At 38.3% G+C, this 576,716-nt stretch overlaps 14 protein-coding genes, 1 long non-coding RNA gene and 1 pseudogene across 20 annotated transcripts in view; 11 read left to right on the top strand and 5 right to left on the bottom strand.

Moving 5' to 3' along the window:
* Positions 1–665, bottom strand: part of LOC127630088 (tripartite motif-containing protein 16-like) — a 5,962-nt gene extending 5,297 nt beyond the window's left edge. The window contains exon 1 of the mRNA XM_052107515.1: positions 340–665. The gene's annotated coding sequence lies outside the window, so the exon portion shown is untranslated. The remainder of the gene's footprint in view (positions 1–339) is intronic.
* Positions 666–1,663: 998 nt separating this feature from the next.
* Positions 1,664–12,524, bottom strand: LOC127630289 (solute carrier family 25 member 36-A-like). Its single transcript, XM_052107794.1, has 7 exons — positions 12,163–12,524; positions 7,576–7,740; positions 6,727–6,804; positions 5,206–5,306; positions 4,049–4,115; positions 3,281–3,570; positions 1,664–3,062 (listed from the first exon to the last, which is right to left on the bottom strand). The coding sequence occupies exons 1-7, from the start codon at positions 12,201–12,203 to the stop codon at positions 2,869–2,871; spliced, it is 936 nt and encodes a 311-aa protein (XP_051963754.1). The 5' UTR covers positions 12,204–12,524; the 3' UTR covers positions 1,664–2,868.
* Positions 12,525–17,200: 4,676 nt separating this feature from the next.
* LOC127630177 (2-phosphoxylose phosphatase 1-like) lies at positions 17,201–34,178 on the top strand. The gene is made up of 6 exons (XM_052107649.1): positions 17,201–17,625; positions 21,838–21,978; positions 27,242–27,406; positions 27,485–27,611; positions 32,302–32,441; positions 33,042–34,178. The coding sequence occupies exons 2-6, from the start codon at positions 21,900–21,902 to the stop codon at positions 34,070–34,072; spliced, it is 1,542 nt and encodes a 513-aa protein (XP_051963609.1). The 5' UTR covers positions 17,201–17,625; positions 21,838–21,899; the 3' UTR covers positions 34,073–34,178.
* A 28,533-nt stretch (positions 34,179–62,711) lies between these two features.
* LOC127629485 (uncharacterized) lies at positions 62,712–64,132 on the top strand. The gene is made up of 3 exons (XR_007968770.1): positions 62,712–63,561; positions 63,660–63,785; positions 64,038–64,132. It is a non-coding gene; the product is annotated as an uncharacterized LOC127629485 (long non-coding RNA).
* Positions 64,133–66,193: 2,061 nt separating this feature from the next.
* On the top strand, positions 66,194–83,336 carry LOC127630261 (NACHT, LRR and PYD domains-containing protein 12-like). The gene is made up of 14 exons (XM_052107752.1): positions 66,194–66,249; positions 66,503–66,575; positions 66,700–66,779; positions 68,708–68,821; positions 69,041–69,154; positions 69,756–69,860; positions 71,862–73,616; positions 73,905–74,075; positions 74,179–74,319; positions 79,701–79,874; positions 79,968–80,138; positions 80,319–80,492; positions 80,568–80,741; positions 80,936–83,336. Exons 3-14 carry the CDS (start codon positions 66,715–66,717, stop codon positions 81,111–81,113), a joined length of 3,336 nt encoding a protein of 1,111 aa, XP_051963712.1. The 5' UTR covers positions 66,194–66,249; positions 66,503–66,575; positions 66,700–66,714; the 3' UTR covers positions 81,114–83,336.
* A 4,630-nt stretch (positions 83,337–87,966) lies between these two features.
* LOC127629752 (ephrin type-A receptor 4-like) lies at positions 87,967–180,406 on the bottom strand. The gene is given in 24 exon segments (XM_052106974.1): positions 87,967–89,380; positions 89,478–89,639; positions 91,361–91,554; positions 91,761–91,910; positions 92,121–92,330; positions 93,538–93,599; positions 97,087–97,272; positions 97,363–97,476; positions 97,560–97,612; positions 97,886–98,000; positions 99,621–99,780; positions 102,187–102,311; positions 109,927–110,262; positions 112,803–112,958; positions 137,760–138,423; positions 156,909–157,154; positions 162,143–162,333; positions 162,428–162,575; positions 162,577–162,594; positions 162,735–162,934; positions 177,203–177,340; positions 177,605–177,731; positions 179,527–179,762; positions 180,325–180,406. Coding segments are annotated over 24 exon segments (4,185 nt in total). The 3' UTR covers positions 87,967–89,268.
* An 8,848-nt stretch (positions 180,407–189,254) lies between these two features.
* LOC127630274 (RING finger protein 223-like) lies at positions 189,255–190,369 on the bottom strand. The gene has a single exon (XM_052107771.1). It carries the CDS (start codon positions 190,277–190,279, stop codon positions 189,515–189,517), a length of 765 nt encoding a protein of 254 aa, XP_051963731.1. The 5' UTR covers positions 190,280–190,369; the 3' UTR covers positions 189,255–189,514.
* Positions 190,370–193,224: 2,855 nt separating this feature from the next.
* LOC127630179 (sphingosine-1-phosphate phosphatase 2-like) lies at positions 193,225–208,734 on the top strand. Its single transcript, XM_052107652.1, has 5 exons — positions 193,225–193,547; positions 194,524–194,685; positions 199,406–199,585; positions 202,484–202,573; positions 205,185–208,734. The coding sequence occupies exons 1-5, from the start codon at positions 193,233–193,235 to the stop codon at positions 205,752–205,754; spliced, it is 1,317 nt and encodes a 438-aa protein (XP_051963612.1). The 5' UTR covers positions 193,225–193,232; the 3' UTR covers positions 205,755–208,734.
* A 75-nt stretch (positions 208,735–208,809) lies between these two features.
* LOC127630178 (phenylalanine--tRNA ligase beta subunit-like) lies at positions 208,810–222,160 on the bottom strand. The gene is made up of 17 exons (XM_052107650.1): positions 222,064–222,160; positions 221,511–221,566; positions 220,706–220,860; positions 220,462–220,537; positions 219,525–219,640; positions 219,289–219,439; positions 219,007–219,115; positions 217,864–217,934; positions 217,662–217,723; positions 217,483–217,534; positions 216,367–216,428; positions 214,194–214,401; positions 214,017–214,097; positions 212,031–212,123; positions 211,743–211,860; positions 211,326–211,478; positions 208,810–209,848 (listed from the first exon to the last, which is right to left on the bottom strand). The coding sequence occupies exons 1-17, from the start codon at positions 222,119–222,121 to the stop codon at positions 209,697–209,699; spliced, it is 1,773 nt and encodes a 590-aa protein (XP_051963610.1). The 5' UTR covers positions 222,122–222,160; the 3' UTR covers positions 208,810–209,696.
* A 2,971-nt stretch (positions 222,161–225,131) lies between these two features.
* LOC127630188 (SR-related and CTD-associated factor 4-like) lies at positions 225,132–279,454 on the top strand. The gene is made up of 19 exons (XM_052107661.1): positions 225,132–225,296; positions 227,112–227,195; positions 232,057–232,101; positions 232,191–232,352; positions 232,454–232,583; positions 232,895–233,052; positions 236,276–236,371; positions 236,603–236,688; positions 236,797–236,860; positions 236,992–237,135; positions 238,651–238,721; positions 238,818–239,050; positions 242,023–242,123; positions 242,475–242,588; positions 250,498–250,654; positions 250,781–250,875; positions 274,016–274,157; positions 277,173–277,238; positions 278,155–279,454. The coding sequence occupies exons 1-19, from the start codon at positions 225,261–225,263 to the stop codon at positions 278,712–278,714; spliced, it is 2,544 nt and encodes an 847-aa protein (XP_051963621.1). The 5' UTR covers positions 225,132–225,260; the 3' UTR covers positions 278,715–279,454.
* A 1,879-nt stretch (positions 279,455–281,333) lies between these two features.
* On the top strand, positions 281,334–381,381 carry LOC127630125 (rho guanine nucleotide exchange factor TIAM1-like). 6 transcript variants are annotated; one of them, XM_052107570.1, is made up of 30 exons: positions 281,339–281,383; positions 305,124–305,339; positions 324,331–324,433; positions 326,589–327,509; positions 334,392–334,598; positions 335,299–335,572; positions 336,817–336,989; positions 339,052–339,276; positions 340,668–340,853; positions 343,641–343,787; positions 343,915–343,989; positions 345,460–345,630; positions 347,229–347,333; positions 348,591–348,672; positions 348,991–349,077; positions 350,621–350,833; positions 352,498–352,590; positions 357,427–357,479; positions 363,979–364,176; positions 368,867–368,935; positions 369,508–369,633; positions 370,643–370,751; positions 371,525–371,704; positions 372,525–372,643; positions 373,177–373,285; positions 375,793–375,851; positions 376,095–376,200; positions 376,871–376,958; positions 378,381–378,553; positions 379,864–381,381. In XM_052107570.1, the coding sequence occupies exons 4-30, from the start codon at positions 326,634–326,636 to the stop codon at positions 380,412–380,414; spliced, it is 4,854 nt and encodes a 1,617-aa protein (XP_051963530.1). In that variant the 5' UTR covers positions 281,339–281,383; positions 305,124–305,339; positions 324,331–324,433; positions 326,589–326,633; the 3' UTR covers positions 380,415–381,381. The 6 variants fall into 6 exon arrangements, with proteins under 6 accessions (XP_051963525.1, XP_051963530.1, XP_051963524.1 ...); XM_052107564.1 differs by lacking the exon at positions 357,427–357,479 and having other exon boundaries at positions 281,340–281,383; positions 352,498–352,598; XM_052107565.1 differs by lacking the exons at positions 305,124–305,339; positions 357,427–357,479 and having other exon boundaries at positions 281,334–281,383; positions 352,498–352,598.
* A 6,447-nt stretch (positions 381,382–387,828) lies between these two features.
* On the top strand, positions 387,829–389,465 carry LOC127630144 (claudin-8-like). Its single transcript, XM_052107600.1, has one exon. It carries the CDS (start codon positions 387,853–387,855, stop codon positions 388,525–388,527), a length of 675 nt encoding a protein of 224 aa, XP_051963560.1. The 5' UTR covers positions 387,829–387,852; the 3' UTR covers positions 388,528–389,465.
* Positions 389,466–392,225: 2,760 nt separating this feature from the next.
* Positions 392,226–393,996, top strand: LOC127630126 (claudin-8-like). The gene has a single exon (XM_052107571.1). It carries the CDS (start codon positions 392,473–392,475, stop codon positions 393,355–393,357), a length of 885 nt encoding a protein of 294 aa, XP_051963531.1. The 5' UTR covers positions 392,226–392,472; the 3' UTR covers positions 393,358–393,996.
* A 3,987-nt stretch (positions 393,997–397,983) lies between these two features.
* LOC127630089 (claudin-4-like) lies at positions 397,984–400,014 on the top strand. Its single transcript, XM_052107516.1, has one exon. The coding sequence runs from the start codon at positions 398,136–398,138 to the stop codon at positions 398,949–398,951; it is 816 nt and encodes a 271-aa protein (XP_051963476.1). The 5' UTR covers positions 397,984–398,135; the 3' UTR covers positions 398,952–400,014.
* Positions 400,015–405,461: 5,447 nt separating this feature from the next.
* LOC127629769 (glutamate receptor ionotropic, kainate 1-like) lies at positions 405,462–451,085 on the top strand (annotated as a pseudogene).
* Positions 451,086–466,927: 15,842 nt separating this feature from the next.
* LOC127629964 (sodium/calcium exchanger 2-like) lies at positions 466,928–576,249 on the top strand. Its single transcript, XM_052107302.1, has 12 exons — positions 466,928–467,065; positions 548,301–548,770; positions 556,021–556,158; positions 559,114–559,341; positions 560,033–560,377; positions 560,964–561,419; positions 565,152–565,528; positions 566,891–566,994; positions 570,149–570,273; positions 573,603–573,702; positions 573,926–574,204; positions 575,245–576,249. The coding sequence occupies exons 2-12, from the start codon at positions 548,393–548,395 to the stop codon at positions 575,619–575,621; spliced, it is 2,907 nt and encodes a 968-aa protein (XP_051963262.1). The 5' UTR covers positions 466,928–467,065; positions 548,301–548,392; the 3' UTR covers positions 575,622–576,249.
* Positions 576,250–576,716: the final 467 nt, after the last annotated feature.

The raw sequence follows: 576,716 nt of genomic DNA, 5'->3' as shown, positions 1-576,716 counted from the left end.
CAGCCATATGCAATGCGACAAACATAAGATTAATGTCTCAAAATCAAGTTCTATTGTTTTCAACAAGATTTACAGTACATATTAAAATTATATCATGAAGTGACATTCAGTAAAATGTATTAGTCAGCATTAAACTAATGAAAATCTAAATAAACGGTGGGCTAAAATAACTAGTTACATGTGCAAAGTGTCAAAGATAAAAATGATGGGGAGAATGGAGCATGGGACTCTCTCACAAATGCCACTATCGTCACAGAAACACACACATACCAGAAGCATATTTCTGCTCTTTACATCTTTATAAACTTTATTGATAAATGCATGAAAATGATAGCCTACCGCAAGTTAATCTGCGATTCATCACGAAATTCGATATATCCTGCAGCACAACTGCCTCTAGCATTCTTAAATTGGGATGGCAATCATTTCTTCGTCCAGTAAAACTTACGTTTTAAATCCTGCACGTTTATTCCACCTCAGTATCCGACAGCAAGTTGCTCAATTTCAAATGTGTCTTCCTCAAGCAGAATCCTCCATTGGGCCATATTATTATTATTTTATTATTTTTACTTAGACAGGAAACACAATTATGCTCGTTTAAATGTATTAATTTCAAGGATTGGACATAAAGATACAAAAAGAAATCCTGTATGATTGCCACAAAAATGATAAAAAATAAATAAATTAAAATCATCATGCAGTAATCACTAACGACCGCGATTGGTGCATTCTGAACAGCGCTGAGAAAAGTAACAGATTCCATGAAATACCGTTTATGCGCCGTTTCGACCAATGTCTGCTGTGGTTTTTGCTTGGTGACTTGCTATTGGCTGTTGTGTTTGCATAAGTAATGAGGTTTACCCTGCACAGACCGACCTTATTGCTTATGCCAATTTGGGGACTATTTGGGTTAGTTATTCATTAACGTTTAAAAGTAATAATTAAAACTATAGTTATTTTTCAAGTTCTGTTTAATATTAATCATGTCGTTTTGTTATGACAAGGGTTGCTTTTTTTAATTTACCGAGGGTGACAATGGTGTCCCTTGTTGAAGGCTATTTAAATCTATTTAAAAGTTAGTGTAAACAATATTGCCAGTGGTGGGAACATAAAGTGACATTATCAGGCCATTTCAATCTGGCTCTTGTTAACATAATAGTATTCTGCATGCAGGACACTTGTCTAAATATTGGTCGTGACATTTCTGATTTTCTGAAAGTTGGTCGGGACATGTCCCTGCCATCCCTACCTAAATCAACGCCTATGCCGGTAGAATGGGTCCACATATTTTTAATTTTTTTAACTGAAAAAAATTAGCTTCAGCATATTTCAAGCACTTACCAAAACCTATAATCTACCTTCAGAATAACTGGAGTATGATGGGACCGTCAAGCCCAAAAGGCACAGCTGCGTTCTGAAAATAAGGCCAATAAAACAACGACTGCCCATATTTATAAGTGGCTTTATGGACAAAGAAGCACAGTCACTTTTAAGCCATGACCCTAAAGTAACTGAGCCTATTTTTAGCCCCACCCTCTTTACTTTGCTCAGTCATGTCTCTAGTTCAGCACTGGTTTCTGTAGTTCAATATGGTCTAATAACAGATAGCCTCACCCCTTATAAAATACATCTGATTGATTTTACATTTAATTCTTGATGTGTAGGCTACAATCCAAAACACATGCATATTTCTTTTTTATACATGTTTATTTTGCCATATGATCAGCTGTTAAATATTTGTTCAAAATGCAACAAAATACCTGTAAGTTCATTTAACATTAACACCAAACTGACTGCAAACAAAACAAACACTGAAGAAAACACTATGCATGAAGAATCATAAACTTTGAGTTACAAAACTGCATCATAAAAAGAAAACATGAATTCTGACAACTTAAAAATGTCTCATATTTTAATTAAAGCATCTTTCTTTAATGCTTCTCTATGGCAAATACCAGCTGTAAAGCCGCCACAAATTCACAGTGAATGTGCAATCTTCTGATAACTTGTAAACATGTCACCAGTAATCTTTACGTGTTTGATATAAGAATAAACTATTTTTTGTGTGTGTGTGTGTGTGTGTTCAATGTGTGTGTGCTTGCGTTAGGTGGAAAATACATCATTCGAAAACGTATAATGGCCATCTTGCATAATACACTGTAATGGTTTTAATTATTACTCCCCTTTCTCATTAGTATTTTTGTTGCAGAGTAGATTCATTTATTTTTTGTGCTAACAACCTATATGGGTTACAATAATTGTTACATTCATGTGTTAAGGCTAAATATGGTCAGCAAACACACACACACACACATACAATATGTAGAGGAAATGAATGTAACTCCCAAATATGATATTCTGGTAGGAACACTAACTCGTACTGACCTTTTCGGTGATATTTTATCTTTTTTTGTCTCTTTTGCATAAACAGTCCAAGTACATGTGTGCGCAGTGTTCATGTATATGTTATGCATTTAACACCTGTCGAACCAGAAATATCTAGGATTCGGGGCCTCTGATTTTGCATTGCTTGGTATAACTGGGATCTGATTGGCATCTTTAGTCAATATCTTTTAAAAGCAGCATATTATTAAAGAATATATGATATGGGGGGGGCACAAGAATAAGAGGAAATATCTGAAAAGCATGAAATATAAAAGAGACAGCTTTTAACTTTGTCATGATCAATAAGTCGCCAGTGTTTTCTCAAGAGACCCTCACAGCACTTTTTTTTGTCATTACCCTTCTCCACTGTTTTGTTTTTTCTTTTAAATATCTCTTCGCATGCATATCTCTACAGTCCTGTCGTTAGTTTTTTTTGGTCCATGAGCACAGATTCATCCCAGGTCATAGGTGAGGGGTCAAAGGTCATCCATCAAGCAGGTAGACGACGAATTCGTAGGTGCACATCATGATGGCTGTATTGGGTATCTGTCTGACCAGATGTGTGGCGAGTCCTCTGTAAAGCGCTTGATAGCCTTCTTCTCTAAACACTAGGATGAGGCTCTGGAAGAACGAGCGATACTTGGTACCTTCTTCCCTCAGACGAGTGCGAATTACTTCTGCAGAAGCACAAAAAAACAGACACGCAAAACTGCTCAGTCTCAGTTTAACACATCGTTTAAAGTCAACATGAATTCAAAATGTACTATTTACTTCAATTGTATGAAAAAGGCTGTCATACTAACATTATTACTAACATTGTCCCTAACATCTCCTTTAATGTTAGGGAAAGGTATTCCGATAGGATGGGCATGATATGAATTGTATGCAGTCTCACCGTGTGGATAGGCTAAAGAGGTGGCACAGGTCTTGGAGGTGGCGGCTGCCAGCATCATGCCCACAAAGTCAGAGGCATCCTTCGATGCGTCTTCCTCCTCATCCATGCGTGTTGCCGCTTTGGCCTCCATCAGGCGCCGTTTGATGCTTTCATAGATCACAAAGTGGATCACAGTCTCTGAAATACCTGCGTAGGATGCAGACATGCCGCGGTAAAACCCGCGCAGTCCGTCCGCCTTATACACTCGCCGTACGCATTCAAATGCATTCATACGACGCTCTCCACGGTTCCTGCATGTAACAAAACATACTTTAGTGATTTAAATCCAATCCAATAAAGATCAAACATGGGCCCAAGATTAGCTTTAATGTGATTGTTCACCCAAAATTGGAAATTCTGTCATCATTTACTCTCAAATTTGGGTGTTCGAAACCAAATATTCATTTTTTGTTTTCTGCGGAACCCAAAAGAGCAGAATATTAGGCATCAGTCACTATTCACATTCATTGAATGGAAAAAAAGATGCAGAGAAAGTGAACGGTGATGGCCTTACATCTCTTTTTGTGATTCACAGTTTTGATCAAAATAAGGAGAACTCTATGACAGAATTTTCTTTTTTGGGTGAACTATCCCTTTAATATGTCCTGTGCTATTCATTCACGATCCCACAAGAAATCAGTCTTTAAGGATATTAATCACTGGTCCAAATCACATTAATAATACAACTGAGAAATCCATATGGTGCATTACATGTGTGTTAGCCTTTACCTGGCATCCAGTTGTAGGCGTGTCTTAATCAACCAAATTGGATTGGTTGCTGTGATGGCTGTGAACCCTGAAAGGTGGAGAAGAGGAAAGATTAGTTCTGACAGGCTAATGTGACATTCAGGGAATGTTTCACAGACTAAAGTGAAGAAAAATTATTTTATTATTAACTGCTAGATCAAGCTACCATACAACATTGCTACTATTCACACGAGTTAATCAAGTTAACATTTTCAGACTAAATCTCCAGCTAATTTCAGAGTTAACATTTTATGTATCCTAAATATACACGATAAAATATTTTACGTTTTTTTGTTGTTGCAGAATTTAGCAAAATTACAGCTTGATTGAAAATTACACCCAATAAAAATATTCTGATTTACCTTGAGTTTTATGTCATGTACATTTTTTCCAAAGATCACTCGTCTCATATTTCATTCTTGATACAAATACTTTTTATTGATTTAGTTAACAGGAACACCAACTTTGAAAAAAACTTTTTAGGGTGAAAATTGTTTGGTGGGACAGTCTTAATTTATAATAAAAATAAAAATAAAATAAAAAAAGGGAATAATGTCACTCTTTATATAGATTATTATAGTTTTATAAATGTAGTAAAAAATGCATTTTCATAGTTTAATACTAAATGTCTAGGTCTGGGACAAGGTTAAAAAAAGTAAAATCTACAAATAACAGGCATTTGAAAAGTATTAATAAATGATAAATGCCAGGTAAAAAGTTTCCAGAGTAATTTTAAGGGCCATCTACTTATATATATATATATATATATATATATATATATTGATTGACCATGAAGTTGAGGAAACACCCATACCCTTTTTCTGGCATTAGCCCAAGTGACAGGTAAGAAAAGATCAACACCCAGCCTTTGACACACACACACACACACACGCAGCACACAAGCACGCACACACACACACACACACACACACACACACACACACACACACACACACACACACACACACACACACACACACACACACACACACAAGCAAACTGCTAGGCCAGCTTAAGATGTGTTTTGTTCAGCAGCAATGTTAGCCAGCCTCTATCGGATCGTATTAGAAAAGAGCAAACAGGATGCAGTTGGATCAGGTGACCAGTGGGTCTCTATGGTCGAATATAAAGGAAGTTACCTGCAATCCCAGCAGAGGTCATGTGCACCTGTGTGGAGTCAGGCTCAAACACACAGTTCAGTCTTTCCTTTGTGGTGGAATATGCAGCAAAGTAGATGGCCCTAAAACGCAGTGTGACAAACATGAGAACCCATCAGTTGTGCTCCAAACCCAACCCTGCTGATCAAAAACATCCTAAGGTGGTTTTCTGGTCTTAGCTGGCCACCAAGCTGGTTAGGCGGCTTTTTCTTAGTATACTGCTAAGCTATGTCTCAACAATACATAAGCACACACTGGGTGAAAAGTCATGGCTATATTTAAAATTGAAGTATGTGAACGATAAATTTGATCATAATGTTGCTACTTACTGTTTGGAACAGCCTTTAGTTTGATAAACAATGATGTCTAGGTAGACAGCTCACTAGGATTTTTAACAGACCCAATCTGTCCTTTGCTTTTACGTAATGGCAAATGTACACATGCTTGGTGGAAACACTCTAAACTCGCTCAGCAGCTAATGTCAAGTTGTCACTTCTTGTCCGTTTAACACACTCACAATCACACTTTCTGTACATAATCTGCCCAACATCAGTTAGCCCCTCCAATTTCTTCCACCATCCCCTTTTGCAGTCACTTAAAAATCACTCTACAACAACAGGTGTTCCTTTAAATGAGATCATACTCTGATCAGAGTGTTGGTGCTAGACAGGCTGGTTTGAGTATTTCTGTAACCGTTGATCTCCTGGGATTTTTACACATAACAGTTTCTAGAATTTACCAAGAATGGTGCCAAAAACATCCAGTGAGTGGCAGTTCTGTGGACAGAAATGACTTGTTGATGAGAGAGATCAACAGAGAATGGCCAGACTGGTTTGAACTGACAGAGTCTATGGTAACTCAGATAACAGCTCTGTATAATTGTGGTGAGAAGAAAATATGCGGTGCGGGTTGGCGCTGTTTTGGCGGTACGAGGGGGACCTACAAAATATTAGGCAGGTGTTGTTGTGGCTGATCGGTGTAAATGTACAATTGTAAATATAAACATAGGAATAATGATAATTGAAAAAACAAACCATGACCTAAAGATAGTCTAACGCAAATCTCATAAATATTTGTACCGCCATTACAGTGATCGTCATGGACATAATTTGAGGTTCAATTTAATTTTTTAGAGTTTGGACATGGACTTTATTACCACCTGCTGGTGGTATCTCCAAACTGCAAATGCAGGAACTGAGTTTAGACTTTGAGCTGAGATAAGATGTGCTTTTGAAACATCTTAGCGCAATTACCTATTCCTCAGGAAAATAGCAAATTGCACTTTGTGCCACTTATTAAACATACAATACACCCACAGTTTGCGCGCATAAACACACAGAAAGCACAAACACTACCACGCATGCCCACTTGCACTGGCATGAAAATTGCACTTCGAATTTGCGCTTTCACAAAAATTGGATAAGATATTGCGCATGGCCGAAGCGCGTAGTGCTGCGCTTTACGCTCGCACAAAAATGGGTGGAAGGAAGGAGGAACACTCACCGTGAAGGAGCCACTCCGATTAGATTAGGCCCCAGGCCCCTGAATAAAGAGCGGGGCCCTTCCTTCTCAAGAATTAACCTGAGACAGATTCAGAGAAAGAAACACATCAAAAGAGATGCAATTATGATGTAATACGGTACATGTTATAATATGGTAATATTATAATAATATGAAATTAATGCTTTGTGTTTGGGGGTTGATTTCCTAAATAAGTGAATCTACCAAAAACCATCAAGAACATGTCCTGGTCATATTTTACTCCAAAGTCAAAAGACTGGTTCTACTGTAGACTATGGGTGGGTTGCACCAATATGGATTAAATTAAGCATTAGCTTTTAGAGCTAACTCAGGGTTTGTTGATCCGAGCTTAATTTTAAACTCTTTTTGCATTGTGACATTCATTTCATAATAATGAAGCACAAATTCTCAGGATCCTACTGTGAAAAATAATGTTGCTGTTATTTATATGTTATATGATATTTCAATTGTGTCCAGACAGACAGTCATTAATATGTTAAAGTAATGAAAATGTTATTTTATATAGCAAAAAGAAAACGTTTGCGTAACGCAAAAAATCTTGATAATTTATTTTAAACACCTTGTGTAAAGCACTGCAATTATTCATCAATAATGCCCCAAATGTTCTGTGTTTAATCATTTGAAACCTTAGCAAGACACACCTCTGAAAGACTTGTTCTAACAAAGACATTCAAATTCCAATATGATATGACATTTTGCATATGAGCACACTCTCTTTTCTTTAACAGGACATGCTAGATCAATGTTAATACACAAAATGCTTGTTACATAAGGTGCTGTAAAGGATTTAACTTTTATAAATGTACGCACCTGAGGCAGTCAAGGGGCCCCGGGATGGCCATGCGTGCCACACTGGCTCCATTCACTGTGCTCAGATGCACCTCAGAGATGTAGAACGATACTGAAGAAGACTGAAGCCTCGTCTTCACCACCTCTAATGGACAAGTCAAGATCGCACCAACTGTTCCTCCACATCTTTGTGAGAGAGCACAAAATAAATGATTGAACACTGAAAGTCAACTGATATAGTTTAATTTAAACTCCAGGGCCTGTTCCTTTCCATTTTTCTCTTTATCTTTCTGTCTTGCAGTAATGGAACAAAAAACATCTTCTGCAGTCATGAGGGCACGTTCAATTTTCTAGACCGGCTGAAACTTGCATAGCTTTCACATATTTACTTTTACTCAAATGAGTAAGATATACTAAGAAAGCCTCTCTGGAAAAAGTGACATATTTAAAATAATTTTCACCCCAAAATGAAAATTCTTGAAAATTCCCTCATTCTTTAATACATTAAAGGTGCGACATGTAACAATTTTCATGTAATATTCGCCTTATTTTTGCAGAAGTTTCAACGGCTTGTAACGCAACTTAAAAAATGAGCCATTCCCGGACATCCTAGGTTGCCTATTAAATCCTGTATGCTGATTTTAATGTGAAGGGAGCGGGTCGCTTTTGCCGGGAAAATTCAAAGGACTTGACGTTTATGCGCGCTCCCGAGAGCCTTGCCTCAGTGCTTGCACTGTTCAACAGTGACAACAAATTACAACACTAGATAATGTCATCTTAGAGATGGAATCCAGCAAACGTCCAGCTCCCAGCAAAACGCCGACTCCTACAAAAACTCTGAGTAAGCCAAAAAAACATTTATCTAATGAATCCAATCTAGCTTAGCGGGAACGTGATCGTGGTCGAGCGAAAACTAGAGTGAACATAACTAGTAACAAAACTAGTATATACAGAAAATATATACAATCTATTAATATAAAACAATAGCGCATGGATTTATCAAAATGACAATTGTGATGGAATCACATCAATAGTGAAATGTGTCAACATATTTATAATGTACAGTTTATTTTACAAACAGCTACTGTCATCAACCACCAAATTTATCTAACAGCTATTGATAAAGCTTGCTAGCTAGCTAATGCTGACATATGCTATCGTATAAATGCAGTTAATGTATCATGCAAAGAAAAGAGATTACTTAAAACTAGTCTCGTATAGTCAGAACTATATCCACACTTTGTTTTAGCCCTGTTCCAGCACTGGAGAGTCAAATATAATATACAAAGTATAATATTCAAAGTTTGTAGTAAAACAATCATAACTGTGTTATTTTAATTATGCTACCTCATCTGTCAGCATGATGCCGGTGTATCACGTTCAGTCTCTTTGTACGTTAAGACATTGTTTTGGTCGATGCTCACTCTCTCGCATCCCTATGGAGTGTGAGCACGGGCAACAGGTAGATGGCTGCAGTTCACTTAATGGCCACAGGTGTCACTAATAACAAGAGTTTCTGAATCTTACAAACTGAACCTTTAACTCTTTCCCCGCCAAACACGGAATTTTCCGTGTTTTATGAAAAAACCCTTCCCCGCCAAACACGGAATTTTCCGGGTTTCCGTGTTTTAGGTGTTATACGGTAAGGAAGACCCCTGCGCATGTTTTGAAAGAGTACGCAACTCTTTGATCAAAGAAACAGACTGCGATCATCTTAAACATGAAGAAGTGGAGTATTGAGAATCTCAAAATATCAGACATAAACGTGCCTTTTTATCAGCTTTTTGTCTGAAATGTTGTTTTTTGACAAAACTGACCTCTGTTCAAGTCGCAATAAAAAAAGAACAAATGAAGATAAAATAAAATTGTTTTTTTTGCCTAAAAGCAGAGGCTCAGATCTTTATTGTGATATATAGCATCTTCATATATTCATGGAAGAAAATATTCTGTGGGCCATTAAAGTTTAGCGAAAATCGTCAAAAACCCTGGCGGTGGCTGGCAACTTTTTTTTAAAAACGCTGGCGGGGAAAGAGTTAAACATCAATGTTAGCCTCTTATGTTGACAAACTTAAAATTTTTAGGTGAACTATCCCTTTAAATGGAATTCTGCTTGAATGTTGAGGTTTCAATTCAAAAGTTTGGTCTTACAAAGTGTGTCAGTCGTACTATGACCACTTATCTGAACAACACATGACTTTTGTTGAGCACCAAAACAGAGGCTGATTAAATTTCGACTCACTCGTGATGGCCAAGTTGCAATTTACTTCCTTGACAAAGTGTATCATACATTTGTACTCATCCCTGCGGATTTGGGCCAAACTCAGCAACCCAATCCACCCCTCATGTGCAGAGAACAACCCGATATCTGCATGAGGTGTGATGCATGTGACACAAATGGAATAACAAACAAATAAAATTACAGAATACAATATTACTCTAAAGTAAGAATAAAATGAGAATAAAATATACAACTATAATCATATAAATGCTCTTAAGTGTGTCTAAGGCACACAGTTATTAAAATAAAATTTAAATAGGTGCAATTTATATAAAAATGTATAAACTATTCCTTATGGAAAAGTACAGAATACATTTATCATGGTATTTAAATGGTACTTCAAAGAATGGTATTACCATTAGAGGGATACCGATATATTGGTTTTGCCAATAGTTGCTTTTTGGAACTATCATTATTGGCATAGTGTAAGACGGCATAACCAATAGTTCCAAAAAGCAACTATCAGCACCGATTAATCGGCAAAACCAATATATCGGTCTGCCTCATATATATATATATATATATATATATATATGATATTACGTTATTAAATGTATGAGGAAAATAAACCTTATATAATTGATAATAATACATTGTGTTGACATTTTCTTAATCTTTATTCTTATTTAAAAAATTTAAAAAAAACTAAGAAAGTTTATTTTTTTCCTCATTTTTTTGTTCCTCATCAATAAACCTCATCTGGTGAAACATACATATAAACTCTTAACCTGGTGAATACATAGGCTGTAAAAACACTTACATATAAAGCATTGAAAGTTAGCCTAGTAAGTCTATTTCATTTTAAAGTAAGAGTTCCCCATGTATTTCAGACTTGTTTTAAGTTGAAAGTCCACCAAATCTTAATTTATATATTATGTTACAATTGAGATTTTGGTGTCACAATACACTGCTTTTGGGATTTTATTCATTCTGGACTCTTGTAGACTCAATGAGCCCATTTACATGCACACCAATACGCCGATTACTCTCTAAAATCAGCTTACTTAAAACATCTGACAAGACATCGACGTTTACATGACATTTGAAATAATCGTGTTATTTTCTACATTTGACATCAAATTGAGGCATGCACTCAAAACATACGCACATTGGATAAGCCGGTAAGAACACCGGGTACGGTGTTTACATGGCACACAAAATCGGCGTAATGGGCAAAAATCGACCCGTGTCAATTGAGTTATTCATTAGCCGTTTATGGCATTAAAGCTGATAAAGAAAAGTGGTTTATTGTATTTACATGACCACACGTGTTGTCTGCTTATTAAGCATAATCGGTGTAATTCAAACTCATTGTCTGTGCTTTTCATAGTAAGTATTCATCACTCTATAAATTGATTTTAAAAGACTATCGGCTGATTAATCGATTATCAGCCTTTCCACGCTATCTGCAAAATCTACTATCGGTCGACCACTAATTAGCATGATTTATTTTTACATCAATACTGTGGCATTCTTTTGTAAGGCTTACTAACAACTTTTACTAACAACAGTGGGTAGATGGAACAAATTCTATATTTATGCAATTAAGTTTTTGATTAAAAAGGCAATTTGCTGATTGTAACATTTAGGCTGAAAGTTTAGTTTAGCAAATATTCAGAACGAATGAGAGTGGCAGCTCTTGTTCCTGTTTTAAACAATTTGCCAGTCTGATTGAGGGCAGATATTTAGAGCACAGGTTACAATCACTGTAGGAGGCACAATGGGCGCAGTGTACCAGTGCCAGGTGGAAAAGATCCAGTGAAAGATCAGTTACCAAAAACCACAGCCAAGATCCAAAAGAAGACCTGTGTGGTTAAAAGTTAACTACAATTCTTTTTTTAACACTGGATGTGCTCTGATTTAACTTTAGAATAAATATTTGTTGTTATTGTAATGTGTCCTTGTTTGTTTTTGTTTTTTCTGGAAACGGTTTCAGGAGTAAAAAAGCAATAACTAGAGAATTCTGTATATAGGCCAACAGACTTTGATATAAATATTAGGATGTTGATACTACATTATTTTATGATACCCTATATTAAATACCACTCTGCGTCATTACAATTTAAGTATGTGTGCATCAGTTGCATTTCTGTCTCAAAATCAATCTGCATGTGTCTGGTCTTGTATAACAGATTTTAAATTGAAGGTTGAGTTGAAAGTCACATCATATAACACACACACACACACACACACACACACACACACACACACACACACACACACACACACACACACACACACACACACACACACAGAGAGAGAGTGCATATATAGTCTATATGTATCACATATGCATACATAAACAATCTAAATTAGCAATGGTGACTTACCCTCCAGCAAACAGATGCACCAGTGTGTCTCTCTGGCTCATCTCGACTCATGCTCTCTGGGATCCAACAGGCTGTGCAGCAGTGTCCGTGTGGAGCTCATGCGGGCAGGTGTGAGATCAGCGGGCGCAGTCAGCCAGTCTATCCGACCTTAGTGCGTCTCAGCGCGGCTTCACCTCCGACAAACCCCCGAAGCTCGGTGCTCTGTAACCGCTTCCTCGACAGTTGGGCTAAAAGTGAGTTTTTTTGTGGTCAAAAACTGCCTACACATGTGGGTCAATATTCAACTGAAAGCTTATCGAGCGGAGGTAAAAAAAAAAAAAAAAAAAATGTGCACGTTTGCCCCGTGTGCAGATAACCTTCATGTACACATCTGCGACGTGAACGCGGTCACAGTTCACTCTATTGCTGGACCAATCGGAGGGCGCAAAACAGACACGTCGATTGGTCGATATCAGTGTACGTCACTACAGCCCGCCTCCATCACGCCCCTTTCACATATTGTAGATGATATAAAGCGGAACCAAAATTTTGGAGTTTTAAAATGTCTAATTTGTACATATTTGTATAGGGTATTTGTCAAATATACTTTAAACAATTATAAAATATAAATGATATCTTAAATCTAATTCTGACATCTAAATATAAATGTGTTGATGTAGCATATACCTTAAAGCGATAGTTCACCCCAAAATGTAAAATCTCTAATCATTTACTCACCCTCATGCCATCCCAGATGTGTATGGCTTTGTTTCTTCTAAACACAAATTAAGATTTTAGAAGGATATTTCAGCTCTGTATGTCCATGCAATGCAAGTGAATGGTGACCAGACCTTTCAAGCTCCAAAAATCACAAAGGCAGCATAAAAGAAATCCATTTGACTCCTGTGGTTAAATCCCTGTAATCAGAAGCGATATTATAGATCTGGGTGACAAACCGATCAATATTTCAATCCTTTGTTTAACTATAAATCTACACTTCCATTTTAATTTTCACATTCTGAAAGTGAAATTGGAGATTTATAGTAAAACAAAATGACTAAATATTGACCGGTTTCTCACCCAAAGTGATTGCATTGTTTCAGAAGACATACAGTATATTGAACCACTGGATTACTTTTATGCTGCCTTTATGTGATTTGTGGAGCTTTAAAGGTCTGGCTACCATTCACTTGCATTGAAAGAACATACAGAACTGAGATATTCTTCTAAAAATATTTGTTTTTGTTCAGCAGAAGAAAGGAAGTCTAATTAATCCATACTCATAATGGTACTATAATGGCACTTTTCCACAGCATGCTACGGTTTGACTCGACTCGACTCTACTCGCTTTACTTTTCGGGGCTAGCTTTTCCACTGCTGTTTAGTGCCACCTCAACGAGGGTGGGATTATAGGCTGATCGTCATAGTTGTGCCACCTCTACTGCCGTGACATCATCTTAAACGTGACACAAAACAATACACAATAACATGACAGCCAGCTGTTAAGTACTAGCTCATTGTGCTGCATTAAGCAGTTGTTGCATTTTCCTTGTTGGTTCTTTAGTCACTTTTACGTTTTTTTGTACTTTTCCCTACACTGTTGGTCGGTCCGGTGGAAGCCGTGTGCGGCCAACAGCTGAGACACTTCCTGAAATGTTTTAGTTTTGCGTCATTTCGTTCGTCGCTAACGAGCGGAACGTCTGCACCTCGTTTATTGACCACGGCGTGGTTTTGCTCGCAGCCATTTCTTTTTACAATTCGAAAGTCACGTGAACAAATGATACTGCTATCGCTGTAGCTAAATTTAAAGCTAACGGGTTGATGTCCCATTTCGCAAATTCAGTGATGCTGGTAGTGACGATTCTCCCTGACCAATCAGTGATCTGCAGGGTTTTGACGTCACATTTAGTATCGCCTCGGCTCGCTTGGAACCTCGACCGAGGTGGTACTAAAAAAGTACCAGGTACCAGGTACTATCCAAAGTGGAAAACCCCCAAAAAGCGAGCAGAGTCGAGTCAAGTCGTACAGTGCAGTTGAAAAGCCCCATAAAATATGAACCACGAATTTCAGAATGTCAAAGAACAATGTTTATGGACATGGTACCATGGTGAAACCACGTTTTTTGGACAAATACCATGGTAAAACCAAAATCAAAACAAGGTGTTATCATGGTACCATGTCCAAAAACATGATATTACTATGGAACATTACCATGGTGGAACCATGTCCAAATAACATTGTTTTACCTTTTAATTTTTAATACCATTTTGTTTGTGATAAATAAGTACTTAATTGGCTTATTGAAAAACAGTGTTGGGTGTAATCTGATTACAAAGTAATTAGTTACTACTGACTAGTGCAACACATTTTAAAACCTTGTAATCTGATTACAGTTACATATTTCAATAAAGTTAATTACTTTTAAGCACATTACTTGGGTTACACATATTTATAAAATAATATTATGTAAGTAGAATCTCATAAATTAATACTAATAATGTTAATGCTTTTGGGTGTTTGCACCATATTGAGGGATTTGTGCTGTTTTTAGCAATACATTTAGAGACCTATTTATAGATGACTTATGACAGGAAATGCTTCAACCCTTCCTAAAAAGTATTGTGGTGCAATGGTACAATAATGGTAAAATTATGTTTTTCTATATGTAGGCTATAGCTGAATGATTACAAGTTAATTTAAAGTGTACCAGAGCACTACCATGGTACAATACTTTTACCATGGCATCATGTTTAAATAATTCTGGTAATAAAATGGTATTTTTTGGTACTTTTTTGTTAGTGGTGTTCTGCGATTTGTTTTTTCTTCCTGTCAGACATTGTGATTTAAAAATTTTTTTTTTTTTACTTTGTTTCTTTTGGCATCTGCGAACGAGAGGAGGAAAATTATGTCAAATTCAAAACAGAAGTTTATGCTCTACTTGGGACCAAACAATAGCTCTGGCCACAAAACACACTCTTTTATTGACATTGCACTTCTTCCAAAACAAAGGACAATCATCAGTCTGTGATAAAGCGTTTTTTAAGGACAGCAGCACTTTCAAATGTTTGCCATCTGTGTATGTGTATTTTAACAAGTGGATCTGTATTTAAGCAGCTTCTCGATGCAATCTTCCGTTCATTCATTTTGCATGTGTGTCCTGGCCTTGTGTACTTTGATCTTATGACTATCAATGATCTACTTGATCTTATGACTATCAATGATCTACCTGATCTTATGACTATCAATGATCTACCTGAACGTATATGTCAGGGATACACTGCACTAATAATATCTGTGTCGGGGTCAGGTGCAGCTGATTTAATAACTTTCAAACTAAAATAAAATGTAGCAGACAATTGTTCAGAACAGCAATAAAATCAGAAGGAAATGAAAGACATAAAATCTTTACCTCAGTGAAAGGTGTCAGAACGGGAAATGATATCATGAGATGGCACATAATGTGGGTTCTCATTGATTTTTCCTCCAGCTTAAAATGTTTAACGCTTTTGGGTTGTAAGAACTTACAGTAACTTGATTTCCTGTCATGAAATATGTCAGTTCTTTAGCACTGGATTTAGATGTATATTATGTAAGTAGATAGATGGATAGATAGATGTTTTTTGATGAGCCAAAATATTATGACTACCCACAGGTGAAGCGAATAACGTCGATCATCTCCTAACAAGGCCACATGTCAATATCTGGGTAGATTAGATGGTAAGTGAACAATCAATTGTCGTAGTCAACCTGTTGAATGCAGGAGAAATGTGCGGGAGTAAAACCCAGAGCGAGTTTGACAAGGGCCAAATTGTTATGGCCGGACGACTGGGTCAGAGCATCTCTGAAACAGCAAGGCTTGTGGGGTGCTCCCGGTCAGTGGTGAGTACCTACCGACAGTGGTCCGAGGAGGGACAAACCACAAACCGGTGTGGGGGCAATGAAGTCTATCTCGTCTGGTCCGAACCGACAGAAGTTCTACTGTGGCACAAGTCACAGAAAATTTGAATGATGGTTACGGGAGGAATGTGTCACAACACACAGTGTATCGCACCCTGCTGCATATGGGGCTGTGTAGCCGCAGACCAGTCAGAGTGCCCATGATGACCCCTACCCACCATCAACAGCTCCTACAATGGGCAAGCGAGCATCGGAACTAGACCTTGGAGCAGTGGAAGAAGGTCGCCTGGTCCAATGAGTCCCATTTTCTTTTACATCACATGTTACATGACAAAGTAATGGCACCAGGATGCAGTGTGGGAAGACAACAAGCTGGTGGAGGGAGTTTGATACTCTGTGCAATGTTCAGCTGGGAAACTCTGGGTCCAGCAAATCATGTCCCACCTACCTAAACATTGTTGCAGACCAGGTACACCCCTTCATGGCATTGGTATTCCCTGATGGCAGTGGCCTCTTTCAGCAGGATTATACACCTTGCACACATTGTTAGGGAATGGTTTGAGGAACATGATGAAGAGTTCAAGGTGTTGCCCTGGCCTCCAAATCTCCCAGATTTCAATCCGATTGAGCAGTGGGATGTGCTGGACCAACAAGCCCAATCCATGGAGGATCCACCTCGCAATTTACAGGACTTGAAGGACCTGCTGCTAATGCTTTTGTTGCCAGATACCACAGGAAAATTTCAGGGGTCTTGTAGAGTCCATACCTCGGCGGGTCAGTGTAGTTTTTCAGCACGAGGAGGACCAACAGCATATTAGGCAGGTAGTCATAATGTTTTGGCTCATCTAGGATAATACCATGGTATATGAATACATTAATTAGTCAGTACCATGCTAAATATCAAAGTACCATAGTAGTATTACAATCTGACACATTCAATATACTATGGTACCACCACAGTAACTTTATGTAAGGGTAATACTGTTGCTGGAACTCCTTGTAACTTTACACTGTGACCAACAGAGGGCGCATTCAAACTCAAAAAGGCATGTCTTACACACACACACACACACACACACACACACACTTGTTGTGTTTCCATGTTTTATGGGGACTTTCCATAGACATAATGGTTTTTATACTGTACAAACTATATATTCTATCCCATGACCCTAACCCTATCCCTAAACCTAACCATCACAGAAAACTTTCTGCATTTTTAGATTTTCATAAAAAATAATTTAGTATGATTTATAAGCTGTTTTCCTCATGGGGACTGACAAAATGTCCCCACAAGGTCAAAAATTTCGGGTTTTACTATCCTTATGGGGACATTTGGTCCCCACAAAGTGATAAATACACGCTCACACACACACACACACACACACACACACACACACACACACACACACACACACACACACACACACACACACATTCTGATTAGCAGTGGGGTGGAGGAGGGCAGAGAGGCTTAGATTAGGACTGTATCTGATAGTCCTGCATTCTTTCGAGATGTATTAGCACTACCCACGGCAGGAAACTGGACAGGACGGACAACTCTGAACGGAAAAGCACTGCGGTCAGGTAAGGCGGCATCTCGCGGGGTTCCCTCTTATCGTCTCGTGACGTGTCTTTACTTTGATCGAGAGATCTGCTACATTGTTGCGCTCAGATCTCACTGAACGCACGAATAAATTCAGTTTTATTCCATATGCATCGTTCCTATTTGACTTATGCATTATTCGCATTTTACACATGCAACATTTCCCTTGCTCTTTAAAGATCATAAACTGATTATCTTCACTCTCAAAGAGGGAGGAGGAGGAGGAGGAGGAGGAGGAGGTTTTTTGCTGTGCATGAAAACGGTTTCAGTTTTTTCGTAGTTTAAATGTAGGCTATGGCTTGACTCAAGACATGTATTTTGTAAATTGCATTATTTAAGAACATATCAAAATCAGACGTGACATTTTGCTGACATGTGACATAGCTACTTTGGTAGTTGACAAAATATATATAAAAAAAATTTAAACAAAGATTTTATGTTATATGAATATGAAAGTATGAAGGGAAAGTGTTTACTTTAGAGTATTTCTTTTACACCAGTTTTAACCCTATGCTTTCACAATTTCATTTGAAAGGCCCTATAGTGTGGACAATTAATTGTACTGTACAAATATTTTATGTCTCTCAATTAATAGCAGGTTGTAAAATTGCATGTAAAATAATTATTACAAAATTAGAAAAATTGTGATTTTAGATGGAGTATAGCATGACTCACTGCAGGATACTGCGGTCAGCATTTGACATTAGAGCTACACTCTGTGGTTTAAATTAGAAAATAAAAATAGAGATAAGCCCACATTGTAGTGGAAAGAGAACTGATCTTTACAGTTTGCAAATGTGTCAATGCATGTCTGTTTTTACTCTTCCTGTGTTAAGAGTTTAGTTTGCAGTGGAAACGATGCATGAAGTCAAGATTGTGTTTTAATGCTTGCTTTAAACATCTGCTCAGTTCATCAGCTGTGTGTGGGTGTTTGTTTGTGTGTGTGTGTGTGCGCTCTAAATTTGGTCAAAAATCTCAGTGCAAGAATGAATTCAAAGGCACACTGTTATCTGTATTTAGAGTTAATAACAGTGTCTTCTGTTGTGTCATTGGAGTAAATTAAATGTTGCATGGTTGTATGTGTGTGTGTGTGCAGTGTTGTCAGTTTGTGTTTCTTTGTGTGAATTTGATCTCCAGACAGATACTTTGGCTGTGCCCAGAGGTATGATTTTACTGCAATACATTTATAGAGGAAACCAGAACTGTGGGGGATTTTATTACTCTGTGCATCTGTGTGTGTTTACCTAGTTTTGGCCCTGTAACATATGAGACATGAGGAAAACATTGTGTTTGTCAATTATTCAGTCATGTTGTAGCTACTGAGTAAAATATGTATTTTTTCTTTGTTGTACTACGTACTTCTATTCTATCCCAGCTTAATATGCAGAGACATCTGTACGTAATTAATTTATGTTTTGATTTCCCTGAAAAGTGTAAAAGCTGTGTATCTGTGACTCTGCTCATCCAATCGCATTAATTTGGGGTAGGGCTACCTGTTTTTCAGGGAGATCGACCTGTATTAGATTGTACCTAAACCGATAATGAATGTGTTGGAAGATAGCCGGTAACCAATAGTTTTTAAATCAATATTTTACATGTGATAAAATGGATTCTTAGTCTTTCCTTACAGTGACAGGGTGGCCATAGAGGCAACAAGAGTCCAAATTAAATGCAATTCACCAATATATGAAGTTGGAGACGTTTCCATGCACTCTCATTTTTCTTCATGTGCCCTCACAGATGAGCCAAAGCATTATGACCACTCATAGGTGAAGTGAATAACGATGTTGGATCGATTATCTTGGCCTGCAATCCGATACTTCAAAGTCTGTCGCGATTCGATTCAAGGACGATCAGTATTCGGATATTATGTGCCTATTTAACACAATCAATTACATTTTTTTTTCCCTCAAATGCATCCAAAATATGATTATTTTATTCAGCTTTCTGTATTCACATTGGGACATCCACAACAAAATAAGTTATACAGATAAATTATAAAATTATACAGCTAAATAATATAAAAAGTAGTCACTGTAAGTGATCATCACTCGTTTGATGACGGCTAATATTTCAGTTTAGTCCAATTCAAAATACTTACATACCTATGACTTTTTTCCAGCTATCTGTGGTTTTCTTGGATACAACAAAAATTCAAATAGGTCACATGCGCAACTATATCGATGGAAGGCCGAATTAATCAAGCATGTGAGCCGCTCTGCGTTTGTCACGAGAGCTCATATTTTAAGGAGCGCCGGTTGACGTGTGTGCAGGCCGCACAGATAGCAGAGAAAAACTTGGCTTCAAAGACCCCATGCACATCCGTTTCATGAAAAGCATATTTACCACTCATAAAGTCAAATGAATGTAATAAGGTTGCTTCAACGCCTGACGGAATTGCGTACGGACGTGGCTGAAATGAGAGTATTAAAATAAAGGTACATCTTAAAAAAATGTCTATTGATATTTATGCATTTTATCAACGACATTGGATCGTTGGTCATTGGATCGATGCGTCGATCCAAATTGATGGATCATTACACCTCTACTTGTGGGGTGCTCCCGGTCAGAAGTGTTGAGTACCTACCAACAGCGGTCTGAGGGCGGACAAACCGGCAACAGGGTGTTGGGTGTCAAGGTTCATCGATGTGCGAGGGCAACGAAGGCTAATACGTATGGTCCGAACCGACAGAAGGTCTACTGTGGCACAAGTCACAGAAAAGTTTAATGATGATTATGGGAGGAATGTCTCAAAAATCTAACATTGCATCGCACCCTGCTGTGTATGTGGCTGTGTAGCTGCAGACCGGTCAGAGTGCCCATGTGGACCCCTGTCCGTAGATGAAAGTGTCTACAATGGGCACGTGAGCATCAGAACTGGACCTTAGAGCAGTGGGAAAATGTCACCTGCTTCAGTGAGTCCTGTTTTCTTTTACATCATGTGGATGGCCGTGTACACCATTTACCTGGGGATGTAATGGCACAAGGCGGTGGAGGGAGTATGATGCTCTGGGCAATGTTTAGCTGGGAAACCCTTAGTCCGGCCATTCATGTGGATGTCAATTTGACACGTGCCACCTACCAAAACATCGTTGCAGACCAGGTGCACCCCTTCATGGCAATGGTATTCCCTGAAGGCAGTGGCCTCATTCAACAGGATTATGCGCCCTCTCACACTGCGCACATTGTTCGGGAATGGTTTGAGGAACATGATGAAGAGTTCAAGGTGTTGTCCTGGCTGCCAAATCTCCCAGATCTCATTCCGATTGAGCATCTGTGGGATGTGCTGGACCAACAAGTCCGATCCACAGTGGTTCCACCGCAACATCCAGGACTTGAATGATCTACTGCTAATGTCTTGGAGCCAGATTCCACAGGACACCTTCAGGGGTCTTGTGGAGTCCATGCCTCTGTGGGTCGGTGTTTTGGAGGCACACAGAGGACCAACAGCATATTAGGCAGGTGTTCATAATGTTTTGGCTCAAAACATACATTTAAAGTGAGGATAAATATAGATGCAAATGTTTAATTATCCTAGAACCCTCTAATGATTTTGGAGGTGGAGGGTCCATCATGGTCTGGGGCGGTGTGTCACAGCATCATCGGACTGAGCTTGCTGTCATTGCAGGCAATCTTAAGTCTGTGTGTTACAGGGAATACATCCTCCTCCTCCCTCATGTGGTACCCTTCCTGCAGGCTCATCCTGACATGACCCTCCAGAATGAAAGTGCCACCATCCATACTGCTCGTTCTGCTATTTGATAATTTCGAAACATGCATCATTTGAAAAACTTTAAATTTGAACGCTTTTATTACAGACCCAAAATTTGCTTTTCATGTCGAATTTGCTATTAAAACACAATCGGTTCTGTTTAGATGTTGGTTTAGTTCACCTCTCATTTATCTTTTAGGACACTATTGGTTAGGTTTAGGCTAAAGTTTTAGTTTAGAGAGGTACTCATTAAAACATCCATCTAATTTTCACCTTAACCATAACAACATAATTTCACTTGCTTTTTGCGCCCCCTGCTGGACATTTCACTGAAATTTCCTAAGATCAGGCTATGGGAAAGTCACTATTTTTGCAATTCTCTGTGGTGCCATTGGTGGAACAAAAATTACATACTTTACGTTTAATGTGTGCAATATTATGTTGTAATATTACATGCATTCCTCTGCTCTTGACTGCTTAGGTGACCGTAAGGGGCGGTGCATGTATGGCTGATGGACAAGTGTCTGTACCAATTAGAGGACAATGCTGGCACAGAACCGTTTCATCCTGGTGCTGGTGGTGGGGGCGCTGCTGGCCGTGCTGAGTTTCAGTCTGCAGTATTGTAAGTGTGTGTGTGTGTGTGTGTGTGTGTGTGTGTGTGAACCACAATGTCTGATTTCAGTTGTTGTGTCCCGAAGCATCCTGCTTTTATCCTCTGTATGAAGTTATGGCTATTCTTAAATATTTAGGGGTTTCTCCAGGGATTTCTGTGTGTGTGGGGTGGTGCATATGTTTATTGTGTCAGGTGGGAACTGGGAATACAAACTCTGTTGGATTGTATTTACATTCTTGTCTGTGTTTTGTAGTTCCACTAGGAATAATGTCTCAATTAGAGAGCATTCAGCACTTTTAACAAAAGCATTTCCTTTGGAAACCTGCTATATATAGACTGTGCCTTGTCTCAGTATAACACCGTTTTTAATAGATTTGGACCAAAATGAATAAAATAGCCATGTGTTGGTGGTGTTTGTTACTTTGGTACACACCAGTATTTCTCAAATGTTGAATACCCTTATAAAAACCTTATAAAATTAACCTCCAAAGAAAAAATAGAATTGCCATAAAAGTATGCCATTTTTTTCCATTTCTTTAGCAATTCATAATTTTGTTATTTTCTACATTTTGGTGGTGAGGTGTCCTTTTTAAAATGATTAAGCTTGATGGTTTAATGGTTATGGTGAGGGTGCAATCCTCAAAATAGTCTGCAAACCGCTAATCTAAAAAATGGTTTGTAGAAATGTTTTCCACTGTATATAAGAATTAGCTTCAGAGCTAACACATGAAAAGCCATTCTGACAGATTGGTATTTTGGATTGATGCACTACTCTTAAATATTTCACAATAAAAATAAGAAAAGTACAGACTCCCTAAATGCAAGCATTTACACTGGGTTGTGTATGCCGCAGAAGGGTGTTCGAGGCTGCTAGCACCACCATCGGTCAGATTAGACCGTCCAAATGCAGAGCTCTGAAAGCAGCAAATGAAAAGAAATCTCATATAAATATGTTTTTTAAATTAACTTTTACATTGTATGTTTAAAGTATATGAATCAGATCAGTTAAAAAATCTTCAAAGTCCTAAATATATAAAGCTATGAGCATATGATTTGCAATAGAGTTTTTATTTATTTATTTTTTAAAGAAGTGGGTCATTTGAGTGGCTTCCGAGACAGATTAGACCCCAATCCAGACCCATGTCCTTGACTGAAAATCCTCTTTCATTGAGATCCGCAGCGGGATCTGAATTTGAGAAACTAGCCCTATGGAGATCAGCAGATTACACCATATGCAATTTCATAGTGGCAGCTACAACAAAATCATGGTGATTTAGTTAGTTAAAGGGGCATTCAGTAGTTCTCTAGCTAGCGTTAGCATTGCTCTTCTTCGTGCACTTTAAGTACCAATATAACAGTGGTATTAGATGCTGTACTGCCATCTATTGACGTGGATCAGCAGGATTGTCTCTGCTGCCCCCGACAGCTCTGGAATATCATTTGCATCTGGAACATGTCAGAGTTTTTAGGTAATTTCTAAAGTTATTTATTACTACTATAATATAATTGCTTTGCTTAAAAACAAACATCAGAAATCAAGCGAACAGGCTTATTATTGGCTGAAAACTGTCCAATGTTGACTACACACGTAATTTTAAAATGCCCGAGGGAAAGTCTTCTGTAAATTCCACTGGTACTATCCAGGGGGTACCACACTATGGCATTTTTTAATTGTCTTGGGTCCATTTTTATTTGGAAATTAAAGTTTTTCAGTGTAAATAATCATGTGTAAATGATTGTTTAGAGGTCCGGACAGATACTGAAGTCGCGCACAAAAAAAGCCAGTGTTCTGAACAACTCATGATTCCTAACCTGTCCAACAAGAAGCAATATTGGCATCACTACTCATGTTTTTCTCCATCATCAAATCTTTCCACCTTGTGTATGCCATACCGATGCTTACTCTAGTTTTTTGCCTTTGCCGGTCTTTCTATCTTCCTGCTTCGTTGCTTTTTCGCTTCTTTGGCAGTACAGATACTGGATATCCCGTTGTCCCTGCTGGAATCTTTCTGCTCTTCGCATCACTAAACAACAAAAATGTGTTCTAAAGAAGCATAGACAAGCATATCTACATAGGCGGCAGCCAATGAGCGTGAAGATGCTCTTCTTTCGAATCATGTGATTTCAACATGGCGAAACACATTGAAGGCGGTGACCCGCACCATGTATAATAAAAACACTTTTTTTTATATAAAACTATTATGAGTACAGTCTTCATCTCATGTGAGTGTACACCATTCAGATCACTCTTCAAAAAACACAATTCATTTGTTAATGTGTAAAAAATTAATTAAATTAGCCCCAAATTACTGAGTGCACAGATGGTAAGTATTTTGCAAGGGCATCTCAAATGAAACCAAACACGTTCTTACTTTTTTGAAGAATAGCAGTGATTGGCCAGTGCTCATCTAAAGCCAGCCCACTGAATCACACAGCCAATCACAGTTCAGTTTGAGGATCAGGATATACCTGACCAACACACAAGACGCAAATTAAACCAAATGGAAGCTCAGATATTGTTCTTTATTACTGATGAACAATTTGTTGGTGACAGGAATGGGCGTCACTTAACAATGACTACATGACATGATAAATTAAACCTTTCTCTCTCTCTTGTGCCAAGAATGAATATCATGCATTTGATCTGATATTTGGAATCTACATTGGCCTTAAAACGTATTTGTTTGACACACAAGTCAAACATAAAAATGTCACAGCGTTCCATAACAAAATATCAAACCAATTGGCATTTATTGTAACTCGAGTACACTTTTCAAGTGAAACTATTAGGATAGTAGCTCTATAATTTAGGGTCACCTGTGTGAACTTGAGGGGAACTGACTTTCACTAAACCTTCACCTTTTGGACCAGTTGGTAAAATAAATTGCAAAAGGTTAGTTCAAGTAAGGGTTTGTTTGCAGAAACCACTTTGTTTCATAGTTTGGAATCTAATGCAATGACGTTGATACATTTTTAAGTGTGGCTCAAGTGACTTTATCACTTGTTGATAATGTGTATATCTGTTTAAAGAGTATTTGGGCTGCCCTAATGGTCATTTTTCAGATAGATTTATTTCTGTTTGTCAACCTTTACTATCGTTCTTCTAATCTGTCTGTCTGTCCTTCCCTTGCTTTGCTTTGCTTATCTTTTACCCTGTGTGCGGTCATTACTAATTAATTACCTGCTTTGTGGTTTTCCCAATGAATGTAGGACAGGGCTGTGCCTTAAATTAGCTGATCTCTCTCTCTCTCTCTCTCTCTCTGTCTCTCTGTCTCTCTCTCTCTCTCTGTCTCTGTCTCTGTCTCTGTCTCTCTGTCTCTGTCTCCACACCCCTCTCCCTTCCCTTAAGTTCACTCAAGCATGACTGGTTTGTTTTAACTAAAGAGGCTCCAGGCCTGTTGAGACTAACAAACAGACAGAGAGAAAGAGGCCATACATCAGCTTAGAGAAAGAGTGAAAGTGAGAGGGTGAATTGTGCTTCTCTGTCACCATTTCTTTATCACTAAAATAATTAGTTTACCTAACAATGACAATTCTGTCATTGTTTACTCACCGTCATGTTGTTCCAAACCTGAATTACTTTCTTTCTTGTGTGGAACACCAAAGGAAAAATGTTTAAATAATTGGTGAATATAGGTTTTAATGAGTAAAATACACCTCCCTAACCTAAAACTAACCAATAGTGTCATAAAAAGCAAATGAGAGGTAAATAAAACAGACATCCCTACCCTTAACCAATGCCTAAAACAAAATGAGAAATGAAAAGCAAATTTTCTAAAGCAACCACGTCATTTTGCGTCACCTTTTTTGACAATTTCGTCTCACGTTTTAGCTTGCGTGCTTTACTGGTCTTGAACCACGGTCTTCCGAATTAAAAGTCTGACACTATCAGTTGAGTTACCATGAAAGCTAATTACTTTGGAATAAGTGTGTAGGTGGGTCTGTAATACAAGTGTTCAAATATGTCATTTTTTGTGTTTCAATTTCATAACTTATTCATAACTTATATTCATGGCTGTAACAGGATAAGGACAGGCATGGAGAACGCGGGTAGCAGCTGAAGAGTAAACGTAAAGTTTAATATCAAACTCGACATTGAAAAAAACATAAACACACACCCATTCAGCTCGGCCAAGTGCGTCTCTTTCTTTCTCGAACTGCCGTCTCTGGTTCCCCTTTATCTCGCTCTCCCACTGATCAGCTGATTCAGCACCGGCCTCCTCCTCCTTATGCTCCCCCACCCGATTCAGGCCGGGCGCCACTGGACTGACCTGTCAGCCGGTAACCCACCATGCCTGCTGGGAACATGGGGGAGAGACGAGGGGAGGTGTGGGGAGAGGGAAAGGGAAAGGGCGAGCGAGAGACACAGAGTGAGAGAAACTTGCCCGCCGGTTCCTGGACATGCTGTTGTCCAGTCCTCAACAACTCCTCTGCCCTCTGACTGACGACAGCTCGTTCCTCCCCTGGTGGATGGAACCATTCTTCTCCTTCTCGGCGGCCGGCAGCAACCCTTCCATCCCCAAGCAGACGGTTGCAACTGCTCCTCTGGCAGATGGCAGCGGTGAGGACACCCTCCTGGGTTTCGGCACCACTATAAGGACGGGCAGTAAATGTCAAGTTCAACATAAAACAAACATAAACACACATGCATGCAGACTGGCGTCTCCGGCCCCCCTTTATCTCGCTCTCCCGCTGATCAGCTGATTCAGTGCCGGCCTTGCACCTTCATCAGGAAAGATGTTCAACTTGGAAATGTGTTTCTCAAGATCCTCATGTTCAGTTCCAGTCTGATTGAACAGCCGAATACCACTGCTATCTGGGAATATTGCTACCCTACATACAACTGTACTGAATAAAAACAATGTGGTGTTTCGCTGTTATTATGAAGCTTGAGTCTGGGGTATCAGTCAAGTGGAACACTATGGGGACTGCCTATTGAAGCATTCCCCCCCCTCCCCATGTAACTTTTGAGGAGGTTGAGGAGAGTCCCCTGTTCACTATGTAAAGCGCTTTGAGTATAATGTTAGAAAAGCGCTATATAAATGTAACGTTCAACATTCATTTTGACTTATCATTTGAGAGTATGGACTGACTAAAACTTTTTATTTATTTATTTTATTCACATTAGTTGCATAATGAAATGCTCTTTTTGTAACAGCCTCAGCCTCTATGAGCTCAGACCTGGGAAAGTTGGAAAAAGTGTTTTTTGTTTGTTTTTTGCTGCTGGCTCTCAAAGACATTTTTTTAATTTTCTCTCTTGCTCTCTGTACAGTGCACCTGATTCCGACCAATACGACCATGGCAGCGAAAAGGTCACAAGGTAAAAACAGGAAGCGTGTGAATCCAGTTCTCCATACGGATCCACCTGCCCCGGACCCCATCCGTGACACCCACCAGTACTGCAATTACCCCAACCTCACCGAACACGGCTGGGAGGGTAAGAGACACAAACACAACTTCATGCACAACTGAAGACTCTAAAAGATGTGTTGTGATGCATTTGTGTATGTTATAGGTCACAGTCTGCCTGACTACAAGCTGCTGTCGGTCCAGGTGATGATTCGCCATGGAGACCGTTACCCACTGTACTCCATCCCCAAAACCAAGAAGCCTACCATTGACTGCACCCTATCAGACAAAAGGTACACACACACACACACACACACACACACACACACACACACACACACACACACACTGAGAAAATGCTTTCATATTTTTAAACAAATGTGTAACTTTTCATGCTCATGAATGAATCCTGATCAGAACATTGCAGTGAAGAGCTCATTGTCACTGTTTGTGCATGTCACATCTTTAAGGATTGATCATTTTGCTCATGTTAATGTTCTGGTGTCAGTACAAGTAAAGCTCTGCTCTCAGACTGAAATGCAGTCTGTCTGTCTGTCTGTTTATCTATCTTTGTCTGTCTATCTGTCAGTCTCTTCTGTTCTTCTGTCTGTCTATCTGAATGTCTGTCTGTCTGTCTATCTATCTTGTCTGTCTGTCTCTTTCTGTCTATATGTCTGACACTTTCTTTCTATGTCTGTCTGTCTGTCTGTCTGTCTGTCTCTCTCCTTCTGTCTATCTATTTTTCTATCTGTCTGTATGTCTGTCAGTCTCTCTCTTTCTGTCTATCTGTCACATTCTGTCTTTATCTATCTGTCTGTCTCTCTCTCCTTCTGTCTGTCTGACTGTCTATCTGAATGTCTGTCTCTTTCTCCTGCCTGCCTCGCTTTCTGTCTGTCTGTCCATCTCCCTCTGTCTGTCTATCTTTCTGTCCATCTCTCGCTCTCTTTCTTCTGTCTGTCTCTTTCCGTCTATCTGTCTATATGTCTGTCTGTCTGTTTATCTATCTGTCCGTCCGTCCATCCATCGAAACACACAATATACATCTATATACATAATGCCTGTCTTTTCATGTGTCTGTCTAAACGCACCCAAATCTGATTTGACTTTGTCCATCACTTTAGAGGATTGTTTTTGAGCTTAAATCCGACAACCACCAGTGGTTGTTTTGTCAACGCTGGTTTCTGTCTGTATGCGTTATCAGGTTGGTTGTCTTTAAAAGGACATGCAGTTTATGAATCGTTATCAGATTAATATTTCATTCCTGGCATCGTCTTTTATCCCTCTCTAAGCTGTGTTGCTGTGGATATGCCAGTATTGAACAGCCACTGTAATGTTACTGAAAATAACATTGATGTGTTTCCATGGTTTCATCGTAGTATTCTAACCAATGACGTGACAAAAGCCGTTGTCAGAATGTCCAGAGAATTATTAATCACGGTCACCAACCCATAATATATCCATGCTGTCTCTGATTTTATGTATTACATAGTAATCCTTATCCATAAGCCCCTCTCACTCTTGTGCAACATTGTATTTTCCTTTTTCTCTATCTCTCACTAGTATTAAACACAGACAAAAATATCAACCTATCTATCTAAATGGCATCATACAATACTCACATAGACGCATTGTTTTTAAATAATGCTGATTATTACAGACTAATCTAAGCCTTAATCCTAACAAGTAATATAGGAAAAATAATTAGCATTTTTAAAATCAACAAAAATAATAATCCGTATTTCTACGGTCAACATTCAACCAATCAGAGAACCAACCAATCAACTTCCACGAGAAAAAATCTGTAAAATGGTATCGTCTCTGATTACATCTAAATATTATTTTCAAAAATACATATTTAATGGGAGTACGTGCTCATCCAGTTAAATAATAATTTACAGATGAAATCAAATCAGACTTCACAATCGACATTAGGATTATATTCACCCATAGCATTATTATACATAATATTCATTGTTATACTGTATATAGTAGATATATTAAAATGGCACTATTATTAAACCACTGTAAACTCTCTCACGCAGTCAGAGCAGATCAGTCTCGCGCTTCAAACGGACATTCAATCCCTCTCTGTGGGATCGAGGTGTCTCTCCGCTTTCTTTAACTTTCAGTATTTGCAGTTTAAGCCAAACTCATCATACAACTCCTGTGGCTGCTAGTGTGCAATCGTATTTTAGAGCTCCTTGTGTGCAATGAAGCGATTGAAATTTTTTATGCACGTGTTCTGTAGGCTTAGGACGATGCGCGTATTGGATAGAACAGACATTGGATGGAATTGGGGAGACATGAAGAGGCTAATTTGCCCCCCCAATCATGCATCTGTCCTTGTTTATATTGGTATCGGCAAACTAGACGAAGTAATCATGTGTTACCTGATCATTTTCTCAGCGCTGGCCAGGATGCATGAACTCAGTCATTTATTCTTACTGGATGATGATTTCTAAAAATGCATTTATAGATAATGCTGAGGCAGATATTCATTTACAGGTATGAATCCTTGTCTGTTTTTATAAAAAATAATTATCCAATGTAAACTATCTCCAAATGGATATAATAAAACGTTCTTTGATTTAAATGCGGATGAATGGAGGATTCGGTGTTCAGAGCGTCAAGCGCCCCCTGCAGGAATAAAACACCCAAGACAGTCAGTGGCGTCCAACGTGCAATTTCTTCTGCAGGACTGTAACCCACACAAAACTTTTGTATTAATTCAGAAAACATGAAATATATGACATGAGTCTAATGTGGAGTCAGTGAACATGATAAAGGTGTCCATAGATATGATCAGTTGTTTTTCATGGTGAGGAAAGCAGACAGGTATTTCAGAGGAGCGGGTAAGAATTGTAATTTTCTGAAAGTAAATTTTTTTTCTGAAACATTAACCATAATGCTTTTTCTGAATGTTTGATATGATACAGTTTATAAATATCTGAGTATGCACTGAATTAGGGATGACACGGTTTTACAATTAACAGCAATTTAAAAAACATCACGGTTAATTAAACCGCAAGATTTCAGAATCAACGATTAAAAACCTTGAAATGATTCATTTACACGTGGCAAAAATATTAGATGTATAAATATACAATAAACAAGTTTTTTCTTAAGATTTTGTAAGTTTAAATCGGAAATCTCTTGTGCCTGTGAGGATACTGGAGCTGTTGCTATGTTACGGACGGTGGCCACGTGGTGCTTTTTTCAAACTAAATGTGAACTTTCAATTCATGTGAAACTGAAGCTTAAACACACAAATTCCAAAATATAACAGAGGAAGTCGATCTACCAGACTCATATCCGTCCAAAAAGCGACTTCAATCGGCTGTTGGGAGCATTTAAATGATTGACTGAAGACGAATGATGTAAAACAAGCAGACAGAAGTCAAAGAAAGAAACACCTTCTACAAACGGGACGGTATGCTCCACTAGTCGTCCAACAACAAACTAATAAGTTTAATATTTTTAGCTGTGTTGACTTTAAAGTGATGAATAAAAGATACCACTTTTTGTATTGTTTAAGCGTGCTGACAGCATGTGGTGCATTGTGTGTAGTTACTATAAGCGAGTAAACTTGAAAAGTTGTGTCTTAAATTGTCCTCATTATTCAAAGCATTGCCTTCAGTCCAAATTCACCACATTCAACATTAAATGTTAATTTTAGTCATGATCAGACTTTAAATCGCCAGCTGTAAGCAATGTTCCCATTATTATTCATAGTCCAAATGTTTATTTGTGATGTGTTGTGGACTATTTGAATAGAGACTGATGCCGATTCTTTATCTTGGGGTGTCTGACAGACAATGGATTGCTTTAATAAACTGATGCAGAAGATAAAACTGTTTATTGGCATGAACTAGATGTTGTGCACCCACAATAATCTTACATTTACACACTTATAAAACACTGTTTATACTGAAGCACATTACTGAACTCGGAATGTGCATAAGCTGTGTGTGTGTGTGTGTGTGTGTGTGTGTGTGTGTGTGTGTGTGTGTGTGTGTGTGTGTGTGTGTGTGTGTGTGTGTGTGCGTGTGTGTGTGTGTTCTTATTATAGGGCTTCCCTTAGTGTCCACATATCCCCCCACAAAATGTAAATGGTCTGCACTTATATAGCGCCTTTTATTAACCTTAGAGGTTACCAAAGTGCTTTACACTGTGTCTCAATCAAACACCAATGGCGGCAGAGCTGCCATGTAAGGTGCTAGCCTGCCATTGGGAGCAACTTGAGGTTCAGTGTCTTGCCCAAGGACACTTCGGCGTGTGGGCCTGGAATCGAACCACCGACATGCTACCCGTGTCCACTTAGAATGTGTCCACTTAGACGTTTAGACAATTATTATATGATATTAATTTTTGCATCAGTGATGTTGCATAATAAGAAAATATGCAAATAATTGTAAAACCTGTTAACAGCGTTTTATTATTATTATTTATTTATTTTTTTTCTGAGACTGTAATGTAACGTCAAAAACTCACACCACGGCATCCCTACATTGAATATACTGTATTTATGTATTTATGTATTAATTTGAACTTATTATGCATTGTGTAATGTGTTGTAATGAAATATTACAATCCCCCTCCCAAGCCAACCCACCCACATTTGGTCCCCCTCAATGTTCAAACCAAATCTATGCCACTGATACTCGGACACTAATTTGGGCAAAGAGCATTAATGACTTGGAACTTGATTTGGACTTGCCTGTCTTGACTTGGGACTCGACTCGTGACTTGCAAAACATTGACTTGGTCCCACCTCTGACCATTATAAAATATAATATAGAGAATAATATTATTCTAATAATGTTTGGTTTAAACTCCAGTGGCAAAAATAGCATTAATATAGGTTTAACATACGATTGATTATTGTCAAAAGGCTGAAAAATATAAAACGTTTTCAGTAATACTACCCTGCTTTAAAAGCAACCGTTTGCTCATTTACTTTTGTTTTTGTTTTGTTTTTTGCAGAAAGCCCTCTCATTCCCTCTTAAACCCCTTCATCAGTCACATGGCTCTGGGTGGGCGTGGCCACTGGGATGCATCACTCGGATCTCTGCCCCGATTACCCAATCACAGCAGTTGTGAGATGGGCGAGCTTACCCAGACAGGTAGCCAATCAACGTAGCAATTCCCATGCTACAAAACGTATATACTTATGCTGCGTTCACGTGGCATAGGAATTAATATCATTATGAAATAGCAATGTGGAGATTCTACTCATAGTTCCTCATGTCCCGGGACCTTAGAAGTGATTTGTTTCTATGGCAACACTCAGAGCACCAAAACGGCTGTATTTCAAAACAAAGAAAGTGTAACTACATGTAACAATGGCATAATACAATTAAACAACTAACAACTAACTGTTGAGGTACAGGTAGGTTTAGGATTAGGGTTAAGGCTTAGATTAGGGTAAGCTTTTGGGGTAGGGTTAGGTGTAAGGTTATCAGTATCCATTTAAATGATTGTACAATGCAACAACACATATGTACATAAAAATGATATTGTATAAAATGTTTAAGTACATAGTATTAAAGATATAAAGTGGGTCCACAACTTTTAATGATGAGTTCTATGCAGGTGTGAACGCTTTTTACAGTCTGAATCTCGTAATTGCAGTAGTTCATACATGGTGTGAATGGACCATTAATACAATGTGCAATGTACCTCTGTGTGAAATGTAATTTCTTATTTGTAATATAATTTTCCAGGTATAATACAGCACTTGAAAAACGGCGATCACCTTCGACAGGCCTACATAAAACGTCACAATCTGCTGACTGCTAATTGGTTGCCACGGCAGTTGTGGGTGGAGACTACTGGTAAAAGCCGCACCCTCCAGAGTGGATTGGCTTTGCTCTTTGGTTTCTTGCCTCATTTTGATTGGACACGGCTGACGGTAAGGCAGCAGTGGAGTACGCTGTTCTGCGGTTCTTCCTGCGACTGTTCTGCGCGGAACTGGTATCTGGACCAGGAGCAGCACAGGCAGTATCGCCAGAGGATTGCAGACACGGAACTCGAACGCACATATGTTGCGATGGCGAAAACTTTGGGTGTGGCCACAAAGAATTTGAGGGCGGCCAATCCAGTCGATGCACTCTTATGTCACTTTTGCCACAGTCTTCCCTTTCCCTGCTCAAGCTCACGGACTATAGCAAACGCTCAGGATGAGGAGGCGTGTCTTACAATACAGCACTTTGCAGTGATTCGCCGGCAACAGAAAGATGATGAACTGGAGAGACGGGAGGCGGGGCTCTACCGCCGTTACGCAGTGCTTGCAGCACATCCATACCTCAACCATACTGCGGCGCGCTTGGAGAGGATTGCTAGAGGTAGACAGTTTCGCAAAGGCAAGGAAGAGGCGGTCTTTGCTTTGGCTTCTGCCCATGACGTAACCATGGCGCCATTGCTAAGCGCACTGGGTCTGGAAGGGGCGGGATTTCCGAGGTTTGCCGCACGGCTGGTGTTCGAGCTGTGGAGTAGCCCGGAAGTAAAAGACAAGGGGAAAAATGAGAAAATTCGTGGAAGAAAAAGAGGAAAGGAGTTGGACGGTATGTTTATTCGTGTTCTCTATAACGGAAAAGACTTGACCTTTGACACGGCCTTCTGCCATGATAACAATCGGCATTCTGATCAGCCGCTGTGCCCTCTAGGTAATTTCCTGTCTTTTGTAAGAAAGGATATGTTTAACATTGTTAATGCTACGAGTTACGAGCAGGCCTGCCACCAAACTGTACAGTAACATGAAAACGAGTGAGTGAGGAAAAGCATTAAGGGAGAAATGAGTGAAGGTTGAAGAGACAAACGGGTGAATTTCATAAAAACATACCTGTTGTATTACATCAATGGGATTTATATATATATATATATATATATATATATATATATATATATATATATATATATATATATATATATATATATATATATATATATATATATCAAATTTTTTTGTTTTTGTTTTGTTTTATGCATTATGGTAATTAAAATGGTGGGTGGGATGTTTCAGTGTCAAGAAAATAATTTTCACAATGCAAAAAAGGTCCTTAAAGCAAAATAAGTTAAGCTCAATAGACCGTATTTGTGCCATAATGTTGATTACTCAAAAAATTACTTTTGACTCTTGCCACAAGACATCATCAATATACATGTCAACATGATTTTAGTGTGATTAAAATCTCTTACAAACCTTTTCTGTGTAAAGTTATAGCCAATTTTACTACTGTGTTGCTGTGTGGCACTGGAAACTCTGTAATCCTGGTAACTTCTTAAAAAATGCCCATTTAAACAACGTTACAGCTCAAATAATAAACCTGTTGTAACAAAAGAATTAATGTAAGTGCTTTTATAAAATTATTAGCATCATATTTCTGCCTTTTTAAGCCCTCCAAAAATTGGCCCCATTCACTTCCATTGTAAGTGCCTCACTGTTAACTTAAATTTTATTTATATGTTTTTTTATTTTGTGGTAAATGAACATTATGCCACAAATGCTGTCGATTGAGCTTAACTTGTATTGAACCCGGAATATTAATTTAATGGTCCTTTTTAAACTATAAAATATTTTCATATTTCCTTTATCTTTGTGGTGAACTAACTTTCTTGTTACTGATTTTGTAAATTGTGTCACTCAAACAGAAGGCGAAAGTGAAAACGTTAAGAGCGAGTGCAAATTATGAGTTTTTGTTTTAGTGTTAAGTCTGTAGACCAACAAATTGTTCCTGCACAAAAAAATGTTTTTGATGCATTTTGCTAATCACTTAGAATCACCTGACAAAGTCAGAGTCTGAACTTGTTTACAATAATCATGGAGTATAAATGAGATGTTTAGATGGAGGCTTTGTTTGAATGCACATTTGGTATGATATGGAAACAAGAACCTCTCAAAACCACCTAAATCCAACACCAAGACAAACACAAACAGTCTCTTCTTACACCTTTTGCCTTCATTATGAGTCAATGTAGTCCAGAAATACTGCACAGTCATAAAGACAGTCCTAGTGGTTTCACTAGATAGAAAGTTAATGATCCATCTGTGTTGTGTTTGGAATTTAGGGCACTTAGCCACTTTATAGTAGAATTCTTGCAGTGATCAGGAATCTGATGTATTTCCGTTGTGTTAAAGGGAGAGTTTGGACAAAAATGTCAATTCTGTCATCTTCTGTACTCATCAGCATGTTGTTTTTAAAAATGGTTTGCCTCTGTGGAACACAAAAGAGGTTACAGTAGGCAGAACGACAGCCTCCGTCACCATTCACTTCTATTGAAACGTTAACATCTCCTGTATTCCATGGAAGTAAATGATACAGTAGTGGTTTGAAACAATATGAATGATGACAGAATTGTAATTTTGGGGTCAGCTATCCCTTGGCCTATTTGGCTTAATTTCAGCACACTTTCATGTTTTGTTTCTCCCACATTTCTGTCCTCTTTTAGTTATTTTGTTTATACTTTCAGTAAGAGGAATAGCAATCTTTGTATACCACAGAAATTAAGTCTAATGAAATTATTTTGTATAATGAATGATGTTTAAATGATCAATGTGTTCTGCAACATTCCAAACTTCAAAGCACATTTTTCCAATAAAAACGTGAACTATTTCGTCTAAAAATGTAATTTGTGTTTTGTCTGAAAATAGAGAAGCTAGTCTTTTTTTCAATCGGCAGAACGTCTGGTCAACATTGTAGGTAATTTTAGCCAATTTATGTGAAAAGTGCAAATCAATCCCAGAACAACAGCAAAGGACCTTGTGAAGACTCTGGAGGAAACAGGTAGACAAGTATCTATATCCACAGTAAAATGAGTCCTATATTGACATAACCTGAAAGGCTGCTCAGCAAGGAAGAAGCGACTGCTCCAAAACCACCATAAAAAAGCCAGACTACTGTTTGCAAGTGCACATGGGGACAAATAATTTCCTCTGGTCCAATACAGTTTTTAAAAACGTTTTGGCTATAATGACATCGTAATATTTGGATGAAAAAAGGTGAGGCTTGCAAGCCGAAAAACACCATCCTAGCATGGGGGTGGCAGCATCATGTTGTGGGGTTGCTTTGCTGAAGGGTGGATATATTGAAGCAATATCTCAAGACATCAGCCATGAAGTTAAAGCTTGGTTGCAATTGGGTCTTCCAAATGGACAATGAACCCAACCATACCTCCAAAGTTGTGGCAAAATGGCTTCAGGACAACAAAGTGAAGGTACTGGAGTGGTCATTACAAAGCCTTGACCTCAATCCGATGATGTGCCATCTTAGGCTAATACTATGTACATTTGTGTGTTTTACTTGATGGCCACTAGATGGGAGAAGAGTTGCATCTGTAGAACCTGTAAAAGCACTAAGAGTCAGAATTCAGAGAAGTGATTTCAGGTTGAGTCAGCACTAAGAACAAGCATTAGTCCATTAGTCATCATTCTAAACATGATAAACTGCAGAATGCCTGTGGCTTTGAGTGGTTATTGGGAAATATATGATTGCAAATCATGTGGAATAGTTTTCTAGTCTGACCTGTGAAATTACGCAATATCGGACAAAAATGCATTGTGGAGTAATCACCAAAAATGAACACGGGTGTTTAGTGGGAACTAAGTATAAGACTCTGAGATGCTGTGATCTCCACGAGATGATTTTAATTACCTGCAGCCTTTCTCTCCAAAGAAAAGATCATTTAATTAAGGAGTTGGACAGAGAAAACGATCTTAATTGAAGTGTGTGTGTGTGTGTGTGTATATATTTATCACTTTGTGGGGACCAAATGTCCCCATAAGGATAGTAAAACCCGAAATTTTGTTGGTCCCCATGAGGAAAACAGCTTATAAATCATACTAAATTATGTTTTTTGAAAATGTAAAAATGCAGAAAGTTTTCTGTGAGGGTTAGGTTTAGGGGTAGGGTTAGGTTTAGGGGATAGAATATAAAGTTTGTACAGTATAAAAACCATTATGTCTATGGAAAGTCCCCATAAAACATGGAAACACTACGTGTGTGTGTGTGTGTGTCTGATAAAGAGAAGACATTTGTGTGGATGTGAGTGCTGCGTGTTTAGAGAGAAAGAGTGGAAAAAACATATTAAGAAATAATTTAAGAAAACATTGATTACTTTTAAAAATGATTCAAATTTAAATATATAATTCTGATCTTTATATAATTTAAATGTCAATTGTTTTTAATTTATTTTGAATTACAACCTACAGTATATGTCATAAGAGGGCTGTGTGTGTGTGTGTGTGTGTGTGTGTGTGTGTGTGTGTGTGTGTGGACATTAATCTAAGTGACATTTTTTTTATCCAAATTTTTATATAATACTTATACAACAGTTAGTTCCGGTCCTCGAATCTGATTGGACGAGAGATGTTCCATGTGTGCTGATGTCTCAGAACAGCAGCACTGGAAAACTTCACTGTTTCTATGGACCCTTTTGAAACGCACACGTGCTGCGAAGCAGAAGTCATCATAGTTGGTTAAACTTGAATGGTGGTGAATGGGGGACCACAGCAAATAAACGTTTTGCTTTTGCTCCATATGGCAAAAGAAAAAAAAACTATTATGCTTTCACAGCTTTGCAAAGCAGTAAAACAGCAGTCAGAATAGGAAAAAAGGCAAATTTTTTTGTCACTCCCTCATAAGCGTAAAGCAGTGTTAGAAGTGTAAAACGGATCCCAGGGTAATATGATTACACTAAATATTACATTTACGTTGTTAAAGATGGATGAGCAGTGCAGATGTGCAAAAGATTCTGATCCGTGGTGTAAACAAATAATTTCTTGCACAAATGCGTTTTTTTGTGACCGTCCATTTTCTTCATTATTTAATTTACTTGTTCTTTTTCACACTCCTAATGGCCCTAAACCAGCCCGGCTGTGATTACCTGCGGCACTTTGCCAATGCACCAAATCACAGCCATACTGCTGTAGGGCCATACAGCACACTTGCTTGTGTGCTATAGCAATTATGTAATGTTTTACTTATTTCAATTTATGTCAAAGATGCTATCATTTCTAATTAAACCTTTTCTGCTACTTAAAAAAAAAACAACTACAGGAAAAATGTCAGTGACATGCATATCGTCAGTGCTCTGAGAGACTTTCACAATGAATACAAAAATTATTGTAATTATTACAGTTTTGCAAAACATTTTTTTACTGAGTCTTGTTTCCAGTAAAATATCTAAACCTTTGAAACAAGATACATTTAATTGAGAAGCAAAATGACAAGATCTTTTGTTTTCAGAGAAATCTGACACAATTAAGTATGTTCAGAGAAATCAAGTAATTTGTTTTACCCTATTGCCCAAATCTTCTTGTTTTATGCATAAACCCCTCCAAATTTTGTTAGATATCTCTGAAAATGAGATATAATATCTAATACCTAATAGTTCATGGCTGTTTAGATATGTTTAGATCATCATTATTATTATTTTAATGCAGTGTAGAAATTGGGACTTTTTGCCATTTCAAAGTGAGCGACAGCATCTAGCCCCACAATTTAAAAATGACCAAGTATGCAAGTATGAATCCTTTTGGTATTTGCAAAATAAATGATGTCTCTAAGGAGAAATGTCTTAAAAGTCTGTATAACTGCTGTACAATTGAAGCAAACTTAAATCTCAGATTCACTGATCTCTTATCAGAGCGATTATGTCAAAATTAGTAAAAGAGTCCAGAAAGTAAGGGCATTATATTTTAAAGTGCAGTTTTGCATTTGTGTGTTATGTTGCGGTTTTTCATCTCTATTTCAGTGATGTCAGAGACTGAATTTTCTCTGCTTGGCCTTCAGCAGCTGTTTCACAATTTCCTTCTTTTTTATTCAACATGCACAATTGCATCAGGTTGACAAACATCTCTAAACACAACTGTTTCTTCATAAAGTAGTTTCATAAATTGTGTGTGTGTGTGTGTGTGTGTGTGTGGTCACATCTGTAATGTTTCACTCACTGCTCTGTCATAACATTTTCTTCACCCTGATGTTTCCTCCCACAAAAACAGATCCTACAACATTAAAGCATCTGCACACACACACGCACGCGTTTAAAGGGTGCAGAAAGCTATGGAACATTAACACACTCTGAGTTTTTCCATGTCGTTGTCTGTGTGTGTTTGTGTGTCGAAGTGAGTGATCGAGAGAAGGAAAGAAGGAGGAGTGATGCATATAGTGAATGTTGTTGCTGAGTGATCATGAAATGTTTCAGAAATCTTGACCTCCACATGCCAGAGGCAGTTTATCAGCTCGACATGTGTGTGTTCAATGCTCTTTCTTTCTCTCCAGTCAAAACTCAACACTCGGACAGAGTGATAAAACATTTTAGACCAAGTAAATGAGTACACAAGCATGTGTGTTTCTGACTGTAAACATGTTCTCACAGTGTACACATTTCAGTTTAGTTGTGTTTGTTCAGGCAATCGTCACTATTACTGTTGCCCATTTTGAAGTTGAATGATTTGAACAAAATGACACTTTGCTGTGTAACTCGTCTTGCAAAATGTATGCTACGGATGATAAAACCTGTGAAAAATGTCCATAGACTTCCCTAGAAAAAGGGATGCGAGAGAACAGAATGTCATACATTTGACTTTGTTTGGGTGACAGAGTGTGATGCAGACTGAATTCATGATGTTCTCACAGCACATTGAACATGACATGTGCATATGGTTGAGTCCAAACACCCCTATCCCAGTCTTTGGTGGCTTCCATCCACACCTGTTCCTTAATAACACACTGAGCTCCAGGTCGTACCAGCACACCTCCTGCAGGGGAACAAGTTCAACATAAATATAAAGATGATGACAAAGAGAGGTACTTTGCGTTTTCCTTTTCTATAATGGATTGAATCACCTTACTGTAAATATTAAACTTTGTATGAAGTATTTATGTTCATGAGCGATGGACAGGAATCATGCCATAAATCACACAGCTTGTAATGAAGAGGTGAGCTTTTACTTTTCTGAGAAATCAAACATGAACTTATATTGACCCGACGAACACTTATGAACACCTAAGCAACCTCTTAGTAATGCACTGGCAACCACCTTTAACTGAGAAAGAGAGAGAGAGAGAGAGAGGAAAAAGAAAGTATATTATACAGCACATTGGATGTCATAGAAAGATATTATGTTTGTCTTATAATTGTTTAACTTCTAATAATTTGTACTTGTTCATACATTGCGTTTGAGTGAAAGTGTGAAATATTTCTGGCTAGGTCTGATCCTCTCAGTAATGTGCTCCAGAACCAGATGGGTGGAACAGATCTGAGCCAAAACGACACAGAACCCCCTGGGCAGAACAAATCTACACACATATCACAATACAATAACACAATCACTAACCGAACCGCTCAGGGACACACAAACACTCAAACAACAGTGTGAGTGAGTAAATCAATCAGTTTGCACATTTGTATCATAGTCATTAATATACCAGCATTGGCTTAGAAGAACACTGTGAATATGATTGTGTGTGTGTGTGTGTGTGTGTGTGTGTGTGTGTGTGTGTTTTATACAAATCCAGCCTCAGCATAGTTGGTTAAAACTATGTGGGTTGTAAGGGTTCAGTTATTAATTACGTATCAATGCAGACAGGAGGAACACAAAGCCGATGACTTGAACGTCTCACAAGGACAACTATCTATTTTTCTCTGTGTATGTGCTCTAAAGTGAAAGGTGCAGGATCTACGGTTTCCCAAACTTTGCTAAATCTGTCTGATGGGATCCAGGGCTAGTTATTACATTTTATAACCTCTCTCTAGAGTCCTCCTTTTCACCTCATAAGAGTTGCCTGTTGCATATTCCTCAATCTTTGTCATAACCATTTTTCTCTTTTTTTTTCTTTTCTTGAAGTAAATTTAGCTTAGCCTGTTGTGATGTCATATATATAGATATATAGATATATATAGATAGATATATATGTTATTTATATGTATAGAATGGGTTTTGTGTCATGCGTGTATGTTGTAGAGGACGTGGTTCCTCTATGGTTCCTTATGCAAATTGTCTTTTATCGTTCGCATCATAGTTGGTAGTGGTAGATTGTTTTACAGCAGTGTTGTGATTGCGTGCTATTTCACAGTCAATCTATATAATAGGCTCATGTGAGCGTTGTGGGTCTGACACTCAATCACATTTGGTTTTAATGCTTCAGTAGTCATCTGTGTGTCAGCCATATCCCTCCCAGTGATATTTGTGTGTGCCTTTTTCCTCTGGTGTGCTGTCATGGATTTGCATTGATTCTGTCCTTGTCAATCTCATTGTGTGTGTATTGATATACATACTGTCATGACAGTTGAGTTTAACAACATGACAGAATTCACAGCCAATAGACCAAAGCATGTTTAACAACTTTAACTAAACAAACACTTTACCGACTAAATTGTGCTAAACAAATACTACTTAGTTTCAGTCACATGCTGAAACTCACTGTTGACAGCCTGTTCACACTTAACAACTCACAGTCTTTTGTTTCTGGTTCATTCCCAAACTCACACAATATGAAATAGAAAAGGATACAAAAATATTGATGCGATAAAAATACGATATACACTACATGGCTCCCAGTGATGCTGCGATGGTTGCCGACTAGTTGCCAACTCTAAATATCAACAGGGGTAAGCTTGAGTCATGTTTTGTGGCCTAAGCTTTAAAGGAATATTCTGGGTTCAATACAAGATAAGGTCAATAGACCGCATTTTTGGCATAATGTTGATTACCACAAAACTGTATTTCAACTCGTCCCTACATTTCTTAAAAAATAAAAAAATCGAGGTTACAGTGAGGCACTTACAATGGAAGTGAATGGGGCCAATGTTTGGAGAGTTTAAATGCATTTATTATTTGAGCTGTTTAAATCGTCATAGTATTTTACAGTGTTAAGTAGTCATGGCAACACATTATGATTTTGCACAAATCAGTTCAAAGGTTCTGAACAGCTTTTTTTATTTGTTGTCCAGTAGTTCGTGCTGTTGTTAAACTCTTTAACACTCTTAGGGCATGGTCCAATGGTCATGTACTAACTTTCATTTGAATAAGCAAAAGCGTTGCCAAGACACAGCTACTGGTTTGGTGTCTTCATGGTAAAATGTGTTAATATGCTACAGGAAGACGGTTTGGAAAATCTTAAGATCATCAGAACCAAATTTGGAGTAGAGTGGATTCAAGGCTTTAGACCAAACTCTTCAAACGTGACTTGAACAAAACATTATCTCACCGAAATAATATTTACAAACTTTGAAAATATTTTAATATGCATCTCACACACTGAGAATAATACATCCCACATGATTCTTTCACACACTTCTTAAGCACTTTGAACACACACACACACACACACACACATGTTGTGTTTCCATGTTTTATGGGGACTTTCCATAGACATAATGGTTTTTATACTGTACAAACTTTATATTCTATCCCCTAAACCTAACCCTACCCCTAAACATAACCCTCACAGAAAACTTTCTGCATTTTTACATTTTCAAAAAACATAATTTAGTATGATTTATAAGCTGTTTTCCTCATGGGGACCGACAAAATGTCCCCACAAGGTCAAAAATTTCGGGTTTTACTATCCTTATGGGGACATTTGGTCCCCACAAAGTGATAAATACACGCTCACACACACACACACACACACACACACACACACACACACACACACACACACACACACACACACACAAAGTGCATATATAAAATACACGTGCACTTGGAATCCCAAGGCACAAACACACATAACATACATTCTTCCTCAAACAATGTAGCCATTGTAACACATATACAATTAAGAATTTTGACACAGACAAACCACACACAAGGCTAAATTAATATCTAAATGACCAAGAACCTGTCAAATATGAAGGTTGAAAGTTCAGTCTCAGTTATGAGATAAAATGTCTTAATTGTCTTCAAAGACAAATGGAGAATGAATTAGTAAGTTAGCTCATTTAAAAGTTTAAGGTTTAATTGCATGTTTGCGTTCCCGTGAGATTGTGTTCTACCAGAACTAATTCACCATTTACTTCCACACACAACGTCCTTGGAGTAATTATTAAGATGAATTTGTTGAGGGAATTGTGGTATCAAGAGTGTTAAAGGAATAGCTCAGCAAAGAAAAAAAATCTGTCATCATTTACTCCAAACCAAATCTGTTTGACTTCACTTCCATGAGACACAAAGGGAGATTGTTGTGAACCTCAGTCTCCTTTCACTTTCATTGCTCTGAAACAACAATGGCAACATCATACGGTACAATCCTCCTTGGGTTACACAGAAGAAAGTCAAATGGATCTAAAACAATAAAATGGCAGTAAAGGATGACAGAGTTTACATTTTTATGTGAAATATTCCTCAAGGCTCTTTGTTGATTCTTCAAAGGTTGTAGGTTCAGTCTTTGGGAAGAGTGACCTACACACTGATCTATACCCAATATTTAAGTCAGTCATTATCGTGAGCCAACAAAAACAAAAGAAAGGCACTGAAATGCCAGCCATCTGTTAGATAAACGGTCATTTTGTCATCTTGGTACGTCCTGACTTCAAATACCTCACCCAGAGTTAGCCATGCAATGAGACATAGAACTTCTTGTACTGTCAGTGTTTCAAAAAAGCGGTTATGGCCTCTGTAAAGCCTTGTCAAGAAGTGTGTATATGTGACTTTTTCTGAATTTTGTGAATTTGAAGGTCATTTAAAGGCCTCTGTATATCTCATTTGTAGTGCTCTATAAGTCAGGAGAATGTGACAGAAAACACATCTACAATCTTAAAAGCCCCTCGGAGGAGTGTTTGTCACTGTTATTTATCTTCCGATGTGCTCTATTGAGCCGATTAATGTGTTTTGCTTGAAATATTATTGTTGAGATCACGGGGATATAATACATATAGGAACACAGCAACAAATCAGAATATTTTCAGCGTCGACCACAACAATTCACCTACAAATATTTAACACTTCACTGACTTTACCGACAAACTGGAACATTTAGCAAATCGCATCCAACTCCATTTTTTTAATTTCTAAAGAAAATGTGAGTGGGGCATGCTCCTGAAAAACTTGTCGCCTCCAATCCCAGAGTGTTGCTAGGGTGTTGCTAGGGTGTTGCTAGGGTGTTCTGGGTGTTTGTTTGTTTTTCACTTGGCAAATTAAAAGAGCCGCCCTATATTCCCTTTGATGTAACCAAAAATAAAGAACTCAAAGTCACAGTGATGTTTCCAAAAACTAAAATGTATATATAATATAAAATAAAATATTTAGAATAAACTAAAATACCACTGAAACAAAATTTGTGAGAAATCTGCAGTAATGAGCTGCTGATGGTTTGGGGCTCCACGTGCCGCAGCACACAAACCCTTAACTTTTGTTTCTACTTCAGTGGAATCCACAGGATAGAGTTTCAACAGAATTTACTTCCTTGTAAAACAAGAGTGTATTGTATTGTGTTTATTTGCTATGAATGAGTTGTATGAGGGGTGTATGAGAAAAGTGACAGGAAGACATTCCAACAGGATCTCAGACTCTTAAGCTACGTCCACAGTAATCCGTCGCTTTTGAAGGAATGCAGTGTGAAGATTGCACAAAGTAAAATTTATCTTTAACAACGCTATTAAAGTGCAGGCACAAAAACGTTGCTTCATGGGTTGCCATCTTGATTGTTTTGGGTTGAATGGATCACATATCTGCATCACATGACAACAAATACGTCATCGTTTTCAGATATGTCCTTTTCCCCTGCCCTGTCCAGACTACAACCAGTGGAGGATTTAGTTGCCCAGGGGGGCATCCCAGGAGGGTGGGATGGGGTGGGGGTTTGTGGTGGCAAACCCCGGTCAATAACTTTTGGGCCATTCTCATTTTGAATCATTTTGAATATAAATTTGAATGATTTCATCACGTGCGAATGCCTGGGTGTCTAATGCGGAAGTAAGTGCAAGTTTCACGCACAAGGCGTTAAGGACATGATTAATAATATTTATGCCCTTACACAAACCCTTATCTAAACTTAACCAATCAGTAGAGTGTGTAAACATGATAGGAAGCTGTTGTGTGTGACAGAAGCAAGTAATTATCATGTATTAGATGGAAACGATGTCCAGTGACGTCATTGGCTGTAGAGAAAGTTGTACAATATCATACGAGTTAGCTAAATTTAGAAAAGTCGTATGAAACTTTACGATTTCGCTGTGAGAGTGTGTAGGGTTTGGGTAAGACTTTATTGTTTGGTTTAGATTTGGGTTTGGAGTTAAACTTAAGAAAAATCATAATAACAAAGTTTGTTTATTTTTCTCTATGGGAGTAAAAGTTGCACGTTTTTGAACGAGCCATCTCGTACTAATTATTATGACTTTAAAATATCATTAAAAACAAAAACTGGAATATTTCCAGATGAGCCCATGTTTAGGAAAACATTAGCCTGACAATAAGCTGAACGAGACAGCAACCAATACTTCACAGTTTCCGGAAATAAAACAAAGACCCAACAGTCCCCACTCTGTGACTAAATTTGCTGCAGATGATTTAAAATCAGCTCTGTGAAATTGGCTAGTAGGTTTTTTCTTTCTTTTAAAACACTTGGCAAGGTTTCTTGTGGTGGCACGGATGTTCATTAAGAAATTCCAGATTTTAAAAACTTCTGACACCAATTCCCAGTGGGCATCTACTCTGCTAAAGAAAGCTGTTTTTAGCATCAGGAAACTCCTCAATTCGCTCTACTGCTTGCTGGAAAAACATTGCCTGTTATTAAACTGTTTTCACATATAAAGCGTTGAATTGTGGTAAAGCAAGGGCGTAGATTTGGCTTAAACATGTTTCCATTGATCATAGTATAAATATTGGGGGGATTGTACTTGCCTGTTTTGATTATTGGGGGGCGGGGGTTTGGGGGGTGTCTACGCACCTGTGGTGAAGCTTTAAGAGTTTCCATAGTGTTTGCAGCTAAAGTCTTTGGGTTGTCAGAGTGTCGTAAAGATGATTGAGGTCATGTGGTTTTGGTGTATGTGATCTAGAACAAGGATGGCTGCTGTGACACAAAAACAGCTCAGCACACTAAGTAAACACTGAAAACCACATCGAACTGCACCAGAACTTTTAGAGATCTGCATTATGTGCTGTTCATTAGAAAATCTGAAGCAAATCCAACTGGTAAAGGAAACGTGTTTGAGCTTAAAATGAACTCTAGATTTGAGGTTGAGAGTTGGGTAAATGAATAGTCATTGTCAATGTACAGTGGGGTCAAATGTCTTAGACTACATAGAAAATCTAGGATCCCCCCAACTATGATTATCAGGTTTTACACAAACGTGTAGAGTTCATGGTTCCATTAAAGAGCACCTATTATGGTTTTTAAACGTGCCTATTTTTGTTTTAAAGGTCTCATATAATAGATTTACATGCATCCAAGGTCAAAAAACACTTTAATTTGCTCATAATTTAAATTGCAGCATCACCTTTTTCCCTGTGTCAAAAACGACTCGTTCAATGATCCGTTCTAAAGGATTCATTCTAAACTCCTTTCAGAGAGCCTACTCTGCTCTGATTGGTCAGATGTCCCAGTCTGTTGTGATTGGTCTACCACTTACAGCGCATGTCAGAAAGGAAACGCCCACTACCATATCAGAGTTTTACCTTGCCAACTTGAGCCCGAGTCTGATAGTGATTCATCGGAAGATCAACCCGAACCACCATCGCAAGCACGACGAGAACAGGACGTTTCTCAGTGGTAAGTTTATGTGTAGTTTGACAGTAATGTGAGATAGCCGGTTAGCAGAGGCTAACAGCTAACAAGCTATCAGCGTGCACTGGCTGTACATGTATACAGACCAGAGGCAGGTTTTTTGTTACCAAATTACGTTGGTCAGTACAGAAAGTAAGTCTGGAATTACTAGCGACTCGTTTCAGGTGTTCAGAATCGGTTCTTTCTTTTGGGAGTCAATAACTCCATTTGTCGTGCCCTTTGATTTTTGAAACTTTGCAGACTTCTTTTACATTCACAAACAGCTTTTTAACACACTACATGAAAGGTCATATTTGAAAAACCATAATAGGTGCTCTTTAATGCAAAAGGGGGATTTCATGTAATTCATGCACAATTTACAAAAATCTTATCAAAGAAATTTTCCTTAAAATATTACATTTATAAAATTATTTATAATGAAAAATATTGTATTTAAGGTGATGTGTGTCTTTCTTTGGACCCTTCTGTCCACAAGACAGAGAGACATAAGAAAAGAGTGAAAGAGAGAGCGACAGATCATAAACAGATTCCTCAAACACAAAATATAATTGTCCTCTAACCCCTTCTTCTTTTTACAACCCATCATGTCTCTTCGTTCCCACAAACACAAGGGGGAGGAATCTGTCATACTTTGATTCTTTCCTCAGTTTCTCTTTCTCTCTTTGATCTCACTCTTCTGACTCACTCCCACTGTTTTCATTCTTTACATTATCTGCGTGTCCAATGTGATCCAGGCCATAGTGTGTGTGCATGTAACTGAACTTGATTACTGGAGTCATATGAGAATTCCCAAATAGACCCGTCTTCACCTCCCCCATCTCTTCATATCCACACTGAATGTCTCCACCCATCTAAAAACTGTTAAATTTTTATTTAACTGTTAACTGTTTATTTTTATTATATGATATTATTTTGGTTATGAGTCCATACATGCCATAGTTGTAAATGTTAGAGTGGACAAATCCTAGAGTGGACACCCAAGGCTTTTGAGTGATACCAAATATTTTGGTGTTTGGCCACAACAACTTTCTCTCCTTGATCTTTAAAAATTTCTGACATAATTCATAATTCATATTTAATAATCAAATATGATTGTAAATAAACATCTCAAGAAAGGTTTTTAAAGCAAGACATAGTTGATGACTATTGGGTGAATAGGGAAAACATTGCCTATTAAATATGAGATTTCTTAAGAAAAGAGATGGTTGACAAGCACTCATTAGACTTAGGAATAGTAATAGTTCTCCCAAACATTAAAAATGTCTCATCATTTACTCACCCTCATGCCATTCCAGATGTGTATAACATTCTCTCTTCTAACGAAGATCTTTAGAAGAATATCTCAGCTCCGTTGGTCCTCACAGTGCAATTGAATGGTTACCAAACTGAAGCTTCAAAAAGTATATAAAGGCAGCGTAAAAGTAATCCATATGACTCCAGTGGCTAAATCCATATCTTCAGAAGTGACACGATAGGTGTAGGTTAAAAACAGTTAAATATTGAAGTCCTTTTTCACCATAAATTCTCCTCCCCACCAGTAGGTGGCGATATGAATAGCGCATGCGAATTGGCAAAAACAAAGGAAAAAGAATGTGAAGTGAATTTGGACACTTATAGTAAAAAAAGGAAGCACACTTATCATAACGCTTGTGAAGATATGGATTTAACCACTGTAGTCTTATGGATAACTTTTACAATGTCTTTATATGCTTTTTCGACCCTCAAAATGTTTTCATTAAAGCTGTGTTGCGGATTTTGTTAAAGTAGAAAAATGTGCTCAAAACCTAAAATTTTATTTTCATTGTAATTGATTCCTGACATCAAATATGAAAATAAGTTATTGTCATAAATGTTAACAGTAAACAATATTAAAGGTGCATTCAGTCATTTTTTCCTCATTAAAAAAGTTTAACACCTTAAGACATGAATTGTAATTTTGCAATATATGTAGGAAATCATGAGCACCCGCATTAAAATAACTTTTTAAAGCTGTTTTATTCTACATGGAGAGGGTCCACACATGAGGGCTGCCATTTTAAAATCACACGACTAGCCGAATACTCATTAACCACTTAATCTCATTAGCCATCCTATTATTGGACACTTTCACTCATTGATTAAAGTAATCATGGCTGACTGTGAATTCTACACTTCTGCAATGGCATTTGAAACTGATTGATTTTAAATGATGCTGCATCCAAGCCACTAGGTGTCAGTGTAAATCCAAGATGACACAAAGACAAAAGTTACTGACTGCACCTTTAAATATATATATATTATTTGCTGGCTCTCTTGAGAATTTATAATCAATCCACAAGAACGTTAATACAGTAGGACACCAACAAATCGCACAATTTGAGGTAACATTCATAACCATATCACAAAGTGTGGGACAAGTTATGCACCAACGTTTAATAATTAGGGGTATGTTCACATCTAATCCTGAAATCCATGATTTCAGTTCATAAATGCGACGATTTTGGAAATTATTTGATTTGGATACACCAAATCTTTGGTCTATGGTACTCAAAAATGCTCATGTATGTCTGCCTTGAATGTTCACAATCTAATCTCCTTTGTCTTTCCCTCTCTCTTTAGCCCTCCTGTAAAAAACAGAAGGTCTGTTTAGAGTATAATCAGGAACATTGGACAGAATGAAAAAGTAGAACCAGTTTGTCAGAGTGTAAGGTGACACGGATACACACACATACAGATGGCATTTGACCTCCAGCTGTGATCCACTATCAACAGGAAATGGCAAAGGTCTTGGCTCCTAAATTAGGTCTTTCATCAGACTGTAGTGCTTGTGTGTCTGGTTCAGGGGTACGGAGCTGAGTTATAACCTCAGTCAGACATGCTGAACTTTTGCTTTGTGTTGAGGGAGATAATAATGTGCTGGTGACATGTGGATTTCTCACAAGCTTGTATCTCCCATTCTGTCTTGCTCTCACTTCATCCTTCAAGTTCCATGTGTCTGCAATGAAGAAAATGTCAGTTATCCTTGTTACTTATCTGTTTATTGTAAGACAGTAGATTACATCCAGAAAATTATAAAGTTACTATTTCATTTTGCGTAAAGGTTTGTGAGTGTGTGAGAGAGAAAGAGGGGTATGTCTCATTTGAGACTGGTCCAAAAGGTTTTTGTTAATTGGCAGTGCAATATCGCACAGCTGGGACTGATTAAAACTCTATACCGCGAAGAAAGAGAAATTAGGAGATGAAAGAAAGAAAGAAAGAAAGAGAGATGAGGAGAAGAAAGAAGGAGAGAGGGCTCCAACATGTGCAATACGCACACACACATAAAAGGAATGACTGAATTTGGTTTACTCTGCCTGAATAGTTACTGTTGGAGTCTTCGTCTTGTTGTCTTGGTCTTAAGATCTCTCAAGACTACATAAACATGGCTTTGTTCTGGGTCTCTTTACTTGCTCTCTTGGTCTGGGTCACAAAAACTTGCTGTCTTGGTCTAGATCTGGGTCTCATCTTATTGCTTTAAGCAAGACCGCAGTCAATTTCCAACATACTAAAGGTTAGAATTACCTTTACCACAGGTTGGTACAGTATCTTTACAATGACATAAAATAATTCTAATAACTTCTAATAATGAAGTTCTCTGTTTCAGGTTGTTAAAATTCACAGCCTGGTTCTTGGACGACAGGTCAGATCTTTAAATAATAGGTGTTTCTCAATGCTAAGAATGCATTCTCATTCTTGCGATATTGTGAAAATCGGTCTTGCCTAACAACCTTGAAATACACGAGGATGCAAAACACATCTATATGTAGATTGAACAGCCTCTTAACTATTTAAAAAAAAAATTTTTTTTTTTGGAGGTGGGCGATGTTGTCAAACAAGTCCACAAGAACGTATAAATGCAAAAAGACATTGAGAACAGCCAATATCTTGGCCTGGATCTTAGGATCTTAGACTGGTATCATTCTGGTCTTGGAATATTTCGGGTTCAGTACAAGTTCAGCTCAATCGACAATATTTGTGGCGTAATGTTGATTACCACAAAACGGTAATTTAAACAAATTTATTGAAAAAGGCAAAAATTGCGGTTCCAGTAAGGCACTTACCATAGAAGTGAATGGGGCCAGTCCATAAACATTAAAATACACTGTTTCATAAGTACAGCCACAAGATTTACAAGTTCAAATTGTTTTAGTGTGATAAAATCAGTAGACATGTTTCCACTATCGGGCCAAATGAGGGTGTGCTTGTGCAAGCAAGGGCTGTCACTTCCACTGTCACTTCCAGGGCTTCATGGTGCCTCCTTTGGGCTTTCTCGGGACCAACCGCCAATTACCCTTGGGTCAAACAAGGCCAGCTGAGGATTGAGGTGTGGTCAATATCAAACGAGGAGTTTTGCCAAACTTGCCAGGTTGTGTATCCAGCGTACAATGGTTCAGATTTGGGAAAATTACAAAATTGCGGGCACAGTACAAATCCATTAAAATGCTAAATGGACAAAGTGTTGCCAAAGACTTTACATTCAAGATCATTGATGGTGTGCTGGGACATCATCCTGCTGTTAGTGGAGACACCACTCGGGACACCATGGCAGTTACAGTTGGTGAGTTGTCAACGCTAATTTATGGTTACCCGATGGGGGGAACAAAGATCGGTTTTGGTCTTGTGGCTGGCCTGTGGATAGCCCTGGCTCGCATTGGCCCAATAGTGGAAAGCGGCTAATGATTTACTGGTGTTACATCATCATGACAACAAAGTTGTAATTTTGGATAAAAGTTAGTGACTTAAACACCCTAGTTTTACTTTTGAAAGAGTGTTTTAATGTTTATGGACTAGCCTTGTTCACTTCCATTGTTAGTCTGATTTTTTAAATAAATGGAAGAATCAAAATCATTTTTTTTGGTGAACTACATTATGCCACAAACGCTGTTTATAGAGCTTACAGAGGAACTTTCGAGCAGCTTTACTGGTCATCAGCACTTTCACTTTCAGTAATCTGACTGCTTTTGCACCAAATATCGAATCTCTATGGCACCAGAACTCTGCTGATTGCAGCTCTTTCCTCTGAATAGCCACTTTAGCATAAGACTACCAAGGGAAATTCCCTGGATCTATTCCCTGTCTGCTTCTGGAATGTGACAAGCTGAACGGCCCTCCTTCCTAAATCCTTCCCTCTCATGTCATTTACATACTACTCCTTAATCTTCCCAAATCCCTGTCACACAGAAATAAGTCGGGAAATTTTGGCCAGAAGTGGGGGAAAGGAGGAGGACAAGCTGTCTCAACTGATATTTTATTACTCTGAGGGAATTATGAAGGGATTAGAGAGGAAATTGATGAGGAACACCACTCTACACCACACCACTCAAGACTTTCTTTCTCTTGCTCTCATGCTCTCTGGAAGCACACCAGTTGTATATGTTCAGGAATATTGATTATGTTGCAATGCAGACATGTTATTGAAAAGTTCTTAAAATTTTTACAGAGTGTGTTTTTGTACAACTTACCTTACCTGTGTCTTATTTGGCCAGAATTGGCTATTATTAAAAAGTCACAATGCAGCTTTTTCTGGCTAAGGATCACTCAAAAATACAGGAAGAGACCATCTGACTGTCATGATCGTCCAAAAACACAACATGATTTTCTTTTTTAAGGGCAGGCAAATCTGAAAACAGAAATAACTCTTAGAACAAAGAGGAATAAACAGATGATATGAAGATCATTTACTAGCTACTAAGTGCCTCAAACAAAGCTGAAAAATCCAATGTCACAAATGCTTGGCAAATCCAGCAATGGGTTCTTCGTTGAATCGCTCATTTGTAACATCCTATTATCTGTTGTGAACACGACTTTGTGTAACAATTGACCGAAAATTTGTGCACTTTGATTCATAGAAATTACATAAAGCCAATACTTCATATTGGAGCTTGCTGTTTTGACATTGTTTTATGTTCAATATGCATCAGACAGTCCACTCAGACAGTACTCACCTGGCTGGAGTTCCAGTATTATGTGACACAATTAATTTGTATTTATATAGCACTTTTCACAACACACATCATTTCAAAGAGGCTTTACAGAAAATCATGCATTAACAAAAAAATGAAACTGTAATATCTATAAAGTCTAGAGTCATCATTGTGTAGTTTGATTAAACATGATTGTAAATTGTGTATAAAATTTAAAGGTGACTTTAACCAAAGGTGACTGTGGCAAAGAACACAAAACTCCATAAGATGTTGATTAATGGAGAAAATTAACCTTGGGAGAAACCAGACCCACTGTGGGGGCCAGTTCCCCTCTGGCTAAACAACATGAAAATAATGCCAGTATTAGTTATTTATGTGCAGTGCAAGTCATGGTTTAAAATTATTAAACTAAGTAAGTGTTAAGGGTCGAAGGTCAGTATGTTCATCCAGTCAGGAATTCCACATTTGTCAACAGATTTAGATATGGGAGGAGAGAGAGATTATTAGAGTCATACTTAAACCATTCTGAGCAAGAAATTAAATAAATAAATTCTCCACTGCAGAAGCTTGAAGGTTGGAATTAGCAACATAAATATACACTGACGCATGTTATTTAATATTTATTGAGAGGATTATTCAGTATTTAGTGAGCTGAGGGAAAATCTTGGGAAAATACATTTTTGACCACAAACAGACAGTGGAGGGTAGTATTTGTGTATATGTATATGTGTGTGTGTGTGTCACAGTGGTATATCTGACATTTTTCTCTCCTCACTAATCAACACATTTTGCATGTGACCACTGAAAGGCAGCAGGTCGTCCTGGCAAAAACAGTTGTCTTTGTTTGTATGCGTGTTGGTGTGTGTGTGCCAGGGGTGGGCATATTTCCAGTTAAATCAATATACCAGTAAAATATGTCAAACTGATGGAATTTCTGAGTATATTTTCTATAACGGTTATGTAAAATGTTGCTGCATGGTAGGAAATGTGCGCTCAAATAAGAGTTTGTGTATTATATAAATTTTATTCCTCATTAATTATTTTTTGGTCAATAAAAGGTGCCTTTTTTCCACAGGTCATGTTTGAAAATGCATACTACCATACAACTTGTATTTCTGCCATATAAAGATTGTAACGTTTACCACCTTTTCCTTATTTTTTATTTTTTAGAGTTGGGGTGCCAGACAGGGACCAACTGTCGAATGTTTGACTTTTTGTTTGGGAAGGTCAAGTTAGTGGTTAATCCATAAAGAAAAAGTTAAAACTTACAAGGGATAAATGTAGAAAACCCCAATAAAATATTTTCACACAAACCCCAAAACTTGGAAGAGATGATCACATTTCACAATAAACACAAAACTTCCAAACACAAAATATTTGCAGTCTTCTCATATGTTTTCATAACTCAAATTCAGAAATGTTCAGTAAGCATCACACAAGTCCAAAATATGAAACAATCAGCACACAAAGGGGGGTCTGGGTAGCTCAGTGAGTATTGACGCTGACTACCACCCCTGGAGTCGCGAGTTCGAAACCAGGGTGTGCTGAGTGACTCCAGCCAGGTCTCCTAAGCAACCAAATTGGTCCGGTTGCTAGGGAGGTTAGAGTCACATGGGGTAACCTCCTCATGGCACATGTGGTAAGTTGTGCATGGATACATGAGCCTTCACATGCTGTGAGTCTCCGTGGTGTCATGCACAGCGAGCCATGTGATAAGATGCACAAAAGACCGCGCCACCACAAGGACCTAGTAAGTAGTGGGAATTGGACATTCCAAATAAGGAGAATAGGCGATAAAAACATAATAATAATAAAAAAAATCATCAGCACACAAAGCAAAACTTTCAATAAGCATCACACAAGTCCAAAATAGTCCATACTTATGACATAAGGCCAAAGCAGGTCAAATCATGATTCAACAAATAGTTGATGCAATGTTCAATAACACAGTTCATTAACGTAGGAAAGAAAATCTAAACCGTTGTTGAGCTATTCCTTACTCATTGTACAGGCTGTGTTTTCTTCAAGACTGGACTCCTTACAGTAGCAGATCCTGGCATAGGCAATATAGGCAGATGCCTAGGGAGGCAACGCTCTCTGGGGCAGCACGACAGGGTACTTGATCAGCTACCGCCCCCATGGAGCTCACAAGATCACAATGGGGAAAGGTGCCCTGAACTGTGCTGCCCTGCCCCTTGCTCCTGATGGGAGAAAGGTGCCCCAAATCGAGCCACCCCGCCCCCGGAATATTGGCATGTGAGAAAGGTGCAACAAATCGAGCCACCCCACCCCCCGCAGAGAGCTTGCAAGATCGCGATGGGGAACAGGTGCCTTATCCGGCTACTTAGCCTTAAAGGGAAACGATTATGAATGTTCATAATGTATTCTTTTTTTTATTCACATTTTTCTCCCAACAACAGTATTAACAGAACTGTAATGAGAAAAAAAAATACAAAAAAGCAGCTAGAAAAAATACTTTTTACTTTTTACTCTTTTACTCATCTAACAAATCGAGGTCTTTTACAATTTTGCCAAATTTGCAGGCTTGTTTACTTCTCATGCACATTAAAAAGGTAAAGAAAATTTCCTTAAATAATGGAAACTAAGCCACGGTTCTCAGCAGGAAACTGATGGAGTGTGTACTCCAGGTAGGGAAGGAGGTATTGCCCCAAGTGAAGGAGTTCAAGTACCTCGGGGTCTTGTTCACGAGTGAGGGGACAATGGAGCGGGAGGTTGGCCAGAGAATCGGGGCAGCAGGGGCGGTATTGCACTCGCTCTATCGCACCGTTGTCACGAAAAGAGAGCTGAGCCAGAAGGCAAAGCTCTCGATCTACCGGTCAATTTTTGTTCCTACCCTCACCTATGGTCATGAAGGCTGGGTCATGACCGAAAGAACTAGGTCGCGAGTACAAGCGGCCGAAATGGGCTTTCTCAGAAGGGTGGCAGGCTTCTCCCTTAGAGATAGTCATTGTGAGGAGCTCAGTCATCCGTGAGGAGCTCTGAGTAGAGCCGCTGCTCCTTTTCGTCGAAATGAGTCAGTTGAGGTGGTTTGGGCATCTGGTAAGGATGCCCCCTGGCTGCCTCCCTAGGGAGGTGTTTCAGGCACGTCCAGCTGGGAGGAGGCCTCGGGGAAGACCCAGGATTAGGTGGAGAGATTACATCTCCACACTGGCCTGGGAACGCCTCGGGATCCCCCAGTCAGAGCTGGTTAATGTGGCTCGGGATAGGGAAGTTTGGGGCCCCCTGCTAGGAGCGGCTTCCCCCGCGACCCGACTTCGGATAAGCGGTTGAATATGGATGGATGAATGGAAACTAAGGTTTTGTCTTCATACATTTGCACTTGTGGATACAAAATGTACAGAAGACAAACATTACATTAACAAAAAATTCTACCTTCTTGTCTTCCAGCAATGTAGGTAGCAACTTTATCTTTGTTTCCAGCCAATTGAACATATTTTCCCAGAAAATATTTGAGTGCGTACAGAAAAAGAACCTTTTGTATCTATATCAACTTGACAAACAAATGTTGTGGTCAAAATTATATTGAATTCTTAAAAATTAACTTGATGGATATACATTATTAAGTAATTTAGTAAAGTTATAATAAAGCAAGTTTCATTTGCTTTAGGAGCCACTGGAAAACTAATATAACTAATATATTGGGGTACCCAATTTTTTTAAAGAGTTGGTTTGTCATACATTTGTAGAACACCATTGTGGTATGGAAGTGTAGGATACAGTATAGAATTAAAACATGAACGAATACATTTGTTGGGAAGCATTGTCATAATGTCATTACCATTAAATAGAAGGGATGGGATGGGAGATCGCATGAACCATCAAGGGAGTTAACAAAGTAGTTTTATACTAAATGAAGACAACTCTTGGAATGGTGTTTAAAACACACTCAAATTGTTTACGTTCCCAATATATATCGCATTTGATACAGAAATCCCAGAGAGTTAACAGATTCCCATCCTCATCCATTAAGTGGCCAAAGACACAATACCTTTTGCAAGCCAATGAAGAACGCACCAAGACTTGTATCTAGACAGAATGAAACGATTATACCAAATGGGGGTTCTGTGTGAGTTCAATTTGTGATTATACAGTAGCGTCCAATACAGCCAAAATCTGTTGATGAAAAGAACATAATTTGATTGGCAATTTTGAAAGAAAATCTATTCCACTCAATCTTTTAAAAATGTCACTAGGAATACAAAACCAAAAAATATTTTCATTGGTTATAAGGATTTTTAGCCATTTAATCTTCAACATACCATCTACAGAATTCACTGAAAATCAATGGTTTGTAATCCACCATTCTCATAATCTTGTGTGGGATCTGCTCTCTTAATATAGTGTACATGCTTTCTCCAGATAAAATTAAAGTTTTTTGGTTAATGGTCTTAATAGCTGTATTAGAAATAGAGAGACGAGTTGCCAGGTAGATACACCTAGCAAGACTTTCCATATTAGTTATGTAAATTGTCCCAAAAATAGATATAGTAGATCCTTTTGCATCCACGAGTCAAGTCTACTTTTACTTTCATTCCATCTATTCAATACATTTAGCTTTTCCTTAATGATGTCATCCTTAGAAATGTGTATACATAAATATTTAACAACAGACTTGATTGGGATATTAAATGGAGCTTCAAGAGGGCAATCGTGCATGGTCATAATTTCACATTTGGGAATATTACGTTTTAGACCTGAAAATTTTGGGAAATAATAAACTATGTATATTACTTTACAACATTATTACAAAAATAATGTCCTGTCGTCTGCCAATTGACTCAACACAATTTGTTGTCCAAACACATTTAGCTTTTCAATATTTTAATTTTTACTAAGGAAGGCCAACACCTCCGTAGCCATAATAAATGAGGGCGAAATAGGGCAGTCTTATTTAGCCCCTCTCTAAATGTCAAATCTAGGTGAAGTACCAGTTGGTTAGGCAACTGAGCTATTAGTATCTGTATAGAACATCTGAACAACCTTACAAAAGTTCTTCTGCAACCTTATGAAGATTCAATGGATGAATGAGTGGACGTATTAAAGGTTTTAGAGGATTGGAAGTGACATTGTCATGGAATTATGTTTTATTGGAAGAGATGAGCTGACTTGCTAAGATGTAGATAAAATATTATTTTTAATAATTAGATATTTATTGATACGTTTGTTTCATTGCAATGGGCATGGCAGGACTATCATTACTTTGGACATAATTTTGAATAAAAAAGGGATTTAATATTCTGTACAAAAATGAAATAAATAAATAGTTCACAATAATAATTCACTTGAGCCCCTGCACAGCCTTAAAGAGACTTTGCATTCTTTTTGTAAGTGAAATATTTAGTTAATTGCAGCTGTTTATCACAATAATTATCACTTATATACAATAGGGTGTTGTCTAGTTAAATTAGTTTATATTTAGTAATAACTTCGATGTAGTTAGCTACATCTTATAATACTTTTTAAAGGTGAAGCATAAAGGAATAGTTCACCCAAAAATGCAAATTATCTCATTATTTACTCACCGTCATGCCATCCCTGATGTGTATGTCTTTCTTTCTTCTGTTGAACACAAACGAAGATTTTTAGAAGAATATCTCAGCTCTGTAGGTCCATACAATGCAAAGGACTCCAGTGGTTTAATCCATGTCTTCAGATATGATATGATATGTGTGGGTGAGAAACAGATCAATATTTAAGTCCTTTTTTTTTTTTTTACTATTAATCTCCACTTTCAAACAGCCCTCATAAGCGCTCATCTCTACAAAGAGTTCTTCTTCTTTTGTTTTTGGCAATTGCCACCTACTGGGCAGGGAGGAGAATTTATATTAAAAAAGGACTTAAATATTGATCTGATTCTCACTCACACATATCATATCATATCTGAAGACATGGATTAAACCACTGGAGTCATTTGGGTAACGTTTATGATGCCTTTATGTGCTTCAAAGTTTTGGACTCTTTTGACTTGCATTGAAAGGGCCTACAGAGCTGGGATATTCTACTGAACCCCAACAATCCAGTTCCTGTTCTGGTTAATTTGAGTATTGATTGTTTGGTGTGCCATAGCTTGGATTGATAGCCTGGCAGTGCAGTCAGTCACATGATGCCGCAGTGAATATGGACAAAACACAGCCACATCTGCTATCAGCTGCTAACACACTAACTGTGGATGGCAGTAGGTCAACTCACACATAAACACACAGTCACTCAGTTTGGCTACCCTTTATATGTGATAAATGCACCTGCTGACCAACTAGGGCTTTACATTTATGGATTATGCAAATGTATTTCAATCAAAATGAATGTTTAAAAATACAGCAAAATGAAACAAACAAGCACCTGATCTCTTGCCATGGCACATTCCCATACGCCTGACTGCTCATCAGTTCTAACAGGATTACGTTTCTGCAGGGGGGAACCACAGGACGTTGCAGTGACCTGTGAAGATGTAATGTAAGCGTGTGATGCGTTTCAGGAGGACGTCTCAAAGTGTGCCTTTATTTTTTGGGATTATGTATTTTAACTGAAATCATGCAGAAGGGATGAGATATGGACCAATGGACATCAAAAAGATAGGACATATAATTTTGGCTGATATGTCAACAATTTGCTTTACATTTAAGCTAATAAGCAATAAGCTAACAAAATACATTACATTACGAAACGTGTATAAACGTTGTGCTCAACAGCATCTTACGTGACTGACAATTAAAAAAAACTCTCTCCCGCATGTTGTTCCAACCCCATGTTAATCTCAGTCACCATACACTTTTATTGCATGTTTTTTCCACTGAGCGTGTTTATATGCACATCAATACACTGATTACTCCATAAAATCAGCTTATTTAAAATATCTGACATAGCAAGAAAATGGTGTTTACGTGACATTTGACATAATAACTGCGTTATTCTCTGCTTTTGATGTCAAACCGTAAAGAGCCATTCGCCCAACACGTTGGATAAGACGGTAAGAACGGCGGTTAAGGTGTTTACATGCAATGCGAAATTGTCAGAATGGGCAAAACTGTACCTGTGTCGAGCGATTTATTCTTACGTCGTTTACGATATTACATAGATAAAGGAACGCCCCCATGCCCTTGAATATGGGCTTGGAACAGCATGAGAGTGAGTACATTATGACATAATTTTTATTTTTGGGTTTTAGATACCTTTTCAACTGGCCCATTAAATAAGAAAACCACTAAATATCAGACACAGATTTACACAGCCAAAAATGCAATCTTTGCCCATTCAATAACAGTGATTTACTGACCATCTTTCCACTCCCAACAAATAATAAATAATCATCACCTTCCTGGAAATGCATCTGCATATTCATGACGTACCTTTACTAGAAGCTTATTTGCATAAACATGCTGGGAAAATCTGAGAGAATTATTATATCGAGATGATCTCATACCTCAGTCGACAGACGGATGACATCTGTATAAAACAGCAAAATAAATGGAATATACAGTACAGTATAAAGGCCTAGGTGTGTGATGCATGAGACAGGAATACAACAAAAATTACAAGTCCAATTTCTTTGTCAATATCACATTCAAACAAGGGGAAAATGGAAAAAGCTAAATAAACTATAAACTATATATTAAATTACATTTAAAAGTCTCTGAATGTATACGTCACCACATTCCCCATATAAGTCACAAAACACTTCTTTATCAGTCACATTATGCTATCACAGCGCAGCACTGACATGCAATGCTAGTCATTAGCTGATTGTCAACACTTGCAAACATTCAATAAATAAAGTATGAAAAAAATAGCCTTCATATAAAAACATTAAGGCAAAAAACTATTAAAATCCTCATAATATGTCTTTTATTATAGTGGAAACACAGGATTCATAAATAGATCTGTTCAGCAGATTAAAAAAAGACACTATGTCTCTAATGAATGCTGAAGAAGACGCTGATCATCGCAACATTTGCAATGAAGAGAAAATGTGAGATAAATATTTTCTGTAATTTATACATTCAAAAATCAATTTGCAAATCCTTAGTGTTGTACAATAAATATTAACATAATAACATTTGTTTATGCTATTTAAAGTCAATTTCAGCAGATTAATTCCAGCTGTATGTCTGTCAAGAGTGACCGATCGATAAACATGCCAGTTCAGTTTAAAGTTGGAGATTCTGTGTTTGACCAAAGGTAAACAACTATTTTTATGTTTTTATTATTATTATTATTTTTTATTACAATGATTAGTATAGGTTTGATTGTTTTGGCAGGCAAACACCGAATTTAGCTTGTAAATGGTATTTTATGTAATAAAATTACCAAGTTTTATTTACTAGAACATCATTTTGAACAATCATGCAGTTCTGAAGACAGAAAAGTGACAAATCAATGAACATGCCAATTCACTTAAAAGGTGGAAATTCCTTGTTTGACCAAAGGTAAATCTAACTACTTTCATGTTTGCATGTGGCTTGGCATACCACTGAAGTTTTTGATCCTATAGTGTGAAATATAATTTTGTTTGTAAATGACACTTCTTTTGTTTGTTTTTTAAATCCTTCTATGATTCAAAATGTCAAATCATTACTTCAGTTCTCAAAATAAAGACAAAACTTTCAACAATATTCAACTGTTTTCACGTGTTACATTTTGCTGAATATATTCTTCAGAACTTTGCACAGAAATGCTATTAAGCACAGGTTGCAGTTATTTACTATAACACAATATTTTTGTTGTCTCTTACAGTTCTGATGAGAGATCATATAGTGTTCAGAAGATATTATATTCACCTGTTCCTAGTGTTTTGTCTACGACCACACCAGAGGTATTGTGTCATAGCAAATCAGAGGTGTCATAGCAAATATGTAAATTACAATATAAAATAATAAGTTCTTCAAATTAACTCATTCCTTTTTGTTCAGTGCTTTGGTGGTCATTCCAGAAATGGGGGAAAAAGAGATACATAACTACAAGATCTGTATGTGATCTAGACTGAGTCACGACAATAGCACTTGTCGAAATAGAGTCTATGCAAGGCCTGCCAGAATGTAAGGACTGATCTTTAATGCGCCATGTAGTGAGCTGTGAATCTCAGAATTGCAGAATGAGTGCAAAAAGTTATTTTCTTCCAGTACATAAGTCACACTGCATATAGTTACTACATTAGTAGAAAAACCCATAATTAATATTCTCCATGAAATCTCTTGGAGACCCAAGATCACAAAACAGAAAGTGCATGTAAATACTACATTGTTTTCAATATTAAGATTATTCTCTGTAAATCACTGGCTCTTGCTTGAACATTATGAAAGTTAATGAAAATTATGTACCGAGCACCTGAACTTTATGGTTTTGTTATTTGTGTTATGAGTGTAGGTGAGCAAGAAGGCAGACGAGGGGTGAGGATCTAAACGCAGCGAGACTTTATTTAAATAAAAGGGCAACAGGAAAAAACACGAACAAAGGAAACATCCACAATGGGAGAAAGTAAAACAAAAACACGGAAGGTATACGAAGAGTTAACAGGCGGGGTAAACATCGACGGGAAACACGGAAAACAGGCATCCACATACATCAAAGACCGACAGGGGAATGGAGAAACAAACAGGGTTAAATACACAGACACAATGAAGACTAAACGAGACACAGGTGAGAACAATGATGAGTGCAGGCAGTGAGGGAGGTCGGGAATAGTAGGAAATGTAGTTTATACAAGGACAGTGAAACACGGGGCGGACAACAAGGAAAACGTGACATGGAACGTGATCAGTGGAGAGTGAAACAGAAAACACGGGGCAGACAACACGGGATCGTAACAATTTGCTTCTGAAAATATTATATTTTTACAGACATGATCCACAAACACATCAGCAAAAGAATGAAATCATACATCAAAACGCGTCATCAGTATGTATTTGAAGGATTGGTAAAGCAGAGAAAACGACACTCCTGAATAAGATCTACACAGAGCTCTACATCACAGAGAGTGAAAGTGGAGAGATCAGTTATGAACATGAGTTGAGACAGATAGAGAAACAATCCAGGAGAACAACAACAGAGGATTCACAAATCAAATGCAATGAGATCTTTAAACCTTTACCGGGACAAGACAAACCCATCCCTGTGCTGACAAAGGGAGTCGCTGGCATTGGAAAAACAGACTCTGTGCAGAAGTTCATCTTCGCTTCCTCATGTGACTTTCATTGGAGTCAAATCATACCATCCTAGAAGGGCTTTTAGTGAAATGGACATACAGCTCCCTGGAAAGAACAAAAACCACTAAGTATTTCAAGGAAAAAATACAAAACAGTTATTGTCCAAACGATTGTCTCCTTCTGTTCCACTGTCTAAATGAACTTTGAGCATTCTGTTACAAATGAAATCCAAAGCTACTTGAACTCTGTAAAACTAAATAAGAAAGGCATGTCTAGAACACACTGGTCAGCTCTGGTGTACATTTTAACATCCTGAAATGAAAAGTTTGATGAGTTTGAACTTCATAAGTATGGCAGATCAGATGAAACCGTTCGCTGGATGCACCCTGTGATTAAGTTGTCTACAAAGGCTCAGTAAGGAATTTTATTATGTGTACACCAAATAGTTTTTACTGAACAAGGAATCAGAAATATATATTTATATAATTTATACAGTCTACTTATTCTACCAGGTTACGTGACTGTAATATCACTTTATCTAATGTGAGAGAGCTGGACTTGAGCCACAATACCCTGGAAGACTCAGGAGTTGAGATGCTCTGTACCAGAGAAAAGAGATCACATCACAAAGAATGGGTGTAGGCATCTATTGATTAAAACTAAATATTGGAATATTAATATAATAATCCTAACTGTAAACTAGAGAAACTTGGGTAAATATCTTACCTCACTATTCTTTAGTGCATCAGATATAATACAATGTTAGGCATAGTCACTGACCACAAAAACACTAAACAGTGCTAACAAATTTAGATCAAACATTATTTATGAACTATTCCACTGTGCAATGCTTGAAAATGCAATGTAAAAATACACTGTCCTCTCTTTAGTTTGTCCAACTGTGATGTCACAAAGGAAGGTGTATCAGACCTGGCTGAAGCTCTGAAATCAAACCCCTCTCACCTGACAGAGCTCAATCTGCTGGAGAATCATCTGGAAGAGTCAGACATTAAACTGCTCTCTGTGATAGGCTAAAGGAAGAGCCATTGTAAAATCAGAGGCAATGGCAGAAAGTTATGTGAATTTTTGAACTGGTGGTGGCACTGTGGAGTTTGCCTTAGAGGTCCCTAATTTGCTATGGGGATTATTCATCACCAACCCTATAAGTGTACCGCAAATTTCAGCATTTGCCTACAAATAATTCTTTGGGCTGCCATTGTTTGAGCTAATACTGCCACACAAACAGACAGATTGTATTTAAGTTGGGTGGTCCAGACCATGCACTCACATACTGTATATATATATATATATATATATATATATATATATATATATATATATATATATATATATATATATAAATACTTATAATAATTTGTTGCACTCTAGTCTACTATTATTCTGATGCAATTGAAAGTTTTAATGCAGCACTTTTCATACTACTGTCTCCTTAAGATGAATCACTTATGATGTATTATTCCTCTTTTGTAAGTCACTTTGGATAAGCATCTGCCAAATTAATGAATGTAAATGTTAATTGTGATACCTTATATTAATGCATTATCTTTACAATGTACAGTGGCATACATAAAAAAAATTATTAATTGATTCCTTATGAATTATATACCGTAGATCATAAGTAACAGTCAAAAGCAAAATGTGTCAAATAAAAAAGCTCTTCAACCTCATATAAGTCTCCAATTTTGCTGTACTATGTGTATGATCATACCAGAGTGAATATCAAACATGCTGAGATAATTAAATGCATTTATAATAAATCTGCTTCAAAGCTAACTCTGGTGTCAATATTTCTTTTATGACACAGGCTGAGGTTGCAACAGGTATAAACAATAGAAAATAGCTCAATGAAAATCCAGTAGAATGAATATAGAGTTCTCCACAGCTGTACAGTACAGCCAATCAGCCTGATGGGGCGTGCGAGGGATAAAGGCGGCTGGTGACGACGGTTCGAGAGAGAGAGAGAATTACGTGTGTGTGTTTATGTTTGTGCTTTTGGTTTGAGTTGAATTAAATTATGATTTATATATATATATATATATATATATTATAGATTTTATGTTTTTGTCATTTTGGCTCACTTCACTTTATTACTTCATGTTATTCTTATGATTATTTCAGTGTTTATTCCATTCCAGTTCGTCCATAACCAACCAACACCAACAGCAAATCTTTTTGCATTAAGTTTTATTTAGTTTGATTTTCATTAAAATGTTAAAAGCCTTATTCCTAGATGGCTGGTTCCTAAAATGTAGGCAAAACCTGACTCATCCACAGACAGACACAAATATTCAGTCTCATCTCATTACTGGTTAAATTGGTTCCCTGGTTTATGTCTTGAGATATCTGTGTCTTCAATTCTATCACAAGAGGTGTGAATCTTTGGGTTGAAAGCAAATCGATTTAATTCACGATTCCGAGGTTTTTGATTAAATTCAAAATAATTTTTAAAGCATTTATTAATCTAGGTTAAGATTAGGTTTCTACATATAATTTTTTTTATATCAAAAGTTTTATTTGTTAACATTAGTTAATGCACTATGAACTAACACTAACTAGCAATGAAATATTTTTATTAACTAACATGAACAAAACAATACAATTATCAATAAGGGTATAGAAAATTTGAAAAATGTCTACCCCCTACCCCACATAAAAGAAACATTTGGTGCATTTTATTAATACTGTTTAGTTTGTTTATTAATCTGTTTTCCTCATGGGGATCACATGAGAGCAAAGTAATGTTAAATAATGGCCTTGCAGAACACAGACATATACACAGAATACTTATTAAGCTATATTTAAACATGTACTGGAGTTTCACACAGCAATGTAGAACTGAGATTTAGTATATGCAAACATCAAACTTAACAAAAGTCAAACTTCCTGAATGCAGCAGTCCCCATTGCAAATGTTGATTACAGTGTGTGAAACACAGAACCAAGTATAAAAAGCAATTCACACATGATCATTGAGGAATTGTCTCCGCCCTCATACAGCAACAGGCAACTCAAGGAAGACAGTAAACACCATTCTTTTGACGTGTTTCATGTGGAGGCAGCAGTGAAATTCAGAGGACATATGGTAAGTGCTATGGCACAGACAAACAGTAGAATTTAAGGGATCACATTTGGCAAAAAATATAAAGAAATCATCAGAGTTAGAGATTAAATACACCTCACATTATCAAACATGGTTTGAAGAATAGTGTTCCATGATTATTTGCAAAAGGTTTTTGAAAGTAGCAGTTTTTCAAAAAGCACTCAATGTCTTTTTTCTTCTTCTAGGATTTAGTATAAATGTTGTGATTGCTAAATATATTTGTAATTATGTTTAGTCTAACAGTGTCAGCTGGATCACACTTCTCTCTGAAGCAGTTGCTGTTGAACTACTGTAATTGAACCAGAGAGGTACTTTCCACGAATCACTGCTGCATAACAGACTTCGTCAAACCGGTCAAACTGGCTTGTTTGCAAAAAAAATAAACATGTTTTTCTTCCTCATTCCCTTTAATTCATGTTCATCTTCATGTAGGATAAGACAAATACAATGTCTCTAATGAATGAAAAAGACGAAAATGATTACCACCACTCCTCCAGCGACAGAGAGAAAAAGTGAGATAAATATTTTTATGATATGATGTTTTAAACGTCTAGTAATATTTTGCAGAAATTAAAAAATGTTAGCTGTATTCGTTAACATTATTTAATGCATAAGTATCATGAACAGACAATGATTATTTTTACTGCATTCATGTATCAAGTTATATGATCAATGTTTTTCATGTTAGTTCATATTGCGTTAACTAATGTTAATGTGAGATTTCATATGCTGTCAAATTATTGTTAGTTACATTTTTCAACATTTCCCCGCATTTTTGGGTTGATTATTTTTGTTAGAGGATTTGAGAGAAATCTGAAATCTTCACAGAAATAAGTCCTCTATGGTAGCATTCTGCTGTAAAAAAAATTTGTTTGAGATTCCACTGGTTACAGAGCAAGGGATAGTCTACTATATTCATGCGTTTGGAGAAATGAATATAATATAAGTATTTTACAGTATTTTTAAGTATTTATGTTAATGATTGACCTACCACAAATTCAAGCTACATGTTTGATTAGAAGCTGTGAGTTTTCCTCGCTGATGTCCTCACCCAAGCCTAACCACACGTTCATCATAGAAACAAGTGAAACTTCACATCATTATTCAGCTGCGCCTGAAGCTGATGCTATGGGAGCACCTTTTATTTTACGTTTGTGAATGGCAGTGTTGTCTTCTATTTTCTTCATTACTGCTGTTTAGAATGTAAAGGTTGTGTAGCCATTTCAGTTGTTTGACTTCCACTATAGTGTTTTAAGTACAGCATTCTCTCTAGAATTCAAATGGATCCCATAAGTTTTGTGTTCTGTTCCAGAGTACTCGTGCAAATATTCATTGCCCTGCAGGCTGTCGTTGTGCTTTGTAATTGTGGTGAAAAATAAATGTAGCGATGTTGAATATTTTTTAATCAACTTAAGTAAAAGTAAAGGTACAATAATTTATTTATATACCATGATATTTACAGAGAACTCCAAGGTTCTTTTAAGAATACCATCGCATTAGTATGGCACCATCTCCAAAGGGGGGAAAAAAGGCTAATACTATAGTTATTTGTGTTAGTGCCAATTGTACAGCCCACCTAAGAAAACTATGGCCCACCTTAGAACTAGAGCCTGGGAAGAGTGCCTGACACTGAGTAAGAATAAGTATAATTTGTATGAAAGTACTGTTGTGATGTTTTGAACAATGCATTTTTTTAATCTGACAGGTTTCAGCTGGAGAGATCAGATTCACCTGCCCCCAGTGTTTTGTCCATGAAAAGTAATCGATCAATGAACATGCCAATTCAGTTAAATAATGGAAATTCTTCATCTCATAGAGGGTTAATCTGACTAATTTGTGTGTGTGTATGTGTCTGTGTGTGTACTCACATGAACATGCACAGCTGCAGTTACAGTTTAAAACAGAAAATATTACAATTTAATTAGAATGATATTGACACCAATCCAGAGACTACTTAGCAGAGATGGGCCACTTCTATTTAAATGAATGGGAGAAATTCTACCACTCAACCAAGCAGCTCTGAGCACCCAGAAGACCAGCCTTACAGTTAATAGAGCCAATCACCTTTTAGATACAGACATCGCCTGTCAATCAACTCGCTAACGCATGTGTGCATGAGCTAGACACGATGGAAAAATTGTGTGTTTTAGCAAAATATGGGGCAAAGAAGCACACTTTTTGATTCCAATATTATAAAATTGTATTGCTGATTTGTAATATGTTCTTTGATCGTAATACAGACCAATCACTTTTGAGATTTTGGTTTTCCCCCAGTCAAGTAGATAGGAGCGGCACTGGCATGACTGGAAATAGCCTCCCAAGAGCATTCCACATATTCCAGTGGACTGACTTGCTAGAAAGACTTTGCACTAATCTAAGTATAATTTGAATGAAAACTGTTACATTGTTTTTAATAATGACAATGTGTTGTATCTTGCAGTTTAAAGCATGATAGATCAGATTCACCTGCCCCCAGTGTTTTGTCCATGAAAAGTGAAGGATCAATGAAAATGCCTATTCAATTTAAAGGTGGAGATTCTTCCTCTGATCAACGGTAAATCAGACTTGATTTGTGTGTGCATATGAACTACTGTAGCAGAGCTGTGATTACAGTTTTTTTTTCTGTGTTAACATGAAATAGCTCAGCTGTGGTTAGAGTTCAAAACAGAAAATATTACAATTTAATTAGAATGATATTGACACTAGTCAAAGTATAATTTGAATTAAAATTGTTACATTGTTTTGATTAGTGACGATTTGTTGTATCTTGCAGTTTAAAGCATGACAGATCAGATTCACCTGCCCCCAGTGTTTTGTCCATGAAAAGCGACCGATCAATGAACATGCCAATTCAATTTAAAGGTGGAGATTCTTCCTCTGATCAAAGGTAAATCAGACTTGTTTTGTGTGTTTATATGAACTACTGTAGCAGAGCTGTGATTACAGTTTAACATGTCCACAATTATATTTTCATTACAAATGACATGGATCAAATCTAAATGTATTGCTTTTTTATTTACTGTTGCATTGTTATGCACTTTTAAAAATCAGATCAGATTCACTTATTTCCAGTGTTTTATCCATGAAAATATACAGATCATTTAACATGCCAATTCAGTTAAAAGATTGAAAATCTTCATCTGATTAGGGGTAAATTCTTTATGTGTGCATATGAACTATTGTAGCTGCTAAAAAGATTTAAATATAAAAAACAACATGCTTAATACATCTTTTTGCATTGTTTTAAATATAAAGATGAATGGTGCATATTTGTCACGTTTGTCTGAAAAATGTTCACCAATGCATCATACAAACTTGCTAAGTACAGACATTTACAAACATTTAGATTGTATTCTTGTTAAAGGATACAGGTATGAACAGTTTTGTGTATTTGCATTTCATACAATCAAATAGAATATTTAATGAGCATAAGCAGTTACAGAAGATTAATTGATTTTGCTTCACTTATATTTCATTTTCTCTGCCAGTGTTCAGCAAGAGATATCATACTCATCAGCCTCTTCATCATTAGCTCACAGATCAATAAAAAATGCAATTCCTCTGAAAAATGGAATACCTCGACTGGAAAAAAGGTACATACAGATCTAGTATACAGTCTTGCCAGAATTTCTTGAATCAATTCTAGAATTTTAAAGAAGTGCATTCTCAAGCTGCAACAAAATACAGATTGGAAGCTGGCTCATTTCAGATCTGGGGGTTAAGATATGGATGTAATATTGGATGAGAAAGTGAAATGGCATTTATCAAAAATATCAGGTTTGAATAATCAATCGATGTTGTGTCACAATAATGTGTTAGGTGTGTTGTAGACTAGGGCTGCACCGGTGTTAAATAAATATCCAAACTGTAGATTCTTATGTTTCTTATCTTACGTTTAGTAACCTGTGGTGATTTCGATTTCATTTAGGATCTCATAGACTTGTCTGATCTTAACTTAAAGCTGCACTATGGAAGATTACTTAAAAATTAACAAAGGTCCATTACTGAGCGAGTACATAAAAAATATCCATGTTAGAAAGTCTACAATAATGATTAACATTTTGAGCTGTCAGGATGGATTCGACTTATATCATTCGTCCTAAGGCTCTACATTGTAATTTAATCATATTAAATAATAAATAATTATCAATATATAGATAAATAATCATATTGAAATAAAGTAAATCAGAGGTTATTTATCTTCCACAAAGCAAGTAATATCTCTGTTAAAATAATATTTAATCGAATAACAAAATATAAAAAAAAAAAGCATGTCAGGACTCTGCAGATGACTATGCTGTATCTCAGAGATCATATGATGATCACAGGCAACCTCAATACACGAGATTCATCCGCCAGCACAGCAGTTTCGAAAAAACACAACAGACAAATGTTTCTCCTCAAGTTACTTGCAATTGTATGTTTCAACAACAAATGTTGCTAGAGAGCCCAAAGTTACATAGTGCAGTATAAGTCTGGATTACACTAAATACATTTTAAGGTCTAAACTGATTTTAAAATTCTAGGCATCACAATTTACCAAATTACCAACATTACTGACACAAACTGGGGATTGAACATACTAAACGACTGGGGATCACACACTGTCCGACTCTGTCATGTAGATCTGATTAAATCTGATCACAAATTAATATGGAAACAGTGTTGCCAGAATAGTTTGATGTCTTCCAGCCCAATGTTCAAAACTGTCAAAATGTATAAAAAACTGCCCAAATAGTGTTTATGAAATTCAAGCGCATTTCAACAAAGATATCAAAGCGTAGCCTTTACAAACTTAATGGCACAATTAAACAATGAAACGATAAAATTTCCAAAAACTTTAACATTTACCCCCATTTACATACATACTGAAAAAGAACAATATGATGCCCTTGTATATTAAGAAGATAAAATGCAGCTGATACCCATCCATTTTCATGTACAGGCCTGTGCACAAATCCATGAGACTTAGAGAGCAGTAAATTCAAGTCACTTTTAAGAGTGTATCTAATAAATATCCTCTCTCCACATGATTATTACATGTGGTAACAGTGAGCAATATAATCACCATGAATGCTTAAATCTGCAGTGGTCTCATCCAGCATCATTAAAGTTCGACCAAAAATGCCTCAATGGCCTGGTCACAGTAGATATTCTCAGGTGCAATATTTCCATTTGTTTGAAGGGGCATCAAATGGGCAAGAGAAAAACACCAAAGACAAGTCCTGAAACTACAAATTATTTGGCCGTTGCCCATCATGTTCCAAGCAAATAGTTTTTAAAAAATATGACAATTTATACTAGGACAGACTAGCGTCAATTACAGTAGCATCGACTCAGCCCTACTAAAAATCCTGACTAAAATCGGTGTTAAAGTTGTGATCAATGCAATCAAGCCTTTAAAGATAAGAATTTACTGTAATACACCCAGTGAGTCCTGAAGTAGCATTTTTCCTAACACAAAAACCTCTGGAAGATTTATGAAATATCTACTGTCAAATATATCAAGTGTCAAAAGAAATGTAGGTAACTCATTTGAAGACTGACATTTACAGTATCTGTAGATATTAATAATGATTGAAAACTTTTTTTAGACACGATTTACAAGCAACTGATGAGTACCACCACAAATTGAAATCATACATAAAAGTGAAACATCAATACATTGTTGAAGGATTAGCAAAGCAAGGAAACCCTACATTACTCAATGAGATCTACACAGAGCTCTACATCACAGAAGGTGGAAATGGAGAGATCAGTAAAGAGCATGAGGTTAAACGGATAGAAAAAACACTAACAGCAGCAAGACTGGAAACTCCAATCAAATGCAATGAGATCTTTAAACCTTTACCTGGACAAGACAATCCCATCAGAACTGTGCTGACAAAGGGAGTCGCTGGCATTGGAAAAACAATCTCTGTGCAGAAGTTCATTCTTGACTGGGCTGAAGGGAAAGCAAATCAGGACATTCACCTCATATTTCCACTTCCTTTCAGAGAGCTCAATCTTATGTTTGACAAAAAGTGCAGTTTAGCTGATCTTCTACAAATCTTCTTTATGGATGAAACAAGTTTAGCCCTGATCGAAAACTCCTCTGTTGTTTTTATCTTTGATGGTCTGGACGAGTGCCGTCTTCCCTTAAATTTTCACAGCAATGAGACTATATGTGATGCAACCAAAGAGACCTCAGTGGATGCACTGCTGACAAACCTCATGAAGGGGAATCTGCTTCCCTCTGCTCTCATCTGGATCACCTCCAGACCAGCAGCAGCTGATCTCATCCCCTCTGAATGTGTTGATCGAGTGACAGAGGTACGAGGCTTCAATGAGCCACAGAAGGAGGAATACTTCAGGAAGAGAATCAGTGATCAGAGTCTGGCTAATAGAATCATCACACACCTGAAGTCATCCAGGAGCCTCTATATCATGTGTCACATCCCAGTGTTCTGCTGGATTTCAGCCACTGTTCTAGCGAGAATGTTGAGTGAAGCAGAGAGTAGAGAGATCCCCAGGACTCTCACTCAAATGTACACACACTTCCTGATCATTCAGACAAACATCAAACATGAGAAGGACTATGAGAAGAAAGTGAAAGATGAAGACATGATCTTCAAACTGGGTAAACTGGCTTTTGAGCAGCTTGAGAAAGGTAATCTGATCTTCTACGAGGAAGACCTGAGAGAGTGTGGCATTGATGTGACAGAAGCATCAGTGTACTCAGGATTGTGCACTCAGATCTTCAGAGAGGAATTTGGCTTGTATCACGGGAAAGTGTACTGCTTTGTTCATCTTAGCATTCAGGAACATCTCGCAGCTCTATATGTGCACCTTTCCTTCCACAACAGCAACAAAAATGTGCTTGACCAGGGTGAAGACAATTCTGTGACAATTCTGAGTTTACACAAGTGTGCAGTTGATAAAACTTTAGAAAGTAAGAATGGACATCTGGATCTCTTCCTTCGATTTCTCATGGGACTTTCAGTGGAGTCAAATCAGACCCTTCTAGAAGGGCTTTTGGTGAAAAAAGCAAGTAGCCCCCTGGAGAGAGAGGGGACTATTGAGTATCTCAAGGAAAAAATAAAAAAACATATTTGTTCAGAAATGTCTCTGGTTCTTTTCCACTGTCTAAATGAACTCAATGATCATTCTCTCACTGGTGAAATCCAAAGATACCTGACCACAGAAACATTAAGAAAACCAATCTTGCCCCCAGAGCTCTGGCAAGCTCTGGGGTATATTTTAATGACATCAGACGAGAAGTTCGATGAGTGTGATCTTCATAAATATGGCAGATCAGATGTAGCCCTGTTCTGGCTGATTCCTATGTTGAAGTTATCTACAATAATCAGGTGAGAAGCATTCAGTATGGTATAATGAAGTGTATTCAGTTTTAATGTGTGCATTTACTACAGAAAATAAAATTAAATGTAACAAACATTTTGACACATCTTGATTTAATTTATGAATAAATAAATTATTTACTAGATTGCAAGGTAGTCATTTCTAATAAGATAAATGTGTTCAATGAAATACATTTAATTATGTTAAAAATTCAATCTAACAATTTTAAATGGCTAAACTAAAGTTAACTCTTTAAAAAAAATAATAATAATAATTCTGGATTTATGTTTTACCAGGATGCATGAGTGTAGTATCACAATGGCAGGCTGTGCGATGATTTGTCCTGGTTTTTCATCAATATCCAATTTGAGAGAGCTGGACTTGAGCCACAGCAATCTGCAAGACCCTGGAGTGGAGATGCTCTGTGTTGGAATCAAAAATTCAGGCTACAGCGTAAAACTTGTAATGTACGATTTTCTTTGGAGAACAGCGGAATATTGAAACATTGTCTGACAGTGGGACCTGTTTACACATGCAAGCATTTTAATCAAAGTTTTGATCTCTCTTTAGTGAAAGTATATTGACTAACAACAGTCAAAACCAAGAATCATTGCACTGTACACCAGATCTGCGTCGGCAGGATGAAGAGATTTATTCTAAATTTCCCATGGCTGGACTACAGGACACAGAGTGTAGACTGGAATCTCTAAAGTAGGTTATGTTCCCTCTGTAATATTAGGGGTGCAACAAAGGGATGTATGTAATATCAACGTTGGCACCCACATCTGCCTTGAATCTTTTTGCTTATGCTCCATCAGATATGCCTAGAAATAGGTATATGAATATATACTCACCTATAGGATTATTAGGAACACCACACTAATGCTGTGTTTGACCCCCTTTCGCCTTCAGAACTGCCTTAATTCTACGTGGCATTGATTCAACAAGGTGCTGAAAGCATTCTTTAGAAATGTTGGCCCATATTGATAGGATAGCATCTTGCAGTTGATGGAGATTTGTGGGATGCACATCCAGGACACGAAGCTCCCGTTCCACCACATCCCAAAGATGCTCTATTGGGTTGAGATCTGGTGACTGTGGGGGCCATTTTAGTACAGTGAACTCATTGTCATGTTCAAGAAACCAATTTGAAATGATTCGAGCTTTGTGACATGGTGCATTATCCTGCTGGAAGTAGCCATCAGAGGATGGGTACATGGTGGCCATAAAGGGATGGACATGGTCAGAAACAATGCTCAGGTAGGCCGTGGCATTTAAACGATGCCCAATTGGCACTAAGGGGCCTAAAGTGTGCCAAGAAAATATCCCCCACACCATTACACCACCACCACCAGCCTGCACAGTGGTAACAAGGCATGATGGATCCATGTTCTCATTCTGTTTACGCTAAATTCTGACTCTACCATCTGAATGTCTCAACAGAAATCGAGACTCATCAGACCAGGCAACATTTTTCCAGTCTTCAACTGTCCAATTTTGGTGAGCTCTTGCAAATTGTAGCCTCTTTTTCCTATTTGTAGTGGAGATGAGTGGTACCCGGTGGGGTCTTCTGCTGTTGTAGCCCATCCGCCTCAAGGTTGTGCGTGTTGTGGCTTCACAAATGCTTTGCTGCATACCTCGGTTGTAACGAGTGGTTATTTCAGGCAAAGTTGCTCTTCTATCAGCTTGAATCAGTCGGCCCATTCTCCTCTGACCTCTAGCATCAACAAGGCATTTTCGCCCACAGGACTGCCGCATACTTGATGTTTTTCCCTTTTCACACCATTCTTTGTAAACCCTAGAAATGGTTGTGCGTGAAAATCCCAGTAACTGAGCAGATTGTGAAATACTCAGACCGGCCCGTCTGGCACCAACAACCATGCCACGCTCAAAATTGCTTAAATCACCTTTCTTTCCCATTCTGACATTCAGTTTGGAGTTCAGGAGATTGTCTTGACCAGGACCACACCCCTAAATGCATTGAAGCAACTGCCATGTGATTGGTTGATTAGATAATTGCATTAATGAGAAATTGAACAGGTGTTCCTAATAATCCTTTAGGAGAGTGTATTTGGTCCATTCCAAAACATAGTGAGCTTCCTCGTTGTCTCTTGCCTACATACAGTAGGCATCTGTCTTCTATGTCAGCATTATAACTAAAATGGAGCCTCATTAGTGACCGATTTGGAACACAATTCATAGATGGCAACTCTGCATCATTCAAATAATGTTCCTCAAGTGCAGCGCACAGGAGACTCTCGCGACTGATTTAAAAACAAGTGAAACAAGAAGACTTATGCGATAATCTAATTAGAATAAAAACAATATCCCACGAGCAAGAGTACTGTAATGGCTGCTGACAAAATAGCACAATTGCGATTGTGATATTGCTGTTATACAAGCTGACATATAAATAAGTACGAAAAAACCCCTCTTGTGTGTGGAATAGTGTTGTCAAATGTACCTGTACTTCGGTACCAAGACCTGCATGCTGTCTGAATGACACAAGACTTTCAAATGCTCACATGTCTATTAGCACAAGTAAAATCAGTGAGGATTTCTTTAAGACTGCAAGGGAAGCTCAGCTTCCCCTATAATGTCAAAAAAATAATGGTCAAATATGTACTATTGTGTAAACAATTTATTGACTAAAAATGCATTAGAACACGTTCATCTCGAAGACGAGTTCGTTCAGAATCAGTTACATTACATATAGCAGGTCGGCTGACTCGATTTACTTCTCATACATTCCCGTAGCATCAGTGCATTTCCCTGTTGAAGCCGAGCGTCCATTGACTTCAATGGGGCTGCTCTGAACAGTTTTTTCAGTGCTCCGAAAATAGACGGTCATTGGATAAATGCTGCGATTATGTCCCGCCCACGGACGCTCAGCGTCTCTGGGGGTGAATGAGGAGTGGGCTGGCCCGGACTCCGGGCTTCCGCGTGACGATTCGAGGATCTGTCGAAAGACTGCATCTCCTTTTGATTGACAGCGAATCTGTACTATAAGAAGTCACTGAAGCTATTTCGCGCTCAGTCCCATCGCGGATTTCTCAAGTGTAGTCGAAAGACAAACTGCTGCAACCTATTTCTTTATATTTGTTTGGCGAAATTGCTAGTCAATTTGCATAATACATTTCACACAATTATACACCACATTCCTTGTTTCAGTTTTACCAAGTTTAATATATTTTGTTTTAGAGCGTTCGTTCGTTCGTTCGTTCGTTCATTCGTTCGTTCGTTCGTTCGTTCGTTCGTTCATTCATTCATTCATACAGTAGGCTAGGCTAGCATCGTACGGGTGAAACTGCGCACGATGGCAGACGGTGCTAATATTGTCGACCTGATTTTGGCGAAGCCATTTGAAAGTCTTCCTTACGAGGAAAAAATTAGAATTAAACAGCAGGGCAGATCAACACCTAAGATTGATTTAGTGCAAAAAATAGGGTAAATAAGTTTATAATGTAGGCCGAAAATGAGCTTCCCCTCTTTGAAAGACCAGCCGCCACTGAGTAAAATATATAATTTATAATTAAATCACACCATTTACACTTTATCATTTACTGGACCATGCAGCAAACTATTTAAAGTTTTCATCAAACCACACGTTAAAATAAAAGCTCATGTGAAAATAAAAGCATTATTCTAGATGTTAGATGCCTGAAATTGAAGAAATCGCAACCGAATTATATTTTACAAATGTCTAATAATTTTAATATTCACTGTAGTAATATTATTAATAATAATATATAATGATTAATAATAATAATCATCATCATCAGGCAATATAGGCTATCACAAGCAAGAGTGCAGTAGTACAGAATAAAAGCTTGCATTATTAACTGGTTTAAAGATTTAAGAATTAATTTGATTAAACACCATTTTGATGTCGAAATTAAATTAAACTTTAAAACATGGAATTATGAAAAAAGAAATTCAAAAGCAAAAAAAGGATTTGGGAAGAATGAAAGGATTTGGGAAATAGGGCCCTACTTAAAAACACTTAAGCAATGCATACTTAATTGAGAAACACTGGAAGGAAACATGCATTTCTTTTAATGTAATATTTACATGGAAATGTAACTTTAAATAGGCTACAGATGTGTGTCCAATAGTACATATTAGCATACTGTATTTTTGCTGTGGTATCGAAATTGCTATCAAGCACAGTGGAATTTCACTGGTATCAGTACCGACTACTGAACTTTTGGTATTGTGACAGCACTATGTGAAACTACATTCTCACACCATGGAGCAGGATCTGCGCACACAAGCCTCAGTTCCTTATTAGAAAGTGTCACTTTAGAACTAGTAACTACAAATTGTACTGTTTCTAACAATTTATTGGCGTAACAAAGACATGCATGTGTATAAGTGTGTGTGTGTGATAGAGCAACTGAGCATTTGTGATTACCTGTGCCACTGTTGCAGTGATAAACAGTAATGCTAAATCTGTTAGTTGAACTCTATTTCTCAGCTGTTGGGTGGTAGTAATCCATTCAGAGTGATTGTGGATTGATGCTGCCATCAGAATTATCTTACTTTCCTCTTCTGAAGTCGCAAATACAATTGTTATGTTGTCAGAGAAAAAACATAAATGATAACTGGTTCATTCTTACATATTTCTTGGGAAGCTCTTACTTTGACACCGACACAGAAACCGTACTCTCCTCCGACATGTTGACAGGTTATGTCTCCTCACATTATCCTCATGTTTCCCAGTTGTAATTATCACTTGAGAGGGTGTTCATGTGTATCTTCTAGGTAAACGTGTATCATAATTCCGATGAAGGCAGTATGAGAGACAATGCCGATGTTCTAACTGAGTAAATCTGCTTACTGACAATGCAGACTCACCGGAAGCTCACTCATAACACAAAAGATGGTAATTTGTCATGCTTATGTACATGTCTATTTTCACAGGGATGAATCAAAATCTACCACATTACTCATTAGACTACCACATTAGAATGTCACAAACTGAAGCGGAGTGATACAGACACTAAAAAGTCCTTGTCCTCTGATGACTCGTTCATTAGCACTCTTGGAACACCACTCATCCAATCATATTCGAGTACCGGAACTAACTGTTGTATAAAAATGCATAACACACACACACACACACACACACACATAAAAGTTCTCTGTTCGTCCACCATCTTAAATGTATTTTGCCAGGAAGCTCGTCACAGTACATTATGAGATTGCCTCCCTGGGGAAGGATACATATGATGATACTTCCAAACTGGGTCAAAATGAGATATCTTAGGAGGCAGCATAATTAAGATACTTAACTTTTGGAGCAGCCTTCGTGATGGGAGTGCCTATGATGGCTTACAGTGCAGCCTCCGAATGTAGCTCACTAGGTTTTGAAACAGACCCAATATGTGTCTGTGTGTGTTTGTGTACTTTTCAAACTTAGCCTGTGCCACCAAAACGTCCTCCTTGGTCATTTGCCTGGATCACCAAAAGGTTGGCCAGATCCAAATTTAAGGCTTTAAACAACAATCAGCTTCCCCATCGGCCGTAACAGTCAGATCCCGAATCGCATTCATTTTAACATTCAAATGTGCCACTTCAACAGGCAAAACAACAGCTGTGATGTTATCGATGACAAATGTCATTGGCTCTCGTGTGTCATGTGATCAACTGCAACATTCTGCTTGGATGTATATTTTTAAATGACATGCGACAGTCTTGATGGAGAGAAAGCTTTATAGTGATTAAAACATTCAGTTTTACTCTGTTCTTCACACTGAGCTATCATATGTTTTCAGAAAACTTTAAATGCAGCATGAGTCATTTGGAATACTTTTATTTAATTTTTATTTTCAATTAATAAATTATTTTGACTGTAATTGTATCTGTATTTCAAGTCTTATATTGTTGGTTGGTTATTTTGTTATATTTGTGGTTATTTAAGCAAAGGGGTAGGGTTTATTATAGTCTAATTTACTGTAAATAACTGTGCCTTTATGTCTTTTACATGTTTTATATTCATTATAGGTGTTTAGGTTTAGGGGATCTAAAAATAGTGCCATGGACTCCCACCCTTAGCTTTAGACTGAACTTGTATAAATATCTTTATTTAGGCTAAAGAACGTTGGTGTAACAGAGGCAAGCTGTGTTTTCCTCAGCAAAGCTCTGAGTCTAAACCCTTCACATCTTAGAGAGCTGGACCTGAGCTGGAATAACATAGGAGACTCTGGAGTGACAAAGCTTTGTGTTGCTCTAAAAAAATGTCAGTGTGCCCTGGAAACACTGAGGTAAGTTAAAGGAAATGTATTTATAAAACAACTTACAAAACAGTATTTGAAATTCATAATCACTAAAATGCCATTTAATTGTTATATTATCAGGTTGAATAACTGTAACCTAACACAGGAAAGTTGTAAAGAACTGGCTGAAGTACTACAAACAGATTCAAATCTGAAAGAACTTTCTCTAAGCAAGAATGAGCTTCAGGATTTAGGAGTGAATCATCTCTCTGCTGCAGTGAAACATATAAAATGTAAACTTGAGATACTGAGGTGAGATGCTTGTGAATCCTTATGGTAGAAACAAATTACCTATGAAAATATATTGTTCTGCAAAAACAAGACTTCTTAGAATAAATTACTTAGAACATTTTCTTGTTTTGCATCTTAGGACATTTGACATTTTTGCCACTAAATCAGATTACACAGAACATTTGGGCTTTCTTTCAACAGGATGTCATGTTGCAAAATCAAAACAGAGGGCTTTGCATCTCTGACTTCAGCTTTGAGGTCAAACATTTCTCACCTTAAAGAGCTGGATCTGGGCAACAACAGACCTGGAGATCCAGGAGTGAAGCTGCTCTCTGCTGCTCTTCTTGATTCAAACTGCACACTGAAAACACTGAGGTTAATATATAGAAATCAGTGAATGCTTTTTATTTTTGAAAACACAGTGTATATTATAATGACTTTCTCTCTCAGGATTGACAAATGTGGAATGACAGAGGAAAGTTGTGCTTCCATTGCCTCAGCTCTCAGCTCAAAGGCCTCCAGTCTGACCGAACTTGATCTGAGCATTAATGATCTGCAAGATTCAGGAGTGAAGCTGCTCTGTCCTGGACTGAAGAATCCTCACTGTAAACTAGAGAAGCTCAGGTAAACATCTTACCTCAGTATTACTCAGTGCATCACATCTGAAACCATTTAAATCAGATTAAGACATAATCACTGACCACTAAAACACTCAAAATTGCTAATATATATAAGATATACTGAATCATTATTTGTTAAATATTCCACAGTCCAATGCTTGTAAATTCAATGTGAAAAATACACTGTCCTCTCTTCAGGTTGTCCAACTGTGGTGTCACAAAGGAAGGTTTAGCAGCACTGGCTGAAGCTTTTAAATCAAACCCCTCTCACCTAACAGAGCTCAATCTGCTGGAGAATCATCTGGAAGAATCAGACATTAAACTGCTCTCTGTGATACAGAACGAGTCATCAAACAAACAGAAGAAACAGGAGTAATAGAAATGTGTTTAATAACTCTAAAGAGAGACTTATGCTTTAATCATTGCATGTAGTACAGAAAAAAACAATGTTGAAAAACCCTCAATTACACATTATTTGTACACAATCCTTCTCCAAACTAGTATAATTTGTTGAGCCAATATTGCTCTCAGGCCACTCAAACAAACAGATTATTATTTTGTTGGGTTGTGCAGAAATTACACACTCCAGATTTAATTGTGATAACTTAAATCAATGGATTATCTTCACAATATACAGTGCCAAACATACAAAAAGGGTTATTAATTGTTTCCTTAATAATTACGCTCCAAAACACTGCTCCCAATTAAGTGCATATTAATGCACCCCTATTGTAAAGTGTTACCAAAAAGTCTTATATCATTCCACTAGATGGCAGAAACTAGGAACATGAAAATGTTCTCTATCACCTTCCATCACAAAAGAAAGATCTGAAATGTAGGTGGAGCTATAATGCATTTTAGCCACCACAGACGTACTCTTCCATAGACATTCCATAGACTAATATCAGCTTTATGCACCAAACTAGATGTTTCATTAAATATCTTAGCGTCTGAGTGGACTAGAAGCTCAATCTAAGTGTAATTATAAAGCTGAGCTCCTTCCCTTTGCGATGATATATAACATACTGTATATGATTTGTTTAGCATGCTTTTCCTTTTGGATGGCATATTTTGTTCTGGATATCTAAGATTTAACATTACATTTTTTTAACCCAAGCTCACAGACTAGTAAGAAACTGTGAATTATTTAGAAAACTGCCTACAGTAAGAGCAGATAGCAGCAGTTTTGGGCTTCTTGGGGCTTACAGGAGCAATGACAGACATTTGTATTTGATGACTCTCATAAATCACATTTTAATTATTTTAGAAATCTTTAAAACTGTGGTATAAGGGCAACAAAATAAACTGTATAGTCACATTCCTGAGAATGTGAGCTTTCATTTGATACATGACTTGTCTATTTAGGTGCTATGTGGAAGACTTTTATTTTTCTAAAAATATTTTGACCACATTACCCTTAGGGGGGTGCTAATGTACAATGCGCATGTTTTGTGGCCTTATTTTGTTATTTTATATCAGATAAATGCAGAAGTGATGGTTATCTCTAAAAAGTTCAGATTCTAAGCTTTCAAATGATACCTCATATGCCTGACTTATGTATACGTAAACATTAACGCTTTAAGCATAAACCTTTTTTGCAATATAGTGCACCCCATAGAGTTTAGTGGAGATTCCATCTTTGAACAAAGGTACATATAACTACTTGAATATTACTTGATACAGCTGTGATTATTTTAATTATTTCTTTTGAAAATGATATTTTTCAATCTTGATGATGTTTACAAAAATATTAAAACATGAATTCTGAGAAATCAAATTAATCTGGTTAATGAAAAGTGACTGATCAATGCAAATACCAATTCCCTTGAGCAATGTAACAATTAAAACCAGGGGTATTTTTACAGTTTTGTACACGGGGTAATTCAGAGCTTAAGTTGAGCCTCATTCTCGAGCCCCTTCTTTGTTGACAGCAAGCCACATATGTTTACCCTTTACCAAACAAAAATTATTTGGGCAGACAAACTTGTTAAATAAAGTTGCAAATGTGGGTTTGATAGGAGCTTGTTCATCTAGGACTGTCAATCTTGTTGCAAGGATATAAAACCAACTGCTTCTCTCACTCTGGTGACGATTCTTCCAGCATTCCTCCGCTTCCCCATCTCCAGCTTTATATTTAATAATGCCTATACCAATAATTATTTCAATATTGTCTTTATATTCCTTGCTCTAGTCCAGATGTTCTCAATTTTTGGTCTCACCCCCTTTGAAACTAGAAAAACGTTATTTTTAAAATACAATGAAAACTGAATGTATTCCTCCAGGTTTCACTGATTTTCTGAATAATATCCATCATGGACAGCACAACAAATCTGTTTACCCTAATGTATTCCAGGACTTTATGAACCAGTGAACTTTTGAACCCTGTGTGAAGCAACGTTTCACACATGCAATAAGGGGGCTAGCAATGCTTTTATTAACACTGCTAGCCATAATTGCAGTGCCAAAGTGTGCAATGTGAAATGATTGAAGTGTGATGCCAATCAGAAACTCAACAGTAATATGCAAATAAAAACTTTAACTCAGGGTTTACATATGTACAGTGTCTCAAAATGTGAATACCAAGGATAAATAAAGTACAGTATTAAAGTGTCAAACAAGATTACATAAACCCAGGTGTTAGAATATTATGTGTAAAAAGCCTATTATTTAAAAAAATATGTGTTTAATTGATCAGTTATAGTATATAAAATAAGTAAAATCCTCTGTTACATCAGAAAATGCGTCTTATTTTTCTTTTCAGCGAGAGAGATCGGACTCATCTGCCCCCACTGTTTTATCCATGAAGAGTGACCATTCAATGCAAATGCAAATTCATCTGAGAGATGAAAATCTGGAAAATCAAAGTTATTTGATCATCATTTCTGCTCAATCAATAATTATACTGTAGTTTAGTGAAATTACTAAATAGTTTAAACAAATTGTATTTCACAATAAATGAGCAAATGGGTTTTATTGTAAGTTTTCAGCAGGAGATATCAGACTCATCTGGCCCCTGTGTTTCGTCCATGAAGAGCGACGATCAATGCAGATGCCAGGTCATCTAAAAAATGGATTTCCTCCACTTGGAAAAAGGTAACAGCCTACGATGTGACATCTGCAATAAATGAATTTATTATAGCAGACATTTTAGGCCAAAGTATCTAATATACATTTTGAGTAACAAGCAAAGCAAAGCAACCAACTTCAGATATCGAGCGAAGATCCTATAAGAAAGTCCATTACAAGTTTGTTACTTTTGATGTTCATAGATTCAAAAGTTAGGAAGAACACAAAATACAGTACTGCATGTAAGTGATCTAATTTAGTGAACCTGCACACAAAGCCTCACGAGAAACACATTCAGGAAAGCCTGAGAGTAAATGATTATAGTTATAGTTCACCCCAAATGGAAATTCTAACACCATCTACTCACCACATTCCGAATCACATGATTTATTTTTTTCCATGGAACAAAAAGACAAATCTTCTTTCCATACAATGAAAGTGACAACACTGGCTGTCAAATAAAAAAAAATAAGACATAAAAGTACTCTAAAATGAGTCCATACACACTTACATTCCAAGTCTTCCAAAGCCATACTTTTGTTTGCCTTGTTTCATTAACAGGACAAAATTCAAGTTGTTACACACTTCAAATCTTATCTTTCATGGAGTTATAAACTGACGTAGTGAGTGATGCTTGCAGTCATGAAATAAGAGACCCCTCAAAATCTGAACATAAGTGCTCACGGGAGACACATGCCAATACTGCCTTCATGTGCTATCAAAATTATAATAAATATTAGTTTCCTACTTGGAAATTGCACATGACCCCCCCCCCCCCAAGACATACAGTATTTACAACTAGAAAACTTAGAGAAGTTTCCAAGTTGGGAGGAGATACAAACATTAACATTTAGATTTATTGTTCATACATTTATGTAAGTACACTCAAACACATATATTTCAGCCTATTGTTTTGCTGTTGTTGTTGTTTTGTTTAGACATTTCAATTATACATTAATTTCAATGAAACTGAATTATGAAATTTAATTTAATTATTTTTTTTTACTAAATTAAACTCATAAAACTAAAGTTTAATTAATTTAAAGTTTCAATATTTGCTTAACAATTCATTACATTTTTCATGCTCAAAACAAACTATTAATTTGGTATTGAGAAGTTGTTTGTCTACAAGGGATTCACAGAGAAAACCATACCAAGATGCTAAGACTGGCAGTTTTCCAGTCACCAGTGGAGTATTTATTGATTATCAGTGAGATAAACACTTTTCGAGATCTGACATTTTAAGAAATTGTGAATATTACTTGTTCTCATAAAAAACTTTTTAACAGATATGAATCAGAAACACCTGATGCCGACCTTTACCAGAGATTAAAATCATACTTAAAAGTGATGTATGTGATGTGTTTTTGATGGATTGGCAAAGGAGGGAAACCCAACTTCCTCAATGAGATCTAAACAGAAATCTACTGTAAATCATGTAGGGTGGAAATGGAGAGATCAATAATGAACGTGAGGTGAAACAGGTAGAGCAGCAAGACTGGAAACTCCAAATCAAATGCAATGAAATCTTTAAACCTTTACATGGACAAGACAATCCCATCAGAACTGTGCTGACAAAGGGAGTCGCTGGCATTGGAAAAACAGTATCTGTGCAGAAGTTCATTCTGGACTGGGCTGAAAGGAAAGCAAATCAGGACATCCACCTCATATGTCCACTTCCTTACAGAGAGCTCAATCTTATGTTTGACAAAAAGTGCAGTTTAGCTGATCTTGTACAAATCTTCTTTATGGATGAAACAAGTTTCGCCCTGATTGAAAGATCCTCTGCTGTTTTCATCTTTGACGGTTTTGACGAGTGCCGTCTTCCCTTAAATGTTCACAGCAATTAGACTATACATGACGCAACCAAAGAGACCTCAGTGGACATGCTGCTGACAAACTTCATGAAGGAAAATCTGCTTCCCTCTGCTCTCATCTGGATCACCTCCAGACCAGCAGCAGCTGATCTCATCCCCTTTGAATGTGTCTTTAATGAGCCACAGAAGGAGAAATACTTAAGGAATATAATCAGTGATCAGAGTCTGAACAAGTTTGCACATGTTTTCAGACTTGTAACCTTTTAATTTATCAGTGCCTAAATTATTTGGATGGGTTACTTGATCCAAGGTTGATCAGTGCAGAAATGGCTTATAAATCCCAACAAAGATAGTGCACATGGCTACCAAAACCAAGGGCTGCGCGAGATCACAAACATGATTTCAGTATACCGTAAACAAACAATGCTAAACATAGTAACGAATGATTATCTAAAATAGGTGAAACACTGTTAAAAACACACTTAAGCGATGCAAGTTCAACACACAGTACGCAACACAGTAAACAAACAGCTCTGGCCTAGCAATGCATACTACTCTAAAACAAAGTGAAAACACTGTAATAAACACACACTTACACACTACTGCAGACTCCTATTGATAGATCGCTTCTCCAGAAGTGACTAAGAATCCTGCAGTTAAATATCCTACCTGATTGTACAAGCCTTACTCTTTAGAACAACAAAGCTAGTACTTATATAGGCAATAATCTAGTGGGAAACAACATTTTCTCACAAAATTGACCACTGTAATTTCCCCCACAACAGAGTTTAACTAATAAGATTGACAAGACTGATATAAATGTAAGCATCATGAAATACTGATAAAAACTGTAAAAGAAACTTACCTCTGTTTGAACCATTTAAAAATAATGGTCTCTCCCTGAATCCATTGTAACCGTTTAAATCAGATTTATTCATAGTCATAATCATCTAACACAAAAACACTAAACAGCTATAACAGAACTAACATATATGGTTATTTGTTAAACTTGCAATGCTTGCAAATGCTCTGCAAATAATATACTCTCGTCTCTTCAGGTTGTCCAACTGTAATGTCACAAAGGAAGGTTTAGCAGCACTGTTTGTAGCTCTGAAATCAAACCCCTCTCACCTGGCAGAGCTCAATCTGCTGGAGAATCATCTGGAAGTATCAGACATAGACACTCTTTGTGATACAGGATGAGTCATCAAAGAGAGGAAACAATGCTAAAAAATTTTTTTAAGACAGAGAGTTAAACGTTCTCAGCCCAGGTACCAAATAAGTAATTCTGTGTTTACTTGGGACCCATACATACCAAACAAGCCAATATGCTGTATTTGCTACACCAGTTAGCCTAATTGATATGCTTTTTATGACCAAAACAATTGTTTTATAAACAGATTATTTTAGAAATCATTACTATTCTTTCAAAGTTTGAAATTAAACATTTGAACAAGTGTTTTGGAAGAAACAATGGTTACAATGGCAAAATGTCTCAATACACACTTTTGTGGATATCTGTTTCAACAGAATGTATGAGATCCATCAGTGTAAAGCTGACCATTAATCTTCATGCTGTTGTATACTATTTATAGTTTGTGGACAATGAAAAATTAACTGCATCACACACACAACATACAGAGTTACTATTTGTAAGCAACTCACTTTTTCCACCTTGATTGACAGCACTCACTTTTTTCTGTTTATATTCACCATCAAATTAATTCTTAACCATCTTACTAACTTAAGTTTCAACTGTTAAATATCTTCTTTTCTTCTTTTGGCAGAATTTCCGTGGCTTTTCTCAATCTGCGTGTGCTGTGCAAGAAGATGTGATCTTATTTAGTTGTTAATAGCTTAGCCACTCATTATTTTGAATTTGGGCATATAATGTATTCTGGGTAATCCTCTATCTTTCTACTATTTTATATACAATGAATGACAAACAGTGACAGTTTGGTGCATGACTAGGAACTTTTTTCTGCTGAGCGTGCATAATGACTGGCGGATTGATATGACTATGCAAACTGCGTGGAAGAACAGACTGAAAAGAGCGCATTTGCAATTTCATTCAATTGCATAATTACACATTAAAACAGCACGACCCAGCATTTATGGACCCATAGTTTAAGATACACTAGCTTAAGATAACTCTAAAATAAAACACTGACAGATATTTTAATTAATGGTTAGGACAATAAATAGTACTGTTATTTTAATGCTAGATTATGAATATGCATTTTCATTCTGGATAAATCTGTGTTTTCTTAACTAATGTACAGAATGACAAATACAAACGATTTCTTTCACATTTTATTGTATGAACTAGATACAAAAGGTCATAAATAAAGGTCATAAGTTAAGTGCACCTAAAAGAGAAAAAGCAGAAAGTATGAAATTAAATGATTCCTCAACCTGTTATAGGACTGTTCTGAAATGTGCTGCTGTTTTACAATGTGTTATTGTCAAAATTAGTATTATGTTCAATTAAATACATTCAAATGTAAAGGAAGAAAATATCAAGGACTCAAAAGCTGTACAAAGCAAAGGCTGCTGGTATTGTGTACATCATAAAGAAAAAACATTGAAATCATTGTATGTACACACAGAATTCTAGATTATGTACAGGGTACTGAAATAAATGTCAAAAAATAGATTTGTAACTATAAAAATTCTTGCTATGATTCACTTAATTCAGTCTTATGTTTTTTGAAATGACTGACACATAGTAAACATATAAACATACAGTCTGGTTCAATTTTTGTGTAATCTCTGGTTGCTGAGTCAATTAAAAAATAGTATGAGAGACCTCAAAATTGACATCCATTTATCCTGAAAGAAGACAAAATGGAAGTCAATGAAATGGAAAGAAGGGAAACAAACAGGATAGGGACAAGGAAGAAAGAAAGAAAGAAAGAAAGAAAGAAAGAAAGAAAGAAAGAAAGAAAGAAAGAAAGAAAGAAAGAAAGAAATTCATTTATTTTGCTATTTTAAAAATCCAAAAATTGGATACACTGAACATGAGTAATTTAAGACTTAAATCTAATCTTTCATCTTGTCTTTCCTCAGATTTCTACAAATAAAGCAATACATTTTTCCATCGTGCAATGCCTCTGCTCCATCTGGGCTTCATAAAATAAACACACAATCCAAAGGGTCTATTAGTTTAGTTTGAAAAGGCTCAAACTCTCCTGAGGCAAAAGATTCGTTTGAATATAACATTCAGATCTGATCCACAGAGAACAATTTCTTCCTGTCGATGATGAGTGCCCATCCTGAAAAGAACCTGAGGAGAAAAATGCCGTAGTCTGTTTGCATTTAAAATTTAAACTGTTCTTTCCGCATACTCAAGGAGGACAACTCTTTCTCCTGGCAAAAATATACCTTTACAGCCTCAAACTTGAAACTAAAGACTCAGAAACATATTCAGAAATCTCATCCAAAGAGCCCAAAGAGATCAAAGTCATTTTAATTAACAAAAGATCAGTTAAAATAATCCCAATCACAAAGAGGTCGAGAAAAAGTGCAGTTTAACTCATTCATTCTCTGATCTTCATACCATTCTCCATTAAAGTGCAAGAGTGATGTGAAATATTCCGTCCCTCTTGAAATTCATGTTAAACATCATGACACATTGTTTTTCCTGGATCAGACAGGAACCTTTTTGTCTTGTCTTTGCATTCCAGACAATAAATCATGGATATTGGTCAGGATCTTTCTCTGATGTGCACTGCATGAAATTCCCATTTTGGCCAGATCCCTGAAAAAAAGAAGCATTTAAGCTAAGGATCAGATACAGTCATCTTCAGGCTCATTGTGATGTTTTATTGAGTGTAAATGTGTGTAAATGTACTTACTCTTGGCTCATGTGTATAACACTATCTAAATTACAGTGTCCTGCTGTGATGAAGTTGTCTGTGTATTGCTCTAATCCAATGATTTTCAGCCATTCATCCACAGAACCCAACAATGTGGCAGAGCCTTCAGAGGGGGCGTGGTGAAGTGTGGAGGGGTTTGGCCTGTGGGCGAAAACATCAAATTAATAGATTTTACACCATCTCAGAGAAAATGAAATTGCATCAGAATTGCATCAGTGTTTTTATGTAGGGATTTTTACACAATGTGGCCAAACGTTTGTGGACACCATATGTGCTTGATGAACCCCCAATTTCAAAACCATAGGCATCAATTTCCACCTTTGGTGCAATAACTTCCACTCTTCTGGGAAGGCTTTCCACTATACTGTATGTGGTGACATGGCTGCAGGGATTTGCTCCCATTCAGACACAAGTGCACCACTGAGGTCCGGCACTTATGTTGGGCAATGGGGCTTGGCTTACAATTGCCGTTCCAATTCACCCCAAAGGTGTTCAGTAGGGTTCAGGTCTGGGCTTTGTGCAGACCAGTCAATTTCTTTCCACATCAGACACAGTAAACCATTTCTTTATGGACTTTGCTTCATGCACAGGGGCATTTTCATGCTGGAATAGAAATTCCCCAAACTGTTGCCATAAAGTCACAACAAAGGAAAGGAAGCACCGAATACCCTAAAATGCCATTGTCTGGAGTACAGTTATGATTTATATTCACTGGTATTAATGGAGTAACCAAACTCTTTATTTAGAAGGGGGTGTCCACATATTTTAGCCATATAGTGTGTGTGTGCTCGTGCAGTGGGCCCAAAAAGTATTTTTGCATTTAAGTCATGCTTAAGAATTATGTACTGTATGTCATTGCATTAGATAGCATAATATCAGACCAAGCGGCATCTGCAAACAAATGATGATAGAGCTTTTTTTTTTTAGAACTTTTCTAAGTCATTTTTGCTCAATTACTTTTAATCAAATGGTTTCACAGTAGGATGATTTTTAATGGATGTACCCCTCAAGTTTACACAGGTAAGCAGAGTAACCACAGGTAGAGTTCATCACATTAAAGTTTTTACGCACCCTCATATTGTTCCAAACCCGTTTAACTTTCTTTGTTATGTGGAGATGTTTTAATAAATACTGTGGCCCTTCTTTTTATAAAAGTATAACCTTAAAGCATAGAAAAGAAACCAAAGGTATCATAAATGTGACTTGTACATCATATTCCAAGTCTACTAAAGCCATGCTACAGGATTTGGTGAGAAACAAAATGGAATTTAAGTAATTATTTTGCAAACATCTTGACAAAACCTTGTGGGTTCATGAGTGCTATTAGAGAAGCTTGTTCACAGAAGCAGGCGAGAACTTGAATTGTTTTTAGTGCTAAACTCTACTAGTTCCGCCAACATTGGTCAACCAGAATGAGTCCAAACATGTATTCAATTTAAACAGAATTATCTACTGTTTTATCCTTTAAAAACTACTTTAGCAATCCTCTTTTTGTCAAATGTTTTGCTTGAAAAGTGTTCTTGTGCTATCTTTATTGCCAATTGGTTTGATACCGTATTTATTATCTAACGCAATGACATTCATACACTTTTAAGTGCGACTTGAGTGTCTACATGTGCAGATTTTGTTATAAATGTTGGGACCATATTTCTGAAAATGTCCCCAAAAGAATAGAAAAGTTTGATTAAAGCTAATAAAGATTTTTAAAGGAACTAAATAATGCCTGTGTATCTACAAACCAAATATTTTAGGGTAAGTCTACAGCAATTACTGTATAAGTAGCATAATGTAAATAGCAACTCCCTACAAGGATATACAAGGCTGTGTATGTGTCTCTGTAGTGTGCACTATAAGTGTGCAACCTGCAGGTGTCTCCCGCTGTCCTCTTGAGTGATGCAGGATTGCGTATGAGTTTGTCCAGCATGTTGACTATCTGGCTGAATTTGGGTCTCTCTGCACGCTCCCTCATCCAGCACTCCAGCATGAGCTGATGTAAAGCCAGCGGGCACTCCATGGGCGGCGGCAACCGGTACCCTTCCTCTATTGCCTTTATCACCTAGGAAACAGAGGAGAGGAAATAAGTGGCTAATCTTGCTAAACTGTTGCATTCAAGTACTTTAAGTTGGCATGGTACACAATAATACGCTAAAATTAAGTATTATTATTTTGGTTGAATTGTTGAAAACCATTCTATGTGAATAACAGCTGAAGCATATCTAATACATATCAAATTTTAGGAATCAGATTTGTTGTGCCACCTACATCCTGGTTACTCATGTCCCAATATGGACGTTCACCATACGACATCACTTCCCACATGACGATGCCGTAACTCCACACATCACTTGCCGAGGTGAACTTTCTGTATGCGATGGCTTCTGGAGCCGTCCAGCGAATGGGAATCTTCCCTCCCTATGATTGACAAGTTCATATTATTGCCAACACTCAACTACAAGAAATTAATAATCAATAAGTTCCACTTTGTATCAGCTTCTGGTTAACTTGTCATGATTTTTTATTTCATTTTAAATAAATAAAACTTAAGTAGGCATTAAGGCACAAGGCTGCATGAATGAATAATAATAAATGTAAATTAATAACTGTAAAATTACACACTCTTACCCTGGTAGTGTATGCTCCTTCTGGTTCATCTTCAAGCACTCTGGACATCCCAAAGTCTGATACTTTGCACACCAGGTTGCTGTTTACTAGAATGTTCCTAGCTGCAAGGTCCCGATGAACATAACTCATGTCGGAAAGATATTTCATACCAGATGCGATACCTCTTAGGATGCCCACCAGCTGAATTACAGTAAAGCGTCCATCATTCTTCTGAAAGAGGAAGGAAAACGACAAACCTGAATAGTGACATCTTGCCAAAAACAAAATGGCAAGTTATGTAATAAGTCGTGATTGTTCTTATAAGTCATTTAAAAAGCAGTTTCAGTGTCACTCAATGTGTTGTATCAGGCACCATGCAAAAGTTGTCAGCATTTTAGTAATTTATAACATTTATTGTAAAAAAAATTCAAAGTGAAAGTAAAACGACACTCTCAAATCACAGCCAATTTGGTGTCTAATAGAACGCAAAAGCCCAGCCCACTTTCACAGCCAACTTGTTTCTGGAAGTCTCTTTCCCATTAATTTTTCCCCACAGAGAATTCATAAAATCCTTCATAAAAGAGTTCTAAAGAAACCAAACCACACAAGCTCTGAGGTGAATCACAACATTACAAACTCCTTAACATCTTTCATGAAGAAATGAACTACAATCCTGTGAAGCACTGCAAATAACATAATGGAATTAAAAATGGAAAAATATAAAAACTATTGCTTTAAAGGGGTCATAAAATGGAGAATAAAAATGTCCTTGATATTTAGACATATAAGAGGTAACTGTACTATAAAAACATACTGTAAAACTCAGAACTCAAAACGTCCTCCCCAGTCTAAAAAGAGAATTTATATTTGGCACCCTGCTGAAACGTCTAGTTTTGAAATCTGTTCTTGACTTCACGAAATATTGCTCATTCACACATCCCACAACATGCGTTACCCTTGGCCCCGCCCACTGGTGCGTAGGCCAATAGAGCTGGCCTTGTGTGGCTAACTATTCCAAACATCAAAAGGGGACACATCTGGACTATTTAGAATTATTTTTGTATATATTCATGAACTAGACAGCGATAAAATTGCTTGTTTGAGCGATTTGTATGAGGAAGAAGCTTGACGCTTTATCACGCCACGCCTAGTCAAGTTTCAAAAGTATTGCACAGAGAATAATACACTGATTTAAACAGGTAAACGCACACACGCACACATACACGGAGTGGTGGTGGCGTAGTGGGCTAAAGCACATAACTGTTAATCAGAAGGTCGCTGGTTTGATCCCCACGCCACCACCACTGTGTCCTTGAGCAAGGCACTTAACTCCAGGTTGCTCTGGGGGGGATTGTCCCTGTAATAAGTGCACTGTAAGTCGCTTTGGATAAAAGCGTCTGCCAAATGAATAAATGGAAATGTAAATACACAGACTTACTCTAAGAAACATGTCCAGTGAACCATTCTCCATGTACTCTGTGATAATCATAACTGGTTTACCTGCAGAGAGAGCAATAATGAAAGAAACAATTAAACATCATAACTTATGATAAGTTCCACTGCTTTAAAAGAAAAATACAAAAATGCATTAACAAGCACTAAAACGTTCCCACTTGATTGTATTTGAGTGCCAAAGATGTGCTGAGCGTATCAAACTCTGTCGCTCAATGTTAAACAACCAGGTGTAAACACCAGACACATGAAAATCTGTTATTCAAAGTGAATCAACACACTCGCACACCCGGGCCGACTGATTGACAGTTAGCCAATAGTCCTGTCATATAGAGGAAGTGTGGTAAATAGAGCTCTACGAGACACATTGTCGGCCATCTTTGTTGGTCTGGCCTTTCAGATGACCTTGAGGCGAATTTGACTGACAGCTCCTCCAGAGGGCCTGAAGAGCAGGTGACCTCTGACCCCTCCCCCTCACTGTCAGTGCTTCCCAGTCCCGCCCCTTTACGCCCACCCTATTAGAATGCTAATGATGTGTTCACTGACTGCGTCTGGTTTTGCATATATGTGCACATGCACATAGTCATGTATGCATACATTTGACAATGAACTCTGCACAACAGGGAATATAATCTGTAATCTTAACCAAAATTTACCAAAAACACAGCCTTCACAATTTGAAAATTATTAAAAAATACACCAATGAAAAAGAATCAGGAAAATGTGTGTAAAATGCATAAACTGAGTATAGCTAGTTGTGAAATATTGTAAAAGTAATGCTGTTGAATTGTTGATGAGAAACACTGAGAGGCCCAGCTATCCCACACTGCCTTATTTACATATTTAGATTCAGTTCATACTCATTTACATTATGTAAATGAAGCATTCAACTCCATTAGCTCTACTGTAACACAAAGCAGGAGAATTAAGACGGCTTTATAGTTTCATGGGGACATTTATGAGCTAAAATGAAATTAAACAATGACAGTGCTGGCTGACAGCCACCTGTTAGAAACATCCAGTTCTCTCACCATTTCATTTTATTTTAATTTATTGAGGAATTATAATCCACAATGTTTATGATGTCACTGAGTGTGATAAATTAACTCTATTTTAAACTATAAAAAAATACAAAAAGTTCACAAACCATTTTTCATCCTGTAATGCGACACATTTCTGAGTGAAACAGAATCTTCAGTGGGACAAATCGTAGGACGGGACTTGATTTTATCCATCGGGCATTGATTGGATCAATAATCTAATAATCTGTGCGGCCTAAGTGACATCAATGTAAAAGAAAGTAATTATTATTTTTTATTATAAAATAATAAGTTATTATATTTTGATTAAAAAAACAATCCCCTTTGGAATAATTCAGCCATGAATAAATCAAAATAAGGAATGTGCAATTAGAAAGTAAATACAGTTAATATTAATCTCATGTTGACTTCAAATAAAAAAGAAAAAAACGTTCTGACATAATAAAACGTTATAAATGCTTTTATCACATTCAAAAAGAACATCAGAGAATTCACTCGCTGTATTTCTGAATTTTCCATTCTAACACTGTAGAATGTTTTAGTTATTTTATTATGAATCCTTTTATCACATTTAAAAGATTTTCAGAGGTATTAGTGAATTTAAATATCGTAAAGGGGTTTATTAATTCATGAATGCATTCATTTAGGGATAAACTAGCATCAGTTTACTGCTAAAAAATGTAAATTTAAACACACACACACACACACACACACACACACACACACACACACAGAGATCAGTGGTGTTGTGTGGCTGTAGGTTAGAGATATAATGTGACACTCTAACCCCCAAACACATTTTGGAATGACGTTGTGATTAATGACTCTGGGTCTGCTGTGCTTTTTAGCTTACATTAGCCCACCACAGTGACCCACTCCATCTGGAGACCACAAGAGAGTGTGTGTGTTTTTGTGTGTGTGTGTGTGTGTGTGTGTGTGTGTGTGTGTGTGTGTGTGTGTGTGTGTGTGTGTGTGTGTGTGTGTCAGTGAGCAACTTTGGGGTCTTTGTCAAGGCACATTTAGCTAGCAAACATACATTTAAACTGAACATGCATATATAAACACGAACTCACATTAGCATATCAAAAAGAAAAATAAATGTTGTATCAGCAGCCTGTTTCTTTACACTTCGTTCCATTTAAAGTCAGATGCAGGATATTCCTACTTGTCCAACTGTGCTGTGTTCTGTTGCCCGATGCAAGAAGATAACATATAGAGAAACAATTGGCAGTGCTATAGAGAGGATCATTTATGTTATTTTACTAGGAGGTCTGTAAATCTATCCGTTTGAATTCCCATTAATCTCAATGGCACTCCATTCGGGCCTGACTCTTTGAGCCAATCACAAAAAACACAAGTGCAATGTGACCAAAACAATTGTATAAAAAAAATGACAAAAGTGACATCCTGACAATGCTGATTGGCTGATTTATTTAAACTTTTAAGAGCCATCCAAAAATAAATAAAATCAGGCACTACCAAGGGCAACGTTTGCTAAAAAGCCTTCTATTTTCACTTAATGCAGGAACTTTGACTTGTTTATAGATTTTATTGACTTAAAAGTGTCATTATTTATTATTAACACTGCATAGTATCTCGTGTGATGTAATACGCCACGTATCTGGGTGTGCATGACGTTCAAATTCAACGTTTTATCAGAATCTTCTGAATAGTACGTTTCCGAGTTGAATGGATTGAAGCTAATGCTGGGCATCGGCAACAACCCTAACAATACATTACATATCGTGATACGTGTCACAATTCAATATATCTTGAAACAGCAGTATACACATGAGAGAGACCACCGTGTCCGCAAGAGATAGAGTGAATCATGCAGGTTTGGTTTCAATTTCTCTTAACCCTCTGGGGTCTGAGTGTATTTTGGGCCCTGGAGAAGTTTTGACATGCCTTGACATTTGTGCTTTTTTCAGTTGCTTAAAATCATATTAAGCAGCTTTAAACACGCTTATTTAGACGACCTGTTTCTTAATTTCTGAAATATTGCACATGATATGAATACACAAAAATGTGAATACAAATATTGATACAGGGTATCTAAAGTATTGATACAAATTTATGAGGAAAAAGTATTATGATATATTAAATATATGATTGTATCCACACAGCCCTACCCTTAACAAAAATCGAAACTCGTCGCAAACACACAGCAACTTTGCACAAATTCACCGCTCGTTATTTTCAAATTCAAATGAGCTCGTGATTCACCGCAATTGTTTGCCAGAAGTTTGGAGCTCTTTGCCAGTAGTGGTGAACCTTTTGCAACATTGGACTAAGCTCATTTGCATGTGATCATTTTCAGTGGCGAATTTGCAGCAAATTTGCCATGAACTCTCCATGAATTTTCGTAAGTGTAAACACAGCGTTTGTAACATCTTAACATTTGATTTTGAAGGTACATCATACAGTACATCCAGAATGAAATATATTGCAGAAGAGAGAGAAAAAAATAGCCCTCGCCATCAACTTTGACTTACATTTGGTTACAACACCTTCTAGATGAATGATATTGGGATGGTCAAACTGGCCAATAACGCTGGCCTCGCTCAGGAAGTCCAGCCTGTGCTGTTCGGTAAACCCCGCCTTCAACGTCTTGATGGCCACACAGATCTCTCGCTTTCCAGGAAGCTTCAGACGACCACTGCAAACCTCTCCAAACTCACCTAAAGACACAGATAGCGACTATTACACGTATATTTTTACACTAAACGACAAGTAAGGTGTAATCGCAGTTACAAGGGTTGTTTACGCACCAATGCCGATCACTTTTTCGATCTTGATAAAGGAGGTGCTGATCTCTTTAGCGAACTCCCTGATGGCCTGGTTTGGGTCTTCGTAGGTGAAGGGGTCCACATATATCCTCACACCTAACAGCACATTAACAGAAGGTTTCACTTGAGAAATCTTTCGCCTGTTTGTACAAGCAGAGCAGCAGTGAAGTCATGCTTACCTGGCTGCAGGTGTTTCTCCTCGGCCTGTTTAGTTTTGCTGTATTTGCCCCTCCTGAGATGAAAATATTTCATGATTTTTCAGTATTATTCTTATATTTGTCTATAATACAAAACTGCAGTGAAAAAAAGAATTTTCATCATCAACAATTTTGTTTATTTCTAGTAAAAATATCTATACATACAAAAAAACTGTTTAATATATTATGACTTGTTTTCGGAGAATATTTCTGGAATTAATGTATTTTTCTTACACCACTGGCATATTGATTTTTCTTGTTATAAACATACAGTACTGCTACTGTATATAAAATTTTGTCTTCCTCACTTTTTGGTGATGATGAAGGCACTGATGAGGATGAGGAGGAGAACAACCACACAACCGGCCACCAACAGCAACAACACAGCAGAACTCATCACTCCTCCAATAATCGAAGCTGTGACTGAGAGTTTAAAACAACGCATGACTATATGCCAGCTCAAACCTTTATTTTAACATTATTACTGATTTGTTTGCAAGAGAAAATATCCAAAATCATGTCCCGCTCTATATTTGTTCTCACTGAATATCTTTTTTTCCCTCCCTTTTTCTTCCCAAATTGGAATGCCCAATTCCCAATGCGCTCTCTGTCCACGTGGGGGTGTAGTGACTCGCCTCAATCCGGGTGGCGGAGGACGAATCTCAGTTGCCTCCGTTTCTGAGCCCATCAATCCGCGCATCTTATCACGCGGCTCATTGAGCGCATTACCGCGGAGACATAGCCCGTGTGGAGGCTTCACGTTATTCTCCGTGGCATCCATGCGCAACTCACCACGCGCTCCACCGACAGCGAACCACATTATAGTGACCACGAGGAGTTTTCCCATGTGACTCTTCCGTCCCTAGCAACCGGGCCAATTGGTTGCTTAGGAAGCCTGACTGGATCTAAATACTATCTTAAATCTTAATATAAACTAACAAATACTGTATATCTGATAAATTATTGTTCTTGTTTGATCCCAATTTAAGGAAATATTCCAGGTCTAAAAAAGTTAAGCTCATAAAACAGTATTTGTGGCATAAAGTTTATTACCATAGAAAATATTTTTGACTTGTCTCTTATTTATTTAAAAATTGCAGTTTTAATGAGGCACAAGTGAATTGGGCTAGTCCATAAATGCTAAAATACATACTTTCAGAAGTATTGCCACTTAACATGAATTTAGTGAGATAAAATCTCTGTTCTACATGATTTTAGTGTGATGAATTAGCTTAAACTGTTAACAGCATTGCGTCGTTATGGCAACGAAGTTGTAATAATGGATATAACTTTATACTGATGAGGTTAGGAAGAGATTTTATTTCCCAAAAATCATGTTCACACATAATATTTAGATATTGCAGCTATACCTTTGAAAATTTGAGTATTTTAGTGTTTACGGACTGGCCCTATTCATTTCCATTCTAAGCGCCGTAGACTGTGATTTTTGCTTTTTTAAAATAAGCATGGGACAAGTAAATACTTTTTGTGGTTATCAATATTATGCCACAAATGCTGTCGATTGAGCTAAACTTGTATCAGAGATTATTTCACAGAGATGGGCCACTTCTATTAAAATGAATGGGAGAAATTGGAACGCTCAACCAAGAAGCTCTAGCGCTCAATGGCCAACAAATGTAGAAAGGAAGTCCTTACAGTTAAAAGAGCCAATCACCTTTTAGATACAGACATCACCTGTCAATCAACTCGAGAATGTACGTGCGCATTAGCAATACAAAATGGGAAAATTTCGTTTTTTTGCGTAATGTGAGGTAAAGAATCACAATGTATGATTTCAGTATTGTCAAATGTTATTGCTGATTTGAAATATGTTCTTTGATCGTAATCTTGACCAAACATTTTTGAGATTTTGGTCTTTCTCCATTCAAGTAGATAGGAGCTGCACTGGCATGACTGGAAATAGCCTCCCGAGAGCATTCCAAAGATGGCCGACAGTGGACTGACTTGCTAGAATGTCTTTGATTGTATTGAACCCAGAACATTCCTTTAGCACATATACTTGAAGATGAACTACACACATACCTGTGTTGGTGCTGAACTCAAACGGAGCGCTGAACTCTCCATAGCCCGCAGCGGTGCGAGCACGCACGTGAAACACGTATGAGGTCAGCGGGATCAGATCTTTAATATCAGCATTACGAGAAGTTGTCTTTATGATGCGATAACTCCTCTCATTCTGATCCTGAGATTTATAAATAAAGACAAAGAGAGAGTCAGAACGGAAGACCACAGGGGATTACTGTACCGCATACACTCATATGCACATGTGGTGAAGAGTTGACATATTTACGAGGAATTTTCTCGCCTTCATATGTTCCAAATGGGTATTATTTTCGCTACTCTGTGGAACACAAAAAGTGCCTTCTTTAACCCTCCCGTTGCGGTGAGAATCTGCATACACCTTTTGCTTTCGTGGGTCAAATTTTGACCCGGTGGAATTCAAGCTTATAAATCATTCATATCCCGACGGTTTTCATCTAAAAATATATTGTAAGTGATTAATGGGTTCTTAACTGTTCATAAATTGTTTGGTTATGTTAACTGACAAATATAAAAGTTATTAAATAATATGCCTTTTTTTTTTAAATAATAAAATGTAGAAATGCTTTGACATTTCAAAATATACATTAACTACAGCTAAACCAGTGTGATACACATGAAGAATTTTTTTTTTATCAGCATTTCTGTGGAATTGTATCTAAATATAACATAATACACTATTTATATTAACATCTAATGTGAGAATTACTAGTAATTTGAATGTATTTCCTATTACTCATAACTGCTCAATACAACTTGGTGGTCAAAAGTTATGAAACCAACTAATTATTTTTCAACTAAACATCATAAAAAAAACTGTACAACTCAACTATACAACATTAATACATCTTTACTATGTTTTTCAGCTAAATCTATTTACTATGGAGCCAGAAATATGACCAAACAATTTGAATTAGAATTGTGGAAATTTGTATTATAGACTTTTGAATTTGAATTAAATGTGTGATTTTGCCAAATGTAATATTACGTTGTATTTTAAATAGGTTTGAATTTGAATTTTTTAAACTCCATTTCATATTTAACCAAATTGAATTTTTTTTTTTTTAATGGCACAATTTTATAAATATGTATTTTCAAACAAAAGCAAATTTTTGGTTCTGAATTCTTCACTGTAAATTTCCCATTTTAAAAAAATACAGCTTCAAGTTTTCAAAATTAAGAAGAGATTCAGATCTACAGAAAGTGGGTCAGAGAGCAAGCTTCCGTGTTCCACAGGGAAGAGTAGAGGGTCTCGGGAAAGTTGCACGGATGGAGCATTTTGGCCAATTACTGGTCGATGGCACGAGCGTGATTCACAAGGTCACAATTCTGACCATGAAGTGGTTCTTAAACATTTATGATTTATATTTTTATGGTTAGCACGTTAGCACATTCTCAGCACATGAGACATTTGTCTAAGCGGTTTCTGGTATTTGTTTTAGTATAAAGTATATTTAGTATATGTGATTAGTTATATGTGATGATTTCTCTTATGCAAACTAATCACTTTCATACTAAATATACTTTATACTAAAGTGTGTGTCTGTGTGTGACTATATGTGATTGTGTGTGTGCAGTCCCAGTGAGAGACAAAAAACTGTGTGAGAATGGGAAAGAGGCTAAATGTAAGTGAAGTGTTTATAAGTAAAAGTCTAATTCATAGATGTACAAAAAAATTAATAAATCTACATATTATCATGTGTAAAGCCACAAGTGAATTGGTCAAAACTGACCCATGAATGCAAGATAAAACAATCTGAAAATAAAAAATGTACTAAAAATTTATAAATTATGTGTATTTTTATAGTCTTGACAAAGTCTCAAAGTTTGGTATGTGGTATTTAAAAATTATTATCTTACTCTCCCGGGTCAAAAATGACCCGAACACAATAGGAAGGTTAAAGAAAATCCTTGCTGCTCTTCACCATATAATAAAAGCAAATAGAGACTTGGACTGTCAAGCTCCAAAAAAAAGCTACCTATTTTTCGGGTTTTCTGAAGTAGTTTTGTTTGAGGAACAGAGCACAGTTTGAGTCGTTATGATAATCTTTCCCTCCTTTAAACTCTAAGTACTGCAAAAGTCATATGGATTAAAAAAATGCCGTGTTTTACACCAATAACACAAAATGCAATTGGCTCTTGTGTCTCGTAACCAAACATATCATATTTGATTTAAGAGCTACAGCGGAGGGGAAGTTTATCAAAGAATAACTACTTAGATTTTATTCTGTTCCTTTTGCAAAGCTATACTACGTTTTTAAAAGAGTATAAATATAGCGCACAAGTCATATGGACTATACTTTTGATGCTTTTTTTTTGTCATTTTGGAGCTTGACAGGCCCAGTCCCCATTCACCTTCATTATATGGATATGAATGTCCAGAATATTCTTTAAAAAAAAACAACACCTTTTGTGTTTCACAGAAGGATGCAAGTCAAACAGTTTTGGAACAACATGAGGGTGGGTAAATGGTGACAGAGTTTTCATCATCGGTTGAACTGTTCCCTTAAGTTTTAAACAAGAAAACACAATGTTTTACATCCTTCACCTTCTCGTAATATTTGACCTCATATTCCAGTATGACACCGTTGGGTTTCTCTGGTTCCTGCCAGAACAGAAAGAGAGTGTGACGGGTGATGTCCTTACTCTCAACTAACATGACCGTGGAGGGAGCTGAAGAGAAAGAGAAAGCGCGAGTCAGTTAATATTCATAAAAGGTTTATGTTTACTAAATGTCACTTTTGTCAGGTTCGTCAACTGTCTGTCTCCCCCATTGTTGCGCTTTTATCACATCACAGACAAGCACAGAGCAAAGACAAAACCAAAGGACACAGAGGACAAGAAGATCTCTTTATCCCAGAACGTTCCTGGTTTCTTTTAAACTGTGGATTCAAAGTTAAGTCTGCTTTTTGTTTTTTCCCTTAAAGCTGTTTTTCTTGAGTGTGAGAAAGTCAAACAGAGAGATTCAGACAAAACAGGGATGTGCAAATTCCTCTTGGCTTTTCTAAAGACACATCACACTGCTCGAAGAGCCGAAAACTAAACACAACACAACGAAACAAGGAAAGAAAAGGAAAAAGCAGCAAAAGAAATGGAAAACGGAGGTAATGCAAAGACAAATCTGAGGGAGGCAAAGGAAAAATAAAATGAAAAGATGGCTCAGAGATCTATTTGAATTCATTTTCTCTACCAAATACAGAAGAACAACTTTGGATATCGAAATGCATTTATGAGTGTTTCTTAAACTTCGGGCACTTTTAGCAATATGGACTCATTAACATTTTTATTTTGTTTATTTTTTTAAATCTCACTAGTTCATTTCATATGTAATTCTTATAATTTCTTTCTGAAAATCATGAAAATTCCCATCACAGTTTCATTTCAAGCGAATCTCAAGTTCTGTATTGAGATTAACAGAATTCTGAGTTGGAAAGGATGGTGATGGAAATTGTATTTTTTATGTTTTTGAAATAAAATGCAGTTTTAATTATTTTACTTATTCAATCAGTAAAAACATTAAACTCATCAAATAGCCAAGTGTCATATATGGCTGGAAATCTCTTAAAGAATATAATACAAACAACATATTTGTTTTACTCACAGACAATAATATAGCGAGTATAGCTAAGTATGTATCTTTGACAATTATGTTGGTGTTAATGATATGCTGTGTTTTCACTTATACCTTCATGATAAATAATAACATATCACATACCATTGCTTAGAGGAGGTGTTTATCTTTCAAACAAGCCCAAACACAAGGTAATCAGATGCACAGATCATTAGATAATACACAGGAAGCGCAATGTTACATATGGCCACCAGGAGATGGCGCTAGTACACGACAATGATGACTCAAATGGCACTGAATGAAACTCATAAATCATGTCTGTATGCTATGAAAACCTTTTGTCATTGTTGTGTTTGCATGTGTAATTAGTTCTTATGTACAATTATTATCGTTTGTTTGTTTAGAGAGGTTTTTTCACACATTGAGATGTTTTTGGACAATTGGATAAATTATATTTGTAATGCTATAACTTTTGATTGCTTAGTCACATCACCACAATACATTTTATCAGATACGGTTGACATGATTGGGAACAAAACAAAAGTAGTTTTTTCTGAGCCATATTATTTACACCCAGAGATATACACTCACCAAAAGGATTATTAGGAACACCTGTTCAATTTCTCATTAATGCAATTATCTAATCAACCAATCACATGGCAGTTGCTTCCAATGCATTTAGGGGTGTGGTCCTGGTCAAGACAATCTCCTGAACTCCAAACTGAATGTCAGAATGGGAAAGAAAGGTGATTTAAGCAATTTTGAGCGTGGCATGGTTGTTGGTGCCAGACGGGCCGGTCTGAGTATTTCACAATCTGCTCAGTTACTGGGATTTTCACGCACAACCATTTCTAGGGTTTACAAAGAATGGTGTGAAAAGGGAAAAACATCCAGTATGCTGCAGTCCTGTGGGCGAAAATGCCTTGTTGATGCTAGAGGTCAGAGGAGAATGGGCCGACTGATTCAAGCTGATAGAAGAGCAACTTTGCCTGAAATAACCACTCGTTACAGCCGAGGTATGCAGCAAAGCATTTGTGAAGCTACAACACGCACAACCTTGAGGCGGATGGGCTACAACAGCAGAAGACCCCACCAGGTACCCATCCTCTGATGGCTACTTCCAGCAGGATAATGCACCATGTCACAAAGCTCGAATCATTTCAAATTGGTTTCTTGAACATGACAATGAGTTCACTGTACTAAAATGGCCCCCACAGTCACCAGATCTCAACCCAATAGAGCATCTTTGGGATGTGGTGGAACGGGAGCTTCGTGCCCTGGATGTGCATCCCACAAATCTCCATCAACTGCAAGATGCTATCCTATCAATATGGGCCAACATTTCTAAAGAATGCTTTCAGCACCTTGTTGAATCAATGCCACGTAGAATTAAGGCAGTTCTGAAGGCAAAAGGGGGTCAAACACAGTATTAGTATGGTGTTCCTAATAATCCTTTAGGTGAGTGTATATGGGGGGGGGGGGGTACTTTTTTGTAGTCTCTCAGGCTGAGGGTCTCAGAATGTATAATAATATATATAATTAAAACATTTGAAAAGTTTTCTTTAAAATTAACAGTTTACCCTCATTTTTTGTATTTTTTATTATAAGACTTTCATTTTGGGTATGCCACTGAAACAGTAAATCTGCAGAGCTTAATGGGTTAACTGACTTTTGGCTAACAAGTACACTAACTTTTGAAAAAAAACATTTTTTAGGGGCAACTTTTTTGGTATGGTGGAAAAACACCAGAACTTTGGGACAGGCGTGATTAATTAATAATTATAATTTTATTAAAAACATAATTTTATAGAAATGTGACAAGGCTAAAACTGTAAAATTTGTACTTAAAAGACATTTGAAAAGTACCAAACATAAATGTTAAAGGTCTTGTAAAATGTTTCCAATTTAGTTTAAATGAGATGTTATAACAAAAAGAAAAGAATCTGAAATATATTTTAATAAAAATCAACCCCTGGGTCATTAAAGTGTCCAAAGTTGAAGAAACATTCTTAAAAAGGAACCAGAGTTATAGTACCAAAGCCTTAGCTTACTAATCTAAGATTCCTTCATTTGATCTAAACCATTAGTTTAAGTTCTAAGGATTTATGTGTGTGTGTGTGTGTGTGTGTGTGTGTGTGTGTGTGTGTGTGTGTGTGTGAGCGTGTATTTATCACTTTGTGGGGACCAAATGTCCCCATAAGGATAGTAAAACCCGAAATGTTTGACCTTGTGGGGACATTTTGTCGGTCCCCATGAGGAAAACAGCTTGTAAATCATACTAAATTATGTTTTTTGAAAATGTAAAAATGCAGAAAGTGTTCTGTGAGGGTTAGGTTTAGGGGTAGGGTTAGGTTTAGGGGATAGAATATAAAGTTTGTACAGTATAAAAACCATTATGTCTATGGAAAGTCCCCATAAAACATGGAAACACAACATGTGTGTGTGTGTGTGTGTGTGTGTGTGTGTGTGTGTGAGCAAGCTTGTCTTAAGTATTATGTCTCAGTTAAATAATTCGATCCCATGCCAGCTGTAGCAGCAGCTCGCCAGCAGTCATCTCTCCTCTCACGGATCCGTCTTCCTCTACCAGACCAGACAGACTAAACGTGATTTAGGGGGCGTCCCTGAGGGGGCTTCTGAGACGACCCCCTCCAGCCGAACTCGCAGGGGTCACCGCCCCCCTTCACACACCAAACACACTCATCTCTAACACACATCCATCACTCTGTCTGCTCTGACAGATATGGGCCGTAATGGATCTGTGGGTGTGTGTCTGGGTGAGATAACGTGAAAGAAAAGATGAGAATCTTCGCTCGTTCATCGTAAACACTCAAGTGGCGAAAGATGCAGAGTAAAACCGATTTAGAGGCACCACTCGGCGTGGTTCATTTATCAAAGTATTTAGTGCGTGCATTTTGTGGTTTTGTGCATGTGTGTGCGTGAATGCATGCATGTGTGTGATGTTTGTATACGTCTCTATTTTGTGCCATCCTTTGGATCGAGACCAATTTACTTTACAATATTTCAAATGTAGCAGTCTCTACACAATATGCAGCACAGTATATTCAATAGGACTATTCTAGAGACATTTTTAACAGTTTAGCTGTTTTAAAGCATTTATACATTTATTCATTTGGCAGACGCTTTTATCCAAAAGCGACATACAAAAGAGGAATAATACATCATACGCAATTCATCTTAAGGAGACAGTGGTATGAAAAGTGCTGCATTACAAAGTTTGACTAGCATCAGAATAGTAGTATCCCAGACAGATTAGAATGCAACAACAATATATATATGTGCATGGTTAAGTGCTCTTGGAAAAGATGTGTTTTTAGCTGTTTTTTAAAGACAGAGAGTAAGTCTGCTTCACAGATGGAGTAGGGAAGGTCATTCCACCAAAAAGGCGCAGTGAAACCGAAAGTCCGGGAAAGTGTTTACCGCCTTGCACGCACACTCACACATCAACCCAGAACATGTCAAAGTAGGACACATGCATTCAGAACCTCTTTTCTATAGCCAAAGGCATGTCAACGCATTACGAAACCCCACTCAACAACCTCCACTCTAAACTCCACACTGTGATCCCTCAGGGTGATTTACAAGCATCGGTTGTCATTGAAAGTTCTAGAACTCCAGCAAACGCTCCATTCTGACTGAAACCCAACACACCATCAAGAGCACAGAGAACATATCACACATCCAAAATTATACACACTCCATCATAAATCAAAACTAGTGTGTATTTGGAGCTCTATGTGTGTTGTGTGTGTTTTAATGGAGCAGAAAGGTCATACCAAAGTTCACAATAGTTGATTATGCGAGTGATATAGAAACTTGTGAAAACTTTTCAATGAGGATTAGAAGAGAAATATAGTCCATCGCACACAAACCTATGCAAAAATACATGCACAAATATTTTCCTATCAGTTAGAACTAGATTTTGTAATTTTCTGAAGAAAATATGAGTGGTAAACTTATGTTAGGGTGTTTGCCAGAGCATTGCTATGCTGTTGCTTAGGTGTTGCTGAGTGTTTTTTAGTGCATTGCCACTGACTGCAACGGTTGTTTCTAGGGTGTTACAAGGCGGATCCTAAGTCAAAAGCGCCCATTCCCATGTCTCTTTTATATTCTTGTGCTTTTAATATAGCTTGGGTGCCTGCTTCAATGTAAGTCTATGGGAGCTTTTTGCTGGTTTTATCATCCATAAGGAGAACAAATGTAAGTCTGATCGCTTGGAAAAGTAATAACACAACTCTTCTAAACAAGCCGCACAATTTGAGATACCTTATGTGCATTGTACTAGTAAAACAAGTTATGCTGAAAAGTTTCATAGTTGTTTTTAAGGATTTGTTTAAATCCCCAACCCAAAATATGAGCAATAGGGTGAAACAGTGCTGTCTTTTTCAGCCATCTTGGCTTTTTAAGTGTTTTACATAGGTATTTCATCTTGATTTAAGTTTACCCAAAGTGACTTACACTGCATTCAGTGTATATATTTTATCAGATTGAGTGTTCCCTGGGAATCAAACCCACAATTCTGGCAGTACTAGCACCTTGCTCTACCATTTGAGCTACAGGAACCCTTAAGCTGTTGATTATACACTGATGAGCCACAATATTATGACCACTCACGGGTGAAGGGAATAATGATCATCGTCTCCTAACAAGGTCACATGTTAAGGTCTTGGTAGATTAGATGGTAAGCTAACAATCAGTTTGCGTAGTCATTGTGTTGAATGCAGAAGAAATGGGCAGTAGTAAAGACCTGAGCGAGGTGCTCCCAGTCAGTAGTGGTGAGTACCTACTGACAGTGGTCTGAGGAGGAACTAACCACAAACCGGCGACAGGATGTTAGGCGCCCAAGGCTCATTGATGCGCAAAGGTCTACTGTGGCACAAGTCACAGAAAATTTTAATGATGCTTACGGATGGAATGTGTCACAACACACAGTGTATCACACCCTACTGCGTATGGGGCTGCAATGACCCCTGTCCACTGTCGAAAGCTCCTATAATGGGCAAGCGAGTGTCTTGTTTGGACTGATGAGTCCTGTTTTCTTTTACATCACTTGAATGGCCATGTATATGTGCGCCGTTTACCTGGGGAAGTGATGGAACCAGGATGCACTGTGGGAAGATGGCAAGCCGATAGAATGAGTGTGATGCTCTGGGCAATGTTCAGCTGGGAAACCCTCGGTCCAGCCTTTCATGTTGATGTCAGTTAGACTCTTGCCACCTACCTAAACATTGTTGCAGACCAGGTACACCCCTTCATGGCATTGGTATTCCCCAATGGCAGTGGCCTCTTTCAGCTGGATAATGCACCCTACCACACTGCACATATTGTTTGGGAATGGTTTGAGGAACATGATCATGATGAGTTCATGGTGTTGCCCTGGCCTCCAAATTTCCTAGATCTCAATCCGTCCGTGCATCTGTGGAATGTGCTAGACCAACAAGTCCAATCATGGCGGCTCCACCTCGCAACTTCCAGGACTTGAAGAATCTGCTGCTAATGTTTTGTTGCCAGATACCACAGGACAATTTCAGGGGTCTTGTAGAGTCCATTCCTCGGCGGGTCGGTGCTGTTTAAGCGGCATGCGTAGGACCAACAGCATATTAGCCAGGTGGTCGTAATGTTTTGGTTCATCGGTTTAAGTATAAAAACAATAGAATTAAATTATATAGCAAAATAATAATATATATTTGATTATTTAATATATATGACGTGTAGGGAGGTCGACACAACTGCATAATTCGCATGGCATCAAAGAAGTGGGCACACTCTTTTAGCGCACTTTGTTTGCTGCTACGATCTGATTGGTGGATTTTCTCCCTCAGAATCATTGGTAGTGTTGTTCTTCACCAGGAAATCCTCTATTAAACAAGTTGATTTTTTTCTAAATTCAAAAAGTTGAAATAACACAGACTAATGGCTTAAAAAGAAACATTTTATCGATTAACAGTCTCTGAGCTCAAGGTAGGTCTATTTTTCCCTAAGGAAAACATTTATGGGATTTTGACTGTAATGCTCTATAGTAAAAGTAATGCTTACCTTAGCAAGCACCACTAATTATATATTGAATTTGAGTGTACAGTATGTGCAGACACACTCACACACACACACACACACACACACACACACACACACACACACACACACACACACACACACACACGTTGTGTTTCCATGTTTTATGGGGACTTTCCATAGACATAATGGTTTTTATACTGTACAAACTTTATATTCTATCCCCTAAACCTAACCCTACCCCTAAACCTAACCCTCACAGAAAACATTCTGCATTTTTACATTTTCAAAAAACATAATTTAGTATGATTTATAAGCTGTTTTCCTCATGGGGACCGACAAAATGTCCCCACAAGGTCAAAAATTTCGGGTTTTACTATCCTTATGGGGACATTTGGTCCCCACAAAGTGATAAATACACGCTCACACATACACACACACACACACACACACACACACACACACACACACACATTTACGTAGATATCTACATGCTGCCTGAACATTCCATAGACTTATATTGTTTTTAAAGAAACCTAATTACAATTACATTATTTATTAATCATTTTTACTTTTGAGGATGTCCTTGGATGTCCCCAAAGAGATGTTTTGTCAGATTTAGCTCACTTCTAGGGACATTTTTGCACATAAAGTACAGCTACATTAGTAAACCACACACAAACTCACCGGCCTGGTTGGTGGTGAGTGTAACAGACACCGACTGCTCCGGGCTGGGATTGTGCTTGGACACACCGTTGACAGCCCAGATCTGGAAAGTGTAGTTGGTATGTGCCTGCAAATGGTGTACAGACACACGAGTGGAGCGCAAACTGAGCCTCTGCGGAGAGTACTGCACATCGTCCCCACATGGTGTGCATTTTTGCATGTCCCGTACACACTGCTTACACACCACGTTGTAGGTGAGATCCTGACGGCCTCCGGAGGAGAGAGGCGGACTCCACTCTAACAGCACTGATGTCTCGTTCACATTGGATATCAGATTGTGAGGCGCTGATGGAGGACCTGAGAGAAACAAAAACATAAAATGAGTCTGAGTGGGATATCGCAAAATAGTTCTGGCAGTGCAACGACTTAACCAAGCAGTCACTATTGCCAATGGACCCAATGGACTGTGATTTTTATATTTAACTTTCTTATTTTTTTATTTCATGGAAATTCATAACATTATTATTTGTGTTATATTACTGTGGAAGTGACAGTAAATTTGGCATCTTTCTTCTGACTGCCGTAATTCATCTCTCTCTCTCTTTATTTTTTCCCTCTTTTGGAAAGTAATAGTGAATTGTTTTGTTTTGCTACAAGCAAAATTATATTTAATGTTTTTCCATTATTTATAGCTATATATAAATGTTATATTTGTGTGTGTGTGTGTGTGTGTGTGTGTGTGTGTGTCTGTGTTTGTGTGTGTGTGTGTCTGTGTGTGTGTGTCTGTATGTGTGTGAGTGAGTGTATGTCTACTGTTTAGTGTGTTTAAACCCTTTCCATTCACATTGAATTTGAGAATAAAACAGAGACAGAGAGAAAGAACAACAACAGAAGGGGAAGACAAACAGCGTCTGTTCTACAGAGACACAGAGTTGGTCATTAATATGGAGGAGAGAGACAGAGAGAGACAGAGAGAGACAGAGAAAGAGAGAAAGAGAGAGAGAGAGGACAGACAGCTGGCAGAGTGAGACTGATACAGTCTCATTTAAATTCATTTATCTGATGTGAGGAACATCTGCTGTGTATAAACAGATGTAAACAAAAATAATCACATGCCCATGCATGACACAGTGTTAGATTTTTGCTTTTGATTGATTTTTTATTTCTCTATATTTTAATATCAGTTTAGCAGAAAATATTTGTTAGTTAGCTTCAATTAGTTTTTAACTTAAAGGCATTCTGCATTTAAGTTTTCAAATGATTTTTATTTCAGTTCAGTTTATGGAAAAGATGTTATCAAGTTATTTCACTATGTCCAATTCAAAGAGGGTAATGCATTTGTTGTAAAGAGAGCCTGTCGAAAATGATTTTATTACAAAACCGTTTATAAGACAGACTCCATTAACACACACATACACACACCTGTCTCTCTTTGCATTCCACAGCCTGGTTATGGCGTGGGAGAGCACAAATTCTCAGCTGATATATGAAACCACAGAGAAGCCAACCAAACTGTCATACATCACTGGTTAATATCAAGAGACACTTGCAGTTTACTTCATAAAAAGGCATTCCTTTTTAATTCAGTAGTTCTTGAAAAAAGCAGCCATGCAAAACAGGAAAAAAATCTAATAGCACATTAAAGAATTTGGCAACTGTAACTATTAAACATAAAATGATCTCATGTCTCAAACTCTTATTCTCTCATTCTGTCCCTTTTATCTTACAGGGGTGAATTCTTGATGACCATCATTTATCACAAATGATTAATACTCAGACATGCACTCTTTCATTTCATCATTAGATTGTCTACGCCTCTGAGCACATAGTCATAGGATAGGAAGGAAGGACAGGACAGCACATGATGGAATAGAATAGAATAGAATAGAATAGAATAGAATAGAATAGAATAGAATAGAATAGGAAATGACAGGATAGAAATAGAATAGGACAAAACAGGATATGACAGGACAGAATAAAATAGAATATTGCAGGATATGATAGGATATGATGGGATAGGAAAGAATATTATATGATAGGATAGAGCAGGGTAGAATAGAGCAGATCAGGACAGACTAAATTAGACTAGACTAGTCTAGACTAGAATAGAATAGAACAGGGCACGATGGAACAGGACTGAATAGAATAGAATAAAATTGATTATGATAGGATAGAACAGTACAGAATAGAATAGAATAGAATAGATTAGAATAGGATAGAATATGACAGGATACAATAGAATAGGAAAGGATACAATAGAATAGAATAAAATAGAATAGGATAGGATAAAATAGAATAAAATAAAATAGAATGGGATAGGAAAGGAAAGGATATGATATGATAAAATTGAATAGAATTAAATAGAATAGGATAGGACTGGACAGGACATAATATAACAGAACAGAATAGGACAGGATAGAATATGATAGGATAGAACAGGAAATAATAGAATAGCAAAGAATAAAATAGATTAGGAAAGTATAACATAGAATAGAATAAAATAGAATAGGATAGGACAAGACAGGACAGGACAGGACAGAATAGAATAGGAAAGGGCAGGACAGGATAGGATAGGATAGGATAGGATAGAATAGAATAGGAAAGGACAGAGCAAGATAGAATAGAATAGAGTAGAATAGAATAGGATAGAATAGGAAAGGGCAGGGCAGGACAGGACAGGACAGGACAGGACAGGACAGGACAGGACAGGATAGGACAGGGCAGAATAGTATAGGGCAGGATATAATAGAACAGAACATAATAGAATAGAATAGAATAGAATAGAATAGAATAGAATATTATGAAGGAAGGATAGTAGATACTGATGGAAACTGTTTCTTGGGCACCTCTGTTCTTCAGCTGATGCACACTGGTGTGTATGTATGTGTTTAACTCACGTGTGCAAGGCATGGCCGCAGGGTCGGTCTCTGATCTGTAATATCCTTTGTCACAATCACAAGAAGTGGCTCTTTCATTTATGGAAAAACTGTGCAGAGGACATTTACGACAGCTGCCGTCTGAAGACAGAGATCTGTAGTAGCCAGCTTTACAAACTACAAGAGAAAAGACAGAAAGGAGGATGTTAATTCTTTGTAAAACTAGCATCATCAAACCGAATCAAACTATGGATTCTAGAAAACTCCTCCTTTCTTTTAGTGTAACAAGCAGATAGTCTTGCTCCAAATTCACAACATTGGTTGAACTATTGTTGGTGTGTCGGGCTGGTCGGAATGCTCAAAAAAACACAGGAATGTTTTGATAGCTCCAAAGTGTTACACTTTTAGTTGAAATCAACGCACAAATGGCTTACTTATAGATAACTGTGGATATTAAGCTGAGATACAAGACTTTTAACATGGAAAAAATTGCACACATCAGCTTTAAATCAGTTATACTTATATCCAAGTAGCTCTGAACCACAGGAGTATGAATTAAACTATTAGATTATTATACAATGAAATTATGAAATGATTATAAACTATATGACTAGACAAAGATAGAACATGAAAATCTGCCAGTTTTCCACGTACAACAAAACAAATTATATGAATTTATGATGGACAGAGAAGGGATGAGGAGAGAAATGTGGGGAGGTGAGAGCGACCGGAGGAGAGGGGATGATGATGAATGAGGAATTCTGGGTATTTTCTCAGCATGAAGCGGTTAAGACACAGAGCACCAGTCGGTCCTTTAATTCTTATGTCCATACATCTTGAGAATCGGTCTCACACATCTGAGTTAAATTTGTTTTGACAGCATAAATCAAAGAATACGTGATGTTTAAATAATCTAGCGTGTCGTGTCCTCCTACTCCTTCAGCCTAAAAAATATCAATCTGGTTTTCATCTTCATTTACCTTCAAACACATGGTGTGCATACAAACCCCATCTCTTTCTACGCACTAGAAGTATTTCACTGGTGGTAAAAAAGCACATCATTTTGAGTATACTGTATGTTTAGTTTTTCTCTCCTTTTTCTCCTTAATTTGGAATGCCCAATTCCAAATGCACTCTAAATCCTTGTGGCGGCGTAGTGACTCTGCGCATCTTATCACGAGGCTTGTTGAGCGCGTTACCGCAGACACAGTGCGTGTGGAGGCTTCAAGCTATTCTCCGCGGCATCCACGCACAACTCACCACGCGCCCCACCGAGAGCGAACAACATTATAGCGACCACGAGGAGGTTACCCCATGTGACTCTACCCTCCCTAGCAAGCGGGCCAATTTGGTTGCTTAGGAGACCTGGCTGGAGTAACATGCATTTATGTTACATATAATAACAAAATAAGGCCTCAAAACTTTTGTATTGCAAATACCCCCCGGGTTGAAATATTTGCTTGCTTGTGAGAATAATCCAATTGTATATCTTATATGTTCAGAAATAAATATGCCATCCAGCAGGAAAATCGTGCTAAACAAAAACTGTAACATAAAAATTATGTTCTCGACAATTGATGATAAAATTGCATATATCATCGCAAAGGGGACCCCAGCTTTATAATGACACTTACAGTAGATTGAGCTTCTAGTCCACTCAGAGGCCGAGATATTCATTGAAACAATGAGGGTCATGCATGAACTGACAATTAGACTGAATGTCTATGGACAAGCACATCTGTGATGGCTAAAATGCGTTAGTATGCCACCTACATTTCAGATCTGTATATTGTGATGGAATGTGATAGAGAAAAAAATATAATTTCTAGTGCTTGCTGCCATCTAGTGGAATGAAAGAAGACTTACATGTCCAGGGCCCATTTTCTTGAGTGCTATGAGTGAAGTTTGTTCACAGTGACACACGTGTTGTTTTTAGTACCTAACGGCGCAAGTTCTCACATGAACACACAAGTCATTGTAAACTAGCAACAGTGCAACAGACGTCAAGATTTTAACTGAAAAATGTATGTTACTTTCTTCCGTAGGCCACAAAAGGAAGGAAAATTTAAAGAACGACCGCATCCCCTGATCTAAGTGCATCTGTAAATGGTGAACAAGGCTAAAAACAGGAAAATGTGTACATAAGAGGCATTTCAAAACTACCAATTATAGATTATTAAAAGTTTCCAATTCAGTCTTAATGTGACCTTCATAAAAAAAAAAAAAAAAAAAAAGTACAAAAAAAAAGAAGAAAGTTTAAATTTGTTAGTTTTAATAAAAAATCAACCCCTGGGACTTGAAAGTGACTGAAGTTGAAGAAACACCCTCTATATTCTATAATGTCTAATGGATATAAGGCTCTGTAAATCTGTCATGTTTCTGACCCCTAAAAGACAGACCTCAAATTAACGTCTTTTCATTAGTGAGACGCTGAGAGACGGACTACATCAGTGGGTGGCCTGGTCAAAATTTTCTCTTCAGAATCCACTCACACACACACAAAAGACCATCTTGTATTTTCATAACAGTAAAGAAGATAATTTACGATTATTTCACTCATACATTAAAATCCAGTTGTCGCTCAAAAAACACTGCAGTGTGGACATGGCCTATGTCTCCTCTTTTTCATTCTATCTATCTCATCACCAAAAAATACTTTTAATCCCATGAAATTTGTTCATTCTCTAAGCATGCATGTCCCCTGAATTTAGCTAGATGCTAAATCCTAAAAAACTCCTTTTGGAGACATTTTCAAAACATTAAATGGTTTAAAATAGCACTAAATAATACTTCTATTTAACTCTAAAGTTATATTTTGTGGTTAAAATGTTTTTCAAGGTTCATCAATTTTAAAAAAAGAAAATCAAAACTCATGGTTCAAGTAAAGCACTTACAATGGAAGTAAATGGGCTAGTCTGTAAATGTTAAAATACACACTGTTTCAAAAGTATAACCACAAGACATAAACATTATACATGTTAATGTGATTTTAGTGTGATAAAATCACACGTATTATGTCATCATGGTACCAAAGTTGTAAAATTGGCTGTAACTTTACACAGAAAAGTTAAGTAAGTGATTTTATCACACTAAAATCATGTTAACGTGCATATTGTTTACATCTCGTGGCTACACTTTTGAAACAGTGAGTATTTTAACGTTTACGGATTGGCCCCCATTCACTTCCACTGTAAGTGCCTCACTGTATCCACTGTTTTTGTTATGCATGTTTGGAACAACATAAGGGTGAGTAAATGATGACAGAATTGTCATTTTTGGTTGACACTCCCTTGGAGAAAACTAAATCAGTGGGAACCTAGATACCTAAACAAACCTGCATGAATATGTGTGTGTGTGTGTGTGTGTGTGTGTGTGTGTGTGTGTTAAGTTTGCAGAGTGCCAGGATTTTTTTTTTTTTTAACAAAACATCCAGATCAGTTTCCTCTCCTTAGGGCAAGGAAGATCTCTCTAGCACACCCACACCCGCACACACACTTAAAAGAAAACATCAATTGGCTTCTTGTCTCATGGTCTGGCATCTGTGGTTCTACAAGGCTCAGTCACTAATTAACAATTACCTCTGACCCCCTCATACACACACACACATACACACACTTGAACAGAGAGCCCATCATAGTGATTAATGACAAACATTCAGAGGGAGGGCAGATCATGTTGATTGATGACTCACTCGCCCCACATGTTGACCTTGATCCCACCCTGAGGGCTACAAAACTCATTGATTCATAGAAGCCTGACTTCACCTTAACAAACTCTATTCTGATTCCCACAGGAAGCCGTCCATCTCCTAATGTCTTGTCGAGAAGATCTAAAGAGCTCCAGTAATAATATTAATCTGAACAAAAAACACAATCACCAAATCACGGGGAACTCTTAAGTATGTGTAGATTCCTTCTGCTTTAGATGCTTTGGTTTGCATGCTGGTGTCCCTATCAGGCTTCTTGAAGGAATAATTCACACAAAAATGAAAATTCTCTCATCATCTACTCACCCTCATGCCATCGTGTATAACTTTCTTTCATCTGCTGAACACAAACAAAGATATTTAGAAGAATATCACAGATCTGTTGGTGCACAGAATGCAAGTCAACAGGATCCAAATCTTTAAAACTCTACAAAGCACATAAAAGCAGCATAAAAGTAATCCATAAGACTCCAGTGGTTAAATCCATGACTGCATCCAAAACCACATACTTTCACAGTATGTACTGTATTTGATGAAGTCCGACAAAACAGTATGTTCTTTCAGGTATGCTTTCAGGTATTCAGGAGTGGTGGTTGTGTAGTGGTCTAACGCACATAACTGGTAATCAGAAGGTCATTGGTTTGATCCCCACAGCCACCACCATTGTGTCCTTGAGCAAGGCACTTAACTCCAGGTTGCTCCGGGGGGATTGTCCCTGTAATAAGTGCACTGTAAGTCGCTTTGGATAAAAGCGTCTGCCAAATGCATAAATGTAAATGTAGGTATGCACGTGAGTAGTATAAATAGATTTCAACGTACTTCATGGGCATTGTCTCTTGACCTGAATAAATGATGTAAGAACAACAACCACGAAAACTATCTGCTCTGGTTTTGTTAAGCAACCACCATCTAAGCACAAGCAACAATTATCTTGGTATATATAGCACTTACAGTTGAGAAGAGCCGTCCGCCTAGCAATTCATCGCCGTTCCTTTAAATCCAGTGTTTTGAATGTGACTTATGGGATTGTTGAATGTCGACTCAATCTGCACTTCAGAATGTCGCCGGAAATACAGTTCAAGTCAGAAGTTTACATACACCATAGCCAAATACATTTAAACTCAGTTTTTTACAATTCCTGGCATTTATTCTTAGTAAACATTCCCTGTCTTAGGTCAGTTAGGATCACTACTTTATTTTAATTATGTGAAATGTTAGAATAATAGTAGAGAGAATTATCTTTTCAGCTTTTATTTATGTCATCACGTTCCCAGTGGGTCAGAAGTTTACATACACTTTGTATGTATTTGATAGCATTGCCTTTAAATTGTTAACTTGGGTCAAAACATTTTGGGTAGCCTTCCACAAGCTTTTCACAATAAGTTGCTGGAAATTTGGCCCATTCGTCAGGACAGAACTGGTGTAACTGAGTCAGGTTTGTAGACCTCCTGGCTCGCACACTCTTTTTTAGTTTTGCCCATAAACTTTCTATCGCATTGAGGTCAAGGCTTTGTGATGGCCACTCCAATAACTTGACTTTATTGTCCTTAAGCCATTTTGCCACCACTTTAGAGGAAAGCTTGGGTTCATTGTCCATCTGGAAGACCCATTTGTGACCAAGCTTTAACTTCCTGGCTGATGACTTGAGATGTTGCTTCAATATATCCACATAAATATCCTTCCTCATGATGCCATGTATTTTGTGAAGTGCACCAGTCTCTCCTGCAGCAAAGCACCCCCACAACATGATGCTGCCACCCCCATGCTTCACGGTTGGGATGGTTTTCTTCAGCTTGCAAGCCTCACCCTTTTTTCTTCAAACATAATGATGGTCATTGTGGCCATTTTGTTTCATCAAACCTGAGGACATTTCTCTAAAAAGTAAGATCTTTGTCCCCATGTGCACTTGCAAACTGTAGTCTGCCTTTTTATGGCGGTTTTGGAGCAGTGGCATCTTCCTTGCCTTTCAGTTTATGTCGATATAGGACTCATTTTACTGTGGATATAGATACTTGTCTACCTGTTTCCTCCAGCATCTTCACAAGGTCCTTTGCTGTTGTTCTGGGATTGATTTGCACTTTTTGCACCAAACTACGTTCATCTCTAGGAGACAGAATGTGTCTACTTCCTGAGCGGTATGATGGCTGCGTGGTCCCATGGTGTTTATACTTGTGTACTATTGTTTGTAAAGATAAACGTGGTACCTTCAGGCATTTGGAAATTTCTTCCAAGGATGAACCAGACTTGTGGAGGTCCACAATGTTTTTTCTGAGGTCTTGGCAGATTTCTTTAGATTTTTCCATGATGTCAACCAAAGAGGCACTCAGTTTGTAGATAGGCCTTAAAATACATTCACAGGTTCACCTTCAATTCAGTACACGTCCTATCAGAAGCTTGACATAATTTTCTAGAATTTTCCAAGCTGCTTAAAGGTACAGTTAACGCTGTGTATGTAAACTTCTGATCAACTGGAATTGTGATATAGTAAATTAAAGGGAAACAATCTGTCTGTAAACAACTGTTGGAAAAATTACTTGTGCCATGCACAATGTAGATGTCCTAAATGACTTGCCAAAACTAGAGTGTTTAAAATTTTTTAAAAGTGTATGTAAACTTCTGACTTCAAATGTAGTAGGTCATCTGGGTATTTCTCGATTACTACTTCATGAATACTGTTTTTGGCATACTATATAGTAGGGAAGTATGGATATTCGGACACAGTGCATATCTTCAGAAGCGATATGATGGTGTGGGTGATATGCGCAAAGGATGCAAAGAAGAACACTTTGGAGAGAAGAACACTAAGGAGGGCTGTTTGAAAGTGAAGATTTTTAGTACTTCCTGTATGAAAACAAAATCTCAGTTGTGATCTCCTTATCACTTTTCAGACAGTACTTATCTTATAACAATGTACAATTGCTCCAGTACTGCAAATACAACTCTCCCAAAGCAAGGAGATTGTTCATCTGCTCCATCATGACAAGGTGGGCTCCGAACTATATTTTCTATAGTGCCATTTTTAGAAATGCACTTAAATATATGAAACATTTGGATGGAAGCCCAACTATTGTGACCAACTGCATCTGTACGTTTGTTAAGGAGTGAACCAAAAGGCCCATAAAATCAGAAGAACACAGTGACAGTTTGATCAAAGGAGAACCATTTGCAGGGTTCTCCTCAGCAGGTGAGATCCTAACAGTACTGCATGTCTTGTTTGTGCCACATTTGTCTATAGCTGTAAAGGTCTGTCACGGGCCATTTTCTTTTTAGGATCTACAAGGGAGTCATGCAAAAAGGTTAGATTGGCTCAGCACAAGCACTTTGGTCCAGCCTATTTTTCTTTATGTATTATAAGAAATCACATACATTGGTGAGCCATGCACTCAACAATTTTTCAGCCAAGTACTAAAAGATCAAACATGCTGGACTCCACTGAATCTGTTATGAAAGAGCAAGCTCTGAGCAATACACATTTCCTCTGATTAGCTTAACCAGCAAAACTTAACAACACATTTTTTACAATTTCAGTATGGCAAAAAGTATGGAATAATCACTAAACTAGCACCAACCAGCACAGAACAACTTGGAACTGCATGTGAAGGAACAACACAAGACTAGGCCCCTTTAACATGCATTTCATATCCAGATGGTATCTGGATATTCTTTCGCTGGATTGTATTTTCACGTTGCAGTCAAATGCATCTCCACTGTGATCGTACAGAGATCCAATCAAAGTTACCCATGCAAAATGGAAAACACTACTTACATATTACATTAGAGCTTACATGTAGAGTTGTTACATTAGAGTTGTGCTTGTGTGGTAACTGAAAATTAAACTAAGTCTATTTTTAAACGAATTGCAATGATGGATGATTCAAATGATTTCTATTACTTTAACATTCAGGGTTTTTCCTTCATTTAAGATTTTCTGACAGCTGATAAAGATACATTTAGGGTCGCCGAAGCAAATTCAATGATATTCATCTCGCATTTGGCGCTTTTGTCTATGTTTCATCTGAAACGCATGAATGAAACTCACCTCCGAATGTAGTTTCAGTGATCCGATCACGATCTGTTCACAATTCGTCTTGGGTGAATTTACACCTGACATTTAATGTGGTCAAGTGCTATCCAATAGCAATACGTTCACCAAAAATGCATGTTAATGCAAGTAAATGAGGCTTACATAAACTTTCACTGAATAAAGGTTTAATTTCTCAAATATTGACTTTCATACCAGACCCAAATTTTAAAGAAATAGTTCAAATGTAATTATCTTGAGTGAAAACCTTGTCCTCCGCTCTAGCTTTCAAATCTCATTCGCGCTTGCGCATTTTCAAACATGGCATGTGAAGTCATATAGCTCAAGGATTGATGTCAATGATGGCGAACGTCATCGTAGCATTTCTTGTAACTGATCACGGAGCGTCAAGTTTTAATATGTGGAAGTGTGAATTCGAATTTCAGACCAACGGTGGAGGGCAAGATTTTGAGTGAATAAGTCGACTTAAGTCTCGGTCTGTTTCTCACATAAAGCAACAGTATTATAGGACGTCAGAAGATGTATACAGTATACAGTGAATGAGTCGTATACACTATTGTTATGGCATTTTTGTTTTTTATGGAGCTTTACAGGCCCTAAATTCTCTTTAAGCATCTCCATTTGGAACGACATGAGGGTGAGTACATTATTTTAAATTATATACGTTTTAATATTCTGTGAACTATCACTTGAAACCACGTGAACTTGACCTCTCTTCAATAAAATGAATTCACGTGAATACATCATTCGCTTCATTGAAGCTAATGTGTGGGTGAAATATTTATTGATAAGCATAATGAATTCAAAATGTCATTGTTGGTGTTGTGTCAAAGACAGTTTTTTTTTTAAATATATATGTATATATGTATAACAGATTTGGTGGGTTCATAAAATGAATTGAACTCCATGCTCACTGAACCATGTGCAACAACTTCCCCAATTCAAAGAGAGGAATTTCCCAAAATTGAGCATCAGTTTATCTGTAGCTGTATCTTTTACACCCTGTAGGCCTTAAATCCGTAAGCAATTAATAAAGCCTCTGGATTTTGATAGGAACTATCATGAAAATAAAAGAATGGAGAGATTAGAGAGAGAGAGAGAGAGAGATTAGAGAGAGAGAGGGGGTATGTCGGGCAAGGTTTGCAGTTATTGTTAAACGTGAAGTGTTGCAGCCCAATTTTCTAATACAGGAAGTACTGGCTGAGGAGGATATGCAAATGAGTTCCATACACAGTTTTTTTCAGGATAGATCTGTTGAGTTTGTAGTGAGACACACACACACACACACACACACACACACACACACACACACACACACTCGCCACATGGTTTAGGTCAAACTGGGTTAATCTATAAATACTAAGAGAAGCACAACTCTTCATAAATAACCACTTCAAACATAAACACAGATATTACATAGCATGTGTCACAATATGCACATGCAGGTATATGCATAAACTAATTTATAACAGGGTGCATGTTTAAATTTTGCTTAAATTGTAATCTCTCTGACACACACACACACACACACACAGGTTTACATACTGTAGCTCTAAGGACATTCTGTCCTATACTCTTAATTTGTGTCAATATAATGCAGAATGTAATGACTACAGACTAAAGGGAGGTTCACACTGAACACATGTAAAACAACTACATACAGTAATACATACAGTAATACAGTACCAACTGAAAAACACAAAAAACATGTTCGCTATGAATGGCCCCTAATCCCCACCCCTTAAAGAAAACTTTTTGTATTCTAAATTCTAAAATAAAATTAAAATTCATATAAAATATAATATCTGCATATAATGATGATGAAATATATTTTTATTATATTTATAATATAATAAGATTAATAATGATCATATTTCAATCAAAAATATAAACATTTATTTTTTTTAGGAACACTTCAATGATTGAATTTGTGGGTTTACTAATGTAGCTGTACTTTGTGGGCAAAAATGTCCCTAGAAGTGAGCTAAATCTGACAAAACATCTCTTTGGGGACATCCAAGGACATCCTCAAAAGTAAAAATGATTAATAAATAATGTAATTGTAATTAGGTTTATTTAAAAACAATATAAGTCTATGGATTGTTTAGGCAGCATTTAGATATCTACGTAAATGTGTGTGTGTGTGTGTGTGCGTGTGTGTGTGTGTGTGTGTGTGTGTGTGGGCAGGTTTAAGTGGATTACGAGGACTTTTTTTAGGTTGCAAACTGTTATTTACAAAGGTATTATGCTATAAATGTGGTTAATGAGGACATTTCTAGTGTCCTCATACTTCAAATCTCTTAAAAATACACTAAACTATGTTTTATTGAAAATGTAAAAATGCAGAATGTTTTCTGTGAGGGTTAGGTTTAGGGGTTGTGTTAGGCTTAGGGGATATAATCTATAGTCTGTACAGTATAAAAACCATTATGTCTATGGAGAGTCCTCATAATGATAGCTACACTAATGTGTGTGTGTGTGTGTGTGTGTGTGTGTGTGTGTGTGTGTGTGTGTGTGTGTGTGTGTGTGTGTGTGTGTGTGTGTGACCTATAGAGTCAATCTGAAAAAAAAAAGCATGTATTTTTAGGTTGTTTATCTAAACTGCTGGAAATGCTCTGACGACATTCTGTCTGGAGCTGCAACACCTACCATTGTGCATGTGTGTGTGTATATGTGTGTGTGTGTGTGTGTGTTTATGGGAACAAAGTGAACAGGAGAGCCATTAACATCAGGTTTCAATTGGCTTGCTCGGAAAACAAGTACCCACACCTTCAAACACGTATACATCACGTTGCTGTTGCAGTGCTGCTGTGTGTGTTTGCATGGTTTTAATGTGCTATACTTTAGGGATGTCCTTACACAAAAAAGTACTGAGGCCATAAGGGTACGGGGTGGAAATAGATCTTTACAGAAGCACCATCTTTGATTTTTAACAGGAATGAAAACGAGGCCGTGAGTGATAGATTTTCCACGACTCGTCTTTTCTGTATTTTTTGTCTACTAAACTTTTTTGAACATATTTTTTTTAGGTTAGTACTAGTTTTACTATAGTAACAACATGGTTAATTTGTGGTACATTTACAATATAATAACCATGTTTTATTTTATTTTTTGGATGGGTTTTACTGTATTATCGCTATGGTTTTATTATAAATACTAAGTTCAATTGTGGTTACTGAAGTAAAATCAAAATAATAATAAAAAAAATACAAAATTAAACTTATTACAGGGACAATTCCCCCAGAGCAACCTGGAGTTAAGTGTCTTGCTCAAGAACACAATGTTGGTGGCTGTGGGGCTCGAACCAGCAACCTTCTTATTAACAGTTATGTGCTTTAGCCCACTACACCACCACCACTACTCCCACAAGTATAAATAGAAATATACATATGTGCAAATACAATCTATTATATATAGTGCAAGGGAATGTAATGCAGAAGAGGTAGGATATGTTATATAAATATAATTGACTAAGCTGTATATTGCACATATTTATTGCTCAATGGGACAGTTTTACCTGTTCATGAGATGGATAGCCTGAGGGAAAAAACTGTTCTTGTGCCTGACGGTTCTGGTGCTCAGTGCTCTGTAGCGCCATCCAGAAGGCAACAGTTCAGAAAGGTAGTGGGCTGGGTGAGTGGGGTCCAGAGTGATTTTTTCAGCCCTTTTCCTCAATCTGGAAGTGTACAGTTCTTGAAGAGAGGGCTGGGGGCAACCAATAATCCGCTCATCAGACGGAACTGTCCTTTGTAGTCTTCTGATGTCTGATAGCTGATCCAAACCAGACAGTTATTGAAGTGCAGAGGACAGACTCAATGGCTGCAGAGTAGAACTGGATTAGCATTGCCTGTGGCCTCAACTGGCGAACAAAGTACACCCTCCGTGTGGCCTTTTTCACAATGGAGTCAATGTGGGTCTCCCACTTCAGTTACTCTGAGATGGTAGTGCCCAGGAACCTGAATGACTCAACTTCTGCCACATTGCTGTTTAGAATGGGGTGTTCCTCCTAAAGTCCACATTCATCTACACTCTTTTAAGCATGTTGAGCTCCAGGTTGTTTTGACTGCACCAGTAATACGTCCATTCAACCTCCCTTCTGTATGCAGACTCATCGTCATCCTGGATGAGGCCGATGACATTAGTGTCGTCTGCAATCTTCAAGAGCTTGACAGAGGGGTCCTTGGTGGTGCAGTCCTTGGAAAACAGGGAGAAGAGTAGTGGGGAGAGCACACATCACTGGGAGGCGCCAGTGCTGATCATGCATGTGATGGAATTGAATATCCCCAGTCTCACTAGCTGCTGCCTGTCTGTCAGAAAGCTGTTGTTCCGCTGACAGAGAGCTGGGTTAATTTTGAGGTGTTGGTGTTTGTGTGAATTGAAGCTCAGAATGGGTGTGGGGTGTGAGACTGGGCTTTTCAAATCTACAGTAAAACACATTCAGGTCGTCAGCCAGCTGTTGATTTCCTACAGTGTTGGAGGATGGTGTCTTGAAGTTAGTAATGTCTTTCAGGCCTCTCCACACTGATGCAGGGTCGTTAGCTGAAAACTTGTTATTCAGCTTTTCAAAGTAGCTTCTTTTAGCCACTTTAATTTCCTTAGTCAGTGTGTTTTTGGCCTGATTATACAAGATTGTATCCCCGTTTCTGTAAGAATCCTCTTTGGCATGACGAAGTTGTCTGAGTTTTGCTGCAAACCATAGTTTGTCATTGTTCAATGTTAAATAAGTCGTAATAAGAATGGACATATCCTCACAGAAACTGATATATGATGTCACACTATCTGTGAGCAGGTCCAGATCTGTGTCCACAGCTTCAAAAACATGTAGTTCCAGCTCTGCTCCATTGGTCCAACTAATTACAGTCTTAACTACAGGTTTAGCTGATTTTAGTTTCTGCCTGTAGTTTGGAAGAAGATGAACCAGACAGTAATCAGAGAGTCCCAAAGCTGATCTAGGGACAGAGCGATATGCATCCTTTAATGTTGTGTAGCAGTGATCCAGTATATTTTTTTCTCTGGTGGGGCATGTAATGTGCTGTCAGTATTTTGGCAGTTCATAGGTGAGATTGGCTTTGTTAAAATCACAGAGAATAAAAATAAGTAAGTTGCTCCATGTCTGTGATCTAATCAGCCAGCTGTTGCAGCGCTGCGCTCACACATGCTTGTGGAGGAATATAAACACTCACCAGAATAAAAGAGGAAAACTCCCGCAGTGGGAAGAAAGGCTTACAGTTGATAAAGAGTGCTTTCAAATTAGGACAGCGCATCTTCTTTAATGTTGTTACATCTGTACACCAACTTTCACTGATGTAAAAGCATGTTCCACTGCTTCTCATTTTCCCTGATAACTCAGAGATGCGATCCACTCTGAACAGTAATACAATGTCTGGAATGGCTTCACTCGGCCAGGTTTCTTTGAAGCAGAAGACAGCAGAGTTTGAAAAGTCCTTGTTTGTATGGGTGAGGAGATGTAGTTTGTCCGTTTTGTTATGGAGAGAGCTGAGATTCGCTAGATGAATACTTGGCAGTACTGTTCAAAGGCTGCACTGTCTGAGCTTGACCAGCACGCCGGATAGCATAACTCGCTTGCATCTCATAGATCACTTTAACACAACTGCACCTCTAGGCTAAAATGTTCAGCAAAATGTCAGAATAGTCAAAAACCAGGAAGAGGTTGTCTGGTATGTGCTGCCGAATGTTCATCAGTTCATCCCAGTTAAACCTAATTGGAAAAAAATGACTAAACACAGAACAACAACAAAAGAATTGGAGAGCTCCACACCAAGGCGGCCATCCACTGCAACATCTTGATCATCAAACGTTTTTGTGAGAGAACGCAAACTATTACAAGGGAATGATAACTATTGTGAGAAAATGCAAAAACTGTTAGCAATGCAAAATATTGAGGGAAAACAAAAAAGTTTGTGAGAGAATGCAAACTCGAGGTCAGCATTCCCAAGGAACTCCCAAAGGAGACCCATCAATTCGATTTCCGAGTTGAAGGCGGTAGTGGACAGTACTTCCATGAAATGCGGACGGGAGTGAGCAGTAAGCGAATAGCCTAAAAATCATAAAAAAAACTTTAAAAAGCCTTTTTTAAATGATTAATTAATGAATGCAAGGTTTGCATTCTATTGTGAGGGAACAAAAACTATTTTCTATTAAAGGGTTCCGGATAAAACCGACTCAAAAATACAAAGTACATAATAAAAATAATGCTATTGTTTTAATTGTAAAAATGCCCCAAAAAATTTTAAGGGCTTCAATTTTGGGTTAAGGTTAGTCTGTAGTATTTATAATTAGCCACATCTAAACACAATACAAGTCTACCACTTGTACGCAACTAACTAGACATGTATGAGCAAATGCAGTCATGTGCTCAGTTTATGCTGATATTCTACTGTAAATCATTGGCTAAGGAGAATGGGCACATACACAAACACATATACAGGATGATATTGAATTTCTTTGTGCCTGAAGCATCTTTGGGTCAGTTGCTATAATTTGCACCACACTGATGCCTGTTTGTGTTACCAAATACTGGCTCCGTTTCAAAACCTAGTAAGTTGCCTACCTAGACAATATTTTAATGCATCATAGACATAGAAACAACCATGTGCTTCATTATATTCCAGTGTGTATCTGTCTGTGTAAGAGCACATTGTTTTTAACACCTCTTTACGTCCATCATGCTGTAACATAACCGAGAGGAGTAAAACTGAGAAAAGACCACCTACACGCCTCCTACAGTTTGATGAATTTAACATTGCAAGTGAAAACCTCGCAATCACAGTCTATTGTTACAAGAGAGCGACAGATAGAGAAAGAGAGAGGCAGTGTCTGTCATCACATCAAAGGGAGTTTTAAAGGAACGTAAAGTGAATGAGAAGTAAAAGAAATCAAAGACAAGCTAAAACGTTCTCTTCCTCCAGACATCACCCCCTGTTCATTATAAGAAAAGGGTGATGACCTTCCCTGTGTGGAGATATATCTGTTTTTCTCTCCAATCTCCTCTTTAATTCTCAATGTCTCACTCTTTGTTGTTCACTCTCCCTCTTACTGCATGTCGCTCTCTCTCTCTCTCTCTCTCTCTCTCTCTCTAGCTCTCTTTCCCCCCTCTCTACTGAAAATAAATGACAGATTCAACAGCAGAGGAAAAATGAGAGCTAGCGAAAACAATTCAATACAGAATTTCCAGTAAGAAATCAAAACCGGCCATTGATGACTAAAACACTAAAACTAATTCTAATGCCAACCCATATATTGTCGGAAATGACTACAGCAGTGAAATAGTTTAATCTTTATACCACTAAAGCATTACTGAACAGAGCTGAATTTTATGGGATAGTAGTGATAGTTTACATTCACTTAAAAATACCTTTACAGTATTTATTAATCTTGGTAATTTCTCAATATTATAATACACTTTAAATACATTTTAAAGTGATATATACTTCAACATTATATTTAATGAATGCATTAGATTATTAAACTTCATTAGTTCTCATATGGCCCAGACAGAAGGGGGGTTTCTCACTTTCCTGAGCTAATTTTGAGTCAAATCTGAAGAATTCTGACCTAAAGGATGATTCTGAGTTCAATAAAAGTCAGGCTCAGTTAACAGCAATTTAAATATGAACAGGGCCGGGTGTAGGCAAGGGCAGGGTGGGCTCAGCCCACCCAATCAAACATTTGTCAAGCAATATTTTTTTACAACCAAATTTTTTGTGTGTGTGTGTGTATCTGTGCATTGGATAAAAGCAATTTGATTCGGGCTGTGTGTTGCAAATATTGTGGATTGGCTTTAGGCTGTCCCAACCAATCACAAAATAGCACCAGAAATCTGTAGTATTTTTGTCTTTTGACACACTCAAGAGGCAGCTGCTGCAAAACCAGAGAGTCAGAGATGTCATGCGAATGAAAGCGTAATAAGAAATATTTTTGTGCAATGCATATTGTTTTAGTGCACATAAAAAGCCTAGCTGTGTCTCAGTGATGTGACTTCTTTACAGCATGCTTAGCTGATGGTACTGTTCGTGATCGTGGCTAGATACAGTGTTTTGGGGGATGCGTGCTTCTGTTTCCCCTGTTAAAAGTTGGGTGTTGCTGACGAGAGAGAAACTGTCTGTCTTCGCCTCACGTCTTTCATTTCTTTTATATACATCTTTTAACAGTGCTGTGATAGTTTGTTGTTTATTTTTTGTCATTGGGCTTTAAACTGCTCTATTTTTGCCATGAAAATAACCTTTGATGCTTTCATGGCATTACTTTCTATCCATCCATCATCTAAATTCATGTATATTTCCCTAAATTACTTTACATATGTTTAGTTTCACTGGTAAAAATAACAGTACCCTTTACTATCCAACAAAGTCCAAACTCAGTAACTAACTCTGAAACGGAGAAAAATGGCTTGAATTATTTTGATGTGGATTTTGCTGTTACTGCATTTTCACTCTGTTTTCAATGAAAATCAGCATATGCAAGAGACTCCTCAATCACAGAACAGATCATAGACCTTATTTCAGTCATATCTCAGTTTAGCATTTTACTTTTGTAGGTCAGTATAATTGCTAATTACATTTCTATGTAACCAATTAATCTGAATTGTCAAAGAGAAAGAATCGTCTTCATTTAATATTATATCATTACCTCTTTAAGCAATTTGTCTTTGTAATTTGCTTTAAGGCTTCAGTTCTAATTTCTCTGAAAGAGTATTTTTAGCATTTTTTTCTTAGTAATGGAGGTGATCTTAACAATTGCACCATTGTTATGCAAATTAAAGACATTAAAGAGCCCCCCCCATGCTAAAAAATCAAAAATGCCCACCTATGATATCCCCCAGCCCACCACAGAATAGCTGGCAGAAGCAGGGCCTGAATGTGAAGCTCATTATGTAAAAGCACTTAAATTCATTCTTATGTTAAAACTCATGTATTATTTGAAATGTAATGTTTTTCAAATTGCATTTTTTTTTTCAGTTGTTTTAAGATTTTAGGGTTTACGGCATGACGTCATCATGGCAACGAAGTTGTAAAATTTGTTATAACTTTCTTTGCAAGTGCTTCACTGAAACCCAGATTTGTGCTTTTTTTAAAGAAAAGGATGGAAGAGTCCAAATACATTTTTGTGGTTATAAACTATGTCAAAAATGCTGTCGATTGAGCATAATTTGTTACTCCCAGAACATTCCTTTAAATATGTTAATTATGATTTATAAAAGCAGATTTAAATATGCTACAATGTGATCAGCTGAGTTAAGGATATAGATTTGGCAAATGATTCATCAAATAAGCCAAAATATTTACAGTATTAACAAACACACAACTCTGTGAATGACAAGCATTTAAGTTCTGTTAAAATCTGCAATTTCATTGTTTAAAAAAGTGCTCTAAAAAAATATAATTTTTCGTTCCTGGGGAATAGTCTTTGGAGTGATATGAGGGTGTGTATGATAACAGGATTTTCATTTTGGGGTGAACTGTCGCTTTAAGAGAGCTGAAAGTTCCTGAAATGAAAGAGTGAAATCTGGGTTAGCCGAGGCCACACGTCTCCTGTCGTTGTCTTGTTCGACTTCCAGAGAGTCCATTAAGTCTGGTTAATATTAGGGTCTGTCAGTGAGCTGCAACATTATATCAACGTTACAGTGCCGCTGTCCCTCGCATTTCTGTCACGCTCCTTTTAAAGCGAGGAGCGCCAGCGTTGAGAGAGACAAAGAACTCTGGGAACAGAAAACCACCCATAAACCGCTCTCAACGCCTCGGTAATGATGTTCCACTCATACACATACACATACAAGACTCTCTATCTCTGTTTCCTCTGGGTTCAATGGCATGTTCTAAATGGGGTGTTTGTAGCTCTTCAGGCAGAGGTAAACTCTAACCTGTTCGTTTTACCCTGGCGTGGGAGTGTGTGTCTAAACCATTCAGGCGTGTCGGAGAAAAGAGGCCAAAAAAAGCTGGTACTTGGTGCATTGTTATACACCAGTGCAGAAAAAATGGCACAAGAAAAAAAAAGATTGTGATGAAGAAAGGTGAGAGAGATTGATTCCTTCCTCTCCTGTCCTTTCCTTTATTAACATGAAACTGTATAGCTCAGTAAATGCTCTTTTTATAGCTCTTAGACTTAAAGGGATAGTTCAGCCAAAAAGGAAAGTTCTGTAGGCTAATCATTTACTCACCCTCATGTCGTTCCAAACCCATTTGAGGAGCACTGGAACTTTCAAATTCTAATATGTACCATAAAGCAATTATAAAAGAAGTCTATACAACTCGAGACATGGAATAGTTTTGGGTGAGAAATAGATAGATTTTTCATTAAATAATGACTTAAATGTCAGCCCATTGCTCACCCAAAGCTATCGTATGGCTTCAGTAAGCTTTAATTGAGTCACTATCAACTGCCATTGTATTAAAAAAGAACCACTATATTCATTTAAACATGTCCCCTTTTTGTTGCACATAAGAAATGAAGCCATGCATGTTTGGAAAGACATGAGGGTGAACTATTACTATAAAAGTATACATTTTGTGAGTTTTCTGAAACTCTAGATGATACACAAGTTACCATATGAGTCAAGAAACTCCTTTTGCTCTCAATGTGATCTCAGTGCTATCTATGAGAAACATTTTAGATTTGTTAAAGATCACATTTGTGATGATCCTCGTGCAACAGGCTGCACAAATGACACCAGAGAAGACTTCTCACAGCAGAGAACCCATCAGGCATTATTTCTGCCTTCCCCCAATAGGCCATATAGACAATGGAGAGCAGGCAAGATCACAGCTCTTCGTTTCCATGGCATCCTGTGGAACCCCAGCTGTCAAGAGTTTTGATGTCTTAATAAATTTCTCCTTTCCAGCTGTCAACTGTGCGTCAGAGATGGATGAAAGAGTCAGCGTCCTCTGACCTGCCCTAGACCCCTCCCACAATTCCCACCGGAGAACCCACAAAAGTCTCACAGAACCCTGAGGCTCTTTGCGACTGAAGACTCCTTTCAAGAAGCCTAACAATAGTGTCTACAAAATCTAAGCAAAAACCAGTTCGATTTTTAAAAGATTCTGGAACCCTATGATTGTCATGACTTTCTGTTCCGTTAAAAATTCTTGAATGTGTATTTGTCCTAAAATTGTGTTTTCAGTGGCAGCTCTGCTTCTCTACTAAAGATACAACACAACACACACAGTGCAACAAGTGTAATCCGATTCCTAAACAAATGACTCCAATGAGCCGGTTCTTTTGAATCTACAGCGAGTAGCGCACAGTGTGACCAGTATGGTCCGATTCCTGAACAAATGACTCCAATGAGCCAGTTCTTTTGAATCTACAGCAAGTATTGCACAGTGCGATCAGTGTCCGATTCCTGAACAAATGACTCCAATGAGCCGGTTCTTTTGAATCTACAGCAAGTATTGCACAGTGCGATCAGTGTCCGATTCCTGAACAAATGACTCCAATGAGCCGGTTCTTTTGAATCTACAGCGAGTAGCGCACAGTGTGACAAGTATGGTCCGATTACTGAACAAATGACTCCAATGAGCCGGTTCTTTTGAATCTACAGCGAGTATTGGACAGCGTGATCAGTGTCCAATTCCTCAACAAATGACTCCAATGAGTCGGTTTTTTGAATCTACAGCGAGTAGCGCACAGTGTGACCAGTATGGTCCGATTACTGAACAAATGACTCCAATGAGTCGGTTCTTTCAAATCTACAGCAGTGTGACGTGATTCGCAATCTACAGCGGTAGCGCACAGTGTGACCAGTATGGTCCGATTACTGAACAAATGACTCCAATGAGCCGGTTCTTTCAAATCTACAGCGAGTAGCGCACAATGTGACCAGTATGGTCCGATTACTGAACAAATGACTTCAATGAGTCGGTTCTTTTGAATCTACAGCGAGTAGCGCACAGTGTGACCAGTATGGTCCGATTACTGAACAAATGACTTCAATGAGTCGGTTCTTTTGAATCTACAGCGAGTAGCGCACAGTGTGACCAGTATGGTCCGATTACTGAACAAATGACTTCAATGAGTCGGTTCTTTTGAATCTACAGCGAGTAGCACACAGTGTGACCAGTATGGTCCGATTACTGAACAAATGACTCCAATGAGCCGGTTCTACAGCGCGAACGCAGCGTGCGACCAGTGTATTTCGGTGTGGTGGTGGCGTAGTGGGCTAAAGCAAATAACTGTTAATCAGAAGGTCGCTGGTTCAATCCCCACAGCCACCACCATTGCGTCCTTGAGCAAGGCACTTAACTCCAGGTTGCTCCGGGGGATTGATAAGTGCACTGTAAGTCGTTTTGGATAAAAGCGTCTGCCAAATGCATAAATGTAAATATAATTCAGAGTGAATTAATCTTACAAGCTGATTTCGATTTCTGTTATGTTCAGCTCGAAATGAACCCAGAACTTTTACAGTTTTATTTAATGTTGTTTCACCTTTTCTTAAATTGTGTTAAAATTCTCTTTGATTTGTTATTTCTGCTCTGTTGAAATTCTTCCTTCACAAGTAGGAATCGTTGATTGAAACGAATCGAAACTGGCATCGTAAAATTCCTTACGATTCCCATTCCTAATTATTGCTTTTAAAAGTAAAATTTTCCAACCCTGGCTTTAACAAACAAAGACTTTCAGCTTTTTTCAATAGTCTTTATGCAAACTCAAAGGGTGAAAAGGTATAACAACGCTTCTCTATTCATAATTAAACTCATCACGCACTTGACACACACACCAGGAAATGTTAAACGGCTGGTGACTGCACTTGAGGACTGAGCGAGAACATAACCTCTGATCTGTGACCTCTTAGAGCAGAGGTCAAGAGTGGTCCTGTTTTCCCTGATCATCACTATAGAAACCAGGCAAAGTGTTTGCAGTGTTCTTTGTGGCAAATATTTTCAAATAGCACCACATGCCTAGAATCTTCTCTGTCAACATCTCTGTGAAATGTGTGTATTTATTATTGTCATGGTCTCTATCTAGGTTGATCTATGGCAGAATGAAATGTCACTTTTAGGGATAATTACGTTTTTTTCTCCTCCACAGATCTATTCATCACACTCAAGGCCCTCTTCCATTTTTAGCTCCATTTTTAGATTCTGGATAACATGTCTCAACTCATTCCATCTTTCTCAGACTCTCTCTCTCTCTCAAACACACACACACACACACACACACACGCACGCACGCACACTCTCCTAAACTCTGAAATATATTAGAGGTGGAGGAACAAATCAATATGTTAAAGTATCGTAATATTTTTCCTCATGATATTGTATTGATATTTGCACGCCAAATATCGATATTTTTATTTCCATTTTTCCACATTAATGTTGTGGTGGTGGGAAATAGTTTTCTCTTTCCCAAATCTATCTTGTAATTCAACAACAGTCCCTTAGAAGGTGTTGTTATCATGCTTTACACATAATCACCCCTCCTTACTAAAATGCATTATGATTTTGCAATAGTAACCTTAACTGAGGTATTATGACAAAAATCTGAAATCAAAAATCTAAAGTTACTAACCGCACACTGAATTGCAAAACAGACTAAAAAGGGTCTAGCAAAAAATATATCCTAAAAAAATGCTAAATATCTATATTATATTGTATCGCCAGTTACCTTGTGATCCCCATCCCTATAATACATCCTATTAAGTGGCATAAAGTTGCCAAAAATCGGTTAACTAAAAAGTCCAGAGCCTAACTAGATTTTAATGAACTTAGTTTAGTTAGAACACTTAGGACCACACTCAAGGATTTGCCTCCTCTCCTGTCATCTCTCCTCTGTATACAGCTATAACAGCAGGGCTGCTAATTACCACCTGATAACAGACACTTGCTTGAGACGAAATAAACAAAGATTAGAACAGATGGATAGATGGATGGACAACCACAGGATGCACGCTTGTATGTACAGACGGTATGTTTGAATAGATCAAAAGATGGATGGATGTATTTGGGTCGCAGACAAATAAGGTTGTCCGAGATGATAAAATTGTGAAATCTACACTCTTAGAAGAAAAGGTTCCATATGGAACCCAAAAGGGTTCTATCGTTCACTTCATATTTGGAACTCCCTAAAAGGTTCTATATAGAATGCCAAAGAACCTTTTTTTTCTAAGAGTGTAGTTTAAAACACATGCACAAGATCAAGTTCATACAAATGCATTGTTTGTGACCATGTTGGTTTCATATATTTTTGAAAAAGCTTTATAGCATTTTCTAGGAAAAACAAAGTACAAATGTCAAGGAGTGTAACTAGTGGCGATGTCTCAGGGCCAGCAAAGCCTTCTCTGCTGGCGTAACATGCCTGATAAATAAATATTTTTTCATCCTTTTATTCTTATTGACCTTTTTGCATATGTATTTTCAATCGCTTTCCACTCATAATTCATCTACAAACAAAAAAGCAAAGCAATAAAGCTACATAAAGCTACAAGCAAAGCATAACAACTGGCATGCTCCTTAGCCGAAGCAGCGTGCGAGTTTGAGCTCCACCCCGTCAGGCCTTCAGAATTTACACAGAATCCCTCAACTGTGTATTAATCAGCCAATCAGATTGATTGATTTGTTCTTGTGGGTGCGGTCTTTAGGATATGTCTCAGTCAGTGCTGGTATTGTCAATGAGAAAGAGATCCTTATGGATTTACAAACCTGAGATGTTCCGCTTCTGATTGATTAATTAAACTGGAAAGGAGGACTGATTCTCACTTCAAGTAAATTAGTAAGTGCTTTTTGCATTGTTATAGCAACATCAGGAGTTGTCTAAGTGTAAATTAGACTGCTTGAGCATTCAGTGTCGGATCAAGTTTTGAAAAGTAACCGTGTACCCTAACGAAACAAAATTTATTGCAAGCTAAATTTTTTCTTGGTATTAGACCTTGGTTCTGGCTTTCGTGCTTGGAAGTGTTTTTAAAATGCCAATAGGTATTATTAGTTCACTACCACGTAATGTATGATGGGCATAGAGTGTCTTATTCATTGTGAATCTGTGTTTTCTTAATGGCACGAGGGCCTAGACTTAAAATGCACGGGCCGTGGCTGGTTGTAACCATCAAGTAAATAGACCTAAAATACTTTCCTTGCTCCTTGCTCATTCATTTCCAAGAAGTTTTCAAAAATATGAAAAAATACATTTTACAAATGCCATGAATTTTTTTGTCATGAATATCAAGACGATTTCCAAGGTTACTCCATTTGACCTGAATTTAATGTGCTTTTTCATAAAAATGTCTAAATATCTGACTTTTTTAAACTTCACACACAGTTATGAGGGTCTAAAGGGCTCCTAAAAATGTGATGTTTTTGGCTACCCATATTTTGGTTACACCACCAGACTTTGCTTTGGACCCACTTATATTAGGTGGCCTTAACTATTATGTACTTAACCATTTGATCCAATGTACTTATTATGTACATACATGTTGTTGCATTGTAACTACATTTAAAGTACTTGCATTTCATTACATTTGTAGTTACACTGTTAACTTTACCCCTAACCCTAACCCAATCCTTACCCCAAAACCTAACTCCAACCCCTACTACTAACCCTAAACCTACCCGTACCTCAACCTCACCTTACCCCTAACCCTAACCCAATCCTTACCCCAAAACCTAACTCCAACCCCTAATACTAACCCTAAACCTACCCGTACCTCAACCTCACCTTACCCCTAACCCTAACCCAATCCTTACCCCAAAACCTAACTCCAACCCCTAATACTAACCCTAAACCTACCCGTACCTCAACCTCACCTTACCCCTAACCCTAACCCAGTCCTTACCCCAAAACCTAACTCCAACCCCTAACCCTAAACCTACCCGTACCTCAACCTCACCTTACCCCTAACCCAATCCTTACCCCAAAACCTAACTCCAACCCCTAATACTAACCCTAAACCTACCCGTACCTCAACCTCACCTCACCTTACCCCTAACCCAATCCTTACCCCAAAACCTAACTCCAACCCCTAATACTAACCCTAAACCTACCCGTACCTCAACCTCACCTCACCTTACCCCTAACCCAATCCTTACCCCAAAACCTATCTCCAACCCCTAATACTAACCCTAAACCTACCCGTACCTCATCTTCACCTTACCCCTAACCCTAACCCAATCCTTACCCCAAAACCTAACTCCAACCCCTAATACTAACCCTAAACCTACCCGTACCTCAACCTCACCTTACCCCAACCCTAACCCAATCCTTACCCCAAAACCTAACTCCAACCCCTAATACTAACCCTAAACCTACCCGTACCTCAACCTCACCTCACCTTACCCCTAACCCAATCCTTACCCCAAAACCTAACTCCAACCCCTAATACTAACCCTAAACCTACCCGTACCTCAACCTCACCTCACCTTACCCCTAACCCAATCCTTACCCCAAAACCTATCTCCAACCCCTAATACTAACCCTAAACCTACCCGTACCTCATCTTCACCTTACCCCTAACCCTAACCCAATCCTTACCCCAAAACCTAACTCCAACCCCTAATACTAACCCTAAACCTACCCGTACCTCATCTTCACCTTACCCCTAACCCTAACCCAATCCTTACCCCAAAACCTAACTCCAACCCCTAATACTAACCCTAAACCTACCTGTACCTCAACCTCACCTCACCTTACCCCTAACCCAATCCTTTCCCCAAAACCTAACTCCAACCCCTAATACTAACCCTAAACCTACCCGTACCTCAACTTCAGTAGCAGCAAATGTGGATAGTTTGCAGAACAACACGTAGTTACAGAGTAAATACATAGTCCTGTATGTAATGTTAGTACATAGTAGTTAAGGCCACCTAATATAAAGTGTGAGCAAAGATTATTCCAAATCACTTTGTCCAAGAATTTCAATCAGACTTTTTATGAGACTTTTACTTTATTTTCATTGAGACTGTTATTTATTTAATTATTATTTACTGTCTCCGGAGGGTTAAACCCCTTAGACATTTATTACAAATATATCAAAATTGTACTGAACACACGTTCGTCATAGTAGAGGTGTATTTAAGTGATTGCTTTGTGTGAATTGTATTTTTTTAATAACATGATAGATCCGGGCAATACAATTCACATCACTGACCTATGTATGAATGAATAGTTGGATGGATAGAGAGATGGATGATAATCAGTACCTGTGGATTAAAATTGTAGCAGATGTAGGCAGCATTTGATTATTTAAGTCTTTGTTTAAATCTTAATGGCAAAAGGGTCTTACCCTGGCATTGCTCATTCCATTCCTCGTATCCAGGATTACACAGGCAACTACCAATGGGCACCAGCCACTCTCCGTCTGCACCGCAATACATCTTTGGAACCTCCTGCTCTTCTGAATGGTTCACACAAGAGCCGCGCACCTCCACGAGAGACGACGTGTCCGCCCCTGTTACCGTATCAGGAAACTGTGCAAGGTTCCTCACAGCTAACGGACACTTCTTATAAAACACGTGAACGGAAACTAAAGCGATGCAGGCTCCTACATCCTGAAAGGCCAAATAGAAACCTTTCCGGCTGACCACCCCAACATCCCGAACTTCAGTGTTTAGCTTCATGATCCGATCGCCGATATCCACCTGCGTGAAGCTCTCATCCGCAGCCACCGTGTCGATCTTCGCAAAACGGCTTTCGTGAGCATAACGCTCATTATCGGTGTCGGATTCTAGGTAGTAAAGGTTGAACGTCTCCTTGCAGGTGCCGATGACACCAGGCAGGCTGTTACAGTCACGCAAGGTGAATTTAATCTCAATGTAGATACGCTGGGCCGGGCCACGTCGTATCCAGTCAGTCCGAAGCCAGTTGTTCTGACTGGCCTCCATTACGTTACACACCTGGTATGTTCTGATGGGGATATTCTTCTCGTCCATGATGCTCACCTCCTCCCACTGCGTGTGAAGACAATACAAGACCAACATTAGTAATAGGAATACATTAAAAGCAAACAAACTTTAAAATACGTGAACAAACTTTAAAGGAATAGTTAAAAATGCAAATTCTTGGGGGCCTGGTTAACTCGAGTAAAGATGCTGACTACCACCCCTGGAGTTGCAAGTTTGAATCTCAAATCACAATGGTGGTGGCTGTGGGGATCACACCAGCAACCTTCTGATTAACAGTTATGTGCTTTAGCCCACTACGCCACCACCACTACACCAATACGTCTCAGACATGGAGACAACTGAGATTCGTCCTCTGCCACCCGGATTGAGGCAAGTCACTACGCCACTACAAGGACTTAGAGCACATTGGGAACTGGGCATTCCAAATTGGGGAGAAGAACATTTTTATTCTGTCATCTTATAAATAAACTGGTCGCTCCTTTATATGCAATAACAATGAATTGGGAGTGGAGCTTCCAAGCTTCCAAGGGATGCAAAAGCACCATAAAAGTAACATATGAATGGTTCATATGACTGGTGCACTATGATCAATATCTTCTTAAGTCATACAATAGGTATGTTTGAGGAACAGACTGAAATTGAAGGCGTTATGCTCTGAAAAGCTTCCACTTTAGTGAGTTTTAATTCCAGAATCACAGCAATAAGTCCATTAAATCGTTGAGATGAAATCAATCACTCTTATCTATGAAAGACTTAAACACACCGGTTTTATGGACCATGTCAACCGATTGAAAAGATCAGGCACAAAAGAACGATTTGTTCACAAATTGGACATCACCACTTCTCTTGGGAGGATGTCAAAATTTTCAGTGAATAATAACTTTAATTTCAGTTTGTTCCTCAAGCTTCGTCCACACTAATACGTTTTAGTTTGAAGATGCATCTTTTTCTATACGTTTTGGCCTTCCATCCACACTTTCACGTTGTGGTGTGGACAGGGAAGATGGAGATATCTAAAAACGATGACGTATTTGTCGTCATGTGACGCATTCATGTGATCCATTAAACTGAAAACAATCAAGATGGCGGCCAACATTATAATGGTGTTTTTGTGCCTGTTATTCATTTTGAGAGCATTGTTAAAGACAAACAATACTTTGTACAAACTTCACAATCCATTCCTTTAAAGGCGACACAAAGTTTACTCAGAATTGCTGTCCAGCGACTTAACCAGAGGACAATTGCATTCATACATCATAAGGGTGAGTAAATAATGACAGAATTTTCACTTTTGACAAACTATTTTAAAATACGTGAACTGAACAAATTTTAAAGGATTAGTTATGGGCCAGGGTAACTCGAGAAAAGATGCTGACTACCACCCCTGGAGTCGCGAGTTCGAATCCAGGGCTTGCTGACTGACTCCAGCCAGGTCTCCTAAGCAACCAAATTGGTCCGGTTGCTAGGGCGGGTAGAGTCACATGGGGTAACCTCCTCGTGGTCGCTATAATGTGTGGTTCTCGCTCTCGGTGGAGCGCGTGGTGAGTTATTCTATTCTATTACTAACTATTCCTGAAAATAAAGTTGACAGGTTGACAGCGTTAAGCATGAGGTTCGTCAGACTCCTTAGGAATAGAAATGTACTGATGATCTCATGAAACATGAGGCCAGTCAGCACTGGGTAGAATCGGGACTGAACCTTGGAAACACCAGTGAGTAAATGTAGACCAAAAACACAACATCTGTTTCTCTCTTACAGGCTTGAGTAAGTTTGCCTGAGTTAACCTCATAAAAAGCACTTTTACTTTTCTTCTGCTGGCCTCAGATACAATAACAACTCTAGACAGTCATAAATGCTTTGCAGCCTGCTTTACTAACACACTTCTCAGGTTCTGCTTAATCGGTATTACAGCCAGTGATTCCCTGAAAGTCACTGCACTTTTATCATGTAATCACCAGTATTTATATTTATTTCACAAGATAAATACCATGTTAACACTTGCAAATTTCTTTAGTACATCTGACACGAAATGTTGTTATCATATAAAAATATAAATACATTAAATACATGATTCCAAGGTTATATGGTTTGTCAATATTCTATGTGTTCTGGGTATTTTTACAAGAATAAAGGATGCTTATATGAGAAATACTAACTGATGTAGCCTGTAGCATCACATAGAAAGCTATTAATAATAGATTTTCTGCCTCATTCTATGAACAGAATCTAGAAATGATCGGAAGATGTTGTTGTGTACACTTGGAGCAGAAAAAATAGTTCTTTGTGTAAAATGCCATGTAAACATATAGCATTATGTCAAGTTAAAATGGTATTTCTAGCCATTATATGCACCTGTTACCAGTAACAATTTTATTTTATAATGAATTCTATCAAGAACATCCACGTTAAATCTTTTTTTTATGTTAGTGCAAAGAGGTACTGTCAATATAGCTGCAAGCAGCCATTGCAGGGTCAAGATTCCCTTTTTTGGCCTCTATGACCTATAGGATCTTCAGACTGGCTATGGTTTATTTTACAAATGCACACTGTTTCACAAGTCATCCCAAGAATGCTTCGAACCTGTACTGTTGCATATTACAGCTCTGTGCACAATCCACTGATCCATGCTGCCTCGTGGTTGACAGCCACTAGAGTGTTATAACATGCTGACAGTAAGCACAGCCAAACGCAGCGGTTACCATGATTAACTTCATTTTGATGTAACCTTTCAACAAAGATGAAAATCAAAATTCAATTAGACCTGCAACCATATAGTAAGCAGAGTCCAAACTGGATGACCTGCCTAGGTGGGTATTCAAACCCACTGCTTTTAGAACTATACTCCAGTGTTTAACACACAATGCCACTCAGATGGCATTCTCAATGAGTGGCAAAGAGACAAGCTGAGTTTAGAGTCAGGACACAAGTGCGGGTTATCTTTTTAACTATAGGTGTGCTGTTTTCCAACTGCTCATGTACCCTCAGGACTTGATGTCGAAGACGATTGCCAATATTAATTAAAATCTGACAAAGCAATAAAAAGATCAAATCTGCATAATAACAGTCAAAATGGGTCGATACAGCTGTTATAAAGCACAACTGACAGAAAGAACAGTTCGGATATGATGTTCATTGCAACTTATAAAATGATTTCAACTTGCCCAGAGCTGGGCATGAACCAGCAACTTTTCAATCTCCACAGCACACAGGTATATTGAACAGACCAATGTGCTAATGAGCCACAAGTTGTGTAAGTGCTAAAGAGACATACCAAGCTGAGAGTCAGAAGGGTTTAAATTTAAAAAAAAAATTTAAATCAATAGGTAAATATATTTTGAAATTTCTCTGCATTTTCTGAAGACTTAATAAGGACGCAATGATACACCAACATTTTAGCTAAAATTAAATAAGCATTTTGACCACTTCGTGGCGCTGTCTCCAAACTGCTCAGATATCCTCAGGACATGATGTTAATGAAGCAGACCAATTTTATTTAAAATCCAACAATGCATTGAACAGATATGTTATTAAGAAAAAATAGGCAGTATAGCTGATATGGGAAAAATGGTATTGCTGGAATCCTCATGACCCACAGAATCCATAGACACCAAACTCATGATTTGGAAATATGGTTCAAAAGTTATGGGCACAAAAAGCCATTTTACACATCTTTTGACCCATAAGTTGCACTGTCTCCAAACTCTGGAAGCACCCTCAGATCATGGTCCTGATGAAGCATACCAAGTTTCATTTAGATAGATCAAAGTGTTGTCGAGATTTAGCCTTATATCCTATTTCATGTCAACCTTGTTAACTTCACAATGCTATAACTTTTCAACAATTTCAAATTGTTGTCGTATCTGGTGGCTCGGTCTGGAGATTATTTTGAGCCATTGCTTGGGAAAATCAGACCAAATTTAAATGATGTGAAAGGTTTAAAGGTGGCGGCCAGTGAAATGGGCGGAGTTTTAGAGCAAGGGGTCTATTGGAATCATCCGGAGGAGAGTAATCAAACAACAAAGTATTATGTCTCTTGGACAAACAATTCAAAAGATATGCCCAAAAGAAAAGTGAATATTTGACATGGTGGTGGTGCTATAGAGTATGTCCTAGAGACCCCAAATTTGGTATAAGGGCTATTCATGACCACCCCTATCAGTGTGCCAAATTTCATCATTTTCCTACGTATGGTTCTATGGGCTGCCATAGACTCCCAGCCAGAAGAAGATGAAGAATGCGGAAAACTAACGGATGCAATAGGGGCTTCGTTTAGATAGGTCAAAGTGTTGCCGAGATTTAGCATTAAATCCTATTTCATGTCAACCTTACAGCTTGACAGAACAAGGAATATGACAAGTTTGTTAAAGCTGAACCATAGGCTTCTTTTTTTGCTGGACTCCAGTGATATAAGCAGCATCAGTTGCAGCCACACCAGCCTGACAGCCAGTAATAATCTCCAGTGTAATAATCTCCAGGAATGATTCCCATACGCTATAACTAATTGAGCATTTGTGAGAATAATAAGAGGGACAGCAATCTGGCATCCATCAGGGACTGATTTTCACCGTTGGGCTTGTCCCTTCATCTGTGTAACTACGAAGGCCCTGAGAAGCAGTGCAGAGATAAGGGCCCAGAGCCGTAGATAGCTGGACCAGAGGAGAAAGGAGCTAATTGGCCGTATTAAAGTCTGAATACTCGCCCACCGTCTGTGCCAAAGGCCTGTCCATCATGCTTGAAGATCACAGAGGGAGAGGAACTAAAGATCTGAAAGAGAGTTGGATCGATGCGAAAGGATGCAGAGCTGCAGTGCTTCTGTAATGAAAGGAAATTCTGTGTGTTATTGAATCAGTGATGTGGTAATTTAGATGCACCTGATCCGAAGATGTTTAACGGCTAATTGGTGATGAGGGGCTCGAAAAAGTGGAGAGACCCCAAGAAGCATACATTAACAGACAGAACTCGCTGACCCCTCGATTTAAAATCTCCCACACAGACACACACACATACTCAAACAGACCTTTTTCTCTGTCACCGTGTTGCCAAGTCTCCCCCTTACCTCTTTTGAGAAAAAAGGGGATAAAGTTTCCTAACAAAAGGGCATTTCTGTCTCTCTCCGCTATTTAGGAAATTTGACGCCCGTCGCAGAAACCTAGCTTTACAAATTTACATCAGAGAGAAGGAGAGTGAGCAGGGTGATCTCATTTGTATTCTGAGGTGTTCATACGTGAAGTGTATGCTTGGATAGGTAGCTACTTAAATGTGTAATGTAAACTTATTGACAGCATCTAAAATGTAAACTTCTAAAGATGCACTAAACTTTTCGAACCCTTTGAGGGCTGTCCGGATCCTTTGCAAGGGTACTGATGCAGGTGACCAAATTCAGTACTCCCATACACGATCCCATAGTGGGACCTCCAGTTATTAGAAACATTATTGGGAATTATTAACTGGAGGGGACTCATATGACAAACAACATGTGTTCTCCTTGTATGACTGTATTTAATCATCAGTGTCAAAGCTCAACAAGTATGCAATATACTGTAAGTGTGCATACTTTTAAAGGGCATATTAATCATTGGGTAACCGAATAGTCTGAGTTAAATCAATGAGACGTTGTTATTTATTTCACTTATTGTTTAAGAAATACAATCAAATCAACCGATGATGAAATCCATTAATTCAATTTTACATAAACCTTAAAGGATTCGTAAACATTGTATCCCACTAAAGTTGATCATTCGTAAAGGGTTAATTTACACTATGTTATTACGTTGATATTTTATGTTTTACTAACTATCCAAATGTACACAAATGTATGCATGCTAGAACCGCACTTTATGAACCGATACCTTGGAATACCAATGAGATCACATTGGAAAGAGAGATTGAGAAGGAGAGAGAGAGAGAGAGAGAGAGAGAGAGAGAGAGAGAGAGATGGTCTTGACTCACCCCTCCTTCTGTAGGGCTGGCGACCCATGCCAGTTCTCCCTGAACTGATCTGGAATCCAGCAGCGTGACTGAAGAAGGAAAAGATAGAGGACTTGAGAATAGCTTGTGGTTCATACCCGGAGTGGATAAAAATGATGTATGATCTGAAGTTTGAAGGCCTCAGATATAATGTACATTAATTAAGTCGCTAAGGTGCAGTTTGCACAGTAAACACTGAATTAAGTGGAAAATGATGGTTGATTACTAATTAAACTACATTAGGTTAAATGTATAAAATATAGGCTACAATCCAACCACAACATTTTTTATATTTTTACGGTATTTACAAGCAACATTTCTAATTCAAATAAGGAGACATAAAAATTGTAGAAAGAATTTGGAAAATAAAGTAATCAGTGCAATAACTCTTTGGATGGGCAAATTAAAAGGGTCCAGACTAAACAATAAACCCTGTTTTTAAGGCTCATTTTAAAGTTAAAACTTTGGCTTTTCTTGGAATGAATGGCATTACATGTATTATAGATATGTAGCATTATGAACACAAATTATATTTAATGATAAAGGGAAATGTGATCTATTAATTGTCTAAAATGCCTAAAAACATCAACCTTAATTCTACATCTTGGGCATAACTCTATGCATGAATTTTATTTAGCTTTTAGGATGTTAGAGTGAAAGGATTGTGGTTTCTTTGGTGTGGTGTGTAAGACAAAATCGTTTTTTAAAACCAAAGAGAGGGAAAGACTTTTAGAAACAAGGTTTCTTCGATTATTGTTTATAGGTTTAGCATAGAACCCTCTTCTGATCCAATAACATATTTTGATGTTGAAGATAATTGACTTATGAACTATATGGTTCTTTGTAGAAAAACGTATTAAAAAATACGAATGTTTCATTATAGGTTGTTCAGATCAGTGTACTGGTTTCTGAGCTCTTTAAAACACCAGTGCAAAGATGGTTTTCAAAAGAGCATGCATACAATGTTTTTAAAAAGCTCTGGATCTAACAGAAACATTTTCATTTTAAGAGTAAATGTGTTATTTGTATGAACGACAAAATGCTAAATTATCTGACATTCTGTGATAGGCTTATGGTTATTTATTTATAATTATATACTATTAATTAATATTTGCATATGTATCTATTATTCATAGCCTATTTTCCATTCCAAGTGCGCCTAAGTTGTTTTCACGCGCCTTAAACCTTATCCTGAAACCTCTTATACCTTCATTTGCCGGATAATTCCTTGGAGCGGATATTCCTGCACAAATACCCAGGAAAAATGACGTGAGCGCGTAAATAATCCCGGCCATGAGTGCCATTTGTCCTGTAACTTTCTCTCCGTTATTCCAGCTTTATTCCTCGTGCTGCTCCGCGCGACTGACCGAGAGGTGCACGAGACCCGCACTCAGCGATCGCTGCTGGAGGGGGTGTGTCTTACTACAGCGAAGTAACTGTCAATCAAACAAGAAAGAGGTGGTCACTATGAATAATAACTATACTAATAATAATTTGTCATGCCTAAATTATTAAGCAAGTATTATTATTTAAAATAATACGATTTTATTTAAATATCAAATGTATGTTGAAATATTATATTATATTGTTAATATTTGTAATATAATGAGTGCTATAGCATTGTAATAATATTTTTTAAATATGTTTTTACTCACAATAGACTCTGTAGACAGTACATTATTATTATTATTATTATTATTATTATTATTATTATTATTGTTGTTGTTGTTGTTGTTGTTGTTTAATCGAATATATATATATATATATATATATATATATATATATATATATATATATATATATATATATATATACATTATTATTTTGTTGCGGTATCGAGTAGCGATGCAAAATCTCTGTGCAAATGATCTGAGCTTATTTCGCCATCTAGTGAACATTTCTCGTCACAACTGAGAGGTCCATTTTTCACCTCCAAATGAGGGTGTGGAAACCTAACCTCCATTGAGAGGGGTTAGATCGTGTACTGGCCTGTGGTTGTGGGTGGCACATCTGTACCTTCTATGTCAGACTGAATATGTGTGTTCAGGTTTGATTGACAGGCACATCCTGAATGATATGTGTGAGAAAGTTCCACCTTAGCAGATCCAGGGGCCAAATTATAGGCATGCATTTGCTGAAATTAAAGGAGTTGTCTCTTCAGTTATGTTTTAAATTAATTAATTAAGTTTACAGTGCATTTGTTTACAATAATAGAGCATCCTTGAATTCATATCTACTGCATTAACAGTCATAATGACACAAAGACCGTTTTTTTAGTTTGACTCTGGGTTTATGTGTGAATGATTAGGCAATTGTGTTACAGTTGTTACAGTAGTATTCGGTCACACTTCTGGAGCGTTTATGTTGAAGGGTAAGATAATGTAAGGAATGAGATATAAAATAGAATCAGATAAAAATAACTTAAAGGGATAGTTCACCCAAAAATTAAAATTCTCTCATAATTTCCTCACCCTCATGCCATCCCAGATATGTATGACTTTCTTTCTTCTGTTGAACACAAAGGAAACTCAGCTCTGTAGGTTCATAAAATGCAAGTGAATGGGTGCCACAATTTTGAAGCTCCAAACTGTACATAAAAGCAGCATAAAAGTAATCCACAAGACTCTGGTGGTTAACTCTATATCTTCAGAAGCAATATGATAGGTTTGGGTGAGAAACAGATCAGTATTTAAGTCTGTTTTTACCATAAATATTCCTCGCTGCCCAGTAGGTGATATGCACAAAGAATGCAAATTACCGGTGGCCTGGGTAGCTCAGCGAGTATCTCTGTTGACTACCACCCCTGGAATCACGAGTTCAAATCCAGGGCATGCTGAGTGACTCCAGGCAGGTCTCCTAAGCAACCAAATTGGCCCAGTTGCTAGGAAGGGTAGAGTCACATGGGGTAACCTCCTCTAGGTCGCTATAATGTGGTTTGCGCTCTCAATGGGGTGCATGGTTAGTTGTGGGTGAATTAATTTTTCTTAAAAAATCTATAGACAAGATTTTAAGTGTTAATAACTTAAATGATTGAACACAAATTGAGGATATGGGGTACACCCAGGGCTCGAGTTTAGGGGGGATGTGAGGGGATGCCACCCCCCCTTGTTGCAAGAAATACCCTTGTAAATCCACCATCCCCCTTACAATCCCCAATTTCACTACATTTGATAAATAACATACTTTAAATAAGAGCAGACAGAATTAGATTTCAATGTGTGGGGTTGCCAGATTTCTATAGGTTAAATCCCTCAATTAGATGTTGACACTTATACAGCTGCTAAGGTGATGCTTTAGTCATGCAATCTGCATTTCGTGCAATTTAAAAAAAAGGCCAAGGGTAGGGTAGGAGCACCAGACGTTTTCCCGTTGGGCCACTGAGATATAACAGGTGATATAAGCACCCGCCCTGGGCTCCAACATGCCCGGGTGGACCTCATTACAGGGCAAATATTCAAAAACTCTGTCAGCTGAAGCAATACAACTGTTTATATTTAAAATTATTTTAGAGTCTTTTCTTTGGCAATTACTTACACAATAAAGCACACAACCATGTGCTCAATATATTTGTACCTTGTGTGGACCATGTTATTTGACATACAAATCACAATAATGGTGACAACCAAAAACAACATATTAAGTATAAGATGAGCTCTGAATCATCACAAAATGACAAATAACTGCAAGTTACAACAAATACAATAACAGCAGCATAAATAAAATTGGCAAACAGTAAAACTATGAGGCGTACATAGTTATTTGCATAATTTATTCATTCCACAAATTATTAGTGGGAGCTGAAGTGCGGCTTGCTGAATAATGCTCACATCTGACAAAATGCAGAAAATAAGTCATGAAAATGACTACTTTGTAGCTATTTGAGTCTTTGAGGCTTACTTTATAGCAGAAACAGTGCTTGTCAAAGCATGGGACTTTTCACTTTTTCACAAGAATTATCTGGGGAAGGAATTAAAACACTGCAGATATAAAGACTGAAAGAGCCCAGTCTATGGAAAATAGTCAAAACTGTATATGCAAAGCAAGGAATATGTTCTTTTTTTTTTTTTTAAATAGACAGGCGAGGGTCTTTCCACCAATAGTTAAAAAGGAGAAAATCTAAAAGATAATGGTGGCAAGTGGAAGGACATGGGCAGTGGGCCCATTGGTCAGAGATAGTGGACATGAGAGATTAATGGGCCCAAAAGAGATAACAAAAAGGTATATGAATGTAAACTTGGAAATGTGTATTCAGAACGGACAGCTGGCCTTTCTCAAGTTTGTTGGTGATTCAATAAACTTCTACTTTGGCATCTGGAACTCTGGACTCTGAGAGTTTTCTTGCATCTTAGAGAGGTTCTCCAAAGATTTTCCACAACACGGCCTCTAATGTCAGTCACTAGTGTGCCCCTTGAGGCCAGGGGAGTGAGGTTTACACACTGCACAGCTCGTCCCAGCTGGCTACTATTACACACATGCCCATAAACCTCACTCCCATCTGGGTCACGGCACCACTGTAGCCCATCCTGCTTGATCTGCTCAGAGAGAGATTTGAATCAGGGACTCTGGCATTTGAGGCGGGCCCATTAACGAGGAGGCTAAAGGCTACAGTACCTAATGTCAGTCACTAGTGTGGCTCTTGAGGCCAGGGGAGTGAGGCTTATACACACTGCACAGCACGTACCAGCCGGCTAAGGTTACAAGGCACATTTTGTTCAAGTCATGTGGTAAAACCCTGATAAAACGCCTTGGTATTCATGACTTAATAATGCATAATATTTCAAATATATATAGGCCTATATATATATATAATTTTTCCTTGAAAAATGTGTTTGAAAACTTTTGGGAAATTATTGATTAAGTTGTTTATACTCTCATGTATACAAGGTTCATACATGATTTAATTGATGGTTACACCACATGACAGTTTAAAGTTTAAAAAACAAAATGATTAAACCAAATTGAACACAAAGATTACATTTCTAAGAACAAGACACACATGTTTTAAACTAGATTTGTAAAGGATTTCTAACTTGGACAACCTTATTTGTCAATGAATCATAGGTATTAATAAAAAATAAATAAAATAAATAAAGCATTATTTAACAACACCATCTCCCTTGAACACTGGAACTCCCATAATCCCTTGCACTTTAATTATTTAATTATGTTTTCTTGGTCAAAGGGAACTTATGGGGGTATTTAAATAACACTTATTAAGAATTCATAGAGGTTTTGGCTCTTTTGTAGTATTGTTTATATTGTCTTGTTGCAAATAGTTGTTTCGTGTGATGTCACAGGGTGATCTGAGTCCCCACATTTGGTCAATGTGGCCCTGTTAACTCTAATTCAGTTCACTTTGAGCAAACGCAACTGAAGTATACGTACAGGTATCCAAAAAAAGTAACCACAAATTATGCTTCTAAAATGTATTTTATTTTAAGTAGCATGCAAGCAGGTTGTCATCTCAACAAACATAATGTCACAATTTACAATAGGCCTTTTTCAGATTCAATTGTAACATTTGTAATCTTTTACTTCTTCAAAAGGACCAGATATAGAAATTAAATTTGCATCCATAACAAAGCAAAGAAAGTTGCATCATGGTACTGTTTGCTCAACAGAACATCACATTTTGCTTTGTTTGTCACGCACTGATACAATGGCAAACCATGTGCTATTTCCTTAAGACTTTCAATCACTTTCTCCTTGTTATCATGTTTCCAGATCATTTTGATGACAAAGGCTTTAATTCTGTCATGTTTTTCTAACAATTCCAGACTCTCTTTTATGCTCTATTGGCCATATATGGCAAGGCATGTACTCATACAGGGTGAATTTACAGTGAAGAAAACCACACATTCATCAGTTCTGTTTAAGATGTTTTTCAGGTCATTCTTCTGGCAAAACACTGAATGTTCCGGTGAAAGAGTCACAGCAGCGATGAGGTTATTGCTCATATAAACCGCATTGTTTTGAGTTTTATTTTTCACTTCTTTAGTTATTAAGTCCTGACCTTTATAGTTGGACTCTGCAAGACAATTATTCATCTGAACTCTGAAGGGCACGGTGTATTGCCCTATTCCACTCAACCTGAAAAACATAAATATTTAGTAACTCACAGAACACTTAGTAAAGATGCTTTTATCCAAAATAAGGAGCATAGGAGCATCCAACAATTTTGTACTGGCAAGCTACATGAGGCAGCGGGAATTATATTTTACTTGTTGAATTTGTTGAAAATAACAAATACTATTAAACGATGAATCATTTTAGTTTATTTAACAATCAACATTTTTTTTAAATTGTTAAAAGAATGTTCTGGGTTCATACAAGTTAAGCTCAATTGACAGCATTTGGGTTTAATGTTGATAATGAGGACACAAAGTCTTGTTCCCTCCATTAGGGAATGGAAGTTACAATAGTAACCTAGACGTTCCCTGTCTGTCTCTCACTTCGACGTTGTGTCGAAGAAGCGACACTAGGGGTCCAATTTTAATCACGCCATGAGCTGAACCGTGTACGTGCGCTGCTGACGCAGGTGCGGGCAGGCAGTGACCATCCAGCCAATCACAGGTGAGTTTCATGAGCCAAAACATCCCTTACGTAATAGACCGTCAGTCAGACTAATCAACGCAGCTCCTCAAGAATTTTTTTAATTGGTATCTAAATGAATAATCTAGAGATGATGAACATACAAATGAATGTTAATTATTGGTATATCGTTCTTGATTGGCAGCATTACGTGAAATTACGTGAAATGCACTGCAGGATTTTGTCATTATTGTAATTTATTAAATAATTTATTCAGGACCAGCTTGTGCTCAGTCTTTTATTGTCATGTGTGAAACAGAAGCAAGTGCTCCACAAGATGCCCTCTATTTTTGCAGCTATTTTTACTAAACAATACATTCGATTTCAGTTTGTTTCGCACCAAACCTTATCGTATGCTTTCATAGCAATCACGAGTCTCATGGAATAATTTATTAGACTTCTGAATTATACTTTTGTGTCATTTTGAAGCTTGAAGTGGTGGTCACCATAAACTGCCATTGTATGACATCACTAAGAACAAAACAAAAATCCCAATTTCTCCCTTTGTGTTAAGAAAAAGAAAAAAAGTCATATAGGGTTATAACAACACAGGGGTGAGTAAACAATGACTACATTTTCATTTTTGGGTGAACTATCCTTTTAAGCTTTCTGTCTTCTCCCTTCACCGATCAAAGTGAATTCTTGTAAATCCCTCTCTATATCGCAATGTCTCACAAATAAATATGTAAATAAATAAATATATTTTGTCTGGTATCTGTCTGCTCTGATATTCCTGAACTGCTTAGCTGAGTCTCTTCTCTCCTTGTGTGACGTCAGACAGCAGGTGCCGCTTTACTGTAGCACCATGAACAGACAGAAGGGGGCGACAGAGACAACATCTCAGTAACTAAACAGTTATTGTGCCTCATGTACTGTATGATTTTGTGTGCATGGATTTAGCATTTTTGTCCTCTGATCTTGAAAAGAAAAATCGTTTTATTTGTTCATGCACCAAGCAAGCATTTTTCATTGTTAAATTAAAACCTTTGTCTAGCACAATACGATTATAATTAGACAATGTGTGCGAAAAAAAGGTCATTTTGCTTACATATGAAATAAATGATCTCCCAGCTAATGCTGTTAGTTGTACAGGGGACCTTCTAACTAGGTACATTAGGAAAAATAGAAATTTAATCATTATATTTGATTACTTTTCCATCATTTTGTTCTCATTTTGGCTTTTTTAAAATGAACAAATCCATGTATTCAATCAATAAACAAGCTATTATAATTCATATATCATTTTTTTGTTACATGTTTACTTTTATTTATTTATTTTATGTTGATTACCACAAAAAATGATTTCGACTTGCCTCTCGTTTTCTGTAAAAAATCAAAAATCGAGGTTACAGTGAGGCTCTTACAATAGAAGTGAATGGGATCAATTTTTGAAGGGTTTAAAGGCAGACATGAGAAGCTTATAAGTTTATATAAGCACTTGCATTAATTCATATGTGAAATCTCATGTATTATTTGAGCTGTACAGTTTGAATCATAATTTTTAAGGTCATTTTAGGATTTTGGGGTTTGTTGACATTAAATCGTCATGGCAACGAAGTTGTAAAATTGGCTCTATCTTTACACAGAAAAGGTCAGTAAGTGATTTTATCCCACTAAAATCATGTTAACACACATATTGTTTACGTGTTGTTGCTTTTCTTGTGAAACAGTGAGTATTTTAACATTTATGAATCATTGGCACCCATTCACGTCCATTGAAAGTGCCTCACTGTAACAGATTTTTGCATTTATTTACTTTTTTAAGAAAAAGAGGGACAAGTCCAAATTAAGTTTTGTTGTAATTAATATTATGCTATAATAAATGCTGTTGATTGAGCTGAATTTGTATTGAACCCTGAGTATTATTTTCGAGTATTATTGGCAGCATTGAGATGAGAATTGAGAATTCTCGTTGTGCAATGTTGAACAATGAGTTCAGAATGGCACATAATCATTTTATTGTTTAATTTGTATAGACAGGCTGTACCTGTTTTGCATATTAAATATGTACAGGAATATTCATATTATGAATATTCATGTATTTAAATTAGACCAAAACAATGTAACACTGTGTGAAATGATTTTTCAATGTACCAAACAGATGCATCGCAAAAAAAAAAAAAAAAAAAAACACTTAAAACAAAAAAAAAAACAACAACAAGAAAACATCTTTTTTTCTTTTAATCATACAAGAGTCAAGAACAATTTGATGAGTTTCACTGATATGTGAACGTAATCAAGTCGACACATGTTTGAGGATCAGATGAGAAACAGATCAGACTGTAGTTTTATTTTCATCTGTCTGAACTGTCTCCTTCTCTTCCTCTCTTTCTCTATCTGTCAGGAACATGTGCCGGAATTGTGAACTTTAAACTTTGACCCCTCGGATGATTGAGGACTGCATGGAGCGGGGTGAAGGAGAGGACGCTGTTTGAAGGGCAACATTTACAGGATAAATCTGATGGTTAAAAAAACTTCTAAGAGAAAGAAAGAAAGAGAGGATCAGGGAGGACAAAGGGCGAGTGAGAGAGAAAGAAAGAAAAGAAGAGAGAGAAACCCTCACTCTACAAACAGACACAAATCAAGTTTTCTTCCATACAATGAATGATTTAATTAGGAAAAATATCTGTAGGATACAAATACACACTTACATACAAAATAAATTAATAAAACAATATTGTGTTGGACAAATTGTCCTTATGGTTATATTGTGTAGAAAGACAATTTTAAGGTATTTTGGGGGGATCAAATGGCCACAGTTATCTTATATTGCAATCTTTAGCACATCAGATAAGAAAAGTATAAAAATATATATTCAATAAAAGAACTTCAAATGAGCCCCATAAATACCATTCACACAGCACCACTACAGCAATTATTAATACGGATTTCAAAAGGCTTTCAAACTCACTTAAAGAGCAAATGTGTTCCCATATATTCCGAATTTTCCGATGACACTCAGTTAAGATAAAAACCTTTCATTCGAATGCCAGGGAATGTTCTGAGACAAACAGACATAATGCACTGAAGTTCATTGTCATTTTTGAAACATATATATTTAATTTACAACATACAGTCAGAGAGCAATATTTATCCAGCCCAGTGCTTTCGTCTGGCATCGTAAGTGTGCCCGCTCTCAGACCTCAATGGCTACAAAAGTTCTGTTTGCATGTAGCCACATATTAGTTGTTCTCAGATATTGCACATAAAAATATCTCTCAGTGAAAACTCTAAACATGCCTCTGTTCAGTCAATATCTCATTGTTTTAATTCAGCTTGTCTTGTGTTCTCTGGAATTGCGGCTGATTCTTTTGGAAGTGATATTGAAGAAGAGTTCATGGGAACGTTGTAGATGGAAAAAGGCTCTGTGATCTTCAAGCTGTGTGTGTGTGTGTGTGTGTGTGTGTGTGTGTGTGTGTGTGTGTGTGTGTGTGTGTGTATGTGTATTTATCACTTTGTGGGGACCAAATGTCCCCATAAGGATAGTAAAACCCGACATTTTTGACGTTGTAGGGACATTTTGTCGGTCCCCGTGAGGATAACAGCTTATAAATCATACTAAATTATGTTTTTTGACAATTTAAAAATGCAGAAAGTTTTCTGTGAGGGTTATGTTTAGGGGTAGGGTTAGGTTTAGGGGATAGAATATAAAGTTTGTACAGTATAAAAACCATTATGTCTATGGAAAGTCCCCATAAAACATGGAAACACAACGTGTGTGTGTGTGTGTGAGTGTGTGTGTGTGGACGTGTGTATGTGTGTAAGTGTGTGTGTACGTGTGTGTGTGTGTGTGTGTGTGTGTGTGTGGACGTGTGTATGTGTGTAAGTGTGTGTGTACGTGTGTGTGTGTGCGTGCGTGTGTGTACGTATGTGTGTGTGTGTGTGTGTGTGTGTGTGTGTGGACGTGTGTATGTGTGTAAGTGTGTGTGTACGTGTGTGTGTGTGTGCGTGCGTGTACGTATGTGTGTGTGTGTGTGTGTACGTACATGTGTGTGTGTACATACGTGTTTGTGTGTGTGTGTGTGTGTGTACGTGCGTGTGCGTATGTGTGTGTGTGTGTACGTACGTGTGTGCGTGTGTGTACGTATGTGTGTGTGTGTGTACGTACGTGTGTGCGTGTGTGTACGTATGTGTGTGTGTGTGCGTATGTGTGTGTGTACGTGTGTGTGTGTGTGTGTGTGCGTATGTGTGTGTGTGTACGTGTGTGTGTACGTACGTGTGTGTGTCCGTACGTGTGTGTGTGTGTTTTTCCGTACGTGTGTGTGTGTGTGTGTGTGTGCGTACGTGTGTGTGTGTGTACGCGGGCGTGTGTGTACATACGTTTGTGTGAGTACGTGTGTGTGTGTGCATACGTGTGAGTGAGTGTGTGTGCATATATGTGAGTAAGTGTGTGTGTGGGGGGGGGGGGTGGTTTGGGTGGTTTACTTGGACATTTTTGTAGGTTACACTGGGTAAACATAAAAGGGTAGTATGCTATAAATGTGGTTAATGAGGACATTTCCAGTGTCCCCATAATTATAAAAAATATACTAAATGAGGTTTTATTGAAAATGTCAAAATGCAGAAAGTTTTTTGTGAGGTTTAGGGTTAGGGGATAGAATCTATAGTTCATACAGATTAAAAGTCATTATGTGTATGGAGAGCCCTCATAATGATAGCTACACCAATATGTGTGTGTGTGTGTGTGTGTGTGTGTGTGTGTGTGTGTGTGTGTGTGTGTGTGTGTGTGTGTGTGTGTGTGTGTGTGTGTGTGTGTGTGTGTGTGTGTGCGTGCACTCTCCAGCTGACATAAGGTTTCTTTTTTAAATTACAATATCAAAGGGGATCTTATTTGTCTCCTGTGTCTTGAGTTTTGTTCCAAATTAGACCTTCAATCCATTGGACATCTGAGCTGTACAACACCTTCAGGCAATTTCACACCTTAGATAATGAAAGGTACCTGAAAGAAAAGTAAAGAGAGAATTTGATAAAAAAAAAATTTAAAAAAATCATAGACGTCAAGAGAAATATTTATAATATTATATATATTTATAAATATAATATTTATTATATTATATATATTTATAGACTTTACTGACTGACTTTCCCTATGGAAAAACTGGAATGAGACTGTTACGCTATAAATAGTTCATAAGCGTAACTGTTGGATGTTTGTGCTTGCTAGGCAGTGTACTGACTTAATATAGGCCACATTAATATAGAATGTGTGATCACAGGTGTGCATTTATAGTCATTTTAAAATGCTTTGAACGCATCTCACCCAATCAAAATTTAGAATCAGAACTATTCGTTATATGAAGTCTTGCTAAAAATGTCTGATTTACAGCAGTAACATGAAGCTTTATTTATAATATTTTGTCTTAATGTTTGTATGAGTAGTTTCAACTGCTGAACTCTATACTCTAGAAAAGAGCATGTGCCATCCATTTGATACACAATTAGGTTCACAAACGTTGACCTTTATTGACTCATGACCTCACCTGGTGAGTCATGAGTCAATAAAAAGCTGCAGTATCTGTGCCGCAGTCGTTTCATCAGAATGTAACTGTAACAGTCGACTGTTAGCTTGAATAGTGAGTTAGACAAGCCCAGCTGTCTCTAATCACAATACTGCCACTGGAGATTAGCATCCAACCATGACATTCACACACACACATACATGCACGCATGCACGCACGCAAACCCAGAGCAAGTATAGTGGTATCAGACCTCTGCAAATCAAATACAGGAATATACAAATCTCTGATGTGTGTGGAAAGCTTTTTACCCTTTTGTTTTTGCTTATTTGTTCAGGTCAAGTTTTGGGAGTGACAACTACATACAGAGTAAACAGTAATGGCACTAGCAACTCCATGTGGTCCAGGGAACGCATATACTGATGTATAACCTAAATGCACCGTTAGTCACTTTGGATAGGAGTGTTTGCCAAATGCATCAAATTACATGCAAACTGGGTAACGGTAATAATTACCTTACTTTGTCCATACTGGCTGTACTGGTAGGGGCTGCTGTGTTCCATACTGTAGAATGAAGGTGGGCCGTAGGACTGTGAACTGGCCAGGTTGGAGAGGGCAGGTAGACTAGACAGAGTCTCCATACGGTGGGAGCAGGTGGCGCTCGGGGAACAACCCGACTCTAGAGCACCACTGAGAGAGGACAGAGAATACTCAGCCGGTGTCTGGTGTGGAACTCCTGCTGGGGCTATTATTCCCATAACCTACAGACAGAGAGAGAGAGATCTTAATTATCACTCAAAATTCCCTGTAATCCTTCGAACATGATGATTTAAACAACTATACATCTCAAACAATACACACGTTTTAACAGAACTTTTTTTAATTATAAGCTTCGCATTTCTGCCTTTAATCCCTCCAAAAATTGTCCCCATTCACTTCCATTGCAAGTGCCTCTCTGTAACCTCAATATTTTTTTCATCATTATGCCACATCATTATGCCACAAATGCTGTCCACTGAGCTTAACTCATATTGAACCTGGAATATTCCTTTAAAGGGCACTTATTATGCAAAATTCACTTTTACATGGTGTTTGAACATTAATGTGTGTTGGCAGTGTGTGTACACAATCACCCTACAATGATAAAAATCCACCCAATCCTTTTTTTTAAATCGCCATTAATCATAAACACTGTTTCAGAAAATGCTGTTTGCAGATTCTATACAATGTGATGTCACAATGTACAGGCCCTGCCCACGACTGTTGACGTACCCGCCCTGAACGAGTTGTACACAGAGGCCGCCATTGTATTGATGCCAGAGCAGATGTGTTTTGTTGATGGATGTAAGAATGAACATAGCAGTCTTCATTTACTCCCGATGTCTGAGCCACTGAAGACGCAGTGGATTAGTTTTGTTTTTGAAGGGAGTGCGCCCTCCAATCTACCTAAATGCGTTTATGTTTGCACGAATCATTTTACACCAGACTGCGTTGTAACAGTATTTGTGTGTGTGTTGCTCATTCATCGTTGCAAAACTGCTGAAACTCTACAACAAATGAATAAATTGATCAAATAACCATTCGGAAACGTCCTTATGATGTCTAGCTGTCTGAAGCAGAGGTCAAAACTCCGCCCTATTCTGAATATGTACCAGCTCATTTGCATTTAAAGACACACACACACACACACACACACACACACACACACACACAAAAACAGCTTATTTTATTCCCACCCAAAAATGTGCATTTTCAACATAGTATAATAAATGATCTGTAGGGTATTTTGAGCTGAAACTTTGCAGACACATTCTGGGGACACCAAATATTTAAATTACATTTTGTGAAAGGGGCATAATAGTTGCCCTTTAAGGATCTGTTTTAACTCTTAAAAATCACTTTTGTTGGTATTTAGGCACTATTTATACAATGGAGATGCATGCAAGTTGCAAGTTGTGTTTTGGGTGACCTTATTACAAGCGGACAGACGAGACACATCACCCGTTACACCTGGTCATAATACATATTTTTGTCCTCTTGTGTTTGGATTTCAGAGGGAAGGTCTCTCATTTCATGATGGCACACATCAATCACTACGTCACTGGATTACTGTATGATAATAAGTGCAAAAAAGTTAAAGATGAAGATGAAAATGCACACTTTCTCCAAACTTGCATTTAATCGAAGCACAAACGTGATGTTAAGAGCTGAATTCTCCATTATTTTAGTGGAGTACCTGTATTAACTGAGCTTCAGATGTGTGTGCTTCTCATCTGTATCTCTGCATGTTGATATCAGGCCCTTCATTATTTCCTTTCAAAACCCAACATTGCCTAAACCAATGGTGTGAGTTTGGGATGTGACTACCTTTTATGTCTGACCAATGGAAGACAAGGGTTTTTCAGCAGACCTGTTTGAAAACAGGTTCATATTTTAGCAATTCCATTAAGTGAAGATAGTGGTGCCGAAACAATATAGTTTACCTTTAAAAAACACGCACACTCACATCCAGATGTGTGTACTTGGGTACATCTCTGTGACCTGCAATTGATCAGGCAAGAGATAATTGAATTTGGGGATTGTTTAATCTGATGTGTGTGTGTGTGTGTGTGTGTGTGTGTTTATGTTTTTTGTTTGCCTGTGTGTCGATGTGCTCTAAGGTGTGTTCTCATTGCTTTTTAACCGAGAAAACACTGTGTTGCAATACAAGAATGTTGCATGTGCACTCAGGGGAATAAAAATTCCTGAACCATAATTGAATCTACCAACAGAATTATGGACAAAATAAACATATGGTCCAGTTGCACCAAATAAGCACCTTAATATAGAGACAGAAAGGAAAAAAGCATGTCTCTAAGCAACAGGATCTTATTACATCAGTAAATACAGTCAAAGCAACTCAACACACACACAGACACATTGTCACGCACATGGTCTCGCTTAAACCATTTCCCACATAGAGCAGGGAGTGACGTGTTGAATCCAGGATGGAATTCTGTTTCTGCAACTCTGGAAGCTTTTCTGGAAGCTTTGAGGACAGAGCACTTACCAGAGACGACCAAGCTTTATATTTGACTTTACAGGCCTTCTGCAGGGCTCAACAGTTAGGATTATTTCTGCTGGCCCAGTTGGGCCAGAAATTGAGATTTTTACTTTTCCTGCCAACACAGTCACTGGGCCCGCACCAGAACAAAATAATAAGTATAAATGATCATGTTGTCATTTTTATATTTAAAAATTTTTATTTTATATTTAAGTATTATTTCTATTATATTACATATTATTGTTTTATTATTATTATTATTTATATTTTACATTTAATAAATTTTTTGTGACGAATTAAAAAAAATTTTTGAGCAAAAGTGATGGTTCACCGCCACCAGTACAAACTATTTAATTAATATTTTATTATTATTATCATTTATATTATGTATTATATTATGATGTTTTTTTTAATTATTTATATTTGATATTTTATTATATTTTATTACAATGGATTATTTTATCAGCAATATATTTTATGTGCCAAATCAAAAAGTTTGTTCATTGCACCATGCATGAGCAATAATTATAGTTGCCTCAACACTGTCCCCAATATAAATTATTATAATTATATTTTTTATTATTATTTAATTTATTATTATTATAATTGCATCATTTATATTTTGTGATATATTATGATTTATTATTTATGTTTTTATTTAAATGTGTATTATAATATTTTTTATTCAAATAAGTATTTTTATTTTTAGCAATATGAATGGCGAAATCTGAATAAATTCTAAATAAAATCTAAATAAATTCATGTAAAAATATCAATGAATATTTTAAATTTTTTTTCAAAGTTCGCATTCACGTCTCCAAGAATGAACAATAGTGAGTTGCCCCAGCAAGCACCATTAAAAATGCAAATACACTCAAAAAGACACTAAATTGAAACTATACTGGCTATACTATATTGAAATCATAAACTATACTCTATACATCTCAATAGGTGTGATAGGATGCTTTGAATCTTAACTTAAGTTATTTAAGTATTAACACATTGGATGATGACAGCAAGAATGAGGAACCATACCTCAACACACATACTGTACATTTAGATCCGTCAAAGCTTGTCAGAGTACTTGACAAATGTGTCCCTTTGAGGCATTGGTGTGCTCTTTTAACAAATGAGAAACACATGGGGGTCAGCCTTCCTATCTATTACACAGAGGGGGGTGCTCGTGTTGGTGTGTGTTCTCTGTTCCAGTTAAAAGCGAAAGATAACCGAGTGAAAAATGGCCTGTGGATGACCTGAGATGGTGGAATTTATCTACGTAATGCATTGTTTTGAAGTGTGTAATAGTTTCAACAGAAGCCAGAAGACCCCATTAAACTGACACTCAACGGTGGGCAAACAGGTGGTATCAACTACTAAACCTTCAACGAAATTCCTTTGAACTGGATATTTGAACCATTTAGGGACTTAACCAGAAAATGCAATGTTATTTGTCACTATTTTTCAAATTAAAAGTTGCTTTATTGGTATGATATCCTTCAGTACATTTTATTATTAATATTAAGCAATCTCAAAGGAAAAGTACTTCAAATACAACTGAAGTACTATGGATGACATCATCTGTGGACTGCTGTTAATTTCGAATTGTCTAACAGTTTGTACACAAAAAACATGTTTAATGGGAAACACTTAAAATGGAAACCAAACGCCGGACAAATACTTTACGCAAGTATGGAAATGCATTTACAATACGCAGTTTGGTTGAACATGCTTAACGTAGTAATACTTAGCATTTTTGCCTCACAGTGGTGCAACAAACATCAGTACTCAAGGGGGCAATAGAGTTACTTTCAAAAGTCTTTGCCTTAAACTGCATGTTATTATTTAGATATTTAAATTACTTGCTTAGCAATATTCTCTTCAAACTGTTGCTCCACCATGAAAGTAGCTGACTTGAATGAGAAAACTCACCGTAAAAACGTGCAGTGCACACTAATGTCTGCTATAGTGCCCCTTGTGGCAACGCTGAGAATGCAACGCGTAGTTGCGATGTGTCTGACACATTTCAGAACGCAACAACACATGACATCAAACTTTGTGTACATGCTTTGTTCACGTACTTGAGTAGAGTATGTTTCGTACACAAATGTTTAAAAGCACAAATGTGAAGCACATATTTTTATTAATGCATTTACATTAATAACTAATAAATACATTTTTATTTAAGGTGTAAAGTTGTCTTAATTGTCATTTTGAGTGGGGGCTACTTCTCTAGGTGAATGAATTTCTGACAATGCATTTCCAGCGTAATATCTTTTGATGGCATTTGAGTGCTTTATATATATAGTTACTAAGGTCTCTTTCGTGCCCCTTCCTGGTATCCTTGCGCAGATAGAAAGCGAAAGTAACCTGATATAATGTACATTTTTTTGTTTCCTTTTTTGTACTAAACTAAAGTTTGCGTAATAAACTGCTTTCATGCTAAGCTTCTTTTGCAAGAACTATTTTTATGTTTTGTTAACTGAAGGATGAGTCGAAATCACGGATAACTGATTCTTTTAATAAAGCTTAAAGGAACAGTTCATCTTGAGATGAAAATATCTTGGGCAATCCTCTCAATACAGTAGCAGTTAATAGTGACTCACTTTAAAGCTTGAAAAAGGACCAAATATTATCATAAACATCCGTTGACAGAATTGTATTTTTTGGGTGAACTATTACTTTATGTTGTATGTGCCCCTTTATTACCTGAGAAGATAATCCATTATTGATGGTAGTGTTAGAGTGGCTGTTGTGAGGTCCAAAAGTCTCAGAATATCCCACGTAACCATTCCGACTGGAGAGACAGTAGGAAGCCCCGCCTTCTTGCCCTGCCCCTCCAGAACTCTGAATGCTTGAGGGCAGGGGGAGGGGCTGAGGTCTGTGCACAGTACTTGAATCTGAAAACAATGATTACAGAATACATCACCCATTCAATATGTTGATATACATATTAACTGCAACGCTTCATTTAATTGCCAATTCTCTGTTTACCAGGAGAGATGCCAGTGGGTGGGTATTGGCATTCTGACAGCTGATACGGGGAGATATTGGATATCGCTGGGTGTGAAAATCCACCAGGGATCAGGTGATTGAATGCCATGAGCTGATTTGCTCCTGCTTGCTTCCTCCATCGAGCTCTGTCTATTACTGAACCACACCTGAGAAAAGAGAAAACTACACCATTATGCTGGCAAAAAGCATCTTTCTCTATGAACTGCCATTCAAAAGTATCCATATATTTTGTAACATTTTTATTTACATTACATGTTTGCATATGTGTGTGTGTGTGTGTGTGTACCTGTACTCGTGCTTCTGTGAGTTTTGCTCTCTGTGCGAGCTCTTCTCTGGTGTATATATCAGGGTAATGCGTGCGTTCAAAAGCTCTCTCCAGCTCCTCCAGCTGATCGGTGGTGAAGGTGGTTCGACTGCGGCGCTGTTTTCTTTTCACTGGCAGATCGGGTTCTGACTCCAAATCCGAACCTTCATCGGATGGACCCACTGAAACACAAATGCAAAGAATAATGTCATAAAAGAGCTCTGCTTATTTTTCTGCGTGAGTGTTTAACCAAGGTATCTATATACTTTAAGGACAAATTTGCTAATAGATGTCCCTATAGACTAGCTAAATCTGATCAAACCTTCTTTTGGCGACATCCCTAAAGGTAAAAGTGTGCCAGAAATAAACATATTATTTATTTTACTTTAACACTCCTAAGGTCTTCGTTCATTTTTGACCCGGAATCACTTTTGCTGATTTAATAAAAATGGTTTCCATAATCTGAGCGGTATAAGACTTAGTGACTTTTTCTTTATTTGCCATCTGAAATTACACACATAATTTGGGCATGATTTGATATGTCTAAGTGGTCGTAACAATACAAAAAAAGCAGCCTCTTTTTCCTTTGCTGTCAAAATTGATCAACCATTGAAAATGAATGGGAAAGACCATAACACAGAACAATTTTTTTATTTGATCTGTCAAAAACAGTCAATAAATCAATCACACTGCAGAAAACACACACAGAAATTAAATGATGAGTACAGTAATAAAACATCTACACATGTAAAACATAAACACACCCTAACTCACACACACACACACACACACACACACACACACACACACACACACATACACATCAGCTACAATGCTCAACATACACACTCAGAAATGAGAGGGTGAGACAATAACACACCCACAATGCAGAAAACGTGCACACAGTCACACAGTCACACACAGACAGAAATAAATGGGTGAGACTAAAACAACCAGAAGTCAGAACACACATCATAACCCACACACACAGAAATAAATGCGTGACACTAACACAGCCAGAAGGGAGAATACACACACTCATGCATACACACGCACACACACACACACACAGAAAAAAGATCAAAGAACAAATTTTGACTGACCCCAATGTACAAGTACACCTTTTCCACTGTGGAAAAGTTTACACTTTAGATGCAGGTGCCTCACCTTCCAGACAAAACATTGCATCTTTCTGTTATGGAAACAAAGATGTTTTTCTTAGGGTGCTTTCACACTTGGTTCGATCGCTTGGACCGAACCCGAGTTTGTTTCCTCCCCCTCCCACTGCCCCCGATGTTCTCCTGTCACATCATATTATTTGGGTCCGAACTGCAGTTCGATTACGTCATCAACGTGCATACAAGCACCAGCTGTTTACCACTGTATCTAGACTCAAGAAGACGTCACTGTGTTAAAGGAAGTATTAAAGTTTGTCTCTTTGGATATAACACAAAAGCTTGCCATGCACAGAACAACACATGTATTTGTCTGCCGCAAATGCATTGAATGCAGGTATGAGAAATCCATTATACCACAACAATTGCGATAGCAAGCCTGCAAAGATGCAAATTATACGCCATCACAAGCGGTTCAATTCTGCGATTTGGTACGATTGCTTTCATATCAGCAATGGACCGTACTAGTTCACATGACCCGTACCCCAGACCACCTTTTCAAGCAGACCCAGATGCGGTTCGTGGGTGCACACCCGGTGTTTGGAAAACAGCGTTCACATTATCCAAACAAACCAAACTTTCTCGTCATTTGACCCCGGGTGCGCACCAAAAGTGCTAGTGTGGAAGCAACCTCGGTTAAAAATGTGGCCTCGTCGGGCCTTGCTCACAGTTCATTCTGTAGCAGCACTATGGCATCTTACTGCTCAGGTGACCCTGCAGCCATCTACTGGCTATTTTTGTCACAACATAAATTTCAAGTCATGCTATTTATATTTTTTTCACCAAATGGCAGCAATCTGCCTCCAATACATGCCACATTGGTAATGTGCCACATAATGCCACATAATGATAACATTGAGAAATGTACATGTAAATAAGCATATCAAAATAGCATAAAATCCCAAAAGAGGTGCATATTTTTATTGTTATTACTTCAGGGAAGAAAAAAGGGTATCATTATCATCATCATCATCAGGGCTGGACTGGCCATCTGGAGAACCGAGCGGGCCGGTGGGTCTGCAGCAAAACATGCAGAATGGGGCGCGATAAGCTAAAAAGTGTCACCGTGTTATGCAGAATGGACCACAAAACGGCGCTGAGATATGCAGAAAAGGACGGCTAACACCCCCCCAACTAGTTTTGGGCCAGTTGCCATGTAAAATCCCAAGCTGATTTCAATTCCCCATCATTTATGAATCCCATAGGAGGATTCAAAATATAAAAAACATTTACTTTGTGGCAGGGTTTTGAAATAGGTGAAAATCTTGGTCTCATAGAATTGCATTACTTTACCTATGTTAAGCTACGTACTGCAGCAGTTTCCTGCAGTAATAACAACAACAATGACTTTTATTCCCTTTCACACAAATCATGAGTAAAACGGCATATTATCAGATCAATAAAGCTTACTTTTTGCCGTTTCTCATACAATGCTATCTTATGACATCAAAACACTCTTACTAAAGCACATGACTTGTAACAGTTTACAAAAGCTTATTCACATCTTTTATAAAAGGCCCGAGAATGTCATGCAGTTGTTCCTCGCTGTTTATGCTGTATTTATTTCATCTCAGTAACTGAAAAATACAATAGTGCAACAGTTTAGACCCTGTCAAAAGATACAGTGGATCCAAAGAATAAAATGCACACACATGCGTGCACGCAAACAGCTGTTTGCCCCCTGAGCCTGACTGCAGGAGGTAATATAAAACTCATAAGAGAAAATTGGTAAAAGGAAAACAGGATGAAAGAGAAATTATGTGGAATACAAGTTCCAAGAATACAAGTTAAGCTCAATTGACAACACTTGTGACATAAAAGTAAAATCATTTCGACTCATCCCTCATTTATTTAAAAACAAGTAAAAGTTGAAGTTCAAGTGAGGCATTTACAGTGGAAGCGAATTGGGGCTAGACGACGAGGTCAAAAGTAACCCCGATTTTTTGCTTCTTTTTTTTTTTAAATAAGCGAAGGACGAGTCAAATTATTTGTGGTTATTAACATTATGACAAAAATGCTGTTGATTTTGTATTGAACCCACAACATTAATTTAACTTTAGTTCTAAGTCACATTTTAAGCATTTTCTGAATTTTCTCCCAAATATTAACTCGGTTATAAAATAAATAAATAAACGTAATCAGACAAAATATTAAATTAAATTATAGGCTGTTACTTTGCAGAACAAGCTGTCAAATGCAGTTTGTGTCTTTCTTAAAACAGAAATAAGCCCATGTACCCATGAAGACTCGGTGAGAACTATGGGAAATTCCTACAATTTCACAGGGATTTGGTTGAGGGGGACACAGATCCATGTGGAAAACATCAGCAGCAAGTTGGAATAACTTGACAATTATACTGTATATTCCTAAATGAAATGCTGGTTACTTTATTCCTTCCATTGGAAATATATATAAAAAAAGGCACATTTGTATTTATTTATTTTTCATTCTATCTACAGACAATGAGCTATTTGTATCACTGTTTCTCTCTCTCTCTCTCTCTCTCTCTCTCCCTCGCTCTTTGTTGGACTGATTTGCACGGTCCATCTGTGAAATCCGTCATGACATCCAAGGCCCTCAGTGGAGGCCGTCACCTGCCCTGGAGGGGTTGTAAGGGGCATAAAGAAGGGCAAAGGTGGGTGGGTGGCGGGGTAGAAGGGGAAAGGGGTGGGCTGTGGTTTAAGTGCTCAAGTGCGCAATCTATTCAAACCCCACTGAGAAAAGCTCAAGAGTACCTGAAACTTCAGATCTGGATATTGATACTGGCAATTAAAAGATTCAAGATCCATTGAAATGCTATTCTGATAGATTCAAGAAATGTGAGTAGAATAACAAGTGATCTATGCGGCCTGATCTCATGAAAATTATGTGACTGCAGCGATATTTTTGCCAAATGAGATCAATGGAAGCACAGCGTAGTTCTAGCGGGAAGACTAGCAGCTGTACATCATCACATCATTAGCTGGGTAACTTGCCAATAACATGCAAGCCATTGCTTTATAAGTCTGCTCACAATCTATCACATTGCTGTTTCAGTGTGCTAACACCGGCGACCTCCACCACCCCACCACCACCAGTTGAGCCCAGTCCCACACGGGGGTAGGCTCCTCGCCCCTGCCTCCTATCTCCGGCAGGACATGATGGTTCCGGGTACAACTCCCTCGGACCGCCGGACGGGGCCTACGCCAAAGAGAGAGACATTACTCCCTGTTTTACATTTATCAAATAAATGGCATCTTAAACTTCACTCAAGCCTATGTGTCTTCCCAATAGAAATGCTATTCTGATAGATTCAAGAAATGTGAGCAGAATAACAAGTGATCTATGCGACCTGATCGCATGAAAATTATGTGACCGTAGCGATATTTTTGCCAAAATGATATCATGTAGTTTCTTACAAATATCATGAAATGTCCACTGTGTGGCGCCAAAAGCGAGTAACCTTTTCTCCCAAACAGATGAGGGTTTTTAAGGTTAATGCTCTAGTTTTAAATCAACAAAACTGACGACCTGCCCTAAACCTTAAACCAAAACGATGGTTTCAAGCAAATGTGAAATGAAAAATGCAGTTGTGCTACCGCACAATTTAGATTGTAAATGTGGTTAGTTATGTAATGCAAACATTAAAATGTATTGCCACAAGTCAGGCACTATAGCAAAACTTTTAAGATGTCATAAGAGAGCATTGTGAGGAACAGGGTGGAAAATAAGTGTTATTAACTTATAATCTGCCATTTTACTCGTGATTTGTGTGAAAGTGAGTAAAAGTCATTGTTGTTGTAGCGCCTCTAGTGTTCATTTCACCAGGAAACTGCCACATTGCATTCAACGAATGACACAAGGTTGCTATAGAGATGGGTTCCAGTTTGCATCGTTTGAGTTTGCAACGCCGGGGTCATGGGTTTGATTCCCAGTTAACACCTAAACTGATCAAATGTATACTTTGAATGCACTGTAAGTTGCTTTAGATAAAAGCATCTTCCAAATGGGTACATTATAATGTAAATATGAGAACTACTTTAACGGTAGCAAATAAGTAAATCCTTGCATTTTTATAATTTTGCTGACTGAATAAGAAGCAATGCAGCTGAAATAAAGAGAGATAATTGGAGTAAACCATAAACACAGGATTTATTTGGGCATATAGGCCAGAAATATAGACCACAGACTTCTAGACACACATCATAGAAATGAAACAGCTCAAGTATCTAGTCAGAGCTCACGAGTATAACAGAGTTCTTTTGCCAGATATTTCAGCGGGTATATGTGCGTGAGTATGTCTTTTAAGGTCTTGCTTAGATATCTTAACTCTCTGCTATGTAAACGGTGTGGTCACTAAAAGCATCTACATCCACCGTTTCTTTCCATCTCCTCTTAAATTCAATATTCCAACCCAAAATATCACCTCGAGCACATTTACCTCATGCGTTCATGTACACAAAACTCCACCTAAAAAGTTTCATTAATACTCTGGAATAGCGAGCGCGTAACCAGCAGGCACTTAGTTTTGGTTGAGGGCAAATGGCAGAGGTCCAAGGTAAAGCCATATGTGTGTGTGAATGTGTAGTGCTCTAAGTTTGCGTGTTTTGTTTGTGTGAGTGTTCCAGTTCTCTTGGGGGCAGGTAATGAAAAGGGCTAATTGAGCCAATGACATGCCCCCTCGCCATCAAAAACAGCAAAAGAGAAAGACAAAGAATAGGACAAAAGAAAGCTTGGGAACAAATGCAGCGTTTCTGCAAGGGTAGAGCAAGACGGGTCCTTTTCTTGGCCCGGGTTGGCTGAGTGACTGCCCGACTACATTAAGCAGTACATAGAGAACTAACAGATGCCAGAGACAGAAAGGATGAGTGACAGCTCATGGGCCCATCTGCCCCCAGGCGTTTAGGAAAAGAGAGAAACAGAGGGAGGACTTGACTTGTTAAAAAGCAACTGTGACCCTCGCAGCTGCTTTAAGAAACCACACGTTTCTGCTCAGTGCCACATGTGCTGTTTTGTCTGTTTGTTTGTTTTTTTACCGCTTCTTTTTAAAGCAAGCATCATACTTTTGCTTATACTTACGGTTAAATATTTTTAAACCGTTGGTTCTACAGACGTGATTGGTACATTTCTAAGCAATCAGACTTAAGATTTTTGACTGGCGGTTGAATAAATGGGTGAAAAAATATCCCATAGACTCGCACTGAAAGTGTCACTTCTAAACAGATACCATGCGCAAAACAAAACTTGAAATGGCCATTATTACAATATATATACACTGCAATTAAATTATAATTCAAATGATAATTAGCCATTTTATTTTTGTGATTTTTAATGTGGCTTATCTACATGGGAGAAAGACTAATATAGCATGTAAGCCATTTACAGTTGTATGGTGGAATTAAATAATCATCGAAGCCCAAGAATGTGATATTACTTGAAAGCAAAGCACACCATAAAATTAAGGGCAGCAACAAAAAAACACCATTGTTCCATATACACAGTACATGGAAGGGAAGAATTGTTATTAAAACTATTTCAGATTTGCATTGGCTTGCTTGCATTTGTGTGAGAAACTGTGTTTTCTGTGCAAGTGACTCACAAGATTTACATTTGATGCTAACAAGGTTGAGGTACTGTATGGGTAAGTTTAGGAGTAGGGATAGAGTTAGGGTTAGGGGTAAGGTTAACAGTGTACCTACAGATGTAATTAAATGCCAGGTACTTTAAATTTGAGTATAACGCAACAACAGTCATGTACACAGTAATTACATTGTATCAAATGCTTAAAGGAAAATCCCAGGTTCAGTGCAAAAGTTAAGCTCAATCGACAGCATCTGTGTCATAATGTTGATTACCACAAAAAATTATTTGGACTTGTCCCAGTGAGGCACTTATAATGGAAGTGAATGGAGCCAAGTTTTGGAGAGTTTAAAAGCAGAAATGTGACGCTTATAATTTTATAAAAGCACTAACATAAATTCTTCTTTTAAAATGTATTATTTGAGCTGTAAATTTGTTTAAATCAAAATTTTTACAGTTGTTTTTCAGGGCTGGACTGGTAATCTGACATACCGGGCATTTTCCCAGTGGGCCAACGCACTTTGGGGCAGACTGGCCATCGGGAGACACGGTGGGTCGGCCGCGATAAGCTAAAATGACTCGCCGCTTTTTGCAGAACGGACCTCAAAATGACGGTCTCTCAACTTTCCCCCCCCCAACTTTTGGGCCAGTTGCTATGTAAAATACCGGGCCGATTTCTCTTCCCAGTCCAGCCCTGGATTTAGTGTTTGTTGACATTACATCAGCAATGCAACAAAGTAATAAAATTGCATATAAATTTACAAGGTTAGTAAGTGATGTTATCACACTAAAATCATGTTAACACGCATATTGTTTACATCTTGTGGCTATAATTTTGAAACAGTGAGTATTTTTACGTTTACATTAATTGGCCCCCATTCACTTCTATTGTAAGTGCCTCACTGTAACCTCCATTTTTGCTTTTTTTAAAGAAAAGGAGGGGTAATTTTTCCGGTAATCAATATTATGTCACATGCTGACAATTGAGCGTAACTTGTATTGAATCCGGAATATTCCTTTAAGTACATTGAAGACACCTTCTATAAGTGTGTCCGCTGGATTTGTTAAACGGATAATACACCCAAAAATGAAAATTCTCACATCATTTACTCACCCTTAATCCCATCCCAGATGTGACTTTCTTTCTTCAGCAGAACACAAATTTAGATTTTTTTTATAAGAAGAAGCTCTGTAGGTCCTCACAGTGCAAGTGAATGGGTGCCAACATTTTGATGCATCAAAAAGCACATAAAAGCAGCATAAAAGTTATCCATATGACTCCAGTGGTTAAATCCATGACTTCAGAAGAAATATGATAGGTGTGGGTGAGAAACCTATCAATATTTAAGTAAAGTTTTGCCATAAATTCTCCTCCCTGCCCAGTAGGGTGCATATGCATTAAGAATGTAAATCACCAAAAACACGAGAATAAGAATGTGACTGTAAAAGTGAAAGTTAAAGTAGAGATTGACTGAGCATGGAGGAGAATTTATAGTAAAAATGGACTTAAATATTGATCTGTTACCATTTAACCACTGGAGTCATATATGGATTACTTTTACACTGACTTCTGTGATTTTTGGAGCTTCAACATTTTGGTACATATTCACTTGCATTGAGCGTACCAAAAGAGCTGAGATATTCTTCTAGAAATTTGAAGAATTTTTGTTCTGCTGAAGAAAGAGACCATTTTAATTTAGAGGTGAACTACCGCTTCAACTAGAAACGATGATTAAATTATTTAAACCACAATAGGCGTATGTATGGGGTACATCAAGCTCACACATGACTAATAAACACTCAGAACACCTGTTTTTATCCTGAAGGGAAAACAAGATAAAATGGGAAGTGGTCACCTGCCACTCAAAACATACGCCAATGTGACCTTTGCTCACTGGAGGTTAAACGACATTGACCTCACACTGCCCACACTGTTTGTTTGACAAGTGAATACACACACACACACACACACGCGCGCACACAAACATGCATCTTCAAACAAGTGTTTGTCGGCTATCGCTAATTTACCACCTTAAATAAGATTATCCTAACAGAGTAATATTTTAATCACTAAAAGTATGAATTTAACTGGAAACTGCTCTTAATTGTAATTGGGTAAGCTATATAATAAGTGTTCTTAATCAACCATCCAATAAATTACTGCATTAGCCCTTCTGAACTCTGTCTGTCTCTCTCTCTGTCTCACTCGCTGTGTGCTAACAGACACACACATTATATTTTTGCCTTCAGGGCCTGACGCAAGCAGACACAGATTCCTAAGTCTGCTGACCCTGACAATGGACACAGTGGAGACGGTTTTGTTTTGGGGTTTCCCCGTATTGTCCATCCTCACAATCTCTCACACCCTGTTTCTTTCTTTCAAAGTCAAGTCATTTTATTAGTATAGCACTTTTCAAAACACACATCGTCTCAATGAAGCTTTACAGAAAGTTATGCTGTACCAGAAAATGGAAAATGAAGGTGTGACATTTGAAAGTCCTCATTGTGCGGTTCAAATCAATAACATGATTGAATATTGCCTTTAGGCCCCCAGTGAGCAAGCCAAAGGCGGCAAAGGAAATGATGCATACTTTAAACGTTCATACAAGAGCATAACTCCACGTGTTGCTCCACATTCGCCGTTCTCGACTTCTTCTTCCTGGCTGTGCATTTGCATGTTTGCATGCAAGTGTTTTTGTATTTGTGTGTTTGTATTGACTTTGAGCAAATTAAGTCCTGCTGACTGCATAATCCATGGTGACACGCAAACAATCCCACACCGGGCCAGTTGGCACTTCCCTTGACTATTAATGTATGCATTTGTTTTTGTGTGCTTCTGTTCATGTTTTTGCATATGTTGGTGACATATGCATATGTGTGCATTATAGGAGCGTCAATGACTTTAACACATTTTATCGAAATTTACATCCTGATAAAATGTGCAACTTGTTTTTTCGCTGTTCGATATGCCTAGTCATGCACAAAACACTCTCTTATATGTTTTGAGGCATGAATTTTGGAGCATAGCAAACAGTGAGATTTCATAAGCTACAGAATCCTCTCAAACAGGCCAACATCTTTAAGTCTATAAGATGATATATGGAGACAGTATGAAGGAAAGGGTTCAGGAATCAAACTGTTGCCAAATTCAAAAGAAGTGAACCCAACTTGGCTGTCTGTGGCTCCAAAAGAGGGGGAATGTGTGTTGCGTTTGGGGGGGTTGGTGGGAATGGAAGAGACAGACAACGGGCCACAGATATTAACCGAAAATGTGCCGCAGGCTAGGCGAAAAAGAGGTAGAGCAGGGCATGAGGGAGCGAAGGAGAAAGAGAGGCGTGTTTGACTCATTGACCAGATGAAAGTGAAGTTCAAAAAAGAGCTTGATTTAATCGGCTTGGGGACTCGTCTTTCTTGGATGGCAAGACGGGCAGAACGTGACGGACGGCCATTGTGGCAGCACGCATGACAAGAGGCTCGCCCCCATTGTGACTACCGCTCCAGGCCATGAAGGAACAGCCGAGGAGAACACTGGACCCTATTGAGGGAAATAGCCTTTAATAAACTCCCGTCGTCATTAAGTGTGACATGGAACCATGATCGGTATTATTTAGGGAGCTGAAGTGGTGTTAGCAGGGCATCGTGGCACTTAAATAACGTTCACCTTCATTAGTCACGGACGGATGAGCTGTTAGAACATCAAAACAGAGAGTCATTCAGTTGATGGCCAGTAGGCAGCGATTAGGCAAAAATAGACTCATTTTTATCATCTCTCAGACCTCTTGACAAAGAAATGTTAAGGAAAAGGCAGTTATGTGTTGGGTAGTAGCGTCGCTAATAATTTTACGACTTTTTCATACCCTGACAGTAGCTCAGCTATTTTAACAGTAGTGTTGTTTTCCCAGTAACGGGATACATTTTCCAACGAGTAAAATGATGAGATATTCTTCTCATCACAACTGTACAGAGTGGTTATCTGAGTTACCGTAGACATTGTCAGTTTGAACCAGTCTGGCCATTCTCTGTTGACCTCTCTCAACAACAAGGCGTTTTCGTCCGCAGATCTGCCGCTCACTGGATGTTTTTTGTTTTTGGCACCATTCTGAGTAAATTCTAGAGACTGTTGTGTGTGAAAATCCCAGGAGATCAACAGTTACAGAAATACTCAAACCAGCCAATCGTCTGGCAGCAGTGCAGTGATTTTCACACAAAACAGTTATGGTTAAATGTATTGTATATTTCGTAAGTGTATAGTGTATTGTGTGTCATTTGGGACACAGCTTATTTTTGTTATATCTTTGACCCACACTGAACACGTGACACGTGGATTGTCCAAATATGGAATTTGACACCCTCTAGAGATCCATTGAGAAAGCTCTGACACATCTATGACACAATGGGTCATGTTTCAGTGAGAAAACCGCTCCCAGAGAATACCGTTGCTATAGCGATCCCTATTAGCTCTAGCGCCAGTAGCGTCAGGACACTCTGAGGAATATCTCTGGATTTACAAATCGTATGATGTCGAGTGAGGGCTTGTTTGATATGTCATTTTCTTTACCATGTGTATTTTTCATGAAGTAATAAACCAAAATGTGATGGAAATGCTGTTTATCTTTTTTTTTAAAGATATAGTTGAAGTCAGAAGTTTACATACACCAAATACATTTAAACTCAGTTTTTCACAATTACTGACATTTAATTGTAGAAAACGTTCCCTGTCTTAGGTCAATTGTTTTAAGAATGTGAAATTTCGGGGCTTGAGTAGCTCAGCGAGTACTGACGCTGACTACCACACCTGGAGTCCTGAGTTCGAATCCAAGATGTGCTGAGAGACTCCAGCCAGGTCTCCTAAGCAACCAAATTGGCCCGGTTGCTAGGGAGGGTAGAGTCGCATGTAACCGCAAGTAACCTCCTCGTGGTTGTGATTAGGGGTTCTCGCTATCAATGGGGTGTGTGGTAAGTTGTGCGTGAATCATGGTGAGTAGCATGAGCCACCCGTGCTGTGAGTCTCCACAGTGTCTTGCACAGCGAGCCACGTAATAAGATGCATGGATTGACTGTTTCAGAAGCGGAGGCAACTGAGGTGAGTAACCGGTCCACCACGAGGACCTACTAAGTAGTGGGAACAGGGCATTCCAAATTGGGATAAAAGGGATAAAAAATAAAAAAAGAATATGAAAAGTCAGAATAATAGTAGAGAGAATGATTTATTTCAGCTTTTATTTCTTTCATCACATTCCCAGTGGTTCAGAAGTTTACATACACTTTGTAAGTATTTGATAGCATTGCCTTTAAATTGTTTAACTTGGGTCAAATATTTTGGGTAGCCTTCCACAAGCTTTTCACAATTGAAAAGTTGCTGGAAATGTGGCCCATTACTCCAGACAGAACTGGTGTAACTGAGTCAGGTTTGTAGACCTCCTGGCTCGCACACGCTTTTTTAGTTTTGCCCATAAACTTTCTATCGGTTTGAGGTCAAGGCTTTGTGATGACCACTCTAAAAACTTGACTTTATTGTCCTTAAGCCATTTTGCCACAACTTTAGAGGGAAGCTTGTGTTCATTGTCCATTTGGAAGACCCATTTGTGACCAAGCTTTAACTTCCTGGCTGATGTCTTGAGATGTTGCTTCAATATATCCACATAAATATCCTTCCTCATGATGCCATGTATTTTGTGAAGTGCACCAGTCTCTCCTGCAGCAAAGCACCCCCACAACATGAGGCTGCCACCCCCATGCTTCACGGTTGGAATGGTGTTCTAACAGTAAAAAAGACCAGAGGACATTTCTCCAAAAAGTAAGATCTTTGTCCCCATGTGCACTTGCAAACTGTAGTCTGGATATTTTTTATAGCAGTTTTGGAGCAGTGGCATCTTCCTTGTCGAGAAGCCTTTCAGGTCATATTGATATAGGACTTGTTTTACTGTGGATATAGATACTTGTCTACCTGTTTCCTCCAGCATCTTCACAAGGTCCTTTGCTGTTGTTCTGGGATCGATTTGCACTTTTTGCACCAAACTACATTCATCTCTAGGAGACAGAATGCGTCTCCTTCCTGAGCGGTATGATGGCTGCTTGGTCCCATGGTGTTTATACTTGCGTACAATTGTTTGTGCAGATGAATGGGGTACCTTCAGGTGTTTTGCTCCCAAGGTTGAACCAGACATGTGGAGATCCACAATAATTTTTTTCTGAGGTCTTGGATGATTTCTTTTAATTTCCATGATGTCAAGACTGAGTTTGAAGGTAGGACTTATAATACATTCACAGGTGCACCTCCAATTCAGTTGTCTAAAAGCTTGACATCATTTTCTGGAATTTTTCAAGCTGCTTAAAGGCACAGTTAACTTAGTGTATGTAAACTTCTGACCCACTGGAATTGTGATATAGTCAATTTAAAGTGAAACAATCTGTCTGGAAAGCAATTGTTGCAAAAAATTACGCGTGTCATGCACAAGGTAGATATCCTAAAAGGCTTTCCAAAACTATAGTTTGCTAATATAAAATCTGTGGAGAGGTTAAAAATGTGTATTTAATGACTTCAATCAAAGTGCATGTAAACTTCTGACTTTAACTGTACATGAGGATGTCAAACCATAATACTCACTGCAGTTTGGTCTCTAAATGAAACAAATTTGCTCATTATATTCTATTAATCAAGACCTTTCCAAAGATATTTTTTTTTTTTAAGGTTTTTTTTTTTTAATGGAACAGTTCTAAGTTATCAGCAATATTAAACGTAGTATTTTAGAATTGGTCAGATCAGCTATATTCATTGTAAAGATAAGAGTCTAAGCTTTACAACAACACCTACTGTGTGCAGATCAAGCAAGAGGTTGTTGAATAATACCATAACAAAATAAAATAGCGCTTAGCACCAACATTAATATTGCATACCCCTCAACAAATATGTAGTTGCACCCCTGTCTCAGGTGACAACTGTACTGAAATAGTACTTAGACCACCATATTTCTCTTCTGTCATAATTTACTTGCTTTATGAACAAGTACAATGTTGTTGTGGACCCTACAGGAACTTTCAAAGATGCAATTGCTTTGACAAACAGTATTCGTTGATAATGATAATTCATCATTGCTACCATGTTAGACCCTCTATTTGCAGTTTTTTGCAAGTTTTCGTTTTTTGCCTCCAGTTTCCTTTTTTCTTGATAAAAAATAGCATTTTGCCTTTTGTCAGTGCTAGGCTGTGAGGGGAACGTGCGCTTTTGTCCTCATGCTGCTGCCAGAAGTGTGAGCTTCAATAGACTTGCGCGCTTTTGTCACTCAATTTCATCCTCAAGTGGCAGATTGTGTGTGCGATTCAATGTTTGATTAACTCATTTGCCTGCTTTTGTCTCTCACTCCCCTCCTGCCATGTGCTGCCATAATAATTATCTAAACTCGTGGATTGTCAACTGGACAAAAATAACTCAACCTAAAAAACTATAATGAGTTTATACATTTGTTAGAAAAGTTATATTTCGATCATAATTTTCAGCAGACTCTTCGTATTGGTTTAAATTACTTATTTATTGTTAACTCGCTAATCAATACCTATAGTAGGGGAGACCAGCTGTTCAAGTAATTTATAAAACTGTTATAAAATATATAGCATTTTAATTCAATCCTTTAGAGAAACAACACCAGATTAAAGCCATCATGTAATATCTGTATGATATTAATACAAAGACTTAAAAAGGTTGTTGGATCCACTCACATCTGTCTGCTAAAATCCCTTTGATGTGGTGTCCGCTCTTGTGTGCCAGTTCTTGCCTTTCAAGGTCTTCTTCATCCTCCTCCTCTTCGTCACATTTTGAGTCATATCTGCCTCTCATAATGCGGCTTATTGAACTCACTGTACAGAGTAGAACCGAAGTGTAAGCGCTCAATAAATGTGAAAACATTGAATATGATTTTATGCAGCAAGCTGAGAAATTACATTATTATAATTGCAAGTTTAAGACTAATGACTGCATTGAAAAAGATGTTAGTAAGCCTAAAAAACTAATATCCACTTTTTTTTCTCTTATTTAAAACATTTCTATGCATATGGACCCAATGTTTTTTATTACTGAGCTTTGTAATCTCAGGATATTTTACCTTTGTTTTTACACCATACCTGAGGGTACGTTGTTCCGGTCACAAAACCCCTCTTTGAGCAATTTATCCCGAATTTCCCAACTGAATATTCCTGGATTATCCCGTTTATATTCCTCAATGCGCTTTTCCATTTCTGGAGATGTAGTCTGTATATAATATATAAAAACAAAAATTAAATTAAAATAATCAACAACATGCCTGATTGCATTTCAAAGAATCTTATTTCAAATTCAGGCTCATAACATCATCTGACATCGACATGTTGCTTTGATTTAACGTTTGTTTGCTCACAAAATTCCTTGGAAATAGGCCTATCCAGAATCCCAGCAGTAAAAGAGGGCCAGTTTTATTATAGTTAACGAAAACTGAAACTTAATGGAAAAAAAACTCAAAACTAAACTAAAATACTTTGTCATAACTCCAAAACTAACTAAAATAAAAATGTAAATGCATGGTCTTCATTTGATATTCTAGGGTGAATATGGGCAAAGTGGGACACTTTTGGAAATTTTCCATTTCTTGACACTTTTAATTACGATCCAAACACACATAAACTACCATTATACGTTTGAAGAAAGCTTAGGGTGTCTTCGACTTTAGTCAGAAACAAAAATGAAGAAATGCTTAATACTGAGAAGTGGAATCCTCTTTTTACCAAATCACAGATTTTTTATTTTCTTATACACTTTTACATCATAAATCAGTAACATTAACAAGCATTACACCTCAACGTTTAGTGTCATTTTCTTTACCATTGCTTTTCCCACTGGTGGTCATGAAATGAGCTCTGCCACACATCCCAAAGTAAAAACATCAATAGTGAAAGAGATAGTTTACCCCAAAAAATGCAAATTCTCTAATCATTTACTGACCCTCATGACATTCCAAATATGTATGACCTCTTTCTTCTGCTGAACATAACAAAGATATTAGACGAATATCTCAGCTCTGTAGGTTCATACAACACAAGTCAACAGGGTGCAAAGCATTGAAGCTCCAAAAAGCACATAAAAGCAGCATAAAATAGTCCATAAGTGGTTTAAAAAGTAATCTAATTGGTCTTGGCTGAGAACAGGCAATAATGTAACTCCTTTTTCACTATACTTGTAATTGCAGTCTACAGGAATGATCATGATTTCAAGCTTGATTACACTTCCTAGTAGAGTTCACATAGTGCAAGCCTGAATACATGATTGCCAAGGTGACTGCTGATGTCAAGATTTACAGTAAAAAAGGACTTAAATATTGATCTGTTTCTCACCCACACTTATCGTATGACTTCTGAAGACATTGATTAAACCACTGGCGTTATATGAATTACTTTAATGCCGCCTTTAATGTGCTTTTGGGGCTTTACATTTCTGGCCACCATTCACTTGCATTGTATGGACCTACAGATCTGAAACATACTTCTAAAAATCTTCATTTGTGTTCTGCAGAAGAGAGAAAGTTTTACACATCTGGGATGGCATGAGGGCGAGTAAATTATGAGAGAATTTTCATTTTTGGCTAAACTATCCCTTTAATTACTTCCCAAAGAATAGTTTACGAATGATTAATAATGATTTAAGGAAATTCTGGAAACAATGGGTATGAAGTTTAAATGTCCTTTGTCACTTTACCCATATTCTCCCTGTATTATAACATTTGCATTATTTACACTCCAAATTAAACATGATAATACAACTAGAGGAAACACAAGACTGTCCTGAGTAATGTAATGATGGTACACTTTTTAAATGGTACCAGTAAACTTCAGCTTTGCAGCCATACAAATGACTAAAATAACAACTAACTAAACTGAAACTGAGAAATCTGAAAACAGACTGTGGAAAACTAACAAAAACTAAAACTAATTTGAAATGACAAATTGAATATAAAATAGAAATAAAATCGATATTAAAAAAACGAAAACTGTCATAACACTGCTGAGGGCCTCACCTTGGATTTACTCCCGCCGATGACTCCGGGCCGTATGGATCCAGTCTCCTGGTACCGACACAGGATTTTGGACACGCAGCCGTGAGAGACTCTGAGCTGGCGGGATATAATGCAGGGCCGGATCCCGTGATGGGCCATCTCTACTATCTTGTGTCTTATGTGATTCGGTAGAGGCCGACCGTTGATGAAAACTCCTCCGAGCTGGTTGACTCGACCCTGGCCCATCGGAGTGGAAACTGGAAACCCCATGTGAAGACAGTGGAGAGATAGTAATAAAGTTAGAGCCAAAAACCTGTAACATAAACATCCCGAAGGCTCTAAAACAAACAAATGAAGAAAAGAACGAAAGAAATATAAAGATCTATCCCAAACAACTGGCTTCTATTGAAGGGGACAGCCTGCGACATGTGCATTTAATTCTCTTACATTTCTCATGCGTTTATTTAACATTTAAACAACTTACATTTTAGTTCAAGTCTGTTTTATAGGCAAAAATCAACTCTAATTTAAAATTTAAATAGACACATTTTACACTTTTAAAAATGGTTCCAATTACAACCAAAATGTTCCAACGTTCCAAAAATAAAATTCTTCAGAGAACCATATTAAGCAACATTTAACCATTAAAATGTCACTCTTTTCCCCATCCAAAAATATTAGTATTTTAGATCTATTCATTGTGGATGTATTAAAAACATGCGGAGCTTCTCAAACTGTTTTTAGCTAAGCGTCATATATAAGCCAAAGCTGGCTTTAAATAACAGTTTTATTTGAATGAGTATTTAATTTTTTTTTTACCTTCCATCGGGAATCCACTGCGAAAGTTTTGAGACAGAGATGGACGCATCATCCTGGGAACGGTCCCTGCCAAGGCGGTCATTGCCGCTAATTAAACTTACGTCGGGCAAGTGAACAAGGGGTCACCTCTGAAAGACCAACAGAGCTTTAAAAATACCTGAAAATATTCCACGTTCAAAAATCACAAAATATGAGCTCCGACGAGAGTTTTGATCCCTCAAGGAAAAAGAGCAAAATACTCGTGGATGAAATAAAAAGCCTTTAGTCCGATTTAATTTCTTCTTTTGTACTCCTTGTTCTAATTATGCGCGTTATTGTTTTTAACAGGCGTTAAGGATGAGCGTGAATTCTCAAACTATATGGAGACATTTATGAGTTTTGCCAAAAGCTCTTTGTCTATTACTTGAACATTGCCTTCTGACTGGTTCTCAAAATCCCGTAACAGAGAGCTGATTGGTTGAAGCAGTAAACTTTTGCTTTCTGGGCATGCCAAAGTGCATTTCAAAGATCTTTAAAATACTTATTTTATTTGACGTAAAACCTGAATAACTTTCACTCACTTTGTCTTTGTCACTCACACGCTGCTATTATAGGCTATAATCATATATAATCATATATAATCGGCTATCACATGCGAAACGATTTAGAATCATGCAGCAAAAGATATAGTTTAGTAGCATATAGGATGTCATTTATCACGTAGGGAAAGCGAAAACATCTATGTTTAGTGTACAGAGATATTCACTATCACTAAATAGTATTTACTTCGCACTGTAAATACTCAAAGTGTGATAATAAATAATTGACTCAATTTAAGCTTAGCCATTTTTACAATTCTTACTATTCTTATTAGTTTTAATTAAGTTAAGATTACTCTCTAAATCCTAAAGTTGTCATTAATAAAAACATTTAAGTGCTCCTAATTAAACAGTAGGCCTACTTGAAATGTCACATTTTGGAATCATAACTAAAGAAATTTCGTTCTTTAAAGTTTAACTTCATGTACTACAAACTCAAAATTATCAAGAACAAAATTGCATCTGTGTTGAATACCCATAAGCCTTTGCGCTTGAATAAATTATGTATGTTTGGTCAAAACGCGGGAACTTATTTGTTATTATTATTATTATTGTTTAAACATGTATATAGATTCAACTCTTATGACTATTGTTGTTTTGTTGTTGCTATAGTTGATATCTGAGATTTTTGTGAAGTCACAATGAGGGTGATAAATGTCTAGTCAATTTTGAGCCTGTTAATTACAGTAAAAGCCATTTTTCTTTAATCTAGTGTACTTTAAAAAAAAAGTGCAGAATTATGTGCACTAAAATGTTTTGAGAATAATCGAATGTGCCATTTGGCAAATATAAAGACCGTTATAACTCAGTTTAAAAAAAACAAAGTATATATAAAAACAACTAAACTTGAATCACAGATGAGTAGAATTACTTGTAACTGGTTAATGTTGCTTAAAAAAATAAGTTCAGTTTACTTAAGCCAAATAAATACATTTACTTAGAAAAGGCATGCAAACCGATTGCCTTGATAACTTTTAGTTACAGTGCGTTATTAAAATCCATCATTTCTGACTCTGATCCACACACACACACACACACACACACACACACACACACAGTAACTTTAATAACATGTGGCTCTTTTGTTGAACTAAAAAGAAACTTCAAATGTTTTCTTTCTGCCTGCGCGCGCGGGGACAATGGGGCGCACGCGGGAGGGAAACACGCGGGGGAAACGGGGGTCCATTCACGTGCAAAACACTTGATTATCCTCTCTTATTTAAAAAGTTAAATCAAAGCCTTAAAGAAGCCGGACCATTGAGACACTGATCCAACAGTTTAAAATGGGCATGAGAAGTCAACATTGCACGTGTGTGTGTGCGTGTGTATTTGTTGCATATCTATTGTTAATTGCATTATTTTGATGCATTATTTCATGATTTCCATTGGATTTCCCTTGTTAGTTTATTAAAACATTTATAAGCGCAGGCATATTGTAGCAGACTTTCTATTTGCTCTGTACAAATATTCTAAATCATTCTTTGACAAGGATTTAACCATAACCCCCTATTAAGGAGTCGAAGAGCATCTAAAAAAACTCTAAAGATTGGTTTCCAATTAGAACCAAAAATGTTTTTACAGTCTGATGCTAGAGATATCCTTTTTAAATTCCATTAAATCATTTCATTCTTTCTTGATAAGTAAAGTTATTTGATGAACCTGCAATTGCTGGAATGAAGAGTTTGTGGTATCAATGATCCTGCATTAGTCATATCATAAAATGAGAGAAAATACATGTTTAAAACCCACATCAAAGCATTACTCATTTGATTTACTGTGGTTGTTTAGTCTAATGTGTTAATATTGGATCAAATGTGGTATCGTTCATATCTACAATATAATGCATTAATAATAATGTATGTATTCTTTCTAATAGTCTGTTTGCTTCGTTAGAGGGTTATTTCAAACGTGGTAAAAAGGGAGGAAGAGGGGTAGCCTATGATGCGTGTTTGGGAAACACACCGGATCTGCGTGTCGAATCCATTATTGGGGAACAGATTTCGGGCCAGAGGTGCTCTCTGATGAGGGCTTAATTACTTCTATTATTAAGGATCAAATATAAATATATTCTAAGCAAAAAGTATCGAAATAATTTGACTCGGTTGTACCAAATTGAATGTGTAAGCTATTATAGAGTTAGCATATAAACACTTGCATATAAGATACATCTGGGTGATGAATCTGCCCACGACATGACCTGATGATGAGTTTATGCTGGTCAGAGGTGCCATTAAAGTTAGTGTCAGTTAGTCTTTAAAGCAGCAAATAAAAATGTGTTTTTTACAATTAAATTATGTTAATAAAATCACTACATTCACCAATACACAAGCATACCTATTGACCATTTGATGATCTTCTAATAGTGTCATTTGTCTTGTGATCTGTATTGTCCAGCCTGAAAGTGGTCACCACCCTTTTAACCTCAATTAGATTGGGTTCACTTAGAGCAAACGTAAATCCTCCCCAAAGACAACTTTAGAATACAATCACAAACTCAAACTTTAGACATTGCATGCAATGGTCTCATGGATCAGGAATATTCTGCAGTTTATAGTGACAAAAATATTTTAGGAAAGTACTGTGGTAGTTTTTGTTGCTATTTTTGCCCCTCATTGTCTACACTGAAACCCATTTTATAATAGTTATGCAACATAAAAATCACAATGTAGATTAGGATCATTAGGCTAAAATCATTGTAGTCTAATTGTTACATTTGCCATGTATTAAATGTGCAAATTTGGCCCTCAAGAGTAATAATTAAACGTGTTGTGTCAAATCACATATACATTGTGTAAATGTTGTAGAAACAGACTGTTTGGGTGCTTATCTGCCACATGAGGGCACCACATAGAAAGCTGGTATTTGCATTTAGCAGTTAATCAGCACACTGTGACAGTCCTACACATTTCTGTTTTGTTCTTTGGTCATGCGTGCATGTGATAAAATATTCAAGCTACATAATTATTCATATTTTGGGTAGATCTTGACTTGATCTTGCTTTAAAAAAGAACCTGGAATAGATGTTCATTTTTCTCATTTATTAGCCAACTGAAAGGTGTTATTTTATGTAAACAGAACAATTGCAATGTGCAAATACAATTCAAACAGGTTTCACAACTATTCATTTACACATAATAGTAAAAACACACATTTCCTAATCTCTAGTAAACATATTACAGCAGACAATATAAGGGATGTGTACAAAGCCAATGACCCTATGTAGTGTTACTAAGAGGGCGGAGTGCATTTAAGGAAGTATAGATATCCCAGGCAGTAACACTGGGTTCAAAGAGCCGTGCAGTCACTGGGACAGTGTGTGAGTGGGGAAAATAGACACATAATGTGTTTGCATCAGGCTAGATGGTCCAGACAGTAACAGCGATAGCTGTACCACGAGTATGAACACATTAGAAAATCTTGATTGTGTGTCATCTGAATGATTGTTGATCATCTTTAAGGCATGGTCCATATTTTTAATTGTCAGCATCACCAATGTCACCAATCCTCAATTCTCTTTCCTTTTTCAGGCTCGGATCTATGAAGCATCCGGACCAGGGCAGAGGACAATAGAAAGATGCCATTTTATCACTTCTCGGTATCCAGTTAATCAAAAAGGGCCATAAAAGAAGAAAATAGCATGCATATTGTTCAATAGAATGGCAGGAGGTGCTGTGAGGCTAGTAACGTCATAACGCTACTGCACTATTTTATGTACAAGTACAGCTTTGTGCTGTACACTGTATCTGCAGTGGCAAAGAAAGTATGTGAACCCTTTGGAATAACTTCCATTTATGTATAAATGTGTCTTAAAATCTGGTTTGATCTTCATCTAAGTTACAATAATGAACAAACACAATCTGTTTTAACTAAAAAAGCACAAAGTATGGTATTGTTCTTGTACACATTGAATACATCACTCAAACATTCGCAGTGTAGGTTGGAAAAAGTATGTGAACCCCTAGGCTAATGACATCAACAAATCTAATTAGAGTCAGGAGTTGGCAAACCTGGCATCCAATTAATGAAACGAGATTGGAGGTGTGGTTTAGAGCTACTTTGACGTATAAAAAGCAACGATTTTGAGAAGCATAAAAGACATCTCAGAAGACCTATGATCAAGAATTATTGCTTTGCATAAAGCTGGAAGGGGTTAAAAAGTTATCTCGAAGAACTAATATATTCATCTGTCCACAGTTAGACACATTCTCTATAAATAAACACACCTGGGCACACCCCAGAATGCTCAATGAGGTAGAAAAGGACCCTAGAGTGACAGCTAAAAACATGAAGGAATCATTGGAACTGGTTAACATCTCTGTTCATGAGTCTACTATATAGAGAACATTATACAGGTGTGGTGTCCATGGCAGGACACTCCGAAGGAAGCCGCTGCTTTCCAACAAAAGCACTGCTGCTAGCCTGAAGTTTGCCAAAGACCACTTAGACACCACAACCCTACTGGGAAAATGTTTTGTGGTGGGGGGCAGAGGAGGATCGACCAGTTATTAAACCCAAGGGTTCATTTACTTTTTCCACATCACTGTTAATATTTAATGGGATGTGTTCAATAAAGACATTAAATATATATAATTGTTTGTGTGTTGTTAGCTTAAGCCCACTGGGTTTGGCTATACTTTTGACTGTGATAAAGAGGAGATCACATTTTATGACCAGTCAATATAGAAAACCAGCTAGTTCCGAAGGGTTCACATACTTATTCTTGTCACTGTAACAGAATCTAAACAGCTGTTTACACTTCCTTAACACCCAGGGTTATAACCCTTTCACCCTTTCACTAATTCAAATACCCCACTACCCTGACATTCATTTTGTAAAGCTTCCTTACCAAAATGTAAGCATTAACCCCACAAAACAACATAAAATGACTGCATCACTACTTGAGTTGATAAATCACATTGGCCTAACAACAGCACCATCAAAGAGTAAGCTAGCTTATATAAAATGTAATTGATCATTTCTATTCAAATGTTCTGTTCCTTCCATAAATAAATGAATACAAAAGAAAGGCACATACGAGCTAATCTAAAGGAACAGTTTAAATTAAAATCTGTCATTATTTACTCACACTCATATTGTTCTAAACCAATATGCAATTTTTTTGGTAGGGTTTTTTGGTCCTTTTTGGATATTGTTTGTCATTGTATGGAGAGCTGCATAACGGTTCTTCCAAATTTCCACTGAAGAAAAAATAACAACGACGGGGATTTGAAAAATATGAGTGTGAGTAAATAATAATAACTATTCCTTTAAGAAAAAAAGGATCAAGTTTGATTACCAATCTAAAGAGAATGGACTTAAGTCTAATTTAAGGAAATGCACAATAGTACAGTATGTAGGCCATCAAGTGTCATTAATCAGCTTAACAAAACCAACTAGACAATATATATATATACTGTCAAATTAGTATTATAGACACAGCTGGCAAGAATGTGTCTTTGCACTCTCCAAAACTCAAGTTAACAAGCCACATTTAGGTATATGAAATTATCCGTTTTTGACATCCAAGACAAATGACCTGTGGGAGAAATCTGACATTTCATAAGTGGGTCAGTAAGCACTGGAAAAAATTTTGGGCTGCGTTCCCAGTGTGCGAGTCTTTACCATTGATTTCTCTATCGTTGCATTCTGTCACAGCAAGGACACACAAAAACTATAGCTCTTTGTCTGCTATCACATTCCTCTTTGCTTCATGTCTGTGCAATTCTTCCCTACAGGTCTACAGAACTCTCCACCAACACGGTTTACGTTTTACGTTTAATTAGCATGTCAGATTCCTTCAATAGATTACCATTTAGCCATTGCTTAATGAAGAAACAGAAAACCAGCAGTACTGATCTGATTAGCTATTCAAGGAGTCTCTACAAAGTGGGTCAAACATAGTTCAGTCTCTCATTTTTGCAGGTTGTTTTCTCTAAACTACAACATCGGGTACTGCGCATCACAGGTTTGTGTGGTACAAAAATCTGATCAATGTCACGATAAAGTGAGTACTGACTAAGGTAAATGTGTTGTGTTATCCTGCACATTAAAAGCACACAAAAAAGATAGCAAAAACAGATTGTCAGTTGTCAAATGTCACGGGCTCACCGTGATCGATGCATAGGTGCCGTGGAGAACAAAGGAGGTAGCATAAAATTCAAAATCTGGGTTACGATGAGGCACTTTCAATGGAAGTGAATGGGGGCCAATCCACTCACAGCGAAATCTTAAGGATTCGGATGACTTTTCTCAATTTGGTTAATTCGTATGATATCGTAGGACTGCACTCGTTCACTCTGTAGTGAATTTGAAAGTCTTTACTACAGCCAATGACGTCAATGGACATCGTTTCCATCTAAAACGCCACAATTGCTTGCTTCTGTCACACACAACAGCTTCCTTTCATGTTTATACATTATACTGATCAGTTAGGTTTAGATAAGGGCTTTGGGTGAGGGTTTAATATTAATAAGCATGTCCTTGGCACCTCGTGCTTCCGCATTACATATCCGGGCATTTGCACATGATGAAATCGCACGTATTCATACGAACGTAAACGTACGAAATAGCCAACTTGAAACATATGTACGAATTTTCATGAGATCGGGTTGGCCAATCTGTAAACGTTAAAATGCTCACTGATTTAGAAGTATAGCTACAAGATGTAAACTATATGTGTGTTAACATGGGTTTAGGGTGATAAAATCGCTTTCATACGTTCTGTGTAAAGTTCAATCTAATTTTACAACTTCGTTGGCCATGACGACGGAACGCCATAAAATCCTGCTTAAAACGCAGATTTAAACTACTTTACACCACACGAGTTTTAACAGAAAAAATGTATGTCAGCTCTTTAAAGGGGTCATGACATGAGAAACCAAATTTGCCTTGATCTTTTGGTATATAAGAGGTCTTTGTATCATTAAAACGTCCTGCAAGTTTAATATTTTAAGACGTCCTCCCCATTCTAAACGAATCATTTATTTAATCAAGCTCAAAATACAGCTCGTTCTGGATTCATGGTTAGAAGTGACGTGTCGGTTAGAAGTGACGTAACAGCGTTTGCATATGACCGCCTCCAGCACAAGATAACTACGCTTTAAGCGCAAGACAACTACGCTCATTTCGTATCGCCGTGCGCCTCACAAGTGTTCAGTCGATGGACAGCGAGCTCTGACAGAGACTACTTGTGCACAGGAAAATTACGATGCCACACAGATGTGCTGTTCCTGGCTGTGGTCAAACAAAACCTCTGAATAAGCTGCCGAAAGATCCAGACGTCAGGGAAAAATGGATGCAGTTTATTTTTTGCGGACGTCCCAGTCACAGCAAGGTTAACTTAAGCGTTTGTTCTGTACATTTTAAGGATGACTGTTTTGAGAACAAATCTCAATATGATGCTGACTTTGCCAGAAAACTGTTGCTCAAAGATAAGTCTGTGCCGACTATTCTGTGAACAACGACAACGCAAACTGTAAGTAATCTATTTTAAACTTTAAACTACTTTTTAAAGCGCAATTTCATTCATTATGAATAATCACAGTGTTTTTACTTAGTTTACTTGCATATTGTTCTGGCTGGGGGCGTCAATAATTGATACATAGGCACTGACGTTAGCCAATCATAACAGTGGGCGTTAACGCTGAAGTCTTAAATGGAAAACGCCCCCAAAACAGACTGTTTGAATCAGAGGATGAGAAACAGGGTGGGAAAAGGTCATAAATCACTAGATTTTAAAAGTTTTTCTTAAAAAAAAATATATTAATACTATAATTGCACCTAAGGGAACATAATAATACAATAAAAAAAAACCATGTCATGACCCCTTTAATGAATTTATAAGCACCACATTTCTGCCTTTAAACCCTCCCAAAAAAATGGCCCCCATTCACAGGAGTGTAGAAGGGAGATGGAGGGGAGGTAAATAATCCCCAAATAATCAAAACAAGGAAGTACAACCCACAATATTTATGCCATGATCAATGGAAACATGCAAATGGAGGGACGAGCCAAAATAATCTTTTGTGGAAATTAACATTCTGCTACAAAATGCCAGTGATTAAGCTTAATACAGTGGGGTCCGGGGTCCAAAAGTCTGAGATCATATTGAAAATGTGCATCCTGTGAAACCTGGAAATAAACAGAAAGTTTTGTGATTTTAAACATGTAATAACAAGACAACAAAGACAAGTTATGATGTTAAATTGAGAGGAAATTGTATAATATTCTGCCCTATATTTCTAGGTCACTAATCAAATTTATGACTTTATCCATGTTCACTAACCTACTTTACACAAATCAGATTTCTTTGTTTCCATTGAAGGAGCACACAAGATGCTATAGTCCGCCTGTTTAAGTGCATGATGTCTTTAAAGGGGGAAATCTCTATTAAGAACTTCTGAAGCTTTAAACTATTATGCTGATATTATTTTTGGTATGAAAACGTTTGTGTTTAATTATAAAAGAATGCTAAATACAATAATTTTTTCCGACTTTATCTCTCTAGGACCCCATTTTATAACGCCTAATTGCATTAAAATTGACACCCTGCTATCTGCATATTGGTTTTGGACATATTATAATAGCCTAATAATAATAATAATAATAATCTGTCACGCGTTTCTCCTGCTCGCATTATTAGTGGCCGAGGAGCGGCCCGTCTCGTGCTCCGAGCTGTATTTGAGCCAGCAGAGAAGCCACGTAACCGCCACGGAGACCATGGCGAGGATGCTCGCCAATGACAGGCAGAGGGGTCCCGCGGGCGAGGGCGGCCCGCCGTGGCTGTGCACGAATATGAGTCCCACGAAGAGCAGCACGAGCATGGACAGGAACGAGAAGATGACAAACACGCATCCGGCGGTCAGCGCGAGCCGCCTGCAGTCGTGGCAGCTATCGTAGCGCGAGACCGATTCCTGGGACAGCGTGGTCGCGGTGGACAGCGTCGTGGTGGACGGTGTCGCGTGACCCGCGGCGGACGCACTGGACGCGTCCGTCTCGCGCCTGAGCGCCACGAGCGCGGGGTGCAGCGGCGGCGTATGGGGCGGCAGCGCATCTTGAGGCAAAGGATCCGAGTCTATATAAAGAGGAAAGTCCTCCGTGGCCTTGGTGTTGTTGGGCAGGTTCTGTATCCGAAAGTCCGGCACGGGCGTCCGGTGGCGGCACACGGGGCAGCTGATGCGCAACGGTCGCTCTTCTCGCAAGTGCAGCGCGTGCAGGCACTCCTCGCAGAAGGTATGCAGGCACTCCAAGATTTTGGGCGCCCGACGGTCGAGGTCGAAATAGTTGTAGCAGATTTTACACTCGAACTCGTCGTACGGAAACGCCGGCGGAAGACCGGGCGGCTCCGGCCCGTTACCTGCTATTTCCGCCGATGCCATGCCATCCTCAACGCCAACACAATGAGCGCGCGTCAGTCACGCGGCGGGATGACGAGCCGCCTTTTCTTCTCGTTATCCTCTCAGTGAAAGGCTTGCGATTTCAACCGACTGAGGAGCGAGTTTGCCCTCATTCAGAACCGAAAGGCTTACCAGCCGTTTTGTTGCCAGGAAAGAATCGCGGGAAACACACCGCGGGCAGCGTCATCATCTGCGCGGCTAAAACAAAGCGTCAGACACGTGTACGGGTCAAACCACACGCGCCGGTTTACGTCAGCAGATTTAACTCTTTTTGTGCTGCTCGAACCTGTCAAATACATTTATATTTGCTAACATAAAAATATATCCGTTGATGTCATATAGATATCCCAGAAACGCAAGGTGTGAATCCGTTCAAGTTCGTTCACAGAATGATCAAGCCCCTAAGTAAATATGTCTGCTAAATGATAAACTATCTTTTTATTATTATTATTATTATTTCCGTACAACACACAAAAAAAAAAAAAAAACAAGCCTACGGAAAAAACGGAAAGCAGCTCTATTGAATAGGCCTATAGGCCTATTAGTATTTAGTATAGATACTAAAGCAGTAGGCCTACACTTAAAATCAACTTAATAAATGTATGTTTGAGATGCAAAAATAGGCCTAATTATATTGTGTAAAGTCCAATTAAAATGCAAAACAGTCATAAAAAAATGATATGATTACATTGATATGAAGTGATCAAATTGATTCGGACTTCTAACGGTTTATGTTCACTCAACATGATTTTTACTGCTTTCTCAATTTACTTAATTAAATTGAGTTAATCCAAAACAGTTCTTTAGCATTTGGTCTCAACTTTCATTGAGTACAATCCATGACATGTTTACTCAATCCAGTTGTGTTGGGACTATGTGAAAAAGATTTGTTGCATCAAAATATGTCTGAAATGGGAAAGGGGATTAACATTTCCCAGCATGCTTTGCATGAGACTGGTTTGGCAATTGCACATTTTGAAATGAAGTGTTATTTTAATGTATTTCTACACAAAATGAAATAAGTAGGAGACTTGTTTGATGTTCTGTTATGTTGGAATTTAGAGAAGTTTCTGTCACGTGGATATTTTTTGGAGGTTCCCATTGTGGAGAAGTGTGAAGATAATGGTTTATTATATGGAATCAATGTCCATAAGTGAATAACTTCATTACATCAGTGTACACTATACATCCAGATGCTCAAAATAATTAATTGTTTTGAGTAGGTAAAAATGGTATCATACAAATATGTTCAAATGTAACCTTTATGAGTATTTAGAACTTTCTCTTTATTTTGAGTTTACAAAACTGACACCTTTTAAGTAACTTGAATTGTTAAATTTTTTGAGTTAAATGAACCAGTCTCTTTAAATTTACAGGAACTTAAATTTAACTGAATAATGTGTCTTTGTGCAAGATGAATGTAAAGGCGGAGACTTGTTAGTGTTTAATGTTTTGCTATGTTTCTGTTATCTTAAAGCATTTGGGGATTATCATAACGGTGAATATTGGAGCTTGAGCGTAGGTTGAGGACAGATACAATTTAAGATAGTTTTACATTGCTTTACTCCTAGAGCAATTTATCAAAGCATAGTATTATCAGTTAGCATGTGAATAGCATGCTAGCATTCACTATGCTAGCTAATTTTAGCTACTAGCTATATTTGTAGTATTTAAATTGAGCTTACAAGGTCATTTTAAGTTCAGCCAAAGAGTTATAAAGTTAAGTGCCATCAAAATGTATGAGCTCTCATAACTTAAACATGGGAGTTTATTAGCTTAACAAATTGATTGCTTCAAATGTTTTGAGTTTTGCTAACTTATTATGGTTTCCAGTTTAGTTTTAAGATTTATGCATTTCAGTTTCTTAAAAAAATAAAAAAATAAAATAAAAATACAATAAAATAATTTTTTTTTTGTTTATTTTATTTAGTTAAAGATTAATCAATTAAATTTGATGGAAATGTTTTATGAAATTTAAATGCTTACATTTAAAAAAAATAATAATAATAATACAATTTTATTGTAGTGTAGGTTGATAGTTAATTACATTTTATAATCTTATGAGCACTGATTATAAAAAAAAATAAAATAAAACTGTAGCAAATGGGTATTCGGATTTGTTGTTAATTTATAGTTTAAAAAAAAAAAGCACCTTAACTTTTTCTATTGACCATAGATGGCACTAAATCTCATTTTAACACATTTATTGAACGCCTGTGCTCCTCTTAATCGTGATAGTTCAACTGAACACAACATGTATTAGATGTAGGCCTATTCCGTTACAGTGTGAGGTTAAAATCTAATTATGTGTCTTTAGGAAATAGTGACCTGTTACATTTTATTTTGATGGATATTATAAGTTTATATGCAGAGGCGCAAAACACATATGCAATGTATGCAATGCATAGGGACACCATGTACAGGGGGGCTCAATAAAGGTGGTGCAATCGGCCTCCTCGACCCCTCAAACATCACCCCTGCTGCACGGGAAAAGTTTACCCTGGGGGTCTTCTTGCCTCAGGTAAAGGGGTAAGATGGCCCCTTTTGTAATTGTGGTGCCATGATAACAAATTTAGTAAATGTTTTTGTATATTTCCCCATATAATATATTGAGTGATGCTTTATCATCCTGTAGGCTACATGCTAAACGTATATCTTAATATGTTTTAACATAGTTTTTAAGGGGGACATCTTGCCCTACTATTTTAGTTTGAGGGATTTGTTAAAATAATAGGTTAATTCTGAAATCATTATTATTATATTACACATAAATCGTGCGTAAAGTCAGTCTCAACAAAACGAGTATTAAATTAGACTTGGGACAGGCCATGTTCCCTATAGGTAAATGTGTCAGCCAATCAAAAAGAGAGAAAAGCCCATACGTCAGCACCCGGCCAGTGCGACGAACATCACGCGTTTACGCTGTCACCTGCAGATGTACACACCTGTGTGCGTGCGGAAACGCGCGGACCCACAACTCAAATTAGGCGCGGTCATGTGGGGGGTCATCTCGTACCTGAACAGCCCCGATCTGGTGGCTGATTTCCAACGGTTTTGTGGCCTGGTACCGAAAGAGACCTGCTCTTATGTCACTCAAAAGGGACTCGTAAACGCGAACGGTTCCGGTGAGGACGGTTTGGTGAAGATTCACCGGCGCAAAGAGCAGCAGGTGGCGAACGGGACGTTACGCGCACAGGACAGTAACTCCAAATATAAATGCACCAGTTCAAAATATGACAACAAAGTCGGAGTAAGTACATCTCTTTAGTTCAAGCGAATTCAACGAAGAGTCGTTCCCATAAAGCAGATGCAGTGCGTCAAAGAGCATAAACACCAAATGACAAGATTTTCTCGTTTCTCTGGTTTGTTTGGAGTTGACAATCAAGCGTTTATGTAGTCAGATTCTGTTTTCAGAATGCATGTGTGTGTCTTATTAGTCTCAAATATGACCTTAGATATTTGCATGTCATATCACTTCAACATAAATGTTTAATTTAAATCCCAATGATACTTTATAAAAACTTTAATTGATAAAATTTGCTAACATTCCTATATAATGCTTAACATATTAGTTAATGTGCATTTAAATAGTTACAAATGTCTTTATGACACAACTTTACACTTAAAGGAATATTCTGGGTTTAATACAAGTTAAGCTCAATTGACAGCATTTGTGGCATAATGTTGATTACCACAAAAAAATATTTTGACTTCTCCCTCCAGTTCTTTAAAAAAGGCAAAAATCTGGGTTACAGTGATGCACTTACAATGGAAGTGAATGGGGGCCAATCTGTAAACGTTAAAATACTCACCGTTTCACAAGTAGCCTCAAGACATAAACAATATGCATGCACACATGATTTAGTGTGATAAAAATGCTTACTATTCTGTGTAAAGTTATAGACAATTTTATAACTTCGTTGTCATGACGACGTAACCGGCATAAACCCTAAAACGATCGTAAAAATGACGATTTAAACAACTTTACAGCTCAAAGTAATACACACGTTTTTAACAGAAGAAATATTGTAAGCACTTTGTAAACCCTCAAAAAATGCTTTCGACCAAGCTTAAAAAAAAAATAAAAAAATATATATATATATATATATATATATCACAACTTCACTTGCTTCAGGCTTTCAAGGAAGAACTTATTTTATTTCTGATTTTGAACTGTTTTTATATAGTAAAGCAGGTTATTCAAGAACATCAATCTCTCTAAACAGGAGCATCCTGGGTGTAATTATGAGGTGAAGAACTGGATTTTGTACTTGCTGTTTATGTCATCAGCCACTCTGGGACATGAAGTCTTTTACATCAGCTGCCTGCCCTGCATTCACTGGAACCTCGACCCGTTCCTGTGCAGACGCCTCGTCAACATGTGGGCTGTGAGTGACAGCGAAATCTCACACACACTTACACATGCCTTGATACTATCTAAAGCTTAAAGGGATAGTTAGTTCACCAAAAAATGAAAATTCAGTCATTGTTAACTAACCCCTGTGTTGTTATAACCCTATATTACCTTCTTTCTTTTTCTTAACACAAAGGGAGAAATTGGGATTTTGTTTTTGTTCTTAGTGATGTCATACAATGGCAGTCTATGGTGACTTCAAGCTTCAAAATGACACAAAAGTATAATTCAGAAGTCAAATAATTTATTCCATGAGATTATAACATGATTGTTATGAAAGCATACGATAAAACAGAGAATAGACCTTACTAAACATGTCTGAAAAGTTGTAATTTAAGAATTTATGCATTTCTATGTCCAGCCTTATTTTTCTAGTACTTTTTAAGAGTACTCTGAAATCAAACAGAAACATAGAGGAGGGCAGCCACAGTCACACCGTGTCCTAACCTGACAGCAACGACATGTGATAAAAGGTATATTTTCTATGATTATCATAGATTTTGTCCTAACCAGCAGCGACGAGTGACAGAACATTGTATCGATTGCTTGTTTTCTTTTTTCGACATCGTGCGGTTAACTCAGTCCACTGTGACCTGGCACTTGTCCAAAGACTTGTCTTGTCAGTGCCATTTATGACATCACTGAGCAAATTTTTTTTTCTTCACAATTTCTCCCTTTGTATTAAGAAAAAGAAGAAAGTCATATGGCGTTATAACAACACAGGGATGAGTAAACAATGACTGATTTTCCATTTTTGGTTGAACTCTCCCTTTAATGATTCCTAAAGCATAGCCAAATGGGTCACAATTGACAAAGTATTTATCTAAATTGCCACTTTTATACCAAAATGTGTTTATTGTTTTAAGGATAAACATAATTTATCCTGCAGGAAATGAGAAGCTATAAAACATGGCATCCATTATAACACTAACTTTCTACTTTAATCGCTGTCTCTTGCTCATTTCCCTCCTCTGCGTTTGCATTTTAGCTCTTCGTATGGTGAAAGGAATATTCCGGGTTCAATACAAGTTTAACTCAATCAAAAGCATTTGTGGGATAATGTTGATTACCACAAAAAAATAATTCAACTCATGACAAAAACATAAAGATGTGTATGTATCCAATTTAATAGAAACTAAACAAGGCACATAAAGCATATACTTTCATTCTGAAACCATTTTGAAGTCTGTTAAGCAGGAAACTAATCTTAAAATATATATATATGTAATGCCACAGTTTACATTTATATTCACACTCTTTTTCATAGTTGTGAAGTTTAAAATAAGCTTTAAATATTGATGTTGAGTTTATGGTTACAATTGTAATTCAGATTCTTGAACAGATTCATTCAGACTCGACTCGGCCTGCTATGGACTCGGTCTATTGTTTAAAGACTCGGACTCGACTAAGGTGGACTCGAACTCAACACTACTAGTTACTGATTTTATCATACTAAAATAATTTTTACATGCATATGTGGCTAAACTTTTGAAACCGTGAGTTTTTTAACGTTTACGGATTGGCTCCATTCACTTCCATTGTAAGTGCCTCACTGTAACCCAGATTTTTGCTTTTTTAAAGAAAAGGAGGGATAATTCAAAATATAATTTTGTGATTATCAACATTATGCCAAAAATGCTGTTGATTGAGCTTAATCTGTTTCGACCTTTGGGACATTTTTGTCTTTTTTATTTTTGTTTTTCCGATCATTTTGGCAGAGTTAATGCCAATGGCATACATTTTGCCGAAGGTGTGTATTTATGGGGGAATTTTGATATTTCAAACTCGGTTCCTAAAATACTTCTATAATACACTGATTATACAAAATGGTTACACTCAGGACCTAGAGGACAAAAATGTCCCAGTTGAAACCCATTAAAACGGCAATATTTGATCCCAGTGCCATTAAAGCATAAAATCATGAATTATATGATATTATGCTTTCATTAAGGAGCCCTGGCTTTAAAATGTAATTTTATTTATATTTTCCACCAGATGACAAATACATGCTTTTTTCCTATTTTCTGTTTGCTGTATTTTGTATCACTGCAGGCCAATTTAATAAATGATGCAGCTAAAATTGTGTGTGTGTGCGTAAAACAACAGTGGCATTATGTATAATAAACTGGCATTTAAAGGGTTAAAATCCTCAAAATGAATGAATATTTGGTAGTTATGATCAGGACTGATGTTGGTTAAAAAAATCTGTCAGTGAAAGTAGAAAATAATATTAATATTTAATATTTTTATGGCAGTTTTTTGAGGGATCTGAGTGAGAGGATATTTTTTTTTTATCTGACAGCACAAAAAATAATAATGCATCAAAATCAATGTTGTTGCTAATCTTTGATATATCCCAGACTGTGATAAACCAACAACAAAAAAAAATATCCCTTAGCATTTAGTCACATACTAAATGCTAAGGGATTTATAAAACCTTTTCATAAAAAAACAGTGCCATTATATAAACAAACTGTCATTTAAAGGGTTAAAATCCTCAAAATGAATGAATATTTGGTAGTTATGATCAGGACTGATGTTGGTTAAAAAAAACTCCTTGAAAGTGGAAGACAATATGAATACAATGCATCTGGAAATTATTCATAGCGCTTCACTTTTCCCACATTTTGTTATGTTACAGCCTTATTCCAAAATTGATTAAATTCATTATTTTCCTCAAAATTCTGCAAACAATACCCCATAATGACAATGTGAAAGAAGTTTGTTTTAAATCTTTGCAAATTTATTAAAAATAAAAAACGAAAAAAAAAAAATCACCTGTGCATAAGTATTCACAGCCTATGCTCAATACTTTGTTGAAGCACCTTTGGCACCAAATACAGCCTCAAGTTTTTTGTGGATGATGCTACAAGCTTGGCACTCCTATTTTTGGGCAGTTTCTCCCATTCTTCTTTGCAGGACCTCTCAAGCTCCATCAGGTTGGATGGGGAGCATCGATGCACAGCCATTTACAGATCTCTCCAGAGATGTTCAATCGGGTTAAAGTCTGGGATCTGGCTGGGCCACTCAAGAACATTCACAGAGTGGTCCCATAGCCACTCCTTTGTTATCTTGGCTGTGTGCTTAGGGTTGTTGTCCTGTTGGAAGATGAACCTTCACCCCAGTCTGAGGTCCAGAGCGCTCTGGAGCAGGTTTTCATCAAGGATGTCTCTGTGCATTGCTGCATTCATCTTTCCCTCGGTCCTGACTAGTCTTCCAGTTCCTCCCGCTGAAAAACATCCCCACAGCATGATGCTGCCACCACCATGCATCACTGTAATGATGGTATTGGCCAGGTGATGAGCGGTGCCTGGTTTCCTCCAGACATGGCACTTGCCTTTCAGGCCAAAGAGTTCAATCTGTTTCATCAGACCAGAGAATTGTGTTTCTCATGGTCTGGGTGTCCTTCAGGTGCCTTTTGGCAAACTCCTGTCAGGCAGTCATGTGCCTTTTACTGAGGAGTGGCTTCCGTCTGGCCACTCTACCATACAGGCCTGATTGGTGGAGTGCTGCAGAGATTGTTGTTCTTCTGGAAGGTTCTCCTCTCTCCACAGAGAAATGCTGGAGCTCTGTCAGAGTGACCATCGGGTCCTTGGTCACCTCCCTGACTAAGGCCCTTCTCCCCCGGTCGATCAGTTTGGCGGCCGGCTCTAGGAAGAGTTCTAGTGGTTCCAAACTTCCATTTATGGATAATGGAGGTCACTGTGCTCATTGGGACCTTCAATGTTGCAGAAATGTTTCTGTACCCTTCCCCAGATCTGTGGCTCGATACAATCCTGTCTCAGTGGTCTACAGACAATTCTTTGGACTTCATGGCTTGGTTTGTGCTCTGACATGCACTGTTAACTGTGGGACCTTATATAGACAGGTGTGTGCCTTTCCAAATCATGTCCAATCAACTGAATTTACCACAGGTGGACTCCAATCAAGTTGTAGAAACATCTCAAGGATGATCAGTGGAAACAGGATGCACCTGAGCTTAATTTTGAGTGTCATAGCAAAGGCTGTGAATACTTATGTACATGTGATTTTTTTTTTTAATAAATTTGCAAAGATTTCAAACAAACTTCTTTCACGTTGTCATTATGGGGTATTGTTTGTAGAATTTTGAGGAAAATAATGAATTTAATCCATTTTGGAATAAGAAGGTAACATAACAAAAGGTGGAAAAAGTGAAGCGTTGTGAATACTTTCCGGATGCACTGTATATAATATTATGGCAGTTTTTTTACATGAACATTTTTGTCCTCAAACGACCTCTGAGTAACTTTTATTTTTTTTATATAGAGACGCAAGGGTTAAGTTGAATCTGGAATATTCATTTAATGCTTTTAATTTCCGCAAGAGCACATACAGTTTCCATAGCAACAGAACAGAGGCATTATATTTGTTCTGTTCATATGTGGGATCAACTCAGCTATTTATAATGCAACAAATTTAATTTGAAGAGAATTTATTCATTCGTTTGAACGTTCAGTGAACTGTATTTTTGAATTAGATTCAAAGTTAATTCATATTTATCCAACTTGAAATGACTAAACTTGAAACGGTCATCTAAATACGGCTGTATGGTCAAATCACTTATTTAAAAAAAGTTTCAGAAAGTACCATGGGATTACCATCTGATAATATTACTGTGCTATGGTATCACCACAGTACTTTTTAACATATATTTTCTCTCTCTCTCTCTGCAGGTGGTGATGTATATTGGGCAGGTCATGAAGGATATTTTAAAGCTGCCTCGTCCTTCAGCTCCCCCTGTGGTCAAATTGGAGACGCGCGTGGATGCAGAGTACGGATTGCCATCCACGCATGCCATGGCAGTAACAGCCATCTCATTTACACTGCTTTTCAGTGCTCAGGAGAGAGTGAAGGTCAGACATGCACACAAACAATATGTAAAGTTTTGAATGTGGGTTTTTGCATCACATGCTGGAGGCGGGGCATATATGGAGGCGGGGCCTACCCATATATGTGCTGTGTGACAGTAGAATGAACTCTGTGTAAATGACTGTCAATCAATGTCAATTATAAATGGTTCCATCCATCAGCTTATAAATCATGCTTTATGGATCAATGACCTTAAAAGTACAGTATAGGAGTATTTTAACCCAAAAAGAAAATTTCTGTCATTATTTATTCACCCTCATGTGTTCCAAACCTGTATGCTCAGTTTTTCTGTCTAACACAAAAGGAGACATTTTTAAGAGTCATCTTTACGCAGCTCATTAAAAAAATGTAGGTCATTATTAACAGAAAATCTCAGGCCACGCCCACACTAATACTTGCTTGAAATGCATATAAATTTCACTACTAGGGCTGGTGAATTAACGCATTCATTCAGTGCGATTAATTATCTAAAAATAATACATAACAAAATTTTTTTAAACGCAATAAATCATGTCCCTGGACAGAAAGAAGGAATATTTCTGAGCAATTTAAGCTTGAAGTGCCACATACTTTCTCCAGGGGGCAGTAAGCGAAACTCCAGCTGTATAGGCAACGTGCAGCTTATACAGACAGAGAACAAACCACTTACCGACAGCAAACATTACAACATGAGGCCGCGTTCTTGCTTTCAAAACACAGCTTGACATAGCGCAAATCCAAACCGGGGGGTTTGCTGTCCTTTTCTGCATATCGCGGCCGTTTTGTGGTCCGTTCTGCATAACGCGGCGGCTGTTTTAGCTTATCGCGGCCCATTTGGCATGTTTCGCAGCCGGGCCGCTCGGTTCTCCCGATGGCCAATCCACCCCTAATCGTCCCCAAAGTGCGTCGGCCCACCGGGAAAATTTCCAGTATGCCAGATTACCAGTCCAGCCCTGACGGGAGTAAAGGGTACACCGCTTATACAGTTCATGGAAACCGGAACACTGCTTTCTCACAATAACCCAGTTTCTGGTGTCCATGTAAACGCAGTCAATTATTGGACGTAAGCCTCACTCTCCATCCCACATAATCGAACTGCCGCGTTTATCATTTCAAAAGACTTATGATATACCGCATTACACATACACTCAAAAAAAGAAATCTAAAATACATTTAAGAATTACGAATTTCATTTTCCATTAAATTGAATTGAGAAATGTTAAACAATATTTTAGGTTTTATTAATTTTGCTAAAACATTTATGACATTTTGTAATAAATTGAACTGCGTAAATCTTAGAAATAGGCTAAACCTTCTTTACAAAGATATATTGCTTTGATGTTATCTCCAGGTCAATCATATACTGTACTTCCATGAACATCCATCTGTGCTCCTTCCATAATATATTCTGAGATTTAGTACAGATCACACAGTAGCACAGATATAAAAAGCATTATACAACTTTACAAGTGGATTATAAATTTGCATTCCTTCTCTTGATCATCAACATGATTCCTGTAGATTTTCTTTCAAACAGCCCCACAAAATTCATTCTGATCTCCATAAAGATGAACTGTTTTGTAAAGACAGAGATTCTTTGTGCGTAAAGGAGGACCAGACAGCCCATGCGTGTGATTTCTAAAGAGTGAAATAAAGTAATTCTAGTCAATTATACATGAGCTCTACTGTGCCAGAATCATTGAGCCCATTCAGGAAACGTTCTTCATTTACTTCATGTGAAAGACCCCCAGTTGACAGGAAGAAAGAGAGGGAGGAGAGGGAAATGTGGACAGACGGGGAGACGGAAAGGAAAAGATAGAAAAGAGGGGACGGGGCACCTTCATGAATACATAAAGACTCTTCCAGTGACTCTTCAGTGATTAACAGAGTCCTGAATAAAACCAGATGGAAGAGCACATGTCAGGGGAAAAAGAGGAGCATGCCAGGGAGGAGAGAAAGACATGTTGGAAGAACGGCTATACGTCAAGCTGCCAGACGTGAAAAGATGGATGAGAGGATGTTTTGATAAATGAAAGACTTTGAAATTAATTTTCAGCTGGAAGAAAGATATTTGCATGAGGGAAGGTTTGGGTGGATAACAGTGTATCTTTCATGCATCACGGTGTTTTTAAGGAATAGTTCACCCAAAAATGTACTCGCCTTCATGTAGTTTGAAAACCAATATTACAATTTTGGGGTGACTATTGCTCAGGTGGTAGAGTGGGTTGTCCACTAATCGTAGGGTTGGTTGTTCGATTCCCGGCCCACATGACTCCACATGCCAAAGTGTCCTTGGGCAAGACACTGAACCCCAAGTTGCTCCCAATGGCAGGCTAGCACCTTACATGGCAGCTCTGCCGTCATTGGTGTGTGAGTGGGTGAATGAGACGCAGTGTATAGCACATTGAATACTGCTAAGGTTAAAAGGGTGCTATATAAGGGCAGACCATTTACCATTTACAATAAATATGGAATTGTATTAAGAATACAATGTTTGCCCTGATATCAAAGAAAAAAGAAATTATGATCCAACATGAATTTTCTTGATAAAACAATATGATCATGTCTGGTAACATGTGCATGTAAAATGGCTAGAAATAGCATTTTAGCTTAGCGTAAAGCTAACAATTTACTCAAGGTTTATTTCTATTTCTTCTGCTCTAAACTTACTTCAAATGTACTTCTCTGTCTGCTCGTATGAATGTAACGCATCATTAGAAAGTGTTTTTTACCAATGATTTAAATTGTAACTGTAGTGGAATACAGTTACTTATATTTTGTATTTTAAATACGTAATCCTGTTTAAGTTCTACGGAAAAAAGTTATGCAGGTCTGGATCGATATTAATAAATGAAGACAGGATTTTCCTTTAAAGGGTGTTTTTCTATGTGTGTTCCCATTAGTTCCACTTTGAACTGGGATTGATTGTGGCCGTGATTCTGTCTACGCTGGTGTGTCTGAGTCGTCTTTATACCGGCATGCACTCTGCTCTGGTAAGTCTGGAAGTGTGTCTGTGAAATTTGTATGTGTAGACATGTCAAACAGAGAGAACGAGACGCTTTTAAAGTGACATGCACTTTTGCATTTGAGATTAAACATTTATAAGCCTGGCTGATCTCCATATATTTTACCTCTAGTTCCTTTAATGCAGTATATTTTTAGTGGCTCCGGATAAGGCACATACAGTTGAAGTCAGAATTTTACATACACCTTAGCCAAATACATTTCAACTCATTTTTTCACTATTCTTGACATTTAGTCATAGAAAACATTCCCTGTTTTAGATCAGTTAGGATCACTTCTTTATTTTAAGTATGTGAAAAGTCAGAATAATGGTTGAGAGAATGATTTATTTCAGCTTTTATTTCTTTCATCACATTCCCAGTGGGTCAGAAGTTTACATACACTTTGTTAGTATTTGGTAGCATTGCCTTTAAATTGTTTAACTTGGGTCAAGTTAAACTGGAATGTTGTCCCATTCCTCCAGACAGAACTGGTGTAACTGAGTCAGGTTGCTCGCACACGCTTTCTGTTGTATTGAGATCAGGGCTTTGTGATGGCCACTCCAATACCTTGACTTTGTTGTCCTGGAGCCATTTTGCCACAACTTTTGAGGAATGCTGTGGTCATTGTCCAATTGGAAGACCCATTTGCCACCAAGCTTTAACTTCATGGCTGATGACTTGAGATGTTGCTTCAATATATCCACATCATTTTCATTCCTCTTGATGCCATCTATTTTGTGAAGTGCACCAGTCCCTCCTGCAGCAAAGCACCCCCACAACATGATGCTGCCACCCCCATGCTTCACGTTTGGGATGGTGTTCTTCGGCTTGCAAGCCTCCAAACCTAACGATGGTCATTATGGCCAAACAATAAAAAAAATGTAATCAGACCAGAGGACATTTCTCCAAAAAGTAAGATCTTTGTCCCCATGTGCACTTACAAACTGTAGTCTGTCTTTTTTTATGGTGGTTTTGGAGCAGTGGCTTCTTCCTTGCTGAGCAGCCTTTCAGGTTATGTCGATATAGGACTCATTTTACTGTGGATATAGATACTTGTCTAACTGTTTCCTCCAGCATCTTCACATGGTTCTTTGCTGTTGTTCCGGGATTAATTTGTGCTTTTTTGCACCAAACTACATTCATCTCTAGGAGACCGAATGCGTCTCCTTCCTGAGCGGTATGATGGCTGCTTGGTCCCATGGTGTTTATACTTGTGTACTATTGTTTGTACAGATGAACGTGGTACCTTCAGACATTTGGAAATTGCTCCCAAGGATGAACCAGACTTGTGGAGGTCCACAATTCTTTTTTTTTCTGAGGTCTTGGATGATTTCTTTTTATTTCCATGTCAAGCAAAAAGGCACTGAGTTTGAAGGTAGACCTTAACATACATCCACAGGTACACAACCAATTAGCCTATCAGTAGCTATTTGGCTAATTGCTTAAAGACTTGACATCATTTTCTGGAATTTTCCATGCTGCTTAAAGGCACAGTTAACTCAAGTGTATGTAAAGTTCTGACCCACTGGAATTGTGATATAGTCAATTGAAATCAATCTGTCTGTAAATAATTGTTATTGTAAAAGTAGATGTCCAATGTATGTAGACTTTAACTGTATATTGTCTATAACTAATCTGAATAAACCTCTAAGTCAAAGTATTAAACTTGGATGTATAACTCATCCCGCAACGTACATTATTAATAACTAAAATCATGCATAAAGTTGTGCTTTTTCTTTTCTAAACATTAAGAATTAGCATATTAGGCTAGGAAATTATATAATGGGTAAAAATCACTGAACATGAACATATAGACTTACATTAAAGGAGAGACCTAAGTTATATCTAGACAATATAATATCATATAAATAGGGGCTACCACTTGGCAACACCCTGGCAACCACCCAGAACACACTAGCAACAGCAGTGCAAAACCCTGGCAACCACTCTGAACATCATAGTAACCATTTAGCAACTGCAACCACCCAGAATACCCTAGCCACTACTGCATTGCATAGCAACACCCTGACAACCTCCCCAAAACACCCTAGCAACTGCATAATAACCACCTAGAAAAACAACCTGGAAACCACCCACAAGAAACCCAATAGCAAAAGAACTACTTGGCAAAACAACATGGCAACCACCCAGAACACCCTAGCAACCGCTAAGCAATCAGCCCAGAATACCCTAGCAACCATTTAGAAACTGTATTGCATGATGGCAACCACCCTAACAACGTAAATCTAAATAACCGCATGGCAAAACACAGTGGCAACCACCCAGAATACTCTTGCAACCGCTTAGTAACAACTTCACTGCAAAGCAATTGCATAGCAGTAGCCTGTACCCACCCATAACACACTAGCAACCACTTTGCAACTGCATAACAACACCACGCTAGCAACCACCCAGAACATACATTCCCATATTTCATTATGATGCAATCATACTGTAAAACTAATTGAGCTGACTGTATGAGTACACATAATTCATGTTGAGCTATTGCAGCACAGTATTGGAATATTGCATTTCATAGTTCAATGCAAATGAAAGCAAACGTCACTGAAAATCTGTCATTTATGTTTCCTCCTGCCAGGATGTCATCTGTGGAACTCTAATTTCAGCCTTCATCATGGCTGTATCGTACCCTTATTGGGGAACCTTTGACTACTTGCAGTTGCACAGCCCGTTCTCTCCTGCAGTGGCATTGGTACTGCCCCTCTTCCTGTGTTACAAATACCCGAAGTTGGACCATTACAGCACCACACGGGGGGACACCACCATTATTTTAGGATCTTCGGCAGGCAGCTCAGTCGGTTACTGGGTGAATGAGAGATTGGGCCTGACCTTCAATCTATCTGGGCCCCTTCCAGTAAACCTGCCACCTCTGACCCTTGTTGCCTTCAGGCTCTTTGTTGCACGGTTCCTGGTTGGGGTGGGATTTCTGGTACTGACCCGACAGACAGTGCGATGGGTGAGCCTGCGGGTGTTCTGCTGGGTTTACGGAGCGTCTGTGAGTGACACAGAAGCTCGCCGGAGGAAAGAGATCGAAGTGCCTTACAAGTTTTGCACGTACACAGCCATCGGACTGGTCAATAGTATCATTGTGAACCGAGTGTTTGTAATGATGGGACTGTGGGATTTGGGAAATGGGATTTCTGTGTAGTTTTACTGAGACAGAAATCGGTGTTAACAAACATGATACTCGGGGGAATTCCACTCCATAAACTTTAGGAGCATTGAGCAGGATTTGTTAAATCTAGTACTGTAGTAAGTTTTGAGACAGAAATCAGTCTTAACAAACATGATACTCGGGGGAATTCCACTCCAGCAGGATTTGTTAAATCTAGTACTGTAGTAAGTTTTGAAATCATATTGAAAATTGCATTCAAAATTTTTCATTTGGAAAATTGATTTTCCATGTTGTCACCAATTATTACGGAAGCCCTGAACCGCAAGGTGAAAAAAACAAACAAAAAAAACGGTGTCGTTCCTGAGCCTAAGTCTTAAATTTGTTTCTCTCTTCAAACTCTTCAAGTGCACAACTTACCACACGCCCCACTGAGTGAGAACCACTAATCGCTACCACGAGGAGGTTACCCCATGTGACTCTACCCTCTTAGGTTGCTTAGGAGATCTGGCTGTAGTCACTCAGCACGCCCTGGATTCGAACTCGCGACCGCAGGCTGGTAGTCAGCGCCAATACTCTCTGAGCTACCCAATACCTCTATTCCTAAGTGCTACAACTGCCTTCTTTTGTTATATTTTATTATAGTATATTTGTTTCTTACCATGCGATTCAAACTTTATATTTATTTCAATCTACTAAAAAGCAGATTTTGTACTTTGAGCTGCTCGGCACAAGGTTCATAACATGTGTTTATGAGCCCACTAGACACTGTGAAAGGAATGAATTAACAGTAAAAATCACCCTTGAGAAAAATGTCTTCTCCAACTGTTTGTTTTAAAGTTTTACAATGTTGATTTGGTAAAGACTGTTTGTAGTACTGGGCTTGAAAGGGTTTAACAGTCTTTTTATGACTCCTCAATATCTACAAACACTACAAAAACCGCAAACTTGCCTCTCATGTACCCACAAACTCTCACACATACAGTGTACACACAGACGATCCTTTCATACACAAAAATTAAAGACTGATTATAATAGTCTCTAATAACTTTCTCACATAAACATACATGAATACAACCAAACACGCTCTAACACCAAAGACATGTAGTGACCAAAAATGTTAAACAAATCTAAACTATCTTCTTTCAAAATTACAACCCTTTGTCTAAATTCCAGCTTTATTCTCTCAACCAACTTCATGAGGTTAAAAGTATTAAAGGAGTTCACGTGTATGCTTTGTAACATGTAACATTTATGCATAAGCCTTTCAGATCAAAAGGGTTTTAAGATCCTGAGAAACTCAAATTCAGTAAAGTGTGTCCAAATGTTTGTCTGGTGGTGTATATCTAATTGAAATCAGGTGCAGCTAGTCTCTCTTGCCCTGACATGTCTGATAACCTGTTCAAACAGACTCTTTCTCACATCTGTCATCTCCACCCATTCACTGATTTTGTCTTGTTTAATCAGTATACCTGGTTAGAACCAGGCCCCTCTGTTTAACAGGTAGCACAGCCTAAAATATACTCTGCAAATGACTTGCATGTTTACATGCACACCAAAACAAAACTATCAAAAATCTGCTTATTTATAAAATCCAACAAAGGGATAAAATCATGTTTCCGTGAAATTTGACATAGTCATTATATTCTCTGCTTTTGAGGTTTTGAACACTTTGTTGTGCTTAAATCTGACCCCCGCTAGATTCTTACGCCCCGCTACTTGATTGGTCCCTATCCTGAAAGCCCACCCCTTACCATAGTAGGGAGTCTTTGGTCCCTAACCATAAGGATACTAGGAAGTCAGCAATCGGGCAGAATATAGCTGCAGGCTGAGATCCAAAAAAGGGCGGGAGCTCCAAACCGCCAGCAAAAACTTACAGAGCCCCTTACCATGAACTTTTTGGAGTGGGCCGAACCCCCTTCTGGAGTAACCCCACTCACTTTCGGACTTTCCGCACCCGTTTGGAGATCCCCGTGCTGCAGCAATACCTAATTGCAGAAATCGACATGGCATTGGTAAAAACACAGGTAAAAGTGTTTACATACAACACAAAATCAGGGCAATGGCCAAAAATTGACTTTTTAAAATTGGTTTATGCTTAAACCGTTTAAGCCTCAGAAACATAGGAAAGCAGAATTGTAATGTTTGCATAAAGTAATTAAATAACTTATTATATTCAATAAATATAGGCAAAAACTACACCTAACAATTGATGACACTCTAAACTGTATAAAATCTGTAGCTATGGCAGAAAAGAAAATTGCAGAGCCCTTTCAGTGACATTTGCGATGGGAAAATCCAGAGATTTCTGCACGCGCACAAGAAACTTTCACATGCGAACGAAAGAATTGGTTAGATATTTCTGAGTACGCACTAGCGACTTTCACATGTGAACAAGAAAATTGCTAGAAACTTCTGAGCGTGCTCTAGAAACTTTAACGTGCAAATGAGAAAATTGCTAGAAACTTCTACGTGCAAATTAGAAAATTGCTAGAAACTTCTGAGCATGCTCTAGAAACTTCTACGTGCGAATTAGAAAATTGCTAGAAACTTCTGAGCATGCTCTAGAAACTTCTACGTGCAAATTAGAAAATTGCTAGAAACTTCTGAGTGTGCGCACGGGAAAGTTTATCGTGCTTACTCGTACGTGAAAGTTTCTACTGCGCACTCAGAAGTTTCTTGCAATTTTCTAGCAAGAAAACGTTCACGTGCTTACAAATTAGTTTGTGACACAGTGGAATTTGGATTGAAAGTTTATGACGTTTTTCAAAAGTTCGCAAAATGGACGAAGAGTTTGTTGACCTTTTATAATCGACAGAAGTTCCTCAAGGTTTGCTTGCTAAATTGTCAGCTTGTTAACTTTCCCAATTCACACAAAAAGGAAAAAGGCTTTTTGACACAATTGCGAACACCTTTTGAACAACTTCTGGAATTTACTTGAAGTATTTGATCTAAAATATTTGTTTTCTTAATTGCCAACATGTATACTGATGTTTACATACCCCATAAATATACATAAAAGTACATAACATAGAGATGTGTATTTTATATTATTATGATTATATCAGTATATCAATATCAATAGGTCTCATTAAATAATCACATTTGTTAACCATTCATGAATTAACCCTTTCTGCTTTTAATACATAATTTTTTTTTATACTTTTGTGTTCAATTGTGTTGTGAATTCAGAAATCCATTTAATTTCTGAAATAAAATAAAAAACATGTTGAAATTGTGCAACCCTAAATGCTCAGAGTTGCCATTTTGCAACATTTCTCGAAAACTAACCCAAAACAAAATATGCATAAAAATAGATTTTATAACTTGTGGCTTCCTTAAACACTTTCAAGGAGAATTATTATTTTTTTTGCATCAATATCAATGCTTGGGTCTGGGGGTTAAGACATTTACATTATCAAACGTATTCATTGTAAGATCGTGCATTTAATGCACTCAAATTACAAATTTTGTCCTACTTTTAAAAGACACCATGACATATGCACACCTGCTTTTCTCGCACCAAACAGCTAGAGTTGATTGAGTGAACTTGAAAACACACCCTCAGTTCAATGCCAAATGCCTGTTTGTGACATTTCACACACTCAACCTTTAACACTCTTCTGTGTTAATAGACAGGATAAGCTGGTAAACACGCCTTCAACACACACTTTCTTCAGTTTGATTGGTGGATGTACAATCAGGCAATTTAGACATTATTAGGTTTAGTCATCCATATTTATTTGCTTCTACATTGTAAAATGCATCCATGTCCTGGACACAAACAAATGGGCATGGCATTTATTATATGAAAAACATGTACTAGCAGTAGACAAGTCAAGAATTCGTAAAACAGTGACTTCATTTTCTAAACAAAATATACATGTGGCCAGTGAGGAATGGATACAGCGTTTGAGGGAGAAGCTAAGACATAGAATGAATTTGAGAGGCGTGGCTTAAATCATTTGAATTATGACATCACAGGAATGGCTCAATGTCAACATCAATGGCAGAGCAGGGCATTGTCAGCTCAAAACGACGGATGACATCAGGGTGAAGGACCCCGAGGTGTCCGATGCTTTTGCCACGTGAAAAGATCTCAGCACAGCGACCAGGAAAGTAGGTGGAGTCTGTAAGAAGGATAGATAGAAATAAAATGACACTACTCAAAAAGACAATAATAATGCAGAAAGCCAAGTCCACAGCAGTAAACCTGATGTTTACGTGTCATAGTTACTTTTGCAGTTTAAGTCTTCTGACACTCTCTTTTAAAATGAACAAGAAACGGCATTTAAAACCCATTTGACTTCATTTTACATTTTACTTAGTGACTTAAGGTTACCTTTATTACATTGTTAAAGGGGTCATGACATGCCTTTTTTTTATTATTATTATTTTAATATGTTCCTTGAGGTTCACTTATAATATTAATTAAAGTTTATTGCACAACAAACAGTCATGTATTTGTAAAACATGATCGTTGTCCAACCTCATTCTGGCCCTCTGTCAAAAAAACTCTGTTTTTGTGTTGCTTCTCCTTTAAGACTTCACAGTAAACACCCACAGCTATGATTGGCGTATGACTAGGCATTAATGCGTTGTTCTGGAGGTGGTCAGATGCAAATGTCTACTACAGTGTGACTTCATAATATGAAGGAAGTAGAGAATGAGTTGTTTTGGCAGCTTGGTTTCGTCAAATGCTCTTTTAGGTATGCGGAGGAAGTTTTGAGTTCTGAAACTTAAAGTATGTTTTTATAGTATAATTACCTCTAATATAGTATGTCAAAATATAAATGTCATGACCCCTTTAATTACTTTGTTAAAGCTTACAATTATACAATTGTATTTAATTGAGTGTGTACATAAAAATCCATGTTTAAAACCATGTCCTTGCTGAGAGACTCCAGCCAGTTTTCCTAAGCATCCAACTGGCCCGGTTGCTAGGGTGGGTATAGTCACATGGGGTAAACTCCTCCTGGTTGCTATAATGTGTGGTTCTCACTCTTGGTGGGGCACGTGGTGAGTTGTGCGGGGATGCCGCGGAGAATAGCGTGAAGCCTCCACACGGTAACGGCTCAACAAGCCAAGTGATAAGATGTGCGGATTGACGGTCTCAGATGTGGAACCAACTGAGATTCGTCCTCTACCACCCGGATTGAGGTGAGTCACCACGAGGACTTAAGAGCGCATTGGGAATTGGGCATTCCAATGGGTTAGAAACTCCAATTTGATATTAGAGGTTTAAAGAGACAATTTATAGCAGTGTTAGTCTGGTCAACGAAATTACAGATGAAAATGTTCACTAAGGAGACTAACACCGCTCTGAATTGTCTATTTAAACCTATTCTGCCCATCAGCTAGAAATATAGAACTGTAAGTAAAATAGGAGCTGAATCTTTTGAATTAAAAATATCCCACCAAAGCAACTGTAAAAGTTCCTGATTTGCTGACCTACTGCTTCCATTCAAACACTGTTAAATATTAACAACTCAAATCATTAAATATGACTCAAAGAGGCCATAAACCCCACTAACAGGTACACAAACACTAATCACTCAAAGTATCAGAGGAAGTACATCATGTTTACTTTTAACATTTATGACTCACCTTCGGCCGCCTGGATGTGGTATCCTTGGTTACGGCCTGGTTTGACATCCAACAGTTGCATGACCCGGTCCAGAAGTCCATGAATGACTTCAAAACCCGGACTCTTGTTGTAGAATATGGCACAAAGACGCCTGTTATTACGAGCACCTACGTCTGTGTATTTTCAAGTGAGAGAGAGAAAATGTATCAGCATCATGCATTTATTCAGAGCGATTCTCAACTGGTGGGTTCCGACCCAAAAATTGGTTGCATGTCTGTTCTGATAGGGCTGGGGAAAACAGTTCTAATAAATTTTGCATGTAATTATGCATGCAAGATATCAAAATAAATCTGGATCCTGAAGCAAAACCAGTTGAGAACCACTGTTTTTTTTATATGGAGATGTCAAAGTTGCACATTGAATTTCAGTGTCTACACCTTTAGTTTCGTCCTTAAGAACGACATCTGAAATCTCAAACAGTTTGAGAGGAAGGGGCATCTTCCTGTTAGCTGCGAGTGTTTTTAAGAGACCAGGTAAAAGAGATGTGCGCGCCACCTAGAGGGCAGTAAAAGCCAGTATTTATTAGTCAAGTTACAATGGTCAAATGTAACAAATCATTTACAGAAGCTCTAAGCTACCAACTAATTAATTTAAACTCTGACAGAGCACCCTCCGGTGGACAGATGTGAGAAATACAAATGAGGATTGCACTGGTTGTGTGTTACCTCAAACTCTGCAGTCTTTGGGTTGGAGATGTGCACTGCTCTGGTTTCTGCAATGTTTTTCCCAAGTTTATCAGCAATATCTTCTTGTGAGCACTGAAAAGAGAGAAAAAGACAAGATACATTATTTTTTGTTCATTTGAAACCCATACCATTTTATTGAAACAAAGTTTCAAAAACGGTTTTAGAAATCACAACCTTGAGCACATTAAATATATAGTAATGTATGTAATTAATGAATTCATTCTGTCATCATTAACTCAAATTATAAGTGACTTTATAAATGACAGAATGTATCACACAATTCATATGGACTAGTTTTATCAGTCTTTTATGGTGTTTTTTGTCATATTTGGAGCTTGACATCACTCAATCACTTTCATTGTATGGAAAAGAGCAACATCTCATTTTGGCCCATAAGGGAAAAAGTCATTTTGGCTTCATATCAAGAAAAGGTTCAGTTATGTGACTATTCATCAACGTGAAGAATCATGTGAATTATGATACATTTCATATGTAAAGAGGTTAACCAACGGTACCGCCGCTCCCTATAAGCAGACTACGCAGTCTGCGTAGGGCACCAACTCCCTAGGGGGCACCAGAAAGTCCACTGGCTGCCCGTACTCGCACATTATACGTTATTTTAGACGCAAAGGGAGTTGCGGAACACAGATGATCGCTTGGCGCTTATATCACGCAACACAAACAATTTACAGAGGAAATTTACATGTAAAAAGACTAAGCAGCAAAAACAGCCTGTTTAATAGTAAGGGTCAGAGAGAAGGTGAAAAACAAAATGATTATGTTTGGTGAAAGAAACCATAACTAATATTATAAATCAGGAGTTTTCAAACTTTTTGATGCCAATGACCTCCATATATGACAATCACCTTGCGAGGAACCCCCTCCTAAAAAATATATTGGTTGTGTATAATCACCACAGAAAAATTAAGAAAAAATTGTCACAAAAAGTGTGATTATTATAGTCAATTTAAAGACTTAGCTTTTATATTGTTATTGTGCTAAAGCCAATAAAAATTATTAAAATATGATCTGTATGATGCACAATTTATCTGACAATTATTGACCAAATTAAAACCATTGACTATAACCATCAATATTAAACTCTATGGAACCGCCAGAGAGTCCAAAGGGGGCGCTGTATCCCAAAATGTTTTTACGCTCAAAACATCAAAGAGTCCGTATACACAAGTCAGGCATATGAGGTATCATTTAAAAGCTTCAAATGTGAACTTTTAGAGATTTTGCATTTATATGCTATTTAAAATAACAAATTAAGGCCTAAAACATTTGTGTTGAAAATTACCTAGTGGAATAAAATGAGACTAATGAGAGGTAGAGTGTACAGAACCACAATTACATGTTTACAAAGTTACGACAACCACATAAAAAAAATAGTTTTTTTTCTTCCAAAAAAATGTATATTCTGTTTATCATAAGATTATACACACATACAATATTATTTATGAATAATTGGAGTCTTTCTTTTATTATTTGACCAATTTCTTTGCAATTTGTCACAGTATGTATGAATGGTGCGAGTTTAAATTTGAGTGTGTAAAAAAAATAACAATTTTCCCCATTTAAATCATTGTTATATTTTTTTTATATCTTGTATTAAGGATATCTTAACATTTTAGCCTGTCATGTGTTTAACAGATCCAAGCCATGTTCAATGGAAATTATTTATTGTTAGAATAATAAAATAGCTTTTTAAAGCATTTTTAAAGCACTGTTACTAGCAAAACAGTGATTTGATGGCAGAATAAGGAGAGTCAGTATCATATGCATCCCTAATTATCTGGAAAATATTTAGCCTTCTTATTTCTACCCTATAATTGAGTAATGTTAGATGTATATACTGTATAATAGTGTCATTATAAATGGTCTTAATTGATAATATAGCCCCATTTAAAGATTTTCAGGCAAATTTGAAATGAAAGAAATAGGAGAGAAGTGATATTGTACCAGAGCGAACGTCAGAGCTTCAGTAAATCCAGCGGAGGCAAGGTCTTGCCTCAGTAACTCTGTTAATTTATTTAGGGGAAGCTGAAAACACATGAACACACTCGTCACAACTCAATCTCAAGCGTCAACAGATAAATCTTACGTTTTGATTGGCAAGAATGAATGTTATTCTCTAACCTGATTGGCTACCGTGTAAGTGCGGGGCGTGGTCCTGACAATATTGTTAAATCCATAAGCCATAGCTGCATCCTCCATGATGTCACAGGTGTGGATGATATCTGAGCGTGTGGGCGGGATCTCAACCTGGATCTGATCATCCTCACCGCTGACCTCTGACTTCAAACACATCCGGGTCAGCAGCTTAGCTATACTTTCTGCTGATTCGCTGAGCAAAAAGGAAACAAGAGAAGAAAATGTCTAAGAGATATTATACAACAGTTAGTTCCGGTCCTTGAATATGATTGGACAAGAGACATTCCAAGAGCGCTGATGTCTCACACCATCAGCACTCGGACGTGTTACTATTTGTATCACTCCACTTGTGTTCGTGGCATCCTAAACTAAAGTGTAAGAGCAGCGCAGATGTCAAAAACCAGCTAGATGAGTGTCTTCTCATTTTTGACTGTGACATTAAAGCTTTTAGTCAGGAGGTGGCGACAATAGACCGTTTTGATGTGTTATGAGCAAGTTAAGTTGACTGAGTCAGCGCTGTCAGTCAGCAATCGGTTTCTTTAAAGTCATAGGCACTGTCTCTCGCTCCATGATCGCTTGAATTACTATTACACTACAGCTGGGAAAAACAGTTAAACTTATAGCTTCAGCATTAAGGCTTATCACAGCTGAGAGACACAACAGACGAATAACATAAGGTGCTTACCTACCAGAGTTTCCACGTTAGGAGGAGATTGTAAACATTCAACATGGGGAAGGAGAGAATGAACCGGTGAATGTGAAATAATCAGGGAGGAGCCCGCTTGGACGGCTATTTTGTACACAGAGAAAATAGGATGTATTTGACCAAATGCCGTTATCTTCAGGAAGCTGACTAACACTGCAGCAGAGGAATAGAGTTAAACAGCTGTAGCTTTAATGTTCATCTCTGGGAGTCACGGGTAATTGCACATGCTCAATCGCGTGCACGCGCTCTCTCTCTCTCTCTCAAACACACACACACACACACACATCATTGTTTCTTCAATAACTTGTTAGAAACAGCCCAAGCTGTCATTACTAGTTCTAAAGTGATGAGTTAAACAGCTGAAGTTATAATGTTCATCTCTGCTTGGGAGTCACGGGTAATAGTACATGCTCAATCGCTCGCTCTCTCTCTCTCTCTCTCTCTCAAAAACACACACACACACACACACACACACACACACACACATATCGTTTCTTTAATAACTCGTTAGAAACACCCAAAGATGTCGTTACTAGTTCTAAAGTGATGAGTTAAACAGCTGTAGCTATAATGTTCATCTCTGCTTGGGAGTCACGGGTAATAGTACATGCTCAATCGCTCTCTCTCTCTCTCTCTCTCTCTCTCTCTCTCTCTCTCTCTCAAACACACACACACACACACACACACACACACACATATCGTTTCTTTAATAACTCGTTAGAAACACCCAAAGATGTCGTTACTAGTTCTAAAGTGATGAGTTAAACAGCTGTAGCTATAATGTTCATCTCTGCTTGGGAGTCACGGGTAATAGTACATGCTCAATCGCTCGCTCTCTCTCTCTCTCTCTCTCTCTCTCTCTCTCTCTCTCTCAAACACACACACACACACACACACATATCGTTTCTTTAATAACTCGTTAGAAACACCCAAAGATGTCGTTACTAGTTCTAAAGTGATGAGTTAAACAGCTGTAGCTATAATGTTCATCTCTGCTTGGGAGTCACGGGTAATAGTACATGCTCAATCACACTCTCTCTCTCTCTCTCTCTCAAAACACACACATCATTGTTTCTTCAATAACTTGTTAGTAAAAGCCCAAGCCGTCATTACTAGTTCTAAAGTGATGTTTTTGTATAAGTAACGGGGGCTTGGGCACATCTTTTGAACTAGCAACTGCAGATCCTGATCAGTGGCGTAAGAAAGAAGTTCCATGCACAAGTTAGATTTATTTTTGTGACAGTCATGTTTTTATTTACTTGTTCATTGAACTGTTGTTAAAAAGCACCATCACACTCACAATCGTGCTTTATGGCCCTTAATCATCACAGCAGTGATTACCTGCGGCAGAATCACAGCTGTGCTGATATAAGGTCATACAGCACTCTCGCTTGTGTGATATTGCTTTAATATTAAACATTTACACTGTTCTGAATTTCAGATCAAACTTACTTGATCCCGACTTTTTTGTTGATAAAATCCCCAGAGAGCGTCTCCATCCTGTAAGCCAGCTCCTAGAGTTGACAATCAGCAAAAACAAAATGTATAACTTATTTTTAAAAGTTCATTTTAATTAGAATGATAGACTGATCTCATGACAATTATGTGACTGTGGCGTAATTTGTTTTGCAAAATTATTTTTTTTTTAATTATGTGGTTCCTTGGAAGTTTCGTGGCAGTCTTGAAGTGAAATATCCACTGTGTGGTGCTAAAAGAGAGTTAACTGTTAAACGAGGCCTATATAAAATTCCAAACAGATTAGGGTTTTAAAGGTTAATGCTCTATCAAGTTTTAAAACAACAAAACCAACCTCCCTACCCTAAACCTTAACCTAACCAACAGTGTCATAATAAGCAAATGTGAGACAAAAAACTTAATCGCTGAAGACGCCAAGTCATTTTGTGGTGCTTCTGACACTTTAAGCTCATGTGTTGACTTTGTGTGAAGAACAGGGCAAAAAGTAAGTGTTTATGAACTGATAATCTGCCTTTTTACTCGTGATTTGGGTGAAAGTGTATCTAAAGGTATGGTTACATGATTCAATGAGACCAGGTTTAGAAATTAGATAATTATTTTAACCCTTACAAAAAATCTAAAGCAGCCACAAACTTGCCTCAAATTTGCAGAAAATTTGCCAGTCGTTATTTTCGCATGCAAATGAGCTTTTGATTCGCCACAAATGTTTGCCAGAAGCTTTACAGCTCTGAACTCTCGATTTTAGTAAGGCGAGTCACAAGAAACAATGTTCTAAAGTAAAATAGGAACCTGATACTTGATTATATCTATTGGGAATTTATTAGACTGTGAAATGTGGTCTCTATATCATCTGAAAAATAAAAAGGGATTGCTGACATCAGTTGAAAAGGGGAAAGCATTTGATTTCAGAGAAAAACATATTTCTCTTTGGGATAACATGAACCAATTAATCATTCATAAAAAGACCAGGAACATGTATTATCTAAGTAAATAGGGTCAATTTTGATTATATGTTGACTTCATGTTAACCTTCTTTAACTTAGATTATATTCATAGCGGTGTTTGAAGTTAAATTAAAAACTGAATACTTACAGGATACACACACATTCTGCCATCAGGGTAAACGACCTCTGCCTCTTCTGCCCTGTTAGAGAGCAAAAAAAGCACATATCACTACTGAACAATATGCCACAACACTTTTAAAAAATAAAAACGTCCTTCTTGATTAATTTCTATGAGGACACTCAATTATACTTATAAATATAACTCACGTGAACGGCTCCCCGCAGAATTCACTGAACATGGTCACCATCATGTCCAGCACAATCTTTGCCTATACACATTAATAAATGTTTTACATGTTTACCTGCATCCTACATTTAAAACACTTTATACACACTCTATATGTGTATTCTGGTTTTATATGATCAGTTAACAAACATGACCAAATTTCTGTACCAGAATTTAGCTTACCTTTGTAAGATCTGTGGCTGTACACTCAATGAATATGTTCTTTGTGTTTAATGAAATTTTGCTATGGTCCCCTGGGACAAAAAAACAACAACAGACATTTAAACGAACTGATCTTTTATATATACAAATCTATGCAGAAAATAAGGCAACAAATCTAACCCTAAGCTCAAACTTAACATAGAAATGAAGTACATACAGTATACTGTATACATGTCAAAAATACTAGAAAAGGTAGGGTCCTCCCAACTATGTTCATTTCTACAGAGAAATAGTATATATGAACAATTTCAGTCAGGATTTAGACCTCATCACAGTACAGAGACTTCACTTATCAGAGTTACAAATGACTTGCTCCTATCATCTGATCGCGGCTGCATTTCTCTTCTAGTGCTTTTAGATCTTCGATACCATAGATCACAACATACTCTTCAATAGGTTGGAGAATTATGTTGGCATTTGTGGACTTGCATTAGAATGGTTTAGGTCCTATTTAGCAGACTGCTACCATTTTGTCTATGTAAACAATTATGGAGTGCCACAGGGATCAGTTTTAGGGCCTCTGGTTTTCTCCTTATAAATGCATGCCCTGGGAGATTGTGACGAGGAGGAGGGAAGGGCCAGGCCATGACTACACATGCCGTACTACTGTACCCGTTACTGTAATCGAATTACTTTTAGGCACAAAAAGAAGTGTAACACGTTACATTTAAAATTATTGTAATCAGATTACAGTTACTGACTTTCAATTAAAGTAATTACTTTCCAAGTACTTGGGTTACAAATATTTAAAAAAAAGTATTATTTATGTGTAATACAATTAAAATGTGTATTCATATGTAGGTCTGTTTGCATTTCTGTGACATCTGAAGGGCGTGTGACAATGAACAAAGAGAAAATAGACATTATTTTGAATTTGTGGAGCGGAAAAAGAGTTTTAGAAAGTCACTTAAAAGTAAAGTACTTAGTAAAGTGATTACTTTTTCAATGAAGTAACCAGTAAAGTAATCTGATTATAATGTGAGAGAAGTAGTTAGTAATTTTTAGTGGATTACTTTTTTCTTTTTTACTTACCAAACAGTTGACCTCTAGTAAATAATACAAGATTATGCCTTGTGTGAGTGTATATATGTATATTTGACTCACCGTTGATGATAGGAGGCATAGACAGGACGATTCCGTTGCTGTCGTATATGATGGGGTAGAGAGGTTCATTCTCAATTATATGCAGGTAGTGTCTCAGATGACTGTCAGTCTAAAACCATAATATTGATTACATTTCCTTTCTCATTGAGTGATGCTGTTGGACATAAATCTTCTAATCAATAGGAGCACAACAAAGTAGCAAATCAAGTGCATTTATTAGTGTCAGAAAGCTTTAACAGCTAATAGAAGCCTATCCCAAAGACTTCGCCAATCAGAGCTCACCTTATAGAGACTCATGAGCTCGGTGGCGGTGTATACTTTGCTCTGATTGAGCGGTTTGAAGAGGATATCACCAGGCGGTTTGGCTGTGTAGGTGAAAGGGCCAGAGATGGTGTCCAAATCATGAGTTCCTATGGCAACCAGAGTTCTTTTCCTGAAGAAAGAAGAATGCATTGATCATTTCTGCAAAATAATCCTCCGGAGACTTCTCATAGTAAAATAAGATAAGAGCCAATAACCTGCAGATGTTCTGGTGCAGTTTCTCCTGCAGCTCTATGAAGCTCTCGTATCGTTCCTGAGTGAAAGTGATGTTGCGCAGTACAGCTGCTACTGCGTGAGGCCTCACAGACGCCGTCTACAGGGACACAGAGAGGGACACGTGACTTCATTGTCAGCGCAGCCCCTTGTCGATTACTCTCCATGATCGTCCTCCATTTCTCACTAGAGCTGATGGCTGTTCGCATCAGCTCTTAAAGGGATAGTTCACACAAAAACGAATATTCTCTAATTATTTACTCACCCTCATGCCCAGATGTGTATAACTTTCTGTCTTCTGCAGAACACAAAGATTTTTAGAAGAATATTTCAGCTCTGTAGATCCTTACAACGCAAGTCAACAGGGTCCAAAACTTTGAAGCTCCGAAAAGCACATAAATGCAGCATAAAAGTAATCCTTACGACTCCAGTGGTTTAATCCATGTCTTCAGAAGAGATATGATATGTGTGGGTAAGAAACAGATCAATATCTAAGTCCTTTTCTTTTTTTTTAAGTTATTCTTTTGTTTTTGGTGATTCTCATTCTTTGTGCAAATCTCCACCTACTAGGCAGGGAGGAGAATTTATTGTAAAAAAAGGATCTGTTTCTCACCCACACCTATTATATCGCTTCTGAAGACACAGATTTAACAACTGAAGTTGTATGGATTACATTTATGCAGCCTTTATGTGCTTCAAAGTTTTGGAACTTCTTGACTTCAATTTGATGGACCTTCAGAGCTGAGATGTTCTTCTAAAAATATTTGTGTTCAGCAGAAGAAGAAGAAAGCTATATACATCTGGGATGACATGAGGTTGAGTAAATGATGAGAGAATTTTCATTTTTAGGTGAACTAGCCCTTTACGATCAAACAATTGAGTGCACTTTTAACAAATATGAGCTCGATATAAAACACTCACCTCCTCAGTTATGACCAGCCGCTGAGGCTCTGCTCCATTCACAGGACTCACCCTCTTGTATCGTGGCGCTCCCATCCTATAAAGACACAAAACTGTATAAAGGCAAATTCATCCTTATACTTCAAATTCACAATGTGCACGTCAATTAACCAGAAATGCGAAGTTAAAGCAACAGCAAAGGTATTTCAATGCATATCCTTATAGATAGAAAAAGTTAAAATACAATTTAAATCCAGGGTCTTACTTCTCTTTGAAGACCTGCAGACCCCTGACGAGTCCTTCCAGACATAGCAGATCATAACGGTTGGCTGGAACGTCGATCTTATACAGTACTACATCAGACGCCCCCTCGGCCTTCTGATCGCCCTGTTCACGGCTTATGATGTCCTTCTCTGATGTCTTGAGAGACAATAAGGACAAAGTAATGCATCAATGCATGAGTCAACAGTAAACAGGCAAATGTAAATAGATTAATTAATAGCATAATGACAATTTTGAGGAATAGCATGATGAATACATCAATGCAATATATATATATATATATATATTACAACAATTTTAAATATATATTTTATGAATTTATTATGTGCATTATACTATAACAAAAACATGTAATAGGTAAATATCAATTATAATATTTTATTTAAATATTTTATGTAAAAATAAACCATATTTACTGGTTCATTACATTATAACAAAAACATGTAATAGTTAAATATCAATTGTAATTTTTTATTTAAATATTTTATGTAAAAATAATCCATATTTACTTGTTCATTAAATTATAACAAAACATGTAATAGGTAAATATCAATTGTAATATTTATTTAAATATTTAATGTAAAAATAAACCATATTTACTTGTTCATTACATTAAAACAAAACATGGAATAGGTCATATTTTATTTAAATACTGAATGTGAAATAATTCATATTTACTTTATTTACATAGCAAATAACAATAAAACAATCGTAAACACTATTTGACATTAATATAACACAGTCACTTCAATTATCAGCTTGTAAATTAATTTAATTTCATGACTTACGATTTCATCGAGCTCGAGGCCAAACTCGAAGCATAGTTCATCAAACTCTTCATCAGCTAGACATAAGAGAAATATATATATAATATTATTTAATGCATTATAATGACGTCATCGCGGTGCTTTCCATTTGACAGCCGAGCTTTTCTAATGAATGAAGAATACTAATTACATTATAAGACAAAGTATTTCTGCCTTTAACTAGCAACAGACTCTAAAACTATATACTCAACTACAATCCAAAATATTATCAGCATTCATTAAAATTTCTGAATAATGTGGATATGATGCAATCACTGCGACACACTGGAGAAATTAAACTCGTATAACTCGAATTAATTTTGAGTCACAATATCAACTCATTCAGCAATTATGAAGTGATAAACGGTTGAACAAATGAAGTACATGATGTTATTTATTTACTTAGATAGTCCTCCATCATTTTCCCAAAAGGAAACACAATCACACACACAGTTAGCTCTTTTTTTCCCAAACAAAGATGACACTGTTTTACTCCGCTATGTTTATAAATATGTATACATGTCAAAACACTGACTGTATTTTTGTCCGAGGGCATCAAAGAGCAGATCTCTCTTCACGCTGACAGTCGGCATGGTTACAGCTGATCACCGGAGTCTCATCCGGTTCCGGAGAGCACGACACTAACATCCGTTTTCAAAATAAAAGCCCGATTCGATACAGCCATATAATGTTTTACAAAATAAAAGTCTCATATTTTTTTTTTGAGAAAATTGCACAATCACTGATCATTAAATGGTTAACAGTAAACAGCACATACAGGTAGCATAAAAGTAATCCGTACGACTCTAGTGGTTTAATCCATGACTTCAGAAGAGATATGATAAGTGTGGGTGAGAAACAGATCAATATTTAAGTCCTTTTTTAATATAAATCTCCACAAAAGAAGAGTCCTTCTTTTGTTTTTGGTGATTCTCATTCTTCACACATATCGCCACCTACTGGGGAGGGAGGAGAATTTATAGTAAAAAAGGACTTAAATATTGATCAGTTTCTCACCCCCACACATTGCTCAGTGAACAGGTCAGTGAAAGTGGAAAATAATATTAATATATAAAATATTTTACTGGTACTGAGTGTGAGATTTATTTATTATTTTTAAAATCTGACACTACACAAAAAAATTTAAATAATCAAAATAAATGTTGTTGCTAATCATTGACATATCCCAGACTGTGATAATCTGTGGGGGAAAAAAGTGGCATTATATAAACAAACTGGCATTTAAATGGTTAAAATCCTGAAAATGAATACATATTTGGTAGTTATGATCAGGACTGATCCTGATAATTAAAAGTGGAAAAGAATATTAATATATTCTTTTCTTTTTATATTCTTATTATTATGGCAGTTTTTTGACGCAGACATTTTTGTCTTCTAAGGATCTCTGAGTAACTTTTTTAAATTGATGCTAAATCGTTAAAATTATTTTAGAGTATTTAAGTGTTGTGATTTCTTGATTTAATTTAATTTAATGTTAATGGAAAAAGTTTAATACAGTTTCAAGTAGCAATTAAAAGCTATTCAAGGGGTTCAAGCTATTTAAGTACATATGCAACCAATATTAAGTCAAGTCAAGTGATTTTTATTTGTATAGCACTTTTCACAACACACATCGTTTCAATGCAGCTTTACAGAAAATTGTGCATTAACAAAAATGTAACTGTAATATCTATAAAGTCTTAGAGTTATCATTGTGTAGTTTGGTTAAATATAATTGTAAATTGTGTTTAAAAGTAAGTATCAATTAGACAGACCATTAGCAAGCACTTAAAACAATGATAATGTGTCTTGATTTTTCAGAACCACCATGTTAGGTAGCACAGAAATATGCCATTTTTTACATTCATGACTGTTATAGCGCCACCAAGAGGCAGAGGTGTAAAATTTTTTTTTTGATGTGTCCTCAGATTGATATTTACATACTAAATTTAAAAAATGTGTTGATAATATTTCATTCCATTCAAGAGTACCGTTGTGATGATTAATCAAAAGTTCAAACTTCTTTTGATAATTATTGATATTGGGGCTCTTTAGAATCGCTCTTCACTGGTTTGGTTCCGATCGGTCGAACGGCCTAGGACTAGTTTGACATAGGGTTTTTTTTTAATTATCTTAAATATTTAACAAACGATTCACGCGAATGTTATTAAGGCAAAGTTGTTCAGAATGAGGAAATCTATCATATGGTATTAATAGTGTGTGTCTGAGGGAAATACAGCGGTATATACAACTATTTATATGCATGAAAAACACAAAAAACAGCCTCCAATTTCTTTCAAATTTTGCAAAGACCTCTTGGGCCAAGAGATAAATAGGCCTACCATGTTTCATTCCAATCTGCCTTTTCTAACCCTATCTAACAGCTGCTAAAAGCTGACTGGTTGATGGTGGCCATGCTTTTCAAGATACATCTCTGGAAAAAAAAAATCTGGATTTACTATTTATAAGTATGTGTTTGAGTAAAATGAACATCACCCCCAGATCATCATCGATCCTCCAGGAATTGCATAAAGTCACCCAACAGTAATGTGAAAGACTGGTAGAGAGCATGCCAAGACACATGAAAGCTGTGATTGAAAATCAGGGTTATTCCATCAGATATTGATTTCTGAACTCTTCCCAAGTTAAAACACCAGTATTGTTGAATATGAACTTGTTTTCTTTGCATTATCCGAGGTCTGAAAATACTGCATCTTTTTAATTTTTTAATTTTATTTTGACCAGTTTCTGCAAATAAATGCTCTAAATGACGATATTTTTATTTGGAATTTGGGAGAATTACTTTACAGAATAAAACAGAAATGTTCATTTGACTGAAACATACCTATAAATAGTAAATCCAGAGAAACTGATAATTTTTTCCAGAGCTGTAGAAGGCTGTCTTCTTAGACCTTGATGGCACCTTGGACAAAGACACTGTATGAAAAATTTCAAGTCGATCGGACCATGGGTTCCATAGATAGAGCCATTTTTAAAAATTAGAATAGCGCCACCAGGAGGCAGAGGCACTCATTTGTGTGTATGTGTGTGTGTGTGTGTGTGTGTGTGTGTGTGTGTGTGTGTGTCCTCAGAATGACCCCATACATATGTGTACCCAATTTGGTGATAATATATAATTCTGTTCATGAGTTATAACAGTTTTAGTAAAAGTGGGCATGCACACTATATACGTTTTGGCATACGTTTTGGCATACTGTTTGATGATGAATCAAAAGTTCAAAATTCCTTTGATTAATTTTCATATTGGGACTCTGCTGTCACTTGTTTTGTTTCAAGATTCTAGGCCTTACGGTTTGGTCTGCACTGTCAGTTTTAGGGCAGAATGATAATAATCCTTACAAATACAATATGGTTTCAGCCATGGGCGGACTTGGAAGAGAATCGGCCCTGGATTTTACATAGAAATTGGGCAGCCCGTTTCATCTTATCGCCGCCCTGCGGCCGACCCACTGGGAAAAGTCCCGGTTCTCCCTATGACCAGTCCGCCCCTGGTTTCATCCCCCTAATGAACAACAGAGCACTAAACACAGTTACGTTTAGTCCACAGCTGCAGTTCTTCCCCAGTCCAGTGTGCGGCGCTGCAAGCATGCACCCTCATCGCGTCTGAACGCGTCTCGAATCTCATGCGGCCTCATCGCAATTATTCATTTTACACATGTTTATTTTGGTCCATGAGAATACATCTAGAGGTATATTGAATTAATAAAGACCATGGAGATGGATGCGGTGAACGCCTTTAACGGGGAGGTGAGAAGCAAGTGATTTATTGGCATGTTAGGCTGTTAGCATTAGCCGAGCGCTAGTGTCTCCAAAACAATCGTTGTTTTGTGATTATATTTGAGATTCATGAAGGGAAATTGGCCATATTGCCGCCTTTTGACGTTCTAAATTCAAATAAGAGCTCGCACATAGTGAATGACATGTAGGATGTGCAGAAATTAATGTGAATTTTGTTTGTTTGTTTAGTGACCTCCACCTGTTCGTGCTGTCAGACTTGGATGCATTAAAATTCGACTTGGTTTATGAATTAGTGGACAAAATGCGCTCATATGTCATATAACTCTCGAATTAACGATATAGTCTATGTATGTGGTTTATGTACTCTTGGACTATTTGTTTGTTATATAGAGAATAACAGTTGCGCCCCCTATTGGATCAGATACTTGTGCAACTTTATAAATTATTTTATTAATTCTTGTAATGGAGGAAAATTTCCCTAATTTAATTCTTTATTTTTTTTTGGTTACAAATGACGTTATTAGCATAAAAGTTTGTGCAAAACCCGATGATTATGATATAATCATGATCCTGCATGTGAATTTTCACAGAGCATCATGTGAAATTGCTTTTTACATTTTGTCATACAGTTTTCAAAATTATGCAGCTGGATAATCACTAGCACGCAAGCAACAGTGAGAGTGGAGCAAGCTATTTTATTTATAAGATGTATTTCGCACCTGTATTCCACTCTACATCTTGATGTAATCCTTCCTCATGATCATGCAGCATGTTTTCATGAGCTGAATGGGAGAGTAAACACTATTAAAGCCATTCACGCATCACAAGCTGATCAACTATTTAGCCTTAAATCCTAAAACGTTATTTCCAGGGTTCATTTATATGTTGAATACACTGGGAGGGTGTACCTGTATGCTGGGTTTGAAATCTCAAGGATCAACAGTGGTGTTTTCGTTATTAAATAACATGTTGTTCTTAATGCAAAAAGAAACAAATGAAACACTGAATGAAGGCTGTCATCCGTGCAGCCTGACCGAAGCAAAGCGGGCGCGTTTATTCGCACGATTAACCGAAAGTGAAGCGCTGCCGGCTTGTGATGCACGAATGGCTTGCGTGTGCTGCACGAGTTTGTTGGGTATACTGCAGTCTGTCACATTTAAACTATTTGTTTAGCCTCCCTTTCAGCTCATGAAAACAAGCTGCATGATCATGAGGAAGGATTACATCAAGATGTAGATTGGAATGCAGGTGCGAAATACGTCATATAAATAAAATAGTCTACTCCTCTCTCCTCGTTGCTAGTGTGCCAATGCTGGTGCCAGTGCTATAGGTTGCCGACCCCTGTACTACGTCATCGCGCTACGGTCTGCACCAAGGAGTACTTGGAAATGTAAAGTGTGGGTGCTGTTATTAATGAATAAAGATTTAACTTTCATTTTAAAAACGATCTAGTCATTTTTAGGCATGCAATTTATTTATAAAGCACAGTTAAAATCAATGGACTGTTGACCAATGCGCTGTACAATACAATAAGTAGAGGAGAGAAAAAAAACAATAACAAGCTTAAGTATAAATACATCAAACAAGCATACTAAACAAGGGAACAAACAAATCTCAGCTCACGGTTAATTAAAAGCCTCATAGAACAAACAACCCAGTTTTTATTGTGGTATTATTATGAGCAGACTAGTTTCTAGTGAAGGTGTTTCCTCTCATTTTAATATTCGAGATCATGGATGAGAATTTGGTGCACTTTGGTTGTGAACTATCTGTTTTTCGGGGTAAATGTGTTCACATTCCTTTGCTCCTCTTTCCTCCCTGTAGATGTTGTCCATGATAGACATGACACCCCCGATCTCTCGAGCTAAAATGATGTCTGTAACCAAAGCAGGAATAAAAGCTATTAAGGTAAGTTAAGGGAGGCATTTTGTTTCCAAGAAACTTATTGTGCTTTATTGTCAACGGTTATTTGAATTGTCAGTTTCATTTTGAATTGGGAAGACTTTGGATAAATTCTGGATATTTCTGAAAGATAATAATAAGCCGACAACCTTTACAGTCATGTTAATGCCTTGAACAGTGTTTTTTATTCAGGGATGTAGGAAAAAATTGTTTAAAAATCTCATAAACTCAATTTTCTATTTGTTAATTGTGTTTCTTTGACTTCTGGCACTTTTAGCACTGTGGATTTTATAAAGTAATGTCTCATTAAAAAAATTCTCACACTTTTTTTTTTAGTTGTCTACTAACTAATGTCTAAAAATGTATGTACATGCATCACAGGAGATTTGTCATTTATGTATACACAGTATATATAAATTCTTCTGAATGTCATTATAAAGGATTAAAAAACATTCGGCACACTACCATATCTTCAACAATTTTATTGCAATGCAAATTTGAATTGTTTTTGCAACTTTGCAAGCTATGGTAGTGTTCCATTTTTGTAATACGGTGTTACTATCTAGTAGATCTTCTCTGTTTTATGATTTTTGTAACATGACAATAAAATTGCTACCTACATGTTGGTTACACTACATGACATTGGTGTACACAAATATAAATCATATTTGAAAATAAAATTGTTTCACTGCTTGTTTTCTTTTCTTATTGATTCATATAGATAACAAATAAAAGCAAAACATATACACTCAGAATCAACATTTAACCCCCACTATTACCCCTCCCAATCCCCAACCACACCCTCTCCCTCAACAACATCCCTGTGGTCACACATGATTCTAGACAACAACAAAAATCACACATTTAAAGCTGATTTTCTCTCCCCACTGCCCCTTCCCAAGAGCCCTCCAAAAACACCAAATATCTGCCCCATTTCCCATCAAACAAATCCCAGTTCCCCAGCCTTCTACATGATGCTCCACGAAAGCCGCCACACTCCCCATCTCTGTGCACCATTCTTGAAATGAGGGGGCTCCAGCCGACTTCCATCCCCTTAAAACAATTTGTCTGCCGATCATGACACTGGTTAGAACCAGTGTTAGTGTTTATCCCCTATATTGATGACCGCCCATCTCCTAAAATACAGAGTCTGGGGCCAAATGAAATTTGAGTGCCCAATACATCACACATAAAACTCAACCCTCAACCAAAAATCTTGAATCTTAACACACCAACAAACAACATGGGTTGTGTCTCCATATTCTGATTGGCATCGCCAACAGGTGGGTGTGTCTTCAAGACCAAGCCTATACAATCTAGAGGGGGTCAGATTGAATCGATGTAAAATCCTGAATTGCATAAGACACACCCTTGCATCTCTAGATGCAGATTTGACTTTTTTTAGAATCCTAGCTCACACTCCATCCTCCAATACCAAGTGTAAATCTTAAACTAAATCTCCCATAATCTCTTGAGAGAAGCTCCATCACCCAGACTCTGAATTAACAGGGAGTAATTCACTGATGCCTAATGACCTTTTCCAAAATAAAAAATCACCACTCACAGAGTGTCTGCTGCTTTAGGGAGGTGTATACTATTCCCAAAAATATTACAGAGCAGGTGGCACATCTATAAATACCTAAAGAACTGAGATCTGGGAATCCCAAAATGTTGAACCATATTTTCAAAGGATCTCAACACTCTTATATAGGTCACTGAGTGTAGTAACCCCCCTCACAATCCTCTCTGTCCAACAGAATGGGGACTTATTAATACATAATTTTGGGTTCAGCCATATGCTCGAGGCAACATTTAAATAAATGTCCGAACTAAACACTCTGGACACCTTTATCTATAGCTAAAATAGGGGCAAGAAATTCCTGTTCTACACAAAACCAGGGAGGTGCTCTCTCAGGTGGAAGCGACCAATGAGCCAATTGTCTGAGAACGATTGCATAATAATAAAACTAAATCTTGGGTAGGCCTAGCCCACCTTTGTCATTCGGGCTATGTAACTTACTGAAATGTAATCTGGGACATTTACCATTCCAAATGAAGGACTGCAACATGTTATCAAATTGCTTGAAATAAGAGAGGGGAACATCTATAGGGAGAGATTGTAGCTTGTAGTTGTTTTGGAATACAATTCATTTTAATAACATTAATCTTTCCAATCATCGATAAATGTAACGAAGCCAACCTGCCCACATTGCTCAAAGTTTTTAATTAAAGGGTCAAAATTAACTACATCACACAAATTTTCTGGGAATAAAATATTTTAAGTTTCAACCGTTTATGATGGTTAGATTAGTCTGAGAAAAATATTGCTGATGCAATAAAACAAACATATAATATCAAAATTGAACGTCTTAGTGGACGTATTTCTGGGGGATGTGGACGTTAAGGGCAGCCCTATACTAAGAAAACTGATAAATACACAAAAATAAATAGGAGGTTTATAATTAGAGATGCTCCCATCAAGGGCACGACATCGCTTATGCGCATCCCGAACTCAGTGATGTACTTCAGTGTAACCGGAGTGATTCAAAAATGTAAATGTACGATTATTGTGGTTGCGCAACATGTAGTTTTTTCTACAATTTGTTGTGTTCCCCAACACAAAGTATCTGCATCAGTCTCTATTAAAATACAGTCCACGACAATTCACAAATAAACGTTTGGGCTATAAATAATAATGGGAACATTGCCTACAGCAGGTGATTTAAAGTCTGATCATGGCTAAATATTGTTGAATGTGGTGAATATACACAGGCAATGCTTTGAATAATGAGGACGATTTAAGATGAATCTATTCAGGTTTACTCACTTATAGTAACTACACGCAATGCACCACATGCTCTCAACATGCTTAAACAATACAAAAAGTTGCTTCTTTTAATTAATTACTTAAAATAAACAGTGTTGTTGGACAACTAGTGGAGCATCCTGTCCCATTTGTAGAATATAAATTTTTTTATGACTTCTGTCTGATTGTTTTACATCCGTCGTCTACAGTCATTCATTTAAATGCTCCCCAACAGCCGATTTAAGTCACTTTTTTGATGGATTTGTGTGTTTAAGCTTCAGTTTCACATGAATTGAAAGTTCACGTTTAGTTTGATACATTTGGCCATTAAACCACCATGTAGCCACTGTCCGTAACCATAGCAAAAGCTCCAGTACCCACACAGGCACAAGAGTTTAGACTTACAAAATCTTATGAAAAACTCATATATTTTTTTATTATATATTTATACAATTTATCGAATATTTTTGCCATGTGTAAATAAAGCACTTCAAAGTTTTTAACCGTTGATTTTGAATTCTTACGGTTTAATTAACCGTGATATTTTTAATCGCTCTTAGTATAAACCGTATAATCACTACACCCCTACTCGCAAATGATATTTACCTTGAATTTTCTTTGTTTCGTCAAACATCCCTTGTCTCATATTTCATCTTAATCCTGCTCTTCACTGACACTTTTGTTGACTTTGTTAACAAGTACACTAACTTTTAAAAAAGCTTTTTTTTAGGGGCAAAATTGTTTGGTGTGGTGGAAATGATGCCACAACTGTGGGACAGTCGTACATTTTGGAAAAAAATTTATAGAAATCATTCTCACAATAAATATTTATTTGTTTATTATGGTGTGGTTTAGATTGTCATAGTTTAAAACAGGCAATCATTTGTATTTTTTAAAAGATTTTGTTTTATTATAACTTAATATTGAAAGTCTGGGGGGGCCTGGGTAGCTCAGCAAGTAAAGACGCTGACTACCACACCTGGAGCCGCAAGTTTGAATCCAGAGCGTGCTGAGTGACTCCAGTCAGGCTTCCTAGGCAACCAATTGGCCCGGTTGGGTTAACCTCCTCGTGGTGGCTATAATGTGGTTCGCTCTCGGTGGGGCGTGTGGTGAGTTGTGCGTGGATGCCGTGGAGAATAGTGTGAAGTCTCCACACGCACTACGTCTCTGCTGTAACATGCTCAACAAGCCATATGATACAATTCAAATTTTCGCCACCTGGATTGAGGTGACTCACTACTCCACCATGTGGACCTAGAGCGCATTGGGAATTGGGCATTCCAAATTGGGGAAAAAAATATTGAAGGTCTGGGACAAGGCTAAAACAGTAATATCTGTACAGAAAATGTACAGAAAATTTGGAATGTACCAAAAATAAATGATAGCTTTGTAAAAAGTAGCCAATTCAATTTTAATTAGACCTTCATATATCCAAAAGAAAAGCTTGAAATTTGTTTTAAAGGTGCAGTCAGTAACTTTTATATTTTGTCGTCTTGGACTTGCACTGACACCTAGCGGCTTGGATGCAGCATCATTTAAAATCAATTGTTATCCGTTTCAGATGCCATTGCAGCAATATCGTTTTCACAGTTAACTATGATTCCTTAAATCAGTGAGTGAAAGTGTCCAATAACAGGACTGTAACTGAGATTAAGCGAGTAGTATTCTGCTGGTAATGTGATTCTAACATGGCCGCCCCCGTGTGTGGACCCTCTCCATGTAGAATAAAACAGCTTTTATAAGGTTACTGATATACTGAGTCTTCATTTTAATGTGAGTGCTCATGATTTCATACATATATTGCAAAATTACAATTCATGTCTTTAGGAGTACTGAGTGCACCTTTAATAAAAATCAACCCCTGGAACATAAAAACGTTCCAGAAGTTAAAGAAATGCCCTTATATGAAAAGTCTTAAATATATACTGAGCTGATTATTGGTATTTTGTTGTACATGTCAAAGCACTCAGAGTGACCATTTTTCAAATACATAACACTGCCATTTTGGTTAACATTATAAAGATATTTTTCTTTTGTGACTGAGTTTGTTTTTTCTTTTAGCTTTACAAGCATGTTGTTCAAATCGTGGAGAAGTTCATCAAGAGGGTATGTAAAAAAATTTAATACTGTACTGCTAATTGTTCTTTTGGGAAAGTAAAGATTGAGTGTTACTTTCTTATTTTTACTTCCATTAGTGTAAACCAGATCTAAAGGTCGCCGGTCTCTATGTGGTCGACTCAATTATCAGACAGTCCCGCCACCAGTTTGGGGTGGACAAAGATGTGTTTGCCCCAAGGTTTTTGAAAAACTTTAACGCAACATTTGAGAACCTTTATCAATGCCCTGCTGATGACAAGGTACAGAATTCTTACATTCAGTGAAATTCCAGTGAAGAGTTTCTGTGCCGGTGAATTTCATTTATGGATTTTGATCATGTGTTTTCTTTGTTTAAATCAAGGGGAAGATATTACGAGTGTTGAATCTATGGCAGAAGAATGAGGTGTTTGGCATGGACATCATACAGCCGCTGTTAGATATAGCCACAGCTCCAGTGCTTCCTGTCTTAGAGAATGGAACCACTGTGAGCGGTAAATAATCATAAAGATAACATGCAAACATCCACACAGTTAAATGAGAAATTTGGGATCTTCTGTGGTTTAAATGCGAGAATGCCAAAGAAAGGGTTTATGTTAAAAGTGTTTGTTGATTTCTTGTTTTTTATTTCAGTGGTTTATCTATTTGTTCTGTGTAATTCTGAGATTGTCTTTCTGCATTAAGTTGTACAAATTCCTATTACATGTTACTGTGATTGTATTGTATCTAAATTGGATTCAAACTTACAACCTGCAGTGCTTTGATCTGTAGATTGATCTCTGTTGTTAAACTGGGCTGTTTGTAGTTCCTCCAGCTGTGCTGATGGCAGTACCACATCCTGCACCTCTGCCTGTACCAAAGCCTGTACCAGCTGTTGCCACGGTAACAGCCCAGCCCACCATTCAGAACCCAGTGGCCTTTGCTGCTGTCGCCCAGCTTCTCCAGGGCACTCAGGGTGTAGAGGTAGCAACACACCTTACACACTAATACTGCAATGCATTAGTAAATGGAGACAAACTATGAATGTTTTCCATTTACATTAATTCATCGGGTGATTTTCACGAAACCTGTACTCACCTTTCAGCTTTTTTAAGCTAATTTGCCCAAATTGTTTGGTAAAATGTGCACAGTAAATTTAAAATAGTACCAGCACATTTTCTTGACATGTTCCATCAGAATCAACCAATCAGGTGCTTTTACTTCTAAGCTGTTTACAAATAACAGTAATGCAAGTGAACAAAATGTAATTGAGAAACCTCACCTTTAAAGGAGAGACCTATTATGCCCCTTTTTAAAAGATGTAAGATAAGTCTCAGGTGTCCCCAGAATGTGTCTGTGAAGTTTCAGCTCAAAATACCCCACATATAATTTATTATATAATGTTATAAATGCCACTTTTTGGGTGGAATCAAAAACACACTGATTTTGTGTGTCTCTCTTTAAATGCAAATTAACTGCTGCTCCCCGCCCCCATTCCGGATGAGGGCTGTGCCTTTACAGCTCCTGTTTCTGATACTACAGCAACAACAAATCAGAACCAATATGACTGACAGTGTAAATACTGGAGTTCAGACATGTATGTATGAATTAGGGCTGCACGATTTGGGGAAAATGTCATATTGCGATTATTGAGGCTAATTTTGCGATATGCGATTACGATATAATAAACAAATGGTATCATGAGTCAACTTGCATGATTACCAAGGAGAATTTACAAATAGATTACTGATAATGGTGAAATGTGTATTTCTCAACTCAAACATACAAACTAGCAACAACAACCACTATAAATGCACTGTGTTTTCAAATTAAAATAATATTTCTACAAAATTAATAATAACATCTTTGCATCACTGCAAACTTGTTATTTTCTCAATATTACACCTAAATAAAATAGAACAATAAATAAGAACATACACATTTTCATGAAAATAAGATTGTCCAAACAAACGGGGACATTTAAGCAGGATGTAACATATACTTTGTATAAACTCTTTTGAAAAGGAAACTGGATATAAAAGTGTGGTTCACTCAATCAAACCACTAAAACGGTTGTTATTGTTGTTTTTTTAAATGACCAACTGGTATTTCCAAATCCTCTTTCTAAAAAGTTCTACTTATCGCTGGTATCTCTTGTCCGGTGTGTGGATCATTTTCTGAAATCTCACTTTTCTACTTTCCTCTGTGCTGTTTCAGGTGCTGATATAAATTTGTTGTGTTGCCACGTGATGTAGCAACTTTAATTTTACACAGTGCCTCTCTCTGCTCAGTGTCGGTTATCTTAAAGCCAAAATATCGCCATACAACTAGGGTTTTTCCTGGCTCAAAATAAGGCGGAGGTGGTTCCATACTGATCAAAAAAGTGACATTAAAAACACGTAAACGTTGGCTTTGCATTAATACACTCCTAACTGAGTACTAATGTTAATTTTGTCAGCTGATTTTTTTTTTTCTTAATCCTGTGTCAAATGTCTTTTTTAGTTTTTATCATATTTAATCAACTTTATCCTATTTCTATTTATTGTTTTTAGTCGTTTTGTTTGACAAAGTCTGAGCATTTTCTTTGTCATTTTAGTCAATGAAAACTGTTGATATTTTAGTCATATTTTAGTAATATTTAGTCATATTGATATTTTAGTCACTGAACACTGTAAACATTTTATCCATTAGAGTATTATTGATAAGCATTTTTCAATCTTGTTTATCCAAAACCAATATATATATATATTATTGTTGTTGTAATTTTTGTGTTATTTTTCACACAAGATTGATCTTATCATGATGATCTTATGATGATGAAGTTGCGAGCTGCAGACAGCGGGGGTGAAAGACGAGCGTCTCAGTGTTAGAGTGCGCATTAGCCGGCAGCTGATCTCTCTAACCAGTCTCGCTCAGATTGGGTCTCTTCCACAACTGGTTGAAGCAGCTCTGACCGCACAAAGAATGACAGTTTTGGAGTTTGTGCCTGTTTACATGGCACGCTCCCATATTATTTGAAGCTTAATTAAGGATGAAATAAAGCTTTATTGCCATTCTGTGATCCGTTTCTATCAGACACCCAAGCTGCAGCGCTCCTCTCGTCTCGCGTGTCATCGTTATAGACTGGTCATCTTTTTATTAGCGGTATAGAGAATGGGCTAACAGCTCTCAGAGAGAATGGGCTGTCACGTCCACACATGCACTTATTTATTGAATAAAATTGCAGCATTTTGCCATCATATAATCGCACAGGCTGGCATTGTGATTGCGATATGATTAATCATTTTGTATGTTTTGGGGCACATTTCCTTCAAAAACATGAAGACTCTTATGTTCACTTTTACAGCCAACAACAGAACACTTCAAGTCAAGTCAAGTGGTTTTTATTGTCGTTTCAACCATATACAGTTAGTACAGTACACAGCAAAACGAGACAACGTTCCTCCAGGACCATGGTGCTACATAAAAACAACAAAGGACCAACACAGGACCACATGAGACTACACAACAAAATAAAATACCTATATAAAAATGACACTTATGACACTTATGAAGCTGAGACATTATTCTTCTCACTGTATCTGCTCCAGCATGGAAAATAATGGTGGACTGTGTGTAGATCACTCAGGGGAGGATCTATATTAATAGGGTGGAGTTCATCACCAGCCATGGGCGAGGCCTGCTCTAACGCGATGTCACTTCAAGAGCAGAAACAAAATAATAGAAGGCATAACTAATACACGTGTGTTATTGAAATGTTTTCTCATGTTCAGATAACAATTGTGCTATCATACCACATTTTAATTGAGAAAGGGCAGTGTTGGCTCAGCGGTTAAGGCTCTGGGTTACTGATCAGAAGGTCAGGGGTTCAAGCCCCAACACCACCAAGACACAACTGTTGGGCCCTTGAGCAAGGCCCTTGAACCCTATCCGCTCCAGGGGCGCCGTATCATGGCTGACCCTGCACTCTGACCCCAGCTTAGCTGGGATATGTGAAAAATAAATAATTTCACCATATATAGGCAGAAATGTATGTATAATGTGTGACAATTGATCAATTTATATTTTTAAATGGTATAATGTCAAAGCAGAATTTATTATTTTCTTTTTGACATTAAACACAATTTTATAGAAAACAGTTGTGTTTGGTTGCTATATGTAATCATATATTCATTAATAATATATCAATTTATTGTTTTGTTTTAAGTTACAGCAGCTGCTCCAGAATCTGCACCAGAGCAGTGGGGCGGGGCTTTCTCAGCCCAGTGCCCCGCCCACTGAGCAGAAGACATCACTAGCTAAGGTACCACACCTCAAACAGTCCTGAGGTTTGAGCTTGATGCCTCACAACGTTTTTAGAAATCACCAATATTCCCTAAGATAAGGTGTGCTTATCTGGTGTAATATGTGGAAGATCTGCCTTATTTGGCAGTTCATTTGTCCCAAGAGATAAAGGAATAAGCACAGTATAGAATCTTTTATTTAGTTCCTTGCCTTTATCAGACTTTTGATATGACTTTTGATGGGTTCATAGACTCTGCTGGATCGATTTGACTATGATGATGAACCAGAACCAGTTGAGGAAAAGCCTGAGCCACCCCCTGCTGCTCCTATTACCATGTAGGACACCGTAAAACTCTCATATCTCAGTGTTCTCTTACAGTGAAATATCATTATTACTTATTCAGACAACCAATTATTAATATTCATCTGTTTTGTGTCATGTAGAAACCTCCCCCCTGAACTACAGCAAGCCCTGCAAGCTCATCTTCTAAGCCAACTAGCTAACCAGGTATATATCTGTATCAACAAATATATTTGAGCATGTTACAGTTTCTCTTATTTGCAGAGTAAATGCATACCAAGAATAATAGAAATCATAACTGATGCATGTGTGTTATTGAAATGTTTTCTCATGTTCAGACTCAGATGCAGGGCCAGTTGGCATCTCATGGGATACCAGCAGCGGTTCAGGAGTTCTCAGCAACTGTTCAGGAGCAGATATCAGACAACACACCTCGCACACATACTGACAGCAGCACACATCCCTCTAAACATTCGCCCCAGGTACAGAACAGCTTGATCTCTTAAACTTTAGCAGTCATAAACATATCTGCCTAAAGGCCAAAGTATATTTCTCGTATATTTTCTAGACACACGGACAGTCCTCATCTGTGCGCGTCGTAGGCGCCTGCCGTAGACTGTTCTAAAAGATTATCGAAAAGCGGCCACAGGGTCCCATTCATGAAACTTTCGTAAATATGTAAGTAAATTGGGAGGAATTTACACGTAAAATTGACCTCCCCAAAACTTTCAGCCGGTTTCACAAATGCTTTGTACTCCCCAGATTTGTTAGTAAAACATGTTGTAACGAAGTTCAATGGAAAGGAGGCGGCGAGAACCGGCTTGACAATGTAAATAATATTTTAATTAACAACTTAAACAAAAGACAAACACACACATATGACGGACATGTCCGTAAACGATCTCTCTCTCCCACACAATCCTCTGCAGTCGACCTTTATCCCTCTCGGAGGCTTGATTAGCCTAATACGGGACCGGGTGTGTAGGATCACGACCCGGCCCCACCCTCCACCCTGCCACACATGTGTATGTTAGTGAATTCCAAACATTTGTAAATAGGGGGCATGTGCACGTTCATTCACAATTCTCAAAATCCACACCCATGAAAACGCCATATAAGGAAGGCACCAGACTAGCTTGTAAATGCTGTTAACATCTATGCGGAACAGTGAAGAAATTGACACTGAGTGTCTTATGACACTCTTAATCAAACAGTTCAAGAAGTCAATAAAAATGGTTTGACATCGGCTTTACAAACGATTTAAACAAATGATTTCTGCTCGTGTTTCATGAATAAGGCCCATAGTGTGCATGTGTATGTTTAAGCTGACCGAAGCGCTCTTACTCATTTCACATGCAAAGGGTGTGATTCTTAAGGCGCTGTCACATTTACCTTTGCAATGGCGAAATTCTGTGGCTGAAATGCAGTCATCTTATTCGGAATCCACGCAATCAGGAATTCCGCCTGAAGTACTTCCGGTAGTGACAAACTTTCTATGGTTCAACGTTGGTGAACTTTGACACCCGAATTTACGTTGACCAATACGAGGTTGCTTGGTTTGGCAGTGACCTCTGTGTGGGCGGTGCTTCATACAAAGCTACTCTGAATATTCACAGTGTGGCTATGTAGAATAAAAAAAAGTTGCTTGGCAATTTTACTAACATTACAAGTGGACCTTATAATGAAAGAAAATTAATAATATGATCTATTTAAGAATGGCATGTATGTGTGTGTGTGTGCGTGCGTGCGTGCGTGCGTGCGTGCATTGTTTTTTTATCCCCTTTTCTCCTCCAATTTGGAATTCCCAATGTGCTCAAGTCCTCATGGTGGCGGAGGATGAATCTCAGTTGCCTCCGCATCTGAGACAGTCAATCCACGCATCTTATCACATGGCTTAAGCGCGTTACCGCAGAGACATCATGTGTGCGTGTGTGTGTGTGTTGATCAAAATGTGTAATTTAAGTCAGACCTCATTTGTCTTTGATTCGTCGTTTCAGGGTTCAGCTGCTGAGATTGATATCTCAGGGCAGGATGGAAGAGATCGAAGACACAGACGATCAAGATCCAGGTTTGTCTCAATGTTGTGCTTGAATTTAAGTTTTCCGAAGGCAAAGTTTTAATTTAAGTTTTTAATTTTTCTCTTTTGAATGCCATGTGTCTTCAGGTCTCCCCAGAGACAATCGTCATCGCGTTCACAAAGATCACGGTCCGGGTCTCACTCCCAACGCTCGAGGCATCATCGCTCAAGGTCCCGATCCAGAGAGCGGCAAAGACTCTCACCGCATTCACGATCGGAGGAGAGGAGAGCGAGGGAGAATGAGAGAGAGAAAGAAAGGGAGAGAGAGCGAGAACGCAGACAGAAAGGACTTCCGTCCATCAAGAAGGAAACACTGAGCGGTGAGAACACTAAATGTCATATGGTTTTCAGGGTTTTTCCTGGTTCAAAATGAGGCGGAGGTAGTACCATACTGATAAAAAAAAGTGATATTAAGAACACGTAAATGTTGGCTTTGAATTAATACACTCCTAATGATCTGGCAACTGAATACGTGTTCATTTGTTATCTGTTTTTTCTATTTAGTCTTAATTTATTAAGATTTATTAGTCCACATTTAGTCAAACTTATCCTATTTTTTATTTTTTTTTGTCAAGTTTTAGTTTTAGTTTTTTTATTGTTGTCATCATTATAGTGTTATTTTTCACATAAGATTGATCTTATCATGATGATCTCATGATGATGACGTTGCAAGCTGCAGACAGCGGGGGTGAGAGACGAGCGTCTCCGTGTAAGAGTGCGCATCAGCCGGAACATGAAATACCTCTTGGTCTCGACTTCCGCTCAGATTGGGTCTCTTCCACGACTGGTTGAAGAAGCTCTGACCGCACAGAGAATGACAGTTTTGGAGTTTGGGTTTATTTACATGGCACGCTCCCATATTATATGAACTTTAATTAAGGATGAAATAAAGATATATCGCCAAGCTGTGATCTGTGTTTCTATCAGACACTCGAGCTGCAGCACTCCTCTCGTCTTGCGTGTCATCATTATAATTTTATATAACCTCAAGTTACGTTAAATGACATCAAGCGACTGTTCGGGGTGAAAGCGATTTTTTTTATATTATTATTGCAGAGATTTGCAGTTACAAATGACAGTCAATCGAGTTGTTAGTGTTTTCCATGAAGACACCCTCCAGAGTTTTGTAGACATCCATGTGAACGATTTAATAAACTTCAGTTTTTGGTGAACAATATTTTTTCTGCAAAGGCATAGGTGGACACGGCGTGCACACCACTGCTCTAAATGCGCTTCCAAACCAGGATATGGTTTCCTTACTGTTGCCGTGTATGGTACAAAACTGCTTTTCTAACTGTATTTGTCGCTTTATATACTGCACAGAATTCGTTAATACAGAGCATGAATAACCTGTTGTAAAATTGCCTCGATATTTGGCTATTAGTAATGCACAAACTTGCTTTATTATGTCTGTTTGAATATCTCTTATATTTTTTACTGTCAGTTGTTGATAAAAAAAAAAAATGAGGATGGAGGAATCCAAGGGAAAAGTATTAGTAAAATGAAATGTCCCGCTTATTTAAGCATCATTTCAGTGTCTCCTTTGCACAGCTGCATTCCATCTGAGCTCTTTATGTTGTTCAAATTTCATTTATTGATATATTAAGAATAAATCCTAATAATTTAAGATGCACTCTCGTGCATCGAAGTATGTGAAAATTACAGTTGGTTAAAATGGCAGTGAAACATGAATTAGAACTATTATGTCTGATGTGAAGGGGGAGGAGAATGTATGGTAAATGGTCTGCACTTATATAACACCTTTTTTAACCATAGCGGTTACCAAAGCACTTTACACTGTGTCCCATTCACCCATTCACACACACTCACACACCAATTGCGGCAGAGCCATGCAAGGTGCTAGCCTGCCATTTGGAGCAACTTGGGGTTCAGTGTCTTGCCCAAGGACACTTTGGCATGTGGAGATGTGTGGGCCAGGAATCGAACCGCCAACCTTGTGATTAGTGGCCGACCCGCTCTACCACCTGAGCCACAGCCGCCCCATCAATGTATGTGTGCGTCAGGTGCGTTGACACAAAAGGTTTCCATGTCGAATCCACCTGTGCATCCTCACTCATGCCTCCTCATAAAGCTTCCTCTGTCCTCGTTTCAATTGTTTTTCATATAAACATGTGCTAGATGAATGTCTTTTTGCCACCTTTTGCTGTTTTGTTTGACGCCATTAAAGAACTTCAACTGTTAAAAACACATCTTGAGACACATGCCTTCTGCCTTATTCATTGCACAGCATCTTGCTTTTTTTTATTGCAAGAACGTATTTGGTCTGAACCATGGTTATAAATGAACAACGGCTCAGGGCAAAAATGCAACTGAAGGTGTCAAAAAGGACCCCAAAAAGTGCCACTAACGATTTCTATTTCTTAAGTGCAACATACGATACTGTATATTTATTTTTCTATTCTAGACCTATTATATACGCATCACATTAAACTATTTGATGTTCATTTCAATTTATAATTAAACACTCATCTTATTATTCAGGTTGAAAATGTATTTTAAGGAATTCATTCATTTGAAGTATTTGATATAACACAATGATGCCACATTGTCATATTTTGTATGGTTATAAAATATGCCCTAACAATGCTCTCATAATGGTAAAAACATTTGCTTAAAAACTACTCCAGAGGGCAAATGTTGCCCCTTAATATGAAGTAAATTACTCACACTAGTCTAAATAGCCTCTTTTAAAAATGCTTCAGCCAATAGTTGCATGAATGCTATACATACTCAAGAAAATAATAATGCAAAAAAAATGCTTCTGTCAAAGTCACCAGAATTAAATACGCTGTCAGATGGAGTTTACTTGACAGGTTTACATTCAAATGTTCACAGGCGTTGAGTGTTCGAGTCAAAATCAAAGTATACTTTGGGCTTTATGAAGATTACCTCAGCAAATACGCATCTATGCTTTGTAACTATGCTGTATACAAATACACCACTTTTATTCAGAGTGTAAAACGGTATGCCTGTTGTAATCAATTCAATCTTTAACGGTTTAATAAGGTTTTAATAACCGGTTAACCTTTTTCTCCGATTTGTTTAACCATATTTAAAATTAAGTGGTGCAACACAACTCAAATTAAAATAAAACTTGAATCACAACACCCTTGATTAGCTCTAAACTTTGCTTAATTTAATCCTTATTGGTGCAACCCACCAACTGTCTCTTTTTCTCGAAAATATTAGTGTCATTGTAATCGCAATACTTTGAAAAATGAATCTCCTCAAACCTGTCTCACATGCTTGTCTTTTGTGTTTGTTGTTTTAGTGTGCAGCACTACGTTATGGATTGGACAGCTGGACAAAAGGACTCAAAAACAGGACATCATGTGTCTGATGGAGGAGTTTGGACAGATCGAGTCCATTAACGTACGTATCGAACATGTTTGTGTTAATATTATATACTTTTTGGAGCGCAACATTGTATAAAGTTCCTTGGAGAATCCTCAAAAGCTGTGAAGAATATGTGATACATTTATAGAGCAGTTAAAGCTCGTGTCTTGTAAATCTCCATTTAATTTTCAGCAGGACAAATTAGCATTATTTCTGTAATGTAAATTTGCCTGAAATGAATAGAGTACCTGTTGATGGTGTTCACTGAATTCCAGTCCAATTGTGAACTTATTTTCAACAGTATTTCTTACTAATAGCTGTAAAACTTTCACCCTGGCAGTTAAATTTGTTTTAACATACTCTGTCCATGTATTTGATTCTTTGTAGATGATTCCTCCCAGAGGTTGTGCGTACATCGTCATGGTACACAGACAGGATGCTAACACGGCTCTGAGCAAACTCAGCAGAGGGGCCGCTAAAGTCAACCAGAAAGCTATTAAGGTACCGCAACATGCCTTTTCCTCCTGTTAAACATCTTCTTTGAGATACCTGAACTGTACATTTTTTTTAAGTTGAGTAAACTTAAAGGAAACCAGTTGTAAAGCATTTTTGAGTTTACTCCGCTTCATTCTAATTAGTTGTACCAATTTAACAATTTGAGTTGGATTATAAATTCCACAAACTCAATACAATAAATTCAGAAAACTCAAAATTATCATATTAAACTTGTATTTTGAAGTATAGCTGTCCATAATTTTCAACATTTAATATATATATATATATATATATATATATATATATATATATATATCTTTAATAAGCAAATCTACATTTCTACATAAGATCACATGTCAGCCCCAACAAGATACCAAATAGTTGGTCCAATTTAAAATGTGGTATAAGTAACAACTTTTAGAAGTTGAAGGTACTGGAAGTGATCTTTCTTCATGTGAAGGTATGCAAAGTTTTTTTACTACCTAAAAGATATTAATGAAATAAGTATTGTGAGATATCTCAACTGTCTGTGTGACAGCTCTAGATTGTAAACTGCAAACAAACGTGTCCGCGGGCCGCTGTCAGTGATGCTTTCTGCCTGTCAATCATTTTGCACATTCTCATATTTGCAGCGAATTATTGAGGCATAATGCCCTTTTTATGCCATGTTTCTCATAACAGTTGTCAGTTGAGGGTGCTATTTTGCTGCTGTTGTTTTTAAAGGGGTCATGACATGAGGAATCAAATTTTCCTTGATCTTTTGACATATAAAATGTCATTGTACTATAAAAACATGCTGCAAGTTTCAGAACTGAAAACTTCCTTAATATAATGTTTTTTTTTTTTTTAAACCAAGCTGCAAAAATGGCTCGTTTGGAATTTGTGTATCTTGTGACATCACAGGATACATCTGTATATACAACACCTATTTTTCCATGATTGCACCCTTGGTTCCGCCCACTGGTGCTCAGTCAATCACACGGGTGAAGAGGAAAGAGATGGGAAATTCATTCCAAGTGGACTTACACAGGACACCTTCATGTGCCTATCTGGATTTAAATGTTTTTCTACATAAACGTGCATGGCTTTGACCATTACCCTACATCTTGCTCCGAGACGCGATGTCAAGTTATAACTCTAAAAAGGATCCCTACTGTGTTTCATTCAGCTGCGCTGTCTTGCTGTTGTGCTGTTTTGAAGGCATCCTGGACCATTTTTGCACCTATATGTGCTATTTTTAATTGTTGGTCTTTTGTAAACATGCACTACAGGACATATTTCATAATTGTGATGCGTTTCCGGTGATGTGCGCCATGTTTGAAGAACGGTGCAAGTGCAGCTTTTAAAAACTTGTCTCATTCTGCTGCTGCTACTGACTGGGAGAAACACATGCAGTCCTGTGTGTAAAAAAAAACAAACAAAATCATAATAAGCACACAGTTTAATGTGGAGCGCTTGCTGCATCAGGTGCGTTGACAGAGTGCTTGTACTGTTTGATGCACGAGAGTTGTTTCACTCCAGCTCATCACTTACATTTTGCTGCTGTTTTCTCTGTTTTATAATGTAAACGTTATGAATTCAAAATCAGCTGTGTATTTAGCAAAACTTTCTAAATAGTTATTTTTACCACAGACTAAACTCAGTTAAACTCTGAGCGAGCGAGCGTGCACATCCGCGTCATTCAAACCAATCGCAATGGAGAAAGGGAGCACAATCTGTATGCAATGCTGAATATAATGTATTAGAATTAAAAGGGTCCTGATATTTGAAAGTCCTTCTGATAAAGCCACATGTAATGTCTGATTTCACTAGGAAATGTATACTATGATAAACATTATTTTACTGGATAAACATACACAATTTCTTTTAAAGTTTAGTTCAGAAACCTGTAATCAGTGAAAATACTATATTAATATATTTAATGTATGTAATCAGTGACCGTGTACAAGCATATGTACATAACATAATTATGTATTTTTTTAGTTAGGCAGAATTATTCATATTTCTATTCTCATGTCATTATTGCCCTCTGCTGGGCTGATTTTGTTGTCCCACTCCAAACATCATTCTTCTTTAATGATGAGCATTTTTTGTCAAGTTTTAAAGTAAAGGAACAGTAAATGTCCTGAAAGTAATAATAATAATAATATTAATAATAATTTCTTTGTTCAAAGTTTTGTGAGAGTATAGAATCGTGAATTCTGTAATGTAAATCAAACCAAATCCTTACGCCCTTTATCATTTCAGTTTTTTGAAAAATCATATTTTAATAAAATACAGGAAATAAAATGTAATTTTGTATCTGATTAATCGTAGAAATAATCGAAGATTAATCGATTATCAAAATAATCGTTAATTGCAGCCCTAAATAAAATAATAAAAAAATGACCCCTTTAACAACTGTTTCTGCTTGTGTCGGTCTAAATCAGCGTTTCTTATAACAGTTATAAAGCGTACAATGTGTATATTATTAATACATTTTATTTGTAAATTAAAAAGTGCTTAAGGCATAGGCAAACAAATGGCCGTGCTAGTGCAAAATAATACGAATAAAAATAGCAAGTTCTGTGGTTGTCGATGAACTAATACATTTTCACATTCATTAGAATTAAAATTTCGTGTCCTGGTGTTTATTATTAATATAACAGATTCATTTATTCATGGATTTTGATTCCAGTGGTGGCTGCATAGGATTGTTTCCAATTTCCAATAAATCCAGAGCGTTGTAAAGTCCAAAAGTCAACATGTTTTGAAAAAGGATAGATGTAATCATTTCCAAAATTCACAACATGTTTTTATCTAACTGAAATATTCACCTCAATCCATGTTTGTTGGCGTTTAGACTTTCAAAACCCTTTTCACTGTGGTGGAAAAAACTTGCTGTACACAAAGCGAGGCACGCACCTTCCGGGGCAGTATAGCAGCTAATATATAATATATATAGGCCTATGTATTTGTATAGTCTAGCACTATTATATATTACAAAAAAAGATCGTATGTAGGACTATCTGCGTTCGCTTGGCGCTCCATTTAATCCATATTATTCTATTTTATTCAATACATTTTTAGGGTGATGACGCCATAAAATATGATGACAGACATTAGAAGCTTCATTCTAAAACCTCAATAGAAGTTTTGAATGTAAATATGACATGACATTTTGGTACAGTCTAGTATGAACGGTCAGAATGACCACTATGGCCATTCTAGTAGTTATAGAATTCCGGTAGTTCTAGTGTTAAATGCAAGTACAAGTCTATTGCTTGATTAGTGTCCTTTGGAAGATCAAAGCGTGTCTCAGCCATGACAGTATTACAAATGTCATAGACAGTAATGTCTTTGTATTGAAGGCCAAGTTTAAAATATATCTCTATAAATTCATGCGCATCCATGCTCTCAGTATCTTTGAGTAAATGAATGATGGCAATGACGCAATCGGAAAAGAGCTATACACACACCGGAAACTGTAACGCACGCGAAAGTATCTCGTGCGCACGCGATAGTTTCACGTGCGCACGCGATAGTTTCTCGTGCGCACGCCATAGTGTCTCCTGCGCACGCCATAGTTTCTCGTGCGCACGCAAAAGTATCTTAGATTTTTTTTTTGCACAGGTCACTTCGGGGGCTCCGTACGGAAGAGGATTAGGGCCAAGCAATAATAAAAAAAAATAAAGCCATCTCGAGATTAAAGTCATTATAATGCAGATTAAGCTCGTTAAATTTCGAGAAAAAAGTCAAAATACAATCTTGAGAATAAACTCATTAAATATCGAGAATAAAGTCGTTGTGTTTCGAGAAAAAACTCGTTAAGTTTAATCTCGCATTATAATGACTTTAATCTCGATATTTAATGAGTTTATTCTCAAGATTGTATTTCGACTTTTTTCTCGAAATTTAACGAGTTGAATCTCGCATTATAATGACTTTAATCTCGAGATGGTTTTATTTTTTTATTATTGCTTGGCCCTAATCCTCTTCCGTAGCTCCGTACCATGCATCTTGATATCGTACTTTTTTTAAAAACAATTATGGTTACTTTCACTTTCACACTTTTTTTTTCTTGGCAGGCATTTCAGTTGGTAGACAGCAGCCATTAACATTGAACAAAAACAAAATTATCTTATGAGCTATTTATAAAAGTAGGCCTAAAATCAATAAAATTCAGATCTCAAACAGGGACAAGGGAGCTACTCGCCATCCGCGCAGACGATGAAAATAACCATCAGTTTAGTTGAACCATATGCAATTTATTTGTTTACAAAAGAAAGAAAGAGCGGCCTTCTTGAGAGAAAATACATGGTTATCAGTAACTTAAGACGCTGTACATTAGACGTCACATCGTGATGTAAATTCTTAAAATTCTGTAAATTCTTTATGGGATTGTTCTGGGATGTGTGTGAATGCAAGCAGAAATTATGGGAAAGCTCTTGCAGTGTGAATTATCAAATTTTGCAGTCCCAGAACAGTTGCCACAATGACATTTCCTGGGATATGTGTGTAAAAGGGGCTTTAGTGTCTTTGGAGTGTGGTGTTTTGGAAAAGGGGGTGTGAGTAATCCAGAGGCTCACCTTGGGGGAAGTCTAGAACGGTTAAAATCACTTACAGCACCTTTAAGTTAACTTAATAACTGCAGAATCTTCATCAAAGTGAACACTAATCACCGTGATTGTGACAAAACACAACATTTTACAGCAAAGCATCATTAAAAACACAGAGCTATAACATCTGTTAATACAAAACGGACTGTTTACAAATGATTTACATGTCCTCATACTGTAAATTGGCCAGTGGGGATTTTTCAGGACCAGCAAAGCCTTCTATGCTGGCCTAACATGCCAAATAAATTATGATTTTTCAACCTTTTATTCTCAGTCACCTTTTTACCTATGTATTTTTAATGGCTTTCCACTCTTAACTAATCTACAAACAAATAGAGAAATAAGTTTATCCAGTATATACAATAAAAGTTTATCCAGTCAGAATTTATTCCTTGATGCTTACAAGCAAACTGTGACAACTGTTTCTCAAATCACATGCCCTAATCAGCACGTGAGTCTGAGCTCCGCCCCATCAGGCCTTCAGAATTTGTCAGAATCATCAACTGTGCAAATGAATGGGCAACTGAAGATTCACCAGACAATCCGATTGATTTGTTTGTTCTTGGTGGGTGTGGTCTTTAGGATATGTCCCAGTCCAGACCTTCTAGCTGGCCTTGAGTGACACAATCACACTTTAATTGATGTACGTAATTCAAGAGCGAAAAACATTAAATCAAGCTGTCTGATCGAGTCGGCTGTCATCACTGCTAGTATTGCCGTTGAGAAAGAGATTCTTAAAGATGTAAAAACACTAGATGGTCTGCATGACCATGCGATTGATTAATTAAACAGGTTTTGGTAAATTGGTAAGTGCTTTTTGCATTGTCATAGCAACATCAGGAGTTGTCTGAATGTAAATTAGACTGCTTGAGCATTCAGTGTCGGATAAAGTTTTGAAAAGTATTGCTGCGACTCGGAAAGTCGGATTTTACAGCTTCCTTCTTGGAAAAGTGCAATGAAACGCATCTTGTAGGCTTTTGCAGAAATTCTCAACTCGATTTCACCGAGATACAGGGGTGTGATGTCACACAAACATGTCCACATTCAGGGAGTTCTACAAAGTAAGTAATATTGATAAATGAGCTCGATAATTGAAGCTTGTTTAACAAACACCTGCAGAAATGAGTGTATAAAACATTATAACCTCTATTGATAATCGTACACCTGTAGCACAAATGCTAGCGCTGCAGCATTATTTATCAGTTGGGTTGCTAGGAGACATCTCTACTGAGTTTCAAACACCTGCTAAGCTAACGGGAGCGTTGCAGTTTGGAATATTGGGAATGGAATGCATTTATGGTTGGAGATATCAAGTAGGAATATCCCTCATCCAACTTGAATGGAACGCAGCATAACGGTGTACCCATATGAAAATTTGTTATTTTTGAATGTCTGTTCGGGAGATGTTCATTTCACAATACAGTCATGCTTTCGTGCGTGGAAGTGTTTTTAACTTGTAAATTGCTATTATTAGTTATCTTAATGCATGAAGCCCAAAGGCATAGGTGTCTTATTCATTGTGAAAGTGTGTTTTCTTAATGGCTTGAATCACGCTGAAGGCCTAGACTTAAAATGCACGGCCCACCACTGAAATTGGCATGCTTTGACCAAACACGCTTAAATTCAAGTGCAAGGTATTATGGGTATTGCCTTCAGCCTCTAAGCTTCTCCTGTTGGTATGCTTTCTAGCAGATACAATACAAGACCAGACGAATTTCATAGTGCTTAGCATTACAAGCTTCCCTTTTCAAACAGATTTTGACCCATGATTTTTCAAGATCTTTTCGTGAATTTATGAATAGGTTTTATGACTATTAGATAACATCATTAAAGATATGTCAAATATATATTTTTTTATGATTTTTAGTTTTTAAATTCCGTGATATAATTCTGCCACAAATGGCCTCCTTTGGACTGAGCATCAGTGCTCAAAAGCCTTTAAGTTCCACCTTCACCACCAAACATGACATTATATGTCCTCACAGTTTAAAAATTGAAGTTGCACTTTCTTAAATGGCATATAAGATGACGTGATTTTTCTTAAAGGGGTCATGAAGTGCTATTTTTATACATTATCTTCCCTGAGGTCCATTGATAATGTTATGAAAGTTTTTTTTTGCACCAAAACAGTCACTATTTAGTAAAATATGATCATTTTCCACCCTGTTTTAGGCCCTCTGTCTGAAACGCTCAGTTCTTGCCTAAGCGCCTCAGTTCTTGCCTCTGTTTCAGACAGAGGGCCTAAAACAGGGTGGAAAATGATCATATTTTACTAAATAGTGACTGTTTTGGTGCAAAAAAAAAACTTTCATAACATTATCAATGGACCTCAGGGAAGATAATGTATAAAAATAGCACTTCATGACCCCTTTAAGAAAAATCACGTCATCTTATATGCCATTTAAGAAAGTGCAACTTAAATTTTTTAAAACTTCATGTAAACGCCAACTGTTCTAGTTCTAACATCATGCAGCCCCTCAAATTCAGCAAACTCAATTGGAAGACCATTATTAAAAAAATGTCAGCGTTTACACATAACGCACATCCAGTACATTGCATTTTAATATTTAAACTGTTCATCTCAAGCACAACTGTTAACACTCAGCACATAAACTGAGTCAATCTAGTGCATGGATATATTAAAAGATCCAAATAGTCCAGATGGGTCCTATTAGGTGTTATGTTAGGAATAGTTAGTCATGGATGGCCTGCTCTCTTGACTTACATTTTGTAAATACAAATGAGCATGTCATGACATCATAAACTAGACGTTTCAGCAGGGTAGCAACTATAAATGCTCTTTTTAGACTAGGGAGGAAGTTTTGAGTTCTGAACAGTATGTGTTTATAGTAAACAAGGAATATTAGATTTTAAATTTTATGACCCATTTAAGTAATCCCTACTTTTTCTACAGTACCTAGTTCAACTAATTTGATGACAAATTCTGACAAAATTAAAGTTGCTTTTTTTACAAGGCTGTCTGGAATACTTTATTCTGATTGGTGAGTCTTGGCATGCTGCGTGTCAGATATTTTTGTATAATGACTAAACTGTTTACTAGTTTACTGCGCAATCATGACTGGCTCATTGGACATTATCCTTTACTTATAAATGTTATTTTACATTATTTACATGATCGTTGGCCAGTTGGAGTTTTCACAAATCCTTTAATAGTCTTTGTGTTATTTGTTACTTTTGGATTACTTGCATTTCTTTAACCTATTGTTTTGTCCCAGATGTAGCATTTGCCCAAGTTATTGCACCCATGCCAGTTTTTGAATCTTTACAACTGAGCTGTATAATTTGTCCTTGATCAGATCGCTTGGGCATTGAACAAGGGCATAAAGACTGAGTTTAAGAAGTTTTGGGACGTGGAGCGTGGCGTCACTTACATCCCCTGGGATAAAGTGAAACCAGATGAAATCCAGAGCCTTCGAGAAGGAGGCATACTTGACGCTGAAACACTCAAATCAGGTAGCTGTCCCGCCTTTTTATTTATATGTACAACTTTTTCTTAATTGTGAAATTAACATCCAACTCAGTTTGTGATGAGATACTGTAATTATTGAGCAATATGACTGTTCAATCTTCCATCTTTAGAGTGGAATATTGTTGTGGCCAATCCAATTGTGCCAATCACAGGAGGTCCTGAAGGAAGACAGGGAAATGGAGCTGCGCTCCCAGCGGTACCACAGGTAAAATATGAGGGGTTTCCTGTGGAACTTCTCAAGGGTTTTCAGTGTCTGGTTCAGATTTTCTGCTCTTGTGTTGTCATGTCTTTGGCATTTGTGAGGCAAACAATGTTTCTGTGTTCTTTCCTTTTTTCTGAGCGTTTAATGTTGCATGGTTGCCATCATTTCTGGTAAATGCAAAACCATAGAGCACAAAATAAAACCTAGTTAGCGTCATGACTCTCTAGTTTTCTTTTGCGTGTTTCAGTGGTGTCACTCTCAATGTCCCACTGTTCTATAGACCAGGTTTTGCATACATGTATGCGTATGGATCCAGTCCATGATGATTCACATTTTGCATACTCTCAAAATCTCCTGTTGTAGATTGACCAGTTTGCACTTTAAGATAAAAAAAACTTGCGCTTTCCTTTACTGACTTTACAAATGTGTTGATACTCTGTTTTCAGCTTAATGTCTCAGATGGACCTGATGACTAAATTAGAGATCAAAAACTCAAATTTGAGATCATGTAACTTTTTAACAAGATTACGGACTACATTTGGTTTTGTGTGGAATATAGATAAAAAAAAGTTGAGACTTCTTGAATGAGAGCTAAATGAATGATCAAACTTACAACTGGAGTCCATCCACATGTTTGTTTATTTTCTGGATGAAACTGAAGCTGTGGGAAGTATTGTATTATTATACAAAGCGCTTATTACTTTGAGAGAAAAGAACCGCATTCTGAATTTTGAGTAATGCATTAGTACAGCCATTTCAAGTTCATACCGGCACTAAATGTATAAATAATTCAAACATACGGAATCCCACAGAGGCCACATTTTTCGTCTTGCATTCTCAAGGTCATGGCTTATTTTTCTTGTGATCTTGATGTCATGAAAGTTATCATGACATTTTGAGTAATATTGTGTTTTTCTTAAGTTATCTCGAGAAGACCGAAAATAACAGTCAGTTGGCTTTAGATATCTGACCAACACGAAATAAATGCTAGCCTTGGTATTTGCTATATATTTATTATTTACATTTTTAAGTGTGTAAAATAAATTGTCTTCAAAGAAAGGGGGTCTTCCAAAATGTGAAATTGGAAAGAAATTAACTGTTCTACTTTTAGATTTTAGGTTTTCAAGTAAAGAATGGCACAGTGAATGTCACTGGTACATGGGATTATTCTGTTCATGTAGGGATTGCCAAAATAAATAGGTTTTGCTCAGCAAGAACAAACAATGACTACAACTCTTTTGCTGTTCCATGCTTAAAGGACACATCTTAAATGACACTCACAGGTGTCTTACATACATACACACACACACACACACACACACACACACACACACACTATCAATGCTTTCAGCACTACGATATCAAGGGAAGCCCATTGGCCCAAGAGGTTGTGTAATGGCTTGCACCGCACACTCAAGTGAAAATCAGGCTTCAATTGCATCGTGTTTTCAAATGAAGTGCAGAATGCGAGCTTAATATAATGGATTTTGCCTCAGGGGCCCAAAATTTAGCTTGGGCCATGGAAAAATATCAGTGGAGGAAGATCTCTGGCATTGTTCTTTCCAATATGAATGACACACCAGATGAGAAACACAGCTCTATAATAAACTGAAGTTAAAACCACAAAATCATAGTTGTGGCCAAGAGCCAGGGGTTTAGGAGTTACTTTAGAGGAAAACCAGAGTTTCTGTGCATCACGGGCTGATTTAGACTGATGGTGGAAGATGACTCTTAACTCGGCAGCTTCTCTTGAAGAACAGTTGCTGGGAAAATGCAAACAGGAAAGAAACAGGTGGGTTCAGGAAATGTAAGGTGTATCAATCATTGGCAATCATCTTGATCAGATCAAAGTTAAATTATGCATTTCATTTTAGTCATTTGGGTTGAAAACCCTTTGTATAAATGTTGTATTTATTAGCCACTTTGACACAAAAAACCTGTTACATTGCAGAAAAATGGGCTTTTAGGCAAAATTTGCCAAAATATTTATTTAGCTAATTGTACCACATCTGCTATTCACACATGCAACAGCTTTCCGTCTTGTATCCATATTTGTACCATTTACACATCGGCACCAAATTGCTGTAATTTGCTAGAAATGCTTAAGTCGGATGGAGATCAGTACTTTTTAGTTTGACAGATTTGATAAAATTTCTTTCCACAGCATTGATAATCCTGATTTTCGCCTCTTGCATCATAGGCTTACAACTAATTGCATCAGCTCCTTCAGATCTTTCTGATTGACAACAGACTTGTTAGTCCAGAGCATCTTTACCTCATACTTGCTCAAACGGTTATTCTTACGCAATCAATCAATCAATCAACATGCAACTTTACGGAAGTGTTATGAAAGAATTTGATGGCAGATTGCTAAAGCTGATTTTCCAGCATTTTGACATCTTGTCTTCACATGACTTCTAATCGGAAAAATGCTGTTCATTGTACGGAAAATTCTCTATGTGTGAAAGGACATATTGTGAGCAAACCATTGTTGACCTTTATAGATTTCAGTTGTTACTCTCTTGTATTGTTGAAAGCTGTTTTGCTAATTCCAAGAGGTAACCAATTCTGAGGCCAAATTCACATGTGTAAAATGAATATTGTCATTAGGTCCTAATTAGTGTATATTATTAATATTCTCTGTGTGTTTGTAATTAAGGAAAGGGGTTAAGAAAATAACAAATTATGTAATACCCATCTCACACGACAGGCTGGGAAAAGGTCCTCTAAAAAGGGTACTACACTGAAATGGTTAAAGGATTGTATTGAATAACAATACTTGAGAATATGTGTAAGAGTGTGTGTGCTTCATTTAAGAGGTGCTTAATCACACAATACAGAAACACTAAAGAGACATTCACAAACTTTATTTGCATGTATTTAAGTGTTGAACCCAACAAAGACCTTTTATTATTGGCAAATGTTTGCATTTGTAGATATAGTAGTTATATATCCATTTCTTCAAGCGCCCTGAAGTACCTTGTCACTGTTTTTACTGAGTTGTTAACTCAGGAACCACTCAGCCCATTTCATGGAGTGAGAGTGCATTTCCTGATGGGTTCAGTGTGCTTCACGAATCTATCAAGGCTTATTGCTAACTGTTTCTTTGAGAAAAACTCTCAAAAAAGGGTGATTCATTCATGAATCTCATAGTTAGCCCTGATTCTAAACAAGACAATTCTGGACACACGATTATGAACACATTTTCAGGAAATATGGTATGTTTGAAAACTCATCTTAATCGATAAAATGCCTTTGCCACTGAAAATATGATTTCAAACATGCTTTCAAACATGGTACTTGATTTAAAAAATAGTTACCCTAGCATCTCGATACTGAGAAAAGTTGGGGAACTAATAATATTCCGGATGATGACGACACTCCATGCATATTTTCTACAGACAATTTTGGTTCTTGTAGTTTAAAAACTAGTTCTTCAATTAAAATAAACCTATGTTCGAGCTGAGATAAAACTTCGTTGTTTTTGCCATTCAACGTATTTGCTATCGGCTCAGTGTCCAGGCAGACATGGATCAGTTAAGACAATCAAAGGAGAGATCAATTGGAACGGAATTTCTACAGTTCAAAATTTTAAACCAAGCTGGAAAAAGAATTTGGTGCTTGGAAGTCTTAAGTTCATTCTGCATGTACACTTATTTTCATAATGAACTCTTCAAACTCGTGTTCAAAATGTGCACTTGATTTTAAGAGCTCTCTTCAAAATAATGGCAACACATTTGCCATTCCAAATTAGTTAATGAGGTCAGTGAACTTTGACCAGATTGTAGAATGCCCCTTTCATTTGCTTCTGCTGATATTTTTTTAAATGAACTCACAAAGGTGAGTGTTTGAGGTTCTGGATTTTGAAGTTCTGGATTTTGGACCTCCATCTGCTTTGCAGTTCTACGAAGAACTCCAGTGCTGTAAAGGTAAACAGATACTCCATATTTAGGTGGTATCACCAGCCCTGAACGTCACTGTGGTTAGACATTCAGCCACAACACTGGCATGGAAAGGTAATGGCTTAATGCCAGGATGAATGAAGTTTAACTTCTCTGAAAGTCATGTGTGAATATTTGCCTTTTGACCCTGGCAAAGCAATACATGCATTACAAAGTGTTAAAGTCGGATCTTCTCAAATTGAAATATGAATATGTAATGTGTACACCTCAATGTCAAAACCGCACCAGTGACAAACGTTTCGGGCGATGGGGTATTACTTCAGATGATCTGCCTCAGCGATGGAATTTTTTTTTACCTGCGGATTGAGTTTTTTCGTGATTGAGTGTCACCAAATGGTGATTGTACCTGTTGGCAATGCTGTCTTCTATCTCGCGGATTCTACTGGATTCGTTTTGGTTGGGCAACAGGGATAACCTAAGATTCTGGATCTCCTGCTCTCTTTCCTCGAAGGAACTAGAGATTTGGTAAGGTGAACATTTCTTTTACTTTAGTTGTTTATCAAACTTGATTTTAGGCCATGCTTATGTAATGCATCAATTCATGAGTTTCCATTGACTTGATAGCCAAACCATGACGTAACCAGCTGTGTTACTAAGTTAGTCTCATTGTTTAGTGTAGAGCTTCCGAGGTTTTAACATCACATTTGATCAATTAACTTTATGCTATCATGAGCAGGCTTTGATGTGAACTTAAAGATAAAGTGTGTTATTTCTCTGACACCAAATAGAATTTGTTATCTGTCTGTTTTGGTTGCCTGACTGCCCTTTTGTGCACCATCTTTCCATGTACACTCTGAGGAATATTTCAAGATCTACTTGTATTGTGTTTGGGCTCGTTTGAATCGTGAATAGTCTGCTATAAGTTATGATATGTCATTGTCTATGTTATATATATGTTTCAGGAAATAATAAGGAAAAACATGACAAAGCCACTACTGTTTATTATATGTATGTGTGTCTGGGAATTTCATACGCTTAAACTTGCAGTTTGGGCTCTTGAGAGAAACCAATTTGCTCCTTGCATTCTACAAATTGAGACGATATATATTCATGGCTATCTCATATTTTGTATGGTTTTACCAACTCTTAACAAATACGGAATTGCAAATGGTGAGAACAAAACGGTTCCTATTTGTCAGCAAATTAAAAAGTATTATTTAAGAATATGTTGGATCATCTATATGCATTGTATTGTCCAGAGTATAATCTTTAAAATGACACCTACTGTGTTTTTTTTTTTGTTTGTTTTGTTTTGTATCACTAGCCTGGAATGAGCTTAGTTCAGTGAATACTATCAATTAAAAATATATATTTTAAAATATGTTAAAAAAAAAAAGGAGTACAAAAAAAGTTGTTGTTACAAAGATCTAATGCAGTGTCTTGGGATAATATATGCAATATGAGAGATTTATAAACAATCTTAGTAGGCCGGTCATTTTTGACCAGGAACACAAAATGTGTTGGCACAAAACAAACAGCACAAGTGTTTAATATGAGAATGCATTGGACTACATGTAAAACCTTAACTAATGTGACATTAAAAAATGTAGGTAAATTTCCACCAGTTCACTAATAACTCTGCTGTGTTCACGTTTACTGATCTTGACTGATTGAACATAAACTGATGGTTTCAGAGGAGCTTCAGGTCACACCTACTGGTGATGTTGACCAATGGCAGTAAGTGTTTAGCAACCAGTAAGAAGTTTTCCTAAAAGTTCGCCCAGTCTAGCTGTTACGAACCTTGAAATGAACTCAAAATCACCTTTTTGGCCAGATTTTGTTCTAAATGATGTCACACCCATTTGTTCTTAGATTTCGTGTGAAGTATATCTGGGCCTTTCGAGTTTAGGAAAAAGCAGTGTAACACCTAGGAGAACATTGCTTATGTGGCCATGCAAACTCGTAAGTTGCATTCTTATAGGTTTTTGAAGAGTGCACATATGAATGAAAAAGGCCGGACATATTGCTACATCATATCAATTGCTACATCATATCAATTAAACATTTTAGGGTTGCAAAGTGAGAAAAAAGAAAACACACATGATCAACTGGAAGATGGCAATTTAAAATATGATCATCTCATGTTCGTGAATTCAATTTAGCACGCTGGGGGAATCCTAGAGTATGACGTAAGTGGGCACTACTATTGTAGCATAATGTAATTATACTGTAGAGAGTTAAAGAAACAAACTCAGCAGCAACTGAGAAACATCTGGAAATAAAGGGGAAAACATTTTATGAAAAAATAGCATTGTCTTTTTGAACACCAAGTTTGTCATTTACACCAGCGTCGTGGGGAAGTTTATTTTAATTATTTGTATATTAACATTTAGTGGTCAAACATACTTGGAAGTATGCAACAGTGAAATTGGAGTGAATCTGGAACGCTTTAAAAATTACGTTCTCAGCACATGGAACCAAATGGAGCACATCTGTTACTCTGAGAACAGGTGGAGATGTGGAGCACAGAACCTCTGAATACACTAATAATGCTTTAACACAATACTGACAGGACAAAGCAGCATGCATAGACTTTGAAGCGGACAGTTTGATTTATTTTATTAAATCGTAGTAGCCATATCGCGATTTGATATTAAATAATTATGCAGCCCAAATATAGAAATGTGTGTGTGTGTTATATGAATATATACTATATTAATGACAGTTAAGTAACTTAGAGCAATAAAACAAAAAATTAAAACGTGAATATGCATGCGCATTAAAACGTGCACTATGCTACTAAAATCAGTCATTGTACTGAAGTCTGCAGCAAGGAGTACTTGTTCTGTTTGGTGCTGCTACAAAAAGCACACACTTAACATTTAAATAAATGTAACAAATAAAACTCATCAGTCAATGCTGGGGAATACAAACTGCATGGATTAACAATGCAGCATGTTAAAATTAGAAAAAATGTGTCTGTCAACTAAATGCATTTGGTATTTTCAGTTTAGACCACATTATTGATTATAATGGAAGCAATATAGTTTTGTGTCAGGCTAGCTACACTGAGTTGTTGATGTTTTTAAAACTTAACATGATGTGCATTTTGTGCTAGAGCTGGTGTTCGGCCGGGGGAACTGAGAACTGACCTCGGAACCCTGTGGGTTTTCCTGATTACGTTACATTATGGTCGGTTTACAAGTCTTATGAGTTTTAAAATATAATTTAATATCCAAAGTAATTTTTAGCTGTCATTTAATTCAAGGCTAAAAATGTCAGACTGTATCGTAATAATAATGCTTATTACATCCTCATTTATACTGTGTGTGTGTGTGTGTGTGTGTGTGTGTGTGTGTGTGTGTGTGTGTATATATATATATATATATACGTACACACACACACCAACCATTTTATTAGGTACACCTACTTATTCATGCGATTTATCTAGTCAGCCAATCTTGTGGCATCAGTGCAATACATAAAATCATTCAGATACGTGTCAGGAGCTTCTGTTAATGTTCACATCAACCATCAGAATGGGGGAATAATTTTTATCTCAGTGGTTTTGAGCATGGCATGATTGTTGGTGCCCAGATGGGCTGGTTTGAGTATTTCTGTAACTTCTGATCTCCTGGGATTTTCACACACAACAGTCTCTAGAATTTTCTCAGAATGGTGCCCAAAACAAAAAAACATAGCTGAGGCTGCATTGTGCACAGGCTCACCAAAGCTGGACAGTTAATGACTGGAAAAACATAGCCTGGTCTGATGAATCTCGAGGTACACAGATGGTAGGCCCGCTGTAGCCCCAGCTTTCTGTTCTTGGCTGATAGAAGTGGAACCATTCTGAGTAAACCCTAGAGACTTTGCGTGAAAATCCCTGGAGATCAACAGTTACAGAAATACTCAAACCAGCCCGTCTGGCACCAACAATCACTAAGATCACATTTTTATCCCATTCTGAGGTTGATGTGAATATTAACTGAAACCCCTGACCCATATCTGCATGATTTTATGAATTGCACTGCTGCCACATGATTGGCTGATTTAGATAATCGCATGAATAAGTAGGCGTAAAAGTGTATGTAATAAAGTAGTCATGAGTGTACTGTTGAAGTCTTTAAAACAAATTTTTTAACCACTCCACAGATTTAATATTAGCAAACTATAGTTTTGGAAAGTCGATTAGGACATCTACTTTGTGCTTGACATGAGTAATTTTTCCAACAGTTGTTCACAGATTGTTTCACTTTTAAGTGACTATATCACAATTCCAGTGGGTTTGAACTTTACATACTCCAAGTTAACTGTGCCTTTAAGCAACTTGGAAAGTTCCAGAAAATGACGTCAAGCCTTTGGATAATTAGCTTCTGATAGGAGGTGTACTGATTTGGAGGTGTACCAGTGGATGTATTTTAAGGCAAATCTTCAATCTCAGTGCCTCTTTGATTGACATCATGGGATGAACAAAAGAAATCATCCATGACCTCAGAAAAACAATTGTGGACCTCCAAACACCTGTAGGTACCACATTCATCTGTACAAACAATAGTACACAAGTATAAACACCATGGGACCAAGTAGCCATCATACCGCTCAGGACAGAGACTCATTCTGTCTCCTAGAGATGAATGTAGTTTGGTGCAAAAAGCACAAATCAATCCCAGAACAACAGCAAAGGACCTTGTGAAGATGCTGGAGGAACCAGGTAGACAAGTATCTATATCCACAGTAAAATGAGTCCTATCTCGACATAACCAGAAAGGCTGCTCAGCAAGGAAGAAGCCACTGCTCCAAAATCACCATAAAAAAGCCAGACTACAGTTTGTAAGTGCACATGGGGACAAAGATCTTACTTTTTGGAGAAATGTCCTCTGGTCTAATGAAACAAAAATGGAACTGTTTGGCCTTAATGACCATTGCATGTTAGGAGGAAAAAGGGTGAGGCTTGAGGCTTGCAAGCCTATGGGGGTGGCAGTATAATGTTGTGGGGGTGCTTTGCTGCAGGACTGGTACACTTCACATGAGGAAGAAAAATGATGTGGATGTATTGAAGCAGCATCTCAAGACATCAGCCATGAAGTTAAAGCTTGGTTGCAAAATGGGTCTTCCAAATGGACAATGAACCCAAGCATACCTCCAAAGTGGTGGCTCCAAATGGCTTAAGGACAACAAAGTCAAGGTATTGGAGTGGCCATCACAAAGCCCTGACCTCAAACGGATAAAATATTTGTTGGCAGAACTGAAAAATCATGTTCGAGCAAGGACGCCTACAAACCTGACTCAGTTACACCAGTTCTGTCTGGAGGAATGAGAGAAAATTCCAGCAACTTATTGTGAGAAGCTTACGGAAGGCTACCCAAAAAGTTTGACCCAAGTGAAACAATTTAAAGGCAATGCTATCAAATACTTACAAAGTGTGTGTAAACTTCTGACCCACTGTGAATGTGATGAAAGAAATAAAAGCTGAAATAAATCATTCTCTCAACCATTATTCTGACTTTTCACATAATTAAAATAAAGAAGTGATCCTAACTGACCTAAGACATTGATTTTTTTCAGGCACAATTATTAGCTTTAAGTTGCTCTCTATCTATCTGACTGCTTCTTGGAGTGATCTGTGTTACAGTCTGTTTGACTATCGAGCTAGCTGGTTGTTTTTCTTACTGTAATTGTCTGTATAACCATCAAACTTCAAAAAGGCTTTGTCAAGCCAACATTAAGCTTTGTCTTCACAAACTTGACCTATTTAGTAATCTCCTAAGGTAGTTTTGATTTTGCATAAAATGACTTAAGTCAGTTTAATAGAAAAATTAGATGAGAACATGTTAAAGTGCGCTTGGTTTCACTTCAGGTTCATTCATCACAATGGAAATGGATTTAATCGCATTTCAACCTACTTTGGTTGCATAAAGCACATTTTGGCAAATGAAGTATGTCATTCGGGTATTTGATGCATACAGAAAAGTTGCATAACATGCAAAGAATGCATTAGGCAAAAAGTAGTAGTAGTATGTTAGCAGGCTATTTCAAACAACCATAGTTAATTGTATGCATAAAGGATGACCTTAGATGTGTATTAAGCCCAGAAATTAACTCTTTTATTTTTTTATTTATTGATGGACAACATTTTACCCCTCAATTGGCACAAATTTTCCTTTATGGGGGTGCATTTTTGTGTTTTCAGAGATTTATTCTTTAAATAAACAAAATGGCTACATAATGTATGCTGAGTCACCCAGGAATAGGCCTAGAATAGAATAAAAAGCAATAATAAATAGATAGATTGATTTATGTTTTTTTTTGTTATTGACACATTTCAAATGTCTGTGCATTTGTGTGCCATTTTTGCCCTGCTTAATTCCTTACCATGTTGCGACTCATTACTGTAAAAATGAAAAGATTTGGGGCTCCATGACTGCCACACCGGCAGAAGCTATAGATCTATAGATCCAGTTTTTCAGTTCCTATACTAAACTTATACTCTTAGTTCTTACAAGAACTCCACAAATCTCAAAATATATACAAGATATCTGAGGCTTTCTTAGAGGATCTCCGGATGGTTTCACCAGTTTGATGTGTGAGGAACCAGAATGATCTCACAAGGTGCTTCTCAAATTGAAGGCTGCAGCTTAGTTAGGACATGTCCTTCCTAGACCGGTCCTTTGGAGGCTGTAGGATAGACGACATCTCGGAATTCAGTGCTAGAATGAGACGCTCTAGTAAGTGAACCGTAAGCTTAGAACCATGTGATATTTTGCTTTGTTTAGGAAACCCATATACTAAATAATTTTTTTTTGTGGTTTGTATCATCTAGTTTGTTGTATTGTCTAAACAACTTGCATTTTTTTTCTACACATTGTCATTAATCAAATAAAAACTTGAAGAGACAGAAAAAGTAAGCGGAGACATAACGGTTTCCGCCTCCGCGGAAAGCCTCCGTAAGTGTTGTTGGGCATATGGGCACCAGTGAGCTCCATTTTCTTGGTGGTGAACACTGTAAAATCTAATTAGTGAATTATTTAGGCAATCAGTTTGCATGCTTTTTCTAAGTAAACGTGCTTATTTGGCTGAAGTAATTAAGTAATAACTATTTTAACTAGTTACAAGTTAACTGAACTCATCTGTGTTTAATGTATCATTGTTTTCATTTATTTAAATTGAGATGTAGCATGTCTTATACAGTATAAGGAAAATTTTGACTGAAATTTCAGTTAGCCATATGACACATTGGATTCTCCTCTGTACTTCTTAGTGCACATACATTTTCACTTTTATAAAGTACAATTGAGTAAAGAAGAATATCTTAAATTTAACAGGCTCTTGAGTTCTTAAGACGGAACACTAATCACCCTCATGGTGACTTCACACAAATATCAAACAGCAACAATAGACATGAGAATTAAAACAATATACTGTACATTTTGAAATATCATTTATTATTTTTTCTACATAGGTTCCCTTGTTTTGACCAAACAGAATTTATTCAAGCACACGGGTTTATGGGTATTCCGCACAGCCGCAATTTTATTCTTAGTAATTTTTAGTTAGTTGTACTCGAAACCAAAGTTTAAAGAAGGTATACAGTGCATCCGGAAAGTATTCACAGTGCTTCACTTTTTCCACATTTTGTTATGTTGCAGCCTTATTCCAAAATGGATTAAATTCATTATTTTACTCAAAATTCTACAAACAATACCCCATAATGACAATGTGAAAGAAGTTTGTTTGAAATCTTTGCAAATTTATTAAAAATAAAAAACAAAAAAATCACATGTACATAAGTATTCCCAGCCTTTGCCATGACACTCAAAATTAAGCTCAGGTGCATCCTGTTTCCACTGATCATCCTTGAGATGTTTCTACAACTTGATTGGAGTCCACCTGTGGTAAATTCAGTTGATTGGACATGATTTGGAAAGGCACACACCTGTCTATATAAGGTCCCACAGTTAACAGTGCATGTCAGAGCACAAACCAAGCCATGAAGTCCAAAGAATTGTCTGTAGACCACCGAGACAGGATTGTATCGAGGCACAGATCTGGGGAAGGTTACAGAAACATTTCTGCAGCATTGAAGGTCCCAATGAGCACAGTGCCCTCCATCATCTGTAAATGGAAGAAGTTTGGAACCACCAGGACTCTTCCTAGAGCTGGCCGCCCGGCCAAACTGAGCAATAGGAGGAGAAGGGCCTTAGGGAGGTGACCAAGAACCTGATGGTCACTCTGACAGAGCTCCAGCATTTCAGAAGAACAACCATCTCTGCAGCACTCCACCAATCAGGCCTATATGGAAGAGTGACCAGACGGAAGCCTCTACTCAGTAAAAAGGCACCTGAAGGACTCCCAGACCATGAGAAACACAGTTCTCTGGTCTGATGAAACACAGATTGAACTCTTTGGCCTGAATGGCAAGCATCATGTCTGGAGGAAACCAGGCACCGCTCATCACCTGGCCAATACCATCATTACAGTGATGCATGGTGGTGGCAGCATCATGCTGTGGGGATGTTTTTCAGCCGCAGGAACTGGGAGACTAGTCAGGATCGAGGGAAAGATGAATGCAGCAATGTACAGAGACATCCTTGATGAAAACCTGCTCCAGAGCGCTCTGGACCTCAGACTGGGGTGAAGGTTCATCTTCCAACAGGACAACAACCCTAAGCACACAGCCAAGATAACAAAGGAGTGGCTATGGGACAACTCTGTGAATGTCCTTGAGTGGCCCAGCCAGAGCCCAGACTTGAACGTGATTGAACATCTCTGGAGAGATCTGAAAATGGCTGTGCATCGATGCTCCCAATCCAACCTGATGGAGCTTGAGAGGTCCTGCAAAGAAGAATGGGAGAAACTGCCCAAAAGTAGGTGTGTCAAGCTTGTAGCATCATCCACAAAATGACTTGTGGCTGTAATTGGTTCCAAAGGTGCTTCAACAAAGTATTGAGCAAAGGCTGTGAATACTTATGTACATGTGATTTTTTTTTTTTCAGTTTTTATTTTTAATACATTTGCAAAGATTTCAAACAAACTACTTTCACGTTGTCATTATGGGGTATTGTTTGTAGAATTTTGAGGAAAATAATGAATTTAATCCATTTTGGAATAAGGCTGTAACATACCAAAATGTGGGAAAAGTGAAGCGCTATGAATAATTTCCAGATGCACTGTATGTTTGAGTTATGATTCCAAAATGTGACATTTCAAGTACTGTTTAATTAGGACCACTTAAATGCTTTTATTAATGACAACTTTAGGATTTAGAGAATAATTGCTGCTTAATTAAAACTATTTTGTTTTTATTTATTTTTTTTACAATATAATGGTTGTTTTCAGCTGTGCAGGATGTAATATAGAGAAGAGGAATGTATATTTTATAAACCGAAATCCCCAACCAAACACCAAAACTAAATGACCATCTGTGGAGTAAAAATGTAATGCTACTTTTAAAATGCTACTTTTGAATGCAAATGCATGCACTGTGGTTTCAGTGTGGGATCTAAACCTGGATCTCCCATGCTGCTGACGCATTGCACTTACTGTTGCGCCACAGGGGAAGATAAATGCATTTGATAGCCTACGCTTTTATCCAAAGCAATGAGACACAGCAAGCAATTTTTCATACAAAGTTTAACAACATCTGCTGTATAGGACTGCCAAGTTCTCACAGTGGCTGGAGTAGTAAAAATAGTAGCACATTCTTGTACCTTAAGTGCAGGTTAAGTGCAATAGTAGCACAATTAGTGTGGCATGGTTAAGTGCTCACGGAACAGATGTGTTTTCAGCTGGTTCTTGAATGTTGAGAAGGTAACAGCAGATCATGTGAAGGCTGGAAGTTCATTCCACCACAGAGGAGCAGAGAAAGTGTACGATCGTGAAATAGACTTTGAGCCTCTTTGTGATTGGTCACTCGTTCATAGACCACATAGAGCGAGTTGGAGCATAGACCTTAAGAAGTGATTTGAAGTTAGAGGGTGTGGTTCCATTGGCTGTCCTGAAAGCCAGAGTCAAAGCCTTGAATTTGATGCGGGCAGCTACAGGTAGCCTGTAGGAGTGAAGACCAGATGTGCTGCAGCTTTCTGGACTATTTGCAGTGCCTTAATGGTGTTAGCTGGAAGGCCAGCCAACAGAGCATTGCAGTTGTCCAGTCTTGAAATGACCAGAGCTTGGACCAGGAGCTGTGTAGCATATTCAGACAGGAAAGGTCTGATTTTCCTGATGTTGTAAAGCATGAATCTGCAAGATTTGGTCGATGAGATGTGTGCAGTGAAACTAAGATGGTCATACCAACACTCCCAGGTTCCGGGCTGTTCTGGTTGGTTTTGGTGTATAGTTGAACTAAGTTGAATAGTGAGTTTGTGGTCAACAGATGGGTTGGCTGGGATCACGAGGCGTTCTGTCTTGACAAGTTTGAGCTGAAGGTGTCGTTCCTTCATCCAGGCCGAAATGTCAGAGAGGCAGGCAGAGATACGAGCTGAGACAGTAGGGTCATCAAGCTGGAACGACGGGTAGAGCTGCGTATCATCTGCATAGCATAATGTGTCTACAAGTATTATACAAAACATTTAACATTTACTAAAATAATAAAATTGTTACAAACAGTATGGCGTACAGCATCTGTTACCAAGTTAGGATTGGTCTGTAATGTTTTTAAGGCAGTTACTAGTGAATGGTCTGTTGCTTGAAATACAACTTTAACTTATTAAGTACTTATGTACTGAATTTTAAAGAAATAAGCAACATGTTATGTGTCGTGTAAGTCAAGGTATTATGAAGACCATACAAATAGTTGCATTTTACCCCATGAAATGAAAACTGGAGTTTTGTGGATTTTAGTCCATGTCTATATTGATTTTATAAAATCTTTCTTAAAGGAGTTAATGAACAAAACCAAGCTGCTCCAAGGTAAATCACAACATTACACATTTTTATTTGAAGCAAATGAAGTATTTGAAAATTGCACAAAAAGATAAAGTTTCAAGAGTGTGTACTTAACGTCCTTAATGAAGGAACGAACAACAATCCTTTGGAGTGTTGTAAATGGCATAATCTAAATAAAAATGATGGAAAATTATAAAACAATTTGTACGTTTTGAGTTATAAAATATTTGTAATTCGTAATATTTTTTTATTATTATTTTAATGTAAAATATTGTAAACATTCTACTGTAAAAATGTGTTTAAATGATTAACTGGTAGTTACTGTACCATTAACGGGGATAAATTATATTTTAGCAAGAGAATACGTGTAATTTCATGGTATGATTAAAATAAAATATTTATAACAATTTTTTTTAGTTTTTTTTTTTTGGTCCTGCTGTGTTCAGTTGAAGCTTACTTCCCTAAAGTCAATATACATTTTTTGACAAACTCATCTTGGGCTGATGTTTCGTACTTTTCATATTATATTGAGTATGAATAATGGGTGAACAGAGACTTCTCCCCTCACTTGTGTTCTTTATTATATGTAAGTGCCAGCAGCTTTACAGCTAACACACAGAGGTTGTGCTACAAATATGTGACGGACTGAGTTGTACAATTTCCATCATGGTCTTTTTTATCCGTCATATTAGTTTAAATGTCCCTGATACGTAGTCAATTTTATTTTGTTTCGATATAGTCAACCTTTTCAGTTAGAAGTGGCTTTGTGTAGTAAGTGTGAGTCTGATAAAACATTTATTCTATTTAATAATTTGCAGAGTTGGGGAACATACTTTTTAAAGTGTACTTACATTATTGATATTTCTGTATGAGAGCAGCAGAGTTCCTTTGGCGAATAGCGGTCTCTTTTCCACACGCACACGGGCAAGAGAGTTAAAAAAAAGTGCTTTGAAAGAGTGTGCGCTGCTGCTCTCATCCAGAATAATCACACGTTAGGACATATACGTGTGAAAACTGAATGTATGATAGCACTAACTGTAGAGAGCATGCTTTTTTTCAGGTCTGATAAAGAGGACATGTCTGGGGGGAAAAGGACGTATGGTCACCCTATGTTACTTTATTTTTTGGGTTTGTTTGTGTGTTTGTTTGTTTTTCATTGCATCACAATTGCCATGGACTCGGCCAGACTCGGAAATAAATCCCAAGTCCGACAGGCTCGAGTCCCAGTAAAAATGCATCCGAGTCTGTGACAAGTACAAGTCCATTCACATTGGACTCGGTGACCAAGTCCGAAATCGAGTGGCCCAACTCTACTTTATATATAAAGGTGAAAATGTTAATGATAGTTTGTGTGAGTGACACTGGGCACTGTCTGCACATATTTATTGGCCATAGCTCCTAGAAGGGCCAAAATTGATGACATTGAACTCATCATCTGGCCTTTTTTTTTTAGAAACCTGCATTACTATGGTGTTTAACAGGAGATATCAAAGTGCAAAGCAGATTACTGTAGTTCCAGTTGGTTGCTGTATTAACATTATGTGATTTAATGGTATATACGGTAGTGAACTGTAAAATATACTGCCACCAAAATGTCACCCAGTAATATATTTATGTTGCAAAATATTCAGATATGCAGTATATAAAAATATATAAGTATTTTGAGAATGCAGGGAGACTCGATTGCATCATTCACAGTGCGTCATGGGAGTGGACTTTTGCCAGGGGCTTAACAATTATTTCAGAAGTGAAGGGGACAAAATGTCCAGCATAAGAATAGAACAACAGACCAAATAACCAAGTTGTGTCCTTGATGCATTTACTTGGTAATTCCATTTGTTAATATTAACTAACAATAAACAATACTTTTACAGCATTTTATAAACAGTGCTGGTCAATGTTAATTTCAACATATAGTAATACATTTTTTTAAATGAAAAGTTGTATATGTTAACATTAGTTGCATGAGCTAACATGAACTAACAATGAACAATTGTATTTTTATTAACATACATTAACAAATATTGTTCATTGTTAGTTCATGATATCTAATGTATTAACTAAACTTAACAAATTAACTCATTTGTGATTTAACAAATTAAATAATTTGTTAAGTGCTACCGCATACTTGTATGCCCTCATTTTAGTTCAACGGCCAGATTGGACAAAACATCACCTCAAGCAGGCAGAGTTTGTTATATAGGTGCAGTATATTATACATGAATAAAGTTCAGAATCAACTTTAATAACCAATATTGGGGTAAAACAAAAGGGAGCACATGGAATTTACTCATTTCATTTACCATAAGGCATATAAAGCCATTAGAATTACATAAAGGCTATCCTGTGTAAAAAGGGTAATGTGTCATTTTTCATTGATGATCTATTTCTACCTTAATAACCTTAAAGATACTTTGTTGATTCATTTGTTTAACCCAAAGTAATCAGGTTGATTCTGTCATACTAATTGGTATTTTTGAATTAAAAACAAAGCAGGGGGGGCCTGGGTAGCTCAGTGGTAAAGACGCTGACTACCACCCCTGGAGTTCGCTAGTGCTGAGTGACTCCAGCCAGGTCTGCTAAGCAATCAAACTGGCCCGGTTGCTAGGGAGGGTAGAGTCACATGGGGTAACCTCCTCGTGATTGCTGTAATGTGGTTCACTTTCGGTGGGGCGTGGTGAGTTGTGTGTGGATGCTGCGTGGATGGCGCGAAGCCTCCACATGCTCTATATGCGGTCAACAAGCCACGTGATAAGATGCGCGGGTTGACGGTCTCAGGTGCGGAGGAAACAGATTCGTCCTCCATCACCCAGTTTGAGGCGAGTCACTACGCCACCACGAGGACTTAGAGCACATTGGTAATTGGGCTCTATATATAATATATATATTTCAGTTATAATGTCCCTTTTTCTTACATATGAAATAAATTGTCTCCCAGCTAATTCCGTTTATACAGAATTATATAATGTAATAATTATACAGGGGACCTTCTAACTAGGTACAATATGAAAATATTCATTTAATTAATTGTTTTATAAGTTTTTCATCATTTTGGTTACATTTTAGCTCTTTAAAAATGAACAAATCAATGTATTTAATCAATAAATATAATATTATATTGCATATGTTATATTTTGTTACATTTGTATTGTTTAATTGCGTAAATATGTACTATTTACAGGTATTTACATTGATTTGTTGCACACGCGCTATAACCGGTACTGTCTCTTTAAGGAAACATGGCTTATCTATAAACAACCTCTTTATATAAGCACATGTTAATGAGAGAGACTCCAATGGCTTTATCTCATCTGTGCTATGCCTGATTAGAATTAAATGTTTATTTTTTGTTATTAATGATCAACATCTGACTGTAAAGAACAGAAAGGGTATTTAAAGGGACATTATTCATTGATAAATGGGTCACGTGGATCTCTTCTTTGGACACACATTAAAATGAACAACTTTTACTGTCAACACACTGTGAAAGGATCTCGCCGCTGAATATTACACCTCTTACTACACAATTACTGGTGAGTGAAATCTAAACGTATACCAGCCAGTTGCCAAACTTATACATTTATAGTCGCATAGTGCGAGATTTGGTTTCAAATGCGATTTCAGATGTGATTTCCTCTCATTGTAGTGGAAGGTTGCACATAGAGTAAAAGATCGATCTTGGGATTTAAGAAGCGATATCGAGATAACATTACAGAACTACTTCTCAGTCAAAATAACAGCAAAGATTTAGAATTAATAGTATTTTTTAACATGTACCTGTCCAATGTCTATTTCGTCATTATTGGCATTAACAACTCACACATTTGTCAAAGTGGGCAAATTAACTTTGTCCACTTTGATCATAATCAATAAACATCAACAGATTCCCTAAGGCAACTTGCAATACTTGATCACAGTAAAAACGTAAATGGAGGGTATTTCTTTCACGGAAATGACGGTACATAACGAGCTCATGCACGTGGTTGTCCAGGTATCTTGACTCTTTATTGACATGCTTCATTGACATGCTTTTACACATATACAAATTTGCTGTATGAAATACACAACTCAAACATATTTTCCTGGAGAAAAATGTGGGGGTGATCTTTGGTTTTATTGAAAGTGAGGGGGACACATCTCTCATGTATTCTACGCCCATGACTGTTACTTAAGGGCTCCTTTGGCGTGATTCTCTGATTGGTGGATATTTCTCTTCAGGATTCATGGGTAATGTAGTTCTTAAGCAGGAAATCAAGTACTGAATACAATTGTTTTTAAATGAAGTTGAATAAAGTGGGCTGATGGCTTCCACAGAAGGGCTAAATAATCAGTTAACAACCTCACGGTGGGGCTGGGTAGCTCAGTGAGTATTGACGCTGACTATCACACCTGGAGTCACGATTTGGAATCCAGGGTCTGCTGAGTGACTCCAGCCAGATCTCCTAAGCAACCAAATTGGCCCGGTTGCTAGGGAGGGTAGAGTCACATGGGGTAACCTTCTCGAGTTCTCGCTCTCAATGGGGCGTGTGGTAAGCTGTGCATGGATTGCGGAGAGTAGCATGAGCCTCCACATGCCGTGAGTCTCCGCGTTGTCATGCACAACGAGCTACGCGATAAGATGCGCAGATTGACGGTCTCAGAAGCGGAGGCAACTGAGACTTGTCCTCCGCCACCCGGATTGAGGTGAGTAACCTTGCCACCACAAGGACCTACTAAGTAGTGGGAATTGGGCATTCCAAATTAGGGAGAAAAATGGGATAAAAGACAAAATGTTAAAAATATAAAAACATGAACAACCTCAGAGCTCACAGTACTTCTGTCTTTAAAGGTTTACACGTTATCGTTAAAACTCAATTCCCCTGGGAAAAAAAGAATGGGATTTCTACTTCTGGATTCAAACTTCCTGTTTCAACAGGAAGTACATCAACAAAGGAAATAAACTTGGCTTGTCAAACGGTTTCATGGGGTTTTGAAAGGCAAAATAAATTCCACCATGCTTTATTTGTACTATGTAAATGCACTGTGTTCTGTCAGAGGGACTTTGCTGCAGGTGTTTGTACCATGGAAGTTAACAGTGGTGTTAGTCTGATAGTTTAGGATCCTGAATGCTAACTAAAGGTTCAGTTTCAAGAAGTGCTGATCCAGGAACTGGTTGGATACAGAGATCAACACTGCTTCAGGGACTCACTGTGCAGTGGTATGTTTTCTGTAAGTTCTCTGGATGAAAGTGTCTGCTAAATAAAAACTCTGGATAAACTGAAACATGCTTGTGCAATCGTTGACCTAAACAACCTATTTTATTTCTTCTGAAGACCCACTTAATTTTAACATTTAATTACACTTAGTTTTTACTTCAATTGGGTTTTATAGGTCTGTACCGAGCTGTATTGACCTGTATAGACACATGTATATTAAGTATGAATAATTCAGTTTCCTTGAATATAAAAATGAAAGCTTGTGCAACTTCCTGTAAAAATAACCAGTGGCCTTAAAAAGTATTTGGACACTTACATTTTCATGAATGTCATTAGATAACAACATTCTAAATCAAGTGGACATTTACTGTATTTTAAAGCTGCACTCATTAACTTTTGTCTTTGTGTCATCTTGGACTTACACTGACACCTAGTGGCTTGGAGGCAGCATCATTTAAAGTTTCAAATGCCATTGTAGAAATGTATTATTCACAGTCAGCCATGATTACTTTATTCAATGAGTGAAAGTGTCCAATAACAGGACGGTTACTGAGATTAAGCGAGTAGTATTCTGCAGGTCATGTGAATCTAACATGGCCGCCCCCGTGTGTGGACCCTCTCCGTGTAGAATAAAACAGCTTTTATAAGGTTACTGATATACTGAGTCTTCATTTTAATGTGAGTGCTCATGATTTCATACATATATTGCAAAATTACAATTCATGTCTTTAGGAGATAAACGTTTTTTAATGAGGAAAAAATGACTGACTGCACCTTTAAATAAAAGCAGTACAAGCACACTTTCCAGGGAAAACATTTAACAAAAATAAGTTTAGGTTACAAATGACATAATACTGTAGATTATAATAGATATAGGAATAGTTCTTGTGCTGGACTTCATTAATGTGTGAATGTATAAATTGATCTTATATTTTTGGATACCTAAACATAGTTATTTTAAATTCCCAAAAGGACAACAAACATTTATATAACAAGTACTATTACTTCATTAGACATAATAACCACTCACAGTTTTTCCTTGTAAAATTGCTTGCTAATAATAATATAATCACAAACATAAAGATGGCTTAATCCAACTCTACCATTCTGCTCGACCACTGGACTTCAGCCAGTGAACTATTGTGATTCATCATACACAAAGATTCAGGAAGAGGCTCATCTTTGCAGGATTAATGACATCAAAATTCTTGTCGACCATTGTGGTGGTCTCTTACATCGAACCTAGCCAGATGCTAGACCTATATCTTATTTATGAAACTCTTTTTGATTGTGTTTAATAATAGGGGAGTCTGGTGTCTCAGAATGTAATGCACCAAACTACCTTAAAAGGAGATGTAAGGCAGGATGTTCAGTCTCAGTCACCACTCACTTTCAATGCATCTGTTGTCCACACAATGAAAATGCATAATAAGTGAGGCAAATGTCACCTTTTGCATCTCACAGAAGATAGAAAGTCAAACAGGACAAAATAAGGTTTAGTAAATGCTGACACAATTATAATTGGAGTAAACTATCCATTTAAAGGGTAAAGTAAAAAAATAGATTTTACTCCCCCTCCATCCCAGATGTTTATGACTTTTTTTAAATAATATCTCGGATCTGTTGGTCCATGCAATGCAAGTGAATGGTGACCATAACTTTGAAGCACCAAAAAGCACAATAAAGCAGCATATAAGTAATCCATAAGACTCAAGTGGTTTAATCCCTGTCTTCTGAAGTGATCTTGGAGGAGAAAAGGACCAAAATCTAACTCCTTTTTCACTATAACTATGCCATTGCAGTCTCGAGGCACTATCATGATTTCAAGTTCTTAGTTCTTGATGCATACTCAAAGTCCTAGATATTTTGGTCTGTTCTCACCCAAAAATTACCGGATCGCTTCTGAAGACATGGATTAACCACTGGGGCCATATGGATTACTTTTATGCTGCATTTATGTGCTTTATGGAGCTTCAATGATTTGGTCACCATTCACATGCATTGTATGGACCAACAGAGCTGAGATATTCTTCTAAAAGACTTTGTTTGGGTTCTGCTGAAAAAAGAAAGTCATATACATTGAGTAAATGAAGAGAGAATTATAATTTTTGGCTGAACTATTCTTTTTGGGAACTGTTTGGGAACTGACATAATTTTACCATAGTCATAATGAACATCTGTCACTAGATGGTGATGTTCAGCATAAATGCCATATATTTCTGTGCATGGAGGTGTTTGTCAGGTTTGAACTGATCTCACCGTCCAACAGCTCACCTTTGGTCCAAGAGCAGCTCTAGGGTCAGTTGATGTGCAGAGTTCAGCCTCTGTGAATGAATACATCCATGATGTCATTTAGGAATGTGACACACTTTAAAATGCAATTCTTTGTATATTATTGGACGTGTCCCACTAACCTTATAGTCTCAGCCTCAGAGATGGCCAAAAAGTTCTAGGTTTTTGAATATTTGTATTAATGTACAGATTTTAAAATGCCATGTGTACAATCATTTTGACCACTTGAGCTGTCCAATAGTTGCTTGATTTGTCAGACTTCAGAGGTCATGAACTCTTCTAAACAATCATCAAATTGTCTCGCTTGTGAGATTATGTCTTATGTTTAAAGCAGATTTGCAGCTCTGAATTACTTTACCAGTGCATTCTTTTAGTACTATGCAAGGTTTACTATCCAAGTTCCTGGAAACAGGGTGCACAGCTTTATAACAGTAGTATTTTTATTTTTTGCATTTTTGTTTATCTTTATAATAATTTACATTCAATTAATTAGCAGATGCTCAAATGAGAAGCATCACAAGCAATTTGTCCAATTGGTCAACCTCTCTGGTCATTTTACATCATCTGGTATTTTACAGATATGTGGGTGCAAATGTTATATTTATATAAAATATATTTTTAAGATAATGCATCAAAAGCAAATATCTGTTTGTGCCTTTTGTCCCCCAAATAAGAACACAGCAGAAACACTTTTGGCCTCATCATGTCTTTATAAATGTTTTTGAATCTCAGTCTCTCAAAACCTTTTCTTGGGAATGTCCATTTTAGTAACTATGGCGGCAAATCAATACCAATAATCCATAAGCGTTGTTGAGCTGTCACACCTCTGCTTCCTTTGCTGTAATGCCCATCGGTTGCCTCTCTGCATTATAGAGTCCTGTACTTCATCCTGTGGCAGCAGAGAATGTTCTTCCAGTTCCTTCTAACATGGGTCTGCCTCCCCCAGCCATGAGGACCTCACTGCCCCTTTCGACATTCCCACCTCCAGGATTCAATCTGCCACAGATGCCAGCAGGTACCTGCACAAAACTGCTCTCTTCTAATCCTGACCGCTTGAGTCTGACATTTTTTTTCTCGAATTAATTACATGATATGCAGATTAATTAATCGCAATTATGCACACATATAAATAATTGCTGAGAAAGCCCCTCAAATAACAATAACTCAATATATAATTATTAAAATTATAAATTAATATAAATATAATGTATATTATGAAAGCATAATTATGTTAATGACAATTATAGGGCAGATGAGTAAAGCATTGATAAAAAGTGGCTTTAGAAGGTAATATGTTGTTTATTTCGATACTGTTGAATCATTGGCCGACAGTCCACAACAATCTATTTTGTAAATGAATTCATCAATCTGTCCGTGATGGATTTAATAAGGGCTTTTCTAAGGACGTGTCAACGTACACACTTTTGGATTGTCACACTTTGGTTGCTTTTTAGGTCACTTTGTACTTTACAAAAACAAGTCTCGAGATCCCTGCATTCAGAATTGTGCTCCGTCTGGCTGTATTTGGACTCAACAACGCATTCTCAACTTGTGCTGGTGTCAAGCCAGTCGGAGTGTGGTTTGTTCTCTGTACAGCTGCGCCTTGCCTTTACAGCTGGAGTTTTGCTTACTGCTCCTAGTGAAAACAGGTGGTACTACAAGCAAGAATATTCTTTATTACGGTCCGGGGACATTTATAATTGCGTACATTTTTTTTAAAGCAATATATTTATATTAAATAATAGCAATGAATTAACGTGTTAAATTCACAGCCCTAGTCAAAATTATTATTTTTTTTAAACACCTGGATAGAAAGACAGATGGATGTTGAAATCAAATCAGGCTTTGCATAGAGCCCTTATGTAAATCAGGGGCGTGTCTAGGGGGAGGCTGGGGGAGGCAGTGCCTCCCCTAGGATAAGCTCTGCCTCCCCTGAGAATTTGAGAAATAATCTGTCCATCTGATGAAATTTTAAATTACAATTTAAAAGTGGATTGTTTTGTGCATATTTTTCCATCGCTAGCAAGATGAGTGAGGTCTGACACAACATCCAGTTTTGGCGCTGTTTCACAGTGCGCGCGAGCTCGGCGTACGCGCTCAGAAAAAGTGCATTATGTCAGAACAGAACGCCAATGAAATGTTTACCTGGCAGAGCTTTAAAGCACGAGCAAACAATGAACTTTTGCGATGGCGAATAAGTGCAGTGTCCTGTGAGTGTAACTCTACCACTGCATTAACATATGATGTGAATGTACGTCGAGATTTCGGGGACTGATCGAGGCGCCAGTACTGCAGCTGATAGAATGTGCGGCGATGAGAAAGCAGTGTGCAGTGCACTGTATGCGGCGCACGAGCAGCGCGAGATGCTTTCACATATGCTGCGTTACTTTGTAGGCTAACTGATCCGCGGCTGTACTGTACCAGAAACACATAGGCATACTCACTATTTTTTTTATTTCAAATCCAGAAGTTATCAACAATTTTTATTTAAAAAAAAAAAAAAAAAAATGTTTTGTCTGCATTGCGATTCTCTTTGTACACATATACACTCTTTAATAGACGTATTCACGTTAAAACCCAATTTAATCAACGTATTCAATGCATTACTTCTATACAGATGTATATATTAATTTGCTCGAGCAATTAAGTGGAAAAATATTTAACCATGTATTTATATTAAAATCGCAAACATTTTAAATTAAAACTTAAAATTGACAAAAACAGCAGACTCATACCTTTTCTTTTGCATTTAAATTTTAATACAATAAATCTTGCATTTCACAAAGAACTTGTTTTTCCACCTCCACGAATGAGACTAGAGTCGTTCATTATCCCGCCTTGTTGAGGTAAATTTTAGTTTTCCTTGCTTTACCCCGGTCTTAAAGTAAAAATGAGACTGTGAAAAATAGTAGTATTTAATTAAATACATTTATCTAAGTCTATTTTGACTATAGATCTCAAAACTCCTCCAGTAGCCCCTTAAATAAAAAAGCGAACAGTCCTAACTAGAACGTTCATTAAAAAAATGTAGCCTATTGCTTTTCTATTGGCCGTTATTGGGTGTGTGTCCGTCTGCTGCCGGATCACATTAACAACCAGAGTGCGCAGTAGTCACAGTCGTCAGCACTTACAACCAGAGAATAACATTAAAATACTGTTCTCATACCGTTCAAATGAGCATATCAAAATGTTTTACCTGGGTCCACATTCACAAAGAATCTTATAAGAGGCTACAAGTAGCTTCATAACTTTAGACTCCTAATGTGTTTTACTAAGAGTAATTCACGAAGCATTTTAGCCCTAAAAGTAGCACCTAAGTCTGGAACAGCTTAGAAGAAGAAACAAATGAATTTACCTCTTGTCTATACAAACGTGACTTCAGATTCATTTAAAAAACTCTCTCGTCTCGGTTGCCTACTCGTGTAGCACGTCTTCTCACAAGCAAACACCTGTCACTCATCACCAGGCAATCACCGTGATCTGATATATGAATCTGTCAATAATAATAATAATAAATAATAATAATATCATCATCATATTATTAATGTTGACCTGGTTTAACTAACTTTTATGTGATAGCCCTATAGTCTAATAGGGGCCCTGTGCCTATCTCTGGGTTCCTGGCTTAGAAAAAGATATGCACTAAAACAGATTGTGTGCAGTATAGCTTAATTTTGCACCGATTTTTTCAATTGTTTATGTTGCCCCCCCAAACATGATATCCTGGTAACCCTTCTGATGTAAATTAAGGCCAGGCTTTAGGAATCATAGAACTATTATAGCTGCTGTTTACCTTTAACCCTTATTACTGTTTTCAATGTATAGGTAAGACATGTGCAGTACCTGTACAAAACACAGTGGGTATAATATGCATGATAGAAGCACGGATTGAACAAATAAACAAACTTGTCAAACTCAAGTTCTCATAATAGTTTTCAAAAGCTTTGACAAATGATGTTAATGTTGAGGCAGTTCAAGCATGAAATAATTAAAGTCACCTTGTACATTTTTACCTTGTTTTTAAACACAGGATTCCCTCATGTTGCCCCAATGGCCCCGATGAAACATTCTGGTCCTCGTCCAAATATACCATCAGGTACGTACAGCTGATCGGCAGGACTGAAAAACGCAGTCACCCAAAAATCTATACAAACCCAAGTTTCAATACAATGAAAGTGAATGAATAAAACGTGTTTGAAGCAACACCAATGAGGGTGAATAAATGATAACAGAATTTGCATTTTTGTGGGAACTAACCATGTCTAACTAACTCATGTAAAAATAGTAAATAGTAAAATACATTTTGGTGACACCCCTTTTAAAGCTAGAAAATCCTTTTGCGCCCCACCACATAATCAGATATTTTTTTTTTTTATTATTATTTAATTTGTATAATTTCTGTTTACAAAAATAGATCATTTTAATTGCAGTATATATTTTAAAAATATCCAAAAATAGTACAAGTAAAAAAGTAATATTGCGTTGCAGGAGCAAATTTAAAGGAAAGATTGTGTCATCATTTAGGCTACTCACCCTCAAGTTGTTTCAAACAAAAGGATGAGGGACGAGAGGATCATGATTTGGACTTTCAAGCTCCAAAGAGCATAAAAGCACCATAAAAGTCATCCATATCACTAGTGTGCTATATATTAAAGTCTTCTGAATCCATACAATAAGTGTGTGAGGAATTGACTGAAATTTAAGTCTTAATTAACTGAAAATATTCCCCTTCTTCCAACTGAATCTGGCGTGCACACAAGAACATCTTTATTTACATAAGCGCAGCGAGCACACCTGACACCATATAAAGAGAAAAAGGGAGGAAGAAATTGCACACAATCTTCATTGGTTCTTTGATTTGTTGTCACCACAAATTTAACTGAATGAGATTTGAGTACTGGAGGGAGTGAGGCACACCTTGAGAACAACTAATATAGCTGAACATCTTCAATACACCAAAGCCGTTGATACTGTACTGTACTTGATGTAATTTCCCTTTTTCCTAATATCAGAAAACCCATTGGAAGAACCTTCAAAACACTCTCCAGAGGGCCCTAAAAGTCACACTGACCCAACAGGAGGTCAACCACTGAATTCCCCTCCTCCTGCGCGCTTTCTTGGGCCCAGGCCTGGATTTCTACCACCACAAAACCCTCTGGGACCCCGCCCGCCATTTATGCCAACCTTCCCCAATGATATGCCACGCCCGAACATGCCACCACCAAATATGCCACGTCAAATGATACCCCCACATGTGATGCAACCCCAAATGTTGCCCCACAGGAGCCCCAACCCCATGTTCCGAGAGCCTCGTGCCGGTCGATTCCGGATGCCCATGATGCGCCACCCAGTAGAGAATTTCCCTCCACCCAGAGAAGGGGTCCCCCCTCAGGGCCCACCCAGGGTGCCCATAGAAGAAGAACAGTGGGAAGAGAAACCATACTGGAATGACTGGCAGGAACATGAACCCGAAAGGAGGCCGGAGAGGTTTGGAAATGGGCCGCCGTTCCAGGGGGGTGGATGGGGAAGGGGTAGGGCTGGCCATCGTGGCCGAGGTAATTTTGGGAACTGAATGTGAATCAGAATGAATTCAAGGATTTTGATTGAAATTAAGTTCTGAACCACGGAACAGGATTAAGGAGAAAGTCCACGGAAAGGAACGGACGCTGTTTCTAAAGTTCTTAGCCCACACGAAAATCACAGACATTGATTCAGATGTTCATGTTCAAACCTGTTTCTGAATACGAGTGATGGTGCTGGCCTTTCTATAAGTTAATATTAATCTGAATAGGAGAGACAGAACCAGGGGATCGTTCAATTATGAAATTCCCATTGTAAGAATAAGCTCTTTCTATCTCTCTCTTTGAAATCGAAGGGGTCCTCCAGCTTTTCAGACTTTGATTCACTACCTCTAATGTAAACGGAAACATACGTGCAAAGAATGAGGGGTCTAGTGTGATACGTTAAATGTAAATAGTCCAGCTTAGATACTTTTGGAAGTTCTACCATGAAGAAATCAATTCTGAAAAAGGTCCTGCCCACATTTCCTTATGTATATTTGGTGGTAATATTTAGTTTAAAAGCTTCTGTACCTTTTTAGCGATAAAGAAGAGCGTAACTATTGTGTTCTGTGATGAAAATGATACATTGGATCACACTGGAGGTTACGCTTACATGGTTCTGCTGTAGAACATCATCTGTTGGTGTATAATTTTACGAAAATAATTTTTTATCGTTCTTGATTTCATTTTCTTTGTGTTTATATTAACATGTTAAAAGAAAAACTAGTAAATGTTATGGCCACTTAATAAACTGAGTTCCTATTCATTTTCTTATGATGACATGATGTGTGAAGTTATCTCAGTAGAGTTCGCCATTCGTCAACACTCACAGACTCACAGGTGTTACAGTACTGTGCAAAAATAGTGCCATAAATAGTTTTCATTTATAAATGAATGTCATAAAAAGTCCAGCAAACTGAAAACAAGCTAAACCAGTATTTGTTGTGACCACCTTTACCTTCAAAACAGCACCAATTCTCTTTCTGTTGTTGTTGGCAGAGAGGATGCTCCAAACTTCTTGGAGAATTCACCACAGTTGATCTCAATTGCTTCGGTCTCTTCATGTAGTCCCAGACTAACTCGATGGCTCTGTGGGGGCCATGTCATCTGTTGCAAGGCTCCCTGTTCTTCTATTCTATTTGCGAAAGGAACGTTTGGGAGTTTAAAATGTATATTTCCTATTGACACACTGAAACTGAAGATATAAAACCATCTAAAGGCAAATGTTTTCGTGAAACATATTATGTGCCTAAAACTTTTGCATAGTACTGCATTTATCGGCAACACATCAACACACAATTCAGTTCTTGGAGTCTCCACTAACGAGCTGATGAGTTGAATCAGGTGTGTTTGATTAGGTAGATATCCAAAATGTGTACTGTTGGGGGCCTCCAGGAACAGGGTTGAGAACCACTGAATTAAATAATAGGCTATGTTTACATATGAGTTACTTAACATGAAACGGTAAGAGTAAAGCCAGGTAATGGGATACTAAAAAATGTGTTCAACACAATACAGCTCATTCAAGTCATTTCCTTTCAAGGAAGTGAAGGCTCATGACATTTCGTAATAAATTGTACAAGATGGCGAAATCGTAAGATCTTGTGCGACTTTGCTTAAATGCTTGATATTTGTTTTATGTACAAAATTAATTGTGTTTATGCAGTAAAATTCTACAACGCAAACGTCAGTGAAGAGCATGCTTGAGATGAAAGATGAAACCAGGGTTGGACTGGTAATCTGGCATACCGGACATTTTCCCGATGGGCCGCCGGTGGTTCGGCCGCGAAACGTGCCGAATGGGCCGTGATAAGCAACAATGAGCCGCTGCGTTATGCAGAACGGACCACAAAACGATGCCGCGATATGCATAAAAGGACAGCGATACCCCCCCAACACCGCTCAACAACTTTTGGGCCAGCTGCCATGTAAAATCCCGGGCCAATTTCTCTTCCCAGTCCACCCCTACCGTTCATGTGTTACACTTGCTATAGTTTACTTCCATGTTGCTTCTTCATCAAGTGCTGATTTGTATTGAAATAAGCAAAATATATAGTAAACATATATGGATATGAAATAATAATAAAAATATTATTTATGGAAGTGCAACATTTTTTAAAAGTGACACTATTACATATCTCGGGTCTTTAATGACCCTATATTATTATTAGGTTATTAAGTATATATATATATATATATATATATATATATATATATATATAAAACTAAATGAGGTATACATGTGTGCTATAAAACTACCTGAGGTATGCATTAAAGGGTTAAACACAATACAGAATTTAGAAATGACACTTCTGGGAATTTCCATGTTTTCAGAGGGGAAAAAAGACAAAAACGACATACATCTTTTCTAAAATTTGGAAAGTAGTAATAATAGATATTGCGTAAGTGTGCGTCCAAACTTTTGACTGGTGGTGAAGCTAAATGAATTGAGAGCAAAAATCTAAAATGTTTTAGCATTAATATTGTCTTGTGGTTCACGGATCAGCATCATGCCAACAAGTGTTTGCGCTTAAACTCGGTTCGCTCTTGTGATCCACGGGCACAGCGCGCTCACATGCGCGTGCACCCTACCTCCAGGCGCGAGCGCCGCGTCTGACAGCAGAGACGCGCGGATGCCATGATGTCTAACATCACAGCAGAGCATACGGGATGATGACAGGTATGTATGCATAATAACACGCATATATAAACGTATGGCATTTGTTTAGACTGGAATCGCTTTAAATGTGAATGATGATGCGCGTGACTGCGGCATCACTAGAGACCACACGTGCTGGACGCGCAGTGTTAATTGACTCGCGTTTGTTTGCCTATTCAGACATTGACCGTTCTGAAAGCCGCATTTGGCAGTGACATAACTGAGAAACGTGAGTTTTGCCTGTTTTTATTGGGGATAGGTGTTTTCTTGTCAGCTGTTTAAGTGCACTATTTAAAAGCATTCGGGTTTAGAAATGCATCAGGCGTTTCGCGTGCGTTCTGACTACGCGCACCTGTCACTAGCGTCTACAACATGCGCCGTCAGTGCCAAGGGCATCAGCTCCCGCGTGACCCTGAATGTGCTTACACCCCAGTGCACACTATACAGCTCTCATAAGGTTTGATGTTAAACAGCTCTTGAATTTATTCATTGCTCATATAAGTTGGGGTTTTTCTCTGGTTTAAATGAATGATGATGATTGCCTCTCTGTGTGTGATGCCCTGAACCCTGCTGTCTAGCATATGCCCGGGATATGTGCCACATGGAGACCTGCACTAGATCACTTTTCATTAAAAATAGATTTTTTGGGGGTGCATTTCCATTAAAAATATTAAATGATGCCGTTCTTGGAAAAAAAAGATTTGAATTGTCATTTGTAATGACATTTTCAAATGGTTACAGTTGAAAAGACAGTAACTACTTTAATGACTACAGTTTTACATTTTGTGCTGAAAATATTGAATGTCCAGGATTCGAACCAGCGTCTCCAGTGTGGGAGGCAGGAGAGCTAACAAGGAAGCTAAAGGCTACAATCTCTAGTATCAGTCGCTAGCGCGCCTCTTGACGCCAGGGGAGTGAGGTTTATACACTGCACAGCTCATACCAGCTGGCTACCGTTACCCCCTAAACCTCACTCCCATCTGGGTCATGGCACCACTGTAACCAGTCCTGCTCAACCCGCTCCGAGCAGGATTCGAACCAGCATCTCCAGTGTGGCAGGCGGGCATAACAAGGATGCTAAAGGCTACAGCCTTTAGTGTCAGTCGCTATTGCACCTCTTGAGGCCAGGGGAAAGAGGTTTACACACTGCACAGCTCGTACCAGCTGGCTACCGTTACCCTTGCCTGTGCAAAACTCTTTCCATGATACTAGGGCTTCTATGTAGTTGCTAATGTTCCTAAGGAGTGATTTGTTTACATCATTTGTATGTAGGTTTGTTTGCTTGGGTGTTGTTTACTGGCCCTTGTCCACCCTCAATTGTCTATGATAATCTGGTATGATTGTATGGCTTGGTCCCTGCTTGAAGGGATTTTTGACCGTTTTATCGTCCACCAATTGACAACGGTAAGTCTGATCTTTAAAAAAAGATGTATTTAATTTTGAGATGATCTGCATCGACCAGTAACTTTGCACCAATGGACAATTAACAGAAGAGGTAATTTGCATAGTGTCAGTTTCAAAATCTATTGACTTTTATTTATTTATCTATCTATTTATTTTTATTTGGAGTAGGCCCACATACACTCTAAAGGGATTTTTGCTGCTTGTTCTATTTAGTTAATTAAACTGAACTAAAACAACACAATTCTAGAACACTTGACCTCATTGCGTTCTATCCATTTAAATCTGTAAAATGGAAGGTTACTTAATCCATTTGAGTTGGGACTACATGAATACTTGTTAATGGTGGTGTTAATGTAGCATTGATGAAACTGTGCAGGGAACTTCCATTTCTGGGTATGCTGCATGGGACTCATTGAAAATAATGTTAAAATAAGTGTTATTTTATTGAATGTTTTTGTGCTAGATGAATATAAAGTGGGATACATAGTGTTTCATTTTTGGTTATGTTGATATTTAGAAGAGTTTCTGATATTTTGGAGTTTTGGGGGTTATCATAGTGGTGAAAAGTGGAGCTTGAGCGAAGACAGGTTGATATTGTACATTAAATTGATTGCTCAAAATAGATTTATTTGAGTTGCATTGACACAGCTAATTGTGTTGGGTTTACATAAAGTTTTTGTGTTGAGATTACAGTAATTTTAAATTAAGAAAATGAATTTCTAACATGTTGAACTGCAGTCCATGATTGAATCAAGTTCAGACAAAGCGCGATTTTTGTGAACTATTGTGTAAAATTCAATTGTTCATTCATCAATTCTGTGTTCATTTCATTTCAGCAATTTTGTGTACACGTCAGTGGCTTTTATTAAATTATATTATATAGCCTAAAGAAAAATGGTAACAGTTTGCGATAAGTTTGCATTTGTTAACATTAGTTAACTACATTGGTAAACATGAAATAACAATGAACAATAATGGTGCACTTGTATATTTTCACACATTCACACACCAATGACGGCAGAGCTGCCATGCATGGCGCTAGTCTGCCATTGGGAGCAACTTGGGTTTCAGTGTTTGCGCAAGGAGACTTCGGCATGTTGAGTCGTGTGGGCCGGGAATCGAACCACCAACCCTGCGATTAGTGGCCGACCCGCTCTACCTCTGTTTGGATTTAAATAAGCAGATACTGAAGAGCCTGTGATTGGATCATTATTGCAGTGATTAATATGTTTCAGCTGGCAACAATTCTTTTAACCCTAAATGATGCAGTGTGTAGCTTCTCATTTCTTAAACAACCATGTTGGAAGACATATCCTGTGGTCGTGGAAAAGATGTTATTGATTATCAGAAGGGGCAAATTATTGGCCTGCATGACTGGAATTGGGTTAAGAACTGTCTAACGCATTATTAAAATCTGGAAGGATAGTGGTGAACCATCAGCTTCATGGAAGAAATGTGGTCGGAAATAAATCTTGAGTGATCTGAGATCACTAAAACGCTTGAAGTCACATCGTAAAAAATCGACAGTAGAACTCGCGGCTATGTTTAATAGTGAACGTAAGAGCATTTCCACACATAAAATGCGACGAGACCTCACAGGATTGGGACTAAACAGCTGTGTGGCCACAAGAAAGCCACTTGTTAGTGAGGCTAATCTGAAAAAATGCTTCAATTTGCTTGGGAGCATAAAGATTGGACTGTGGAGCAATGGAAAATGGCCATGTGGTCTGATGAGTCCAGATTTACCCTATTTCAAAGCGATGGGCGGCTATAAAATTAATTCAGCTGAATACCTGAATGTACAGAATGACCAGGTTATCCAATCAATGTATTTTTTTTACCCTGACGGCACGGGCATATTCCAAATTGGGAAAGAGTGGTTCAGGTAGCATGAGGAGTCATTTTTACACATGAATTGGCCACCATAGAGTCCTGACCTTAACCCTACTGAAAGTCTTTGGGATGTTCTGGAGAAGACTTTACTGAGTGGTTCTCCCATCATCAATACAAGATCTTGGCCAAAAATCAATGCAACTCTGGACAAAATAAATGTTGTGATGTTGCATAGGTTGTCAAAACAATGCCACATCGAATGCAAGCCATAATCAAAGCTAAAGGCGGTCCAACGAAATATTAGAGTATGCAACTTTTTTTTTTTGGACAGGCAGTGTATATTAATACATTTGTAAAATTTAAAGTTGCATATAGTTAATGCATTATGAACTGTATATTATGTAAATTTGCACTTTTGTTTGGGCATTGTTGCCACTGTCAAGCATCTGTTTGATGCTGATCGCAACATCGTTTGCGCATTCGTGGAGAGATTGACAGGCAGGAATTTGGCCAGTAGTTGCTGCAAGCCTCTTAGAATCGACCAATTGGTGTGCGAGAAGGCGGGACTTACAAAGAGGGGCGCACACACAATGAAGCATTAGACCAGATGCACATCATAATTCAACTAAAGCCAAATCCCACAAATGTAGAAATCCCAGCCGGATGCTTTTTTAAGGTCTGAAAAAGAGGACATGTCTGGGAAAATGAGGACATATGGTAACCCTAATATATATATTTATATACACACAATATAGATCATATTTGAAGAAAGCACTCAACTGAACCAAAGCAAAAGTGTTTAGCGTTTAGGCCTTTCAATTGTAAGGTGATGTGTCCCTAGGGACGAAAAAGAATACCACTGAACCTCTCTCACTCACCTCCGTGCCTTTATAAGATAGTAAATATACATCTCTGATGCTTCAAGACTCAACCATTGGAATGCATTGATATGCACCAATCTGTAATCTACTTTATATTCAGTCTTCATTCTGTATTTGCTCAGTACTAATTCATTTTTAAGATGAAATGGCCATTGAGCTTATTCAGATTTTTCAAATGTGTTTTATAGGTAAGGTTGAAATTTGCAATGTTTTAAATTTTAATATAATGCCCAGAAATCCCCCCTGTCTGTTGGTACTTTCCAGCTGTCATCTGTATGTTCTTTATCTGTGGACATTATTCAAACTGTCTCCTTTTGTGTGGGCCTGTTGTTTGATTTGTGTATTAATAGCTGGGCTGTTTGCACAGATCTTGATGTTTGTTCTTATGACGTGATGAAACATGCCAAGTGTAAGGCCTCCAAATATGCATATTTTAAATCTTCCCAACGTGTATTATTCATATGATACCCACATCCACAGAATTGTTCATTCATTCCAAAAATGGACCAGTATAAATGGGGGTACTGTTTTTGCTGAGACTGTTATTTTGTGTTTGTTTATAATAAGGTCAGCTGGATTTACAAACCGCAAACGTTCACTTTTTTGTGTCGACTACTTGTCGACACAAATTCAGAGGGTGCAACTTGAATTATTCTGGGTTTATCTGAACACTGAATTTGGAGTATTGTTGTTCTTTTTTTAAACTTATTCAGCATTTAAAATAACAGTAAGGCCAAATAACAGTTTATGGGAACAGTCCATAAACATTAAAACACTGTTTCAAAAGTATAGTCACAAGATGTGAACATTTTATGTGCTAACATGGTTTTATTATGATAAAATCAGAGATTTACCTACATTACGATGTTTACCAGATTACAGGGTTCACCAGCTTTACGTTGTAATATTGGAAATAACTTTGTGGCAGGGCGGGGCCGGGTCATGATCCTACACACCCGGTCCCGTATTAGGCTAATCAAGCCTCCCGAGAGGGATAAAGGTCGACTGCAGAGGATCCTGCGGGAGAGAGAGAGATAGTTTACGGACATGTCCGTCATGTGTGTGTTTGTGTCTTCTGTTTTAAGTTTATAATTAAACTATTATTTATATTGAAAAGCCGGTTCTCGCCTCCTCCTTTCCATTGATCACTTTACACTGGTGCCGAAATCCGGGAAGGAGGAGGGAGTAGAGTTCTCACCACTACCGTCCACCCCAACGGAGCAGCCGCGGCCATCTGCCGGGGGACGAGGAGCCCAGCCGCCTGAAAGAGGACGATGGCCGGCAACTGCGAGGGGAGAAGGGGCTCCTAACCGACCGACTGGAGCGGTCAGGGCCGCTGTCAGGGGCGCAGGAGTCGCCTACCGGCCGCTGAAACGCAGCAGGGTTTAAGACCGCCGACCGCGAGTGGGTAGGAGTGTAAAGTGATCAATGGAAAGGAGGAGGCGAGAACCGGCTTTTCAATATAAATAATAGTTTAATTATAAACTTAAAACAGAAGACACAAACACACACATGACGGACATGTCCGTAAACTATCTCTCTCTCTCTCCCGCACGATCCTCTGCAGTCGACCCTTTATCCCTCTCGGGAGGCTTGATTAGCCTAATACGGGACCGAGTGTGTAGGATCACGACCCGGCCCCGCCCTCCTCCCTGCCACAAACTTAAATCATTTTTTTTACATTATTATCTTACAGTGTATATTTTAATGAACTGGCCTCATTAACTTCCATTGTAACCCCATAACCGCATTTATTTATTTTAAATAAAGATATTTTTTGTGGTAATCAACATTATGCCACAAATGAGGTCGACTGAGCTTGGATTGAACCCGGAACATTCCTTTAAGTCTTCACCAGATGGATGATAAATCCCATAGACATACACTGAAGGAGGGACCCAAGTTATAGAAACCAGAATATCATAGAGACTTGGGGGTGGACTCTTTTGACTAAGCAACCACCGAGCAACCGCATAGCAATGCCTTGGCAACCACCTCTATAGCAGTGATGCACCACTGTAAAATCTAGTTTTCAATCATTCTTTTGTCTTCGTCAATCAATGTTGACTGTGATTTACTGGAGTGAAGTACTGGAGGTCTGTAGTGCTGTTGTGTTTGCTCAGGAAATTAAGCGATAATTTCTCAAGTTAAATACTGGAGTGAGTCCAAGCTTAAATTAATTTGATATACTTGCTACTTTCCATGGATGAATTCCAGACAACATGCCCACTTGAGAGAGATAAACAAACTGCTTAAGATTGTTTTTGTTGCTTTAAATGTCCCTCTTTCTGCGTAACTCATCTGTATTGCCTTAATCACTGGCTGGTAGCCAGAATTGTCTTGTGAGGGTTACAGTATTTGCATCTTCCATGAAGAATAACACATTTCTCCCTCCTCGTGCACGGTGAGAAAAATCCAATGTGCATGCTTTGCAGCAATTTATTTGTTTATTAGATTATTGTGGGCCATTCTAACAAAATATAGTGTGTAGTTTGATTATTTGTGATTGAGTTGTGTGGGGTTTCATGCTTGTCCATACCGTACATGGATGTGCTACAGTTTGTTTTGGAGGATTTTATTTGGATATTTCATTTATTGACATGGAAGCTGTGGACATGAGATCTCAAGATTACCAGGATTCATGATAATAGCAACCTTTATTGATATTATACTGATGCAATTGTTATTTTATATGATCTCAAGGCTACCCGTCTCCACACTCTTGAGTTATTTACAGTCTCATTGACATTATGAGTGTCTTACAAAAATATTGGTGACCACTTAAATTTAGTTTTCGACCAATATTGATGATTCTGACAAAACATGTTAAGGAAATGTCCTTGTCACATTTAACCCCATATGTATATGTATATATATATATATATATTTAAGCAATATCACACAAGCAAGACTGCGGCCGAATCACAGCAGTGCTGATGTAGGGCCATATCGCACTCTTGCTTGTAATAATTTTGCAGTGGTCTCGTATTGTTTTTCCAGAGCTGTATATAAACTGTAAGTGGTGATATGCACGAACAATGCATGTCCCAAAACAAAATAAGAAGAATGAGTAAGTGAAAGGGAATGTGGAGGTTTATAGTAAAAAAAGGACTTGAATATTGATCTGTTTCTCAACCACACATAACATATCACTTCTGAAGACTTGGATTTAACCACTGGATTCATATGGATTACTTTTATTCTGCATTTATGTGCTTTTTTTGGACTTTCAAAGTTCTGTCCACAATTCACTTGCATTGTATGGATCTGTAAGTCATACACATCTGGGATGGAATAATGGTGAACTATCCCTTTAACTTTTAGGAAGTGTTTCTTGTCATTTACAATAGTTTGTGCTCTGGTACTATTCCCGTTATTAATTGTATTTGGTTGGCCTGTCCTAGATACTTTAGGCTCCAGATGACCTACTTTGATGTTTTTTCTCATTGTATTTTCAAATGTGCAACAACACAACACTAGAAATATGTATAACAATACACTTGCACTCATATTTCACTGTACAGTGTATTGATTTCATATTCAGCAGCCAGGGTAAACTAGGGTGATTGTGAAACTTCACTTCAATGGCCTTTTCTCTACACGGCATCTCTGATTGGTTGAAGCATCTTCTCATGCTATATCTATCTGTTTTAAAGCTGTAATCACTTTGATTTCTGTTCTAAAAGATGAATCTCCTCTCAGGCCTCTCTTTAGCTCAGGACTGGACAGTTGTGAAGTTGGTCTTGCATAATTGACCATGTATCTTCATTTTTGCCAGTAATGTCTGCTGGGAAGAGAGAGGAGGGTCGCTGGACCAGTGTGGCTGATTAAAGACATGTACACATGCACACACTGGGGGAATTCATTAATAATAATTTGTGCCCGCAGATAGCATCATTTATTTGCATGCGCTGTCTGCGTTGTTTTAGTACCCAATTAACTAAAGGAATTATGCAAATCAGGTAACAGCACAAACATACCCAACACATTTTCATGATACAATTTCCATCTTGCAGGTTGTAGACAATGCAGCAGGTGCATGTGTTTAAATTTGTATCTGGATATATTGGTTGTAATGCTTTTCTACATCATTTGATAATCATTTGTTGAATTACTGTTGATTAATGATCACTAAACTATTTACACATTCCATTTGTCAACTGCTTTCCCTAAGTGGTAATAGTGCACAGCGTTTTCTTAGTTGCAATCTCTAATAAGCCTAATTTATCTTATAGTTTTATCTTAAATATAGAGCATTGCAATGGAGCTATGTCTCCATTATTTCAAAGAAATTGTTTGTTGTTAAAAGTCCCACATTATCAACCAAATTGTAACAGTTCAAAGATGGGCAAGGAGGAGGCGGGAACCGGCTAATCAATCAACATAAACCATTAATAACTTTTAACTTAAACAATTAACTTAAACAAACATAAACAGACACACATGCAACGCAGCCGCATGCGTCTCTCTCTCTCAAACCGGTGTCTCCAGCTGCCCCTTATCTCGCTCTCCCGCTGATCAGCTGATTCAATGCCGGCAGTGCTGCATCATGGCCCAGCCACACCCTCCTCCTCGTCACACTCCTTCCCCGCCCTATTCAGGCCAGGGTGCCACCGGTCTGACTAACTACCCCCCCTTACCCATCTCTGGGGGGAGATGGGTAAGGGGGGTAGTTATCATCAAGATAGTATCATCAATATTCGTTATACATGTGAGCTGCATCAGGTTTGAGAAAGTTTGTATGCATGTCGAAATGACTCTTGCTCATGGCTTTTAGACCCTATTTAGGCCAGGGTGCCACCGGTCTGACTAACTACCCCCCTAACCCATCTCTGGGGGGAGACGCTGCCCTTCCGGCCATTCTGTCAGCCAGTGGTCCACCCCACCTCCTGTGAACCTGGAGGAGAAAGGATGGGAGGCGTGGAGAGAGGGTAAAGATGAGCGGAGACACATGAGGAGAGAGAGAGAGAGAAGAACTTGCTCATGGCTCCCGGATGCATTGTCGCCTGGTCCTCAACCACTCCTCTGCCCTCTTGCGGATGACAGACGCTCCTACTCTAGCGGATGGCAGCGAGTCCTCCGACCCCTGGCGGACGGAACCGCTCCTCCCCTTGTCGGCAGACGGCCGCAGTTCCTCTGGCTCTCGGCGGATTGCAGCGGAGAAGATTCCACGACAGAACATCCCTCTTCCCTCCTGGGTTTTGGCACCACTGTAACAGTATATAGGACGGGCAAAGAGGAGGCGGGAACCGGCTAAACAATCAACGTACATTTTTAATGCATAAATGAACTTAAACACTGAGCTTAAACAAACATAAACAGACACACATGCAACACGGCCACATGCGTCTCTCTCTGATCAGCTGATTCAATGCTGGCCATTGAATCATGGAAACGATCTTATGATTTATAATGAACATAAAGAAGAACGATATTTAATCATTTCCATTTAGATGCACCAATACAACAATACAGTAATAAAATGCAATATTTACTTACATATATGTTTTACTAAAACATTGTGGCAGGGCGGAGGGCGGGGCCGGGTCGTGATCGTACACACCCGGTCCCGTATTAGGCTAATCAAGCCTACCTAGAGGGATAAATGTCGACTGCAGAGGATCGTGAGGGAGAGAGAGATTGTTTACGGACATGTCCGTCATTTATTATGATACAATATAACTGAATTGTATTATTATTACTATTATGAGGATTATTTATTTTTTGTACATCATTTATATATTTTTTATTTATTGTTCAATCTGGATCTTTTATTTTCATGGAAATCTAAAGGTGCTGTTGCATTTTAATTAATCTTTTTAATCTGAGCTTTTATTTTGGCGGAACACAGGAAGTAAAATGTGTATTCGACAGTTTGCAATGTTGCTCTCTACAAATCTGGTGAAACGCTGTCACCTCCTTTTCTGTGATACCTTGTCCCATTATTATATTTGTATAATAACTTGTAGCGGTTACAAATGTTTGGAATCACGTAAATGTGTGAAACTGCAGCGCTTTGCTTTCACAATGCAAGCAAACTGCCATGAGACCGCTTAAAAGACTGTATCATGATCACCGCACATGCAAAACTGCGTTTCACCTGTTCACACATACCATGTAATCATTTAATTATTTAGCGGTTTAATAATCACACATGACAATATTTCGATTTTGATGTTATTTAATATGTTTGCAGCCCAGAAGGATCATGAAATGAGTCTAATGATGCACTCTTTAGGAAACGTAGTGCTTAATTTATTGGGATATTCACAATATTGCTTTATTTTATATCGCCAGCAAAATCATCGAGATAGTATCATCAATATTCGTTATACATGTGAGCTGCATCAGGTTTGAGAAATGTTGTATGCATGTCGAAGTGACTCTTGCTCATGGCTTTGAGACCTGGAATGACTCAGCATCCCCTATCCCCGTTATTACGCCACTACGGCAGATGAACCTGCAAGGAAATAATGGGAAAAGGGAAAGTGGGTGTCTGTTAGTTGTTATCTGCAGCAGGGCATTCAGAGTAAACTTATAAACCAGCGCTACTATCCATCAACTGTTCAACATGCATTTAATTATGCAGGAGATAAATGATCCCAGTAACATTAACACGACAGAGGACTGATGCTGGGGAGATATGTCAGACGTCAGGGTGAAAACACAAAGAGCTCCAGTTAACCAGATCAGCACAGTCTTGGATCAGATCTGACGTAATACATGAGCCAATGTCATTGTCATCTTTATACGATTGTAATGGCTTGTGTTTCAGATGTCACTGTACGTGAAAGCAAAGTGATGCTCCCAAATGCATTGAATTTGACAAGTGTTTATTTTTGCAATTTTGTGTGGTGACAGTAGAGACACAGACAATAATATCTTCATCTTTAGGAGTCAGATAGTCAGTGGGACTGACGCCATAGAGGCATTTGACACAAACATGGAAACACATCATTGCTTATGTGGGACAGTGTGATTGTTCCGTCTAAGCAAAACAAAGCTGTCTGTTTATTTTATTTTTTAATATTCTTTCATTATTTACACACCCTCATGTTGTTCCAAACCTGTATGCTGTTATTCAGTATCTATGCGGTTCACCGTTCAATGACAGCTCAGAGTGACCAAGCTCACAAGCCCCAAAAAGAACAAAAAATAAAACACCTTAAAGTTGTCCAAGTAGTTCCAGTTCATATAATTGAGCCAGGACATCATGTATTTTGCCCACACACTCAAAATAAAATAGACTTCCCATACGGGAAGCGTATTGTCCCGTATTGAACCCTATAACGCTGCCTGTATCAAAGTTGATATGCTATTTTCTAAAGCCTGAGCATCATTAACATAATCAAACTTTTGCCGAAAATCTGGTTGTCTACAATGTACTAGATGTCTTTTGTCACCTGGTGGATGTTTTTGGGCATTTCTTGATGACATATTTTATTTTTATTTTTTCCAGATATGTCCTCTTTTGTATTGCATTCACTCTTTTTTATGTGAATTCTTGGCTGATTTTAATAAAGTATAAGTTTATATTGTTAATGATATTTTTAAATGAGTATTTGCAGAATACAGTACTGTGCAAACGTCTTTGGTGAAACATAAGATGTTTCACTAAAGCATTTGTCTTAAGATGATTATTTATATCTTCAGCTGTAGTGTATTAACAGGAAATATAAAGTTAGACTCCCAAACATTACTTTTGCAAATAGAAAAGATTGGAACAGAAGAACAGGGAGCCCTGCTGCAACAGATGTCATGGCCCCCACAAAACCCCCCACTGAACATCATGTCTGTCTAAGATTACATGACGAGACAGAAGCAATTGAATAAACAGAAGAACTGTGACGAATTCTCCAAGCTTGAACATCCAATCCAACAAACAAGACAAACTGTGTCCAGGTGTACCTAGCAGAATTTTCTGTTTTAAAGGCAAAGGTGATCACACGACAGATTTTTTATGTTTACTGGACTTTGTATGACATTAAGTGATAAATGAGAACTATTTATGGCACTATTTTTGAAGACATCCTCACTAAGCAACATTTTTCTCAAGTGCCTAAAACATTTGCACAGTACTGTACAAGCAACTTGTGCTTGGTTAAAATTTTGTATATTATTTTATTGAAAAAGCCAGTTGAAATCCATATATTAAATATGATTCAAAAGGCTTTTGAGGCTCATCTCTCAATCACCATTAAATTCCATTCATGCCCACCACAAACAATAATCTAAATAAATCTGACATATACTTTTTATAAGATCTATTTAAAGTGCGATCTAATATTTCAGTGTATTTTCATATATGCTGCCTGCTCTGTCATTATCAAAATCTTGTTATTTTACATTTCAAGCTATTATGATGTCATCTCACAATAAGTGGGGAAAATAAGTGAATTTTCAGTGAATAATGACTTTAATTACAGTCCGTTGTACACACAAATCTATAGTATTTATTGTATTTAGAATATAGCCTCATATGGGCTTTGACATTTTCATTTGAAATCTCTTCATAACCACAGACTTTGAACCCTTGGAAAACGATGATGCTAGGAAACTGAAAATGGAGGTTTCAAACTTAAACAGGCTTAAGATACACAATTTCTCATCTGCACAGGATTCTCTCTGCACAGTTCACCGCTCTTATGCTCTGCCCAGAAGCAATGCTAGACATGCAGTATTTCAAAACAGCTCGCCAGAACAACTTCACCCTTGTCCCGCCACACTGTGCAGAAATCAGTGCGCAGTCATGCAGCCCACTGTCATATGACCTCTGTGGAACGCCCCTGCCTGTGGTGCATGTTTGTGGAGATAATGAAATGCGTGCTGTCTTGTTCATTCAGACTGTGGGAGAACATCAGCCCACCTCTGAATACCTACATATCATCATAACCAGGTTCCATGACAGTTGACATGTTCTGGCTGGTTTGCATTCAGAGCGACGGGTTTCTTTGATGTATATGAGAGAGAGTGATGAGACGGTGATGTAATCTGCTGAGGATCTGTACTAATGATATGCTTTGGCCAATCCCTTTTATCAGTTCTGTAACACTGAGGCTAACTCTGCTCTCGTCTTTGTTGTTTCACATTAAGTCAAGCAGTACTGTGATAAATATTTCTGTTTCTTCTAAAGCTTTAAGAATGAAGGTATGGCCAATAAGTGGCCTCTGCTCAGTGATCACATGGTCTGTTGTTGTACCACAGAGGAAAAGTGTAAAGATAAGATATTGGGGTATTAAGGCCCAGATGTACTTTATACAAAATCGAAAAACGAACGGGTATGACATCATTTAGTACAAAATCTGGCCATAAAGGAGGTGTTTGCAGCGAAAGATGGCACTTTCTAAAGTAAGTATACCTCTCTTATCATTATTTGTTTGTCTGTATTATGAACATTTAGACTCTTTTATAAACCTATCTTTGCAGTAGGATCAGTGTCATCATAAATTACATTAACAGAGTGTAATTGGTGCATATTATGGCAGCCTATTGTTATGATTGAGGACGGGGGCTGACAAAGGTTGAGGATCCAAAAGCAGGTTTATTGATAAACAGGCAAAACAGGAGCAAACAAAACAACCACGATGGGTAAAATGAAAGCAAAACACAAAAACGCTGGAACACTGGAACTAGGAACACGGGCATGGAAGCGAACATCAACAACATTCAACAAACGACAAGGTAATGGAGGAACGGGCAGGGTTATATACACACAAGGCAGGATGATTACAAACAAGACACAGGTGAGAACAATGATAGTGAACACGAACGCTAACAAGGAGACTATGGAGTTAAATAATGGACAAAAGTGAAAACTAAGGAGCAAGGTGAAACACGACAGGGTAATACATGACATAGCCCCCCCTCAAAGGATCGGATCCCAGACGATCCTAAAAACAAACAAACAAACAAAAAAAAAACAGAATCGTCCAAGGAATGAGGGGGGGACTGGCAGACCACGGAGAGCACAAGGGGACACCAGACAATACGGGGGGACAAGGGGCAGATAGGCAGTCCAAGGGGGCACAGAGGGCAGGCGAGCAGTCCACTGGGGCACAAGGGGCAGACAGACAGTCCAAGGGGAGCACAAGATGGGGACTGGGTCAGGTGGCCTGGGAGCTGGCCACAGGACAGGGACAGGTTCAGGGGGTCTGGGAGGCGGCCAAAGGACAGGGACAGGTTCAGGAGGCCTGGGAGCTGGCCACAGGGCAAGGACAGGTCTGGGGGACCGGGGAGGAGGCACCATAGGAGGCTCTAGCGGCGGAGGCCTGGGAGGCTCTGGAGGCGGAGACCTGGAAGGCTCTGGAGGCGGAGCCGTAGGAGGCTCTGGAGGCTCAGAGGCCTCAGGGGGCGAAGCCGTGGGAGGCTCAGGAGGCAGAGCCGAGGGAGGAGGAACCATGGAAAGCTCGGGAGGCTCAGGGGGCGGAGCCGTGGGAGGCTCAGGAGGCAGAGCAGAGGGAGGCTCGAGAGGCGGAGCCTTGGGAATCTCGGGAGGAGGAGCCCTGGCAGACTCGAGAGACTTGAGAGATGGAGCCCTGGGAGGCGGAGCCCTAAGAGGCTTGGGAGGAGGAGCCCTGGGTGGCTCGGGAGACTTGAGGGGCGGAGCCCTGGGAGGCTCGAGAGGCTCGGGAGGCGGAGCTCTGGGAAGCTCGTGAGGCGGAGCTCTGGGAAGCTCGTGAGGCGGAGCTCTGGGAGGCTCGAGAGGCGGAGCTCTGGGAAGCTCGGGAGGCGTTGGCTTTTGGATGGTCATGGCTGCTGGCGCTGGCTCAGGGACATCGGAGGCTACAGGCGTAGGTTCACTGCTGTCGGAGGCTACAGGCGCTGGCTCACTGACATCGGAGGCTACAGGCGCTGGCTCACTGACATCGGAGGCTACAGGCGCTGGCTCACTGACATCGGAGGCTACAGGCGCTGGCTCACTGACATCGGAGGCTACAGGCGCTGGCTCACTGACATCGGAGGCTACAGGCGCTGACTCACTGACATCGGAGGCTACAGGTGCTGGCTCATTGACATCAGAGGCTACAGGCGCTGACTCACTGACATCGGAGGCTACAGGCGCTGGCTCGGGGACGGTCGAGGGCTCAGGCTCGCTCACAGTGACATGCGTGGGCTCTGGCTCGCAGACCGTAGAAGGCGTGAACTGGGGAGCGGAAGCCCTTCTTCTCCTCCTCCTCCGGGCGGACGAAGCTGGCAGCATTGGCTCCTTGATCACGGCAGGCATGAAGGTTGGTTCGCTGGCAGATGTGAAGGGACGAACCACGGGCGAATGGAGGGTTACCACTTTGGGAGGAGCTACGGGGTTCTCCTCGACGATGTCCACGGTGAACGAGGAACCGCAGGCCAGTAGGGTCTCCTCCACGAACGCGCGGAGCGTCCAGCCGCGCGTTGCCGGTGGCAACCGCTCCTTGAGTGCACTGTTCAGGTTAGCCCGGAAAAATACGACCAGGGAGGAATCAGGGAAGTCGGAGGCACTCGCAATTGCGAGAAAATCGTGGATGTGCTCCTCGACCGGACGATCTCCCTGCATCAGGCTGAGAAGATTACAGTTGGCCTGTAAAACCGTTGGATCCATGTTGGGTCGTTTGTTCTGTTACGATTGAGGACGGGGGCTGACAAAGGTTGAGGATCCAAAAGCAGGTTTATTGATAAACAGGCAAAACAGGAGCAAACAAAACAACCACGATGGGTAAAATGAAAGCAAAACACAAAAACGCTGGAACACTGGAACTAGGAACACGGGCATGGAAGCGAACATCAACAACATTCAACAAACGTCAAGGTAATGGAGGAACGGGCAGGGTTATATACACACAAGGCAGGATGATTACAAACAAGACGCAGGTGAGAACAATGACAGTGAACGCGAACGCTAACAAGGAGACTATGGAGTTAAATAATGGACAAAAGTGAAAACTAAGGAGCAAGGTGAAACACGACAGGGTCATACATGACACCTATAGCGTATTAGCACATTAGTGTCATGAATTCACAATGTAAACAAGACAAATTAAACATTTACTACCGCATATTTCACTTAGAATCATCATCGAGTGGTTAAAACAGCAACTTTTACTGACCTCATGTGAATTCTACTCATCGAATGAGGCTTAAAGTCATTAAAAACACATTTTTAAGGTTTTACATGTAGCATCCTCATATTTAAATGCTCCTCTAAGCACTTCCCACAGCGGTGTGGCGGGTATCTGCATGTTCACAAACAGTATATCGTTGCTCAGCTGTTTAGAACTTCGTTTTACCCCTGAACGAATAATGAAGAAGAACTTCTCTGGAAATGTATTGGGGCCTTTTGGGATTTGAATCAGAAACTCACTAACTCAGATACCGTTGTAGGTTCCAACTGTTATAACAAGCTTAGTATCTTACAGGTTCAGTCTAGGGATTCTGGACATTCAAAATCCTGAATTGCATTAGATGTCTAAAAAAACCACATTGGTTTGGTTAAACAGTTATCGTCATTTGTATTTCAGTTGACTACAGGCCTTTTTTGATGTTCACATGCTTTATAATTTTTTTTATATGTTCTGGGATTTTACCTCATATTAGACAAATATAGTTGTATCTGTGCAGAAATTGTAGAGGAATTGGGTGATATCCCGGTTGAAATGCCAAACCAGAAGAAATCTGTCAATCAATTATAAAGGCTCTATCACATTTACCTTTACACAACAAAATTCCGTGGGAAAAACACTGTAATCTCAATTGGAATCCACGGCATCAGGAATTTTAGCTACATGAGTAGAAGCAAGCGTTTGGCCAACATATTGCCAATGCGTGGTTCGGTTAAACATGCTGAACGTGCATTCTTGCATTACTGTAGCAGTAACAGACCTCAGGACTCAGAGGGACGACAGAGTTACCCTCAAAAGTCTTTGCCATTGAACTGGATGTGTTACTACTCTGGTAAGTTGCTATGCATTATTTTCTACAAACTGTTGCTCCGCCATGACAGCAGCTGAGCTGAAAGAGAAAACTCACCGTAGAAGTGGACAGTTCCCTCTAATGTCCACTATAGTGCCCCTTGTGGAAACACTGAGAATGCAACGTGTATTTGCGTTGTGTTATGAATTGTAGTCTGACACATTTTGGAATGCACCAATGCAATGCATCTTGTGTAGAGGATGCCTTCAAATTTATTTAACACCTCACAACCAGAGGAATTAGTTAAATATGTTTCCATGAATTTTAAGCAATGTTGCCATAGAAGAGCAAAATGAATGTATCACAATGCTATCCAACTACGTTTTTATCTTGACATAAGGCAAAGGGGTCTTTCTTCTATTCATTTTCCCATATACATCATCTAAACCCAACAAGTGCTGTTTGGACTTGGTGTTCACATGAGTATTGCAGTATGTCTCATCTCTGTCATGTTTAACAAACAGATGAAGTGCAATTCCCTAGTCACGTCATGTTTCTTTGTACATTTATGCTAAGCCAAGGCATTGTTTGCAGTGTTATGAATATGCATTGTGTTTGAACGTGATTCCAAATAGCTGTGAGCAAATTTGTAGTCTGGTTTGATGCAGCTGGTGTGGAGATGATTTTAAATTAATATCCCAGTTTGGCTGCTAGCTTTAGCATTTAGCATAAGCCTCTCTCCTGGGACATTGTGAAATATTGTGAATTCAGTAATAGTAAACACTGGAGAACACAGCTAAATGTAAAACAGCTTGTGGGAACATCAATATGTTTTTCTCTCAGTCAGGGACGCTTTATTTAATTCCTCTGTGGCAGACATTAGAAAGGACATTAGCTAATACAAACATGCCAGTCGGGGAAGGTATGGACTAGTCCCTGACCTTAATTGAAAACGGCACAGTCGTCCAAGGCGAATGGCATAATCGTTTGACATGTTTTATTGTCGTCTGCTGGTCTGGCATTCTTGTGGTCTCAGATACTCATGTGTTCACTCGATGACCCTTCCTTTTGATCCTTTCAGAATTGGGGAGACTCTCATGTCTGTCTTCCTTCTCAGCAAAACAACCCAGAGAGTCTTAAAGACAACATGAAACATCATTCACAATTGTATTAGTAGTTCTGAGTATATCTGAGCAAAATGGAAAATTTGGATTGCAATAAATTAATGTATACAATTGGTTCATTTGACTTATCCCACCCAAGCGGCCTTTGTGATGTCAGCAGGAAAAAAAAGTTGTTTGAGAGGTTCTTCACTTCTTTCCTTCCCTTCCCTTCTTTACTTCCTTCCATCCTTCCTTCTTTCTTGCCTTCTTCACATCTCTCATTCCTTCCTACCTTCCGGTCTCTCTTTGTTATTTCTTTCTTTCCTTCCTTTTCTTTCACTTCCTTATTTCTTTTTCACTCCTTTCTTTCTTTCTTTCTTTCTTTCTTTCATTCCATCCATCCATCCATCCTTCCTTCCATTCTTTTTCATTCCTTTTTTTCTTCCTTCCTTTCTTTCTTCCTACCTTCCATTATTTCCTCCTTCCCTTCTTAGCATCCCTCATTCCTTCCTTCCTTACTTTCTTCGTTCCTTCACTTCCTTATTTCTTTTTCTTCCCTTTCTTTTCTTCTTTCCTACCATCCTTCTGTCTTCCTTCTCCCTTCCATTCTTTTTTATTTCCTTTTTCCTTTCCTTCTTACTTTCCTTCACTTCTTCCTACCTTCCTTCGTGCATGCATCAATTTTAAATTTTTATCGCGGTTAAACTGCGTGCATTTTACCTTGCACACACGTTTTCTCCTCTGTGCTACATGGATTATTGCATCGATCTCAAAGCACTGCTTATCAAGAACAACCATAACAAGAAACAATTGCATGAGGGATTCACATCGATCTCAAACCCTAGCCGCTTGGGAACAACCAACAACAACAAACAATTGCGGTAAGTCATGGCATCCGCTCATGTTATTGCTTCCTGCATTACATGCCACATGTTTTCTATAGCTTCTTCCATCAGCAGTGGGGGATATACATGTGAAAGTTTAAGGAATTAGTTAGGCTGACGGAGAAGGTTAATGAGTTAGAGACACACATCTGAACACTAGTGGAGGTTGGTGAGAAAGAGAAGCCAGTAGATACTGTTTTGGATGCGTGAAGTACAGCGAGCAACACACACACTTTGGTTCCGTCTTTGGAGCCCCTGCAGCAGGGCATTTGAGTGAAGTTTCGGTGGCACACTCGCTCAGCAAAGCGACACCACACTCCCATTCCTGTTATGGAAAGCACCCTGGTTATAGGAGATTCTAATGTAAGGAACATGGAAATAGAGACTAAAAAAATTATTTTGAAAATATGTGTTTAAGGTAAACTTGAAAATAACAAAAAAATTAAGATAAACATCATATAAAGGTAGTACTATTAAACATTAAATCTCGTTCAACCAAAGCACTAATTGTAAATTCAATTATTACAGATAATAGATTGGATGTTCTCTGTTTGACTGAAACCTGGCTTAAACCTGATGAATATTTTAGTTTAAATGAATCTACTCCTCCATGTTATTGTTATAAACATGAGCCTCTTCTGAAGGGTCGATGAGGAGGTGTTGCTTTAATATACAGTGAAGTTTTTGATGTTACTCAGAGGACAGGATATAAGTTTAAATCTTTTGAACTAATAATGCTTAATGTGACACACCAGATACAAATAAGAAATTGCCGTATTTTGCCCTTGCTAGATTATATAGATCACCTGGGCAGTATTCTGATTTCCTTGGTGAATTTGCTAATTTTCTATCATATCTAGTAGTTGCTGTGGATAGAGCTTTAATTGTTGGTGACTTCAACATTCACATAGATAATGAAAATGTGACAGGACCAACTCATCGCCATAGTCATACCATGCTAGATTTAATTCTGTCATATGGAGTTGATGTTGATACTATAGAAATTCTGCCACAGAGCGATGCCATCTCAGATCATTACCTCTTCTCTTGTATGCAGCGATCAGCTAATATTACTCAATCTACACCACGCTATCATTCAGTTAGAACTATTCTTTTCACCACTAAAGATAGCTTCACTAATAATCTTCCAGACCTATCTCATATACTCAGTAAGCCACAAACTATAGAAAAACTTGATGTAATAACAGAAAATGTAAATACAGTCTTCTCTAGCACTCTTGATAATGTCACCCTCTTAGATGAAAACAAATGAAAGAAAAAAGCCCAGAACCATGGTACAATGATAAACTCATGCTCTCAAGACAGAAGCTCGAAAAATGGAGCGCATATGGAAGAATACAAAATTTGTGGTATTTTGCAGTGCATGGATGGATAGTATCTGTAGGTAAAGACAGGCACTAAAACCTGACAGGACAACATATTTTAGCAAACTCATAGAAAATAACCACAAAAATCCTTTGTGTTTATTCAGTATTCAGGCTAAATTGGTTAGGAATAACGCCTCAACTGAACCAGATATTCTGTTGCAGCACAATAGTAATGACTTCATGAATTTCTTTACTGATGAATAGGAATTATTCAATCATCTGTCACAGTATCTCAGAAAACAGTGTCTAATAATTTTCATCATGAGCAACTTCAATCTTTCGCAGTCATAGGTCACGAAGAGCTAACAAAATCAAACATCAAAAGACACAACATGTATGTTAGATCCAATACCAACTAATCTCTTAAAAGAGGTATTCCCTGTAATCTCATTTCCTCTTCTTATTATTAACTCCTTGTTATCCTTAGGACATGTCCCAAGAACCTTTAAAATGGCATTTATCAAACTGCTTATTAAGAAGCCACAGCTTGATTCTGGAGAATTGGCTAGTTATAGACCGATTTCAAATTTCCCATTTATGTCAAAAATACTAGAAAAGGTAGGGTCCTCCCAACTATGTTAATTTCTACTGAGAAATAGTATACATTAGTCCCCACCACAGTACAGAGACTGCACTTAACAGTTACAAATGACGTGCTCCTATCATCTGATCGCGGCTGCATTTCTCTTCTAGTGCTTTTAGATCTTTGTGCTGCCTTCGACCCCATTGATCACAACATTCTCTTGAAAAGGCTGGAGAATTATGTTGGCATTTGTGGACTTGCATTAGAATGGTTTAAGTTCTATTAAGCAGACTGCTACCATTTTGTCTATGTAAATGAGTAATTGTCAAATTAAATGAAAGTTAAGTATGGAATGCCACAGGGATCAGTATTAGTTCCTCTGCTTTTCTCCTTATATATGCCTCCTCTTGGAGATTGTGATGAGGAGGAGGGTGGGGCGGGGCCGTGACTACGCAATCACCTGGTGATTTCTGACTCTAAACAACTGTGTCTCATTTCTGTGACAGTGGAGACAGGCTTTAAAAGGCCGGTGGAACGCCAGACCAGGGAGAGAGACCGGATTCCACTGCTACGTGTCTTTGAGTGATGACAACTAAATGCAGCAGGTGCCAGCCAGACATCACTTCAGTCTATTACGATGGACTTCAGAGGATGAACTGATGGCAACTACAAGCACAAGACATGGGATACATCATATGCCACTACCTGAACCTTGGACTTAGAATAGACCTCAACGAAATGACCGGCTGGTTGAACTGCGATGCACCTCACTCATCTCTGCCTGCATCACCTTGGTCTAATGATGGACTACACTCTTGAAATGGATTACATAGACTATCAATAAATTGCCAACAAAAGCCTTCACCAGCCAACTAACAAAGTTAATCCAGGATGAACTTCAAAGACATTAGTCATGAATTGTACTGCACATAAATATTTAATATTGGCATTACATTCCTGCTGGTTAGCCAGAGGGGAACTGGCCCCCACAGTGAGTCTGGTTTCTCCTAAGGTTATTTGTCTCCATTAACCAACATCTTATGTTGGTTATGTATATGTTTTGTGTTCTTTGCAACAGTCGACTTCAGCTTGCTCACTGTGGTTCTTAATAAAATTATGATTTAATTATTTTTTTTGCCAAATGTACAGTTATACTTAATTGAACTACACAATAATGACTCTAAGACTTTATAGATATTACAGTTAAATATTTTGTTAATGCATGATTTTCTGTAAAGTTGCTTTGAAAAGATGTGTGTTGTGAAAAGCGCTATACAAATAAAAATGACTTGACTTCCTTCACTTCTTTTCTTCCTTTCCTTCCATCCTTTGTTCTCCCTTCCCTTCTTTGCCTCCTTTCTTCCATTCTTTTTATTTTCTTTCTTGCTTTTCTTTTTCCTTCCTTCCTTACTTCTTTCACTGCTTTCCTTTCTTCTTTTTTCTTTCTTTCTTTCTTTCTTTCTTTCTTTCTTTCTTTCTTTCTTTTAGTTTCTCTCTCACTATTTTTACATTTCTATTTCTCACTCTGTTGTATCTGGAATAAAATTCTAGCCGCTGAGTTGTTCAGTCATGTGGGTCGTAACCTTGGCCAATAGTGTCATTTTTACATGCAGTCAGACTTGAGGTTCTTACATTAGATTGTTTAATCACAAACATCTAGACGAGAGGTTACGCTCAAAATTGCGCACAGTACAGTTCAGCTGTCTGATATAGAGCTGGCTCACCCCCTTGCAGAACACAGTGCTGAGTTATATCAACCAGCCTGCACCGGTCTCAATCCAGCCCCGGGCGTTTGCACTGCTGTATATGCAAAGCAGCTCGCAGGTCAAATGATCATAGTGACTGAAGAGCTTTCCTGCGCATAGGCACTGCGTCCACTGCATAGCACTTCAGAATACCTACACATATGTGTGTGTGTGTGTGTGTGTGTGTGTGTTGAAAATTCATTCAGGCAGGGTCGTCATCATTGACGTCTGAGTCTCTCTCCTCCTACAGCTCTGGTGCTATGACAACAACACTGCTGCCTTCCCACCAATCGCACGTCTATCTGCAAAAACCACACACTTAGCCTACATGTTTTTCATGTACATGTTCAACATGTTTAGATGACCTGTTCAATGAGGTATTGCATAAAGAGTTTGACAGATGGCTTTAGGCTTTAAGGCTAAGTTAAGATATAACGTAAGGGTGGTATAAGTCTATGGGTGAATCTTACGGTCAGTGACAAATCCAGGTGATATTTCACCGCAAAGTCAAAAGAAAGAAATAAGAAATTATGTTTTGTTGAAGATCATTTTTCTTCAAAATATTATTCTTTCTAGCCTATTTGTATGACCTTTAATATTTTTTTGAATATCTGACGTGATATTTTCAAGACAATTACATCCCATTCTCATTTCTGTAATGGGAAAAATTATGATATATTATTTACACTGTAAAGTATTTATGAATCATGGTAGTATTTGTTGTACTTCATTTAATTTGTTCCAGTTTAGCTAAACAATTACTCTATTACTGTTATAAGAATCTATTGAGTAAAACTTTCTGGACACATTACAGTAATGAGAATTTGGGGGAAATTGTGCCTGAAAATAATGCCACAATGCAAAAAAAAGAAATTTGGTTAAAAAAAAAATATATTTTCTTATTGTTTCTTTTGATTTTGGAGTGAAATGTGCCTGGACATGTTTTCTTGAGGCTCATACATATATTTAACAGATTTTGTCAGTTTATATCAGCAGGAGTTTGTGGGTTGGTTGCGCTAAGGGGGTGGACCTCTTTAGGAAAGGTGTTAAGAGTGGGCGGAGCCAGTGTGTGTGAGAGGAGGGTTTGAATTCTTGTGTAAATTTGATGCTCTCCGCAGGGTCACGCCAGAGCCGTTCAGACAGACCAAGAACCACAAACATTCCCACTGCCATTCTAGAGTGATCCCAAGACAGAAGGAAAGGGGGAAGGGAAGAAGGTAAAAAGAGTGTGAGAGAAAAAGAGGAGGAGGGAAATGTCTGAATGGGCACAACCCCTCATCCCAAGCTGCTTCAGTTCTCATTCACTCATGTGGGAGTCAGTATGTTTTAGGAAGGTAAGACATTTGTTCAGCCACTGTAGTCTTGTTGAATTTGTGCTGCTTTGTGTTGATGCGTTTTGGTATGAGAGGTGCTACAGTCTGACGACTTCAAAAGAGTGAAGTTCTGGAGAGCGCCGGGGAAAACAGATGACAGGGATTTCCCACATCTGAACAGCACTGTCTGTCTGTCTCTCTCTCTCTCTCTCTCTCTATATCTCTCTGAGAGAGTCGTTTTTAGATTCAAAGAAGCATATTGACATGATAAACAAGGGTTTGCATTGGTAAAACATTAATAAACAATGCATGTTAACACGCATAGGTAAGGTATAATCATTCAATTATTCCGAACATTATGTACATTCAAGTTTATAGACTTTTGTGTAAAATGTGCTGGTCACTTTCTGTTTGGCTTGTGTCTCACTCATTTGCAATTCCTAGGGTTTTAGCAGGTGTGCCATGTTAAAAATCCCAAAGGAATGTTTACAGGATTCCTGTTGGAAGCTTAATTTGATCCTAAGTGGAAAGGTCCCTAATGGAATCACATAGATCCTACTGGATAAATTGAAATTCTTACTTGATCCTCAATGATACTTAAAGTCAGTCATGGAAAAAACTGGATATATAAGGAAATTGTACAATTGTCATTACCAGGCCTGGAAAACTCATGGGAATTTTTGTTTAATTGTTGCTAGAAATTGTTCAAGCTCTATAAAATCATTTTTAAAATCCAGTTATCACAAATACTGGTAACACTTTACAATAAGGTTAAATGTATTAACATTAATTAACACGAACTAACAATGAACATGTTAGTTTATAGTGCATTAACTAATGTTAACCAAAACAACTATTTTATTTTTTTAAATATATTAGTATATTAAAAATTAACATGAATCATTTTGAGTTAATGCAGTAAAAATATATTGTTCATTGTTTGTTCATGATACATAATGCATTAACTAATGTCAATGAATGGAGCCTTGTTGGAAAGTGTATTCCGAATACTGGAGAAGTTGTGAAAATTCAAAACGGGAATGCTGTAGAGTGCTATTGGATATTGTAAAGTCTTTATCAGAACACTACTTGTATTATATTGGGTAACACTTTATTTTACAGTGTCCTTGTTACACATATTACATGTATCGACTGTAGTAATAACAGTCAATTATGCATAATAACAAGCAACTAACCCTAAACCAAACCCTTACTCTAACCATTAACTTATAGTAAGTACATGTTGTTAATTAGTAATAATCAGTAATTACGTGTGTAATTACATGGTAACAAGAACATTGAAAAATCAAGTGTAACCTCATACTGGGAAACTGTCTTGCAACTAGACAGTTAATGGAAATCGTAGGAAATCTACAGGTGTTTTAAAATCCCGAAAGATTGTCTGTGAGTTTTTGAGATGTTCTACTGTGACAGTAGATCCTATGGGGGAACTGTATGTTCTGAAATATGTGCTCAAGTACTGCTATTGTGAGGGAGATGATGAATGGCAAATGTGCGAGTCGGTCAGAGTCAAGGAGAGTCCCCCTGTGAGTGTGTCCTGGTGTGAAGGAATTTAGACGATCTGAATGGGTATGGGCTGAGAAAAGGGAGACAGAGAGACACAGGGACTCACTCATCTGTTGATATACAGATGGAAATGAATCTGCCTTCCGAGTCAAGCAGGACAGGAGGTCAGCGCTGCTGGTGGATGCAGCTGTGGAGTCTTGCATAATCCAGAGAGCCAATAGTGAACACATATGAAGAGTTATGGGAAAGTTAGCTCATGTGTTAGCTCAAGTCAGAAATGAAAAGATTATTCCAGGCTCAATACTACTTAAGCTCAATCGACAGCATTTGTGGCATTATGTCGATTACCACAACAGTTCTTTCGTCTTATCCGTCCTTTTCTTTTAAAAAGTGAGGCACTTACAATGGAAGTGAATGGGGCCAATTTTGTTTTAAAGTTTTAAAGGTAGAAATGTGAAGTTTATAATTATATAAAAGCACTTATTTAGAGTGATACTTCATTATGGCAGAGTAACAAAGTAACATAACTTTACATAACCATAACATAAAAGGTCAATAAAATCACGTAAACATGCATATTGTTCACATCTTTTGTCTATACTTTTGATTGGTGTGTATGTTATGGATTGACCCCTTTCACTTCCATTGCAAGTGCCTCACTGTAGCCTCGATTTTTGAGACAAAAGTCATTTTTGTGGTGCTGTCGGTTGAGTTTAGCTTGTATTAAACCCAGAATATGCCTTTAACTAGAGCTCGGGGCAAAAATGCCATCAAAAGTGACAAAAATGCCCTAGATAGCATCAAAACATAGAGCAGAAATGCCCCGGTGGTGAAACCCCTTACAAAATGTTTATACTTCGCTAAGCAAAGTTAAACAAATGTATATGCCATTCAAACCATTTGCATTAAAATTACTTTTTACCAGGATCATTTTCAAAGTCTTTGCTACAAACTAAAAAATAAAAGCTATTGAATATTTCCACCATTATTGCCCAGAAAAAAAGATACAGTTAATTAATCACATTGACCATTTTGTGACAACATGCCCCAAGAACAGGTATACACACAATAAGAAACTGCTATTAAATGGCCTATTATAGGCTTTTCAGCCAAATGTAAATAGTTAAACAATTATAAAACACACAAAAAATGTGAAAGGTAATGTACAAATCTCTAAGACACATATTTGGTTTAAAATGTTGAGTAAAAATAGCAATATTTTTTTTTAGCTAAACTGGTCAAAAGGAGAGTAAAGGAGAACTATTTGAAAGAATGTCCTCTTTGAGAAACTAACATGTTGTTTGATCAGAGTGCAATTCTGCATTCGTAATCTCCATCTAACGGGAACCAACAATCATGTCAACAAAGGCTTAATTGTTATTAGTCGCACACGAGTGGAGAACTGAACACGTTTGAAACCAACCCAAAGTTGTCTCTCTCTTTGTAAGTAGGCCTAATACAGTGGATTGCAATAGTTTCCCTCTTCTCTCAGGTGACACACTGACTTTAATAATTAAAAATGAGGCTAGAATGCACGTTTCATAAATAACGATTACTTTCATTGTGCTTTGATGTGGTCTTTGCATGCTGGGTTACGTTTCCTGTACTTAGCTTTATTAATGAACCGTCCTGGATTTCTTTTTTGTTTTGGGGAGCTGGAAGGGATTCAAAACCGTCGTAACCACCATGAGATTCTATCTCTTCCTGCACTTGCACATTGTTTTCCAAAACAGATCTTTAAGAGGTTTATGATTTGCATGCCATACCAGGAATACTTGCTTGTCAACAGGACTGAGTGATGTGTTTACACTAGAGGTTGTGGTTATGTAGAGAGAGATAGTAGTATTTAAACATGGGGAATCCCTTTTATCTGCTTTATAAGGAACCTTAACCGAAATGGAATCTCAAAAGTGACTGATTAGGAACATTCTACATAGTAGCATCTCCATACGGCAAACAAATAGAGTTTGTCACATGAAGCACACAGGAGACTCAACTCTCAAATGATTTCAATAGAGCTAGCCATTAACATGTTGCTAAGCTTACAACGTATTACTCTAAAGGCTACATTATACTTCATTTTTTTTAAATTACGACTGCTCTGTGATATGCTTAGCACCGTCAATGACAGGCGCATACCCCACCGACAAACTCGGTTGTGTGCGGTCAGTCCGCGTGTATAATGCTGATGTCAAAATTTGCATCATGTGCACTGTGCGCTTTCCTATATTGGAAAACGATGTACACTTTGGTCGTAATGAGCATGGAAATACACAGCGTACAAAAATATTGGGTTAAATGGTTCTTTTTTAATTAGACAAATAAAAAACAATATTGTGGTTGACAGTTGTGGTATTTTAGTTGACGGATACTAATATCTAAACATAAGAATGGCCATACACTGCCAATATATACATAAAACAATTTAATGACACCAAATTAACTTAAAATTCACTGAAAAAATGTAAAGCAGAAATATTAACCATTGACAAGGCTTATCGTGGAACTAACACACGTGAACTTCTGTTGTTGGTCAAGCGGACACAGTTGATGATTAATAATATAATCTCAAAATAGCCATATATCAGCCATTAATAAGTCTGGTCAATATATATAGCTCTACTACAACTTTTCAGTATTTAATGAAATGTTGGTATATTTCTAATCAACATTTCTCTCACTTCCTCTTAATTTATTTTTTACTATTGGACTATTTTTACAAGATTGTCTTCTCTACGAAGGATACGTGCAATGCTCTTTTATGGCACTTTTCCACGGCACATTATGGTTCGACTCGCCTCAACTCTACTCGCTTTACCACTGCAGTTTAGTGCCACCTCAACGTGGGTGGGATTATAGGATGATCGTCATATTTGCGCCGCCTTTACTGCCGTGACATCATCTTAAACACGACACAAACTGACCAAAACAATAACACGACCACTAGCTGTTAGCTACTAGCTCTTTTTCTGCATATAGCAATTGTTGCATTGGTAATTTTACACAAGTGTAACAGTTAAATTGGCCTGGTTGCTTTCCAGTAGCTGGTCAACTAAATAAAGTGAAGCTTTCAGGCAGAGTATAGAGTTAACGTAACAAAACGTACCATCCTCCATCGTGGATCAATGCCAGTACAGGGCACTCTCCCTCCCATTGCTCACTGGTTTAGATAGCATCCATTTGGTCAAACCACTTCCACATTTCCTTGATGGTTCTGTAGTCACTTAAGTTTTTTTTTTTTACTTTTCCCTACACTGTTGGTATGTCCGGTGGTAGCGTGTGCGGCTAACAGCTGAGACTTTTTCATTTCCCTCATCGCTAACGAGTAGACCGTCTGCACCTCGTTTATTGACCACAACGTGGTTTTGCAGCCATTTCTTTTAAAAAAAACATTCGAACAAATGATACTGTTATCGCTGTTGCTAACTTTATAACTAGCGGATTGATGTCGTGCGTCGGAAATCCAGTGATGCTGGTAGTGACGATTCTCCCTGACCAATCAGTGATCTGCGGGATTTTGACGTCACATTTAGTATCGGCTCGGCTCGCTTGGAACCTGGTGGTACTAAAAAAGTATCAGGTACCAGGTAATATCCACAGTGGAAAACCCCAAAAAAGCAAGCTGAGTCGGGTTGAGTTGAGCTGTACCGTGCAGTGGAAAAGCCACATTAGAATCTGCCGAAATTCAATTAGGTATAGCTGCAAGCCAGAGACCTTCAAATTTCTGCAGAATCTCCAAAAGAGGGAATCACTTCCACTCACAGTTAATATTAGGGAAAGGGTTAGGTAAGGGGCTCATTTTTGGAGCTCTGTCTGCAGCTGTATCCACCAAATTGAGTCTACCCTCCCTAGCAACCGGGCCAATTTGGTTGCTTAAGAGACCTGGCTGGAGTAAACCTCATTTTCTACTGCTATGTCTTGCGCACAGTACGCTTGACGCAAATTTATTAGCACAGCACATTAGCATTAGCACAGTTTCTGCAGTCTGTCTGTGTAAATTCATTAGCACAGCACATTAGCATTAGCACAGTTTGTGCGTGCGCCTTGCACGTCATTGCTGCATGTGCCTGGTGTTGATTGTGCTAAAAGAGTATCACAAAGCAGTCATAGGGCTCGTGCTGAGCGCTCGACCGTGCACAAAATATAACAGCAGTAGTGTACATATGATGCCTTAAATGCTGTTTAGGTAGGCAGCTCACTAGATTTTAGATTTCGAGTCACTGTGTTATGCTTGTCTTAATGTAGCCTATAATTCAGCTTACTCAGAATGCATCAAAAGCCCCATTCATATCCTGTTCCCGCCCTCTGTTTTGATGAGTGTTTTTAATGGGAGGGTTATTATCTCTGAGGTGGAACGCAGCAGTTTTGAAGAGGTCAACTGTGATGTTTTACTCAATAACAGGTGGTTAAGGTAGACAGAATTGTCACATGGTTTGTTTGTGATTTCTGTGCTCTATCGTGGATTGGCGAGAGAAACAAGTGACCGTTATTGTATTAGAGTCCTGTGGAAATTAAAGGCCTGTGATCAGAGCTCAGAGCAAGTTAACTTATTTCAATGCAGCTTTGTGTAGTCATGTGTGTTTGAGTCCCGTCTCGTTACACTTGACTGCACAGCACGAGGAAGAGGGGAGGGGAGGCCCTTGGGTTTGGGGAAGGCTTCTACGCAGAGGAAAAGAGAGATCATGTGCAGGAGGTTTTCTGGGAACTGGATTTGGATAATCTGTGTTCGGCGTATCACCCGGTGGCTCAGGTAATCAGAGAAACATGCCGCTGGTTACAAACGCGTGTCCATTGGAAAGTATTTCTCTGAGCTGGAAAAGTTTCTTTGCCTGTCCCCCAAAGAGGTTTTATCTCCTCTTTTCTTGTTGCTTTAAAACAATAGTTATCCCAAAAAGGAACATTCTGGAATTTTTGTTTTTGGTTGAACTATCCCATTAATATTTGTGAAAGTTTGTGGTTTGTTGGTGAGGAATTTTTGTGTTAGGCTTCTCAAGGATGTGTTAATCCCTGTATTGACCTTAGGACATTGCGAAAGAAAGGAAACTTAAACATTCGGGAAAAGGGGTCATTGACTTTGCCTTTAGTGTTTTCGACAGAAGAAACCTCAGCACAATTGGGTAGTTTCCAGAATATAGCAAATCATGTTTTTCTGTAACTTTGTTTATGTTTGACACATTCACTCGATCGCGAGCTACCACAGACGGCGTCTGCACCTCAAGGCCTTTAGATGCATTTACACTTCACACACTCTCCATTGCACTATTTGCGTAAACAACAGGTGGCAGTACAGAGGAATATCAGCTAAACCATCAAGACATTGCAGAGAGAGGTAGTTTGCCAAACGTTATATTTTACCCTAGCAAAGTAAAGGTAAAATAGCAGGAACATCTGTTTCTAAACTGCGGTCGAGCACTTAAGTTTTTACAGCTTACAATTTAGAACCTTAGTTCATCCAAAAATCCTCTCGTGATTTACTTACCTTAAAGCCTTCCCAGATGTGTATGACTTACCTTCTTCAGTAGAACCGAAGTGAAGATTTTTACAAGCACATTTCAGCTCTTTTTGTCTATACAATGCAAGATAATGGGTGCCATTAGACTGCTGGCTACTTGACGGTTCAAAAGTCATATTTTGGCAGCATAAAACGAATCCACACGACTCCAGTCGAACAATGAATGTTTTCTGAAGCAAACCGATAGGTTGGTGTGAGAAACAAATCGATAATTAAAACCTTTAGAAACTTTAAATCATTGCTTCCATCCACCTCTACGCTTGTTGTTTTAAATGACCTAACTCTCATGTGATGTCTGTTCCTCTGTTGTATACAAAGCATGCTCTTCCAACCTCTCGCGTTAACACGCCATTGCGTTTACAGTTTCCAGGCAGTCGGTTAGGAGCCCCTTCTCCCCTCGCGGTCAGCGGCCGCTCCTCTGCTTCCAGGCGGCCGGGCTCCTCCGTCTGCTTCGTTGGGGTGGATGGTAGCGGCGAGAACTCCACTACGCCGTATCCCTCCTCCTTCCTGGGTCTTCGGCACCAGTGTAAAGGAGTTCAATGGAAAGGAGGAAGCGAGAACCGGCTTGACAATATAAATAATATTTTTTAATAAAGAACTAAACAAAAGACACAAACACACACATAGGACGGACAGCTGCCCGTAAACGTTCTCTCTCTGTCGCACCACCATCTGCAGTCGGCCTTTATCCATCTCGGATGCTTGATTAGCCTGATAAGGGACCGGGTGTGTAAAATCACGACCCGGCCCCGTCCTCCGCCCTGTCACAATGGTATATTGATGTATGAGCTAAATCCCACCTCATGTGACTTATATTAACACAGTTCTGATCTGTTTTAAAAAGTTGCTGTGTCAACTGAATCACGAAGAAGATGCAACATCATATCAACTTTAGCCTTTCTGATTTGGCCAGATCTGCCCAAGAAACTTTTGTTAATCAAAATTTGTTACCAAAATGTTATTACCACAAAATATATATATATATATATATATATATATATATATATATATATATATATATATATATATATATATATATATATATATTTTTTATTTTTTTACACATATATTTATTCCATGGTATTTTTTGAAGTACCTTGAAATTATGTAAATATCATGGTATATGAGCATGCTAATCATGCAGTACCATTGTATCTACAGTATATCACTGCACCATATACCGCCACAGTATGTTTTTATAAGGGCTAGCCTCAGCTTCCCTGCCATTTCTTTTGCTTGTTTTGGTCTCTGTTTACACCCATTACATGTGTAAACTTGTAATGTAAAGCCATTTAGGCTTTTACAATTATTAAAGCTAATGCTAACAGACACAACTTGTTGCCATCACATGCAGACTTCCTTAAAGGTCAGTCAAGCGACCTCATCTTTAAATGTGTCTGTGTCTGCTTAGCTTTCAGCTGTACTTTATCATCTTTTGTTTGCGGTTTTCAAGTAAAGACACAAGTAAACACTGTGAACTGGTTAGTTGGGCCTTTATAATGTTGCAACATGGATGCAAATGTTTGTCTTTAAGTGATGTAAAATCTTGTACATTTGACTAAATATAGAGGCAACCTTTTGTGATTATTTGGCTCATTGGTGATGATGGGAACTATAAAATATAATTGTTTATTCAATGTTTGTATAGGTAGCAAACTTTGGTCAAACTTAAGTCACAATAAACAAGATTTGCATTTGCAATTTGCAAAAGTTGCATATTTCATTGTACAGCCTTTAGCTTTGATTTCGGCGTGCATTCCTCGTGGCATTGTTTTGACAACCTTATGTAACTTCACAACATATATTTCCATCCAGAGTTGCAATAGGCTAATTTTTGGCAGAGATCTTTTATTGATGACAGGAGAGCACATCCCAAAGACATTCAATGGTGTTAAGGTCAGGACACTGTAGTGGCCAATTCATGTGTTAAAATTATTCCTCATGCTCACTCTTTCACAATTTGGGCCCGATGAATCATGGCATTGTCATCCTAAAATATGCCCATGCTGTCAGGGGGGAAAAAAACCCATTGATGGGATAACCTGGTCATTCAGAACATTCAGGTACTCAGCTGACTTTGTTTTATTGCCGCATAAAGCTGCTGAGCATCGGACCACATTTCTTCCACGAAGCTGGTGGTTCACCACTATCCTTCCAGATTTGAATAATGCATTGGACAGTTCTTAACCCAATTACAGTGATTTCACCAATCTCAGTTGTTGGCCAGGCAGTGTATATGGTATTATAGACCTGGTATGTATTAACAGCAAACAATTACAAAGTAGAAAAATGTATTATGAATTTTACTGTTTGCTTAGGGGCTATATTCTCAAATGGCTTTTGAACAATGATATAAGAATGATCTGAGGTCTGTATGTGATTTAAGAATGTTTTGAGATAAGGAATAGGCCGTCACCGCATCATGTATTGATTTTCGAACAAAACTATGGCATCATTCTCCACAATTTCAAAGGGAGATTTGTCTCAGCCAGGCAAGAAACATCTCAGGGACATTTTCTTGAAACTTTTATTAACATCTTTTCTTTCATCCTCACTTCTCACGATTTTTTGAAGACAACACACTTAAGTCCTTTAGTCCCTAGTGCGTCTTTCTCATGCAGTTCACAAACATTCTTTCTCTCAGGGTAGGGTGGGTGTCGTCAGGGGTCTCCATTACGACTACCCACCCCACATCCCATCCCCCTTCTGTTTTGTTTCTACCTGTTTAAGGTTGGGGGGCAGGGGATCACGAATGCTTCTCACCACATGTCTCTGGAGGTGCTAGGGCTTGCCCGAGCCTCCCATCAGCATGTCTCTCACAGGCTTCAATGACGCTAGAGAAGGGTAGGATGCAGCATTTTCTCTGACCCTTGTAAGCTCAGGAAATGGACGTGCAATTTTAGGGGCATAAAACGATTCAATAGATACTGATGTAATATGTCAATAAACATTGATATAATGTTTATTATCATTTAGCATTTGGTTTTCTTTGACAGTGTCAGTTATGGCTTATGTTTGATGTAACATTTTGATTTCAGAGTTCTGTACTAAATGTATATATTTAGTAGAGTTTTCAAAATGAACGTTTAAACTCATGTTTAATCTCACGTGTAAAACATTTTTAATGGGTTCATTTTACTTAATCGTGAATAACACATTTATTTTTCAGCCTAAGTAAGGTGAATTTTAATTACTACAGAAGCACGTCAAGTCTTAACTATCACCAAAATGAAGAATTAGATGTTTTTGTCTGCAAAAAGTTCAAATCGGCACTAAATGCCCTAACACGAATCATGACGCAGCTTCACAATTGCTGTAACAGTCTACCAGCAGATTAATATTGTGGAGCATGAGAGTTTAAGAGATGTAATGCCCATTGCAATGAGTGGCTTCCGTCGTGTTTCTCTGAATTTATGACTGGTTTTCTATCCAACAATAATCTAAAGAATCGTACCTATAAATTAACATTTCTGTTTTGGAATTAATTATGAAGAGTTTAACCAACTCTCTACAGAAAAACTGGACATTAATTGTATCCTGTGGAGGTTTTTGCCTCTATTCAGTTGAACTTTGGGCCTAGTAGGCCTTGATGTCCAAACATGCCACCCAAAGCTTCAAACAACACAATTGAGGAATATATCACCATGGCTCAAGTGTGTGAATTGTTGGACCAGCAAAAAGACTTCTTGAGAACTTGAACAACAGGGAAAACGCTTGTGTACAGATCATAGTTGATTCTTCAAACAGGAGCATTGATGATTTGTCAAAGCAAGTCTATGATTTCAAGGTCTAGAAATGACTCAAAAAGAATTTGATGATCTCATGTAAAACTTGTCCAAGAATTATATTGAAACTAGGACAGAATTGGACATGATTTGCAAACACTTGATCTCAATCTCAGACAGAATATCTGGAGGGCCAGTCATGATACCATAATATTGTGTGTAGATGGCATTAAATTGTCTGGGAGAGAAAAATTGCCTGAATCTGGAGAAAAAGTGAGGAAATATTTAGTGAAAAACGGCAACTAGATCATTTGAATATAAAGTTGGATTGGGCTCATAGGACTGGGAAGCCAATGATATCATCAGAAAATCCCAGACCCATTGTGGTCAGATTTCTGCGGCTGAAGGACAAACTTGCTGTTCTGGATAAAGCTAAAAATTCGAAGGGTTCAGGCATCTTTATCCATGAGGACGTCCCTGAAACTGCCCGGCAAAGCAGGAAAGAACTACTCCCAGCAATGAAGGCAGCTCGAGCGAGAGGTGTCATTGCATATTTGAGATATGACAAACTAATTGTCCATTCAATTACCCAAGATATATCACAACAATGGAAGGCCAACGTTCAGAGTTTGGCTCATTAGTTTCCATATTAGGTTTTTACAGTATTTTGATTACCTAATCACACAATTACAGTGCATTATTCTTTACACTATGGACTGCAAAAAAATCTGATTTTGAAGGCCAGATTTTTACAACCATTGATCTCTCTACAATTGACCTAATTTATTTTCATCAATTCTCATCAATGCCTCTAACCTCTTTAATTTGTAGAATACCTAATATAATTCAGTTCACTACGTAAGAGAGTATAGATCTGGAGGTTTAGTATCTCTGTTTATTTATGGTGACTATGAATTTAAAATCAGGGATGATCTCTCTTTGAAGTCAGATTGGGCTGAGGTGTAATCTATTTTTGTAGAGCTCTCTGGTGGAAATAAGTAAGATCTTATTGTTGGTGTTAGTTATCGACCACCTGACTCTAGCATCAAAGATTTTAAAGAAAGTCTGACCAGTTCTCTTGACCTGATACACGATGAGGATAAACTTAGATTTTAGGAGACTTCAAAATAAACCTGGTTAAAAATAAATTAGATACCCTTTCTGCTGGGTTGGACTGGTAATCTGGCATACCGGGCATTTTCCCGGTGGGCCAACGCACTTTGGGGCCGATCAGGTGTGGACTGGCCATTGGGAGAACCGAGCGGGCTGGTGGGTCGGCCGCGAAATCTGCCGAATGGGCCACGATAAGCTAAATTGAGCCGCCGCGTTTTGCAGAACGGACCACAAAACGGCACCGGGATATGCAGAAAAAGACACCGAACAACAACCCCCTCCTAAACGATCGTTAAATCTTTACGAATTAAAGAGAATTCAGTGACTTTTATTGATACTATTTTGTATTATTGATAATATTAACTCTTTAAGTGAAGGAATTAAATCTGGGGTCTTGTATTTAGACTTATCAGATCATTTTCCCATATTCCACAATTTTTTAATTAAGGTTTGTAGAGTCAAACATACCAAAACAAATATGCACAAAAGAATTATGAGCAAGTCTAATATTTCTAAATTTAAAGATATTCTAGCCAGTAATTCATGGGATGATCTATATGAGGAAAATAATGCTGATATTGTATATCAAACTTTTATGAGAGTTATCAGCTCTAGTTTTAATCAATGTTTTCCAATTGGGAGTTCTGTTAAGAAATACAGTCAAGACTTTAATAAGCCTTTAATAAGCGACATGTGGTTCCTCTTATGCAATACATACTGTATATCTAGTTTTTGTATTTCAGACAAAGCTCTGGAATGCATCTTTTATGTAGGTTTTGCTTTGCATTTTGTGCTCTCTGTGTGAAAATATTACAGGCATAGTAGCTTGAACAGAAAGGATTTATTTTATTGTTACATGTTCTCTAACTGACTAGATATTGAGTTGACCTGTCTCCTGAGGGTATCCTATGAAATAAAGCCTGTCAATCATTCATCACATCTATAGAATGAGTTATATTAGGCAAAGGACACCTGTGGTGCCCTCCCTGAACAGTTTCGCAATAGGCACATTATTGAACATCACAACACATTCTTTCATTTCTGTATCTCAGTTACACTGACAGTGTGCTTCATGTTTCATTCAGTGTCTCTTTCAGGCAGATGGTAAATTTATGTTGTTTTCATTATCTCTCAATGCCCTTCACAGAGTTTTCCAATTAAACATTTCTACGAATTAAGCCAGCACATCTATGCAGTGAAACACCAAAGCAGCTTTGTGATGGGACCTTGATGAAGAATTTGATTTTAAAAAAGAATAGAGAAAATTATAGTAATAATTAAAGATGTTCATTCATCCATTTATCAGAACACAGTTTGGTTTATCAAAGATTCTACTCATCTAACTAGACATGCAAAATCATCTTTGAGGATGATTTAATTTCATTTTGTTTTACACTCTTCCCCAGTCTTGTGCAACTATCTGTCCTTGTTATGTTATGTTTTGTCATGTAGTGTCTTTGGGTGGTTGAAGACGCATATTAAACTCTTGCTTTTGGTGTTTTTGTTTGTAAATTGGCTTTTGAAATCAGAAAACTTGATCTTCTTGAAACAACAGTAAGAAAATAATTTTTATTTTCTGATGAAAATTTCAGTTGTGCTTGCATGTGCAAAACTCACTGCCATGATACTAGGGTGATGTGAGTGGTTGCTATGGTGTTTCTATGTCATTTTATTTAAAGGTGTTTTGGGTGGTGCTGGATCGTTGCTTAGGTGTTCTTGGTTGCCAAGGCATTGATAAACTATTTCTAATGCGTTCTAGAGAGTTTCTGGGTAGTTTTTTTTAGGTGTTCTTGGGTGCCAGTGGGTTGCTATGCAATTTCTAAGGAGTTCTGGGAGGTTGGTGGATGGTTGCTAATGTGTTTTTGGTTGCCAGGGTGATGCTATATGTTTTTAGAAACAGTAGAAATGTTTAATTGGAAAACTCTGTGAAGGGCATTGAGAGATAATGAAAACAACACAAATTTACCATCTGCCTGAAAGAGACACTGAATGAAACATGAAGCACACTGTCAGTGTATCTGAGATACAGAACTGAAAGAATGTGTTGTGATATTCAATAATGTGCCTATTGCGAAAACTGTTCAGGGAGGTAACCACAGGTGTCCATTGCCTAATATAACTAATGATCTCAATGATCTGAGTTGTTGCTATGGTGTTCTTGGTTGCCAGAGTGTTGCTATGCAATTTCTGAGGATTTCTAGGTGGTTGCAATGGTGTTTTTGGTTGCCAGGGTGTTTCTATGTGATTTCCAAGGTGTTCTGGGTGGTTGCTATGGTATTCGTGGTTGCCAGGAGGTTGCTATGCAATTTCTAATCATTTCCGGTGGTTGCTGGATGGTTGCTAAGGTGTTCTTGTTTGCCAGAGTGTTGCTAAGCGATTTCTAAGGAGTTCTGGGTGGTTGGTGGATGGTTGCTATGGTGTTTGTGGTTGCCAGGGGGGGTTGCAATGCAATTACTAAGACGTTATGGTGGTTGCTGGAAGGTTGCTAAGGTTTTCTTGTTTGCCAAGGTGTTGCCAAGCAATTTATAAGGTGTTCTAGTTGGTTGCTTGATGGTTGCTAAAGTGGTCTTGGTTGCCAAGGTGATGCTATGTGATTTATGAGGTGTTCTGGGATGTTGCTTGATGGTTGTTAAGGTGATCTTGGTTCCTAGGGTGTTGCCATGTGATTTAATAGATGTTGTGGATGGTTTCTAATGTGTTCCTGATGGTTGCTATGTGGTTTCTTAGTGACCCAAGTCAACCCAAGTCTCTGTGATTTTCTGGTATAGATATTGCTCTGGTCCCTCCTTCAAATTGAGTTTTGGGGATATGTTTGTCCATTTTATAGTCAGCCAGGTGAAAAGTAGTTGATAAAATGAAGTATACATTAGCCTTGGATGAGTTATGCATTGAAATGTAATTCTTTGAGTTAGGGGTTTCAAATCCCTAAACCAAAGTATGAGTAATAGTTATAGTGATAGTGACTGCGCAAAAAATTATATTGTATTTATAATTTAGTTGCTAAGTTCAGCCCTGTCTTACACAATTCAATAAAGCCATCGTAATACTTTGTAAAAATGCTATTAATTAATTACCCAGCATCAACATCAGTAAATTGCCCCTCACTGGTTTGCTTGGCAGGAAAAAATATTCTTTCCCATCCTGCAGCTGCTAATTAATTTTTGGTTTTGTATCCATTTGCCTCTGAGCATTCTCAAGCTCTCTCACTGTGAAGGCATGTCATGTTTCAGCTTTGGGGATAAAGTGGTATTTTCACCAGTTCACATTCTAAAGTTGAGCTCCTTCTTGACTTCTGCTGTCCATGGGCAGCTCTCTCTTGTCCTGTCTCAACAGGTCATGGTATGTGTTTAAAAGAGACAGCGCCTCCAGATGACTCTAATAACAAAGGACTCTAAAATGCACCTGTCACAGAGAGGTGTGAAGTGTTTTTTTAGGATTGCATGATGGATTTCATGGGTGTGTTTGTTTGCACACCACTATGAATGGGATTCAGAATGACAGGCACTCGTTCCAGGATGTTTACAGCTGTCAGTTATTTGCCTGATGTCATTATTGGACTTTATAAACAACTTTGTCTGATGCTGCACTTGTTTTGTCTTCACGAGGGTTTATAATTATGAGGGCTTTTGATTTAATGCATTAATTCTGTGTGAATAATTATATAAAAATAAATAGTTGAAAAAAAATTACAATTAACAATTAATAATGTCCCTGAAACGTAATAAGGAATATTCGTACCATCAGAAAAAATCAATCTTGAAGCAAAACTCCAGCAGTATATACAATGCACAGCTGTACAGAAAACAAAGTTCAAATCACTAGCGAAAGCACAAGAAGAGAACGCATTCTGGCGTTCAAACACAGCTGGTCTAAGTGGAGATCTCAAGATGTGTTTTTTCTAAGTTTGAAACTATCTTTAACCTGAGACAGCGACTTAAAAACGCCTTGTTTATGAAGCGACGCAACCAAAGCTTCCATCTGACGCATATGTACACTGACTTGTCCTTAGAAAATCTCTTATAATAAATCTATCTCAGACAGACTGACAAATTCAATTGCAAAATTTAATAATTGTTATTTGAGGACCTTCTTCTGCAAATATTTTGGTTCATGCCAAGCTGCTCCCCCCTGAGAGCATATGAATGAGACATGTCCTGATGGCCTCGTGATATAGAGCAGTTATTTCCCACGTCAAAGGAGTTAGTGTGTTTTGATTTGTGTTAGTTGAGGTATGACACCGCCATTAGTTACAGCTAAACTGGCTCATGGGATAGTTTATATCTTCACTTAGAGGAGATACTGTGTCAGAGGACAGTAGCCAAGGAATGATGTTGCTCTTATCTATCTATCTATCTATCTATCTGTCTGTCTGTCTGTCTGTCTGTCTGTCTGTCTGTCTGTCTGTCTGTCTGTCTGTCTGTCTATCTATCTATCTATCTATCTATCTATCTATCTATCTATCTATCTATCTATCTATCTATCTGTCTGTCTGTCTGTCTGTCTGTCTGTCTGTCTGTCTGTCTGTCTGTCTGTCTGTCTGTCTGTCTGTCTGTCTGTCTGTCTGTCTATCTATCTATCTATCTATCTATCTATCTATCTATCTATCTATCTATCTATCTATCTATCTATCTATCTATCTATCTGTCTATCTATCTGTCTGTCTGTCTGTCTGTCTGTCTATCTAACTGTCTGTCTGTCTGTCTGTCTGTCTAACTGTCTGTCTGTCTGTCTGTCTATCTAACTGTCTGACTGTCTGTCTGTCTGTCTGTCTGTCTGTCTGTCTGTCACTAACATCAACATGTGTCCATCCATCCATCCATCCATTTCTAACTGTACATCCTTCCATCCATCCATCAATTTCTAACTATCCGTCCATCCGTCCGTCCATCCATCTGTCCTCCATCCAACCATCCATCCAGGGGTGCAACTACACATTTCCGAGCGTGTATAAAACAATGACGAGTGTTATCCATTATAAGCATTGAGCGGGGGGGGGTTGTTTGATGCTGGAGGGGTTGAGTGAGCCACTGGGACCCCACTTTACATGGTACCCCTATACATTGCATACCTTGCATATATGGTTTTTGCACCTCTGCATCCATCCATTTCTAACTGTCCATCCATCTATCCATCTCTCCAACCATACATCCATCCAGTTTGTTGAAGCTGTATTAATACAATATAGCCAAACAATCTCATTACTTTAAGCTGGCTCAGATGCATGTGGAGGAATTTCTCCATGTTAATGTCAAGCCAAGCAGATTTTGGTTGAACATCATTTTTGTACTCCTTTTGGACCTTTTACATTCATTTATGAATATATAGGGCAGAGGATGTAGGCAGCTCTTTAAAACACAGCTTGTTGCCGTTGGGCATGTTGAGCTGATGAACTCTGAAATATATTTTACCCATCAGCAGTAGCTCTTTCCAGAGTTGTTGTGGGAGAACTTTGATCTAGCACTTTGGAATATTGCAGCCCCAATGCTGAAGTGGATTCTATTTTAGTATTTTCCTGATGGTTTACGCTCACATATTTATACCCACCCCACCATCAAAGAACTGGCCTGGTTTCCACAGAGACACACGAGAATTTCACTGTGTTTGCAGTTTCCTGGAGTACTGCGCCATCGTGCAACAGGATGGGATTATTCTTACAGTGCCAATGCACAGAGTCAATACTCTCCAAACAAAAGATCAGTGTAGAAGCAAGACATGGGAACTGTGAGAGTGATACATAGGTGGAAGGAGGTTAGTAAAAGTTATAGTGATGCTTGCCTTAGCAATGCAAAAAAAAATTTTTTATAATAAAAAATAAATGTATAAATAAATACAGAGTTATTGATGCAGGAATAATCAGTTTACGTCACAAATGAGGCTGCACCCTTGGCCTGATTCCTTTAAGATATATGTACAATATCACAGAGACAGCTTTGCTTATCACTTTGCCAGTAATTTTCTTCGTCTGTGTTTACTTGAGTTCATCCTGAACAAGTTGTATACCGCAGCTGACCACAGATCTGAGATCCTGAGAATTTGTACTTTGTCAGATGCTTTCGTCTCCTGTCAGCTCTATCTGTGGAGCCACAGCTCTTTATGTGCCAAACAAGAACTCTGAGTCTCACTCCTGATGCTTCAATACTCTTTGCGCATGAGTTGGCAGCCCTGTCATGAGTTTTTTCTGCCGGTTCTCAGCTCCGCTACACAGACCCTAGATCTGCTCCAGCGCGTTAGCAAGACAAAGATTTCTTGCTTTGACTGGATGAAGGCAGTCGAGGGGAGAATCCTTATCAGTTCTGAGCTGATCGCTTTGGTTCCCGCAGAGCAGGACAGAACTGAATATAAAGTCCTCCATAAACACTATACAACTAATCCGTAATGTGTTGATAGTATTGCAGAGTGATATAAGAAGTTGGAAAGAAGACACGCAATACCAGAATATCCAGTGAAATATCACTTTATCCCCTGATGTGCATATTCAGAAATACCACTAGATTGACTTCATGACATTGTTAAAAATTTTGAAAATATCCTCAGTGGTGTGAGTTCCTTGTGGTTCATGAGAAATGAATGCCTCTGGGTTAGTATGTACCAGGAAGTTTAGAGTGTATAAATCACTCCTCAGCATATTAATGTCTAGGCCTAGGGAGTTTGTCTTTGGTTGAGTAATTTTAGTAGAGAGTATGGTATTCATTAGATTACTCTTCACTTTGTGCTTACTGACCTCCCTCTCATACTGTAAGAAAACAAAAATGGGGCTTTTTTATTTTATTGTGTACCCATTTTCCATTAATGCTGCCATATATTTTAAGCAGCAGTAACCACAGGTTGATAAATCTGCGACCACACACACTCGCACAAACACACTCAGCCTCTTATGTGTCGTTTGGAAGTGAACTCCATCATCATGAGTTTGTTGAAGCTGTCCAGAGTGTTTGAACATGTGTGGTCTCCAACCACAGCAGCAAATCCCTTCAATCGCTCTTTCAGGTCTCATTCTGTCAGAGATTTGTCTGTGGTTACTCTAGTTTGACCTCCAAGCAGCATCACCCCTTTTCTACCTTTGAAACTGCTGTGTTTGTATTCTTTCGACTAGCTTATTTATGACTCTTTCTCTCTGTCTCTCTCTCTCTTTCAGAATTTGGAAGTCATCTGTAACACCACGAATGGCATGGTTGTTGGAGTTGAGCTGTATGCTGAGTGAAATCGATCATGACTGTGATGTCATTGCCAAATTGCAGGTAATATCAAACACATTCATGCTGTAGCTGACAGACTCAGCGGATGGCGTTATGCAAATATACGTTTCAAACAAATCCAGAGTTTTAGCGAATGTGATTTCACTGGGAAGTCAATGAAGTAAGAAATGGGTAACACTTTATAATAAGGTTGTATTCGAAAACATTATTAAACTACGTTAGTTGACATGAACTAACAATGAACTGATACCTTTTAAAATGTAAAGTTGAATATGTTAACATTAGTTAATGCATTATTATATAACACGAGCAAACAATCAACAATTGCATTTTTATTAACAGACATTAACCATGATTAATAAATGCTGTAAATATATATATATATATTGTTCATTGACAGTTCATGATACCTAATGCATTAACTAAAGTAAATAAAATAGAAACTTCTTGTAAAATGTTACCAAAAATGTATCAAAATAATTCTACAATGAATTTAAATAATATATACCTCATTATGCTAAAGCAGTTCTTCAGGATCCAGATATGCTGAATAGGAAAATTAATAACTTTTTAAATGCATAAACAACAGCTGAAGTATGATTTTAAAAGTTTAACAGATTGCAAAAACACTGGGCCAAATATTAAATTAATGTTTGCCATATTATGAAATGATAGGTAATTTTTAATACCAAAACCTAAATACCAAAAAGTTGGTTGGTCGCATGGCCTTTGACGTCATCACCAACAAAATGTGACATAATCTCCCTTTTAGAAGTTGATAAGCCCATTCAAATTTGCTAACCTAAATATACACGATTATATTTTCAGTTGCCTAATTATTTTGCTTTCAGCATTGTTTTTTAACCTGATACCTGCGACCCGAGCAAAACAGAGCTGTGACAAATGTTTGGATCGTGACCCTCAAGCTGAGAACCATTGTACTTTACCCTATCAACAATTGACAGTTGAATTTGCCATAATACCATAGGGTTTGATTAGGAGCACTGATGTCTTTAACCTCAACAACAGCAAAATATGGGAAGCGTTTTCTGTTCCCTTTTAAGAGTTTTTTATTATTATTATTTCTCCCCAATTTTGGAATGTCCAATTCCCACTACTTACTAGGTCCTCGTGGTTGCACTATTAATCACCTCAATCTGGGTGGCGGAGGACAAGTCTCAGTTGCCTCCGCTTCTGAGACCGTCAATCCGTGCATCTTATTACATGGCTTGTTGTGCATGACACTGCAGAGACAGCACGTGGAGGCTCATGCTACTCTCCACAATCCATTCATTGCTTACCACGCGGCCTACTGACAGTGAAAACCACCTAACTGCGACCACGAAGAGGTTACCCCATGTGACTCTACCCTCCCTAGCAACCGGGCCAATTTGGTTGCATAGGAGACCTGGCTGGAGTCACTCAGCAGACCCTGGATTCGAACTCGCGAATTCAGGGGTGGTAGTCAGCGTCAATACTCGCCGAGCTACCCATACCCCTAAAAGTTGTTACCTTTATTTATTTTGCTATTCTAACTATGCATGGTTATGTGTTTAATTAAGTTAAATATGGTTAAGTTTAATTGTATTATTTGCTTTTAGCATAATTATTTCCCTGCATGTCAGAATAGATCTGCAACCCACTTTTGAGTCATGGCAATCATGTCTAGAAGGGAACCTTCTGGCTGTTGATATTCATACACCGTGTTTATTATGTTTAGTTGGAGTCCCACAGAATCCCTAAACCTATCCCCACCCCTAAAGGCCAAAGTGTATTTCGGTTGTCTGTGTTGCTGATCGAACAGTATGCGCGACACAAATTTCATCATCAGCACAGTCTGCGTCGACTGTTTGCACATGACATAGATTTTCTCACCACGTGGATAGTCCTCATCTGTGCACGTCGTTGGCACATGATGTTGACTTTACTAAAAGAGTATCACAAAGCAGTTGTTGTGAGCTTATGGTCAAAATAGTATACTTTAAAAGGCAATGCAGTCAAGCAACAATGATCCGATCCAGAATGCATTAAAAGAAGTATACCTGGCCCTTAAACCTAACCTTAGTGACAGCAAATGTGTGAGACTTTTACAGCCAGGGGTCTCCCTTCTAGACACGATCGGTCACGGCCCACCATTTGAGAACTGTGAAATGTACTACAGAATTTAGATACTATTCCATTTCTTGTATTTCTGCAGGAACCTTGACCTCTGAGCATGTTTTCACGACTGCGACACTGAGCCATGGGTAACTCAGAAAGTCATAGCGGCAGCCATGGTTACTATGGAGATGTTCAGCGCCACCTCTCCCGTAAGCACATGTCCCGCTCACTACGTCTGTCCAGCAAGCAGACATACTCTTCCCGCCGAACTCCATCTGGAAAACCAGAACACCGCAACTCTGAAACGAGCACACGCTCGAGCAGCACTCCCAGTATCCCGCAGTCACTAGCCGACCACGGCCTGGAGCCTTTCAATGAATCCGACATGCTCCCAGACTTCAGCGGTCCCATTTGGGTGGACCGTTTGGCTATGAATCTCAGGCCAATGTCATTGCACAACCATCCGGCACATTCGCCAGCTGCAACTCATACCATCACCACCAAGCAAGTCCCACAAGAAGTTGACAAGCCACCTATTGACACGACCATCCAACGGACGTGGGACGGTGCCCAAGAGGGGGCTAGCTTTAAGAAGAAGCGCTCAAAGTCTGCAGACATGTGGCGAGAAGATTCACTCGAGGTGTCTTTGTCCGACCTCAGCCAGGAGCACATGACCAGCACAGAGGAGATTGGAGACGTGCCCAACGATTACGTACACCATTTACAGTTGTCCACTCACGGACTGGAGTTGCTGGACTCAAACCACGGCAATTCTTTAGATGAACTGTACGGACCAAAGAGCCCCACCTGCAGGCCGCCACATGGACGCTATGCCAAATGGCACAAGGGCGCTGCCACGAATCGAGAAATTGTGGTCGATAAAATTGTGTCACCGTGCGAGGACGATGGCGCTGTTTTCGGAGCATACACTCTGCCATGTCGCCGCTCACACTGTTTGTCAGAGGGACTGACCAATCATCAAGGACTTATGCAAGGGAGGCGGGCACAAACCATACAGGTGAGAACAGAACAGATATAACCTATTTTTTTTAAGTCTAGTCCTTTTTGGGACATTCTTCTCCAAATGACAAAAATGTGAATGGGAAGTGAATGGGGGCTAACTTTTGAGGGTTAATTAGCAGAAATGTGAAGCTTATAATTTTGTAAAAGCACTTACATTAATTCTGTGATATATATAATATCATGCTTTAACAGAAAACGAAACTGTAATATCTATAAAGTCATCATTGTGTAGTTTGATTAAACATAATTGTAAATTGTGTATAAAAATTTAAGATAAATTTAATATAAGTTAAATAATAATTGTATTTAGAACCCCAGTGAGCAAGTGAATGTTGATTAATGGAGAAAAATAACCTTGGGAGAAACCAGACTCACTCTGGGGGCCAGTTCCCCTCTGGCAAACATCATGAATTTAATGCCAATATTAGTTATTTATATGCAGTGCAGGTCATGGTTTAAAATTTGTAAACTAAGTTGGATGAACTGTATGATTAATGACCAAAATCTCTGAAGTTCATCCTGGATTAACTGCAGAAGTTCACATAGATGCATTGTCCTTTGTAGTTGGCTGATAAAGGCTTTTGTTGGCAATTAATTGATAGTCTATGTATTCCATCTTAAAAGTGTAGTCCATCAATAAACCAAGGTGATGCAGGCAGAGATGAGTGAGGTGCATCGCAGTTCAACCTGCAGGTCATTTCGGTGAAGTCTATCCTAAGTCCAAGGTTCAGGTAGTTGCATATGAAGTATCCCATGTCATACAGTTGGAGTTGGCATCAGTCCATCATCTGAAGTCCATCGTAAAAGACTGAAGTGATATCTGGCTAGTACCGGCTATAGTTTGTCATCATCACTCAGAGAAACGTAGCAGTGGAGTCCAACACCAAGCAGAAATGGAGCTGGATCTGGCCGGCTCTGGTAAACTCGGGATATGAATACCGAGGTTGAGACAGGGAAACAAATAGAATAATATTAGAGTAAATGCCATTCAATTTATTGCAGAGTTATAGATTATGAGAAATGTTTCTGGTTCTGGAAGACCCAACTAAAGCAGCCTAATTGTGAGTTGATGGATACATTTGGTGTATGCCTCCCTAAATAGATGAGTCTTTAGTCTAGACTTAAACTGAGGGAGTGTGTCTGCATCCCGAACAGTGTTAGGGAGACTATTCCATAGCTTATGAGCCAAAGATGAAAAGGATCTACCTGCTTTTGTCGATTTTGATATTCTAGAAACTATTAACTGGCCAGAATTTTGCGACCGTAGTGAACATGTTGGAATTTAGTGTGGTAGAAGATCACTTAAGTACTGTGGAGCTAGACCATTCAAAGCTTTTTATGTAGATAACAGAATTTTCAAATCAATACGAAATTTAACAGTTAGCCAATATAACGATGATAAAATGGGGCTAATATGATCATATTTCTTGGTTCTCGTCAGCACTTGTTGGACAACCTCCCATTAATGCATTACAATAATATAGTCTTGAGGTCACGAACTGGCATCATGTATTCATTTTTCGGTGGTAGAAGATGACGTAACAGTACATTAATCGAGAGTCAAATTATATTTAGCGGCTTATTTTTAGAGGTTCTTGGTCCAGTAATTAGTACGTCTGTTTTGTCGGAATTTAGGAGAAGGAAATGTCTTGTGGCTATACTTTGGAAAAGTTAGTATTTTAACATTTACAGATTTACCCCATTCACTTCCATTGTAAGTGCCTCACTGTAACCTCGATTTTGTTTTTGTTTTCTTTTTTTTTAAGACAGAAGGGCCAATTCTAAATACATTTTTGTGGTAATCAACATAATGCCAAAAATGCTGGTGATTGAACTTCATTTGTATTGAACCCGGAATATTCCTTTAAGTGTTTAGTAAGTGTGTGATTGTACTGCAAATATGTGAGTATACTGTAAGATTTGCACATCTTACAGTATACTCACATATTTGCAGTCAGTGTAGGGAAGTTACTAAGTAAAAGCAGCAACACCACTAACTTTAACAGTTTATCTTTGTCTGTAACTAGCTATTCATTTTGATACCACATTGCATTGTTAGGCCTTATAATAGAGCGATTTTCTTCTCTCAGGTAGCTTTACGAAGTCTGAAATGTATTTCAGTTTATCGGTTGACTTGAATGGACATAAATTCATTAGTTACACAAATACGTTTGCCAAGTCATCTCTCAATTATTGTACTTGTGCTACTATTTTTGGAGCTAAATATTGGTTAAATACTGCTGTTTATCATTGATTGATTTGACTGTGTTTTTTAGTTTAATTAGTTGCAGATCATGTAAATGTATGTCGCTGTTTAAGATTAATCACACTGTTATCTTAATTCAGATCGTTATTGTGCTAGTGAAAGACAAATACTCAACTGTTTTTAAAATTAAAAGAAGCTAATTGTCTCCTTAGCTACAGTGTAGCCAGTGTTGTTTAGTAGCTTGTAGTGTAGCTAACTTCTTTTAAAAAAAAGTAACTTGACTTTACTTGAACTGCTTTATAATATGAATATCTTGTAGCTTAGACAGCTATGGTTACAAAGAGCATGCAACACGCACATGCAAATAATTCTGTGTTAGTGTAGGTGTGCAGGGGAGAATGCTAGTTTTGCTACGAATGCTCGCTGTGGTTCATCCCACAGAATCCATAATACTTCTCCGCATGAATAGAGATTGTACATATGAATGACTCAACTTTTGCATAAATTTGCACACACTTTGGCCAGTATTATTTGACTGGGTCCAGTGAATGAACGAGTAGTTCGTTCTGTTCTGTCAGTGTGCTAACATGTTTTCTGCTGTTCATTCCACATGATCCCTGGAGTCAGACTTCTGTGAGAACAACTAGCTTCTTTTGTCATGCTAATGAGCTGTAACTGACAAAGGAACACAATAGTAAGTGCTTGTGAGAAAGAGAGGTAGTAAACTGAAGATAAAATAAAGTTTGTTTTCCAGTAACATCCTTAGAACACAATAAACTTTAAAGCAGACTTTTGTAATTATGCAATTGCGTAAAATTGTGATTGGTTTAAGCATAAACCCACTAACTTTGGTCAGATGTAGGCTATGCTTAAAACATTAAGAAAAGAGAATGAAACTCTTAATATATCATGCAATTTTGCATTGCATATACATTTATATGATTTTATGGATGTTTAGAATTTTTTACTGGAAAACAAGACAAAAATACTGATTACAACAATGATTTATTTTGCAGTTTTCAGGTTTGGGTATGCTAGTTTAAGACTATATTTCTTGCATATATATTTGTGTGTGTGTGTGTGTGTGCGTGTGTGCGTGTGTGTGTGTGTGTGTGTGTGCGTGTGTGTGTGTGTGTGCAAGAGAGAAAAGCATATACTGTAATTCATTGAGAGTATGTCTGTTAAATGTAGCCGGTCTGTTTAAGAAAGAAAGAAAAAGAAAGAAAGTAACTGTGTGACACTCCCTTCCCGTGAGGCACCATCCGTGAAGATGAATGGCTTGATGGTTGCACGGTTCAGTCATGTGACTCCCACTAGATACAGAGTTTGGTGGATAATATCCCATCATTCTCTGCCAGGAACACAGAGTGGTATTGTACAGTCAGCTTTACTGTACGCCGGCATATAACTCTCTCAGACCTGTGTCACTGTGTGTAAAATGCTTACTACACAACCTACAACATGTCCTCTTCTGAAGACACAACATGCTTCGGCCAACAGGTAGGAGAGATATGACATTGGTTTGTCATGTTAATTAGAGTAGTGAAGTGGAAAACTGTCCTCATTACAGGAGATTGCGGGTTCCAGCCCTCTTTCTCTCTTTCTACATCCTGTTTTTTTTTTTAAAGTTTGGTTAGTACAGATAAAGCTGTATTTGCACGTTATATCAGAGCATTTTTTTAATCAGTTTTGTTGCTCAGTTTTAGGCAGAATTGGCCCTGATTAGTAAATAATCTTCTAATATTTGGCAATTTTTAGATTTTAAACCGGTAATTATGTCTCCTGCAATAGAAGCCAACAGTTTGGTTCTGGAAGAAAAATCCCATTTATTTTCTCAGAGGGGAATTGATTTTATAATGATAACTTATAAATATTTAAAGACAGACCTACTGTGAGTTTAGAGGTTGTTTTTCTTTTGTTGTTTGTTTGGGGTGGATTTTCTCCCCTTAGCACCTAGTGGGTGTGGAGGCTTCACACTATTCTCCGCGGCATCCATGCACAACTCACCACGTGCCCCACCGAGAGCGAGAACCACATTATAGCAGCCACGAGGAGGTTAACCCAATGTGACTCTACCCTCCCTAGCAACCATGCCAAATGGTTGCTTAGGGAGCCTGACTGGAGTCACTCACCACACCCTGGATTCGAACTTGCGACACCAGGTGTGGTAGTCAGCATCTTTACTCGCTGAGTTACCCAGAACCCGAGTTTAGAGGTTGTTAAACGATGGTGTATGCTTCATTTGAAGCCATCAGTCCACATTAGTTTAAAAACTACTGTAATGCAATTAATGGAAAGGAGGAGGCGAGAACCGGATTGACAATATAAATAATAGTTTTAATTAAGAAATAAAACCAAAAGACACAAACACACACATAGGACAGACAGCTGCCTGTAAATGCTCCCTCTCTGTTGCACCACCATCTGCAGTCGGTGGACTTTATCCCTCTCGGAGGCTTGATTAGCCTGATAAGGGGCCGGGTGTGTTAAATCATGACCCGGCCCAGCCCTCCGCCCTGCCACATTCCTCCCTCGTCCTCTCAGGCCAGGGAGCCTGGGGGAGGGCGTGCCTTATGTCCCGTCTGCCGGCAGGTCACCCAGCCTTCCTGAATCTGGGAGGGGACAGGGGGAGGGAAACAATAATGAAAAATAGGGGGTACTTCCTGTAACAGTGTAGTACCCCCCAACAAAAAAAATTTAAAATTTAAAAGAGAGGGAAAAGGCCAAAACGGAGTGGCAGTGGGAGAGAGAGAGAGAGAAAGAAAAAAACACTTACTCCCCAGTTCTCCAATACGCCGTAGCTTGGTCCTCGGCCACTCCTCCACCCTCTAATGGATGACAGCCGCACCTCCCCAGGCGGATCGGAGGCAGTCCTCCAGCACCTGGCAGACGGAATGCCCCTTCTCGGGGAACAGAAGGGTTCTCCCCCACCGGTCGGCAGTGAGCCCCTCGCGGTCGGCGGTCTCAGACCCCGCCGCATTTCAGCGGCTGGTAGGGGTGTCCTCCACCCCTGGCAGCGGCTCTGACCGATCCAGGCGATCGGTTAGGGGCCGCTTCTCCCCTGGCGGTTGGCGGCCGTTCCGCCACTTCCAGGCGGCCGGGCTTCTCTGTCCCCCGGAAGATGGCCGCGGCTGCTCCGTTGGGGTTATGGTAGCGGCGAGAAATCCTTCCTGGGTTTCGGCACCAGTGTAAAGCAGTTCAATGGAAAGGAGAAAGCAAGAACCGCTATTATAAATAATAGTTTTAATAAAGAATTACAACCAAAAGACACAAACACATAGGACGGACAGCTGCCCGTAAACGCTCTCTCTCTGTTGCACGACCGTCCTCAGTCGGGGGACTTTATCCCTCTCGGAGGCTTGATTAGTCTGATAAGGGGCTGGGTGTGTAAAATCATGACCCGGCCCCACCCTCCGCCCTGTCACAACTACATTTAAAAAAATGTAATGTTTACTAGCAGAATTCCTGGTGAAGAACTACACTACCCATGATCCTAAAGAGAAACATCCACCAATCAGAGAATTGTGATTGACGCAATCGAGTTGGTCTCCCTACACCCTCAAACTACTTATATATTTGCAAATATTGTAATATTTAGCAATAAAATAAATATATATATTGTTTAAATTCTAATATGAACATAATTTGATTATATTTTGATTACATAATTGGCAGTGCTATTAACACTATGGAAAAAATTTGTGGGAAAAATTCTTCCGAAATCAAGACGCTGATAAAAGTGGACAGGCACTTTTCCACACTATGGACAAACAGTGTTACCACCTCCATTAAACCAAACTCTACATCTTGTCGAAACAATTACATTTTTTATTAAAATATTTTTCTACATTGCCTATTTTTTCCATGGTTGTTTATTATATATTGTTCTCAGCTCCATCTAACATATTTAAATACATTTAAATACATTCTGCAGATTTTCAGTGCAGAAAAGGTAAAAAAAGAAAACATTTAAAAATGACATTTTTAAGTTGCTACATTTTAGCAACTTTGTGTAAATCTCATTTACTGTCGTTAGATTGTATTATCCATATCAACATTATTTGGTTGACTTGCTTTCATCCTGTATATATTAGGGATGTGCTTTATCAAGTAATTTTGTGGTCGAGTACTCTAACCCACAAAAAAAAAAAAGTAATTGATTACTTGTAAATGAAAATTTTATAAAAAAATAACAAATATGTAAGTGAAATATATATAATAAATTCACAGAAAATACTAAGAACAGTTTGAAAATAAGCTATCTTCTTTTTGGGGGAGAAAATGAACAATATGCATAAAACAATTATGTATATCTATTTTAATATATTATTTTTAAATAACACATAGAAACCAATACCGACAGCTTTAAGGTAATGCACGTAGTATGCAAACTCTGAGTTTACATAAAGGCTATCACATTTAATAGTTTGTGAAACATTTTCGATTTTCACAAAATCAATTTGCGATAACCGATTAGCGTTTTTAATAGCAGACTAGCTGGTGCAGAATGAGTCCTCGATTAATCGATTACTATACGACATCGGTCAAACTCGTTTGACTATTAACACTAATAATAGATCAGTTATCATCTTAACTATCATCACTGTAATTGACTTAAAGGTGTACCATATCTCACACTGACCTTTAACCTGTGTGTATGTATGTGTTCAGGATGTCACGGCGGGGGACGCCAGTGATTATGAGGACAGCAGAATCGATGGGCTGACAGGAGACAACGAGGCGTCTCATCAGGTTCGGCGCTACAAGACCATGTCAGCATCTTTCTCTGCCTACTCCACGTCAGCAGGGGGCGCTTTCACTGGGAGTGACAGTGGCAGCAGCAGTGGGGCTGGGGCGGGACCCTCAGAAGGCACACAGGTGGGCAAGGTGACTCATTACTGCTGTGCTTGACAGCTGATATTGTAACATATTGTAGATGATTGTAAGAGTGCATATTTCCCTACTTCCCTACTGTTTGCAAACGCACGTGGAAGTGCAGACATTTCAAAACAAGAGCTCAAGGTGTATTGGCTTGATAAAAAATTATAAGCACCATGTTATGCATGTTAATTTATGTTGTTGGTTTTATTGGTGTTTTGGTAGCACAATAAACTGCATCTGGGATTTAATTCAATTTGGACTCTTAAATCCTCTGTGTCTGGAGTGTTCTGCCACAGAAAACATTTATATATATCGTCAATTTTAAAAACTGTTAATTGCTAATTAATACATTTTTGACTTTTCGACTTTCTTATCGAAATTTCTTATTATTGGTTAATATTTTTACCCCCACCCACACAGCCTTAGTGATGTCAGCAGAAAGGAAAAGTAAATTCATAGGCAGAAAATGTTATTAATTTATTTGTAATAAATAATGTGCACTCATGAATCATAAGACCGGGGACATTTAAAATAAATATGGTCAATTTTGATTTACATAAACTATTATCAAACTGATTTTATAATAATATGATCAGAAGCTAAAGAGCAATTTGTGCGTTTATGGTGTAGTTTATAATATATACGGCGGAAGAAAACATACTGGACTTGTGTAATAGGTTTTCCTCTCTCTGTACAGGGAGTCTATGAGAACTTCCGTCAGGAGCTGGAGCAGAACGTGAGTCCAGCGGAGGTACCCGAGGAGAGGAGTTCGGCATTCAGCGATGAGCAGAGCAGTGTCACTCTGAGCTCCGCCTACCACACCGATCCTCTGCTGAATGTGGCCGCCGTACAGGGAACCGTACGTAAAGCCGGACGCCTCAGCGTCAAAAACTTCCTGGTACACAAAAAAAATAAGAAGGTGGAACTTGCACCTCGCCGCAAGTGGAAGAGCTACTGGGTGTCTCTCAAGGGTGTGTTCTTGATACTTCTGAAAATATTGATATCAGTTTGTTGATTCGCAGAGTTTTCTTTCCTATGTTGAGCGTGTATATTGATAAAATGGTAAGATATTAAAGGGCTAGTCCTTTAATAGCTAAAAAATAGCTAGTAGCCTTTAGTTTACAGCACAGCCATGAATTATAAATTGCTACTTGTTATTGCTAGCCAGAGTCAGAGGGTATTAGGGGGAGGAGCGTTCTCATTCTTGATTGGACAAAAATTTCGCCACGCCCCTGAGTGCAAGATGAGTCATCAGTATTTTTGGCCTGTTTTTCCTGAAGAGAAAGTGTACATTTTTAAGTGTGTATATATGCTAAAAGTGAACTTTTAAGTGTACATTATCATACTGATAACCACAAAATTAAAAGACATGGACTAAAAGCCATAAAACTCCAAATTTCATTGCATGGGGACTTTAATTTACTGCAAGAGTTAATGGGCAATTTTACCAGCCACCACGATTTGTTTACCAACCATTTTGATTTGTTCCAATAAAATAACACTCTCTATATGTGAAATTGAACAAATGTGGACTAAAACAAGAACAGTTCTTTAACTCAGTTCCTCAAGCTTGTGTTGTTTCTTTTAATGTCAAATGTCAATCTGAGACTTGTTTCTGGTTTCACAAACAAATACCCACATTTGGCTGGCCTTTGGCAGGTGTTAATTTCACACCGGTTTTACAACTTCCTATAAAACCTTTTGAAAGGGAAGAAAAAGCTGACAGTTTGTTTGTTTTGTTGTTCCATTTGGGTAAAGAATAATAGATTATCCTATAGCTGTATTTAACATCTGCTTGGGAGATTTGAAACTCGAGGCTCTTATTTTTCAAGCACACAAATATTTATATGTTCCCTTTAACTTGATACCGATAACGTAAGACTATTTGACATGTTCTATAGCTGTGTGTCTTTGCCAGCAGTATGAAAACTGATCAATATCAAAGCTGAACAAGCAAGGCAATAAGTGCGTGTGCATTATGTTGAATTCTCTTTAAGAAAGCTATACTTCTTAATACTTAATACTTCTTATTTTGGCCACTGGAGAGCAGATTTCAATCAATAAACCAGTCAAAACTACAATGTATTGGATTTCCTGCCTCTTTCTGTTCCCCTGGAAACAGCAAGTGAGCGACAGGCGGTTATGCTAATTGGACTCACCACGAACAACTTTGAATTTCTGATGCTTGAGTGACTGTCCTAATTTGTTCTTTCAGGATGCACTCTGTTTTTCTACGAGACGGACGGGCGGTCGGGGATTGACCACAGCAGCATTCCTAAACACGGCGTGTGGGCTGAGAACAGCATTGTCCAGGCTGTCCCAGAACACCCCAAAAAAGATTTCGTCTTCTGCTTGAGTAACTCACTCGGAGACTCATTTCTTTTTCAGGTAAAGACCAAAGATCATATAGTGGTGGCGTAGTGGGCTAAAGCACAAAACTGGTAATCAGAAGGTTGCTGGTTCAATCCCCACAGCCACCACCATTGTGTTCTTGAGCAAGGCACTTAACTCCAGGTTGCTCCGGGGGGGATTGTCCCTGTAATAAGTGCACTGTAAGTCGCTTTGGATAAAAGCGTCTGCCAAATGCATAAATGTAAATGTAAATATGGAAAACCTTATTCATGCCCCTTTCCATTTAATGATATTCATTAAAATATTAATGTTGCACTACAAAAAAATATTTTCTTAATCAGTATTTGTGTCTTGTTTTCCAGTAAAAATATCTAAACATCCATAAATGGATAGTTATTGTCATTCCAAACCCATATAATTATCTTAATAATTATCCGGTTAAGCATAAACCTCACTAAATGTTGGTATATTTCCAATATACATGCAAAACAGGTTAATGTCAACAGTGTGTATTATGCACAAAGAAATGTCTCAAATAGTATGCCACATTATTGTCACATAACCTCATGTTTCATCTCAGAAATAAAATCCTAAGTGAATTAAATATTGTACAGGTTACTTCCAGTTTATTCATCACAGTGGAAATGGAAGGGAAAGTTGAGCATTGTATCATATGGGACTTTCCCCTAGTGGCCAGTAGGGGTCGCTAGAAGTGCAGAACTTTTTAGACTTACGTCATAAACAAGAAAGCCATCAAGAGAAAATACAAGAATTAACCAAACAGCAGAAAAATCAGACAATGATTGACAAAGACAGGAAGATCACAAGGGCTTTAAACACATAAGAACTAACGAGGTTTAAAGCCACACCAAGAAACAATTAAAGGGATAGTTCACCCAAAAATGTAAATGTACTTTCCCTCATGCCATCCCAGATGCAGGGCTGGACTGGGAAGAGGAACCGGCCCGGGATTTGACATGGCAACTGGCCCAACTGTTGGGGGGGGGGGGGGGTTGTTGTGCCAGATGTTGTTCGCTGTTCTTTTCTGCATATTGCGGCGGTGTTTGTGGTTCGTTCTGCATAACGCAGCGGCTCATTGTTGCTTCTCGTGGCACATTCAGCACGTTGCGGCCGAACCACTGGCCCGCTCGGTTGTCCCGATGGCCAGTGGGCCCCTGAATGGCCCAAAAGTGCATCGGCCCACCGGAAAAATGCCCGGTATGACAGATTACCAGTCCAGCCCTGACCAGATGTTTATAATTTACTTCAGAATGGTGACAAAAACACATTACGTCAGCTCATAAAGCACATAAAGTCAGCATAAAAGTAATTAAAAAGACTCCAGTGGTTTAATCCATGTCTTCGGAAGCGATTCAGTCAGTTTGGGAGAGAACAGACCAAGATATAACTCCGTTTTCACTATAAATGTTGACATCAGCAGTCTCCTTGTCGATCATGATTTCAAGTTTGATAACACTTCCTATAGCGCCATCTAGTGCTCCGCACGTACGTCAAGCATTAAATAGAGTAATGAAATCATGATCGTGCCTAGAGACTACATTTGGCAAGGTGTACAGGTAAAAAAGGAGTTACATTTTGGTCTGTGAGAACTTCAAAAGACATGCTTGGATTACTTTTAAGCTGCCTTTATGTGCTTTTTTGGAGCTTCAAAGTTTTGGTCACCAAAACAGAGATGACGCATTCTCCTTAAAATCTTAATTTGTGTTCTGCAGAAGAAAGAAAGTCATACACATCTGGGATGGCATGAGGGTGAGTAAATGATGAGAGAATTTTCATTTATGGGTGAACTGTCCCTTTAAGGTAAACATCAAGAAACCCTTTAGCAACCCCTACTGGCTGCTATGGGGCTCTCCCATACATTACAAGCATATTGCATTGTAGGATGCAGAATCCAGCACAGTGTTGGACAAATTTAGTAGATCATCCAAATATTCCCTGCATACTGAACATTTGCATACTGTGTACATTATACATAGTACATACTGCAGAAATATTAAAAGTAGTATTGTAGTATACTATTTTAAACATAGCCTTTCATTGCACCCATATTTGTCTAACCTTTGACCTCTTTGCACAGACCTGCAGTCAAACTGAGCTGGAAAACTGGATCACGGCTATCCACTCAGCCTGTGCCACAGCCGTCGCTCGGCAGCATCACTGCGAAGACACAGTGCGTCTCCTGCGAGTGGAGATCCGTAAGCTCGAGCAGAAGATCGATATGGATGAGAAAATGAAGAAAATGGGAGACATGCAGCTCTCTGCCGTCACAGACACCAAAAAGAGAAAGACCATCCTGGAGCAGGTGAGTTATCGGAACCCCGATAAGGGGGGGGTGTGTGTGTGTGTGTGTGGGGGCTCTACAGTGCAAGCGTTTTACTCACATTTGCCACCGGTGCAAACGTATTATTGAAGCCTACCATCAGGGCTGGACTGGCAAGAGAAATCTGGCCAGGATTGTACATGGCAACTGGCCCAATTGTTGGGGCGGGGGGTGATCCAAATGTTGTTGAGGTGGGGGGGGGGGTCCTTTTCTGCATACCACCGGCCCTCTCGGTTCTCCCGATGGACATTCCGCACCTGATTGGCCCAAAAGTGCGCCGGCCCACCAGGAAAATGCCCAGTATGCCAGATTACAGACCAGTCCTGTGTACAACATTGTCTACTATAGCTGTATTTTTATCGTAAAGCGGAACGGATAAAACATGCTTTGTATATTAAACAGTTGATCTTGGTTTACTCACTGTAATTCTGATGCTGTCGCAAAGTTAACAGAAAATGTATTCATTCACTGCAATCATCGCAAAGGTTCATGTTTTACCCAGTAGATGTTTACGTGAAAAACGCTGCTCAAATGGCTCACAGCCTAGCGGTAGAATCAAAGCGGTTGTCTGTGCATGTGTGTTTGTGTGTGTTTTTCATTTTGGCAGCGTCGGGTTATGCATTGTACCCCTGTGAATGGCAGGAGGCTTAAGTTCCTGTGGAGTTCCAGACCTCTGTGCCAGTGGAATGTGTAGCGCTCTTGTTTGCTACTTTGTGCATTGCCCAGGCCGCTGCCCCCCTCCGCTGCATCTTCCAAAATAACATCCATCCCAGAGTGGCTGGAAAGAGATGGCATAGTTAAATATCCCACTCCACTGCCCCCAAAACTCCATTTTATTAGACTACCAGATCAAACCAGACTAGACATAAGGGACGGAAGCTACCAGATACGCAGAAATGACCTTTACGGAAAAATATTTGGCTGCGATTTTGGCAAGGCAACAGACTTCCTCTGCTGTAGTCTTACTAACGACTAGATTTAACCTTGTTTTTCATTTTTAGTTCATCAAAGCATGATGGAGGTTTTTAACTGAAGCAACTGCTGTTTTTTGAAAACTCTCCAATGCTGTGGTAATGTTATTATTACAACTTTGTATAGTTAAATTGTATAGGTTATTGACAATGTGCAATATTTTTACTCATTTAAGTTGGATACATTATCGTAATTCAATGAATTATGAACTTAGAACAGTATTTCAAGTGTTATTTAACAGTAACCAAGAAAACAAAAATGCTAAAATATTGTTCATGGTTAGTTATTGATATCTAATGTGTTACTAATGTTAAGATATAGAACCATATTTTAAAGTCTTACCAATGCTGCCAACCTGATGTAAACCATTACCTAACCATTTCCTTCTCTCTTCTATACAGATTTTCCTGTGGGAGCAGAATTTAGAGCAGTTCCACATGGATCTATTCCGGTTCCGCTGTTACCTCTCCAGCCTGCAGGGAGGTGAGCTTCCTAACCCCAAACGCTTGCTGGCTTTTGCGTCCCGTCCCACCAAACTCGCCATGGGCCGTCTAGGCATCTTCTCGGTTTCCTCCTTCCATGCTCTGGTAATTATTCCTCCATTTATTTTATAATTTATTCCATTTTAAACCACATTTCTTTTTTCACATAGCCTTTTTATACTTAGCATAGACAGTGAGAGGACAGGATATAAAGGGTAAAGAGAAAGGGAACAGGACGGGGAGTTGTTGCTTAGCCTATGTGCTTAGAAGAGCATAGAGAGGACAGAAAATGATCAGCAGAGAGTGTCCAAATGGATTGGGAATTGTTGCAAGCTGGATTCGAACCCACTTCACCCATTTTAGCAGCACAGCTTAGCCTATGCGCTTAGAAGAGCATAGAGAGGACAGGAAATGATCAGTAGAGAGTGTGGAAAATGGATTGGGATTTGTTGCGAGCTGGAATTTAAATTTTTTTGCTGATTTTTAATTTAAACGATGCACTAAGAAGAGCACAGAGAGGACAGAAAATGTTTGGCAAGGAGTGTGCGAATGAATCAGTAATAGTTGCAAGCTGGAGTCGAACCCACCTTACCCAATTTAGCAGCACAGCCTAGCCTATGTGCTAAGTAGAGCATAGAGAGGACAGGAAATGATTGGTTGAAAGTGTGGATCGGTGATTGTTGCGGGGCGTTGCCCATTTGAGCATCAATGGCTATGTGCTTACGTTAAGTCATGGCTTTGACTGATAATAACTTTTTGTACTTTTAGCATAGGCAAAGTTAGGGGAAACAGGATTGGAAATAGTTGCGAACTGGATTCGAACCCTGAAAACCCATTTGTGCACCACAGCTAAGTCTGTGTGTCATAGTTTTAACACATTTTGAAACCATATTCGCCCACTTTTGTGATTGTTCAGAGCAATGATTAATGTGCAAAAGTGAGTGATATTTATACACGTTAAGGGTCATCACATGACTCACGTCAGCGCTGCAGAATACATTGAAGTCTATGAAGTGACGTCACTTTACAACAAAGTGTTTTTCACAAACACGTTTTTGCTTCACCAATAATTTCTGTAAGTTACAAGTACTAAGCAAAAGAAATATTTAAAAGCTGTCCAAATTTCTAAAGAGACATTGAATGTCTCATCATTTCTTTTAATTAAATATTACCTTATCGTTTACGAATATCAGAGACCCCAGTTAGTTTGCATCCCTGTAATTTGTTGTGGCTGTCACATATTCCCTGTTTTTTTACTTGACTTTTATGTTAAAATTCTTGTTTAGTTCCTGTTTCCTGTTAGTTTTTGTAGTCCTTTGTAGTTTCATTTTATGATTGGTTTTTCCCTGATTCTTTCCACAGGTGTTCCTCGTTCCCTTGTTTGCCCCCTGTGTATTTAAGCTCTTGTTTTCCCTGTTTCCTTTGTCAGTATTTGCATGTATGGTTTATGCTCTGTGTTTGGTTCCTGTGTTTTGGTTTTCTTGATATTCTGAGTTAGTTTTTATTTCTGTTAATAAAGCTGCATTTAGATCCTCTTTCCTCGATCCTTTCCACAATGGCATTGCAAGGACAAATCTATAAGTTAGAAAAGAAGCAAATTTGTTGTTTTTTCATTACCCATTTAGCAATCTTGCCACCTTTGACCTCACATGGCGTAGCCTACCTAAGTGACTTGTTTTTTAGTTTTTTTTTGTATAGCTGAATTTCAAACATTACAAGTAAACACGCTACTAAGATGGACAGAAAACATGGACAAGTTCTTGAAAAGGAAAAATAGGTACGATGGTTAGCCTATGTGGGATAGTGGTGTGCCGTAAAAAGTGTGCTGTGGCACAAGGTTGGGAAACACTGTTTTACCTGATAATACATTTTTTAACGTTTGCAGTGGAAAAAGAGAGGTGGAATAGGATTGGAAATGGTTGCGAGGTGGATTTGCCCATTTGAGCTGCACAGCTAAAGGTTTTCCGACAACCGTCAAGCAATGTCTTTGACTGATAGCAACTTTTAAAACATTTGAAATCCATGTAAACATTTATTTTGAGCAGAAGCTGGAGATAACACTTGTATCAAAAGCACCAATTTCACTCTATTTTTACCCAGAATTCATACTTGGTAACCTGGTTCCTCCCCACTCATCAGTGTGTATATGTGGACAATGGATTGTGGTGGAAATGTCCTCTTGGATGTTGGCCACGGACTTCAACTCTTCAATATCATCCCCCCTCAGATTCGCCTCCAGCTCTGGTGTTCTATGTAGGAGCTGCAGGACACTGGGATACAGATTTTATTTTTGTCCTGGCGGCTTGAATGCAGTTTTTAGGTGGAGGAGTTCTTCATTTCTGGCATTTTGAAAGATGTAGAGAGAGAGAGAGAGAAAGGATAATTCACTTCAGAAAGATCCCAAATGAAGTGCTTTTGGCCCTGTGTGCTGTTCTGTAGAAATAATAGCTTGGTTCAGAAGAGTGAAGAGCTGTTTGTTGATGGAGCGCTTTTGGAGTGGAGTGCTTTTCTCCATCAGGAGACCCAGAAATGCCACAGTGCGTTCAACACAACAAGCGTGTAGAATTTTTGAATGACACTGAAAAGAACTCGCCAGAACACTTCCCTGAACTTTCAATTCATCCAGACCCGGGTGGCCACTGAAGGTTATTTCTGTGCTTTTTCATTTGCATATTTCAATTCATTTAGTGTGTATTCATTTATTTGTAAGTGGAAATCAATGAGAATGAGGTCACTCTGTTCTGTCAAGTATCAAGGGTTGTTTTGTTTGGAAAGTTTTACCAAGAGGTTAAGAAACCTCAACAGTTCAGTCAATCTGGTTTTTTTTTTTAATGTCTTTGACACAGTGGGTTATGTTTGAACTGTGTTCATGCAGTTGTTTTGTGTCCATAGGTGGCGGCTCGTACCGAGAGCGGCGTTAGGCGTCGGACGCAGGTGATGTCGCGGTCAACCAGTAAACGTAAGAGCCGTTTCTCCTCACTGTGGGGTCTGGACACCCACTCCAAGAGAAAGAGCAAAGGACATCCTAGTATTAACCAGGTAAAGTTTATACAGGCAACATCATACAAGCAAAGGTCTTAAAGCACTTCTGCGAAAGCTACTGTTTTAAAGACTGGTATTATAATTTCTGTGCTGTTTTGAAATGTAGATGCTTTTTTCTAAACAGGTTTTTGCAGAAGGTGAGGACCCTGTGAAAAGCCCATTAGAAGGCCTATTTGAAGGGTCTGTCAGGGAATCAACGGTAAGAAACATCCATTCATCCATCCATCCATTTCTCCATCATCCATCCAACCATTTTTTGCATCCATCCGTCAAGTCATATATCCATCAATTTATCATCCATCCATTCATCCATCCATCTATTTCTCCATCATCCATCCAACCATTTTTTGCATCCATTCATCTAGTCATACATTCATCAATTTATCAACCATCCATTTATCCATCCATTCATCCATCTAACCAATTGTCCATCCATCCATCCATCAATTTTTCATCCATCCATCCATCCATCCATCCATCCATCCATCCATCCATCCATCCATCATCCATCAATTTATCATCCATCCATCCATCAATTTATCATCCATCCATCCATCAATTTATCATCCATCCACCATCCATCCATATAACCATTTTTCCTCCATCCATCCATCCATCCATCCATCCATCAGTCTGCATCCCAGATAGAAATTAGAAACTTGTATTCTGAATTCAAACTCGCAGACAAATAATCACAAATGGGTAAAAATTACATTCACATTAACACAACGACAGACACTAACTTGTATGACATATTTACTTTTGTACTTTAATTCAGTTTCACAGTACAACCACAAGTCTGGCAATGCAACTTCAAATCTTCATGCCTTGACTTTGGAAACAAATCACTTTTAAATTCTGATGCAGCAGAGCAGATAGCCAGGGTTGGGCGGGGATGGGGCCATTGAAGTTGTGACCAATCACAAGAGCTGGAACAATTGATGCCAGACCAATCAAAACGGATCATCTTAGAACAAGATGACATCACGCAACAGTGCCGGCGTTATCTTTGAAGTCCAAAACAAGTCTAGCAGTAGCAATGGCAATAATCAATAAAATTATAAAGAGGGAACTAAGAGTGCAACAAAATAAAAGGGACAATTTTAGCTAGCTGACCACCGCATCCATCCATCAATCCATCCAACCAACCACACAGTTAAGCTGTGGTGCTCATTTGGGCGATGCCCATTGCACCAAATCCAAACCTCCTTGTGTTTTCTGTTCAGAGAAATGCTCTGGAGAGGAGTGGGTGTATATTAATCTCTGGCATTGGTGGAGGTGTAGGCACTATCTCTCAGCCAGTTATGATGGACTGGTATAGATGGACTTGCTACAGTATAATCAACCAACCTGGCAGCTTAAAGGCCATTATGATGTTATATGTTTGGAATAGGATACAAGCAAACTGCACAGTATACAGTATACTGTATTCTGCATATTGTTTAAATAAATTGTATGAAAAACTGTAGTCTTCATGCAGTGTGACAGCATGCTTGCATTGTAGTTTTCAAAATAGTATGCTATTCCGAACAGCTTAGTATTTTTGATGGTTAGAAACGATATGTATGTTACACTTTCAATAGTTAAGGACTTTTCACATGATAATATGATTGCGATATGGTTCATTCACAGCTGTGGCTTCTCCGTGTGTTCATTTCTCACTCCACAGAAAGACTCCAAGACCCCAGTGAAAGTTCTGCCAAGACCCAGCACGGATCACGACATCTGGTCCAAAGACCATCTCACTCCATCATGGCTGTGCCTGCCAAACGACCAGCCTGTATTAGCCATCATTCAGCCGGGAGAGTCAGCTCTAGATATTCTGGAAACTATCTGCAAGGTAACAGCAGGAAACGCTAGAACTACAGCCTCTTTATAGCAGATTTCAGTTCTTAACTAGTTTAACTGCATTCTAATGTCATTATGAACACTATCTAAACTGCAAAACATCTAGTTCTGAAATAGTTTTTGTATATTTTATAGTTGTTTTGTATAATTGTTTCATTATGCTGCAGTTAGCTAATCAGAGAGAAGGGTATAGCTGCAGGCATAGCTCCAAAAAGGGGTGTGAGCTTCAATTCGCCATTAAAGATATAAGGAGCCCCTAACATTTCCCAACCCCCTTTTGGAGATTCTGCCCCCATTTGGAGGTCTCCGGCCTGCAGCTATACCTACTTATAATCAGAGATCGTTTACATATAGAAGTCTTAAAGGTACAGTAGCAGCAAAAACAGCCCATTTAATTATAAAGGCCCTGATATACTTCCAGAGAAGTTCTTCTTAATCCTTCGATCAGGGGCAAAAAGAAGTTCTATACAGCTGAGCAACGGTATACTATTTACAAACATTCAGACACCCGCCACAACGCTGTGGGAGGCGTTTAGAGGAGCATTTAAATGTTAGGATGCTACATGTAAAACCTTAAAATTGTGTTATCAATGACTTTATGCCTCATTCTATGAGGAGAATTCACATGAGGTCAGTAAAAGATGCTGTTTTAACCACTCGATGATGATTTGAAGTGTTATGGCTATCACTGCAGATGGCACATGAGTGAATGGGAACTTGAGAGTATTTGAGTAGATTTGATTCCTTTTGTAGACTAATTAAACAAATAAAAATAAAAAACTCACATGACATGGTCTTGGCAATTGTCTCTAAACAAATGATCATACAGATGTAGGTAAATTTGCACCAGCTCGCTAACAACTCTGCACTCTGTTGTATTCATGTTGACCACTGGCTGAACAAAGTAGTAGGTGGAGCTTCAGGTCACACCTACCGATGACATGGACCAATAGCAGTAAGAAGGTGTTTAGCAGCTGGTTAGAAGTTGTTCTAGTTCGGTTGTTACAAACCACCGAAATGACCAATTTTTGGCCAAATGTAGTTCTAAATGACATCATACCCATTCTTCGAGTTCATATGAAGTATACCGGGCCCGAGAGAGGGTGAAAAATTGTCATCAAAAACAAGAAACCATGACCAACATTATAAGGGGACTTATTTAATGATAATGCTGTGTTGAATATTGACCCTTTAACACTTTAATATGTCGTCTTTAATTGCCAAACAAATAGAGTTTATTGTATCTGTAACATATTTAAATTGTGCCTGTTTTAGGCCTTTTTTTTTACTGAAATGCATATCAACTTGAAAGTCTATGTTGTCAAAAACCCTTAGGTTTTATTCCTCAAATCTTCCCATAGAGAGTTTTTAAAGACTTTTTACCCTCCTCTCTAAAGGAACATTTTATTTGCTTTTCTCTTGCTTTAGAGATGCATGAAAACATGCTGCATTCTGTCTGATATCAGCATTTGGTCTTTTAGTGTGTGATTTCTGTTCACCTGGCCCTCTAAGAATAAAACACAGCACCGTAACATGGCTTGGCGGTGGACTTTATCCATTAAATGTGTGACTCCTTTAATCTCTCTACAGGCTCATCAATTGGACCCCACTAAACACTATGTGCGACTGAAGTTTCTCATTGACAACCAAGTGCAGTTCTACATCCCTAAACCAGAAGAGGATATTTATGATCTGGTAGGTTTGGAGAAGATCATACCCGCTGGTTTGTCCTTCTCGTGTTACTTTCATGCTTCTGGGATGGTATATTCAGGCCCTATTAAAGGAATAGTTCATCCAAAAATTCTGTCATTATTTATTTACAACCCCATTTGATTTTCTTTCCTCCATGGAACACAAAAAGAGTTGTTTAGAAGAAGACTCTGGCCATTCTTTTCCATTTAATACAAGTAAATGGGGATGGGTGGTTAAAAAAATGATTTTAAGAGCACCTATTATGGTTTTTAAATGTGGCTAATTTAGTTTTAAAGGTCTCATACAATAGACTTACATGCATCCAAGGTCAAAAAACACTTTAATTTGCTCATAATTTAAATTGCAGGATCACATTTTTACCCTGTGTCAAAAACGACTCGTTCAATGATCCGTTCTGAAGGATTCATTCTAAACTCCTTTCAGAGAGCCTACTCTGCTCTGATTGGTCAGATGTCCCAGTCTGTTGTGATTGGTCTACCGCTTATTGTAGTGTTTGAGGGCGGGTCAGAGCTGTTCACGAGCAGCCAATGAAGACCAGAGGCGTGCTTTTGGTTACCAAATTACATTGGTTTGTACAGGAAGTAAGTCTGGAATTACTAGCGACTCGTTTCAGGTGTTCAGAATCGATTCTTTCTTTTGGGAGTCAATAACTCCATTTGTCGTGCCCTTTGATTTTTGAAACTTTGCAGACTTCTTTTACATTCACAAACAGCTTTATAACACACTACATGAAAGGTCATATTTGAAAAACCATAATAGATGCTCTTTAAAAAAGCACTGTAAAAACATCACAAAAGAATTCCCCACGACTTGTGCGCTATATTCCAAGTCTTCTGAAGCCTTATAATACCTTTGTGTGAGGAACAGACCAACATTTATGTAGTTTTTAGCAGTCTGCTATCATTCAAATCTCATCCGTGCTTTTGCATATTTAAACTCGACATCTCTTGGCCTTTCAGTAAAATGGCACCTCTACTATGGAGTTACTTTATTCTTCATACTTTATTTAAGCTTAACCCCACAAGTCAAGCTTCTGTTTAGAGTCTTTATTTATTGTTTTATAAAAGAGTTCAGTACAGATGCACTTTATTAAACTGGAAAAAGACTTTCTCTGCCAATTTGATTCTGTTTTCTTTTACTCTTGCCCTTTCATACTGTCTCATGTGTGTCCCTGTTGTACATACTTGCACTCTGAATGCAGAATAGGATAAATAATATCTCATGCTCTCTCCTCCACAGCTGTATAAGGAGATTGAGCTGTGCTATAAGATCAGGAAGGTTATACAGTTTGATCGAGATGAATCCTGCATGATCGGCTATGGTAAGAGCCAGAAAAAGTTCCTTATCATCAAACCATCTCTGTTTTACACCTGACAAATTTATATAAGCAAAATATGCATTTTTAGTGGATGTATGTAGGTACGACAGGTGTAGTTCATCACATCAACTATAGACATGTTTTACTAATGTTTGATAACCAGAAAGGTGTCCAAATACTCGTTGTATTCATTTTGAAGGGCGTATCTACTATTTGAGCATTTAAAACATAACTAACTTTTGTGACATGTTTTGCTTGAGGTGTGTGCTTGTGCTATAATTGTTTTATATAATTGTCTCTCTTTTACTGTCTCGCTGACAGGTTTCTCCATCTCAGTGGTTGAGGAGGATAGCATTCAGCAGCTCTATATCACCGACGTCAGAGCTGGTGGATTAGCGTTTGCTAAAGGTTCATTAGTACTTTTTTGTCTTTCTGTTTTCCTCCCTTTCTCTCAGTTTGTCCATCTTTTTCTCATTCCTTCTCAGACACTATTTCTGTATCTGTTGAGTGTCTGTTTTGGAATTAAGATGTAATTTAACGCTGTGCTATCAGTGCTGTGCTCCTGATGTTATGTAACATAGTGTCAGTTCTGTGGTGTACAAGAGTATACATTTATTTTCAACCCCTCTTTCTTTTTGTCATAAACAATGACAAAAGAAAAAACAGAGAGGCGATTATAGTCAGATTCATTCAAGTGCTGTACCGTGAGCATATCAGCATTTGGGACATGATGCATTAACCCTTAAATGCATGGGTGATTCCCTAAACATTATTACATATTTGGGTCTTTAACAACCCTGCACGTTTATGTACGTCATATATCAAAGAGATGGAAATTTCATGAGATGCAATTGGATGTCAAAGATGAGCTACACATAATACGTAATCTACCCAAAATCTACACATATGCATTTACTTTCTAAATAGATGCACAACTTACATTATTTCAGCGTTACAATAGCCAAATCATACTGTTCATGGGTTAAACTTGCTATAGTTTACTTCCACGTTGTTTATTCGTCAAATTGAGTATCTACAGGTTAATACCTTTTAATAAATTACTGTTAATAATAACTTATAAGTTATAACTTATACAAGATACATATTTGATCAGCACTTGTTGTCATGTTGTACTTTAACATACTATTTGTATGCAGAAAACATAATTTATAGAGAAATGCTCCAACACTGGTTGTGGTTCTTCTTCTGTGATGCGGGCAAGACATGACATGCAGCGAACAAGCGCCCTCTAGTGAGAAGATGACTGTATAGACCACCTTAACAACATCTTCTGGCATGATTACTGAACCGAGATGTCCTGAAATTAATTAATCGACGATTGATAAGCTTAATCGATAAAATTATTAATTTCAATTATCAATATCAATTATCGATTAATTATGCATCGAAGCTGCCCAGTAGAGGTAGACCGATGTATCGGTTTTGGGATTTTATTCATTTATGACTCTATGTTTGTACCCATTATAGTAAGGAAAAGACTAATAACATTTTTTGACATTCTATATTTATTTATAAATCTATCGGCCGATAAATCGGTTATCGTTCACTTATCGTCATGGTAATTTTGTCACAACCAAGAGCACTAAGCAAACTAATGCTCACATTTACTGTTCATATGAATGCTTATTCAGTATTCAGCCCTCCTCCATGAAAGTCACCAATGTAAACCAACCAATCATAATGGACAAGAGTTCAATTTCATATGAAAGTTGTAAAGGTAGACAGGCAAGAACAACCTGAATCATATCCCTTCCCCATTCCCAGGATTTTCCTAACCACGCTCTAAACTCCATATTAACTCTGCACAAGCTCAATCCATTTACAGTCAGCCATTTTGAAGATCTAAGGAAATATTTATGATTGTAATATTACCCCATAATCGCCCATAATTATTCTTAGAATATAACCATATGTATTGGAATGGGCACAGGTTTGAATGCAGGAGACGAGATTCTTCAGCTGAACAGGAAGGACGCCAGTACTCTGACCTTTGCTGATATGAAGGTGGCATTCGCTCAGGTCTCTCTGTCTCTCACGGTGAACACGATGCCCCCTGTTGACCGCCGACAGCTCTGCTTCCTGCCTCCGAGACGCTCTGATGTTGTGGACAACCTCTATACAGACATATTCTCTCAGAGTCAGGGTGAGATAGTAATCTGTCTGTCTGTCCATCTGTCCATCAATAATATTTGGCTAATGAGTTTTTTGTGTGTATTGTTTCTGTATGGAGCTGGTGTGGCGTAGTAGGTAAATATCTAGTCTGCCAACTGAAAGTTTGGATGTTTGAACCTCACAAGAAGCATTACATGAAGTATCACCGTTGTGTCCTTGAGCAAATCACTTAACCTTGGATTGCTTATTTATTTTAAGTTGCTTCGGATAAAAATGACTATTCGCTAAATGACCGTTTACGTAGTAATTTGACTTTTTTTGCACGTTTGATGACTTTATCTGTGGTTTTATCAAATTAAGGCCATGTCCACACTAATTCGTTTTCATTTGAAAACTTTCATTTTTCAAAGTACAGGATAATGGAGAGCATTTTCGAAACGCTCTGTTTTCGGCTGGGAAAAACACAGTTTTTGTGTGTATGAGAGGCGGAAATGTAGCAAATCAATGCATTTTCAAATGAAAGCCTATTAGTGTGGACGTGGCCTGAGTCCTAACTTATTTGATTGAACAAAAGTTCCTCCATCCACATCATGATGCTCAATGTTCAGTTGGCTAAAGATCCAATGTAATGGATTTTGCAAACCAATCTCATGAGAAGTTGGACTAATTCGTACAAGTTGGCTAAATCGTATGAAATCGTACTAGTTTGCTCGTTTGAATTTGTACGGATTCTAGATGTGTAAATACCCGTACACGAATTGTGGAAGTTAGCAAAAGTACTGCGTGTCAGACATTGTGTACATGCTTATTACTTTTATACCCCAACCCAAACCTCACACCTTAACCTAAACATAGAGTAGAGTCTGTGAGGATGATTTGTACTATGTAAGCAAGTAATTGTCGCGTTTTAGAAGGAAACAAGGGAGAGTCACCTGTTTAGCTGTTGCAAAGGTTATACTGTCACAGAGCAAGAGCGAGACAAAGAGACCCAAGAGCAGAAGAACACTTCAAAGGATTTTTTTTACAATAAATAGCAACTTAAACTGTGCTGGCGAAGAATGGAGAACCCGGCACTGGCTACAGTGGCAGCGCCATGGCCACGCAATGAACACATCCATGAGGACTCCATGAACAGTGTGTTCGTAGGCGAATGTGTGCGTCGTGGTAGTCAGGAGCAGATTCGTGAGGAATCCTCCATTGAAGATTTGTGAGTGCAGTGAACAAGTGTACAGCAAACTGGAAGGCAGCGGGCATAGACAGGCAACCAAACAGATACACGAGACAGAACCAACTAGGCAGAGAGATTGAGGTAAGTTACTTCACACCAAACAACAATCTAGCAAAGAGACTGACAACACGAAGGGATTAAGTAGGGAGTGAATCAGTGGAGAACCAGGTGCTGCTAGCATGCTAATTAGTGGCATGATCAGCGTTCCCCAGGGAACAATCAGTGTTCCCATGGAAACACTGATCATGCATGCCGGCAGCGCCTGCGAAACAACATGAGGTAGAGAAATAACAAAACAAACAGAACAAACCGGAGCCGTGACATGTACAAATTAATATGACTTTACTCATACCATTTCATACGATTTAGCCAACTCTTAAGAATTTGTATTATTTCTCCGTGAGACTATGTTGGGATTTTGACAGCCTCATGTCATCATAATCATTCTGATAATTGTCTGTCCACAGAGGAGATTCTTGATGATGGCGTTGGCCTTATCGTTGAGTCTTCAGGAGAAAGTTTAGATGACGACTCGGAGCTCTTTGCTGAATTTGACGACTATGGAAAGGTAAAGAGTTCTGTAATTTAGTTCTGTAGTTTATGTAATCACATTTTCTGTGCAACTCAGCCCATAACTTTGGGACAGTTCTCTCTGTTGTGCGTGGGTTTTTTCACACTCACCAAATCTAGAACTGTGTTCCCTCAAATCTCTGAACTCCTAGAGTGAAGAATCACACTTCAGCTCAGCTTTACCATCTGTCATCTGTTCTGTTTTTAAACAGAGGGACAATTACACTTTAATCAGTTTATTTGATCTATCTATCTACGATAATGAACTATCTGCAGAGTATGCATGTATTTGCAGGGGGTTTGGGGTGGGAGGCTGGAGATAATTATTTTGTGTTAAAGTGGATGTCAGTAAGAGATTGTTTGTTTTTTCTTTGCATCCTAATTGCTTTAATAAGGGACATAGTTAAGATTGTGCAGGAGGCAGTCACAGCGTTTCATTGGAAAGGACATGTTGAGATGATGGAACTAATCAGATTCCACACGACTCTTCCATATTTACATACAGAAACTATTTTTGGAAACCCGTTTCCAGAGTTCACTGTCAAATATCTGCTTATTGTATCTGTATGTTGACCAAATCTCTTTAGATCGCCCATTTCAAACCAAATATTATTAGGGTTAATGTTCTAAATTTGTTGGTTCTGGCTCTAAAGGGTGTTGGTTGGCTGTCAGGCTCGTGCAGAGTGATGGATTTTGGGTCAGCAGTGATACAGCAGGGCTCGTTGGGAGATTGGAGAAGATTGGTTTTGGCATGCACTGACATGTGTCTGGCTCGCTGCATAGCACCCTCTCTCCAGCCGCTATAAAAGAGAAGAAAGTATCATAGAGGTCAGGCAGAGAATGCAAAGGAATCCATGATCAACTTTAGGGCACACACATCCACACACACTGAACTTTAGAGTTTCCTCCTTGGCAGAAAACATGTTCTGTTGTCAGATAGATAAACCATGAGATGGATGGATGTTAAATGGTCTGCACGGTAAATGGTCTGCACTTATATAGTGCTTTTTTAACCTTAGAGGTTACCAAAGTGCTTTACACTGTGTCCCAATCACCCATTCACACACACACTCATACACCAATGGTGGCAGCGCTGCCATGCAAGGTGCTAGCCTGCCATTGGGAGCAACTTTGGGTTCAGTGTCTTGCCCAAGGACACTTCGGCATGTGGAGTCGTGTGGGCCGGGAATCGTTTTCACCTCTCGTCCACACTGGAGCAGAGTTTTCCTTTACCAAAAACTGAGACTTTCAAAAACGCTCCATATTACTGCATACTTTGGAAAACAATGACATTAGGAGACTAAAAATGGAGGTTTCAAACTTTGTTTGGATTAGTGTGGAAGTGGCCGAAGGTTAACGAATATAACCTTTGTGTAACGTGTTACTGATTTCTTCAAGGGCATTTTTTGGTTTACTCTTTGTATATTATGATCTTCCATTCATATCATGATATTCAGTGAGGTTGGCTAAAGATTTTGGATTTTGGAAATTGAATGATTGACAGTTGGAGTTGGAATAGTCTAGGCCCGTCAATATACTATAAATCGATGGAATTTTGGGGAATTTACAGGAAAACTGTAACTCGGCTGGAAAAGATATACCAATCTAAGTCATAACATTCTGAAAGTCTGTGCCAATTTTGGAGGATGTAACTTGAAATCTTTAGGAGTGGTCACAATTTATTATATGGTCTAAAGTCAAGCTAAGACAATAAAAACCCATTTCAAACCCCATTTTTTAAGCGACTGTCAACAGTTCAGGAGTGAACAATCATTTGTTTTTATGCTCTTGGTGGAACATTAGTGAAGTGCTTACTTCAATATATGGTGTGAAATTATTCTGTAAATGGGCCACAGAGTGATTCTGAGCACATACATCATTCGCTACTGTCAGAAAAAAAAAATTCTGTCAGATTTGTGCTTATGTTTGCTTCCTGAGCTCCCCATTAACAGGCTAAAGTGGCTCGTTCAGCTTACGGTGTGATTATGTTCTATCAGGAAACGACTTTGATGCAAAAAATTTGGCAAGTTCATCCTTCATCGCTGGTCTTGTTTTGAAAGAATCTCTCACTCTCTTGCTCAGGCTGTTAGTTTCAAATCTAACAAGGCTTAACTCTGTTGATATTCCTCAAACTTTCTGGTTAAGGTTTGTTCTAAGCACCTAACCCTAAGTATTACATTTTTGTGATTAAAGGAATGTTCAATGAAGTTAAGCCAATCAAGTCAATCAACAACATTTGGTGCATTATGATAATCACCACAAAAAATGATTCTTTCATCATACATTTATAAAAATAAATTGTGGATACAATAAGGCACTTACAATAGAAAGTGAATGATGCCAGTCCATATTTGTTAAAATACACATTGTTTCAAAGTAGCCTATTGCCACAAGTCATAAACATTATACTTGTAGACATGATTTTACTGTGATAAAATGTAGGGATTTCCATAAAAAAAAATATATATATATATATATTTTATGTAAAAAGACGCTTCTATCCAAAGCGACATACAGTGCACTTATTACAGGGACAATCCCCCCGGAGCAACCTGGAGTTAAGTGCCTTGCTCAAGGACACAATGGTTGTGGCTGTGGGGGTCGAACCAGCAACCTTCTGATTACCAGTTATGTGCTTTAGCCCACTACTCCACCACCACTCTACTCATTTACTGATGTTACACTGATTACTAGATTGGAATCGGGTCCGATACCATACTCATATACTTGAAAAAAATGCTCCGACACCAAAAACCGATACCATCTTACGTAAGAATATAATTCCTAAAAGCACCAATTAAAATCACTCTGTCCAGGTGTGATTATTTAACTGCAAAGGCTTTGATATAATGAGATAAATAAATAGTTTGCATGTGCTGCATGCTTCAAAGTGTTGTGCCCACACCGGCTGCTCATACCATTTAGAGCTCCTTGGTTTCTAAGCAAAAAACACCATCTTGAGCATCGTGCACTCTGTTTGTAGCAGATGACAGTGAGGAAAGCGCTAATTCACTTTGTAGCGTAAGGCACATGAAGATTGCATACAGTATCTCACAAAAGTGAGTACACCCCTCACATTTTACAATATTTGATTATATCTTTTCATGTGACAACACTGAAGAAATGACACTTTGCTACAATGTAAAGTAGTGAGTGTACAGCTTGTATAACAGTGTAAATTTGCTGTCCCCTCAAAATAACTCAACACACAGTCCTTATTGTCTAAACCGCTGGCAACAAAAGTGAGCACACCCCTAAGTGAAAATGTCCAAATCGCACATATGATATGCTCAGTTATGAAGCACCTTTTCAATAATATATTTTAGATTGCTGTGAGGTTCTGAATAAAATAACTTTATTTATCAAATTGGAAGATAATAAAAAGTTAAACATTTATTATTCTCATTTTTTTCATTTGATTAAAGTTTTAATTAATTGATTTATTTTTTTTAAAAAAACTGTTGATATGGTATTCATAAATGTAAAAAAAAAAAAAATTGGTATCACTATTGGCGAGGAAATAATATAATACTCTCAAAACTCTCAAAAGCTAACCGGTTAGCCAATTAGCTTAGCATAACATTAGCTGCTTCTCCTCTTTTATTTTCATCACATTCTCCAAACTGTCGCCAAATAGTGGTACAGCGGTATGATTGTATTCAATAGAACTTATAACGTGCTGTATAGTTTTTAATATTTAGGGGTAGGAATAGGTGTAGTGTTGTTGTGGGACTCAAATAAACACAACAAATACAGTGTATGAATGTAACATCCAACTGTTGCAAGACTCAAGCATTTTGCTGGTTATTTGGGGGTGGGGGTGGGTGGCGGAGGAGTTGTAATGGACGTGACTTGTAGTAGTCTTGCAGGATGCAGATAGACCCTTCTCTCTGGTTGGGACATGTATTAAGGGGTGTTTACACATACAGCAATTAAATTGCGGACTGTTGGTTGTTAGTAGGTGTTCCTACTGGATTGCGGAATCCAGGCGGCAGATAACTGTCTGCACTCCAGTTAATGATCGCCATCATTTGCATTAAGTTAAACTCTGCTCAAATTTGCTAGAGTTCCAGTGGCTGCTGTCACCAAGTTAATTGAAATGAATGACTTCAGGTCCCTTTAGAGTTGATAAGTTTGATTTGTTTTTAATGAATCCGTTCAAGCTCTCCATTTCAGTGTATTAATTTCAAACTCTTTCAATCAGACTGAATTTTAAAACTCTGTGTCTTTTTTCTTTCTCGTTCTCTCTGCAATTATGTGCTGCTGCAGTCTAACTTGCCCAGCCCATCCTGAACTACAGCAACAACCTTGAAAAGGAGATTTCTATCTCCCTCAATCTCTTTCTCTCGATCTCTCCCTCTCAATTTCATCCTTGATTGTCTGTACGTGTGTGTTGAGTATCATAACTCAACTTATCATGGAGCTGCAGTTTAGCTTAACGTGCCAGAGTGTGTGAGAGAGGGAACGAAAAAGAAAAGATAAATGAGATGGTATCGCAGCAGAACGGGAGGGTGAATAACGGAGAGTTGGAAGAGGATGTGGGAGAACCAGAGAGAGAGAAAACAAGCAGTGATTGCTTCCAGCACCCCCCTCTCTCTCTCTCTCTCTCTCTCTGCTCTCTCTCTCTCTCTCTCTCTCTCTCTCTCTCCTCGCCGTGTCGTTTGTTCTGTATGTCATAAGCGGAGGGATGTTGTTTGGTGCTGCAGTGAAGAATCAGTGAGCCATTTCCTGTAACTGATCCAGCATCAGTGGTGGTCGGTTGTGTGAGTGCCAGTGTTTCTCTTTCTTTGGTTGTGATGTGAAGTCAGTCATGTCTGTGCTCAAACGCAACAGAGACAGTAAACGCTCATCTGACTCCATTTACGACATGCTACACCTGGTGAGAACCACTTCCTTTCTGTCATTTTTACTAATCGCTCTCTTTGATTGGTTAATTTTTTTTCTTGACTTGAGCTGATTTCTCTAGCTGCTGTCATCAGGAGGGTATCACCTCCGTTTTATGGATTAATGCAGTCAGAACTTCAGTGTGAGGTTCACTTACAAAAAAAAACCCATTATTATTGCAGTAATACCATGTTTTTGGAACTTGGCATACCTTTGAATACCATGTAAATAAAATGTTTTTACATGCTGCTATAGTAATGTTGTATCAATGATAATATGACGGTGTTCCAATGGAATACCATGTAAACACCTGACGATACATGAATACATGATTCAACATATTTCAAAATATCATGGTGTTACCAGCCTTGTGTATGTTTAGACTTCATGGAGTAAAGTTCATTGGCAGTTCAAATTTCCTGCAATGTTTGTCTGTTTGCAGGTGTGCGGTGTGGTTCTTCACAGTGTGCAGCCTTCATACTCAACAAAATCAATAAAAAAGATCCCCGATTTCACAATATGAGCTACCTTATCAGCAACCATGAAATTTCAGGAGGAACTTGATTTTTTTTACTCTCCATTTTTTCTGTGCTGATGTTGCTAAGGTGTTTTTTGTGGTTGCTAAGGTGTTCTGAATGTTTTAAACACATTGCTATTCTTTTGGAAGGGTGTTGTGGGCGGTTGCCTCTGCGTTACTTTGTGGTTGGTAAAGTGTTCTGAATTAGAGGTCGACCGATAGTGGATTTTGTCGATTTGATAACTAAGGAAAAGGCAGATTCATTGGCCGCTTGTTTTTTAAAATCAATGTATAGAATGTCAAATAAAAAAATTCTGATTCTTTTCTTACTATGGGGGCACAGACAAAGAGTCCAAAAGAGTCTTAACCAAAATCCCAATAATTACCAGAATAGACGAAGAGTTGGTGTTTAACGCAGGACTTTTAAGTATAAACAAACCCATAAAACTCAGAGACACTCTTATTATATGAGAAAATTATGAAAAACGATCGGCAACTATCAGCATAGATTTTTGCAGATAACCAGTAGTTCCAAAAAGCAACTATCGGCACTTATTTATTAAAAATAAATTAAAAAAGAGAGATATGGGTCTTCCTCTATTCTAAATGTCTTTTAGCACATTGCTATCCAGTCGCTAGGGTGTTGTGAGTGGTTGCCAGCTCATTGCTTCGTGTTTGCTAAACTGTTCTGAGTGTTTCTTAGCACATTGTTATCCTGTTGCTAGAGTGTTGTGTTTCCAAGGTTCCAGCAAATTGTAAGCTCATTTGCTTGTGAAAATAATGAGTGGCAAATTTGCTGCAAGTTTGCTAGACCTCATGAAGTTTAGGGGTGCTCTGAAATCCCTAAACCTAAGTGTGCGCATTAGGGTTGCCTACTTTAGCAGACACCGCTAACAAGATGTTTTCCTTTTACAGCAGTGACATTGGCATTTTCCCAGCAGTTAATGTGCTTTATTATGTTGTGCTGAACATGCAGGTGTTGTATTATCTCTTGACTTTTTAGGTGAGTGTTCTGAGACTCAAGAATGCTGGAGAAACACTGTCATTCATCCTTTGCGTGTCCTTGCGTGGGCAGTGAAGGACCACTAAAGATTTTCTCTGCTAATGCACAGAGAAAAGCAGCTTTCACATGTTTAAAAAAAATGTGTCATTCTTTTATAACTTAAGAGCCAAAATAAACACTTTTGTTCTAATGAGGTCACTTCCTGTTACAGTGTAATGGTGCGTTCACATACAATGTGAAGCGAACAGAATTTCTCGAAGCGAAATGCAAAGATGCGAATATACGCTAATAGATGCGAATGGTGCGACTTGAACACGCAAAATTGTTTCATTTGCATATTCGCTCGAGTTAAAATAAAAACTCGAGCGAGAAATTCGCATGACGCGTTTTCACGAAAGTCTATCAGCATTGAGATTATCTGGATGTCACTGACGTACTGATACAGTAGCAGAAGAAATCTGGAAAAATGGATGAACAAATTGTTGTGGCGGTGTGTGGGCACCCACAGTTGTATGACACACGTCATACATGTACAGATACCGGATGAAAAAAGACGTCGCTTGGAGGAAAGTGAGCGAGGAAGTTGGACTACCTGGTAAGTTCAGAAAATATGCGCGTCTACTTGATTGCAGCTATTGGTTGTGCTTTACTATGAACCAAGTCGTAGAAGCCCCTCCTCCTGGCCTTTTCCAGAAGAGAAGTGGGAATACTCGCGGGTTCGCGTTACTTGTGCGAACGCAAGTTTAAACACAAATTTCAAATCCAGCGTTCAAACTCGCGCGAGCAATGGAGGCGAACATTTTCTTTGCGCTGTATGTGAACACACCATAAGAGAACGAAGCTTCAAAACAGGTTGAAATATCAATAAAAACGTTTTTTAGCATGTTGTTTTCATCATAAATGCGCTAATGCTATGTAAATAAAAGGGTCGGGTATACTTCATTTTTCCGCATTCCTGGTCGTCTCGTGCACGATCGAGTGCTTAGCATTTCAAAGTATACTCTTTTGACCACAAGCGAATATGAACTCTTTCGATGGATGCACGCTAGGACTGCTTTGTGATACTCTTTCAGTACAGTCGATGGCAGGTGCAGACACCGATGATGCGCTCAGAAGAGGAATGGCCACATATCAACAAAATCTGGGCTGCACGTGGACAGTCCACACAAACTGTGCTGATGACAAAATTTGCATCATGTTTACTGCGTGCGTTCCAATCACTGACACGGACAACCAAAGTATATTTTGGCCTTAGAGGGATAGTTCACCCAAAAATTCTCTCATCATTCAATTCATTCAATTCTCTCATACTTTCTTCTGCAGAACACAAACACAGATTTTAAGAAGAATATCTCAGCTCTGTAGGTCCATGCAATGCAAGTGAATGATGATCAGGCCTTTGAAGCTCCAAAAAAGCAGATTTAGTCAGCATGAATAAATAAAAGGGACCGCAATGGCAAGATGTACAGTTAAAAAGGAGTTACATTTTGGTCTGTTCTCACCCAAAATCTAGTAGATTTCTTAATAAGGTAGGGATTAAAACACTGGAGTCTTATGGATTACCTTTATGCAGCCTTTATGTGCTTTTTGGAGCTTCAAAGTTCATTCATAATAATTTATTTTTATTTTTTTCTAAACTATATTCTAAATGCCTGCTACTTTGGCAGTTTGGCCTGTTATCAATGTAGAAGTCAGAAATGATCATTTTCCACATGTTGTGGGGCGGCTGTGGCTCAGGTGGTAGAGCGGGTCGGCTGCTAATCGCAGGGTTGGCGTTAAGGGTTCCGGCTTTAATGACTCCACGTGCTGAAGTGTCCTTGGGCAAGACATTGAACCCCAAGTTGCTCCCAATGGCAGGCTAGGAAAATATTTAAGTCATTTACACGTTTACAGACTTTGCTTGCATATCGCTGATTGCCGGTTTGCAATGTTTTTTGACATGCTTGGGTACAAAAACTGTGCCAAAAGTCAGAAGAATACAGACCACATTTACTTTGTGTTAATAGCAAATTGCAAATTCACAACACATGAATTACACGTAAGAAAGCATTAAAGTATTGCTAATATTTTTTCTTACACTTGCAACTTGATTTACACCTTTAAAAAACATTCTGCGCACATGCAACATATTTTTACGCTTGCAATTTTATTTATGCTTTCACAAATCTTACTCTGCGCATGCAAAGTTTTCTGTCACGATTGCAAATCATTTAGGCACTATTTTACTTTTGTAAGCAGCTCTGTCACGACGGAGTGTGGGGAATACTGCCATAGTGTTGTAAGACAACAAACTTGATTCAGCCGTCAAGAGTGATGCAGTGGAAGAGGTATGGCGAATATGAAAAGTCTGTGTACTGTAATTTTACACGACAAGGCAAAGGGAAACCAGTGCGTGCTGTGAAATGGTCCTTGTTATCGTTCATGGCGGCAGCTTCTCAGTCTCTGCCAGGCATAGGCATCTCAATAATAACGCTTGTAACAAGATGTTGTGTAATTCAAACATCTTTATTAAATATATCTCGATTAAATGGCATTAACAATAGTAGCTCCTGTAGAGTCCAGAAACATGCGCTCTTTCTCAGCTTTCCTTTCATCTCTTGCCCTCATGACAGAGGGCGCAGTAGACTTTGTCAGTTTGAACCAGTCTGGTTCAAGGCATTTCCATCCACAGAACTGCCCCTCACTGGATGTTTTAGTTTTCGACACCATTCGGAGTAAACTCTAGAGACCGTTTTGTGTGAAAATCCCAGAAGATCAGTCTTTTGGACTTTCTCTTAGTCCGTCAATGTGACTGAGAATGACAGCACATGTACTATCATAGCCATTACCATAGCAACCGCATCCATGGACAGGTGCTCATGTTTTGGTTGCTGTTCAGAAAATAAATGAAGATATTTCAGCAGAGCAAAGAGGGAGGGATGAAGATACCTTTGAGAGAGAAAGAGAGCGTGAGACTAGATAGAGAGCCAAAATGATGGAGTGACAGAGAAGAGGAGAGATAACCGCAGTTTCACAAGCTGAAAATAGAACAAATGAGTGCTAATGAGTTTTGTAGCGTTCTTCATTTCTGACAGGCGTGTGAGCTGCAGGTGTTGCAAATCTGGCAGAGTTCAGAATAGCATACTAACATAGTACTTTTTCTGCAGTATGTACAGTAGTATGCAGTCTGTGCCCAGTATGTCAATTGTCTGCATGCATGGAATGCCTAGATGACTTACAACGTGATGTAAAATCAACATTAAACGTAACTCTTTTGACATTAAAACGTAAACAGTCATGCGCACAGCACTTGCGCACACTGGATAAGCCAGTAAGAAAATGCATTTACATGCAATACAAAAAATCTATATAAACTTAAACCGTTTATGATCGTACCACGATAAAGGAAAACAATTTAAAGGAATATTCCGGGTTTAATATATGTTAAGTTCAATCAACAGCATTTGTGGCATAATGTTGATTACCACAAAAAATTCATTTTGACTTACCCCTCCTTTTCTTTAAAAAAGGCAAAAAATGGAGGTTACATTGAGGCACTTACAATGGAAGTGAATGGGGGCCAATTTTTGAAGATTAAAATTCTCACTGTTTCAAAAGTATAACCATAAGACATAAACAATATATGTGTTAAAATGATTTTAGAGTGATAACATCACTTAGTAACCTTTTCTGTGTAAAGATAAATCCAATTTTACAACTTCTTTCCCATGATGATGTAATGTCAACAAACATTAAAAACTGAAAGACTGAGAAAATGACGATTTAAAAATGTTTACAGGTCAAATAATAAACGATAAAAAATGAATGTAAGTGCTTTTATAAAATTATAATCTTCACATTTCTGCCTTTAAAACCTCCAAAAAGTCCCCCCCATTCACTTCCATTGTAAGTGTCTCACTGTAACCTCCATTTTGCTTTTTTAAAGAAAAGGAGGGACAATTCAAAATAATTTTTTGTGGTAATCAACATTATGCCACAAATGCTGTCGACTGAGCTTAACTTGTATTGAACCCAGAATATTCCTTTAAAGCGAGGTACTTATAATGGAAGTGAATGGGGCAATTTGTTTTATAAATTTAACAACAGTAAAAACAACGAGCTTATAATTGTATAATTTATAATGAATTCTTCTGTTATAACTTTATTATTTGAGCTGTAAAGTTGTTTAAATCATTGTTTTATGGTAATTTTAGGGTTTTAGTGTTTGTTGACTACATTGTCAAGGCAACAATGTAGTAAAATTGGATATAACTTCACACAGAAAAGATTAGTAAGCGATTTTATCACACTAAAATCATGTTAACACACCTATTGATTATGTCTTGTGGCTACACTTTCGAAACGGTGAGTATTTTAACGTTTACGGATTGGCCCCCCATTCACTTCCATTATAAGTGCATCACTGTAACCCAGAGTTTTGCTTTTTTTCAAAATAATTTTTTATGGTAATCAACATTATGCCACAAATGCTGTTGATTGAGCTCAACTTGAATTGAACCCGGAATATTCCTGTGGTGGAGGCAGGCGGTGTGATTATAAACACCGTCCTTATCAGGTCAGTAAGCCTCGAGAGGATAAGGCCGATGACAGACGGTGGTGCGATGAGAGAGAGATAGATTATGGACATGTCCGTCATGTGTGTGTGTTCGTCTTTTGTTTACGTTTATTATTAAAATATTATTTATATTGACATGCCGGTTCTCGCCGCCTCCTTTCCATTGACTACGTTACACTGGTCCCGCCCTCTGCCCTGCCACAATTCCTTTAAGCAAAAGTCTCTATTTGTTCTCAATTTAATTGACATTGCTGTCTAGGAGAAACAACTGAGATATTAAAGAGATCTTTTTTGTGATTTTTTTTTCCTGTGGTGAGTGCGTGAGAGGCAGAGCCTGCATGTGTCCTAAATACAGCTCAGGACAGTGAGATGTGTTTCTCATCTTAACTGTCTCTCTCTCTCTCTCTCTCTCTCTGTAGAGTACAGAGCAGGTCGCAGCTTTCTGTCGCAGTCTTCACGAGATGAATCCTTCATCCGAGGTCGTCTCCTCTTCCTCATCTGGACCGGAGTCTTCCTCGCTCCCTCCAAGCAATGCCACCCCCCGCCAGCTTACCGATGCCGACAAACTCCGCAAAGTCATCTGCGAACTGGTGGAGACGGAACGCACCTATGTCAAAGTAAGTACCTGTCCATGTGTTTTAGATTCAAAACTTAAATCAGTGTGTATTTCAGTTGTGGACTTCATAACAGACTTATTTATATGTACTGTGCAAACATGCTTCTTTTAGTTTGCCTAAAAATGTTGATGCCATGCACTTTTTCGTTCAGCTAAGGTGTTCTTAAGGTGATATGTTTCCTGATGCACACATCTTGGCTTGTCGAAGAGCATTGATGAATGGTTAAAACTAATAGTGGGTGTGGTTTGAACGTATTGTTCTTTATGTACAATCGTGCATGCATTTTGAGGAGAATGTAGTTAAATAGGTTATTATCTTAACGTTGAAAGTGATCACTTTGAAGCCCTTCTCCAAGGTTGTTTCAAAGTACACTTTTTTGCACGAGACCGCTTACAAACCTGTATAAATTAGGCTTTACAGAGGTGTATGCCCTTCCTTACATTCATTCTGCATGGAAACACGACATGGTGTTTCGTCGAGACAGGCCTGGGAAAACAAAATCTGCCCTTATGGCTCGGCTGATTCTGCACCCACTCACTATGACCATGTTTGGAATGGAATAAATGTGTACTGCATACTGCACAGTATGAACTGCATACTTCTGCTTACTATGCAGTGATAAACCGTAGAATGTAGCTGCATTGCTGTGCCTCAACACATTACATCCAGTTTTTATTTCAGAAATAAATGCAGTTATTTTGCATTTTAATCCAATTTTGCTTTTGTAAAATGGTGACATCATGAAAAACATATTTATTACTTGGCCCTCAATACTCAATTCTGATTGGTTAATTGCACTACCAACTGGACAAATATTTCGAATAATGACCGCACATCCGGTGATAAAGTGATAATCCACCGGTCATCCGTGTAGTTCGAGTCATCTTTCCTAATTCTTGTATAACTATGTGGACCCTACAAGTAAGCTAATCAAATAATTTCAACTTAAAGGTGCAATATGTAACAATTTTCATATAATATTTGCCTTTTTTTGCCAATGTGTGAGCTTGTAATGCAATTTAAATTAAAGCTGCAAACAGCGATGAATGGGCCCTTGCACGCTGCTGCACGTTGGGGCTGCTGTGCAAGGGGAATGTCACAATTTTTTTTCCACATTTTTAGCACTTAAATGTTGTTAAGAGGGTATTACAGTGTAAAACATGTCATTTCCTGTTGCCAGTAGGTGGCGCTATGACTATAACTGAATTTTGGCATATAGAAATGTTCAGGCTGGGACTCTTATAAAACTTGTGAAGTTTGGGGCCGATTGGACATTGTATGTATGAGCTATAACAACTTCCTGTTTCATGGCGAAACATCGAAATATGCCAGGCCGCCACGGACACGCCGTTAAAAGAAAACTCAAAAGCTTCACATTTTGGCATTGCAAAGGCCTTTAGATTAGACTGACCGAATATGACGTTGATATAATGACATCTCTAGGAGCAGTTTGTTAAAGTACGAGGCCTGGAAATGGCAAAAACTGAGCAAAAATTTAAGAGAAAAATCACAATGGCTGACTTCCTGTTGGGTTTAGGATATGGCTCTAAGAGACTTTTTTGTACGTGTTGACATGTTACATATGTCTACCGATTTTCTTACATGTAGGTGAAACGTGGCGTGAGTGCTGCTTCGTTGAAATTTTGTAGGTGGCGCTATCGAGCCATTTTGCCACAATTAATTCTAAAGCCAGTATCACAGGTAAATTTCCCCACTTTTGAGATATGTGCAAAGTTTCATGAGTTTTCAAGCATGTTAGGCCTCAGAAATGTGACTCATTTCATATTGAACTTTGTCAGGCCGCCACGGACACGCCCTTCAATGAAAACTCAAAAGCGTCACAATTTAACATCAGCAATGCCTTTAGATTAAGACTGACTAAATATAATGTTGATCTGATTAAATCCCTGGGAGGAATTTGTTAAAGTACAAGACCTGGAATTGGCTTTTGCCAGTAGGTGGCGCTACAACTACAACTGAATATTGGCACGTAGATGTATTCAGGCTGGGACTATTATCAAACATGTGAAGTTTGGGGCAGATTGGACTTTGTATGTATAAGCTATAACAACTTCCTTTTTTATGGCGAAACATAGAATTTTGTCAGACCGTCACGGGCACGCCGTGCAGTTAAAATTCAAAAGCTTCGCAATTTAGCATCGTCAAGGCCTTTAGATTAGAATAACCAAATATGAAGTAGATCTAATGAAATCTCTAGGGGGAGTTCGTTAATGTACGAGGCCAGGAAATTACAAAAACTGAGCAAAAATGTAAGAGAAAAATTAAAATGGCTGACTTCCTGTTGAGTTTAGGGCATGGGTCCGGAGACTTTTTTGTGGGTATTGGTATATCACATGTGTTTATCGATTTTCATACGTGTAGGTGAAATGTAGCGTAAAGCGCACATCGTTGAACGTTTGTAGGTGGTGCTATCGAGCCATTTTGCCACACCTAATTATGAATTGTGAACATCGGCAGGGCATTTGATTCCTGACCCTGAATTGGCGCTTCTTATTGGACAAGTAAGCTTACATAACTGCAAGCATGTGAAATATAGTGCCATAAGAATTGATCTGTGTAATTTTAGCTAACTTGATCTTGCCTGCACAGTAACCGTCAAAATCAATGTTAATCTGTATTTATTCAGCATGTTAAACTACAATAACACATGAAATGAATGCTAGACAATGTTCAAGATAATGCAAAAAGACCCATTCATTAGTGTAACGTAACTTGGTTATACAGAAAATATATACAATCTATTAATATAAAACAATAGCGCATGGATTTATCAAAATGACAATTGTGATGGAATCACATCAATACTGAAATGTGTCAACATATTTATAATGTACAGTTTATTTTACAAACAGCTACTGTCATCAACCACCAAATTTATCTAACAGCTATTGATAAAGCTTGCTAGCTAGCTAATGCTGACATATGCTAAATGCAGTTTAAATGCAGTTAATGTATCATGCAAAGAAAAGAGATTACTTCAAACTAGTCTCACATAGTCAGAACTATATCCACACTTTGTTTTAGCCCTGTTCCAGCACTGGAGAGTCAAATATAATATACAAAGTATAATATTCAAAGTTTGTAGTAAAACAATCATAACTGTGTTATTTTAATTATGCTACCTCATCTGTCAACATGATGCCGGTGTATCACGTTCAGTCTCTTTGTACGTTACGACATTGTTTTGATCGATGCTCACTCTCTCGCATCCCTATGGAGTGTGAGCACGGGCAACAGGTAGATGGTTGCAGTTCACTTAACGGCCACAGGTGTCACTAATAACAAGAGTTTCTGAATCTTACAAACTGCACCTTTAAATCAATATTTCATTGATTTATTTGCCAAATAGTCTTGTAATAAGCATGATAATAAGCAATCAGTCATTTTTCGTAAAATAAACACCAAAAGAACTCTGCAACATCAACAGAAACAACTGTTTCTGGAGACTCCTCTGCCTCTTCTCACATTATAACATAATTTCAACTCAATCAATATTTCATGTCCATTTAATCGTTCATTTGGTAAGTAGCCATGTAATAAGCAGGATAATGTACAGTCAGCCAGTCATTATCACAAAATTACAGGGTGTAATAATAATCAGCGTGCACCTAGTCAGGGTTTATTTAGCAATAATGAGCGGCTGGCTTTACATTGTCCCTCAATAAGGATGCTAAAGTTTATGAAAACATTATTTTACTAAGCAAATTCATTAAGTGCCATGTGTCTGCAAGATATAGTCCCTGACACATATACAATAACAAAACATTATTCCATGGATGCTGTGCAGTGATATGTACAGTGGACAGGTGAACAGCTGTTTCACATCATAGCTGTTTCTGTGTTCTTTAACACAGATGGAATGCTCTATTGACCAATCAGCATCCAGGACTAGATCTATCCGGTTTATAAGGCATATGCACCAGCATTATACAGTATATATAGCAAATATATACTGTGTGCTGCAATAGTAGTATGTGTAGTGTGGTACTCTCCCTTTGGCAGATACAGGCAGCAATAAATGTTGTTTTTATAACACAGCTAATGATTGCTAGTTAACATAGTCGTGTTGAGCTTAACTACAAAGCTGGAATAGTATTCCTCATCTGAGGATAGAGAGATTACAGTAACAGATTCTCTGACATCCCCCCCGTTACTGGGAATACATGCGCTGTATTAGAGGATTCATCTGCCTGTTTGAACAAGGAACTAAATCAACACCCATAATAAACCGCTCGAGCGCAAACGAGAGCTAAAGATCTTGACGTGAGCTGGGCGATATAGCTGAAAAATTCAATATCTCAACATTTTTCAGCCTTTTGACAATTCTAGTATATATATATATATATATATATATAAATTTTTTTTGTGGTGCTTGTGCCAGTGAAACTTGTCAGGGAAAGTACAAATCAAAACTACTAACCCAAATGGGGTTAAGTGTATTGCTATTTTAGCAAATGTAACCCAATCATTTTATTTAATCATATTATATAGTATGCACCAATAAATAGTAATAAACAGCTAAATTGACCTACATTTATTTTTCTTTATTGTAATTCAGTTTATATTTACTGATAAAAAAGATATTGATTTAAATACTTATTTTGCCGTTTGTGAGTGTTTGTGTGTGTTCTGTTCTTTATCATGACTGTGTATATTCTCTCTGTCTCAGGATCTGAACTGTCTGATCGGAAGATTTTTAACTCCGCTGCAGACGGAGTCTTTCCTCACTCAAGACGAGGTGAGTCACATAAAGTACATCGTGATAGTTTTATATCATTATCAAACACTCCTCCAGATCATAGAATAATAGTTCATAATTATACTCTGATGAAGACGAGCATGTAGGAGGACACACACACACACACACACACACACACACACACACAGGGAAAGGCAGACATATAGAGTGGGAGGGAGACACAAAAGGTAGGAAAACTTAGATAAGACAGAAGTTATTTAAGAGACAAATAGAGATCGTGTAGGATCATAAAGATGTCATGTTTTTCCATGTCTGCACTCTTTAATGCTCTATATACTGCCATTCTGCTTACTAGATATATACAGTATATAATATAAAAGATAAATGTAGTATTCTCTCTCTATCTTTCTCTCTCTCTCCCTCTCTATAGAGTATATATATATATATATATATATATATATATATATATATATATATATATATATATATATATATATATATATATATATATATATATATGATACAAATAAACACATTCAAAAAAATTAAAAAAATAAGGCTTGTTATGCCCTGAAATGTACGTGATTCTCTTGTTTGTTTGTGTGTACTAGCTGGACGTGCTGTTTGGAAATCTCCCGGAGATGCTGGAGTTTCAGGTGGAGTTTCTGAAGACATTGGAGGACGGAACCAGACTGGTGCCAGACCTGGAGAAACTGGAGCGGGTGGAACAGTTCAAGGTGCAGAGCTGAGATCTCATTTACATCAGGATATTAAACGTGATCTCAATCAGTCAAGACTGTCTGGTGCACTTCCTGTTGATGCTGTGTAACAGACATTTATAAATACTTAAATAAATACAGACATAAAAAAATATTATTATTATTATTTCATTATTATTATATAAATATAAATACTACTTTAAATATTTAATAATAAAGAGTTAAATAAATAAAATGTAATTACTATTTATTACTATTTATTTATTTATTTATTTAAAGAAAGAAAAATATTTAATGTAATAAATAATATTACTTATATTTTAAAATAAATATTTTTTTAAACAGTTAATAAATAAATAAAGACATTACACTAAATAAATACATTTTAATACATTATAATCAATTAATATAACATTTAAACAGGAAAGATTCCCTATTATTACAAGCAAATAATTTATGTAATTGTACACACTCAAAAATGTTTTCAATGTTACACTTTTCAATTCATCAAACGCGATTGAGTAATCTTTAAAAAAGAATTGTATTCACTTTTTTTTTGTTACAGATTACACAATTAAATTTTGTTATGAGTGTACATTGAAATGCTTAAATCTTAAAAATAGGCTGAAATATTTATTTTAATGTAACATATTTTTTATTTTGTAATATGTTACGATGTGTGAATGTGTAATTATACAGCCCCAATGTAAATATCAAAGTGCCATAGTATTATGATCAGATGCCATCACAATAACTTTTTGATTAATAACATAATATGATTATAAATACATTAGTTATAGAAAAATGTAAGAGTAGTAATAATTAAAATCTGTTTTGAGAATTATGGGATTGTTTCGGTAAGACACTTTCTCTCGTATCTCTTAGAGCTGTTCACAACAAGAATTTACTGACACACGTCATGTTCTCAAGTCATAAAAAATCCTTCTGTAAACTTTAGAGACCACTTGATATATCCCAGACCTCTCTCTCTCTCTCTCTCTCTCTCGAAATCACTCTGGTCTTTTAGAAAATCCTCTTCTCTCTGGGCGGTTCTTTCTTGTACTACGCCGATCGCTTCAAGATCTACAGCGCTTTCTGTGCCAGCCACACCAAAGTACCGAAAGTGCTGGTCAAAGGTACGTAAAAATCAGCTCAAACCCTACCTTGCATCTGGGGAAATCTGGCATGTTTTCACAGATATCTGCAACTCTAACCCCATTTCACACCTGGAGTCGGTAGATCTAATCTGAGAGGCTTCAGTTGTATAATTCTGTGTGTGTGTGTGTGTGTGTGTGTGTGTGTGTGTGTGGGTGTCTGTGAGATTGGTCTGGATCTTCTCGCTGTCTATTTTTATTATTTAACAGAGTCTGAAAATTTGTCACTGTACTGTTATATAACAGTGTTTTTCAGTTTGTTATAAATATCTTTCTAATATTTAAATGTGTTAAAAGTCCTTGTGAAATCCTGTTTGATCTGTTTTTGGATTTTGCATTTGTTATTATTACTATTTTCTACATTTTGGGCAATTGTAATGTCGTGCAAATTATGAAATTAACACATAAAATAAATAAAACATATTAAACCAAACAGTGACTAAATATTAAACAAATCAAAGCTATCTTATATTTTAGCCTCTTTAAAATAGGAGTTCAATACTGGTGCATTTCATCTATTTCAAATAAATAACTAAATGCAAATGTTGTTTTGTAGAGAAAACCGTAGCCACAATTTGTCAACAAAACTCATTTTAAAAATGTAAGCATTAGCATTAAGATCAAAGGTGTTTTTTTAAGATAATGCAAAACATAATTTTGGACACATAGTCAAACATTTGCCTGGTAGTTTATATTAATAAGCATACAGTCTTGCGACATCATAATTATAACCTGTTGTTTTTATGTCCCTCCAGCGAAGACGGACACAGCCTTCAAGGCGTTTCTGGATGAGCGGAACCCAAAACAGCAGCATTCATCCACATTGGAGTCGTACCTGATCAAACCCATCCAGAGAGTGCTGAAGTATCCTCTACTGCTGCGAGAACTGCACTCACTCACTGACCCCGACAGTGAGGAGCACTACCATTTGAACGGTGAGCACAGCTCTAACAGAGGACTTTAATGCAAGAGCCTCCACGCGAGTCTTCTTGTGCGTTACAGTGATTTTTTCCATCGTGCGTTGCTTGGCATGACAGAAAACGGAAAGCCAACAACCCGTTGAACTGAGGTAAAAATCACTATAACGTAGTAAGTAAAAAAACAAATTACTAAAAAGTAATGTTTTTTTATTAGCCTAGCTATTATAGATATATATAAACTTAATTTGAACTTTTGTTCACTTTTGTTTTTCTTTTCTTTACTTGGATATTTACTTATTTATTTATTTGTTAATCTATTTATTTATTTTTGCTGTTCTTTGTTTTGTTTTTTGTGTTGTTTGTTTTTGGCTTTGTTTGGTTTGGTTTTGCATGCTTTTTGTTTCGCTTAACTTTTTGTTTTGTTTTGATTTGTTTTTGGTTTTTGTTTGATTTTTGTTTTATTTTGGTTGGGTTAATTTTTGTTCTGTTTTCCTTTGGTTAGTTTTTTTTGTTTTGATTTGTGCTTTGTTTTGTTTTTGTTTTATTTTGTTAAATTTTTTTATTGTTTTATTTTTTGTTTTAATTAGTTTGTATTGTTTTTTGTTTTTCTTTGTGTTTTGTTTCGTTTGGGTCTTAATTTTTTTCTTTTTTTCTTTTGTATTTTTGTTTAAATTTTGTTTGTTTTTTGTTTTTGCTTTGCTTTGCTTTGTGTTTTGATTCGTTTGGGTTTAGTTTTATTTTATTTTTGTTTTTTATTTTTTTCAGTTACTTGCTGAATCTGTTGTGTTGTTCTACGCAGTATTTGGTATAATTTCTTTTCTCTGCTGTTGTGCAGTTGCGATGAAGGCCATGAACACAGTTGCCAGTCACATTAATGAGATGCAGAAGATCCATGAGGAGTTTGGCGCTGTGTTTGACCTTCTCATTTCTGAACAGACTGGAGAGAAGAAAGAGGTCAGTTTGTGCAGTTTATATCTTTTTAACACAATGTACATTTCTTTGTTTCATTCACTATTTATTTGGCAAATTTTAGTCTTCTGCAGTAGTGTTGTCAGCTTCTGACAGTTTTCAATTTCCTCTCTATGTTCTGCTGCAGATTTTAACTAAAAACTTCACATGAAATAGATTTACGTTGTGGTGTTTTGTTCATTCTGCTTCAGATTTTTACTTTATCAAATTTTTTTTACATTTTATTAGTAGACTTGCATAGAAGGTATACGTGTAGAATTCTGCAAGATTATACTTTTCCTCCAAATCAGTGCAGAAGTGTGAAAAAAGGCACAGATTTGCTGTGGGTCTAATTTCTGGCCTATTATCTGAATAGAGTGAAACTTTTTCTTTAATATTATATAACAGAAATTAATTTAAACAATGGAGCCAGGGACAGACGTGTTGCCTTCTGGATTGGACAGACTGTGACCAATTTCTCTCTCTGTAATGTGAATCTGTGTTGTGTAACTGCGTCTTATGCTACTGTATGATTACAGGTTGCTGACTTGTCTATGGGAGATTTACTCCTCCACAGCAATGTGACATGGATCAACCCGTCCTCTTCTCTAGGAAAGTGCAAGAAAGAACCACAGCTGGCCACATTTGGTACGTTCTGCCCCCGCTGAGCTAGCTTGCTACACATGTGAATGTCACGAACAAATGTCTGAGTCATATTTCACCTAAAAATAAAAAGACAAAATGCATGATATTTTGCATGATATTTTGCATAAAGAAACATAAGCCTATAATTATGAATTAAAATTGTATGTTTTGTGACATTATAAGCATATTTCCTCCCCCACACAATTATCATTACACTGTCTGGGCACAATGGCCTTATTCATAACCATGAAGAAATTTGTGCACAAATCGTTCATTAAACCATTCTTATGTAAAATTCAAAGAATATATATAGGCTTAATTTAAATATATATATATTCAGTTTATAGGCTTAATTTTCCCCATTGAGTTCAATGGAAAATTTACACAAGAATTGATTCATGAACAAATTACACACACATTTATTGTGCTTGTATTTCATGAAAAAGGCACAATATTTTTTTTATGCGATTCTATATAAATCACCATAAATTAAATTCAGTACAACAAATACTAGCATGATTACACTTTACAAATGTACACTACAATTTCAATTAAAATATGATTCATATTTATTTATTTATTTATTTATTGCATTACATCAGTGAAATATGAGATATTTTTCACAGGACAGTAGACTATAATTTGAGATTTGGGGTTAATAATGTCACCATGCAAACACGCATAATGGTCCTAAAACTGGCTTAATTTTATTATTTTATTCATGCAAATGATAATTTCTTAATATTTATTTAGATTTTGCGGGACATTTTTACACTTCTTGAAAGATTCATCCTGGACAGACCTATAGTGGAATTTGTTGTTTATAAACCTTGGCCTTTGCGTTAATTATATATATATATATATATACACATATATACAGCCATGGTCAAACGTTTTGGCAGTGACATAAATTTTGTGTTTCACAAAGTTTTCTGCTTCAGTTTTTGTGGTGTTGATTCACATTGTTTCTAGATTATTCTGCAGAGTGATCAGATGCATTATAAATAATTGCAAAAAGCTACATTGGCCAAATGTTTTTACTTTATCACAAAAATATCACTGTTTTTTGGTCCTGGCACAAAATGACCAGCTAACATCATTTCACTAATCATATCAGCAGCACCTGGGAAAGTGTGAATGAGTACTAGTCAGGTGAAATCACTCTATCATTCTGATTGGATTATAAGAGCAGACTGATTGCTATAAAAAGAAGGAAGAAGTACTTCCAATCATTGTGTTCTTGTTCGCAATGATTACCTCTAAAGAAAGACGTGCAGCCATCATCGCTTTGCATCAAAATGGTCTCACATGCAAGGATCCATTTACCAGATCATCAAGAACTTCAAGGAGATAAGTTCAACTGCAGTGAAGAAGGCTTCAGGACGTCCCAGAGTGTCCAGCAGGCGCCAGGACTGTCTCCTACTGAGGAGTCAGCAACGGAATCGTGTCACCACCAGTGCAGAACTTGCTCAATATTTGCAGCAGGTTGGTGTGAGTGCATCTGCATGCACAGTGAGGTGAGGACTTTTGGACAACGGCCTGGTGTCAAGAAGGGCAGCAAAGAAGCCACTTCTCTCCAAGAAAAACATCAAGGACAGACTGAAATTCTGCAGGAAGTACAAGGATTGGACAGCAGAAGAATGGTGCAAAGATATTTTCTCTGATGAAGCCCCCTTCCAACTGTTTGGGACATCTGGAAAATCTATAGTCCTGAGAAGAAAAGGTGAATGCTACCATGAGTCCTGTGTCATGCCAATAGTGAAGCATCCTGAGACCATCCGTGTGTGGGGTTGATTTTCATCCAAGGGAGTGGGCTCTCTCACAATTCTGCCCAAAACAGTGCCATGAATAAAGAATGGTATCAAAATGTCCTTCAAGAGCAACTTCTCCCAACAATCCAGGAGCAATTTGGTGATGATCCGTGCATTTTCCAGCACGATGGAGCACCATGTCTCAAGGCAAGAGTGATAATGAAGTGGCTCGGAGATCATTACATGGAAATTTTGGATCCGTGGCCAGGCAACTCCCCGGATCTTAATCACATAGAGAACCCGTGGTCAATCCTCAAATGGCGAGTGGACAAGCAGAAGCCCACAAATTGTGATCAACTCCGAGCACTAATAAGGCAAGAATGGATCACCATCAGTCAGGATTTGGCCCAGAAGCTGATATCCAGCATGCCAGAGTGAATTGCAGAGGCTATGAAGTACAAGGGTCAACACTGTAAATATTGACTCTTTGCATACATTGAATGTTTTTGCCAATAAAAGCATTTCAAACTCATTAAATGCTTATCATTGTTGTCCAGTATACCATAGAAACATGTGAAAAAATAATCTACAAATACTGAAGCAGCGAACTTTGAAAAATACAAAATGTATGTCACTGCCAATACTTTTGGCCATGACTGTACACTATATACATATACAGTGCCTTGAAAACATATTCAACCCCAACCATCATTTGTTTCTGAAGAGAACTGCATTTTATATATTTGCTTTCTCTTCCAGTGTTCAAAACCGCTGTTGTCTTCATCTGTAAAGACTTCTCAAAACAGAAGAAGAAAATGGTGAGTGTAGTGACCCGTTGAAACTTTTGTATGGGAAAGTTATGCCCAAACACTTCTCTCCGTCTCTCTCTCTTAGTAGGCTTTCATGGGGCTCTTAAAGACGTATTCAACAGTTAACTGGGTGTTGCATTTAATAGTCTTGTTTTGTTCAGGAACCTACAGCGTTCACGCGCAGATTCACATGAAAATAATAATACAAAAGAGTCTTCTTAACACACACATCTCTGTCTCTGTCTTTCCCAGGGTGGCTCTCATAGAGCATCAGTCTCAGGTGAAGAGAAAGATCCATTCCGTTTCCGTCACATGATCCCAACTGATGCGCTTCAAGTGCGTGCCCTGTCCAACACAGGTAAGCTCACCTGTGCCATGCTGACCCATGGCCCAACACAGATTAATCAGTGCATGAATGTAGTTAAATCAGGTTTTTGATTGTGAAAATAAATGATGATGTGTGCCTTTACGTGTGTGTGTAACCATGGTTATACTACAAATGGCTTATTAAACATACTAAACTATGTTTTTTTGAAAAGTTTTAAATGCAAAATGTGTTCTTTGAGGGTTAGGTTTAGGGGTAGGGTTATGGTTAGGGGATAGAAATTATTGTTAGATCTGTATAAAATCCATAAAATGCATGGAAGTCTATGGAGAGTCCCCACAATGATATAAAAATATGGTGTGTGTGTGTGTGTGTGTGTGTGTGTGTGTGTGTGTAGCGTGTATTTATCACTTTGTGGGGACCAAATGTCCCCATAAGGATAGTAAAACCCGAAATATTTGACCTTGTGGGGACATTTTGTCGGTCCCCATGAGGAAAACAGCTTATAAATCATACTAAATTATGTTTTTTGAAAAGGTAAAAATGCAGAATGTTTTCTGTGAGGGTTAGGTTTAGGGGTAGGGTTAGGTTTAGGGGATAGAATATAAAGTTTGTACAGTATAAAAACCATTATGTCTATGGAAAGTCCCCATAAAACATGGAAACACAACATGTGTGTGTGTGTGTGTGTGTGTGTGTACAGATGGAGAGAGTGCAGCCGTGTGTGAGATCGTCCATGTGAAGTCTGAATCAGAGGGAAGACCAGAGAGAGTGTTTCAGCTCTGCTGCAGGTCAGTGTGATACACACACTTGAGGCAGTGCATTAGTGTGATTTTAGCACAGTAATGCTAAGGGGTGTTGTTAGGCCCCTTGTGCCATGGTAAAATGACTGTGACACATGACCTCAAGTTTTTTATTGTATTTATAAAGCAATATAATTTAATACAGCAATTTTAAATAAATAGAAACATTTATTATTAATAATCATGATGGTAATCAGAATATATAAAAACAAATTCTGCCAATTTATATACCATTATTAATACTTATTGCACCATCTGGTGGGGAAAACTTGCACAGCTGTTAAATGAAATGTAACATTATGGCATAATTGTTTCCTTTCGAAACTCCCTTTAGGAACTCTAGCTACGTAATCGCATTGGGACACGCCTTGAGTGTCACGTGTTCTGAAGCCCTTCTACAATCATGCCAATTTATTGGCTGGTGTCACGGGCTCCATAATAGTGCTCGCTTTGGCACCATTGAGTCAAATTTTCTGTTCTTCAGTGCTTGATTTTGTCAAACCCGTGTTTTTCCAACGACTCGCATCGAAGCGAGGATTATTAATCCTCCCCTTTGAGTGGCGAACACATAAGGATGTCGTTTATACAGAGTAAATATCAGAGCAATTTGAATGTGGTTTTTCCAAATATTACAAGGGTCTGACAGTTGTGCTTTTCGAGGCTCACAATTTCTGACCACGAGAATTTGCTGTTGGAAGGTAAAGAACAAATTGGCCCCTTTGTCCCTATTGTCATTTTCTGAGGCATGGATGTCGCTCTTTTCAGTCAGCTGTTGGATCTACACACAATGGTTTTGCAGTCCAACCAAGTGCATCGTGTTAAGGAATGACTTTGAAGTAATATCGGCTCTGTTTGAAATTTCCCTTGTCTTTACTCCTGTGGTTTTCACTGGGGAATGAGTTGGTCAATGCAATGCTTTTGTTCACGAGTGTGTTTCGCGCTATCCGGGTACAACATGTTGTTCAACTGTTATATGCTGGAATCGGTTTAGTGACTTACCCATTTCGGTATACCAATTTAGCTTAATTTCCCCTGCAACTTACGCTGGCGAACGAGCATTTAATATTTTCAGCTTGAGTTTGGGCTCTGCCTCCATGGCCCTGGGTCTCGGCGCACAGCCAGCATAGGTAGACAGCGTCTTTTAAGCACCACCAGCCAATAAATTGGCATTATTGTATAAGGGCTTCAGACCATGTGCGTGTCCCAGTGCAGTGATGCAGTGTATCGTTCTAAGACAATTTGCTCTATTATTATGTGAACATGGAATATCAAAATGAAAAACACAATTATCTAACTCATTTATTAACATTTGAATGAAACATTTGAATACAAATATATGCATAATAAACTGATATTATTGTGCAACATAATGGTAATTTAATGTTCTGTTTGCTTACTTTGTATCTTCAGTTCTCCAGACAGTAAGAAAGACTTCTTAAAGATGGTTCATTCCATACTGCGAGATAAACAGCGTCGTCAGCTTTTGAAGACTGAGAGTCTTCCACTTAGTCAGCAGTATGTTCCCTTTGGAGGGAAACGACTGTGTGCTCTAAAAGGAGCTCGACCAGCCATGAACAGAGCAGGTACACACACACACACACACACACACACACACACACACACACACACACACACACACACACACACACACACACACACACAGAACAACAAAGAACAATAAATAATTCCAGAGGTTGAGTCAGTGTGTTAAAGAATAGATAGACAGATGGATGGATAGATAGATAGAAAGATAGACGGACGGACAGATAAACACAGACAGACAGAGAGACAGACAGACTGACAGACAGATAAACAGGCACAGACAGACAGATCGATAGAAAGACATTCAAACACACAGATAGAAAGACAGATGATCGATAGATAGACAGACAGAGACAGACGGACGGACTGACGGACAGAAAAACAGATGGATAGATGGGTAGACAGACAGACAGACAGATCGATAGAAAGACAGACAGCTAGATAGATAGGTAGACAGACAGGCAGGCAGGCAGGCAGGCAGATGGATAGACACAGACAAGACAGATCGATAGAGAGACATTCAGACAGACAGATTGAAAGACAGATGCTAGATAGATAGATAGACAGACAGACGGGTAGGCAGGCAGATGGATAGACACAGACAGACAGATCGATAGAAAGACAGACAGCTAGATAGACAGACAGACAGACGGACGGATGGATAGAAAAACACATGGATAGATAGACAGACAGGCAGGCAGGCAGGCAGATGGATAGACACAGACAAGACAGATCGATAGAGAGACATTCAGAGAGACAGATTGAAAGACAGATGGCTAAACAGACAGACAGAAAAACAGATGGATAACTAGGCAGACAGACACACAGACAGATAGGTAGATAGATCAATAGACAGACAGGCAGGCAGGCAGATGGATAGACAGATGGCTAGACAGACAGACAGAAAAACAGATGGATAGATAGGCAGACAGACAGACAGACAGACAGACAGATAGGTAGATAGAAAGACATTCAGACAGACAGATTGAAAGACAGATGGATAGATAGATAGATGATAGATAGACAGACGGACAGATGGACATATGGATAGAAAAACAGATGGATAGATAGGTAGACAGACAGATGGATGGATAGAAAAACCGATGGATAGACAGACAGACAGATGGATGGATAGAAAACATATAGATAGACAGACAGACAGATAGAATGGATAGATAAGTAGAAAGACAGACAGACAGAATAACCAGATGTTTTCCCAAAATATGTTTTACCTTTTATAGTATATTTTTCTTAAAACCACTGGTGACTTATGTCTACAGAATTTATAGAGATGCTTGTGATAGTTGTTATGATGAAAGCTTGTGAACTAACAGTTGTTTACATTTATTAGTTTCTGCACCGACTCGCACTCTGGGCCGGAGGAAACTAGTTCGAAACCGCTTCACCATCGATACAGACATCGTTTTCGACACCGAGCCAGACAGCGACTCGCCAGACTCCCAACATGCCGAGCAACAGGGCGTAGTTCCAGCAGGCGACACCGACCGCTGGGTGGAGGAACAGTTTGATCTTCAGCATTACGAAGAACAGGAACACGATGTGAAAGAAACTGACATTCTGAGTGAGGACGATGACTTCTGTCTGTCCGCTCTCAGCCCGTCCACTGAACCGGACATGGAGGGACCGTTCTCCACTCTCTCTCTGGAGGGGGACACGGCCGAAGAAGAGGAGAAGGAAGAAGAGGAACAGGGAGGAGAAGAAGTTGAGGAGAACAAGAAGGACTACAAATCAAAGCATGCTGCCAAGTTGTCGCATTTAGGCAAGCAGTGTGCCATGTCCGTGACCAGTGTGGACGAGCAGGCGGTACTTGATGATGTCATATGGGTGCGAAGGAACGACAGCAGCACAGAGAATGAGATACAGGAAAACCCCGAGAGCTGAAGCGCATCAGGAGTCCGAAAAAACTGTCAAAACCAGTGCTTGTCGCTGCACTAGAAATGCATGATGACGGCTTCTACGCGCTAATATTCCTGAATGTTAGACAACTTTTTGAAATAGCTGTAAGATATCACGCTTTTCCACCATAGACACATAAACACATTAGATGAGTTCGACATGTGTGCTGCGGCCAATCAGAAACATGGAAAACATGGTGGTACAATCAATAGATATAATCAGCATCTAGAACTGCACATTTAACCGCTGACAGCTTCATACGTTTGACCGCCAACGCCTGCCAAAACGTTTCTCTGTTTTTATTGTTTCGTTTTTGCATATGAGTCCTAAAGCTGTTTAATTACAAAATAAGTTGTAATAACAGGCTGTCATTTATTTATTATATCCTTTAGATGTAAGAAAAACAACAGCCTGATCAAATATCTCACGTTTAATATTTTTATTTTTAACATTGCCATATATTTGTACAGAGATGCTGTAAACACAGTTTTTTTGGTTGTATATATTTGCGTTTATTTCTTTTTGATTTATCCGTGACCGATTTTTGAAAGGTTCTGTACACATTGACCTGAATTATAGGCTACATATACATTAAATATTCATATGACATTGGAAGTTGATTTAGATGTGCAAATCACAGGTCAGAGAAATGCCTCACGTTGTTAAACGTAATTGATTTAGACTTTTTTTATTACTTTTTTTAACAGCTTATTCTAGGTCACTGTTTCCTGTTTTACTTGAATTTTGTTGATAGTCAAAAGTACGTTTATTTCCATGATTTAAAATTCCAAATTTGCTGGATGCAATCAAGAGGAGCCACTGGATATAAAAATATTTTGGATGAAATTGAATTCTAATTGAAAATGTTCCCATAGAGCTATAGAGACTGCATTATTATTTTGTAAATAGAGTTGTTGATTGATATTATATCAAATAAACTTGTTTCGTACATATCCAAAGATGATTTCTTGTGATTCCTGCAACAACTAGGAAAAATAGCAAAAGTACATCTGGTGTTTAGACCTGCGTGTGGGATTTTTGCCCCTAATGTTTAAGTCAATTATGATGGAATTTGGTTTTACTGTGCCTCTTGGCATGCATGAAAGATTGGCTTCATGCAAACCCTTCAGGCAGAATGCATAAGAGGAGGTAATATAGAGGAGTAAAGCAGTTAATCTCTCATCACTCAGACGTCTCCCAGATACACAAGCTGAGAGCTGCAATGAAGCAGTTCCTCTCCTCAGGCCAGAGTAACATCAGAAGACCACACACACACACATCAGGAGTGACAGAAGACAGTAATGTATTTCTATTAAATCTGTCCACCAAGCTAAAATTCCAATACATATTTTTGTAATAGCATAATAAAACCACTCTGGTATGTTTAAGGGTCAAACGTCAAGGGTCAACTCTTGTTAATAAGATTTTAACGCAAACTGTTATGAACTGTGTGTTTCATATTTCTTCTACTTGCTGAATTGGGGAAAAGCCAATGGAAGCTTGTGGAAGACGGCAGGTATGTTTACATATTACATTAGAACATGTGAAACAAGTAGAAAGGATAAAATAGAGAGTATAAACGCATAGCAGCTTTTCTTCAAGGAAGATGACAGACGCTGAACACACAAGACATGATATTTGTTTTATTTTGCAGTAGAACTGCTCTTCATTAAACGACATGTCACTTTAAATTCTGAAAACTATGAAGCCTACTCTGGTGTATCTGCCTGAAACTATATGACGAAATGAAGGAACCATCTTTGTTTACATTGTAACTTTATTTTCAACTTCAAGATTTATTTTGTTAAAATATACAGCGCATAGTGTGCTGAGTGACTCCAGACAGGTCTCCTAAACAACCAAATTGACCCGGTTGCTAGGGAGGTTAGAGTCACGTGGGGTAACCTCCACGTGGTCACTATAATGTGGTTCGCTCTCGGTGGGGCGTGTGGTGAGTTGTGCGTGGATGCCGTGGAGAATAGCGTGAAGCCTCCACACGCTCTAGGTCTCTATTACACTGTAGCACATTTCAAACTATAAGCTAACACACTGTTGCTAGCAGCTAGCCTCCTATTTGCAGCAATTAAATGTTTTACTCTAAAAATCATGACATTTGTCTATATATATCTATATATATATAGATAGATAGATATATATATAGATAGAGAGATAGATACACGCACACACACACACATATGAAAACGTTTTTGAAAAAAAATTAAATAATGGAAAAGTATGCAAATAATTTTCGTATTCCCTTGATATTCATGAAATAGGTGTCCTGAGATATCTCGCTTGTCTCTGTGACAGCTGTAGACTTTGAAAACAGCAAAAGAAAATGTGTCCGCAGACCACGGCTTTTCACCTGTCAATCATTTTGCTTGTTCTCATAGTGTTGTATTTGAAGCGGATCATTGAGGCTATGAAAAATAATGTTTGTCAGTTGAGGGTGCCATTGTGCCACTGTTCAATTTGACAGCCACAGGAACAAACAATGCTGCTCTTTTGCTCTGTTTTGGTCTGAAAATTAAATGTGGAGGGCGTGGTTTTTGAATGGGAGGAGTGGCTAATTCAACCGTTCAGTCACGTGACAGCTTCAGAACACAAACTCGCTTACAGCACCTTTAATTGCAAGAAAAGTATTTTAGTACTCTTTATATCGAACTTCTTCATGAAACCAACAAAGATTATATTATAACAATTCGGCACATGTGCACCAAATCAGACAACAGTCTGGTTACGGAAGTGAAAATCCCTTTTTTTCCATTGGGGGATTGATTTTTAAAGATAAGCAGGTTTGGGGAGTAACAGAATACATTGGGATTACATAGTTAAAATACAAAATATTAGTAACTGTATTCCACTACAGTAACAGTTTAAATAATTGGTAATCTGAATACAATTACATTCATTACATGTTGATTCCTGAAGTGATTACAAGAGATTGTTCCATATAACAGTTAGTCTATTCAGTTGGAAAACATATATCCAAATAAATGTGGGCAAAAATGTTATTCTTGATGAAAATATTTGTATTGTTTTTCTGTAAATATCTTGTTTTAGAAGCAACTCTATATGAGATATTGGCGCTCTATACGAATAAACAATTTTACAATCTAAACTAAATTGGCATTCTTTGTTGTTCAACCAAATAATGAATATCTAAGAGAAAAATGATTGGCATTTTCTTTAATTAGAGTAACATTATATGTAATGTCAACTATACGTATTTGCAGGGCCAATATTAACCTTTTATCTATGAAGGGAAAAAGGGGCAGCACTGTCTCTAAAACAAGCCTCAATGAGGAAAAAGAGGAGGAGAGTGCTATTAAAACTCAAAGAGCAGCATCTCCAGAACCCAGCCGTGTGTCTATGAAGAGTAACAGATCCATTATTGAGCCCCCTCATCTGTGATAATGGAACAATTACCACTGACCTCAGGCAGCACAGCACAGAGTAAGCCCTGCAGACAATGGTTCATCACCTGCAGAGAGTAAATGACCAACAAAAAACCAGCATGAAGAACAAGTATGAAAGCTTATTTGATGGATTCAAATGACAAGAGAATGAACCCCCCCTGAACAGGATTTACAAACAGCTCTACATCATAGAGGGAGAGAGTGAAGGGAGTGAATGAAGAACATGAGGTTTTACACAGGGAAACACCCAAACACAGCACTCGCGAGATACTCCAATCTACTTTGACCCCTTACCTCAACAAGGATGTGAAGAGAAGAGAAAAGCGATTAAAGACAAAATAAAGACTTATTGTGGACTGGGCCAAGGGTAAAGCCATCGGAGCATTTCAAGCTTCAAGTCCATCCATCCATCCATCCATCCATCCATCCATCCATCCATCTTCAACCGCTTATCCGAAGTCGGGTCACGGGGGCAGCTGCTCCAGCAGGGGGCCCCAAACTTCCCTATCCCGAGCCACATTAGCCAGCTCTGACTCGGGGACCCCGAGGCATTCCCAGGGCAGTGTGGAGATGTCATCTTTCCACCTAGTCCTCGGTCTTCCCCGAGGCCTCCTCCCAGCTGGACGTGCCTGAAACACCTCCCTAGGGAGGCGGCCAGGGGGCATCCTTACCAGATGCCCAAACCACCTCAACTGACTCCTTTCGACTGCAAAGGAGCAGCGGCTCTACTCCGAGCTCCTCACGGATGACTGAGCTCCTCACCCTATCTCTAAGGGAGAAGCCCGCCACCCTTCTGAGGAAGCCCATTTCGGCCGCTTCTACTTGCGACCTAGTTCTTTCGGTCATGACCCAGCCTTCATGACCATAGGTGAGGGTAGGAACAAAAATTGACCGGTAGATCGGGAGCTTTGCCTTCCGGCTTAGCTCTCTTTTTGTGACAACGGTGCGATAGAGCGAGTGCAATACTGCCCCGATTCTCCCGCTCCATTGTCCCCTCACTCGTGAACAAGACCCCGAGGTACTTGAACTCCTTCACTTGGGGCAATACCTCCTTCCCTACCTGGAGTACGCCCTCCATCGGTTTCCTGCTGAGAACCTTCCTTTCAGCAGGAAGCTTGGAAGTACCACCTTATTTACATGTATATAGCATTTACAGTACATGGTGCTCCAAGGTACTTCATAGCATGCCAAGGTTCTACCATTGTATACATGTCCAAAAAACATTGTATTATCATGCTATCATTGTTGTTTTTAATATATATATATATTTCATAAAATGCCCTCTGGATTTTGATATCATGGTTGCAATGTGCAGTTGTACCTAGATGCACAAGATGGTGCTAATCACAAACAATTTATGTAAACAAGCAAAAGTGAAGTGGTACTGAAGGAATGAAAAATAATTAAAAAATACATTTCGACAAAAGTGTTATTCAACGTCCCACATGTATTTTTGACTGCATGTCCCATGTGGTACTAAAACATTTCAATTATTTTTGTCAGGCAAATTTAAAACAAAACTTCCTTTTTAAAGTTTTTTTTTTTTTTTTTAGACATGCACCAATGACATTTACAATAGGTTTGTTGGGGTCAGGTTTTGCAGATATTTGGTCCGCACAAGGATACTAAAACCTGAAATCTCTGACATTGTGGGGACCAGTCAACAGACCGCTGGACCAGGAGGAAAAACGACTTAAGAAACATGCTAAATTATGTCTCAAAATGAAAAAATGCAGAAAGGTTTGTGTGAGGGTTAAGTTTAGGTGTATGTTTAGGAGATAGAAAATATTTTTAAAGTCATTGGCAAGTCCCCACCATAATAGAAAAATAAGTGTGTGTGTTGTGTGCAAGTTTACATATAAAACTCCACAGATGATGTCAATGCGGTTTGACTTGTCAGACAGGTTTGACAGTTTCTGTTGACTCTTCAGGAAACTCCTCTAACCCTTTATATTTCACAGTGTTTTACTTAAACGCTGCACATGTTAGTGACATTTTAGCTCTGGTAAAACAAGGTTCTGTGAGGTCTTAAAATCACACACTTAGTCATGATTTAATCCATTTCATTTTAGTATGTTGGGTCAAATGATGCATAAATAGGAGTCAAAATTATTTATTTGTTGAAAAAGAAAAATTTAAATACATGTGATCCCACAATTTTTCTGTAAATGCCCTTTAGCAGTTTAAACACATTTACCTTAATGCATTTGGCAGACGCTATTATCCAAAGCGACATACAGTGCACTTATTACAGGGACAATCCCCCCGGAGCAACCTGGAGTTAAATGCCTTGCTCAAGGACACAATGGTGGTGGCTGTGGGGATCCAACCAGCAACCTTCCGATTACCAGTTATGTGTTTTAGCCCACTACACCACCATCACTCCCATCAAACACATCAAATGCCCAAACATACTTCACTGTGAGCTCTTTTCTTATAGATTGCAGTGAGGGAATTGTTTAGTACATAATAATGACTCGCTGTTAGAGTGTCTGGATAAATTCTGTTTTACCAAGAATTGTATTTACCATAAAATGACTGATTCATTACATTATGTAAAAATGACCAACCATTTTATATAGTCAAACGTTTCCAAATCCAACTAATAAAATGTAAATAAATTGAATCACTGTTGAGCATCCACTAATAGCCCAGTTTTCAGATTTGTTGGTAAGGGATGATGGTCCACTTTGAAGCACATAGCAGCTAGTAGAACTGTATATTTTGCTTTTCGTTCCTAAGTTATGTCTGCAAAATAATAAGTACATATTACTCTTAGACAGTAGAAATTCTGATCATAAAATCATGAAACAATTTCCGTAAATGTCTTCTGTTTTCTGTAGTCGTTCGTGAACAGTTTATTAGTCTATTATTGTGTTATCTTCGATCACGAGTGGTTTTTAGTCAAGTCAAGTGGTTTTTATTGTCATTCAACCATATACAGTCAGTACAGTACACAGTGAAACGAGACAACGTTCCTCCAGGATCATGGTGCTACATAAAACAACATAGGACAAACACAGAACCACATGAGACAACACAGTCTAAATAACATTTCTACATAAAGTGCACGTGCATATGTGTGCAAAAAGTACGGGACAGTGCAATAAATTACTAAAAGGAACAGGACAATAGACACAGTGAGAGACGACAAGTACTTCATATTTGCCCATTCCTAATTGGTAAGTAATGACAAAGCAAACCGCGGTTGGTCGCTTAATGTGCCATTCAGACATTCTTTTCCTGTCTAAATCATATTACTAGGTTCCTTGCATATATTGTGGCAGTTCTGAGGTGAAATATCCACTGTGCATTGCAAAATGCAAGTTAAATGTCCCAAACATTTGAGGTTTTTAAGGTTAATGCTCTATTGAGTTTTAAATCAACAAAACTAACCTCCCAACCCTAAACCTTAAACCTAACCGATAGAGTCATAAATTGCATATGTGAGATAAAAAACTACATTTCTGAAGAAAAAAAATAATTTGTGGTACTTTAATGACACTTTCGACTCATGTGCTCTTTAGGACTCGTACACTGGTACTTTGCATCACAAGAGCAATGCTCAATCAGTTGAGCTACCAAGCAATTTGATTTTGCTTGATAGCTTGAACTGTTTATGAACTGATAATCTGCCCTTTTCTCGTGATTAGTGTGAAAGGACATTAAAGCCATTGATTCTTTGAGATCAGGTTGCAGAATTATCTTCAATGTAGACCAGCCTTCATGCCAATAGTCAAAAGTCTGACTTTTTGAGACTGAAGTGGTTTTTGCTATGGGAACACAATCATGAAGTCGTCGACCTTTGTTGAAAACTATCTCGACCAGCTCAGCTCAGCTCCACAAGTCCAGATGTCATAAGCTGGCAGAAACTAGTGTTACAGCATTGCACTGATAGCCCAAACCCCTCCTACCTCATTCCTATTAGATACTTGTGTCAAAGACAGTTTCAGTTCTTCTCATTTCTGCTCACGACCAGAGCTGTCACAAACGCTGCTGCCATCATGAAGGGTAAACTGGAGATCCTGGCCTTGGTGCTGGGCACTATTGGCCTTGTAGGGACCATAGCAGTGACCGTGATGCCCATGTGGAAGGTCACGGCTTTCATTGGCCCCAACATCGTCATCATGGAGATGCAGTGGGAGGGGCTGTGGATGGCCTGCATACGGCAGGCGGACATTAGCATGCAGTGTAAGGTCTATGACTCCTTGCTCATCTTACCAGCGGACATCCAGGCGGCCCGTGGACTCATGTGTGCAGCCATAACGCTGGCCGTTCTCGCCGTTCTGGTGTCCGTCTTCGGATTGAGTGGGACAAACCGTTTTCAAGAAGATTTCAGGGCCAAAAAAGTGATTCTGGGTGTTGGCGGTTGCCTGTTTGTTCTCGCTTCCCTGGCAACTCTACTTCCTGTGTCCTGGACCACTAACACCATCGTCAGAGATTTCTACAATCCCATGGTGGTGGAATCGCTGAAGCGGGAGATCGGACAGGCCCTTTATGTCGGCTTTGCAACATTCATCTTTCTCGTGATTGCGGGGGTAATCCTGCTGTGCCGTTACTCCCACCAAAGAGAAGAAGAGGAGGAGGAGGTGTATGCGCCAGTGTATGAGGACAAACTGAGAATGTCCATGTTGAGTCGAACATCCTCTAATTCTTACCGGAAGAATCAGTATGTCTGATAATGTAATAAATGATAGTTGACTATAGTTCAATTCCAATTCCTTTCTGACATTCAGTTTGTTCAAAGTGCCTGTCTATATTATAATATGGGATTTGAGGCACAAGCCTCATGGATTATCAAACATTTTGAGAGCATTTACAAAATCATCTTATTCGAAAAAACAGACAACGGAAGAAATATTGACAAGAGATTTGACATGACATAAGATTGGAAATCATCTGATTATTCTTTGCTTTTGATGTCAAAACTGAAACACTTAAACTGTTCATGACTTTACCCTGATGAAGGAACGCCACTGAAGCCATTTACGTGCCCTTACATGCTGAGATCATTTACATGCATGCCAATACACTGAATATCAGTTTATTGAAAAAATCGGACAACGCAAGAAATCTGCGTTTACATGACATGTTAAAACATAAACAGGCATGCATACAACACTTGCACACATTGGATACGCTGGTAAGATCACTGGTAAAAATCCACCTGTTTCGATTGGTTTATGCATAAACGTTTCTGACCTTACCTGTATAAAGGAAAACCATTTAAGCCAGTAACATGGCCTAAAACGATGGTGGTTAAGCACCATAATTGGTGTAAGAATGTGCATGTCAATGTGCATGATTAAATGGAGTGTTGTCCAAGAAGGAATCCAATACATACCTATAACAACCTAGCAACAATGTGGAAACTCTGGTTACTATGGTAAATATTTTGAATATACATGAAAATTACCCTATGCTTACACAAAAAAAAATTGACTTTCTAAAAAGTACAATATTTCAAAAAAACATTTTTTGCTATTTTTGCTTTTATGTTAAATTACTTTGAAATGTATATATCAAATATTGTATATTATGGTTAAAATAAAGTGATATAAATGTTGGATTCCTATAGAGCACAATTATATTGCTCAGAGGTTGTTCTTTCACACTGCAAAAAAAATTATTGTTTGTATTTTTTTCTGGTTTTCCAGTAAAAATATCCAAATATCCTTAAAACAAGTAAAAATTACTTAAGAATTTAAATGACAAAATAATTTTTTGTCTTGTTGTCAGAGAAACTTTGGTGGGGTTTATGCATAAAACAAGAAAACATTTTTTTTTTCCAATGGGTTAAGAAAAAAGAGCTTGATTCAAAGGTAAAACACGTTTATTTTTCTTACCTCATTCGCAAATAGTTTTTTCTTGTTTTATGCATAAACCCCACCAAAGTTTGTTAGATTTCTTATGTTGTTTAAATTCTCAAGTAATTTTTGCTTGTTTTAAGAACATTTGGATATTTTTACTGGAAAACAAGACAAAAATACTCAAAAGATCTATGCAAATTCCTAAGATTACAGAGCTATGAATTTAATATGGACTGTCTTGATTAAATTTGATGAGAAATGAGTTCAAAGGTGAAACATTAGGCTTATGACTGAATTTGAGAACAGTTTGAGACATTGTTGAGATCTCTTCTGAAACTCTAGAGGAGACACGTGCGATTAGTGTCTTTAATTCTCAAAAAGTCTCTTAAACATAAGGCTCCATTTGCTCTCCATTTAATCTTATTACTATACAGTAGATAGACACATTTGTGCCGTCTCTTTCGGCTATGGCATTTACTGTACCCTCTACAAAATGTTCACCAGACAAAAAATATATGCAGAAACATTGTTTCTCTCTGAGACATTCTCTTAGTGAACATACTTGCATATCCACGCTGATATGCTCAAAACAAGCAGCACCATTATTGCAACACTAGCGTGCTTTTATTTACTGTAAGTGAAACTAAATGTAAACCACACTGATGCTAGACCGGAGTTTGATGATGTGATAGCATATCTTGTTCATCCAACCCTCAGACTGTCTGTGTGTGTTTGTGTTGAGACTGAAAACAATCCCACTCAGGTTCCACCCACTATCACCTGTTTAACACGGTAGCTCAGCATCATACCTGGAAACGCAGTAATACCTGTAACACACCTGACCTTTCTTAAAGATACAGCAGCTGAAGGAAACAGCAGGTGAAGCTCAGGGACTTCAAGTGGAATTAAAGCTCTCTAATCGCATCAGGAACTCCTTAAAGTGTTAGTTCACCCAAAAATGAAAATCCTCTCATGATTTACTTACCTTTAAGCCATCCCAGATGTGAATAGCTTTCCTTCTTCAGCAGAACTGAAGTGAAGATTTTTATAAGCACTTTTAAGCTCTGTTTGTCTATACAATGCAAGTAAATGGGTGCCATTAGACTGCTGGCTACTTGATGGTTCAAAAGGCAAATTTGGCAGCATATAACTAATTCACACGACTCCAGTCGATCAATGAATGTCTTCTGAAGCAAACTGATAGGTTGGTGTGAGAAACAAATCAAAAATTAAAAAATGTTTAACTTTAAATTGTTGCTTCCATCCAGCACTGCATTGCTGTTTGAAATGGCCTAACCCCACCGTTCCTCTGTTGTATACAAAGCGTGCTTCCGACTTCTCGCGTGAACATACCATTGCATTTACATCACGCAACAGCTATCGATTTGCTTCAGAAGATATTAATTGATTGACTGGAGTCGAGTGGATTAGTTTTATGCTGCCTAAATATGCCTTTTGGACCGTCAATAGCCAGCAGTCTAATGGCACCCATTTACTTGCATTGTATGGACAAACAGAGCTGAAATGTGCTTATAAAAATCATCACCTCGGTTCTGCTGAAGAAGGAAAGCCATTCACCTCTGGGATGGCTTAAAGGAGAGTAAATCATGAGAGGATTTTCATTTTTGGGTGAACCAACCCTTTAAGAAAATAAAAAAGTAAAAGTGATTCCGGAATGACAGAATCATCTCAACTGTTTCTCCTAGAAAACAATGAGGTTCAGTCAAGATTTTTCTCCTGAGATAAAGATCCTAGAAATCTCATATGTGTCTCAATAATGTCTTAAACTGGGCTCAGACTTGCCAAGATACCAAAGTCCGTAATCAAAAGTCATTCAGGTCAGAAATGTAGGGGGTCTCTGGTCAAAAAATGCCAGAGAAAGTGAACAAGCTGAAGGGTGTTTCACCCAGGGTGCCATACAAGTTAGAATTGCCAGTTGCAGAATGTTGTTGCATGTTATTTACTATGTATGGTGACATATACAGACACAAATATTTGGAATAAAGCAATGTCAAATTAAGTGAATGTGGCAGGGCGGAGGGCGGGGCCGGGTCGTGATCCTACACACTCGGTCCCGTATTAGGCTAATCAAGCCTCCTTGAGGGATAAAGGTCGACTGCAGATGGTCGTGCGGGAGAGAGAGATTGTTTACGGACATGTCCGTCGTGTGTTTATGTTTGTGTGTTTTGGTTTTGAGTTTAATTAAATATCATTTATACAAATATCATTATTTTGACAAGCCGGTTCTCGCCTCCTCCTTGCCCATCCTTATACCCCTTACAGTGAACCTTCAGAGTTGCATTCACAATGCAAGTAAACTGTTCTGTGGAAATAAAGCGAACTAAACGACTAAATTATGCTATCCACATTCATTTCCCTAGCTCTATATACTCTTCTTTATGTTAACAATTGTCACATTTGTGTCTATATTTATTTCTCCTAAGGTTTTATAAGAAAAACATATTAGACAAAGTTGATATGTCAATGAAACATGATTGAGAACTCGAAAAGGTAATCAAAAATGACCTTTTTTGACCATTCACCAACAAACTACCCACCTAACAGCTGTGAGCCATCGTCATCTCAATTGTTTGAACAACTCAAGTATCACCAGTTTCCTTTGAGGTGTTTATCAGATGCTCCAAGAGCTGGTGAACCAGTCTATTCACATAACATCATTAACATTTCTCCTTGGGTGTAAATACTTCTTATCTAGATGTTCCGGTCTTATTTGAGAAACAGCATCCGTGAAGGATACATCAACAGAGAGAGAGCTGCCTGTTCGTCTTCAGTTCATCCTGGCATTGCAGGATCATGTCTTACATGGCCGGATCTTATGTGGACAAGTCCTACATGGGCAAACCCTACGGTGGCAGTGCCTTCACCGGCTACACGGATGAGAAGGCAATAAAGGAGGCGTATGAGGAACAACTCAAGATTGAGAAGAGAAAACGACGTGAATCTATATACTGTGAGGTCGTGGCATTGATTATCGGATTTATCGGACTGATTGGCGTTGCTGCCGTCACGGGTCTCCCGATGTGGAAGGTGACGGCCTTTATTGAGGAGAACATCATTGTCATGGAGACTCGTTGGGAGGGCTTGTGGATGAACTGTTACCGGCAAGCCAATATCCGTATGCAGTGTAAAGTGTATGATTCTTTGCTATATCTTCCAGCCGAACTCCAGGCCTCCAGGGGTCTGATGTGTACATCCGTGGCGCTCACCACCTTCGCCTTCATCATGTCAGCCGTCGGAATGCGCTGCACGCGACTCATAGACTCCCGTCCTAGGACCAAACACATTGTTTTGGTCAGCGGAGGGTGTTTGTACCTGGCTGGCTGCATAACCACCCTCATTCCTGTCTCCTGGACGGGTCATGCGATCATTCGGGACTTCTACAACCCGCTGTTGATCGACGCCCAGCGCAGAGAGCTTGGAGAGGCGCTTTACATCGGATGGGTCACTTCGGCTGTACTCTTCATTGCCGGAGTGATTCTGCTTTGTCGACACGCACCACGGACCAAGGACAAGGAGGACATGGCATCAGTGCTGTATCGGGCCGGATCAGCCCCGTATAACTACTCGTACAGTCCCAGATACGGATACCAGCCCGCTTACACTTACCAGCCTGCATATAGCTATCAGCCAGGATACTCTCCAGCACCACCTGCAGGCTATAACCCACCACGATACTGAGACGGACAGTGAGCGAGTGCTGTGTTTTACCAATAATCTCCAAAAGAGACTAAAATGGATTGTACAATCGAAAGGATTATTTGGTGTCAGCAATAAAAAGGAAGATGGCCAGATGGCTCTCATTAGTAGGGGGGAGTAAATTCTGTGATTTACACATCCGCATGGAGATGTTAGGCAGAATTTTAGCCTCAGTCACTTTCACTGCATCTTTTTTCCATACAGTGAAAGTGAATGGTAACTGAGGCAAAACATATGCCAGAAATTGTATTTTCGGGTGAAATGTCCCTTTAAGGACTGTTAATTATCAGTGAGACTGTGTATTTACAGTATGTGAGAGCTAAATTTGCTTTCTTGATTATGAATGCATTTCCTTGAGATTTAATTTTGTCTTGTATAAAAGACTGCTTATAATTTGCACTAAAACAAGGGCTAATATCAGCTAAAATGGAAGTGTCTTAAAAAAACAACAACTTACTATTTCCACATAGCATTTAACTGAGTATCAGCACTTTTGAATATGTGAAATAATTGTGTATTTTTTCTTGTGTTTTTTATTATTATTTGTCAATTTGCAAGCACTGGTCTAAACATATGGAGAAAAAAATATGTAAACAATAAAAAAAAAAAATTATGTTTAAGAATGGACATACTAGTTCCTGGTCTAAATTTACAGTTGAACACTCAACAAGGTCTCAGCATCTTAATATATTAATATCATGGATCTGATCTGATCTGAAAACATTGTTTTGTTGTTTGTTTATTCCAGTCCAGCATTGGTGGCACTGGTAAAACCAGTTGAGGTAGATGGCTGAACGAGAAGTGACCGTGTTTGTTTCTCCTTTGTTGTCAGAGGAAATGTTCTAGAACTTAAAATTGTCACACCTGTAATGCAAATTTACAGCAGATATTACAGAGAGACATACAAAAGAGAGACATGATCTACAGTAAGATCAGTGCATCAAAATAACGTCAACCTTTTCACCAGAACTCTCATTCAGACTCAACTGAATAATAATAATAATAAAAAATAAAAAAAACAGTCTAAAAACAATTAAAAACTTTATGGTTGCAATTGCTGTCAGACCTTTTGTCCACAAATGCAATTGGAGGTTTACATTTTCACAAGAAAATATCAAAGGTGCTTGGCTGCCCAGAACTCATCTCCATGATGCTGGGGAATTGTAAATGGTTTCCAGGATGTTGCTAGGGTATTTTGGGTGGTGTCTAGGTGGTTACGTGCAGGCCTACGCTAAAAGAGCTCACAAGCTTACCTAGATACAGATGGGATATTCCTCGAAAGCAAATGTGTTTATTTATTGAATCATTTATTTTTAGTGTCCACCAGGCAAAAATCAACAATCCAATATCTAATAAAAAGTAATCGCAGCCTCTGCTACACAAGTTGCCTGATTTAATGTAGCACAAAGTTTTTGCGGCTGAGTTTAATACCGAGGTCTTGGGATTTTGACAAATATGTAACTGCCTTTGCAAACACCTCTAATAAGTAGGGATGGGCATTTTGAGTAATTTAAAAGTAGAGTAATCTAACATAAAAAAAAGAGAAATCTATTACTTAAAATGTAGAATTTAAGTTCAACCTACATCTGTGGTAAACCCTTTCTCTTATGAAAAAATGAGCACTATGCATACACAACATCAAGTCTGCATAAAAAAATTTAAATAATAAATACATGCACTTATACATAGAAACATACACTAACTGAGCACTTTATTAGAAACACCAGTACACCTTATAGTATTCTTGTGATTATCTAATCAGCCAATCGTGTGGCAGCAGTGCAATGCATAAAATCATCCAGATACGGGTCAGGAGCTTCAGTTAATGTTCACATCCACCATCAGAATGGGAAAAAATATTTGCTCTCCTTGATTTGGACCGTGGCATGATTGTTGGTGTCAGACGGGCTGGTTTGAGTCCTGGGATTTTCACACACACAACAGTCTCTAGAGTTTATTCAGAATGGTGCCAAAAACAAAACAAAAAAACTCCAGTTAGCAGCAGTTCTACGGATAGAAACACCTTGTTGATGAGAAAGGTCAATGGAGAATGGCCAGAGTGGTTCAAGCTGACAGAAAGTGCTACTGTAACTCAGATAACCACTCTGTACAATTGCAGTGAGCAGAATAGCATCTCAGAATGCACAACACGTTGAACCTTGAGACAGATGGACTACAACAGTAGGGAACCACGTGGGTCACTTTATTAAGGCCAGTTTTCAGTGAACTATTCCTTTTACAGGAATAGTTCATTTCCTTTGTCGGACACAATATCTGGTGAAAATATTGACAAAATGCATCAGCAACCCCTTTTGTTGATGCCACAAGTGTACAGTGTCATGCCATGCCAATTATAACAATGCTTCAATATTAATATATTAATTTATTATTAATATTTATATATGTAACAAATGTGGCAGTTTAGTTGTTTGTTTTTTTAAATTAGATGCTAATTCCTTGACGGCTTTTTTTATGAACAAGAAGCAATAATGAACAAACGTTTATATTCATTTTAGCCTATATCGCATTATTACGCATTAGCATAATTATCGCATTAGCGATAATGTGATATATCGCATTTACTGCGTAAAATTGACACCGAAATTAGTTGACTGGATTTTTTCCAATTTGTCCAGCAAACTTTATCAATCTCGGACATGGCACCAACATTTTTTTGTGGAAACTCTTTTTGGGTTTGGGGTCTGCACGGGTCTTAAAAATGAAACCCGAACCCGACATGTACCAGAAGGGGAACATATTTTTTTTGTTTGGTGCAGAACAATCTGGAATCATGTGTAACAGTAACTTGAAGTCCTCTTTGCAGCCAGATCTCCTTCTAAACATTACATCTGTTTGACACCTGCGCTAAAAACAATCTAGGTTCAGTTTAATGTATTACACAGATTTCAGGTTCGATTCTGAAACGTAGAGTTCTTTTTAACTTGACACAGTGCCTAAAAAATGCCCGGGTCCTGCACGAGAAGCTGAAAAAAAAAGCGAGACGCAGTGCTATGGTCAATGATGTTCATCCGGTCTTTACACAGTAAAACAATGGAAATATAAAGCAGACCCACACAAAACCGATCGTTGTGAACGCTCCCTAACTCATCTGTTCGCGCATGTCTATGAAAGAGAGCTTATGTATGAAACAAGTCAGGTAGGCCTGTTTTATTTTTTCTTTATTTAAAAACTTTTTGTAAAAGAAATGTCCCTAACCTGGCCCAAAACCCGTCGGTTTCTCCATCAGGGCCATGTCGTATTGAGTCCTGAGGAGCACATGAGTCGGCACAAGAGCCAATAGTGTCATAGAAGCACAACAAAAGGACGTGGTTGCTTCAGCAATTATGTTCAAGGTAGTGGGGTTGGTTTTTGTTGATTTAAAACTTGATAGCGCATTAACATTAAAAACAATCTGTCTGGGAGAGTATTTAACTTTCTTTAAGTGTCAAACATTGAACATTTCACCTCGGAACTGCCGCGATACGGGTAATGAACCATCCATCCATCCATCTTCAACCGCTTATCCGAAGTCGGGTCGCGGGGGCAGCTGCTCCAGCAGGGGGCCCCAAACTTCCCTATCCCGAGCCACATTAACCAACTCTGACTGGGGGACCCCGAGGCGTTCCCAGGCCAGTGTGGAGATGTAATCTCTCCACCTAGTCCTGGGTCTTCCCGAGGCCTCCTCCCAGCTGGACGTGCCTGAAACACCTCCCTAGGGAGGCGGCCAGGGGGCATCCTTACCAGATGCCCAAACCACCTCAACTGACTCCTTTCAACGCAAAGGAGCAGCGGCTCTACTCCGAGCTCCTCACGGATGACTGAGCTCCTCACCCTATCTCTAAGGGAGAAGCCCGCCACCCTTCTGAGGAAGCCCATTTCGGCCGCTTGTACTCGCGACCTAGTTCTTTCGGTCATGACCCAACCTTCATGACCATAGGAGAGGGTAGGAACAGAACCACGAAATGTTATTTCGAAATAATTTCACAGTCACTTCAGTGACGTCATTTCACAGTCACGTCATTTCCAAGACATCAGGATGCTAATAACAGCCTGTTAACCACAGAAATACTCTATTAAAAAAATGTAAACAATCCAAAGGTTACCCAAAGGTAAAACATCAACATTAAAGCATCAGCTGATTTCAAGACTGTTTTTTGAACATTTCAGACAGCAGTTTAATGAGGCACGACACATAGCATGTTAAACATTGACATCAGTTGAGAGTTGTGAGTGTGACCCTGGTTTGCATGTATCTGGCTGATTAGTAACTGCTTCAGCTGTGCTTCCTTATTTAAAGTACAAACATATAGGGTCATCCTTATGTCGTTCCAGACCTGTATAGTCTTTGGAACACAAAAGGAGTTGATAGGCAGAATTTTAGTTTAAGAATATTAAGGAAGTCCCACTGGTTTGGATCAAAATTAGGATGAGGAAATATTGACAGGATGTTCATTTTTGGTGGACATTCCCTTTAGCAGAATCCCTGCAACAAAATGGAATCTACTAAGTAAACAGCAACACGGCTGCATGCTCCTCCCAAAGCCACAAAAACCAGACACAAACACATGCATAAGGGATTCATTTTCATAGCAACCAGTCCCAGCACTCCCTCCCTTCCTCGAGTAAAGGGAGGAGGCTGGGAACAGGTGTTACACCTATCAGCTCTGTTTCCAAAGGGATGCAAAACAGTCCAGGGTGAAGCTTGCACTCCAAACCTCTCCTCAGATCTCTCGCTCTCAGTCCTCTGGAGTTTAGCAGTCATGGCCAACGCCGCTCTGGAGATCGTGGGAATGTGCGTGACACTTCTAGGGCTCATTGGAGTGGCGGCCAGCACCGGAATGCCAATGTGGAGGGTGACGGCTTTTATCGGCGAGAACATCATTGTGATGGAGACTCGATACGAGGGATTGTGGATGAACTGCTACCGGCAAGCAAACATTCGTATGCAGTGTAAAGTGTACGATTCTTTGCTGGCACTGTCTCCTGATCTCCAGGCCGCTAGGGGACTCATGTGCTGCTCTGTAGCTTTGACCGGTCTGGGTTTACTGATTGTGATCGCAGGGATGAGATGCACGGCGTGCATCCAGGACAACGACCGAGCCAAGCGGATGATTCTAATCATATCCGGTTGCATGATTCTCGTGGGTTGCTTCTGCTGCATCATTCCCGTCTCATGGACCGCCCACGCTATCATTCAAGATTTCTACAACCCGCTACTCATCGACGCCCAGCGTAGGGAACTAGGTGAAGCGCTCTACATCGGTTGGGTGTCGTCTGCATTGCTGTTTGTCGGTGGTTGCATATTTGTCTGCTGTAACGGCCCCCTAGACAAAGGCCCGGACCCAAACAGATACATGTATGCAAGGAACGCCCCTTATGTGTCCTATCAGCCTCAACCTGTGGCCTATGTTCCCCAACCGAGATCTGTTTATAGCCATACATCTGACCCACCATCATTTATTCAGACTTCTTACCAACCGTCCAGACAGCAGTCATTTATCCAGCCATCGCGGCAACAGTCCTTCATACAACCACACCGACATCCGTCTGCCCGCAGCGCTGTCGCTTATCTCTGAAATACAGCAGGACATTTCAAAGGTGTGCGTATTTGCATTTGTGTACTGTATGCGTGTGTGCATGTTAGAGAGGAAGTGAAATAGTAAATGGACTTGATGAAAATGTGTCGACATTTTTATTTTTCATTAGTTGCACACTTCCATTTCATGTTTATTGTTAATTTTTTGGCAAAACAATATAAATATTGTTAGCAATATCGTTTTTTTAAGGATGTAAATATAAGCACGCTGAGAACTGATTGATGAAAATTAGGTTTTTATTGTTTTTTTGGTTTTGTTGTTGTTTTATATGCTTTAATTGTGAAGTACAGATGAAATACCTCATGTCATTGTTACTTGGGGTATTTTGTATTATTTGAAGCTGACTAAAATATAAACTAGACTACTAAAATGTTTTAATATTTGACTATCTGTTTTGTAAACATCAAAAGCCCAAAATAGTGATATGAATCTATAAGTACTCTCAGGTTGGGATATTTGGTTTTTAAATGGAAGTTTGAAAACACAGAAGTAGCAGCAATAAAACATTGGGTAGCACTTTACAATAGTGTTCATAATACCTAATGCATTAACTTATTGAGCCGTATTGTAGTGTAAGTAAACAATTCATGTGCATGGAGTATCAAATGGAAAATTTGTTTGTATTGTTCATTTTTGCTCAAAAATTATTCTCTGAAGGAATATTTTTATATGTATAATTCAGTGCGTTGGTGATCTTTATACCCTGCGGCTTCACATAAATGGAAAGCCGCTGTGAAATGTAAGACAGCTATTGTCTTGAGTGTAGCCACACCCAGAGGCACACAAGAGCTTGTTATGTTAGTCGTAGTGCCACGACAGAACCAGGAAACTTCCAATTCTGCTGGAGAAAAACAAATACAAAAATTACCACACACAGATATGAAAACTGGACAAGCAGCTTTGCTGAAGTGGGAACTGTATACTTTCAGACATAGTGACTGTGGACTTTGCTATAAAAGTATTTTTGTATCAGATACGACATCTCAAAAATTGTATATATATATATTAAATGAGCAATTATTAATTGAAAAATAAAGTGAAATTTTACGTGAATTAATGAATTGACTACATTAAATACATTTTTTGCAACATGTTTGTTATGTAAAAACAGGCAAAGACTTTTAACTTAACTAAATAATGAAAAAAATAGCTTGTTTCAAAACATTGCGTTGTCTAGAGAAATGTTTATTACATTTCACTAATTCCTAAAAGATATTACAAAGGTTCATCAAATAAGAATTAGCATTTAGCTGATTAGAGCATTGTGCAATTCCAAATCAGTCAGATATGAGGTTCAACATAGGATGCTAGGAAGTAAGCTAGCTTTCTAAGTGGGCCATATAGACAGCAAGGCATCTTGCTTGGTTTTAGGACAATGCTAATACTGATCTAGGCTGCTTATGCAAAAGATGAGGGCCATCACCAGGGAGTGGCCTGCAAATTAGAGGGTTAGAAAACCTATTTGGACTTCAGTAGCTAAATAACAATGATTAGAGTACAGGACAGCTACAGTTAAACTAGCAACAGCATGTGTGATCATCTGAACACACTAGGTAACTCAGCACACAGCAAAACTCCTGTCTGTACAAGGTATGTGTTTGGGTTTCAGTGCTAGTACTAAGTCGAGACTGTTAACAGGACTGATAGAAAGGCTAGGCTGACTATTCACTTTGTATTCAAGCATGTGATCTGTAACCAGAGTGACTCAGTGACTCCCTCTAGTGTTGAAGCATGATAATGCCACAACTCTCACCTGGTCAAGGTCAAAGATTCATTTGATCATTGTGCCAGATAAATTGACTTGAGAAGCTAAATAAGACTTGAAAAACTGCCTTAATGTATGCATAAATAAAAAAAAAGTTTATTGAAGTTCAAACTTTGTCAGGGTAACCATGTATTCCCCATTTGGAGTTTTGAAATGGTAGTTTTCTCAATTATCTTAATGTCTTAGGAAGTTTTGCTTTCAAACTGCATGTGGGGAGCAGCCAACATACTAAATGTTTTAATACAAATCTAAAAATACAGAAAGGTTTATGTGAGGGTAAAGATTAGGGGGAAGGGTTAGGGTGTTTGTTCACAGCGTAAATGGCCACAGGACAGTAAACACACCACCAGCATCTCTCTGTACCCTTATCATTCTAAACCAATCTGAGTTTCTGTGTTTCTTAAACTGCAGAAACACATATCGTCACACTCTGGCAATGCTGCCATTTGGCTCTATTTGGCCAATGTTTCACTCTGTGATTTGGGGATAACAATACTCATACACCTCTGAACTTTCGCTTACGACTCTATGAGAGCTTTGGATTTGCACGCTGAATCACTACTGCCCAATAGGATTCTCTTGAAAAACAAGGTGAGTAGTTTCTCTAATTTGTTAAGAATTGTTTCCAAGCATTTTTTAAAGGGGTGTTTTGCAGGATGCACACAATTTAGTCAACTGTAAAATAGTCAACAGTAAGTAATCCATTTGTAGGTTAATCCCCACAACGTGGCACTGTGACACTATCCAAACATTGCTCTGTTTGTTTAACAAGTCTGACATGGCAGCATTGGCTCAATCAGTCGTGTGACTTTTACACGGGACTATTCGTTTGTCCAACCAAAGGAAGACATTTACATTTATGCATTTGGCAGATGCTTTTATCCAAAGCAACTTACAGTGCACTTATTACAGGGACAATCCCCGGAGCAACCTGGAGTTAAGTGCCTTGCTCAAGGACACAATGGTGGTGGCTGTGGGGATCAAACCAGCAACCTTCTGATTTTCAGTTATGTGCTTTAGCCCACTACACCACCACCACTCCGGACGAGTGGAGTGTTCAGAAACAGTATGAAAACAATCATTTTGTGTGGTGACGCTAATGGTGCAGAAATTACATATAACCGTTAACTTCAATACTGTTGCTAATGTACACACTCCATGCACTCCAAGATGTTTATCCCGCCCCCAGATTCATCTGATTAGTCCATTGTTTTAAAACTGTGTTGCTACTGGAACCATTACTCACTGTGCCTATAAACGTTCAGCCCAATGGTGAAAAAGCACTTAAAGACATTCATCTGGTGCATGTGTACATAAAACAATTTAAAAAATATTGCAGATGGAATGCAAGAACGTATCCTGTGTGAATGACCCCTTACAGTAGGCCTGAAACATACTCTACACAAGAACGTGAACGCAAATGCTTTTTGTTAAGCAAGCTCGATATTGTGCGTTGTTGCGTTTCAAAACGGTTCAGACTGCAATTCTTAACACAACGCAAGTATGCATTGGATTCTCAGTGTTGCCACAAGAGGTGCTACAGCGGAAATTATTGTGGACTGTCCACTTCTATAGTGAGTTTTCTCTTTCGATCAGCGACTGTAATGGTGAAGCAACGGTTTGAGAAAATTATCAGTCAATATACACTGATGAGCCAAAACAGTATGACCACTCACAGATGAATCGAATAACGTTGATCATCTCCTAACAAGGCCACATGTCAAGGTCCAGGTAGATTAGATAGTAACCGAACAATACGTTTTCATGGTCAACATGTTGAATGCAGGAGAAATGGGCAGGAGTAAAGACCTGAGCGAATTTGACAAGGACCAAATTGTTATGGCCAGACGAGTACCTACCAACAGTGGTCTGAGGAGGGACAAACCACAAACTGACAACAAGGTGTTGGGCGTCCCAAGGCGTATCGATACGTGAGGGCAACGAAAGGGCTTACAATGGGCACACAAATGTCGGAACTGGACCTTGGAGCAGTGAAAGAATGTCACCTGGTCCGATAAGTCCCGTTTTCTTTTACATCACATGGACAGCCATGTACGTGTGCACCATTTACCTAGGGAACTGATGGCACAAGGAAGCACTGTTTGAAGACGACAAGCCAGTGGAGGGTGTTTGATACTCTGGGTAATGTTCTGCTGGGAAACCTGGGGTCCGGCCATTCATGTGGACATTCATTTGACATGTGCCACCTACCTAAACATGGTTGCAGACCAGGTACACCCCTTCATGGCCTCTTTCAGCAGGATAATGCACCCTGCCTCTCTGCACACATTGTTCGGGAATGGTTTGAGTAACATGATGCAGAGTGCAAGGTGTTGCCCTGGCCTCCAAATTCCCCAGATCTCAATCTGTTTGAGCATCTGTGGGATGTACTGGACCAACAAGTCCGATCCGTGGTGGCTCCGCCTCGCAACTTACAGGACTTCAAGGATCTGCTGCTATAATGTCTTGTTAAGCTAAACATTGTGCAGAACTTTAATTATTTCTTCATACTTTTTTAGTTTTTTTTTTGTACTTTGCAATGGATTCTGAGAGCTGGTGGATATTTTGTGGGAACATTGATGCACAATTTGAAATTGTTAGCTCAGTACAAAGATTTTGACTGATTGTTGGTTATGCCAACTAAAATTTAGCCCCCATAAAAAACCTTTGTTTCACAATGGGGCATGAGAACAGCAAACAAATGAGCACATCAAACCAGTTAAGAAGTGATTTGTTATTCTCTGTGACTAAATAAAAAGCATTGAGTTTGACCTGGAGCTAAAAAAAAAAAAAATATTTGAAGATATCATAATTTTAATATTAGTAAACAGGAGACAGTAAATGTACTAAATATTCACTGATGATTACCCAGTAGATGATGTTACACATATTTATTAGTCTACCCGTACAAATGGGTTGTTAATCTGCATTTTCTTCCGTTTTAGTTGGCTTTTTGTATGCGGAAACTTATTTTACAGACATTTAATACATAATTAATCATTTGTTTATTATAAAGATTTTAGAAAACCAATTAAAAACTTGTACATAAGTTTGTACACAAAATCTTTTACATTTTATGTAGTGACAGTAGACTTATTCCAAACATCGCTTCAATTCAGAAGGCCTTTATAAACCCCCTGGAGCCGTATGGATTACTTCTATGATGGATGGATGCACCTTTTAGAGCTTCAAAATCTAAGGTACCATTCACTCCCATTATAAAGCTTGGAAGAGCCAAAATACTTTTTAATATAACTCCGATTGTGTTATGGCTGAAAGAAAGAAGTCATATACACCTAGGATGGCTTGAGGGCGAGTAAATAATGAGACAATTTTCATTTTTGTGTGAACTAACCCTTTAAATAGTCAAGTTCATTCTATATGAACATCAAGTTAAGTGAACTTAATTAAACAAGTTTTGGAGACGCCATTACTCAAATCAATTGAGGAAATGAGTTTACACAACCATTTGAGTAAAGTCAACTTATTAGGGTTTTCAGTGTATCGCTGCATCTTGTACTGGAGCGTTTCATTTTTAGACACCATGTCAAGTGAAAAAGAACATCAGCTTTTAAAAACGTGTCTGAACACCTGCGTTCAGTTCCATGGTGGAGCTAGGGGGTGGCCAGGGGTGGCCGTGGTCACCATGGACCGAGGTCTGTCCACCCCATTGGCCACCCCACTCACAATTGCTGTTTTAGTCATTTTTTCTGGTCATTTTATGGCACAATTTAGTTCTTTAGAGGTGAAATCATCTCTCACACTAAGGTGTGTTCGGTGTGAACGGCCCCTAAAAGTGCTTTAAATCAATTATCTCTTGTCATGTATTATTTGGCTTTGTTTACCGAGACTGAACTAGATCTCTCCTCTCTAATGATTCATATGATCTCTGATCCAGGTCCTGTCTAATCCCTCTAATGCCACGTAACCCACTGTCACAGAGACCTAACATAAACCACATAAACCACATGCGCAACTCAACTCACAAGAAAAGCTCTCTGATCATGCGCACAATGGATCACCAGCTCTGTATAAATAAAAGTGAATTCTGTTAAATCATTGATTTGTTTGAAGACCATGCAGCTTCATAAAAACGCGATTGTAGAGTAGTGTGAGACATTAAGCCATATAATAGTATGAATTTACGAGGACACGTACACAAACTTCGCTAGTCTCTAAACCTCTCCGCGCAATTCCCTCCTGCATGGTCGCTTTTTTCCCTTGATTTTTCTTCTTGTGCTTTTAATAAGAAAAGATGAAGATTATTTTCTTAAATGTAGGTTAAACTGCAGTGGAATAATGTAAATGCTTCACGTGTTGAAATCACAGACAGATAAACGGGTGATTAATCCGCGCACAGCCCTCGGGCAGATTAGATGCGCGCATCCACCAGAGCTCCGGCACAAGATTTAATCATTTCCTCGGTGTACCAGAGAGCAAAGACATTGTCGAGGTCGGCTTCTGCCAGATTTGAAGTTAATCTTCACAAACGGATCCATGTTTGCGGATCAGGGACTCGACTGTGCCCTCAATTGAGAGTGCGCACGGACGGGGGAACGCTCGCACCGGGTGTCTTTCCTGCGCGTCCGGTGCCTCTCACCCACCGCTATGTCCTGATATCACCGGGGAAGGGATGCTTATTTACGGCGACTTATTCTGGAAAGTGTTGGCCAGTTAGCACTCATGGATGTGAGGTTTGGGATCTTTGATTCGTGATTGGAAAGATGGTCGGATGGAAATTATTCCTTTATGGATACAACACTGGCACATGAAAAGAAGACGGCTATGCATGTTGAATCTTGCTCTTGCAGGTGCACCATGGCGAAGAGGAGAACTGTGCGCTTTATACTGCTGTGTCTGATGGCAGAGTTGAGTCTGAGCGCGCAGCAGGTCTTGAGAATTGGTGAGTGTCCACTTTATTTCACTGATCCTCTGTCAATTTATTGGTCTCATACACGAAACATTCCTATGTATTTACTGTAAGAGAGGAACTTTTGTCTAGTTCCCCTATATACAGTGGCCAAAAAAGTATTTGGACTAAACCAAATGGCATTTATTGTAAAGAAACACTATTCAAAACAGTTCTGTAAAGTGAAGGTCGGAGAAAAGCTCTTAAGCATTTGTTTACCGACCGATCATGTGTTGTCCTTGCATTTAGATAACAGAGTATAACTCATAAGTTCTCAGTTTTATACAGTACTTTTGACACATTTGTGTACTTTTGAGCCTGTTTCTGTATTACCAGTGGTATGGTCATGTATCATGTTTTCAAGGGGTCCAATATTTTCCTTTAAAAAGGTCTCATCAATTCTGTTTAATCCTGACGTGTCATTCCTGATGTCTTGAGAGAGAGAGAGAGAGAGAGAGAGAGAGAGAGAGAGAGAGAGAGAGAGAGAGAGAGAGAGAGAGAGAGAGAGAGAGATGCTATAATGCCAAGGTCAATCTACTGGTTCTGATTTCTTATGATCTGTTGTTGCAAGTATTGACCACCGGACCTAAAGATGTTGACCTAATGCACTCCTTACAAGTTACAGAAAAATGCCATATGTATGTATATCACCCAATATCACATATGATTATGAGACTATAATCTGGAAATCAACCATATTGATGCTTTAGGTTAGGGTTTGTGGTTTTATCGAGCTTTAAGTTTGACGTGTGGTTTCAGTTTATTTGTTGCATAATTGTTTTGATTTGTTTAGTTAAATAGTTGTACATCTGTTGCATTTTGCCTCTGAAAATACAAGGGATGCAGAATATATCCGCGGCCAAATCTGTACAGCCGATAAATGTACATTTTAAAGTTATCGGTCCGATAAGTAAATTAGGACGATAGATTAAAAACTGAATTATGGCTTAATCCTTAAACCCTTTCAGGCACACGTTACTCAATAAGGGGTTTGATTGGTGCCTTTTGCATGTCGTGACACACACAGCGACTTTGCTTTAGAAGATAATGTTTGGATCTGAGTAAACCCTCCATTTATTTTTCTATGCAACGCATGCATTTTGTTTCTTTATGTAAACGTATAAAATATATATTTTTTGCTGCTTGTTCAATTTACTTAATTAAACTGAACTAAAGCAACACAATTCTTGAGCATTTTGTCACAACCATTGCATTCTATCCATTTAAATCTGTCAAATGGAAGTTAACTTAATTCATATGAGTTGGGACTACATGAACACTACATGGTGTTAATGTAGCATTGATGAAACTGGTCTGGCTATTTTGATTTCCCAGCATGGGAATCGATTAGGAGAGTAAATGTTTAAATGAACTGTTATTTTAAGCACTTTTGTGCAAGATGTCTATAAAGTGAGATACTTGTTAGTGTTTATTGTTTGGTTATGTTGAGATTTAGTAGAGTTTCTGTTATGTTGGAGTTTTAGGGGTTACCATAGTGGTGAAGAATGGAGCTTGAGCTAACAATGAGGACAGGTAGAAGTCGAGCTGGAAATAGATTGATCGCTTCTTTGAGAAAATGCTATGCTAACCGTAACATAGTAACTAAACTACACTCTGTAGTGTTTCCATCCTGCATGTATTTAGCATGCTAACATTCACTAGTCAGTACATAAAGATATAATATATATTTATGTGAGTTACATTGACATATTTTGTTGGGTTTACCCAATTCAAATAGGTTCTTTCTACTCAAAGTGTTTGTGTTGATATAAAATAGTAATTTCAAGTTGAGAAAACTCATTTAAAACACATGAAACCACTGTCCACGATTGAATCAAGTTCAGCCAAAGAGCTATAATTTCTTAGTGTATGTAAAGTCATTTTGTCCATGTTTACAGTGAGTTTGAGTTCCTTAATGTGGTCTTTTGACTGGTTTGAATTATGTGTATGCAATGTATATTTAAGTAGCTTATTTACTGAATTTATTATAAATTGTTATTTCGTTATTTAACTGCTATCATTGAGGTTAATTGAACGATTAGTAACAGAGATGGTTAATAATGTCCCTCTTTTATAAGGAAAATGCACTGTAATCTGTCCTTTGTGTGTTTTTAATCAAGCCTCCGTGATTTCTCATGGTCTGAGGTCGAATGTAATCTTTGATTCTTTGCAAACCTTTAATCTGCTCCATATGGTACGTTTCAATTATACCCGCTTTTGCTGGGCTAGAACCCTGGTCCTAGCGCTAGAGTCCCTCCCTCTGTAGCAGCTGGGTAATAGTGGCAAATCTTTCCCCTTAAGCATGTTAAACAAGCAGGACTAATCTGCTTTCTGCTCAGAGACACTCAGAGTGGGCACTGATGCCCTGGCACCCTTCAGCCAAAAACTGCTTGAAGGATGCACGTGGTTAGCAACTCGATTATTAACAGATCTTGGAGTAGAACATTTAATAATATTATGGAACGTACATTTTTGAAAAGCTACACCAAATCGGCACCATTGTGTGATGTTTATTTCATATATAGTTTGCTGTTATTTCATTCCAAATAACTTGGGACTGTTAATGCATCTGTTTACTGTCTAATAAGAACAAGCATGTCAAAATGAAGCATCTTAAAGGCTAGTTTACTTCTAAAGTACAATTTGCCCACATGGTGCTCAGTCCACATAACGTTCATTTTTATGCTGTAAACCTCACATTTTCTGTCTCTGTTCATAAGGAGAGATCCTGCAAGTTTTGGTAATAAGTTCTTTCTCTCTCATTCACATTAAGTCACACATAGTCTTTTTAATTTTTTCAATATTGCTTTATTTTCCTTTCTTTTGAACCCTTTTGAACCCTTTTCTCTCGCTCTCTCTCTCTCTCTCTCTCTCTCTCTCTCTCTCTCTCACACACACACACACACACACACACACACACACACACACACACACACACACTAGCTGTGTTCCCGTAAGGAGAGATAGTGGGATACTGAATGAATGAAACAACTACATCTTTGTTCTTAGATCATTTAGCTGCTCTCTCACCTCGTAATGCATAATTTATCATACGAGGACTGAACAAAACAAAATACAATAAACTTATTGTAAAAATTACAATTCCCAGATTATTTTATGACATTTCCAACGTAGTCTAATTCATACAAAATGGCAAAAGCATAAGATATCATACCACTTGTATCAATACAATACAGGCATCTGATTGTAGCTAGCCCCCTAACCAACACTTTATTTTAAGAAAGGAAATGTCTGCAAACACATTTGGTTACATATTTAATATGTAATTATGCAATAGTCTGATCAATAGTCTGATCAATAACCTGCTTTCCTCACTTTCCTTTCCTAAACTTGCTGATTTCTTTCTGCCATGGTACACAAAAGTACATTTCCTATTAAAATCATTGCGAGGTTTAATGTTTGGGTAAGGGGTTAAACTTCTTAATAACATTGTTCTTCGGTTCATTTATTTTTTTCCTCTTAAAGTCATAAATTAAAGTAAAAAAAGACAACTCGAATGATTTAGTCATCTTGTACTATTATTATGACCTACAGTGGCACAAAAAAGTATGTGAACCTTTTGGAATTAGCTTCTTTTCTGCATTAATTAGTCATAAAATGTGATTTAATCTTCAAGAAAGTCACAAGTACAGAAAAACACAATGTACTTAAACCAACCACACACAAACAATTATAATATTTCATGTCTTTATTGAACACATCCCATTTAACATTCACCATGATGTGGTAAAACTAAGTGAACCCCTAGGCTAAAGATGACAACAAAAGCTAATTCGAGTCTGGAGTTGGCAAACCTGGCATCCAATTAATAAAACAAGATTGGAGGTGTGGGTTAGAACTACTTTGACTTATAAAAAGCACTCAAACATTTTGAGTTTGCTATTCACAAGATGCATCTACTGACATGAGTCATGCATTGCAAAAAATAGATTTTTTTGTTGCTTTGCATAAAGCTGGAAAGGGTTACAAAGTTATCTCAAAGAGCTTCACTGTGTATCTGTCCACAGTTAGACAAATTGTCTATAAATGGAGACAATTAAGTACCGTGGCCATCCAGACAAGATGACTGAAAGGGCACACCGCAGTATGCTCGATGAGTTAAAAAGCGCCCTAGAGTAATAGCTAAAGAGGAATCACTGGAACTGGTTATCATCTCTGTTTATGAGTCTACTACATGTTAAACATTAAACAGCCATGATGTTCATGTCAGGACACCACAAAGGAAGCCACTGCTTTCTAAAAAAAATCATTGCTGTGCACCTGTAGTTCGCCAAAGACCGCCTTGTCACTCCCCTACAATAATGGGGAAATGTTTTATGGGCTGATTAAGCTACGGTTGGATTGTTTGGGAAGAACATGCAGCACTACGTATAGTGTAAAAAGGGCACTGCATACCAACATGAACACATCATCCCAATGGTGAAGTACGGTGGAGGGAGAATCGTGACTTGGAGCTGCTTTGCTGCTTCGGGGCCTGGACTGCTTGCCATAATCGAAAAACAAATTACCAAGTTTATTAAAATACCTTACAGAACAATGTCAGGGTGGCTGTGTGCCAGCTGATGCTCAGTAGAAGTTGGGGGATGCAGAAGACCTTAACCCAATAGAGATGCTGTTGAGATGCGTGTTTTAATGTGGATTTAAAGTTTTAGTTTTTGATATGACAATATGCCCTTTTATTGGGATGACTGCTCGTGCATAATGAGCTTCGATTTGCTTGTGGAATGTTCCGCTGTTTGGGTTTGCTGTTGGACTGAACTGTTCTTCCATCTGTGCAAGCCTCTACCAACCCACTTTGGAGCCCTCGCCACCCTATTGCACTGCGTTGAGTTTGATGATTGATTGAACATTCCCTCACCCAATGCAGGCTGTTTGGGGAGATCAGTTATGAGTAGCACTTGGCAGGTTGCTTGAATCTTGGATCAGCGGAACACCTCTCCTGCGCCGAAGTGTGTGGACTAAAGTTATCCAAATTACCCCGGAGTGTATGGTTGGTTTTCAGGGTTTGACCTTGCAGTGGTTTGCCTCCTAACTGAAAGAAAGGATCTTTTCTGTGAATATAGGTAATTTCTCCTCAACTACCACCCCTTTATATTGCAGTGTGCACCAGGGTTCTATACTGGGACCATTTTTGTTCACTCTCTACATGCTTCCCTTGCGGACCATTTTTCAGAAATTCAATATTTCCAATCATTGTTTTGCCGAAGATTCTCAGTTTTATTTACCCATTAAGCCTGATATCAGTAGCTCTGTTGAATCTCTTTTGATGATTTTTGAGGAACTTAAAGGCTGGATGGTAAATCATTTATTGCAGTTAAACTAAAGCAAAACCGAAGTGATGATTTTTGGCCCTACCAGGATTGCCTCTGCCATTGAAGCCCAGCTAGGGTCTCTCTCCTTTAATACAAACAAGCAAGTAAAAAATCTTGAGGTAATTTTTGATATCATCACAGTTTGACAAACAAATGAGTGCTGTGACAAAGGGAAAATTCTTTCATTTAAGGTGTATTGATAAATTAAAAAAATCTTTCCATTTAAGACCTTGAAACTTTGATCCATGTGCTTATTACTTCATGGCTGGATTATTGTTTTTATATATTTGTGTATACTATTGCACATTGGTGGGAAATTGTATGGAACTTTGGTTCAACTGTTGTTGTTGTTGTTGTTTTTAAATGTGCCTTAGAAATAAAGATGACTTGACTTGACTTGAATGACCTCAAGAGAGCCTTTCACACCATATATACTGAGGATGTGACTGAGCAAAGCAGTTCTGTAAGGAAGAATGGTCCAAAATTCCTTCTGAACGTTGTGCAGGTCTAATCCACAGCTACTGGAAATGCTTGGTTGAGGTTATTGATAGACCAGTTGTAAAATCCAAGGGTTCACTTACTTTTTCCACAGCACTGTGAATGTTTAATGGGATCTGTTGAATAAAGACATGAAAGATTGTTTGTGTGTTGTTAGCTTAAGCACTTTGTGTTTGTTTATACTTCTGACTTTGATAAAGATGATCTCATATTTTATGACCAATTAATGCAGAAAACCAGCAAATTCCAAAGGGTTCACATACTTTTTCTTGCCACTGTATATTATAGCAGTTGGCTGTTATGTACAACTTATAATTCTGTCTCTGTTCCTAGTCAGCTGCCTACATAGGCAGCATTATATGGCATCGTAGGTGCATTCCAGATAAAGTTAGAATACTCAAATACCAAAAACTATGGATTTAAAAAAAAAAGTTAAAATAGTTTTTAATTAAACACAGACTGTTTTACTCCATATTTGTGTGTTATTTGTTTTTGTGCTTATTCAAATATACCTCAGTTTGCTTAGCAACATGTTAACATCAAACTCTAATGAAATTAAGAGTCTCCCGTGTGCTACTCTTGTGGAATTTGATTCGTAGAGTCTCAAAGACAGTCTCAAAGACAAATCAATGTCTTCTATGTGAGACACAAAAATTAAGAGCCCAGAGCCTGAAACAAATTAATTACGACCGATTTATTCCACTTCACGGTGAACTGTGCAATTTGTCAAAGTCATGCTTTTGATTGATGCTTTCATTTGATTAACATCTCATTACCCAAAAGCCCCTGTGATGATATCAGAGCTGCAGACATTTCGGCCAATGAGGTGGAAATGTTCAAGCCGATTGAAATGTGAGACAGTGAACGTAATGCAGGCATGATGATGTTTTATAAGGTTCATCAAGCCTTTCTTGATGATTAGCTCTTTGAGTGGTTGCCCAGTAGGGCTGAACTATACATATAGAATATTTACAATATATTAAAAGGCTTTAAATTATAATTTTTTTACATCAATCTACACTTGGTAGAGGCTTTGGAAGAACAGTTCTGTCTAACAGCAAAACCAAACAGCAGAACATTCCACAAGCAAATCGAAGCTCATTATGCATGGGCAGTCGTCCCAATAAAATGGCATATAGTCATATATATGACCCTGACATTATTCTGTAAGTTATTTTAATAAAGCAAAACCCAGATTTTTGATAACTGAAATATCACATTGACATAAGCATTCAGACCCTTTGCCCTGACACTTCAAATTTAGCTCAAGTGCATCCCATTTCTCTGGATCCTCTTTGAGATGTTTCTACACTTTGATAGGAGTCCAACTGTGGCAAATTCAATTGATTAGACGTTATTTGGAAGGGCACACACCTGTCTATAAATGGTCTCACAGCTGAAAATGTATATCAGAGCAAAAAACAAGCCATGAGGTCAAAGGAACTACCTGCAGAGCTCAGATACAGGAAAGTGTCGAGCACAGATCTGGGGAAGGCTACCAAGAGCACATTGGCCTCCATAATTCTTAAATAGAAGAAGTTTGGAACAACCAGGACTCTTCCTAGAGCTGGCCGTTTGGCCAAACTGAGCAATCAGGGGAGAAGGGCCTTGGTAAGAGCGGTGACCAAGAACTGAATGGGGACTCTGGTTGAGCTCCAGAGATCATGTGTGGAGATGGGAGAAACTTGCAGAAGGACAAAATCACTGCAACACTCCACCGATCTGGGCTTTATGGCAGAGTGGCCAGACGGAAGCCTCTCCTGGTCAGCATTTTTGGCCTCAATTCCAAGCATCATGTCTGGAAGAAACCAGGCATTGCTTGTCAGTAATGGTGGTGGTAGCATCATGCTGTGGGGTGGGGGGCGGGTTCAGCAGCAGGGACCAGGGGATTGGTCAGGGTTGAAGGAATGCTGAACGCAGCAAAATACAGAGATAGCCTTAATGAAAACCTGGTCCAGAGCACTCATGACCTCAGACTGGGTGGAAGGTTCACCTTCCAACAGGACAATGACTCTTAAGCACACAGCCAAAATGATGTAAGGGTGGCTTAGTGACAACTCTGTGAAATTCCTTGAGTGGCCTAGCTAGAGGCTGGAATTGAACCCAATCGAACATCTCTGGAGAGACCTAAAAATGGCTGTCAACCGACGGTCCCCATCCAACCTAACAGAGCTTGAGAGTTTGTTTGGTAAAACATTTTTGTAAATGGACTGGTACGAGCATTGCACATGCGATGCAAAGTACCAATTGTACAATTCCTGAAGATCACGCGAGACAACACATGAGCCGAAAGTGACATAGAAGAACCACAAAATTACGTGGTTGCTCAAGAATTGCATTTTTAAGCTCACATTTGCTTTTTATGACACTATCGGTTAGGTTCAGGTTTAGGGTAGAGAGGTGGGTTCTGTTGATTTAAAACAAGATACATCAGTAACCTTAAAATCCTCATCTGTTTGGGAGAACATTAACTCGCTTTTAGCACCACGCAGTGGACATTTTACCTCGGAACTACCGCGATACATGAAAGGAGCCACGTCACATAATTTTCATGTGATCAGGCTGGATCTATAGGAATAGTAAAACATCAGAAAAGCCACTGTACAGCTGAACAGCAGTGCAAACAGAGGTGTTCAGAATTAGGGATGCACCGATACCACTTTTTCTCTTCCGGTTCCGATATCGTAAATCTCAATATCGGCCGCTACCGGTCTTGATCCGATACCAGTGTTGTTTTTTTGCATAATCAGTTTAGTATATCTTTACATTATTGTGTGGATCTAATTGGGTGTGCTCTTTAATATGTAAAAGAAACACAAACCTCTAACTACACATTATTTCAATATAAATTTATCGCTTATTAAGAAAAACTTTATTGTTAACTAGTATACTGGATAATGTAGCAGCAAAATTAACAGTAATTCCAATATAAGTCATCAGTAGAAAAGAAGCATTTTTTTAAAAAAACAATTTACAAATTTCTTCAACTTGTATCTGGACTTTTTTTGTTTAATTTAGTTGTAAGATATCAGTCCACTTTTCATTCACACAGTTATTTTTTGAAACCCATTCAACAAATTATAATATATTATAATAGTAATATATAGTAATATATCTCAATCATGCACCTTTAACTTTTAAACCCTCACGCTTTTATTTTGACATTCTGAACTCTCCAGGAAGTCCTGTATGTGTCTGTTTGTAGGCAAGTTCACAGTAGTTTAATTCACTGCTTATTCAAATTCTGGTCAAATGCACCTCTGGTGCCGTTCTATATGCATATTAAAACTGAACCGAACTATTGAGCATCTACATCTGAGATGTTATTCCTGAGTAGCGCTCAAATGTTGCGCACCACGTGAAGGCAAAAAATAGCCGCGAGTGTGTGCGTGTAAACAGAGCAGCGCCATTTACTGACGCGCCGGAGCTGCGCGTGCATTTTATATTTTGACTTATTAAACAGCTTTTTGTGATTCACAGAGCTATCGCACGTCTTCAAGTGGCTTTGAATAAAATGCACAAGTCATATGAACTGCTTTAATTGTGTTTTATGGTTCTTTTATGTCATTTTTGGAGCTTGACAGTAACAAACATGACTCAGATCTGTGCATCCCTATTCAGAATAGTGGAACACTTCTCTAAAGAAAAGTAGTCCTCTGTTGCGGTGCAATATTACTGCCGTGTAAGTCACATGAAGGTGAGAAAATGAAGATAAAATGTTCACTGTTTTTTCTTGACAGTTCAGCCATACAATTTCAACAGTGCTGTAGTTCACTCTTATCGTGCTTTGCGGCTTTCGGGGATATATGTCCCATAAGCAAATGTCAGATTAGGATTCTTAATGCAGTCCTTGACCAGGCCTCTGTCTTTCATATTAATTTTCCACAGCATGTATTTATATATAAATAAGAGCTCCAAACAGGCTTTGACTTGAAGGAAAATGAAACACTGTACTGTGTGTGATGCCACACCTGCCAGTGTTCAGTTAGCAGAGGGTGAGCTGTAATCCCAGATTGATTGTTGATGTTCCAGTGAAGGGAATCAAACTCTATGGTTTCCTGATTGTTTAGAGAGTCTGCGGGAAGCTCTTGTAAACATCAGCTCTCAGCAGGTCCATTAAGGTCTTCCAAATCAGAGCGGTTTAAACTGGTGTAAACTGGTGGTTTTTCAGGTGCATAATGTAATCTACCCACGGATTTGCAATTCATGACGGTTTAATTTAATCTAAAAAGAGTGCTAGCAGTCTCTGTCCAGACATGGATTAGCATGTGCACAAGGTGACTTTCAAGTGTGAAGAAGATAAATACGGAGTAGACTGAGGTGGACTGCACAACAAAGACTCCTTTTTCATTATTGCAAGAGAGCAAGTAAACAAGCGTCTAATGGTTCGCCTCGTCCTGATACCTTTCCGAATTCCTGATACAAGAGCTGCTTTGATGAAAAACAAACATGTTGATGGATTTTGCTTTAATGGTTTCTTGGGAAAGGTTTCTGATTAGAAGGTTCTAATTTAAAACTACAACCTCTCTGTTAAGACCTAAACGACTCGTCACCACCCTTACACAAAATGCCCTGTGGTGGTAACATGGTTCTATGTTGGTGGCAGATGGTAATATCATGATACTGAATGTTGAAGTACTGAATTGTGGTACTGAAATATTAGCAAGCTAGACCAGCAAATATAAGTTGTTTTTGTTCATCAGGGGCTTTATGGTATTTAACCGGCACTCCAAAGTACTTCAGAGAATACCACGGTATTACCATGTTTCATGTCCAAAAAAACGTAGTATTGCAATGCTACTGATTCTGGTGTTTTGGTGTCCCAACAAGGCTTTTTTAACTATCTTAACCAGCAGGACTTGTTTAACAAGCATCACTCAAATTAGCTCCAGCAGCTGTTTTAATGGTGAAAAACATGCTTATGCTATTTCACCTGTATTTACCAGCATATTCATGGTAATAATAATCAGTTCTAAATGTACTTTTGTTCATTGTAAGTTCATGTTAGTTCATAATGCATTAACTAATGGACTACAGAACTTTTCAGTTTCAAAGTTTTGTAAAATATAATGTATAGGTATATTTAGAAATGAACATGATCGAAGATTAATAAGTGCTGTAAATGTATTGTTTATTGTTTGATCATGTTAATATACTGTATGTAGTTAAATAATGTTTAACATATATGACCTAAGTGCAAAGTACGGAAGAGGATTAGGGCCAAGCAATAATAATAAAATAAAACCATCTCGAGAATAAACTCATTAAATATCGAGAATAAAGTCATTATAATGCGAGATTAAACTCGTTAAATTTCGAGGAAAAAGTCGAAATACAATCTTGAGAATAAACTCATTAAATATCGAGAATAAAGTCATTATAATGCGAGATTAAACTCGTTAAATTTCGAGAAAAAAGTCGAAATACAATCTTGAGAATAAACTCATTAAATATCGAGATTAAAGTCATTATAATGCGAGATTAAACTCGTTAAATTTCGAGAAAAAAGTCGAAATACAATCTTGAGAATAAACTCATTAAATATCGAGAATAAAGTCATTATAATGCGAGATTAAACTCGTTAAATTTCGCGGAAAAAAGTCGAAATACAATCTTGAGAATAAACTCATTAAATATCGAGAATAAAGTCATTATAATGCGAGATTAAACTCGTTAAATTTCGAGAAAAAAGTCGAAATACAATCTTGAGAATAAACTCATTAAATATCGAGAATAAAGTCATTATAATGCGAGATTAAACTCGTTGAATTTCGAGAAAAAAGTCGAAATACAATCTTGAGAATAAACTCATTAAATATCAGAATAAAGTCATTATAATGCAGATTAAACTGTAATTTGAGAAATGAATCAATCTTGAGAATAACTCATTAAATATCGAGAATAAAGTCATTATAATGCAGATTAAACTTAACGAGTTTTTCTCGAAACAAAACACTTCATTCTCGATATTTAATGAGTTTATTCTCAAGATTGTATTTCGACTTTCTTCTCGAAATTTAACGAGTTTAATCTCGCATTATAATGACTTTAATCTCGAGATGGCTTTATTTTTTTTATTATTGCTTGGCCCTAATCCTCTTCCGTAGCAAAGTGTTACATATAAAAATATATATATTTTTTAAATGCAATATAATATGTAAAATATTTTAATAAAATGTCATATATTATATTTATACATGATATCATTAATTTAATATTAAATGTAATTAAATTTAATTACAAAAATGTTTTCATTGTAAGTTCATGTTAGTTCATAATGCATTAACTAATGTACATTTTGTAACGGTATTACCTTATTTTGAAATTGATGTTAATGAAGATTTAATAAATGCTGTAAATGTATTGTGCAATGTTTAAATATGTAGTTAAATAATGTTAACAAATACAACCTTATTGTAAAGTGTTACAAATTAAATCAAATGTAAATGTAATATATTATATAAAATAATTAAAGCAAATTCAGTAGATTATATTAATAACTGATGTAACATATTTAACATTAAATAAAACTTCATTTAATTTCGAAATGTACTTTTGTTCATTGTAGGTTCGTGTAAGTTTGTAATGCATAAACGAATGTAAACATATAGAACTTTTAAGTTAAATGTTTTGTAAATGTATTAGTATATTCTGAAATTGAAGTGTTGTAAAAGTGTTGCGCATTGTTTGTTCATGTTAATGTAGTTAAATACTGTTAACCAATAAAACCTTAATGTAAAGTCTACATATTAAATAAATGTAAATTTAAATGTAATATAATATATAAAATAATGAAATCAAATATAATATATTAATATATGATATAATTTATTTAAATTACATTTATAAATGTACTTTTGTTTATTGTAAGTTTATGCTAGTTTATAATGCATTAGCTAATGTTATGCAATGTATGTTCATGTTAATATATTTAGTTAAATAATGTTAACAAATACAACCTTATTGTAAAGTGATACATATTAAATAAAATTACATTTTAAATGTAATATATAAAATATTTAAATCAAATGTAATCTATTATACAATTTATTTAACATTTAATTTAATTAAATACATCAAGTTCATTTGATGTAAAGACCTTTTTTTCAACCATCATGTGGCTCTTATTTATTTATTTTGGTATTTTGTACCGTCAACCCGCTCATCTTACCACGTGGCTTGTTGAGCGCATTGCCACGGAGACATAGTGCGTGTAGAGGCTTCACACCGCCCTCTGTGGCATCCACGCTAAACTCACCACGCGCCCCACCGACAACGAACCACATTATAGAGAGGAGGTTACCCCATGTGACTCTACCCTCCCTAGCAACCGGGTCAATTTGGTTGCTTAGGAGACCTGGCTTGAGTCACTCAGCACGCCCTGGGATTTGAACTAGCGAACTCCAGGGGTGGTAGCCAGCGTCTTTACCAATGAGCTGCCCAGGAGAAAGCCTGGCGACTTAAACCAGTAACCCGGCAACGAGCAGTTATGGTTGGATTCACCTCTGCCTGAGAGAGACATTTTTCTTATTTAAGCTGGAAATTGAAATAGCATTTAAAGAAATAAAAAATGAACTGGCTTTTTCGTATTTTATTTTTGTATTCAGGGATGGATTACCGACTGGGCCAATGAGGCCAGTGCCCATGGGCCCTTGACTGCCCGGGGCCTTGACTGCCTGGGCTTTAAGACTGCGTGATCTAGTTTGGTGATACCCCCCACTTGAAAACCCTTTTGGGCATGAACAACAAATTGCTATTTATATAGAAGATCACACGATAAGCATCTTTAAAACAGATTAAACTGACTCACAAGTGGAATTATGAATCTGTCATGACCAGTGAAATGCATCCGAGCACCGAGTGGCTCCATGGGGATAACTTACATATCTGAAGCATGAGCACATGCTTGATTTTTATGCCCTTTTCACATAAGCCTGTTAGTGGTTCTGCTCACAGCCACAGTGAAATGTCACTATACCTTGATCTTAAGAATTATTTTTATTCCTCCTCTGAGAATGAATCATTCCCACATAACAGATGCATGAACCAGATGCTGCCTGTAGTGGTTTGCTCACCATCATTAACCCAGGTGTTTGAAGAGCTCAGTCTGAGCGAGTGTGGCGCCCACATAAGGATCTCTTAGTGTTTTGATAAAAGGTGTCACACCAGCGGGGGAATAAAAAGGTCACTGACAATCAGGGCCCAGAGGGGAGTCACTGCACTCATACATTACTTCTCTTCTCTAAAAACATCAGCACAATCTCTCTCTCTCTCTCTCTCTCTCTCTCTCTCTCTCTCTCTCTCTCTCTAATATGCACACAAGCACTCTGTTCCAAAAACAAGTGAGCTGGCTTTTAAAGGGATAGCTCACCTAAAAATGTAAATTTGGACATTAACTCACCCACGAGTTGTTCACTTTCATTGCATCTTTGTTCTGTACAATTAAAGCAATAATGGCAACTGAGATTGAACATACTGCTTGACATCTCCACATTCAAGATTTATTTGTTAGTCTGTTTCAGATTTATAAAGCAGATTTACATGAATAAAAAATATATTTTAATCTGTGAGATGAAAGACTGTAACTGCTCTGTTTTTAATTGGTTCTTCTCCGTTTGACATTGAGGAATGGAAGTTTTATCAAATGTCATTATGTGTGAATGTTTCTTTCTAAATGCTATCAACAATGCTTATGTGTTTTACATTAGTCACCACACTATATGTATGCAAAATGTTTTAAGTAAAAACAACTTTAATTACAGGCATTACAACAGTAATGCCTGTCATCCTTTATTTTTATTTGATCAGTTTAATTGGTTTGAATTGTCATGCTCTGTCTGCAGTTTTCATCTGGATTTAAAGGGATAGTTCACCCAAAACTGAACATTCTCTCATCATTTATTCACCCTCATGCCATCCCAGATGCGTATTACTTTCTTTCTTCTGCAGAACACAAGCAAGGAGTTTTATAAGAATATATCTGTTCTTTAGGTCCTTACTATGCAAGTTAATGGTGACCAGACCTTTGAAGCTCCAAAAATCACAGAAAGGCTGTGTAAAAGTAATCCATATTGCTCCAGTGGTTAAATCCATGTCTTATGGAGTGATATGATAAGTGTGGGTGAGAAACAGATAAAAATGTATGTTGTTTTTACTCTAAATCCCCACTTTCACTTTCACATTCTGAAAGTGAAAGTGGAGATTTATAGTAAAAAAAAAAAAAAGAATTCAAATATGAATCTGTTTCTCACCAAATGTAAAACAGAGTCTTGATGATGAATTTCATGATGCCTTTATTTGATTTTTTTGGTCACCATTCACTTGCAATGAACAGACCTACAGAGTTGAAATATTCTTTTAAAAGTCTTTGTTTGTGTTCAGCTGAAGAAAGAAAGTCACACACATCTGAGATGGCATGAGGGTGAGTAAATGATGACAGAATTTTCATTTTTGACCGAACTATCCCTTTATGGAAATTTAATGGGATAGTTCACCAAAAAATGAAAATTATGTAAATTACAATTAATGTAAATGGTGACTGAGGCTAACAGAAGAAAGTGAGTGTTTGTTATGGTACCTTCTTCTAAGTTTAATATGCAGAGACAACTATGTATGTAAACACTGTGGGTCAGTGGCACATTCAAAACCTTTTTTAAGTGGCCCATAATAGCAATATTCTATCATGCAGGTTTGTTCCTGTTCATCTAAGCAATGAAGGCAGATGGAGTGATTGTTAAAAATTATTTATTTTTGCAACTTAGTTTAGTGGCAGAGAAATCGAACACTTCATCTTTATCAAAATGACAAGATATACAATAATGCAAATATTTTTTCTGTCTATGCAGGTGGGATTTTTGAGACGCTTGAGAATGAACCAATTAGCGTGGAGGAACTTGCATTCAAATTCGCAGTTACCAACATTAACAGAAACAGGACTTTAATGCCCAACACCACTCTAACCTACGACATACAGAGAATCAACCTGTTTGACAGCTTCGAGGCTTCCAGAAGAGGTTCGAGTCTGATATCAGTACTTGAAGGAATGTTACAGTGAAAGTCTATGGGGCAATCCATTGGGATACACTGAGAGAAGGTTAAAATACAAACACAGAAGTACATTTACATGCACAGTTAGGATCAAACTACAGCAGGTTGTTCATAGTCTTCATATCAGTCTTCATATCTCTATCCAAGTATACATGACACAATGTGTAATCTTTGAATATGTGAAGGAGGGACGTCAGATGAGAAAATTATAAATATATTTTGGAGCTTGCAAGCAAGTTTGCTGGACGAAACAGACCTAAAATTGCATTATCTAGGTCTGTTAATTTGACGTCACAAAAAGTTGACCGTTACAACGATGACAAATTATCATTATAGACCTACGGATATCCAACTTTTGAAGTGCATGTAAATGCGCTGAATGTTTTGAAAACATAGCTACCAGGTCTGTTTCTGAACATATTGGGACCATAAGCTGTTAGGAATCCCCCATCCAGCCCCACCCATGAATTGTAGTTACATACTCCCTTCCGTCTCAGGCCACAAGGGGGCCCCCTATAACTGTCTAACTGAGCCATAACAGCTGCCTGAATATCAATCACTGTTTTTAGTATATTCAAAATAATAATACTAATAATCATTAAAAAATGACCTTGCTTTATGGGGCCCCTGTTGGCTAGGGGGCCCTAAGTGGCTGCTTATACCGCTTATAGGTAGAAACGGCCCTGATGGCTTCAAGACATTAGCATTGTACATGTTAACTTGAGACTAGTGTGATGATATTGCTTGCTAACCTTGTTTGAGCAAAGCTATATCCAATCTTTCAACTCCTGTCATGACTATGTATAGTCATTAAACCCAGTAACATTCATACGATACGTTCAACGATACCAGAAAGGGACTGCTTACAAAGAGTAACACATAACCAGAAGTTTAGAACTAGAACTAGAAGTTCATTCACGTAGAACAGTTTTAGTACAACTACTAAAAGTTTGATTAAGACAATTTGACAGCTCAAACAGTGGAATTAATATAAGTGCTTAAACAAAAACACAAGCTTAATATTTCTGCATTTTAACCCTCAGGAATGTTGTCCCATAGACTTCCATTGTAGTGATTTTTTACAGTTTGAGGGATGGATCAAAATTATTGTCTGTAGTAATTGATAGAGCTTGTATTATTTACCTTATATTAAATTAGAAATATTGGTCACATATCTATGTTATCAGTCCTGTTCTAATAAAGTTCCTGTTCTTGTCTCGAGTGCAGCCTGCGATCAGTTGGCTCTTGGTGTTGCCGCAGTCTTCGGCCCGTCTCACAGTTCTTCAGTGAGTGCGGTTCAGTCCATCTGTAATGCTCTGGAGGTCCCACACATACAGACTCGCTGGAAACATCCATCTGTGGACAACAAAGACAGCTTTTACATCAACCTGTACCCAGACTATGCCTCTATCAGTCGAGCTGTGCTGGATATAGTGCAGTTCTACAAGTGGAAATCCGTAACTGTGGTGTACGAAGATGCAACAGGTGAGCTGAATGATCAGAAATGTGATTAAAACAAATCTGGGATCCTGGATATCAAGCATACCGATCAAACTGTAAATTTCAACAATAGCAGGTCGAAAGTTCTGTTGCTGAAATCGGTCTATGCTGAGCTAAATTTGAATCACTTCCCCTCAGTGGCCAAAGCTGGTAGTGTTGTTGAACATATGGGCACTTGTGAGCTCCAGTTTCTGAATGTCCACAGTGTGGGGGCAAAAGCAAGTTGTATTTTTGTTGTAAATTATGTAATTTAGAGTGAAAATGCAACTTCAAAACGTGCTCACCATTGTGTATGTGAATACCAGGAGCACAACTACAATATATGCAATGCATAGGGGCATCACACAAGGGCGCTTTGCAAATAAATGTAAAATATATACTACAAAAATGAAGTCTAAATACATTTACAGGCAACCAGTGCAAATGTCACTCCTCCAGGAGACAGATATTTGAAAATGAATTTGCATATCTGCAATGCATTTTACATTTTATGGAAAACGTTATTAATATTTGCCTTGAGATCATATCTGGGATGAGCCATTTGCAATAATATCAAACTGCAATATGCTTCATGATTGCTGAGATTATTATCATTATTATTCAGTGGTGGTAGCATATGATTACAGTAGTGGCCAGAAATATTGGCACCCTTGGTGAAAAAAGCTGCATTGTTTATCCTTTTGATCTTTCATTCAAAAAATTCACAAATATCTAACCTTTAATTGAAGTAAAATATTTTTCTCCAAAACGTATTGGCCATAATTATCGGCACCCTTTTATTCAATACTTTTTGTAACCTCCCTTTGCCAAGATAACAGCTCTGATTCTTCTCATATAATGCCTAATGAGTTTGGAGAACACCTGGCAAGGTATCTGAGACCATGTGTCTATACAGAATCTCTACAGATCCTTCAAATTCAGAGGTCTATGTTGGTGAACTCTCCTCTTCAGTTCACTCCACAAACGTCCTATGGGGTTCAGATCAGGGGACTGGTATGGCCATGGCAGAACCTTGATTTTGTGGCCAGTGAACCATTTTTGTGTTGATTTTGATGTTTGTTTTGGATCACTGTCCTGCTGGAAGATCCAACCAGGGCCCATTGTAAGATTTCTGGCAGCGGCAGTCAGGTTTTGATTTTTTATCTGTTGGTATTAGATAGAGTCCATGATGCCATGTATCCGAACAAGATGTCCAGGACCTCTGGCAGAAGGTTTAAGGTTGCTAGTCTTGTTATCTTGTTTATAGTTCTGCCTTTTCATTGGTTAACTTGTTTGTCTTGTTCTCCCATGACATGTATTTAAGCCTCACGTTTGCCTTTGTCCATTGTCAAGTATTGTTTGTGAATGTAAGTTGTTGGTGCACAGAATTCCATGTGTTTGTTTCATAGTCAAGCCAAGTTATGTCAAGTCAAGTTTAGTCTAGTCATTCACGTTTATGTTTTGTTCACGTTAATGAATAAACTGCACACGGGTTCTCCACTTCATCGTCATCGTCTGCTTGCCAGCCTGCCAGCCATTGTTACAGATGTAGGTGATATCTGATTTATTATTATTATTTTTTTTTTTGACTTTCTGACCCCAAGACCCAACTAATTTCTCCAATTCTCCAGCTGTGATCCTTGGAGATTCTTTGGCCACTGGAACCATCCTCCTCACTGTGCACACTGTGAGACAATATAGACACACGTCCTTTTCTAGGCCATTTCTTAACATGTCCAGTTGATTGGAACATCTTAATTATTGCCCTAATGGTAGAAATGGGTAGTTTCAATGCTTTGACTATTTTCTTATAGCCACATCCTATTTTGTGAAGCTCAACAACCTTTTGCCACACATCAGAACTATATTCTTTAGTCTAACCCGCTGTGATTGATGGATTAAGGGAATTTGGCCTGTGTGTTACCTCATATTTATACCCCTGTGAAACAGGAAGTCATGACTGAACCATTTCATGTTCCCAGTCACCCATGTGCATTCAAAAATGTCAAATATGAATGGGAATATACTTCATATATATTTTACTCATAAGAATTTCTAGGGGTGCCAGTAATTGTGGTCAATGTGTTTTGGAGAAAAATATTTAATTAATAATGAGATATTTCCCCTCTTTCAATTGTTTTACTTTTTTGTGAAGTTTTTGAATGAAAGATCAAAAGGAAAAACAATGCAGGTTTTTCCACAGCCTTCTTTGCTCATATTTACCAAGGGTGCAAGTATTTTGGCCAATACTGGAACTGTGTGGAATTCTTCAAATGTGCATATTTACTTACCAAAAATGTTCCTGTTGAGGGAAAGATGGCTCAAGTACTGTTCCTGTTTAATGAAAATTCTCTCATCATTTACCCTCATGCCATCTCATTCTTTCTTCTGCTGAACACAAAAAAAAGCAAATATTTTTATAAGAATATTTCAGCTCTGTAGAGTCATACAATGCAAGTGAATGGTGACCAACATATTGAAGCTCCAAAAGCACGTAAAGGAAACTTAAATGTAATCCATAAGACTCCAGTGGTTAAATCCATGCCTTCAGAAGTGACATGATAGGTGTGGGTGATAAACAGATCAATATTTATGTCCTTATATTACTATCAATCTCCACATTCACTTTCATATTCTTCTTCCTTCATTTTGGCGATTCGCATTCCTCATGGAGGAGAATTTATATTAAAAAAGGACTTAAATATTGATCTGTTTCTCACCCACACCTATCATATTACTTCTGAAGAGATGGATTAAACCACTGGAGTCATATTGATTACTTTTATTGTTCCTTTATGTGCTTTTTGAGCTTAAAAGCATTGGACCCTGTTAACTTGCATTGTATGGACCTACAGAGCTGGGATATTCCTCTAAAGAATAAAGTCATACACATCTGGGATGGCATGAGGGTGAGTAAATGATAAGATACTGTCATTTAAATTTTGAGTAAAAAATAACTTTAATTTAATATCATTAATATGTTAATTTTAGGGGGTTTCAAATTAAACATTTATTGGTAATTTGCTAAATATAGCCATGAAGCTTCTGTGCAGCTCTTAATACCTTTAAAGATATGGTTTTTGGGTCATGAATATTGTATTTACATGTGATATTTTAAAGGGCTAATTCGTCTACAAGAGCTGATCAAGGCACCGTCACGATACAGTATCAAGATTAAAATCCGACAGTTACCAACAGGAAGTAAAGATGCTCGACCGCTCCTTAAAGAGATGAAGAAGGGAAAAGAGTTCTGCGTCATTTTTGACTGTTCATACCAGAGTGCAGCAGATGTCCTGAAACAGGTAAAACATACATTGCATACAGTGAAGTACTCAATATGATTATATCATATTTTGTGACATCATCAAATCCTATTTTGTATGGTACATTTGATAAAATATGAACTCCCATGTGATTAAATTCATTTTTCGATTACATTTGTTGAGTTATTTGATTCTATGTTGTCACATCCATCCAGCTTCTATAGCCGCTTGTCCTATGTAGGGTCACGGGTAATGCTGGAGCCTATGCCAGATGGTTCGGGCCAAAGGCAGGGAAACACCCTGGACAGTTGGCCAGTCCATCACAGGGCTGACACACACAAACATTCATATTCACATTTATATTCATTTAGAATTTTCAATTCACTTAACCTGCATGTTTTTGGGCTGTGGGGGAAACCGGAGCACCCACGCGAACATGGGGAGAACATGCCATTTTTATTTTGCATTCATGCGATTGCAAGCCATGTGTATTCAGTGAATTAAAAGTCCATTTGTGTCTAATGTTCATGTCCCTTCAAGGCAGTTCCTTTAGTCAGCCTAAGAATCTCTCTCTCTCTCTCTGTTGTAGCTGTTGTCGATGGGCATGATGACAGAATACTATCATTTCTTCTTCACCACTCTGGTAAGTAAATCTCCAACATAATATGTGTCTTTAGGTTTAGATATCTCTAAGGAATGAGTACTTGAATGGAGTGTTTTGCGTTATGATACATTGCAGGACCTGTTTGCGCTGGACTTGGAGCCGTACAGATACAGTGGGGTGAACATGACGGGCTTCCGTTTGCTCAATATCGATAACCCTCAGGTGGCATCGGTGGTGGAGAAATGGTCCATGGAGCGACTACAGGCTCCACCCAAACCTGAGACTGGTCTGCTGGACAGCATGATGACAGTCTGTGGATCCTCTTTTCATCAATTTTATTACAGATTTTAAACAGAATACATTTTTATTTTATTGTAATACATGTTATATACACAATATATATTACCAGTGATGGTATCAGATCGGAATACTGAATGATTTCACGGTACTGTACTTCAATTATTACAAATCATATATATGTATTATCATAAATCGAATCATAATCATAATATATACTCTGGCGTCCAAAATTTGGAATAATGTACAGATTTAGCAGTTTCTGAAGGAAATTGGTACTTTAATTCACCAAAGTGGCATTCAACTGATCACAAAGTACAGTCAGGACATTAATGATGTAAAAAAACAGCACCATCACTATTTGAAAAAAGTAATTAGGCTGGCCCCATTTCCAGCAGCCATCACTCCAATACCTTATCCTTGAGTAATCATGCTATTATAAAATTGCTAATTTGGTACTAGAAAAACACTTGCCATTATATCAAACACATTTGAAAGCTATTTGGTTTGTTAAATGGTGCTTAACACTGAATTTGTGTTTGCCACAGTATGTGACAGACTGGCATGTCTTAAGAATGGCCAAAACAGCTTTCTCTAGAAACTCGTCAGTCAATCAGTGTTTTATGGAATGAAGGTTATACTATGTTTGAAATGGCCAAAAAACTGATTTCATACAAAGGTGTACACTACAGTCTTCAAAGACAAGGACAACTGGCTCTAACAAGGATGGAAAGAGATGTGGAAGACCAGATGTACAACTAAACAAGAGGATAAGTACATCAGAGTCTCTAGTTTGAGAAATAAACGCCTCACATGTCCTCCGCTGACAGCTTCATCGAATTCTACCCGCTCAACACAGTTTCATGTACAACAGTAAAGAGAAGACTCGGGGGTGCAGACTTATGGGAAGAATTGCAAAGAAAAAGCCACTTTTGAAACAGAAATTCAAAAGAAAAGGTTTGAGTGGGCAAAGAAACAGACATTGGACAACAGATTATTGGAAAAGAGTGTTACGGATTTTAACCCCATTGAGCTTTTGTGGGATCAGCTAGACTGTAAGGTGCGTGAGAAGTGCCCGACAATACGGCCACATCCATGGCAAGTGCTACAGGAAGTGTGGGGTGAAATGTCACGTGAGTATCTGGACAAACTGACAGCTAGAATGCCAAAAATCTGCAAAGCCGTCATTGCTGCATGTGGAGGATTTTTTAATGAGAATTCTTTGAAGTAGTTTATGAAGTTTAGAAAAAATTATTCAAATTGTAATAGTAATTTTTCACGTTATTAATGTTCTGACTATACGTTGTGATCTGTTGAATGGCACTTTGGTAAATAAAAGTACCAATTTCTTTCCATAAGAGCAAAATCTGTATATTAGTCCAAACTTTTGGCTGTATATAATGTTAGTTAAATTAATCTACAATGGTAGTTACATGGTACTCTAAAGTACTTCAAAGAATACAATGGTTCATGTTACCATGGAACCTTGGCCAAAAAAACATATTATTACAAAGTAAACAATACAAAAAAAACCCATGGTAAATATCCATAAAACATGTTATTACCTTAGTAAATGTCCAAAACAAAAACCATAGTCCCAGCTAGGAAATGTATGTTCTAAAAAACATTTTCCAAACCTTACATTGTGGTTGTGGGAACATGAAATAATCCAGTTTTCTTTGATGTTAGTAGAGCAGTATTTAAGGTTAATAACGTTACATGTATGTTCCAAGTGTTATTTACAACATTTGTTTCCAAACCTTTATTATTATTTGCCAAAGTTGTTGGAACATTCCCTGTTAGGTGGGGTATTACCAATGTACATGTCCAAAAACATGGTATTACCATAGAAAATGTCCCAAAAAAACAACAACAACAACATGTAATTACCTTAGTAAATGTCCAAAATAACAAAAAACAAAACAAACAAACAAACAAACAAACATGGCAATACAATAGTAAATGTCCAAAAAACAGTATTACCATAGGAAATGTCCAAAAAAACAAAAACAACAACATGTAATTACCTTAGTAAATGTCCAAAATAACGAGAGAAAAAAAAACATATCAATACAATAGTAAATGTCCAAAAAACAACAACAACAACAACATGTAATTACCTTAGTAAATGTTCAAAATAACAAAAAACTAAACAAACAAACAAACAAACAAACAAACAAACATGGCAATACAATAGTAAATGTCCAAAAAAATAAAAATAAAACAACAACAACACGTAATTACCTTAGTAAATGTCCAAAGTAACAAAAAACAAACAAACAAACAAACAAACAAACATGGCAATACAATAGTAAATGTCCAAAATAACGAGAAAAAAATAAATAAAATAAAACATAGCAATACAATAGTAAATGTCCAAAAACAACAACAACAACAACAACATGTAATTACCTTAGTAAATGTCCAAAATAACAAAAAACAAAACAAACAAACAAACATAGCAATACAATAGTAAATGTCCAAAAAACAACAACAACATGTAATTACCTTAGTAAATGTTCAAAATAACAAAAAACTAAACAAACAAACAAACAAACATGGCAATAGTAAATAGGACAATAGTAAATGTCCAAAAAACAGTATTACCATAGGAAATGTCCAAAGTAACAAAAAACTAAACAGACAAACATACAAACATAGCAATACAATAGCAAATGTCCAAAAAAACATGACATCACTAGTAAATCGCCAAAACATTGTGTAACATTAGTACATGTCCAAAACAAAATCCATGGTATAATCAATGTATAATTAATGATATAAATAAAGTAATATGTCTAAAAACATTGTATAACCAAAACACCATGGCCAAAAAACATTGTTTTACCATAGTAAAAGTCCACCAGGTATTACCATGTTAATGTGTACTGTATTTAAAAATGTTTTATAATGATACATTTTATTAGTATAAGTTCAGATGATTTCATAGCCTCTAATTTGAATGTCTTCTCTATTTTACATTGTCTTGTTGTGTAATGATTCAGAGACAAATGAGTTGTTCAATTATTTGAATGGATTCATTTAGTTTAGGTTACGTGTGTGATGGATTGTCTCTCTGTCCGTATTGCAGACTGAAGCAGCGTTGATGTATGATGCTGTTTATATGGTTGCCGTGGCATCCCAGCGGGCATCTCAGATCACCGTGAGCTCACTGCAGTGTCATCGACACAAACCCTGGCGCTTCGGCTCACGGTTCATCAGCATGTTCAAAGAGGTACAAATACACCTGTTTTAAAGCACATTTGGCCATACACTCCTGAACTAAAAGAAGTAAATGCACCTGTTTAATTAAAAAGTCCAAATGCAGTTTCACTTACTTTTCTTGAAATTATCTTGCACCCAATGTGTTTCAGCCAGTTTTAACGAGCTGAGGATTTACTCAAGGAAAATATCTCTCTTTTCCAATAGTCTGGTCTGAGCTTTTTGTTTTGGAGGAGATATTGTTGAGTCAGCAGTTGGCATTGCAGACTAAAGGATGGAGGTCTGTTGGAAGAGTGTTTAATGGCTCTTGCTGAATTACTGGAGCTGAGATCTACACTGGCTTTGCACCTAATGTCTGAAAATGGAGTCTGAATACACAGTCATCTCAGATTACTCAAGACTGTAATCCATCATCGGTGAAAGATGTTTGGTCTATTAATGACAGCATTAGAAAAATCACAATAGTCTTATTGGAGACATCTAGAGTCTTATTTACTCTAACAATTATACTCGGATATATTTATTGGCAAACAAAAGGAAATCCACCAAGCAGTCTCTGTGAAATTATTTCTTAAATAAATTAAATCCATATCCAGTAATCGGGAATGACTGGAAAGATCAAGAAAGGTCATGGGAATTCTAGAGAGCAGAGTGGCCAATTGCAGATAAAACGCTAATAAAAATAGAATTTAATTTAAAGGGACAGTTCACCCCAAAATTAAAATTTGCTCATCATTTACTCACCCTCATGCCATCCCAGATGTGTATGACTTTATTTCTTCTGCTGAACACAAATTAAGAATATTTCAGCTCTGTTGGTCCTCACAATACAAGTGAATGGGTGCCAAAATTGTGAAGCTCCAAAATGCACATAAAGGCATCATAAAAGTAATCCATAAGACACCAGTGTTTAAATCCATGTCTTCAGAAGCAATATGATAGGTGTAGTTAAGAAAAACCAATATTTACATTTGTAACTTTTTTTTATTTTATTTTTTTTTTACCTTTTTTTACTATAAATTCTCCTCCCTGCCCAGCAGTGGCGATATGCACGAGGAATGCAAATCGCTAAAAACAAAAGAAAAAGAACGTAAAAGTGGAGATATATAGATAAAAATGACTTAAATATTGACCTGTTTCTCACCCACACCTATTTTATTACTTCTGAGGACATGGATTAAAGCACTGGAGTCGTATGGATTACTTTTATGCTGCATTTATATCCTTTTTTAACCTTTAAAGTTCTGGCCACCATTCACTTGCATTGTTTGGACCTACAGAGCTGAGATATTCTTTTAAAATTCTTAATTTGTGTTCAGCAGAAGAAAGATATCTGATTATTTAGAACAACATCTGCCGATACCGATACCAAAAAATATGTTGTTCTTCTGGTTTTATGCTACCTTGTTTTAAATCACTGATAATTAATTAAACAACTTTTAAAGTAATTTATATAATAACTTTATTCTCTATTGTATGTCTCTGCAGAGTAACTGGTCCCATATATAATCAAAACACTGAAACAAAAAGTGCACTATTAACTCACATAAATGTAAGCGCAGCGTAGTTCTAGCGGGAAGACTAGCAGCTGTACATCATCGCACCATTAGCTGGGTAATTCCTAGCCAATCACATGCAAGCCATTGCTTTATAAGTCTGCTCACAATCGATCACATTGCCGTTTCAGTGTGCTAACACACAACCTCCACCACCCCACCACCACCAGTTGAGCCCTGTCCCGCACGGGGGTAGACTCCTTGCCCCTGCCTCCTATCTCCGGCAGGATATGACGGTTCCGAGTATAAGGAGACAGGGCCTACGCCATTACTTTTTTTATATTCATCAAATAAATGGCATACTAAACCTCACTCAAGCCTGCGTGTCTTCCCGATAGAAACTGAATTCTGAATAGCCTCTTGTCAGGCTCATGTTAAATAGATAAGATTTCTGATTAATTAACATGAATTGTTTTCTGAATAATTAAGCATATCCTTCGCTTTAGCTTTAACAAACGCATAGCAGTGCAAAGCTTACAAATCGCAACTTTTCTGTCAAAGTAATTCCACTCAAGAGACATCCTTGTAGTTAATGCATCTCTAATGTTCTTGACATGTACATTTATAGATGGACATTGAACAGTTCCATCTCCATCTGTGCTGTTGTCCAGTCCTGACGATCATGATGATGATGTGTTCATGTTTTTAATGAGAACTGACAGTTGTGACAGCTGTGACAGTAAAATCTGCTGGGTCGTGTGTGTTTGAACTCGTCATGCACGTGTTAATTGCAGCTCAATGTAAATCAAATGTGCAGTACATGATGATAAACAGGACGGATCAAGTGAGATTTACACTAGAGAGCAAATCTTGACAAAGGGCATGCAACCTCAATGTGAGGATATGAAGCTGTCTTTAAGACACATTTTAATTCTTAAAAAGCTGCAAAATTAAAGAAATAATCCATTGGAATTGTGCAACACTGTGTTTAAGACTTAGTACAATATCTTTTGACAATATCACATGTTGTGGTCAAACTCTTAGTAAAATAATCTTTGAATGATTCGTTGGACAGATTGGCTGTTCCATTTGTCTTGTGGCCACCACTTAAGCTAAACTCACATTTCCACTCCTCGTGAGCTTGATTAGAAAGTCCATTTACTGAAGCCTCCTTGTAGTACAGAGTGTGATCTATTGCTTTGGGCACTTTTGTTCATACTGTTACGTGACTCTTAGTGATCAATGTCTTTGGATATGTCTCATAGCTTTGTCCAAAGGCTATTTTTCACTGTTAAATGGGGGTGTTTTGGAGCAATTGTACCGAGAAGAGAAATATACTTACTGGTAACTTGAATGTACAGTATACGTTCAGCAGACCAGGTCAGTATAGTACTAAGAATATTTAAACCACTCAGTGTATGAGTAAATAGTTTGTTTCATCTGTCGAGAGGTTGTTAATCTAATTATGTGTATCCACCTTATTTTGCAATGTGGAAGTAAGCAGTGGCTTATTTCTGACGGTGACAAAGTTCAACTGGCATTGACGGCAGAGTAAATAACTAAAGGGTTATAATACCAGAATTTAGTAATATGGGCTTATTAACTGTCACACAACCACATGATTTTCTGCAGTCTGACAAGAACGGAGAGTAAAATGCATTTATTATTTTGCCAAGATCAAACAAGAAGCATTTTCCTGGCGGAAATATACACTGATGAGCCAAGACATTATGACCACTCAGAGGTAAATCGAATATTGTTGATCATCTACTAACAAGGCCACATTTCAAGGTCTGGGTAGATAAGATGGTTTATCTGATGACCCCTGTCCACTGTCAAATGCGCCTATAATGGGTACGTGAGCGTCAGAACCGGACATTGGAGCAGTGGAAGAATTTAATCTGGTCCGATGAGACATGTTTTCTTTTATAACACGTGGATAGCCATGCACATGTGTACTGTTAACCTGGGGAAGTGATGGCACCAGGATGCACTGTGGAAAGATAACTGGTGAAGGGAGTGTGATGCTCTGGGCAATGTTCTGCTGGGAAACACTGGATCTGTCCATTCATGTGGAAATCAAACCTAAACATTGTTGCAGACCAGGTACACCCCTCCATTGCAATGGTATTCCCTGATGGCAGTGGCCACGAGGAGGAGGGCATGGCCGGGCTGTGTGAGTGCACGGCTGGCGCTGAATCAGCTGATCATAGGAAAAGTGAGATAAAGGGGAGCTGGAGATGCCAGTTCGAGAGAGAGAGATGCATGTGGCTGTGTTGTGTGTGTCTGTTTTATATTGTTTTAAGTTGAGTTTTACTATTAAACTTGACGATTCGTGGTTTTGTCTCACCTGGGGTGATGGTCGGACTCGCGTTTATCGTCGAAGGAATGAGTGTTACACCGAGGCCTGTACTTTGGTGCGGGATCGATTTGGAGGTGGCGGGTCCGTCATGGTCTGGGGCGGTGTGTCACAGCATCATCGGACTGAGCTTGTTGTCATTTGCAGGCAATCTCAATGCTGTGCGTTACAGGGAAGACATTCTCCTCCCTCATGTGGTACCCTTCCTGCAGGCTCATCCTGACATGATCCTCCAGCATGACAATGCCACCAGCAATCCTACTCGTTCTGTGCGTGTTTTCCTGCAAGACAGGAATGTCAGTGATCTGCCATGGCCAGCTGTGGCAGGGCGGAGGGTGGGGCCGGGTCGTGATCATACACACCCAGTCCCTTATCAGGCTAATCAAGTCCACTCCTTTCCATTGAAATCCGGGAAGGAGGAGGGATACGCCGTAGTAGAGTTCTCACCACTACCGTCCACCCCAACGGAGCAGCCGCAGCCATCTGCCGGGGGACGGAAGTGGCGAGAACTCTACTACGGCGTATCCCTCCTCCTTCTCAGGTTTCAGCACCAGTGTAAAGAAGTCAATGGAAAGGAGGAGGCGAGAACCAGCTTGTCAATATAAATAATATTTGAATGATAAACTTAAAAGACAAAACACACACACACGACGGACATGTCCGTAAACTATCTCTCTCTCTCTCTCGCACAATCCTCCACAGTTGGCCTTTATCCCTCTCGGAGGCTTGATTAGCCTGATAAGGGACCGGGTGTGTATGATCACGACTCGGCCCCGCCCTCCGCCCTGCCACACCAGCCAAGAGCCTGGATCTCAGTCCCATTGAGCACGTCTGGGACCTGTTGTATCGGAGGGTGAGGGCTAGTGCCTTGGTGGAAGAACTTGCAAATCTGGTGGTTCATGAGGAGGAGATGCAATGCAGTACTTAATGCAACTGGTGGCCACACCAGATACCGACTGTTACTTTTGATTGTTTCCATCTCTAAAATAACATAACCTAGTGTTGCAGTTTGTTGTTGCTGTTGAATAGCTGAAGAGAAGCACTGAGGCAGGCTCTCGGGAGCATGCATAAATGTCACATTCTTGGTTTTTCCGGCAAAAGCGACCCGCTCCCTTTGCATGAAAATCAATATACAGGCTTTAATAGGCAACCTAGAAATTCCGGGAAGGGCTCATTTTTTAAGTTGCAATACAAGCCGTTCACGGGCGACAGTGGGACTTACAATAATAGCAAATCATTTTGACACCCTCATATTTGATCAGAATTATTTTTGAGGATAAAAAAAAACAACATATTCTGTGCTCTCTCCTCCTTTAGGCTCAGTGGAATGGACTGACAGGACAGATCATTATAAACAAGACTGGTGGTCTGAGAAAAGACTTTGATCTGGACATCATCAGTCTGAAAGAGGATGGAATGGAAAAGGTAAACAGAGAAACACATGATTTGCATGACCTGTGTTGTATAGAGCCAAGAGTAGGTGAATGCTACTACATGAGCTAATAAAATCATTTGTCTTGGCTGTATCTAAACATTTGTCATATATGTGATTCCTTGGCTTTTTCTTTTCTTTTCTTTTCTTTTCACAAGCCGGTTATGGAAGGTGGTCGTTTTAACAAAGTGTGGAAGAAGGTTTGTATTGAATCTCAGAAATATGATGGTTAACTCCCTTTCCCATTTGCAAAACAGTATTGTATCATATCATATTGATGGTATCAGATGGTAATACCATGCTTAATTGAAGTGGTGCTGAATGGTTACCACATCATCTATGCATTTACATGATGAAGTAGCTTCAAAAAACACTATGGCATTGCCTTCAGGGCTGTATAGGTAATCTGGCATTTTCCTGGTGGACCGTCGCACTTTGGGGCCAATCAGGGGCGGAATGGCCATCGGGAGAACCAGCCCTCCCCACTCAACAACTTTTGAGCCAGTTTAAATGTCAAATCCCATGCCAATTTCTCTTCCAAAAAAAAACATTATTTATGTTGGTACTTTTTTGTTAGTACCTCTCAACCTGCCGAACCCATTGTGCTGGTTTGGTAGATATTATTGATTTTAGTTTTATTTTACATATCTTCCCAGCAAAACTGACAATGTCATCAGAATTTCATTAGATGGTACGAAGTTATTTTATATCACATATTTTTTAAAACATCGCCAATCGCCAATGAGTGGGCAGCTCGTTTCAACCAAAAGCAGCATAAAGCAGTTTTCCAGATCTCTGCATGAGTTTAGAAATAAATAACATATCACTCTGTCACACAGTCATAAATGCAGAGAGCCCGTTTGTTAAAACATCTGTTTATGAGCAGACTAATAGCACACCAAGTGCTCGATTTGTATTTTAATGCATATTTAAAAAGCTCCCTGTGACAGCAGCCATCAAACAGAAGCGATGTACCATAGCAAATGAAACTATCTATTGCGATACAGAAACGGTTTGACAGAGAGATCATCTGGGAGGAATATTTACTCTTTGGAGAGGTGTCTACATTTCAGTAGTTTATAGGCTATGAGGCTGTGATAGAGGAGACATTGAGAACCTTTACATGCACACCAGTACGCTTATAACTACCAGAAATCAGCTTATTCAAACAATCTGACAACGCAAGAAAGACCCATTTTCTTGAGACTTGAAATCATTGGATTATTCTGTAATTGTGACATCTAAACGTGAGAAGGCATGCACAAAACACCAGTGCACATTGGAGAAGCCGATAATAATGCCGGAAAGGTGTTTCCATGTGAACAATGTTGGTCGGAGATTACAAAGCATAACAACATCCTACAATTGTATGTATTTATTCCCATGCTTTTTCCCTTATTCTTTCTATTGTTGTGTTTTATTTAGCCTTGTTAGACTAAAACAATATTCTGGGTTCAATATATGTTAAGCTCTATCAGCAGCATTTGTGGCATGATGTTGATTACCACAAAAAAATTCTTTTTTTGGAAAACAGCAAAAATCGATTTTACATTGAGGCACTTACAATGGAAGTGAATGGGTCAATTTTTTGAAGGGTTAAAAGACAGAAATGTGAAGCTTATAACTTGATAAAAGCACGTACATTAATTCTTCTGTTAAAACTCTTGTATTATTTGAGCTGTAAAGTCTTTTAAATCATCGTTTTTGCGGGATTACAAAGTTTATGAAGTCGTCATGGCAACGAATTTGTAAAATTGGATATAATTTTACACCGGAATGGTTAGTATATCATTTAATCACACTAAAATCATGTTAACACACATATTGTTCATGTCTTGTGGCTATACTTTTGAAACAGTGAGTCTTTTAACTTTTATGGATTGGCCCCCATTCACTTCCATTTTAAGTGCCTCACTCTAACCCAGAAAAGAAAGGTAGTCAACATTATTCCATAATTGCTGTCGATTGAGCTGAACTTGTATTCCACCCGGAATATTCCTTTAAACTATCATTTTGAATCAAAGACATGTGAACACTGTACACACCTTTGGTTCAGATCAAACAGCGTTTCTCAACTGTTTGTGAACTGGACACAGATTTTACATTGGACATCAAGCGGAGACCCAACACTGTACCAAAATAGTTTCTCGTACACAAGTAAACAATAATGTCCTTAACATTAAACATTTAAATGTAATAAAATTAGCATGAACTGCATAGGGGTTCGCTGTCCTTTTCTGCATATCGCAGTGCCGTTTTGTGGTCCGTTCTGTATAACGCAACGGCTCATTTTAGCTTATCGTGGCCCATTCGGCCCGTTCTGGGATGCCAGATTACCAGTCCAGCCCCACATAGAGTAAATCATTATTATTTCCATCAACAACAAAATATATACAAAGTGTTTCCCCTCCTTTTTAAAAGTTGATAAACCAATTTAATATGCTACCGATCTATGCCTAATTACATAGGTGCATTTTATTACATGCGTATACAGTCACATTGTTTTTATTCGCAACCCTATCAAAACAGACCTGCAACCCATTTTAGGGTCGCGAACCACCAGTTGAGAAGCACTGTTTAGAATCTCTAACATTCATTGTATAAAATAATGAATTATTTTTCCTATTGTGTGGTTCTATATATGTTTAGATTGGTGTGTGGAACTCAAACAATGGCCTTAACTTGACCGACAGCAACAAAGAGAAAAACAACAATGTGACCGACTCCATGGCCAACCGGACGCTTATTGTCACAACAATCCTGGTAGGAATCGGCAAATGAACAGAGCTCAAACCATCAACAAGTGTTTGACGCCTGCCACATAATCCACAGGCTGGAATCAATCAAGCATTTTTGTCCCTGCAGGAAAACCCATATGTAATGTATAAGAAGTCAGATAAACCGCTGTATGGGAATGATCGGTTTGAAGGCTACTGTCTGGACCTGCTGAAGGAGTTATCCAACATCTTGGGCTTTTCCTATGAGGTCAAACTGGTGTCTGATGGAAAATATGGAGCACAGAATGACAAGGGAGAATGGAATGGCATGGTACGAGAGCTGATAGATCATGTAAGTTCAAACTTTATAAGAATTTTGTGAGTAAATAATAATTTTTGTCTCTTTATTTTTGGGTTAATCTGCTAATTTGTTTGATTCTGTTATTAAATCATGTTGGCCTTGGCTGGTTTAAAAAGGTCTCCCAACTTTATCAGCTAAAAAGTGGCCAAAACCCCTCTAAAACCAGGTAAAAGACCAGCCTTACCAGGCTTGGAGACTAGTGAAGAGCAGCAAGATGTTTTTTTACCAAAGGGTATTGGAATTGTGGCTTTTTTTTTTTTTTTTAAACAGACCAAAATATTGAAATACTCATCTAGCACTCATATAGCATAGTAAAATGTTCTCTTCAATGAAAATATTCCTCCCCCTAATACCTCCTGTAACCAATGAGCAAGCCCAGGGTCAGACAATACTGGAGGCAGGGTGCTAAAGATGTGTGTGCAGAACAGTTGAGTGGAATATTTAATTATATACAACAGTTAGTTCCATTCCTCGTATCTGATTGGACGAGAGACGTTCCATGAACATTGATGGTCTGACACCATCAGCACACGGACGCTTCACTGTGTGTATCACTCAACTTGTGTTCATGCCATTCTAAACTAAAGTGTAAGAGCAGTGCATATGTGTTAAGAGCTAATGTATGTCTCTTTTTAAATGTATTTTTTGACATTACATATTTAAGCCAGCAGGTGGTGGCAGACGATAATTTTTGTGTAATATGAACCTGTTAGGTGAAGAGAAGTGAATCCGCGTCAGCCAGTGTTTACATACAACAGCACTCCATGATCGCTTGTATTACTACTACACTACTAAAGCTAGGAAATAGCTTTAAACCACGTTAAACGAACAACTTCAGCACTACGGCTCATCACAGCTGAGAGACACAACAGACTGATTGATTACACAACTCAAGTGCTTACCTCTTATCAGACTTTCCACATTGGAGAGGACGTGCTGTTTAAAATAGCGGAGGACATTGCGATTTCTATAGTGAATGACTCGTGCGTACCGGCTCCCGCGAAATAGCCCCGCTTGGACGGCTATTTTTCCACTGAGAAAGCTGATCTTCAGTAAGCTGACAGCATCTCTGCATGGGTGTGGCAACAGGTGATCACACACGCTCTCTCTCTCTCTCTCTCTCTCTCTCTCTCTCACACACATCCATCCTTGTAAATTCCAATAACTTGTTAGAAACAGCACAAGCCGTGATACTATTTCTGAAGTGACATTTTCTAATTACTAACGAAGGCTTGGATGCATCATTTTGTTTGGATCAGCAATGGCAGTTTCTGGTCCGTCGCGTAAAAAAGTAGTTCCATGCACAAATGTGTTTTGATGACCGTTTTCAGTTTTTCCTCATTTTTTAAAATGGACTTGTTCATTGAGCTGTTGTATATACGCAATATCTCACTTGCAATCGTGTTATATGGCCCTAAATCAGCACTGCTATGATTACCTACGGCAATCAGGCTGCAGCCGAATAACAGCAGTGCTGATGTAGGGCCATATCGCACTCTTGCTCGTGTGATATTGCTTAAATATCTTCTTTGGGTTCCTTGGATATGGAAACACTCCATAGTTGTCCCTGTTGCAAAAATTATTACTCCAAAGGTCCTTAAGGATTTTAGACCAGTGGCTCTTACTTCGTTAGTTATTAAATGTTTTGAAAAGTTAGTGAAAAAGAGATCTTAGATCAGACTGGAAATAGCCTTGATTCTTTGCAGTTTGCCTATAGAGTCAGTAGAGGAGTCAAGGATGCCACACTTTATTTTATTAAATACTTTGTTTAAACATCTTGAGAACCCCAAAGCTCATGCTAGACATTATTCATTGATTTTCCATCTGCTTTTAATACTAAACAGCCACATTTGCTAGTAGAAAAACTCATGTCTCTTTTTAAACTTGACCTCAACATTATTGGTTGGATTTTGGACTTTTAAACAGAGAGATCACAGTGTGTAAGGGTCAATGGTGTGCTTTCCAAACATTTATATTCTTCGACTGGTTAACCCCAGGGCTGTTGTTTATCTCGCCTTTTATACATTATGTACACTAAAGATTGTCGTAGCCACCATGAGAATAGATTTATTATTAAATACGCTGATGACTCGATGATAGTGAGCCTTCTTCAGGGGCAGGAACAAGATCATGGACCCATAGTTGATTATTTTGTATCATGGTCTAGCCTTCTAAAATGTGGCCAAAACAAAGGATCTGAGGAGGTTGCCACCTGGTTCTTCTCGACTAAGGTTAAAGGTATAGAGATTCAAAGAGATTTATTGAATCTGTTTTAACCTTTTGTTTGGTGGCATGGTATGGAAATCTCACCTTGTCCAACAAAAACAGACAGATTAGCCTTGTAAATGTGGCAGGCAATCTTATTGGGGAGAGTCAGGCATAGTTAACCAACAATGGTCAAAAAAGCATATTCCTTTCTCGATACTACAGACCATCCCTTGCATATAGAGTTTGAGATATTGCCATCAGGCCATCGCTTCAGAGTGCCGAAGGGTATGCCCCTTTTGTGCCAGTGGTCATTGGACAGTTGAACTCTACTTAAATTATTAATACATTTTTAATGCTCTACATGCTTTTTTGGATAGGAGTTGATCTCACTATTATGAGTTCATGCATGTGTTTTTTGTCTGATGCATTAATGTATTGTCTTACAGTCCTTTGTCACTTTTGCTACATAAAACTAATTTCCCCTAGAGCGACAATAAAGTATGAAATGAAATAGCTAGTGGCGAATCATGGTTAACGACTGGGATGTAAACTAACTAAAGGCTATTGAGTATTTAAAAATAGGTACAAGCTTTTTGAAATTGCTTATCAAGTCATTTCATGGGGTCTTCCGGAGGTCTTAAGTGAGTTCTCATTGAATTACTTTTGAAACAAACTAATAAATCAAACATATATTCTGTTACAGGTGGCAGATTTGGCCGTGGCGCCCCTCACTATCACTTACGTGAGAGAGAAAGTCATTGATTTCTCAAAGCCGTTCATGACTCTGGGAATCTCGATTCTGTACCACAAACCTAATGGTACCAACCCAGGTGTGTTCTCCTTCCTCAATCCTCTATCTCCAGATATCTGGATGTACGTGCTCCTCGCCTGCCTCGGAGTCAGCTGTGTGCTTTTTGTCATTGCCAGGTAAGAGCCAATTTAGTCAGGACCACTTCCATTAAATGAATATTTTCTTTGAAGTGTAGACAATTTGAAGAATGTGTTGGTGTTTGCAGTATGAATCTGTTTTGGGAAAACTCTCCCCAGCCATCTCCATGTCACCAAAATAACAAAATATGTTAGTGTTTTACTAAGTCTTAAAGATAGTTGACCTTAGCCTAACTGTACTAATGTTGTCAAATTTGTGTTGTGCAAGACAATCCTAAAAAAATTGCACCCTGAAAATTACCTGCATGTCCCCAACTTGAAGTCACACTATTTTAGATTATGTTCGGTCTCTTTCTCCACACATAAATCTTCAAACTGGCTGGATTTGCCATTATGTCTCTATTATTTCATGTAGGATGAATAGAGAAGAGTAGGAAGAGCTCTTGCTTTGCTGTCCAGCACTTTGCAAAGGTCTCTGCATTCCTGCACAGCAGCTATAATTCAAAACCACAGACCTTTCCAGTTTGTCATCTACTTTAAGAAACTGTTGGTGTATTAATGCTATTAAGAGTGATAAAACTATTTTGGAGGATGATCAAAGCATCGATTTCCTACAAACTCAATTAGATAATGTTTCTGTTGTTGTTTAGCATCCTAACCCTCAGACTGTTCCAAAGTTTAGGTGCCCGACCACACTTAGTTTTACAGTGACAATGTGGGAGAGTTAAGAGAAGCTGATTACTAGACCTAAGTGCTCTTGGGACGAGTAAGGAATCAGATAAAGACACCAGATAAAGCCTTGTACACAAAACCAGCCATTTTAAAATCGATTCTAAACTTTACAGAGTGCCAATGTAAAGTCGCTAAAATAGGAGAAATGTGATCCCTCTTTTTAGTTCCGGTAAGAAGTCTCGCTGCATCATTTTGGACAATTTGCAGGTGAGAGATCACAGTTTTCTTACATGAGGTTGAACACTAGCAGAAAGAGAACCTAAATTAGAAACAGATGGAGATCTGGAGGGGCCTAAAATCTGAATTTCACTTTTGCTTTCATTTAATTGCAAAAAATTATTAGAAATCCAACATTTGATCTCCTCAAAACAGTCGCAAAGTGCGTCCAAAGGATAACTACTGTCAGTTTTAGCTGGTAGATAAAATTGTGTATCATCAGCATAGTAGGAGATGAAAATGGCACCCAAGCGGAGCATATAAAGTGAAAAATGAAGAGGGCCTAAAATGGACCCTTGGGGCACACCGCATAATAGGGGATCCGACAAAGAAGAAACCTTCCCAATGCTCACTGAGAAGGTTCTATCTTTGAGGTAAGAGGCCAACCACTGCAGGGCAACATCCTGAATACCCACAACCTTTTTAACCGATGTAACAGAATACTTTGATCGATTGTGTTGAATGCAGCGTTTAAATCCAACAAAACAAGCACCGCATACGAACCAGTATCGAGAACTTGCAACAGGTCATTGCTGACCTTCAACTGTGCGGTTTCCATACTGTGCATCGATCTAAAACCAGACTGAAAAGTATCTAAAATATTGGACATACTAATATAGGAATTCAACTGACAAAACACAACTCTCTCTAAGAGCTTTGAAATAAAAGGCAATTTGGAGACGGGTCTGAAATTGCTAAAGATAGATGGGTCAAGATGGGGATTCTTGAGCAGAGGGTGAACCACAGCATGTTTAAAACTAGCAGGTAAAACTCCATTTGCTAGAGAAATGTTAATAATGTGTAACCCGCACACACGCACACAAGATGAGACAGTCACAATGTATGTCAAAACTGCGTTTATTTGCAGGCAAACAAAAGTACAGCACGGAAAATCCAGAGGGAGAATGGTCAGGGTAGCGTAGGGTCGAAAGCCGGGGAAACAAAGTAGAGTAAAGGGGGAAATCCGGGAGAGAGTGGTCAACGAGAGTGGGGAGGTCGAAGCCGGGAATCAATATGCAAACAAGAGGGGACTAGAGGGAGCAAAAGACAGGGGAACAAGAGGAGCTGGCAAGCTAAGAGGTAAACAAGAGGAGGTCAGAACTAGTCGAGACTAGCGGGGGCAAAGACACGGGAAACTAAATACAATAACCAACACTGGAGAAACGAATGCGTGTGGAATATATAGTGACGAGTGCAGGTGTAAACAATGAACAGGAGTGCAGATGACGCGAGTGCAGATGTAAACAATGACGTGGTGATTGGGACGAGTGCAGGTGGTCATAATGTTCTGGATGAGAGCGGGAAGCGAGCTGAGCACGCCGCTGAGTGCATGTGTGCCCGAGGGGGGAGATAGTCTACGAGCATGTGAGCTCGTAGGAGCAAAAAACGAGCGTGCAAGCTCGAACGAGCAAAACGGGCGTGGAAGCCCGAGGGAGGAAAAAGAGAGTACGAGCTCAAGGGGGCGGAGCGAGGGAGCGGGGTTCGTGACATAATGGCTGTTACAGCCAGCTCAAGGTTACAAATAATTCCTTGAAAAGAAGAGTTGAGACTCACAGCTGGAGCAATTAGCCTTGGAAACAATATCAGCTAGCTGAGCAGAGGTAACTGGATGAAAACAAGTTAGCGAATCTGTTGGTGAACAAATCAAAGGGGGATCATATGTTGATGGCTTAATGGAAGCCTTGATCTCCAAGACTTTATTATCAAAACATTTTAAACATTTCTCACAGGTTTCCCGAGAGGAACAAGAGAAGGAGCTGGTAAGGGATTTAGCACTGAATCAGTCTTAAACAGCATTCTCGGTAGGTTAGCATTTTCAGTGATGAGGATTTTAGACTTAGCCTCTTTAACTGTCTTTTGGTAACTAGTTAAGCATGCAGTTAAACATTCATACGATACTTAGAGTTTGTCTCTCCACTTTCGCTCTGCCTTACGACATTCTTGTCTAAGAGAACATCCATAATCCTAACCATATAGAGCCTTTAAGTAGTAGCCTGTCGAGGCACCTTGCAAGCTCTGTGCGGAGCAGGATGGCACAATTCAGGGCACCTTTCTCCCATCATGATTTTGTGATATCTGTGTGGGGAGGCCTGGCAGGTACCCTGTCGTGCCGCCCCAGAGAGCGTTGCCGCCTATATCGCTTATGCCAGGATACGCTACTGTTTGTATGTAAAACGTTCTTAGACACAGTCAAATTATACTAAATATTTTCCAGGACAAATAAATAGTTTCAGGACATTTAGGTATTCTAATGAGTGGAAAACTGCATTGCAAATTTCCAGGTTTTCCAAGATGTGTGGGAAACCTGAGTTTAACTTGAAATATATGTTGTAAGAATGTAGATTAGGTTAGGGTTAGGGTATTTCATATATGTAATTCATATTATAAAAATATGATATCACTAAGTAATATTCTGAAATAGATTTCAAATTTGTGCCAGTCAGGGGAGGATTTGGCTTGACTCACTGGAGGTATTAAAGCACTCTGTAAAGCTGCTTTACAAATAAAACAGACTTTACTGACTTAACTGTACAGTATAGGTGTTGATGAAGATGCGATTGTGTTTGTGTGGCCTTTCTGCAGGTTTACACCATATGAATGGTACAACCCTCATCCCTGCAACCCTGATTCAGACGTGGTAGAGAACAACTTCACCTTAATCAACAGTGTTTGGTTTGGGGTCGGAGCCCTTATGCAGCAAGGTATGAGTTTCCACACACATAGATTCCTACTTAGATGTTTAAACAAACATGTAAGAATCGATTGATGTTTACCATGAAACATGTGTTGCTTAGATCCTGGGTTTGAACCTAACTACTCATCTAGATGTATGTGGATGGTTGGACCATTCAAGAGTTGTTATTATGTATTAATTCATAAGATTACTTTTAATAATGACCAATAAAGAGTAGTTACTGTCCCCTTTTGTTCCTTTGGTGAGTACAGTCGGTAGGGGGGTGAACAGATGAATAGGTTTGACATCATCTGCTATGATGCGAGTCCTAAATTTCAACTTTACAGATCTTTGTGCATATAATTTACTTATTTTGGGTAATTAGCAGCTGTTACAATGGAAAAGACACTCAGATAAATTTCCTTTTGGTTTTATTTAGGTTTTTAATACATGTAAGTTTAATCCTTCATTCATTGTCTTCGTACCCCATATCGAATTCTAGAAAAGATTATTCGTTTTCCAAACACTTAAATGGAAGCATGATAACTACCATACAGCAAATATCAGGCTGAATTTTGAAAATTTTCTGAGCATTAATTTTCTAACTGGTTTTACTATTACAGGATCAGAGTTGATGCCAAAGGCTTTATCCACTAGGATCGTTGGAGGTATCTGGTGGTTCTTCACTCTCATCATCATCTCGTCCTACACAGCTAACCTGGCCGCCTTCCTAACTGTGGAGCGAATGGACTCGCCTATAGACTCAGCTGATGATCTGGCCAAACAGACCAAGATAGAGTACGGTGCTGTAAGGGACGGATCCACAATGACTTTCTTTAAGGTTAGACGACACATCTGTCTGACACTGTTCATTTAAACTTGCACCTTTTCCATGCTGTGTTTCTGATTGTTTAGACGACTATATGTTCTTGTATATTACCATTAGATAAACAGATTTCAAACCAACCAAAAGCTCCTTTTTCAAAATTGTAATGTGTGTTTGAGAATTGCATTAAATGATCAGCTTTTGGTGTGGATTGAACATTGAGCATTTTTTTGTTAACTTAGCTTCAGGCAAATTAGTCTTATTATCTTAACATTCCAAGTTGGAATTTAAGTTCAATGAACTTAATACTATTTGTTTGGCAAACTCAAAAATATTAATGATTCTTATAAGTAATGTTGCCTTGGTAGCTCAGCGAGTAATAACGCTGACTACCTCCCATGTAGTCTCGAGTTTGAATCCAGGGCATGCAGGGCATCCTAAGCAACCAGATTGGCCCGGTTGCTATGGAGGGTAGACTCACATGGGGTAACCTCCTCGTGGTCGCTATAATGTGGTTCACTCTCAGTGGGGAGCATGATGAGTTGTGCGTGGATGCCGCTGAGAATAGCGTGAAGCCTCTACATGCGCCGTGTCTCCGCGGTAACACGCTCAACAAGCCACGTGATAAGATGTGCGGATTGACCGTCTCAGACATGGAGGCAACTGAGATTCGTCCTATGCCACCCGGATTGAGGTGAGTCACTACGCCACCACAAGGACTTAGAGCGCGTTGGGAAATGGACATTCCAAATTGGGGAGATTCTTACAAGTAGAACTAAGTTCAATAAACTTGCGTTTTTAAGTAGAGCTGACCATCATTTTCAATATTCTTTATATTGATATTGGGGGGTGCTGTAAGTTCTACCTTCACCTCCAAACTTCACATTGTATGTGCTCACTGTAAAATTGTTAGTTGCTATAACTTCAGTTAGATAAAAAATAATCTCAACATTTTCTACATTAGATAGTTCAATCAACTTTTAAAATGTAGTTTATCTGACAAAACTAAAGGGTTATTTACAGTGCATGATTGTGCTAAACTGTTAGAATGATTACTCGACTCGAAAACAATCTCTCTGGAGTCACAATCTTTGTGTCTCGAAGTCATTGTCTCCACAAAAGTCATTGTCTGCCTTTTTAAGCACTCGTTCGTTATTGGATGTAGCAGTTTCTTTTATTTCATCTTCTCATAGCAATTTGGTTGCTTTGTGCTAAGACAAAGTGTTTAAATCTACAGCAAAAGAGTTTGTTTGCCGTTGAACTGAAAGAGGTTCAGTTTGATGTTTGAATGGAGAACAGCAGTTACACCTCGAGACAATGAGACCTTTGATTTAACTCACAGAGATTGGAAGGAATGATTACAGTACTCAGATCTCAGCTAACGGGAACTCCACATGTACAGAACAAATTAAACCAGTTTACAGAGGAACAGAGGGAGAAAGAGAGAGAGAGAGAGAGAGAGAGTTTGGGGGACATCTGTCACATTACTCATTTAGAAAGCATATAAGGATTTTACAGGATAGTACAGGAAGTCCACTGTCAGTTTATTTATAGCTGTAACAATAGATTTTTATTTTTTATTTTTTTTTCTTGTCTTCAAAAAAACTTAAAATTTCAAATGTAAAATTCTGAGAGATGTTTCTATATTTTTTTAAAAGACAAGATGGTAAACCTATTTTCTTATTAAACAGATTTTGTATCAAAATTTGATTGTGAAATAGATAGTTTTGGTCCTGGATGTTGATTTGTCAGTTCAGGGTTCCAGTCATGCTAAAATACACACTGTATTAAACGTTATCGAAAAACCCATCCTGTACTGTTTATACTGTATCACTTTGCAGCACCCATAGAGAACATGTTCTGTCATTGTTTATGTGTCACACGCGTTGGGTAGATTACTTCTAAAATGTAATCTGTTACAGATTACAAATTACACAAGTTTTTTAACCATTTATATTACACTTTTTATGTACTCTAATCCAGTGGTTCTCAACCAGGGGGCCAGGGCCCACAAGGGGGCCTCAGCAAATTCCAACGGGGCCTCAAGATTACTTCAAATTATTTAAAATTAGTTAATAAACTATATTATAATTATCTATCAGTAATACATTTAAAAATGCTAAAAAACAAAACAAAAGTACATGTGCATACTCATACTCATATTTGCACGCACACACCCATCACAAATGTGCATACACACACACACACGCACGCATACACACGCATGCACGCACGCATGCACGCACACACACATGTTGGACTCTGCATAGACATAATTATTTTTATTCTATCCCCTAAACCTCACTAAAAACTTTCTGCATTTTTACATTTTCAAAAAAACATAATTTAGTATGTTTTTAAGCTATTTGAATTATGGGGACACTAGAAATGTCCTCATAAACCACATTTATAGCACAACACCCTTGTAATGTCCTCGTAAACCACCCAATCAAACTATTTCCTTACTACAGCTTTGAAACAATCAAGGCCTCTAAATGTGTTGTACAATTTGTACCTCCTCATAATTTTTTTCCACTCTATCAAATATATGGTGGCTCAGCGGTTGAGGCTCAGGGTTACTAACCAGAAGGTCGGGGGTTCAAGCCCCAGCACCACCAAGATGCCACGGTTGGGCCCTTGAGCAAGGCCCTTAACCCTATCTGCTCCAGGGGCGCCGTATCATGGCTGACCCTGCACTCTGACCCCAGCTTAGCTGGGATATGTGAAAACTAATACATTTCACTGTATATATGCAAACAACTGTGTGTATAATGTGTGACCAAAATAAAGGATTCTATCTTCTATCTATATTCTGATTCCAGAAATCAAAAATCTCCACCTATGAGAAGATGTGGGCGTTCATGAGCAGTAGGAAGAACACCGCTCTGGTGAAGAACAACAGAGAAGGAATCCAGCGTGTTATGACCACAGATTACGCTCTACTGATGGAGTCCACCAGCATTGAGTACATCAGTCAGAGAAACTGTAACCTCACACAGATCGGAGGACTCATCGACTCAAAGGGCTATGGAGTCGGCACGCCCATCGGTACGCTGAAATAAAACACCAGATTTGCCTAGAAAGTGTGTAATACTGAAATTACATAGCATATTTTGGCAATTTGTTTGTTTCATTTTTACTTGTTAAATGTAAAAAAATTCCATTTTGAAAATATTTAGACATCAATTGTAAATCCTAGATACGGTCTTGAGAACTATTGTAATTTTTGCTCAGCTAATCTCAGCGATGCTCTCTCTCAGGTTCTCCATACAGAGACAAAATCACCATCGCTATCCTGCAGTTACAGGAGGAAGGAAAGCTGCACATGATGAAGGAGAAATGGTGGAGAGGGAACGGCTGTCCAGAGGAGGACAGTAAAGAAGCCAGCGCTCTCGGTGTGGAGAACATCGGAGGAATCTTCATCGTACTGGCGGCCGGACTCGTCCTCTCTGTGTTTGTGGCGATCGGGGAGTTTATCTATAAGTCCAGGAAGAATCTGGACATCGAGGATGTGAGCGTGGGACAGTGTGAATGGCACAATAAGTACTGATGGAGGGAAAATAGATGTTGGACATCACTGAGCTTTTGTTTGCCCGTAACGTGAATCTTATAAATGACTTTTACCATGTAAATTTGCTCCTCGACCCCATCAAAACTCAGGCGAATGCTGACTGAACATTAGTTTGGGTGACATTTGACATCTGTTGTGCTATATGTGAGGGACAAAGTTGGACATTGGGCAGAAATGTCAAAGTCGTTAAAAGTGTTTTACATTTTCATTTTAACAGTGATTTCTGATGCGATCGAGGGATGACAAGTATGTACGTATGTTTTTTTTCAGTGAAATATGTTCTTTAAGAAAGACAGGATGTTCTGTGTTGAGTGAGTTGTAGTAGCCTACTATTACTTTATAGTAGAGTAGTTCACATCCATGTAGTTTCTATTTAGATTTCAAAGACTTGAACATTTAAATCTTTAGACATATTTAGTCTTAAAGGTATATTTGCAGGTTCAATACGTACGTACAAGCTTCACATTTCTGTCTTTAAACCCTCAAAAAAGTCAAATATTTTGTGGTAAGCAACATTATGTCACAAATGCTGTCAATTGAACTAAAAATTCCTTTAATCTATGAAAAGACATGTCTGAGGGTGTTCTTAAAGGTGCCGTGTGTAATTTTTTTACAATGTACTAAAATAAATACTTCCAGATAGAGGTGTTTGGGTAAACAGTCATTGTTTTTTTGTAATTCCCTTTGCTGATTACAAATGGCACATTTAAAAACTTTCTTAGCTTTTCTCTTTTAAAATGATTTATTTTATTGTAAGACTTTGTTTTTGAAGACAGTTGGTAACATTTGCCTCAACCCTTGAATGGACTTGCAGTATGGGTCAATCTGACCCATTTTAAATTTAAGACTGATTTACATCAACTTAACTTTAACTTTTCGGACTGAAACTTCTTGAGATCCTCCACATAGGTGATCTGAACCTGGTAAGGTATTTTTTATTTATTTTTATTTAATGTATTTATTAACAAGCTAAAAAAAAGGGCCCAAGAAAGTCCAGCGGGTCAATTTGACCCGGTTCATATAAAGACTTAAAGAAATCTGTAAAATGGTAGTACAGTCCAGAATGTTATTTATAAGTACACTCATACTCATACTCATAATTGCATGCACCCACCCACCACAAATGCGCGCACACACACACACACACACACACACACACACACACACACACACACACACACACAGACTCACAATGCTAGTCACAATAAAAAATCAATGGGAGTCAATGGAAAAATGTGTGTGTGTGGGTGTGGGGGGGGGTTAGTGGCCTTTTTGTGAGGTTACAGACTGTTAATTATAAGGGTATTATGTTATAAATGTTGTTTATGAGGACATTTCTAGTGTCTCCATAATTCAAATCTCTTAAAAAACATGCTAAACAAAGTTTTATTGAAAATGTAAAAATGCAGAATGTTTTTTGTGAGGGTTAGGTTTAGGAGTAGGGTTAGGGGTTAGAATCTATAGTTTGTACAGTATAAAAATCATTATGTCTGTGGAGAGTCCTCATAATTATAGCTGCACCAACGTGTGTGTGTGTGTGTGTGTGTGTGTGTGTGTGTGTGTGTGTGTGTGCTCGCGCTCGCGTGTAGTTCAAGCAAGACCTGACCAACACACATCCACCCACCCATCCACAAACACACACAAATGAATACTGTTCTGTACATACATATATCTGTATTCTAATGTACATTTGGAGCATTTACTGTATAAAAAATAAGTAAATGTAACATTTGTAAATTAGTGAAAGGTTAGTTTTTGATAAAACCTAGAAATCTAGCAAATTGTGACTGTTGAACTGTGATTTAACGAGCCGGGTTAATTTGGCCCGATGAGATGAACAGTGGGACTTTATCGTTAAGACCATTCAAGGGTTAAAGCAGTGTTACATGAACCCTCCTTTTCTGAATATTCAGTAAGTAGAAATAACAAACATGGATGGATAGGTTTAGGCTTTGGGTTCTGGGTTAAGGCCTGGGTATACTTTGTTTTTCTGCATTCCGGATCGGATCGCGCCCGGTCGACCGCGTTGCCTTTCAAAGTATACTCTTTTGACCGCGAGCGAATAAGAACGTGTTCGATGTATATGCACTACAATGGCTTTGTGACACTTTTTAAGTACTGTCAATGGCAGTACAATTAAGGTACAATTATTCCAACTTGTCATGAGATCTGGTTGTGCAGTTACTCTCAGCATCACCTGTCCAAACCAGGCATAATGCGACAAATGGGGTAAAGAATTTGGACCAATCAGATTTCGCTGTGGGTGTGGCAAACTTGCATGCCGCAACAAAAATGTACATTAACCAACCAACAAAACCTCTTGTGGCACGTTGCTCTTATGACTGTTTAAGACAAGACTCATATCAGCTCTGGAGAGATTGTGTCTGGTTAGGACAGTGTTATGGCTTTGTTTTGCTACATATTGTTGAACTCTGAGAGCATTTTAAATGGAATCACCCACTGGTGCAAGATTTTGTCTTCTACTCTTTGACACTTTTGAAATGCGTAAACAAGTTTTTTTCATGTTGAAAGAATTGTTTTATGACAAACATGTGAGAACAATACAGTATATGTGCATATATGCTTTCTTGATACTTTTCCTTTTTTATTAATTATTTGCCTCTTTATGGTCTAAGAAGTTTCTTTCACAAAAGGACATTCAGTTTTTTCTCACCTGTGAAACTAACATGGATTGTGAATTGAATCCAAGTATTTTATTACTGATCCACTTTGGTGATGGACCTTTGCTGAGAAAATGTGACCAAATCACTGATTTCTATCAATAAAATCAAGTGATTAAAACTACTACAGAAGTGATACAGCACTACTTCATACACCACCAGGTGAGCATTGGACTGAAGACTACACGTCACGTCAAGCACCTTCACTCAGGTTTGATAAAGTCTCTGACTTCTGAAATGCATGTGCTCCGGTTTTGTTTGTTTTCCAGTTCTTACAATTTCCATATAATTATGAGAGCTGGCTTAAGGACTCGGCCCATCAAAAGGATCATCTATGAATGCACAAGAGACCTGCGAAACGATTACATGCAAATCAAGATCAGATGAGACTTGTGCTGTGTAATATCTGTCTAGAGAGCAAACAAGAAAGTCTTAATTTTTTATACCCATCCTTAATTTTTTCTTCCACCATTTCCTGCCCTTTTTAATTTGGACATTTCACATATTGGTCAGACAGTGATCACTAACCAACCATGTTTGTCATCTACCACAAAATTTCAAATTTCACCTTAAATTTCAATATTTTGTAAGACAATAAATCCTGGGGAAATTATAACGTTTTTGTTTAGTTTTGTTTGTTTTCCATCATAACCCTGATACTGCTTTAAATCTACCTGTCATCTTTTGGTTTCACCTTGTACGACCCCGCAAATGCATGTGTGTCTGTATTTTGGCGTTGCTATATGCAACGCATAATTGAAATTCATTTAAACTAGTGATCTCCGTTCAGAAGACTCTGTGCTGTCAGTAAAGGCTTAAACATTTGACGCAGCGAGTCATGTGACAAAACAACATGGTGCAGATCACAGCGGAGTTTGTCTTTGGGAGAAATGCCAGCAAAACTACATCTGGTAAGAAACCTAATTATGTTTGTACCCCGAAACCTGTTTGAGTCAAAAGATTAAAGTCTCTAGATTCATCCAATATGTCATTTTAAAAACTTGAAGTGATTTATTGCAAAACACCACGCTGATAAACACAATGTAAGCTAATGTGGACTTCAGCACATTTGTTCCTTAGAAATCCTATATTATAACCCATCTCAATGGGTTCATATAAAAATTGTCTCTTTGTATGGAGTTAGGATAAAAATAAGGTGCATTTTTAACTGTTCTGAGACCAGTGCAGGCAGACAGCACACTGGAGGTCATTCACTACATAGGGAGCAAGGGAGCATCCTATAGCTTTCCTATGGAGCCAAGTGCATTCAATCCAAACTTCATATCTAATGTTCAGTTTCAGGCTGCAGATGATGTTTGGACAACTCTACATGTTTGGCCGACATGGGCAATGGTAATCAGTACATAAATTCAGAATTTATAATGTATAATTTTATTTTAACATGGTTGGCAGTGATTGGATGATGCTGGCTATTACTTTATATAAGAATTCATTATGCTAATTTCAGATGTAATGTCTGTAAAACATGAATAACCAACACTCCCGGAAACATAATTAACAATTTGATTAAAAAAATGGGACTTTCTCTACATTGTTTTTTTTTTTAGAAATTCACAACTTAGTCCCACTGTCCACATATGTGGCCATCAATTTTTAAGACATTAAAATAATAAAACTGTTTGGTCTATGTGACAGGGCGGATGGCGGGCCGGGTCGTGATTATACACACCTGGTCCCTTATCAGGCTAATTAAGCCTCCGAGAGGGATAAAGGCCTACTGCAGAAGGTGGTGCGACGAGAGAGAGATTGTTTACGGTCAGCTGACCGTCATGTGTGTTTGTGTCTTTTGTTAAAGTTCCTCATTAAAATATTATTTATATTGTCAATCCGGTTCTCGCCTCCTCCTTGCCCACCTAAATCCTTTACACTGGTGCTGAAGACCCGGGAATGAGGAGGGATACGTCGTAGTAGAGTTCTCGCTACTACCGTCCACCCCAATGGAGCAGCCGACCGCGAGGGGAGAAGGGGCTCCTAACGGACTGCCTGGAGCAGTCAGGGCCGCTGCCAGGGGTGGATGAGTCCTCTTCCAGCCGCTGAAATGCAGCGGGGTCTGAGACCACCGACCGAGAGCGGGGAGGGGCTTGCTGCCGACCGCCTGGAGCAGTGTCGGGGGAGACACCTTCTATTCCCCGAGAACACGGCAGGGCATTCCGTCCGCCAGGGGCTGGAGGACTGCCTCCGATCCGCCCAGGGAGGCATGGCTGTTGTCGGTTAGAGGGTGGAGGAGTGGCTGAGGACGAAGCTACGGCGTATCGGAGATCTGGCGAGGAAGTGTTTTTTTTCTTTCATCTCCTCTCTCTCTCTCACTGCTGCTCCGTGTTGGCCTTTTCCCTCTCTTTTAAATTTGACAGTGTTTTTTGCTACACTGTTACAGGAAGTACCCCCCAATTTAAATGATTTCTGTTTCCCTCCCTTTGTCCCCTCCCTCATCCAGGTAGACGGGGATGACATGCCGGCAGACGGGGCGGAAGGCACGCCCCTCCCCAGGGAAAGGGGTAGGGGGGGTGTAGGTCATGCCAGGGGCTCCCCAGCCTGAGAGAATGCGGGAGGAATGTGACAGGGTGGAGGGCGGGGCCGGGTCGTGATTATACACACCCGGTCCCTTATCAGGCTAATTAAGCCTCCGAGAGGGATCAAGGACGACTGCGGAAGATGGTGCGATGAGAGAGAGAGATCGTTTACGTTCAGCTGACCGTCATGTGTGTTTGTGTCTTTTGTTTAATTTCCTCAGTAAATTATTATTTATATTGTCAAGCCGGTTCTCGCCGCCTCCTAGTCTATTGCTTTTTTTTTTGCATGCTTATTAGGTGCTACTTGTCACAAATCAAAAAGACACTCACGCAGGGGTCTCAGCACATTAAGAAACATTGATATGGGCCAAAAACAACAGTATCAATAATAGATTTGACAGAAGTCAGACCAATTACAGATGATGTTTCGACCACTCAAACTTTGGGTTTTTTTTGTGCCGCTAATTTCAGAACATTTTGCATGGATTGTCCACATGCATCCCAGTTTTACGAAACTTTGTGATACTCTTTTAGCAGCCTACAGTCAACGGCAGGCACATGTGCAGGTGACGCGCTAAGTACATTTAAAACCTGTTGTACTTTGAAAAGCTGAGCGCTCAAGCATTTTAACAGTATTTTTTTCACAACATTTTATATCAGAACTAGTTACAATTGTCTTTCACCTCACAGCCACAATATAATCTTGCATTATAAAAAGCAATAGTTAAATTACATGATGCTTGTTTTCAGAGCGTCTGATAGGCTGATCAGCATTAAGCTTCAAAGGGGCTTTTGCATTAATCTGAGGGTTGTGATGATAGCCTGAGGTTTGTGTATTTTGATGAACTCTGGGATTGGTCTTAAAACTGCTTTCATTTTTGTTCACTGGACAGTAATCCTCTAACCCTGCATCCTTAATCAAAACTGAGAGTTTTTAATCTAGGAGGGATTACAGCAGAATGACCTTGTGCTGCAGCACAGCTGTTTCCTTCTGAAATCAGATCTTTGCTTCATGGTGCTTGTGTTGGGTTGAGTAATCAGACTCTCTTTTGTGTCTCTTTGCATGTGCATATGAGAGTGTATAACTTTTATTAGGCTACTTATTTGTCAATGAATTATATTGAGGTGGTACATACTGTAAATCCTTAATGGAACACCATACTATTCACACATGCTAATGTCTATGTGGTGTTCCCATTGGCATAACTTGGACAGTCATTTTATTGCACGTCTCGAATACTTAATAGCATAATTCAGTGGTAAAATAATTCTGAATAATGGCCATTGTCCACCACAACACTTAACTCACGATAGGAAGCGATAGGAATCCGAATGAATGAGTACAATATAAAATAAAGTTAAATACGCTGATCAAATGTTAAACCAAATTTTATAATAACAACTAAGATTGGAACATTAATATATCCTTAAACTTTTATAATTGGAGTCAGATGAAATAAAACGAATAATATAGTTATTTAACTGTAACTAAATAACTTAATGCGCACAATAAAACAGAATGCGCAGGAAACCTTCAGCCATGCCATTGGATACTGTCCTTGGGCCATTGGGTGGCCTCCCCCTTACAGTACTGTACATTAGTTAACATAAACTTACATCGAACAATACTTTTACAGCATTTATAAATCCTTGGTAAATGTTCATTTTAACACATAATACAATTTTAAAACTGAAAGTTCTATATGTTATAACATGGTCTCAGGAATACTCAAATTCTGATTGGTCAATAGCACCATCTAGTGGTCTGATATTTCCGAGTAACAACCGCACATCTGGGGATTAAGGCATATCAGACCGGTCATCCAGGTATTTTGAATCATGTTTCCTTCTTCTCCGATCACTGTTCGATTTCTAAAAGTAAACTAATCAAATAATTTCAACGAAAATCAATGTTTCATGTTCCTTTATTTATTAATATTTACATTTACGCATTTGGCAGATGCTTTTATCCAAAGCGACTTACAGTGCACTTATTTCAGGGACAATCCCCCCCTGAGCAACCTGGAGTTAAGTGCCTTGCTCAAGGACACAATGATGGTGGCTGTGGGGATCGAACCAGCAACCTTCTGATTACCAGTTATGTGCTTTAGTCCACTACGCCACCACCACTCCTAATAAACTGGATTATGTTTAGTCAACTGGATGTTATTGCAGATGGGGTTTATTCTGTGATAAGCTAACAAAGAACAACTGCATTTTTGTAAACAAGCATTAACAAAGATTAATAAATGCTATACAAATAGATTGTTCATCATTAGTTCATGACACCTAATGCATTAAATAAAATATAAATAGAACCTTATTGTAAAATGCTACCTTTAAATGTGTTATACAATCCCAACACTGAAAATGTATTGAAATAAAAAAATAAATTACAAGAAATGTTTTATTAATCCATTTTATGTTGTTTGATTTGTATGGTGTTGTAGTACAATATGTTCTTGGTCTTTTCATGGAGTCATAAGCAATTTGACTTGGTCTTGACTCGAACTCGAACAAGTGTGGACTCGGACAGTCGAGTCACTTTCAAAAAGTATACAGTGAAAGCTTTGACTTATCTGACAAATAATTTTGACTGATAATATCAGAGATCTTGACATCATGTCCCAGATTTCAATCTGCTGCACCTGTCAGCTCTGGACTGCGCACACGTGCTCAATAAACCACGTGATAAAATGCGAGGATTGACGGTCTCAGATGCGTCCTCCACCACCCGAGGTGAATCACTACGCCACCACGAGAAACTTAGAGCACATTGGATGAATACTGTACTTGAAGAACTAATTTTGTTGCAACCTCCTTATCAGTCTTGTGATTGTTTATACAAACATGATTACTTCCTCGTTTGAATGAGGATTGAACTGTGGTCTCCCATGCAACTGATGCAATGTGCTAACAGTTGTGCCACGAGGGAATGTCATTATTGTTGAGCCATTCCAAATATGTCCGATGGGAGAAAGGGCTTGTCACCGAGTCGGCATACTGAGGCCGATTCTAGGGTACCGGAACTTTCGGAAAAAGACTTCCCGTGTGATCATGTTGACTACAACACTGGTTTTGTAAACTGCACATTAGGCTACAAATACTACACGTTTGAACAACACTGTATGTCTCTCATGAGTGAAGCAAACAAATTACATTATTATAAATTAAATTAAAATACAATATTTAAACAAGAACTTTTGCTTTCTTCACTGTTTATTTGCAGTATCTTGCAATTTAGGAAAGCGCCTTTGTCGCCCTCTGTTGGTAAACCATTGCAAACATATTTTGTCCAATTTATATTCTGTTATCCAGTTAACCTAAAACTTTCTGTAACCTTTCTTAAATTAAATTGAAAAATATTACAGTTTTACTTAATCTAAAAAAAATTACTAATTCTATAAAGCAAAACTACACAAGTTTAAACTCTTGTTGTTCTCCAGTGATTAACATTTGATTTTGATTTTTTTCATTCCAATTGCAACTGAGGTGGTGTGCGAGGAGGTGAGGATGTCTCGCCAGGCAGGGACAAGAAAATTTGGAGCATAAGGATATTTTGACCATTTAATAGTGTGTTTGCTTTCATGCAAACTTAATTTTTCAGAACAGATTTGTCCAATATTTATGACACATTTCCTCACATTTCTTATCACACACAAGCTGAAAACATCATCACTATAAGCAGAAAGAAACTCATATAAGTCCTACACAATTTACATATATTTCAACATTTTTATGATGTTTCCAGGAGTGTTGGTTATTCATGTTTTTGAGACTTTACAGACATTACATCAGAAATTAGCATAATTAATTCTGATTCAAAGTAATGGCCAGCATCATCCAATCACTGCCAACCATGATGAAATGAAATTATACATTATAAATTATAAATCTATGTACTGATTAACATTGTCCCATGTCGGCTAAACATGTTGAGTTGTCCAAACATCATCTGCAGCCTGAAACTGAACTTTAAATAGGAAATTTGGTTTGAATACACTTGGCTGCATAGAGAGCTATAGGATGCTCCCTTGCTCCCTATTTAGTGAATGACTTAACCTCAAGTGTGCTGTCTGTCTGCACTGGTCTCAGATAAAATCTTGGATGGCATTTTATGATGTATCCATTTCTTTTTAATAGTTTTTTTTAGATGCTGCTAACATTATTTTAAATAAATATCGTTGACCCACTGACACAACGTTTGGGGGTATGAAGCCCAGATAAAGTACCTCAAACTTGTTTGAAATAGTAAGATTTAATGCTCTTTCTATAACTTTATGAACATTCCACCAAAAAGATTGGATTTCACTACAACTCCAGAAAATATGATGGCAACTAGCATTTATATAACCACATTGTCTCCAACACATGAAATCTTTTAGTTTTTGCTTTCTCCCCATACTTGGTACAATCAAAGTCTATCTAGCAAGTCAGTCCACTCCAAGTCAGCTCTCAGGAGGCTATTTCCAGTCATGCAAGTACAGCTATCTACTTGAATCGGGGAACACTGAAATCTCAAAAACGGTTGGCATGTTCAATTAAAGAACATATTTTACATCAGCAATAAGATCTGACAATATTGGAATCATAAATTATGATTCTTAACCTCATATTACTCGAAAAAACGCCCCTTGCGTTTAGGTTTGAATAGCTAATACGCAAATACATTCTTGAGTTGATTGACAGCTGATGTCTGTATCTAAAAAGTGATTTGTTCTTTTAACTGTGAGGCGGGACTTCCTTTATTCATCCGTTGACCGTTGGGCGCACAGAGCTTCTTGGTTGAGCGTTCCAATTTCTCCCATTAATTGTAATAGAAGTGGCCCATCTCTGTTAAATAATCTCTGGTACAATCCATTAAACAGGTGGGCATTATGACATCACTACTACTTCTGAGAAAGTCAGACGGACAACCATTTAACTGTTGCTAGGAACATCTGCTGTGTGAACCCAACTATTATTCTTCTCTTATGATCATATTGTTTATAGTGTTTTATTTCAGTGCCTGTTAGGGGTCAACATAACAAAATTAAATAAATAGAAATAACACATGAAAGCATCTAAAAGTAGATTAGTATATTCAGTGTCCCAGTACACCAATGGCACTTCTGCATACTAGAAAAAGAAGAAGTGTGTGTATATATATATATATAGGGTTGGGAGGATTACTTTTGAAATGTATTCCACTACAGATTACAGAATACATGCTGTAAAATGTAATTTGTAAGGTATTCTATTACATTACGCATGGTCAGTAACATATTCTAAATACTTTGGATTACTTCTTCAGCACTGGTAGATTTTTTCACTTGTTTTGACTATAAAAAGTCTGCCGGTAGTAAGACAAAATACACATGTTAAAAATACATTCTCTGAAAAAACCCATATATCAAATTGATCTTGTTTTAAGGATTTTTAGACATTTTTATTGGAAAACAATACAAAAATGATTATCAAGAATATTAATTTTGTTGATAAAAAAATATGATCGTGTCTGGTAACATGTGCATATACAATGGCTAGGAATAGCATTTTAGCTTAGCATAAAGCTAACAATTTACACAAGGTTTATTACTATTTCTTCTGCTCCAAACTTACTTCAAACGTACTTCTCTGTCTGCTCGTATGAATGTAACACATCATAAGAAAGTGTTTCACCGCTGTTCAATGTATATGTATAATATGTATAAATGTTTTTCATCTGAAAGGACTAAATATTAAATTAAACAAATGACAATAAAATGCAAAGTAATTTCTTCAGTAATCAAAGTACTTTTTGAAAGTAACTGTATTCTAATTACCAATTATTTAAATTGTAACTGAAGTGGAATACAGTTACTAATATTTTGTATTTTAAATACGTAATCCTGTTGCATGTAATCCGTCACTCCCCAACACTGTGTACATACATACATATATATATATATATATATATAGACAGGGAGTGCCTAGTAATGGTGAAATGTAGAAAATAAATGAGTAACAAATAGAAGAAATACTGTATCTTACTTAATGCATAACTAAAAAGGAATTACTGCAGAACTAATAGGTGATTCTTCATTAACACTTAAGTCACTACTATTAACTTCTAAGGAAGATGTGTTAACTAATCAGTATGTAATAGCATTTTATAGTTGTGTTAAGTAACAATTAGCTAATCAATAACTATTGAATTTATTTTGGCCTGTATGGTCAATTGCTTTGTGAGTGTGGTCTGTAACCAGAAATCAACAACGGAATGGAACCCCATCCCCACTAGAAGTGACTAGCCAACTTACCTCAGGTAGCTTTATGATTTAAATACAGTATAGTGTGTGTGTCTCTTGTTTTCCTCAGCACATATCACATTACATTTGGGTAAATTATTCCTGTATGTAAGGCAATAACTGAGGGGAAGGGAACATACAGGGAACCCCTGAGTAATTAATAAAGAATTACCACATAATTATGAGGGAATTACTTACAACCTGGAACAGTATTCTAAAGTGAAAATACAGGGAACCCCTTTAATGAATGATTGTTTTTTTATAAAAAACAAAAAACTTTAACAAGCATGGTACATAGTAACTGAGTTGTTATACTGATTTAGCATTTCAGTAAAGTTTAGTTATAGTTTAGGTATAGTTAGTCGAAGTGGTGATGTGTGAAAACCTAATTTAACAGGGTGTACATTTTGAAGTAAGACAGTAGCTTGAAAATGAATGTGAAAATGAGTATTGTAGAATTTTAGATTGTATAAGATATTTACACTAACTCCACCCACCACTGCTCAGACCAAACTCAAGACAGCCACGACAGATTTATTTGGGGTCAACTGCTGATCAAATGAAGGACATATTTACATTTTTCACGATGGGGCAGAGATACATTCAACTGGTTAACGGGTTAGACATTTAGTGGATTAAGAGATTAGATAACCAAGTGATATTTGCATCTGGTGGAAACATAGGATTTTACGACAAACTACACTCCCATGTGCAGCTGTAGTAGCTCTGGGTGTAACTATGGTGTGTACAGGTATATGTGTTGTCAAGCTGAAGATCCGGGTTCGAATCTCACCCCTTGACATACTTTTTCCTATGTCTCTACTCTTAATATTTCCTATAATACTACTTATCGTATTAAATCAAATAAATTCCTTGCAGTGATCTGGTCACAGAGAAGGTCGGGGAGTTGGAGGAAGATTTGATTTAGTAAAAAATTAACCATGTTTTTACTGTAGTAATGTTGTGGTAATGTGTTTTGCTGGAAACTATATATTTCTGATGTACTACTATAGTATGTGTCACTACAGTAACATGTAGTTAATAGTTACCATGTTTAATTTTGTGGTTACTATGATTTTACAACAAAAATACCATGATGATACTATGGTTTCTGTAGTAAAACCATGGTTAATTTTTGTAAGGTAGGGTTAGGGGTTGGTGCAGGGCAGTCATACTCAAATGGCGGACCGCAGCCCATGTCAGGACCCAGCAAAGGGTCAATACGGACCGAACAGCATCAAACTTAACAATATCGTAGTCAACAAAAGAAATGTCAAACAGCTTTCAAACATGAACGACATGACACTCTCTGTCTCTAGCAGTGGTGAATAGTGATGTCCAGTTTGAACTGGATCTTTTTAGTGAACTAATTGAACAAGTTCACCAAATCGGACTGAATCGTTTGAAACAGCTCATGTCTCAGGTCAACAATAATCATCAATTTACTCTATCTTAACCTGTCTCTCGGATACGCCTAACATTCTGACTCAAAATTAGCCAAATACCGGGAGTAATATGATCCTAGAACTGGTGATATCTGATTCTTTGTAATGAACAGCTCAAACTAGTTCACAAATCAGACTGAACGCTCCGGTCGCAACAGTCCTCGAGTCAACAGTACAATGAGTCACTCGTGACAGTTCTTGAGACAACAGTACACTGAACTGAGAATCGCTTCTTTCGGAGATGACTTTCAGACATACTGATGAGCTACTGATATTGAGCATCTGTGTGATTATGGGGCAAAATGTATGTTTCTGGTGTATTTTGCTGAACAGCAGAAAGTATAGCAAATAAAACATTCTGGAAATATTTTTATTATCGTTTTATCAAGGTATGAAGATGATTCAGTCTATAGTTCTCGAGTCAACAGTATACTGATCCTGGGACAGCAGATCTCGTGTCAACAGTACACTGAGTCGTTCGCAGCAGTTCTCGAGTCAACAGTAAACTGATCCCGGGACAGCAGCACTCGAGTCAACAGTACACCGAGTTATTCACAGCAGTTCTCGAGTCAATAGTACACTGATCCCGGGACAGCAGCTCTCGAGTCAACAGTACACTGAGTCGTTCGCAACAGTTCTCGAGTCAACAGTAAACTGATCCCGGGACAGCAGCACTCGAGTCAACAGTACACCAAGTTGTTCGCAGCAGTTCTCGAGTCAATAGTACACTGATCCTGGGACAGCAGCTCTCGAGTCAACAGCACACAGTGTTGTTTGCAGCAGTTCTCGAGTCAACAGTACATTTACATTTACATTTATGCATTTGGCAGATGATTTTATCCAAAGCGACTTACAGTGCACTTATTACAGGTACAATACCTCCGGAGCAACCTGGAGTTATGTGCCTTGCTCAAGGACACAATGGTGGTGGCTGTGGGAATAAATTGCATCTATAGCTATTTGCACTTAGTGTGAATAGCATCCATCGCTATTTGCACTTAGTGTGAATAGCATCCATCGCTATTTGCACTTAGTGTGAATAGCATCCATCGCTATTTGCACTTAGTGTGAATAGCATCCATCGCTATTTGCACTTAGTGTGAATAAAATCTATCGCTATTTGCACTTAGTGTGAATAAAATCCATCGCTATTTGCACTTAGTGTGAATAGCATCCATCGCTATTTGCACTTAGTGTGAATAGCATCCATCGCTATTTGCTCTTAGTGTGAATAGCATCCATCGCTATTTGCACTTAGTGTGAATAGCATCCATCGCTATTTGCACTTAGTGTGAATAAAATCTATCGCTATTTGCACTTAGTGTGAATAAAATCTATCCCTATTTGCACTTAGTGTGAATAGCATCCATCGCTATTTGCACTTAGTGTGAATAAAATCTATCGCTATTTGCACTTAGTGTGAATAAAATCTATCGCTATTTGCACTTAGTGTGAATAGCATCCATCCCTATTTGCACTTAGTGTGAATAGCATCCATCCCTATTTGCACTTAGTGTGAATAGCATCCATCGCTATTTGCACTTAGTGTAAATAACGTCTATAGCTCTAATAAGATGCTTTTTCTTGCTTTTTACACTTAATGTAAATATAATCTGTTGCTGTTTGCACTTAGTGCAAAGAAGATGCTTTTTGATGCTTTTTACACAGTGCAAATATCATCTGCCAAAGAAAACCTAGCTCTGAAAAAATGTAAAGCCTACACCAACTTAATCATTCACACTACACAAATATGCATGTCACTAAGCAGATTCAAACATAATCAAATTCAAATGAACAAAGACTAACTATTTCTATGCGCCTTATCAATACATGTAGGCCTATTGGTTGGGATCTGCGACCATGTCAATTTTATTCTTAAAATGTTCACAAATGTCATTCATGTAGTAAATAGAAAACTTCGACCATACAAATAATGCTAGATATTTAACTATAAGATTTTATACTTATTCTCTTTGCTATTTTGGCGACGTAACGCAGTTATTCTGGGCTTTCTGTCAAAACATTTGTTGTGGATTGACACCAACTTTTGGAACAAACTATTCTTAATCGAACAGGGTTTTTCAGTGGTTCTTTTACATGAAAATAAGCCAAAAGCCCCTCAAAAATATATTGTAAAGTACAATACTACTCCACTGCCATAGTCTGAGCTTGTTGTCTTATGTTTTGACTATTCATTGGGGGAAATGTGCACATTATAACCAGAAGAGGGCGATGTTGACTTTTTAAATAAATAAAATGCATTCTGTGCTAAATGATTATATATTAGAGTTTTATATGTCTGAATTAACAATTGCATTATATATATATATATATATATATATATATATATATATATATATATATATATATATATATATATTTGTTATATACACTATTATGCAATATATTACATTATGCAATATCAAGGCTTTCGCATATAAGCTGTTCTGTATGGCTATAAACAGAACTATAGACTATATCACATGCACAGATGGGACAATATTGCTCCTTTGCTAAAATGAAAAACACCTTCAAAAAGGGAACAATAAATGCTTTTTTCTCCCCACTGTAAGAAAGTGATTTGGATCTCATGTTGTTAAAGTAATGAGGCTGGATTACCAGAATAGGAAACATGAAATTGCACAGGCTCACTGCTAAATCAGCCAAATCAGAAATGATTGTTTACTGTCATTCTATGTGCAATTTGAAAAGGAATGCAGCCTACACACAAACTCTCAGTTGTTTATAATTCATTCGCAAGAAGTGTTTACATTCAGCGATGACAGAAATGTACTCTACAATTATCCAAACCAAAAGCCATAAGATCTGGTTGCATGCATCTAAAATATCATAAAAGTATTTAAAATGACAACAATAAGTGACACGACTGAGGTTCAGACATCACATAGAGTGATTTCATTGGAACGGGATGTGTGTGTGTGTGTGTGTGTGTGTGTGTGTGTGTGTGTGTGTGTGTGTGTGTGTGTGTGTGTGTGTGAGCGTGTATTTATCACTTTGTGGGGACCAAATGTCCCCATAAGGATAGTAAAACCCGAAATTTTTGACCTTGTGGGGACATTTTGTCGGTCCCCATGAGGAAAACAGCTTATAAATCATACTAAATTATGTTTTTTGAAAATGTAAAAATGCAGAATGTTTTCTGTGAGGGTTAGGTTTAGGGGTAGGGTTAGGTTTAGGGGATAGAATATAAAGTTTGTACAGTATAAAAACCATTATGTCTATGGAAAGTCCCCATAAAACATGGAAACACAACGTATGTGTGTGTGTGTGTGTTTGACTAAACATAATTATTTTATATTTAAAGTAAATAATAAAGGTATGTGGTATATGGAGCCAAATTTCCTTGAATCGGCTACTGCAGACAGCGATTAAGACTTTGTTTTTGTAGACGTGGTAGAGAAACAGATACAAATGTAAGTCCTTTTCTTTACTCTAAATCTCCACTTTCACTTTTACATCTGAAAGTCGCATATCGTCACCTTCCTAAAATAATGTCCTAAGTCATTTTTTGACAAAAATGTTTTTTTTTTTTTTGCCTAAATCATCTCCTCCTGCTGGCCACCTCTGGTAAGATTTCTGAAAAACCTGAAAAAATGACTTAGTTTCACTTTCACATTTGAAAGTTAAAGTGGAGATTTAGAGTAAAAAAAGACTTCATTACCACACATATTATATTGCTTCTGAAGACACTTGGATTACTTTTATGTTTTCTTTGTGTGATTTTTGGAGCTACAAAGATCTGGTCACCATTCACTTGCATTGTAAGGACCCACAGAGCTGAGACCTTTTTCTAAAAATCTTTGTTTGTGTTCTGTTGATGAAAGAAAGTCATACACATCTGGGAAGGCATGAGGGGTGAGTAAATGACAAGATCATTTTATTTTTGGGTGAACTATCCCTTTAATGTTAACTTCAAGTTATTGTTAAATTAAATACAGACATGCAGACTTAATGACTATAAGCCTGTATGCAACCTTACTTAAAGCCAAAACAATGCGCGCACTCGCGTTCGGATCTTAACGCGCGTTCACGTACCACCCTCCCCACCCAGGACGCGCCAGCCTGGATGCGAGTGAGCGCTCGGGAGTATTTCTTTTGCACGGGAGAGTGAATTACAACAGACTCAAACCGCAGAGGAAGAGTGAGAGAAATCGGAGAGACCAAAGCAGCTTTTCAATGAATTGCACAGCAGCAACATGCGCTTACTAGCCACGCCTGCCTTGAACATCACAACAAACTAGGATATAAGGTATGAAACATGTCCTCGAATTGATGTTACACTGTGAAGTGATGGCGAGCTGATGTTGCCCGTGAACTTGACAACGGTTTGGTTGACAGTATGATGGTGCATGTCAGTGTGTGGGTTTGAAGTCAATAGAGTCAAAGAGGAGGTTTTAAATGGTTAAATATGCTTTATTAAAGTTTTTTCTTTTGAATGTCAAAACCTTTTCTTGCTATTGAGGAGTATTGGAAATACATTAAGAATACATATCCCTAATAACAGATGCACTGGAACTGATGTAATTCTGATTTGTGTGATAGTTCTTAAAGTATCATAAGTGAATTTCTATCATGTGTCAATTCTAATTGCTACGCTAGCCCACATATATGACCTGGACTATAGTTGGGTCTATAGTGTCGACTATTACCTGTGCTTTAGCCTAGATGACTGATGCAGAACTGTATTAGTCCTTAATGGGCGTTATCCATATCAATATTGAAGTCTTTTTTTACAGGCTCATGTGGGCATCCTTTGGTGTCTGTAGCCACTTCTTCATTTTATTTAAGTGTGAAAGCAATCCACGCGTGCATTGGTCCACTTTCATCGTTTTGCTTCTGTGACCTGTCTTCCACCACAACAGCCATTATTATTTGCTTTCCTTGTTAACTGATGACTGTCTGATGTTTTCGTATAATTGGTTACATAAACAATGTTATTGCTGTTAATAAACGTGATGCTCCACTGTTGTAATTTGCTTTGAATTATGAATCTGATTTTCATAAACCAGATCAGTGTGTTCAGTTCATGTCGAATGGAGGTTCAAATGATTTATATGTCATCAATGTGATGCGGTCACCTAATGGGCACTCTCAGGGTAATAGAGAGTGACGGGGATGCACCATGCAGGGAAGCAGGCAGGCAAGGGTGTGTCCAGGACTTTTTGCCAAGAGTCGAGTAAGGGGTTGCATCCAATAACATGTGGTGGTGGTGATGGGGGGTTCCACCCCATGTCACCCTTCTGGCCCCACCCCTGCAGGTGGGATTTCCTCGGTTTTTCTGCAGTTGGAGGTTCCCTTCCCCTTCTCCCCATTCATGTTTATAGACGCAACACTATCCAATTGCATACTGCACACTAATTTATTTTTAAAGGGTCATAAAACTGTCAAAACACTTTTTTGAGATGTTAACAGATATGTATAGGTTGCACATTGTTAAAACAATTAGTCTACTCATAATGTTTATTTTTAAAGGGATAGTTCACTCAAAAATGAAAATTCACTCATGCCATTGCAGATATATATATGACTGACTTTCTTCTCCTGAACACAGACAAAGGTTTTTAAAAGAACATATCATGCAAGTGAATGGTGGCTAGAAATTTGAAGGTCCAAAAACTCATATAGTGGCAGCATAAAATAATATATAAGACTCCAGTGGTGGAATCCAAGTCTTCAGAAACTATATGATAGATGTGGGTGAGACAGATATATATTTAAGACCTTTTTTTTTAACTATAAAATCTCCTCCCTGCCCAGTAGGTGGTGATATGCACAAATATTGTGAATCGGCAAAAACAAAAAATAAGAATGTTAAAGTGGAGATTTATAGTCAAAATAAATATTGGACGCAGAGAATGGATTTGCCAAGCCACCTTGGAAGGACATCTATTGTGAGATTTATCACATCAGTGAAAGCATTATTATCATCACACCACTGTGGTTTCGCAGGACTAGTGAAACGTTGAAAGAAAACAATTCTATTATCACTCATTTCCTCCATGTGTTTATTACTATGTTAAAATGATGCCTAACAAATGTTCTCTCACGAGTTGTCAGACTTTGGGAAACGTTTACGTTTACAGTGGGAAAACGCTTGAGGTAAAACACAATGACATTTCCTTCGTCTACCACCGTAGTGGAGTGGTGGTGGTGTAGTTGTCTAAGCACATAACTGGTAATCTGGTAATCAGTAGGACACTGGTTCGAGCCCCACAGCCACCACCATTGTGTCCATGAGCAAGGCACTTAACTCCAGGTTGCTCCAGGGTGATTGTCCCAGTAATAAGTCCCTGTAATAAGGGCTCTGTAAGTTGCTTTGGATAAAAGCGTCTGCTAAATGCATAAATGTAAATGTAGTACCAGGTTCTCTTGCCCACATGTCACCATCCGAAGCATCCTCGATATTCAGCCGTATCGAGAACACTTCTGGGTATAGCTTCGGCAGTGGATGATGACATCAAACGAGTCCATGAGAACATAAGTATGCACATTAAAAACGGCCATTGATTCGGCTAGAAATGATTCTTTGTGAGTGCAATATCTAAAAAAATATTTTTCAAAATCCTAATCAGTAATCATGAACAGCTGGCAAAATCAGGGAAATCCATTGGTCAGAAGGGGAGGGAACCCTAAAATATACTTTATACAGCAGAAATAGTATGAGTATTATGGTAGTGAGCATCTGTTTTCTATATAGTGTCTGATTTAGTGTGCCGTGTATGCACCGTGTTGCCTCTGGATTAATAGATTAATCCTGACTCTTCAAATTAAGGTCATGAGGCATTGAGGAAAATCTAGAAGCATCACTTGAGTCATTAAATAATGAACATTTCATTGTAATCACGCTTTGCAGACACATACATATGTTAAAAGAATGAGGTTGAGGGCTGTAATTCCTCATCGGTATTTAAATCTCTGAATTGAAGACACGCATGCGGTCTGCAGACGACGAGGCAGCGCACATGAGTGTCCTCAAGCTGTTTAAAATTCAGATCATATTCACACATCAGTCAGCCTCGTTCCCAGCAGTCTCTCCCCTCGTGTGCTCTTATTTTTTATTTTCTTAGTTGCCTGCTTGATTGCAGTATCACAAATACAATTGTCCCAGGACTGTGAGACTGCCATTGCTGTAGTCAATACTGTGTGCGTGCTCAGCACATTGAGACGTGAGTGAGAGTTTAAATCAGTTACTGCTGCAGTGTTCACACAAACACACACACTGAGGGATTCCTCCTCTACACACTTTGATTGATGCTGTATGTGTGTGTGTGTGTGTGTGTGTGTGTGTATTCAACATCTCCTGCCCTGAAGCACTTTCTATTGAATGAAACCAAAGTGAATGCTTGTATATGAAATTGTCAAGCTCCTCTGCATTGATGCTGCTCATATTTATTTCCTAAATGAACATGCAAATGATTGCTCTAATAATTCAGGAACAGATATGAAAGCATACCGAGGGAACGTTTAGGGTTTTTTTCTTTGAACTGTCTGTCTGTCTGTCTATCTATCAAGCTTCTCTCATTAAGTTGATGGAAATTTGGCCCATTCCTCCAGACAGAACTGGTGTAACTGAGTCAGATTTGTAGGCCTCCTGGCTCGCACACACTTTTTCAGTTCTGGCCACAAATTTTCGGATTGAGGTCAGGGCTTTGTGATGACCACTCCAATAACTTGACGTTGTTGTCCTTAAGCCATTTTGCCACAACTTTTGGAGATATGCTTGGTAGGGCTGAACGATTTTGGAAAATAATCTGATTGCGATTTTCATTACCAATATTTAATATGTGATTATTTTTAAAGCTCTTTTATCATCTGTATTATTCAACAAAGACAAGCAATAAATGATTGTATAGTATGAACAACACAATATTAGATATATTAAACATCATCTGTTCTTTCCTGTAGGCCAGGCCTATGTGTTATTATGAAACATAAAGCACTGACAAATAAGCCTGGTGTAAACATTAATATGAAAGTCAGTAACATCACACAAACTAAAGTGTAGATTGCTAACCTAACCTAACCCTAACAAATCTGTGGCTTTACCACACTCAGTATTATTCCGATAATTCAAAGTCACTGTAATTAACAGAGATCCCAGCTGACAAGCCCCTCTCTATAGCCGGCTGCAATATATTTCCCCTGTGTGGTCGTCTGGGAAGTAGGCAGTTTGAAGGCAGCAAGCTTTGAGGTTGAAGTCTTCAGTATTGAAATGCACCGTAGGGCTCAGCAGTACGTCTTGACCACATTTCAGTTGTAGCAGTGAAAAACTCCATTGTTTTCAGCTCCGCTGCGAATCTCTGTTTGCATTTTATGTGTAGCTCCGGTATGGCGACCTGGCATACCCAGTGTATTTATCAAAGCCGTGAACCCAGGCTTGGTCACCTTACTGAGGGGCATCATGTCTTTCGCAATGAACTCTGTTACTGCTTGAGCAATTTCCACGTGCTGATTTGAAGTTTGTTAATATGGAGTTACGCTTAAAAACATTTCTGTCAGTGATCCCTGTCGGGTGTTATGTGGCTTACTTGACACACAAGTGTTCAGCTTTTTAGCCATGCAACTATCGTACATGGCTTTGTGGTGTTTTTTTTAAGTGCTGATACAGGTTAGTAGTGTTGCTCCGTGAGATTTTGCACAAACCTGATGCTGCGCAGTCCCGATATAGGACTAATATGTCGATATAGGACTCGTTTTACTGTGGATATAGATACTTGTCTACCTGTTTGTCTACCAGCATCTTCACAAGGTTCTTTTGCTGTTGTTCTGGGATTGATTTGCACTTTTCACACCAAACCACGTTCATCTCTAGAAGACAGAATGTGTCTCCTTTCTGGGTATGATGGCTACATGGTCCCATGGTGTTTACACTTGCATACTATTGTTTGTACAGATGAAAGTGGTACCTTCAGGTATATGGAAATTGCTCCCATGGTTGATCCAGACGTGTGGAGGTCCAAAATAATTTTTCTGAGGTTTTGCAACCCCCCTATGTCAAACAAAGAGGCACTGAGTTTGAAGGTTGGCCTTAAAATACATCCACAGGTACACCTCCAATTGATTCCAATTAGCCTATCAGAAGCATATTGGCTAATTGCCTAAAGGCTTGACATAATTATCTATCTATCTATCTATCTATCTATCTATCTATCTATCTATCTATCTATCTATCTATCTATCTATCTATCTATCTATCTATCTATCTATCTATCTATCTATCTATCTATCTATCTATCTATCTATCTATCTATCTATCTATCTATCATGTTCGTTATGTATATCAGGAAAGCTCCTTATTAATAGAATTAATACAGGGCATCAAACAGAGACATAAGAAATGCCAGTCACGTGTACAATTGTATAATACACTTAGGTTGAAATCATTAAAACTCATTTTTAACCACTCCACAGATTTCATATTAGCAAACTATAGATTTAACAAGTCATTTAGGACATATACTTTTTCCAACAATTTTTTACAGACAGATTGTTTCACTTTTAATTGACTATATCACAATTCCAGTGGGTCAGAAGTTTACATACACTAAGTTAACTGTTCCTTTAAGCAGCTTGGATAGTGATGATAGAAATAAAAGCTGAACTAAATAATGCTCTATTATTCTGACATTTTACATTCTTAAAATGAAGTAGTGATCCTAACTGACCTAACACAGGGAATATTTTCTTCGATTAAATGTTAGGAATTGTGAAAAACTAAGTTTAAATGTATTTGGATAAGGTGTATGTAAACCTCTGACTTCAAGTGTATCTCGAGTCTGATACTTTACTACGAAACCCTGTTCTTTACCGTAACACCTGGCATGTGTTTGGTAATTATGTGCAACACCAGTATGACGAATGGGTACCTTCCCAACATTCAGAGCCTGTTGGGAAGGCAGGCACAATACACACTTATGCATATGCATGCACACTCACAGCCAAGACCCCCACTGTGCCCACCCACATGCTCCCATTGGTCAGCATCCCGTCGCTGCGGGAGCAGGTGTCATAGAGTTGGCTGATTCATCTGTCGTCATGACAGGACTCCTCTCTCTCGCTCTCTCTCTCTCTCTTTTAAGATAATCCCATTGTACTTCTCATCTCTCGACCACACTCAACATATTTGCTGGTTCAGGGATAGATAGAAGTGTCCGGAAGGTTAGTAATCCAAATCAATGACCTGTGAAATTAGGGGCCACGAGCAGAAAGCCAAACTGTTCCAGGTCGTGAACAAAACATGCTGAAAAACATGTTTAACTTTGACAGAACGGATGCTGCTTCAAGCCAGAGCATGCTGCGACTGTTCTGTTCAGATTACATTTTCAGACATGAGTGCTACCTCAAATTATGCGGCTTGTTGAGATAAGTGTGCTGCCCGCAATGACCAAAGCTGTAAGTGCTGTTGAACTTATGGGCACGTGTGAGCTCCAGTTTCCGGGTGAAATGTCCACAGGGGGGCGCCAAAAGTGAGCAGTATTTTTAGTTGTAAATGATGTTATACCTTCAACAGGAATGCATATTATATTAACAGTAACCCTTAACCAAACCCCAACCTTAAACCTAACCATCAGCAGAGCAAAAAGGTATTCTTAGAGCAAAAATGGAACCTCTGAAACGCTCGGACCATTGTTTATGTGAACGCTATTACTTTCTGGTTTCTACGGGACAAGAATTTTTGAATGCTCATCACATTATCAGCAGAGCTACAGGGAAATTCATGCTTAAATTGATGCTTAAATGTCTGATGGGGGATGTTGCTTGTCATTAATTCGGCTAAATATGGTTGATTTCATGGTATATGAACTTTTGTAAGCAACATGTCGATTTTTTTGTGATCATGTTGCATTGTGGTGGTGAGTTTTGCACGGACAATGACCACTAGTTCTAGTTAAAAAAAAAAAGGGTTATGTTAAGTGTAGACTTGGAAGTAGGGTGCAGTGAATATAACTGGCTTAATAAAATAAAATAAAACAAAACAATAGAAGTCAATGGGAAGTCCCAGCTTGATATATATAATCAAACGTGTGTATGATGAGAGCTTGAACACACTCTAGAGAGGTCATGTCAGGGTTGGACAGAGTGATGCTTTCTCTCTCTCTCTCTCTCTCTCTCTCTCTCTCTCTCTCTCTCTCTCTCTCTCATCTATCTATCTCTCTCTCTCTCTCTCTCTCTCTCAATGTGTGGAGTGTTTGGAAGGAGTGCGTGAGTGACTGAGCGGCATGTTTGAGTGAGTTAAGGTATATTGGTTGATCTTAATAAAACAACAGCAGTTTTCTGATATTTATTTGCTGACTTTGTTGGCAAAAGAGAGGAGCAATGAGATTGAATTCTGATGACTTGGCATCCTTGACCGCACGCCACTGGTGCAAATGTTTATCAGATGAGACAGTGTCAGGAGAAGATTGTTTAATTGCTGTTAGTAATGTAGTTGGTGCGTTGAACATCTTGTCTGCATGAACAAGGAGAATGAACAAGGCAGTTGTTATTTTTCTGAGGGAAGCATCTATGGTTGATGATTTGGTTGAACATGGTTTATCTGTGAGAGATGTATTCATTCCGGTTCTGCCGCTGTCGAACCCCTCGAAAAAAGTGATCCTTTCCAATATACCTCCGTTTATTCCAAATGATACACTTTACAAATTAATGGGACTGATCAAAATGATTCCTCTTGGTTTAAAAACCCCCGATTTAAAGCACATCATGTCATTCAGACGTCACATGATTTTAAATGCCGAATTTCAAAACCCGGGATTTTCTGTAAAACTGACATTGAATGTGGATCGATTAGACAATCTTTATCAATGTTGATTCATTTAAATGCTTCACTTGTAGGAAACAAGGCCATGTTAAACAGTCGTGTCCTTTGTCAATATGGAGGCTGAAAATGAGAAGGAGTGTAATCCGTAACAGAAGAGGGGAATACTGCTCTGGATAATAATAATGTACATCAAGATGAAACCGCTGTGGAGAGGGTTCCAATGTGCTTGCACAAGATTGTCCCACTGAAGATATGGACAGTGCTTCTGTTATCAGTACACATGTAAATGGTAGTGTGAAAGTCCGAGTTGATGAGGAGCTCATTGTTGCCGGGGTAGTTAGTGATTCACAGCACCCAGGAAAGTAACGTGAGCTCGAAAACCCGCAGGTACAAACAGGGTTGGACTGGGAAGAGAAATCGGACTGGGACTTTACATGGCAACTGGTGAGCCAAAAGTTGTTGAGTGGTGTGTTCGCTGTCCTTTTCTGCATATCGTGGCACCATTTTGTGGTCCTTTCTGCATAACGTGGCGGCTCATTTTAGCTTATCACAGCCCGTTCAGCACGTTTCGCATGCGACACATCGGCCCACTCATTTCTCCCGATGGCCCGTCTGCCCCTTATCGGCCCCAAAGTGTGTCGGCCCACTGGGAAAATGCCCAGTATGCCAGATTACCAGTCCAGCACTTGGTACAATGCAGAGGCCTGTTACAGGGTGACATGGATCTGCTGTCACAGAGAACTGATGATAACTTATCAGAGAATGACTCTGAATGTGAATGTTCAGATACTGGAGAAGTACACGACTAAGGAAATTCTGTGGGGAATCATCTTACTTCCCGTTTAAATCCTCCTTTTTACACGGTTGAACAGTTCAGCAATTTCCTGGATGCCACTAAGAATCAGAGAAAACCCAAACTGGAAAAATATTTTCCTGATTTGGAACGTTTTGTTGAGTCTGGTGCTATTGCTATGAGAAAGGTGACATTGGAGGAACTTGATCAACCGAAACGTTACAGGCTTAAAACATTTGTGAGCACAGTTTGAAAAAGTCTAAATTCGTTTCTGAAAAAATATTGATTGTGTATTGAAAAGTGTTGGGTTGGTTGCTTTATACCCCATTGTAAATATTGTCTTGACATTTTTTAATATTGGGTCTTTAAATATTAATGGCTGTCACAGTACAGTAAAAAGAAATGATCTCTTCAATTATTAAATTCTTAAAAAGGCTGATGTGATTTTACTTCAGGAAATGCAAACTGATTTGCAGAACCAGTCACAGTGGATTAGCGATTGGAAGGGTAATGTGCTTCTGAGCCATGGCACAAATATTAGTTTAGGGGTTGCACTTAATTTTAACAATACCATGATAATACTGATAACCGTGATAGTTTTGGTCACGATAATCGTGATATGAAATTTTCATACCGTTACATCTCTAGTCAGACCATCATTATATTTTTATGAGTCCACTAAATAATCACTCTGGCACTTTGATAACAGGTTACTGCAGGATCACTGCTTTATTCACTCTTTTCCCCTTTTTTTGGAATTCTTGGAGAGAGGAGAGATTCAATTTCCCATCTATAAGTCAGTGGTGGGATACGGGCAAGGTGCAAAACAGCCCGTTTAAGGGCAAAGTTCGCCCTTCTAAATGATATGGATTATCCTTATGCTTTTTTCTTTGGACTTGAATTAAAGACAAGAGAGCATAAGCATCTTCAGCAACTGCAATTTCCAGATGGAAAAGTATCAACAGCACAAATGGAAATGAATGCTTTTGTTATTTTTTTTAATGAAGATTTATACCATTCAGAGCCATGTAATGGAGTAGAAGCTGATGTACCTCTGAGTGACTTACTTCAAAGTTGGACTAGATGGATCTTGAGAGCCCTTTAACAATGGTTGAACTTTCGAGAGCTGTCCAGGAGTTGAATTCCGGAAAGCCACCTGGTTTGGACAGTCTTCCAGCTGAGTTTTATAAGGCTTTTTGGAACATAATTGGTCAGGACTTTCCAACAATGTTTTGTTGGAAAGTATTGAAAGAGAGACCCTTCCTCTAAGCTGTCAGAGAGCGGTTTTAACTTTGATCCCTGTAAAAGGATTTCGACGGGCAAGGAGGAGGCGAGAACCGGCTTGGCAATATAAATAATAGTTTAATGAGAAACTTAACAAAAGACACAAACACACACATGACGGACATGTCGGTAAACTATATCTCTCTCACACCACAGTCCGCAATCGGACTTTATCCCTCTCCGAGGTTCATTTAGCTCAATAAGTGACCGTGTGTGTATAATCACGACCTGCCCTCACCCTCCGCCCTGTCACATTCCTCCCTCGTTCTCTCAGGCGGGGGAGCCCCCGGCATGACGTACACCCCCCTTTCCCTGGGGGAGGGGGTGCCCTAAGCCCCGTCTGCCAGCAGGTCATCCCCGTCTACCTGGATGAGGGAGGGGACAAGCGGGGGGAAACAGAAATAATTAAACAAAAAAACACTACAGTTTAAATGAGAGGGAAAAGGCCAAGGCAGAGCGGCAGTGAGAGAGAGAGAGAGAGAGAGAGAGAGAGATGAAAAAAAAAAACACTTACTCGCCAGTTCTCCGATACGCCGTAGCTTGGTCCCCGGCCACTACTCCACCCTCCAACGGACGACAGCCGCACCTTCCCGGGCGGATCGGAGGCAGTCCTCCAGCCCCTGGTGGACGGAACGGCCCACCGCATTCTCGGGGAACAGAAGGGGTCTCTCCCGCTCCAGGCGGTCGGCGGTCTCAGACCCCGGCGCATTTCAGCGGCTGGTAGGGGACTCCTCCACCCTGGAGGGAACAAACTGTTATTCATGACGACCAGTCTTAATTTATCCCTAACCAAACAATATTTGACAAACTTTTTTTGGTTAGAGACATTATTACAGTGGCAACAAGATAGGTCTTCTCTTTTTGGGCCAAGAAAAAGCATTTGATATAGTAGACCATCCTTATTTATTTAAGATTCTTGAGGCTTTTGGATTTGGTCATCATTTTGTGTCCTTTATGAAGCTCATGTATAGTGATATTTATAGCATGTTAAGCGTAATTGGCACTTTAATGTGGTCCTTTTCAGTGACAAGAGGAATAAGACAAGGGTGTCCTCTCTCAGGTTTACTCTATGGAATTTCTAGTGAGCCTTTTTAAGTCTGCTGAGAAAAAGACTATGTGGTATTGGTGTCCCTGGCTGCCCTAAAGTTCCCCAAGTAAAACTAATAGCATATGCAGACGATGTAACTCTGATAATTAGGAATTCAAATTATATTGATAGTATAATTTCATGTTGTAAATTGGGAAAAATGTACTTAATTGTTGTTGGGAGACTGGCATAGCACAGGACCTCCTCAGCTGCCAAAGCAGTGTAAATGTGCCCAGGATGGTTTAAAAGTGCTGGCCATTTATTTTGGAACTGACCAGTATATGGAGAAGAACTGGGAGTGGTTGACCGGGTTATTGGTAAAATTCAAATGTGGAAGTGGATTCTCCCACAGCTCTCAAATAGAGGAAGATGCCTGGTAAGTAATAATCTGACAGCTTCAATGCTGTGGCATAAGGTTACAGTGTTAGATCCCTCTTGAACTGCTATTAAAAATTCAAAGGGCATTTGTTGATTTTTTTTGGAATGGCCATCATTGGCTTCCTCCTGGGGTGCTCTATCTTCCCGTTGCAGAGGGAGGTCAAGGCCTTATACATGTATGTTGAATCAAATATTGCAGTAATGAGACTACAAACATTGCAAAAACTGCTGTACTGCTCTGATTGTGTGCCATGGATTTATTATTGCTTGTACATTCTTAAAGATCTTGGAGGAACAGACATTGGTAAATTGTTTTAACCTTTTTTTAACCTTAGTGCCTTAGAGCCAACCCTGCGATTGGCAGCCGACCGCTCTACCACCTGAGCCACAGCCGCCCCATGACAAAGAGTTATTTTTAATTGAGAAGCCTTATGTTGAATATGAGTATTGTTCTCTTTTTAAATTTTATTTAGTTATAATTGGCAGCTGTGACTCAGGTGGTAGAGTGTGTTGTCCAATAATCACAGGTTTGGCGGTTTGAATCCCGGCCCACATGACTCCACATGCCGAAGTGTCCTTGGGCAAGACACTGAACCCCAAGTTGCTCCCAATGGCAGACTAGCGCCTTGCATGGCAGCTCTGCCGTCATCGTTGTGTGAATGTGTAAATGAGACGCAGTGTAAATCGCTTTGAATACCGCTAATGTTAAAAAGGCGCTATATAAGTGCAGACCATTTATAAACAGTTGTGGTGCGAAAGGTGTGTGCTTACCAATTTTTTTAATGGGCCTAGCCAAGTTAGCCATCCTGAAACACATCAATGTAAAAATGTGGATCAAGATGTTGACTTGTGTCTCTTTTTAATCATTGGTAGAATTGAGGGTAGCTATTGAATTATCATATTACAAACAAATTGATAATGTACCTTTTTCCAAAAATGTGGTGGGGCATGAGAGAGGCATTAGTGACAATGAGCGAGTTTGGAAATATGGTTTTTAATTGGTGAAATTGTGTTGTGTTTTTGTGTGTTTGCTTTGTATATGAGTTCTGTAATTTTTTGGAAAATGACGTAAATTAAAAGGGTTTTAAAAGTCAAAAGTCTCTCTCTCTATCTCTCTCTCTCTCTCTCTCTCTCACTCACTCACTCACTGTCATATTGTTCATGCTGGTCAGAAAATAAAGCCCATAGGCTTTCAAATGATCATCATGACAGAGCAGGACCTGGGCCCATACTCTAATAGCATGCCACTCATGTTTTTCTCTTGTTTTGTTCTCTCTTAGCCGAGAGTAATGCATGCAGTAATTCTGTTGTGGAGCATGCTGCGCGTTTAACTCTTTACAATCCTGTCAGGCCAACTGAGGCCAGTCAAAGAGCATTACCTCACTTTATGTCTCTTTCTCTCTGTTTTTATGCAGCAGAGTGAGGGAATTCAAAATGGAAGAGGGGAAGTAAGAAAGCACAGCTATGGATCCATTAGCCTTGGCCTTTCCAGTCAGTCTGACTGCGATGGGGAAATGGCATGTGATTGTTCACCTTGTAGAAGTCTTGAGTAACCTTCAAGCTTAATTCCCCTTTCTGATTTTCTCCCTCGTCCTGTCCTTATGGCAGAAGGATTTTCAGTAACCCAACATCCCATGGTTATTCAGTACATTCAAAAATATGTATTAATATGTACATATATATATATATATATATACGGAACTACATCAAATACTGTCACTTGAAGACATGTGACTTATGTCACAGTGTAGCCCTGCCCACAGAGAATGCTCATTGTTCTGAAATCCCGCTTCTCATAACTGCACATTAAACATTAAAGGGATAGTACTCCCAAAAATGAAAATTCTCTTTTACTCACCCTCATGACACACCCAATGTGTGTGTCTTTCTTTCTTCTGTAGAACACAAATTACGTTTTTTAGAAGAAAATCTCAGTTCTTTAGGTCTATACAATGCAAGTAAATAGTGACAAAATCTTTGACGGTCCAAAAAGCACATAAAGACAGCATAAAAGTAACCCGTATGACTACAGTGGATAAATATATTTCTTCAGAAGCAAAGATATAAACTACAACCACTCCTCCTTGCCCAGCAGGTGTCGATATTAAACAAAGAATGCAAATCGCCAAAAACAAATGAAATAGAAAGTGAAAGTGGAGATTTATTGTAAAAAAGGACTTAAATGTTGACCTGTTTCTCACCCACACCTGTCGTATCACTTCAGAAGACATGGATTTAACCACTTGAGTTATATGGATTACTTTTATGCTGCCTTTATGTGCTTTTTGGAACTTCACTGTGCCTTCCCAGATTTTATATTTGAAAGGTATACATTTTATCTATTCCAAATGCAGATTACGTATTTCTTCCTGGTGCCGACTTCGCCTTTAAGCGCACCACATTGTCAAACTTTCACCTCCATCTCAGAGTTTGTTCAAGCTCACAGCAGAACCACCTACTGTGCAGATAAAGTCTGTGCGTATCAGAAATGTCAGACTAACCGAACAGAGTGTGAAACAGTGAGGTAAAAGCATCTGAGAATGTGATGGAAGCGTGTCTCCCAGTGTCTGGAAACATAACACGACCAGAGTGCATAGTCCGGTCTGAGACAGGAAGAGTCAGGTGTTTCAAACACAGAACTTTCATTTAGTTTCACCTGGAACAGCAGATTCATCGAGGTGTGCTTGACAGGTAGAGACACAGAGAGAGTGAAGTATGCAAGGGTATTGAAAAAGTGAAGATTTAAAAAAAAAGACAGCAGTTTGGTTAGTATGGCTGTAATGTGATGTCAGACACAGGATGTGCTGGTGGAAAAAAGAGCAGAGAGGGGCCACATTCTCCAGGGACAAAAGATGGACACTCTGTTCCCTCTCTGTCTGTCTCTATTTTTTTGTCTGGGAAGGTTATGACCTCATCCTCCGGTTGAACTGTGTTTGCCACTCATCACCAGGGCTGGTGTGTGTTTCAAAAAGTGTGAATGAAAACAACTTCATAACATTTGTGTGTATGGGTCACTGTGTGTTTCCATTAGATAGCAGAAAATGATATATGATACATGGAAGTTGACAAATAACATTGACATAATTTTTTTCAACATTAGGATTTAAAAAAAAATGTATATGAGTATATAGTGGAACTTGTCTATTTTATGTACTATGAACCCTATAAAAAAGACATTTCATCCAGTTTCACAGATACTATGAAATTTTAATGACTTTAATCTATAGAAAAACACATGTAAGACCAACAATATTCCCCCAAATATTGTCTCAACTAGCCTAACAGAGTTGCCTGAACAATTTCATGTTAAACAATTTTGCTGATTTGCAAGCTCCCAGCATGCATTGCAACATCATTAAATTATCCAGTTAGTGTTATACACTAGTTTTTTTTGCTCTTTATTGACTTAATTTATGTTGTTATTCTTTTTGTTGTTGTTGTTGTTTTGCTGCCACTGTTATTACATTTTTGAATGTCAGGAGCTCATCTTTGAATCTAATGAGGTTTGTTGACTGTCACTGTTATTGAGGTCTATTGTATGTCTATATCAAACAATTGTACCTGCTTCATTGCATTGCAAGATATCACTCTTCAGAGGCAAAGCTTGCGATCATCTTCATATGAAAGTAATGTAAGCACAGCGTAGTTCTAGCAGGAAGAGTAGCAGCTGTATATCATCGCACCATTAGCTGGGTAATTCCCAGCCAATCACGTGTAAGTCACAATCGATCACATTGCTGTTTCAGTGTGCTAACACTGCAACCTCCACCACCCCACCACCACCAGTTGAGTCCCGTCCTGCAAGGGGGTAGGCTCGTCGCCCCTGCCTCCTATCTCCAGCAGGATATGACGGTTCCGAGTACAACTTCTTCGGACCGCCCTCCGCCCTGCCACATATAGTTACACTATTAGGTTGGGCATCGGTCGTAATTTTAGGAAATATACAACAGAAACTTTGACATGTTGCTTCAGCATGTAACTTACAGTAAATGTCCTTTTTCCTCTACGGAAAATTGAATGGCCAATTTTTCAAGAACAGAGAGTGAAATCCACCACCAGATGAGGACGAAACAGCTACAGAGGATAGCTAGCATAACGTTACTTGTTTCTTTGTAGCAGAAGAGACAGCAGGGGCAGTAGGATAGACTTTCATAGAGGGACAGACATTCAGAGAGAGGCAGCAGGGCAGGTACTTCCCATTGGGGCAGCAGGGGAGACAGCCTCCCCTGAGGGAGAGGCAGCAGGTGATTTTGCATATAGGGCATCTGAGGTCCACCCACCACAGTCTCACAAAAATCCTGTGGGAAACACTGCGATTCCTTTCTTTAAAGTGAAGAAAAAATAACAGCATATGGGTTAGGAACAGCATATGGGTTGGGAACAGCATGAGTGCGAGTAAAGCCAAAAACATACTTATCGTAAGTATGCGTATACGCAGATGCGAGTGCATGACCAACGTGGGGTCCGGTTGAAGGGGGCAGTAGAGTTAGCTTCAAAAGTCAATGGCATTAATGACCCTGTGAGATCAAAATGAAAGTTTTGCTGCTTTTAATCCATTTCTATTTGCTTTAAGGTCATCTATGCACTAGTGGACTTCAGAAGATTTAATCATTGAGTCACCTTGAGTTTGGGGATTTTTGTCCAGTCAAATACTTTCTAGAACAAATAGGTGCCCTCCCCCCTACATCTGTTCAGCGCACATGGCTGTGTTCCCACCTGCGCTGATAATGCCTTCGCAGGGCACTTAAAAGGGAGCACAATCCATGCTGTAGTGTTGTTCCCAACAGAATTTACAATGCAAGTGACTTAAAAAGTGAGTTGTGAATGCCTGTTATCACCTTCAGCCCTGCGAGCTCTCTCAATGGATGGTAATTGTCTTCATAGGGAATAGGGCATAGGGATGATCTCTTCTGAATAGAACACACCAATGTGGAAGCTGGATGAGAGAAAAGTGGCTGGAGTTTATTCATATGTTTAGTGGGGGGTCTGGGTAGCTCAGCGAGTATTGACGCTGACTACTACCCCTGGAGTCACGAGTTTGTATCTAGGGTGTGCCAAGTGACTCTAGTCAGGTCTCCTAAGCAACCAAATTGGCCCGGTTGCTAGGGAGGGTAGAGTCACATGGGGTAACCTCCTTGTGGTCGTGATTATTGCTTCTCGCTCTCAATGAAAAAGATGAATAATATGGTACTGCATCCACTGCTTCATACAGTATGTCGTGTCAACTATCCATTTGTTTTTCGTGTGCAGGATAATCAACTTTTCTTCTTACGTACTGTATCTGTCCATTATTTTCTTTTGAGTTTTTAAAGTTTTTAAATATATCATCGTCTGCCTTTTATGGTCATGCTGGTGTGAACATGGCAGACACTTACACACACTCACAAGTTATTTTGTGAGTGCTGTCTGTCTTTTTCAGTCCACTAGAGCAGAGGTTAAGAGACGGGTCTGACAGCTTTTGACTGGGAAAGACAAAGCAGAATTGTCAAACATGGACTTCAGTTTAGCTCACACATACATTATCAAACCAGATATCGGGGGTCACACACAACCACCCAGGGGAATATTTTATTCCTCAGAAGTCAGACTGGTCAAAATTGACTTTGTATTACTGTAGATGTGTCTCCTGGAATCCCATATAGACCCAATAAGACCCAATTTGTTGACACAGTAAGAATATAGAGCTATAGAAGTAATGTGGATAGCATACCTCAGATCATTTGTTAATTGTTGAGAAATACGTGAGTTAATTTTGAAATCAGAGCTTTATTTGCTCTCCGTTTAATCACATTACTGTCCAAGAAACAATCACACAGATCTAATTTGTGATTTCTCTATGCTAACATAAGCGTAACCAGGACTGGCAAGAGAAATCGGCCCGGGATTTTACATAGCAACTGGCCCAAAAGTTGTAGAGGTTGGGGGTTGATCCAAAAGTCATGGTGTTGGTGGGGGGTGGGGTTTCGCTGTAATGCATGGCAACCTAAAAACGCACTGTTGATGTTGCGTTGCAACCAGGGCTGGACTGGGAAGAGAAATTGGGGGATTGGGATTTTACATAGCAACCGGCCCAAAAGTTGTTGTTGGGGGTTTCCGGCAGGTTTAGATGTGTCCTTTTCTGCATATCGCGGCACCTATTTGTGGTCCGTTCTGCATAACACTGCGGCTCATTTTAGCTTATCGCGGCACATTAAGCACGTTTCGCGGCCGTCACACCGGCCTGCTCGTTTCTCCCAATGGCCAGACCGCCCCAAAGTGTATCTGCCCACCAGGAAAATGACCAGTATGCCAGATTACCAGTCCAGTCCTGAGCGTAACCCTTCATATCCAAGTTCTCTGATTAAGGTTCCACCCAAAAGCCAACACTTCATAGTGTATTTGCAGCAGTAGCAGTAATTCTTTAATCAACACTGCCTTTAAGGAAACCCTTCGCTGCTCCCTGATGTTGTGTGTTTGTTTCTTATGAAGCCTGTGACATTCCCAGGTGTGATTATACTAATTTTCTGTGTGAATAGTACTTATGCAGGTTAATCCTCAAAGACGTCATACCCAAGAGAGCAATTATTTCAAACCCTGCAACTAAGCCCAGGCATCAGGTAGGACATTGAAGCAATAACGTACATGCCTGATAGTGAATTAAAGGTTTATTAAAAAAGGTTAGTCAGCATTTACATCACACTAAAAGCATGTGATGATGTTATATTGTTTATGTCATGTGGCTATACTTTGCAAACAGTAAGTATTTTAATGTTTACGGATTGGCCCCATTCACTTCCAGTACCTTACTGTAACCTCGATTTTTGCTTTTTTTTTGTTGTTTAAACAAAAGTAGAAATCCAAATAAATGTTTTTGCAATCAACGTTATGCCACAAATGCAGTCTGTTGAGCTTAGGTTGTATCGAACTCGGAATATTCCTTTAACATTTCTCTGCTACAATTTCCATTTCTCTGGGGAGACAGCCTTTAATGCCATTTTTGTCTTCCTCATTTTTCATTCTCTTTGTTCTCTTTCGCCTCACCTGCCCTTTATAACATCCTTCCATCCTTCCTCTATTTCACTCACTGTGTCTCTCCATCTGTTGCGCACACGCCAGTCTCATATGATATTTATGGATCGGACCGTGTGCTGTGCAGTGCCAGATATGAACTTTTTTTATTAAGGACCAATATTGCCCCTTGAAATTGATTTTCTGTTTTGTTTTACCTTTATGAGGGGCATTTTTCTTTCCCTATACAAACACACAGCATGCTACCCATTTATGTCAAATATGTCAAAAGATACTCTCAGTCTAAAAATGTGGCTTGTGCTTGTTCCCAGTACAATCAACATAAACAGTCTGTCCTGACGTTTTGTGTGCTGTATCTACACATTTTACACTATTTTTGTGTGTGTTTTCTGTGCCATTGCTCACTGAGACTGCGCGATAATTCAATCCCCCCCCGCCTCATCTGTCTTTTGTTATGGTATAATATCTTAGCACTCTGGGGCGATAGAGTTACCTTCAAATGTCTGTGCCAATAAACTGCATGTGTTATTATTCAGCTAAATTGCTATAAATATATTGACTTTAACCTACTTGTTCAGCAATATTCTCTTCAAACTGTTGCGCCGCCATGACAGTGGCTGGCTTATAACATAGGGGCAGTGGTGGCTCAGTGGTTGAGGCTCAGGGTTACTAACCAGAAGGTCGGGGGTTCAAGCTGGGCACCACCAAGATGCCACTGTTGGGCCCTTGAGCAAGGCACGTTGCTCCGGGGGGATTGTCCCTGTAATAAGTGCACTGTACGTCGCTTTGGATAAAAGCATCTGCCAAATGCATAAATGTAATGTAATGTAATGTAATGTAATAACGTGTACCTGCATTGTGTTATGAATTGAGGTCTTAAGTCCTGGGTATAGTACTTCTATTTTGACGCTAACGCGCACCGTCTGCGAACAGTCGAGTGCAAGCCTGTATACACCATGGCTGCATCCGAAACCAAAGGTAGCTGTCTTATTGACTAGCTGCCCTATCAGTCAACGACTCAACAGACAGCGTTTGCGTACAAAGCTACCTCCAGAAACTGGTTTTGGACAGGCTATGGAGGCAGTATTACGTCACATCATTGCAAGGATACGAGCAACTTAGTATTGCCAACTGGTGTCCACTAAGGTTAGCCTGTCTGCTTCATTCAGTCCAACCGAACCCCAATGGTCAATTAATCTAGATCAGCGGTTCCCAACCCTGTTCCTCTAGACCCCCCATCACTGCACATTTTGTATATCTCCCTATTCTGTCACACCCAATGCAGGTCTTGGAGTCTCTACTAACGAGCTGATGAGTTAAATCAGGTGTGTTAGATTAGAGAGATATCCAAAATGTGTAATGTCTGTGGGTCCTTTGGGAAAAGGATTGGGATCCACTGATCTAGAACAAAATTAAGAGAGCTTTGGTGATAACCAAGTGTATATTTAATGACTTCAGTACTACTTACTTTCTAGAAATGGAATCAAAAGTTTGAAAAAATGAACAAAAATGTACATTTATACACAATTTGGCTATCAGCTGCCTTTTAGGCCGCCATTTTTGTTTTCTTCAGCTCAACCGCTGTGGATCCCCATGCACAGGATTGTTGGATTTGATAAGCAGTGAAGGATACATCTATGCTGCCTTCAAAAATCCATCAGATATCTCAGTAGACAGGATGTGACATGAATGTTGGATTTGGACGTGCCTTGATTCCTTCCTGCCTTCATACTCAGCCTCCGGAGGCAGCATTTTCCTGGTTTCGGACACAGCCCACATACCTGTGCGTGCATACATACATATGCGCTACGACTGCTATGAGACACGACTTTCTCTTCAGGAGTTTAGACACTTAAAAATGTCTTTATATTCCTTCAGACTCAAGTTATACAAATGCAGGTATCTCCAAACCTCCTCACACACACGCTCTTGACTTGCACATCCACTGTTGTTGAGTTTACCCTCATCTCGTGATGTTTAGTTCGTTTAGTGACGTTTTCTTCTAGCGTTTCTTTGTGACAGCTGCGGCTCAAATGTGAGCGTTGCCACCTTGTGGACCCAATAGTTAGTGCACATAGTTCCACGCGCATTCTGCGCATTCAAAGATGCACTTTTAAAAATCGGGCTGTGTGTGTTCAGTGCTCACACACTCTGCTGATGACGAAATTTGCATCACGTGTCCTGTACGCGGACACTCAGTGTACTTGCATCTGACCGAACCATACTTTGGACTTTAACGTTGTGTAATGCAACAATCCACAAAATCGAGCTTGAATAGTCAAGAAGAGACTGCGTTCACGTTCTTGTGTATAGTATGTTTGGCTTTTAAGGCTGTGTCCACACTAATCCATTTTCATTTGAATATGTAGTTTTCAGTTTCCTAACGTCACTAAGTAGGCATTAATGGGAGGGGTTTTGAATCATTAGGAAACGCCAGGAAAGGAAAATGGATCAATAAATCAGTGAAGTTTAACAAACATTTCCCATCTTTCCTCAACTCTACCACCTGATTGGTCAAGCAGAATTGTGTGCTCATATACTCTTCATCACCCTACGTCTTCTACCAGTCAACCCCTGTCTCTTAATCCTGCTCTGCTGGGTTTCTCACTCTAATCTCAGTGTGATCTCCAGTGACACACCTGGGAGGCGATTAGTCTCACAACCATTAAGAAAGAAAGGTTATGGAGATGTACTGTTATCAACAGGTGGTTGTAATTAGAGCTGTGTGTTTATGTGCGTGTTGGAGTCACAGCCCGTGTCTCAGGCCAGGGCTTTTGTGTGCTATAGATGGCATATAATTATTGCACTCTTGACAATTCTTTGTCGACTGAATTAATTACGGAGCTGTGAATAGATCCATGATGAATGTTTAATAACTATTTCAAGCAATCATGTCTCCTTTATTACTGGACTTAATTTATATACAGGACATCTCAGGGTGACACTAGAAACATGTGGACTGGGATTCTTTTATTACACCAACAATAACGACAACAACAAAATGAAAGCTTTTTTTAGCCTTTATTTTGTTTGTATTGAATAGTACACTAAATGTGGCATAAGGCAACATACTTTCCTGCTGAACCCCCCCCCCCCCCCCAAAAAAAAAGCTGGTTGGCTGGTTATAGCTGGTTTAAGCCGGTCTCCCAGCCTGACCAGCTAAAAAGTGCCCAAAACCCCTTTAAAATCAACCAACTGACCAGACTGTGACCACTAACCAGTAAAGACCAGTCAACCAGTTTAGGCTGGTTTGTGTGTGTTTTGTGTTTCATGGTTGAATATAAGTGCACCCTACAATATGTTTTAAACAGCAATATACCAACAAATAAATGAATATATTGAGAATGAAAGCAACATCTACTGTATAAAATTAACATCATTATAAGTCATAGTTATGTCAGTAGTTTGGTGATTTCACCAGGTTAGCAATGTGGTTTCAGTAGGTCAGTGGTGTAAAGTAGGGATGCAGAATTAATAAAATAAATAATCTTTACATAACAATGTAAATTCATGCACCATTTGCCAGATTGCAAATTTACAATGCAATACATCCACAGGGAAGCTAGCTGCTCAGTAAACCTACTCACACACTGGACTGAGCATGATATTATGAAGCAATGTAAACACACACACGCACACACACACACACACACACACACACACACACACACACACACACACACACACACACACACACACACAGAGAGGGGCTCAGCATCTATAGCTGTTACATTCTTGGATTCAATTAATGCAAATTACATGAATAAATAATGAGATGATTAAAGGAAAGTAGTGCGTGTTATTGCATGAATAAATAATGCAGGATTCAAATTCCGAAAAAGGGCACCGATATCTACAGTAGGAGCATTTAGCTAAGCGGTAAGTTAAGCGTAATAAAATTACGTAAATGTACTTACAGTACTAACTTTTTCTGTGTAATGTTATAGGCAACTTTACAACTTTGTTGCCATGATGATGCCAGAACCCGGTAATCCCATAAAAAATACAAATTAAACAACTATACTAATTAAATGGTATTACCAAAACAATTAAAGGGGTCATGACAAACTTAAAAAAAAATATATATATATATATATATAAATATTATTTACCCTGTGGTCCACTTCTAATGTTAGTATAGTTATTTTGCACCAAACAGTCATAATTTAGTCATATATTATAATTTTCCAACCTGTCTCTGGCCCTCTGTCTGAAATGCTCGGTTTTAAACCGTCTGGCCCATTAAGACTTCAATGCAAACGTGAACGGGGCTGAATGGGCCGCGATAAGGTGAAATGGGCCACCACATAATGCAGATTTGGCCACAAAACGTCGCTGCGATATGCAGAAAAGGACAGCTTTTTTTACCATAAATCTCCACTTTTACTTTCAGATGTGAAACTGAAACTAAGCAGGCACCACATGTGACTTATAGATGTGAAAGTGGATACTTATAGTGAAAAAGGACTGAAATATTGATCTGTTTCTCACCCACACCTATAACTTCTCATAACACACTTATAGGTCACTGGAGTTGTATGGATTACGTTTACGCTGCCTTTATGTGCTTTTTTGAGCTTCAAAGTTCTGGCCAACATTCCCTTGCATTGTATGGACCTACAGAGCTGAGATATTCTTTTAAAATTCTTAATTTGTGTACAGCAGATTTGGGATGGCACAACACATCTGGGATGGCATGATGAGAGAATTTTCATTTTTTGGGTGAACTGTCCCTTTTAGTCATTTTTTTTAAACATAAGGGGTGTAACATTTTGATGTTCTATTATAGATCAGTTCTGTCGTCACTGTGATTGTCAACTAACAAACACCATGAGTGTTCAACATCACGTAAACCAGAGATGTGTTCAAAAACAAGAGTTATATATCCAAAATTAGCACCAAAAAGGTATAGAATAGAATGCATGTGTATTACATTTATATAAATGTAATTCAATTAATATAAGTGTAATACACATTTATATAGGCAGTCTTTCAAATATTGATGATTAATATCATCTAATGTTTCTGGAACAATCCTATATGTTGTGCATGTAGAATTAGACTTTAAAAGGTATTGTCAATTCAAGCCTAAATATAATAGAATAGTCATAATTGACAATAATAATTAGAACACAAATGACATTTTGTGTGAATTACTCCTGTGTAACGCCTGTTATTGGGTTCCTTCAGCCCACAAAGCGATACTCTCTGATTAATGAAGCTGATTGATTACAGCTGATTAGGATGTTAACAGATTTTAACAGGTCAGTATTCCCCCGTCTGGTACATACGAGGGTTTAATCTTTATTAGATGTACAGAATATTCTTTCTCTTCGGTAGAGTAAGCTGCTTTAATTTGGTGTCATGATGCTTGCCTTTTTTATGCAATTGAGATGCATTAAATATCTGCTTTATAAAGTCAGATTGAGAGCCGTAAAGTGTGCGTAAAGGGTACAAGTGACAGCCTGCATTGACTTGCCGACATTGTGCAAATCAAGCAAGCCTCCGGTCTTCAATAGCACTTACGAAGTAAATGTATCGTCTGCTTTGTTGTTATTAAAGTGCATTAGAATATGAGCTTCTAACTGTACAAATACAGGGCACCTTATGAACATTACAAAAACAAAAGGTAGACGATGCATGCTTTTTCAATCCCTCTTTTATTCTCTCCATCCATCTGTTTCTCTCTTGTCCTCTCCAAATCCGTCAATATGCCACTCAACTCAAATTGAAGAGGATGGCAGTGTCTGGCATTCTGTGAGTGATTATTTGATGAATTAACAGAGAAGTTGCCATTTCATTAAGATGCCGGGCAATGTCTTAATCCTCTTAATTTAACCTTTCTCTCTCTTTGCTGTGGTGATGTCCTGACTAAGTTGATTTAGATTTAGCATTGTGAGTTTCGGCAGGACGAGTAGATATCTCGCAGCGTCGTAGATGTCATAGATTACAAACTCTCCAAGGTCATATTAATCAGAGTTTAGATCACACATGCACACCTTTTTCCACTTTATTCAAGCGTTTGCTTCATCAGAAATACATTATAATTAACCTGTTGTTGTGTGGGGTTTTTCTTTCATAAATGAATTGTTTACCCGTAAAAATTACAAATCTGTAATTATTTATTCACACTCATGTTGTTCATAGTCAAATGGGGTTGGAATGACTTGGAGGTAAGTAAATATAGACATTGTTTACATTTTTGGACGAGTTTTCTTTTTTAATAATATGCATATTTAGTATTTCTATGCAGATATTCTGTCATGGCAATGAAAGCTAATCTCCAAAAATAACACATGAGACTTCACCTCGGATAAACTATATGATTGTTTTTGGAAACAGTCTAGATTTATAGTAAATTGGATGACAGGAGACTCACATTTCACAGTTAACAATGTCTTTGAGTTGTCATGGTTTTCTTATGTGTTTTTCATCATGTTATTTGCTCTCTCCCATGATGCATCAGTGTGATGTCTTAAACAATTATGGAAAATGTGCTTCAAATGTTAGACTGTCACCACACTGGCTTATAGTTGCATATACGATGCCAGTTCCTACTAAAAATAACTCATTTACATACAGGGGCACATCTTACACAGAAATGTCTGGGTCACATTTCACAGCAGAATCACACACACATACACACACACACACACACACACACATACACACACACACACACACAAAAGCAGTATGAATAAATTAATAACATTAATAAATAAATTAAAACAATAAAAATGTATTCATTTTAATATAGTTAAAATCTGCATAAATGAAATTCAATACCACAAATACTACTATTATGTATAATTTAATTAAAAATTTAAAGAATATACACATTTATAATAATAAAAATAGTTGTAATATTTATGCATTTAATTTTAAATTGAGTAATAGCTAATAAAATAAAATAGAAAAATATTAGAAATATTATTAATTCAATTTAGTAAAAAATTTAACTATTTAATTTGATGGAATTTTGTTACGAAATTGAAATGTGTAAATCTAAAAAATGGGTTAAAATATTTTTTGGAGTGTATAATTATTTTTCACATTACAGTAAAGAGAATTCGATTTATTTTAGAGTAATGCTGACAATGAATCGTGCTTACTTGTCATAAAAATATTGCTAAAATGAAAAAAATATGAATGATCCTAAATGTAGGCTTCATTTTGTTTCATTTATGCAAAATATACGTAATGTTATCACTTCTTTTGATTTTGAGGTAATATGTCATTCATTTTATATCATCTCAAGTGCGATTTCAAATTTGAATTTGGCAACATATCAGTGTCAGATCTCCAGCAGCACTGACGTCCTGTAGCTCAGTGTCCCAGCAGAACAGACCCATAAGTGAATGTAATACATGCTGAGCAGGACACAAGGGAACAGAAACTCAGAACGGATTGTCTTTAGCCCTTCCAGATCTCCAGGGAAACCGCACAAGTCTGGTCTGTCTGCAAGAAACTAAATCCATTTGTCTTTAAGCGAGCTGTTTTCCAATACGTCCCACCTTTGCTCAGTGGTATCTCAAAGTGTCGTGGTGTTTGTGGAAATCAATTGAATGTATAAATGAGCTCCTGTGAGCTGCTTATGAATGCAGGTCAGAGTTTATTTTGTTCGCCAGGACTTTTCTGGTCAAATGAAGTTACCAGTGTGTCACAACTGCAGCAGAGAAGGAGAAATCAATAAAACAACATCAGTGTGTTTTCTTCAAGGTGGAGAGACCTTATTAGGTTTATCGCTAGGTTTTGGTTAGGGGTTGGACGTAGGAAAAAGTGTTATAATATTGTTATTATATCATAAAATTGGGTTTTCTAGTGAGCATTTCATTGGACAAAAATCTAAAATCGTAAATATTTTTGATCAGTTTTCCCAGAAGAGAAAGACTGTACATTTTAAATGCATATATCTGCTAAAAGTGAAATTCGCCAACTTTTCGGATTTTTACACAAACAGATCTACTTTGATGGTACTACACAACACAACTAAAAGTACAAAAATAAAAAAATATATAATAATTCTATAGTTTAGATTTAACAGAATTTTTAAGGCCTGTTTTTACGGTAATTGTTTTGGATGTGAGGTCATTTCAGCATCTACATTTGTTTTATTTGAATTCCCTTAAATGGTTACCATAGCCGCAGGGCCACCTACTGACACTTTGCATAGTAATGAGGATTTGGGCATTTGGCACAATGTTTGTTTCACAGTTTGCAGTCTGAATAGAGCTGAAGTTTGAGGATGGAATTTTATAGATGATAACTAGATCAGCATTCAAACGAATGATGAAGAGGACGAATAAAACAGAAAGATTAACAAACATTTATGCATTTGGCAGACGCTTTTATCCAAAGCGACTTACAGTGCAATTATTACAGGGACAATCCCCCCGGAGCAACCTGGAGTTAAGTGCCTTGCTCAAGGACACAATGGTGGTGGCCGTGGGGATCAAACCAGCAACCTTCTGATTAACAGTTATGTGCTTTTGCCCACTACACCACCACCACTCACAACAAACACATCATCCAATTTGGTACTATTTACTAACATTAATATACATACAATACTACGTATTTACTGTGTAACTGCATGTTGTTCTGCAAAGTTCTCACAAGATTCCCATTTGCTGTTAATGAGGTTGAGGTATGGTTTAGGAGTAGGGTTAGGGTTAGGGTTTAGGGTTAGTGGTAAGGTTAACAGTGTAACTACAGATGTAATTAAATGCAGGTACTTTAAATGTTAGTACAATGCAACATCACATACGTACATAATATGTACAATGTAACAATTGTACTCAGTGGTTAAAAACAACTAATATAAAGTGGATTCCTGGATATTGTGGCATTTATAGAAGCAGTATTAGTGGTTACATCCACAGGCATACAGGACACCCCCGTATCCCCCTCATGGCATTATGATGTAATAATATTATAGCTAGACCGATTTTACTCAGCATAGAAGCTGACTTTATTGCAGCACAGATGCAATATAAACACATTTACAAAGGGATCACAATTGCAGGAAACAATGTATCATGTGCTTCGTTGACTGTTGATTTGCATGCACTTCTGCAAGATGCTGTAGGAGTCTCTTTCAGTCCAAATGCTTTCCATGCAAAGGAAAGTTGTTAGAACAGAGATCCATTCTAGAAATGACAGAAACCTAGAAAAATGATAGGCGGGGCCCCATGATTTGCAGTGCACCACAGGCCACATCGCAGTAGATGAGTTATCGTGGATTGAATATGTCTCAGTGCTGAGAAAAATGAAAACACACAATCTTGTACCGTCGCACTTTAAGCACAAAGGAGAGAGAAAAAGAGAGATACGCAGAGATAGAGCAGGTATAAATGCATCTTGCCTTTAGCAGTCACTAAATGATTAAATGGCACATGGAAAAACAGACATACCCTTGCTGTGTCCTCATTTCCTTTACTCTCCTCAGCCAGGGATGTTAAGAAGGTAAAGGAGGAAATGAAAAAGTAAAGAGATGGAGAGAGATTAATAAAAGGGAATCCCTCGTTCCACAGTCCTCTTCATCGATCCGAAATCAATACAAAGCCCTCCACCCCAGAGGAGACTATTCATTTTATGTGCACAGACATAACGCATACATATATAAAGTGTGTGTGTGTTCGTCTTTTGTTTAAGTTTATCATTAAAATATTATTTATATTGACAAGCCGGTTCTCGCCTCCTCCTTCCCATTGAACTCCTTTAAACGGGTGCCGAAATCCGGGAAGGAGGAAGGATACACTGTAGTAGAGTTCTCACCAATACCGTCCACCCCAACGGAGCAGCCGTGGCCATCTGCCGGGGGACGAGGAGCCCAGCTGCCGACTGCGAGGGGAGAAGGGGCTCCTAACCGACCGCCTGGAGCAGTCAGGGCCGCTGCCAGGGGCGGAGTAGTCCCCTACCAGCCGCTGAAATGCGGCAGGGTCTGAGTCCGCTGAGCGGGGAGGGGCTCGCTGCCGACCGCCTGCAGTGGGAGAACCGCTGCCAGGGACGGGGGAGACCCCTTCTGTTCCCCGAGAACGCGGCGAGGCGTTCCATCCGCCAGGGGCTGGAGGACTGCCTCCGATCCGCCCAGAGAGGCGTGGCTGTCGTCCGTTGGAGGAGTGGCCGAAGAACAAGCTACAGCGTATCGGAGAACCGGCTTGGCAATATAAATTATATTTTAATTATAAACTTAAACAAAAGACAACAACACACACTGACGGACATGTCCGTAAACAATCTCTCTCTCCCGCACTATCCTCCACAGTCGGCCTTTATCCCTCTCGGGGGCTTGATTAGCTTGATAAGGGACCGGGTGTGTAGAATCACGACCCGGCCCCGCCCTCCGCCCTGCCACACTGTCTAATATATGAAAATCTTTAAACAAGCATGTTTAAAGATCAAACAAGCATGGTGTCCAGGACTAACAAAAACATTGCAAGTTTGCCGAAGACCACCTTGACACTCCACAACGCTACTGAGGAAAAGTTTTGTGGACTGATGAAACTAAGGTTGAATTGTTTGGGGAAAACACGTACTACGTATGACGTAAAAAGGGCACAACATACCAACATGAAAACATCATCCCAACGGTGAAGTACGTGGAGGGAGCATCAAGATTTGGTGCTGCTTTCCTAGGGAGCTGGACCGCTTGTCATCATCAAGGAAAAATGAATTCCCAAGTATACCAAGATATCCTACAGTATAATGTCAGGGTGGCTGCACGCCAGCTAAAGCTCAGTAGATGTTGGGTGATGCAGCAGGAAAATGACCATAAACATAGAAATGAATGAATGAACTACAGATTGGCTTAGTCATAGCCCAGAACTTAACCCAATAGAGATGCTGTGGAATGATTTCAAGAGAGCCGTTAACACAACAAGTCCTAAGAATATGTATATAGCCGATTTGTTTGTATTAATTAAGACTGTGCTAAGCCTTGTTGATAGATACATTTTGAAAAACATTATCACACAGATACACATAACCTTGAGAAAATGCTACTGAACCGAATGCAAGAGAACATTTAATCATCTGCTAACTTGTATAACCACTGAACCTCTCAAAATCCTGCAGAATAGTTCTAATGGTGCTGCTAAGGAAGCAGCAAGTGGGCATGTCTCCGTGTCGACCACTCGGACCTGCCGTCTCACCCCGAGAAGAAAGAGAAAGAAGCTTTGTCTAATCGTGCACTAATGATTTCAATTAACACAGCTAGCAGGAAAGCACAGTTGACAAGGACAGGCCTGTGTTCAAAACACAGCTAGCGACGAAAGTGTGATTTTTTTTTTTTATGCATGGACAGTATACAACCCACTTGCTGTTTTACATTACACAGTGCTGATGTTTAGTGCACATATTATTCTTACCATCTCTATCTGTGTATTCAGACTAATATCAGCCCTCAGACCACCCACAGTACATTAAATTGCATATTGCACAATGGCAATCAGCAGTTCTATTGTTATTGGCTAGCCCTACACAACTTCAGAAGTTGGGAAGGGGGGGTGCACCACTTTATCAGAAAAGAAAGTGGGTTTCGTGTTCAGAATATGTTGCAAAGTGGACCAGACTTTATGCTGTTAAAAGTCCAGCGACATGAAATTATGTTTATGTGTCATTGACAAATAAGTTTGTCAGAGATAATAAAAGTGAGAATCTTTAAAAAATATCTAGTTTAAAAAATGTGTTAAGTTCTTAGAAATATTATCTTTGTGTACATGTTGGGTTCATAATTGTTTTGTAAAAACATTTATAGCATTTTCTAAAATAATAATCATAATTTACCAACATTCATTTAAATTTAACGACTAAAAATGGCATGTTGTGTAACCATAAAGAAAAACGTGAGTTTACACAACTTAATCATTTCATCATTAAAAAAAATACTAATAATTATATTTTTTTAGACAAGATCATGATGTTATTTATTTTTTAAGGGTTAATCAATTAACCTGAACCAAATGTGCCTTTTCATAATATATATATATATATATATATATATATATATATATATATATATATATATATATAATTTAATACTTAGAACACATCTTGAGATCCCTTAGTTCGAATTTGCACTCCTTCAATTGTTTTGAACACAAGAACGTAACGAATGTCTGTTTTGTGCTGTCAGGTTGTTTTCTTCACTGTATAAACTGCGTTGCCACACAGCTGAAGTTTCAATTACTGCCCTCTGGAGTAAACAGGTGGTACTACAAGCTTGCATTTCTCAGGAATCTTCCTTATTACAATCCAGGGGCATTGTGATTAATTGCGTTAATTTTTTTAACGCATTTTGTTTTATAAAATTAATCGCACTGAATTAACGTGTTAAATAGACAGCCCTAATATTTATATATAAAAAGTACTACCCAAGGCCAATAACTACCTAAGGGGTGAGGTGGGGATACTCATAGGACACTGCTGTAGTACTGTGCACTCACCTAAAGGATTATTAGGAACAACATACTAATACTGTGTTTGACCCCCTTTCGCCTTCCGGACTGCCTTAATTCTACATGGCATTGATTCAACAAGGTGCTGAAAGCATTCTTTAGAAATGTTGGCCCATATTGATAGGATAGCATCTTGCAGTTGATGGAGATTTGTGGGATGCACATCCAGGGCACGAAGCTCCCACATCCCAAAGATGCTGTATTGGGTTGAGATCTGGTGACTGTGGGGGCCATTTTCGTACAGTGAACTCATTGTCATGTTCAAGAAACCAGTTTGAAATGATTCGAGCTTTGTGACATGGTGCATTATCCTGCTGGAAGTAGCCATCAGAGGATGGGTACATGGTGGCCATAAAGGGATGGACATGGTCAGAAACAATGCTCAGGTAGGCCGTGGCATTTAAACGATGCCCAATTGGCACTAAGGGGCCTAAAGTGTGCCAAGAAAACATCCCCCACACCATTACACCACCACCACCAGCCTGCACAGTGGTAACAAGGCATGATGGATCCATGTTCTCATTCTGTTTACGCCAAATTCTGACTCTACCATCTGAATGTCTCAACAGAAATCGAGACTCATCAGACCAGGCAACATTTTTCCAGTCTTCAACTGTCCAATTTTGGTGAGCTCTTGCAAATTGTAGCCTCTTTTTCCTATTTGTAGTGGAGATGTACCCGGTGGGGTCTTCTGCTGTTGTAGCCCATCCGCCTCAAGGTTGTGCGTGTTGTGGCTTCACAGATGCTTTGCTGCATACCTCGGTTGTGACGAGTGGTTATTTCAGACAAAGTTGCTCTTCTATCAGCTTGAATCAGTCGGCTCATTCTCCTCTGACCTCTAGCATCAACAAGGCATTTTCACCCACAGGACAGCCGCATACTGGATGTTTTTCCCTTTTCACACCATTCTTTGTAAACCCTAGAAATGGTTGTGCGTGAAAATCCCAGTAACTGAGCAGATTGTGAAATACTCAGACCGGCCCGTCTGGCACCAACAACCATGCCACGCTCAAAATTGCTTAAATCATCTTTCTTTCCCATTCTGACATTCAGTTTGGAGTTCAGGAGATTGTCTTGACCAGGACCACACCCCTAAATGCATTGAAGCAACTGCCATGTGATTGGTTGATTAGATAATTGCATTAATGAGAAATTGAACAGGTGTTCCTAATAATCCTTTAGGTGAGTGTAGACACTTTTGGCCCCCCACCATGATATTTAGTCTTCTTGTACATGAACTATGTAATTTGGAATTCTGGAATAGCGTCAGAGTCATTGTAATGGCATTCAAAGAGCCCATTTACACAGACACACAGGGAATGGCTGTAGCGTTGGGGCAGGCAGAGCAGGACAGAAACAAGCGGAGACTATGATGAAGTGAGAACCCAAGTGCAGTTTATTTACAAAAACGTAAATCCAAAACAAACGACTTGACAACATTACACCAACACAATACTTGACAAAAGACAGTGGCAAACATGAGGGCTTAAATCCATGGACAAGGGTAACATGACAACCAATGGGAAATCTGAACTAATAACAAGATAACTAAATTAATAAAACATGAACCAATGACACGACAAGACTGAAAATGAGTTAAAAAGACAATAAACCAATGAAAACAAGAAACATGAACATGGAGGGGAAACAGGATATCACATGACCAGGAAACCACATGACAGGACAGGAACTAAACTTGCAAAATAAAAGACATGAACACAAAACATTTAAACGTGACAATGGCACACTGGAATACTTATATAATATACCCAAACACTTATGTACACAGACATGCATGCAGACACTTCTGCACACACCCTTTATCTCATTATTGGTTCTTGTCTGGCTCACGAGCATGATCAATACCAAGCAGCTTGTTCTGGTTTACTGGGCCCAGAGGCAGCAATCAAGAACACACACACACACACCTAAATGTTTAATTTGCTATTCGAGAACCCTTGGTCTCCCTGGTGTGATAATCACCAACAGCCCCCTTCTACCTGTCTCCTTATATTTATTTCTCTCTATCAATGTCTCTGTCTGTCTCTATCTTTTTCTCTTGCTCTCCATGTGGTTCTTTTGTTTTGTAGACAGTAATGAGTTGATGTGATGTACGCGCATCGGTAAACTGATCGCTAAGTGAGGAAGCGCCTCCTAGAAGAATGATGCAGGGGCGAGGCTTATCGTAAACGAAATAATCTGTTTCTAATGCAGACACCGTCTCCAGTAGCAACAGCAGTTTATGAGAAATCAGCCTGGCATAACCAAATATTTGTGTGTATGTGGTTGCAAAGATAAACAAACGCATGGTAAAGAATATTCAAACAATATCTTGTATTAAAGACCGTATAAAATGTCAAATTGGAGTTTGTTGGCTTTAAGTTGATGTCTGTTAGCTTTTAAGCTAGCTATATGCTAATGTATAGAAACACGTTTAACATTTACAGTATTTATCTTCCAGGAAAAAAAAATAAAATAAATATATATATATATATATATATATATATATATATATATATATATATATATATATATGACTCATCTTAGAATCTTAGGTGTATGCACATTTTTATAAGGCACTTATATAGCGCCTTTTTTAACCTTAGAGGTTACCAAAGCACTTTACACTGTGTCTCATTCGCATGCACATTCACACTTGCTCTCATACACTAATGGCGGCAGAGCTGCCATGCAAGGCGCTAACCTGCCATTGGGAGCAACTTCGGGTTCAGTGTCTTACCCAAGGACACTTCGGCACCTGGAGTCATGTGGGCCGGGGAATCGATCCGCCAACACTGCGATTAGCGGCCGACCCGCTCTACCACCTGAGCCACAGCTGCCCCTTGTATACTTTTCAAGCCGCCCCTTGGATAATCATTTTTGTATAATCAAAATCCCTCATGCTTATACCACCTGCTTTTTACTAGCGAGAAGCAAAGCATGGTTCAAGGCTATTGGCTATTCAAGAATAAGTCCTGTCCCAACTTCCTGTTTCAACAGGAAATATGTCATCTCAAGAACAGAAACTGCACTCATCAAGCAATTTCATGGTGTTTTTAAGGATGTAAAATGACAGTAACAGTGTTGGGGATTTGCGGTCCAATAGTGTTTTAACTGATCCATTCTTCAATAAGAGTTCCTTTGCAAAGCCTAAATCATATTGTGACTGGTTCACAAGCAATCCACACTTATATGAGCCGAAAACACATCAAATCCACACTGAAATTGAGAGTTAAAACGTGTATTGAACGCAAACGTCATACAATACACGGTGATGTTGGGTGCATTGAGATGCAGTTTTAAAAGCTGTGCTTTAATGCTCATAAAACCCATCGCACATCGCCGGAAATGCATCAAAAACCATCAAAGATGTCCATCTAATTAATGTTAACAAACTACTACAAATATAAAATAGCTCTGATGGGTATACAGACGGTCCAAGATGCCTTCAAATCAGCACAACAGCAAGAGTGCTGCTGAATTAAACATAATGGGGGATTCTTTTTAGAGTTATAACTTGACATGTCTTTTAAAAGTGGCGTGAGATGTATGATGATGTTTTAATCCGGACAGGCACATGAAGGTGTCCTGCGTAAGTCCACTTTTGATGAATCTCCTATGACAGGACCATCTCTCTTCTCTACACCTTTGTGACTGACTGAGCACCAGTGGGCGGGCCAAGGGTGCAATGACGAAAAATAGGCATCAATGTATTGCTGACGAGGCAGTCATATGAAGATGTATTTAGTCCTTGTGATGTCACAAGTTCCAGACTAGCCATTTTTGCAGCTTGGTTTAAATAAATGCTCTTTTTCTATTAAAGAGGAAGTTTTCAATACTGAAATCTACAGAATGTTTTTATAGTACAATGACCTTATATATGTCGGAAAACTTTATGTCGTGAATCCTTTAAGTGCTTGTGGTTGTTTACTCCCTCGGATCCTGCTGCGTTAACAATATAATGTGAGAAGGGATTAGATTATATTTAACATTTGAAAAGAAAAGAATTGCTTTGACACACCGGAGTTTCTCTATTGAATTAGCTTAAGCAGGTAACAGCAAAGGAAACTATGCCACAGTGTGCATTTTTTCTATGCTACTGGTTTCAAGTATATATTTAGAATAAATGACTGCACCAAGGAGAGTAACATAGTTTCAGTAATAATTTGTTTAAATGCTTTAGTTATTTTGTTTATCCTATTCACCTGCAGGGCCTTGTCAAATGTATGCAAATTAGCACATTTTAATTAGTTAACGCCTAATTTGTATATCAATGTGGCGATTGTGATGACGTAATTAGACACATATTTTACTGTATTCAGCTGTAGTGTCTCCATTAAGTACACTACATTAGCCTGTATGGCCATGATATATTACCTTAGCTAAACTTTAGCTAACTTATTACATTAGCTTGTAGCTCATGAGTCATGCATGTTAGCAAGACACAAGTTAACTATATTAGTATTTTTGCTAATTGGCTATAAAGTCGAGGCACTGGTAACTTAGTCTTTTGTTCATCACCACTCACCTCCACACAAGCCAAGAAAAACACAACTGGGATAGGAGCTGGGAGGGGCTGCTGTCTGTCTGCCTGTCTGTGTGTCTGATGTGCCGATGTGTGCTGCGAGAGAGGGAGAGAGGGCATCAGAACTCGACAAAGTCTCATCTTCCGACCTGATATTTCGATTTTGTATTCAATAAATATATTTGTTTGACAGGGAAGCTATGTATATATATATATATAATGTATATAAATATTCCTTTATTAAAAATGAAAAAAGGGCACTTTGTCTCGAGGAAGAAAAATGGCAGGTGCTCAAGTCCCCTTTGATGTCTATGTGTGCACGTGCCCAGCTGGCTGTGTGTGTGTGTTTGTGTCACTCTTCACTTCCTAATAAGGTCTCACATGAGCCATGGTGGGTGCACATTCACTTCACTACAGTCTATTGTTTTTCCTGAGCTGTCATCTAATCATTTTTCTGTTGTTCTCTCTCTCTCTCTCTCTCTCTCTCTCTCTCTCTCTCTCTCTCTCTCTCTCTCTCCATTTGGCAGTCTCTCTCTCTGCCCTTCTTTTTTAAGTAAACACAACACTCTCACAAGTCAGAGTTAAGTTTGTCTATTTTAATAAACAGGACACCCAAAAATGGACATTTCTGTCATTATTTATCCACCCAAACCCATATGGCTGTCTTTCTCCTGTGGAACTCAAACTGTTTAGCAAACAATTTCTAGACGTCTAAGCTTGTTTTTGGTGAACTATTCCTTTAAATTGAATTGTTCTTCCCCTTGTATTTATAATGCATCAGTAACTGTCATTCAACAGCCATCCAGTAACCTTGAGCAACAAGTTATTCCCTGAATGTACAAACATGCATCACGATTTATGCGTAAAACACATCAATCACTTATCGCGCTGTCACACACATGACATTAAACATCAACCGATGAATTTAGATCATTTTTAATCTCATATCTCACACACGTTGCCTCTTCAATTACAGTAGCTGTAGAATGCAGTTAGTCGTTAGAGCGTTAAGAAACATATTTCAATTGCATGGTTGGAGGAGCTTTGCACACACACATATTACACATTTGCGCTTGTAAATATTATTAGGAGTACTATAGTACCATAGAGATTACATGGCACACCACACACATAAATACATCAGATTGCGGCTCACACATGCTTCAAACATAATCTTTACAGCTCGTCACAGTCCATGAAATATATTCAAGCATATCCATCTCACCCCCCTGCTTTGCTTTAAGAAGAATCTCGCAGGGGCGTAGCAGTCATTTTAGAAGTGGGGGGACACAGTGCAGTATTAATATATTACACTATATATTAAAGGAGACCTATTATGCCACTTTTTACAAGATGTAATATAAGTCTTAGGTGTCCTCAGAATGTGTCTGTGAAGTTTCAGCTCAAGATACCACACAGATAATTTATTCTACCATGATGTAAATGCCTCTTTTCGAGTGGAATCAAAAACACTCGGTTTTCGTGTGTATCTCTTTAAATGCAAATGAGCTGCTGCACCCCGCCCCTTTCTGGATGAGGGCTGTGTCTTTACAGCTTGTGAACAGGCTCTCTGCCTCACATTACTTAAGGCGGATTTTTCACTAGCGACAAAATTGCCCCAAAAAGTTATTGATATTTAGTTAAAACTGTACATAGTATGGCTAGCTACTGTTTATTTAGCAAGTTTCACAGAAACTACCAAAAAAAACGTTTATATAAAAAGAAGAGGCTCGCCGATGACGGTCAATAGAGCATACTACGTATACTACAGCAACAACAAATCAGAACCAATATGACTGACAGCATAAATACCAGAGTTCAGCCATATATGTATGAACCAGAGTCGGACACTGATGAAGGAGAGACGCTGGCAGAAGTCACAAGTGTGAGAATGAACCAGGACGTTTCTGAATGGTTAATTGATACTACACAGCTGTGGTGAGTCAGTCTGGAAGCACACTGTAAAAGTACCATGTAAACACCATGTGAGAGTGAATTTTGCATAATAGGTCCCCTTTAATCAATTACAGTAATGACAATAGTACATGTGCAATTTATGTTTTTCATCGTGGGATTTAAATGTATCGAAGTGGCTCGAGTGTTTTGACTACGTTCACCAAAATTCGTTCAGATCCATTTAATGATTCAGTGACCGTTTCTGGTGATGCCAGAAGGTGGTGACAAATGAGTGTCTTGTGTGAAATGAGTTAGTCACTGAATCAACGATCAAAGGAAAATGTTAATCCTTTAAAATGTCTGCAGATCTACAAAGAGACTTAAGTAGAGGTTTTAAACATGATAAGAACTATCATCTTTCATTTCCCTACAGTTTGTGAGCTGCTGACATGACTGTAATCAAAAGACAACAATAATAGCCTTAGAATAATTGTAATAATGTCTGTATGTTCTCATGTATAAAAAAAGCATGTCTACATATCTATTGACTTCAGTAAAGTGTTCTAAGAACACAGCAGATCTTTCGTTTTTCCTACAGTTTGTCGACTGCTCACCAACATTGAGGTAAAAAACAGCAGCTGATATTAAAAATAGATTTACATATTTAACACAGATCTAGTAATCTGCTTAAACTGGCAAAAACAACCGATCAAACATTTACTTCACAAACATAATGTAAAAAGCATAACTTAATGAAGAACAATGTTTGTGTGGAGAGTGAAGTGGGCCGAGCAATGACTGTGCAGAGCGATTCCGGGATGGACACCTGGAGAGAATTATCTCGCCCAGCTGTTGGTGATTGCGGTGTTGGCGGGGAGGGGATAAAGCAGCAACGAGAGCTGCAGTCGAGAGAGAGAGAGAGAAATGCAACAAAGCTGCATGTGGCTCTCTCTCTCTCGAACTACCACATCCCGCTGCACTTTTCCCTCTCCTCGGCTGATTAGCCTGATTGGGGGCCGGGCATGCATAGTCACTCCTCCTCGTCACAGTGTGCTTCAAAGGATTGTTCTTTGTTTTTTTCTGCAGTGCATTTCACGTAATGCTGCCATTCAAAAACGATAAATAACCCTCATTGGTGTGTTCCCCATATCTAGATGATTAATTTCGCTGCCGATTTGCAACGCCGTCTGTATCAATTATGATGAACTTTTTAACTCTCTGTTAAAGACGAAGAGCTGAACAACCTATGGTGTGTAAGTTTCACATGTTTATGGCACCATCTAGTGGTTATTTGTGAACAAAGTGGTTTCAATGTTTATATCGATCTATTTAAAATTGCAGTGGACTTGCACAAAAAGTGACACTTATGTTGGGATAAATGACAGCTTATTTTAATAAAGTAAAGGTGACAGTAATAATTATATTGTTACTGATATATTAAATTGAGTATTTGCTGAACATAACAACTTGTGCCGGGTTAAAATTTTGCATATTATTTTATTGAAAAAGCCAGTTGAAATCCATGTATCAAATATTATACAGCAGACATTTTGAGGTTAATCTCTCAATCGCATTACAATCCATTCATGCCCACCACAAAAAAATCTGAGCTTTGAAATTTCTGACATACATTTTATAAGAGATATTTAAAGTGTGAACTAATATGTCTGTGATATATTTAAATCCATATTTATAGACCAAGGAGAGGAAGTTGTCATGTCAAGTCAAGTCAAGATTGGACTGGCCATCGGGAGAACCGAGCAGAACGGTGGGTCGGCTGCATTATGCACACTATTTCTCTTCCCAGTACAGCCCTGCTGACCACCCTTAGTTTTGCAATGACAACGAAGGACAGATAAGAGAAGTTGATTACAGTAATTAAAATATGTTATCCTGTTACATGTATTCCGTTACTCCCCAACCCTGTGTATACGGACAAAGATATTCTCATTTCCAGAGCTTGTTTCACTGTCCTTCTGTCTCTCTTGTTTATTTGTATTTATTTGCGTTATTGGATATTCTGGGATGACTAAATGAACTTCTACTAAGAGGTTTGAGGGTTATGAGGATGAGAGTGCTGCGCTCGGCAGGTTTAATTAAACAACAAGGTGGAGGAAACTTGCCAAGCGGGGGCTTTTCCACAACAAATTTTAATTACAAAAGGCTCAATTGTGAGCAAGACATGGGTCAAGGGAGAGAGTAAAACTGAGGCACAGAGAGAGAGAGAGAGGAGAGAAAGTGTTTACCAGGGTAAGCATCGCTATGGTCCCATTTATACCTTCCATTAATGTGCGTTTCATTTCCAAATATGATCCGAGCCATATCTACAGACCAGAATATCATAGAGACTTTGAGGTGGGCTATTTTTACTTTAGCCTACCACCTAGCAATGCCTTAGCAACCACCCAGAATACCCTAGTAACTGAATAGCAATGCCCTAGCAACCACCCAGAACATCCTAGCAGCTGCTTTGCAATGGCTGGGCAACCACTCAGAACACCCTAGCAACCACATAGCAATACCCTAACAACCACCCAGAACACCCTAGTAACTGAAATGCAATGCCCAAGCAACAAATAAGAAAACCATAGAAACCGCATAGCAACTCCCTGGCAACCAACCAGAACACCCTAGCAAACGCATAGCAATGCCCTGGCAACCTGTGTGTGTGTGTGTGTGTGTGTGTGTGTGTGTGTGTGTGTGTGTGTGTGTGTGTGTGTGTGTGTGTGTGTTGATGGCCTCTGAAGGCTCACTCTTCCTGTTTGTGTATTTTCTCATTCTGTGTGTGGTACACCTCTAACCCAACACAACAACTACTGAGACAATTACTAGCAACACTGACACACACACATGTTGGGTTTCCATGTTTTATGGGGACTTTCCATAGACATAATGGTTTTTATACTGTACAAACTTTATATTCTATCCCCTAAACCTAACCCTACCCCTAAACCTAACCCTCACAAAAAACATTCTGCATTTTTACATTTTCAAAAAACATAATTTAGTGTGATTTATAAGCTGTTTTCCTCATGGGGACCGACAAAATGTCCCCACAACTATTCCGGGTTTTACAAAAATTCGTCAAAAATGTCGGGTTTTACTATCCTCACACACACACACACACACAGATACACAGACACACACACACACATAGATATACACAGACACACACACATAGATACACACACACACACATAGATATACACACACACAGATACACAAACACACACACACACATAGATATACACACACACAGATACACACACACACACACACACACATTATACACACACATAGATACACACACACACACACACACACACACAGATATACACAGACACACACACAAAGATACACTCACACATTACACACACACAGATACGCACATACACATAGATATACACACACACACACAGACACGCACACAGATACACACACACACATAGATACACACACACACACACACATAGATACACACACACAGACACACACATATAGATATGCACACACACATATATATATATATATATACACACACACACATAGATACACACACACACACACACACACAGATATACACACACACATAGATATACACACACACAGACACACACACACACAGATACACACACACATAGATATACACACACACACATAGATACACACATAGATATGCACACACACGTAGATACACACACACACATAGATATGCACACACACAAAGATACACGCACACACACACATATATACACACACACATAGATATGCACTCACACATAGATACACGCACACACACACACAGACGCACACGCATAGATATTCACACACACATAAATACACACACAAAAAATGTACCATGGTTTTACTACAGTAACTATTTTAAGCCATAGTAATAATACAGGAAAAGCAAAAACATTGGAAAAAAATCCTAATCATCTTGAATATCAATATTTCACAGAAATGTATCACATTATAGGAGTAAAATGGGTTGTGAATGGCATTTCATGTTGACTTTATGAAGTTCTGGAATGAAAATGACAGGTGTGACTGAGTCAGGTTTGTGAACGTTGAATATCACTTGCTATACGGTCACACATTTACACACACCTCCACACTCCAGGTGTTTAGATGAAGTAAAAAACCTCCAATACGCCTTCCCCTAATGTGTGACCAAATGACTCAATTACTGACGTCACCTGCGAGCTCTGATATATGTGTGAAGAACACTCCTGTTTTATTATGAAGTAATAGTACACCTCTCCTCAGTAATCCACATGATTTGATGCACCGTTCATGTCAGGATAAGTTACGTGCTGAAGTTAAAATACTTAAAATTAGTGGACTGATCAAATCCTTTACCCTGAGTATGAGCAGTAGTACTAGCGATGCTTGCCTCAGTAAACCCCAGTAATTATATTCACTCTCATTAAAAGCACCAATTCACTCTGTAACTGATGTGTGATGTTGTCGAAAGACACTCTCTGCCCACTCTGAAGGAAAGTTGTAGTTTCTATATAAGTGAGAATCTCACTAAAGGGGTCATATTCCACATATTTTGTAGCATTTTATATATTTTAATTCATTCGATCCATTCAACCCGAAACAATCTAGATGTCGGCCCATGTGTTTCTGTGCCTGCTATTCACTTTGATAGCCTTTGTAAAGATAAATCTTCATCAATCTTCACTTTGCATGCCCTCAAAGACAATGGGAGGTTTACTTCGAAATTTCTGTTCGGCTGCATATCACAAGGACAAATGTGTTTCAGACTGTACAAAGAATGATGATTTTTGGCATGAACAGTAATGGGATTTAAGAGTTTTCATCAGTGTGGATGGAAAAGCTTTTGGAAAATGCTTGAAAACGCCAGTGTGGACAGAGAGCGTGGGACATGTACTAGCAACACTGACACACACACACACACACATGTTGGGTTTCCATGTTTTATGGGGACTTTCCATAGACATAATGGTTTTTATACTGTACAAACTTTATATTCTATCCCCTAAACCTAACCCTACCCCTAAACCTAACCCTCACAGAAATCTTTCTGCATTTTTACATTTTCAAAAAACATCATTTAGTATGATTTATAAGCTGTTTTCCTCATGGGGACCGACAAAATGTCCCCACAACAATTCCGGGTTTTACAAAAATCCGTCAAAAATGTTGGGTTATACTATCCTCACACACACACAGACACACACACATTGATACACACACAGACACACACACATTGATACACACACAGACACACATAGATACACAGACACACACACAGACACACATAGATACACAGACACACACACATAGATACACACACACACATAGATACATGCACACACACACACATAGATATGCACACACACATAGATACACTCACACACACGTAGATACACACACACACATAGATATTCACACACATAGATACATGCACACACACAGACACACACACACATAGATACACTCACACATACATAGATACACTCACACACACGTAGATACACACACACACACATAGATACACGCACACACACATAGATACACTCACACACACGTAGATACACTCACACACACGTAGATACACACACACACACATAGATACACTCACACACACGTAGATACACTCACACACACATATAGATACACTCACACACACATAGATACACGCACACACACATAGATACACACACACATAGATACACGCACACACACATAGATAGACTCACACACACGTAGATACACACACACACACATATAGATACACTCACACACACGTAGATACACACACACACACGTAGATACACACACACACACATATAGATACACGCACACACACATAGATACACGCACACACACATAGATACACACACACATAGATACACGCACACACACATAGATACACGCACACATAGATACACGCACACACACATAGATACACACACACATAGATACACGCACACACACATAGATACACGCACACACACATAGATACACACACACATAGATACACGCACACACACATAGATACACGCACACACAGTCACATAGATACACACACACATAGATACACACACACATAGATACACGCACACACACATAGATACACACACACATAGATACACGCACACACACATAGATACACGCACACACACATAGATACACACACATATAGATACACGCACACACACATAGATACACGCACACACACATAGATACACACACACATAGATACACGCACACACACATAGATACACGCACACACAGTCACATAGATACACGCACACGTGAACAGTAATGGGATTTAAGAGTTTTCATCAGTGTGGATGGAAAAACTTTTGGAAAATGCTTGAAAACGCCAGTGTGGACAGAGAGCGTGGGACATGTACTAGCAACACTGACACACACACATGTTGGGTTTCCATGTTTTATGGGGATTTAAGCGTTTCGAAATGAAAAGCCATTTTCAAATCTAGCCGGATTAATGTGGATGTTGCCTGAATTTTACTTTAAAATAAACTCCTGTTTCCCATGATATGAGCCATTGCAATCTTGTTTTGCTAGTTCAAACATAGTTCTGACTCAATTGAATATACTATATTTAGGGCTGTCGTTTTAGCACGTTAATTCAGTAGTAAGGAATATTCCTACCACCTGTTTTCAGCAGGGGGCAGTGAGCGAAACTCCAGCTGTATAGGCAACGTGCCACTTTTAATTTGACAGGGTAACCTAAAAATGCACTGTTTATGTTGCGTCGCAACCAGGGCTGGACTGGGAAGAGATATCGTCCTGGTACATAGCAACTGGCCCAAAATTCTTTGTCCTTTTCTGCATATCGCGGCGCCGTTTTGTGGTCTGTTCTGCATAACGCGGTGGCTCATTTTAGCTTATTAGAATTATTAATTCTGCCTGTTTCGTGGCCGACCCACCGGACCGCTCGGTTCTCCCGATGGCCAGTCCACCCCTGATCGGCCCCAAAGTGCGTCGGCCCACCGGGAAAATGCCCGGTATGCCAGATTACCAGTCCAACCCTGGTTGTAACCAAAGTTAGATGCTTTAAAAGCATCTGTCTGATGCATGTGTACATTGACACATCCTTTGAAAAGCCAGATTGATGAATTCAATTGCAAAATGAATTGCTGTGGCCTGTAGACCAATATTAGGCTTATGTTCAATAATATGAAACTGTGTTTCTGTTTTACCTTTTAAAGGCACATTTTGTATTGTCTTTTGTATCAAAGCTTTACACATCTGCCACTATAATGTAATGCATAATTTTCCAAATTATTATATTTATAATATATATATAATTGTTTATTATTTATAATTATTTAATCATTATAAATTGAATTATTGTTATTTGAGGGCCATTCCCAGCAAATACTTACTGTATATATGCGATTAATTGCGATTAATTTGATTAATTAATGGGCATATCATGTAAATAATTTGATTACAAAATTGAATAAATTATCATATTAATTTAGTCAACATATACCTTGTACATGCCCATTTCTCACTTCATGAGAGAAAGTCAAATGAATTCAGTCATACAGTAAGACTTCGACCTTAATTCATTAAATGAATCTAATACTGTGTAAGACTGTTAATCTGTAACATAGAGAATAAATTGCTCATCGGATCCATTTTCCTGGTCGTATGTGTGATAGACAGCGTGATGCTTTTATCTCTCAGTGACCAGGGCAGAGGACATGAGTGTCACATCTGTCATGAGAGCTGATCTACTGTTGGCTCTCTGATCCGGGTTCAGCATCTGAATGCAGCAGATGGTGACTGATGTCGTCCTGGAGTTCAGTGAAGTGTTTAGTCTTCATTTATGAGCAGTTATCCCTCATTTTGAGTCACATCATTACCAAAAGACGAGGAACCCTGTCTAAGTGGGTGGTTCATGGCCAGAAGTTTACCAAAGCGCTTCACACTGTGTCTCATTCACACACACATTCACACTCACATTCACACACCATTGACGGCAGAGCTGCCATGCAAGGCACTAGCCTGCAATTGGGAGCAACTTGGGGTTCAGTTGGGGTACTATTCTATAGAAGTTGGCAAATTCAGACTGGCCAAGGCATTTCAAGAATATGCACATACCTAGGGGCCGTTCACACAATGTATTTTTGTGCCCCACTGCTCCGTTTATCAATTGTTGAAGTCTTTGACCATTGTGCTTCAGCTTGTTTTTTTCTTGTGCAGGAGCGCTGCATTTTTTGAAGCCGTGTTAAACATAAGTCTAAAGACCCATGTGTTCTGATCTACTGTATCTGTTGCACTGCATCTAGGTATTTTTAGCACAATAACGTATTTGGTCTGAACAGCCCCTTAACGTGCATACTTGCTTACTGTGGCGGTAACAACCCTTAGTATTCAAGGGGGTGATAGAGTTTCCTTCAAATGTCTTTGTCATTAAACTGGATGTGTTACTATTCAGGTAACAAGCTACAAATATGTTGACTGTTCAACTGACAGTTTATTCCAATGCCAGTGTGGCAGGGCGGAGGGCGGGGCCGGGTTGCGATTATACACACCCAGTCCCTTATCAGGCATATTAAGCCTCCGAGAGGGATAAAGGCCGATGACAAGGGAGGAGGGAAGTGTTCCCCGACCGCCTGGAGAGGAGGAGTGTCCCCACGAGTCGCCGAGAACGCGGAGGGGCGTTATGACCACCGGGGGGTCATGAGTCTGACTCCCGTCTGCCCGGGGAGAAGCGGCTGTCGTCCGCCTGAGAGGGTGGAGAAGTGATCGAGGACCATGCGACGGTGTATCTGAGAATAGTTTTTTTTTTTTTTTTTTATCTCTCTCTCTCTCACTGCCGCTCTGCGTTGGCCTTTTCCCTCTCGTTTAAATTTTAGTGTTTTGTTTAGGGAGTGCTACACTGTTACAGGAAGTACCCCCCCATCTTAATTATTTCTGTTTACCTCCCCTTGTCCCCTCCCTCGTCCAGGTAGATGGGGATGACCTGCCGGCAAACCAGGCTTAAAGCACGCCCTCCCCCAGGGAAAGAAGGGGGTGGGGGGGGGTGTACATCAGGCCGGGGGCTCCCCAGCCTGAGAGAATGAGGGAGGAATGTGGCAGGGCGGAGGGTGGGGCCGGGTCGTGATTATACACAGCAGGTCCCTTATCAGGCTAATTAAGCCTCCGAGAGGCTTTTTTCAGTGTTTTCACCTGCATCGCCATATATTCTTAGCATTAAAAGTATTACATTACATTAGCAGAAATTGGCGTAGTACCGATATTGTATTACTACATGGGGAGGGTCCCTTCATGGGGGCTGTCATGTTAGGATACACGACCAGCCGAATACTACAGGTTTAGGTTCAGTAATCTCCCTGATATTTAACACTTTAACTCATAAATCTATTTATTTTAATATAATTTTTCTCCCCAATTTGGCATGTCCAATTGCCAATGCGCTTAGTCCTTATGGTGGCATAGTGACGAATCTCAGTTGTCTCCACATCTGAGACCGTCAATCCGTGCATCTTATCATGTGGCTTACTGAGCGCGTTACCGCGGAGACCTAGTGCGTGTGGAGGCTCACGCTGTTCTCTGCGGCATCCACGCACAACTCGCAACGCTCCCCACCGAGAGCGAGAACCACATTATAGCGACCACGAGGAGGTTAACCAAACGTGACTCTAATCTCCCTGATATTTGACACTTTAACTCATGAATCTATTTATTTTATTATTATTTTTCTCCCCAATTTGGAATGTCCAATTCCAATGCGCTTAGTCCTTGTGGTGGCATAGTGACTCGCCTCAATCCGGGTGGAAAAGGACGAATCTCAGTTGTCTCCGCATCTGAGACCGTCAATCCTTGCATCTTATCACGTGACATGTTGAGCGCGTTACCGCGGAGACCTAGTGCGTGTGGAGGCTCACGCAATTTTCTGCGGCATCCACGCACAACTCGAGAGCGAGAACCACATTATGGCGACCATGAGGAGGTTAACCAAATGTGACTCTAATCTCCCTAGCAACTGGGCCAATTGGTTGCTTAGGAAGCCTGACTGGAGTCACTCAGCACACCCTGGATTCAAACTTGCGACTCCAGACACTTTAACTCATAAATTAAATAAATGATGGCTCACTGTGAATAGTGAATTTCTATAATGGCATCATTAACTGAAAAGTATTGCGTTTGAATGATGATCCACTCCACTAGGTGTCAGTGTAAGATGACATGCATAAAAAATTATTAAGTGCACGTCTAATTATATGGTATTTAAATTCCATTATATGTTGTTTTTCCGAGTGATACAGAATATTGTGCGGTAGATCATATATAGGGTGGAATTTTATCCTGTGGGGTTTTATTGGATTGTGAAAAGTAGGTTGTAAATATTATTGGTTACTTTCCCTGACCATGTGGACTTGATTACATCAGCAGAAAAGAAAAGTCATTTCAGAGGTGGAAAAATCATTGCATTTAGATGAATGGTTGTGAAAAAATATTTTCCTTAGAATAACGTGCACTGATGAATTGTGCACATTAAGACCAGGAACATTAATTACGAAAACAAATGTGGTGAATTTGTATTTATTGTTGTCCTTAAAGTTTATTTGTCACATACTCGGGATGGTAATAAAGGTTGTTTTCCACAAGCAACCGTGCTGTGCGCAATAAAACTAAGAATAAGGCAGCCACAGACAATAAATACACATTAAAATATAGAGCTTCTTGCACCTGCTTTATATATGTGAATATGTATTTATTTATTTATTTTGGTTGTTCTGCATTTATTTTGCCATGTGTCTCTCAGTCTTGCTTGCCAATGTTGCTATGTCAGGCTGATCTAATTATAAATTATGAGTAGCTTAGCTTGGGAAGCTCTGATGGCAAAGTAGCTTCCCCTACACTGTAAATATGATTTTGTCATTTACATTTCTAAACCTCAGAACAGCCTTGAAGCTTAATGTACCATAATAAGAACATGCTGCCACTTGACTTACACATTACACATATATATATACATGCAGAGATGTTGTGTGTGTGGGTGTGAGCGGGAGAATCATGCGTGTTAATAATTTACACTCTCACTTTCGCCATCTCTGCAAGAAAGCATTGACGTATAGCCTAGCCCCTGGACACCGTCGCTTTCAGACAGAACAGACGCTGTGATTGGTTATCAATCAGTGAGGCAGAACCCAAGAAGCCTGAGGGGGTTTATTATTGGGTCGTCATCAAGGCAAGCCAAAAATCCAATACAAATTGAAATGGCTTTATTTCAATATCGTGCCTTCTGTAAACCCTAAAATAAACGTCTTCACTGCTATGCAAGAGAATAAAATCCTTCCACTATGGTTTATTCATGCACATCTTCATATCTGACCTCATTTCCTGTTTACATTTCCAAACATCTGGTTGTTTTCACATGCAATGAGAACTGTACATGCATACAAGACAAGACTTCCTAACAAATAATATCTGTTCTCATGTTACTCCTCCTAACCAGACAGGATATGATAAGATTTTCACACCAGGCGTGACGCGACACCACGATATTTATACACTAAAATGAGGATAATTGACAATAAAATGCAGAAAACAGGATTCACAGTCTTAAATAGTCTGTTTATTAAACGCAATTAATTAATTTACTCACTGAAGCTCTGTTTTGCATTTGCTTTCTACGGCAAGCCCAGAGGGGATAAATACACAATCACACACTTACACAGGGCAAAGTTACTTTATGAATCGCATCTTTATTCAGTCTGTTATGATTGTTTATGTTCACGCTGTACTCCTGTTGTTATTTTACCGATCTCCACGTAACAGGGAAGTGGAGAGAAAGTTGGAATGAGCCGGAATGTCTCCCCTCTTCCATACTGAATCTGAACCGGTGTGTGTGTATGTGTGTGTGACAGCGCCGTCTGAAGAGAGCAGACTTTAAGCACAACAATCGGTAGGTGTGTGACACCCTCAGACAAAATCAAGTTGTTGTGAACCAGCTAGTGAGATGCCTACTGTAATACACTGCAATAAGAATGATTATAGACCCATGTGTTGACTGCGCTGGCAGGTGCGACGTCCTTTTCTGCATAACGCAGCGGCTCGTTGTTGCTTATCCCGGCCCATTCGGCACGTTTAGCGGCCGAACCACTGGCCCGCTCGGATCTCCCGATGGCCATTACGCCCATGATCGGCCCAAAAGTGCATCGGCCCACCGGAAAAATGCCCAGTATGCCAGATTACCAGTCCAGCCCTGGTTCTGTAGAAACTAGGAATTAATAGAGGTTGCATTTTTGCTCTGAAATGACATCGACTGACAGTTAGGTTTAGAATTGGGGTTTATCGCAAGCCCTTTTAACATTTAATCATGTGCAGTATATGAATTATAGATATCGTTCATTCAATTTTCGCTAGTTAAAATGCTAATTCTTAATATCAGTAATTAAGTTTGCACAAGTACAAACCTTAATTCTTGATATTAAAAATGACATCATTGCTTGAGGAAATACCCATTCTTGATATCAAGTATAGAATTTCAACTAGTAAACGGCGTCAATTTTTACATCCGTAACTGAATTTTCACCAGTAGACTTTTGAATTCAAAACGCAATTATAATTAATTTCTTAATAATTTAAATTTCAAATACACAAATCAGCAATGTATTTCTTACTAGTAGAATGATCGTTTTTGATATTTATATTGTTACTAGTACAAATATCCTTTTCTGATATTAACAATTAAATTACAAGTTAAAATGCTAATGATATATGTCATCTTTCAACATGTTAGATTTTTTATTTCAGATATCCATCATTTTAAGAGTAATTAACTGTATCTTAATTGGCTTTCCAAATAGTTCTGCATACTAGTATGCATTCCTGTAAAAAAATACAACTCGCTTTTAGGTGCCACCCTGTGGACATTTCACCTCACCAACATTTCCTGTTTCAGCCACTGGGGGCAGTGGTTTTGAATTTCGGTATGCACAGACCGAATTAAACAGCAGAACTTTCGACCTACTGTCGCCGAATCTCCACAAGTGTGATCAGTCTGTTTCAATACAGTCTGTATCGTCAGTTCAAACTGAGCAATGTAAAGGATACAACATTTTTCACATTTTGTGAAAAATTTAAGCCATTTAGCTACGATCTTCCTATCTGCCCAAACGCTCACAATTATATAAAAAAATGGAGCGTCATTGACGCATTCAAGTCATTGACGCCAAAAAAGCATTGGTTCTCGCATGTGTAGTAGCCAAATGTGAAGCAGCATTTTTACATTTTGCACAAAAACTTGGGTTGAAGGAAGACAATCAGTGAATAACGACTTAAATTTTGGTCTGTTCCTCGTACAAAGCTATTGAATGACTTCAGAAAACTTGTAATATAGTGGGCAATCTTTTGGTTTCTTGTCTTGGTCACCATGAACTATCATCGTACAGTATGATAAGATCTACGTGAATATTCTTTAAAATTTCTACATTGTGAAATAACAGCATGAAGGTTTGGAACAATATGAGGGGGGGTAAATAATGACAGAGCTTTCATTTTGGGGTGAACTATCCCTTTAAGGTGTTCCACTGCTGTTTGGCTAGGCTGTGAAATCCCGTAAGCTCCAGGGAGCAGCCCGTATTTTAAAAAACTACAGTCACGACTATTTTAAGAGGGCCGTGTGAAGCCGTGCAGTTGAGAGACATTATGAGGAAAATCTGCAGCTGTAACTGACCGTCTTCTTTAGCAATATTACCATACAGAGAGAGATAATAAAAGAATAAGATATAACATTATCTGGCTGAGGCTTTTGTACTACAGTAGAATGTCATTTTTCTGATAGAAGATCATAGATTATAAAACATAATTACTAACCAAAATTGTCACGAATCAGCATAGGCAGGACCCAAATGCAGAGTGAAAAAGCAAAAGGTTTTATTAATACAAAAATAAACAATAAACTGCCCCAAAGGGGAAGAAATAGCAGTCCAATGCAGGCTCTTTCTGAAGCGGGGCTGGGGCAAATGAAAAGGGACCAGGATCGACCAGAACCTACAGAAACAGGGATAAGACTCAACACAGACATGAAATAAGCATAAGACAAACTGGCACCGGACAGCACACGCGAGGAGACTAAAATAGGGAAGGAAATCAAACAGGTTAATGGGCAGGGCAGGTGTAATTAATTAACTAATAATGGGCAAACAGGGGGTGACACAAGACTGAGAGACTCATGGCAAAACAGAAACAAATCAAAGCCACATGCTCTCACAAGACACAAGCACCTGAATGGCATGAGCGCACATCGGCAAGACAATAAGGCAATATACGCTCATGCCAAACCACAGACAAGATGAGAGAATGTGTAGCAACGGCAACAAAGCAATGCCACGCATTCGCACACTAGACAAAGCCTGAGTGTACATCGTGAGGAAGCACCATGCGATGCACGCAACAAGACAGGACACCTGTGCGAATGTTCGCTCACACGTAAACCTGACACCTCAGACCGAAGTGACCGACCCTTAGCACAACATTAAGATACACAATACGTAGCGCGTCCGTGGTCACGAGAGACAGACATAAACGATTGACGTGAGTGCATGCCTCCAAGATGACATAAGTGCAATGCACAAACGCCAGTAACAGACAGAACATGGAGCATGAATGTCCGGATCCCATCACAGACTGAAACCGAACAAGACAGGGAAGTCAGGATCCAGACACCATGTTCCGAGCAGGAAACAAGACACAACGAAGAGTGCTCTCTTGGACAATCTGCAAGCAACAATTCTGTTGTTTATATAGAAAGCCCTATCTTTAATGCCTTATTGTTGAAAAGTAAGGTCAAAACACTGATGAATAAAATGTTGATTAGTTATTTCTATCAGGAAGACTCGAGACTTGAGTGAAATTTGAGATGACATTTATTTGATGAATATAAAACTCTTTGGCGTAGGCCCCGTCTGGCAGTTCGAAGAAGTTGTACTCGGAACTGTCATATCCTGCCGGAGATAGGAGGCAGAGGCGGCGAGCCTACCCCTGTGCAGGACGGGACTCAACTGGTGGCAGTGGGGTGGTGGAGGTTGCCGTGTTAGCACACTGAAACAGCAATGTGATTGATTGTGAGCAGACTTATAAAGCAATGGCTTACATGTGATTGGCTAGGAGTTACCCAGCTAATGATGTGATGATGTACAGCTGCTAATCTTCCTGCTAGAACTACAGTGCTTACATTAACAGTAAAGAGTGCAAAATGTCCCTGTTACATTGGCTAAGAAAATGTGTATGTGTGTGTGTAATGTGGTATGAAAATGATGTTCCTGTAAAGACGAGATGCTGTGCTCTGGGTTAGACGGGGAGATCCAGTCTTTTCATTCTCCTCAGTGGGTTTGACTAATTAAAACCTGTCCTCACTTGCGTAATTCTGCTTCTGCAATTATATAACACACCTCTATAAATGATGGGCACTCTGCGTTTGCCACATCACAGTGAGCCGATAATGTTTATTAACATAGTCGACAGGAGATCTATTTTTCATTATAGTGCATCCCTGCTCCTGTCCCAGCAGTTAATGCTGCATTTGGGGCTTCCAGGAGTATGGAAGTTAGCACACTTATAAATGCACCTTCTGTTCGAACTGTTTTTAAACCAAGAATATATCCTTGGTCCAAGTTTCTTTCTCTTCAAAGACAACCTTGTGCATTGTGTTGAGTTCACGTCAAAGGATACATGCAGGGCTGCTTTAATATTTGGCAATGACAATGCAATGTAAGGGGTCGTTCACACAAGATATGTACGAAACAACACAGCGCAATGGAATTGAACAGAAGGTGTGTTTATTGCCGCATTAACTCCAAAAACCCCATTGCTAATGTGCACCCTCAGTACGCTTGGCCATATGTAAATGTGTTTATCCAACCCTCAGTTTCATCCAATTGGTCCAATTTTTTAAAACTAACTCTGAATCTTAGAAAGCAGCTGCCTTTGTAGACAAAGCTAATCTCAGGTCCCTTATTCATCATCCCCAATGGTCGTTCTCACCACGTACTGTATATGAGAAAATACAGAGAATGAGAAATTCATGTGTAGACAGATCTAAGGAGAATTTTTTTCTTTAAGACTTTAGGAAAAGTTTCCGTTCTTAAAGTGGGACAACAGAAACTATCTTATTTTTTGCACTAGGGCAGATTTAAAATTGATAAGAGGATGAGCGAGTGAGAGTTGGTGGGGGGTTGGAGGGATGCAAGGTGGAAAATTGAAAATGCTGGCAGAGTCTCTGTAGCTACAGGCCCTCATCTGAATTTATTATGCAATAAAGGCACTTGGCACAGTTATGGATTACTAAATTGGTACTTCCGTGGAGCGTATTGAAGGGGTGTACATAATTTCATCCCTATCCACCCACATTCGCAGAAATGAACTTCAGCCAAATCATATTACAACTTTCACACAATATCCTCAACTGTCAAGCCTGTTCTCACTGCGACGGTGTTTGTGCAGTGATGAATCCTGTTTTGAATGCAAATCGGTGCATGTGTACCATCTTACAAAAACCATGCTGCAGTCCGTTTGGTTAGTGGTAATGACATTTACACAGCCACAAATATGTGTTATTGTGTCCCCAATACCTTATTCAAGACATTTTCCTAACAAAAATTGAGAGTTCTGGCATAACCCTGTGGTAAACATGCAGCAAATTTGACACTCATTATTTTCACTTGCAAATGAGCTTTGCGCAGGGGCGAAAATTTCATCAAAATATTGGGGGGGACAATAAACATAACAATTCTCAAGAGCAATTTTTGAAGGGGACACCAAGGGGTTTTTGTTGTTGCCCCGTTTGCATTTGTATTATTTTATTTCTTAAACAATTATTTTAAGAATATATCATTATATTATTTACAATACACATATTTTAATGATATTTTAGGGGGGAGACAACCCTCAGATAGGGGGTCCTGACCCCCGACCCCCCACCACCACCAAGGATTTCCGCATATGGCTTTGCGTCAAATTCATCATTATTGCCACAGGTTTGCAGCAGGTTAACCACTACCAGTGAATAGCTGCAAACTTCAGCCAATAATTTGCGGCAAATTGCTCATGTTCATTTGCATGTGTAAATAATGTGGCAAATCTGTCAAGTTCGCCAGAACTGTAGATTTTTGTTAGGGATATCAGTCAAACAAATTAGTTTGCGAATGATTAGCATAATATGGACCAGAAATGCCCTTACGAAAATCGAGAGGTCATGGCAAATTTGCTGCAAATTCACCACTGATCATTTTCACATGCAACTGAGCTTTGCGGCAAATTGTCCATTGTGGCCAAAGGTTTGCCGGAGGTTCTCCACTACCGGCGAAAAGCTGCAAACATCTGGCAAACATTTGTGGTGAATCAAATAATAATTGTCATGTGAAAATAACGAATGGCAAATTTGCGGCTAGTTTAAATTTTTTTATAAGGGCATCTCCATTTCAATTGTAAGCCCAAACTAAACTTTTACATTTTCTGAAGAAAATGGTCATGAAAGTAGCATAAAAATAAACTCATCACCACAATGCTAGTATGTTCTGGATTGCTATGAATTTGCTAACATGTTCTGAGTGGTTGTTAGCATGTTGCTTTGTGGTTGCTTGGGTGTTCTTGATGGTTACTATGCCATTGCTATGAAGTTGCTAACATGTTCTGAGTGGTTGTTAGCATGTTGCTTTGTGGTTGCTTGGGTGTTCTTCATGATTGCTAGGCCATTTCTACAAAGTTGCTAACGTGTTCTGAGTGGTTGTTAACATGTTGATATGTGGTTCCCTGGATGTTCTTGATGCTTGCTTGTCCATTGCTACAAAGTTGCTAACGTGTTCTGAGTGGTGCATGTTGCTATGTGGTTGCTTGAGTGTTCTTGATGGTTGCTATGCCATTGCTACAAAGTTGCTAACATGTTCTTAGTGGTGCATGTTGCTATGTGGTTCCTTGAGTGTTCTTGATGGTTGCTATGACATTGCTATGAAGTTACTAACATGTTCATGGTGGTTGTTAGCCTGTTGCTTTGTGGTTGCTTGGGTGTTCTTAATGGTTGCTAGGCCATTGCTACAAAGTTGCCAACATCCCCTTCAAACATCGAAAGTTCATAGCAAAATTGCCCTTCAAACTTGCATCAAATTCGCCACTGTTGTTTTTCACATGCAAATGTAATGCACATGCAGCAATGTAAAGACAGGAACGTCGCCCATTGTAACAAAGTAAAAAAAACTTTAAATATACTCATAAAATATTTTTTTTCCAAAATGTTAAAATGTAACGGAGTAAATGTAACGCATAACTACCCACCTCTGGCTGCAAACTTCTGCAAACATTTGCAGTGAATCACAAGCTCATTTGCATGTGAAAATAACGAGTGGCACATTTTGCTGCAAATACTTCGAGATTTGTTTAAATCTCTAACCGTAAATATGAGCAATGGTAATGCTAATTTGCCATTAGCAAAGGAAGCCATTTTGATTCGAGAGCCACATGTCTGTGGCCAGAGAGCTACTAAAATATATGTTGGTAAGTGAAGTATGTAGTGAATTACAGGTGTGTTCAAGGTGCTTTTAGTCTGTCAGCTGCTAAAATACATCAGCACACTATTACTCAATGTTCATTCATCATTTTACATGATTGTTTTGGAGATCTAGCTGAAGGTATCTGCTTACCTGGCAAATGACGATGAGTTTCCACTGTAGAGCACTGATGCTTTCTGCTCAGTTTCACCTCTCTGAAAGATTGCTGGCTCAACGATCAATACTGATTAAGTTTAGTGCCGTGCGGTACAGATACAGCTGCCTGAACCCTGACAGAGTGCACTCGATAACTGAAAAGAATCATAATACTTGAGTAAATCTAATGATTGATTGAAGCTATATTAAGAGTTAATTTGAGGTTGCTAAAGGGACCGTAGATGGGTTTAAGCTGGAGCTGGTTAACCGTAAAGGTTAAGTGCATTTTTCAATGCTAAATATTTTCTCCTATCTCACTTTAATGTGCAAAGACAACTGGGTGATATAAATCTATTAAAAATCTATTTTAAAACGTGTCAAGTCTGTAAAAATGTAATCATTGTGTCCATGTTGGATTAGTCCATTTTTATTAGCTGTGTTAAAATTGTTTGGTGGTTATCTGGATTTCAGACTACAAAAACAAAAACCAGAGCTCGGGAATTAAATATTTATCAGTTCTATTATCCCTTCTGGGATCTCTTTTACAAGTTTAATGGTGATTGGGTACTTCAGGCGAATGCAGTTGAAACAACTGCATAGACATTGAAATGAGTATGAATAGTTGCAAAAGAAAGAGTTGCTTAGGGAAATTAAATTAGCCAGATGAAGTAAAAAATACTGCATAATTTGATATAGCTTAATAACTACCTCTTTAGAATTAAGGCTATAAACAGTAATACCCTTTCAGAGATCGATTAATCTGTTAAAAAGTGAGCTTCAGAGGATGGTTGAAGTTTTAAAAAAATGTCACCCAGAAATGAAAATTCTGTCATAGTTGAGCATGTTTACACACCCGATTATGATGTTAAAATAAGCAGACAACATGTAAGATCAGGTAAAGGCCTTAAATGGTTTTCCTTTATGTTAGTAAGACCATAAAAGGTTTAAGCACCAATTGACACACAGATTTTTCCCAATTACCCTGATTTAGCTCTACATATAAACTCAAAATCAAAATGTAACAGTCGGTATCTGGTGTGGCCACCAGCTGCATTAAGTACTGCAGTGCGTCTCCTCCTCATGGACTGCACCAGATTTGCCAGTTCTTGCTGTGAGATGTTACCCCACTCTTCCACCAAGCCACTTGCAAATCCCGGACATTTCTGGTGGGGAATGGCCCTAGCCCTCACACTCCGATCCAACTAGTCCCAGACGTGCTCAATGGGATTGAGATCCAGGCTCTTTGCTGGCCATGGCAGAACACTGACATTCCTGTATTGCAGGAAATCATGCACAGAACGAGCAGTATGGCTGGTGGCATTGTCATGCTGGAGGGTCATGTCAGGATGAGCCTGCAGGAAGGGTACCACATGAGGGAGGAAGATGTCTTCCCTGTAACGCACAGCATTAAGATTGCCTGCAATGACAACAAGCTCAGTCTGATGATGCTGTGACACACCGCCTCAGATCATGATGGACCCTCAACCTCCAAATCGACCCCGCTCCAAAGTACAGGCCTCGGTGATGCTCATTCCTTTGGAGATAAATGCGATTCCAACCATTACCCCTGGTGAGACAAAACCATGACTCGCCAGTGAAAAGCACTTTTTGCCAGTCCTGTCTGGTCCAGTGAAGGTGGGTTTGTGCCCTTAGACAACGTTGTTGCTGGTGATGTCTGGTAAGGACCAGCCTTACAACAGTCCTACAAGCCCTCAGTCCAGCCTCTCTCAGAGTATTGTGGACAGTCTGAGCACTGATGGAGGGATTGTGAGTTTCTGGTGTAACCAGAGCAGTTGTTGCCATCCTGTACCTGTCCCACAGGTGTGATATTCGGATGTACCGATCCTTTGCAGGTGTTGTCACACGTGGTCTGCCACTGCAAGGACGATCAGCTGTCCTTCTTGTCTCCCTGTAGCGCTGTCTTAGGCGTCTCACGGTACGGACATTGCAATTTATTGCCCTGGCCACATCTGCAGTCCTCATGCCTCCTTGCAGCATGCCTAAGGCATGTTCACACTGATGAGCAGTTACCCTGGACATCTTTCTTTTGGTGTTTCAGAGTCAGTAGAAAGGTCTAATTAGTGTCCTAAGTTTTAATAACTGTGACTTTAATTGCCTACCATCTGTAAGCTGTTAGTGTCTTGACAACCGTTCCACAGGTACATGTTCGGTGAACAAGCATGGAAAATATTGTTCAAACCCTGTACAATAAAGATCTGTAAAGTTATTTTCATTTATACAAAATTATCTTTACAATACATAGTCCTGAAAAAGAGTTTATGTTTGCAAATGTTATGCGCATGACTGTTAAAATGTGTGGTCAAAAGCTGACAATAACCAGAAGATTTCAAGCTTCATGTAAACACATTTTTTAAATAAACAGATTTTTGGTAGTTATCAGCATATTGTTGTTGATGTAAACATGCTCATTTACTCATGTTCCAAACCTGTATTATTTTCTTACTTCCTTTGAACACAAAAGGCAGAATGTTAGCTCAGGCACCATTCACTTTCATTGCATCTCCCATACAATGAAAGTGAATGGTGACTGAGGCTGTCATTCTGGCTAACACCTCCTTTTGTGTTCTACGCTATAATGTCAGGGTTTTGAACAGCATGATGGGGGAAAATGTTTTTTTGGTGAACTAACCTTTTAAAACTAGGTTTACTGTATATGTACTTTAAGCCACAGTTACCCATTTTCCTCAATCGATACTGAGAGAAGTATAAACATTTAGCTTATGACAGTTTACAGTAGTTTACTTTTCTTTCTTCTAATGCGCTGATCACAAACACATACTTTAAAACCTTATTTCTGTAGTACAAGTGTTTGCAGAGTGGACATGTGTCTTTCATAACATGGCTTTCAATGTAAAGATCCTAGCCCCTCCAAATCTCCCAAAAAATAATGTATGGCACGCATTACCTGTTCTCTGCATTCAGCGAAAAACCTTTAGCACATGAACTAATATGTTTTTCTTGCTACAAAAAATCACATTCATCAGCATGAAAATAAATGTACAATGATTTTAATTTGCTTAGGAGATTTAATTGCCTTTGAATCAGTGTTTTGTGACAGGAGATAAAAACACCAATAAACCCTCAATGATGCAGTCCTCTGTTGGCGTGAGTTAATTTATGATCTAAGGAGAAGTCTGTGCAGTGATTACATCCTGCGGCGTGTCCTGAAACTGGGGTCAAAGCGAAATGAACTGATTTGGAGAGTTACCAAATATTCAAGTTAATATGAATAACCAGAAAAACAGAGGAATACTTCGAGTTTAAATGGTAAATGGTCTGCACTTATATAGCGATTAGAGATTTAACCTTAGAGATTACCAAAACGCTTTACACTGTGTCCCAATCACCCATTCACACACACTCATACACCTATGACAGCAGAGTTGCCATGCAAGGTGCTAGCCTGCCATTGGGAGCAACTTGGGGTTCATTGTCTTGCTAGTCCAGTCTGGTCCAGCAAAGGGGGGTTTGTGGTCAGGACACTTCGGCATGTGGAGTTGTGTGGGCCAGGAATCGAACCACCAACCCTGCAATTAGCAGCCGGCCCGCTCTACCACCTGAGCCACAGCCACTCATAACTTGGCTACAACATCCCTTTAAATGGCTATGGTAAGATGTGGAGCAGAAGGTCACTTGACTTGTCCCATGGTAAAGCATGCAGGTTGATCTTTTCCGAATGTTCAGACTACATTGCTGCTGTTGAGGATTGTAGCTGCTCCTGTAGCTAATCTTCTTTGGACTCAATGCTCTCTTCGCTGAAGACCCAGAGCTCAATACATCATAGTCATTACCTGAGCAGAGAGGGATATATTGATCTTTTCTGATCCCCGACTAAGAGTGGAGAGGCCTAACTGTCAGTTATTTTTGTTGCTCTGTTAATGGAAGCTGACTGCGTCCATCCAAGGATCAATCCAATCATCCTTGTCGAGTCGATCATTCTGGGATCGCAGAACAGGGCGGTTAGACTTTAAATGAGGCGTCTGAATCATAAACATTCGCACCTGGACAAATAAAACCGTAAGCTCGCAAAGCTTAGAATAGACTTTAGAAAATACAATTTGGCAATTTACGGTGGCAGAAATGACGGAAGCTGTGACTAATCCAGTGTTCAGATGCCTGAATCATTCAGTGGATTAACTGCAGCAAAACAGATGTTTGCCCTCAGAGCTGACAACAATATCACACTTCCTCTCCTCTTTCTCTTTCTCTCTGAAATAAGCAATGTTTATTTTGTTACATTCAGAGGTCTTACCCACACATAGGAAATATATATTGCTCAGAGGTTGCTCTTTCATGTCTCATCAAAGTATCAACTTTGTCATGGATGTTTCTTTTAAAATTCCTATTGAGAAAAAAATCCACTTCCAGTGACTTTTACACATGTTACCGTATTGGTGTTGTAACTAATTACTCGTTTCAGTTCTCTGTGACTTTGATGGATCACTGTTAGTTGTGTTGGACTGATGGGAAACAGTAATTAGGTCAGATCTCTAATCACAGTAACCTGAACATCATGCAGGTCTGATGTTATTTCTGTCGTACGGTATATAACCTTTATTTACTGAGGATGTCTGCTTGAGGGCTCTCACCAACATAGGTGTTTTGTGTTTGTGTGACACATCTGTGCTCTGTTTTTTCCCACTGTGCTGCACACTTGGAGATTTATCCATTAACAGCATCTTGGCTGCTCATCCAAGCATTGATGAATGGATATGCAATTCATTAGTGTGTGTCTCTGTGTGTTTCTCCACTAAAGTGTCTAAATATAAAGGCTGAGTTTGTAACAGACATGAGGCAGACGTAGAAAAAGAATTTGCATTCATACTCAGATACCTGCTTGTTAGGTGATGGGAAGTTACTGTACTTTCATCTCCTTTTGTCTCATCTGATCTCCTCTAATCTCACCTTTTCTCTTGTCTCTTCTTATTCTCTGCTCTTATCTTCTCCTCATATCTCAACCCTTTTCCTCTCAACTTATCTTCTCTCATATCATCTCCTCTCATCTTTTCCTCTCATATCCTCTCGTTTGATCTCCTCTTGTCTCATCTCTGCTTGTCTTTTCCTTTTGTCTTTCTTTTTGTCATCTTTTACTCTCATCTCATCTCATCAGCTCTCATCTTGTCCTCTCAACTGCTCTCATTTCCTCCCATCTCCTATTGTCTTGTCTCAATTCATCTTCTCTTCTCTCATCTTTTCCTCATCTTCTCATTTTGTCTCATCTCCTCTCGTCTAGTCTCATCTCCTCTAAACTTTTCCTCTCATCTCACTTTATCTCGTATCATCTCCTCTCATCTCATCTGCTCTCATCATGTCCTCTCATCTCCTCTCGGCTAGTCTCATCTCCTCTTCTCTTGTCTGGTATCATCTCATCTTATCTTCTTCTCTCATCTGCTCTCAAATCCTCTAATCTCATCTTCTCTTGTCTAGTCTCATCACATCTTTTCATCTCACCTCGTCTCATCTAATCTTGTCTTGTATCATATACTCTAATCTTCTCCTCATCTCCTCTCATTTCCTCTCGTCTTCTCAACTGATCTTCTTTCCTTTCATCTTTTCCTCTTGTCTTCTCGTTTGGTCTCATCTCCTCTTATCTTTTCCTCTTTATCTCATCTTGTCTCATCTCATCTCAGCTTCTCATCTCATCTGCTCTTATATCTTCTCGTCTTCTCTCCTCTCATCCTTTCCTCTTGTCTTCTCGTTTTGTCTCGTCTCCTCTTATCTTTTCCACTTATCTCATCTCATCTTGTCTCATCTCATCTCCTTCATCTTTTCCTCTCATACTCTCTTGTCTCATCTCCTGTCATCTTATCTTGTCTCATCTGCCCTCATATTGTCCTCTCGTCTCCTCCAGTCTCATCTCCTCTCATCTCCCCTCATATTGTCTCGTCTCATCTCCTCTCAGCTTCTCATCTCATCTGCTCTTATATCCTCTTGTCTTCTCAACTCATCTACTCCTCTCATCCTTTCCTCTTGTCTTCTCGTTTTGTCTCATCTCCTCTTATCTTTTCCTCTTATCTCATCTCCTTCATCTTTTCCTCTCATACTCTCTTGTCTCATCTCCTGTCATCTTGTCCTCTCATCTCCTCCAGTCTAATCTCCTCTCATCTCCCCTCATCTCTCCTTGTCTCGTCTCATCTCCTCTCAGCTTTACATCTCATCTGCTCTTATATCCTCTCGTCTTCTCAACTCATCTTCTCTCCTCTCATCTTTTCCTCTTGTCTTCTCGTTTTGTCTCATCTCCCCTCGTCTCATCTTGTCTCATCTCATCTCATCTCATCTCCTTCATCTTTTCCTCTCATACTCTCTTGTCTCATCTCCTGTCATCTTATCTTGTCTCATCTGCCCTCATCTTGTCCTCTCATCTCCTCCAGTCTCATCTCCTCTCATCTCCCCTCGTCTCATCTTGTCTCATCTCATCTCCTCTCAGCTTCTCATCTCATCTGCTCTTATATCTTCTAGTCTTCTCTCCTCTTATCCTTTCCTTTTGTCTTCTCGTTTTGTCTCATCTCCTCTTATCTTTTCCTCTCGTCTAATCTCCTTCATATTTTCCTCTCATACTCGCTTGTGTCATCTCCTGTCATCTTATCTTGTCTCATCTGCCCTCATCTTGTCCTCTCATCTCCTCCAGTCTCATCTCCCCTCATCTCATCTTGTCTTGTCTCATCTCCTCTCAGCTTCTCATCTCATCTTCTCTCCTCTCATCCTTTCCTCATGTCTTCTCATTTTGTCTCATCTTCTCCTGTTGTCTCCTCTCCTCTCATCTTATCATCTCATCTGCTCTCATATTCTCTCGTCTCCCTTCATCTTGCCTTAATTCATCTCCTGCCCTCTCATCCATTCCTCTAGTCTTCTCCTTTAGCCTCATCTCATCTGCTCACATATCCTCTCATCTTGTCTCAGCTCATCAACTCTCATGTTTTCATCTCATCTGCCCTCATATCCTCTCCTCTCCCCTCAGCTTGTTTTAATTCATCTCCTCTTGATTCCTCTCACCTAATTGTTTCCTCTCATCTTCTCTTCTTGTTTCATTTTCCCTCATTCTCTCCTTTGCTCTCTCATCGTCTCATCTCATCATTTATTTCTCTCCTCTCCAGTTTATATATGTACAGCACATTGAGAATCTTAAACAGTAAGGATGAGAAGAGAAAGAGGAGAAAAACACCCGAGTGACAGGGATAGATGTGAATGGGAGAGAAAGCTAGAAAAAGATGAAGAATGAATGAGTGGGCAGAAGAGGATGAGGGTAGGGGGGAAGGGGTGTTGCACAGACAAAGTCTGTACTCTGCTGCTGCCTTTAACACAAATCAGAACAGATGAGTCTTGCTGACATTGCTGAGCTCAGACATGTGGCCAAAGAAGCTTCATCTAACTGGGAAATCTTTCAGTTTCTGTGTAACCTTCATTGCAGGATTGATTCTCCTTTTCCAGCCAATCAAAAACAAAACACTTAAATCAAGCTCATGTTATAACTATAGACAGAATTGTGTAAATCCAACAGCCACAAATTTTCTTTCTAGGAAAATCAACTGCTCTACCAACTGAGCCACAGCCGCCTGTTTAAATTGTGTACCAAGACCTCCATCCATGGTAGAAAAATACAAATATTTCACTCACTTTGACTGGTCATTTTTTATATGTAAAGCACCTTGAGCTGCACTTGATTTATGGAAGGTGCAATATACAAATACAATTATTATATATAAATATGATATTATTGTTTTATACTTTATTTTATTGATAAATTTTTTTTATTACGTCATTTGCATTGCCCAATCGGATGTGGTGGTGGTGTAGTGGGCTAAAGCACAAAATTGGTAATCAGAAGGTTGCTGGTTTGATCCCCACAGCCACCACCATTGTGTCCTTGAGCAAGGCACTTAACTCCAGGTTGCTCCAGGGGGATTGTCCCTGTAATAAGTGCACTGTAAGTCGCTTTGGATAAAAGCGTCTGCCAAATGCATAAATGTAAATAAATGTAAATGAGTAGTTAATTCTCTCATAAAATTACAATTTTTCACACGAAAAAATTTATGCAAAACAAAAGCTTTTCACACATGCTTCTCTGACATAATTTCATCTCATTACTACATTATGTTATATAATATGCCCTGTTGGACCAGCATAGCTGTATTTGTATTGAGCATTTTTGTGGAATTGATTCATGCTGAAAATAATTTAGCCAGTCAAGCTATTGAGGTCTGATCCAGACAAACAGTGTTGTCATTTAAACCCATTTATCATTTTAGGCCTTTACCAATTTGCACTAGAAATAAGAATTTTCTGATTTCAATCAGCTTTTATTGAGACTGACACATCAAACGTTTTAGGAGTGTGCCATTTTTCTCTCATTTTTGGCCAATGTTTCAATAGAACAACAACACCACTTAGGCTATGCTTGCAATAGCATATTCACATGCTACACTTACTATTTCTGCAGTGTATATACAGAATACAGTATACTGTAGTATAGTATACCTGTTGTAGCGGAACGATCCGCCCCTCCGGGTCGTCATTTTTGTCCCGCCTCTTAGGCCCGCCACCCTTCAGCCAGGCTCATGACGGGAGTTGGGCGGGAGAGCGAGAAGAGGTGCATAATTAATAAGCGTTGTTTAGTCAGCGGTGAATGAAGCACACCTGATGGGAATAATGCTTCATTACCATCTTTAAAGCGCAGAGCGCACCTATTCTCGGGGAGCCGCTTCAAATCTCCACGTGTGCACACACTGGCATCCTTGCATGCCCAGGACCAGAGCTGGGAGGGTTCGGAGCTGATGAGATGGTCTGCTGCCAGACCTATTCTTTGGACCCCCGGACGGGTTGAAGAGTCGCCGGGGATGAACGGCTCACGCTGTTGCCTATGGGCTAGATGCCAGGCCGCCTTCCCCTCATGCTTGCCGCGGGCCTGGGAAGCCAAGCCGCCAGTGACGCAGCTGCCCCTGGGCCTTCGAGGGCAACGTGAGTGGCAGATTGACCCAGCTCGTGCCTGGGCCTTCCTATGGACACTACCCCACCCATTGATGGAGCCACATTCACCATGAGGATGCCAGATTCCTCATTTATTATGAACACTAAAAATGCAAAACAAGCACTCATTTACTGACGTAATTTAAAATGCACACAATGAGGTCATATGACAACAATGTAGCATAAACCTTTATCACTACATACTCCACACTGTTTAACCTTTTTATATATATATATATATATATGTATATATAGTGTATATATAGTGTATACTGCACAGTTTGCAGTATGCTAGTATCCGAATATAGTTAGACAAATGACTTCATTCACATTTACAAACTGTTAAATTGTTCCAGGAATTCACATTCAGGGAAAAGCTGTTATTTGGTCTCAACTAATAATGAATCTCCAGAAATGAAGTTCTTAAACCTGCTGGTAGCTTGAAACTGTTTGTTCTTTCAAACAGGTCGAGTGGCTTTTAATCTTAGAATTGAAAGGTTAGGTTTTTCTATCAGCGAGGTTTTTTCAGGTAAACACTTTTTCCATCAGACTGCAGTGTGTGTGTGTGTGTGTGTGTGTGTGTGTGTGTGTGTGTGTGTGTGTGTGTGTGTGTGTGTGTGTGTGTGTGTGTGTGTGTGTGTGTGTGCACAAATAGAAACTGGTGGGTGTGATCACACATTTTTGAGCTCTGGTCAGCTTGCCTGTGCTTGGCTGTGGATTCAGGATGACATCCAAACCATTCCAAAGGAATCCAGTCAACTCAATGAAAATAATTTTGAAATGGATTTTGGTATTTTCGTTTTATTTCAAAACAACCTTATCCAAGGTAATGCATTTTGTAGTCAGTCCACAGCTTAATAATGCTACGTAAGTTAATAATTAAAGATGGTGTGTGTGTGTTTACTCTCTTCTATCACACTTTACTGTAATATGTAGAGAAAGAGAGATAAGACATTTGTAGGTTCACTTACAGTGTAAACACTTTAGCTTTGTGTTTGTTTGAGCAACCAACATGTCAAAGCAATAGTTCACACAGACATGATCATTTCAGAGAAGACCGCAGATGTCAAGATTTATAAAAAAAAGGGGTGGGAAAAGGAGTTTTTGGTTGTATTTTTCACTCAGAACTTATCTAAGGCATTGTAGCCCTCACAAATGTGCTCGTCCATAGACATTCAGGACATTCAAAGTGAAATTTTGGAGGCCTATTAATATTTTTATAATTATTTTTTTCTCTGCAGGCCCACAAAAAGGATATAGCTGCAGGCAGAGCTCCAATAAGGGGCAATAGTGCCAAACTGCCAGCAAAGATGGAACCCCTAACCCTTTCCCTAACCATGTGTGAAAGTGACACCCCCTATTTCAAGTTGGGGCAACAACTTTTTGGAGTAACCACACCCAATTCTAGAGTAACCCCACCCTCTTTGGGAGACCCCGCCCCCATGTGAATATCTTCGGCCTGCAGCTATACCAACTTGTGGCAGGCACATTTGAGCACAACCCTCTGGGGTCTGAGGGAGTTTTGGGCCCTGGAGAAGTTTTGACATGCCTTGACATTTGTGCTTTTTTCAGTTGCTTAAAAACATATTAATGGCTAAAGTCTGATAACACTGTATTCAACACAAACTGGGCTACAATAATATGTGAGCAACATGTGTGTGCATGTTTGTATTTTTGAGAAAATAATGTTTATGCATGGTTTTGAAGTCGTTGAAATAAGGCCATATAACACATACTAAACATTTGTCCACAAGCCTTTTGAGAACTGGATCTTGTAGCCTAGAGTTTTTGCTACAAAATGATGTGAAAACCATCCTGATCACTCATTCATACAAAACAATATAGTAATTGAACTTTTGTAAGACACTTTTAGTGTTAGAAAGGTCATATGTGAGGAGGCGTGAACTATCATGAATATTGATTGTAATTCACGCCTGAGGAGACAAAAGACCCTCCCCAGGGCCTATCAATGAGGGATAGAGAATGAATGTGAGGAGACTTATTGATCAAAATCAAGTTTTAAGTTAAAAGACGTAATCAGACTATATATTTTCTTTACATAAAGACTTACTTAATTTTAGACCTACACTACCATTTAAAAGAAGTTTCTTCTGCTCACCAAGACTGGATTTATTTGATCAAAAAAACAGTAAAATCATTGATATTGCGAACTCTTTTTACAATTTAAAAGAACAGTTTTCTATTTGAATATATTGTAAAATGCAATTTGTGATCAAAGCTGAATTTTCAGCATCATTACTGCAGTCTTCAGTGTCACATGATCCTTCAGAAATCATTATAAGATGCTGATTTTCTAATATGGGCATATTTAAAGTGCATTTTACTCATTTACACCTGAACAGATATTTGCAAGAAAAAGCTTTGTTAATGATAATGAGGCAGCATAAACACTAGTTAAAATATAATCTAAACATTCATATTATTTGAAATGCAATCGTTCATCGGAGTCCTGCTCTTCTTCTGAGGAAAATTTTAACTCGTCGTCACTATCCAGGAGTTTTCTCACTTGTGTATAGTGCTGTATTTCAAAGCGCAGAAAAGTGATTTAACTTTGTTTTTATGGCACAGTTGGGGGCGTTTACCATTTGCATTGACCGCGTCAGCACATTACCGTATGAATAGCGCCCTCTGCCCGTGGGTGTGATCACATTAGGGATAATTAGCTGAGCCAGGAGAAATTGTACATTGCTTGGTTTCATACTAATTACATTGCAGGAGAATATTTGAATAGTGTTATTTAAAAGTAGACATTTTAAGCTTTCTTTAGACATATGTTTCATGTTTGTGTGATAAGTATTCACAGAGTTTCAGTTCATTTTTGTGACGTGTTTCTGAAATATGCTCGTGAACACAGAGACTGCTGAAAGCTCAACCTTTTTATTTTCTTTATTTTACAAAAGCACAAGGACTTGTTGTTATTGTGAGTGTACACAAATAAAAGTAGACCCTTTATAGTCTCTAGTCTCCAAAAATTATGGAGAATATTATGATGTTTCCACTGTAATGACGAAGAAATCCCCAGAGGTTTAAAGAGTTAAACTAAATTCTGATCATTAATATACCAGATATTATATTAAAAAGAAAAAAACTTTTCTAAATATATCAGCAAATCTCTGCTAGTCTGTTAACAAGCTTTTATGATTGCAGGGTTCCTTGAAGCATATAACCAGTAACTCAAAATTCATGAACTGTGGTACCAGAGGATCTGTGTTGCAATCAAAATCTCCATTGCTGTCTGCTCAAACGGTCACACATCTGGTCTGGAGTTAGTTTTAAATCCAGTAAATCAAGAAGAGGCATGGAAAATATATTCACACGTCTGCACTGCAGTATGTCTGGAATCAGATTTGTAGAGTGTGGAATTGAGTTTTCACCAGGAATTAACTGAATCTTGTGAGTTTGTTAGAATTGCGCTGACATTGACTCTAAATGTGTGTATTTACTGGCCGTGAAAGCCAGTAATACAATTGAGGTCAATTTGCACTTTAAAAACCAAGTGTGTGTTTGTGTCTCAGCTTTTGCTATTTTTATAAGTATTCCAGTTCTTTAAATGTCCCCAGAAAACAGCAAAACGAAGCAAAATAGGAACTATTACTGCTAGTGAAGAACAGAGTTTGATTTAAAGGGATAGTTCACTTAAAAATAAACATTATATCATCATTTAAACTCTATATTATTCCAAACCTGTATTACTTTTTTGCCCTCTGTGCCCCCCTTGGACTCCCTGTTTGCCCTCTGTACCCCCACGTGGACTGCCTGTTTGCCCTCTGTGCCCCCCTTGGACTCCCTGTTTGCCCTCTGTACCCCCACGTGGACTCCTGTTTGCCCTCTGTGCCCCCCTTGGACTCCCTGTTTGCCCTCTGTACCCCCACGTCGACTGCCTGTTTGCCCTCTGTGCCCCCCTTGGACTGCCTGTTTACCCTTTGTGCCCCCATTGGACTGCCTGTTTACCCTTTGTGCCCACCTTGGACCTTCTATTTGCCCCTTGTGCCCTCCTTGGTCTGCCTGCCCCCCCTTCACTCCTTGGACGATTTTGTTTTTGTTTTTGTGGGTTTTTTCATCTGGAATCCGCTCCTTTGAGGGGTGTTATGTCACGATCCCCTGTTGTCTGCTCTGTGTTTCTCCCCTGTCACCAATTCCGAACTACAGTTCCCACAATTCCCTGCCCTCATCACTGCCAGTGTCATTGTTCTCACCTGTTTGTAATTTATTCATCATTCCTTCTGTATTTAAGCTCTGTTGTTTGTTCATTCGTGTCGGTCGTCAAATAATGTTATGGTTGTCCTCTATGTTTCTCCTGCCCGTGTTCTCCGTGGATGTTTCTTCTTTTATACTTTGTTTTCCCCTTGTGGATGTTTTGTTTGTTCCCTGTATTGTTTAGTTATTTTTAGTTATCCTGTTCACAGTTTGTTCTTTTATTAAAAACTGCATTTAGATCCTCACTCCTCATCTGCCCTCGTCTGAATCATAACAAATACATTAAATGAGGATCAAATGATGGAGAATATTTATCTCCATATTTGCAGACATGCAGTGATTCAGGTGTCTAGATCACAGTGTTGGAGAGATGCTTTACCAGCGAAGTATGCCAGAAACGGCCTGAAAGCTGGGAATTGTGCTGCATTCAGCACAGATGTTTTTGGTGTGTTAGCGCCGTTATCTGATTTGCATAATTATTGTATTGAATTGTGTTCTATACAAATCAGACAGCACATGCAAATAAAAGACACTATCAGCTGCCTCAATTCAGTCTTAGTGACTTTATAAAAGCCTCGTCTTTGCTTTTTCATTATATCTTCTCTCTTTTTTCTCTAATATATATCATTCCTCTCATGTTGCGAGCAGCTCCCGGCAGCTTCCTCATACAATAATCCATCCGTTCACGTTAAACATCAAATATTAAAACCTCTATTAATATAAGATGAAACAGATGACTTGTGTTCTCTTTAATCAGTTCAAAGACACAATAATTACTCTTCAGTTACATCCGTGAGGGGGCTGTGAAGATTCAGTGTTGAATTCTACAGTGTAATGACTTCAACCTTTACATTAATCCTGTTAATGATCATTAATGAAGGATTCTATATTTAGCAGGACCCTGACACTTGTAGTTATGATGGAAGGGCACATGAAGAGTGTCACTATAATTTCTGGGGCAGATTGTCTGTTTGATATTATTTTACCGTATGTGCTGCAAGTTCATTGTGTTCTCTTTTTATTTTTTTTACTAATTATAATGTATATTTAGCATATGCAAATAGTTTTTTTTTCTGTTTTCCTGGTGATTTCAGCTCTGCATCTTAATGTGAAGCCCTCTGCATCTCTCACAGCTGGTATGTGATGTTTTCGAGCTCAGCTGCTGAAATAATATACATATAAGCATAATGGAAATATGAAAACAGCACAAATGATGCTTTGATTCTGGTATACATGCAGCTAACGGTTCACAAAATTCAGCTTAGTTGCTTGATGTCAAAAGTTCAACTACAGTTGCCTGAAAGAGCTTGCCTTTATTTATGCCTGTTTACCAATTTAAATAATGAGAAATGAACAAGATAAAACGTTTTTATAATGAACTGTTTTTACATATTTGCCTGATCTCGACATCGTGATTCAAACACATTACGGGTTCACTTTTTTATTTTATTTAAAAACTCCTTCATAACAGTTGTATAAAACATTTAGATATTATTATTAAGTATATGTAAGAATTTTGTTACATTATATTTTGTGATTTCTCGGACCTGGTTAACTTTCCAAATATATAACGTCCATCCCTCTCGCACTTTTGGCCTCTAGCAGATGATGAGATATTTCAGATAGACAGATAGCAGCTTAAGTGAGATGGGCAGGTAAGTTTAGCATATGGAGCGATGGTGTTACTCACTAAGACAGTTTCTTTTAAATGAAAGGAATTGATGTGGAGTGAGAGAAGTGGCGCGCTTGTCTGTGTGGCTCAATAGTACAAGGATCAACCTTATAGGTTACCAAAGCGCTTTACACTGTGTCCCAATCACCCATTCACACACACACACTCATGCACCAATGATGGCAGAGCTACCATGCAAGGCTTGGGAGCAAGTTGGAGTTCAGTGTCTTGCCCAAGGACACTTTGGCATGTGGAGTCATGTGGGCCGGGAATCAAACCGCCAACCCTGCGATTAGTGGCTGACCCGCTCTACCACCTGAGCCACAGCCGCCACATTATTTAGCAATGACGAACTGCACCAAACAAATAATGTTCATGATTTTCTGAAAATTGCAATGTACGTATTTGCAGATATATCAGATGTAATTTCTTAAAAACAGAAACTCATTACAGGGGCATTTTTGGTGCCATGTTTTGAATTTTGGGGTCATTATTTTCAATTTCCTGTTAATTTCTGAACTTGGACTAGTCTATCTTCATCCACTTTTTCACCATCAAACACTGTTCTATCATCAGACTCTTCTATATCAGACTCTTTTCCTGCCCCAGACTCCTATTTTTTCAGCCTCTCTTTTAGCATTATACACGCTTCTATTATTGGACTCTCTTCTATCATCAGACATTTTTTCTGCATCAGACTTATCTATCATCAGACTCTCTTCTAACATTAAAAACTCTGTAACACTTTACAATACGGGTGCATAACAAGCATTAATTAATGCTTAACTAATGCACAGATAATAATGAGTTAATGTAAGACTCATGATCAGCTAAGCCATTCATTAATGATTTCCACATCAGCAACTGTCTGAGAGCAAGAGTCTGTCTGATTAATATATTAAGTCATATATGAATTGCTATTAATTCAATGTGTCATCATGGATTAATTCCCTAATAACTCATTATATGAACTAATAGTGTTTATTAATGTGTTAATTACCACAATGAGCCAAAGACATGTATTTGAACTTCCACCCAATACGGGTGCACTAATATGCATTAATACATGCATAATTTCTACTAACATACTACATTATTACTACAAAATTACTTAATTTTAACTAATTTATCATTAATTAAAACCATTGGACTTTATAAAAGCTGTTTATTTAACATTGGTTTCCAAAAACATTGCCTCACTAAAGAAAAATCAGTGGGATGAAAGAGTATATATAAATACGTATATGTGATATTTTGAATATCTCTTTTTTTAATTGTAATTAACTTATGAATTTGCAGTAATAATGCAGTAATTAAGCATGTATTAATGCATATTAGTGCACCCGTATTGGGTGGAAGTTCAAATACATACTTTCGGCTAATTGTAGTAATTAACACATTAATTAACACTATTAGTTCATATAATGAGTTACTAGGGAATTAATCCACGATTACACATTTAATTAATAGCAATTCATATATGACGTAATATATTAATCAGACAGAATCTTTATTAGTTGCTGATGTGGAAATCATTAATGAATGGCTTAGTTAATAATGAGTCATACATTAACTCAATATTATCTGTGCATTAGTTAAGCATTAATTAATGCATATTAATGCACCCGTATTGTAAAGTGTTCCCAAAAACTCTTCTTTTCCTGCATGAGACTATCAGACACTCCACTATTGGCACACACTGTTGCATCATCAGACTCTCTTCAATAATCAGACAGTTTTCTAGCAGCAGAATCAGTACTGGATACTAAGTATCTAATCAAATAAAGTGTTTTCCCTTCTAGGTGGGAGAAACGAAGCAACTGCTCACTCTCTGGAATGAAATTTACAGCCTTTTCAAATCACATCAATATCTATGTTTGTGTTTGAGAGAGAGAAATGGGGTTGCCAATATGCATGTGAAAAATGAGTGCAAAATGAATTGTAAGAGTGTGTCTGGAGCTACCTATATTGATATGAAGCGAGACTGGCTAAAAATTGAAAGTATAATAGGCAATGCCCTGTATATACATGTCCAGTTTATTAGAATTTATGAATGTTCATCAGCCTTTTTCCCAAAAGCCTCTACAGAATCAAAGCAAATACTTATAATTTAACTGAGCTGAGATGAAGCCAGAAAACAATCACTTGGGATATTAGCTGTATATCAGTTTGTCCTTGGCGTTTTGTAAATCTTGCAGTAGCTGCCAAATTTTTGTCATGAATACACAGACAGTCTAATGAATAAACATATAACTGTGTGTTGGACTCATCTCAATTTTCCGAGGCATTTAGGTTGTCTTTTGGTCAAACGTCTTTTCGCTACATGAATATACAAGTCAGAGTTCACAATACATTTTTGAAATTATTTCCACATGCATGCATGTATTATGAACTACACTACTAAATAACACACAAATAAAAAAATTCTAAATATTTACCCATCTCAGAAACCAATTCTAAATCAAATTAAGGTTCATATTTCTCCATTACCAACTTTCAGGCATTATAACTGTTAGAAAGTCATCTTCCTGTTCTTGAAAGGTCTAGTTAGGTTAAGAGTCCAGATTTTCCAGTGTCCCAGGGCCAACTGAAAATGTCACCCTGTGTTTTTAAAGCACACTGTAAATGTGTACAGACATGTTCAGTGATGCATGCAGGGCCTGTAGCTTTCATTTCCACAGTGGGCCTCATATCTGAGGGAAAGAGTGAGTGCCGGATTTACAGACTAATCACACAGTAAAATCGGAAACAGTTTGAATCTAAAATCGGTCTGTTCTTACCGGATTCAAAACACTGCCCCCAGTGGCCAAAGCAGTAAGTGTAGTTTGGTGTATGTGTATGTGTGAGCTCCATTTTCCTGGTGAAATGTTCATGGCGGGGCGCAAATAGCGAGTTGTGAAGTATGTTGTTTTCAGCTGTACAGGCTGTAATACAGTGAAGCAGTATTACAGTATTAAGTTAATAAACTTTACCCCCAAACGTAAACCTAAACAACAGTGCAGTAAAAATGTAATGTAAGAGGAAAAAATGAAACCTCCAAATCACACTTGTCACTGATTATGCAAACACGGTTACTTACTGGTTTCAATATGGAGTTCAAACCCGGGTCTCCCATGCTGCTGATGCAACGTGCTTTCAGTCGTGCCACAAGGGAAGGTATATACACTGGAACTGATTGGACGGTGTTAGTTTATTACTGTAAATATGTCATTGACATTTGTATTTAACCATGGATTAGTCATTTTAGGAAACACTATATTGTATTATTTATTTGCTATCATACTTTTTTTTTATCCCCTTTTTCTCCCCAATTTCGAATTCCCAATTCCCACTACTTAGTAGGTCCTCGTGGTGGCATGGTTACTCACCTCAATCCGGGTGACAGAGGACCCGGATTGCCTCCACTTCTGAGACAGTCAATCTGCGCATCTTATCACGTGGCTCGCTGTGCATGACACCGCTGAGACTCGCAGCATGTGGAGTCTCATGCTACTCTCCGCGATCCACGCACCCCACTGAGAGCGAGAACCACTAATTGCGACCACAAGGAGGTTACCCTATGTGACTCTACACTCCCTAGCAACCGGGCCAATTTGGTTGATTAGGAGACTGGTGGCTCAGCACACCCTGGATTCAAACTTCTTTTACAAAGTTCTTAGTATCTCATTTTAAATTGGGCAAGCACATTATCGGAAGTCTTAAGGTCAGCAGCTGAAACGAGTTATGGCAGTGTGATTCTGGAAAGCATTTTGATAGATTAATGACTTGTGTTCAGCCTTTGAAATGGCGTAAGTGCTATACGAGTGATAGTTTGAATAGTTGCACTTGACTTGCTTATGTAAAACTGGAGTCTGTTTCAGAATAGCCTGAAAAGAAATGCTGCATCAGTGTGTGTGTGTGCTGTGGTCAGTGTGTGTACTGGCATTTGCATGAGTGCACTTGCTGAAACAGCTAAATGGATGAATCACTGTGCACGTGGGGATGTTTGTATTTGGGATAGAGAGAAAGAGAGAGAGAAAGAGAGGATGCATTATTATCTGCATTCCAATCCGATAACTGTCTTCTCTCTCTTTCTCTTTCTTTCTGTCTCTTTCTGCTCCTTTCTTTTGTGATGGATCACCCTCACCAGCCTTTCAGTGGGGTCTCTATGGAAACATCCTGGTCGTGGGAGGAATATCTATGAGCAGGACCCCTCATCTCTATCTCTCTGTCTCTCTCTCTCTCAATTTCAGATTCAGAGTCAAAACCTTTATAGACAAAAAGTACTAATAGACATTATACATAATATAGATATCAGTTTTAAGTTATTAGTGGTATTAAGACAAGCGTCAGTATTGCCATTGCTCATACTTACTTTTTCAAAACCCCTAACACTAAGTATCAAAATTTGGTTCTTAACTTGTCCCGCAGAGTTTGTGATATGAACATGAATTATATCTAAATATACACAGATGAGAACATTATGACCACCTGCATAATATGCTGTTGGTCCTCCGTGTGTCACCATAACAGTGCTAACCTGCCAAGGCATGGACTCTACAAGACCCCTGAAGGTGTCCTGTGGTATCGGGCAACAAAACATTTGCAGCAGATCCTTGAAGTCCTGCAAGTTGCAAGGTGGAGCCGCCATGGATCTGACTTGTTGGTCCAGCTCAATCGGATTGTGATCTGGGGAATTTTGAGGCCAGGGCAACACCTTGAACTCTTCATCATGTTCCTCAAACCATTTCCGAACAATGTGTGCAGTGTGGCACGGTGCAGTATCCTGCTGAAAGAGGCCACTGCCATCAGGGAAAACCATTGCCATGGAGGGTTGTACCTGGTCTGCAACAATGTTTAGGTAGGTGTCACGTGTCAAATTGACGACCACATGAATGGCCAGCGTTTCCCAGCAGAACATTACCCAGAGCATCACACTCCCTCCACCGGCTTGTCATCTTCCCACACTGCATCCTGGTGCCATCACTTCCCCAAGTAAATGGCACACAAGTACACGGCCGTCCACATGATGTAAAAGAAAATGTGACACATCGGACCAAGCGACCTTATTCCACTTCTCCAAGGTCCAGTACTGACCCTCACAAGCCCATTGTAGGCGCTTTCAATGGTGGACAGGGGTCATCATGGGCACTCTGACCGGTCTGCGGATACGCAGCCCAATACGCAGCAGGTGTTGTGACACATTCCTCCCGTAACTATCATTAACATTTTCTGTGACTTGTGCCACAGTAGACCTTCTGTTGGTTAGGACCAGATGGGATAGCCTGTGTTACTACCCTCGTGCCAGTTTGTGGTTAGTTCCTCCTGGACCACTGTCGGTAGGTACTAACCACTGCTGACTGGGAGCACCCCACAAGCCTTGCTGTTTCAAAGATGCTCTGACCCAGTCGTCTGGCCATAAAAACGTGTCCCTTGTCAAAGTCAATCAGGTCTTTCCTCCTCCCCATTTCTATTGCATTCAACAGGTTGACTATGAGAACTGACTGTTCGCTAACCATCTAAAATACCCAGACCTTGACATGTGGCCTTGTTAGGAGATAATCAACGTTATTTGCTTCACTTGTGGTCATAATGTGTTGGTTCATCAGTGTATATGGCTTGTTGTGGAGAGGTGTGCTTTTTCTTTTACTAAGGATGATTTTCACCATGTAGACTATAAAATGGGTAAAAAAATCTCATATAGTTACTTTGTAGGAGGAGCCCAAGACAAATCAACCAGCCAGTAAGCAAACTCCCTGAACACTCTTGGAACCACATAGCAACAACCTGGAAACCTCACAGAAACTGTAACAATCACGTAGCAATGCCCTGACAGCATCTCAGAACATCCTAGAAACCACATACTAACACCCTAGCACCCTGTCCCGACTTCAGCAGAAACAAACACAAACACTTAAATTTTTTCATCTCTGCTTAAAAAAAATCTACTTATTCCAGCCAGTCTGGTTAGGCTGGTCTGGTTTGCTGGTTTAATGGGGGTTTTGTCCTCTCTTAGAGGCCAGCTAAACCAGTTTAAACCAGGAAATCAGGGCTTATTTATTTTTAGGGCTGGGAGGTCACATAGATGACCAGCTAAACCAGCTAAAAACCAGCTTTGGCAGGCTGGGAGACCAGCTAAAACCAGCAAACAGCCTTAGGCTGGTTTAAACTTTACTTTCCAGCAGGTTTTATCTCTCCAAAGAACATTCAAATTATGACTCACGCTTTGCTAGCGTGCTATATTGGGATTTTTGCTCTCTGCAGTTGACAAGCCTGCAGTCATAAAAATGCCATTGTGTCAGAAGAGAAACCAGAGAAAAAGAGGGATGGGCAGAGAAAGAGAGAGGTAGAGAAGATGCTCTGTTAATGAGGGATTCTCAGGTTAACCCAATAACCTCAGTGCAACCCATCACTGCATGAAACACTGGCACAATGCAGCTCTGCTTATATTCTCGGTGAGAGCAAAGAGAGAGAGAGTAGTTCAAACTTTGTTTTAGTGCTGCTCTTTGATGAAACAAGGCCATTTTGAAAGAGACAATAGTGTGTGTTTGTGTGCGTACGTGTTTGCGTGTCTGTGTGTGTGTGTGTTTGTGTGCTTGTGTGTGTGTGTGTGTGTGTACGTGTCTGTGTGCTTGTGTGTGTGTTTGTGTGTGTGCTTGTGTGTGTTTGTGTGCGTGCGTGTTTGCGTGTCTGTGTGTGTGTGTTTGTGTGCGTGCGTGTTTGCGTGTCTGTGTGTGTGTACGTGTCTGTGTGCTTGTGTGTGTTTGTGTGTGTGTGTGTGTGTGTTTGTGTGCGTGCGTGTTTGCGTGTCTGTGTGTGTGTACGTGTCTGTGTGCTTGTGTGTGTGTGTGCTTGTGTGTGTGTGTACGTGTCTGTGTGCTTGTGTGTGTTTGTGTGTGTGTGTGTGTGTACGTGTCTGTGTGCTTGTGTGTGTTTGTGTTTGTGTGCGTGCGTGTTTGCGTGTCTGTGTGTGTGTGTGTGTTTGTGTGCGTGCTTGTTTGCGTGTCTGTGTGTTTGTGTGCTTGTGTGTACGTGTCTGTGTGCTTGTGTGTGTTTGTGTGTGTGCTTGTTTGTGTGTCTGTGTGTTTGTGTGTGTGTGTGTATGTGTGTGTGTGTGTGTGTGTGTGTGTGTGTGTGTGTGTGTGTGTGTGTGTGTGTGTGTGCACGTGTGTTTGTTCAAACAATTTACACAAAGATTCGATCTGTTGGTTTTTCGTTAACGAGGCCCAATTTTTGTAACTTGGGAGGAAATCTGCTTAATTGTCATGATGTTGCAATGCAAAAAATCATAATTGTTCTAAGGGGGGTGTTGATATGAGCAGAACTTTTTCTTTTATTTCGGAATTTTAGGACAAACATCAGAAAAAAACTTGATACTTAAAATGAAACATTATTTATTTAGATGCCATTGAATATCCTGAGCAGTGCTGCAGAAGTTGCTTAAAAACAGTAATCCACTACAAATGACTAATTAGATTACTTTACTAATTACTTAATTGGAAAGGTAATCACATTACTAATTCCTTTACTTTTAAGTTGCTTTGAAAAACAATTTTTCCATCAACAAATTCAAAATAATAGTATATTACAAATAAGTGTAACCCTATAATTTATTAAAAGTAATGAAATGACTTGAAAGTCAGTAAATGCAATCCGATTATAAGAATTTTTAAAGTAATCCATTACACTACATTTTTATTTAAAAGTACTTAGATTACAGTAACTAATTACTTTGTAATTGGATTACACCCAACACTGCTCCTGAGCAATCAATTCCTGTAGTTCAACTGCAGAGCATGGCGCTAGCAACGCCAAGATCACGGGTTTGTGAAAATGAAATGTAAGTTGCTTTGAAAAACATCTGCCAAATGCATAAATGTAAATGTTTCCTCAAGGTGAGTATGAGTGTATATGGAAGCGCACAAAGGAGTACTGTATATGAGCTCATAAAAAACCTTGTGTGCACAGATGTCTCTCTAATACCTGCAGTGAACATAATCCTCCAACCTGGCAACATGTCTGCTGTTGTTTCATTTTTATTAGAGTTGTGTGTAGATGTCCTTGTAGCCATGTTTTACCTTGACAAGTAATCATTGTCATTGCCTGAGCTATTCTTTGATCCAGTTCTGTTTCTGATTCACCCTACTATAAAGCGGAGTATTATCCCTCTGCACAAAACACTTGCTGTGACAGCCGGAGGAGATGTGTTAGTTTGTGAGTGCTGTTCTTCAAAGACTCAACTGGTTTTGCTTTTAGGAATTTTCCGGGTTCAATTCAAGTTAAGCTCAATCAACATCATTTGGGGCATAATGTTGATAACCACAAAAAAAATGTCATCTTGTCTCTCCTTTTCTTTAAAATAAACGCAAAAATGGAGGTTGCAGTGAGGCATTTACAATGGAAGTGAATGGGTAAATTTTTTAAGGTTTTAAATAGAGGTTGACTGATGGTGGATTTTGCCGATAACCTAGGTGGTGAAAAGGGCAGATAACCGATATATCGACCGATAGTTTTTCAAATCAATTTATTGAATGATAAAACATAGTCTTCACTTACTGTGATGGGCACAGACATTGAGGCTACAAGAGTCCAACATAAGTAAAATCCCAGATGCAGGTTTAATTTGCAATCAAAATCCCAATAATGTTAATTATGTTAATTGTTAATGTTAAGTTTTGGTGCATAACGCCGGAGTTTTAACTATAAACAAGCCCAAAATACACAGGGGACTCTTATTTTGAAAGGTATGTGCCTCCAACCAAAACATGCACTCTTACAAATCATCTACACTGTATTACAAAAAAATTAAAAATACTATGAATTAAACACTGTCATATGGGCATATAAGCAGAAATACATTAACAATAGATCATCATTCATCAACACAGTTTGCTTGTCAATTGTCCGGTATTCCAGTATTATAAAATACTTTCTTCCTTTTCTCTAGCGACAGTGTCAGTCAAAATCAACATGAACTCAACAATCAATAAAGGTTATATCAATAAACTTTCAACAATGTCTATGCTTCATATGTCTTTAAAAGAAATTAATAAATTTGTTTTAATAGTCGTGATTTCGTCCATAAACAGTGAAGATAGCAGTGACTTGGGTGCGTTACAATCCTCTGTATGTAAATATTCAACAAATTAAGCTTTTTATAGCCTATTAATATTCACTAGATCAAGGGTTTTAGCCATAGAAGAACATGGAGGGGGGAAAAAAAAACTATCGACAACTATCGGTGGTGATTGTTTTTCCGATAACCGATAGTTCCAATAAGCAATTATCGGCACTGATTAATCATGAAAGCAATATATCGGTCGATCTCTAGTTTTAAATGCAGAAATGTGAAGCTATAATTTTCTAAAAGCACTTACGTTAATTATTCTGTTAAAACGTGTGTATTATTTGAGCTGTACACATTTTAAATTGCCATTTACTGGGATTACAAGGTTGCAGTTACGTCGTCATGGCAACGAAGTTATAAAATTGGATGTAACTTTACACTGATTAGGTTACATTTACATTTACATTTATTCATTTGGCAGACGCTTTTATCCAAAGCGACTTACAAAAGAGGAAGAACATCAGCGAATCATCTTTGGGAGACAGTGGTACAAAAAGTGCCATATTACAAAGTTTTACTATCATCAGAATCGTATACAAAACAGATTTAAGCGCAACAAGAAATGTAAATTTTTTTTTTATTATTATTATTTTTTTAGTGACCAGTTAAGTGCTTTTGGAAAAGATGTGTTTTTAGCCGTTTTTTGAAGATAGAGAGTGAGTTAGCTTCCCGGATTGAGTTGGGAAGGTCATTCCACCACCGTGGTATGATGAAACTGAAAGTCCGGGAAAGTGTTTTGGTGCCTCTTTGTTTTGGTACGACAAGGCGACGTTCCTTAGCCGACCGCAGGCTTCTGGTGGGAACGTGGGAACTGCATAAATGTTTTTAGGTATGCTGGAGCAGACCCAGTGACTGTTTTATATGCCAGCATCAAGGCCTTGAATTTAATACGTGCATGAACCGGCAGCCAGCGGAGAGAGCCAAAGAGTGGTGTAACATGTGCTCTCTTAGGTTCATTAAAGACCAGACGTGCTGCTGCATTCTGGATCATTTGCAGAGGTCTAATAGCACATGCAGGAAGGCCTGCAATGAGAGCGTTACAGTAGTCCAGTCTAGTTATGACAAGGGACTGAACGAGCAGTTGTGTGGCATGTACAGAGAGGAAAGGTCTTATCTTCCTGATATTGTAGAGTGTAAATCTATATGATCTTGCAGTCTTTGAGATGTGGTCTGTGAAATTTAGCTCATCATCAATGGTTACCCCTAGATTTCTGACCGTTTTGGAAGGTGAAACTGTAGTTGGACCCAGCTGCACGGTGATGTTGTGTTCAACAGCAGGGTTGGCTGGAAAGACAAGGAGTTCAGTCTTGGCTTGGTTGAGTTGAAGGTGGTGTTCCTACATCCAGGCTGAGAGGTTGAAAAGTGATTTATCACTCTAAAGTCACGTTAACACATAATGTTTATGTCTTGTTCGCCATTCACTTCTATTGTAAGTGTTTCACTGTAACCCAGATATATATATATATATATATACACATACTGTATATACATACATATATATATATTCCTGCTGTCCACAAATCAAAACATATGGTTACAACCCAGCAGTTGATCTGACCACTGTCAGATAATGACATTTACAGTTGTTTGTTGATTTTCTTTGGGTTAAACTTGAGCTTGATTTTATATATTTCTTCTGTTTTCTCCTCAGGTCCCCTGGTGGGCTGGTTGCTCTCCTCTTTGCATCTCCTCGTCCATTTCTCCTCCTCCTCTGTACTCTAGATCCCTTTAAGGAGTGAGACCATGGCTCTTTTTTCCTCTCTACGCTCCCCTGTCCTCCTCCTTTCCCTCTTGCTCATCTTTTCTCTGCCTCCTTCCTGTTTCCCGGAGTCCCAGCCTGAAGAACCGTCTCCCCAGCCCTCTGTCTCTCCAGATGCTTCTCCAGAGACCTACAGTAACCTGACAGATAAAGATGACGGCGCTGTCCTTAACAAGAAGTGCAGCGAACCGGTCGTGTGCAAACCTGGAATTATCCTGCCCGTATGGAAGCCCATTAATCCCAGTCTCGCAGAACAGATCGCCCGGGCCGTCTTGTACTTCGTCTCTCTCATGTACCTGTTTCTGGGAGTGTCCATCATCGCCGACAGATTCATGGCATCTATTGAGGTCATCACATCACAGGTGAGTTAAAGCTATTGACACGTCATTCCCAAATCTCGCATGTAAAATATCCTTATCCGATTACGACATTTCTTATCCAGTTATCTAATCATTTCAGTCTCAAAATAAAGCATACATTAAAGATTTAGGATTCGTTTTCCAAGTAAATTATTCTTTATTACTTCACTTCAGGAGATAAAGTCGCCTTTAGTGCTTCTGGTACTGGTAGACTTCTGAAGCCGCTTCTGATAGCTTCCATAAATCCCAAATATTCAAACTGGCACATTGTATGTGATTATAACACAGAAAATCACGTTGTTGCCATGAGTGACATGAAACCATTGCATAATACGTCAATGTGCAATTTGTTTATTTGAAAATTGTAAACTACTTTTATGGAAGTTTAATGGTGTTTTTTATTGTTTTAGGGCTTATTCTGGTCACTATGAACTTATATGGAGCCACATAAATATTCTTCTGAATTTCTTTCTTTTGTGTTGCACATAAATAACTGAATAGATATATAAAATGACATGAGGGGAGTAAAGAAGGACAGAATCATATTTTTTGGTGAACTATTCCTTGAAAAGCATAGCCTTCACCTGAACAAGTAATTGCACTTATTAAAACAAAAAACAGTCATGACTGTTTCTCTAGTCTCTGAACATTTAATGGGATGCAAATTCTTGCAGTGTGCTGGATACTTTTTTCCTTGTCCTCTGTTAAATCTACTGACTCATCAACACTTATCGAGAAGAGATTGCCTACTCTTATCACCTCCACTGACTCATGCGGCATAAACCTGTCAAGTGGGGAAAATTTGCCAAACCACTGTTATGAAGATTTACTGTACCTCTTTATTCAAATCTCAACTCAACTGCACTTTATTTTTCCACTTAGTTTAAGTAGCCAAGTTTGAAATGCACAGACAGAAATAAAAACTCGAAATGCCCAGTTCTATTAGTTGAATTAGCAACACGTAGCACTATGCTAACTTACAAAATCCTTCTATACAAATCTGGCATGCAATTAAATGAAAAGTATAAAACAAAAATAATATAATATTTATATATTTAGCGTGTTAAAGCATGGTTTGATTAATTATAGAAAGAAAACAATTACGTTTAAAAACCCTTACGCAAAATGGAGAGTTTGAGGCAAATTTGCCATTGATAATTTTCACATGCAAATGAGCTTTGCGGCAAACTTGCGGCAAATTGTCCATTGTTGCCAAAGGTTCACCACTACCTGCGAAGAGCTACAAACTTCTGGCAAACATTTGCGGCAAATCAAAATCTAATTTTCATGTGGAAATAACGAGCGGCAAATTTGTGGCAAGTTTACAATTTTTTAAGGGAAATTAAAATAAGAGTAGCAATTCTGTATTGTAGTATTGTATCGCCTTCATGTTTTTACGATTTAACCACACTTGAACGCGAAGTATACTTCGATTTTGACGCAAATGATCAGCGCCTGCATACAGTCGAACGCGAGCCTGTCAAAGCATACTCCATTTGACGGTGCACACATATACAGGCGTATACGTGTGGCGCATGCGCACTACAACTGCGATGAGACACTGGGACATTTCTCTTCAAGAGTTTAGACCAATAAACGTGTCTTTATATTCCTTCAGACTCGAGATAGACAAATGCAGGTATCTCCTGACCTTCTCGCAATCGCGCTCTTGAAGGGCATATCTACTGTTGTTGTTTTTACCTTCGGCTCCTTTTATTTACCTTTTCTTCATGACAACAATGGCTCAAATGTTAGTATTGCCGCATTGTGGATCCTCTAATTTGTGCAAATAAATCCAGGCACATGCACAGTTCAAAGATGCGCGGTAAGAAAAAAACAGGCTGCATGTGCTGAGTGCTCGAGCACTCTGCTGATGACGACATTTGCGTCACGCGTCCTGTATGCGAACCCTTCGCGTCTGACCAGAGTATACTTTGGGCTTTTGTGACAGTAAACACGGCAGGACGGATCGCAACTATAAATGCAGGATTCTCCACATGAGTTTCAAAAGACATTTAACTTGTCACAACGCCTAACTCGTCAAAAACACTGTGTTTATGACACAATGCTGCCAAAATTTACATAGAAGCACATCAGCATATCATGTAATTAATTAGATTACAATTTGTAAATAATAAAAATAAAAATAAACAAGCAGAAAATACTTGGAGAAAAGTGTAACACGTCAGCAATATGAAAGCATTATTCTCTGAAATAAATAAATACAGAGCTTACAAAAGGAAAATAAATAAATGATTGCAACACTCCCGCGTGAGTCACGTTCACTGATCGGAACGACTGGGACCAAATTCGTCTACGATGGCAAGTAACAATCGTAAAGGACTATTATAAATCATACTGTGTGCACCCGCCTTTAGGTGTGAACTGGAGCTCCACCTACTTGAAGGCCGACAACTAATTCCGGTCACGTTGTTCAGTCAGTTAAGTCAACATGAACACATCAGTGTGCTGAGTTATTAGCAAACTGGTGCAAACTTACCAACGTACATCTGAAGAGACATTTTCCAATGTCTTTTAAAAAATAAATAGTAATATTCGGTTTAATTAGTCAAACAAAAGAGTGAATGGGCACTTAGAGTATTTGAGTAGATTTGAATTCTTTGTAGACTAATTAAACCAAAAAAATCGCATGATATATTTATGTAAAATGTCTCTATGCAAATGAATGTACAGATATAGGTATGTTTGCACCATAGACTGTAAAAAAGATGGACGACGCCCCTTCGCTCTTTTCCATTGTTGAGAACTGAAGCCGCCAGTGGCGGTGACATTTTGGGACTTGAGTCTGCGCAGTTGCGATTTCGGGACCAGACCTGCGCAGTAGTGAGCAGGAAGTAAAGCCGCGAAATCAAGGCCCCGCCCTCACTCTCGCTGAATCAATCGCAAGCACACGCCCCTGCACTTTTGAATTTTGACGGTGTGAAATAATTAATTATAGAAATTTAGATATTACATTTAAAGCTCCAATCTCCTCAGTCCTCCGAAGATCCTGAAAAAAAGTCTGTTGGTGCTTCAGTGACTACTTTGCTCAGAGAACCTGTCAATCACAGCTGTCAATCATGATGTCACTGCACCGTTTTTATAGCATCAAATAACTAAAAACAAACTTATTTTGAAAACAAACACTTGAAATTACATCAACGTGATAGAAACGACAGTAAATGACAGAAACTGTCTTTGGAAAAAAGATATGTGAAGTGTAATTTAATTGTTTAGTTGGTCTCACGTCCCGTTGAATAACATGGGGAGGCGGGGTTTATGACCTATACTAGGACCAGACACCGGGGGGCGATCGAGACGTTTTGGTTTCACTTTTGAGGGCTTGTGCGGCACACTTGGTGTGCACCAGTTTGATTATAACTATTCATGTTGACTGATCTTAACTGACTGAAGAATTGAATCATAATTAGTTGTCGGCCTTAAAGTAGGTGGAATTCCAGGTGACACCTACTGATGATCTGGATCAATGGCAGGAAGAAGTTGTTTAGCAGCTGGTACAAGGGTTTCCTGAAAGTTTGCACCGGTGAGCTGTTTCAAACCACCGAAACAAACTCAAAACACCTTCATATTGGCCAGATTAGATCAAAATTAAGTCACACGTGTTCATTCTTTGATTTTGTATGAAGTATGCCAGTGCCTTTAGTGTGAATATGGCCTCAGTTCTTTTTGAGGAGCAACAAACCAATGGACTAATACTTTAATTACAAAGTCAATTGTGTACGAAACCATGAGATTAGTATAAGTTTGCACAGCATCGTTGTTTTTACACATCTTTCACCATACATTAGCATTGTGAATATATTGCACTCTTGGGATGGATGAAGTAGAAAAGACACTCATTTATGATGGCAGCCAATCAATTGTATTTAGTCAGAATAGATTTTTGCTTTGTCATGGCCAATGCTCTCTAACCAGGCTACTCGTTGTCTGCACATCACATAATGGACTGTGCTAAAAAATCTTGGATTTTAGGAGCTCCTGGAGTAAGATATAATGTCAGGATCACATTTTTGATGATTAGCAGATAATTGCTTCATCTGGGCTAAAAGCCAGGGGAAACATTCTTAACCCCTGGTAGAGGCCATAATGAATTCATAATGCAATAGCACTGCATTTTGTGAAACACGTTTCAAATGTTAAAATAAAGAAAAACGTAAATAGGTCATCCAAATACCTAATACACATATGAAATACCCATTTTCTGTGCAATACGTACACACATTTGTGTATAATGTGCATACCATGTTTACTGTTTAAATTACATTTTATGGAGGCCTTGATAGATTTTGTTGTTATAGTATAATGTATGTGATATTGTACAATGTTGGTTGTGTATAGCTACTAATGCACTACAATTTCCCACATTCATAAAAATATCCATCAACACACATACAGGCACTCACACAAAACTGTCATAATGTTTTTAATTGGGCAACACTTTACTCTACTAGTTTGTGTATCATCCTTTCATCCTTGGCAAATCAAAGGGAAGTGCTTTGAGTCTACCTCATTAATCAAAGCATCCCTTAGAAAGTATCCTCATCCACCCTTGTCAAAACATGAGGACCCCTCTACAGGGTCGTGGATAATGCTGGTGGTGTAAAAAACAGCATCAGAACAGACCAAGAATCGAGATGTTAGTGGAGAAAGGACACATAGAAGTATTATGGACACCAGTATGTATGGCCTAACAGTGGCAATAAAATGCACTCAAACTTAAGAGGAGAATCAGATATGAGTGTTAAATATTGGATTTAGAATCACATTTTTAAGTGGGCCAAATTGGATGGCAAAAAATCTGATCCCATAAGCATTTTTTGCTGTTTACGTGCATAAAACATTATCCAATATGGCAGAAAACAATGTTTAGACAGAAGTTATGGTTGTGGAAATGGTCAAGGTGTTTCTGTAGGATCAAAAATGAAATCAGAAGGTTGTAGAAACAACAGCATTGATATTCCTCTCTAGCCATGGGCTATCTCATCCATGGATGCAGAGACTGCCTTAGAAACATCATTGGGAATGGATGTCAGTGTTGCATATTATTGAAGCAGCAAGTTTCCAGTGCTGTGATTGTGCTGGATCAGAGGCTGCAGAAGATCATAGCTCTGCACCACACACACTTTGTAGAAAAACTAGAGGTGAAGTCTCTTCATCGCTGAGGAAACTACTGTATCGTGACAATTTGAGTGACTCCAGGTACGATGAAAAACAAACAGATAAAACAATTAAAATACAATGCCAGAATTACAGTCTCTGACTGCATACTCACGTTTTAGGAATGTTATTGAATTGGGAGTGAATATGTTGGTTGGCCTGTTGGTTGTCTGTGCTGTAGGCCTTTTGTTTTTACACAGTTCAGCATCACAAAAGCATCATTAGCCAACTATGGTCGCAAGTTCTAGTGCTATCAACATAATTCAACGACTTGGCATCAACGATCATTCGCAAACAACATTGCAAAGTTGTGTGTTTGGAACTGTAGCTCTCCACCTGTGGTTGAAGAATAGGTTTGTTGAGTGGATATCATTTGACTTTGCAGAAGCTTCTATATCTTTTATTCTGTATATATCTTTCATTCTTCAAGACTTATTCTGGGGTTTTTGCAGAAAGCGCAGTTTAAGGGATTAAACGCTGTTAAGAGAAATGGTAAATGGTCTGCACTTATATAGCGCCTTTTTAACCTTTACGGTATTCAAAGCACTTTACACTGTGACCCATTCACACACACATTCATACACCAAGGCGCTAGCCTGCCATTGGGAGCAACTTGGGGTTCAGTGTCTTGCCCAAGGACACTTCGGCATGTGGACTCGTGTGGGCCGGGAATCGAACCACAACCCTGCGATTAGTAGCCGACCCGCTCTACCAACTGAGCGCTTTAACACACATATATGGCTTATGTGTCCATGTTAACGCATTAGTGAAGTTCTTGCATGTTTTTGAAGAATGCGCATGTAGGTATATGCTCAAGTGAATCAGGGGAACCCCACTATTGCAGCGCAATGCATCTGTCGCATTACAAAGTGCACGCCGTTTTCGTGACTTCAACATATGTCTAGCATTGAACGGAATTATGGTGTGCATGTAAATGCTATTTTAATTTGATATTTTACCTTCACAAAAGTTCTTGCTCCACCACCCCCCGCGTAACTTCCTTAATGACAACTCTATATTATTGAAAGTTTTTAGAACAATGGATGTGCGACATCTGTTTCAGTAAAAAGTTGTGACTAGCATTGGTAAATTCTCCAATGTTGCATCATACTATGGTGGTTACGTGAGTTACGTCTTAGTATGGGAAACTTTAACCCTAACTCCATATCGAAACACAGAAGAGATAGGGTCATCTTCACTTCTCCGATGGGTTTAAACTGTTATTAGAGCCGATATTGACACTGATTTCACAATTTGATTTGATAAGGTTTGCAAACCTCTACAAACACAAAACAATTATTGCAGAGACTTGTGCATGTGGAGGCTCAAGCTACTCACCGTGGCATCCACACACAACTAACCAACATACAACTTACCACAAGAGCGAGAACCACCATATATTGACCATGAGAAAGGTAACCCACTTGACTCTACCCTCCCTAGCAACCGGGCCAATTGGTTGCTTAGGAAGCCAGGCTGGAGTCAGTCACTACACCCTGGATTCAAACTTGCAACTTTAGGGGTGGTAATTGATCTTTGCTTGCTGAGTTACCAAGGCTTGCAAACAAAATATTCTAGCTTCATTTCAAGTTGACACGATGACAGGAATGTCTCTGCCTGCCGTTCAGATTCAGTAACCACTTTAATTTGGTGAGTTTTTTCAGAGAAGGATTAGTCAGACTTACAGTATAAGCCAATTGGGATCAAACCAATAAATCGTTGGCTAGTGAGTCATTTGGAGTGATTCTCAAAGAACCGGCTCATAAGAGTAATTTCTTTGTGAATCGGACTTTGGTAGTCACTAGCTGTATGTTTGCTTTTGAGTGCAGTCAGCAAAGTTGTGTTGGCATTTCACACTATACGCTCTTTTGAGCTCATCATATTCAATTCAGACTGCTGGTTCACCACTCGGGTAAAATCTAATTTCTTATTATAGCTGATCATGCTGTAGTCCAAAAATCTGGAAGACAATTTGCATTTTTAAGCCATGGGTCCCCTCAGGAATTTTTATATTTTGCTATAATGACCAGCTGGCCCTACATCATTCCTTATAAATGTTCTCTCTGTTCATGCAGGAAAAAGAGGTGACCATCACCATGCCCAATGGAGAAACATCAGTGGCAACCGTTAGAATTTGGAATGAAACCGTTTCCAACTTGACCCTGATGGCACTTGGGTCATCTGCCCCTGAAATTCTCCTGTCAGTCATCGAGGTGGGTGAGCTGTTGAAATGACAAATGTTCTACATTAACACAGTTTAATAACCATTTACTGCATAACCACTAATTACACTCACACCAGATGGCTAAACCCTCATTAATGTGGCTTGAGGTTTTTACCACTTGTAATTAAAGCAGTGTATTGTGTATAAAAGCATAATTTAAAGATGCAGTTTTGTGGCTTTTAGTCCATACCTGTTAGCTTTGAAGCCATTTATTTTAAATTAATTGGCCAGAAAGGTCAAATCAATGGTCACATTTTTACATGGGCAGCATAGTTGGTCCCACATGGTCTTGAATGTTATCCATGGTATACAGGAACCTTATAAGCCAACTTTGTTCACATTTACAATACAAAAGTAACTTATTTTTGTCAGTTTATGCTTAAACTGTTTAGATAAAAGATTAATCTTGTATTTAATATTCACTTTATTGGAACCTTACTGTAACGGGGTAAAAGGGATAGGAGGCGAGAACTGGCTTGACAATATAAATAATGTTTAATGATAAATTAAAACATAAAGACAAAACATAAACACAAACGCATACAGGGCAGCTTCCTGTTGGAAGGAATGCCCCGCCACGTTTTGGTGGATGGTAGGGGTCTCCTCCGTCCATGGAGCAGTTCTTCCGCTCCATGGGGTTGGCAGTGAGCCCCCTCCCTACTCGTGGATGGCGGTTGTTCCTCCGCTTTCAGGTGGCCGGGCTCCTCAGTCCCCTGGCAGATGGCCGCGGCTGCTCCTTTGGGGTGGATGGTAGTGGCGAGGATTTTACTATTTCACATCCCTCCCCCTTCCCGGATTTCAGCATCAATGTATTGGGGTAAAAGTGAAAGGATTCGAGAACTGGCTTGACAATATAAATAATGTTTAATGATAAATTAAAACATAAAGACAAAATCTAAACACAAATGCATACAGGGCCGTTGCCTGTAGCTCTCTGTCTCCCGAACTGCCGCCTCCGGCCGCCTTTATCCCTCTCATAGGCTTGATTAGCCTGATTAGGGGTCAGGCATGAGTCATCACGGCCCGGCCCCGCCTTCCTCCTTGCCACACTTACACAGTAAAAAAAATGTGTTTGTCAAGCATTTCATGAGTTGGTGAGATGTATGTTGTGTAGCATTTGACCTGTTGATACTGATTCAGCAAATGAGGGAGAGAAACAGAACAGCCCTAGTTTGCTGTCCACTGTATGAAAACAACATGTCTGCTGTCTCAGATCTGTTTGAATCTGCCTGAGGAGGTGATCACCACTGTGTTAGCAAACATTTAGCACGTCAGAAGAGCACAATCTGAGCTTTATTGGCTAATTTTGTCACTGTACATCACAATCTGATGTGTTTAGACATCTGTCAGGCCATGGTGTTTCACTCTAAGTGTTTAACGTACACTATACAGGATTATTGTTGTGTGGTTTCTTTTCAAACAACATCACAACAACATTAAGAGGAGGAATAAGACAAGAGTGAGACTCAGTCAGGCAGAATATTTGGCAGATTTTGCCGTCAGCTGTGTGAAATCTCATTGCAAGCTCAGTTGTAGAGGAGGGGCAGAGTGAATTATCTGTTAGCCACAGAGAGACCCCAGAGGCCAGCTGTTCTACCTGCTGGTGTAGATAAAGAGAGAAAACCGCCATATAGCCACAGGTGTTGATAAATGACACCTGTGTACCTTCTAGTTCCTTCTGTAGCTTTATCTTACACAAGGACATGCATTTCTCTTTCAAGAAATTGCAGTGAATGTGACATATCTTGTCCATGTGAATTGAATGCTATTGAATGGGAATCCTATTGCCATCTTAAGAATTCAAGCACCCAAGGTGCTGGAACCTTACTATATTTGTATTAATACTACTTCTTCTTCTTCTTCTTCTCTAAAAGTGACTGGGCTACTCAGGCGTCCACACACACACACACACACACACGTTCAACACAAGGTGTTTCTCTAATCTTCTTCTTCCTCCTCTTCTTCCTCTTCCCTAAATGTGTCTGGATATCAGTGACCATAAGTCAGAGAGACACAAAACTTGGCAGAGTGGTCCCAAATCTCAACCGCTACACACACACATACACACACGCACCCACCCATAAAACACTAATTAGTGCTATAATGACATAATTTAAGTGTTTGGAAATATTAAATATTGTATTTCTTCAGAGTCCTTCAGTGCCCCTGAATCAATTGGTTATGTTTATCTTAATTTCTACAAGATTTATTTTAATCGTATTGATTTTTTTTACAAGCCAATATATTTTTGGTTGTGTCCCTGAATATGACTAATTAACCTGTATCTTGTGAGCAAAATATTCAAACATAACAAAACTTAGTACACATGGACAACAGAACATGCTGAGGGCACTTGCCAATTTTCTTCCAATTGTAATATTAGGTGGTGGTGGCATAATGGGCTAAAGCACATAACTAGTCATCAGAAGGTCGCTGGTTCGATCCCCACAGCCACCACATTTCATAACTCCACAACCTAAAGTTAAGTGCCTTGCTCAAGGACACAATGGTGGTGGCTGTGGGGATCAAACCAACAACCTTCTGATTAACAGTTATGTGCTTTAGGCCACTACGCCACCACCACATCCTATTGTGTCCTTGAGCAAGGCACTTAACTCCAGGTTGCTCTGGGGGGATTGTCCCTGTAATAAGTGCACTGTAAGTCGCTTTGGATAAAAGCGTCTGCCAAATGCATAAATGTTAATGTTATCAAAGCAGATAAGATTCGACATCAGAACAACTTTGTCCACAGCATTCATAGGATCTGTACTTTCTTGTGTTAATCCTTGCTGTGTGTAGAACTTCAACTAATGTTAAGGATAACTAATGGTATCTCATTTAACACTGATGTGTTTCTTAACTACACAGCTGTTTTGTTTGTGTGTGTGTGTGTGTGTGTGTGTGTGTGTGTGTGTGTGTGTGTGTGTGTTTGTGTATGTCTCAGGTATGTGGTCATGGTTTTGAGTCTGGTGAGCTAGGTCCGGGCACCATCGTGGGCAGCGCTGCATTTAATATGTTTGTGATCATTGGGATCTGTGTGTGGGTGATTCCTGATGGTGAGGTGAGGAAGATCAAACATCTCAGAGTCTTTTTCATCACAGCCTTCTGGAGTATCTTCGCTTATATTTGGCTCTACCTGATCTTGTCCATCATCTCACCGGGAGTTGTGGAGGTGTGTGTGAATACTTTTTGTGCTTATGGGTGAATCTCATTCAACTTGAAATGTCCAGGTCATATTTTACCCCAAAATCATAATAACAATAAAACAAAACAGATACAATTATTATTATATTATATTAGAAAAGATTAGATTAGATTAGATTAGATTAGATTAAGCCTAAAGCTAATTAAGCCTATTTTAATAGCATTAAGATTTATTGCATTGGTACATTATTTACATTTCTTTTCTTTCTTCAAGTTCTATTGAGAATAATGTGAATGATCAAAAATCTCAGAATTAAACTGCCTTGATACCTTACCATAATGTGAATTTCAGAGGAAAATGTCAGTAGTTGTTAGGGTTCTACTGTCATAAAAAATCTCAATGGTTTTAAAAATAGGCAGTTTTTTATTAGTTTTAGGGTTAAAATGTGTGTGTGTAGTTATAGAAGTCACATGAAATTATAAATATTGTTTATGCTCTGGTACTTTGGTACTGGTAAGGTTATTTATGGCAAAGCGAGTTGTAACATTGTTTGTATCTGTTATAGTTTAATGTACTCTATGTACCCTTCACTCTATAGATTAATTGGTGCAATAACTTCATTGTTTTGTTTGTGTGTGTGTGTGTGTGTGTGTGTGTGTGTGTGTGTGTGTGTGTGTGTGTGTGTGTGTGTGTGTGTGTGTGTGTGTGTGTGTTTTAGGTATGGGAAGCACTAGTTACTCTCTGTTATTTTCCCATCTGTGTGATCCTGGCTTGGATTGCCGACCGCCGTCTCCTCTTCTACAAGTACATGTCAAAGCGCTACCGTGCTGACAAAAGAACGGGGGTTGTTGTGGAGACGGAGGGGGAGATGACTCCTAAAGGTATGGAGATGTTGATAGATGGGAAGTTTCCACTGAAGGGTGGAGCTGTAGGATTCAGTACACAGGAAAATTGCCAGGACGGAACCAGTAACACAACAGGTGCTATGGCAACTCTACCCAACTCCAACAGCACAACTGTTTACTTGGACGGCGCCAAAGACCTGGACGAGAGTCGTAAAGAAGTGCGGAAAGATACACACACTTTTAAATACAAACATTTTGTTCCATTCACAGTTCCATTCCAAATCCACATGACTTTCTTTTTCTCATGGAACACAAAAGGAGATGTTGGGCATAATCTCCAAGCTACTGCTTTCCATACAATTGAAGTAGACATAAAAGAAAAAAACACCATAAACGTTGTCTAGGCAACTTGTGAGCTATATTTACATATTCTAAAGCCATACAATAGCTTTGCGTGAGGAAAAAATCTTTCTCTAACCCTTAACCCAAACCCTAACCCTAAGCTCTTAAATCTCATTTGCACATTCAAACATGGTGTGTTGCGTTCACAAAACACCAATGGCATGCAGCATCACTGATGTCAAACTTAGCGCAATGGTCTTTGACATGCAAATGAGATTGGAGAGCTACAGTAATTTTTGGCGGATAACAACATACATTTTGAAAAATTTGAAAGTCAGGAAATCATGTGGGCTTGAAATGCAATTAGGCTGAGAGAAAAAAATGTCATTGCACTAGCAACATGCATTAGCAAAAAATAGCCCAGAATTTATACGTCTTGACTCTTCAATGTTTTGGTTACAGGGAATCCGTATCCTGAAGGATCTAAAGCAGAAATATCCAGATAAGGAATTGGATCAACTGGTGGAGTTGGCCAACTACTATGCCCTTCTCCATCAACAGAAAAGTCGTGCCTTTTACCGCATCCAGGCCACACGCATGATGATCGGAGCTGGTAACGTGTTGAAGAAACATGCAGCTGATCATGCTCGCCGTGCTGCCGTGGTGGGCGGTGACGAGGCTTCAGAAGAGGACGACCTGGCCGTCTGCAGTCACATTTCCTTCGAACGCACACACATACAGTGCATGGAGAACTGCGGCACAATCGCAATAGCCGTGGTGTGTCGAGGAGGTTTTGGAGAGAGCACGTTCTACATCGACTACTGTACAGAAGACGGTACGGCCAACGCAGGCTCAGATTACGAATACTGTGAAGGAACGCTGGTGTTCAAACCAGGAGAAACCAGAAAAGAGATTAAGGTGAGGTGAAAATCCAGTTTAAACCAGTTTAGACCAGGCTTGGTCACATTTTCCTTTTTATGGCGAAATTCTGTAGCTGGGGAAAAAAAGGTAATCTCAACGGGAATCTGCTTGATCAGTAAGCTCATTTGATGGACCACACACACATTTTGTTTGGTGAACTTGCGAACACGCTAATTCACACCCAGTCTTTGAGGTGGTAGCTAGTTTTCTACCTTGTCTTAGCTGGTCAGTTCTGACACATGGATACTTGGGTATTTGGACAGAAATAATTTATCAAGAAAATACAATTAATGTCAAATCATTTGAACTCATGTTAAATTATGTTACCTATCAGTAAAATAGTTTTCTAAGCATTGTTTTAGAGTACAGTTGTATTTCACAATCCAGTCAATTTCCGAAAAAAAAAAAGAAGAAAAAAAACTAAATTTGAAATCAAGTCTCATCCTACAGTTTTTTTCTTGTTGAATATTCTTTCACTTGGAAGTACGTCACATTACGGAAGTAAACTCGGTTACGAATGCTATTTCATGTAGACTTTGACTACTTTTTCTTGAATTCAGCAAGTAAAAACTAAGGGTTGCATAGGTTAGTCACCTTTAATGTAGTCGTCACTGTCAGCCTAAAGTCGACTGGTTGCTATCCATGTGATTCAAAGAACAGCGTCTGTTGGAAATGACATCGAGGAGGTTGTGTATGTGGGGGAGGGTCGACATCACGACTAGTCAAATTTGACTCGAAGAATGGGCTCAACTAGTCAACTATTAAAACTCAGTAGTCGTGCAGCCCCTAGTGAAAACATCTTCCAGGACACAGAAGAAGCCTAATCTAAGAAGAGTTTAATCTGTTTGTACTTATTGTTCAGTGTTTATTAACACAGATGTTTTCTGAACTGATACGCCACAGGGAACCATATTTTATACATTTTTACATAGAAGTAGCTTCCAGAAGAACAAAAACTCTTCTTTCTTTCATGTAATAAACTCCTTTGTAGACAAACCTCCACTCCACTGAGATAGATAGGACCGTGTATCCATAGCAACAGTAGCCGTACTGTCTGAATTCGGTTGAGTGACAAATGATGGACAGTATCTTTGCCATGAAGACAGAGTGAGAAGGAATCAAACTGACAGATGCACTTATCTGATAAGTCTGGACTCTGACTGATGTGCTTGTCTGATTACCAAGCACTTTTTGTTGAAGGGTTATATTCTGAGCTATATTGAAATTAAACTTTGGGCTCTATTTTCGTGCCCATGCAAGTTGCAGCTCTAAGCACAACGACCGTGCACTACGTCTCATCCAATTTTCCTGGAGAGTGCTTATTCTGAGCAAAATGTTTATGCCAGCGCAAAGCACAAGTGGCCGTGGGTGTTTGTGCTATCTATGGGTGTGTTTTATGTTAATAAAGTGGCACAAAGCGCAGTTTGCTATTTTCCTAAGAAATTGGTCATTGCGCTTAGACATTTAAGAACCACATTTTTTTCCGGTGCAAAGTCTAAAATCAGTTCCTGCATTTGCAGTTTTGGGATTCCATGAGCATATAATATCAAAGAGCTATCGATCACTTTTAATATTAGCCACGATCACTACAAGCGGCTGTGGCTCAGTTGGTAGAGCGGGTCAGCCACTAATCGCAGGGTTGGTGGTTCGAATCCTGGCCCACATGACTCTATATGCTGAAGTGTTCTTGGGGAAGACACTGAACCCCAAGTCGCTCCCAATGGCAGGCTAGCACCTTACATAGCATCTCTGTTGCCATTGGTGTATAAATGCCTGTGTGTATGGGTGAATGAGACGCAGTGTAAAGTGCTTTGAATACTGTTAAGGCTTAAAAAGGTGCTATATAAGTGCAGACCATTTACCATCAATAGCTATAATAATACATTTATTTTGTATAGCGCCTTTCCAAAGCTCAAAGACGCTGTACAAAAATAAAACATTAAACAGAGAAATATCTAATAAATATATATTACAAAACTAACAATGGGAGGGAAGAAAAGTATATGTCAAGCAGGTGAGACACGAGCGAGCAGGATGAGAGCTAACTGTCCCGGAGAGGCTGACAGAGAACATACGACACATACATCACGGTCCAGTGCAGCGCAGCTGATAGAGCAGGGGATGCATTGGATACAGCCCATTTACACTACCAAATTCTTATGAATGGGCTGTCTTCATTTATATCGAAGTTGCTTGACATGAAATTTATAATAGGATGCAGATGATGAAGTAAACGAAAAAGAACCTCAGAATTAAATTAGACTTGACCCAGCCCATTAGCGCTTTGCACGCACAGTTTCACCAACCCACTTGCACCTAGACTTAGTGCATACTTGCAGGAAAATATCAAAACTTCATGGCCATGCCCACTGACTTTGCATATATGATGTACAGTATTGCATAGCACTGGGCTTAAGACGTAGCACTCTTAAAATAGGGCCCCATATGTCTTTGTAAGTTTCAAGGTGGTGTAATTGTTTTCAATGTTAAAAATGTTCTGGTATCCTAGCTTAATGTGAAGACATAGCTACAAGGAAGACATTTGTAGGTTGATTCCCCTGAAGTAAACACTGTGACATTGTGTTTTTTTTTTAGAACATTCATCTGCTTCTTTGAATAGACTAAAATGTCAATTGTGTGAGTTTGGGGGCGGGAAAAACAGCTTTTTAAACAATAGAGCGCTACAGTGTCTGTCCACTTTTTCAGTCATCTTGGTTTCTGAAGTATTTCTCCCAATCATTTTTTCCCATAAGGATTTTATAAAATGAACCCAACCAACCAGCCCCAAGGTGAATCATAACATTACAAACTTTACTTGGAAAATCGGATAAAAAGACAAAGGAAAATGACTGTGTACATAACGCCTTTCATGAGGGAATGAACTACAATCCCATGAAGCATTGTGATTGACATAATCTAATAAAAACAATTGAAAAATCTAAAACTATTTAAAGTTGTTGATTATAAGTAGGAAAACAATACATTTTAAGTTTATTCCAAAATGTTCAGACGGAATTGTTTGCGTCATTCACAGCGCATCATGGGTGTGCGCGGTTGCTGCTGAGCTGTTTTTGCATGCGTTGTTTGCTGCAATTTGCTAATTGGTAAATATTTTCCCTTGTGAATAATAGTTTGTGTACTTATTTAGAACAAATCATGCTATTAAAGGTGATCAAGTTGAAATAACACAGACTGATGGCTTCAAAAGCATATACCATCGTTTAACAACCTCGGAGCTCACAGTAGGTCTGTCTTTAAAGGTTTATAAGTTATTGTTAATAATCAATTTCACTATGGAGAAAATGAATGGGATTTTTACTTCTGGAACCAAACTATTGTGCTCTATTGAAGACAGGGTGCAATTAGAAGTACAAATGTAGAAGTATTTTGGAAACATGTTGCAAAATAGTTTTTAGGGACTTGATTATATCAATCGTGATCATAAAAAGTGGGCGTACAATACCAAAGTTTGCAGTCATATGTGGACGACTTGAACACCGGTGGCACCCATTAATTGAAACTTAAATGGCCTTGGTGATGTAAGACAAAAAGGAAAGTCTTTTCAGAGGTTGAGCAAGTGTTACATTTGGACGAAAGATTACAAAATCATATGTATTTATCTTTGAAATAACAAAGACTGATGAATTGCAGAAAATAAGACCAGGATTGAATATTTAAAAAGTAAATAGATTTTAAACTTTGAAAGTTTGTAACTGTTTCGATGTTTAGGTGGGCATCATCGATGATGAAATCTTTGAGGAGGATGAACATTTCTTTGTGCGTTTGCTGAATCTGCGTGTCGGTGATGCGGAGGGTATGTTTGAGAGTGACGACACGGAGCATGGTCCAAAGGCTCGGCTGGTGGAACCACTGATGGCCACAGTCACCATCCTGGATGACGACCATGCAGGGATCTTCACTTTTACAGACCGTCTGTTGCGAGTGAGCGAGAGCGTGGGAACTATGGAAGTGACGGTGGTCCGGAACTCCGGCGCCCGTGGAACTGTCATCATTCCATACCACACGGAGTCTGGAACAGCCCAGGGGGGAGGGGTTGATTTCGAGGACACACATGGAGAACTGGAATTCACCAATGACCAGACAACGTGAGTGTTTGTATGAAATAACTGGTGCTTGCAAAAAGCCACTAGGGTGTTGTGGGTGGTTGTCAAGGTTATGCTATGTGGTTGCTAAGGTTTTCTGAGTGGTTTCTAGTGTGTTGTTAAGTGGAAGCTTGGGTATTCTGAGTGGCTTTGTCATTCAATGTAAGTCTAAGGGATTTTTGTTTTTCAACCGTTTTTTTGTCCACCAGGTAAAAATCATAAACCCAATTGAAAAGTAATAGCACACTTTTTATCAATAAATCACATGGTATGGGGTGTCATTCATGAATGCAGAACAAAAGGTGTGGGGCAAGTTATGCATCAAAGTTTAGTACGGGTTAGTGGTTTGTTCAAATCTGTAACTCCAAGTAAGAACCACAGAAATAGTAATGCTTGTGTGTCTAGTGTCAGCAAGTTAATCAGCAGATGCTCTCTTCCATACTGTCTGGAGTCTTTTCTCACTTTCCTGTATTAGAGAGAGCTCTACATTATTCATGAGCACTAAACATTACGCTTTTCCTGTGTGTCTCTGTCAGTCAGTTGTGGTAAATCCAACACCATAACAATCAGAGAGAGACCTGTATATATATATATATATATATATATATATATATATATATATATATATATATATATATATATATATATATATATATATATATATATAAACATAAATATATATATAGTTAAAAATCAACTATATAATGTCAAAAATATATAGTGTGTATATATATATAAACATAATATATAATATATAGTTATATACTGTATATATATAAATATACAATAATTAAAAATCTGTTCTGCATATAGGTAATTGTACACTCCATATTGGTAGTTAAAAAAACTATACAGAGCCATTTCTAAGAGCAATTTATCATTCTTACAAAGCATTAGCATTTTTTTTGTGAGATGTATAGTGTGTGAGACAGGGCGTGTGTGTATGGATGTGTGTATTAATTTAAATATGATAAAATATTGACATGCCACCCTTTGAAGTGATGTAAATGCTGACATTTGCCGTGATTTGTGTGATAATGTTTTTGTGCCTATACTTGTGTGTGTTTGTGCGTGAGCTCTTTTAATGTGATTTCATGTCAGGGTGGAGCACTGCTGTTTGTGACCCCAGAGGAGCAGCATTAAGTATTTATAAGTGTGTGTGTGTGTGTGTGTGTGTGTGTGTGTGTGTGTGTGTGTGTGTGTGTGTGTGTGTGTGTCAGTGTGAGTGAGTGTGATTATACAGTTTCAACTCTCACACTCTCATATTTAGTCGCAATTTTATGCCACTTGTCACAGTTATCAATGTCAGACTTTAAAGTCACCACCAGAATACCTGATTACTTGTGTGTGTGTGTGTGTGTGCAGTCAGACCCTCCAGGTGAGGATCATTGATGATGAAGAGTACGAGAAACATGAAAACTTCTTCATCGTTCTCGAGGAACCTCGCTGGCTGAAGAGAGGAATATCAGGTGCGTGTACAGAATGTGTTTAAATGTTGAAGTTTCCCTGTAAACACTAGTGTTTAGCTTGATACGTTTTTTTCATGGGGTTTTGGCCATTCATTTGGTGCATGTGTTCGAGCTACTTTCCATCAAAGTTGGATATAGGAGATTCCTACTTGACTTGGCCAGCTTTGACCATGAAGCATTGTGTTGTACAAGGCTCAGAAAAGTACATACTGTATAAAGAAACAAAATGTCAGTTTAAGTGTTTGTTTTCCAGGTTTACGATTATCAACAAAGTATATCATTATACAAATGTTTACATGTGGTAACTGACACGCAAGGCAATCAATCACAAGTTGGTTTTGTCATTACATGCTGTTTAGGAGCGGGGTTATTTGAGATAATTTATTACCATAAGAAAAAACTGCAGTGAGAAAGAAATGTATTTAAAATAGTGCTGTCAATTGATTAATATATTTAAGTGCTGAAATGTGACAATATATGTCTTCTCTGTCAAAATGCATTCAGTTCCTTCTTAGAAAAGAAAACAATAAGCAACAATAATGTTTATGAACATTTGCAAAACAAAGTATTCCACAGTATAAAGATAGAAATGCACTAAAATAGCACCAATTCAAGGAACGTTAAATGTGTCCCAAAGTCTACAGTACTTGAGAGGTTAACTAATAGAAATATCTTGTCCCTGTAGTTTGCATTTTCATTGCAATGGGCATTAAATCTCTTTAACCCTCAACCTCCACAATATTAATAGTGGCTATCCACTTTGCTACAGCAATTGTGAAGCTGCATTCACATGATTTGCCACTTTGAAATTAAATTGAAAATCGCTTGCAGAAAACATCTCATTTTGCTTTTAGCTCTGGAATGTCCTCGTAAATATACTTCATCCGAATTGTCTGGAACGCGACACCAGGGAAATACTGATGCTTCACTCCAGTGGGTTGTGTGAATGCAGCTTATCAGAAGTCCCATCTGGGTTTGTTTTGTACAAAACATTACGGTTAAGAAGTCCTTTCTCCATCACTTGATCATTGACATGGAATCACTGTTGTTTGACTGTTTGAGATGTGTAATGACCCCGGACACAGCGCAAAGTTTCTGCACTATTCCAATGTGTTCAGCACTCACACGGAGTTGAATAAAATGTCAGAATCTAATGAAAAATGTATAAATGCATTAATCGTAATTAAGAAGGAAAAAAAAAACACGTTAAACATTTTTCATTAATTGCATGTTAACAGCTTGATTTTGACAGTTCTAATTAAAAAATAAAAGGTGAGGCAGTATCCATGAGCGACGGCGCAGAAAAATGTGTAGTCTAAGTACAGCGAACAAAACCTCAGTACAGACTATTTTAGACATAACAAGGCTGTTTGTGTGCTTTTACTCACAGAAGTTCCATCAAACCAGCCAATCAGATTAGGATTTATTAGATTGGGAATGCATTTTCAAGTTTTGTTTGCAATATGCATCAGATGGATAATGCATGGACTGTTTATTGTTCCATGGGTGGGCCATCTTGAGGCTGAGACTAGGTAATGTAGGACTCATTGACGTGTTTAATTTGCTTAAAATTGATTGTTTACAATTACATTTGATGATAAATTAGATATACCTCTGTGGGTGCCGCCATGTCTGCATGATGCCATACAGATAGAATGGTGCAGTCTTGGTGCAGTCAGGGTTTTTCCATTGGCTGGTAAATGTTGTCAGCTAATAACAATTTCCTAAGAAACACAAAACGGTCTTCCTCAAGTGGCCACTTACTGGCTCAGAAAGCCAAATCCTCCATTAAGCCACATAAACATTTGAGTCACTAAGCCATGCACATTTTGGTACTAATTTCCATACAACCTTTTTATTCTATTTATTTTAATGGGATTTCCTGCTGCTGATTTTCTAAATCAGAAGTCCAACATCAAGTGACTTTCTGTTTCACATTTCTAAGGACATTGGAAAGGCCTTCTGAATAAAGGCTTTACTTAGTTGTTTTCACAAGCTAATCCATGTGCACTGTTGAGTGTTTAGCCTTTCAAAGTATCGTTTTTTGACCGCAAGCTTATATGGACGCATTCGATGCATGTGCATTACAACTGTTTTGTGATACTCTTTAGTACAGTCATTAGCGAGCGCAAGTATACTTTGGCCTTTAAACACAGCACAAGAGGGTTCCGATACATATATCAATGGGATTCATCTAGAGGTGTGTGTGTGCGGCGCGTGTGTGTGTGTGTGTGTGTGTGTGTGTTTATTAATGGAGTGAACTCATCTCCAGCACTAACTCCATCTCTCTTGTCCCTCCTTACACCATGCAGCCCTGCTGCTGAACCAAGGTAAGGCCTCAGATAAACCTGTGATTCACCTCTATCTTGTGTCCATACTAACTCTCATTTAAACACTCCAGTGGTCAGAGCTGAGAGGAGAGAAGGTGCTAAAAGCTTTTCTGAACCCGTGAGGGATGCGGTTACGATCTTAAGAGAGGGATCAGACACTCGTCATAAAAAGAGAGAAGTTCAAAACACTTAAAAGAAATCAACAAAGTGAACAGACCTTGACAAACGGAGCAGATCTTTTGAGTTGGAGTGAAACTGATATGCTTCAGGACTTCTTAAAACTGAATTTTTCTTTAAATGCTTGGGAAAAAATTACAGTACTTTTTTTAAAGCCCATAAAAGGCTCTCAGTTACAGTAAGCACATCTGAAAAGAAATGTATAAGGAGTAGTTCACCAAGGCAGTAAAGTAAAATACTTTTCAAACATCTTTAAAAGACGCCATTTACTTTCTAACATGAAATCAGTCAGTTCAGTTGCCACAAATCTGGAAATATTTGGACATTTCAAAGAGGTAATGTGTCTTCACATGAAAAGAGCTCAAACTTTCTAGGTAATTCTTAGTTATGCCAAATAAGCCTGTTAAAATCCACAATCTGGCACTAAGGCATTACTTACATCCAGAACATCACTCAAAGCTTGATTTAAAAACTGAGCTGTTTCATTTGTGTGTAAGTGTGTTGTGACATTCATGGTGTCTTATCGATTGGTTGAGCTGTTCATTTTCTGATTGATAGGTAAGGGGTATGCCCTTTATTTCCTGCCTGTTATTTCTCATCCTGTCTCTTCTGTCTGCTTCTCTTCCTGTGTCGTCTGTCTCTCTCAGAGGATCCAGAGGGACAGCTGAGTGCAGAAGAGGAGGAGGCAAGGAAGATAGCAGAGATGGGGAAACCCATTCTGGGGGAGCATAGTCGACTGGAGGTTGTGATCGAGGAGTCTTACGAATTTAAGGTATTGCATCTGAAATCAGTAAATCCTATTGAGAGAATTCAGTCTTCAATCTCAGAGCTCAAGCCCTGTCCTGTGGTAGAGCCCCTCCGCTTTAGGCAGCACGCCAAATACATTTACCTTAATACACTCCAGGAGTATATATACCAGCAAACTTGTGAAATACGCATTTTAATTAGCCTTTAAATTTAAAGTGTGGATTTCTGCAACCCTTGCGTTACCAAACCCAACTACGAGTGGATTGCAGCTGGTCAAATGCTGTTTATTTGCATGTGCTGTCTGCGCTGGAATAGCGGCAGATTCACTAAAGGAATCAGACCAGGCTACGGTGCAAACACATGTACAAAATCTGTTCTGAACACATTTTGTATGTGTGATTATGATGTTGCGGGTCGGTTCTGAGCGCTATTTGGGCGGCTGTGGCTCAGTTGGTAGAGCGGGTCTGCCACTAATCGCAGGGTTGGTGGTTCGAATCCTAGCCCACAAGACTCCACATGCCGAAGTGTCCTTGGGCAAGACACTGAACCCCAAGTTGCTCCCAATGGCAGGCTAGCACCTTACATAGCAGCTCTGCCGCCATTGGTGTGTGAATGGGTGAATGAGACGCAGTGTAAAGCGCTTTGAATGACGTTAAGGCTTAAAAAGGCGCTATATAAGTGCAGACCATTTACCATTTATTTAGTGGAATATGCAGCAGACTACCACAATCTGGGCTGTAGAGCATCACTTTACTACTGTGATCCAAACACCTGAATCATCTCTTATACATGCCAAAAATGTGCCTGAATACACAGCGCATCTGGAGATCATGATGAATTTTTACTGCCATGATCGATAGAAAATCAAAACAAACATATCCTTTGAATAAAATGCAGTTTACCGCCTGCTTTCCTTGAGCGATAATAGCGTGATGTTTATTGCGGTGGCCAAATAGCACAGACTTTTATTAATAAACAATCTATAATTACCAAATTTACATCGGAATAATGCTCGAAGTGTGCTAATACTGGCACTGGTGTCACAGTACTGGTAGCTAATCTTGCATACCGGGAGCTCTTATAATGTGCAAGAATGGTGTCCACGGAGCAACATTGGATGTGGAACACCCCCACCCCCCCTTTTGTTGGTTGCACAAACAAAAAATACCACCCCAAATTCATGTCATTGTTTGAGACAATGTTGTTTTGTCAGCTAGTCAGGATGCGCAAACAAACAGCAATGTGGTAATGGCATGCCTTGATTAACAGTAACTGCTATTTTACTGCATTTGTCTTTCTTTTCTTGATTTTGAATCTAATTTGATAAAATGATCATTGAAATCATTGAAGGCCATTTCAAAGAAAATATAAATATATTCAATATTGATAAAAGGCTGAAAAAATTACTTACTCCATCTGTTCTCTAGCCTTAGAAAAAGCTTGACATGTGGCCATACGGTGCAATCATGCATGCTGAACTGCACTCTAGTACAGCGTTCAGTGGAGGCATTACAGAGCTCTATATATAGGTCATGTGGTACCCGGCATGAAAAATGCATGTCCATCGTTGATATAGCTCAGTGTTTCCCAACCTTTTTTGTGCCACGGCAAACTTTTTAACACTAAAATATTCTACGGCACACCACTATCCCACATAGGCTAACCATCCTCAATATTTTTCCTTTTCAAGAACTTGACTATGTTTTCTGTCCGTCTTAGTAGCGTGTTTACTTGTAATGTTTGAAATTCAGCTATGCAAAAAAAACACACAAAAAACAAGTCCCATAGGTAGGCTACGCTGTGTGCGGTCACTGGTGGCAAGAGCGCTAAATGGGTAATGAAAAAACAACAAATTTGCTTCTTTTCAAATTTGTAGATTTGTTCTTGCAATGCCAAAAACAAATTACAGGGATGCAAGCTCATTTTGGGTGGAAAAGGTAAGGTCCACGAACATCTACCAAGAGATCTATAGTTTTCCTTCAGTCTGAGCATTATTTTTCATCCAAAAATACAACAATAATAATCTAATAATAGGGAGTTTCAATAACGTCCTGGTCTCTTTTATTAAATCTTGCATGGCTACAAATATTCTGACTTCAGTATAAGAATTATAAACACAAAGCAGATCTATGGGATCATTTTCCTACAGTAGCCTATTTAAACAGCTGAGCATGACTTTTTATCAGAAAAGACCACAATAATAGACAAATAATAATAATTTTGAGTTTCAACAATGTTCTTTCATTATTGTAAAGCGCATGTCACAGAAGTTGAGTTGAGTCGAGACGTCAACGCTCCGTTCAACGCCAGCGTCAAGCGCCGCACAAAATTATTTTCTGCTACTACAAATGTTGTCCAGCCTCTAACAAAGTGAATTATGTCAAAGCAAGACCAGATGTTAGGCTGTATCTCATAAACACTTTGGTTAATCAAAACAAAATGTCTTCATTAGGACCATGATCTGAGGGTACATGCCAAGTTTAGTGACAGCTCCACCTATTGGTCAAAAAATCTAAAACATTGACATTTATGCTTATAACATTTGAATTAGGCCTAAAATTAAGATTGAGCTCCATTTGGATTTCTTGGGTCATGCAAAGACCAACAATACCAATTTTTCAAAGGTCCTATCCGCCATTACACATTTTCAACTCTTTGTCGCACTAAAACGAAACTTGGGAAGCATTAACAACATGTCCTGAGGATTCGGAACAGTTCAGAGTCAACACCACAATGTGGTCTAAACCATTTAGTCAATTTAAACAAAAACATTTATGTATCATTGCTTCCTTACCCTAAGTCTTCAGACAATGCTGAAGAGAAATTGTAAAATATGTTTCCCCCTATACAATCCTGCAGGAACAACAGCATCTAAGCAATGATTTTGTGTGCTGACTCTCCGCTTGTTATGTCACTTGAGCACCTATCAACCTTGTAGCATTATGGCGCAGTTGCAGGTGCGCTGGACTGGAGATCGGAGTGGTTTGAAACCTATTTAGGGCTATATACATCATTGTGGATTTGCGATGTATACATCATTTCCACTGTGCATTCTTTGGGTTATGCATAGTGTGGGAGGCTTGCTTCCTTTTGGGCTTAATAATTAATGATTAACAGGGGAAAAAAATATGTATTAAGAGTCTCTCAACTGCTCATGGTTGTCAATGGCAGTAAAGGTTTATAGGCTGATTAAATTCTCATTGGAAAATTACCTTTTAATTCAGAAAATATATATATATATTATTTTTTTTTAAGTGTTATTTATCAGATCAGTGGTGCTAGAAGAACAGTTCTCGAGCTCACTAGGTTTGTCATGATGACAGCGACAGCAGTATGTGATCTGTTGTGTTTCAGAGTACCGTTGATAAATTGATCAAGAAGACTAACCTGGCGCTGGTCATCGGCACTCATTCTTGGAGAGAGCAATTTGTTGAGGCTGTGACCGTCAGTGCAGGTCTGTCTAACAAACCTTTTTAACTTGTTTGTAAGTGTGCGCATGTGTGTACAATTAAAACACTTATTTGTAGTCTTTTTGTGCAAGAAAAATAAGATTCCAGTTATACGATTCCAAAATACCAGTTTTAAATGAGAAAGAAATCCATCTGTCTGTGTTAGTCATGAAAATTCGAGGAGACTTGTTTGTGTCTTGAGATGCAATGGAAGTGTGTCATTCTCAGGTGATGGGGATGAAGATGATGAGGAGGGTCGCGAGGAACGTCTTCCATCCTGCTATGATTACATCATGCATTTCCTGACAGTCTTCTGGAAGGTTCTGTTTGCGTTCGTTCCGCCCACGGAATACTGGAATGGTTGGGCCTGCTTCATCGTGTCCATTACTGGAATTGGGATCCTTACTGCAATCATTGGGGATGTGGCGTCTCACTTCGGTTGCACTGTAGGCCTGCGTGACACAGTCACTGCGGTGGTGTTTGTGGCTCTGGGCACCTCTATTCCAGGTGTGTACCAGACTTTTGCTTGATGTATAATGATCTCTATTAGTGGTTGATTGATGCAGGTTTTTATATTAATATCTAGACACCATAGTGGGCAATGGTCCATACATACACTATCAGACAAACGCTTGAACACACTTGACTGAATTTACATTTACATTTCTCATAATACAATTTTATCTAAATGCTTGTTCTTAAATGTTTGACATTAGTTTTGTAGATTAATTACAATTGTGCCTTCATATGACAACATTTAATCACTACATAATTCCTATACTTCCATGTATTATATTTTTATAGTTTTATGGCTTTACTATTATTTTAAAATGTGGAAAATTGTAATAATATAGAATGAGTTGGTGTGTACAAACTTTTGACTGGTACTGTAATCCAGGGGTTTTTAAATTTTTGATGCCACGGACCCCAACAAATTATGATCCCCTTGCAGGGACCCCATTCCTAAAATATAAAGGCAGCTTTATGGAGTATTTTCAGCTTTAAAGACCATTTTACTATTTCACAACAATATATATCATGACATTATAACTAAAACATGATACATGCAAAGTTAAATAATTTTCTTTAATATTGACACTATAAAACTAAAGCCAAAACATATTAAATTTAATTAAAATATTATCTGGAAAATATTTACTTTGTATTAAATTGACAATGTACCTTTTATAGAATTTTATAGGCTAATCAAAATTAATCACATTATTTTCGACCAGTCTTTAGAACAAACAATGAAATGGTAATAATGTCTAATTTGGTAAAACTGTCTTAAAAATGAACATGCTAAACATATTTTTTACTTAAAAAAAAAAGTTTAGTTACATTTTCTTTACAATTTTCTCAAGACCCACAAATGCCCCCTTGTGGCCCCCAGACACCAGTTTAAAAATCCTTGCTGTATTGCAGACACTAATAGTAAATGTATTACAAAATACATTAAATGACTATTTATTTTACATTACATTTTAAAATATCAGTTGACCACTAATCTCTATATTTTCTGATCTTCCCTATCTCCATTTTTTCAGACACATTCGCCAGTAAAGTCGCTGCTACTCAAGATCAGTATGCAGATGCATCCATCGGAAATGTCACTGGCAGCAATGCCGTTAATGTTTTCCTGGGTATTGGTGTGGCTTGGTCCGTAGCGGCAGTCTACTGGGCCATCAAGGGCAAGCGATTTTATGTGGACCCTGGGTCACTTGCCTTCTCCGTCACCCTGTTCACTATTTTTGCATTCATCTGCATGGGGGTACTGCTCTTCCGGCGTCGACCTTCTATCGGCGGAGAGCTGGGCGGACCACGTGTCTCACGCCTCCTCACTACCCTCCTCTTTCTGGGTCTGTGGTTCCTCTATATTCTCTTCTCCAGCCTAGAGGCCTATTGCCATATTGAGGGCTTCTGAAAACCACTCAGAGGAGAAATGCAAGTCGCAACTACAGAAAACACTTGCTGCATAACACACTGATATTTCCAAACAAATTTAGGGTTATTTTGAAGCTGGAAGCGTGTGAGGGTTTTAGTTTTGCTGTAAACGTTTCATAAGCGAAGTACACACAAACACAGACACAAATCTTTACACAATTAATGAATCGCAGAATGCCCTTTTACAAGATCATTCGACTTGAAGTGACCAAGAACCCCAGTAGAAACAATGAGGGGTTGGTTCAGGACCAAAGGTGGAACAGAGATAAAACAAGGAGTGCTGGACAGAGGAGCTTATGAAAACATAAAGCAAAGCATGTAGCAAAGTAGGCCAAAAGGGAGAGTAATGTACTAAAACAAAAGAGAGGGCATTGCTGTAAAATAGTCACATATTTATCTTTTTGCCTCTCAAGCTCATGGGCTGAATTGACATTTAATACATTGTTACATTACAGGACTTTGTATGGATAAACGACACAATAAATCAGAATAAAGACATAAGGTTTCTTTAGAACAAACTGACAAACTTTTATGATGGTGAAGTTTGAGGTGTGCAGCTCAATGCTTTAAAAAAAAATGCTGCATAACATAACAGATCAGTAGTATTTGCCGGACTTTGTAGGCTATATCAAACACTACAAAGTTGTCAAAGGTGTTCCAGTACTTCTTCTGTAAGCCGGGTGTACACTATGTGATTTTTTCTTTTCTTTACGAGTGTTGCCTGTCAATATACAATATGACTCTTGTGAGATCTTGGGTAAAAGCTAAGAAAGACTTAGATTTGCTACATCATCCTCTTCTATCTCACATCATCTTTGTCGGATTGCACAATATACATTTGACCTAACTTTGGTCATGATTGACAGCACTGAAACAGTGTCATGTGTCCTTATTGACACATGAAATTGAAATAGTACCGTGCAAATCGAAGCAAGCCCTTGTTGCACTGACTTTGGCAATGAGCAAATTTACATGCGCACAAATCTGCTGATACCTACCAAAAATTAGCTTACTAAAAAAATCAGACAACGCAAGAAAACCGAATATAAATTTATTTAGTAATCCTTGTTTTATT

Source organism: Xyrauchen texanus, chromosome 36 (assembly GCF_025860055.1).
Source record: "Xyrauchen texanus isolate HMW12.3.18 chromosome 36, RBS_HiC_50CHRs, whole genome shotgun sequence".
NCBI classification, from domain to species: Eukaryota; Metazoa; Chordata; class Actinopteri; order Cypriniformes; family Catostomidae; genus Xyrauchen; species Xyrauchen texanus.
Note: the sequence above shows the minus strand (reverse complement) of the source record. Positions and strands in the feature narration are given on the sequence as shown.

Bases quoted from the DNA above. Each gene is read 5' to 3' on its own strand.
- LOC127630125 (XM_052107570.1), top strand. From the start codon at position 326,634: ATGGGTAACTCAGAAAGTCATAGCGGCAGCCATGGTTACTATGGAGAT. The intron at 348,673-348,990 runs GTAAGAGCCAGA...TCTCGCTGACAG, and splicing joins ATCCTGCATGATCGGCTATG to GTTTCTCCATCTCAGTGGTT. The intron at 378,554-379,863 runs GTACACACACAC...TACATTTATTAG, and splicing joins ACCAGCCATGAACAGAGCAG to TTTCTGCACCGACTCGCACT.
- LOC127630178 (XM_052107650.1), bottom strand. From the start codon at position 222,121: ATGCCGACTGTCAGCGTGAAGAGAGATCTGCTCTTTGATGCCCTCGGA. The intron at 221,567-222,063 runs GTCAGTGTTTTG...TCTTATGTCTAG, and splicing joins TGCCCTCGGACAAAAATACA to CTGATGAAGAGTTTGATGAA. The intron at 220,538-220,705 runs GTAAGACCCTGG...GTGTCTTTATAG, and splicing joins CTGCAGGTCTTCAAAGAGAA to GATGGGAGCGCCACGATACA.
- LOC127630089 (XM_052107516.1), top strand. From the start codon at position 398,136: ATGGCCAACGCCGCTCTGGAGATCGTGGGAATGTGCGTGACACTTCTA.
- LOC127630179 (XM_052107652.1), top strand. From the start codon at position 193,233: ATGTACACACCTGTGTGCGTGCGGAAACGCGCGGACCCACAACTCAAA. The intron at 194,686-199,405 runs GTGAGTGACAGC...CTCTCTCTGCAG, and splicing joins GCCTCGTCAACATGTGGGCT to GTGGTGATGTATATTGGGCA. The intron at 199,586-202,483 runs GTCAGACATGCA...TGTTCCCATTAG, and splicing joins GTGCTCAGGAGAGAGTGAAG to TTCCACTTTGAACTGGGATT.
- LOC127630126 (XM_052107571.1), top strand. From the start codon at position 392,473: ATGTCTTACATGGCCGGATCTTATGTGGACAAGTCCTACATGGGCAAA.
- LOC127629964 (XM_052107302.1), top strand. From the start codon at position 548,393: ATGGCTCTTTTTTCCTCTCTACGCTCCCCTGTCCTCCTCCTTTCCCTC. The intron at 556,159-559,113 runs GTGGGTGAGCTG...TGTATGTCTCAG, and splicing joins TTCTCCTGTCAGTCATCGAG to GTATGTGGTCATGGTTTTGA. The intron at 573,703-573,925 runs GTCTGTCTAACA...TGTCATTCTCAG, and splicing joins GGCTGTGACCGTCAGTGCAG to GTGATGGGGATGAAGATGAT.
- LOC127630274 (XM_052107771.1), bottom strand. From the start codon at position 190,279: ATGGCATCGGCGGAAATAGCAGGTAACGGGCCGGAGCCGCCCGGTCTT.
- LOC127630177 (XM_052107649.1), top strand. From the start codon at position 21,900: ATGCTGGCACAGAACCGTTTCATCCTGGTGCTGGTGGTGGGGGCGCTG. The intron at 21,979-27,241 runs GTAAGTGTGTGT...CTCTCTGTACAG, and splicing joins GAGTTTCAGTCTGCAGTATT to TGCACCTGATTCCGACCAAT. The intron at 27,407-27,484 runs GTAAGAGACACA...TGTATGTTATAG, and splicing joins CACCGAACACGGCTGGGAGG to GTCACAGTCTGCCTGACTAC.
- LOC127630144 (XM_052107600.1), top strand. From the start codon at position 387,853: ATGAAGGGTAAACTGGAGATCCTGGCCTTGGTGCTGGGCACTATTGGC.
- LOC127630261 (XM_052107752.1), top strand. From the start codon at position 66,715: ATGTCTCTAATGAATGAAAAAGACGAAAATGATTACCACCACTCCTCC. The intron at 73,617-73,904 runs GTGAGAAGCATT...ATGTTTTACCAG, and splicing joins AAGTTATCTACAATAATCAG to GATGCATGAGTGTAGTATCA. The intron at 80,493-80,567 runs GTTAATATATAG...TTTCTCTCTCAG, and splicing joins TGCACACTGAAAACACTGAG to GATTGACAAATGTGGAATGA.
- LOC127630188 (XM_052107661.1), top strand. From the start codon at position 225,261: ATGGAGATGGATGCGGTGAACGCCTTTAACGGGGAG. The intron at 238,722-238,817 runs GTTTGTCTCAAT...ATGTGTCTTCAG, and splicing joins CACAGACGATCAAGATCCAG to GTCTCCCCAGAGACAATCGT. The intron at 277,239-278,154 runs GTACGTACAGCT...TCCTAATATCAG, and splicing joins TCGTCCAAATATACCATCAG to AAAACCCATTGGAAGAACCT.
- LOC127630289 (XM_052107794.1), bottom strand. From the start codon at position 12,203: ATGAGCCAGAGAGACACACTGGTGCATCTGTTTGCTGGAGG. The intron at 7,741-12,162 runs GTAAGTCACCAT...TCTCTCACAAAG, and splicing joins GTGCATCTGTTTGCTGGAGG to ATGTGGAGGAACAGTTGGTG. The intron at 4,116-5,205 runs GTAACTTCCTTT...TCCACCTTTCAG, and splicing joins GACCTCTGCTGGGATTGCAG to GGTTCACAGCCATCACAGCA.